The sequence below is a fragment of the Ambystoma mexicanum genome, chromosome 4p (assembly GCF_040938575.1).
Source record: "Ambystoma mexicanum isolate Mex_15411 chromosome 4p, UKY_AmexF1_1, whole genome shotgun sequence".
Taxonomy (NCBI): domain Eukaryota; kingdom Metazoa; phylum Chordata; class Amphibia; order Caudata; family Ambystomatidae; genus Ambystoma; species Ambystoma mexicanum.
In genome coordinates this window covers 594,540,576-595,117,291 of record NC_090927.1, presented here as the reverse complement: position 1 = coordinate 595,117,291, position 576,716 = coordinate 594,540,576, and the positions used below count along the sequence as shown (strand labels likewise).

General features: G+C 44.5%; 1 protein-coding gene across 1 annotated transcript; it reads left to right on the top strand.

Annotated features, from left to right (window-relative positions):
• The first annotated feature begins 137,701 nt into the window (after nucleotides 1-137,701).
• On the top strand, nucleotides 137,702-568,368 carry FAM83B (family with sequence similarity 83 member B). The gene is made up of 5 exons (XM_069606140.1): nucleotides 137,702-137,827; nucleotides 180,246-180,749; nucleotides 452,929-453,093; nucleotides 526,806-526,930; nucleotides 565,637-568,368. The coding sequence occupies exons 2-5, from the start codon at nucleotides 180,294-180,296 to the stop codon at nucleotides 568,170-568,172; spliced, it is 3,282 nt and encodes a 1,093-aa protein (XP_069462241.1). The 5' UTR covers nucleotides 137,702-137,827; nucleotides 180,246-180,293; the 3' UTR covers nucleotides 568,173-568,368.
• Nucleotides 568,369-576,716: the final 8,348 nt, after the last annotated feature.

Below are 576,716 nucleotides of genomic sequence, written 5' to 3'. Positions count from 1 at the left end.
CAGAAAGAGCAGGCTAACACCTTACCTCCCCATCGATCTTACGATTGCCAAATCGACTTGGTACCCAATGCACAACTACCTTGTAGTAGGATTTATGCTCTTACTGAACCTGAGAACCTGCATTTGCGCCAGTATTTGGATCAATACCTGGCCAATGGTTTCATTCGCCCATCAAAGTCACCAGTCTCTTCCGCTTTGTTCTTCGTACCTAAAAAGGAAGGAGACCTTAGGGCCTGTATTGACTACCGCGCCCTAAATCAGATAACGATTAAGAATCGTTACCCTTTGCCCCCTGATACCTGAGCTTATCGACCAAGTAAAAGATGCTCGTGTGTACACCAAGCTAGATCTCCGAGGAGCTTACCACCTGGTACGTATAAAAGAGGGCGACGAGTGGAAGACTGCATTCCGCACCAAATTTGGGCTCTTCGAATATCAAGTAATGCCCTTCGGTTTGTGCAACGCACCTGCCGCCTTTCAGTACTTCATGAATGATGTTCTTCGGGAACTTATCAATGTTTGTGTCATCGTTTATATTGACGACATCCTGGTGTATTCCTCCTCAGAATCTGATCACAGAAACCATGTTAGGGCAGTTCTTGAGAAATTGCGCCAGCACAAATTATTTGCCAAGCTCGAAAAATGCGTTTTTCATACCACAGAAGTGGAGTTTCTCGGATTCATCCTGACACCTCAAGGAATCCGAATGGACTCGCGGAAAGTGGATGCCATACTCAAATGGCCATCTCCTAGATCTGTGAAGGGAGTGCAAAGCATGCTTGGCTTTGCCAATTTCTATCGAAGGTTCATCCCGGAATTTTCTCGAACTGTTCAACCCATCACAGCTCTCCTAAAGAAAAATAAACGCTTTGAATGGACTCTTGAGGCTGAACAAGCCTTTCAGGACCTGAAAACCAAATTCACCTCTGCACCTGTATTGAAGCACCCGCGCCCAGATCTCCCTTACATCGTGGAAACCGATGCATCCAGTTCGGCCATGGGAGCTGTCCTGTCGCAAAGAGACCCAGGAACTAACCAACTACACCCTGTAGCCTTTTGGTCCAGAAAATTCTCTCCACCTGAAATCAATTACGCAATTACCGACAAAGAACTACTGGCTATTAAATCAGCTTTCAAGGCTTGGCGTCACTATCTTCTCGGTGCAAGACACACCATCACCGTAATTACGGACCACAGAAATTTGCAGTATTTAAAGACGGCCAAAGCTCAATCTTCGCGACAACTCCGATGGGCTTTATTCTTTGCGGAATTTGATTTTGTAATTACCTATCGCCCTGGCTGCAAGAATGGTAAGGCAGATGCCTTATCCCGGATAGGCATGGAAGAACCCAATTCGAGTTTAGAACCTGTGCCAATCATACCGGAACAAAGAATTCTGGGCTTGACTTCATTGCAAACCATTGAGGACATCCAAGCTCAAGTAAAACAGCTTTTTGACTCTTCTGCCTTACTGGAATGGAGTCAAAAGGGTCCTCACTACACCGTTAAGGATGATTTACCCTACTTCCAAGAGCGGTTATTTCTGCCAAGTAAAGAATTGCAGGAACTTGTCATTACCCGTCATCATGACTCATTAATGGAAGGACACCCCGGTATCGCGAAAACAGAAGAAAAGATCAAACGCCACTTCTGGTGGCCTTCTTGGAGAAAAGACATAAAGTCATTTGTGTTGTCTTGCGGAATCTGTGCCCAAAATAAGAGTCAAAAGAAAAGGCCAGCCGGCCTACTTCAACCTTTGGACATTCCACCAGCACCTTGGCACACCTTGTCAATGGACTTTATAACTGACCTGCCTCCTTGTGGTGGTTACAACACGATTCTCGTAATAGTGGATCTATTCTCCAAAATGGCCCATTTTATCCCTTTAAAAGGATTGCCGTCAGCTTCCACCTTGGCCAAGGAATTTATGGAAAATATAGTGCGGTTACATGGTTTCCCTTCCATATTAGTCTCAGACCGTGGAAGTCAATTTATCTCCCACTTTTGGAAGAAATGTTGCCAACTAGCACAAATAGACGTGCGGTTATCCACCAGCCACCACCCCCAGACCGACGGACAAACCGAGAGAACCAATCAGACTCTCGAGCAATATCTGCGGTGCATGTTACACCAATCCGAGTTGAATTGGAAGGACATCCTTTGGATTGCAGAATATGCATACAACAATTCAGTGCATTCTGGAACCAGACAGACTCCTTTTTATACCCTGTATGGTCACCATCCTCGGACCTCTGACCTAGATCCACCTCTGACCCTGGAGATGCCTGCAGTAAATCACCTACATTCCACAATAACCCAAGCCTTCAAAGAAGCTACAACCCACTTACAGCAAGCCAAGAAAAAGTATAAAGAAAACGCTGATTTGCACCGAAGTAAAACTCCTCCTTACCAAGTAGGAGATCAGGTATGGCTAGCAACTAAACATCTACCCCTCAAGGGTCAGCGAACTTTTAATCCCAGATTCATTGGGCCTTACCCCATCAAAGCTATTATCAACCCAGTGGCCTTTAAACTCGATTTACCATCCAACATGCGGATTCATCCCGTTTTTCACGCATCTCTTCTAAAACCAGTACAACCTGGAACCAGACTGTCTGAGCCCCCAGGCCCTGTCCAAATTGATGGAGAATTAGAATTCGAAGTGAAAGACATTTTAGATTCCAAGATAGTTAAGTCGAAACTCTTCTATCTTGTTGATTGGAAAGGATATGGACCTCAGGAAAGATCTTGGGAACCCAGTAGCTATGTTCACGCACCACGATTAATTCAAAGATTCCATCGAAGATTCCCGCACAAACCAAAACCCCCGGAGGAAAAGACCTTGGGAGGGGCCTTGAGGGGGTTACTGTCATGATGCCTACCTCTAAGGAGCCAGGCCGGGCCCAGCAACCCCAGAGGCAGACATCATTTTCCCCAGGGAAGTCTCAGTGGACCCAAGTCGGGGCCCTTTGGACTCAGTCCTGGCGCCTTAGGCGCCAGGCTCATAGCGGACCCCAGTCCTGGCGCCTTAGGCGCCAGGCTCATAGAAGAGGATATGTGTTTCAGTGCTTGGGTGCACACTTACCTGATGCAGACCTTGCTGCTTCATCCAGGCCCTCTTGAGGCCTGAATGGGACTACTTAACCTGTAGGACTACTTCACCACCCGGGTGTGGTCGGGGAAGGATACATACCTGATTGGTGGAAGGATACATACCAGGAACTTCTTCCAAGGCTATTTAAACCCCACCCGAACAGCCACACATGCTTCGCGTTGTTCTGCACCTAGCAGCTGGACGCTCACCGTGTCAGCTCCTGCATCCTGACTTCAGCCACGCCTGCCAGCACCCTGGAACACCTGCAAGGGGAGAAAGGAAGAGAATAGGAGAAGAAAAGCCCATACCTGCTAAATCTGCATCCCGGAGTCATTTCTCCAACGGCCCTGAAAAGGAAGACATCATTTTAAAGGCATTTCGTTTCGATCGCTGCAGCGCTGCATTTTACTCACCTTTGCAAGGCGCTTCCATCTTCAGCAGCGATCTTCCGGATTCAGCTACGCCCCGGCGCCTAGAGGAAAAAAGACAAGAACAAAGGTGAGAGGGAGAAAAGGAATAAGGAAAGCTCAGTTTCCTTTTAAGTCTTACCTGTTGGATTATTCCCACTGCATTTCGGGTCCTGCCGCTTCCTGGCATCTCCGGACCCCGGCCCCTATGGGGAAAAAAGACAAAGACATTGAATGAGCGAATGCAAAGACATTACCTGAGCGCTCATCCAGAACTGTTTCACTTCGGGTCGGCGCCATATCTCCGGCACTCCGAACCCCGGCCCCTAAGGGGAAAAAGACATAAGCATTAGCGCTTGCTGCAATTAGACAACGAACATTATTATTAAGCTTGAACTTTTGAACAGAACTTTTACAGCGCCTTACCTGAACAGTCAAGCTTACCTGAACTCCCATCAATCCTCAATCCAGTGAAGTAACTGGGTTTCAACGCGCCCCTGCATCAGAAGCAGGATGGAGAGCTCATCCTTTCAAACCCTAAGGTGAGGCTTCACGGGGAATCGTGGAGGAGGTATCGTGGAGGGTTGGAAGGGAGTGGGAGGCTTGAGCATTGTTCCACAGTTGGTAATACTCCCTTTTCACGCATAGGAGGGTATCCAACGAGCCAGGGAAGCCAGAATAGAGGGGCCCTTCCTGTCCATCTTCAGAGTTCTGCGCCTTCGACGCCGCGCCTCCGTGGGAACCAGGTGAGCGTTACAACCAGATTAAGGAGACCCTTTCCTTGTGTTAAGCACTGCCTTAGAGGCCCAAATCCATCCCATCAATCTCATCCACTGGAAGCCTTCTGATCCCTGACCTGTATACTGCTGGCCATGTATGGGCTCCTTTAGAGCTCTTCCCATGGGGGCTCCTCAGTCCTCTATGTATGTGCAGTTTAAGGGAGTCTGAAAGATTGTGATTTATACTACAATGATGCAGGATCTTTGCAAATATGGTGGTTGAAAGAAAAGGTCTTCTGCCACGTGCTCCCTAATCTGGCTAGAAAACAGGATCTGACCTCCTGGGCCCTTACATGTTTTCAATTGGTGCGTGGAGGTGGTATGTTTCCAACACAACTACATGAGCCATTTCATGTTCCAAGTATGACTTCTTACTTTTTTTTTAGAAGCCTTTGAATTCTACATCCATTTTCTTACTAGTACTGAACTAAGTGATGCTCAGAATATAAAATTAACTCAACCTTATATGTTGCTATGATTAAACCTACATATACATGTTTGGGGTGGCCCACAGTAATGTATTCAATTTAATTGTGAAAGAACACTGCAACTTACCACTATATTCACAAATTCACTTAAAATGTGGAAATGGTGTACAGTATTATTTCACACTTTGGGCATTTAGTTTGTTAATCCCTTCTTCACAATTAGATTGTACTAATACATTGACTGCTGACATATTGCTCACCTTAACGTCCCTGCAAATAAAGTGCTTTCCTTTAATTTCAAGGTTTTTGTTATTCTATAGATTTTAGAATGCTTCCAGACCACTGGCATGGTCTTCGGCCATTTTAAAATACTACCAGACCACTAGCCATGGCCTTCGGATTGCAGGCTTTGAGAACTCACAATGTTTTTAGGCAATGCGCTGTTAGATAAAAAATAAGATTAAGCAGCATTCTAAAAGCGGTACACCTCTTTTCGGCACCATCATAATGTTGCCCAGAGATGGTGTTGTCCCCTTTTTGAAAATATGTGCAGTGTAAGGGGGAATGTGTGGTGAGAGAGTGTGCATGTCATCTGAGATGGTGTGCATGCAATGTGTGTGTGTTTGATGTGAGCATGTTTGTGTGTACATGTTGTGAAGTTGTTTGTGAGGGATAGTTGAATGCAGTTTATAATGTTGAAGTAAATAAATGTGTTTCATGTTTAATACATGTTCAATTCTCCAACAACGGTGTAATACATGACCCATCCAATTTTATAATGTTGCAGTAAATAAATCTTTTTCACGTTTAATCAATATTACAAAATGCAAAGTGCCTGCATGTTCATGCCAATTGTGACCTCTCGCGCCCAAACATCCTTGCACCGAGAGGTGCAAATTGCAAAGTGTCTGCAGGTTCATGGTGCACCAAGTGTAACCTCTCACGCCAAAATGTACTTGCGGCGAGAGGTCCCTGCCCCAACTGGCTGAGTTTAACTGGGCATGCCCAAACAGAACCTGTGACAAAAAGGTCACGCCATAACGGTGTGCACCTAAATGGCCATGCTGAAATGTCCTGTCCGATGGTCCAAGCCCCTTGTTTTATGGCCGGTCTCTTGGTGACTGCTGTGATACATTACACAACCACAACTAACCACATTTAAGCAGCACGGAAATGGGGTAAAAATGACCAGCTGCATGAATAACATATGCCCAGGTACTTTGTGCCCCCATAGTCAAAATAAGCTGCCACCCATGAATATACGCACAGTACTGCTTAGCTTCAAAGTGAGGAAGAGGCCAGCCCCCTCAAGCCATGTTGCTCGAAGTGGTCTTGTAAATTTGCCTCATATATTAGGCACAATGGCCAGAGGAGGCTGGCCTTTTTTCTTCAGTTTGAAGCTAAGCAGGGTAAGTTCTGTTTACTGCATGAATGGGAAACCTGCGTCACCAGTGATTTTTCACACTCGATGTCACTGTAGCTGTAAAAATATCTATTTTATATTATGTCTAAAACATTGCAGGCTTTGAGAACTCCAAATGTTTTTAGTTAATGCCCTGTGCGATTAATATATTTGCCGAGGATCACACACTTTGTTTAAGCAGCATCCCTTGTTTTGTGGCCGGTCTCTTTGTGACTTTTGTGATACCTTGCACTACCCCAACTACCCGCATTTAAGCACCACAGAAAAGGGCATAAATGATCGGCTGCAAGAATAACATATGCCCAGGTACTTTGGCCCCATAGCGAAAATCAAAAGCTGGCACACAAAGATATACGCACAGTAAGTGGCCACATATTTAAAAGTGAAATATAGAAATGTAGTTCAGTTGACCTTCTCCTTAGAGGAAAGTGTGCAAGGCATAATAGCATTGGATGTTTAATAAAAGTGATGAACATCAGAAAAATAACCTGAGAAAGGAAATAGTTCAATAAATTTGCTGGCAATGTATAAAAGGTGCTCACATTTTAAACCCAGCAATCTGAGAGGATAGCTCAAGGGCAACACGTGCCTTGTAAGCAAGACAAGGTGGATCAACACAGGTTTGATCCACGCATACAAACCTCTTGGTATTAAAAATCTGTAGTGAAATATTCCATGGAAAACAAAATCCTTGTAGTCTCGTGAGTAAGCGTCTGCACTCAGAACATGACAACCTGAGTAAATTCCTGGTGTCCAAATACATGAGCAAGCTTACCAACCTCAAAAAACAAGGGGATAATAGTCACGTTGTCCATCCACATGTGTCCTTTACTGGTGCCCTGAAAATCAACCAACCACAATCAGGGGAAAATAATTGCATTAGTGTCCAGGATTGCAACATCATGGGAAAATCCTCATGACTTACTTGCCTTCTCCCCACCTCAACCCCATGTTTGTCTTTCAACAATACTCTGTTTTATAAAGCTAACTTCCAAAAGTACACATACCATAGTGTCACTCAAATATGTACATCCAAAATTGTGCAATGTTGGCATTATCCCCCCACAATTCAGCAAAATGCAAAACAATTGTCTCTAAGTCCAGAACTTTCAAGGACTGAGATTAGCATGGTTTTCAATAAAAAAAAATGTGAATGCTGTGTGTTATGAGATATTTAAAACTTTGAGAACTCACAATGTTTTTAGGCGATGCACAGTGTGATTATATTATTTGCCATGGAGCACACACTCTGATTAAGCAGTGTTCTCCAAGTGGTACACCCCTTTTCAGTGTCATCATTTTGGCATGGGCCGATTTGGCACGGCATTCCGGTGCAGTGCCCATTTCGGCGCACCCTTTTCTAACGTGAAAGCTATGTCGGCGCTGTTTTTTTTGGTGCGAGGGGTGTTTGGACGTGGCTGACATTGCAGCCACATTGTAATCCCCTCATGCTAAATAAGATCACAGGACTGCACTGCAACACATCTTGGCACCTCCCACTAGCGTTGCTTTTCTTTAAATTAAATTAAATAAATAAAAAACTGCCTTGAACCTTGGTCTGCCAGAGTTCGAGACCCAGCATTTAACCACTAGGGCACAATGGATTGGTGCTTCAGTGGACATACATTTCATACATACCCTATAATTTAATATGCTCAATGATAAAAGGCTAGGTATGAAACTTGTGAAAATCCAAACAATAACATCATTGTAGCTTAATGTTTAAATGTTGCGTCTTGCACTCCTTAAGGCCAGGGTTCTCTGATATCAGTGTTCAGCATAAATGTGTTTTTTTTCTATTTTATTTCATTTTTTCTGTTTCGTAAAAATGTGGGTGCAGTGTGTTATGAAATGTTTAAAACTAAGAAAACACACTACATTCAGACTGTGGACTGTCTGCCATCAATGCAGTAACCGGGACCAACCTTGCTTAGTTTCAAAGCGAGGAAGGATCCAGCCCCATTAGGCCATGTTTCTCTAAGTGTTCTTCTAAGGGGGGCCCATTTATTAGGCAACATGTCCTCAGTGGGCTGACACCTTCCTCACTTTGAAGCTAAGCAGAGGTGGTCCCAGTTGCTGTAAAAATACCTATTTTTTATTATTGACTAGGAGACTACAAATACCAGAATGCAATTCAGCAAATTGCAAAATATTGTCTCTGAGTGCCAAACCTTCAATGACTGACAGTAGCGCGGTTTAAAAAAGTGAACAATTCAGATGCTCATTCGGTCGCCCATCCATGCCGTAACCAGGACTGACCCTGCTGAGCTTCAAAGCAGGGCTGATGCTTCTTAGCTTTAAAGCAAGAAAAGGGCTGGCCCATTCCTCTAACTGGTCTTGTGAGCAGTTCGGCTCACTTACCCCTTTCCCCACTTTAAAGCTAAGCAGAATGTGTCCTGGTCATTGCATGAATGGGAGACATGGATGGCAATTGAGTCACTAGCTGGCCAGTGATTTTTCACCCCGACGTCACTATAGTTATAAAAATATAAAAATATCTTTTTAAAAAAATGGATTTTAAAAATGTGACCACGGGTACTGAGCTACACATAACCGCGTTACCTTTGTAGCCTTGGATACCCGCGAATATCGGCAAAACAGCCGGAAAACAAAAATGCTCCCTTAGCCCCCGAGGCCATCATCAAGTGCCCCCCTCATCTGTGTCAACTCACCCCACTCCTCACCTCCCCTGCCCTCTCCCTTTCACCCCAGAGCACACGCTGCTTCTGTGACGCAGTTTGCTTTCAGATTTCGGCTATTCACGGCTATAGCCAAGGCTACAGAAAGCTTTGTGTTGCAAACTCGGTCCCTGAACCCCCTCTAACTCCCAAATTTCACTCATGGCTTTCTAGTCATCCCCCCACCTCTACCCTGTTGACATTTGTATGTGTTTTGACCTGCAAATAGCTTTTTACTGTTTCATTTTCCTATAACCCCGGCTACAGCTGCGAATATCTCTTGCATCAAGAGAAAAACTAGATGGCGGTCGTTTCATTTCTGAAAACCATGATCCCGAAATGCACCATGGGAGATATAACTCTAATTTTGGGTGAAGGGGGTACCCCCTGCTTCGTCAAATTTTAAAATAACTTTGCCACAGAATAACCCCAAACCAGGCATGGACCGCAAATCAACGCTTTGTGCCCAAATTGTTTCAGACCTGGTTGAAATCTGTCGGGCAAATTAGGCTGTGCGCTTTGGAAAAAGTTGGCCTTTTTTGTCTATGGGAAATTGAATGGGAAGTACGCCCACTTTTGGAAAAAATAAATGTTTTTGATGCTTAATAACTTCTTTATATTTTAACAAATCTGTACAAGACTTTGCAGTCTGGGGGGGCACAGACTTTTAATTACTTTATATAATTATAGGCAAATCCGTTACTCGAATCAAAAGTTATTAACAATAGAATTTTGAGGGGTTCCTATGTGTCTCCGACTCACCTTAACTATAGGGCGGCGACCGCCACTAGAGCGGAATTGCAGATTATGTAAACAAAATCAAGCAGAAGCCAGTGTGCATTATCAAATGTGAGATATGTGATACTACATAACTACATTAATGATATGAATCCAGTGAGCTCTATTGGATTTTGGATATTTAGCTGGGAGTCAACAACCATTAACATTAGCTGTCATGAAATTGTGGTCAACTGTCCATAGTAAATTATTAGCATTAACGAGGGGAGTTAGGTATTTTTGTAATATTATTGTACATGAATGCTAAACATGAGATTTGCAAAGTGATATTGTTGTCTTTTTTAAAAGATTTGTGTTGTTTATAATTAGATGTGCGTAAAGTTTGTATAAACTATATAACACTGGAAAATAAAAATATATATGGGAGGCACTATTAAATATACACCCTCAATCTTCAGAATGGAATTGTGCAAGCCACAGCAGGCCTCTGTCCCTACAGTATATCAGGAGACTGAGAGGAACATGTTGTAAATGCATTTCAGGATCCCATAGTTTTAGATTGTTCATGAATGTGGCCGATATGTATGCAGAAAAGACCAGCGCTGTACCGATGTGTTCACATTTTAACTGACGTTTGCACTAAGAAGAATTGAGATTGACAACACAGCTTTTCCTGAGTTTATTCTTGAAGGATATCAGTCTATTTGTGGCGAATTTAACGTCCATTCGAATTCTGGGGACAGTTATAACTAAATAAGCTTGCATTTTAACACTAAAATGCCAGAAAGACTCCGAAAACAGAGAGCCCGAGAAAGTGCAGGAAAGAGTTAAGTCCTATATTTTGCCGAACCTGTTTTATTGGGTGCAGTAACTTGTTTTAATTATTGAAGCAACATGACAAGACAGAAGAAGAAAAAAAACGAGGAATGCTTTTCTCTAAAAAGATTATGCTTGCAATTTGCCACATGTACAGCTGAATGGTGATGATGGGAGCCGGTGTGCCTCCTTCATTCCTTGACAGTGATATCTCAGTAAAATGGATTCTGACTACCCGTAGGTACATGTGGAAGATTCTGTTTTATCATTTATGCTGCCTTAGAATTCATTTATACTGCTTTTTAACATTGCAATGGATGTTGACTGGATAGTATGTCAGCTCATTTAAACAATGCTCAGCAGACCCCTAGAGGCAAGGTATTTCAAACATGTTTTATACTAAGCACATTTTTTGCTATGCATGGGGTGTGGGCGGTTGCCAGCGCTTTGGGACCATAATTATGATGAAATGCACCACCCAAATGACACAAATGAATGAAAAACTAACGCATTTATTTATTTTATTATTTTTTTTTTTTGTTTTGTTTTATTGGTTTGACAAAGTTAAACCTTTAACATTCCTTTAGCAGTCCCTCCTCAAAGAGGTGGAGGCCCCCCAAAATTGGGTAGTGTTCAAAGGGTTTCTAGGGGTCTCTGAATAATCACCCCTTGGCCAGAGTCGCCAGCTGTTAGGGGGCGACCACCTCCGACTCTCCCTCCTCCCATTCCAGGTTCAGGGATTCAACAAATTTCAGTGCGTCCAAGGTACGGCCCACTTTCTCAGCTGTAATGAGCCTTTCCCAATACTCTTCTTCATTCTCCTCCGTGATCAGACTCGTATAATTTCCCATATACCTAAGACGAGTCAATTTCAGGTTCGGACAAATTAGCATAACATGCCTTATAGTTTCCAGTTGGCCCTTCTTTCTACAGAATCTACAGTATGCTTGTGATTTGTCGATTTGCCTTCTACGCCACCTTATTTCTCTCGACTGCCAGATGTTAAATCTACAGCGCATAAGCAGATCTCGATAGTGCTGAGAGGGAAATTTCATCAGATATGGCGGTAGCAGATTCAGGACTTTGCGTTCCCAGATGATGTTGTGACATAGATCACGTGCTAATTTCTTTTCCTGGGTTTCCTCCCAATCTTTTTCCCGATTTATTCTTTTGGCTTTTTCTGGATTATTTTTCAAAGTGTCATCGGAAATTGTCAGGTGTTTTAAAGTTTCTTCACAGCTCTTTTTCCAGTCTTGAAGAATTGAGTCACAATAGAGAATGCCTGATTTTGCTAGAATTCTGAATGGTGCAGGCGAGTTGTCTAAAATACACTTTCTGTAGAATGATAATGATTTCCACGTTGTTATTGAAGAAATAGATTGCAGTCTTAGTTCCATTCTTATAAGATCCAAAGGTAGCGAATTTGGTAGGCGTAAGATCTTTCGCCAAAAATAGGCTTCGCAGTGGTTCCAGACCTCCCATTTTAGGGCTAAAAGGGCCTTGGCTCCATATGTGATGACAGCTATTACCTTTTGCTTATAGAAGGTTGTAATCGGCAATAGAGAAAATTTTCCGTATCTGCGGTGTACAAGTAGCCCTTGATTAACCAGGCTTTTTAGTTTTTCTCTGATCAGGGTGTAGTGATCCCGCTCATTCTTGCTTCTGTTAATTCTTATCCCGAGGTAGATCGTAGTGTCGACCACTGCCAGTTTTTCTTTATCTAATGACCAAGACGGTATTTTCCCTGCCGATTTCTTTCCGCGAGATGATTTCAAGGTCAAAATCATAGATTTTTTTGCATTTACTTTCATGTCATTGGCTTTCAGATATTCATTGAAGGCCTCGATCCTGCGTTGAAGACCTATCGGTGTCTGGTCTAGAAGCACTGCGTCATCTGCGTATAGTATCCATGGTATTTCTATGCCATTTACCTTCGGAGGGAAGGCCCGGATCCGGTCTTGTGAGGATTTCATATCAGCCATATAAAGTATGAAGAGAAAAGGGGCGAGGGCACATCCCTGCTTAATACCTCAGGATGTCTTGATCCTCCTTGATAGGCCACCATCTGCATTGATCTGAACTTGGATTGAGGTACCAGTGTATAGTGCCTGGATTGCCTCCAATAGGTCCACAGGGCATCCCCAATTGCTCAGTTTGGCCCATAGCCGTTCTCTATTTATTCCATCAAACGCCTGTTCTAGATCTATAAAGGCCAGGTAGATAGGTGTTTTTCCTTTTAAGGCCTTCGTTTTTAGTATATTGATCAGGAACAGGTTAAGGCTAGTGCCCACTCCACTCACGAAGGCAGTCTGTCTTTCGTCTAGAATCCCGGCTTGAACTGCCCAATTCTTTAAATCCCATAGGAGAATGGATGCGAAAAGCTTGCCAATGGAGTCAAGTAGCGCAATCGGCCTGTAATTTCTTGGATTGCCGCGGTCACCTTTTTTGAAGATAGGCACGATGTAGGCCTCCGTCCATGAACTCGGTATTTGCTTGGTTCTCGCTACTTGCTTGAAGAGTGCGTAAATTAGTTCAGACCAACCTTCCATGCTTGCTTTCAGCATTTTATTGGAAATGCCGTCTGGGCCGGCAGCCCTGGAAGAGCTTAATTTTTTAATCAACATTTGAATGTCATCTTTATCAAAGTTCAATGACCACGTAGCGTTCCCTGGTCTTTTTCCAATAATCTTTGTCTCAGTTTTTCCTTTAAACAGGGCAGTGTAATGGTCGAACCAGTTTTTCTCGGAGACTTGGTTAGTACCTATGGCCGACTGATTAGAGTCTCTGTTGTTGATTAGATCCCAGGTACTTTTTGTGTTGTTTGCTGCTAAAGCAGCCATCATGTGTTCTGCGTCGCTTTGAGTTCGTTGATATCTGGTTGATTTTAGCCAATTCTTGTAAGTTTGACGACATTTCCTTTCCAGATCGCATTTGTCCAGGCTATGGGATTTTTTAATACGCCTAAGGTCGGCTCTGTATCTTTTCCGTCTGGCGACTACAAATTCGTTGAAGGCGTGTTTCTTTTTTATCTGCTTCAGCTTAGATGGATCATACTGAACTTCATAGGCTTTGAACAGCCATTTGTAATCGACCACCTCCTCTCCCTTTTCTACAGCATCCTGGAAGTTTTTCACCAGTGTAGGTATGATCTGATCTTTCAGTCGCAGTCTGTTTCTTCCCCATGATATCTCAGTTTCCATCACCTTTCCTTCCTTAGGGAGAGTTCTTGAATCCCATGCAAGTTCAGTTTCCAGAAGAGAGTGGTCACTATTTGCTTGCTTGATGACTCGAAACGAGTTTATCCAGGCCAGCGTATCTCTTCCCACAAAACAGTAGTCCAAGCAGGCTCTCAATTTTCCGCTATGCCAAGTATCAGCCCCCAATAGGTCACCCTTTGTTTGGCTATTTAACATCATAATATCCCGTATGCCCATTTCCGTCATCCATTGGCTTTCTTTTCCTGTGAGATTTTCAAACTCTTTAATTTTGCCCCTTTTGTCTAGGAGTTTGATGTTTAAATCGCCATTCAGCATTATAAGCTGATCATCTTCCTCCGTCATAGACTTGTCAATAGCGTTCGTGATTGATTTTAGATATGATCCTGGGTTTGGCATGTTTTCTCTCCAGTATGTATTAATCAATAGCAATTTAGTAGGCTCCTCCTGGTTTTCTGTTACAGCGGTAATTTTCAATATTTGGACGTAAGGATTTGGAATTTCATGCTTGAGTATTTGTAAGTTGCTATCGATTTTTTTTAGAACCATTAGGCCAGCAAACGGTCGGCCTCTCAGCCCCTTCTTTGCCGGATTGAAATAGACTTCAAATCCTTCGCATATTGGAGGATCACACAGCCATGATTCTTGGATACAAATAAGATCGTATTTGGTCAAGAAAGCGCTTTCCGTCGAGAACAGGTGCTGGAATCCTCTGGTGTTCCATGAGGCACAGCGAACGGATCCATGCCCCCTTCCCTTATTCTATTGTTTCTTTTTTGAGTTATGATCACTTGACGTAGAGGTCCAAACATTTGGTTTATTTTCAAATTTGGTTTTCATTTTTGTTTCCTTCTTTGGGTTTTGTGAATTATCAATCGTGAACCTCAAAGATTTTAAGTTATCGACATTTCCTTTGGTGCTGTGTAAGTAGGTTTCAGGGTTCTTTTTGCCTTCTTTTAAGTTTCCTTTAGGAGTCTTCCTATTGTTTCCTTCTTTTTCTTGACCCTTATTTTCCCATCTTTCCCCCCTGGACTCTTCTTCGGTATGGGATGAGGGCTCATTATTTCCTTTTCTTCTGTCCTTTGAGGATATATTGATATTGTCATGCTTAATATCATCCTCCAATTCTGTCAGGCGGAATCCCTTCTTTTTTAGGATGTCAGTTGCTTTCAGAAATTTCTGCTTAATATCATTTGAGTTGAGATGCAATATAACTTGGTCCATTCTTAGTTCTCTTGGGAATTCCACAACTTTGATGTCCTCGGTAGATATCGTACGTAGAGCTGATGTTTGGTTACAAAGCGAGACGATGTATCTTCTATTGAGCAAAGCCCTTCTTGGTCCATTTAGTGTCGTCTCTAATTTCAAACGGTATTCTTTTGGTAGAGCTGGCCTCAGCGGGGGGGCGGACACTTTCGTTCCTTTATTGCTCTTCTGTGTTTCTATAATTCTGTTCTTTACATCCTGTTTTAGGTGAGAGTCTTCAAGTTGAAATTGTACCCTCCTTTCTTTAGCAGCCAGCTCTAATCTTTTTTGCTCCAGGCTTTTGAAGTCAGCAAAGTTGTTATCAGCTTCACTGAATTCTTCCATTTCGCGTGGGTCGGATCGGCTTTTTGTCTCCTTTATGATAGTCGGTGGAGTATCTCGTCGGGGATTCTTATTATTAGAGGGATTAGAGCACCTCTCCACCATCTCCCAATTGTCCAGAGTTTCCCATTCTGATGGGCTGATGCATTGCCATTCTTCATCCTCCCTATATTCTTCCATCATGTCAATCAGATCACTTAGATCTGCTCGTTGGTCTGATTCATCGACATTGGTCTTCGGGGCGGGAGTGGGGTGGATCCCCCCTTCCATGTCCTTGGCATCAGTATCCATCAACAAGTTTGTGTCTCTCATTGCCAGTTCTCTCCTCGGCTTCTTTGCCTGTTGGTAGTTTTCTCTTCTTGGAGGCGTTCTTAGATTCCTTAAGAATGCCCTAGAGCCGTTTGTCTTCCGTTTTAATCCTTCATTTTTTGTTTTTTTACCGTTTTCGTTAAGTTTATCCTTCAGTTCAGTTTTCTTGTTTGAGAGCAGATCCTTGGATGCCCCACCTCTAAAGATGGCAAAGTTTGTTTTTTTTGGTTGAAGTTTGGAGTCTAAAGTTCCCGTCCCCTTACAGCCAGGAGAGATCAGTATTACCTCTTCGGTCATTTGTTCAGTTTGCAAAGGTTGATGTGGCTTGTTTTGACTTAGTTTCATGGTACCTTTGCCTCGACGCGGATTTTCAACCAAGCTTATCTCCTCTTTTCTCTGTTTACATTGGTTTCGCATCCACTTGCAATCTTCCAGAACCGCCTCCATCAATAGGGACTTGTCATTGGCATCTCTCCTCGCCAGATCCGTGAGGCGATTTTGCCATGTGAGCGATTATTCGGCTTCTTTGTCCATTCGTACATTCAAGTTCCTCAGGGACAGATCTGTTTGTATATTTGCCTCTTTAATTTGTATGTTAGTAGCAGTCATTTCTTTCACAGAGTCATTTATCATCTCGTACAATTTTAGGTATGGAGCCAGTGTGATGTTCAGCGAGGTCATGATCATTTGCTGAAGGTGATTCATATCTTTTTCTCTGGCCATTTGGTAAGTGTCTTTAATTAGCTGTATTGTTTGGTCTTTCGTAAGAGCTTTACAACACTGCTCCTGGCCATCCGACACAGGCGTCTGAGTTATCTTTGTTGTCACTTTGGGTTCTGCAAAATGGTCTTGTGGTTTTGAGTTTAGGAGTCTATCTTCAAGAGATCTTTGTGATAGGGTCAGTGGCCTGGGGTCTCTTTGGGTTTTTGTTACGAGGAACTCGGCCCCCACAACCTCCAACTCCACGGCACTCCCTTTGGTTTGGTCCTTTTCAAGTTCAGCCATTTTCTCGCTTATTATCGAGAAACTTCTCCTTTTTTCTCTCTCAATTTTCCCCGTCAAAAGGGTGAGGTCTTGCATGATTTTGCTAGCTAAATTTGAGTTACTCAGTTTAGCTAGAGGCAACATAGTCGTTCCTTCAGTGTCTGTAGTTTTTAGCGGAGATTCGCTTCCAAAATTCCATAGGGTTTCCTTTTCAAGTCTGGCCTTTGGGGGAAGCGTCCCCTTAGGGTAGGGTGTCTCCAGTATATCTTTATGGAGGTTCCAAGGAGGAGATTGATGGGCCGTACGGTCATTAGGTAACAGGGCAGTAGTCCTCTGCTGGATGTTGTTTTGGGGGCTCCTGACCTTGGGCCACTGACCTCTGTTCTCTTCCCTGTGTGGCTGGAAGACTTCGCTTATCGTTGTGGATTCCTCCATCTCTCTTAGGTGCTGCTTTTTTTCCCCTGTTTCCTTGTTTGTTTCCAGCGAAGCTTTCTCCCATAGTTCTAACTCATTTATGACCCGTTGATCCTCCTTTTCCTCGGTAGACTCCCACAGTAAAGATCTGTTTGTAGTATCCATTAAAGTCAAGGTAGGAGAGGCCAAAGCCTCATCCCGACTAGTATTTTCGTCCAGAATACTTCCACACATGTTCCGTATGGGTGCAATTCCACCATTGGCTACCTCAAAAATTGGCATGTTTACAGAGTCAATTTCTTTTCTTGGGGGAATTACAGGTGAAATCGGACCACGTGAGTCTCTCCAATTATCAGAGTTTCTAGATTGGTCTTGTGTATCCGTCTTCTTCACAAGGCTCGGATTAGCCGAGAGAACTGGACCTTTCTCGGAGGGCGCTCCTACCGTCTGATTAACTTCAATTAAACTTTTTCCTTTGCCTCCTGGGGACACAGTTCTAATCATTTTGCTCAGATAGCCTTCACCGGGAGTTAGATCTAAATTCTTAGCCTGATCGGTGCCCTCCTCATACAAGTTCGATGTTTCAGGGGAGGGTGGGGAGTGGCTTATAGGTGCTTCGAGAGTGGAAGCTATACAAGCCTTAGGTAGAGCAGGTATTTTTGGAACTAATCGCACGGGATCTTCTATAGCCATACTCAACCTTTTTCCACTACCTATATCGATCGTAGTGGCCCCCATAGATGAACTTTCCCGCTTCTTAGGGCAAAAGGGTAGACGAGAATTGTTTCAATGACGGCAAGGTCTGTACACACTCCGGGCTGCCATTAGCTTCTGGGAGTGATGTAAATTTTTGCCTTACCTGCAGGCGAGTTCGCACAGCTGTTCCTGATGCGTCCATGTGCACAGCCGTAGATTTCATCTTGTAGTGCAGCTCCTCAGTGTGAGCTTTTATTTCCTCAGCTCTGCCTGTCGTAGCAGTTGGCTTTTATAGTGTAATGCTTGCTTACGCAGCCCAGCAGCCAAACAGCACAACAGCAGGGTAGTCCATATGTCGATGCCCTTTGCGCGCTCGGGCTTAGCGCCGCAAGGGTGCTTGGGAAGAGCCTATATGGCACTTCCTGGAGGCGGAGCCCGGGGGCGGGCAAGGGGCGGAGCTAGGACCGCACTTCCCTCTCCTTCAATGCGCCGCTCCTCGTTCTCCTCGTTCTCCTCACTCCTCACTCCTCCCAACAGTAAATGCAGCCACAGCACAACAGCAGGGTAGTCCGTATGTCAATGCCCTTTGCGCGCTCGGGCTTAACGCATTTACAAAAAGGAACATTATGAGCACCTGACCGAATGGAAATGTCGGACAAACCAGAGACATGAACGCCCCTACAAGTAACATTTATGTTACCACACTGCTTGGCTGCACTGATCCATGTACAATATTGGAGCCATTCCGGGTGTTGTAACTTTTATTTCCCACCCGGTAGCGCTTAATTACCTTATTGGTTCGTGGTAATGTTATCTTATTTGGTATTGATATAGCGCCTACTGGCATTGTTGTCGCTTTGAAGTGCTGCAGTGGATGAACGCCGTTCGGAAGCCCTGTATAAAGGGGGCAATACAATGCACGCTAACAGTAATTGGAATTCGGTGATTAGCAGAGAACACTGGGTTGGCACATTTTAAATCGTGCAGGGCAAATTGCTCGTGTGCAGGAAAGAATGCTATGTCAGTGGCTATGTGACAGTTGGACAGCATTTTTCATGGGACTCAGGTGTACTCTATTGATTGCAGTGCAAGAGGGGGCAATGCTATTATAAAAAATCTATAAATTCCTAGGGCAACCGTACACAGTGTAGGGCACTGCTATACTTTACATGCAGAACACATGAACAATGGTGTGTAACATGCAGTCACCAGGGACGTCATTTAGGGGACGCCAGAGGTCGCAACTGCGACCTCTGAGGTCTCCCTTGCGACCTCTGTGGTGCCCCTTTCGATCTCTTAAAAAAAATATACATATATATTTTTTTTTGTAATGCAAGCTCCTGGGCTGTGGCCAGCACCATGAGGCTCTTCACTTCTGGAGTGGTTGGCTTTCTTGTTCAGGCCCCTTAAAAAAGAAGAAAAATAAGAACATGAGGGCCACAAGTCTAACACATTCAGCACTGACCCTAAATAATAAAGAATAGGAATACCAAATCAGGGGGCTGATTCATTGCATTTGTGCGCCGACAAACAGGGATTTGTGCGCCATTCTGCTGCTCTATACAATAATTGCTAGACTCATTAAATGTTTATTTCAGGCACACTTCAGGGGGTGAGTCACTGATTTAGTCTGTTCTTAAATACCTCAACTCAGCCTTTCATCCTTCTTAGGTCGATAAATGAGTACCAACACAGGTTGGGTGATATTGGGTGTATTTTTTTTCTGTATAAAGCGCTTAAGCATAAGTGCTATATAATAACACATCATTACCATTTGGTCATGGACGTCTGCTTGCATTCAGAGTAATTTGGTAATATGGGCCTATACACACTGATCTTAACGATACATATGGCGATCCATTCTTGTAAGCAATGGACATCACATTATAGTGATATCGTTACCATATTTTTCATAGTGTACAATTCTATGTGATGCTGCTTCCTGTTTTGTCAACAGGTGAAAGGTTGTGTTCCATCGCTTCCCGCGAGATCACTTCGGGGTGCGGTCAATGACATCACTTTCTGTGATGTCATCAGGGATCAAGGGTCGTGTGATGTCACTTCCACTACCCCTGGCATTTTGGTGAAATGACGTCCCTGGCAGTCACATGCACATTACATGCACAATTGCCACATAACACCCAGATGCAAACCGTGCAAGCCTGTCTCTTGTCTTACCATATCGTTATTGCAGTAAGTGTGCATTGTATCGGATTCAGAGTTGAGGTGGGAATACATAGTCGACTATAGAGAAAAATACTGACATCATCATCAGTGCCATAACAAGTCTCCAGGAACACCGATCCTCTAGAGTAAATCACTTGCAACACATCCTCCCCTTAACCCACCCACCTGACATGAATATCTATATCCCTGCCTGGAGGAGGCCTGAGTTCCTGAAGCCTTGGAAAGAAGGAATTCCAACAAAGTAATATGCTCTACTTTGCTACCTGAAATAGTCCTTGCAACACCACAATGGACCCATTGGGGAGTCTGTTTTATTCTATCTTCACCATTTAAGAGAATTCTGGTCCGGAGATGAGGCTTTATTGTTTGAGGATCATTGTTATTAGTTATGTTTTATTGTGAAGATTATCATTTATCCTATTATGAATGCAAAACGCAAACTTGCCTTGGTACCCCAAAACTAGAAAACAAGATTTTACCCTACAGTACTGTGTGGACGTGGACGATATGTTTTTTTATTTTATTTTATTTTTTACATTTTGATGCAATTAGCACTTAAAAGCAACCAAAATACTGTGTGGTCTGTCTATTGTACAGTATTGGGGTACATCTTTCAGTTATTCTTCAACCATTTGACCCTCTGAAAACATACATCATACTAGGTCCACACCAGCAAACCTATACGTTTGCAGTGCGGGAAAAGCTCCGGTAATGGAATTATTGCCACTTTTATCAGCACTTTTCCTGCACCCCAAAAGTTCTAATGACACCCTAAGGCTGTGAGAAATTACCATTGTTACATTTTGTCTACCAAATTCATTTCCACACAGACTGCAAGATGGAAGCATTGCCTCATGGATAGGTCACCACTGCGCTATTTTGCAACAGATATATTTGGCCACTGTGATAATTGTATCTATAATATATTGCCTCTGTGACACTATGACTCTGTGAGAATCTGCCATTGCTACATTTCGCCACACAGATAGATGACAACATGGATAGATTGGCACACGGACAGATTACCACACAGATTGCCACCATGCTTTTTTGCAACTGTGGTATGTTACCACTGCAAAATCTTACAACTGTGATAATTGTCCTCTCTGGTATTTTGCCCCTCTGATATATTGCAACTGTGATATGGCCCACTGTGATATATTGGCTCTCTGAAACTATCATTCTGTGACAATGTAGCATTGTTCTGTTTTGCCTCATGAATATATTGCCACACAGATAGATTGCCACACTGATAGATAACCACATCGATAGATTGGCACTGTCCTATGTTGCCTCTGTGATATCTTGCAACTGTGATGTTTTGCAAACGCTCCATTCTGCAACTGTGATATCTTGCCACGCTGGTATATTGCCACTGCTATATCTTGCGAATGCAACAGCTAACCACTCTGATAGTTTGCCACTGGTATAGTTTGTCACTTTGATGGTTTCTCACTTTCATAATCGACCACTCTGGTAGTTTGCCATACCTATAGCTTACCACACTGATTGACTGCCCCATTGATATATGGCCCTACAGATAATTTGCCTCTGTGAGCTCCTTTTTCTATGATATTCTGCATCTATGAGCCTCTGACGCTGTGGTTTTTGCCACACTGATATTCTGCAACTCTGTTATTGTGACATTGAGATATAATGCCTCTAGGATGATATGACTCTGTGACAAATTGCCTTTGTGACATTTCGCCTCGCCGATATTTTCGCACTGTGACAGTTTGCCACTCTAATAGTGTACCACACTAATAGGCGGCCTCTGTGATATTTTGCCTTCCTGATAGAATGCACACGGATAGAATGCCACAAAGATATATTGCCACATTGATATTCTGCCTCTGTGCCATTGTGATATCTTGCCCATGAAATATTTGACACTTATATTTTGACACTGTGGTATTTTTGGCACTGTGATATTCGCACCTTATGATATTTGGACTATGTGTTATTTTGATACACTGATGTCTTCACACTGTTATAATGTAATACGGTAATATTCAACCACGCAAATAGCTTATCATTGATGTTCTGCCAAGCTGTTAGTTGGCCACACTGATAGCTCTGTCATATTATGCCACAGTGATATGTGCCCCTGAGGATACTGTGGCCCTGGGAAAGTGTGCCCCTGGGATATTATGCCACTGGGATATTGTGCCCATGGGATATTCTGCCACTGGGCTATTCTGCCATTAGGATATTCTGCCACTAACATATTTTGGAACTGGGATATTTTGCCACTGGGATATTCTACCCCTGGAAAATTGTGCTAAACAACAAGTTCTGACCATCCCAATAAATTACAATGCAAAGGGCCTCATTATAAGTTTGGTGGTGCCAAAAAGTGGTGGCAAAAGTGGCAGCAATTCTGTTACCGCCACTATGGTTGACTGATTTACCTCCAGCCAAGTAAACAGCCATTATTACCAGCAATTTCACCAATGGAGTCCTCTGGGACTCCATGGAATGGGGAATGACCTACCTTGCCGGCACCTGTAATATCCTGGTAATACCGGGATATCGAGCACCGGTAACAATAAGTCTGATTGCCGGTATCACATACTGGTGGGATAGTGTTAAAGTTGAAATGATAGCCTATTAGTAGTGGCCACCAGGACACCCACCCATCAGCACAACCAACCAAAGAAAAATGTATCACTCATAATCTCACTGAAGAAGTCACATGCCATTAAGTATTTTTCCATTTATAAAACCAACTAGCAAAATATCAGGATAACTAAAAGTAAATAAGGATACCACAAACACAAACTAGACATAGACCACCAACCGACAAACCCACAATCCAACAGCACAAACCTCAACAAAATGCCCATATCTCTGAATGATCTCCTTTCAAGAAACTCCCTTAAAGGAGCAATGCACAACAAAGAAAACCAAACAGCAAAACCCACTACCTCATTCAAGCAAAAAACTCAGAGAAACCCTGCACTAAACCTCTTAATGGAGGGGAGTTATTTCGTGATAGCACAACCAATAATTGCTCTATGTATCTATCTGCCTACAACCAACTGCAACAAGCAGTCCTAAAACATTTCAACAACACAGAGAAAAGAAGCAAACACCATGGTTGGCCCAAATAATGATCAAAGAAACAGAATAGAACCCACCAACTGTAACACAACATTCCTCACTAAAAACTGCTGAGAGGAAAGGGTCCAACATTACAAGACACTCCAGTCAACATCAACACAAAGCCCAACCTACTCTAACGTCTCAACCAAGAAATGGAAACAACAAAGGTCCACTCCACTTCTCACATGCCTAAACTATGACTGAGTCAAAAGAAAAATTGACCCTATCTCATATCAATTTACCGAGACAAACCCCAAAGGATAAACAAACCGGAAATAAAAGGTCGACTGCATCCTATTCAATGCCAGATCAAATGTCAAAATACATTACACAGATACTCAACTTCCTCAGCGAAAATGGAATTGCCATCTTATTTCTCACAGAAACCTGGCTAATGGAAGACTACTAAGCAGTTGCACATAAATTCCCACTGAACAACTTCACACTCAGGCAAGAAAATAGAGTAGCATAGAGAGCAGGGGGCCTCTCTGTTGCATACAAACACTGCCTACCTTATCTACAGACTGCCCGCATACAACTTGTCTTTCATAGAAACATTTGTAAATGCTTTAACCAACACTTGATCATACTAGAAGATTTCAATATTTGGTTTGAAAAAGAAAATGCTAACCCTGCAAAATCACTGTCCTCACAACTACCTCCTCAGCTGGACACACCCTGGATGCAATTTCCTGCAAAAGAAACCTTGTGATAACTTCACCCTCAATATAATTTTTCTAGAGGGTTCACCTTGTGATAGCTTTCAATACCATGCTCCTATATGAATACAGCCCCCTCCACATAAACATAATCCAATTCAGAAGAGAAATACTCAATACCACAGACCTCAACACCAGACCGAAAGTCACAAAACCAAAAAACACACTCCTGGACACACTCCCAACAGAAGAAATAACCAAGATACTCCATAAATGGATCATGGACGCACAAGGTTATGTTGCACCGTAAAATAATTTCTGCCTTTACAAAAGAAAATGGCTAACAGATTGTTTATACCCCACCTCAGAGCGTTGAAGAAAACATACATGAAACGGGAACATGCATGGAGAAAAGACTACAACAGACAGGACAAAATCACATACCAGAAATAGATATGGCTGTAAACAGCAGAAACCGCCAAAGCGAAAAAACAGCATCATACTGAACAGGTCCCAAAGGCAAACACTACCCAGAAAGAGACTTTCAGCAGCTTCAATGAGATAAGAACCCTGATAATTTGCAATAACACACCCACTCAATCATAGAAACTGTGTGATGACCTTGGAAACCACTTCAAAATCAGAATCGTAAACAAATCATCAACACTATGCCCAAACACAGCAGCAGCAACTTTGCCAGTGACCCAACACCAGAAGCATCCACAAAGCTAAAGTATTTCACACCATTATTGGTAGAAGACTTAGCAATACTAGTCAAGAAAAGTAACAAAGTGGGATCTCCATCAGACCCATCAACCTCAGTAAAAACATACTTGCAGAATATTCCCACAACCTTATGAACCACTGTTCAGCAAAGAAATCATACAGAGGAGTTTAAAGGTGGCCCACATTTAATCAGGCATCAAAGATTCCTCCGTAAACATGGAGAGCCAAAGCAACCACCTGCCCATTTATATTTTTTATATTACCCGGCAAAACTTTGTGTTTGTTCGGTGCCTGTAAACTGTGCGCTTACTTTAAAAACTTTCTTCAAAAAAGGATCACATGTGTCTTTAGTTTTTGCATTTCAAACATTTATTCCAATTGCCATCAATTATATATTGTATTAATTTCATACAATTTGCTTACTTAATCATCTCTCTACTTAATTTTAAAATGTTTTCATTGGCATTTATCTTAATATCACGGTCACAAGTAATCATAATCTGCCATTGCGTCACCAGTGAACATCAGCAATATGCATTAACACGTAAACATTGTATCTATAAACAAAACAAAACAAACAAAACCATCTTCATATGATATTTCTGTTCTATTCCGGGGTCGATGTTACAGCCACTGTCTCCAGGTGTGCCAGTCTAATACAGCTTGCGTGGCTGAGGCTATTTCTCCCAGGGGGAACATGGTTTCCTTACATCTTTAGTGTTCCCTCGCGGTCAAGTGAAGAGGGCACTCATGGAGGCTTGTCATCGGACGGGTGAAACATGTCCCATGTCAAGTTTTTCCATGCATCATATGCCACATTTGTGCTCTCATCACATCGGGACAGTGCCTCACCCCATACTGTGGTTTCCATTTCGGCCCAGGTGTGAGGTGCGCAGGTATTCCGTGGTTGGGGAAGTAGGAGTTTACTATGCAAATATCGACATGTTCAATGTGAGCCCTTAACAGCAGGTATCTACCTTCCGTATCGGCTTCCACTTCTGTTAATTATAAAGGTAGTGCAGGGAAATCCATGTAAATACACCTCTCGCATAATTGGAATATGTAGCTTCATATCCTTGCCCTCCCCAATATTCTATCACCTTGCCCATGGTGTCCTTAGTAAGATGCGTCTCCTGCAATAAAGCAATAGACACCGTTTTGCGAGTCAGAGATGATTTAATCCTATTCCTCCTCAAGTACTATCCCAACCCTCTTACATTCCAGGTAAGAAGTGTAACACTGTCAGCCATGGTCACGTAGTTCCTTCATCTCCCAATCCCCATTGCGTGACTCACGTTCCCACTCTGAGTGTGTCCCCAGCCCCTGCAATAGGAAGCTCAATGTTGGCAGTAATCTCCCCAGTAGTAACATTTATTACAGTTAACATAACCAAACCAGCAGTCGACATAGGCCAGCAACGCTCGGTTGCCCCCGCAAGATTGCTACCCACCCGGGCCAATATGTGGGAATATATCACGCCAGCAACAGGCTAGTGCCAAACTCTTCACAGGTCGGACCTGTGAGCTCAGGGAAGACTGTCTAGCGGCCTCCCCATCAATCTTGCTTATTCACTCAGTTCGAACTTTGCTTCAGATTCTAGGCGAAGTGAGGTACACAAAGTTCAAAAGGGGGGGCTTCATTCATGGTTGTGGCCCGTTTGCTCTCGGGTTCAGGAGCGGGTCAATGGACTTTGTCATCAGCAGTGGCTAGGTTATTGTGTTCTAGCCACATGTTTGCCGCAGCTGGGGTTTCCAAAAAGACTGCCCTCCCCTTATAGACCACCTTGAGTCGAGATTGGAACATCAGCATGTACTTAAAATTCAATTTTCAAAGCCTGGATTTAATCGGGACAAAAGATTTTCTTGCTCGCTAGACAGTCAGAGTGTTGTCAGGATATATCGTGATTTTAAAGTTGTCCCGGCTGATTACTCCCCCTTCTCGTGAAAATTTGAGTATGACTTTCCGGTCCCTGAAATTTAGGATCTTCGCTATCATTGGGCGGGGAAATGATCCCAGTTGTGGTCTTTTTTGCAGAGATCTGTAGTCCCTTTCAACCACACAACCCTGGGAAAGTTTGCCAGCCCCGGATTCTTGTAGCAGTAAAGCCTCCACAAATTCAGTGAGATCAGGGCCTTCCATTCCATCAGGCATGCCAATCAGTCTCACGTTATCATGCCTATCACGGCCTCCTGTGTCTTCAGCTCACGCCTCCAGCCCTGCTGTTTTCTTTTCCAGGTCCAGTACCCAGGTTCTCAGGTCTTGCGTAGTCTCTAAAGTTTCTTTTAGGGCAACTTCAGTCCTGGCGACTCTCTCTGTTAGGTTGCGGATATCCTGTCGCATGAGTTGCATGTCTTTTTTCACTTACCCAATTGTTGTGTCAATAAAGGCTCGTAGGGCTGCAATGGCTTCCAGGACTTGGCCATTGTTGTTAGAATCTTCCAGTGTCTTTTGGGCATCTTGGTTCACATTGTCGCTGCTCTCTGGGCAGCATGACTTTGCAGCAGCAAATGAATCCATGATTGTGGCCTTCTTTTTCCCTCTAGTTGAGGACATGCCCTCCCCTGATGCCGCCAGGGAGGATTGTTGTTCGTTGATGGCCGCCACCCATTCCAGGGTATTCACTTCTGTGTCAGTGAGAGCCTCAATCCGTTGGAATGATTCTGTTAAGTATGCGGAGGTACCAAGCCAGGACGTGAAGATCGTGGTGCAGCAGTTACTGCGGAGCAAAGCGGCTATAACTGTTATGAGGCCTCATTCCGTGCATTCTCGGGACCCAGGCCATCAGGTAGCCCAGTTTCTCCTCAGTGACCCTTATGTGTGGCCTCCTGGGTCTATGTACCTTCTTAGCAACTAATTCTGTCCACGCCTCGGGCGTAATCTACAGGTTACACACAACAAGCCTGATCACCTAACATGTCAAGATCGTTGTGCTAATACCTGGTTACTGCTGGGCTTATCTGGCTTCCCCTGCATGGGAAAGAGATGCCCTGAGTTTGTGTGCCCAGTATGGTATGCCCCTCCCCACTTTGGGGTCAAGCTAATTGGTATGCAGGTTTAGTATTTGTGTCCCCAGGTACAGCGACTCACCGTTGCCAGCTGCCGTGTTGCAGGAGCGTAGTATGGGGCAAGGGCCAGTGGCACCGAGTGCCTCGCTCACCTCTAGGTGCATGTAGGTCCATCCTGTGGTGTCGTCTGGCCTAAGTTCCGTTCTCCTGGATCACCATCTCTCGCTAGCCCTCAGTGCCAGGGACTGATGGGACTCCTTTCGCATCGCACAGACGCTCCCGGTCTTCCGCAGCTGTTCGGAAGCAGCGCGGGCTGCTGATTCAGCACCCACCAACCTGGGTAACGTCTGTTGGGCAACGCCCGCTGCAGCCCATGGAAAAGCGGAACTCTGCATTTACAGGTGCCACCTCCCTCGCAGCCTTCACAGGTCACCCCCAGTGGTCTTCGAATGCAGACTCCTCGGGGTACGTAGCACCAGTGCCACTGTTCCCACTGGGTCTCGTAGTCGTGGTGGCAAAAACATCACAGATTTCCCTCGTGGTTTTTATTTTGCTAGTGTGGCCGTCGCCCACCTGGGTGTCTCCACGATGGTGTGGGTGCGTAGCTTTGGGCAAAGGCCTGTGGTGCCAAGAGCCTCGCTCTCCTTTGAGTGCAGCGGGTCCAGTCTGTAGCTCCTCTCGGCACGCTGCTCTCTTCTCTGGATTGCCTCAACTCACAATCCTTCGGTGCCAGGGACTGCTGCAAGTCTCTGCGAGCTGCCCAAGGCACTCCTGGCTGTCCCCAAATGTTGCACAGCAGCACGCAGTGCTGGTTCAGTAGTCGCAAGGCTGGACTGCGTCCGCTTTTGCCTGTGATGAAGTGGAGTCCCCAGGTCCCAGGTGCCGCCTTCTTTACAACATTTGTGGGTCGCCACCAGCTGTTATCAAGTGCTGGATCCCCGGGGTATGCAGTACACAGTGCAGCTGCACTCGTCGGGTCCTGCAGCCGTATTAGCCCGATCTTAGGTCTTCCTCGTAATTCTTGCACTGCACGTTTAACCGCCACCTACCGGGGCCTTCTCACAGTGCTCAGCCTCGGCACCGCCTCATCCCATCAGCTCCTCCCGGGTCCCGGCTTGTAGTTGTCAGAACCGGCCCACCATTGCACCAGCGGCCATCTTGGAGACTAGGGGACATCTTCATAAGAGGATATAATTATGTCCGTGCTCTCTGATTTCGGTCAGCAGCACCTCGCAGGGGATCAGAATTGCTTCCTCCAGCAGAGAAAACCAGTTGCGTACCAAATCCGTTCGTACTGAGTGGAGTGGAAGGATCGAAGCTAGGATCTTGACGTGAGCTCTCGCCAAGCGCTCCTCTACTCCATGGGCTCAGGCCATGCCCCCTTAATCATCTCTCTACATGTGTTTCCTCACAGCGCAGATCCTGGCTCTGTGCAAAGGACAATCGGATCCTTCTATTTCACTATTGACAAATAGTTAAAGGAATAGTCAAATTAAAGATAAGAATACATCATATAAAAAATACATAAGATAGAACATTTTAGTCTATGTTAGAAGATCAGAACTAATGTATCTCTCCTGATGAACCATAGGCAACACTATGGGGAAACACGTGTAGAGAGATGATTAAGTAAGCGAATTGTATGAAATTAATAAAATATATAATTGATGGCAATTGGAATAAATGTTTGAAATACAAAAACTAAAGACACGTGATCTTTTTTTGAAGAAAGTTTCTAAAGTTAGCACACAGTTTACAGGCACTGTACAAACACAAGTATTATTTTCATTTATTGTTACGGTCACAATAAGAGCGCCCAACGTGCAGATAACTAAGAAAATATATGGATTTAAGGACTCGCACAAGGGATAGGAACAAAGCCGACCAAAGATCAGAATTAGTATAAGGAAAATACCCGGCAAAACTTGTAGAAACCCACGATTATGGCCAAATTCTGTCACATGGACCAGGCACATGTTAGCTTCAGACCATTGAAAGGAATGGATTCAGCATTGCTCTCCATTTGGGACGACCTAAAAATGTACTCCAGCATCAATTCAGCATTGTTGCTAGTGGACATTTCAGCGACCTTCAACATAATCAACCACACAACCCTCATTCAAAGAATCCAGGAAATAGTGATCAGAAACACTGCACTACTATGGATAAAGTACTTCCTGACGCAAAGAATGGAAATCACCTGGCTACCTCCTGTCAGCTCAGCACCCAGCACACCAATCTGTGAGGTCCCACAATCTGGGTGTCATGTTATGTTATTAGGATTTGAACTGCACACTACTGCTATTTGTATTGTTTCCATGCAATCTAGCTGATCTTGAAGAGTGTTGGTAGTTTGGTTAGTTGGAAGGAGAGAAAAGGCACATTTGTTGTGCTTTGTTTTGCAGTTGCCGATTTGAAGTACCCTAAGATCTGCATGTTTTCATGCTTTCTAGGTGAGATATGTGGATGAGGCATTGGAAGCGTTGTGCTCAGAGGGGTGACTTGTGCATACAGTATGGATGTGTGTTGGCCAGCAGCTGAGTATGTCAGTTAAGTTAAAGGTGTTAGTTTGTGCTGTTCAAAGTCTCTGGAGATTGTCCTTGTTTTAAAGCTGCGTGTGAGTGTCTGGTTTGAATTTGTGTGTGGTGAGTAAGGTGGAGAGAAAACTAGTATTTATCTAAAGGTGTGTTTTAGGGGTTTCTGTAGTGCTTTCAAATTATTGGTCTTTCTGTCAGTTGCATTATGGTGAGAGGTGGTTGGCTTTAGTTGGTGATGCACGAAAATGTTCTGTGTTTGGGTTTAGATGTTCTGGCAGAAGATGTTGGTGTTGGTGGTGTCTTGATGTGATGTCTTCTAGTCATTACAGGTGTCTGTGTCTGGTGTGTCGTGTCCTAGGTGAATAGTCAGGATCTGTTATTGCATATCTTTTTAGGTTTTGTATGAGTGGGAAAGATGCACTATTGAGGGGTGTAATTTCCGAACTGTTTGATGGGTGCATGTAAAGGTATATGTCTGCTATGAATAGAAGAGCCAGGTTTCTAGACTTTTCCTCAATTTCAGGTGGTCCTCTAGGGTGCAGATTTACTTTGGTAGTGTATTCAAGTGTGTGGCCAACCGAATGGAAAAGACGGTTCCTCTATGTCTTTCTCTTAAAACTACTCTGGTTTCTAATAGTTTGATGTTTCTGATTTTATGTCTCTTGTAGGTCTGTAGAGTGAGATTTGGTTTTGGGAGGTATTCTGGTCCTTGTGCATCAATTTCGCTGTGGGAGATCCAGATGGATGGATTTAAGGACTGCACAAGGGATAGGAACAAAGCCGACCAAAGACCATAATTAGTTTAAGGAAAATACCCGGCAAACTTTTAGAAACCCACGATTATGACCAAATTCTGTCACATGGACCAGGCACACGTTAGCTTCAGACCATTGAAAGGAATGGATTCAGCATTGCTCTCCATTTGGGACGACCTAAAAATGTACTCCAGCATCAATTCAGCATTGTTGCTAGTGGACATTTCAGCGACCTTCCACATAATCAACCACACAACCCTCATTAAAATAATCCAGGAAATAGTGATCAGAAACACTGCACTACTATGGATAAAGCACTTCCTGATGCAAAGAATGGAAATCACCTGGCTACCTCCTGTCAGGTCAGCACCCAGTACACCAATCTGTGAGGTCCCACAAGGCTCATCCCTCTCACTACTACTCTCCAACATTTACAGTACCCCGACTCTTCAAAAGACATGGGGCCTCATTACACGGAAGGCGGTGATCCAGGGTGCTATTAGCACCCTGGACCATGCCGGTAAATTACCGGCACCGCCTTGGTGGTAAGGGGATTTACCGCCCCATCCCAAGGTCGGTGGGGCGGTAAATCCCCCTTCCGCCATTGCCCTTCCCCATTCCCATTTCTGCCCCATAGGGCTCTATGGGAATGGGGAAGGCGCTAATTACGGCACCGCAATTTTGCGGTGCCGTAATTAGCTCCTAGGTCCCTTAGCGGGTTGGTTTTTAACGCCTGCAAAAAGCAGGCGTTAGAGCACCAACCCGCTAAGGGACCTCGTAGTACGGAGGTAAGGGTTAACGGTCACCGTTGCCATTAACGGTGACCGTTAACCCTTACCGCCGTCCGTGTAATGAGGCCCATGGACTCACAAGCTAAAACTATGCAGATGACAGACAAGTCATCTAAAACGTCAACACTATCGGAGTGATATACCAAACCCTTACCAACTGCCTCACACAAATAAATGGATGGATTTAGCAGCAACTGCCTTAAAGTCAACCTGGACAACACAGAAATCATGATCACACACAGAACCCATCACTGCAACTGTAAATACCATGGCCTGCTGAAATAGCACAGAAGCCTCCAACGTAGTGTAAAACCTGGGAATATTAATGGACATGAAACTAATCCGAGAACCACAGGTTATCACAGTCCTTGTGAAATGCTTCTTCCCCCTAAACGGGGGTGCTGGTCGGTCCGTAAAAAGATCTGGGTCTATACTAATGTCGGGCCTGTCAGGACTCTGAGCTAGCTAGCCTTTTGGTTGTGGCCCCTGAGCTTCTATCTGGGGTTACAACGAAAAGGCCCACGGTTATAGCCCCCCGTTGGTCTCCCTAGCAGCACATTTGCTCCTACAAACAAACGGATACTACCCTTTCTCACCTTCACACACAGAACACTGGTCATCATCTCCCAAGTCATTTAAATATTAAACTGCTCCAACAGCATTGACCTTGGAATGCTGGATTACCTTACCAAAAAACTACAATGAATACAAAATGCTGCAGCAAGAATGCTCCTTTATGCACTAAAAGGGACTACATCACACTGTGCTTGAGATCCCTACACTGGCTTGCAGAGAACAATCCACAGCCAAGGGCCACAATTCCTGCAAGAAAATAATCCCCATATATACAGAGGAACATACCCTGACATACACCTTGAACCCAAACAATACTGCATCACAACACAACTTTGGAACTCATTCCTCAAGGAACTGAGAGAGAGAGAACACATAACACTGATAGTCAGCAGATGAGTCATCTCACTCTTTATCAAGCAACCTGAGGAACTCCAGAATAAGGATCTCCCCCACCTACCACTAATTCTACTAAAACACTCCATGTTCTTACAAACTCACCAGAAAATGCCAAATACAACACTCACACACAATATTCACAGCACAGACTCTGAAAAATAAAGAAAAATACACACCTTCTCCAATAACCTACTCTCAGTGCACTAATATTCCTACTCCTACACTGCACTTCAGGCATACAAAACAACCCATAGAAACTCACCCACCAGAACACCCACCAACCATATACCACCTACGAGCAAAACCCAAAACACAGTGAATGTGTTCCCGAACTGAAGCTACCAACAGAACAGCAAAATGCACGTTTGGACTCACCCTCTCCTCCCACTAATAAACTCACCCCATTTCAGATGTACCAGTGTGCCTGCAGACAATGAAAACTACATTGATGCATGGTACAAATCCCAATAACATAACATAACATCCATAGCAAGGAAATCGGAGGCTATTTGCACCATTAACCTAAGGGCTTGTCAATGGAAAATGGAATAGTGCCAGGTGTTTTCAGTATGTCCTATATTGAACCACTGCACTAGAAAAACAAATGATCTCACAAACTGTAGACCAATTTCCAATATAGTATGCCCAGATTAAATCCTCGAAAGCTACTTTTTTAGTCAAGTCCAGGAGCAGGTTGTGAGAATGGCAATATCTTCAACCATGCACAAGCAGGTTTCAGACCAAGGAGAGGAACAGAGTTTGCACTTCTAACAATTTAGCACAATCTTGATCATGCAAATAATAAACTTCCTCACCTCCCTGCAAAACGCACTTGCCATAATATCACTGACACTGTCAAGAATAGACTGCTAACAGCCTATAGCTCGACATAATTTAACTTACTAAGAAACTTCCATACATCTAGAACTTGGCTGCAAAATTTCCTCTTACGCCCGAAAGGAGGTAATAACATATCACCAACTATAAGCTTACAGATCTGGCTGTCAGTCATAAAAACCATCAATTTTTAAGTACCGTGCACTCAGACCCTTTCTGGTCCATCAACCAGAATTAATTCATGGAAAGATCATTTGGAACCAACCAAGAACGCTGATGTCCAGTAATGACATAATCCAATAAGCCATGTGATAGAGATACATATAATCAGCGTCCTCTAACATCATTGCAAAACGCTGTAACTCACACAATCCTGGTTCACCGTTTTTACAGCAATATCTTGAACACGTGGCTTTTTAACACATACTGGATCTTCAGATATCCTGCTGTTTTAGAATCCTTAACTTATATGTTCAAATGTATTATACCGAGACCAACTCACAGCCCAAACAGGGAACACAAAAGATCCCTTCCACCAACCTCAGACAAGACAACAGTACATCTCTGCAGCCAACCTATGTAGCACACCCCTAGCCAGTGCTTCTTAGCAGCGGGGATACATGGGCCTCCCCGCTTACTAAAAAGGACTTAGTGCCTCAATAAAACAACACCTAGAAACAGACCGGTATAAAGCTCAGGTTGTCCTGGTCTGCATGTTTAAATAAAGCAACAAATGTATCTTGCATCTTCCCTCTTCTCTCTCGTTGCAAACCTCTCCTCCTCTGTTTCTGACCTGCCGGGGTGCCTGGACACCTTACACGTGGCAGTGATGCACAGCATAAATCCCAGTACCATAACGTAGCATAACATGACATAACAGAACATTACATCCATGTAACTTTTCCCCATCACAGTACTTACATCATTGAAGGCTATCCCAGAGAGATTCACCAAATCTGTGACATCGTTTAGCTCCAGCCCCTCCATCCTCTGAGGAGGACTCTAAGTGACAGACAGCCATCTCCAGCTGTAGGCCACAAGAGGCTCCTCTGGGAACACTAATTTGGAAGAAATCACCTCATTCCAGCAACAGCTTGGACAATAACAGAGAGACCTACCACTGATGGACTCGGCAATAAAATGGCAAGAGTAGTTGTCATGATTTCTGGTTTTTGCCTTCACTTAATGTCTTTAGCTTCACTTTCAGCATCCATCTTAGTTTGGAGACATCACTTCCTGTGGTGATCTTGAATCAGTGGCATCACTTCCTGTAGCCATCTTTGATAAGCCCTTCCTGCATCTGAAGGCCACAAGAAGCTACTCTGGAAACACTGTTCAGGAAGAAATTGCATCATCCCAGCAAAAGTAGGGACAATAGCAGAGAGACCAACCACGGATGGACTAGGCGGTCAGGTTATGAGAGCATGTGTCATCCCTTTGAAACTCCCTAGGGGTATCCCAGTGAAAGCCTGAACTGTGAAGGGTCAATACCAGACATTGACTAACGACTTTGCCTCTTCACTTATGAGTCTTTGCTTTTGCCTTCCTCCCTGTTGCACCAGTGAGTAACCCAAGCCTCCTAATTATTGTGCTGTCTCTCCATAGTGCGCTACCCACCTATAATGCATTCACTGCTGTTCCTCCTGCTGCTCCCTCTACTCACCTCCCCCTATGATTCCTCAAATCGCTCTACAACTTACTCCTTTCCTGTGCCTATTATAAAACTCAAAATTTGAAAGTCCCAATTCTCCATCACTCTTCCACCTCCTTTGAACAAACAAAGTCAACGAGCTAACCATACCTATCGAACTCACCTCTCTTCCTCTGAGACTCATCTTCTCTACTCTTCCTTACTGCATAAACTAAATATTGCACTTTGGAATGCTAAGTCTGTAGGCAACACAACTTCCTTTATCAGTCACTACTTTCAGTCCAGTTCTCCTCTCCTAGTCCTTCTTGTTATCACTGAAACCTGTATTATTCTATTTGACACTAGCACTCTGCTGGCCTGACACAAATTCAAACTATGCATCATTCACTCTCCTCTACTGACTGCCTGAGGTGGAGGATGTCAGAAACCTACACTCTCTTCCCACCTAAATGCTTCAAAGTTCTCCAATGTAACATCTTCTCCCACTTCTATTGAATTCACCATCTCATTTAGTGCTTCACATTACTTAGATTACATCATCTCCAACTATCAGCCTCCTTGTCCACCATTCTTTGATGATCTCGGGCAACACCTTTATTCTCTTTCCACTAAACATCACCTTATCCTCTTAGGTGACTTTAACCTTCCCTCGCCAACCATTTCTCATAAATCTGAACTTCAGTATTTTCTCAGTTACCACACTCCCCACTATATCCATAATTTACTTAACAAAACAGGGGGAAACTCTTTGGATCTCTTATTCATATCCACCATTCTCTCAGCCACTAATACTGCTGTCACACGTTCTCTCTACTCAATTGTTTCCACCACCATCTCCTTTCCGCCCTCTGACCTCTCCTCAACACCTGGCTCACCTATTACTAAAAGGAAATGTAAACCTTCTGCCATTCCTCCCTTTCTCTCTGATCTGCAGTTCTCACTCTCCTCCTTCACACCTTATGCCTCTTCCAAATACATTGCCTTCTACAACTTCCAATCCCTGTTATATGACACTTTCTTCTCTCACTTCCAACTGCTTACTTTCACCTCTATGTCTCTGCATCCTCAACTATGGATGATCCCATTCATACACCCTCTATGCACATGCTTCTGCTGCTGCTTAAAGGGAGATGTACCCACTAGCATGAGGACCTGCAACTCTACCTCTCTGCCCTGAACTTTCTCATGTCCTCTCTTGATAGAGCAAAAAGGCAATTCTACCTAATCCTCTTTGACTTTCACTCCAACCATCCTTGTCTGCTACAGAGCACCCTACACTCACTCCTCATTCCTCCTAAGTCTATGATTGTCAACTCCACTCTCACAGCTAATGACCTAGCTGATTACTTCACTGCAAACCATTCCAGAATTACAGACTCTCTCCTGTCCTTCCTCACACTCCTCCCACATTTTACACCATGCCTACTCTACCATCATCCTCTGCTTCTATCTCCCACTTAAGTCACACTAATACTGAAGAGGTCCTATCTCTACTGATGCAGGTTAACCTCTTGTGTGCCCCATCAGACCTGCTTGATTATCAACTAGTCAAGACTATTGCCCATGTAGTGGCCTTTAACCTCACTGAACACTTCAATTTGTCCTTCAACTCTGCTTCCCTTCCCTCTATTTTAAAAACAGCCATCTTCATCCCTCTGCTAAAAAATCAAGGGGCTGACCAGAACCTACTGGCTAACTTTCACCCTGCTTCTCTCCTTCGGCTCTACTCTAAAGTACTTCAAAAGATTGTGTTCAACCGTCTTACCAATTTTGTAGACTTCAAGACCCACTACAAGCAGGTTTACAATCCTGTCACTACACAAAAACTGCTCTCATATATGTGTTCAACTTCATCGCCTCTGCTAAACTCCCTAACCTATCTTCTTTCCTAACCAAAGGGGGGACTGGGAATCTCTCTACCAGCACGAACACAGCCCAATGACTTGTTCTTGGGTGAATAACCCCTGGGAGAGACTCTACCAAGTCTTTAGCTCACTGTCCCTTTCACAGAGAAGAAATTTCCCTGCATATCAGCCTTTGTCCTGCCCAGGGGCAGTCCAGCGCCGAAATGCTAGGCAATTCTCCTCTGAACAAGAGTACCATCAGTAACCCCATACACGTGTTTCAGCCTTGTTGGGCATCATCAGTGAGGTGAAACTGTTGCCTCTCTAAGAACAGTGAGCAAGGGGTCTACGTCTGGATCGCCCTGTTAACTTAGGGTGCATAGCATTTCGGCGCTGGACTGCCCCTGGGCAGGACAAAGGCTGATATGCAGGGACATTTCTTCTCTGTGAAAGGGACAGTGAGCTAAAGACTTGGTAGAGTCTCTCCCAGGGGTTATTCACCCAAGAACAAGTCATTGGGCTGTGTTCGTGCTGGTAGAGAGATTCCCAGACCCCCCTTTGTTTTGAATAAATTAACTTTGGGTTTCACCCTAAGTTAACAGGGCGATCCAGACGTGGACCCCTTGCTCACTGTTCTTAGAGAGGCAACAGTTTCACCTCACTGATGATGCCCAACAAGGCTGAAACACGTGTATGGGGTTACTGATGGTACTCTTGTTCAGAGGAGAATTGCCTAGCATTTCGGCGCTGGACTGCCCCTGGGCAGGACAAAGGCTGATATGCAGAGAAATTTCTTCTCTGTGAAAGGGACAGTGAGCTAAAGACTTGGTAGAGTCTCTCCCAGGGGTTATTCACCCAAGAACAAGTCATTGGGCTGTGTTCGTGCTGGTAGAGAGATTCCCAGACCCCCCTTTGTTTTGAATAAATTAACTTTGGGTTTCACCATAAGTTAACAGGGCGATCCAGACGTGGACCCCTTGCTCACTGTTCTTAGAGAGGCAACAGTTTCATCTCACTGATGATGCCCAACAAGGCTGAAACACGTGTATGGGGTTACTGATGGTACTCTTGTTCAGAGGAGAATTGCCTAGCATTTCGGCGCTGGACTGCCCCTGGGCAGGACAAAGGCTGATATGCAGGGAAATTTCTTCTCTGTGAAAGGGACAGTGAGCTAAAGACTTGGTAGAGTCTCTCCCAGGGATTATTCACCCAAGAACAGGTCATTGGGCTGTGTTCGTGCTGGTAGAGAGATTCCCAGACCCCCCTTTGTTTTGAATAAATTAACTTTGGGTTTCACCCTAAGTTAACAGGGCGATCCAGACGTGGACCCCTTGCTCACTGTTCTTAGAGAGGCAACAGTTTCACCTCACTGATGATGCCCAACAAGGCTGAAACACGTGTATGGGGTTACTGATGGTACTCTTGTTCAGAGGAGAATTGCCTAGCATTTCGGCGCTGGACTGCCCCTGGGCAGGACAAAGGCTGATATGTGGGGAAATGTCTTCTCGGTGAAAGGGACAGTGAGCTAAAGACTTGGTAGAGTTTCTCCCAGGGGTTATTCACCCAGGAACAGGTCATTGAGCTGTGTTCGTGCTGGTAGAGAGATTCCCAGACCCCCTTTTGTTTTGAATAAATTAACTTTGGGTTTCACCCTAAGTTAACAGGGCGATTCAGACGTGGACCCCTTGCTCACTGTTCTTAGAGAGGCAACAGTTTCACCTCACTGATGATGCCCAACAAGGCTGAAACACGTGTATGGGGTTACTGATGGTACTCTTGTTCAGAGGAGAATTGCCTAGCATTTTGGCGCTGGACTGCCCCTGGGCAGGACAAAGGCTGATATGCGGGGACATTTCTTCTCTGTGAAAGGGACAGTGAGCTAAAGACTTGGTAGAGTCTCTCCCAGGGGTTATTCACCCAAGAACAGGTCATTGGGCTGTGTTGTTGCTGGTAGAGAGATTCCCAGACCCCCCTTTGTTTTGAATAAATTAACTTTGGGTTTCACCCTAAGTTAACAGGGCGATCCAGACGTGGACCCCTTGCTCACTGTTCTTAGAGAGGCAACAGTTTCACCTCACTGATGATGCCCAACAAGGCTGAAACACGTGTATGGGGTTACTGATGGTACTCTTGTTCAGAGGAGAATTGCCTAGCATTTCGGCGCTGGACTGCCCCTGGGCAGGACAAAGGCTGATATGCGGGGAAATTTCTTCTCTGTGAAAGGGACAGTGAGCTAAAGACTTTGTAGAGTCTCTCCCAGGGGTTATTCACCCAAGAACAAGTCATTGGGCTGTGTTCGTGCTGGTAGAGAGATTCCCAGACCCCCTTTGTTTTGAATAAATTAACTTTGGGTTTCACCCTAAGTTAACAGGGCGATCCAGACGTGGACCCCTTGCTCACTGTTCTTAGAGAGGCAACAGTTTCTCCTCACTGATGATGCCCAACAAGGCTGAAACACGTGCATGGGGTTACTGATGGTACTCTTGTTCAGAGGAGAATTGCCTAGCATTTCGGCGCTGGACTGCCCCTGGGCAGGACAAAGGCTGATATGCGGGGAAATTTCTTCTCTGTGAAAGGGACAGTGAGCTAAAGACTTGGTAGAGTCTCTCCCAGGGGTTATTCACCCAAGAACAGGTCATTGGGCTGTGTTCGTGCTGGTAGATAGATTCCTAGACCCCCCCTTTGTTTTGAATAAATTAACTTTGGGTTTCACCCTAAGTTAACAGGGCGATCCAGACGTGGACCCCTTGCTCACTGTTCTTAGAGAGGCAACAGTTTCACCTCACTGATGATACCGAACAAGGCTGAAACACGTGTATGGGGTTACTGATGGTACTCTTGTTCAGAGGAGAATTGCCTAGCATTTCGGCGCTGGACTGCCCCTGGGCAGGACAAAGGCTGATATGCGGGTAAATTTCTTCTCTGTGAAAGGGACAGTGAGCTAAAGACTTGGTAGAGTCTCTCCCAGGGGTTATTCACCCAAGAACAGGTCATTGGGCTGTGTTTGTGCTGGTAGAGAGATTCCCATACCCCCCTTTGTTTTGAATAAATTAACTTTGGGTTTCACCCTAAGTTAACAGGGCGATCCAGACGTGGACCCCTTGCTCACTGTTCTTAGAGAGGCAACAGTTTCACCTCACTGATGATGCCCAACAAGGCTGAAACACGTGTATGGGGTTACTGATGGTACTCTTGTTCAGAGGAGAATTGCCTAGCATTTCGGCGCTGGACTGCCCCTGGGCAGGACAAAGGCTCATATGCGGGGACATTTCTTCTCTGTGAAAGGGACAGTGAGTTAAAGACTTGGTAGAGTCTCTCCCTGAGGTTATTTACCCAAGAACAGGTCATTGGGCTGTGTTCGTGCTGGTAGAGAGATTCCCAGACCCCCCCTTTGTTTTGAATAAATTAACTTTGGGTTTCACCCTAAGTTAACAGGGCGATCCAGACGTGGACCCCTTGCTCACTGTTCTTAGAGAAGCAACAGTTTCACCTCACTGATGATGCCCAACAAGGCTGAAACACGTGTATGGTGTTACTGATGGTACTCTTGTTCAGAGGAGAATTGCCTAGCATTTCGGCGCTGGACTGCCCCTGGGCAGGACAAAGGCTGATATGCGGGGAAATTTCTTCTCTGTGAAAGGGACAGTGAGCTAAAGACTTTGTAGAGTCTCTCCCAGGGGCTATTCACCCAAGAACAGGTCATTGGGCTGTGTTCGTGCTGGTAGAGAGATTCCCAGACCCCCCCTTTGTTTTCTATCGTCTTTCCTAATTCCCCTTTACCTGTTTGCTACCTTTGGCACTGTCAATTACTATGATATCCTTAATATTCTCTTTCTTCTTGGGATTCATGATCGAGCCTTTAACTGTATTGAATTCTATCTGGATTCTTGCCAATTCTCTACCTGCAGGAGCAAAAACACCTTGCAACTCACTCCTCCAACTGTTGGTGTTCCACAAGGTTCTGTCTTGGGTCCACTCATCATTACACTCTATACCTCTGCTTTTGGGTCACCAAACTCTTCCTTTAGGTCCTTCGATCAACTCTTTGTGGGTAACACACAACTCTTCTTCTCTTTTCATGAACTCTTCTGAACTCTCTATCAAAGTTTCCAACTGTCTCTCTGCCATTAAATAGTGGATGGCTTTGCACTCTGACGTTAAACTCTACCAGAAGAGAGGTGCTCTTCTTCCCTGTCAAATTCTCTCTTTCATCTCTTCCTCTGCCTATCAAATTCTCACCTGACACTCTTCCCTACTCTTCTTTTGCTAGAAACCTCAGCTTCATATATGACACTTCTTACACTTTCTCTACTTTCATCTCCAAAATTGGAACAGCAGCTTGCCTCAACCTCCAAAATATTTGGAAAATATGGCACCACCTTTCTTTCAACACGACAAGCATCTCCTAACCACTCATGTGTTCTCTAAACTGGACTACTGTGCCAGCATCCTCTTTGGTCTCTGCAACTATGCTTTCTGGCCTCTTGGTGAGTTAATTAACTTAATTTTGAGGACTCTCTTGGAACTCCCTCACTTCACACCTACTTCTTTGTATCATCACCAGGCTGGATGGCTGATGATGCAAAACAGGGCCAGACTTAAATGCCTTCTCCTTGTTCACCGATCTATCCACAATAAGGAACCACTATATCTATTCTCCTCTATCCAACTCTACAAGCCATCCCATAATCTCTGCTCTGCTCGACTACACTTGGGGCTTCTCACCCTCCCTCTGCTTCCTCTCGCTTCTGCTCTTTTTCTCTTTTGCTACACTTGCATGGAATTCTCTTTCCCCGGACATCCGAAAAACAGTGTACATGGATTTTCTCAAAACCAAACTAAAATCTACTTCCTTGACTCTGAGTTACACTCATAACCTACCTCTCAGCTGCCTTCTAGCTAACATGTTTCCTTCACCTGGAGTCTGCCTTTGTCTCTCACTTTCTCTGCCTCCACTCTAGCACTTCGTCCATCATGGTCACATCCCAAGCACAGGTGGCCGTAGTGCCTACCTGCACTTAAAAATGTCCAATGTTTGTTGTCCTTCATCTATGTATGTCCACTTATGTGTTGTCCCCAGTGACTGTTACATGACTCCCCTCCGCAACCTGTTCAGAATGTCCCTCAAACTAAGCCCATTGTAAGAAGCTCACTGCTTCCCGGGAAATGTGATTTCTTATATCTAATCTACATTTTTTTAGTGTTGCCCCCATGGGGTTGGGTCTATCAGCCAGGTGGCTAGAAATTCTAGATATTGGTCTCCAACCGTCACCCAGGCAGTACATCATGGTCAGCATGGGGGCGGCCTCAGGTTCCTCTGGCCAGTTGTCCCATTTACTTTTGGCTATCTGCTTTACTCGCTGGTACCATAGGAATTGTCACTGAGCCAGCCCCTCCTTTTCTTGCAGTGCTTCAAACCCTCTGAACTCTCCTTCATCATACATGTCCCCCCAATTGTAGAGGCCCCATCTCTCCTAGTGTCTGATCACTCCGAGGTCAGTTATGTTTTTGCAGGCATCTGCTGTCAGATCTCTGGCGAATAGGCCCGCTCCATTTTCATGAATGCCTTAGTTCTGTTCCACACCTGTCTACCCAGTGACACTACCATGGGGATTGGGCTCATGCATCGCGATGGGGCCCACAATATCTCTTTCAAGTGCAACGGGCCACCATTTGTTGCAGCAGGGCTGATTGTGGCGTGGGCTCATCTGCAAGCCATTTGGCCACAAAACTGAGCTGTACCGCCAAGTAGTATTTTTCCATATCGGTTAGCTGTATCCCACTATCTCTATGTGGAAGGGTTAGTATGTTCAGCGACATCTTGTGTCGCGCTGCACCCCACAAACATTCTCTCAGCATACCCTCAAGTAGTCTAAAAAAGGAAGCCTTAACATAGCAGTGTGCATTGTGAAAATAATATAGGAACCTTGGCAAGATAATCATTTTCGTCACTGACGCCCTGCCATCATAGACAGTGGGAGTTTGGACCAGAACCTCATCGACCTCCTCAATCCATGAATTACAGGTGCAGTGTTTCCCTCATGCATTAGCTCTGGTGTATGCCTGATGTTCACCCCTAGATATTTAAACTCTACAGGTTGCCACTTTATTCCTACTCTTGGCAGTTCATCTGTGCTTACACATTTCAGGCCTGCCAGAGGAAAGATGCATGATTTCTCTCTGCTGAAGCGGATGCCTGATACCTTTGAATAATTGTCTAGTATTTCTAGCGCTTTTGGGACATTAAGGTGAGGATCCTTCAAGTACAATAATACATCATCCGCGTATAATGAGATCACATGATTTTTCCCCCAACCCATATGCCTGCTTCTAGGCATTGCTTCCGGAAATAGATCGCAATCGGCTCTAACCCCAGCACATACAACATGGGTGAGAGAGTGGCACCCTTGTCTGGTCCCTCTCTGGATGTTCCAGCGCTCTGGCAACACTCTTCCTGATTTAACTCTTGCCACTGGTTCAGTGTAGAGTATTTTGATCCACCTGATGAAGTGCTCCTCAAACCCAAATTCTTTGAGTACCGCATAAAGCCATTCCCAATATATTGAGTCGAATGCTTTAATTGCATCCAACAAGACTATTGCGTAATGCTCCAGGGAATCGGACATCTGTGCCATGATATGTTGTAGCCTGCGTAGATTCTCAGCTGTGCTCCATCCTTGTACAAAACCATTTTGGTCCCCATGTACTATGTTTCCAATTACCCTTGACAATCGTTTAGCCAATATGGTTGTCAGTATCTTGATATCGTAGTTTAGCATGGCTAACGGGCGGTACGAGTCACACTCATCAGTTGTTTTACCTGGCTTAGGAATTGGGATCACTAAAGTTTCCCCATGCTCTCAGCCAGCACCCCTTTATCATAGGTCTCAGTGTACACTTCTTGCAATATTGCCTACATTCATTTAGCTCTAGATATTCCTCTATCTTGGATCTCAGGCCTTCCCTGAAAGCCCTGTCCGTGAGTGCATCCATGGGCATGCGCGATTGAGGAATAGGAGGCCGTGGGCCTCTCATCTTCCAATCTAAAAGGAGTGGGGAGTGGCCAGAGATCGTTCTCCCCAGATATTGGGCGTGTCTATCTGCGGCAAGTGGCACCTGCTTATGAATATATAGTCGATTCTAGTGTACCGTCCATATGGCGGCGAGTAGTAAGAGTATCAACGAGTCGCAGGTTTTTTACTCTCCATGCATCGGCCAGGTCTAAGTGCTCTAATGTCGACTTCAGTGCTTCGGTCCCCGCCTTCGTTTGGCTTTTTGACGCTGCAGACCTATACAACATCTGCGGATAATGAGATCACATGATTAGTTCCCCCAACCCAGATGCCTGCTTCTAGGCATTGCTTCCGGAAATAGATTGCAAATGGCTCTAACCCCAGCACATACAACATGGGTGAGAGAGGGGCACCATTGTCTGGTCCCTCTCTGGATGTTCCAGCGCTCTGACAACACTCTTCCTGATTTAACTCTTGCCACTGGTTCAGTGTAGAGTATTTTGATCCACCTGATGAAGTGCTCCACAAACCCAAATTCTTTGAGTACCGCAAAAAGCCATTCCCAATATATTGAGTCAAATGCTTTAATTGCATCCAACAAGACTATTGCGTAATGCTCCAGGGAATCGGACGTCTGTGCCATGATATGTTGTAGCCTGCGTAGATTCGCAGCTGTGCTCCATCCTGGTACAAAACCATTTTGGTCCCCATGTACTTTGCCTCCAATTACCCTTGACAATCGTTTAGCCAATATGGTTGTCAGTATCTTCATATCGTAGTTTAGCATGGCTAATGGGCGGTACGAGTCACACTCATCAGTTGCTTTACCTGGCTTAGGAATTGGGATCACTAAAGTTTCCCCATGCTCTCAGCCAGTACCCCTTTATCATAGGTCTCAGTGTACACTTCTTGCAATATTGCCTACATTCATTTAGCTCTAGGTATTCCTCTATCTTGGATCTCAGGCCTTCCCTGAAAGCCCTGTCCGTGAGTGCATCCGTGGGCATGCGCGATTGAGGAATAGGGGGCCGTGGGCCTCTCATCTTCCACTCTGAAAGCAGTGGGGAGTGTCCAGAGATCGCTCTCCCCAGATATTGGGCGTGTCTATCTGCGACAAGTGGCACCTGCTTATGAATATATAGTCGATTCTAGTGTACCGTCCATGTGGTGGCGAGTAGTAAGAGTATCAACGAGTAGCAGGTTTTTTACTCTCCATGCATCGGCCAGGTCTAAGTGCTCTAATGTCGACTTCAGTGCCTCGGTCCCTGCCTTCATTTGGCTTTTTGACGCTGCAGTCCTATCCACTTCCCAATCCCTTACACAGTTGAAGTCTCCCCCCCGCCAAAAAAAACACATTCCGATGTGGGACAATTCTAGCATTTAACTTAGTGAGGTGCGCAGGTATTCGGTGGTTGGGGAAGTAGGAGTTTACTATGCAAATATCAACATGTTCAATGTGACCCCTTAACAGCAGGTATCTACCTTCCGTATCGGCTTACACTTCTGTTAATTTTAAAGTTAGTGCAGGGCTAACCCATGTAAATACACCTCTCGCATATTTGGAATATGTAGCTTCATATCCTTGCCCTCCCCAATATTCTATCACCTTGCCCATGGTGTCCTTAATAAGATGCGTCTCCTGCAATAAAGCAATAGACACCGTTTTGCGAGTCAGAAAGGATTTAATCCTATTCCTCCTCAAGTACTATCCCAACCCTCTTACATTCCAGGCAAGAATTGTAACACTGTCAGCCATGGTCACGTAGTTCCCCCATCTCCCAATCCCCATTGCGTGACTCTCGCTCCCACTCTGAGTGCGTCCCCAGCCCCTGCAATAGGAAGCTCAATGTTGGCAGTAATATCCCCAGTAGTTCCATACTCAACCACCTCAACCCATCTTTTCTTAAATATGAAGCGTGATTAACATTTATTACAGTTAACATAACCAAACCAGCGATGCTCGGGTGCCCCCGCAAGATTGCTACCCACCCGGGCCAATATGTGGGAATATATCACGCCAGCAACAGGCTAGTGCCAAACTCTTCACACGTCGGACCTGTGAGCTCAGGGGAGACTGTCTAGCAGCTTCCCCGTCAATCTTGCTTATTCACTCAGTTCGAACTTTGCTTCAGATTCTAGGCGAAGTGGGGTCCACGAAGTTCAAAAGGGGGGTCTTCGTTCATGGTTGTGCCCGTTTGCTCTCGGGTTCAGGAGCGGGTCAATGGACTTTGTCATCAGCAGTGGCTAGGTTATTGTGTTCTAGCCACATGTTTGCCGCAGCTCGGGTTTCCAAAAAGACTGCCCTCCCCTTATAGATCACCTTGAGTTGAGATTGGAACATCAGCATGTACTTAAAATTCAATTTTCAAAGCCTGGATTTAAAAGGTACAAAAGATTTTCTTGCTCGCTAGACAGTCACAGTGTTGTCAGGATATATCGTTATTTTAGAGTTGTCCCGGCTGATTACTCCCCCTTCTCGTGAAAATTTGAGTATGACTTCACGGTCCCTGAAATTTAGGATCTTTGCTATCATTGGGCGGGGAAATGATCCCAGTGGTGGTCTTTTTTGCATAGATCTGTGGTCCCTTTCAACCACACAACCCTGGGAAAGTTTGCCAGCCCCGGATCCTTGTAGCAGTAAAGCCTCCACGAATTCAGTGGGATCAGGGCCTTCCATTCCCTCAGGCATGCCAATCAGTCTCACGTTATTATGCCTATCGCGGCCTCCTGTGTCTTCAGCTCCCGCCTCCAGCCCTGCTGTTTTCTATTCCAGCTCCAGTACCCAGGTTCTCAGGTCTTTGCGTAGTCTCTAAAGTTTCTTTTAGGGCAACATCAGTCCTGGCGACTCTCTCTGTTAGGTTGCGGATATCCTGTCGCATGAGTTGCATGTCTTTTTTCACTTACCCAATTTTTGTGTCAATAAAGGCTCGTAGGGCTGCAATGGCTTCCAGGACTTGGCCATTGTTGTTAGAATCTTCCAGTGTCTTTTGGGCATCTTGGTTCACATTGTCGCTGCTCTCTGGGCAGCGCGACTTTGCAGCAGCAAATGAATCCATGATTGTGGCCTTCTTTTTCCTTCTAGTTGAGGACATGCCCTCCCCTGATGCCGCCAAGGCGGATTGTTGTTCGTTGATGGCCGCCGCCCATTCCAGGGTGTCAGTGAGAGCCTCAATCCGTTGGAATGATTCTGTTAAGTATGCAGAGGTACCAAGCCAGGACGTGAAGATCACGGTGCAGCAGTTACTGCGGAGCAAAGCGGCTATAACTGTTATGAGGCCTCATTCCGTGCATTCTCGGGACCCAGGCCATCAGGTAGCTCAGTGTCTCCTCAGTGAACCTTATGTGCGGCCTCCTGGGTCTATGTACCTTCTTAGTAACTAATTATGTCCACGCCTCGGGCGTAATCTACAGGTTACACACAACAAGCCAGATCACCTTACATGCCAAGATCGTTGTGCTAATACCTGGTTACTGCTGGGTTTATCTGGCTTCCCCTGTGTGGGAAAGAGATGCCCTGAGTTTGTGTGCCCAGTATGGTATGCCCCTCCACACTTTGGGGTCAAGCTAATTGGTATGCAGGTTTAGTATTTGTGTCCCCAGGTACAGCGACCCACCGTTGCCAGCTGCCATATTGCAGGAGCATAGTATGGGGCAAGGGCCAGTGGCACTGAGTGCCTCGCTCACCTATAGGTGCATATAGGTCCATCCTGTGGTGTCGTCTGGCCTAAGCTCCGCTCCCCTGGATCACCATCTCTTGCTAGCCCTCAGTGCCAGGGACTGATGTGACTCCTTTCGCATCGCACAGACGCTCCCGGTCTTCCGCAGCTGTTCGGAAGCAGCGTGGGCTGCTGATTCAGCACCCACCAACCTGGGTAACGTCTGTTGGGCAACGCCCGCTGCAGCCCACGGAAAAGCAGAACTCTGCATTTACAGGTGCCACCTCCCTCGCAGCCTTCACAGGTCATCCCCAGCGGTCTTCGAATGCAGACTCCTCGGGGTACGTAGCACCCGTGCCGCTGTTCCCACTGGGCCTCGTAGTCGTGGTGGCAAAAAAATCACAGATTTCCCTCGTGGTTTTTATTTTGCTAGTGTGGCCGTCGCCCACCTGGGTGTCTCCACGATGGTGTGGGTGCGTAGCGTTGGGCAAAGGCCTGTGATGCCAAGAGCCTCGCTCTCCTTTGAGTGCAGCGGGTCCAGTCTGTAGCTCCTCTCGGCACGCTGCTCTCTTCTCTGGATTGCCTCAACTCACAATCCTTCGGTGCCAGGGACTGCTGCAAGTCTCTGCGAGCTGCCCAAGGCACTCCTGGCCGTCCCCAAATGTTGCACAGCAGCACACGGTGCTGGTTCAGTAGTCGCAAGGATGGACTGCGTCCGCTTTTGCCTGTGATGAAGTGGAGTCCCCAGGTCCCAGGTGCCGCCTCCTTCACAACATTTGTGGGTCGCCACCAGCTGTTATCAAGTGCTGGATCCCCGGGGTATGCAGTACACAGTGCTGCTGCACTCGTCGGGTCCTGCAGCCGTATTAGCCTGATCGTAATTCTTGTACTGCACGTTTAACCGCCACCTACCGGGTCCTTCTCACAGTGCTCAGCCTCGGCACCGCCTCATCCCATCAGCTCCTCCCGGGTCCCGGCTTGTAGTTGTCAGAGCTGGCCCACCATTGCACCAGCCGCCATCTTGGAGACCAGGGGACAGCTTCATAAGAGGATATAATTATGTCCGTGCTCTCCGATTTCAGTCAACAGCATCTCGCAGGGGATCAGAATTGCTTCCTCCAGCAGAGAAAACCAGTTGCGTACCAAATCCGTTCGTACTGAGTGGAGTGGAAGGATCGAAGCTAGGATCTTGACGTGAGCTCTCGCCAAGCGCTCCTCTACTCCATGTGCTCAGGCCACGCCCCCTTAATCATCTCTCTACATGTGTTTCCTCACAGCGCAGATCCTGGCTCTGTGCAAAGGACAATCGGATCCTTCTATTTCGCTATTGACAAATAGTTAAAGGAATAGTCAAATTAAAGATAAGAATACATCATAAAAAAGTACATAAGATAGAACATTTTAGTCTATGTTAGAAGATCAGCACTAAGGTATCTCTCCTGATGAACCATAGGCAACACTATGGGAAAACACGTGTAGAGAGATGATTAAGTAACCGAATTGTATGAAATTAATAAAATATATAATTGATGGCAATTGGAATAAATGTTTGAAATACAAAAACTAAAGACACGTGATCCTTTTTGGAAGAAAGTTTCTAAAGTTAGCACACAGTTTACAGGCACTGTACAAACACAAGTATTATTTTCATTTATTGTTACGGTCACAATAAGAGCGCCCAACGTGCAGATAACTAAGAAAATGTATGGATTTAAGGACTCGCACAAGGGATAGGAACAAAGCCGACCAAAGACCACAATTAGTATAAGGAAAATACCCGGCAAAACTTGTAGAAACCCACGATTATGGCCAAATTCTGTCACATGGACCAGGCACGTGTTAGCTTCAGACCATTGAAAGGAATGGATTCAGCATTGCTCTCCATTTGGGATGACCTAAAAATGTACTCCAGCATCAATTCAGCATTGTTGCTAGTGGACATTTCAGCGACCTTCAACATAATCAACCACACAAACCTCATTAAAAGAATCCAGGAAATAGTGATCAGAAACACTGCACTACTATGGATAAAGTACTTCCTGACGCAAAGAATGGAAATCATCTGGCTACCTCCTGTCAGCTCAGCACCCAGCACAGCAATCTGTGAGGTCCCACAATCTGGTTGTCATGTTATGTTATTAGGATTTGAACTGCACACTACTGCTATTTGTATTGTTTCCATGCAATCTAGCTGATCTCGAAGAGTGTTGGTAGTTTGATTAGTTGGAAGGAGAGAAAAGGCACATTTGTTGTGCTTTGTTTTGCAGTTGCCGATTTGAAGTACCCTAAGATCTGCATGTTTTCATGCTTTCTAGGTGAGATATGTGGATGAGGCATTGGAAGCGTTGTGCTCAGAGGGGTGTCTTGTGCATACAGTATGGATGTGTGTTGGCCAGCAGCTGAGTATGTCAGTTAAGTTAAAGGTGTTAGTTTGTGCTGTTCAAAGTCTCTGGAGATTGTCCTTGTTTTAAAGCTGCGTGTGAGTGTCTGGTTTGAATTTGTGTGTGGTGAGTAAGGTGGAGAGAAAACTAGGATTCGTCTAAAGGTGTGTTTTAGGGGTTTCTGTAGTGCTTTCAAATTATTGGTCTTTCTGTCAGTTGCATTATGGTGAGAGGTGGTTGGCTTTAGTTGGTGATGCACGAAAATGTTCTGTGTTTGGGTTTAGATGTTCTGGCAGAAGATGTTGGTGTTGGTGGTGTCTTGATGTGATGTCTTCTAGTCATTACATGTGTCTGTGTCTGGTGTGTCGTGTCCTAGGTGAATAGTCAGGATCTGTTATTGCATATCTTTTTAGGTTTTGTATGAGTGGGAAAGATGCTCTATTGAGGGGTGTAATTTTCGAACTGTTTGATGGGTGCATGTAAAGGTATATGTCTGCTATGAATAGAAGAGCCAGGTTTCTAGACTTTTCCTCAATTTCAGGTGGTCCTCTAGGGTGCAGATTTACTTTGGTAGTGTATTCAAGTGTGTGGCCAACCAAATGGAAAAGACGGTTCCTCTATGTCTTTCTCTTAAAACTACTCTGGTTTCTAATAGTTTGATGTTTCTGATTTTATGTCTCTTGTAGGTCTGTAGAGTGAGATTTGGTTTTGGGAGGTATTCTGGTCCTTGTGCATCAATTTTGCTGTGGGAGATCCAGGTGGCCTTGAACTGGTTCATTTTTTTTTTAGTAGCCAATGGAGTGCTCTGAGAGCCAGTGTTCTGTGTTCCCTCCAGTTGAGTCGAAGTAGTAGTTTAGCTGCTGAGGTGCGTTGAAGTTTTTTATGAGGCAGTGGGACGAATTGGGTTCTGCCTCGGAGGAGTACAAGGATGAGTAGGGGTAAAATGGGCCACTCAGCCCTCACACTTCTACAAACTAAAACACAATGCATCATAAGGATAAAACAGGGACAATCAAGAGATATACAACCTTCTTCTTTTGTGGTAATGTAGACCAAAGGAAGCTATACTCTTAAGAGGGGTGTGAAGGTGAACCAGTAGTGACCCAAACAACAAAGTATCATAGTCCAAAAAACGGGAATGTCCAATCAAAGTTCTATACAAATATAAACACTTTAATCTGCAAGTAGAATGAAACGAGATTACTATACAAAAACCCACCCAGAGGGAAGAACAGAGAAGATGCAACAGACTGGAGAAAGTAGCAATCTGAGTTTTCCTCCACGGGTAGGTAAGGTACTACCATAAAATGGATATTGGGTTGAAAACAGGAGTGATCGTGACCTAACCAGTCTCTAAGGTCCAAGTGGACCATGGTTGTAGTTCAGGATCACAGTAGCTGGTTTTAGTTCTTGGGGGTCTGACGCATCAGACCTGGGTTCAGACATTGATGTAAGCTGCTCTGGCTCAGTCAGGTGTGTAGGATCGTAGAGGCCCTAGCAGCAAGCGGGCACCGAGCAGGTTGAATGCCCGTGGTTCAATAAGGCTGATCAGAGTGGCCCCAAGAATGCTTCACAGTTGGCCAGACCGAGTCTGGCTTTGGAAGCAGGGAAAGGTCGGCGAGTGACGCCCCAGTGTTTGAAGTCAGTGGGTGACGGGCAGTGAAGTGGTGATTGAGGATGTATTGATGTACCGTCAATAAGGTGGCAGTGCTTGGGCTAGATGACCCCCCAGTGAATTAATTTGGTTTCCAGCATCAAGCCTAGCAGGTGATGTGCTTTGCTAGGACACAATGCAGTGTCAAGGTGGTTTAGATGCAGTGCAATAGTTCAGCTGGCTGGATGAATGCAGGCACCAGCATTGGCACCTTCCTTATTGTTCAGGATGCAGGGAACACAGAGCGAGCAGTTCGGTGCTGGAGAATAGGGAGCTTTGGCTGGTCTGGCCCTCTGGTTGCTGTGAGGCCCTCATAAAGGACTCGAAGACATGATACTCCAGTTCAGGATCTGCTCTTCTGGCACAGAAGATCCATTGCAGGTTGTTTGGTCATGGTACACAGCACTGGTCATCCCTGATGTTCCCTGTAAGTGATTATGGGACAGATCTTCATTCTTTTTTGACCGACTCCTTCCTCAACTCCAGTGAAGGGCTTTGGACAGTGCAACTGTCCCAAAGGAAGTCCAGATGAGAACCTTCAGAACATCTCTTCTGTCTTTAAGGTTCCTTGAGGAACTGAGGGAATTCTGTTGAAGGGAAGCGAGACTCCTTCCTTTAAAGGCACAAGTCCTTAGGTGATTGGGCTAAGGCTAGCCTGCTTTAGGGCACCAATCCCTGCACCTTGCTGGAGTGGACCTCTTGATCTTGCACCCAAAGTACTTTGCTGCAGAGAAAGTTGAGGATACTAGAAATGAAAAAACAAGATGGTGGAAGGCTTCTTCTAGTGTCCAGAGCACTCCAGCCTTTCCTACTTCCAGTCCTTATCTGCTACTGGCAACAATGACCTTTGGATATGCAGCACCCTGGTGTGAGGCTACTGCTCCTGATTGGGTCTGCTCCTTTGATGCCTGGGCGCAGGGATCTGCCTGCTGTGTGGCTGCCTCTGGAGAAGGGGGTTATCAGTCCTCACAAAGAGAATCAAAGAGAGCCTTTGTCTTTTTGGTTTCCATCAGCCCGTCTGACCCTAATACGCACTCCTTTGGACAGCAGGGTTGACTCACAGGAGCTGACACATGTGCAATGTCAATTGGGATGTGGTGGCCATGATCATAATAATCACCATGCACAACGCCTATACTCAGTCACAATGTATACTTAGAGATTAACCTGCCACCAGCATGGGGTACTTATGATCATTGTAGTCTTGGTACAAGGGGCAAATGTAATATGTCACCCCTGTAATGCACTAACTTTGCTATTGCCACGGCGGTCGAGTCGGCATCTTGTGATCTTGAAACCTGCACTGCGCCATGAGCAGAGAGGGTGCTGCAGATCAGGCTACTGAGCTAGTGGGACACAAGTACATTAAGCTTTTGGCATGGAGTTGTGACAAAGGGGGATCTGGTTAGCAGATCACCCATTTGGTGAAAGAATCACCCACATTTTATGTACTAATAAAAATGTTAAATAACAGTGCTTTGCAACCTTGCCAGGTGGCAATTCCTCACAGGCAGTCTGGCATACTGAGGTAAATGCTGTTTATATAGTTAATTTGTGAAAGAATCAGGGAGATAACAGCCAGTGTTCTGTGTACGAAGGAGAAGAAAGGCATAATCTGTCAGAAAGAGCAGAGATAGTAAAAGCACTTTTTGATTTTAGCGTTGACTTGCAGCATATGTCTGTTTTTAATTAATATGCATATGTTCTTGATCATTTTAGATGGTTTAGGGCAGTTGCCCTTTTCTAAACACCATGGTAAAGGTGTTTCAGGTGTGGCATGTGGTGGGAAAATCATTTTTTTCTGGGCTGAGTTTTAGGTGGTTGGTCATCATCCATTTGCTTATTCTCGTGAGGAGGTAGGTGGGGGTGGTGCTGGAGTGGAGTGTTCATTGTTGGTCAATGTGTATATGACATCCACATAATTGTAACAGGTGAAGCCATAAGATTGTATGATCTTCAGCAAAGTGATCATATAGATTTTGAAAAGGAACAGCCGGAGACTTGATCCCTGGGGAACTCCACAGGTACTTGGTTGTGGGTTTGTACTGATAGGAGGGAGCTAGGTGATTTTTGTTGTGGCTGTCAGAAACAATCTCATCTATTTTACAGTTGTGTTATAAAGTCCGGTTTCTTCAAGCCTTCTGATAAGTGTACTGTGGTTAATAGTGTCAAAGGCTGCTGAGATATCAAAAAATATGAGTGCCATCCGCTGAGATTTCTAACTCATTCAAAAGAGAAAATAAGGCTCATTCAGTGACTCTCATAGGTCTGAAACCAACTTGTGAACAATCTGATGTATGCCTATTACTTTGCTTCTGAAATGCTTGCTGATATCATCACATATTTTTTGGGTTGGTGAAAGATTTTTTCTGCAGGAAGAATTGTTTCTCATCTCATGACTGATTTGGTAAATCACTCAAATTCATTCACTCATGCACTCCCTCTGTCAAGCTATCTGAGGCACTGTGAGGAAGGGAACGTGTCATCCTCAGATGGAGCTGGGCATGAGATCCCCAATGTTGGCTCTACTCTTTCCTTTTCTCTTCATCTCTCTTACACCATTCACTCCTGTTGCTTTCACCTCTATGATATCCATGAAGCTTTTTCTCTCTCCATTCAAACTACATAACCACTTGTCACTATTATTATTGTTCTCATATAGACTATTTATCTGCTCTTCTATGTGTACTCTGATCTTATCAACTCTTCATTCTTGCTAGAGATACAAAATATGACTTTTTTTTACTTTCTCATGGTATTTCTATTCCTTCTTCCTCTGCCTTTTTCTATTTGATGTCCATCTTCTTTTTCATTTCTTTCTATTGTCTTCAAAAGTCTTTCATTAGCTCCACCGTATCTTTCATCTCTTGGTTCTTTTTACATACCCATGTGCTTGCTGTGCTCTCAATCTCAGTTTCCTGTTGCAGTTCCTAGGCCTCCTTGTGACCAGTCATTTTGTTTGAACCATTTCTCTCTTTGCACTTAAACAATGGAACTCTCTGCTCTACCTGCCCTCTCCTTCTGTCTTTCACTTTTGTCTTACATTGTGTTGTCTTTATTCCTAATTACTTTCTTGTTATTGATGTTTTTTGCAATTTACTCCATATCTCTTAAATTTCAAACACTTGTATAACTGTTTATGTTTAGCACTTTGTCAAAGCACTAAATATATATAAATAAAATACAAGCACACATCTATGGTGACAGTGCCACTATGCGAGAGTCTAAAAACACAGTCATGTTGGATTTTCATGTACTTTTAATAGGCCACTGTAAAATGATATGCCCATGCTGGCTGCACACATAGATACCAGTTTTTCATCTAAGTAAGATACTCATGCTGGCTTGTCCCATAGCACCTGTAATGTCACTGTATGAGGATATACTCATGCTAGCTGTTTTCAATATGTGCCAGCATGCCTACATTAGAACTCTCTCTTGGTGGCTCAGCTAATAAAAACAGTAATATCATTGTAGGAACACATGAGCTTGCTGACTGTGCCAAAATATTGCAAATGTGAAATGCAGACTAGGCCTGTCTCCTGTTTCTATCAAAGTTCAGACCACAAACTATGACACATAAAAGGCTTGTATCATGATAACACTACCAGACTCAAGACTTTTGTAGTTGTATGAAGGAAACATTTGGCTAATTTATTTTACAACAATAGTTTCCTCAATGTGGCATTTCGTATATAAAAACATAATAGACATTTTTCAAGGGTTAATATACAGAGAAAACACACAAACGGGAATTCTTATTATGCCGTCTGGTCACAAATTTCTTCACTTGTTCAAGAAGGATTTTCTTCGAAGAATTTTAAAATTCAAAATAGCTCTTTTTCAGGATGTGTCAACGCGTTTCGGCTTATTATTATGGTATAAACCCCATCCTTAAATGGGTTTTCCCCAATGTCTTTTGAAGGCCTTTGTGAGGAGGGATGATAATTCTTTTTGATAAAGCTTGTTAGTCTTCTAACCGTCAATTTAATGTGTTCTACAACTTTCTTTTATAGTAGACTGGAACAGGGACAACTTTCTTGTATCGGTCTCATTGGATGGGGCCAGATGGGGCTGGTTGTTTGAATGAATTGGATAGAATGAGTCTACTATAGAAAAATAAGTTGTAGAACACGTTATATTGAGGGTTAAGATGACCCGTAGGTCGAAACACGTGTCGGCTGTCCATCGTCTTCAATTAAATTATGTATTTTACATATCAGAAAAGCCATTTGAGTTAAACAGGTTTCTTAATTAATATTTCAGTTTGCTGTTACTATTGATACATGTTTCGACCTGAGACAGTCTTTTTCAAGGCTCTAATTATTCTGTGCATTTATGTTGAAGGCCCGAATCATAGAATTTTTTGCACGGTTCAAAGTGAATTTGCACTGCTGAAAAGTGAATTTGAAAGCCGGCACAAACCTTGATTCATGGAATTGTGAAAAGTGTATTTTTGCAGTGCAAAGTCAGTATAAAGTCATTTTTGCAGTATTTGGAGTTTTCCGCTCCTTGGTCTGGTTCCTTTGGAAATTGTACAAGTAGACCCTGTCTCCTACTTGGTATTCCTTTTTACTTGTCATATTGAGTCTTCATCCCCTCTGCAGATCTTTCCAGATTCCGCTCAGCGTACGCAAAAGCATGTTGAAGGTGTTTTCTTAGATTTTCAACCTTCTCATGGGTTGTGGAGGCATTTATCAGTGTCTGCTCTTGTGTTCTGTAAAGCAGATGCTGAGGTAACACCATCCTTCGTCCAGTCATTAGCTCAAATGGAGACATCTTGGTCCCAGAAGATGGTGTAGATCTGATGTTCATTAGGACAAGCGGTAATCGGATGTGCCAACTTGGCCCAGAATCTGCCACAAATTTTTAGAGAATGCTCACAATTGTGTTATTGTACCTCTCAACTCCCCCACTAGAGGACTGCGGGATGCAATGTGAAGTTTCTTTTTTACCCCAAGTATCTCCCAAATCTTTGTTATCAATTCGCTGGTGAAGTGACTTCCACGGTCTGACTCAATCCTTTGGGGTAGGCCAAAACACGAGAAGATGTGCTTGATCATCAGGGCAGCTGCTGTTTCAGCTTTGCAATTTGGGGCTGGAAGACATTCCACCCATTAGGTAAACAAACATGTAACTGTTAAAATGTACTCTGGAGGGGACCTCAATGTGTGAGTGAACTTGGCTGAAATTGTGCACACACAAGACATCCCTTCAAATATCGGTCAAGGTCCTGCCTCATGTGTGGCCAGTATGCAACCTCCCGCAAGATTTCTAGAGCAGTATGAAACCCCCAATGACTGGCTATGGCAGCGTCATGGGCGTGACTTAGCATCAGGCTTCGGAATGAGGTAGGTACCACCCACTGATCACAATCAGAGATGGATCTCCTTACCAACAAACCGTCTTGGATTCAGAACATTTTGGGACACTTCAACAACACCCTGAGGTCCTCTTTCCCAATGTAATTGGTATCCGTCAGAGGAAAGTTCTCAGGGTCCTCAATGTGTTGCCAAAATTTCCCAATAATCAGCTCCCCTTTTTGTGCCGTGATTAAATCAGCATTTGGGGTCTTCTTACTCCACTGGGCAGTTGAGAGTTCATTGTGAGCATTTGTCTGGGACCTAATGACAGCAGTGGCCTGGATCCCCCCCAACAGGGACTCGATCTCGAGGAGATCCCCCCTGGATGGCTCCGGTTATGGCCAGCTGATCAGCTAGGTCGTTTCCAGTTTTGTCCGGCCCCTCTATTCTGGAATGACCCTTGATCTGTTTCCAATAGATGTTCATCCCACTAGAGGTGACCAGATCATCAATATTTTGTATTAGCTTGACATGTTTATGAGGTTTGTTATTAGCACACAGCATGCATCTGGTTTTCCCATTTACCAGGTGCTCCACAAACCGTTTGGGACATAATCTGAATCAGTGATTATAACCAGTTCATGGAGTTGGTGTTGGGCAGCAGTGAGGATGGCCTGATGAACTGCCATCAACTCTGCCACCTGACTACTGCAGGGACCTATTTTGTACCCAGAGGAGGGTTCCAGGGCATCATTCACCAAGGCATTCCCAACGCCGGCCACCAGTTCCCTTTCTCCATTGTTGTCAACACGGTAGGAGCTTCCGTCCACATAAACTGTGGGCATCCCCTGGTACTTGTCTTCTTCATAGTCTTTGTGCAGGGAATTCAGGTACGCCTCCATGTTATCCTGGGTTTTAAGACTTTTGTCCTAGAGACAGTTTCTCTGGTACAATCATGCAAGTCAGCCAGACTTTGCGCGAGGGGACTCTCATTTCCAGCCCAGATTATGTCGCTTTGGAGGTATTTCAAAGGCTGGTGTGGAGTCTCCACTATGATGTGTTCCCCCTGGATGAACGGGCAGTAATTCTTCAATGCCCACACTGTTGCCAGGAGTGCCTTCTCACAATCGTTGAATTTTTCCTCCACAGAGGATGAAATCTTACTTGCATAGGAGATGACTTTATTGACTTTGTCATGCTTTTGATATAATAGTGTGGTCAAGTATGTATTCGAGAATCCTGTCTCCAAGAAGAACTCCATGTTTTTGACAGGGTAAGCTAGACAAGACGCTTTTGAGAGACATCTTTTGAGTTGTTTTACTGCCTCTGCTTTTTCTGGACCCCTTTCCAACTTGACCCCCCCTTCAACAGATGAATCAGGGGTCTTGTGACCTCTGCGTAATCCTCAATTAACTTTCTACTGTAATTAGTCTGTCCAAGGAGGCTTCTTAACTCACGCAGAGTTGTGGGGTCTTTCAGTTTTAATAGTGCTTCCACTTTCTTCTCCTGTGGTCAGAGACCATCAGGAGTTATTTCATATCCCACGAAGTTTACACACGTCCGGCACCACTGTGGCTTTTGGAAGGACGTTTGGTCCGGCAACCCTCAACTGGGTCAGAACATAACGGATTTCCTCTATGTGTTCCTCCACAGTTGAGCTTTTTATCCAGATGTCATCCACATAGGCCAGGTTACCCCTTTCACCCAAGTCGGGCATGGCTTTATGTAAGAAGATGTTGAATTTTTTGACAGAGTTTATGTATCCGAAGGGAGTCTGGGTCCATGTGTACTGCTGTCCCCGAAGGTAAAGGCCAGCTTGTATTGGTCCTCCCTACTGACGGGCACAGTCCAGTACCCATTTGTCAGGTCAATGGCAGTGTATACCTTTGACCCCATGATCTGGGCCAGCCCTTGGTCAATGTATCAGAGAGGCCATCAGGACATGTGGACCCGTTTGTTCAGCTCCCTAAGGTCTGTGCAGAGTCTCCATTGACCATTTGGTTTTAAAATCCCCAGCACCGGATTATTAAAGGTGCTGTGGACGGGACTAATTATCCCAGTGGACTCTAGATTTTTGATTATTTCTGTCAGGCACTCCATGGATGCGAGAAGCAAGCGATATTGCTTCACAAACACAGGAGTCATTCCAGGGTCCATAGGAATTGTTATAGTATGGATCTCGGAGGGACCACAGTCGTACGAGTCCAATGCAAAGAGATCTTGAAAATCTAAGAAGACCTGTTTCAACTTTTGCCTTTGCTCCTCAGTCTCAAAGGCATCAGCGAGGTTGACCCGCTGTTCGACCATTTGCCTGAATCCTGGAAAGACTTTGGGTTTTGCTATCTCAGGGGCCTTCTCCAGCTGGGTGGAGAGGTCTCTGGTTAGAATATTGACCTGGACAGAGGGTTTCGATAGGAGAGGCAGTCATTGGGGACTTGGAATATCACCTCATCCTGCTTGATGTCACAGGTCTCCCCTTCTTCCCCGTAAGGGCTGGAAGAGTACACCAGGAAATTCCCCCCTTGCCAAGTGAAAATCCTGTCCAGAGTCATGTCTTTGTCACTGTCATTGTCAAAGCAGTCATTGGGGATTGGTCCTATCAGTTTGTTTCCTAGATCCATGGAAAGATGTCGGTCATCAACCGCCATTCCAATAATGGTGCCTGCACCCAGAGTGATATTCCTAGGGTCGCTGTTATCAATCAATACTGGAATAGTGTTGTGTTCTACATTGACTAATGGTGTTGGGTTTAACACCAAACCCTTCTGCTAGAGATGGGCATTGAGATGTACATAGGTGTGTTACGCTCACCTGGTCTCTGCAGAGGTGTTGGGGCATGGTTGCAGCCCTTCCGGGGGTGAGGACACTCGCGTCCGACTTTACCCTCTGCGCTTATGTGGTGACTGGTGGTAATAGGTGATGCTGCTCAGGACTGCTCCTGTTGATTGGTTTTGGTGAGTACTCCATCCTGATGCTTCTAGTAGGGGCGCTTGTATGATCTGGACCGAGTTCCTTCACTGGTCCCTTGTACGTGGTAGTCCAGTCCTGCTGTGACTAAGCCACTATACTTCAGGTAAGTGTTCCTGTGCACCTTTGTCTTTCCTCGTCTGTTTTTGTTGAATTGCTGTCCATTCCAATTTTGATGTGTGCTCTTTTGCTTTCTTTCCTTGCAGGTGATGTTGCTGGCACGACAGAAGCTGCAGAGCTTGAGGCGACAGCCGGAGGGAATGAGGAACAAAACTGCAGCAGTACAGTAGCTGGTAAGTTATTAACTAGGGGACACGCGGGGTTCAAATGTGGCATGGCCCTAGGACGAATGTTCTAACCCTGTCTTTCTTCTTCTTCACAGGGTCCGAGTTTGTGGATGCGGAGTGTGGTGCTGCTGCGTCGGGATCAAGAGCTCTGCAGATGAAGCGATTAAGCTCCGGTTTCCCGGAGGTGAGTATGCAGGAGAATGCCTGGTTTCAATGGTAAGTAAACTGGTCCAGGCGGCGGTGAGCGTCACGTTGCATGCGAGTGCACAGTAACGCGAAGCACCTGCCTTAAGGATGGAGCAGCTTATATAGCTGAGCATATGAAGCAACGCCCTCCAGGTTCAGCCTGCCTGCCACAACCTGCCACACCCGATGAGTCAGCACATGAAGACCAGGCCTAGGGAGCCACACCTAATGAGTCAGCACATGAGGATGTTCTCTGGAATAAAGGCTGGCAGCGCCTGTAAAGTTCTTGTAAAATAAAATAACTCCAGCACTGTAATAAAGTAAAAGCACTCCTGCACTGAAATAAAGCATTCCTGCTCACATCTCTATATGAGCCTAGAACCAAAGGCACCAGGACTGAATCCAGCCAAGGCCCCTGTGTTTATAGGTCCCAAAGGGACATAAGTGCGTCAAGTGACCCATTGCCCCCATCACTAGATGGTGTGGTTTTTGTGTTCTGGGGCCTGAGGCCATGATAAGGCGTCAGGATTTTGCAGTTTCTGTCCTCTTTTCATTTTTAATTCAAGTGGGAATTGTCGGGTCCATCCTGGGATGGTGACCTTCTCTCCAATTTGAACTTCAACCGCATACGGCAGCAATTGTGCTGACTGAAATACTTTTTCTGTATCATGAAAGCCCATGGGATTGACCCCTCGTCGGGACCAGGCCCTGCAATTTATCAGGCCCAAATTAATTGCAAACCGATTGCGAATATCACTGCGTAAATAGAATGCAATGAATTATGTTCTATGCTTTTGTCACCTATAGAAATTTTGAGCATACACCTGCTAGACAGGAGATGTTTGGAATTGGGAGTTTCTGGCCCATTTCCCACTTATCAATCAATATAAATGTGGGAATGGCTGGATCTTTTGGGAGCTTTCTGATCATGGTTTTGCTGCTAAAGCTCTTTCGGTGTTCACTAACACTCTGGCGAGAACAGACTCCTTCCCCTCATTTAATTGAATAGGGAGGAACAACTGTTCTCTAATTTTCTGAATGTCAGCTAAACTTTGAGCTGGTTTCTCATCACTTTTGACTGTAGAATTGGGATTTTACATTGTGAATCAGTATAAAATTTCAAAGTATTGCCTTCTAGTGTTGAATGTCATTTAAAACTGGAAGGAAGGTTGATTTTCAGGAATGGAGAGAAGTTCCCATCACCAGTTTGTTGTCCTAACGCATCGGGGATCTGATTATTCTGGAAATGAAACTCAATATGATCAGATTTCTGTTCAACAATGTTGCATGTGTCATTTAAACTAACATGGTTGACACTCTGTTTTAATTGTATTGGTCGGTTAGTCTATGTCAAGAGGACCTTGTACACACAGTCTATTAGGGGGGGACAACCTATGCAGGATGTCATTCCCCAGTAGACAGGGTGTGCCCTCGGGAGTCACGACTATGACCAGGTGTTTCACCTTGTGTCGCCCAATTTTATTTTCCAGAACCGCAGTCCCGTCGTCAGGAATTTCATTACCATCGAAGATCTGAAGTTGTCCGGGAAGAGGGGTGAGAGGGATCTGGTGTCTGTTCCTGAATTTAGCTGTTCAAAGGCTTTTTTTGACAGAAAAGTGGCTTGGGATAGAGTTTCCACCAGTGCTGAAAATGCACATTGCCCTTGCACTCAAATGGGGGAATAGAATATTCCCTCCTTCTCCTCAAGTGGGCAAAGGTAATGGACATTTTGGGTAAGTTGGGTGGTCAATTTCTTTATTTTGGACTCCGTCACAGTGGAGTTTTGGACAATTTTCTCTGTCAGAGTATGGGAATCTGTAATAGAAATTTGACATGCTGAAATAGATGGGATTTCAGAATCCCCTCTTTCCCATAGCCCTGTGCTGCCCCCACTTACCTGAAGGCAGTCACTAGAACCAATTTGTGGGGTGGCTCCCCACACATTGGTTCTAGTGACTGCCCCACAAATTGGTTATTTTTAGGCTCCCCCATATCTAGGTCCAAAATGGGGGCAACCATCACCTCTGCTACATAAGCAGCAGCAGAGGTGTTGGTTTGTTTGCGTTTTTTTTACCAATTTTTTTTTTTTCGACAGATTTTTCCAGGTAGCCTGCTCTATTACCCAGTCCAGGGTCTTTTTATCGTGAAAATCTCTCACCAGCTGGGTCATGATGTATTTTGGAAGCTCATCAAAGTAGGTCATTATAAACTCTCTGCTATCCTTGTGCACACTCCTGGTAGTTTGTGCAAAGGTGCGTTTTAGCTCCTGCACAAATTCTAGTGGGGCCTGATCTTCTCTGCATTGCAAATTGAAGGCCGCTTTGCGAGCCTCTTGGGGGTTCCTGTGGGCGAAAAAGTGCTTCAAGATGGCCGCCTTGTAGATGGACCATCTTGAATGGTTTTGGTCTTTCAGTCCAGCAAAGAAGCTGGAGTACTCCTGAGAGAATGTACATTTGGCATAATCTACGCAGCTTTGGCTATCTTTAAGGTGAAAAGTGTCTATCATTTGTTCATAGAGTTCCAAATGGTCCCAAACAGAATATTTTGTGTTTTTGTGGTGCGATGTTATGAAATTCCTAATGGCCTTGATTTGCCTAGTGGGGTCTTTCATCATAACTCTCCTCTGTTTATTTTCCTTCTTTTGCCGTGTTACCTGAGTCCACTGCCCTCAGACTCAGAGGCGCAACTGTTTGAGGTCCCCTCATGATCTTCTAGGCGGACCCTGATTCTTTGAGCTTGTGAGGGGCTCGCAGAATGGTGGGGCTTTGTTTCTTCCACCCTGTGGCGCGCAGGGGAGTAGTCTTCCAGGGTTGGCAGAGCATCTCCCCCCACTGCCCTGATTGGGAAGAGGTCTTCAGAATGCTCATTTGGGGTCTTATTTAATGCTGTTTTTGTGCAAATTGAACCAAATGGTCCCTTTGGTGATAGTGCTTCTGCAAATCTAATTCTCTGACTTTCTCCTCAGAGGAGGCTTCCTGGTCAGAGACATCAGCCCTAATATTTTTGTATCTATAAAGGGACGCCCGCCCATTATTTTCTGAGGGGGGCCGACCTGTCAGCTCCATCATGCTAGGCCTATTTAATTTTGAAGGCCTCATGGCTTCTGGCTCATGTGAACCAGTAGACATGAAGTGAGCAGTGCACAAAGTATTAAATGTGTTTAAGTCCCTTAGTACAGAGGGCATCCCACTGGGATCAAGGGTAGCCCTGTCTCTCTCTACTTGTTCAGGGTCCCTCAAGTTTGGGTTTAGCCTCGAATACTCTTTCTCCAACCTCCCTAGTTTCTCCTTCTCAGCCCCTACCTCTTGATAATAAACAACGGTCTGAGATTTGTGCTCCACTATCAGGGCTTGACTGGCCTCTATGACCTTGAGCTGCCTCCTGCTTGTGGAGTCCATTGTTCTCCTCACAGAGGGCCTCATTGTCTCTTTGCGCTACCTGTATGGTCTGAGAACACTGAGACAATTTCTGTTGCACTAGGTGAACCTCCTTTTTCTGCACATTTAGAGCCTCCATAGCCTGCTCTAACTCGGGTTCCATTTGTCTCCTATGTCCCATTAATTTATCATATTCTTCTTTTATGCCAGTCAGTCCCTGGAAGTCTGACTCCCTTCTCTCCAGATTGGTTTTTAAATTGCACATTTCCTGGTAGAGGGCCTCTTTCTCCTGATACATAGCGCCCCTTTGTTAAGTCAGGCCATCCCTTTGTTGTGTTATGGCACCTAATTTCGGGCGCTTTTAATTCTAATTGAGAGTGGAGTTCTTTCATAATTATTTTATTATTCTCCTCTTCCATTTATTTTTATCTCATTTCCATTTGCTCTGTGCTGGCGTTATTGTATCTCACTTGTTGTTTTCATTTCAGTTGACCCTCTTCCAAAGAGTCAACCTTTGCTTGACACTCTACTCTTAAGGCATCTAATTCTGCATTATTCTGCTATTGTAGAGCTAAGTCCTCTTTTAACTGTTTGATGCAGTTCTTAATTTGGACCTCAGAATCTTGTCTCTTTTGTAATCTTTGTTCTGCTAATTTTAGCTCAGTCTGGATTTGAGTTAAGAGTTTGGATTTCTTTTGTGCAAGAGTTCTATTTTCTTCATGCTTTCTTGCATCATTCCCATATGGAGATACAAGTAGGCTGTGATTCGGTCCATTTTAATCTGCTCTTCTTTAAGATTTGGAGTCATGTAGAACTCACTTAAGGCTTGATGTAACAGGCTAACATATTGCCACACATCCATATCATTGGCGGTGACCTATTACATCATCTCTCCTAGCCAGACCTCCTCATCGGATGCGCCCATTCTCCTCTGACAAATAATTTGTGCAGAAGATGTTCCCTGGCCCTATTTAACCCTACTAATGCCATTTTGGAGAGTGTTCTTTATTAATGTATTTATGTAAGTCTAATCTGTATTCAGTTGCTTTTTGTCTATTTTGGGGTTGATGTAGATTTAATTTTATACACAGGCCTGGTACTTAGGGTCTATGTTTGGAGAGGCACATTTTACAGCATAACACAGCTTTCTAGCCACACAAAGTATCACTACCTTAAAGGTTAGCCTGCTGTGTTAAGCTGCCACGGGTGGCAACACTTACCCAATCCCTGGCACGAGCCCCCAAGCTATTAAGCATTCTAATCGGGCGTCACACTCCAGCCAGGACTCCTGCCCTTAGCCCAGGATGTACCGCTCAATTAGACTACTTTTTCTTTATTTCTCAGAATTCAGATTGAGCTGGCAACCAACCCGTCTCACACCCCCTTTTACAAATATCCTGGCTCACATTGGACCATGAACCAGGCCGGTTGGTGGGAATGCAATATTTGTTTATTTTAGATTCAAAGAAAAACACACAATTTAAATATTGGGCTGCAATCACCAACAGGGTGATAATTACAATGTAAACTGATGAAATACATTTGGTTGACCTTCTACTAGAACATATCAAAAGCACAGATGAATAGGAGCAATTTTAATGTTCGGGTAGATAGCACCCGAGTTAAGATTTCCCCCTGCAATGCTCCCTCAAGTAATCAAATTTTGAGTGGATAGAAAGGAGCAGCAAGGAGCCAGGAATACTAGGCAGCAAACAGAATTAAAATCCGACCTTACCTCACAATGCAAAATCGGGGTTGAAAACCTTTGCAATTGCATAAATGATACTTGGAATTGCTAAATAATTAATTTACATGTGCGGTTGAATACATGGAGTAAATATGAGTGATACAGTCTCAACGATGGAAGAACACTAGCAACTAAAAGGAAAGGTATCAACAAAGGGCATACAGTTCAAAAATCAACTTGAAAGTAAGAACACAGTGCAGCCAAAATCACACGTGGGAAAGTGGAATTTTCCTCTTTTTACAGTTTTAAATGTGAAACGGTTTGAAAAACAGTTATAATAGACACAATTGGAATGCGGTTTTTAGGCTGGGTGATAGATGCACATCACAGGGATAATAGGAAAGTGAAAGAGGGACTCTAGCTGAATAACTGGATGAGATTTTCAATTCGAAAAGAAATTCGGTTTTGGGAGAATTAAAGCAGTTAACAGAGAAAATCGGTTTGGGAAAGAAAATTGACACGTGCTATTACAACTATATCTTTGTAACTAGATTATCAAGAAGATAACATAGCTCATGAAGAAGATTAAGTGGCCGTCTTAACCCCCTTTACGCCGCATGTCTCTTTATGTGGAAATGAATTAATTAACTCCAAATATGACTAAGGACTTATGCAATGGACTAAAGGGATGGGAAAGAATGGCACCAACACATGAAATTAAGAAACAGGATACACAGAGGATTCAGACTATGTTAAATAAGTTATCAGGGTATAGATGGGATTACTTAGAAGGAGGAACCAAGACAAGGTATTAAGATAGGGTAGGCTATGTGTTGTTATGGGATGGGGAGATACTCACAATCAGCAGTGGAGTTTGGGATGTGGGACAGTCAATAGGGTTTCTGGACTCAAGGGATCTGGTCATGGCACCATGGCGGGACTCTCAAAGCAGAAAACAGCTGGGCCTGTCTGGTCACAGTACAGCGGCATGCTGTTATTTGGGCAAAAAGCCAGTCTGGTCACAGGATACTCTCCAAAAGAGTACCACAGCGTTTCCCCCTTTCTCCCTGAGTTAGTCGGATTTTGGTATGGGGTTTAGTTCTGAAGGGTGGTTCTGCCTGGATAGGGTCAGCTATGCTCTGGCCAGTGGAGCTGGAATCTGCAGGATGAATATGAAATGTCTGGATACGCAAGAGTTGGAAAATTCGAAAGAGTGTGTGTCCTTTGTCTCTGTGAGATTCCCCCTTCTATAAGGCGGGTGACATCACAGGATTTACCATGGAGCAGAACTAAGCTAGACCTACCCCTAAGAATTGGATAGGTCAGCCTATGTCATGTCACCTCTTCCTTAGAGGCAGTTTGAACTGAAGGAGGGGACTTAGTTTTATGGGGTGTTTTTTTATGAGGTACAGTGCCATCCCCCAGTAATTTTTGCAAAAGACAGTTTAGGACATAAATCGCACATTTTTACAGTCGTGGCACTTTTTCAAATCAGATAGGCAAATGACATATTCCACACAGAGCATAACATCCCAAATCCCAGGTCTGTATGACATTGTGTCATCCTTCTAATAATCTTTCACACTTTTTGGTGGTAAATATTTCACTTACAATTCTATAACTTTATACATGTGTTCCTATTGTCATAAGGCATATTAGTATTGAATTTCAAAGTGGCACCATATACACTTTCCTCAGAATATACAAGTTTCCATCATTTCCATCCCCAACATGCTAGTGAGGGAATTTAAAGCCACAAAAATTGCATTTAAACTGTAAAACTCTGTGTTGTCCGGTTGCAGCAATAACAGCCTTAAAGTTTATTTATTAAAATAGTCTTTTGAGCCAAATGGCCAGCAGTGTCTCCCAATAAGGGCATAATTTCCAAGGCTGCTCTGGAGTTGGCTTTGAAGCCTCCCAGTTGAAGTTGAGGGGAGGTGTTACTTGCAATTTCACCCCTAAGTGTCCTGGAATGTATTGTACCAGGCTTAAGCCCAGACACAAAGTCTGACAAGCATTTGAGATGCTTCCTCTTGGTCCATTCATAGTTTTCCAGGGGCTGGCCCCTTTGGGGGAAGGCAAAACCGGTTCCCAGTAAGCACATGTCCTTTGAAGCCAAGCAGGAAAACCTGTTTGGTGGCTTCCACAGTAAATGCACTTATTTATTTACTTATTTTCTTCTTGAATTAGAAGCAAGTCTGTTGAAATAAAACATCCAATATATGTTTTCAAACACAACCCCCCCTTACATTTCTAGGCAAGGACAGGGCCTTTTTCAACATTACACTTTTAAAACAGACATGTTTCTTGTTTGTAAAAGCAACCCTTTTTACATATGGTGAATTTTCCTTTTTCTGTCACCTCCCAATGTGGTTTTGTCTTCCATCTAGATTCTAAACATTGTTTGCAGCCCTAGTCAGTTTCTCTTACACAGAAATCTGTTCAAGGCACAGGTCCATTGATACTATCATAGCACAGAGGAATAGGGTTTCTTTGGAAGAGTTCAGCAGCGATATTGTGTTGCAAAGTGAAGCCTTTTTCCCATACGTAAAGTTGTTTGTGATTTCACAGATTTTGCCTGACACAGCCTGTCATTCAGTGAGAAATGCTTTCTTTTGCTGGAGCACAACCTGAATATGACTGGGCATAATTGGGTCTCACTGGACCAGGACTGTGTATTGTTGAAAAGATGCAAGAGGGCATCAGGCTCCATCATTTTAATGCAAAATATTTCCTTTTCATTTGGAAAGTTTGAGCGAGCAGCCAAGCAACGCTGCTTTTCAATTCTCTTCTTTGGTGCGCCTAAGGAAACACGCTGCCAGCCTTTCTCAGTGTGTTCCCTGTTCCATCTTGCCTAATAGGTGCTTGGCTAAGACAGTGCAGCCATCATTTCTGTAGCTGCACACACAGTTTTGATGCAAGGGAATGGCGCTCGAAGGAGCCAGCGCTGCCATTCTGCTGGTAACTGTTGAAGTGCAGATTGGTGATGGGGGGGAATTCTGCTCGGTGGGTAAATGTACCCCGCAACATGGATATTATTACTCAATGCATAGGTTGCTGATTTCTGTAATTTCCATATTGACTCATTGGTCATCCATTTTAATTCTGCTCCTGTGTACTGTAAATGCTGTGTTCGGTGTTGGCGAGCCACGAATTTTCAACGACACTGGTGTTTTACAATACCTAGGTGCAACAATCCCATTATAGGACATTAAGGGATTTTGCATGTGCTAAACATGGCATAGAATACAGAGGTGTTATTATGTTGTTGTGGCATTGAGTATAGCCACAAGACCTGAGTGCTCACAGTAGTCCACTTGTATATATATATCATCATATAAATATTTAATTACCCAGCACAGAACTTGATGTGTCTATAGGCCCAATCTCACAAATTGGTAAAGGCTGGGGAAGAGGGCAAGAGGCCGAGGAGGAAGGAGAGGATGGTAGGTAGAGAAAGGTGGTCAGCTGGCAGGGGAGGAGATTGGATGCAGTGAAGAGTTAGAGAAAAATAATGAGGCTGTGAAAACTAATATCAGGTGTAGTGTGGATGTGGTGATGAGTAAGGAGGTGGTTGGGAGTAAGGAAGGGGGAGGAACAATGGAAGGAGTGAGGTAGTTGGAGGGAGATAAAGTATGATAGAATGGAGAAAAGTATACAGAGGAGGTTAGATATAATGCCAAGGATGAACTGAAGAACTGTTTTCAGGAGGTGGTTGGAGATGACATAAAGGAGGAGCAATGTAGTGAGAAGGTAACTGAATTAATCATTAATGGAGAGACAGAAGTGTATCAAGGAGGGGGTTGGAAGGAGTGATGAGGAGGAACCTTTTTACTTGTGAGACTGTTCAGAGAGAGGGCATGTCAGGTGCTAAGAAGACCAAGGTGGTAGGATTCCTAGAGGTGCCTTATGTTTACACTTTGAAAAGTAGAGGGGCAAGAGTGTGGCAGAGCAGGAAGAATGTGAACGTAAAATACAAGTTTGCTGCAAAGAGTGGGGCCATCAGAGGTGAGGCGCTGAGGGAATTGAAAGAGGAGCAGATACACATAAGCATATGGTTTAGCTTTGAGGGGCTGGAAAGTAGAAAGAGAGGAGAGCAGAGATATAGAAGAGGTCCCCTTATTTCAACTCATTGACGCTGTAGGGGTGAGTGGATTGGTATGGGATTAGAGTCTGGATCTCAAAAAAGGATGGCAAAGGAGGCCTCTTGACATGTAGGTGGCCATACTTCTGGTGGGAGTTCTGGGTTCAATTCCACTTTATTGGACTATAAATGTTGCCACTGCATTGAGCAGAAAGAAAATTACAGAGACGTTGTTAGAACACAGAAATATTTGTTGGAAGCCAGAAACTGTTTGCTATAATGAAAATACTTTTTTTGAAAACGTAAGACTTTATTTGAACCCAAAGACTTTCTTTTGGAATCAAGGTAATTTTAGGAATCAAGGTCCTATACTTTTGATCCCCTGAGAAGCTATTCTGCAAGGACATTATAAATGACCCTGCCATCCTGACAAAATAACAAAAAAAACTTGAACTGCTCTATTGAGTGTTGTGTCATATTTAGTTTTCATTAAAGCACACACACAGACTGAGTTACACACGTAAAACACACTGGGCCTCATTACGACCTCGGCGGTAGCCGAAATCGCGTCCGGGTCCTCAGAATCAGGAATTACTGGGCCATTCCGAGTTCGGAAGGCCCGGTAATTCCTCCCTCCAAGGACCCGGACCCGGTCCTTCCCCATTACCATTTCAGCCCCCAAAGGGCTGAATGGGAATCGGACAGGGAGCAAACAACGAGCCATTACGAATTGGCCCGTTGTTTGCTCCCTCTTCCCCTCGAGGGACCCGGTAAGCACGCCTGGTTTGACCAGTCATTACTTCCTGGGTCCCGCGAGGGGACCTCGTAATGAGGCGGTACGGGGTAAACGGCGCCGGCACCTTTTATGGCGCCATTTACCCTGTAACGCCAGGGTCGTAATGAGACCCACACACTCTGCATTCACACATAAAAACTCATGTTGCTTGAAATGTTCACACTGACTGTTGCCACAATATAAGTCCGTAGTGAAACTTTAAAAATATAAGTCCATACTTGCTGAAACAATATATTCCAGTATTCCAATGTAGGAAGGCACATTCATGTAATCTAGGACTATACCACTTGTAATGTACGGTAGGAAGAGACATCCCTGCTTGTTGTTCCATTATATGCCAGTTTTCCAACAGAAGAGCAAACTAATGTTGTCTTAGCATTTAACACTGTTTAAACTACTTTATAAATGCATGAGCATTCTGGCATTGCCAATGTATGTCCATATTACCACGTCAGAACATACTCATGATATATACGATTAGTTATATATGCATGGTATATATTTTATATGTTTTATATGCCCTACTAATATGTGTGCTCTGCCCAGGGAAGGTCTGTTCATTTGACAAAGATGATCATAATAAGGGAGTGTGATGGCACTGTCAATGTGTACTGTTTAACTGTGCTTTCTATCGTGTTCAGATACGTGAGTATAAAGTATGTATGAAGTGTACGTGAATAGTGGTAGGGCAATGTGATATGGTATATGTGTATTGATGAGTAGTGTATATAACTGTGATCTGTGGATAAAGTTTCAAATGAACTGTAACTTTGGCTATGTGTGAAATATCATAGATTGGTGGCCGGAAACAAGATGTTTCTTTTTACTATGGTGAGATGTGCACTACATCTGGGGTATGTTTTTTGACGGTAATGTGTGAGTACATTTTATGAGCCATGGCTTTTTCTGTGGTATGCTTATGAAGTGAGTGTGATGATAACATCCATTTTTACTATCTGTATATTTTAGCATAGTAGTCATGTCCTGGGAAGTGTGCATCTATCAATAGTGCTCTTTCTTTTGACAAAGATGGGAGGCTATTACTAACAAACCATTGTTATGTGTTTATATATGACACCTTCTTTGCAAACACTATTTAAAAGATAAAGTTAATGTGACCGATTATTTTTTAAGAAACAACATATTAGATCATGGTATGAGACTAGCAACTTGCATTTAATTAAAACACATAAGAAATTGAACACAAAATTAATCGATCAAATATCAAGGAAAGTATCCATAGTAACATGTTCAAGGATGATATAAGGACACAGGTACCATTTCAGAATGACTTATTCTTCTTTCAGGTTACAGGTCGGATCAGGATACACAAAGGTGGTGGCCACACAATGGACACATCTTTACATGCATCTCCCAGGCACAAGCTGACTATCTCAGGATATTCAATCAACAATCGTGTCTTTAAATCCCTCCATGGTCTTGCTCCTCCTCATCTCTCCTCCCTTCTCTCCTTCTACTCCCCCTCCCGATCCCTTCGCTCTGCTGACCACTTCCTTCTCACCGTATCTCCATCCCCCTGTGCTTCCTCCTGTTTCCGCTCCTTCCAACTCCTTGCACCCCTACACTGGACCTCACTCCCTCTCACTATCCGCTCCTCTACGTCCTTCCCCTCTTTCCGCACTTCCCTTATATCCCTCCTTCTCCATTCTCCTCCCTGAAACCTCCCCCTCTACCCTCTCTGCTTCCCTCTCCCCCCTCTTTCCACCCTTGATTTTCCTCTCCCCTCTCCTACCCTCCTCTCTCTCTCTTCAATTTCCCTCTTCTAACTCTCCACCACACCCTCCTCCACCTGCCTAATCCCACTCCTTATTCCCTCTCCCCTTCAGTCAATTGCTCTTGTCACTGTTTTATCAAATGATTCATGATATAATTTTGCTTCATCTGTTACATTGTTGATGTTATTATGTATAGGATTGTTCTACTGTACAGCGCCTTGGTGTAAAGCACTCTATAAATCAATAAATCAATCAATCAAAACAATAACCCATGCAATATGCTCAACATTCCACTCTGTTCCAAGGCAACAATGACATACATTCCAGATGTACACATTAAGAGGGATCAACAACTCCATCCATTCCACACTTACACACACAACAGGGGTCACTCATGCATTGGCATGATTTGGCAATACACACAAACACATGTGGGTTGGGGCGGGTGGTTGGGGCAGAGGAGTTCCTACAAAGGAATCCAATGGGGCCAGTAATAGCCCTTTAAGACGTCCTGGCAATGCCACCTATGCCCATAGGTGCCAGTATGCCCTCATTAGAAAACACTCAGGTTTGCTTTACCATAATGATAGTATGACAACTTTAGGAAAATATGCCCATGTGGGTTGTGCAAATGTATGCCAATGTTTCCAATCAAGAACACCCTCAAGTTGATTTGGCCCATAATGTCAGTAATGCCACTCAAAGATAATAGGTCTATGCTGGTTGTGTAAATGTATGTCAGTGTCTACACAGAAACATTCTCAGGTTCACTTTTACCATGATGCACAGAAAAAAGTGTCTTTGCTGGCAGTGCCCATAAATGCCCGTATGGCCAAGTAAGAATACACTTATATTTGAGTAATGCCACTCTGAAAAAAAAATCATGCCTATGCTGTCTGTGTCCATAGAAGCTAGTATTCTCATCATTTCACGTGCATGTTCACTTTGCCCATAGTGCCAATAATGCTATTTGAAGAAACATGCCAATGCATGCTGCATACCAATATGCCATTATTCATATGTCATTTCTCACTCATATTCACGTTGCCCGAATTGTCATTTTAAGCGAACATGCCTATGCAGAGTATATCCATGAATACCTGTATCCCTTCATGTTCATTTTTCCCAATATTCCAATAATATTCTTGAAATTAAATGTGTCCATGCTGGCTGTGCCAATACCCTCCATATTGCCCCTCACTACTGCCACCTGCATTAGGGTCCCTCCTGGGACACTGTATATACCCCTCTTCACCCATATATGTTGGCCCTCCTTCACGAGAAATGCATATGTGCCTTGCACAAACACAAAGCCTCATTACAACTTGTGCGGAATGGGTTTAACGGCACCGGTAATAGTGCCAGCGCCGTTAAACACACTCCGCAGTATTACGAGGTCCCCTCGCGGGACCCGCTCTGGACATCAGGTTTTTCCAGACGTCCATAGCAAGTCCCGCGAGGGCCTGTTCGTAATGGGCCCGTTGTTAGCTCCCTCCCCATTCCCATTGTGCCCTATGAGGGCTCGAATGGGAATGAATGGGGAAGGACCGGGCCTGGGTTCCCTGAAGGAGGAAATACCGGGCCCTCCTTACTCGGAATATAAGTAGTAATGAGGCCCAAAGAGCTTAAACCTTAAACTCCCTCGCACAAGCACACGTCAAAAACGGAATCACTTCCAACCACACAGCCAGTCATTCAAACTATCCTGCATCCCCAGACACACAAACAGATTCAATCACTCATACATATGCACTATTCAAACTATCTTGCACACACAAGCATGGAGACTCAGTCACTGACACATGCAAGCAGACTAAACCACTCGCTCAGGCGCAGGCCATCTTTTGAACTCTCTGATACACATACACAAACAAACACATTGGATTCACACCACACATGCAGGCATCTTCCTTTTTCCATTACTTTGCTATTAATGCAGTGAAGCCGATCTCTTCGCTTCAAACTTCTTCAGTAAGATAATAGACACACCTTCAGCAAAGCCAGCGGCCGAAGGTACATAGAGTGAAGGTCGTCACAGGTCCATTTATATGTATCAGCCTAACTGTAGATATTGGCTCAATCTTAGGAGCACACAGTCACTCACAGAGCTGAGCCTGGCTCAGGCCACACTGTGACAAAAGGAGCAGAGGCCACCGGAGAGCAGCAGCGCCTTTCCACGTAAATGCTCCAAAGTGCTTCATTTTATTTAGCATCTTGTCTCCACTCCGAAACTCTCAATGCATAACGCATCAGTTTGAAAGCATGATATGGGTAAATTATGGGTGTCGCAACACGGATGCAGCCAAAGCAAGTGGCAGATCAGAAAGTGAACTGGGAACAGGGCGCTATCTTGAAAAATGGCATTCAAATAAAAATCGACAGTCTCATGAAGCAAGATGGTAGATTTACAATTTTGAAATTCTTAACTCATGAGAAGCATCATGGGAAATATGCTAATGTTTTGGTGGCAACGGACAAGATTTGTAATTTTAAAAAAAAGCTACTACATGATTTCCATCACACAAAAATAAGCTCGTATTCCACGTGTTTCCCTTCCAGGCAAAAACGCTTCTAAAATCAGTTTAGCTGTTTGGGTTGTGGCCTTGAGCAAAATATGTGCATTTTTCCTTTTTCAGCACCAATGCAAAAAGTCAAAATCTCACTTTTATTTTCCATTTTAAATTATTTACACTGTTAGCAGATTTTCACCAAACTTGGGATGCTTGTAAATTAGCTGCCAACTAATTTGGCAAATTGGTTGGTTGTTTTAAGCTATATCTCATTTTGTCAACGGTTCACAGTGGGAAGAAAGTCAATGGATTTACGGGAGGGGGGATTAAAAAATGTTATGTTAAAGTCACCATCATCGCCACCCTATAGTAAATGTGAGTCGAGACTCATAGCCATCCCTCAAACTTCTATTGTTAATAACTTTTGATTCGAGTAACGGATTTGACGGAAATTCCGAAAGTGATTAAAAGTCTGCAGGCCCACCCAGACTGCAAAGTTATTAAGCGTCAAAAAAGAATATTTTTTCCAAATGTGCGGCCCACTTCCTATTAATTTCCCCATAGACAAAAAAGGTACATTTTTGCCCAAGTGCACAGCCCAAACTGCTGGACGGATTTGGACCAGGTCCCAAACAACATGGGCATGAAGCGTTGACTCGCACAGCATGCATGGTTTGGGGTTATTCTGTGCACTAGTTATTTAAATATTTGACAGAGAAGGGGGTGCCCCTTGCCCTAAAAAAATAGAGATATCTCCATTTGGGGAATTGCAGGATCATGTTTTTTAGAAAAGAAATGACTGTGATCTTGTTTTTCTCAATGCAAGAGATATTTCAGGCTATAACCGAGGCTATGGGAAAATTAAACGCAGTAAAAAGCTATAGCCAGGTCAAAAAACATACAAATGTCATCAGGGAAGAGATGGGGGATGGCTAGATGGCACTGCGTAACATTTGGGAGTTTGAGGGGATCCAGGGACCGAGGTTGCAACGCAAAGCTTTCTGTAGCCTCAGCTATAGTGGCGAATAGCCAACATTTTGTAATTGTAATTGTAATTGTTTATTTGTAAAGCGCTTATACACAAGTGAAGTGCTTCAAAGCGCTTCAAGGCTGGAAGTGAATAAGGGAATATAGTCATCATTCTTAGGCCTTGAAGATTCCAAATGTTGTAACAACAATGTCTACCATACTAGGCCCGAGGCATATCTACTAGTGAAGTCCTTGACAAAGGGGGGGCATATAGATCAATAAACTCCAGTACTGGTCTGGCGAACATTACAGTCAAGTGCGAGGGATGAGGAGTGCGCCCAGTACAGTGACGCCACGGTTAAGTGCAGAGTGGATGCCCCTATCATGGAGCATATTGCAGTAGTGCCAGGCAGAGTGCAGGGCCCAGAGACATGTGCAGGACTGGCGGGTGAGCCTGGGAGCTTTGAGGCTCTGGAGGTACACCAGGCGAGTCAGGGAGGGATGGAAGCAAGCGAAGAGAAGGAGGTTAACAAGGGAGAGGGAGAGAGAAAGTTTGCAGCGTGTGTTTTGGGGTGAAAGGGAGAGGGCATTAGAGGTGAGGAGGCCATCTGGGGAGTGGAGGGAGCTGGCACAGATGAGGTGGGCACTTGGTGATGGCCTGGGGGGGGCAGGGATGCATTTTTATTCTGTCCTTTTGCCGATATTCACAGCTATATCTATGATCACAATGATGAAATCACAGATCACATCACTGATTACATCACTAATTACATGTTGTATGAGAACAATGGTGACATTAAAAATCACATCACTGATGCCATCACTGGTGACAACACTAATTACATTGTACATAACTGATTACATCAATACTGTAATTAGACATAACATCATTTATAAGTTAGCTCTTGAAAACATTGATTTCCTTACAAAAAATATAGGCCATGGACTTGGCCATGACAAAGACTGGGGACACTGGCCAGCACGAAATGCCATAGCTAGTGGTCGGTTAGTTTTCAAAAATACCAATGTGCATGGTTAAAAGTCATGCCTAGTGGCCCATAACTGTTTTAAAATATACAATGGACAAAGGTGAAAGCTGCAGTCAGTGGCCATGGTTAAAGGCCATAGCTAGGGCCCATTAATATGTCAGAATATATAGTTGGCACAGGCAAAGGCCATGACCACTGGCTATTATTGTGTTGAGGACCATGGCTAGTGGCTGGTTAGTGCATATAATATACAGTGAGCATAGCTAGTGGCTGGTTAGTGTTGTCTAATACAAAGTGGGCACGGCCGAAGGTCATCGCTTATTACATTTCTTTTTTCAAAATATACAGTGGACATGGCCAAAAAATGTACAAACTGCTCAAGGTCAAAGGCGATGGCTAGTGGCCCATTTATATGTTAGAATATATAGTGGGCACAGCCAAAGAGTGGCCAGTATTGTACTAAAGTCCATGGCTAGTGCCTAATCCGATTGAAAGCTGTATCCACTGGTAAAGACCAAAATCGATGAATGGTAGACTGTTAGTGCACATGGATGAAGGTTGTGACCACTGTCCATAGCTGAAGGCCATGACTAGTACCCATTCATGTGTTAAAATATATTTGGCCATGCACACTGACCATGGCTGAAGGCCATGCTTAATGCCAGTTACTGTTGTAATGTAATCAGTGATGTCATCAGTGATGTGATCTGTGATCTCATCATTGTGGTCATAGTCTGCACAACAGGGGGTGCAAAGTTAAGATGGCTTTAGCTAAATTTCCAGGGTTTTGTTGCATTAAGTTTCTCACCTTAACGTCCTTGCCACTAAAACATTTTCCTTGAATCTATTAATAGTTGAGGTATGTAAACCTTGGTCATGGTAACTTTAAGATTAAACTACCATTGCACATTAGCAAGACATTGAAATACAGCCAATATAATAAACCAAGAGTGCTGAAACCTCATTGCACTATATTTTTTAGATTGTTGTCAATGGCCTGATGTGTGGATGTGATAATAGTATTTTGTTTTAGTCTGTATACTGATGTTTTATTTGTGCGTGTTTGTATCTGGCATGTCAGGGTTTAGACGTCGTTTGGTGTGCAAGGTCTTACAAAGATCTTAGTAGGAGTAAATGTTGTTTAGAGATCATGATAATCTTTTTTTTTGTTTTTTTGTTTAGGATCTTTTATCAGTATTTTCTAGCACTAATTAACACCCCTATGCCTCACTCCGACCCCAGCATGGCTTTCAGTTCAGGTGTCAAAAATAGATTTATCCGGTGTGTACATGCTGAAGCTAACATGCATAGTCACATCTGAAGCAGTAAAGTAGCCCACAACATAACCGTAGCCCATATATATGCAGTGTGGATTCATCAATAGCCCTTCCCCTGGTCTGTGCTGGTCCAGTGATTGTTTTTTAAGGTTGTGCATTAGCAAATCCAATAGTACGAGAACAAGTGCGAGTTTGAGTATTCACAGTTATTTGGTCATAGGTGTGTTGGTGTTTATTTCAATGTACTTAAGGGATAGATTAGGGTGTGCCATGGAAGCTTTCTGGGAGGTGGCTAAGACGATTCTCTCTCCTTTGGTACAGTGATTGCAGGTGCCCTGGTGAAGATGTTGCCATCTGATATGGTGAAGGCAGCGCGCACGCAGGAGTACGAAGACAGTGGCATTTTGCGCCAATTATCTTTTAGATTTCAGTTTTCAATTTCTAAGTGTTACATGTACGAGCATGTGTATGTCTATATTTCTGTGTGTGTGTGTCTCTGTGTAGAGATCAGATTTATGTTGGCATAAATAAGAAATGTATGTCCTGTTCCCTTCTGTGGGTACTGAACCAGTGCTTGTTCGTTTGTCACTGTGGGTGTCACTTCGTGTTGTCATGAGCTTCAGTATGGTGGGATAAATACGTAATAAGGTTAGAAAGCGCGGGATTATGCAAAAACATGGATGCACAATTGATAATTGCATCGCCTGATCACTCGTTTTCATATCTAATAGATTATGTTCTCGAAAGCATGACTTTACATGTGCGTACAGAATGGGTGTGTGTCAAGTTGTGTTGTTGTAATGGGTCTAGTTTTGAGTGTCCTTGTGTGTATGTGATGGGTTGTACAACCATCATTTTTATCTGTTCATGGTCACTCCAGTGCCATGGCTGTTTAGGGGCAGGTTTACCCAGGACATTGGATGTGCGATTGGTCATTGCATCCCTTACAAGCTCATCGTAATGCATAATGGATTTTCTTATGGCAAGCATTCCTTTGTGCAAACTGGAAGATGGATGTGTGTGGGTGTTTGGAGTTATGATTTTACAGTGTTTTGATTCTTATTCCATGTTGTCTGCATTGGTTGTAGTTGTCTTTGGCCCTGATTTACAGAATAAATTGTGCAGCACAAAGGTAAATAGAGCCACTAAAAGGCACTATATGCTGCACAATAATAAACCCAACGATTTACAGATCTGCCTCTGTGCTGGAATCCAGTACCGTGCGCCACGTCTGCACGCCCTGCGCGATGTGCGCAGTTCTGGCCAGCGCAAAGGACAAGAAGGGGGTTGAATATACAAACACCCTCATTAAAACAGAGAAATGAAGGATAACATGGGCGGGGGGAGGGAGGCACCCAGTAAATGCAGAAACACGCCCCATGAAGTGCAAACAAGGTCGTATTCACAGAATATCATCTGGACCTGTTCAACCAAAATGCTCCAAAAACCCACCGCCACCCGTGACCAGGTGTAATGTGAGACTGTGCCGTACCATCGCTGGAAACAGAACCCACTGTGCAAACGTAGCGAAAGCCCTGCATCATGCCGGTCCCTGCACTGCTCACATGCTTACTGCTACATGGAGGGAGGGCCAGAATCTACCATACATGCACAACGCTATTCGGCATGCCCAATGAGGATGTTTATGGCACATACCACTCCCCCCCCCATGTAATTCTTGATTTGGTCAGGGAGTGGGAGAATAACCTGGTCTCATGAACCATGTGCTCACAGCCAATACCACCCTTGGTGAAAGTCCTAAAGCACTTCACTTCCTGGGGACCAGCACATTGAAACCGACCACAGCCATAGTTGGTGGTATCTCACAGCCCACACAATCACGCTGCCTCAAGCATGTTCTAAGCTGCATCATTACACGTGTGCACAGCCACATTGACATGCCATGCAACATGCAGTCAAGGCAAAGAGTGGCACAAGAATTCTATGCCATTGCCCAATTTGCATGGGTACTCGGGGCAATAGATTGCACTCATGTTGCACCACAGCCACCACGAACCACCAAACACATATACCAGAACTGTAAATATTGGCATTCACTTAACGTGCAGGACATCTTTCCAAGGGACACATAATGCATGTGAATGCAAACTACCCTGGATGCACCCACAACAGTTACATACTACGCCATTCCCCCAGGCACTGGCATCTGGAATATTTGGAAACAAGTGGCTTATTGTTGAGTATCACCCTTCACACACACAAAAATACACAGATTGTGGTCCACATCAAATCCAAACCACCGTACCATGACATCCTAAACCAAATAACTATTTTCCTTATCATCCACAGGGGGCAGTGCATACCCGCTGTCACCATTCCTGATTTCCTGATGACACCTGTCCGAAACCCCACCACATCAGCGGAGGTCCACTACAATACAGCACAAAACCATGCTTCCGCTGCCTCGACCATTCAGGTGGAGTACTGTTGTATGAACCAGCTGTGTCATGTAGGATCATATTGGAATGTTGCATCTTGCATAATATAGCCACACGCTATGGCATACTAATAGAGGTGCATGAGGGGTTGTGCCCGAAAAAACTGGCAAGACCGATACCAATAGAAGGCCGAAGGGTTAGGGGCCGGCGCATACGGAACCAGCTTGTCCAGACATACTTCACATGAAAACCATACAATGTGACAGCCATACCATAGCCACATCCCAGAATGCCTTTGATGACGAAACATGCCAAATAATTTTGGGCCATGGACCACTACCTGAGAATTGCAGTACAGGGTGGACATGTGGTGTGTGCCTCATACTTGTAAAAACCACACAAATCCTACTACTACAACCTCACATCAAAACGTGCCAAAAAGCCCAGTGTCACTAGTATGACACACAGCAATACCAAAGCAACACACACAATCACACGCAACAGACAACAGGGCCGCTCGGCAACACATACCAACTAATAAAGCAACATGAACATATGATATCCAAAAAAGCAAAACCAAGGACATTGAAGAACATCTCATAATTATGCACTCCCATCACCTGTTGGTGACGCATGAAGCAGCAACAAGTACATAGCAAATGACTGACTGACATCCCATCAATAAGCATGTACCACTGAAAAGCAAACACAAGGTGACCTGCACCCCTGTCCACAGCTCCACAGGCCTGTGTGTGCTTGGAGGTGCCAGTGCAGTGGGCGAACATGCTGCTGCACACAGATTCCACTCAACACTGGCCTGATCCAGAATGAAAGCTGCAACGGAACGACAATGCGTGTGCAGTGGTTGACTTTGTGGGGGCAGACCAGCACCACATCACACTGACTTAGCAGCTGCAATTTTGGCAGGGTCAATTGACTACAGGTGACTCCATGGCACACCCCAGGGGCAGGTCAAAAGGTCCCTGGTCACCTGTTACATGGTGCCGTGGGTGGGGTTGTGGCCAATATCCTAGCATGGGTGTGGGAACTACATCCAGGGAGCAGAATCACAGCAGGCAAACAGCATGGCATGGCCAGGTGACAGAGCACACATGGTGGGCATTACCCTCCACCCATCCAAAAACATAACCAAAAATCACAAACATTGATAATGCAGAAATCCCCAAAGCACATCTCATGTGAATAATTCCATCCGGTGTGAAGTGAATCATGATGGATTTCTAAACCAACACCAAACATGGCAGGACACGGCATGCAAGGAACCCAGGACCTTACATGAAAATAAGCCTGTACCAAACAAGCATGCCAGTGAATGGTTCAGCAACAGAGACATGTGCAAAGAAGAACCGCCAGAGCACAGAGCCTGACCAGCATGCATCTGACCCCTATACAACTCCAATCAGCACCGAAAGAGCACCAAATGTTCAGCTGTGACTGTGAAAAACCAACACATATCACCACTATGACACAATCATGCATGACCCTACCACTGGCACATCAGGGAAGTACTGCAATGCATAACCAAACATTCATGCAAAGTCCCTGCGTGTCCTACATTACACCGGGTCCATGCTGTTGTGCTATGCATCCCCACCACTTCCACAAACACTGTGCCTTGTAATTTCAAAAAGGAGGGTCAGTGTCAAACCGAGGGAATGGGGAAAGGGTGAATGAAGAGTGCCCTGTAAGCATTCACAGGGTGGCCATGAGCTGAAAGAGCAAGGTGACCTCAAAAGGTGACAGGTACATGAGCATCAGTGAGCACCTACCCAGTGTGAGAAACCTGAAGGTGTCTCCCTACCTAGCCCCTGGGAATCTGTCATCCCGTGGCCAGGACATGCATTGCTGTTGGAACCAGTTCCTGAGGGTGGACCAATGAGGGAGGATCACCTGGATGGGGGATCCTCGGTGAGTGGAAGTGGGACACCATCTGGTGAGATGCAGTATCCCCCTTCTTGCAACACCTTTTCATCATCCTACCACATAGAACGTTCAGATACACTGCCCCCCCTTTTCCAGACGGACACTTTCGCACAACATAGCAGACAACAGACTAACACCAGAGCCATTTACCTAACATGTCCCAATACAAGGGTCAGTCAAAGTCAGTCAATTGACCAGAATCACACACACCTTACAACCCTTTCCCTTCCCCACATGGATAAAAAGTGAAGCAAGAGAGCACAGTATGAGGAAGGCAGACTGCATTAAGAGACAGCTATCGAGGCATGGCAGTTTAAGAGGAGGAGAAAGGCGGCAAATATTAAAAGGATGACAAGGAGAGACGCAACCATACCATCTTCGACCTAGACCAGCGAAACCTCTGCAGAAGGAATCGTAAGACCACAGGACAATAGCTCAAAGTGTTGCGGCATATGTCAACGGTACACAGAGCGAGTGTATGCTGATAAGCAGGACCAAAGGACGCGCCTTCTACCACGGTACCGGCCTTGACTCCAGATGCAAGAAGCACCAAGCAGTTCATCACAACCAGTGAGTCGAGTTGAGAGCCGATATGAACCGAACTGTGTTGAACGAAAACAACAAGGTAGCAATGTAAGGGAAGTTCAAAGAATTGCAAAATTAAAAGGGGCAACCAGCTGCAGAGGGATTCAGCACCACATGGTGCTTACTCGAGAGACTCTGGTCAGTCCCGCATTTGTTAAAACTGCTAATACCAGATGGCCTTGGGAAGGCCGCAAAAGAACGGTCAAGATGGTCATACAGGCATCAATCCAAAGCCTCTGTACAGTCAAAAGTCTTTGACCAATAACCTAGTGAAAGCTAAGGGAGATGCATCCCGTTTGAAGAGAAAAGGAGACAGAACTGTAGGTGTGACAAGAGTGAACCCGACGGAGGGAAGTCAACAGTTCATTGTTTAAAAAGACATTACGACTCGTGATTGGAACAGGTACAAGTGTACTGGATAGAAGTAAACTCTGAGCCTGGCCAAACGGGATCCTAGGGTGAAAAGTCATTGCCCAAAGACTGGTTTATGCAAGAGGAGAAAATGAGCGAACAAGAGCCATAGTGAACCCGGCGAAAGCAGGCTGAGAATCGAGAAGGGTCTGCGCCCGGAAGGGGGGATCTAGGGTGTGATTCACTATCACCCTAATTACCATATAAAAGGAACTTTAAATTGTTATATGATATAATCGCGAGGTGTCGGCACCCGGAAGAGGGGGACTCAGGGGTGAGCCACCATCACCCTAAAGTACAAGGAAAAAATAACTTTCTTTATGTTATATTGAATAAAGAATCGAGAGAGGCCTGCACCTGGAAGAGGGGGTCACAGGGGTGAACCACTATCACCCTACCTGCCATAGGAGCTCTTATTTGGTTTTGTTTGACACCAACATTCAGGTCTTCGAGGGAAAGAGACTTTTTGGCTTAAAAAGAGACTTAACCATCGAAGCACCTGACAGCAGAAAACAGAACTGTCAGCTCGTGCTGGGAACACTCGAGCATGTGCTGTGCTCAGAAGTGCCCCCTTATCCTGTGCTCAAAACATTGGGAAGGGAGACCCCTGGCTAACACATCCTGACATATTATTTTGAGAACAATCCTTTCTTTATTGTATACCTTATCCCACACTCTTTCTATATTAGTTGTAAGGACTGGCAATAGGTGTTTGTAAGTATAGGCCCTTTTACTTTCACTAGACGCCACGAGGACTGACTTATTTTTCATTTGATGGTCAAAGCTTGCTCCCATCTTAGATTTCGGTTAGATTAGGCATTTTTCCAACTGGCATATTGTTTAAATAAACACCCTTGAATCAAGATCACTTGTGTCTGTCTTTACCGTTGCCACCGCAAGTTCCTTACTCCAGTCACACACATACCACATGTAAACTACTACCTGGATTAACATTTAATTCCTACCTGAATGTCCTGTCAGGTTCCATGGGAAACCAGCATGTCAGTTGACTTCACTGAACATTATATCCTGAACATGACTCTGTCATCACAACTCCAAAAGTACCATCCTGAGCGAAGAAACTGCACATGGCAACAGGTGGCAATGTTCATCACAAAATGAAAATTAGAAGACCACCTTGTCCTCGCCACAAAATAGGAAAAGAAAAAATGTACATCCATCAAGGTCCACATAATCATTGGTGGTGTTGAGGAAGTGGCATGGTGAGATGAGAATCAAAACAAAAACGTAGTGCAGGGGCACGGAAGCACAGCATATCTTGACATAATTCAAGCTAGGAGTCACCCTATGGTTCCCCATGTGAAGGGGGTTCCCGGCCATGCAAGCCCAGTGCCTGGTCCTCCTCTGCAGCTGCCACACAAGACACTGATTCATGCAACAGGCCACCAAGTGCTACAAGGTCCTGGTGTGTCTCTTTGCATGTCTCACTCAAGTCAAACTTCATAGCTGCCCCTGAAGCATCAATCTGGATGTTGATGGTGTTTGCTGCTGCAAAATGTCAGTGACCACTTCCTCGTCCAGGTCAAACCTTGTAGCAGGCATACATCCACCACGTGTGCGAAGATGCCGAAAACATGAGGCTGCAGTCCCTGCCTACCTGGTTGTCTGCACTGGCACGTCCCGCGTGTCCGCATGCAAACCAGCACCTGCACACACCACCACCAAGTCCACAACATGGGTGGGCAATGCTGCAGGCACTGTGCCACTTGAATTAGTATGTTTCATCCCACATTCAGGGGCATATTCTCCTGTCCCCCATTAGACTCCTTGTCCCCTATACACTCATGGAGGAACATGGAGTTGGGATGCTGAGTTGCTGTTGATGCATCATCTCCCTCAAAAAGGCTGCCACATCATCATCCTCTGATACTCATGATACTCTGTAACAGCAGCGGTTTCTCGCTATGCACTGCTGTCCTGCCACTGCTGGTGTCTGGTTGCACATCCCCCAGTGTGCCCACTGGCACCTGCTCCCCCCAGCTGCTGCTGCACCTACAAAAAACAAAACAACACAAATCGTGTCTACATCTGCAAAAACACATGCCGCACTGCAATAGGAAGCAGCACAAATATTAATTATCACCCACATGTGGCCATGATTAGTCATTGGGTAGCAAAATCCGATACCTAAACCCATCTAGACAGACAATGAAAAAGTGACAGTCACCACCCCTGAAAATCTCACATTAAACCTGGCAACATGCTACTAAAGCACACGATGCACCACAGGCATGTATTCCAAGTGGCTGACACGGCAGTCATCAGTGTGCACATACATGTACTTCAGAGCATGCACACATCAAATACAACTGCTTCTACTGACAACATGCCAATGTTGCCGGTTACCGGTATGATGCCTGCAGTGGATTCTCCCCCCACATGCCACTGCCATTGAACACCTCCCATTTGCAACATATGACCTTGCATTGAATGACATAGACATGCATGACCCTTTCCCAGTGGATCAGCCATGTGAGTGAACGCAACATTGACCTCTAACACTGCACAGACATGGCATAGTATGTTTGAATGTTGCTATGCAGTACATGGACAGACATCCATGTCAACATTGGCATTCCCACCTAATACTGTAAGGTGCCGTGAACTGTCCTCCACTCATCCAAATGACCCCTTTGACCCAAATGTGTGTACATCTGTAACGTAATGCCCATGATTTGAATCCCACTGTGCACCACCAATTCACTCATACATTGACATGTACAGTGTCGTCGTCATCTAATAACACAGTCACAGAAATCATTTGTAAAAGCAAGGAAATATCGAGGCTGAGTATCACAAAAGGAAATACACCAAAAATGGCTATAAAAATTCACAGATCTCTTGGTTTCCACAATCGTGCTTAATGTGGTGATGGCATAAGCAGCCATGGATGTACCATCCGGGAGTTTGAAACAGGAGCCATCACAAAACAGCTCCCCTTGTGGGTAACTCAAAGGAGTATCTTTCAGGGTAATCCTGCCTTTAGTCTCTTGCTCTGTGGTGTAGAGGCAGTCATGTGACACTTTGTCATTGCAAGCAGTATCTTGCGGGAAAGGTATTAGTTCACCCGGATTCAATACACAACACCTCTGAATTTTAATGTATGGTGCAAACAAGATCAATTCGTATCTGGTTAATCGTGCGGAGGTGAGGTGTTGAGTTTGTGTTCTGTTTAATAGAACATCTACAGAGTGAAGTACCAACAAGGTTAAAGCATGGCCTAGGACCATACCCTCGCTCTGTTTTACAGACGCAGCAGCAGCAGCGACAGCTCTCAAACATCTTGGCAAAGCGCATGCAACAGGATCAAGGGCGGAAGAAAAGTAGCCGCACAGCCTATTCTTCCCTCCATGTTCCTGCGTTAATACAGCCAAAGCACATCCATCTCGTTCATGCACATACAACTCGAAGGCCTTTTCATAATTAGGTGTGCCCAAAACTGGTGCTGAACACAGTGCAGTCTTGAGCAGATCAAACGCTTTCTGGTGTTCCAAGTTCCACGGCAATGGCAAAGAAATGCCCTTCTTTGTCAAAGACAACATTGGTTTAATCACTAGTGAGAAGTTCGGGATCCACTGCCTACAGTAAGAAGCGATTCCTATCAAGGCTCTGACTTCCTTCTGTGTATTTGGGACAGACATGCTAGAAATGATCTTAATCCGTTTAGGCGTCAACCTTCTTCCCTCCTTTGACAGGAGATAGGCCCGACACATGTCCCCCTGCACCCCCACCCACCCTGCATTGACGGGCATCTGCCAGCAGGCCCGACTCATGTCCCCTTGCACCCCCACCCACCCTGCATTGACGGGCGCCTGCCAGCAGGCCCTGACACATGTCCCCTGCACCCCACCCACCTGCATTGACGGGCACCTGCCAGCAGGCCCCGACACATGTCCCCCTGCACCCCCACCCACCCTGCATTGACGGGCGCCTGCCAGCAGGCCCTGACTCATGTCCCCCTGCACCCCCACCCACCTTGCATTGACGGGCACCTGCCAGCAGGCCCCGACACATGTCCCCCTGCACCCCCACACACCCTGCATTGACGGGCACCTGCCAGCGGGCCCCGAGTCATGTCTCCCTGCACCCCCACCCACCCTGCATTGACGGGCACCTGCCAGCAGGCCCTGACTCATGTCCCCCTGCACCCCCACCCACCCTGCATTGACGGGCACCTGCCAGCAGGCCCCAACTCATGTCCCCCACCACTCCCACCCACCCTGCATTGATGGGCACCTGCCAGCAGGCCCCGAGTCATGTCCCCCTGCACCCCCACCCACCCTGCATTGAAGGGCACCTGCCAGCAGGCCCGACTCATGTCCTCCTGGACCCCCACCCACCCTGCATTGACGGGCACCTGCCAGAAGGCCCAGACACATGTCCCCCTGCACCCCCACCCACCCTGCATTGACGGGCACCTGCCAGCAGGCCCTGACTCATGTCCCCCTGCATCCCCACCCACCCTGCATTGACAGGCACCTGCCAGCAGGCCCCAACACATGTCCCCACCCAACATGTCATAAAGATGCACATTCAAGGGTCTCATGTCCACCAAAACCCCACTGCACGCCACCCCAGTCCTGAGACACAATCAAGTTTCCCATCCACCACACGCTGAAAGGCCTATTTCTTGTCACAAACCAAAGGTCAACTATGCACATAAAAACATGTCCGTCACACACACTGTGTGCCAGTGATTGTACAAACCCACATTGTGACATGCAGTAAACCAATGAGCGAATACCACACATGGAAGTAAGAAATCAAAATGTATTGTGCACAAAATGAAGCAAATGGAATCAAAGCATTAAAATAATATTAATAAAAAAAGAAGAATGCATGTCCAAAAAATGAAATGAAAATAATGAAGTCACAATCCAAAGTCATCCAAAAGAAAGCCAGTGAAAACTCCTTGTCCACCAAAGCAAATCCAAAGGGAACAGAAATTTCAAAATCCATTGATCCGTGGCGAAGTAAAATAATATTTTTGCAGAAATCCACAGTCCAACTATGTACAGAGATTGAAACCAGGGTCCATGAGCCCAACTAATGAAATGAAACCTATACAAAAAAAAATACCTAACTAAGAACTATATACAAAAACGTGGGGCATTGTCCAAGCGTCCTAAAAGAAAAAAAGAAGAGAAAGGTAACCTAACACTAACTAACTAACTATATACAATGGCGGCAGGCAAGTCCTATGGCTCGCTCTGTGATGTTGTGGGTCAGGGCATCATCGAACTCCATGTCTATCTCCTGGAGGTGGGCCTCTGCCCTGGCCCTGAGGTCTCACAGGGATGCATCCATGGCCTGTTCCAACTCCCTGCGAATTGCCTCAAGCCATTCAGCCTGCCTCAATGCCCGATGCATGGAGAACTCCCCCCTGACCATGGTGAGCTGCGCCTCTTCCGCCCGCCGCCACTCCGCATCTATACGCCGGCCCAACCACAGGCACACGGAATACACACCGATTTCAGGGTCCCCCTGCCCTCAGGCCGATGCCTGCCCCTCTGATGTTGATGGCCCGAGCCATCATTTCTCCCATCTAGAGCCTGCTGCTGCTGCTGCTGCTGTCCATGTGCCCTGTCCGATGATGCCTGCACATCCTCCATCTGCTGGTCTCCAGTTGTTGGGGTGTCCACCCCTGCTGGACCTCTGACTCCCGACTGTGGCAGGGATGGGATCTCCACCAAGCTGGCTGTATTGGTCAGGCCAGGACCACAGGGGGCCCTGGTGGAATCTGGGCAGGAAGACGGCAGGGAGAACGACTGGCGCATAGTCTCCACAGAGGAGGAGAGGTCCGCCAGAGTGCGCGACACATGTAGGAACCCACCGACCATGGCCCCTCCCAACTGTGCCACGTTGCCACGTAGCTCTTCATGATGGCGTGCGTGCTCCCCCCAGGAAGCATGCACGTCATCACAAATGTCACGCGTGTGCAACGCGACACCTATCAGGACAGAGCTAATACGGTCATGGGACTCCTCCTCTGCAGGTAGTGGAGTGCCAGATGACGTGGGCCTCCCCCCTACCTGCGGATGGGCCTGGGACGAGGCATCCCTGCTGGTGCATGGGGTGTAGTCACAGGGTCAGTGACAGCAACATGCACAGGCCCCTCCGCTGTGACTTGTGCTGCCTCCTGACCCTGGACTGCACCACTTGCAGCATTGGTACTACCCCCATCAGGCCCCATATGCGGCTCAGTAGTGGGATCCTCCTCCTCTGTGGAGACCACCAATCTGGATGTCTCTGTACCGTCTTCCGCCATTGCAAGCCCCTGTGGGGGCTCGCCCAGCCCTTCTGCTACAGCCATACTGGCAGACACGGCCCCAGTCCCCTCGCTCCCGGATGATGGCAATTCCTGGGAGGGTGGCTGGGCCTTGCGTCGCTGCCTGGTAGAGCATCCCCGCCGCTTAGCTCCACAGCGCTGTCTCCGCCCTCTTCTTCACTCGACGCTGCATAGAGGGAGACATAGAACACAAGCATCAGGGTACTGTACAGTAGTCCCCTAGACAAGAAGCAATAACACATGAGTGGCACTGTCAAACGTCACTTCCATCCTGGCCCTCCACAACACATGGGTCAATGCACGCAACACACATGCAGACACAGGCACAGCGCATGCAATCAACATCAGCATCCATGTACAAGGGCCCCTATGGACATAAATGTTGCCTTTAAACTCACATGCATCATGGCTCATACTGATCCCATGCACACACATCACCGGAGGGTCATGCATCATGGCTCGTACACCACAGACACAGAGGATACAAGGGTGACCAGACTGCATAAGTGAAACTACACATCGTCACAGACATGTGTCATGCGTCCATGGTGTTTCAAAGTCACACACACGCTTCTCAGACACACAGACATGTACACCAGACATGTACATGAGAGCAGCACCCATCTCTCACCCCCCATCCATGCCCAAGAACAGGGACAGGCATGCATTCATGTGTACATTCCGCATGCTGCTCCCCATGTTGCATTAGAACACATGCACCATCCATGTGGTTCACGCATTCACATTACTACCATGATGTCCCTGAATACACACATCCATACATGGCCTATGTCACACATACAGCCAAGTAGCTGACTACCAGCACACTGCAACATGCCCTGTTTCACACAGTAATGCATGGGCGCTTACCGCTCAAATCCAGACGGGTCTTCCTCCGAAGGATCTGGGCGTGGAGTGCTGGGCTTATGCGTTCCAGGACCCTCATCTGGATGTTTGTCAGGCTGACCCGGCACCCCTCTGCATCCTCTGCCATCGTGAGGCCCCGGGCCTTGTTGAGGTTCCTGGACCTGAAGTCCTCCCAGCGCTTCCGGACGTGCTTCATGTCACGGGCTGCCACCCCCTCCACGTTGATGGCAACCACTACGTCCTCCCAGATCCTCTCCCGTCCTTCCTTGATGGCACGCGATGGTGTGAAGAGGGCATCATAATGCCCCAGAACTTGCTCCACCAGGACACCAACTTCCTTCTCACTGAAGCTGGTGGCCCTCTGCCTCTCTTGCTGGGGGTCGCCAGTGGTCTCGGATGGTGTTTGTCCTAACATGGTGACCCCCGAGACAGATGTGGGTGGGCAACTGGGTCCTGGGGCTGGGCTGTGGAGCGATGGTATCCCAGTCGGGAGTCTTCTGTTCCAGCAGGGGTGGACACAGCAACTGGACCCCTGCAAATGGCTGACGTTCAGGCACCAAATAGCAGTGCATGTGGGCAGCAGGCAGACAGACAGCAGCAGACGGCTGGTGGGAGCGTGCTCGGGGCTCTTGGAGGCAGGAAAATGGCCTTCAGGGCAGGGCTGTGGTCTTCCGTGTGTGTACACGTGGCCAGCTTGATACGGAGTGATTTGGCAGGTAAAAATCTTGCACGTCAGCGTTTAATTCGAGGAAAGGCCCTTTGCGCGTAAGCGTGTCAGCACACGTATGCAATATCATTAGACCAAAGGCCCTTAGCACGTAAGCGCGTCTGTGACGTATTGTGCACGGGCGTTGCCCTTTCGCGTGTAAAACTTGCCGCACACCCCTGAAATTCACGTACTCCCTCGAACAGGGCCCTTTCGCGTGTGAAACTACACGCGAACCCCGTAATACATGTACCCTGCTGACATCGCGGGTGAAACTTCACGCGAACCCCAGGAATACACGTACCCTGCTGAAATAGCGGGTGAAACTTCACGCCAACCCCGTAATACACGTACCCTGCTGAAATCGCGGGTGAAACTTCACGCGAACCCCGTAATACACGTAGCCTGCTGAAATTACGGGTGAAACTTCATGCAAACCCCGTAATACATGTACCCTGCTGAAATCGCGGGTGTAACGTCACGCGAACTCCAGGAATACACGTACCCTGCTGAAATTGCGAGTGAAACTTCACGCAAACCCAAGGAATACACGTACCCTGCTGAAATCGTGGGTGAAACTTCACGCAAACCCCAGGAATATACGTACTCCGCTCAATAGGGCCCTTTCGCGTGTAAAACTTCACGCTGTACCCCAGAACTACACGTACCCCGCTCCCTCGCACAGGGCCAATATTCCTGGTGTTCACGTGTGCGAATGGGGTACGTGTATTACACGGGTTCGCGGGAAGTTTCACACGCGATAGCCCCTGTACGAGTGGGGTACGTGTATTAGTGGGGTTCGAGGGAAGTTTCACACGCGATAGGCCCTGTACGAGTGGGGTACGTGTATTACTGGGGTTCGCGGGAAGTTTCACACGTGATAGGCCCTGTGCGAGTGGGGTACGTGTATTACTGGGGTTCGCGGGAATTTTCACACGCAATAGGCCCTGTGCGAGTGGGGTATGTGTATTTAATGGGTTCGCGGGAAGTTTCACACGCGATTTAGCTGTCAGAGCGGGGTACATGAATTTCGGAGGTGCGCGGGGAGTCCTACACGTGAATTGGCAGTGTGGGTCCTCCCAGGTGTTCCTTCTACACCCTCCATGGCCCCTGCAGGCAGACCACACCACAGGGGACTACCCCGCACCCCTGGTCATGTCCCGCAGGCAGCCCATACACCATGGGCATGCACCCCAGCCAAGCCACCTGTCCGCTTGCACCACTGATCACCAACTCATGTCCCCATGCACCCCCACCCCCCCAAGCAGTGCAGGGCACCTGCCACCAGGCCCCCACTCATATCCCCTTGCACCCCCACCCCGCAGCAGTGCGGGGCACCTGCCAGCAGGCCCCCACTCATGTCCCCTTGCACACCCACCCCCCAGCAGTGTGGGGCAGCTGCCAGCAGGCCCCCACTCATGTCCCCTTGTACCCCCACCCCCCAGCAGTGCGGGGCACCTGCCGTCAGGCCCCCACTCATGTCCCCCAGCCAATACATCATCACAATCTAGATCCCTGGCCCCAGTAGTGCAGGGCACCTGCCAGCAGGCCCCACTCATGTCCCACTCATGTCCCCTTGCACCCCCACACCCCAGCACTGAGGGGCACCTGCCAGCAGGCCCCCACTCATGTCCCGCTCATGTCCCCTTGCACCCCCAACCCCCTAGCACAGAGGGGCACCTGCCAGCAGGCCCCCACTCATGTCCCCTTGCACACCCACCCCCCAGCAGTGCAGGGCACCTGCCAGCAGGCCCCCACTCATGTCCCACTCATGTCCCCTTGCACCCCCACCCCCCAGTAGTGCAGGGCACCTGCCAGCAGGCCCCCACACATGTCCCCTTGCACCCCCATCCCCCAGCAGCACGGAGGGGCACCTGCCAGCAGGCCCCCACTCATGTCCCCTTGCACACCCAACCCCCAGCACTGAGGGGCACCTGCCAACAGGCCCCCACTCATGCCCCCTTGCACCCCCACCCCCCAGCACTGAGGGGCACCTGCCAGCAGGCCCCCACTCATGTCCCCTTGCACACCCACCCACCAGCAGTGCGGAGCACCTGCCAGCAGGCCCCCACTCATGTCCCCTTGCACCCCCACCCCCTAGTACTGAGGGGCACCTGCCAGCAGGCCCCCACTCATGTCCCCTTGCACTCCCACCCCCCAGCACTGAGGGGCACCTGCCGGCAGGCCCCCACTCATGTCCCCTTGCACACCCACCCCCCAGCAGTGCGGGGCATCTGCCAGCAGGCCCCCACTCATGTCCCCTTGCACCCCCACCCCCCAGCAGTGCGGGGCACCTGCCAGCAGGCCCCCACCCATGTCCCCTTGCACCCCTACCCCCCAGCATTGAGGGGTACCTTCCAACAGGCCCCCACTCATGTCCCCTTGCACCCCCCCACACTGAGGGGGACCTGCCAGCAGGCTGCCACTCATGTCCCCTTGCACACCCACCTCCCAGAAATGCGGGGCACCTGCCGGCAGGCCCCCACTCATGTCCCTGTGCACCCCTACCCCCCAGCAGTGCGGGGCTCCTTCCGGCAGGCCCGCACTCATGTCCCCTTGCACACCCAGCCCCCAGCAGTGCAGGGCACCTGCCAGAAGGCCCCACTTATGTCCCACTCATGTCCCTTTGCACCCCCACACCCCAACACTGAGGGGCACCTGCCAGCAGGCCCCCACTCATGTCCCACTCATGTCCCCTTGCACCCCCACCCCCCAGCACGGAAGGGCACCTGCCAGCAGGCCCCCACTCATGACCCCTTGCACACCCACCCCCCCAGCAGTGCAGGGCACCTGCCAGCAGGCCCCCACTCATGTCTCACTCATGTTCCCTTGCACCCCCACTCCCCAGCAGTGCAGGGCACCTGCTAGCAGGCCCCACTCATGTCCCACTCATGTCCCCTTGCAACCCAACCCCAAGCAAAGTGGGGCACCTGCCAGCAGGCCCCCACTCATGTTCCGCTCATGTCCCCTTGCACCCCCACCACCAGCACTGAAGGACACCTGCCAGCAGGCCCCCACTCATGTCCCCTTGCACACCCACCCCCCAGCACTGAGGGGCACCTGCCAACAGGCCCCCACTCATGTCCCCTTGCAACCCCAGCCCCCAGCACTGAGGGGCACCTGCCAGCAGGCCCCCACTCATGTCCCCTTGCACCCCTACCCCCCAGCAGTGCGGGGCACCTGCCAGCAGGCCCCTACCCATGTCCCCTTGCACCCCCACCCCCCCAGCACTGAGGGGCACCTGCCAGCAGGCCCCCACTCATGTCCCCTTGCATCCCCACCCCCCAGCACTGAGGGGCACCTGCCAGCAGGCCCCCACTCATGTCCCCTTGCACCCCCACCCCCCAAGCACTGCAGGGCACCTGATAGCAGGCTCCCACTCATGTCCACTTGCACACCCACCCCGAGCAGTACGGGGCACCTGCCAGCAGGCCCCACTCATTCCCCTTGGACCCCCAACTCCCAGCAGTGCGGGGCACCTGCCAGCAGGCCCCCACTCATGTCTCCTTGCACCCCCACCCCCCAGCACTGAGGGGCACGTGCCAGCAGGCCCCCAATCATGTCCCACTCATGTCCCCTTGCACCCCCAACCCCCAGCACTGAGGGGCACCTCCCAGCAGGCCCCCACTCATGTCCCCTTGCACACCCACCCCCCAGCAGTGCAGGGCACCTGCCAGCAGGCCTCCACTCATGTCCCACTCATGTCCCCTTGCACCCCCACTCCCCAGCAGTGCAGGGCACCTGCCAGCAGGCCACCACTCATGTCCCCTTGCACCCCCACCCCCCAGCAGTGCGGGGCACCTGCCAGCAGGCCCCCACTCATGTCCCACTCATGCCCCCTTGCACCCCCACTCCCCAGCAGTGCAGGGCACCTGCCAACAGGCCCCCATTCATGACCCCTTGCACCCCCACCCCCCAGCAGTGTGGGGCATCTGCCAGCAGGCCCCCACTCATGTCCCCTTGCACCCCCACCCCCCAGCAGTGCGGGGCACCTGCCAGCAGGCCCCTACCCATGTCCCCTTGCACCCCCACCCCCCAGCACTGAGGGGCACCTGCCAGCAGGCCCCCACTCATGTCCCCTTGCATCCCCACCCCCCAGCACTGAGGGGCTCCTGCCAGCAGGCCCCCACAAATGTCCCCTTGCACCCCTCCAAGCAGTGCAGGGCACTTGCCAGCAGGCCCACACTCATGTCCCCTTGCACACCCACCCCCGAGCAGTACGGGGCACCTGCCAGCAGGCCCCCACTCATTCCCCTTGCACCCCCACCTCCCAGCAGTGCGGGGCACCAGCCAGCAGGCCCCCACTCATGTCCCCTTGCACATCCTCCCCCCAGCAGTGCAAGGCACCTGCCAGCAGGCCCCACTGGTGTCCCACTCATGTCCCCTTGCACCCCCACCCCCCAGCACTGAGGGGCACGTGCAGGCAGGCCCCCACTCATGTCCCACTCATGTCCCCTTGCACCCCCACCCCCCAGCACTGAGGGGCACCTGCCAGCAGGCCCCCACTCATGTCCCCTTGCACACTCACCCCCCAGCAGTGCAGGGCACCTGCCAGCAGGCCCCCACTCATGTGCCACTCATGTCCCCTTGCACCCCCACCCCCCAGCAGTGCAGGGCACCTGCCAGCAGGCCCCCACTCATGTCCCACTCATGTCCCCTTGCATCCCCACCCCCCAGCACTGAGGGGCACCTGCCAGCAGGCCCCCACTCATGTCCCCTTGCACCCCCACCCCCCAAGCACTGCAGGACACCTGACAGCAGGCTCCCACTCATGTCCCCTTGCACACCTACCCCGAGCAGTACGGGGCACCTGCCAGCAGGCCCCACTCATTCCTCTTGGACCCCCACCTCCCAGCAGTGCGGGGCACCTGCCAGCAGGCCCCCACTCATGTCCCCTTGCACATCCTCCCCCCAGCAGTGCAGGGCACCTGCCAGCATTTCCCACTGGTGTCCCACTCATGTCTCCTTGCACCCCCACCCCCCAGCACTGAGGGGCACGTGCCAGCAGGCCCCCACTCATGTCCCACTCATGTCCCCTTGTACCCCCAACCCCCAGCACTGAGGGGCACCTCCCAGCAGGCCCCCACTCATGTCCCCTTGCACACCCACCCCCCAGCAGTGCAGGGCACCTGCCAGCAGGCCTCCACTCATGTCCCACTCATGTCCCCTTGCACCCCCACTCCCCAGCAGTGCAGGGCACCTGCCAGCAGGCCACCACTCATGTCCCCTTGCACCCCCACCCCCCAGCAGTGCGGGGCACCTGCCAGCAGGCCCCCACTCATGTCCCACTTATGTCCCCTTGCACCCCCACCCCCCAGCAGAGCAGGGCACCTGCCAGCAGCCCCCCACTCATGTCTCCTTGTACACCCACCCCCCAGCACTGAGGGGCACCTGCCAACAGGCCCCCATTCAGGTCCCCTTGCACCCCCACCCCCCAGCAGTGTGGGGCATCTGCCAGCAGGCCCCCACTCATGTCCCCTTGCACCCCCACCCCCCAGCAGTGCGGGGCACCTGCCAGCAGGCCCCTACCCATGTCCCCTTGCACCCCCACCCCCCAGCACTGAGGGGCACCTGCCAGCAGGCCCCCACTCACGTCCCCTTGCATCCCCACCCCCCAGCACTGAGGGGCTCCTGCCAGCAGGCCCCCACACATGTCCCCTTGCACCCCACCAAGCAGTGCAGGGCACCTGCCAGCAGGCCCACACTCATGTCCCCTTGCACACCCACCCCCGAGCAGTACGGGGCACCTGCCAGCAGGCCCCCACTCATTCCCCTTGCACCCCCACCTCCCAGCAGTGCGGGGCACCTGCCAGCAGGCCCCCACTCATGTCCCCTTGCACATCCTCCCCCCAGCAGTGCAGGGCACCTGCCAGCAAGCCCCACTGGTGTCCCACTCATGTCCCCTTGCACCCCCACCCCCAGCACTGAGGGGCACGTGCCTGCAGGCCCCCACTCATGTCCCACTCATGTCCCCTTGCACCCCCACCCCCCAGCACTGAGGGGCACCTGCCAGCAGGCCCCCACTCATGTCCCCTTGCACACTCACCCCCCAGCAGTGCAGGGCACCTGCCAGCAGGCCTCCACTCATGTCCCACTCATGTCCCCTTGCACCCCCACCCCCCAGCAGTGCAGGGCACCTGCCAGCAGGCCCCCACTCATGTCCCACTCATGTCCCCTTGCACCCCCACCCCCCAGCACTGAGGGGTACCTGCCAGCAGGCCCCCACTCATGTCTCCTTGTACACCCACCCCCCAGCACTGAGGGGCACCTGCCAACAGGCCCCCATTCAGGTCCCCTTGCACCCAAACCCCCCAGCACTGAGGGGCACCTGCCAGCAGGCCCCTACTCATGTCCCCTTGCACACCCACCCCCCAGCAGTGCGGGGCACCTGCCACAGTCCCCCACTCATGTCCCCTTGCACCCCCATGCCCCAGCACTGAGGGGCACCTGCCAACAGGCCCCCACTCATGCCTCCTTGCACATCCACCCCTCAGCAGTGCGGGGCACCTGCCAGCAGGCACCCACTCATGTCCCCTTGCACCCCCACCCCCCAGCACAGAGGGGCACCTGCCAACAAGCCCCCACTCATGTCCCCTTGCACACCCACCCCCCAGCAGAGCAGGGCACCTGCCGGCAGGCCCACACTCATGTCCCCTTGCACACCCACCCCCCAACAGTGCAGGGCACATGCCAGCAGGCCACACTCATGTCCCACTATGTCCCCTTGCACCCTCACACCCCAGCACTGAGGGGCACCTGCCAGCAGGCCCCCACTTATGTCCCACTCATGTCCCCTTGCACCCCCAATCTCCCAGCACGGAGGGGCACCTGCCAGCAGGCCCCCACTCATGTCCCCTTGCACACCCACCCCCCAGCAGTGCAGGGCACCTGCCAGCAGGCCCCCACTCATGTCCCACTCATGTCCCCTTGCATCCCCACCCCCCAGCAGTGCAGGGCACCTGCCAGCAGGCCCCCACACATGTCCCCTTGCACCCCTACACCCCGGCAGTGCAGGGCACCTGCCAGCAGGCCCCCACTCATGTCCCACTCATGTCCCCTTGCACCCCCAGCAGTGCAGGGCACCCGCCAGCACTGAGGGGCACCTGCCAACAGGCCCCCACTCATGTCCCCTTGCACCCCCACCCCCAGCCCTGAGGGGCACCTGCCAGCAGGCCCCCACTCATGTCCCCTTGCACCCCCACCCCCCAGCACTGAGGGGCACCTGCCAACAAGCCCCCACTCATTTCCCCTTGCACACCCACCCCCCAGCAGTGCAGGGCACCTGCTGGCAGGCCCCCACTCATGTCCCCTTGCACACCCACCCCCCAGCAGTGCAGGCCACATGCCAGCTGGCCCCACTCATGTCCCACTATGTCCCCTTGCACCCCCACACCCCAGCACTGAGGGGCACCTGCCAGCAGGCCCCCACTTATGTCCCACTCATGTCTTCTTGCACACCCACCCCCCAGCAGTGCAGGGCACCTGCCAGCAGGCCCCCACTCATGTCCCACTCATGTCCCCTTGCACCCCCATCCCCCAGCAGTGCAGGGCACCTGCCAGCAGGCCTCCACACATGTCCCCTTGCACCCGCACCCCCCAGCAGTGCAGGGCACCTGCCAGCAGGCCCCCACTCATGTCCCACTCATGTCTCCTTGCACCCCCAGCAGTGCAGGGCACCTGCCAGCAGGCCCCCACTCATGTCCCCTTACACACCCACCCCCAACACTGAGGGGCACCTGCCAACAGGCCCCCACTCATGTCCCCTTGCACCCCCAACCCCCAGCACTGAGGGGCACCTGCCAGCAGGCCCCCACTCATGTCCCCTTGCACACCCACTCCCCAGCAGTGCGGGGCACCTGCCAGCAGGCCCCCACTCATGTCCCCTTGCACCCCCACCCCTCAGTACTGAGCAGGCCCCCACTCATGTCCCCTTGCACCCCCACCCCCCAGCACCGAGGGGCACCTGCCAGCAGGCCCCCACTCATGTCCCCTTGCACACCCACCCCCCAGCAGTGCGGGGCACCTGCCCGCAGGCCCCCACTCATGTCCCCTTGCACACCCACCCCCCAGCAGTGCGGGGCACCTGCCCGCAGGCCCCCACTCATGTCCCCTTGTACCCCCACCCCCCAGCAGTGCGGGGCACCTGCCGTCAGGCCCCCACTCATGTCCCCTTGCACACCCACCCCCAGCAGTGCAGGGCACCTGCCAGCAGGCCCCACTCATGTCCCACTCATGTCCCCTTGCACCCCCACACCCCAGCACTGAGGGGCACCTGCCAGCAGGCCCCCTCTCATTTCCCACTCATGTCCCCTTGCACCCCCACCCCCCAGCACGGAGGGGCACCTGCCAGCAGGCCCCCACTCATGTCCCCTTGCACACCCACCCCCCAGCAGTGCAGGGCACCTTCCAGCAGGCCCCCACTCATGTCTCACTCATGTTCCCTTGCACCCCCACTCCCCAGCAGTGCAGGGCACCTACCAGCAGGCCCCCACTCATGTGCCACTCATGTCCCCTTGCACCCCCACCCCCCAGCAGTGCAGGGCACCTGCCAGCAGGCCCCCACTCATGTCCCACTCATGTCCCCTTGCACCCCCACCCCCCATCACTGAGGGGTACCTGCCAGCAGGCCCCCACTCATGTCTCCTTGTACACCCACCCCCCAGCACTGAGGGGCACCTGCCAACAGGCCCCCATTCAGGTCCCCTTGCACCCCCACCCCCCAGCACTGAGGGGCACCTGCCAGCAGGCCCCTACTCATGTCCCCTTGCACACCCACCCCCCAGCAGTGCGGGGCACCTGCCACAGGCCCCCACTCATGTCCCCTTCCACCCCCATGCCCCAGCACTGAGGGGCACCTGCCAACAGGCCCCCACTCATGCCCCCTTGCACATCCACCCCTCAGCAGTGCGGGGCACCTGCCAGCAGGCACCCACTCATGTCCCCTTGCACCCCCACCCCCAAGCACAGAGGGGCACCTGCCAACAAGCCCCCACTCATGTCCCCTTGCACACCCACCCCCCAGCAGAGCAGGGCACCTGCCGGCAGGCCCCCACTCATGTCCCCTTGCACACCCACCCCCCAGCAGTGCAGGGCACATGCCAGCAGGCCACGCTCATGTCCCATTATGTCCCCTTGCACCCTCACACCCCAGCACTGAGGGGCACCTGCCAGCAGGCCCCCACTTATGTCCCACTCATGTCCCCTTGCACCCCCAATCTCCCAGCACGGAGGGGCACCTGCCAGCAGGCCCCCACTCATGTCCCCTTGCACACCCACCCGCCAGCAGTGCAGGGCACCTGCCAGCAGGCCCCCACACATGTCCCCTTGCACCCCTACACCCCGGCAGTGCAGGGCACCTGCCAGCAGGCCCCCACTCATGTCCCACTCATGTCCCCTTGCACCCCCAGCAGTGCAGGGCACCTGCCAGCACTGAGGGGCACCTGCCAACAGGCCCCCACTCATGTCCCTTTGCACCCCAACCCCCAGCACTGAGGGGCACCTGCCAGCAGGCCCCCACTCATGTCCCCTTGCACCCCCACCCCCCAGCACTGAGGGGCACCTGCCAACAAGCCCCCACTCATTTCCCCTTGCACACCCACCCCCCAGCAGTGCAGGGCACCTGCTGGAAGGCCCCCACTCATGTCCCCTTGCACACCCACCCCCCAGCAGGGCAGGGCACATGCCAGCTGGCCCCACTCATGTCCCACTGTGTCCCCTTGCACCCCCACACCCCAGCACTGAGGGGCACCTGCCAGCAGGCCCCCACTTATGTCCCACTCATGTCCCCTTGCACACCCACCCCCCAGCAGTGCAGGGCACCTGCCAGCAGGCCCCCACTCATGTCCCACTCATGTCCCCTTGCACCCCCATCCCCCAGCAGTGCAGGGCACCTGCCAGCAGGCCTCCACACATGTCCCCTTGCACCCCCACCCCCCAGCAGTGCAGGGCACCTGCCAGCAGGCCCCCACTCATGTCCCACTCATGTCCCCTTGCACCCCCAGCAGTGCAGGGCACCTGCCAGCAGGCCCTCACTCATGTCCCCTTACACACCCTCCCCCAGCACTGAGGGGCACCTGCCAACAGGCCCCCACTCATGTCCCCTTGCACCCCCACCCCCCAGCACTGAGGGGCACCTGCCAGCAGGCCCCCACTCATGTCCCCTTGCACACCCACCCCCCAGAAGTGCGGGGCACCTGCCCGCAGGCCCCCACTCATGTCCCCTTGCACCCCCACCCCCCAGCAGTGCGGGGCACCTGCCGGCAGGCCCCCACTCATGTCCCCTTGCACCCCCACCCCCCAGTAGTGCAGGGCACCTGCCAGCAGGCCCCACTCATGTCCCACTCATGTCTCCTTGCACCCCCACACCCCAGCACTGAGGGGCACCTGCCAGCAGGCCCCCACTCATGTCCCACTCATGTCCCCTTGCACCCCCACCCGCCAGCATGGGGGGGCACCTGCCAGCAGGCCCCCACTCATGTCCCCTTGCACACCCACCCCCCAGCAGTGCAGGGCACCTTCCAGCAGGCCCCCACTCATGTCTCACTCATGTTCCCTTGCACCCCCACTCCCCAGCAGTGCAGGGCACCTGCCAGCAGGCCCCCACTCATGTGCCCCTCATGTCCCCTTGCACCCACACCACCCAGCAGTGCGGGGCACCTGCCAGCAGGTCCCCACTCATGTCCCACTCATGTCCCCTTGCACCCCCACCCCCCAGCAGTGCGGGGCACCTGCCAGCAGGTCCCCACTCATGTCCCACTCATGTCCCCTTGCACCCCTACCCCCCAGCACTGAAGGACACCTGCCAGCAGGCCCCCACTCATGTCCCCTTGCACACCCACCCCCAGCAGTGAGGGGCACCAGCCAACAGGCCCCCACTCATGTGCCCTTGCACACCCACCTCCCAGCAGTGTGGGGCATCTGCCAGCAGGCCCCCACTCATGTCCCCTTGCACCCCCACCCCCCAGCAGTGCGGGGCACCTGCCAACAGGCCCCCACTCATGTCCCCTTGCACCCCCACCCCCCAGCACTGAGGGGCACCTGCCAGCAGGCCCCCACTCATGTCCCCTTGCACCCCACCCCCCAAGCAGTGCAGGGCACCTGGCGGCAGACCCCACTCATGTCCCACTCATGTTCCCTTGCACCCCTACCCCCCAGCACTGCGGGGCACCTGCCAGCAGGTCCCCACTCATGTCCCACTCATGTCCCCTTGCACCCCCACCCCCCAACACTGAGGGGCACCTGCCAGCAGGCCCCCACTCATGTCACCGTGTACACCCACCCCTCAGCACTGAGGGTCATCTGCCAGCAGGCCCCCACTCATGTCCCCTTGCACCCCCACCCCCTGCAGTGCAGGGCATCTGCCAGCAGGCCCCCACCCATGTCCCCTTGCACCCCCACCCCCAGCACTGAGGGGCACCTGCCAGCAGGCCCCCACTCATGTCCCCTTGCACCCCACCCCCAAGCAGTGCAGGGCACCTGCCAGCAGGCCCCCACTTATGTCCCCTTGCACACCCACCCCCCAGTAGTGCGGGGCACCTGCCAGCAGGCCCCCACTCATGTCCCCTTGCACCCCCATGCCCCAGCACTGAGGGGCACCTGCCAACAGGCCCCCACTCATGTCCCGTTGCACCCCCACCCCCCAGCACTGAGGGGCACCTGCCAGGAGGCCCCCACTCATGTCCCCTTGCACCCCGCCCCCAAGCAGTGCAGGGCACCTGCCAGCAGGCCCCACTCATATCCCCTTACACCCCCACCCCCCAGCAGTGCAGGGCACCTGCCAGCAGGCCCCCACACATGTCCCCCAGCCAACACATCATCACAATCTAGATCCCTGGCCCTTATCGCCAGCCTCCACATGCCAAAGACCCACCCAAGTATTGCATCCACCCACATAGAAATGCCAATTACATGATACAACCCCAATTGCAAGTATGTAAATGAACACATGTCCATCACACAAACACAATGGGTGCAAGTGAATGTCAAAACCCATTTCATGACATGCATGAAACCAATGAGATAATACCACAAATGGAAGTATAAAAAAATATATATTAAAGATAACATGAACGTAAATCAAATTAAACACACAACAATGGGAATAATAAAAGAAATGGTCCATGTCCGATAAATAATGAAAATCAAGAAAAGATAAGCAAAAGAAATCCAAAAAGAAATGTTGTCCAAAGTCACAGTCCAAAAAATCAAATCCAAGGGATTATAAAATGTAGAACTATGTAAAATTGAAGAATCCAGGGTCCATGAGCCCAACTTAAGAAATAAGCCTAACTGTTAGTATAAGGTTTCCTTTTGTTTTTTCTTTATTTTGGACCGCTTGGACAATGCACCACATTTTTGTATATCGTTTTTTTATTAGCTAGTAGTTTTTGGTAGGTTTCATTTCTTAAGTTGGGCTCATGGACCCTGGATTCTTCAATTATTTAAGATAAGTAAACCGGTGGTATGTTAGAGATTAACGAGGAAAAGTATCAATCTCCAACAATGGGAAGAATCCTATAGGGTTAGGTTCGGGGTCGAACATAACAAGCAGTTTCCACTGCCAGCAGCCAAAACTAGACGAGGGGGGACGGGACAGTGCCCCCTCAAATAACAGACCCAGGAGTAATCGAATTACCCCTACTAGTACGTCCACAATAGGATGGTTTGTACTAGTTCTGTTAGTAATTTTAGGTCTAGTAAAGCCAATAGTGACTTTACATGCCCGGGGAGACAGTAGTCAGTGCTCGGGTATGGAGTCTATGATGGAGGTCCGCTAGGACGCTCCAGTGTTACGGCATGAAGGTTGCGGTGTAACACACATAGCAAAACATATGAGACCCTATGGAGTAAAAGACCCCATAGCCCATAGAACACATTGACATTCGAAGGAATTACACACATTCATGTCCAAGAGTGGGAGAAAAAAGAGTCTCACTCTTGGCAGGATGGAAAAAAACAAAGTCCGGAAATCCAGCAAAGCTGCTGGGGGACTCACTAGGTTAGGAAATTCAGCCTAAACAGAGAATTCTCCCTAACACTAACTAACTAACTATTGACAAGGGCAGCGGGCAAGTCCAACGGCTCACTTGTTGATGTCCCGGGCCAGGGCATCATCGAACTCCTGCTCGATGTCCCGGGGGCGTTCCTCTTCCATGGCCCCGAGGGTTCGCAGGGACGATGACATTTGGACCTCCAGGTCCCTGTGAATGGCCTCGAGGCACTCAGCCCGCCTCAGGCCCTATGCATGGAGTTCTCCGCCCTGACCATCGTGAGCCGTGCCTCTTCCACCCGCTGCCGCTCCACATCTATAGAATGGCCCAACCGCTGCCATACAGAAAACATTTCCCGTCCTGGGTCCTCCTGCCCTCTGGCCGATGCCTGCCCCTCCGATGTTGAAGGCCCAGAGCCATCATGGCTCCCACCTTGTTGCTGCTGCTGCTGTGCCTCTACCTGTGCCCTGGCTCCTGCTGCCTGCACATCTTCCTCCGGCTGGGGTGCAGTTGTTGATGTGGCCACCCCTGCTGGACGTCCGACTCCCGACTGTGGCAGGGATGTGTCCTCCACCAGCCTGGCTGCAGGGTCAGAGGCAGCTCCACAGGGCACCCAGGTGACACATGGGTGGGAAGATGGCACGGAGGACCACTGGCACATAGGGGGTTCAGTTGAGGAGGGGGTCGGAACAAGGTCCAGAAAACGGAGGAATCCAGCCCTGGTGAGCTGTCCCAGTGGGTCAACGCGGTCAACGAGCCATGCGAGAAGACATGCAGTCTCCTCATGAAAAGACTGCAGGTCAGCTCGCATGGTACGTTGACGCAACGCCACCCCACCCAGGACAGGCTCAACCCGGTGCCGGATAGCCACATCCGCAGGGAGAGGAAGGCCAGTTGGTGTAAGCCGATCCCCTCCCTGAGAACGGGTCTGCACGTAGGTATCCCTGCTGGTGCAAGATGATGCAGTCACAGGATCGGGGACAGGATTACACACAGGCACCTCCGTGGCGGCATGTGCTGCCTCCTGTCCCTGCCCCTGCCCCTGCACTGCACCACTAGCACCAGTGGAATCCCCACCTCAAGACCCCGTCTCTGTCCCTTGCACGGCCTCCTCCTCCACCAAACCCCCGACCAACCAGGATGACTCCGTGCCATCTTCCTCCGTCGGGCCCTGTGGGGTCTCAGCTGCCCCTTCGGCTGCCGAGGAGTCCAACTCCAACCTCCGCCTCTTGGACCTCCCCTCGGCAGCTGCGACCTGGGACACGGCACCGGACTCCTCACTCCCCGACGAGATGACAACCTGGGAGGGGAGCTGGGCCTTGCGTCTCCGGCTGGCGGTGCGATCCCTGCCGCTGTGCTCCACAGCACCCTCTCCGCCCTCTTCATCAGTCGACGCTGCAGACAGGGAGAGATAGGACACAGGCATCAGGGCACTGTACAATGGACTCATACACACATGATAGTTGCACACGAGTGTCATTGTCAAACTTCAGACATGGCATCACAATCCCCAACAGACATGTCATTTCATATCACACACATGAGCCATTCCACAGCCATATTGCAACAGCCAGCACCATCCATACACATACAACAGCATGAGCAGGCAAAGGTGAGCCAGACATCACATGAGACACAGGGAGTGCACTAGACATGCACACACGCCACCACACTTACATGCATGTGTACACCTCCAGCAAGTGTCGCAGTGATGAGATCGGCATCCATGTCACATCTCGCAATCAGTCTTCTACATATCAGTCTCACATGCATCCATGTTGCATGACAGTTGCACACTTGTCAGATACACATACTTGCACATGTACACAGTGCAGATACATGCAGCTGGAACCAACATCCATGTGTGACACCACAACCTTGACAACTGACATACACAGTCATTCAAACATGTGTGCTCACACATCTGCATTTGGCCTGCATGCTTACCCACAAATACACCATCCATGTGTCTCACACATGAAAGAACTCGCATGTGTCAGCCTCACGTCCCTGTACATACACATCCATACATGGCCCTACAAAACCACATGTGCAACCTGCACACTACTGGCACACCACCACACGCACAGCTTCCAATCAGTATGCATGTACACTTACCGCTCGACTCCAGACGGGTCTGCCTCTCAAGGACCTGGACGTGGAGCGCAGGCCATATGCGTTCCAGGACCCTCATTTGGTCTTCCGACAGGTGGCTCTGGCGCCCCTTAGCATCCGCTGCCTTCAAGAGGCACAGGGCCTTGTTGAGGGTCATGGACCTGAAGTCCTCCCAGCGCTTCTTGACATGATGGAATTCGCCGACTGCCACCCCCTCCACGTTGATGGCAGTCACGATGTCCGTCCAGATCCTGGTCCATCCTTCCTTGTCGGCACGCGACCTTCTGAAGAGGGCATCATATTGCCCTAGGACTTGCTCCACCAGGACACCAACTTCGGTGGCATTGAAGCTGGTGGCCCTCTGCCTCTCTGGCTGGGGGTTGCCAGTGCCGCCAGATGGTGTAGTGCTGGACATGGCAACCCAAGAGGCAGGAGTGGGTGGCCAACTGGGTCCTGGGGCTGGGCTGTGGAGCAATGGAATCCCAGTTGGGAGTCTTCGGTTCCAGCAGGTGTGGTCACAGCAACAGCACCCCTGGCTGATGTGCAGGCAGAAAATGGCAGGGCACGTGGGCAGCAGGCAGGCAGGCAGCAGCAGATGGCAGGTGGCAGCGTGCTCGGGGCTCTGGGGGGGCAGTAATTCAGCCTTCTGGGCAGGAGCGTGGTCTTCCGTGTGTTTTCGTGTGGCCAGCTTGATACGGAGTGATTTGGCACGTGAAAATCTTGAACGTCAGCATGTAATTCGAGGAAAGACCCTTAGCACGTGAGCACGTCAGCGATTTCATTGGACCAAAGGCCCTTCGCGTGTAAGTGCTTCTGTGACGTGAGGCGCGGGGGCGTGCGCGGGCATTTCCCCCGTGACGTGGGCATAGTGAATTAGCGCATGCGTGAAAAAAATGCACGTCCCTGTGTGAATACATGTAATCCGGGGAAAGGGCCTACGCGCGTAACTGATGTGACACGCGCAGGCGTTTTCCTCAGCATGGGTTACAGGTGAGCGGGGCCAGTAGTTCGCTGTACGTGCCTTTCGTGGAGACCGACGTGTGTTGCTGCTTCCTGTTGTTTCGCGCGCCATCACATCTTCACAGCTATCAAGGACGTATCTCTTCTTTTGGTGGGGGGATTGGCTACACATGTTTGTCTGCATCGCGCTAGTCAGACGGTGAGTCGCGCACGCTATTTTTCCCACTGCGGGTGCCCCTGTGTATCGCACTGTTTTTGATGTCATAGTAGCTTGCGTGTCCCACGCCTATGCGATTTTCGTGTTACTCGGTGCCAACGCGTACTGCGGGAGGTTGATTCCACGCACGTAGGCTGCAGGGTTGCGTGCACGGTTTTCCAGCAGTTTTGGGGTGCCTGAGCGTTGCGTGACCCGTCACTACATCACCGGGGTCACATAAAGCCTTGCAGGTGCAGGGGGGCTGTTAACATCTTGCTTCCCACCCCGTTCACCCCAATTGCCCAGGTCAATTGTGGTGTACACCTCCCATTGGCACAACTCCATCTGTGCCGGCACCACTACATCTGTGCCATGGTTGGGAGGCCACCAAAGGTGATGGGCGCCTCAGCTGGGCGTACTCCTCGTGGCGGGCGTGGTCAGGGACGTGGCTGGGGTGACGAGGGAGTAGGGGGACTGCAGGGTGTCCAGGACAGCCGCAGAGGGGGAAGAGGCAGGGGTGCGCCACTTGAGCACAATGTCGTGCCATGTGTCGGTGCAGTCATGCCACCACCCCCTGTGGTTCCGGGAGATGCAGCTTCTGCATCTGGCACTGGCGCCTGTGTGACCTGGCAGTCCGTTCCATCGTCTGCCACGGGCCCAAGGGTAGTGGTAGCTGCAGGTGCAGCTGTGGACACCGCCACCCAGGCTCAGGGTCTGCCAGTGCAGGCTGTGTTGGCACTGGAGGAGCCCTTGGAAGATTTCCAACAGGCCAGGAGGGAAACCGTAGGGGCACGCAGGGCTGCCCTGACCAAGACACGTGTCCCTGGGGCAGTTATGTCATCTGCTGCCCCAAACAGCCGGGTGTTGGCAAGTGCAGGGGCAGATGCACCCAACAACACCCTGGTTGTGAGTCTGCCAACCAGGACAGTTGCGGTCAATGACCCTGCCACAGCGGATGTTGCTGCGCAGGGTCCATTAGAGGGCACCCAGCTGCCACTGACAGAAGTAAGGCCTTTGGTCGTCCCTCCACCTGCCACTCCCTTGGCTCAATCCACCGAACCCACTGGCCATACTGGTCAGGCCGGCATTAGCCTGCCAGGGTCTGAGCCACATTCCAAGAGGAGGAAGGTTGCACCTGCAGCACAGGCTGGGACCTCACACACAGCCACAACCTCCTGCACGTCGAGGAACAAGCCTTTCTGCAACAATTAACTGGACTTCCTCGTGGGATACGTGCGGGGCCACAGCCGTGACATGCTAGTGGGTGCCAATAGTCAGACTACGGCTGGCCAACGTGATGCCCACTGGAAGCATGTTGCGGAAAATGTCAGTGCATTCGGCCATGAGGTGCGCACAGCGCAAGAGTGCAAAAAGCGTTGGAAAGACATCAAACGCAGATCTAAGTCTAAGCGTGCCTCTACTTACAACTTGACTCTGGTGACTGGCGGTGGGCCTGCACCAGAGGAGGAAGTCCTCACTCCGCATGAGTCACTTGTTGCGGAGTTCATACCATCTGAATCGGTCGAAGGATTGGGAGAGATGCCGGACTTTGATGCCCATTTCAGTGAGTGTTGATGCGTGTTTGTTTAGGACGTGTGTGTTTTACTTGTGGGATGTGTTGTGCATGATTGCCACTACATGTGAGGTGTACATGGTTCGGATGTGCAAGTAATGCAATGCTTCCGTGATGCATGTCTGCTCTGCTGGATGGTGGACATGTGGAGCAGACGGTGACTGTCGGCATCAACACTATTGCATCCTACTCACATGTTGGTTACCAGGATGCCCATCCGGTCCATGTCCCAGCTCACTGGCCCTTCTGCATGTAGCGTGGGGAGACCTTCCTCTCAGCCCAGGCACGATGTCTTAGCATGACTGATGTGCATGTGTCCTCTGCCTGCATGTGGGTACTCCATGTAGGCATGCTCCCTTGCCCCTCCACCCCCCGCTCTGCACCCCAATTCCACCTTTGCACTGGTCTGCTTCAATATTGCCGTTTGGTACTTCCCTTTAATGCTTCCTGGGTACATGCTAACTTCCCGCAACCAATCTGCCAGACATATGCTGTGTGGTACAGCCTTAGTTCTTGATGCAGGGTATCTCACTTGTACTGTGCAGAGGTCAGATGCCCCGCAGGAACATGAGTGCCCATTCATGCTCCATGTGCATTGCACGCATGCCCCTATGTGTTCTTGACTGGATGATCACTGTAATACAAGTCCTGGGTGACATACATTGCATGGCATTTCATCAGCCTTCCCATGTCTACTGTGGCTCAGTACTGCGTTGCACACATGTTTAGGGTCTGACAATCTGGGTGGGTCACAGGCCCCAGCCTGTTTAATGGCCAATGACTCTGTCCAACTGGTGTAGTGTCCTCTTCACATGTGGGTGGTCTCCAGACGTGTCATCATGTGTCCTGCTTACTGTCCCATCATCATTTGCAGTGTTGTCACTTGACTCACATGAAGCTGTTGATGCTAGTCAACACTGTCTGTCAATACACAGGTCTATGGTCAGCCTTTTGATACCATGCTAGGCATCCCTGCTTTTGCACTTGGGTGGAGGGGAGCTTTTCTTGTAGATATGCTACCCATTGAATGCACATTGCACGTGATGCCTGAAGTTGACCTTGCACTGCCTTCACATTTTCTGACACATACCATGGAGTCCTTGTACATGCAGGTAGTGAGTAACATACATATTTGCTGCACTGCATAGACCCACTTCAATGCAGACTGCCACCTTTCAATAGGTCTGATCACAGAAGCAATTCCAAGTTGACCCAGCATGCATGCCAGACTCTATTTTGTGTGTTACATGTCTGCCTGATGTTGTCGGTGTGTGTGTGTGTGTGTGTTGTGTGCTTCTGACATGTGTAGTGACCTTTTTTCTTTCTATTTTTCAGATGATGACGCAATGGAGCCGGAGGATGGCGTTGTTATGCCAGGCACAGGGTTGGTATCACTACATCAACCCGGCACAAGTGGGGGTCGTGGGGTGGCAGGCCACAAAAACCCCCAAGTGCTACAGCCCATCGTGTCTCTGGCTGCCTATGAGTCCAGCCCTGATGATGACTCTGACGTCCATGTCGAGTTGGATGAGCATCAGGTCCATGTGTCAGGGGTGAGTGATTCTGATGTGGACACTCCTCTGTCCGCGACACCTGCACTGAGGGGTCAGGCAGTCTTGGAACCTCCGCCCGTGGTGGATCGGGACGCAGGGTCACCCTCCACACCAGTCACTGATGTGCCTGGGACATCACGTCGACGGGGGCATATAGTCGTGCAGCCGCGGCCGGTGCCAACATGACGAGGACAACCGGTCCTTGGGTCCCGCAGGGGTCAAGCCCAGCAACGCGGTCGCCGCGCGCAGCCACTTTATACTGAGTGGGAGCAAGACATGACTGCCAATTCAGAACGGCAGGGGGCAGCAATGGAGAACATCGCTGAGAGCAAGGAGCGTGTGGCCCGATCCGTGCTCCCCCCTGCTAGGCATGTGCTTCTCCAGCAGCAGGCGGCACGGTCCATGGCCCGCTCGCTCAGGCTGGGCATGGCGGTCTCAGACAGGGCACGTCAGGCTGAAATGTCATCTCTGCGTCAAGCAATTGCTGCTCACGCAGAGGCACACATGGAGGCCCTGAGGGAGGAGTATGCTTCCCTCAGGTCCACTCTGGGTGTCCTTCTGATGTCCCAGAGGGAGCGGTCAGAGGAGAGGTTTGCACAGCTTGAGCGTACCATCTCGGCTGAGCTACAGGCTTGCCGGGAGGTGCAGCAGTTGTCAAGCCAGGCCTTTCAGGAGGAACTCCGTGTTACACGTGCTACCTTGCAAGAGGAAGCATGTGTATCACGGGAGGTTCTGCATGTAGACCTATGTGTCATCGCCACACAGAACCAGGCTCACCCGTCCGGCAGACTTGCTGCCGACGAGGGGCAAGCTGCGGCTAGGCGTGGCCAGGCTACTGCGCCACATCCTCCTTTCCAGGATGAGCCAGACTCGGACGACCATCTATCTCCCACATAGGTAGGGCTGTGCAGGCGTTGAGCCCATGGAGGTTTTTTTTTTGGCTCAGCATCCTCGCATGTGGGTGTTGAGCAGCACCCTGTACCTCCCCCCCCCTGGGCCCCCTCCCCGGGTCGTATGTGGCCATTTTTGATTTTTCTTTTAGTTTAGTTAGTTAAGTTTCTGTTTGATAGTTAGTTTAATTAGGTAAAGTAAGTTTTTCGTAGTTAGTGTGATTAGTTAATATAGTTTAAAATTGCTTGTCTATTGTGCTTTCATGTGACAGTGTGGTGCTTTGTGGCTTTTGAAAGCATCCACTGTCTGTTCCAGCTGTGCCCTTCAGGCTTGTCTTGTGTATGTGTTTGCTGCTTGGGGTCCTTGACTCACATATGCCACTCCTGCTTCCCTTATCCATGGGCTCACAAGGATGGTTCGGTGCAACAGCCTATTACACAAGGGCTTTGGACTGTCATATTTGTGGCATGTCTGATGCTGTGGAACTTGTGTTAACACCCCTAATGGGGATGATTGGGGTGTTATTGACCACTGTTCTGCTTTTGCTAGATGGGGTGTTTCATGATTCATGTGTACATTCATTGCCATGCATTGTGAGTATGTTTCTTATCTTTACTGTACATGTGCTTGTTGCAATTCATGCCGTAGATAGTGTGTTCCACACTTTGGCTGTGAAAGACGGACTGTGGTGTGATTTCTGATGTACATCTCTGACATGGTCCAGTGATGTGATGCCTGAAGAGACACACACAGATGAATCTAATGCATTAATAATGTGTTTCCTGCCCTTTCTGCAGGGGGAGGAGCCTCCAGACCACCTTTGCCAGCAGACATGAGCCATTGGACGTCTGGAATCTGGACACATTTGGTGGTGCCCACATGCACATGTGTGCGCAAGCAGAGGCACAGGGATTGCAATCATACATCCGAAAACAGCTGACGTGTTTGCAAGGTGAGCAGCACAGGGGGGCCACAACACAGCAATCCTTCCACCAGGCCAGTTGCACATGCATGCTTAGTAGCAGCACTGAGGGTGAGCTTGGACGAATATTGGTGTTGAAAAGCACAATACAGCTCAGATTTGTTGGTGGACTCATGGCTAGTTGATTGTAAGGTTGTCTGGGGCACCTGCAGGGGCAGTGGCACATTCCCTCCGGTCCACCATGGTCCATTGAGGCACTTGCATCACCCAAGTAGCGTTCTGAGACATGGAAAGAAGCAGCTGACAGGGACAGACGGCAAGGGACAGACTTGGGTGCAGTGCATTTCATTTCCATGTAGAATTTGAAACATGCACTGCCTACTTTATTTGGGTCATGGTGGAACACGACTTGTTTGGAAGTCATACCTTGCTATATGCGTCTGTCTGCTTACCCAGGGAACATTGCATGTTGTGTGATTCATGACACATTGGTGTTCCATTTGCCACGCACCCACCGGTGCCTGACTTACTGCATTTACTGCGTATGAACCATCACAGGGGTAATGTTACGTATGGGTACGAAGCTTCCACACCAGATTGTCTGTTTGTAGAGTAGTTTGTTACTTTGGGGCATATTTGGTGGTGTGTTTGTGTGTTATGGGCACGCACAGATGTTTAACTGTGGCTCTCTTTGCAGCATTGAGGTGCTCCTGTTACCGGACCTGAGAGTGCGCAAGCAGGAGGCCAGCACTCACCCCAGTACTGCTACTTCAAGTCATCTACTGGAGGCTGTTCTGGTTAGTTTTTCTGCCTGCAAGCTTTTTGCTTGGCTTCTGTGTTGACCTGCTTTGAGTTCTCTTGGATGTAGTATTTTTGCAAATCAAGGTGGACTCTGAGGGTGCAGGCAACTTTTTACACACAAGGTGGGAGATGGTGACAAAGGGGAAGGGTGATCCTGTGGCCAGGTTAAATTCTAGGATGTAGTCTCCATAACCCCGGTGCAGTTGTTCAGTGGGTCATGGTGATTTGCGAGGGAGGGGTGGAGCTTGGTTGGTGATAGTTGCTTTGCCCTGCAGATTGATGGGCACCCTGACATTGTAATTGTAGTATCCTATGTAAATGATGTGTTCTGCTGATCAATGCATGTTCATGTGTTGTGTTTACCTTTCAGGTGTGAGGGGATAGTTGTGGTTTGACATGCTGGGGTGTACACATGGTGAATGTTCAGATGTGATGTGTAGAGGACACTGATGGTCACTTGATTGCACATGCATATGTTGAGTGCATGTCCCTACTGACCCACACACTCGCACTATAATGCACTACATGTACAACCACCCTTCCATGTCCACGTGTACACTCTGTTTTCCTTCTGGTGCCCACTGTGTCCCTGCAGCACATGTCCTATGACCAATTGGGGATCCTGTACATGCCTAATTTGCTTTTTGATGTGGTTTGTCGCTTAGATGTGATGCTCAGGGTGTGCATCACACGCAATGGCTGTTAACTGTGCTGTGCACTGAGCAGTGTGTTACAGGAGGTGGACACGGCACACAGAAGCTGCAGTGTTGATTTTTCAATGCACAATGTGCATGTAGACAGGCATTCATTGTTATGTTACAACTTCGACTTTTGGAATGCATTTGGGTATGACTTCTTTTGGGTGGGAGGTTGTTGGTCAGTCATTTCATCTGATTCCATGTCAAGCAACATTGTCTGATGCCAATTTACATTTTTCACATGGCAATGTCTACCTTATTGGTACTGTGTTGGTGTATGGCTATTGCTTGCCATGTCATGTTGTGGTTTGGGAGGGTTTGAGTGACATACCAGTGATAGTCATGGCCTGTTTTGCAGGTGTGTGTGATTCACACCTTGCATGTATGCCTTTTGGTCACACAGGATTGCTTGTGTTTAAGTAGCTAGGGATGCGCACAATGTGGCAATTCCATCGCAACAATCTCAGGGTGGTAAGGTTGTGACAGTTGACTGTCTCTTTGTCATCATCGATTGTCACTTGGTATGTGCCAGGCCTGTGTGCACTCCACAGGGGTGGGAGTTTAGGTGAAAAATGTGTCCACAAGCTGGGTCCGGGCATCCTCGCCACGTGCCCTATCCCCACCCATGGGCAGCGCCTGTGCCTGTGGTTGGGGATGTGGGGGCACCACCATGTCCACCGGTGCGCCCTGCCATGTTGCAACATTGTGCAGGACACATGCTGCCACAATGTTCCTGCACACTACTGGGGGTGCATAGAGTAGCTGCCCACCAGAGCGGTCAAGGGAGCGGAAGCGTGACTTGAGCACTCCCAATGTGCGCTCCACTATGGCCCTGGTTGCAATATGGGCCACGTTGTATCTTACCTGGGGTGGTGTGGTGGGGTTCCGGATTGGCGTCATCATGTGGTTGCTCAGAGGGTAGGCACTGCCCCTGGAGAGGTGATAATGATTGTTATTATTGGGCTTTGTGTATTTGTGTGTGTGACATGCATGCATGTGCAAGGGCATTTGTACTCACCTAGGAGCCATGTGTCGCCATGCTGCCCAGCTTCCAGGGCCCGGCTCAGGGCAGACATTCTGTATATGAAACTGTCATGGGTGGAGCCAGGGTAGTTTGCATAGACAGAGGTGATGATTCCCTTTGCATCGCATACCACCTGTACATTGATGGAATGCCAGTGCTTACAGTTTCGGTAGATGTGCTCAGTGGCCCTAGGTGGATGTAGGGCCACATGGGTGCAATCTATGGCACCAAGCACTTTGGGGAAGTGTGCCATCCTGTAAAGGTCCTGGACAACGGCCTGCCTTTCTGCGGGTGTTCTGGGCATGTATATGTGCCTGCGGACTGAGGGGTGTGCAGTCATGATTGCCAACACCTGGTGTAGGCAGCTTGACTGCGTGGCCTGTGAGACCCCCCCCCACTATGGCAGTAGTCCGCTGAAATGACCCAGTGGCCAAAAAATGCAGGACATTGAGCGCCTTCTCCAAGGGGCTCAATGCTTGGGAGCAAAGGGTGGGGGGTGTAAGGTCATCTTCCCACTCCCTAACCAGGTCTAGGATGATACAGGGTGGAAACATATACCTGCCGTAGGCCTGGTCGTCAGGCATCCCAAAAAGGCTAGTCCGTGTTGAAAAAATGTGTGCCCTGGCTATTCTCCTCCTCCTGCAGTGTCCCACGATCAGTGCTGCGACAAATGGGGCATTCATCGTAGCTGTATATACGTGTTTGTTGTTTGCGCGCACTTTTCTACTGTGCGCGGTGACGCTTCCGCCTGCCTTCGTGTGGCGGACGCATTCACACCTGTGTGCGTCTTTTGCCGTGCGCGGGTTTCCCATATTCGTATCCATGAATACGGGTTGTTCGCGTGCGTGTGGGCGTTCCGTGTAGTTCCCTGCAGTACTTCCCCAGTTACGCCTTCTTTTTCACGCGTTATTCCCCATTCTGCGTGTTACGCCCACTGTTACGCCTACTTTTGTTGTGTGCGCTGCGCTATGTGCGATTTTGCTGTGCGCGTAGCGCACGCTGTTTGATGATGTGTGTGCCCGCGTGCGACATGCACTGATTTGGCGCACAACCAGTGGGAAACAAGCGCAGCGCCTTCCTTGAATCGCACGCGTGCGCATACGCTTGCTTTCTCCCGCTTGCGCCACCTTGCGCTTGCTTGCGCTGGGATTTTTGGCACACGTTTGTTACATGAATCGGCCCCTAAATATTCTATACGAGGAATCTCAAAGCTACCATTGATTGGCCACTGAAGTTCGGAAGCATGTCTAGTTTGTCTGTGCGAAATATCATTGAACACTATCCTACCAATGCCGTGATTACAGTACATAGTACACGCCAGCGACCCCTCCTGTGGCGCCCGACGGCCAAATTCCAAAGATTGTCTGTCCTTGCGGAATAATGCCCTGAAGCAGGCAGACAATTTCTCAGGCATATCAAATTCCTGGTGTTACCTGGTCAATAATTGTACTCGCGGGAACAATGCGCCAAAACAAATTATCAGGATACTTAAGAATCGGATCACGACTCACCTGATCAAAGAACTAAAGGAGGTCCAATCGGATTACTAAGGACAACTAAAGACCCTTGTGGTTGGTGATTTTGGCAAAACTGCCCGCCTCGATATATGGACCCTTGTCAAGATGCCGTCTCGGTCCACGTGCTCACCGTCCAGTGATCGGATCGTGCAGTACTGTTGAGGTATCGCATCTCATCCAAGAAAGGGGCCCCCTTTTTCACCGTCCGATCCCGGTCCGATAGCCGCGTCAACACTTCAACAAGATGGCATCAATCTTGAGGATCCCTATTCGGGCGCCATCTGTAAAAGCAGGGAAATATCTAGGCTGAGTACCACAAAAGGAAATACACCAAACACGGGCTATAAAGATTCACAGATCTTTCATCTACTGTACAGTTGCAAAGAAACAGAAATACTGATAGCTCTCTGCCTCTCAATACATCACCATGAGTACCAGCCCGTCAGAGTGAGGAGAGAGAGGTACTGGACATCTAGACATTTGCATTTTTATACAATTCAATAATAATTTCCAGCCCCTCTACAAGTTAATAATCTGTGGTCTAGAGTTTGTGCCAAGTTCACTTATGGCTCATACAACAATATGCACATGGATTACTTCGGTTTGTATTTCGAACAAGTTACAATGGCAAAGTGTATTCCTGGGTTTAGCAGTAAGCCTTAGCACATATCCCTTTACAATGCAGTTCTGCCAGTGTCCATGCTCGACATTTGCATAGTATTGTCCTCGATGTATGTTCGTGGATGAGGCTTGTTAATGCAGATAATCCTTAGACCACAAGTCATGCTTGGGACAAGGTCTCATTACCTAGTCCATACATTCAGCCTTCGGACAGTCTAACCATTAACCAGGCTCAAAGGTCGGGAAGGCTTGGTTACAAGTTGGAAACACAGTCCACCATTTTAGAACACAGAATTACATATGAACAGAAATCAAAATGGCAGATGATCCTAAAATGGTGGCGAAGTCGATCTAGAATCGGAACTTTGCAATGCGGTTTTCTTCGCAGAGCGACTATGCTTAGGCCAATATATATGAGAAGGAGGCACAATATGATTTCCCGTTTAACACATTCACCTGCAGCTTGTCCGAAAGTGTCGATGCCTCCGACGCCTACAACCTGTTCACTTGCAATGAGGCCAGAAGCAACCTCCTCAAATAGCGTGAGCTCCTCAACAGCTGGCAAACTGACTCCAGTTGCCTGTGCTGAGGACACATTTGCAACCAGCTTATCCTTAGACCGCCTTTTTAGGTCATCCATCCACTTGTGCACCTTCTTCTCAGTGCGTCTCTCCACCTCACAGGCATTCACAAGCTCAGTCACCTCCTGCCACTCCTACATATGCTGGGCCATTGTCAGGGTGCTTCCAGCCCTGGGGTATAGCTCGGATTGGTGTTTCTCCACATAGTCAATGAGGACCTGAAGTTCCTCCTCCTCAAATTTCCTCTTCTGGCTGTGGCCATTGTCTGTGACTGTTGGCTGTCCCTGGCCCAAGGGGTATCTGTGGCACCTTCATCGATTGACATCGCTGGTGCCAGACTGTGCAAGTGGTGCGTGCCAAACACGTGGCAGATGTGCTCCCCCCTGGCACATTTTGTTGGCCACCCCCTCCCGGTCACTGGTCTCCCAGCCCTGCCAGTTCCCCTGCCATCCATGTCAGCTGTTCAATAGGTAAAGAACGGATGAATTTTCAGTATATGTATATATGTATATTCAGATTCCACCAGCAATGCTGTCCACAACTGTGCTCCACGACCACCGACCATTGAAATTATGCTGCGTAGATGCTTCCTGCACATGAGCCGACTAATCCTAGTAGTTCGTGCATGCACAGTTTGCACCGCATAATGCACGTAACTCATGTGTTTTGGGACTTTCTTCTTTTTGCACCTAGAGTTGGATGTGTCCACTGACAACTCACTGCAACCAGGTCTGGACACATCCTGGCCAGCTTTCACACTCCTGGAAACCCACCAGTGTGTATGTGGTGCTCCAGGTGGACTCTGGTACGACAATACATTGCTGACTGCTGCTACTCGGTTCAGGTGAGTGTTGGGGATGTTGAAGCTGTTGATCTGTAGCTGCATGCGGGGGGTGGGATGGTGGGACTCATGGGGAGGGGGTAATGCTATGGGGGCCATGGTGTGTTGTGGCTGTGTGCTGACCTATGTATGGGCAGGCACATGTGGCATAGACACAGTTGCAATGCATTGTAGTTGACTTCTACTTGGCCATCGTGCACATATGAGCCACATTGGCAGTTGCATAAATTGTGATATTGAGGTGCCTAGGGTGGTTGTGTGGCAGAGACAAAAACAGCTGGATGTTGAGTGTGCATGTTTGAGTGTATTGGGCCATGCCCAGGTGACACCAGGAACATTGTCACTGTCTGTTTGTCCTTCATTTCCTAGATCGGCGTTGGCTCTGGGAGGGGGGACAATGTGCAGTGACCGTACTTGGGGACCTGTGATGTGAGTGGGCGATGTGGGGATCAAACTGAGTGTTGCAAAGTCCTTCCGACGCTCGTTGTTCGACTTGTTTATCTGTTAAAGGTGCATCCCAGGCCCTGGGCCAGCTCACCTGCATCACCACCAACATGTCGGCTACATTCAGCTCAACCTCAAGGGTCATGCTGATGAGGGATGCCAACTTTTTGGGGGAAGAGCCTGCCATACTGTGCAACCAGGTGCTCGAGCACTATGATGCCCTATTCCACCCAGAGCAGCAGCTTGGGGAGGTCAGCCATAGGCAGATATACCAGGATATTGCCACGGCCGTGAACATCGAGGGAGTAGCCAAACGGACCACCGACAACATCAAAAAGAGATGGGATGACATGAGTATCCGGTGCCAAAAGAAAGCCAGGGCTGCCATCGGTGCTGGACCAACATCAGAGGGACAATCAGGCAGACACCTTAGGATTCCAGCACTTCATGTGGTGGTCTGCAGAGGGGAGCGGTGATTCTGCCATGTCTGCCTTGGCCATGGACATGTACCATGTATGGGTGTGAGTAGGGGGTCTTTGGTCAACCGAGGATGGGAATGTTTGTGTCAATGATGTAATGTTGATGGCTTTGTATCTCTGTGATTTGTTCCTGTCATCACGTCTGACCCTTACATGTAGCCAGAAGGACATGCAGAATGGTGTTCCCTTGGACTGGCAACTGTTCACTCAATGCAGAGCCATGCATGATTTAGTTTCTTTGCATCATGTGGTCCATGCTCACATGTCTGGCTCTTGATGCTGTATCATTGGATGCGTGTTGTTATTGGGACATGACTTTTGTATGTGTGATGGTGGCATGTTGCAACTGTGTTCTTGGGTCTGAAATGCCTCTCCTCTCTCCCTTTCTATCCAGTGTTGCATGCAGTTGCTTAATCAAGCACAGAGGACGAGCAGGTGGCAAAGCAAAGCACCTCAAGGAGGCTGCGCAGATGGCGTACACTGATCCACTCAATTACTTCATCTGGGGGACAGTTGTCAGCTGAGGGTACATCTTCGGATGCACAGGACGTTGCCATGGACCTGGAGGATGAGTCCTTAGGGGCACAGTGGCAGGGTGAATCTGTGTCCCACTAAGACAGGCAGGTTGACAAAGGGGTGCCATCTGGGTTGTCAGGGTCCAGTGTGGTGGAGATGGAGGAGGCATTTGTGGGCATGTCCGTGGTGTCGGGTGGTGTCACGACATCTGATGTGCAGGCTGCAGACATGCACCTGGGACAAGAGGGTGTGCAGGACACAGTGGCAGGGTCAGCCACTCACACTGCCCAGGGGCATTTTTCAGCAGTTTTGCTCAGTGATTTTGATGCCATGACACATACTACCCTGTCAGTGTGTGCTGAGGATGAAATTAGGGATGCCATGCTGCCCATTCTCATCTCAGGTTGTATCTGGCAGCTGGGTGCACACAATGCCCTGGACATCACTTGTGACCAATTGGTCAGTCATTACGAGCAGGTGTGTGACATCCTGCTCCAGATGGCAGGAACAATGTTGGGTGTGGTCAACATGGGTCAGCCGTCACAGGTCACACCCACCTCCTCCTCAACTACTGTGCCTCTGGCATCCAGAGATGTGGACTGCCATGCAGGCAACCACTACAGGATTGTCTGTCTACGTTCACCTGTTGCTGCCCTGGTTCCATCTTTGCAATCTGTGGGGATGCAAGTGCAAGTGCGGAGGGCATTCCACTGGTACTGGGCTTGGCCATGGCAGGCACCCGTGATGAGGCTGTGCAGGTGGACATTGCACGTGTGGAGAGAGGTGGGCCAGTTACTCCCCTACAGGAGTAGGTTGTATCTCCAGAGGGAGGCCCAGCGCCAGAGGCAGATGACAGATGGAGGGAGGAGTTGCACCAGCGGAGGTGTGCATGTCTGCGGTTGGAGGCAAGGCATGCCCAGCAGACATACTTGAGGGTGGCGGCAAAGGAGCGTATTTGAGTGGCCACGACATGCCAGCTACAGTGCATGAAGCAGCAGGAGGAGAGGCACCATGATGTGGGTAAGGCAGCTGACAGGGCCAGGGCTGCTGCATGTGCATGGGCGGAGGCCTTACAAACAGAGATTGAGGCTGCGAGCAGGAGGGCAGCAGAACAGATAGAGCAGGCAAATTGTGAGGCCCTGCAGGACGTCAGGAACATCACTGAGGCACACCTACGGGAAGTGGAGGTGGTAACAGAGGCTCCATTGAACCTGGATTTTCCAGGAATGGGACAGCAGCAGTTACTGTATATATGTTTTTTGTTTGTGTTTGCATCATTGATGTTGTTTCTTTTGGTCGAGTAGTACCATTTTTTTTAGACGATTTGTAATTATATAAGTTATGTGTTTGGTTATATGGGATTCCTGTAGTTATTTTGTCATTTCTTCATGGGGACAATTTATTTCTGTGATGCTCATGTGTGTTTGTAGTCATCTATTGTGTGGCATGTCACACTTGTCTGCTTTTCATGATCATGTGGTATGATTCTCTGGATTCATGTGTCATCACTGTGAGAAACCTGAAGGTGTCTCCCTGACTAAACATCGGGGATCTGACATCCAGGTGGCCAGGAAATGGTCATTGCTATTGGATCCAGTTCCTGGGGGGGACCAGTGAGGGAGGATCACCTGGATGGGGGATCCTCAGAGAGTGGGACACTGATGGGTGAGATGCGGTATCCCCCTTCCTTTGACACCTTTTCCCCTTCCTCTCATGTAGGACATTCAAAACCACTACCCTGCCCCCCTTGTCCAACACAAATACTTTCACACCACATAACAGACAACGCACTAACACCAGAGACGTTTGCCGGACATGTCCCAGTACAAGGGACAGCAGATTGAGGCAATTGACTGGAATCAAACACACACCTGACAGCTCTTTCCTTTCCCCACAGGGATAAAAGGTGTAACAAGAGAGCCCAGTACGAGCAAGTTGAACACGGCAGACAGCATGACGAGAAGGCTAAACAGGCACGACAGTTTAAGAGAAGGAGAAAGGCGGTGGGAAGCCAGAGGGTGGTGACGAGAGCAGTGACCTTGCCCTTTTCATCCCAGGTCCATGGAACCTTTCTGGAAAAGGACATAAGGCTGCAAACTATAGCACAAGTGTCTTGCAGCAGATGTCAATGGGACACGAGCAAGCCTACACCAATAGGCAGGAGAGAGGGAGCAGGACTGTTTTACATTTCTCTGAAAAGTCAGTGCATCAGGCCTCAGGCCTGTGTTTTGAGCTTTCCCAAATATTTTCAATGCAGCTGTGGCTTGATTTTTGCTGATAATCACTTTTTTGTTGTCAGCAAGGAGTTCATGTTTACTGTTTTGCACCTGGCTAATGTCTCTGCGGGTGTGTTCAGCCCTGTCGCCTTTTCATGATTACTTTGGTGATGTCATCCAGGTATGGTCTGTGGGGCTGTCTCAGTGGGTTCCATCCGTCATCTTGGGGGTATGCTGGGGTGGTTAAGACCCCCTTAAACCTCCAGAGAGAGAAATTCCAAGCGGTTCATCACAGCCGGTGAGTCAAGGGGAGAGCCGATAAGAACCGGGCTGTGTTGAGTGAGAATAGCCAATTGGCAAGTTTGAACTATCTTCAATGAACTTTGAAAAAACTGTAAAAAGTGTTAAGGGGTGACCAGCTAATGAGGGAAACCAGCACCACATTGGTGCTAACTCAAGAGATTCTGGTTGAACCCATCGGAGAGAAACTATAGATACCAGAAGGCCGTAGAAGAGCTGGCAGAATAGGTCAAAGTGGTCATACTGAGGGTCAAGCAAAATCCTAGTACAATCGAAAGACTTTGATCTACAAATTGTGTGAAAGGAAGGCAGGTGAATCCTGCAAACATTGAACAGTGTAAAAGTAAATTGTGAAAGTATAGAGGGGTCAGCGCCAAGAAGAGGGGACCAGGGGTGAGCCACTATCATCCTAATCGAGAGCCACAGTAAACCCGGTGAAGGGAGTCGAAGAATCGAGAGAGGTCGGACCCTGGCAGAGGGGAATCCAAGGGTGAAAAGTTGTCACCCGAAATACTGGTAAAAGGGAAAGCAAAAGACAATATTGAGATGGCAAGAGTGAACCCGACCGAGGGATGCCAGTGAAGAAGGGCAAAGTCTAAAGTCCCAAGAAAAAGTGTGTCGCCAAACACCAACCCAGCCGAGGGATGACCACAACAAACTGTTTGAAGACATTGAGAAACCAAGGGAACTGAATGCTGCAAGGAAGAAGAGAAAGCCACAGTGAACCCGGAGGAAGGAGACTGATCGAGAGGCATCCGAGCCCGACCGAGGAAGATCCAGGGGTGAAGTTATCACCCAAAGAGCATTGAGAAAAGAACTGTTATATAATTTGTGGAATTCAAATTAAGAAGGGTCAGCGCCCAGAAGAGGGGGACACAGGGGTGAAGAATCCTCACCCTGAGTGAAACCAGGAAACAAACTGTCATTTTGTTGAAGGAACTTTTGTTTATTATTTTGTAAACCTATCAGGCCTTCAGAACCAGAAGGAACACCCCTGAAGGCTCTGATACTGATAGGGGTCAGCACCCAGAAGAGGGGGACCCAGGCGTGAGGCCATCACCCAAGGAACATTTAAATCTGAGCTTATTTTGTTTGTTATTTTCTGACTCTCAAAGGGATTTGGCCATTGAGGCTCTTGATAAACTGCAACAGAACTGTCAACTTGCATTGGGAAAGTTCAAGTGTGTGCTATGCTCAAAGATCCCACCTTATCCCGTGTTTAAAACATGTGGAAGGAAGACTCCGGCTATCGCCTCCTGACATATTATTTGAGAACACTTCTTTCTTTCTTCTGAAAACTATCCCACATCCTTTAAGTATAGACCCTTTTATTTGACACATCGCCACTAGGACTGACTTATTTTTCATTTGATGGTTGACGCTTGTTCCCATCTTAGATTTAGGTTTAGATTAGGCATTTTTCCAACCTGCATATAGCCTTCATTGTTCAATAAACACCCTTGAACTGTGATCACTTGTGTCTGTCTTACTTGTTGCCACCATGAGTTCCTTACATCACTCAGCATGTCATGGTTCTGTGCATATTATGTTCTGTGTGGAATGTGTACATGCATATGCTCATGGTGCATGTAGGATTTTGGTTTCCATGTGCACTTTGCTAATAGGCATAATGTGTGCTGTTTGCAGGTGTGGGCAGTGATAGTGGGGAGTTGATGATTGGTCATACTGGTTGTCGGTGTGGTGCTACATGGTTTTTATTGCACAGATGGTCATTTGTCCAGGTGTGTTTCTTGTACAGGTACAGGTATGTGATTGACTCTGTGTGGGGATGGTGACTGTGCCTTGCTGTGCACATGCATTTGCACTGTTGACCCATGTGCAAATGTGATGTGGTTCAGGTATGTGGACGCACTGCTCATATGTGTTTGGTCGGTGTGTCATTGATGTGGGTGTGCTCTGATGGCTGATGTTACTATCTGCAAGAATTTCTCAGTGGCATGTGTTGATTGTGGTTTTGTTGGGGATGATGGTGATTGTTGCTCAGTGTTTTGTGTGGTCCCATTAATGGTCACTGTTCAGTATATGTAGTGTCATGGTGTGTGCTGCCGCATTTATGGTTTTGTGCAGGGTTCAATTAATTTCACGCACCATGGCTGTTAATGCTTGAGTTACTCACAAACGGCCGCCAACGTGTGTGGGTCTGTTGGTGATTGTTGCTCAGTGTTTTGTGTGGTCCCATTAATGGTCACTGTCTTGTTCAGTATATGTAGTGTCATGGTGTGTGCTGCCGCATTTATGGTTTTGTGCAGGGTTCAATTAATTTCACGCACCATGGCTGTTAATGCTTGAGTTACTCACAAACGGCCGCCAACGTGTGTGGGTCTGTTGGGTGTGTGCATTGATGTGTTTGTGGATGTACATGTGCTGCCGGTGAATGGGTGTTGTCACCTCCACAGGTAGCTACCATATATGGTGACATTGTTTTCTCCATGTCGTACCTCATGTGTGACAGATCTGTGTCATTATTTTTTGCTGTCGAACTGGTGCACTTGGGTGGCTTGGGATGTGATGGCACACTAGTCACTCAGACTTCTAGGAATGGTGTGAGGGAACATTTGTGTGGATGTGCTAATACAATGGGACAGTTGTCCACTATATTTTGTGTGGCAAGCGTTGTCAGTTTGTTTTGCTCGGGAGGGGTGTTATGGTGAACATGTTGTTTCACCTGCCATACGGTGCGATTGTCTGTTATTGGGTTGGTGATAGATTCCAGTGCAACTGTGTTTGTGGACAGTAATTTTTGGGAGGGGGGGACACACAGGTTGTAGTTTAGGTGATGTTTACTCTAGGTCCAACCACATGTTGCAGTAGTGTGTTGCGGTTACTCACTAGAGGTATTGCCGCTTCTGGTAGTATTCGTTGGGTATTGAGCTCTGTGCTGGCATAGTGGATTGTTTCTTTCAGGGACATGGCAGGTGCGTCCAGCTGATGTGCTTAGTTGTGAGTCACATTCGACTCAGGTCACATTGTCAGGCTCGGTGGGTGCACAATGGTCTGCTTTCATGGCTGTGTGCATCGTGCCCGAACTCACAATGCACAGCAAGTTCTTCACCTGGGACACCTGGCAGGGGCTGGGGCACACATGGCCGGCTCCTTCGATGCTCACTTTTCCATCCATCAGTCCTCTATGCAATTGGACAACCCATTCAATGGGGGATAGACATGCATGGTGTGCAGTGGTTGGCTGCCTGCCTACCTGTTGCGCACATACTGGTGCAGGTGGGGCATCTGCATGCTGCACTGCAGGACCGCTAAATGTGGTGGACAGGTAGCATCCGCTATTGTGCCCTCACTGGTGTGTGGTGATTGTGCCAGCTAAGTGACATGTATGTTGTTTTATTTTTCTTCATGGGGAGGCATGGGTGCTGGGTTGTGTGGTTAAGTTGTCCACCTTGTTTGTGCAGGTATTTTGGTGTGAGGCATGTGTGGGGGATTATGTGTGTGGTGTTTGGTGGTGTAAAGGGGCTCTGTTTATTGTGTGTGGGTGCCCTTTGCATGTGGGTGGCTCAGTTTCGTGGGTGTACAGGGGTGGGAATAGTGGGTGTAGGTGCCCTTTGCATGTGGGTGGCTAAGTTTTGGGTCTGTACAGGGGGTGGGAATAGTGGGTGTAGGTGCCCTTTGGATGTGGTTAGCTTAATTTGGTGGGTGTACAGGGGGTGTGAATAGTGGTTGAAGGTGCCCTTTGCATGTGGGTGGCTCCGTTTTGGAGTGTACAGGGGGTGGGAATAGTGGGTCTAGGTGCCCTTTGCATGTGGTTGCCTTACTTTGGTGGGTGTACAGGGGGTGGGAATAGTGGGTGTAGGTGTCCTTTGCATTTGGTTGGCTTAATTGTGTGGGTGTACATGGGGTGGAAATAGTGGGTGTAGGTGCCCTTTGCATGTGCATGGCTTAATTTGGTGGATATACAGGCGGTGGGAATAGTGGGTGTAGGTGCTCTTTGCATGTGGTTGGCTTCGTTTGGTGGGTGTACAGGGGGTGGGAATAGTGGGTGTAGGTTCCCTTTGCATGTGGGGGGCTCATTTACGTGGGTGTACCGGGGGTGGGAATAGTGTGTGTAGGTGCACGCTACATTTGGAGAGCACAGATTTATTTGATGCACAGGGTTGTTGATGGTTGCTATGGGTGCAGCTCTTGGTGGTTGCTTGTGGGTACTATTATTGCTGCATCTGGTGTAACGGATCAAAATGTGCACAAAACGGTAGGTTTCGGTGGCTCCTTGGTTTGCACTAGGGGCGTGTTGTGGGCATGTTGTGGGCGTTTCTGGTGCAATCCTCTATTTTTTGGAATGTTGGGCACTGCTGACACTTACCTCTGTAAATCGCCTTCTAGCATAATGTTTTTGCGCTGCACAATACTAGCGCACGCGCAGGTTTTTCTATGCAACTGTTGCTCTTCTTTCTGTAAATCAGGCCCTTAGTTAGCTGGTGTAAACTTAATTTCACTTGGTTTCCAACCTGACCTGTGCATGTGTTCGATGCAGAGTGTGCTGGTCATGGAAGCTTTTTTGAGTTGAGCAGTATAACCTTCATTTTGTTTGGCCCTTCTTTAGTCCAATGTGCCTGCTGCCCTTGTCTGGAAATACTTATGTGATTTTTTGTAGCATGCCCTGTGATCAAGGTGTGTGACAAAAAAACTGAAAATTGAAGTGGGCAATTTCGAACTGCCATCTATTAAAAAGTGCATTTTTAAGACACTACTGAAACGGCTATGCAAATGACAGGTTTCATTCAGCAATAATTTTAGACATGAATTGAACTATGACAGATATTTGACCAGATCAATTGCACAAAATGATAGGAGAACTTTCATGGAAGAAAACAAAATGTTTAAAGGACGATATTTTTTAAATATTTTCCTATGTTATGTTCGATGCAACCTTATCTATTGTGCATTGGCTGGCTCAAAATCCAAAGATCATAATTGTCTTGAACAGAAAGGGACATGGAGCCACTTTGTATTTGACAGGCTTGATTTAATTAATATCTGTTGTCTCATGTATTCCAAATGAAAGTAGGATGACCTGTTTTAAATTCCTTTAGACAAATTCCAAATGTTTTCTACCAGATCCAAATTTTAATATATGAGTTTTTGAATCAATAATGGTGGTAATATGTCTCCCTACTTGTGCACTGCACTCCCTTTCCTCTCTCAATCCATACAACCTTCTTTATGATCCCGATCTTTAAGTTCCCCTCACGGCTCACTCGTTCTCTCAATCCTCATTTTATACATAGCAAACTGATCCCACATTGGGGCTGCTATGAAACTCTTTATGATATTGTGACTATACAGACATTTAAAATGATAATGATGAGATCATAGAACACAGATGCACACAAAATATGCCTCAAAATGAAGTCTGACCCAGGCAACCCTGATAACTGATACCAATGTCCCTTGTACCTCACTACTTTACAATTGTGTTCCACTGCACAATCATATACCTGGATCCACATGGACTCAGTGACCCCCTCTCCAATCCTTTTGCCACAGCCAACACTTCATGGATCACATGTTTCTAACTCCCTTTGGTAATATGACCTGGAAAGTCCCAGAAATTACACAGAGGTTCTGGAGCCAGGACAAACAGGACTCAATCAGGAAAATAGACAAAGTGCAAGGCTTTATTGGTATCTAAATAATGCAGGGAGAGCATACAAGCATACAGTGTCATCACTCTCAGTGTACTCATCAAAAAGAACAGATGTTATATTCATTATACATTAAAACTGACATCATACTGTAATCTTAGTTACCAAAACCTATGGGGTACGGGGATTGTTCAACAGTGGTGACTTTGTATACTTTCTATAAGAGTTCCGATTGGGTTATGCTTGTCTGATGGCTCATCCTGAGACCACCTGCAACTTGATAACTGTGAAAAGACATCATCTCTACAATAAACTAGTTGGCATAAGATGCACTCGGCAACCTCGTATCAGGGGTTTCATTACTTGGCTTCCTACTATCCAACCTTGGACAACTGACAGGTCATCAAGACATGAGACAGACATGAGTAGGGGGAGAGTGGTCCACAGACTGCTTTCCTTTCTATCAAAGAAGATACCATGCCTCATTTGTAGACCATGAACCAGGGTGTTTCCCTTTGTATTTGACTATGTGTTGCATCTTGTGTCTGGGGATATGTGTAGGGATTAAGGAAAGTGTCTTATCTGTGTTCATTGCTAACAAATAGAGAGGGTCCTTCAATTATGAGTCACGTATGATAAGACTGTGTTTGGAATTAATTGTCCCTGCATTAATTAGCATTTTAGCTAATATTGGTGCAAGTGTTATGGGTTCCTGTACCACTGGGGACACTCTTGAGCTATTCCCCATAGAGTCTTTAGGCTTATAAATGGCCTGCACCTGTCTTACAAAGACTGTTTTTTCTCTCAGAAAACTTTAATTAACTAGGGAGCATCCTTGTTGCGTTCTAACCCTCCCTTAATTCACAGTAACCTTGGCTGTGGTTGTCAACTACAGTCTAAGCTCTGCACAGAGCTGTATTGTATTATTTTGGCAGTTTAAATTATCGTGAAGTCTTGAGGCCTTTAATTTACTAAGAAGCGTGTTGTGGCTTTCATTTTGAAAAAGACGGTTGCCCATTACTTTCGCGTTTCTATAGTAGTGAGATATATTTTTGTGTTGTTCATGTTGCATTGAGTTTATACATTGCTCATGCTAGTATTCTTCATGTCTTGTGGATGCTATGTAAATATTTTTCATGTATAAATGTATTTATTACCTAGTGTTCACGTTTTTCATGTTGAGTGCATATTTGCTTTGTGTCTATTGCATTTACATGTGTTTTCACAACGTTGGTTTGGTTTATTTGGGCCATCTTCAGTTTAAATCGGGTCCCTCTCCTGCTGTACCTGCCTCGAATAAGGGCAGTACAGTTGTATTAGTGAGCAACATTTCTCACCTGTGTGGTTTTGGACTGGGGGAGGGGCAGTAGCTATAGATGACGTAACCATCTGCCTCCCAACACTTTACTACTGACCATCACTCCTCTCGTACACATTGTTTCCCACTTATTTGGTAACTCCTCCTTTTCCATCACCTGGAAGATTGGGACTTCCTCTGCAAACCCTCTACCAGTTGTATTCCCTCAATGACCTTTTCCTGGTCACCACACTTTCACTCCCTACATATCCCAGCTTGGTCAACTCATCTCCCCATTTGGGCTCTCATGTGATCTCTTTACTGATGATACATCTTTTTCTCCTTCCCATTCTTCAATTCATCTCAGTGCTTACTTCCCACATCACGAACTGCCAAACAACACAGGAAGGCACTTTGCTTTCTGATGTTTAATTCATCTAAAACAAAGGTAATCCGGCCCCAAGCCTTCACCAGCTCCTCTCTCCTCCCCTATATGATTTCCTTCCCACCTGAAACCCTCACACAGTGGCCTGTGACTCACAACCAGGGGATTCTCATTGAAAGTGATCAGAAACTACAGCAAGATATTATGTATAACACTACTGGTCCTAGATTTTACATCCTCAACATCTGTAAATTCTCCCCTTTCTCACCCTTTACTATGCTAGTACTATCACTTCCACCCTTGTCCTCGGCAGACCATGGGCCTCATTACACGGTAGGCGCTAAAAAATGTGATTTACCGTCATGGCGCTATTAGCGTGTCCGCCATCGTAGGAGACCGCTAATAGCGTTCCATTACGAGTTAGCGGACACGCGCATAGGGCCATGCCGGTAAATGACCCTACCGCCATGGCGCAAAAGCACCTTACCGGCTCCGACCAAAGTGCTGATAGCACCTCCGCCCTCATGCTGCACGCTATTAGCGGTCACCGCTGTTAGCGGTCACTGCTATTAGCGGTCACCGTAAAACACCGGAACCGGAAATAGAGTCATCGCACCGGAACGGGAAAGAGCCCGGCGGCCATCTTTAAAAACACAATCCATTGCCATCCCCTGCACTCAGGACCTGCAGCAACACCACGACTGGCAAAACCACATTCCACAAGAACAAACAATGCCCAAGGCCCTAAAGAAAGCCAATGCGCGCCAGCGCAAAGAACGCTTCTCAAACGAGGAATTGAAAATGCTGGCAGACACCCTCGCTGCAAATGCAGACGTAGTGTTCGCTAGCGACATGCGGCGCCCGGCACTCCTGAGAAAAAAGGAAATCTGGGCTGAGGTGGCGCAGAAAGTCAGTGCGGTGGGCTCCACCCCCGCACCGTAAAGGACGTGCGCAAGCGGTGGGATGATCTGCGCCTCCGTGTACGCAGCATTTTATCGGCCAACAGGAATCTGGCCATGGGCACAGGAGGCGGAGGTGGATCCCCGATGAAGATGCAGGAGTGGGAGGAGACATGTGCCAGCACCATTGGCATAGAATCCATCGAGGGAGTGGGCCGAATGGAGTGTGGTGTGGCAACAACGTCAGACGGAGGTGAGTGACCACGCAAAACACAGCAATGCCAAGCATGAGTCCCTCCCCCAAATGTGAATTGGGAATCAGCTAATGGATGGGGTCATCACACACACATGTACACAACCCTGCATATATGCCCTGCACATCCCCACACAACCACATGCATGCAGCACCTCACACACGTGTCACCCTGACACATGTCCGGATGACCCACCCATCTGGCCAACAACCTGCAGGCCCAAACCAGATGTCCAAATCCAAAGAACTGCAGCAACAACAACATATGCATGATGAACGTTGACCCATCACTGATGTTATCGCTGTCTTGCTCCCCCACAGGGTCACAATCTGACAGTGAGGAGCTGGACTCTGCAACGCAGGCCCCACCACCCAAAAAGCAGGCCAAGGGAAAGGATGCAGGCACCAGGCCCAGTACATCGAGGGGCACTGGGATATCTGGAGTGGCCCAGCGTTCAAAAGCCACCCACGCAACGACCACACCAAGGGTCGAAATGCCATCCGACACTGTGGCAGCACCCCCACCACCCACCCCCACCACTCAGGAGCCAGTGCCAGAAGGCACGCCGTCCGCAGCCAATAGCTCCGTCGGGGAAGCAGCAGCCACGGCACCTATGAGTGATGTGGACGACCCATGTCCGACACCGGAAGGGCAGCGTACACCCAGCACCCAGCTGTCCCCACTCCACAGCCCATGCAACACATCCAATGGCAGCATCCATGAGGTGCATGCCGGAGATGCAATGGATGGGTCATTCAGTCCCGTGGCGAGCTCACCTGATGTCGGCCACATGCAGCAAGCTGCGCCGAGGAGTAACAGGGGCAGGGCCGCAGACGACACCATGAGCCTGATACGCCAGCGCCAGGAGGAGCTCAATGCCCTGGTTGCCCGGCAAGTGAGCGAGGCTGCCTCGACCAGGGAGGAGATCCGGGTGTTGTCAAGGGACATGAAAGCTGCCATGGACAGCAACACGACGCGCCTATGTGACGAGATGGCCGCTGTGAGGCAGGTCCTAACGCGCATTGCTGAGGCGATGGAGAGCATGCGTCACTCACAGGCAGCAGATCAACCAGCCACCCCCTCGTCTACTAGCTCCGACCAGACAACCATCCTGCGCAGGTCCAGCCGGTCCTTGCGGCGGTCAGACTCACAACCCCCCAATGGTGGTAGTGGAGGAGGGAAATAGGGCCAGCCTGTCCCTGTTGACACTTGGGAACTAATGCAGCACTGATGTGCACACCATGTTTGGTGGAGTTGTGGGGGGAGGGGGGTGAGGGTGTTCGGTGGAGTTGTGGGGGGAGGGGGGGGAGGGTGTTCGGTAGAGTTGTGGGGGGAGGGGGGTGAGGGTGTTTGGGGGAGTTGTGGGGGGAGGGGGGTGAGGGTGTTCGGTGGAGTTGTGGGGGGAGGGGGGTGAGGGTGTTTGGGGGAGTTGTGGGGGGAGGGGGGTGAGGGTGTTTGGGGGAGTTGTGGGGGGAGGGGGGGATGGGGGTGAGGGTGTTTGGGGGAGTTGTGGGGGGAGGGGGGTGAGGGTTGTTGGGGTGGAGGGTACATGCACGTTTGAATGTCATAATGCTCAATACACACGTAATGGCATGGATAATCACATGACTGGACATTGATCATTGTGTATGTGTGCTTTATTGTTGAAGGGTGCACTGTGTTTATGTCCTCCATACACCCCGAGCCCTGAGCTGAACACCAATTGCACCCTCCTAATCCATGTGCATCAGAAACAATGGTCTATCAGGTGCTGCCGCACAGCACGTCCCTCATGGGCATCGCCACCTGCATGACCTGCAGCCCCCTCTCCTCCATCCTCATCCCCGTCATCATCCTCAGACGGTGGTCGCAGTTCTATGTCAGGGGGCATTGGCACATTCCGTCTGATACACATATTGTGAAGCATGACACATGCCATGGTGATCTTGGCCACCTTCTCATGCCCGTACAGGAGTGCCCCGCCCGACCTGCTGAGGCACCGGAAGCGTTCCTTCAATAGGTCGAATGTCTGCTCGATCACCAAGCGGGTACGGGTGTGTGCATGATTGTAGTCCTCTTCGTGCCTGTTCTGTGGGTTCCGCACAGGGGTAAGGAGCCACCTCTTCAGGGGATAACCTGCATCACCTGCATGGGTGCAACAATGGGTATGTGTAAGTGTCTACATAATGTGGAGCGTGCACATATCACACAAACAAACACTGCATATTCAACGACATCCACTGATCCAAGCATGCATGGCAATCAGGGTAACTGCAATGTGGGAAGGTGAGGTGGTCCTTGCAAGTGGACATGCACCATGCATGCATACAGCAGGGATTGCCATGTCCCGCCAGAGTTTAAGTGATTTGTGTTTCCTGGCCCTGGCAACGTTAGTGCCACACTGCTAGTACACTGCCATTCCTTAGTTGATGTCCCCATGCTGTTTGATGGCAATTCTGTGGTGGGGTACGGGTGTGCCTCACCACAATGGCTACAGGGGATCCATTTGTATGCACTCATGTGCGCGGACCATTTCTGATGTTGTTCAGCGTACATTTCAGTTGTGATTTTGATATGCATGTTGCTGATTTGTGTAATGGGGGGAATGGTGTGTTGTGCGGTGTGCATGTTGTTTGGAATGGCCTGTTTGGCGTAATGGATTGATATGTTTGCCGTGGCACTCACTTCCAGCATGTGGTTTTCTCTCTGGTCCATTGTGGGCTGCCTCACTGTACAGTGATGCAAATATGTATGTCCATTCTTCTCATGACACCAGTTCACGCCCAGTTGGAGTATGCATCTCCCCCCCCCATTCACGGCCAGTTGGAGTATGCATCCCCCCCCTCATTCACGGCCAGTTGGAGTATGCATCTCCCCCCCTCCCCCCCATTCACGCCCAGTTGGAGTATGCATCCCCCCCCCCATTCACGCCCAGTTGGAGTATGCATCTCCCCCCCCACTCACAATCCACATCACACTGACATGTGGTCGGCCTGCTACTCACCAAGTAGCCACGAACGTTGTCCAGCATGTCGCTCCATGTATCGTGGTATTGTCGAGTTCCGCAGGACCATTGCATCATGGGTTGAACCGGGATATCGGGCACAGCAATGTGTGATGATCTTATTGGAGTCACATACCATTTGGACGTTGATGGAGTGGTATTGCTTTCTGTTACGGTACACTACCTCATTGGCATGTGGGACCACCAGTTCTACATGGGTACAGTCGATGGCCCCGATGCAACTTGGGATGCCTGCCAGTGAATGGAAGCCAAATTTGGTGTTGGAGATCTCCTGGGCAGTCCGTGGCATGTATATGTGTTGACTTGTGTGCTGCAGGAGGGCATCGAGCACCTGGTTCAGTGTGCGTGAGAATACTGGTTGTGATATGCCATGCATCTGACCTACCGTATGCTGGTAGGTGCCTGTGGCCAAGAAGTGGAGCACTGTTACTACCTTCAGTAGAGGGGGGATGGCAGTACGGATGTCAATGAGACTCACAATGTCGTTGTATATCATGTCTACTATGGTGGTGATGGTATCCCAGTCCAGACGGTACAGGGTGTGTATCTGCTCAGGGGTTAGGTTGACTGGACTGGCTCTGATCCTGGGAATTGGTGGCTGCCTCTGTGGTATCACTAGGTGCACTGGTGGTGCTTGCTGCGCCTGTCTTGCCCTCCTCCTCCTCCTCCTGCGTCTCCTCTGTGCTGCCTGTTGTTGTAGCTGCTGCACTGCAATCATGTCCTCTAGCCCATGTAATGCTGCTAGTATTGCATCCATCTTGGTGTGGGAATGGGTGTGGGGAGGGGTGTGGTGTGCTCTTTTGTGCTGCCAGTCTCCATTGCCTCCACCTGTGCTGATTTTGTCCACCTGTGGCAGGTGGGAACTCTGCTGTGCTCTTTTAACGTGTGGTTCGCGATGCCGGTATTAGCGCCTTGCCGGTAAGGGTTCTTTGGGTCTACTACATGCCGGTATTGCCATGTACGCATGGCTCGTGATGCTGTGATATTAGCGCAATGCCGCTATTTCCGGTCTGAGGGGCCGCGCGCTGACGGACTTGCCGCTAATAGTGCCACCGTACTTTGCGGTGCCGCTAATAGCGGTATGTCCGGTTCGTGATTGGGGAGGGGATTTACCGATACCGGTAATCCCTTACCGGTAACGGTATGTCCCTACCGCCTACCGTGTAATGAGGCCCCATATTTCTGCTTCATCCTCCTGTGAGACTCTCTGTTTACTCTGAGATTCTTTCTTGTCTGGACCCTCAAGGGAAATTCAGAGATCTTAACCCTCCTCTGTACTCCTCCTCTGTGGCTGATGGCTATCATTGGGCAATCAGTCCCTATTTAAATCCTCCTTCTGGTTCCTCAAATCCATGGGATCCCCCTGGCCAAGCTGAGCAATTTTCTCACTGCACAACTCCAAGTACTCTGTGATCAAATGCCCTAATCAACCTATAGGCATTGCACCCTTCTTGTGCTCCCTTTCCCGTGTGTCCTTCCACCCTCTTGCACCCCACTAGTGGAACCCCTTACCCCTACACTGAGTCCACCCCACTATTTAGGGCTTGAAACCAGCACATTAAGGGCACTTGAAAGATCACTTAAGTTGTCAGATGGAACTCCCCTCCCTGCACAGCTTCCCTCCCCTTTTCTCTATTCATGCATATATTCTATATGATAATGCTTTATTAAATGTATATATTCCATACTACCAAACGTGTTTCTTTCACGTTGTCATTGTGTCTTATCAATGTTATCCACTCTTGCTGGCCCATTGCCTGAATACTACATTTATTTCACAGAATTCAAAAGTGAGCGTTGGGCTGCAGCGGAGGAATTGCTAGATAGAAAAGCAACCATTTTCCTAAAATGGATGACCTCACATCTTCCTCCGAAATTCCCTGCATGTCTACATAAGTATTGATGTATCTATTTGGAAGTGTTGCACATTATTGAAACAATTGAGGCTGCACATGGCATGTGATGGCATCAGCTGAACATTTAGGTTGCACCTTACAATATGCTGAGAATGCAGGGCATACGGTGCCATTATTGGCAGTGCTTGTTAGGAACTGTGTCAGTTATTTATATATTTGAGTTACTGGGGAGTCACGAGGCTAAGAAAAGAACAATGGCTCAAAACCTACTACAAATCATTAAAACAGCAGCGCGCGTATTTGATTTGTTGCCCAAAAATCATAATTGTCAGTGCATGAGGGGATATTTTTTGAATTGGGGTCTTCAGCGTTGAGGCAGTACGTCCTCGCAGTGAATGTGATTTTCACCCCTCTACGACTCACCCCACCCCCTACCCCCACATTCCCCTCGATCCCCTCATGCCCATGTACCCCTCTCCCCTCCAAACCCCTCCCTGGTGCTCTGAGACAGTTTTCTCTGCATGTGCAGCCATTCTGGAAGCCATGGATGTAGAGAGGTAAACAAATGCTTTAAACATGCTCGAACCTAGAATGTTTCCGAAAAATAACCCCAGAGAGGTATTTGTTTTGAGTTCAGACATCATGTTGCTCTTATAGGCCGCCGTCTAAAAAGCCAGCATGCCTCAAATTACACAGTAGCCCGAATTTCAACACATTGACCAATAGAGTAACAGAGCCTTGACCTTTGCACTCGATTATATGCCCAGGAGACGTTTGCTCCCCTAACAAAAGGACATATACATGCATCATTTATATATATAATCATATATGTGCTAGGCAGGGTAGACAAAAGGGCCTCTTAATGGCAACATTCTTCAACCCACGCCCCAACTTAGACAGGACACTTGAAGTTAGAAAATGGCCAACCCTATAACAGAGGCTTCACCATGGCACAGCTGGGCGTGCATCACTGGGCAGCTGACTGGGACTAGGCTCCTGCTATCTCAATGGTTTCTAATCTGTTTAATGCTGAGCCACCTATTGAATACAATTATTTTTGGTGACCTCCCTCCGATCTCACCAAAAAAAAAAAGACATGCGTGTATACGGAGTGACTCCCGGGCAAAGACGGGATTCACCCTTCCCAATGCATGAGAGCAACGTTAGCACCCATGCGTTGCACAACTCAAAAAGGGCGTGGAAAAAGGCGGAGACCTACCTATACACGAAAACAGGTGTGTTACAAGCAGGTTGCCCCGTTCTGTCATGGAAAAGAGCGCTGTCGCCCGGGAAACGGGCGGAATCTCCTGCCACGCTCTCCTGCCACGTTCTAAAAGGTGACCCCTGGTCAACATCTCAGGCATGTGTCTAATTGCTGGCACTGCACACGCGAATTCTCACGTTTATGAGAGTTAGTGTCTGCAGGGGCCATGCCTTGCAGATGTGATACACAGTGAAGTCGCTGTCACATAAACTTGCCACAGGCGGGGTGGAATTTAGACAGCACGTTTCTCATGTTCAATAATGCTTGGAAATAAAATACGTATTTTTCCACATTATCAATTTTTACTGGGATGCAAACACAGCACACAGTTGCATCTGCACCATGACAACGTTGTGTGTCATATGCCCCCATATGTGTATTCATGAATTGAATATCAAACAAAAAAGGTGTGCCACACCATCCCACCCAATGCGGACATGTGTGAACATTACAAAATGACAAATCATATGTCGACAGGTCGCAGCTTCCAAAAGTTACACGATATTCACTATTGTTTTATGGACCTTCCACCACTACTAAGAAAACACATAGATTCAACTATGCTGAGTTAGTTCTCTTCTCTGATGACTCAAAGGTTCGACATTGCCCCTCACATCCACTGGACTATGGACACATGTCAATATATATAGCTTTGGATATGGCATCCAGGAACACCCCCAGAACACCCCTGCTCCCCAAAAGCCCCATCATCACTGAGGCTCGCTTTGAAGAGGAGAGGAGACACTGTGCAGTGTTCTAACCTTTCCGAAAATTACCTGGACTCGTTCGACGGCTTCCACGGCCCAGTTTAGCTTTTTATTACCAGCGTTGCCTGGAGCACACGCTGTCACTGCACACGCAAGTGAGGTTGTGCAGAGCACCGACCTTGTACAAAGCCACCTATTTTCTTTTATTTAATTTTTTTTTTAACCTGTCAGGTCATAAACACTTTTCGCCTTTGAATGCGCGGCGCACCAATAGAATGTCTGGCAGAGGGCGATGAGTAAGTACTTTGTTCCGGAAGGGCTGGGCCACTGTTGAAACAGGTTCAGCCCAGACGATTTTGCAGCCAAAGGTTTCGTGTGACATTTATTTACATGCTGCAACTCGTCTACACACCCATCTGCCGACAGCCCTCCTACCAGGGGCATGCAATACCTGTATTCGTTTGTTTCTTTTCTCCAGGCGCGCTCACAGATTGGCTGACGCTGCTCCCCACAGACCAGCGCTGGGAAAGTAATCCCTCCTTGAGCTAGTTCCGAAGAGTTCCCCATACAGGTTGCGCCGAGTAAGTACGCTGCTCGCTGTTAACTTTCGGTTTGTTTTTTCGAGCATTGATTTGTGGTACTTTTCACTGGTTTTCTGGGCATCTTCCCAGTTAGCTCTTTTCTTTCCCGCTCTGTTGAATCGTATGTCCGTGCCTCACAAAGGCCAGTTTATTTGCAGTTGGTGCGTTTCCAAGGTCTCTTCAGAGAAAAGCAGCGTGCACGCAATCTGTATTGTTCTTCCATCCTGTGGAGTTTAGGCGCGATTTTAAATTACAAGTGTTGCCAAAACTGTAAAGTAACTAAACCGAAAGAAATAATTGCACTTTTACGTACAGAAACCTTGAAGATCAAAATACGTCACATTCGTTTTCTGCGTTAACTTTTAAAAAACAGGTTTACCGCTTGTACGTTCTGTTGTGAGTGATAAGCAAAAATGTGCAACAACCGGTAAATGGTGCAAAGCACAAAAGGCGCGGAGACAAACGACGTCTAAGAAAACACCTCCACTTAGTAGTCAATTCGAGTTCAGATTGAATTCTGGAGGTGTTCTCCTCTTCCAGTCCTAATGGATGCTTGTAAATTCTACCCTAGTGAACAGTCTGTATGCCTGGAAGCTAGAAAGCACACTGTACATGCGTGTGCCTGGTCGAAAGGAGGGCGCTGACAAAAGTGATAATGCTTCAGATGTGTATGGCCGTGTACGCAACTGAATGGGAGACTCCCACAGCAGAACGAGGAATGCGCTTTCAGATGCTGCTCTCAACAAATCAAGGACGTTACCTGCCACGTGCACTTCAAAAAGGACAGCACTGCATGGGCACAGATTGCGTGTCAGTGTTTCAGTCTATCTTGGCACATTGGCATGCAGTCCATCAGCTCTGTAATGGACCTCATTCCAGACATGCTGACCACAAGCAGCACGCCAACAATTGTCCTCTGCTGTTTAACTGCAGCGAGGGACGTGTGCAGTTCAATGCCACACATTAACACACAGATGTGTATAGTGTATTGTTACTAGTTCCATATGCATTACGTGAACATTACCAGTTACTTGTATCTGCTGTGTGTCTCCCACTGTAAACTCCCTTTCCTTTTTATTTGCTCAATTGCATGTGCTAATAGCCTTATGGCAGGGACCATTAATGCCTGGTAATATCAACAAAGCACACAGTCTGATTTCTGGTGATCTCAACAAAGCACACACCCCTGCGCCTCATGCTTTAACTTGGTTCTAGAAGCTGCCGGTGGCAGCACAAGCCATGAATCCTCAATCAGCCGGTGCATACGGCCCTGTGCATGCATGCCAGAGCAAAGGATAGTGGGGTAAAGTTATCTTGCAAGAGTGTCCATCTCGGGCTTCAGCTTCTTACGTAGAACACTGTCTGCAATGCCCAATCCCTCCAATTCACTAGCATTCCTTCCATAAACCCTGGTGTGGGTGGAATGCCATGCTCACAGCATCCTGCCACCGCTTTAAAAAAAGGAATGCACATTGTTTGAATCTTCTGAAATATTTGCTCACGTATGCAGATGTTGCATGGCTGTGTGGGAGTCTCTGGGCCTTATCTGATTTAAGATAATGCCTGCCAACACAGCTGAATGTTCAGAAGTGATCTGTGCGGCTTCACGCACAAGGGGATTGATGAGAACGCAGAGATTGTAGCAAAATACCAGCTACGGGAAAACTGCAAACATACATTTTTTTAAAAAAATCTACACAAGTTGAAAAGCAAATTAATTCCATCCAGCTGCATGTTCGTGTGCCACGACTAACATACAGAGTGTCTCCTTTTTGTTCAGTAGGGTAACACACCTGGTGTATCTTAGTTGCTATCATTTACTCAACCTAATAATTAAATCATTTAAAAAAAAAAAAGTTAGTACGTCTTGTGATGTACAATGAACCTGTTTTGCTTGATATGTTTTAGCAACCCAATGGAATTCAGAAATAGGTAGGAGCAAGTAAAAAAAAAAAATAGCTAGAATTTAGAAGAGTATACGAATCTCACTTGTTAAAATGTTTGGCTCAAGTTTGGTATCTGCTCGTGAACACCTAATAGGAACATCTGTATATGTTTACCATGATATTGAAGATATACATGTAGGAAAAGTATATACTCAGAAGATAGCAGGGGCCATTCCATCTGCCCCTGCACCTTACCTGCAAGCCCCATTCTGTGCCTCCTGTGTACACCACTCTGTCACTTCCCAGCTGGGTTTACACTTTGTACATTCCAGCCATGCATGCACACATGCAGTGAGTAGAGCTTATTTTCTTATTCCTTGCCATTCTGAAAATTCCAACTGGATTTCAATATTTGATGTGCTGATGGGGTCAACACTTGGTCAGTGTAATAGCTGCACTGTGGAATCAACATATCCAAACGTTCAATAATAATAGATTATCATTGATCGGGATGGTCAAGGGTAGAAACATGAATTCCTTAATGAGATTATGTGCTCCTTTAGGAGAACAACAAATCATACAGTGACACATTCTATGCCGTTAGAGTGCGACCTATTTTCTGATGCGCTGGCATTATTTAGAAACCTTTGCGTCATCGTCTAGTAATCCTAAAACATCCAATCTCTAGATTGAACCAAATAGTGACAAGGTACGTCACAAAAAAGTGGCATATTGCTCAACTCCCTGTTGAAAAGGTTTATAGCGCACTGCAAGAGACTCACGAATTTGAGTGCAGCTAAATGTATCCATATTTAAAATGAATTGCAACCAAAAGAGCAGACATCACCAAAATGTCCACCTGCCAGTTTTCCTGGTACCACAAGAGGCAGGTACTAATCACAACGGCAAGAATCTGACTAAAATCCTCTAAGTTCAGACAGAGGCAGAAAGAACAAAAAATCAACCTTGAGGGTTTAAATATGTCACACGTTCCATCCCTCTCGGGGACTTCCTCAGGCTAGTATAACATGTTCTAGTTTGCTTTGTTCCTATATCAACAATAAGATTACATCACTTCCTTTTTGCAGTAAAAGTCATGTGACTGTTACACAATATACATTTGCCTTTGGTTTAAACCACCACCATATTGGAGTGGTATTGACAACACATTTTTCAATTTAAAGAAACTGTACATAGCTACATGGAAAGTGCTACGAAAGAGTGCATGTAACATTTTATTATCAAACAGTGACAAATCCTAATACAGTACCATCAAATATCAATGCAAAAGTGAAAGTGCATAAAAAGTAACAAACTGGGTAAATATATACACATATTGTAAAACAAACTCAGCAGCAATAACCTATGAGTCTGCTGGCGAGAAAATAGAGAGGGAATGCCACTTGTTTAACAAATAAAATTCTTGTCAGTAAATTGAGGCCAAGTGGCCAAACACTCAAGCCGTGATTAATCATTCATTTGTTCAATTCTAAAGTGCATACAGATCTACGTTTCCATCTAAACGAATGTAATAAAATACACAACTATGATTAAGGCCAAGTGGCCAAACACCAAATTCATACTTTGAGCCCACATTGGCTTAATTGATGAATACATACAATTCTTCATCACCATTTAAGCCATCAGGTTGTAAACTCCCCATTAACACTATCAGCTTAGACTCCAATTGGCATCGTTCTAACTCTCTGCCCCCCTTTCTCAAATGTTTTGGAACGTGTAAAATACCTGCAAATTTCATACAGTTGACATCTTTATCATGTTTCTGCATGAAGTGTGCGGTCAAAGACTAACTAATATCAGCATTTGTTATAGCTCATTAATGTTGCAAAATGCCCAATGTTAGTGGTCCAATCGTGAATCCAATGTAATTGAGTCCCCACGTACATTGTACAACATATACCACACATTTAGTAGTACATGTTATTCTCTGTTTGACCTTCCACACTTTCCCATCATCAAAATAAAAATAATTACCTGATTACATGTAAAGGCATTTTTACACACCTTGCAGTTATTACATGTATAAAAACCATTTCTCCTTTGTGTTTTTATAAGCCAGTTTTCTTTACAAATATTAGTGTCAGGTAACCTGAGAGACAACAGATCTTTTAGAGATGGGGACTTTAGAAAAAGTAATCTGTGAAGATGACCATAAAGTATCCTTCAGATGCCAATATTTCATAAAGATGGATCTGATAGATTTTGCTTGATTTCTGAACCTTGTGATGTACCTTATATTAATTTTCATTATTTTCTTGTGTTCAATGCTAAGAAGATCAGCTCTTTTCCTTGTTTTAGCCTTTTCAAATGCCATGCTCACAATTCCATGGGTATGACGCTGGTTAAAAAATGGCTTCCTATTTCTCTAGCCTCTTCATTATAGTTTTGTTCTCTTGAGCAATTCCATTTGGCTCTTAAAAATTCACCATATGGAATGCTATTAATGAGAGGCCTGGATTATGGCTTTTGGCATGAAGCAATGAATGACAAGCTGCAAACCTTCTGTAAAGGGATGATATCAAGGTGTTATCAGTGATATTAAATTTAACATCCAGAAATATCAATTCACTATGACTGCTATTACTGGTTAACTTCAAATTCACCAGATTATCATTATGAGCATCAAAAAACGCTTGCAGTAATTCAGCTGATCCATTCCAGATTAAAAATAGATAATTCATAAATCAATACATACCAAAATGTTATCTAAAAAGTGGTCATAGCGATCACTCTATGCCATTGTCTGTTCCTACCAGCCCATATACAAGTTGTCATTGGTTAGTGCCATGCAGGAACCCATTGCTGTTCTGAACCTGTGTCTATAGAATTTATTTGCAAATAGAAAGATATGGTGTTCAAGACAAAATGTAATCATAGTGAGAACTATCTGGTTTTGTTGTTTGTAGCTAATTGACTTGGAATCTAGAAAGTATTTACAAGCTTACACATCAAATTCATGTTTAATGCTGGTATATAGCAAGACTACATCCATGGACACTAACAAATAGCTAGATTCCCAATTAATATTCTGTAGTTTGTTCAATAAATCTGAAGTGTCTAGATGATAAGAGTTAAGACTCTTGACAAAAGGTTGTAAAAACACATCTACACATTTGGAAGTCAATTTGAGGAAACTATTCATGGAAGACACAAACTGCCTGATTCATGGAATTATTAGCGTGAAAAACGCAGATTTGTGCACCTTTCTGCTCGAAAATCCCTGTATGAAGTATGGGGATTTTCGGGGAGAAAGGCGCGCAAATCGCTTTTCAAGCAAATAATTCCATGAATCAGGCAGAATATGTCTACCCGGTGGAGAGACCGGGCTCTTATGGACCTTTGGTAGACAATATAAGAAAGGTGTAACAGGAATTTATATTTTTATCATTTTAGTAATGTTTTTATTTATCTTTATTTATTGTGTGTTACAGTTTATAAATAAACTTTCACAGAATAAACACATTCTAAAAACATTTACAATCATGCATTCATAAAATACATTCAATGAATTACATTTTTTACACAAACAATTCTCCCATATCATACTAATCACGTTTCTTTAGCAGCAAATATACAAACGCTTCATTATATCTTTTAGGAAATAAATAAGGTTAGTGAGAAAAAATAAAATAAAATCATCTTAAAACGTAGCTATTCCTTATTATAAAAACCTCAAAATCAAAATCATATTACCTAGAAAAAACCTATTAACAATCTTACAAAAACATTAGCTTTAAAAATCTGTGCCCAGCAATTAAAATATCAGCATAAGGATTGCATAAAATGGTATGGCATAGTTTCTCTTCTTGTTTGTTTCCATAAACTGATGTAAACTTTCCAAAGATCTCACTTCCACAATGTGCTAAACAATAACCATCAACAATCAAATAATGCAATGTTTCCATGTCCTTGAAACAAAGATGGCAAGTTCTTTCAGCCCTAAAAGGTATTTTTCCTGCTCCCAAAATTTCATTTGTAGGGTATGGATTTAATTTGATACGTAACGAAACATGCCTACATTGTTTTGAATAATATTTTTCCATAATTCTGGGTAAATAATTACAAGATTTGATATCATGTGTGAAGTGATTAAAGATTTTAGATTCCGACAATTTCACTCTATTCTCTACCCAGTCACATTCATATAGGCATCTTCTCACTTTATCAGTAGTTAATAATAAGGCTTCCTCCGTTACCCCTATATGTACCATAATCATTGGACATGTCTCCACCCAGGACACCAAAGGTTTGCACTATCCTTGGAGTATAAGAATTCTTAGTTTTGTAAATAGTGTCCCATCCGGCGGTGTAAGCTATAATTTATATTGTTGTAGGTATCTCCAATCAATAGTAGCCTGAATTGATGTAATACCCAAAACATGTCAAATAGAGGACAGTGGTACTCCCTGAGGAAGAGATATAACTTTTTGCCAGACTTTACCCTCATACAGCACGGTTCAAGTCGAAGGTACACGTGGGTGGACTGAGTCCCCCACTTTTTTCAGTAGTCCCCTCAATTTTTCAGAGGGCACCTTGATATGTTTTTTTCTGGTGATGCCACATTCAATTGGTATATTTATGAGTCCCTCACTTTTTTTAGGACCTGACCACTATCATAAATTGACCAATGGTCTCCTCCTCCAATACCCCTGCATGGTGAACTAGTTTGGAAACAATATTGTGTTGATACAATTGAGTTTGTGGGATCAGGGAGAAACAACCATAACTTCTAACAATGTTCTTCAATTGGGAAATTGACGTCACTACAGCAAACTTACTTGTATCAAGTTGCCTACAGTGCTTTCGATTGGAACAATTATATATGTCCAGATATTTCAGGTATTGTATTTTGTCCAATTTTATACCATTTATAACCCAATTGCAACTTTTACCCCCCTTTTTCTTAATTTGGATTAAGGGTCAATATTTTTTATTTCTCCACATTTAATGTTAAATTCAACTGTCTAAAGTACTCATTTATCAACATTAAGGCTCTTTGGAGATCCACTGTTGTGTAATCAAATAAAGCTAAATCATCAACATAGAGCAAATATTAAATTGGCACATTACACAATTTCGGTGTATTAGTTTTAGATTTCTTTAAACAACTCCCTAGGTCAGTAATGTATTTATTAAATGAATATGGAGCTAAATCACACCCCTGTCGTAATCCACAGTATGTTTTGATCCAGTCAGAGCAACTTCCTTTCCCATCTAATCTCACTTTTACTATTGAATCTGTGTATAATGATTTTAGAATGTCATCCATAGAGTTCACCATTCCACACTATCAATCACTTTATAGATATCTAAAACTGTTACATACATTTTCTTTTTTGCCATTGAGGCTTTTATCGTCAACAAATGAATGATCAAGCAATTTAGACAAACATCAGTTCCTTTTTTAAAACCAGATTAATATAGATATGGGTTTCACTGTAGGTATCTGAACCCGTTACTTTTCTTTATCACCACAACCCCATTCCCTTACTTTGTGTCAGATCCTGTCTTCTGAGTTCCTCGGGAGCTGCTGAACCCCACAGACCCACACAATTGTCAATTGCCCAACTGATTGTAACCTACAGCTGAACTCAGGACACCCCTGGGGGAAAGGGGAAATGGGATAAATAAAAAACTCAGACAATGACTCCTCCTTTTTCTTGGGATGGATATCTGCATAAGGGAGAAAGAGAACACAAATAACTTAGTCTGATGATACTCCACCACCTAGTATCCACCCCCAGGATATCAACTGTACCTGAGAATTCCTCTGCGAATGCCTAGAGGAATTATGCAGTTTATTGGTTGAATTGAGCTGACATTAGATTATAGGAGAAAGTCAGTTTTCATGAAATTATTAAACATAACTTCCCTTCTACTACCATAATCGGTGCAGCTCCTATGCAGTATTGAAGGAGTTCATAAATAAGTTCACCCTTTATCTCAAAAGATAGTTATTCGGTTTAGCTGAATCAAAGTCAGTGAAGAATTGGTTTCTTCTTTACCAAGCTGGCAGTACTGAAAAGGTTTGATGAATGACAGTCCAGGGTTTCATCCCTAACCTAATAACTGGGCTTTTTCTCATTCAACTGAAAATAATTGTTTTGTATTCCATTGGTTCCTCTTATACTGAAAGGAACAACTTTCCTCCTCCCTAGACCTATTTTTCCTATTTAAATGCTATGCTTGTTATTTATATTTATATTTCCACCAAAAAGCGCTAACTACATAAATTACCTTAGTCAAAAAAACGTAAGGGTAACATATAACTAATGCACCCAGAAGCCAAAACTGAAGACACTAATTCTGTGTCACAGTTTACAACAATACAACTGCATCAAGCTCACCACCAGCTGACCGAGACTCAGAGGTTTACAAAAATAAACATTGACTTATTAAAAAGCGGAAGAACATAGCAAACGTAACATTCTCCGCCAGCTGAATATGACTTAGCTGAGCTGCTTACAAAAATAAAGACTTCCATTAGAAGTGGATGAACATTGCATGTGTAGCATTTCCTGTGAAATAAAAAATAATTCTTACCTCAATAATCACTACCTGACTTCAAAGGGAACAGACGCCGTCCTCACAACTGAAATAAATCACAACCGGAAAGCCGGAAGCATGAAGAGAGCCACAGCGCTCCAAGCGGCACTAAAAATATTAAAATTTACAATTAGCCGCTCTGACGGAAAACGAATCAGTGTCTTCAGACACAAAGACTTGAAAACAAAACCTAAAATGCCCATATGCGCACAGCTAACCTAATGCCCCAAGGACCTAAAATCTCATACGCACATACGCACAATAACTTCACTTAATGAAATATCAGAAGAAAACAAAACAGAACTAAAGGAGAGTATTAGAAATCCTGCAATAATTTGGATCAATATATTTTACTCCCAAAAATGTATTAATCCTAGTTAATTGTACTCATTACTTATAACACACTTATCTGAGAAAAATGGATGTAGTCATACATCTTTATTGCTCTTCTTTCTTCTTGAACTTGTTCTTCATAATAGTTTTTTCTTCTTCTTGAGGCTTTTTCAGGAAACTCCAGGCTAAACATCCAGAGAAAATAACACAGGACCTATCTCCCTGACAATTCTTAATGAAAGGCAGTTGAGAATGTTCAACTCTTCCCTTTCTTTAAGTCACAGCCAATCAATATTCCAGACTGCCTCAACCATTTTGACTTGGGAAATTGCTCTAGCTCTGAATTGGTAATGTTAAGGGCCAAACTAAATGAACCAAGAACTGAAGAAAAAGAAATGCAACAATCAGAAAACAAATATTTACATGATAGAGTACCACTGGTCACCACTGCTCTGATACCTGACAGTAACCCCTCTCCAAGGCCCTGACCCAGGGCTTGGTTTACACTGGTTTTTTCACTGAGACTTGGCTAAAACCCTTACAATCAATGAGGTATTGAATCTTCCCTCTAACTCTCCTAGAATCAAGAATTGCCTTAACTTCAAATTATTCTTATTGATCCTCAAGAATCTCTGGTTTTGGAACAACTTCCAACCTGGTACCCTCCATAAAAGGTTTTAACTGACTCACATGGAAAGTCAGAAGTGTTTTTAACGAACAGGGTAACTTCAATCTCACTGGAACAGTATTGATAATCTTTTCAATTTCAAAGGGACCCACAAAACGTGGACTGAATTTATTTTGTTCCTTAATGCTAAGATATCTGGTTGAGAACCACACCTTATCACCCTCGGAATAATCCGGACTCAATCTTCACCCCTTATCAGCAAATCTTTTATATCTAGTTTTACTCTTATGCAAAGCCTTAATAGCTCTTTGCAGATTAACCTTCATGGTTTGCAACCTTTCCTTTAATGCCGGGTTAATAACCTCTCCTCCCTCAATCAACTCTCTCAAAAATCGAGGATGAAGACCACGAGCCAAAAAGAAAGGGGACATAGTCGTAGAATCCTTTGTAGAGTTATTATAAGCAAACTCTGCCACCCAAATCAAATCCACCAACTCTCACAAGTTTGCAAAAAACACCTTAAATATTTTTCTAGTTCCTGGTTGACTTGTTCCACTTGACCATTCGTCTCTGGATGATAACCAGAAGACAAATTTACCTTCACTCCCAATTTATCACAAAAAGCACGCCAAAATGTAGACAAAAAATGCGACCCCCTATCTGAAATAACCTGACTAGGTAATACATGAAATCTCATAATTTCCTGAGAAAACCTTTGCACTAAACTTTCTGCTGTTACCTCTCTTCTCATGGGAATAAAATGTCCTTCCTTAGTCAGAACATCAGCCACCACCAAAATTGTAGAATAATCCTGGTCCATATGGAGATCAACAATAAAGTCCAAAGAAATAGTATGCCATGGATGAGGAGGTACAGGCAGAGGTTCCAATAACCCAACCGGTTTTCCACTACAAGATCTTACTCTGGCACAAACATCACAAGTCTTGACAAAGTTCAAAGTGTCCACCAAAAACTTCTCCTGACTAACTCTAAGGTCTTTCAAAAACCTAGATGTCCAGACAACAATGACTCGTGACACTCTCTTAACACGTTTTCCTGAAGTTCTTCCGTAGGAAGAACATTTTTGAATCATGATAACGCAATCCTTCTTTAATCTTCCTAGCAGAATCTTGCCTCACTCAACTCTCAGTTTGTTCGTCAGTCATGTTCTCCTGAATTCCCTTGACGATACTCGTGTTTTCCTGAACACTAGCTAGAACAAAAGGTTCCGGAGCAATTAAGGGTTGAAAAGACAATTCAATCACTCGATCAAAACCAGGAAACTGATGTGACAAAGCATCTGCTTTTCCATTTAACCTCCCAGGTTTAAAGGTAACAATGAAATCATAATCAGCAAAAAATAGTGACCATCTCAACTGTCGGAGGGGGTTTAAAGTCTTAGTTGATTTTAAGAAAAGCAAATTTTCGATGATCTGTTAAAACAGTAACTGTGAATCTAGCCCCCAAAAGATAGTGCCACCACTCCTCAAAGGCTGATTTTATGGCCAACTGTTCCCTATCCATGATGGTGTAATTGATTTCAGCAGCAGCAAACTTCTTGGAAAAAGAAGCCACAGGATGCAATAGTCCTGTGACCTCATGTCTCTGAGATAAAACCCCACCCATAGCAAGATTCAAAGCATCAGCCTCTACAAAAAATAGATTTTCTGGGTCTGGATGAAGTAAAATGGGTCCAGAAGTAAACTTTTTCTTAAAACTTTGAAAGGCTTCCTCAGCTTCAGCACTCCAAACAAAATGCACACCCTTCTTCAGAAGTTTAGTTATTGGAGAAATTGTTTGAGAAAACCCTCAATGAATCTCCAGTAAAAATTGGCAAATCCTAACAAACTCTGCACCTCCTTAACTTTGGTTGGAGACAGCCAATTCACCACTGCCTGAACCTTCTTCTGATCCATTTCCAACCCATTCGAGAAAATTACAAAACCCAAGAATTCAACAGTCTTGGTATGGAATTGGCTCTTTTCAAGTTTCGCAAATAGATTAATTTCTCTTAACCTTTTTAGCACTAATCTAACATGCTCTTGGTGTTGGGCCAGATTCTGAGAGTAAATCAAAATATCATCAATGGAGACAACAACAAAAATATCCAAAAATTCACGACGTACTTCATTGATAAAATATTGAAATGCTGTTAGAGCATTACAGAGCCCAAAGGGCATTACCAGATATTCAAACAGCCCAAACCGAGTCTTAAATGCGGTTTTCCACTCATCACCCCTTCTCACCCTGACAAGATGATAAGTTCCACGCAGGTCAAGTTTTGAAAAAATCTCAGCTCCCTGAATCTGGTCCAACATTACTGAAATTAAGGGCAAAGGATACCTATTCTTAATTGTCACCTTATTCAAAGCTTGATAGTCTATGCAGGTTCTAATGCTGCCTTCCTTTCCTCGGAACAAAAAATAGAGGGGATGCTGCTGGAGACTGAGAATGTTAGATAAACCGCTTTGCTAGATTTTCAGTGAGATATTCCTTCAAATAATCATTCTTTTTCTCTGTAAAGGCATAAACTCTACTACAAGGCAATTTAGCTCCTGGCTCCAAATCAATCTTACAGTTAAACGACCTATGATGCGGAAGTTCACCAGCCTCTACCTCATCAAATACATCCCATAAGTCCTCATAACACTCTGGTGATTCTCCTACCACTGCCCTAATAGAATGTGAAAGAACAGAGCCTTTACTCCACTAATCCCATTACAACTGAACTCTTAGTTGATATCTGAGAGTCATCAATGCGAAAACCAGCACAATGCTTCTTACAAAAATCTGATTTTAACTCAACAACCCTTCGCCCCCAGTCAATCTGCGGATTATGGAAAGTTAACCAGGGCATACCGAGAATAACCTTCAGTTGAGGAGCATCGATCAACTCAAAACTCCTCACCATGATCCTTAGTAACAAACATAGTCAGAGAAGCAGTTTTATGGGTTATTGAACCAGACGTTAAAACAGACCCATCCACAGCTCTTACTTGTTCAATCAAAGTTTTCTTATTAACAGGAACTCCCAAAACTTTAGCCACCCCCCAATCCACAAAATTCCCTGTTGCCCCAGGAATCAATCATCACTGGACCACTTCCCACCAAAATCTGCCCACAATACAAGAATATATTCATTGTGATGTGAGGAACAGCTGATTGAAGGGTATTGACCACCACTTGTGGACTTTTGCTGAACGGAGTAATTGATCTCTTTGGGGTGTAAGGACAATTCCCTAGAAAATGCCCACTTCTCCCACAGTAAAGACACAAGTTATCTTTCCTCCTTCTTTCCTTCTCCTCTTTTAAAAGAGGCCCCCTAACTCTACTCTGTGCTTCTGCCCCTTTGGTATTTATATCACTATTTACAAATTCCAATCTAGCTCTCTCTAATCTAGTACCCTGCTTCACCTCTCTAAAACCCCTCTTTCGTTCCGCTCTTCTCTCATTCTGTCAAAACTCAATTGGCAGAACCAAATCAATAAGAGCTTCACACGAAGTGGGTCTACTAACCATAACAGATAAAGCATCCTTCAATTAATCTCTTAATCCACCGTAAAATAATGAAGCCTGCTTTTCTTCTGGCCAATGAGCCTCTAATACTAAAGCCTTGAACTGAGTAATGTAACTGATAATTTCTCTATTTCCCTGTCTTAATTCAAGCAATTCTACCTGCAAGGACACTTGTCGTTTATCAAACATCCTCCCAAAACCTTCTCTAAAAAGACTGAAGTTTTGCAAGGCTGGATCCTTTGACTTAACCAACAACCCGGCCCAACCTGCTGCTTCCCCAGGCAGATAAGACATCATGAAAGTTACCTTTGAAATATTTGACCTGAAAACATCTGGCCTACTAAGAAAGTGTAACTCACACTGGGTAATAAAATTCTGAAACCTTTTTGCACGCTTGTACCCTTCTTGAATATTTCTCTCGCTAGCAGAACGTAAGCTGGTACCGCAGGTGCTGGAGTGTTGGACTTGACCATGCTTCCCCAACCAATTTGCCCAACATCCATCATCAATCCTGCTCTCTGCCATTCAAATTTCCCTTTGAATTCAGTCTTGCAAAGGATCACTGTGCCTGAGAATAAAAGGGAGTTTGAGCCTGGCCTTATCAGCTGGTCTTGGTGTAGCTTGCCAAAAGCCTATTTTCATCTGACCATGTGACAGACGTTTTGAGCTCCTTCTTCGCATTTAATACTATTAAATGAATAAAATCTGGCACTTCTAGTGTTTTTCCATTACACCTCAACAGGAGCCCGCCTTGCTTCTCACGTTCATTGTATTGCCTCGAATAGATAACCAGTTTATTAGCTGCCCCAACCCTTGACACAGGGCTGGACACGCCTTCTAGAAGCTTCCTTCACCATCAGCTGTTTTCTTCAACTGCACCACACTTCCAGCCTTCTATTTCCGGGGTCCAAGATTGCTAAAATGTATCGCAGAACATCCAGATTTTATACACACACACACATATATATATACATTGATGGCACTGTCTGCAGTCTATTCACTATATATAGCCAGCCTTATGAGTACTTAGTCTACTTGCGTTACTGCATCTGTACAATGATAAAATGGCTTTGCATTTTCTTCATTGCTCTTTGCACGTGCAATCTTCATTGTGCTCATGAAATGTTGTTAAATTCTTTACTTTGCCATCAGATTCTATAAGGTCTATGTACTCTCTTCATTGGCATCTCTTTTGGGTGCATCGCTTCATGTGACGTCACCAGTCTTCGCTTTCACTCATGTTCATGCTTCTTCCAGAATTTCCTTCAGAAGACTGTCTTTGTTTTGCAGGTACATTACATAGGGGTTTCTCAATGAATGCCTTGTCTCAAGGACTCTTTGCGGTATAGGTCCCATGATTGACTTTGCGCATGTTGCAATTTCCGGTTGCCAACATATAGGCAAAATGAGGGCGGGACTTCCGGTAGAGGCACTTGGCTCCTCCTCTAGAGATCTCAGTGTAATATCATATTTTACCAAGGGCCAGAAGTACAAACAATTTTTTTGATTCAAGGCGCAACACATATTTTCTGCATCTTTTTGAAATATGGAATGTCTATTACCCTTTATCCAATTAGAGTGTTTCTGTTTCAGTTTTCCTAATACATTTTCTCCCACTATTACAATCTTCCTGAGAACCCTTGCTTGCCAGCTACATATACTTTTCCTCTCATTGGTTTCTAGATCAAATGTATGTTTATGTGTATTTGCCTTTGTTTGATTATCTAACCATTTCAGAGGAAACAACCCTTCTAAAATATTTTGAACAGAGAAAACAAATCCTCTTGATGTGACAGCATTTGACCCAATTCCTCCCAGAATTGTTGCCTTTTGTTCATTAAACCATGTAGCAATTCGAGGCCTCCAAATAATTGAGTGGTTCCGCTCTCTTATTTCCAGACTCATATTTGGAACAGTCATATTCTCCTGAATTTCCAAGGATAGTGAAAGAACCAATGGTCTAGGATCACTTTTCCCTAACTCCAGGACCACCACATTGTTATACAGAAAGAAAATATTCTTGGAAACAAATATAAAATCCAATGTTGAGACTGAGAAACTACCCAGTAAGTGTAGTTTGGATAGATATCCCTTCTTACATTGTCATTCTATACATTAAAATCCCAAAATGTCATAAACTCTCTCATCATGATTCCTCTTTCTCATAAGCAGTGATTGCCAGTATAACAATCATTATAATATGTTTCAAGACACTCAATATTAACATGTCCCATCAGAATACATTTACCATTCTCAAACCTATGTTTATCCATGATATCTGATCAAACAGACAAACATTTTTGCAGGCCATAATTATTGGTGTTATGGAACACATTCAATATTAAACAGGAATTGAGAGTTTTATAACAGAATCCTTTTGTTTTTAATTTAACGCAAAGGATATCCTGGAATCTGTTGGTATTTTTTTCATAGAAAAGTTGCAATAATTTCCAAGTGCACAAATTAATCCCCCAAAGGGTCTAGCCTTGACCCCTTTACTAGCTAATTCATAGCATAGGGTGTATCCCGAAAACATGGGGTCATCCATGATCCAGGTTTCCTGTAATGAAATAAAATCACCATCAGACCAAAGGCTATAAAATGAAACTAAGTGAGAAAAGCCTCTCGTATTCCAAGAGGAAAAAATGAAATTTCGAACTCAATTGTTCACAGGCATTATTTCCTTATTGGTCTGTTGAGAGCTCAGGGTACAGGTCCAATCCTAAAATACCATTCTAGTCATGTCTAGTATACCTGATAATACTTGAGAAGAATTGTTACTTATGCGCATATTGATCACCATTGGTCATAAAAGTTTGATATGATTTCTCCCCCTTCCTGGTTCTCCATCTCATTTTGGACAGTTGATATACCATATCCCAATCGGACAAAGGCCAATGCTTCACTCAAGATCACAATTCTTATCAATTCAGATGTAAAATCCAAGCTTACCATATCCACTCTCATCTGATTGAAAAACTGTACTCATGTTATGTCTATACATCTAATCAGATTTCATTTTTTGGGATTTTGTTTAAGAGAGCTAAAATATAGCGTCTGTTTAGGGGAAGTCACCATTTACTTAAAATATTCGCTCCACATGTAAGAGATTTTAATTCTCTCTAAGGGGTTCACAAATGACCTTTATTTTTTCAATTGGATTGCTTATATCAGTGTCACCATTTCTTGGTAATCTAAATTGCAGCTTCTCCCACCCACAATTGCTCTTCTCATCTTTTCTTTGTGCTCTTAGATATAGTTTCTCCCCTCCCACAGTTATCCTCAACTTTATTTTGTTTAATTGTTGCCCGTCCCAAAACCTTGTTTTGTCTTTCTTCAAGAGACAAGAATATCGGATAGGTATTTATATCTTCTGGCTGGATCAGATTTCTTGGGATGAACTCACGTGCCATAGGAGCTGGATTGATGACCAGCACTTTTGGCATTGAATTATTATTACAGACCACATCTTCTCTCTTCCTATCAGGACTACTCTGGCCAAGTACTTTGACTATTATCAGCAATGTTCCTTTACTCCCATATCATACTCGTTTTCCTTAACGTTGATTCCCTCTTGATTTGTACTTCAATTTTTTGCCAAATATGGAAATGTCTTGCAGTTCTGTGGGCTTGACACAATTAGTTATTGTTACGTTACTAGTCACTGGTGTATGTCTTCTACTTTTAAAAATGTATTTCTACATTTATATTGCACTGAAGCCCACAGGCATCAATGCGCATACATTTAGACAGGGGACCAACATACCAGACGACAGGACAAAAAGGTACTTATTTAGTTAACCTTGAGGATCTGCTGTAGCTATTTAAAAATGGCTGTCTTCAGGGCCTTCCAGAATGCCATATAGTTACCGTCTAATCTGACAGCCTTCGGTAGCCCATTCCATGCTTGGGCTGCTTTTACTGTGAAAGATTTCCCTAGCCCATTTGTGCATTTGAAAGCTGAGCAGACGATCTGACCTCTAGATTCAGATCTCAGCGATCAGCCAGGTATGTAAGGGGAGATAAGACCTTTCAAATAGGGTGGAGATTGCGCATGGGTACATTGGTGGGCTATTGTCATGGCCTTAAATGTAATCCGTTCCTTAATTTTCAGCCAATGTTGGGCTCTTCTGTCTAACATTATATGCTCCCTTCTGGTTCTCCTCCTAATGATTCTCAGTGTACTGTTTTCAATGTTGCAATGCAACCCTTGTTTGCTCCTAACATTAATGTGTATCCATAATCCAGCCTGGATAGCATGATGGCACTGGCAAAAGTGGCACTGTTCTTTTCATTCACAAATGGTCTGATGTGATTGAGCAGACATAAATACTATTAGTACTATTAGCAACTTTTGTTTAAGTTGCAGATGTGAGGCTCTGGGTTTGGCGATGCCTCCAAAGTGATGCCCAGAGTCTTCACATTTTCTTGGACCTTTACAGTGGAGACCTTTTCTTTGATCTGGAAAGTCTTGTATCCATATCCTAATTTGGCACGTGCCTGCAGTGAGCCAAAGATCAGTAACTCTGTTTTATTACCATTCAAACACATCAAAATGAATGGCATCCAGGCCTCTATGGTGTTATAAACTGTCTCGCTGTTGCAGGCATATGTCTTGTAATTACCACTCAGTTCTATCACCAGCTGAGTATCATCAGAGGAATTCGTGAAGAACACTCCAGTGTCCTCAAGGACTGTACAGACTAGTTGAAGGTAAATATTAAAAAGTAGGGGAGACAGACTAGCCCCCTGTGGTACACCACTATGAATGGATGCCAAGGCGGAGAAGGCATCATCGCAGTGAATGTTCTATCTTTGATTGGCAAGAAAGGAGAGTGCCCATCTAATTGCCTTCGAAGAGCATCCATCCATGTGCTCCAGAGACCAGAGATGTTGGTCATCGTCAAACAAATCAAACGCTGTGTACAGGTCCAGTAGCACCAGCATGTGTTAGGCAGAATTATATGCAGTACCCTTTGGGAACACCACACACAATTAAGACTACAAGTGACAGTACAAATTCACCTTTGGTACAAGCCTGTACTACACAGTAAAGTGGTAGCGATGGCTGAGCAGCCAGACTTGTCTCAAGAGCAAGTGAGCAGTATCAATAGTTACACACAGGACATACATTACTATGATTCAAACAAACACTGACTCAAGGTTTCTGAGTAAAATAATATACATTTATTTACACATCAGTTGTAAAACATTTCACTAAAGTAAAGCAGTTGAAAAATTACACTCTTAATACACCACACCACTCCCAATAGATTCTGGACAAGTTAAGCTCAAAATGAAGTGTGAGCAAAATGGCACTCCAGTAATTAAAAGGGAAGGGAAATACAAGGTTAGACTAATATTGTGCAGCACCAACAGGTAAGCAAGCAGGGCAATCTAGGAAGAGGAACTACAGTGATGGAATCAAATCAAAAAGGCTTAGTGCCAAAGCCAGTAGGATAAAGGTCTTTTGCTCAAGATCACACAGTTCAGGGTAGTTCGCGGTTAAGTCTTTGCCAAGAGTTCCGGACAAAGTTGGTCGGTAGAAAAGTTAGTTTAAAATGTAGAGAAGGACAAGTCCTCGGATTGGCGAAATGTTTCACACACCTTCACCGTGGCTGGACGAAACAACCATCCGGATTTGCACAGTACCTTTAAATGGAGAAGAAGCTGTAGCTGAGACGGACGTTCGTGGCAGATCCTGCAGGCTCACGGTTCCTGAAACGATTGTTGGACTGACATGAAGTAGGAAGACTCGAGGGTCCTGCACTGCCCATGGAAGAAACCAGCAGTAGAGCAAAGCAACAAATAAAAGGTGCGCTCCTTAAAACCCAAGCAGGGTCTGACCTTCCTGGCTATCCGGCTCACTGTAGCTCTCTACAGCAAATTCGACCAGAGGAGGGAGTCCTGGCTTGCAGTTTGGGTGAACTGGTTGGTCCAACCAGCTTCTCTGTCGTTGGAGTCTGATGATTCGGAAGTGCAGCAGGGCTTCACCGGGCGGTTCAATCATTGTAGGGGTCCTCTTCTGTCAGCTCCTCATTGGTTATTTCGTTCCAGTGATGACTCTTCCTTTCCAGACACAGGAACCTGCTTTTTATGCAGTTTTCCCCCTTTCACACACCCTGGCTTTCAATCACAAAGCAGGGTGGCTTTCCTGGCGGGACAGTCACCTAACCAATCAAACAGGAGTGTGACTTGGGTTACCAAGGGAACCCATGGCAGGGGTCCTAAAACCCCTCCCTCACATCCTGCCTACCCAGACTTTCAGGCGCCTAAGGAGGGCTTCTGCGTAGAAGCCCGCGAAAGGACGGCAAACAATGGGAACATACCTGGTTTGGCACTCAGAGTAAAACACGAGAAAGACATTTAAAAAAAAGGAATGGCGAATAAACCCAGCCAGAACCATATACAATTGTATATGGTCTAGTGGGTTTAAGTTTGAGGCTACCAAGATAGCCTAAAACAATACCAAGATTATTTAAGATAATCATGGCAGGAAAAATAGGGTAGTTACAGCCAAGTCTTGACGGAAAGGGAGTGAACCAATGCTCCAAGAGGAACAGACAAAAAGGCATAGGTATTAACCCTTTCCAGTACTCTATGTAAGATAGTTTGCACTGGGTCTGTGGATTTTAAAAAGACTGATAAAGTCAATGGCAACTTTACATGTTTTAGGAGACAGTAGTCATGTCCCAGAAAATGGAGTCTGAGTTGGGAAGTCTAAAAGACAACCCGTGTCACTGCACTGAAGGTGCTACATAACACACAGTAAAAAGATGATGGGCCTCATTGCACGGACGGCGGTAACCATGGCGCTATTAGCGCCATGGTTGCTGCCAGTATTTTACCAAGTCCGCCATGGTGAATGGTGGAATTACTGCCCTGTTCCAAGGTGTGTGGGGGCGGTAATTCCCCATTCACCATGGCACTTCCCCATTCCCATTTTTGCCCCCATAGGGCTCAATCGGAATGGGGAAGGCGGTAATTATGGTAACACAAATTGCAGTACCGTAATTACCTCCTAAGTCCCTTTGCGGGTCCCGTCCTTAACGGCTGGTAAAACCAGCCGTTAAGGTAGGGTCCCACAAAGGGACCTCGTAGTAAGGGGGTAAGGCTTTACCGGCACTGGTACCCTTACCGGTATCGGTAAACCCTTACCGCCGTCCGTGTAATGAGGCCCGATGTCTATGGATTAGGTGAGGCTCCACAGTCTATGAACACAAGAAAATGTTAAACACACACAGCAAAACACATGAAAGAGCGAGTAAAAAGGCTCACACTCTTACTAGGTGAAAATAAAATCCTAGAAATCCAGCAAAGCTGCTGAGGGACTCAGTAGGTAAGGGAAATTAGCCACCCTGGAGAATTCTCCCTAACACTCGCACCCCCAGACTAAGTGACAGGAGGATTTAATCCACTCCTGGATGAATCTCCACCTCTAGTCGGTTAAAAACATCCTAGAGAGACCATCAGCATTTTGATGGTGAAATCCTGCTCTGTGCTCAATGGTGAAATCAAACCCTTGCAGGCAGATTGACCATCTCAGAAGTTTTGGGTTTTCCCCTTTCATTTGCATTAACCATCTTAAGGGTTGGTGGTCAGTTTGAATCACAAAAGTAGATCCATACAAGTATGGTCTAAACTTCCTTCAAAGACCACACAATGGCAAAACATTCACGCTCTATGTTTGCCCACCTTGTTTATGGTTCCTTCAGTTTCCTACTGATGAAGGAAAGGGGTGTTCCCTACCTTTCTCATCCAGTTGACTAAGGACTGCACCTATACTTGTATTGGAGGGATCTGTCTGCACAATGAAGGGTTGGTGATAATCAGGAGCTCTTAGGACTGGAGCTTGACAAAGGGCTTTCTTCAGGTTTTCAAAAGCTTGAGTGCACTCCTCATTCCATCTAACCTTTTTAGGAATTTTTGGAGGAGACCCCTTTTAAGGGAGAAGCTATGGTCCCATAGTTCTCTATGAAACTCCTGTAGTACCCAGTAAGACCTAGAGTCACACACTTGGGTTTGAGTAGTAGGGGTGGCACAGTTTTGTACAGCTTGTGCTTTGCTAGGCAATGGCCTTTTTTCACCTCCTCCTACCTCATGACCAAGGTAGACTCCTTTGCTCTGACCAATTTGACATTTGCTTGCTTTATGGTCAGATGGGCCTGCTAAAGAGCCTGCAAAACATATCCCGAATGACCAACATGTTCTTTCCATGTAGGGCTGAACACTGCAATGTCATCCAAGTATGCCATGCAGAAGTCCTCCATCCCATTCAGAACTTGATTGACCATCCTCTGGAATGTAGCAGGTGCATTCCTTAATCCAAAAGGCAACAACTTGAACTGGTAGAGGCCGGCTGGGGTTGAGAATGCAGTTTTCTCCTTAGCATGGTCTGTCAGGGCTATTTGCCAATAGCCTGATGTCGGGTCAAATGTACGAGGTACTTGGCTGAACCAATCTGTCTACCAGTTCATCTGTCCTTGGCAAAGGATGGGCATCAGTCTTAGTGACTGCATTTAGAGCTCTATGGTCCACAAAGAATTTCTACTCCTTGGATCCTGCCTTTGGTGCTAGAATAACTGGACTAGACCATGGACTTGTAGAGGGCTCTACACCCCGAGATCAAGCATCTTGTTGACCTCTCCTTTGATGTGGGATCCCACATGTTCTGACATTCTGTAACATCTACATTTCACATGTAAACAGTCACCAGTGAGAATATCAAGCTGGCTCCAAGGGGTCAAGCCTGGTGAAAGTGAAAACAGGGAGGCAAACTGATTTAACAGAACCTTTTACTCCTCCTGTTGTTCAGATGCCAGGTGAGAAGAGATATTGACTCCTTCTATTTTCTTATCCAATGGTTGGCCTCTGAGGAGGTCAGGTAGAGGTTCACTCTCCTCCTCTTGAGCTGAAGCTAGAAGCAAAGCTCCCACTTCTGGTCTCGAGACATATGCCTTCAAATGGTTGGTTTGAAAGACTCTGGGAGCCACATTAGGTCTGTAAAAGTCCATCAAATAGTTCACCTCTCCAAGTTTGCCCACAACCTTGAAGGGTCTGATCCATTTGTCCTGCAATGCCCTCTGCCTTGTTGACACCATAACTAATACAAGCTGGTCTTGAGTTAACTCAACCATGCTGGTCTTCTGGTCATGCCAATGTTTGACCAGAGCCTGACCTGCTTTTAAGTTATCACTAGCTTCTGCCATCATGTGTGACAGTCTCCTCCGGAGACCTATCACATAGTCAGTCACTCTGACTGGCTTGGGGGAAGGAGCACTCTCCAACCCCTCCTTAATCAGGGCCAATGGACCTCTGACTGGATGGCCATAACGAAGTTCAAAGTGACTGTATCCAACTCCCTCCCGAGGGACTTCTCTATAAGCAAAGAGAAGGCATGGCAGTAGAAGGTCCCACTTTCTTTTAAGGGGTTCCTCTAAAGCACCTATCATCCTCTTCATAGTTCGATTAAACCTCTCTACCAGTCCATTTGTCTGTGGATGGTAGGCTGTAGAGAACTTGTAAGTGACACCACAGTTTTTCCACATGGCTTGCATGTAGTGGGACATAAAATTGGATCTCCTGTCGGATATCAATTCCTTAGGAAACCCTACACTGGTAAAAATACCAAGTAGGGCCTTAGCCACAGCCTGACCCATAACAGTCCTCATAGGTATTGCTTCTGGGTATCTTGCAGCATGGTCTACTACAACCAGGATAAACCTGTTCCCTGAAGTTGTGGGAGAGTCAAGGGGGCCAATAATGTCGATGCCCACCCTCTGAAAAGGTACTCCCACCACTGGGAGAGGCACCAGGGGTGCCACATTCTTGGCTCCACTCTTGCCAGAGGTTTGGCAAGTGTGACAGCTCCTACAGAATTTGTCAACTAACTTCTGAACCCAACTTAGGCCAGTAGAAGTATAAGGAGAGCCTTTCCTTGGTCTTTTTGAAACTAAAATGACCAGCCAAAGGTATCTCATGGGCTAACTGTAGGAACTGGAGTCTGTTAGCAAGGGGCACTACAATTCATTTGCAGTCCCCAGGGATAGACTCAGTCAGTTCTCTGTAGAAGAGGCCATCTTCCCAGCTTAACCTATGCTTTCCAACTTCTTGCCCATCAAGTTGGTTAGTAGCCTGTTGTCAAAGACCTTCAAGAGTAGAACACTCTCTTTCTCCTCTGCTGAAGTCTGCCCTGTTGGGTCCACCTTCTGCCAGTAAAGACTGCAGCTCAGGATGGTCAACAGGGTCAAGATTTCCAACCAAAACAGTGTCTTCCTCCAGATCTAACTCTTCAGAAACAGGCTCAACAACACATGGTTTTACCTCACACTCTGCCTCAGCAGGCGGAAGAGTCACAGGTGTGACTTTGGACAATTCTGGGAATCTCCTTGTTGGTAGCACAGGGGTGCTGTCTGACTTTTTCCTTTGCCTCTTTCTTTCCTGAAATAGCAGTGAGCAACTCCTGTGGAGTGGGAATGATAGTTTCCTCCATCGACTCCTCTGGAGAGCCTCTTAAGGTCCTCTCCATTGCAGGCCTAGTGAGCTCCTGTCTCCTTTTACTGGGAGGCCTGGGGGTGCTGGACACAACTCAAAGAGTTTTCAGGTCATTACCCAACAGGACTCTCCAAGGCACTTCACTCTGCACACTAACAGGTATTTTGACAGTCATATCATTACACTGGATGAGAGTTGGTAACTGGGGAAGCATTTGCAAAGGGCCTCCAGTTAAATTGGTGAGGCATTTGGGTGCCTTAGCAACATCCTCCACCTTGAAAAATGATTCATCCCCCACAGTTATGCTGGCTCCAGTGTATCTGATGGCAGGTGTCTCCTGTACATTTAAAAGAACACTATCTTTATAATACTCTTTAGTATTATCTGGGATGGAATTATAGACATCTAAATTCTGTTGTTCCCACAAGACAGGGACCCTAAAAAAAACACTAGCTGAGTCTCTCATCGGTTCATCAGCCAGTAGGTGAAAGTTTCCACTTGCCATAGGTAATTCTTCCTCCAGAGTGAAGGCTAAGGAGACAGTGTGGATCCCTGCAGGTTTACCCTTACAACTGGGATCCCCTTTCACATTATCAGTTGACCCACAAACATAACATTTCCCAAATGTTTTGATGAATGGGGGTTTGTTCCGACCTCCATCTGACTTGGGTCCAGATGCTGCACTAGCCTGATTCGGTTTCCCTGGTGGTTTAGCCTTATGTTGCTGTTTGTGGCCCTCTTTTGAATTGGCGGTATTAGAATTCTCCATGTTATCTTTTTTCGGCTGCCTTCCCTCATCCTTCTTCTGAGTTGCCTCAGAATCCCTGTTACTAGCCCTGTTGGCAACCCACAAGTCAGCAGCATTAGCTAACTTCTTTGGATCTATCCCTTTAGAATCAGCCAAGTGCTGTCTGAGCTCAGGAGAGCAGGCATCATAAATTGACTCCAACATAACAAGATTTCTCATACCTTCATAAGTGTTTACTCTGTAACCCTTAATCCAACATCTACGTTTTTCAAACAGTCACATACCCAGGTAGCCCACGGGGTACCATCATGCTTTTTGAGGGTCATAAAACCTTTAAGGTATTGGGAAGGGGTCTTCCCAAATCTAGCAATTAAAGCTAGCTTCACACACTCATAATCCATCCTATCCACCTCCCCCAACTCCATCACAACATCAGATGCAACAGTGGGTAGCCTAGAGAAGAGCCAGGGAAGTAACTGATTCCCTGTAAAACCTTGACTCCCATGGTTATATTCAAACATTGCCAACCAATCCAAAATATCAAGCTTAACCTCATACATAACCACAAGTTCTTTAGGTACACACTGTCTCTTAGGATTGTAAGGCTGTAAGACCTAGAAGACGCCCGGAGAGAAGCATTTCAAGAGATAACCTTTTCATTTCTATTTCATGATCCAACTCCATTTCTCTGAGCTTAAGTTCTTGGTGCTTTTGTTCAGTTTGAGCATTTAAATGTTTGAATTGCAATTCAAGCCTTTTCTAGAGCAATGAATTCAGGACTGATTGTAGGACCTGGTGGGGTCCCAGTGGACAAAGGTTGAGGTTGTTGAGCAGGTAAGGGAGCAGTGAGGCTTATATTATGAGACACATCTGCTTCCTCTAACTCATCAATAATAGACACATTATCATCCTCATTATTTTCCACATTTGCTGAGGGGTCAGGTATTTCAGACCTACCCTCCAGACTTTGTTGCTCTAACGACTTGTCAATCAATTCAGACTTTTTGCCTTTGGCAGAGAGATTCCTTTCTCTACACAGATTTTTCAGATAATCCAGAGTGTAACTAAAGAGGGTCTCCTGACTGTAGCTTTCCATATCAGACATGATTAATATTGCTTTTTAGTGATGTTTGGCATTGTGGTTAGTTGATCCAAGGTAATAGCAGCTCTCTAAGTGTAATTACTATACTTGATCCACACCGCTGTACACCATTGTTAGGCAGAATTATATGCAGTACCCTTTGGGAACACCACACACAATTAAGACTAAAAGTGACAGTACAAATTCACCTTTGGTACAAGCGTGTACTACACAGTAAAGTGGTAGTGATGGCTGAGCAGCCAGACTTATCTCAAGAGCAAGTGAGCAGTATCAATAGTTACACAAAGGACAGCAATTACTATGATTCAAACAAACACTGACTCAAGGTTTCTGAGTAAAAGAATATACATTTATTTACACATCAAACATTTCACTAAAGTAAAGCAGTTGAAAAAGCACACTCTTAATACACCACACCACTGCCAATAGATTCTGGACAAGTTAAACTCAAAATGAAGTGTGAGCAAAATGGCACTTCAGTAATTAAAAAGGGAGGGATAGACAAGGTTATACTAAAATTGAGCAGCACCAACAGGTAAGTAAGCAGGGCAATCTAGAAAGAGGAACTACAGTGATGGAATCAAATCAAAAACGCTTAGGGCCAAAGTCAGTAGGACAAAAGTCTTTTGCTCAAGATCACACATTTCAGGGTAGTTTGCGGTTAAGTCTTTGCCAAGATTTCTGGACGAAGTTGGTTGGTAGAAAAGTTAGTTTAAAGAGTAGAGAAGGACAAGCCCTCGGATTGGCAAAAGGTTCACACACCTTCTCCGTGGCTAGACGAAACAACCAACCCGATTTGCACAGTACTTTAAAATGGAGAAGAACCTGTAGCTGAGGTGGATGTTCCTGGCAGGTCCTGCAGGCTCACGGTTCCTGAAGCGGCTGTCGGACTGATATGAAGTAGGAAGACTGGAGGGTCCTGCACTGTCCAGGCAAGAAAGCAGCAGCAGAGCAAAGCAACAAATAAAAGTGCGCTCCTTAAAACCCAAGCAGGGTCCGACCTTCCTGGCTATCCGGCTCATTGTAGCTCTGAACAGCTAATTCAACAAGAGGAGGGAGTCCTGGCTTGCAGTTTGGGCAAACTGGTTGGTCCCACCAACTCAGGGGAAGAAGATTCCTGGTGGATCTTCTCTGTCGTTGTGGTCTGAAGATTCTGACCTGCAGCAGGGCTTCACCGGGCAGTTCAGTCGTTGTAGGAGTCCTCTTCTGTCAGCCCCTCATCAGTCCTTTTGTTCCAGTGGTGACTCTGCCTTTCCAGACCCAGAGACCTGCTTTTTATGCAGTTTTCCTCCATTCACACAGCCTGGCTGTCAATCACACAGCAGGGCGGCTTTCCTGGCAAGACAGTCACCTAACCAATCAAACAGGAGTGTGACTTGGGTTACCAAGGGAACCCATGGCAGGGGTCCTAAAACCCCTCCCTCACATCCTGCCTACCCAGACTTTCAGGTGCTTAAGGAGGACTTCTGCGTAGAAGCCTGCGATAGGACAGCGAACAAAGGGACCAACCCTGGTTTGGCGTGCAGAGTAAAACACGAGAAAGACATTTTAAAAAAGAAATGGCAAATAAACCCAGCCAGAGCCGTATAAAAACGTATATGGTCTAGCGGGTTTAAGTTCGAGGCTACCAAGATAGCCTAAAACAATACCAAGTTTATTTAAGATAACTGTGGTAGGAAAAATAGTTTGGTTACCACTGCCACCAGCCAAGTCTTGACGAAAAGGGAGCGAAACAATGCTCCAAGATAAACAGACAAAAAGGGATAAGTATTAACCTTTTCCAGTATGTAAGATAGTTTTTACTGGGTCTGTGGATTTTAAAAAGACTAATAACGTCAATGGCAACTTTACATGTTCTTGGAGACAGTAGTCAGTCCCAGAAAATGGAGTCTGAGTTGGGAAGTCTAAAATACAACCCTGTGTCACTGCACTGAAGTTGCTGTGAACACACACTAAAAAGATGATGCCTATGGAGTAGGTGAGGCTCCACAGTCTATGAACACAAGAAAATGTTAAACACACACAGCAAAACACATGTAAGAGTGGGAAAAAAGGCTCACACTCTTACCAGGTGAACAAAAAAAATCCTAGAAATCCAGCAAAGCTGCTGAGAGACTCAGTAGGTAAGGGAAATTAGCCATTCTGGAGAATTCTCCCTAACAGCATGCCCAACCTGCCCCTATTCATAATGCTAAGATTATGGGTCTGGAGATCGACCATGGCTGTTTCAGTGCTGTGGGCCGGCCTAATCTCTGATTGTTGCCTATGCAAGATTTTATTTCCACTTAGGCTTGCAACTGCAGCATAGCTGCTTTATCTGGAATCTTCAATAGAAAGTTGCAGTTGGTAATTGGCTGTAAATTACTAGGATCCCTGTGTTCCAAGCCTATTTCTTTTGCTAACTGGTTAACTATGAACATTTTAATAGATTATGGTATGTGGCTATCACAAAAGGTTTATCCAGACAAGTGAGGAAGGGTATGCAGACATCTCTTTGTTCTGAGATAATCCTAGGGTGTAAGATATTCTCTGCACAGAACGTGGGTCTCATGGTGGATAAGAGAGTCCTCATGTCCATTGTTGTCACATTCGAGAAATCAAATCTTTCTGCCTCACCCTGCTCTTGCTGGTCTAGCTGGATATTATGTCGGGGAGGCAACGGGATACGAGTGGTCCTGATTGTTTCTCTTGCCTTCAAGATCTTAGCATTGAAGTCCTCCTGTCCTTTTAGGCAATCGTCCTGGGAGGGTTGGGCCCGGGGAGATAGTGCTTTGGGTTTTTCTAAGGATCTCAGAATTTCAAAGCGCTTACTTGTAGAGTTTGACGCTCTGTTTATTTGCTCGTTTTAGAACATTTTCTTAGACTGATGTTTTGTTTATACCGTGATTCTGCTTCCTTCCACTTGTTCTTATTCTCAGTGGTTGGCTGTTTTACCCATCTTAGTTCTAACTTTCTCTTCTCTCTTTTTAATCTGACCATTAGGGTAGTGAACCAGTTCTGATACTTAGTATTTGCCCTGACTTGTTTCCACCTAGTAGGAGCTACCGGGTCAACCAGTTCTTGAACCAATGTGTTGTATGCCGAGACTAGGGTTTCACAAAATGTTTGAAGGCCCTTGGCCTTCATCTAATCTAGGTGTCTTTTTAAAAGTGTTAACAGGCCCTCAGCTTCAATCAAATCTAGGTGTGTTTTAAACTGTTTGCAGGCCCTTGGCCTTAATTAAATCTAGGTATGTTTGTAAAGTGTTTGAAGGCTCTTGGCCTTAATCTAATCTAGGTGTGTTTTTAAAAGTGTTTACAGGCCCATGGCCACAATCAAATCTCGGTGTGTTTTCAAAATGTTTGCAGGCCCTTGGCCTTAATCAATTCTAGGTGTGTTTTTAAAAGTGTTTGCAGGCCCTTGGCCTTAATCAAATGAAAGTGTATTGCTCAAATGTGTACTGCCCCATAGCCTTTTCCAAATCTAAGTGTGTTACCTAAATGGTTTCAGACCCTGTGCCCTATACCAATTTAGGGGGCTTCTAAAAGCTTACGGACCCCTTTTGACCTTAATACCTTCCCGGTCAAGACTCCTTAGCCTACACCTCTCTGTCAACAATACTCAACTCCGACCAAAGTACTACTCATAATGGCTTGCCCCATTTCCGATCAGTTGCACCAAATTACTAATGCCCTGGAGCCAACAAACCACCTCAGCAACTACTTGCCCCTCGCCATCACCAAATACAAACACCTACTCTCCTTGAAAATGTCACGTGCGCTGCCCAACTCACATGACAGACCACCATCACCCTTCTTGCCTCAGGCATTGCCAAACTACACCTGCACAAACTGGAAAACGACTGTGCACAGGACTCCCTCAAACATTAAGAAACAATGCTGCCTCGAGAATAGGAACAAATGACTCACATCCTGAATATGGCTAGCACTGCCTAAAGCAACACACCGCCACTCCACAGCCACCCAACTGACTACTACCTACAAGACTGCCCCTAGCTCCAAAAAAGCATGTTCCCTAGAAAACAGGAATAAGCGACTAGCATCCTGTCTACTCGCCAGCCAGCAGAACCACCTAACAACCACCCCAGTTATCCATAAGAGAAATGAATAACTCATATCTAGAATGAAGGCCCCTTCTACTAGCAAGCAGCACTGCCTAATAACTACCCCATCTATCCATCAGAGAAACAAACAACTCATATCTAGAACGAAGGCCCATTCTACTAGCCAGCAGCACTGCCTAACAACTACCCCATCTATCCATCAGAGAAACAAACGACTCATATCTAGAAAAAAGGCCCCTTCTAGTACAACAACTCAACATTCCTTGAAGAGGACCAGCTCACACCTGAGCTTAGCCCTTACTCTAGCCCCCCTGGGACCACACACTACTATACTAAACCCCTTGTGGCAACAGGGTACAATTGCTCCGCTACCTCTGAATACACAATGAAAAAGGACACTTCCCAAGAACCCAGAACTAAAATAGTCACTTCTCTTAACAATCATGAAAGCATAACACATCTCAAAGGAGCCCTCTTTAATGCCATATCTCTCATGGCCCATGCCATCGACACTGCCGATCTTATCACCACCAACAACCTTGACTTCATAGCTATCTCAGAAACATGGCTGCACCCAGCCACGGCTGGGTTTGCTGTTGGTACTCTTGGTCAGAGGAGTGCTGGACTGCCAATGGGCAGGACAAATACTGATATGATTGGGATGTTTCTCCTCCCTGAAAGATAGTGAGCTAAAGAATGTGGACCCCTTGCTCACTATTCTTAGAGAGGCGCAGCTCCACCCTACTGATGAGGTCCAACCAGACTGAAACACGTGTCTGGGGTTGCTGTTGGTACTCTAGTTCAGATGAGAATTGCCTAGCATTTCTGTGCTGGGCTTCCCCTGGTCAGGACAAAGACTGATATGATTGGGATATTTCTACTCTGTGAAAGATACTGAGCTCATGAATCTGGGTAAGGCTCTCACAACCAGGCCTAATGTCTGGCAGAGAGACTCCCAGGACCCCCCTTGCTTTTTGCCTATCCTCTCTTTAGCTATCCCAGAGGAATATGCAATCATCAGGAAAGACAGACTGATATCCAAAGGAGGCATGGTTGCCGTCATCACCAAAAATGGCTTCAGCATCAGAGAAATTCCTAACCAGTTAATCCCATCTGGATAATTGAGCTCATTCAAAATCTCTGTATTTGCCACAACTACCTTCACAATTCACCTAATCTACAGACATCCTGCCCCCCTGCTCCTTCGAGAATGACATTGCACAACTCCTATTAACAATACCAAGCACTAATCCAAAATTATCATTTGGAGAGACTTAAACCTAGGTTTAATAACCCTTCAGAATCCAAGGCACTTGCCCTTGCTAACGCCATTGAAGCTCAAGACTTCACTCACCAAATATCCAACCCTACACACGATAAAAGCTGCACACTAGACTGGCTAGCAGACCACAACTGCTACAACAATATACTAGCTAACAACCCATGCCCTTGGTCAGACCACAATATCATATTCTCTATCAAGGATATAGCTAAAAAAAATAGCTGAAACTGGTGAAAAATCATGCCAGACAACATATTCCTGCTGCTTCAACCACTTACACTATTCATAAAGACCACTCCGACCCCACTCGCTTTACAATCAAATGCTCCAAGAAGCAATCTACAAAGTTGCTCCGTTGAGCAACCATAAACCCAAACCAACAGCCAACCCAAACTCTTGGTTCACCCGAAGTCTCAAAGCCCTACGCTATTCAAAATGAATCGCAAAATCTTCATGGAAGAAAACACCCTCTCCAGAGAACAAAACACACTTCAATGTCCTGGCCAAAGCATATAAACTAGCCATATTCCAATCCAAAGACAACTCTTACAATGAAAGAATCGCAAAAGCTAATTCAGGCATGAGAGAACTCTTCATCATTCTAAGCAAACTCGAAACACCAGTCCTTCCACCAGTCCACTGCATTAAAGACCTACCCTGGTGCTAAAACATCCAAAACACCCTGCATGGCAAAATCGCTCTACTCCAAAAAAAAATCTTAGCAAAGGCAACTAAACTTGCCCCAGCAGACAAGACTGATGACCAGTGACCCATACCTTCTAGCCCCTTGCCCAGATACAAATTCACCCCTATAACTACTACTGAAACCACCAAAATCATCAAAGGCCTGAAACCGTCCAGATGTCAAGGAGACATTTGTCCAGCCTCCCTCATAAAAGACTGTGCCGACCAGCTTGCCCCTTCATCACAGCCTTGGTTAACAACTCCTTCTCCTCTAGCAATGTTCCACATAATCTTAAAGAAGCCTGCTTACTCCCACTTCTAGAAGAACCCAACACTGGACCCCAATTTCCCCACAAACGACTGCCCTATCACAATGGTGCCTTTCCTCTTGAAAATACTTGATAGAGTGGCCTGCCTGCAAATTCAAAAATACCTGGAAACGCACAACCTCCTTTGCCTGTGCCAGTCTAGCTTCTGTCCTGGTCACAGGACCAAAACCACCCTTTTAGACCTCAAAATACAAATGGATGAGAACAAAGACAAGGATAACCTAATCATCCTCCTCCTACTCGACATCTCAGCCACGTTTGATTTGGGTAATCACAATATACTTTGCCAGCACCTCGCCCTAGCTGCCCACTTCTCAACCAAAGCCATAAAATAGATTGAATCCTTCTTGTCCAACCGCTTAATGAGAGTGTTCTCATCCACTGTGGCAGACCCCCAGCCGCAGACATCTGTGGAGTACCACAAGGCTATTGTGTCTTGTCAACACTTTACAACATTTTCACCAAACCACTCTTTGACCTCTTAGACAACTGTGTGTCACATATACTAACTACGCAGATGACACCCAAATACTACTACCCATCATCAGTAATTATGAAACCGACTCATACATACTGAACAGAATATACGTAACCATCCAAGCCATGATACCTTAGGGTGACCGCACGATTTAGAAATTCACATAACATAATGTAACATAACACCAACTTTGCCTAAATGACGAGAAAACAGAACTACTCCTCATTGGCACTCAATCTTGACTAAATAACCTCTCTGACTCCTGTAAATCTTTTACCATCATCCCTGTATCAAAAGAGGTGAAAACCCTAGGAGCATATCTAGACTCCTCGCTCTCCCTAACAAGAGAGGTAAACGCTATCGCCTCGGCCACAGTTTAAACTGTCAAACTGATCAATGCCAGTAGACCATTCCTGAGTTCTGACAACTTCATCACTCTTGCCAGAACCCTTACACTGTCTGGGATTGACTACTGTAACTCCCTCTTTGCAGGATCTAACCCACGCAACATCCACATACTGTAAACCATCCAGAACAATGCTGCTAGAGTGGCACTCAACATCCCTAATGTAGACCACATCTCATCAACTAGACACAATATCCACTGGCCTCCGGTCCAGGAATGCATCACATTCAAAACCTTTTCTCTGACCCACAAATGCCTATCAAACACTGCCTCTATCTATCTAGCCAGACAAATCTCTAAAGCACAAAGATTCCCTGCCCTTAGTGCTTAGATCAGACCCCTCCCTTTGGTCCATCCGCAAAGTCTTAAAACCCGGCCCTTTTTACAAGATACCTAGAGGAACGGCAACCTTATAGCTCTCGTCTCTACTATATAATAGCAATCTACCGGTATTTTTTATCTGTTAGCAACTGTATATAGCATACCATGCATGCAATGTTTTTACAGCATAAATATTGCCACAAGTGCACAGCCTGTAACCCCTGCAATATGTAACTACAGGGTAGATCATTCTTATGTAATCTAGCGTCCAATTACAATCCGGGTTAGGTGCACTGTACAAATGTCAAAATAAATACATCAAATAAATAAATAAATAAATAAATAAATAAATAAATAAATACAGATTGTTGGGGTCCGATGCAAACATAACATTTCTCTTCCATCCCAGTTGTATGAGTGGGCCATCTCAGGTTCTAATGAGAGGCACACTTGCTTTGCTAATTCTAGGGATAGCGTTGGCAATAGTATGGACACATCCGATCTAAAATCTTTATGTGGGCATTTCTCCAAGACTTCTGCATCCAAATGGTCCAAGGAACAAGAGACCTCTGAGTCGCTGGGCTTTTGAATTACATTTGCCACAGGGTTATAGGGTCTTGAGTAGTAGGGCTTTATCTTGGATCAGTGTTTGTTGGACAACATTAGAAACTATTTTTACTGTCTAAACTATCACTTGATTCATGCCCTTTATAGCCAATGAATTCATACCTAGGTCTTTGTCCGGGATATTTAACTGCTGACCATCAATCACTGGCTGCTTCCCTCCTGCTACTAGGTGGGCAAAGGAGCATGATGGAATTTGTTTATGCCACATATTCACCATCAATAATGTTTCGTCCAGATTAATGATATTATTATTTTCTTTATGTTGTTCCACCCTATCTCCTAATGAGCGTGGTAGGGAATCTTTATTTGTGTTAGCAGGCAGTTCTTTTTCCAGAGCTAATATTCTACATTTTGACATATTAGTACAGAGAATGTGAGCCATGTATTAGGCAGAGTCAACTTATAAATGAACGTTCTTGAGATTTACGTACCAGAGGAGAAAAGAGAAAGTCTCAGCTAGTCACACTTTTGTGACTGTAAGTGTTATTACTCACCCAAGGTCATTATCAACTTCTAGGGTTTCCCCTAAACACGGAGCCATCTGCCAGTATGTCGTACACCAAACACACTGCCCAAACACTGTGCACGATCTGCTCCGTTTCAGTGGTTTTAACAGTGTATGCCTCTACACTGCAGCAGGTAGTGAAAACAGACTCTTCAGGCAAGCTGTAGTAAAAGGTGGAAGAACATACTCCTTGTTCTGCGCTTTCTGCGATATTTCCAATTCTAGTTAGAAAGTGCTTCACAGATCACTGCCGACATGGCCAGACACACTGCTCGCACACCGTAGCAGGAACATCTTACTTCAAAAAGAAATATTCATCTTGGCTTTTATATTTGTCTGACAAATCTTTCAATAGCAAATCATAAGCCAATTTAGGTTCCAACAGAATATCCTCTTGAACAATCTCATAGCAGTTGGGATCTTGAAGCTGAATAACAGCCTTCGTTAAGTAGAGTGCCATGGAATTGTGAGCACGGCATTTGAAAAGAGAAAAATAATATAAAGAGCTGACAATGTAATTAGTGATGCCACCACTCATGTCATCAATGATGTCATCTGTGATATCATCGGTGATGTCATCATTGTGGTCATACACTGTGTAACAGGGGGTGCATAGTTTGAATGAATGCTGAATTACAAGGGTTTTGTCACGTTAAATCTGATAACCATAACTCCTTCTTAACCAAGGTTTTTTCACAGAATTTTAAAGGTTTTGTTGCTCTGTATTTTTCACATTAAATCTAATCACCTTAACCCCTCCTAACTTAAGGTTTTCACTGAATTTCAATGGTTTTGGTATACTGCAATTTCTTTGGGGGGCACTAGCCATGGTTTTTGACCATGGTCACTGTACATGTTGCACCCATAGGTTTCTTTGGGCCCACTAACCATAGTCTTACAACCATGTCCATTGTTCCCAGGCGTTCAGCCAAGGCCACTGTTCATGTTGCACCCATAGGTTTCTTTGGGGGCCACTAGCCATGGCCTTCGACATGGTCATTGTTCAGGGCGTTTGACCTTGGCCACTGTACATGTTGCACCAATTGGTTTCTTTGTGGCCCCCTGGCAATGGCCTTTATCCATGGGCAATGACCACGACTTCAGCCGTGCAAATTGTACATGCTGAGCTGATAGGGTTCTTTGGGGCCCACTCAGCTATCAGCTGTGGCCACGGTATATTTTGCACCAATAGGTTTCTTCGGGGCCCATTAGTCATGGCCTGTGGCCATGGACACTGTACATGTTAAACCAATAGTGTATCTTTAAAAAATACTGCCTGGATTTACCCCCAAACAGTAAAGGAAATTAAGTCAACACTGTGTGCACAAATTGTTTCTGATTTGGTCCAAATCTACCTAGCGGTCTTCAAACTACAGCTGTTCAAAAACTGCACTTTTTTTCTATGGGCGTAACGAGTGTAGTCTGACAACTTTGTTCCAATCTTTTCTTAACAACATTTTCATTTGTTTGATGATTTGTTCCTAAAAAATCCAATGTGAGGGTCCCTTGACAAACTTTCTGTTTAAAAAATGTCATCTAAATCCAACCAGAAAGTCAACCTTTATTAGCCTACATCGACCTCTATGCTGTAAAGCAACAAGACAGATATAAAGGTGTTAAAGAGCAGGGGGCAGAAAAACTACTGTATGGATGTACCCCAAACTAGTCAAGGAAATTAAGTCAACACTTTGTGCACATATTTTTTCTCATTTGGTCCAAATCTTCCTATCAGTTTTCACGCTACAGCTGTTAAAAAACAGCACGTTTTCTCTAAGGGGAAACAAATGGGAGTAGGCTGAAAATTGTGTGTTTATCATTTCTTAATAACTTTTTCATTTTTTCATGAATTGTTCCCACAATTTCCAGCTTGGGGGGAGGGAGGGGCTTGACAAAACTTTGGTTTAGAAATGTTCATCCAAATCCATACAGCAAATCAAACATTATTAGCCTCTCTCACCCATTCTGCTTCAAAGCACCAAGACAGATGTAAAGGTTTTAAGGCATGGGTGCACCCCATTTTCTTAAAGAACTACTGAATTGATTTATCCAAACCAGCCAAAGAAATTAAGTCAATGCTTTGTGCCAAAATTGTTTATTATTTGGTCCAAATCTGCCGATCTTTTATCACGCTAAGGCTGTTCAAAAACTGCTCTTTTTCTCCATGGGACAACTAATGAAAGTAGGCTGAAAACAGCGCTTTTATGTTTTCTTAATAACCTTTTCGTTTTTTCACCAATCTTTCTCAAAGTGTCCAGTCCATGCGGTGTGGCGGCTGTTAAATTGCATGACAAACTGCTTGCAAAACATCAGCCAAATCTGTCAAAGTTATTAACAATTCTATTTTTGGGTTTCCTATGATCCTATGAAATTTAACTCTCACCCTAACTATAGTGCAATAGTGCAGCGATCGTCAAACACATATATATATATATATATATATATATATATATATATATATATATATATATATATATATATATATATATATATGCACTGAAAAAACCTTAGTTAAGGTGCAGTTAAGTTGTGCAGATAAAATGCAATAAAGCCCTTTAAATTCAGCGGATGTGGGAAGTTATGACCAGCTTAACTCTGAGGGCTCCCGGTGATGTCCACCATAATGCCATGTCCTCCATAATGCCATTTTGTATGTCATTGTGAATCCCTTCTCTTTCTAATCTGTGTGTTTGCATGGGCTTTGCAACGGGAATGCACCTAGTTAAGCTGTTTTCTTCCAGTGAATTTCAAGGGTTTTGTTATACCATGGTTTAGTTTAGTTTAGTTTAGTTTTACTATTTATATAGCACCAAAGTTGGCTCATAGTCATCACGGCGCAAAACAAAAAATACAAACAACATTAAACAAAACTATAAAAAGTAAGTCTAAAAGAATGACAAAAAAGAGTATAGTGCAAATTAATTAAGCACAATCCTTACATTGGAGGCCGATGACATGTTGCTGAATTTCTTACACTGACCCAAGAATAAGGGAAGATTGCTCTGGCCACTACCTATGATAATGTAGTCTGTGTTCTTCCCAGTACACCAGTCCTTAATATAAATCCTTCGAAGAAGTCTAAAGTCCTGTACTCTAAAACAGCCTTCAACAACTTTGCAGTGTAACAAGGACAGGACCTTTTTTCTAAGTACGTTTCTGGTTTTATCCGGCGCTGGCTTATCATCAGCACAAAATTGCTACGATCATGATAAGCTCTCTTTGGGTAACATCAGTTGGACTTGTTGATTCGAATATTCCTTCCATAAGGGGAAGTGACCAGTGTATGTGCATGATTTGCCAGGTTCATAGTATTTTGAGAAGATAATAAAACTCCTCCACTTGGAATTATAGATGCCAACACAACGACAGTGCCACCGTCAGGACAGATGAAATCAGGCTGAAATACACTGGTTCCATTTTCAGCAACTTACACACTGGTATTTACAGTTGTTTGGGTTTCACAGGTTGTATCAATCAAGTACAAGTGTGATCTATTCATGTCAGATTGACAGGTTTTATTAGATTTATTCACATCAGATTGATACGCTTTGTCAACCTTGTCATTATTGTAATATAATCTCATCAAAATATTCCACCCATGCACAAAACTCTGAGCTGTTTTTAAACTTATTTAAGTCCTGAATAATATTATTTTTGATACATTCGTGTTCACAGACCCTCTAGAGCCTTCATTCAACTCCTTATTAAAAAAACAGGACTGTGCAATGGCTTCAGCAATGCCATTGTCCATAGTTTTCAATGGTGACTCTAGTGCCTCACTCACGGCTGAGGCTATTAGGGAAGATTTTTCAGATTGATCAATAACAGGTGCTTTCTCTAACAGATCTGCAAAGTTTCTCTGGACAACAACTTCTTCCTCTTCCAACGCTACATTTTAATTGGGATATTCATAATGTCCCCATTATCCACACCTGTTGAGTCCGAACTCTCTTTTCGCAGACGCTGTCTTCGACTGGCAGACCTCGCCTCTAGCCTCCAACTCACGATTACTGCTTACAGCTGTATGTATAGGAGAAATATTAGACTCAGCAATCCTGGTCTGAGGAGGGGACTCAATGAATAGATCAGGCCTTTTTTAAGAAACATAGGTTCTAGTAGTGGGCATTATGGAAGTCTCAGAATAACACAAAATCTCAGAAATGAAGGGCTACCATATGCGTAAACGCAGAATGCATGAACCTCGTTTGACATGTGCAGAGCCACAAATCCAAACTCCTGTCAAAAATGCCAAAAAGAATATCTAATATGGACACATCGGGTGCAGAAATACATTAACAGGTATTCAAAGCTTGTCACCAACATTGTATGTTGGGCCACTGATGTGTTTAATGCATGCCAATGCTAATGGACTGGTGAAAAGATGGCTCTATACCAAAAGTATTGGCCGACTGCAGGGCTATGTACTACACTTGCCGGTTACCCCAGCAGTACCCCGTGCTATACCACGCCATGCCTCACCAAATGTATTCTACGCTCGGGCCTGTAACTAGGGGCCCCGGGGGCATTACTTGGGGTGGTATTATCAGGGGGCCTGTGACAAAATATCAGACAAATTCATCATGCGAGTCAAAAGTTGTTAGCAATTCAATTTTCGGGTTTCCTATGGAACTTGATTCTCAACTATAATTTATTTACTTCTCCCACTGCCATCTTTATCAAATCATGAATCACCTCAAAATAATTAGATAAAGCATTTGTGCACGATGTGTTTGTTTCCTAATAAGTTTCTAATCTCCCATATTGTTCTTTCCATTATGCACTTCACCTTGACTATGCATCTACCCATTCCTGTAGTCTAATATTAAGGGAAATCTACTTTTCCTCTATGCATGCTTCATTGGACTAGCGCTCTGTTATAATTCCTTGCGTTTCAGATGCCATGGAGTTTAATGAGGGATTGCCTTCCATTTATGAGATCTTTTTGCTTGGTCAGAGGGTTCAGCTAATAATGTCTCTTGCTTTGTGTGCCTTTCTATGAAAGTACTGAGGTATTGCCATCTCATTATCCGCTGCTGTCGTTTTTCACCCATCGCAATTGCATGCCCTTTTCTTACCCAGTTTCAAATGTTCTGCGAAGAATTGTTAATACACGGGATAAATATTGTTATTTTTGGAGACTTTAACAATCACGTTGGCTATGGCGAGTCTTCATTAGTTCTTTCATTTATTATCTCTGTTAGTATAGCATCTGTGTTAGCCCATTTGCTAGCTTCAGTTTCTGATTTTAACATGAACCTACATGATCCCTGCATCGTTTCATTTGAAAATGGCCATTAAATAAGAACACATTACTCACTGCCAAAAGCGTTCACAAAATTCGAAAGCTGAAAGACATGACACCTGATCGTTTGGTTTGGTACTGTCATTGATTATCACAAGCCAGGGACATTTCTTGCCCATCGTCAACATTACAGAGGCAATGCACTGTAATCTTGTTCCATGTTGCTCGGTCTTTTCTAGAGCTGCTTCCACTATTTCAATTGGCTCTCGACATTAGTTTTAATGGCAAAGTTGTAATCATTTCAGTTTCCTAGCACCTGCCTCTCTCACATTGAAAGCGAAAGCAAGACCCTATGATGTATGCCAGACTCACCTGCATTTAGAATGCAGGCATTTTAAATGCTTGTGACGACCGCCCCTCATTGGGGGTACATTTAAAACGTACGTTTCTGGGTAGCTAAACATTTTGTTTGAAAAAAAAAAAGCTTATTTAGCTCCCAGAATTGACCATGAACTCAGGATACATCAGTAAGAGTCCACTAATACCATTCCCACTCAATCTACGTGTAACGTTTGGGCTATTTTAAGGGTCCTTATTGGCCACATTAATGTGGCTATTGTGACAGAGATGAAAGGCAGTGGACTTGATTTACACAAGCCTTTTGGAATGTTACAGTCCCATTGAAAACCACTCTGTAAATCAGGTCCAATGACTTACCACTTTTTAAGTCAGTGGCCAAAACAAGAGTGTTGACCGCATTTGAGTTATTGCCTCGAGAGGATATGATTGCCAAGGTACAAAGCCTAAAATCCTTCTAGTCCTTTATAGATACGTATGAACCACATTGTTGAAAATAGTAACTGTATGCAGAGTTTTCAGTGAAGTACAGTTACATCTTGTCTCAAACGAGTCTAAGTTCTCATTATTGCTACAATAAATCAGGATCATTTTAGCCCAGCAACCTATAGAGCCATATTGAATCTCCCTTTCACTTGTAAAATATCTTTAAGGGGAAGTAGTATAGCGAGTATCCCAGGATTTAAAGAAAGAGGGTACTTTGGCTGATATCCAGTTGGGATTCTGCCTTTCTAGACACACATGTGTACAAGCGTGATACAAATAAAATATCAACAACTTATTTCTATTTCTATATCTGTTTATGCAGCAAGAGGCACTACTACCAGACAGTCAAACAGCAGTCAGCAATCTTATAGCCAACATGGTTCTCCGTTTATAACAGAAAAGCTTTCTGATTTTTGCAGAATATCTTAAGACTGTCTATTTTACGAAGATCAGGTGGGAGACAATTCCCTAATTGAGCTGTCAACACTGCACTAGATCTACCAAATGCTCTATATCTAAAATAAACTTGCTGATGTAAGCATAAATCATGCATGACCTGCTGGACAGAGAGCGATCAGCTGCCTTTGTCACCATCTATCACTCCATTCTGATCAGCCACCAGGAGTATGTTATGTGGATTTATGGCCCAGCATTAACTTGGAATCACTGTTTTTTTTTTAACGCATGAAAAGGTGGGCTGTGAAATGCTTGCACTTCCAGCTACTTTCTTATTTTATGCACAGTTCCCCGCATGAACCTTGGAGACCTGTTTACTACAGAAAACCAAGCAAACAGGGTGCGACGAGCACTTTTCTTGCCACAGCCTGCTTCAATCATGCTGCATTAGTTGGGCTCATCATAGTAGGTTGCGACATTTCTAGGGTAAATGCGGTTACAAATTGTGTGGCACAGCCATTGCATTTTGGTTTAATGTTTTTCTATTCCTCTTTTGGGGACAACGGCGAAGAGCTTTTAGCTAATATATGTCTCATATACAAATTATGATACAAATAATATCCATGGGTGTGCTCTACTTATTGAATTGAGGAGTCAAAACTGTGATTTGGGAAAGCATTATGAATGGTCTGTAAGTTGTTGATTTATGTTATCTGCAACCATATACTAAGTAATGTAATTGGCATGGGAATTCTTTGGATTTGTAGAACATGGAAGGTGACATTTTAGAGGCCTCCAGAAATAAGTGCAAGAGGTGTGTGGACAGTAAGAGTGATATCTGGATTCACTGACATAGGTATAATCACACACATAAGAGACATTGGGCCTCATTATGAGTCCGGCGGTAACCAAGCCGGAAAGACCAGCAGGTTACCGCCAGACTCGTATTACCATTCCGCCACTGTGATTCCCTGAATTACCGGGGCAATACAACCCTGGTGACCCGGGAATTCCGGAGGCGGAATTCTGTAAATCCCCATTCCCATGGAGTCCCATAGGAGAAGTGGAAACACAGGCACCATGTTGTAATGGTGCCGGTGTTGCCATGTCTGCCTGTAGGCAGGTGGTGTTAAACCCGCTAGCTCAGACCTGGCGGGAGTGACACCTCCTGCCTGCAGAACTCAAGATCAGCCGGTCCGGAAAGAACGGTGGTGGCGGATTTACCACCACCGGTCTTTCCGGACCAGCTGACTTGTAAAGAGGCCCATTGTGATAGAAAGATATGGAACACTAGCAAACTCCAATCTGGAGTAATTTCAAATCTCCTAATTCGGGCTCAAGAGTGTACAATATTGATCACCAAATCTATGATGAGATGTCTTACAATGTGAGCCTTCTTGCACTTTCGGAACAGAAAGACATTTGAGACATAACAAGTTGTTCAACGTCAAAATGCAATTTATAGCATGACAAAAATTCATTTCGTAGGAAGAGGACATAATGAATTATGTTTCACAATTGGAGATTGGTTAGGTCAACGGGAGGCTAAAAAGCCTGATGAAATAATGATGTTTTGCTGAACAGTTATTGAAAGCAGTGCAGATAAAGCAATGCATGAGCTAAGAATTAATGAGGAATACGACATGAAACAATGAACTGACTCAGCAAGTATAAACATTAAGACCAGGATTGCCCGCTTCCAGGCCTCGAGGGCCAGAATCCTGGGAAACAGTTACATACATTTAGAATCACTGTATGCAAATTTATCTCGTGAATATTAATGGCAGGTATCCTGAAAATCCAAAATGTTTCCGGCACTTGAGAACTGGGGTTGGACAAACTTGGTGTAGACTGCAACGTTTCAGTGTAACAAGAATACAGAGTGGATGGACCAGGCAGATTACACTACTGCCAGAATATGCTCTTTGATAATTCATAAATGATCAAGCAGTTTCCTTTTCATTTTTTCAGGTCCAACTCAGAAGTACATGCATGGGTGTGTGAAGTGCTCTGCTGTAGATGCCTTCCCTAATGGATTCATTATCTGCACTTTCCTCTTTGCATGAGGAAAGCAAGTCAGAAAACTACATTGAACCTCACTATAAAGAATGGTACCGTGTGGCTATTGAAGCGTTGATAGAAAGAGGTCTTGATGCTTACCAAGATTTCATCATCAAAGAGCGGGTCACAGAATTTCTTGCCGAAGAAGAACTTAATTATATTCTAAGCAATGTTAAGAAACTGCCAGAAAATGTGGCATATGGTACGGATGATAGTGCAGATGATGCCTCCTCTTCTGGGACATATTGGCCTCTTGAATCTGATGTGGAGGCTCCAAACCTCGACCTGGGTTGGCCAAACTTAATACCTGGACTTTCCGGAGCTACAAAGACCGACTTGCTTTTCCATCCTCCACGTGCACACCCACTGACAATTAAGGAAACTGTCAGAAAGATGATGAAGGATGCAAAGCAGGTAATTCATTGACTTTCTATAAACGTGTGTGTTATGATATAAGAGCAAGGCAATTGTGATGTTAGGTCAGCATTGTCCAAATCTTCCTTAGTCTGATAGGTTGTAGGTACAACACACAAAGCACTTCCACTTCCAAGTTGTTAGTATGTAGTTTCTGCAGATTGGTTGGTCCTTATTCTGTAATGAAGCTGTCTGTAATGTATCATACACCATCTACTTTGTTGCCATTATTCACAACTATATTAAATATCATCCTAATATCTACAGGCCATTTTCGTGCGCACTCTCATCCTTCTGCAAAACCAATACAACTTTCCAAGCCAATTCCTTTCTTCCCTGCAACCCCTGCTTCGTTTCGCTCATCATTGTATGGGGAGAGCTCCCAGCAAACACTTATTTCTTCTTACCTTTCATTGTCCTACTTTCAATGTCTCTAATCAACACATCTTCCTGTCCCCTGCCCCATTAGCATAGTGTTTCAGGCAAGTAACATGTACTTTCTTTCTTACCCAAATATTCTTCCTCTATTCCTAACCTTTTTTACCCATTTGCATACACCATCTCCTACCTTTATATTTTCCCAACCATCTCATGTTTCTCATCCCCTTTCTTCCCTTGGAATGTCAATTACCTCTTTTCTAGTCTGCCTCTTTGCCTCTTTCCTTTCCAGATGCACAGAACACATTGGGCCTCATTAGGACCCAGGCGGTAAGGGGTTTACGGCGGCGTAAACAGCGCCGACCCTTACCGCCTGATTCCGAGGTCCCTTAGCGCCATGGAGGATTTAACACCTGCTTTTAGCAGGTGTTAAAATCCATGGCGCTAAGGGACCTTGTTGTTAATTACGCCACCGTAATTTACGGTGGCGTAATTAACGCCTTCCCCACTCCCATTATGCCCTATGGGGCAAAAATGGGAATGGGGAAGGGTAAATGGGGATTGGGGACTTACCACCCCGCCAACCTCGGAATGGGGCGGTAAATCCGCCAACCACCATGGCGTAAACGCAGTTTACACCATGGTGGTAAAGGTACGACCCAGGCGGTAACTTACCGCCTGGGTCGGAATGAGGCCCATTGTCCAGAGAAACCATCATTTAGGCATTTGCCGATAACAGTACAGCCAGGTTTAATTTGAAGGCAATCTGACTCACTACTTGTAAAAACAAAAACATTACCTAAATAATGTTATATTTTTTAATAACTGTTGGAAGTTTTTATGTATTTTCAGCTCTTTTTGCAAGTTAATCACTGTGGCCTGAAGCACGGTGCCAGCATGAACATGCATTTTGTTGATAATTATTAAATAATAATGCATAACTATTTATCAATTTTAGTCACAAATTTTCATTTATAAAATGCTTTTTCATCTTCATCATTGAAGTAACTCGTTTTAGTAATTCATTCATGGTGTGTCTTTTCATTGACTCAACATTTTCTTTTTAATTCAAATTTTCTAAGCGCTAAGAATCATGCCTTCGATCAACATTCGTGGTCCAAATACATTCTCAAGGGAGATGAGTAGGGTTTACTCACAAACAGGCTCTGATCAATCCAAGTCTAAACGATGTTTTGCTACAGTGTGTTTTGATCACAAATGGGTTCAATTATCCCTACATGTTAGTCAAGGGCTAGAGCCAGAGATTTGATTTCATGCTTAAAGTGGGTCTCCCAATTAATTGCTGGGATTAACCAGATTAGAAGTTTCCCTGTGTCAAAATCTGTTTGCCAGATAACTTTAAACTGTTGGGGACACTGCACTCCGCTTTATTTCGTCTGATAAAGGTAAATATCCATTGATGTAGTAACTCATTCCTATCAATAGCAACCCTGGATATGGTGGACTATGATAATTAGCAGAGGTTTCAAATTAATTGACACTTTCTTTGGCTTCACAAGGTTGCTAGGGAAAAACGCTTCACAAGCCTATGATAAGATTGTTAGAACATTGTTTCCATTCCTAGGTGTGCTCCATGTCCTATAAAGCAACACACATTTATGAAACTCTTCTTTTACCTCTTGCAGGGGAAACAGATAACAGGATTCTGGTCTCAAGCACTGTATGCTAAAACCGGGATCAAATATATCACATTGCCAGTTAATCTGAGATTTTTAGTATAGTCCTAATGCAAGAGTAATGTATCTTCAATCAGAGGCTGACACTCCTAGTAATACAATGCTGTGTATTATGTCTTTGTGACTAAAAATGTTGCTGATTGCACCCCTTGAAAAATGAACAACACTATGGGCATCATTACGAGTCAGGCGGAATGGGTTAACGGGGTCCGCTAATGAGTGCGGACCCCTTATTCCCATTCCGCCTGATTACAAGGTCCCCTCGCGGGACCCGGTAAGGACGCCTGGTAAAACCAGGTGTCCTTACCGGATCACGCGAGGGGACCAGCGAGCTAACAACGGGCTGGTCGTAATCAGCCTGTTGTTAGCTCCCTGCACCCATTCCCATTGAGCCCTAAGCGGGAATGGGGAAAGTCTGGGCCCGGGTTCCCATAGGGAGGAATTACCGGGCCCTCCAAACTCGGAATGGCCCGGTAATTCCCCATTCAGGGAACCCGGACCCGGTTTTGGAGGCAGCCATGCCGCCAATAGCGCCATGGCTACCGCCAAACCCGTAATGAGTCCCTATATGTATAAATACTCACAACAAAGTCAGAGATGTATTTGATGTGAGCTTTCATATATGTATGAGGCAACGGAGATGTAAATGAAGTACACGTTACAAAACCTATTACATTATGAAAGCTCACATCAAAGTCGAACCTTAGTTTAATGTGAATTTACATACATATAGGAGACCTAAAGGACATGTGCATTTCATATTACTTTACACCAAACAATCATGCACTACTTATACGCCCTTCACTAACGTGCCAGACCCTTACACACCAAACTCTCTTATGCCCTACACCGCACACACTTTCAACACACACGCTTATGGCACAAACTCTTACAACACACACTAATATGACAAATTCCCTGCTGCCACATGCATTTGCGCTACATGCTCTCATACCACATACTCGTATGCCACATTCTCTAACACTAAAGATGCCTACAGAACATAGTCATACAACACAAACTCTAATGTCCCACACTCATCACACATGCACTTCGGACACATTGGGCCTCATTCCGAGATTGGAGGTAGCCATGGTGCTAATAGCACATGGCTGCCTCCAATAACGGTACCGAGTCTGCCCTCATTCAATGGGGACTTACCGGTCTAGTCGGACCTTTGCGGGTCTGGTAAGTCCCCATTGAAAATACCATTCCCCATTCCCATTTGAGCCCCCATAGGGCTCAATGGGAATGGGGAAGGTGCAAATAACGATACTGCAATTTGTGGTACCGTTATTTGCTCCGTGGACCCTTTGTGGCTCCCGCTAAGGTCACCGGGTAAAACCAGGCAGCGTTAGCGGGACCCACAAAGGGACCTCGGAATAGGGCGCAAAGGGATTACCGGCACCGGTGTCCTTACCGGTGCCTGTAATCCCTTTGCACCAGCCTCAGAATGAGGGCCATTTTCTTATACTATGTACTCTTTTGCAACATACTCTTATGTCACACATGCTTATGGCATGTGCTCTTAAGACATTGGCTCATCACGATTTGGGCTGTATTCCCGGCTGTAATACCGCCGACTGTAATAGCCCTAGCACCGACCGGTCCGGTGGTATTACCACCGGATCACGGGTTGGGCCTTAACGGTAAATCCCCATTCCTGATTGGGTCCATTGAATCCAATGGGGAATTTTTGGTGCTAATACTACGGGCTAATACAGCCGGCTGTAATACAGCCGAAAACAGGGATTTTCACCTCCAGAAAAAAGCTGGAGCTAAAACAGCCGATTTAGGGCCCAACTCACGATAGGGTCATCCCTTAAATGTGGTGGTAAAACCGTTACCACGCATTTAAGGACTACAGCCCAACTCGTGATGAGGCCCATTGGCTCTTACACCACACACACTCTCACCATGCATTTGTATTCCACTCACTCTTATGTGACACATTTCTAGACCCTGCTTTTTATGCCACACAGTTATGCCAAACAGTTTTGCCACACTGTTATACCATAAGCTTTTACACCAGATGCTCCCATGTCACATGCTCTTATGCCACATGCTTGCACACCTACACCACACACGCTTTGCCATGCACTCAAGCAACATTCATTTGGATATCATAAACTGGCATAAACTAAATTGACATGACATACACTGACACACCATACACACATATGCCATACTCCAGGCACTCGTATGACACCTGCTCACATACAAAAAACTCTAATGCCACCTGTACACTATTAATCTATATGCCATACACTATGCACCATAGTTATATGTCATACACCCATTCACCATACACCCCTATGCCATTCACTCAAATGGCCTTAATACATATGACATATACTCATAAGCCATACACATGACATACACGTGCATGCCACATAGTCATAAACCATACACCTATATGCCACATGCCCATCTGCCATAAACCTGACACGTATACGTCACACACTCATATGCCAGACCCTCACATTCCAAGCACTGATGCTTTACTTATACACCATGGACTCATATGCCATACACTCATGTACCATACACTCATATGTTATATGCACACAACATAAACACATAGTCCATACACTCACACAACATACAGAGAAAAGTTAGACGGGGTGAAACAGAAGATAATGCTTTCCCTTCCTGCCATGTTCATTTACAGGACAGTTGGATGCTATTCTTGTATTTTTCTTGGAGTACTCTGTTGTATGAGAGAGGAAGTTGGGCTTATTTAAAAAAAGAAAAATGAACTTGTATGACTTCACCCTTGATGTTTTATCATGGTCCAATCAATAGAATTGTTAAAAAGAGAACTGTGACTCCCACAACTATGTTTCATCCAGGCACTTCAATGGCTGCATCCGTAAATTAATATGTGTTTGACTACATGTAAAACTGGCAAAAACAAAACAAATGATTACACATTTTGAGAGTGCAGGATTGCCAAGCAAACCTCAAGGAGTTATGTGAGAACTATATTTAACCGTTGACCTCCTGATAAAAATGAGAACAGTGCTCTGTTGGACAAATAAATAGGTCTCCACAAACTTGTGGAGTACTCCCGCCCCCTGTAACCCCTGTGACAAAGACCAGTGCTCTGTTGGGCAGAGGCAGGGATTACCATCTATTGTAACAGAATTAGGTTACTAGTCACAATTCTGATAGATTACCAAAGTACAACCCCACCGCTATGTATTTCATTTAGGAGTAGCTAGTGGTATCAACTGCTACCTATTGTAATCTCCGTGGTACCTCTTACACTGCCTCTGCGATCATGGTCTTCTGGAACCCAGACAGAGTTATTTATTTCATAGTGAAAAAAGTGTTCTCCTATAATAAATCACCTTTGATTCAGCATTCTGAGTGTTTTAACCCCCATTCACATTCCCAAATAATGATTGCTTATTTGCCACAAGTGATTACTGATAGAGTCTATGCTTTGTCTGTTTGCACAAGGAAAGTAACATTTTTAACAACAGCACTTTCCATGGGTGTTTGTGTGTGTGTGTATTCCATCTGTCTGATTGCAGTATACTAAAGTGTGATGTTGTATATCCTATCGCAACACCTTGTAACCTATGCAAATCAGCTATTTTGGGAAATTACGCTTTGTGGTGCAGAATCTAGAAATGGATGAGGATAGCTGAGAGAATTAAATTATTTCAGCTAGTTCTTGTTTTCCTCATTCACCACATCACAGCAAACACACCTGCTTTAACTGACAGGTTTTGATAATGATTAGTGATATATGTTTCAGATTCATTTAGAATTTGATTTAGGGCTTCACATATGCATGCACATATAAATGCAGAAAACTGAAGAGAGGGACAAGGAAGAGGGATGTGGAGGTAATGACTTAGATTACTATTGGGTACTGGGATGGGGAAAAGTGATGTAGCCAGTGCTCGAGATAAGATTTTTAGGTGGGAGTATTTTACTCTCTATTTCTAAACTCTGAGAGTAAATGTAATTTCAGGAGAGTAAAAATGAATTTCCCCCTTCTCAATAGAGTGCATGTTGTGTGACATCCATCCGATGCATGCAAAAATATTAAAATGTATGGGAATCATTAGCAGAGTTCTCTCACAATTAACAGATAAAGCACAGTGTACAGAGCAACAAACACCCTCTCACAAATGGAACCGATGATCATTTACCGTGTGAAATTTCCCTGCATGCAAAGATATGGTACAACAGCAGCATACACTTTTTTTAACAATTCCCTCACATAGATCTGGTGTAAAATAGGTTTCAGGAATGCACACTCCCCTCATAATATGGATAAAATATGTCCGGGATCACAGTGGATCATTCTTTCCTCACATGGAACAGGAAAGTTGTGGGTCTCAACAGTACACGATTACGAGAGATAAGTCATCAGTTATAGCAGTAGAAGTTCCACTCGCCTAGATAAGGAACGTCATGGGATAGTGTAGTGTAGTGCAAGAAACCCCACACTCAACAGGTAAACAAAGGGCCTCAGAAATGCAAACTACACTTACATAGAATGGGAGCTGCAAAGGCCCCAGAAGTCCAAATTCCCATCACAAAGAACATGCTCAACAGGGGCTAAAGCAATGCAAGCCCCCCCATACATAATATAGGAATAGCATAACAGCAGTGGGAGCACCACCCACATCGAACATGAACAGTTAATTGGCTCTGTGGTGCAAGCTCCTCACAGATAGATCAAACATAGCCAGGATAGCGACTACTTCAAATACGATGGCCAACACTGCTTCCAGAACCACAGAAGCTCCACATATAAGGAATTTGTTAAACAGTAATTAGAACGAATTCAACCATAGCAAAACAAATGATTTGTGTACCATTTTCCAGCCACTCTAGTGGATGTTCATTTACTAAAGCATGTTGCAGACGGGGATGTTAATATTACAGGATAATAAGTCACTGAATATACTTTTCATGTGTCCTTCTACAAAGGTCTTCACAGTTGAACTCGTCTGTATATATTTTGTTTTTTAATACACAAACCAACCTGGCCAATTAGTCAGTAAATCAAACATGACTTGTATTATGTGTTTTGAGGTTTGATAGCAGAAATGTCTGTTGATGATTAATTAAAGTCCTCCTTTACTGGAACTAGTACTAGTTATTGGTATGTCAATGTTCTGATACGATAGTACTGAGGCAAGTGCTCAATGCTAAAATCAATATCTAATCTGATGGTCATATGTTGGCTTGTCAGAGCAAGCTTTACATGCTTGAGAGGTCAGTAAACATACTAAATACTGAGCTAATAATCATGGCAGTGCTTAGAAGCTGGAGGAATCCTGCTTGAAGCACTATATACAAACTGTAAATGCTTATCTGGATTGCCACAACAGGGACATGTTTTGCTGGGTTTCTATTTCATTTGAAAATGCAACCATTTCATTGTTGTTTTGTAACAGTGCTTGCACTGGTTGTTGATTCCGCTTTTTAATGTTTTAAGTTTAGATTTGAAGTTGAGGTTTAATGAATGTTTAATCTAGACATTGCCTACTCATTCGGACAGCAGATAAGGTTTTGAGGCTGGTGTATTTTTCACATTGTGTTAATACTTATGGAGTGTAAATTAAATGGTAAGATTACAAATGATATCGCTTAGCAAAAGTGTAACAAGTATGTGAGCAGAACCAAAACATGACTAAACTTGAATATGAATTGAACACATAACCACAGCAATTGTGTAGGAAAGATGTCTGGCTTCAAACAAGTTATTACGTTTGTGGAAACATTCTCCTGCAAATTAACATGTATGAAGAAGCCACATAGATGATGCTTGATGATAAAGGCACACAACGTAGGAACTCCGAAAAATACTTTTGTGCAATGCAAGCATTCATTGAAAAAAAGATCATTTTTGTTAGTCAAATGATACTTCCCAACTGTAACTAGGTTTTCCATCTTATTACTGCAACCATCTTAAAATGCTGGGAAAAGCCCATTGCACACAGCTCAGAGAAAAATGTCTTATCCATCCCTTCATTGCCTGCAATATCATCCATGCAGATAAGAAACAAAAGATGGGTTCAGTTTAATGTCCAATCACCTGCCCATTGCACTTCCCTGTGCCCTCAACTGATAGGAATGTATATGCAAAGAAAGATGAAAAGTGTTGTACTTACAAGATTTCAATGCATCAAAAGGTCTGATATGACTCTTATCTGGAAGCCCTGATGTGGCAATAAGGACATGGATTACTTTTTGCCACTTTGCTGAGGAAGAGAGATGTGGCGGTAAAGTCATGGATTACTATTTAGTAATAGGACAAGAAAGAGGGATGTGGGGTTAATGACATCTATTACTTTTGGGGTACTGGGAAGAGGAAGAAGGGTGTGGGGTAATTACCTTGATTACTATTGGGGTACAGGGACAAGGAAGAGGGAGGTATGCTAATCGAGAGATCTGTACTGCTGACATTAGGAGAAAATCAAAATCATCACTGTTAAGTTACGTGAAAAGCTTGTCCGGTCTAAACCAAAGCTATTGAAAATATATATCTGCACCACTCTATCTTCTGTTTCACACTTTTTTAAATGTAATAATCCAAATAAACACTTCTAAAGCATACCCAACACCCCATACAAATAATAGCCCGATAATACCCCTCCCACACATTTTAGGTTTATGTAGGAAAACATTCCTTTTTTTTTTTTTTATAATAAAACCATGGATTTCTTCCTTCCTAAATTAACTCAAACTACCCCTCTTGCCTCTAACTAGCAATTACTGTTTTTGCACATCTCAATATATTATATTTGTAAAATATTTTACTCTTTTCTTTTGCCACTCGAAACAAACTTAGATTCAGATCTTGAGCTCCCCAAAATGCCTGGAAAAAAGAAAAAGCTACGCTATCCCCAGGCCACAAACCTACACAAATCGTCCTCTCCTACCCTGCCTATATGCTCCCCAGGATCAAAACTGCCGTTCTCACACTTTTCATAAAACATATGTAGTTCTCAGTCTCGATCTACATGCAAAGCCTTGTCTATACCTATATTTTATGTAGAGGGGCTACCCACTTTCCACCAAATAAAAAATAAGAAAAGCTCCTGAACGGATTTATGCAAAACCAATACGAGATTTCCTTTGAGCGATTTGTGCCCAAATGGTGTCTTACTTAACGAAAGTCCATCCAGCAGATTGGGCTGTGCTTCTGAGCAAACCTTTGACATTGTACACATTGGAAAGCAATGCAAAATGTGAACAACCTACCCTTTTTTTTTACACATTATGGGCTTCATCACGAGTTGGGTGGTATCCTGCTGGTATTACTGCCAGAGTACCACCCGTGCTAATAGCGTTACTGCCAACCAGTCTGGCGCTATTAGCACCGGATCAAGGGTTGGGCGGTAACTGTAATTCCCCATTCTCTGGAATTTTTGGCACAATTAGCGCGCGCTAGTAGCGCGGCGCTAATTGCAACAGAAAAATGGGAATTCTTCTGACGCGTTTACCCCCAGCTCTAAGCTGGGGGTAAACATGCGAGACCCATGCTTGGGCGGACCCTTAAATATGGCAGTAATAGCGTTACTGCCGCATTGAAGGCCTACCGCCCAAATCGAGATGAGGCCCTATATCTTTTAACCAAAAGACGGATTTGCAAGCAATTGTCCAGTGTGTGGGGGACAGGCCAGATATCTTGACGATCTGTCCTATGGCTCAAACGTTATTAGCCATAGAATGTACTTCATTATAGGGCAACAGTAAATAAATAAATATATTTATATTTTAGTTGCCCTCTATAGTTAAGGTGTGTTGTAACATGAGCCATAGGAAATCTGACTTTTGACATACATGACAGATTTGGGTGACATTTTCCAAATAAAAAAGTTGTCACAGGCATCCCAGACTGACAATTATGGAAAAGATTTGTTACAAAAATGAAAACGTTATTGGGAAAGCAAAAAAAAAACACTGTTTTTGGCCTACTCCCATTCATTTTCCCATGCAGAAAAAGTAAACATTTTATCAAACCAAAGCGCAAAAACTGCTGGAGGGAATCGGACAAAAGAGGAGACAACTTGGGTATGAAGTGTTGACTTAATTTTGGGGACATGTTTGGGGTCATTCTGTACAGTAATTTGTAAAATAGTTTGTACATTATTTGACAGGGAAGTGGGTGCCCCCTTCTCTCAAAAATATAGCTATATCTCCTATGGTGCATTCAAGCAGAGAGGTGTTTCAGAAATGAAAACGTGCCATTGTTTTTTTTGCTCGATGCAAGTGATTACCGCAGTAATACCGGGAGAGTGAGAAAACAAAAAGTTTTTTTAAAAAGCTATTTGGAGGAGGAAAAGGGATGAAATTGAATCAGGATACAGGTAAGGGGAAAGAAGACATCATCTGAAGTTGGAGATTTGGGGGTGGTCTAGGGAGCTAGTTACAGTTCAGACATTTTCGGCTAATTGGGGGGATTTTGGGAGAATCTCACGAGTTTACTGCAGTAATAACAAGACGTGCTCGGAAATGAAAATGCAAAGGGAAAAATGGAGTGATGGAAGGGCGTTAGGGAGGTAAAAATTACCACGGTAAATGGTGCAAGATTTCTGCAGTAAATATCATGGTATTATCGGGGAATGGATCGGAGGGGAGCAAATAAATGGGGGCCATCTGTTGTGATCACATCTATGAGGCAGGGGGAAATGGGTCTTTTTGCCAGTGGCCCTTGCCAGTGGACCCCAAAGAAACCTATTGGTGCAACATGTGCAGCGGCCATTTATAAAGCTCACAAGGCAGCCCTCGGGTATCGTGGCGCTGTTACAAGCAAGGCTTACTTAGTTACACGCAACAAGTGGAGAAACATCGGACAGACTATCTGTGGTTCGTGGATACAGTGAACCAAATACCAGAAAGGTAACTGCAAAAACGTGCTGTGTATCATGTAGCATGGGGGACTATCCGGTTCATAGGTTACATGAGAACCAGCTGTTAGAACTCACAACTAATAGAACAGATGTCTGGGTACCTTTAATAGTCTAACGAGTGCAGTGCTAGTTAAAGAGCATGGTTTTGAGGGCTTTTCCGGAAAGACATGTGTGAGGTCTCATTCCCGAGGGTGATAGGGAGAGCATTCCATTGTTTTGGTGCAATGAAAGGGAAGCAGGCTCCGCCTGCTTTGGTCCTTTTGGCCCTATATTGGGCATGGCCATGTCCGAAGGCCACAGCTAATGGGCCCTAAGGAAACCTATAGACGGAACATGTACGCTCATGGCCACTGATCATGGTCGAAGGCCATGGCTAGTGGGCCCTAAAGAAACCTTATGGTGAAACATGTACAGATAATTTATAGATGACCAGGAAAGCCAGGAGCCCGCTGGAGTCCGGGAGTTTTGTACTCCGAGTGAGGGTTGGAAGAAAGGATGTGCAGGGAACGCTGGTGGCAGGCTGTGAGAGTCCATTGTGGGTCTGGGACGGGCAGACCCAACTGTGAGTTCCAAGGGAGGAAGCAATGTCATGATCGCAACAACATGGACTGTCGAGTCCCAGAGCAGAGACAAGACTGTAAGGAGCAGAGGACTGCGAAGGTGCACCAGGAACTGACAGAAGCAGGCAGGAAGAGCAGCGGAAGCCACCAAAAAGAAACCCCATCGCAGAAAGTACTGGTGACATGCCACATCCCAAGAGATGGTAAAGGGAGGCATGGAAGACCCAGTGGGGATATGGGGAAGGCAGAGAGAGGGACACAACATACTGCTCCTCACCCCAATGAAAGCTATATGGCTATTGGGGAACAGCACTGTGTAGAGTGCATCAGGGAGGATCTCCCTCACCCAAGTAGTAATGAAATGGCTAATGGACACTGGAAGAGGGAACCAAGCATCCAAGGAGAACTTCTGTGTCGCATTGGCAGTAATAAGCTCACTGACAACCAGAGAAGGGTCGGGGACCCTAAGGACAGTGAAGAATGCATCTGATGTGAACTTCCTCATTGTAGTGGCAGCCATAAACCCACTGACCACCTGAGAAGGGTTTTGGACCCTAGCAACACTGAAGGAGGCATCTGAGGGGAACTTCCTTGTGGCAGTGGCAACCATAAACCCACTGACCACCACTGAAGGGTCGGGGACCTTAGCAACACAGTGCACGGTGCACTCCAGCTTCTGAAAAAAATATTTTCTTTTTGATGCTGATGTCATGAGCCCCCCCCCCATTCCACCAGGTCTTGGTCTGGGCTGGGTCCCCACACCACGGGGACTGTGAGGGCCACCATTACACCAATGTCTTCCTTCCTTCTCTCTGGTACAAAGAAGCTGTTTAAACAAAGCCACAAATAGTGGATTTCTCTCCCCCTGCTAAATGCTTGGGCTTAATACCGGCTTCATTCAGACATGCCTCTATGTCACCTCTTTTGGATTGTTATTGAAAGGCATAGTAACCAAATAACACATTTTAAAATATTATTTGTGTTATTTCGGAGCATAACACAAATGTGCAAGGAAAGGCAATGTATGATAAATTCATATATGAAGAAGCCAGCTTTAAAATTCTGAAAGTGGCCAGAGCCTACAATGATTTCCTTTCGGTAATCCAGGAGGAACATAGGCACCCTTTGCACTTAAGGGGTTTGATTTATGATGCTACACTTTCTAGTCTATCACTGAACAGCTTTACGAAATGTGCAGTGTCGGGCCTATGCTTTGTTGAATTATGAAAAATCATGTTTCTTTGATACAAAAGACATTACCATAGGATCATCATTCTAGCATTTGGACCTATTGGGACCAACCGCACAGTCGAGGTCAATTAGCACATTGGCGTACAAAGTTTGACAATCTGCATCCCAAGAGAACATGTAGACTTGTAAAGGCTCAATCGGTATTCAGTTTCCTATAGAAAACAAAGGAGACAGACTGACTTCGAGCACCTCGTGTTTAAATCATCCATTTCCCACTGCTGACTGATATGCCTGGCATCTATGTAAGTTCATGAGTTCTGGTGATTCAGTCAACATTGGTGACGATGAAGATTTTCAAGGAAGAAGGACTGTGCTGGAGACAATGATGATGCTGTTGTGCCAAAGAGGAGAACTGCTGAAACGTGGGCACAATTAAACTGTCCAATTCACTGAAGCCACATCTCCATGGCTTGATAAATAGATGGTGGCAGCAGAGGCTGTTCAGCTAGGTGACAGATTCCTGGAAGTCCCAACAGTTACAATGTAGGTACTTGGATTTTTCGTTCTGTGTCTCAAATAGCAAGCACAGGTCTATGGCTCTGCTTGTTGCCATTGTGCTTGGGCTCTCATGGTTCCGGCTCTTCAGATTGGGTCAACACAGAGTCAGGCCTGCAAGGATTCATGGAAGCAAATGTGTGATGAGGATTTGCAAATAAGCTATGCCCACTGAGCCAAGCTAGGGGTGGCTGGTTCGTCACCCCTTTAATCACCGGAAGAAGTCACTTGTCCGCATATATGGGGCAGTGCTTCAGCAGCAGGAGAATAATCTTGGAAGAATGATGGCGTGCTTTTCCTTCACTAGTTTGCAGTTATTCAAATATTCGGGATCCACCCAATCACAGCAGGTTGCACATTCAACTTCTGAGGGCTTCTTCACGATTTTGTGCAAGGGTTCCCTGGAGGGGAAACGTTGGGTACGATAAGGTGTACACTACAATAATCCACAAAGGAGAAAAGCATGCCTTTAGGGCACCCTGTCAGAGGCACATACAGTAGTTGTGTGAGGCCTTTCATTAGGACATATGCAGGAAACACACAGGGGCCTCACAATATATGCCCAGTTAATGACTTTCAACATCACACCATTGCAAACCCTGTGTGCATGATGCCGATTTCCGGCATTAGAAGGAAAAGGATAGAAGATAGAGAAGACATTGTTTGTAGGGTCTCAATGGATGGGATAGAGAGATTTCCATCAACCAAAACACCAGCTCTCTTAAAAGCCAACCTGAACCCACTGGCGTTGTCATTATCTGAACAAACTTCTTTTGCTCAAAAGATCCCATTCATCGAAAGAGGGCTGAAGCAACAAAGGGGGGTACTTTTAAGCATATGATCTGTAGATACATTTTTGTTATGCTGATATTTTTATCATATGTTTTTACTTCTATTTTGAAAATTTTGCAAACTAATTCTATGTTTATATGTGTTAAGTATGTGTTAAAGTTTTTTAAACTGTATACTCAATAAAAAAATAAAACATCCAACAAAATTGAATTTGACTAATTTTGGATCCTGTTCAGCGTAGAGATGATACAGAGGGTCTTTAATTTGATGACTGATTGATTTTCAAAGTTATCAAGATTTGTTAAAACTCCGACAGTGCCTGGCTGTCTGGTGCTGAATGTCCTGTAGCGTTTGCAATTCGTGTTGAGGTTTTCATGTAGACTTCACTATAATAATCCACGCATTTAAGAGCTTTGAGGATTTTGATTTGAGAGGAAGGACACCTCTTGGCAACCAGAGTTGCAATTTGGAATTGTCCTTGATCTTGTAATGAATGAGCTGCAAGCATTCAGTGGTTCTTTTTCATTGATCGAGTGGAGGCGGATCTGTGTTGAATCTGTGTACATTTTGATGCTGTACCTTAATGAGCAGATTGATCTCAGATAGTAAGTGTGCGTACGCGTAAAATGGTAGTGTTGAAGAGAGCGGAGGGGGATCGCTGCCTGCGGATTTGTTTGTTGTAGAGGAGTCCGCGCAGATAGGACTTGTTCATTGTGTCCTGCACTGGAGGAGTGGCTGCACTCAATTTATATTCCAAAGCCCCTCGTCCATTTCTGCAGACATTGTAATGCATTTGTTTCCCGCTGTGTCACATTTACTGCGCAGGTTGTGTGGGGTCAGTACTGCTCATTAACATTAAGTTGGACAGAAATTGCCAGTTTTGTTCAACATAGGTAAGTGCACACAGCCGAAGCGCGTTTCAACCTAAGTCTTTTTCAGGGACAATGGAATAGCGATAATGCTCTGGATAGAGCTGATGGGTGGTCCTCCCTAGTCAGGGTGCCACTGGGGTTGTGTGCACTTACCTATGCTGAACAAAACTGGCAATTTCTGTCCAACCTAATGTTTTGAAATTGTGCTGGTATTGGTTCTTTTACAATAATAATAAAACAATAAATGACTAAGACAACCAAGACTCCCCGGACCTGATGATGAACCTAAATCTCTAGCAAATCAGCTATATTCATGGATCTTTGAATCCTCCCAGCGCCCGAAATTATCCATAGGTTTGTCTTCCCATCAATGGGCTCAGTACTATGTTTACTCTAACCTCTACTCGTGGCTTGAAGTGCAATCATATCCAATGCTATAACTAGGCACTCAGACTGCATTCCGATCAGAATGAAATGACATTCATTTGGAATCTGTTGACGATCATGGGGATGACATTTATGAACCTAATTTATATCTGTGCCCCTTGTTTACTTAAAGTCTTCATATGTCTAACACGCTCCTCTGGTGCTTCACATGTTAGCTTTACAAAGCACGGTTATCCGTTACATTTACCATAAAGCACCTGAGAGGTTGCCCTGTAAACCAGAAAGGACCCGATTTCTGTTGCAGCTCTACAAGAAAAGAAAACGCCTCCCTACAACCTACTGTGCCTCGATCTGTGGCACTGCCGGCATGTTTTGCTACACATTGCTAGTTGCACGTGCAAATGTGTTTTACAGGTTCTGCCTCAGCCCTGCCTTGCTTTTATTAAATCAAGGATGGCTTAAGTGTCAGTAAACCATGATAGAAAGGGGGATTACATTGTTCAATGTGTATGCGCCTGCACACCTTATACTCCTGACCTTATTTCTGTGTTCTGTGTCTCGCCCACACAGCATTCTCGCTTGTGGTTTCTGTTGTTTCGTTGTGTAATCATGGCAACTGTTCCCAATGGGTGGCACACCTTAACTATCTGGTTTTATCGTGTGTTACCTACCCATTCATTTAGTCTCAACCACGCGCATCTATTGCACCGTTTCAAAATACAGGACTCATCCAACACACTGTACATTCAAACCGCAACTACGCCTCACATTTATATAAGAATATTTTCGCCCCAACTGATAAAAAAGGACATATTATAGGTTGTAGAGGGGTCCATTGATCAGCCGGAGGGACAAGGCCACGAGTCTAGGCCTTTGTATTACGTCACAGAACACCAAGGGGACTAGGAATATCCTTTTTACATCCAATACTCGTTCTTTGATCAGTGCTGATTAAACAGTACCATTCAAATGCAATGATGCTCCTTTGTGCTAAAGTCCAACAGGGCATAGTCATTTAATACATCTGTATTTTTTTTTCTTCAATGCATTACTAATTGTCACAGAATGTTCTTTATGATAAAAGAATCTGGCAAGCCAGTGATGTTTGAAAGACTCATATTTGAAAAATACTATAACTACAGATTGCTGTCACATATGATATTTACGGAATTGGGGCATTGAGAAATTACTGTTTAAATTCAATGGAGACTATTTACCCCATGCAATACTTTCTAAGTAATCACATGTCATCAACATATCAGCCAATACCAAACTATATATAGTTTCACAGAGTTTATTCTTGACTGGACCACTCTTGGCAACTAGACTTGGCAGTCCCAGAATTACTATTCTGGAGTTTGTCTTGTGTGTGAGCTTAAAATTTAAACGTGCTTCCACACAATAAAAGCTGACATACTTTGAGGGTCCTCTTGAGCACATCTCGAGCACAAACCACAGCTACACTGCCTCTAGTATTGCTTATTTATTTCTCTGAAACTGCACTATCCCCATCCGCTTGAGAGACCAGAGACGTTTACCTCCAAATTTCAGTAATCAGAAATCCCCTTCTCTGCATCAACATGCACCCAAACTATCAAACACATTATCCTTTCACCTACCCCATCACATTTTGAATACCCATTTTTGTTTTATCTGTACTCACTTTACCCCACCACTGCATCCCTTCTCTTTTCCTTTCCTTTGCAGACTACGGCCATGATGCCCCAGGTGTTGGCACAATACGTCACTTTCCATAAATCCTCTTCTTTTGAGAGCAAAGGATGTTTATTGAGTACATTATGCACAATGACTAATTTAACATTGCATATTACAGTATATTCAATTGCATCCCATGATCTTTTCTTCAAGTTTCCTTTCGCAAAATCAAAACAGAACACTGACTTTGGATGTATCATATTTTAAGATCCTCTAGGTCGTTAGCCACAGTAAGGTTTGGGATTTTAGTGCTAAACTTCGTAATATAGAGGAGTACATATTTCTATGATTCGCATCCTACTCAGATTTTGACCCACTGCCCCAACACAGTGATCATTGAATCACCTCTCTGAACAAGTGGCAATACAACTATGACTCTCAGAAGATCTTGACTTACACGTTCTTCCTTTCGTGCTGTGCCTGTTTTACCCCCTTCAGTCATCTGTACATGGCCAACACTTGGTTCTGGCAATTCTGTCAGTCAGCTCTGTGCTCTCAGAATATCAGTGATAAGACTGCATATTTAAAACTGTCTTTGGTGAAGCATCCTCCACACCGTGAAGACATGCATGAGCACATCTTGTGTCCATCAAATAGCCATATGCTGACTAATTCAAGTACGGCACAACAATGTACTTTGAAAAGGACTTCACAGAAAAGTCTCATCATTGCCTGTAGGCTGTATTCCCACTTTCACCACCAGCACTATGTTTGATCAATCTCCAATGATTACACTTGCATCTATGCTTGCCCAATCAGATACCACCTCCAAGCGCTTTTGTGCCTTTCAAATTGTTTGTCCCTTCATTCATAGCCAACTCCTTATTCTCCTTTCCTCGCTCCTTTTTATCTTATTTAGACTTTCGGCAGTTTAGCCCTTTCATAAAGTAACACATAAAAGATGTCTTTTAAAAAATAAATAAATAAATAAACGAGGTACAATCAAAACCTAACGCACATCTAAAGTATTTATATGGGTTCGTGATACCTTCAGCCACAGAGACAATGGATAAAATACATAATACATCAGAGAATAATACACATTTTATATATAGAATAATCACAGACGTATCCTTCTGTGAAGGTGACCAATGGCCGTCTGGGGATGGCTGGGAGGCAAAAAAGACATCAATAATTGACCTACTTGCTCGCAGCCCCAGATAACATAAAACCCGGATGCTCTACATTCAGAGGCTACTGATCCTGTCTGTTCTCTTTCGCCAGCCGCCAGGCACCATAAATAAAACCTTTTGTTGATTTAGTGGTGTCTTGATCAAAATGCCCATGGAGAAATACAGAGTACCCCTTTGAGAGCTCCCATTCCCCCACAAGCCACTGTCTGGTTTTCCTAGGTAGAGGCTCTATAATCCACTAGCATGACAAGCCTCTGCGCTGTAACATCAATATGGTGGTGAAGGGTATAGAACAGCACTGTATTAACATAACCTAGCATAACATACCTGTAAGGCACTTAGTGCCCAATTCATGGAAAAGCGCACATTTACACATACGCAGCGCATTGAGAATGACACTGTATGGCCCGCCGCGCAGAAGAAAATCTGCACACTCTGCGTATTCATGGCAATATCTGTGCAGAACTACCCAGTGCGCAGGCTGCCAAGGGGAACGCCCACGACACGGCTGCACCTGAAGCCATACAAGACATGGAGAGTGACCTCTGCTCACTCCTCTGATGCAAAATCAATATACCTGACAAGACTGTGAACCTCCACAACTAAGCCAACACCCTGGGGGGGGGGGGTGTGTGGGGTCCCCTGGAACCACGCACAGCGGTCCTTCAGCATGCAGACCTCTTAACATAAAAGTCAACATTTGCCAGTAAATATGCATGGGAACCCTTGCTAAATGCTCCTGCACCCCGATACGCAGCTTACGCACACGCCTAAGTTCTATCAGAACCCTCACATACCCTAAGTCTGACATGCGATCTTACCTCTGCACAGCGAATCCTACGCGCAAGTTCCTGTATATGTGCCTTCGGATGGCGGATAGAATGAGGGCTTTGCGTGGCCTGTTCCCTGCCAAGAGGTTTCAAGGTTGGATCCTTGAATACATATCGTTCCACGCAATTGTAGCCGTGCAAGGGACTGATTGCGGGCTGTCCCTCGTAACACCCATTTTCAGAGTTCCACCCCATTGCAAGCCCTCTGCGCAAGCCACGCCCATGCTCTGCGTGGTGTCTCGCGCAAGGCACTCCACCACTCGCGGAGACGTGGCGGGCCGGTGCGAAATCCACGCAAGTCCTTGAAGAGTCCCATGATTCCATGAATCAACTAACAGGGATTTGTGCACTTAATGGCGCGCAAATCCCCAAAATGTTCCATGTAAACAATTTCATGAAACAGGGCGTTAGTGTTTAAGTCGCACCAGATATCTTGTCCAGGGAGGTGTATTTCACACTGCCCACTGGCACCGGCAGCAGTCACAGTGACATAAACACTCCACTGTTATATGTGATTACTGTTGAGTAAAAGTGTTGTTTTCTTATAGTGATGTCAAAAATAGATACAAATAAGGACATTATGTGCAGGCGGTTATATTGTTCTTACAACCTTGAAAGCAGTATGTGTGTTATGAACAAAAATAATTTTCTACAAGGATGTATTGCTCTAAAACTCTATGGCATTCAATTGAGAGTCTGAAACATGTATGGATTTGTACACGAGTGGATACTGTATTATGAAGCAGACCGGATACTTTCCACGGGAAGTGCCACAAATGTCGCCGGCCAGATCAGCATCACACTGCAACTAATATCCCAATCATATTAATTTAGTTTTGTAATCAGTGCTTACAGTGCTTTGGTCCTTCATAGTTTATTGATTCAAATGTGACATTTCGCAGAGCAAACAAATTGGGTATAATTGCTAACCAATAAAGATAAAATGAACATGTTCATTATGTGAATCTGCATTGCCATACTGTGCTTTACTGCACACATACGGTGTATGCAGTGTTGGTGGATAATGGCACTGCAAAGAGATAGGGAGATTTTTGTGAACAATATGTTAAGTACTGCCATATCGGGTGCATTGAAGTGTACACAGACCTTGTGCTTCTGTTTCAATGTCCTAAAATCGTCTCTTTCTACTAATTGCTTCCAAGATGTGAAAGAGAGAGAACATATTTTCCATGACATGTTTAAACGTGAACTCAGTAACATTACTTCTCAAAATTAAATTTTACTCCACAGAAAATCTGGGTGAACTTACTTGCGATTTTCATAGATGTCCATGATGTTTCTGCTGGAAACAACTTTACCTAACATCCTCAGGGCCAAAGGTTTAGGGAGGATTGCCTAAAATTGTTTAAGTAGCCATACATGCTCCAAATTCAGGATCAGGAATGTTAGGCAGGGCTGTAGGTACGAGGTTGCTAGGGCAGTTGTGGTAATTGGCTTTAGTTGAGGGAGTGGTTGAGGGAGTGGTGACAAATTAAAATAGTATTTTGTTGAGGGAAAGGTGTGCAACTGAAATCGGATATGTCTTTTTTGTGACTACTACTACATTACTGGTGCAATTTTTCATGGCATTGGGCATCATAGTGAGGAGAAGAAATTCCCGGATACGTTTGGATCAAGGAAGGAAAGCGCATTCTGTCTGGAGTCTGCTATATTTTTGTGGGCATACAAAACATGTGTTAATACAAAACATGTGTTATTTGAAGAAACAGGTTGTACAATTCCTGGGTGAAGGGGACTGCATTTATTTATTTATTTGCATTTTTAAAGCGCTCACACAGCCCACGGGCATCGAGGCGCTGTTACAGGAGTTGTTTGTTTTTTTGGTTGCATAATTGTTTTTGTGTTAGCTGCGTATTTATAACGTGCTTAAACACCAAGAGGTTTCTAAGTGCTGACCGGGGATCGAACCTGTCTTGCTTCGTGTCATCTTGTCTCCAAGGCACGCACGTTGCCACTGTGCTATCCTCCCGGGACATTGGCTGTAATTGATTGTATCTTCTTTTTGTGATTAGACAAAATGTTAGACAAAATGTTTTCTGTTTGTGTAGAAATGTTTTCTTGCTCTGCAGTGGATTGTCATCTGTGAGGGTGTGAAAACCCAAGCTTTTAAAATTTGTATTCACATAAAATGATGTGACTAATTCTGTTCTGTTTCTGAAAACGAGGTCTGCTAAAAAGACTGTTCTTTCATGCTAAAAATATATTGTATATAACCAACAAAATTGGTCTCACATAAACATACAAAACGAATTTAGACATTTTAACATTTAAATATTTGAAAAGATTAAAACGTATTATTCATGCATCAATTCATTGATTGAACACATCAATTCATTAAAGCAACACTTCAATTCAGATTACAATTGATTAGAAGGAAAATGTATAAAAGAAGAAAAATAAAAAATAAAAAAAGAAGAAAATAGTGTGCATTTTCTGAGATAGGCTCCTGGTACGCACATTTCTAGCCGTTCAGTGGCAGAGGGTAGGTTCAAAGGTCATATGAACATTGCAAACTGCAGCTGGAAAACAACGTTCCTGCAGGCATAGGTGGGTATTTACACACAGACTTATTGGGAACTAACGACACTACTCACTTAACAAAGCCACTCTCACACCAGAGTACTGAGAAGGGTTCCACTATTTGGTTTCTGTTAGGACGTTCTTTTTTTCGTGCCCCCTCCATTTCCTGCAGGCAAGGTACTCTGGGTGTTTTGCTTTAAGGCACATACATGGTCTCTTGAGGTATATATATATATATATATATATATATATATATATATATATATATATATATATATATATATATAAAGTTTTACAACAGAATTTGCCCTACTTTCTATGGATTATTCAAGCTTGAGAGGCTGCAGTAAAGACTTTATTCCTCAACCCTAGATAATAAGGCACATCTGTAGAATCATTGTTTACATTCATGCCTAAATAACAGTATTCATTAACCATTCCATGGGTGTTTCATATTATTCTTTGAAGCATTGATGAGTATTTTTGTTTTTTCCAGATTTATGACTAGATGATTCGCTGTTGCATAATCTTCTAGCGCTCTTAAAAGATTCTGGAGTCCTTTGGGAGTCTTTGCCATTAGAACTAAATCATCAACATATAATAACCATGGAAGCAGGCATGTACCCATTTTTGGCGAGTCAGAAACTAAAGCTTTAAAATGTTTACCAACGTCTGCTATGAAAACGTTAAATAGGGGTGAGGCTTGAATACACCCTTGCTTTAACCCTCTATTAGTTTGAATGGACAACGTGAGTTTACCATCTTGGGATAAACGAATCTGGAAAGAGGTGTTTGAGTAAAATTGCATGATTCAGTCTTGACTATATAGTGGACAGGCTGTTTCTTTCACTTAAGCAAAGAGAAGTTCTCTAGGGATGGAGTCAAAGTCCATCTTAAAATCAACAAAAGCCATGTAAATTGGTTGATTTGAAGAGTGACCTTGAGAGTTGATTGTGGTTATAGCTAGTAGATGCACTGTAGTACCCAGCCCACAAACAGAACTTGTTTGAAATCTATCTGCTAAGGTTCTTGATTTTATCCACACTTTGAAGTTACTCAGAAGTAAACGTGCAAATATCTTTCCTGTGAATTCCAATAATGAATTTGGACGATGGTTAATGGGCACATTTTGATCTCCCTTTTTGCATATCAGAATTATGATTGATCTCTTCCAAGATGATGGAATTCGCCTTTGACTTAATATCTGAGCAATGTTAAAGGAGAAGATCGTGGCCCAGGCTTCCGGACGCTCCTTGATTATGAAATTAGTAAAGCCATCTGGTCCCTGTGCCCTAGAGTTACTCAGCCCAGATACTTGATAAATAATATCATCTCTTTCAAAGATTATAGTTTCTCCCTCAGCCCACATGCTTCTTACATTTTGTTTCAGGCAGGTCTAGCATGGCATATAATTCACCATAATATTGGGCCCAGATTGTTTCATGTATTGGATTAGTTTAGAAAGTAAGTTGAGTCTCCTGATTGGCTGCGTTCAACACGGCCCATATTTGTGCACTGTTCTTTGTAGCTAAGGTCGCTATCATGAGTTCACAGTCGTGCTGGAATTTGAGAGCCTGGTGATTGACACATTTTTATATTGCATTTTTAACTTTTGTGCCAGAAAATGTTTAATTGGCAGGTCACAGTGCTGTAGAGATTTTATATGTCTCCTTAGCTGTTTCTTTTTAGAGACTACTATGGGGTTAAATGCCTGTCTATGTTTGTAACACAGTTTACTACTCATCGATGACTGATGCTTAAAAAAATTCATTACTGCAACATAATGACCTTCCGATTCTTGTATTTGTGTGTTCAGACATAGGTGTTTAGTCTGAAGGTATGTGCTGAATTCAGCCAAGGATACATCTGTCATCTAAATCTATTTGGCTGGCTGTTAATATCAGAAGCCCGTGGTATTGGTGTGTGGGTTTCAAACATAGATGGATCCATTCCCCAGTGAGACAGAGCACATCATGATCACTTTGTTCTTGCACGATAAACTGAAAATGTTTAGCAACTTGAAACATGCTCTCTTGCAAGAACAAGTAATCAATAATTGAAGACGCATTGCCTTTCCTCCAGGTGAATTGAGGTGGAATGTCTCCTGGAATGGCACCATTGACCATTTTGAATTGTCTCTCATGCATAAATGCCAGCCATTTGACAGCTGTAGCAGACTCTCATGCATAAATGCAAGCCATTTGACAGCTGTAGGCAATGAATGTTTACATCACCTCCAAGGATCACAAAATTAATACCTGGATCATCTGATATCAAGTCTAGTATTTGTTCTACTACTTGGAAGATTTCTTTTCCTGTGATGGCCGTGTGATTCCAATACAGATTCACCAAGGCCAGATTTCCCTGGCCCTTTGTCGAAAGCCTAACCAATTACGTAAAGGCCTTTGGCGAAGCCCATGGTTCGAGCGTAAGCCCTCGGTCAATCTTTACTGCAAATAGTAACCCCACTGCCGGGCATCCAAGATTGTTTTTTTACGGCAGGACATTTTAGCAAAACATGTCCATCCCGTAATGGAGATTCAGTTAGCCATGTTTCTTGAAGCCTTATGATATCAGCATCTCTAAGCATTGCATTTTCAGCCATTAACAAATCTTTAAACCCTCCAGCTAATCAACTTATAGTTTGCAGGGGTTGCTGTTGTGTGTTGTTACTTGTTAGGCTCTAGTTTAGTGTTTTGAATAACTGTCATCAGGGTTATTTCACTCATTTTCCAGAGTGAACATAATCATCTCGTCTGTCCATATTGGGCATATCTTGTCGACATATTAATCTAATAGAGTTGTCATACATGGTCTTGTCTTCATGGAGATGATCTTCTTCCAATTTGAGGCTCATTATTAAGTGTTTGGCTGGGTCTTGGTTTCTAATGAATTGATCAGTTGAATGTTCCTGTTCCAAGAGAAAACCCACATTATATAGGTGGGATCTGGCTTGCCAGAGTGTATTTAGCACTATGGCTGATTTAATCCACAATCTCACTTTACCAAGATCAGTATCATCAATTAATTCAACTTGGATTATATCCGAAGATTGTATGACTTCCAATGCTGGGACATCACTAAACACATTTAATATGCTAGTTCTATTTAACACATATTGTTGGTCTAGGCCCCCTCTACATTGCAGGATTAGACTATGACAATAGTTTTGCTGTTGAATTGTATCGAATTGCTAGTCAGACACCTGAGTTTCTTTAAGTTAGAAATTGGTGCTGATCTCAGTACATCCTTTGTTTTAGGGTGTTTGAATGCCAATTATGACTTATTATTAGTCGATTGACTCATAGGATTCCCATTAAAGGATCTTAGCAATGTTTCTATCTCCTACCTTCTTTTTTCTAGAGTAAGAAAGGCAGTTATCTGTGGTCGCTTTTTAGCTTTATATAAGTCACGAGAAGTATTATAGTCTTTGTCTAGGTTGTGCAATGCACCTGCTTCAGAAGACGCAGTAGGAGTAACACTAGATACTTAGTTTAATGCTGCTGCTTCGTGCATTAATTCATCTAGAGGCTCATAGTCCAAATCAGAGTGGTCAGATAACTCAGGCACGCCTTCTTGGGGACATATTCTCTTCACTTTCTGTTTTTGGAGGGCTTACTTATTTCATTTAGATGCTATTATGGTGAAATGCATTGTCGATTTCAGGGGAGTGGTCAATGACTGTATGAACATTCTATAGCCAAAATGAGCTGCCTTTGAGAACAATTTCTGATTTTTAGTTTTCGTAGTGATTTTAATGTTGTAGTACAGTAGTGTTTTTACTCACAAAGATGTCAAAAGCGGGTTTGACTACTGGTAGCGAGACCTCCACCACTTCCTCACTGGGATTTAACACGCTGGTACTTATAGGTTCACCTGTCTCCTTAATGATCGAGACCTGTCGAATCCAAACAGTTGAGAGCTTAGTTATGCCTTGAACTGTTTGCAGCTAGGGTGGGGCTTTATACTGTTGACAGTGAAACTCTTTTGTCATTTTAATATGAGTCTGAATAACCTCATCCCTGAACACAAGACAGCCATTAGATTAGTCAGCATGATGTTATGAGTAAGGACCTTGCCGTCCAAGGCTTCATATAATCTAGCCAAGCATGTCAAGGCCGTATTCATCACAGCAAGTGTGATTTCAATCATGTGCTATGCATCTTGCCTGTTGTTCAGTGATCTTCTTGGGGCTGGGTTTACATAGGAAATATCTGAGGACACAAATAAATCAAAAGAGTCGGCATATAAAATAGGGGAGCAAGAGAGAGCCTGTGTGTCTGGAACCAACACACCTTCAGGAATTTCCTGATTAGCAATGAAACCCAGAGATGGAAGAGTAACCTTCCATCTCTGTTCAACCTTGCACTTGAACAGCCATCCAAACGTTTTTAAAAAAATGTCACAGATTAAACCCAATCCATGCATGCATCACAAGTCTACACTTTGTGTGGAATTTGTTTTAGACCTGGTACAAATCCGTCCAGCGGCTTAGGCTGGGCGCTTTGGCAAAAATGTACCTTTTTGTCTATGGGAAAATGAATTGGAAGTAGGCCACACTTAAGGCCAAGAATTTTTTTTTGATGCTTAATAACTTTTATATTTTTTAACAATTCTTTACAAAACGTTGCAGACTGGGGGGGCCCGCAGACTTTTAATCACTTTCAAAATTTCTGACAAATCCGTTACGTTCGAATCAAAAGGTATTATTTTATCAGAAGCCAACTGTAACATCTCTCTTAACGATATCATTCCTTGTGCATGGACAGACCACTATCTTATCAGCTTTACTATTCCGGTAACCACACAAAAAATTCCACTACTCTCCATCCCACTGCAATCACTAGCCAGAAACGAACACAATATCACCATTGAGGACCTCAGGACCTCAGGCCACTACTTCACCCGATCACAGCCGCCGCTCTCACCACTACCAACACTAATCCTACATCCCTAGTCAAACTTTACAATGACAAAATTGAACTAGCCTTGAACCAAAAAGCACCACTAAAACTAAGAAAGATGAAGCCTTCTGCCCATGTGAATAAATGGTTCTCTGCAGAACTAAAAGCACTCCGCAATCTCAAAAGATCAGCTGAATCTGGATGGAGGAAAGCCAACTCACCGGCCACCAAAGAAAAATTCTCATCAACAGCAGCTACATACAAAGCCGCTATCACAAACGCCAAAAAGAGACCTCCAATACCAGAATCCACAACACCAAATCCGGCACAAAAGAGCTATTCTCTATCCTAAGATAATTAGAATCTCCAGTGCCCTCCACTGATGATTGCATCAAGGACAAAACCTGGTGCAATAACATACAACTAGCACTCTCAAATAAAATAGCCCTCCTGCAATCTAAAATAGATTCCAAACAAAGCCAATATCACCGCTAAAGACCATACTAACCATACCTCCAACTCACACTACACCAACTGCCCTTTCTTCCACTTTTCACCAGTCACAGAGAACGAAGTCATTAATATAATTGCTAGCCTAAAACCATCTAACTTTCTAGGTGACCTATGCCCTGCATCCGTTATCAAGGATAGCACTAAAGGACTAGCCCCATTTACGACCACTCTGATCACTTACTCCTGCAAAAACTCGGCATGCCGACACAACCTCAAAGAAACCTGGGTCCTACCTCTACTCAAAAAGCCGAACCTCGTCCCCAATATGCCCACAAACTACAGACCCATCACAACTGTCCCCTTTCTGTTAAAGGTAATAGACAGAGTACCCTACCTTCCAAATACAACAACATTTGGAAGACAACAACCTACTAGGCCTACGACAATCTGGCTTTAGAGCCACGCACAGGACTGAAACCGCCCTCCTCGACCTAAAAATCTAAATGGATGAAGCCAAAGACATATTCACCTGCCCATCTTGCTCTTGATCGACTTGTCCGCAACCTTCAACCTAGTTGACCATCAAATACTCACCAGACACCTCTCCTCGGCTGCTGCATTCTCCCAGGATGCCACCAATTGGATTCAATCCTTCCTCTCAGACAGAACAACCAGGGTCTTTGACCCCTCAGGCGGCACAGTGGTGGACCCTGCCCCAATCCAATGTGGAGTCCTTCATGGTTCCTGCATTTCCCCTACACTTTACAATATCTTCACTAAGCTCCTCTTCGACCGCCTCAATGACCTGGGAGTTACATATACTAACTATGCTGACGACACCCAGGTCCTCACTGCGCTCTTGGGACGCTATGATGAGGATGTTGCAAAGCTAAACGAGATCTACCTCGAAATCGAAGCATGGATGTCCACCCATAGCCTCTGCTTAAACGATGACAAGACAGAACTGCTGATGGTTGGATCATAGGCCCGTCTCAATAAACCTGACCCCAGATACCAATCCTTTGTCATTGTTGGCAATCTTATAAAAGTCTCGAAAGAAGTCAAAATACTTGGTGTGTATCTTGACTCTACTCTCTCCCTTAAAAAACAAATCAACGCCACCATCTCCTCCACAGCATATACAAATAAACTTATCAATGCCTGCAAACCATTCCTGTCTACTAACAGTCACCTCACTTTGGCCAGAGCCCTTATATTGTCCAAATTGGACAATTGTAACACACTATTCCTTGGCTCCAAAAATCACATCCTGAACAGACTACAAATACTCCAGAAAAACACTCTCAGGTGTGCTCTGAATCTCCCACGCAAAGCCCACATCTCCATGGCCAGAAAGGAACCCCATTGGCTACCTATCTACGAGAGAATTAAACTCTGAGCACTGGTCATCACACATAAATGCCTTCACCTGACAGCTACGCGATACCTTTCAGACAAATTCACATGACAGACCAACCAGATCCCCATATGTACACAAACTCATCATCCCAAGGTTCAATTTGAAAACAACGGGTGGAACTAGCTTCCCTGTACTAGCCGCTAAAACCTGGAAAGCTCTCCCTATGACAAACAGGGCTGAGACTTCGTTCTGGTCTTTCCGAGACAAGGTAAAAGAATTCTTCGCTGATCAACAATAGATTGTCAACTGCACTTAGCTAAATCATGTGTCCGAATATCATTATACTTATGCTTACAATTCTCAGACATATGTATCCTTGTATCCTTCAGCCTTCATATATCCGACTGTTGACCACTGTGTAACCAGGTCACTCACATTTCGATTGTACTGTTTCACCCTATGACCTTGACGGTATGTGCAACTATCTGTAACATTGCTGTTCCTAAATAAATGCACCCAGTTACTCGAGGGTTCGGCTGCGCACTACAAATAAACAAACTAAACTAAACTATTAACAATAGACTTTTGAGGGGTTCCTATGTGTCTCTGACTCACATTAACTATAGGGCTATTGTCGCCCTATAAAATATATATATGTTGGTAAATTTATTATCAAACAGCAAACAGCAATGAATTGGTAAAATACAAATGGGGTTTTTCCTTTCATAAATTATAGTTGTAATAATATCATTAAAGTTTCAACAATTCTACACCCAGGTATGAGAGAAGAGGTGGCAATCAAATCGTATACCACATGATTTCGACCCTTTGAGATGTATCCCATCAAATATCTATGTGGCTTGATTTACACTGGATAAATGACCCAGGTAGTCTGTTAGCAAATAATTGAACATAAAATAAGTGTGCATATACAGAATATGAAAACCCCTCTTGGCCAAAACACCTCAACTTTGCAAATTCTGTTCCACAGAGACAGAAATCATTGACTAAAAAAGCAAGACTATATTTGGCTATACACATGGAAGCCAACGGTCTTAACAAAGACATTTGATTCACAATAATGTTTAAATAATGGACATTGATGTGATATTTGTTACAATGAAATGGAAACAACATTCCAATTCTTTTTTTCACCTTTATTTCCTTTTCTCATATTTCCCTTGTGCACACTAGTCAGACCCTGCTGTCATTTTACATAGATCAATATTTGTTTGCAAGCATTCTGAAAGTAGAAAACAAGGTGTACTTTCGACCGCACAGTGAGTGTTTTTGATCAAGCGTCTGTACGGACTATAATACATATTTTGTAAGATGACATGTTAAACAATTTGAACACTTCCCCAAATCCATGGAACATTTTATTTATGTGTAACAAACCCAAAGAAGAGCAATAGATTTGTGACTTTTGGTCTATTTTAGTTGCAGATTTTGAAAGTTCTGTTTGAAAAATGTTCTATGAACATTTTCACAGAGCTCTAAAAATATAAAAAGCGTGCGAAAATTATGAGGACTAATACGTTTGTAAGAAACTAGTGATTGTGCCTGAATGCGTGTGACACAATTCCCCATATGCTCTGGTTTTACAAGACAGGGAGCAGGCCTGACCGCATATGACTTAAGTGTATACCACTCACTAACTCGGTGTCTAATCCTAAAACTGAGTTTTGCACCTGCAGTTCTTGGTAGGGACACAGTTTAAGTACAGCACTCTCTACACCCACTAGAAAACTAGACCAGGCTACCTACAACTGATAGAGCCTGTACCACCGCTGTACGATGAGTCAGGGTAGATTACCTATGATGAAGAACTATTTTAGGAGTGCATCTGTTTTCTTTGTCTTTTTATTCAGACAACTCAGCAATCTAGTCATGTAGCAAAGAAGCCTTGCTGAACCCTTGGAGATCGGAAATAGGCCAAATATTGCTTAATTCTTTGATTTCACATTGCAATCTCAAACAGAGCCAAACATATTTTTTATACTAAACATCTTTGTTAATATCAATAACTAGTGGTACCATCCGGTTTGCTAGGGTCTGTAGCTGACATGCACGTGGCAGTCTGCTATAGCCTTGTGTTTTATTGTGTCATAGCTTCAACCCTGCGCAGGGCAAAAGGGTGTAGTTGGTAAAATTTCACTATGATCAGTACACCCCAGACTGGTATGCCGACCTTGTTTCCTAACTTCCTAATTTTGGAAAAGGTGCAAAATTGTCAGTCTACCAAAACTTCCTATTATTGAAAAATAGTACTTCATATTATAGGAAAATACTAATAGCACAGAGCCGGACCCCACCCTGTGCAGGGCAAAAAGGTGGGGTTGGTCAGATTTCACTATCACCAGTACACCCCAGACGGGTATGCCGAACACAGGCCAGAATTTCAGCTCACCACATGTTGTGGGGCTGGAGATAACAATCGCACACTCGTCAATTTCCCGAAATCGCCTGTACTGATAGCACAGGAGCAGACCCCGCCCTTTGCCGGATGAATGGGTGTGATCGGTGAAATGTCACTATGCTAACCTAGGGCCACAATTTCAGCCCACCAACTGTTATGGGGCTGGTGCCAATCCCGAACAAACAAACACACGCTCATAAATATATATCAATATATATTGTATTTTATTGGTGACAGCGGAAGTGTTTGAAGAGAAATACTGCATATGGACAAAATAGTATGTTAACAATCCTATTTCTAGTAGTGTTAGAGGACATTATGTTTTCTATCTAGGCGATACCATTAACCAGTGGGAAAGAATAGCTTTTAGTAATGGAGTGTTGATGCATATGTTGTGAGGCTAAGGGGAAACCTTAAAACAGCCCAGCAATCAGAGTGAAGGAGGTTAAGTGAAGGGGTGATGTCAGCATCAGCCTATGGATAGGATGGGAAGCGTTTGGCTTGTCATGAGTATGTCAAGACATGTTTCATTCTAGATTCCTCCTGCTTAAAAGTGATTATAGATTTTAGCTTTATCCAATTCAATTGTGCGACTATGGGAAGGTTGAAGGGTTGTTTCAGCCCACCCGGCACTTGACCTTGAAAACTGCAAAAAGGCTCCTTGCCTGAGACAACCACTTAAATAACTGAGCTATCCATCCAGCTGCAATGGTTTTGAAAATATTATTTGAAAATAATGACCCAATCTTATGTGCTCTCAAGTTCATGGGTCAAGTCATTTATTGGATACAAATGAAAAGCCATGGGATTGGACTGACATGAAGCTTCTTTAGTACGCAGATGGGGAACTTTCAAAAACGGCCGCGTTCATTCGTTCGGCTCCAGCTACTCCAGGTCAACAGAGAGCTCTGTGAATGGTGTATCGAGCGTGCTATTCCCACGCCGTTTTGCAGTTGCGATACTTCGGCGAAGTTTCACGAGTTGTACCATGGGCGCTTGTTCAGTACTTGCACTGATTCCAGTGGAGGATTAATGTCCTGTATCCCGCTTACTTTTCCTAGAATTGGAACCTTGGGATTGGTTACAGGCCCACATTTGTTAAGAACTGGGCGAAGAATCCTTTCTTTGCCCTACATCCTGAGGAAGGTCTCCGACCGAAAAACGTGTCGATGCTCTTTTGTGATAGATATCTGACCCAAAATTTGGTATCGGATATACCACGATACCTAATATTAAGGACTGGGTCACTGTTCAACATATTAAATGAAGAGAAACATTATATTTCCAATACCCAATGATGAATGTAATACCATGGGTGTTTCTTTTCCGTGCAAATGTTTGAATGAGTCCTGTATGTGGCTACGAATGCTGGTATGAAAAGGTTTTTTTATCACTTTTTATGATATTTAGATGATTTTTTCATGTGATAAACTTATTGAATAAAATTTGAATATGTACTAAAAGAGTGTCATCCCATTCTACTGATCCAATCTTTGGATATTAGCATACTAAACCTGAAGGATCAGGGATATAAGTGCATGATTACCCCTTTATTTTCCCTTCTCTTGTTTGGCCTCTTCAATGCTCTTCTTTCCTTCTGACACTCTCTATTTCTATTGGCTTCTTCCTTCCATCTTCTCTTATTCAATGGCTCTTGTTTGTGCCTCTTACCCCCTCCTCTGCTACCATTTCTCCTCCCTTCACAACCTGATGGGTTGTATTTGTCTCTGATTGTAACTGCTCCACATTACAGGTCTTTACATGTGATTACATTATCACATGACAGCTCTTCTTTGATATTCCTTTGCTCTTTTCTCCTCTCTCAATATCTGCCAATGTGTTCTCTGCTTCCCTTTTCCTCCAGCTCTGTTCACCTTTCCCCCACATTTACTCATCTTTCTTCCACTTCTGTTCTTCTCTTCACCTTCAATCCCTTTCTCCCACCTCTGCCCCTCTGTACTCCTCTTTCTCCCACCTGAGTACTTCACTTTTTCCCATTTACAATTCTCTCTCCTTTCTTTTGTCTTGCCAATAGACATTGGCTGGTGATATTTGACTCTTGGCAAGTAAGAAATTGCAGTGTGTGTGTATGTTATGTTATGTTACTTGGCATTTATAAAGCGCTCTATATATCATTGGTATGACCTCAAAGCACTGGTAGGTTGAACGCCCTCGGGAGTCGTAGTTCTCGTCAGTAGAGAGAGGTGGAGTCATAGGGTGCGTGGGTGTACCAGATATGTGTGCAGCTGATGTAATTGCTGGGTGGTTGCTGCATCCTAGAGTTAGGTGTGGTGCTGAGGAAATCAGTTGGATGTGTGCAGTCTGGTGGGTGGACAGCCAGACTTGGCTCTCACTGCGTTAGGCCTGAAGGACGCACATGTGAACAAAAAGGCCGGAATGTGCTCGCCCAGCTGCGTTTTATTAGGGTGATGAAGTGTTCATGGGGTCGTATTTGTATGTGAGCAGCTTGGCTGAATTAATCAGGGTTATAGCTGTGTTCTAGTTGTATGACGGTGTATAGTAGAGAGAAAGCATAGTGATATGATATGATGATTATATTTAAAGCGCCCGAGACCAGGCACCTTAACAGGGTGGCAGGGAACAAAGCGATACACAGACACATAGAGACAGAGGTCTGGGCTTACAGGGACAGGAGGGGGGATGCGGTATATAGCAACAGCATTGGAACAGGAAAGCAGGGTAGACAGTGATACATGGGGGCATATTAACATTTACATTCGCATTTCTATCTAGATGCAATTCAGGATAATGTCCGTAACTCCACCCAAGTGTGGGGCATGCTAACATTTGCAATTCTATCTAGAATTGACTCAGGCTAATGTTCGCAGTTTCATCTAACTGAGGCACCTTCTTTCATTAATGAGTCCATCAAGTGTGGGACATTCTAACATTTTCATTTCTATCTAGAAGTGACCCTGGCTAATGTTCGCAATTTCATCTAATTGGGGTTCCTGCTTCCGTCCACAAGTCTATCAAGTGTGTGACATGCTAACATTTGCATTTCTATCTTGAAGTGACTCTGGCTAGTGTTCGCAATTTCATCTAAGTGAGGCACCTGCTTCCATTCACAAGTCCTTCAGGTGTGGGACATGTTAACATTTGCATTTCTGTCTAGAAGTGACTCAGGCTAATGTTCGCAATTTCATCTGGGTGTGGCACATTCTGAAATTCACAATTCCATCCAAGTGTGGGACGTGTCGACATTCATAGTTCCGTCTATGTGTGGGACATGCTGGGACATGTTAACATTCACATTTGTATCCAGATGTGACTCAGGGAAATGCTCATGATTTCATCTAAGTGTGAATGAAGTGCAATGGATCATTCACCTGGTAGGGAAGACATTAGATCAGATGTGGACAAGTCCCACAATAGTAGAAACCTGCGTCAGGATGCTCATCTCGGTGTTGATCTTGATAACATAATATATCATGAGTTTATCCTGTTTGGGTCTGCAGCAGGCTAATGTCCACAAGTCTAACCAAGTACAGCATTGCTAACATTCACAGTACTGTTTGGTCCGGTGCAGGCTATTGTTCACAATTCTAACCGAGTGCGGCATTGCTAACATTCACAATCTAGTATGGGTCTGGGCAGGCAAATGTTCGCAGATCTAACCAAGTGTGGCATTGCTAACATTCACAATCCTGTCCGGTACGGCGCGTGCTAATGATTATAATTCTAACTCAGTGTGACATTGCAAACATTCACAGTCCTGTCAGGATCTTGCACAGGCTAATGTTCACAATTCTAAACATGTGCGGCATTGCTAACATTTACAATCTATATGGGTCTGGGCAGGCTAATGTTCACAATTCTAACCAAGTGCAGCACTGCTAACATTCACAATCTAGTATGGGTCTGGGCAAGCCAATGTTCACAATTCTAACTGAGCGCGGCATTGCTAACATTCACAATCCTGTCTGGTCTGGCGCAGGTTAATGTTCACAATTCCAACTGAGTGTGGCATTGCTAACATTCACAATCCTGTCTGGCCTGGCGCAGGCTAATGTTCACAATTCTGCGTGTGCCATTGCTAACATTCACAATCTAGTATGGGTCAGGGTAGGCTAATGGTCGCAGTTCTAACTAAGTGTGGCATTGCTAACATTCACAATCCTGTCCGATACAGAGCGTGTTAATGTTTGTGATTCTAACTGAGTGCGGCATTGCAAACATTCACAAGCTTGTCAGGGTCTTGTGCAGGCTAATGTTCACAATTCTAACCAGGTGCAGCATTGCTAACATTCACAATCTAGTATGTGTCTGGGTAGGCTAATGTTCACAATTCTAATCATGTACGGCATGGCTAACATTCACAATCAAGTATGGGTCTGTTCACAATTCTAACCAGGTGCGGCATTGCTAACATTCACAATCCTGTCAGGGTCTTGCGCAGGCCAATGTTCACAATTCTAACCAAGTGTGGCATTGCTAGCATTCACAATCCTGCCAGGTTCTGGCGCAGGCCAATGTCACAACTCTAACCAAGTGTGGCCTTGCAAACATTCACAGTCCTGTCAGGGTCTTGCGCACGATAATGTTCACAATTCTAACCAGGTGCGGCATTGCTAACATTCACAATCCTGTCAGGGTCTTGCACAGGCTAATGTTCACAATTCTAACCAGGTGCGGCATTGCTAACATTCACAATCCTGTCAGGGTCTTGCACAGGCTAATGTTCACAATTCTAACCAAGTGCGGCATTGCTAACATTCATAATCATGTCAGGGTCTTGTGCGAGCCAATGTTCACAATTCTAACCAAGTTTGGCATTGCTAGCATTCACAATCCTGTCAGGGTCTGGTGCAGGCCAATTTCCACAACTCTAACCAAGTGAGGCATTGCAAACATTCACAGTCCTGTCAGGGTCTTGTGCAGGCTAATGTTCACAATTCTAACCCAGTGTGGCATTGCTAGCATTCACAATCATGTCAGGGTCTGGCGCAGGCCAATGTCCAAAACTCTAACCAAGTGTAGCATTGCAAACATTCACAGTCCTGTCAGGGTCTTGCACAGGCTAATGTTCACAATTCTAACCAAGTGCGGCATTGCCATACACAATCTAGTATGGGTCTACGCAGGCTAATGTTCACAATTGTAACCAGGTGCGACATTGCTAACATTCACAATCCTGTCAGGGTTTTGCGCAGGCTAATGTTCACAATTCTAACCAAGTGCAGCATTGCTAACATTCACAATCTAGTATGGTTCTGGGCAGACTAATGTTCACAATTCTAACCAGGTGCGGCATTGCTAACATTCACAATCCTGTCAGGGTCTTGCGCAGGCTTATGTTCACAATTCTAACCAGGTGCAGCATTGCTAACATTCACAATTCGGAGTTAAGGTAATGTTGAGTGGTAGGGTTTTTTGGAGTATAGTAATTGCTCTACTCCCCACACAAGCCACACTTTCTTTTTCAGTTGCTGCTGGATGACGGCTGGTCGCTGGCTTCATTGGCTTACCCTGCTGTGAAAACAGAAACAAAATATCGAGGCTGAGTACCCCAAAAGGAAATACACCGAACACGGGTTACAAAGGAACATACAAAGTACTTTACTCTCTACTGAATTCAAATACAAAAACAGTGCAAATTCGAATTGCTATCGGACGTCAGTACAACACAACGAACTCCAGCGTGGTTCAGTGTGTTCAGTGAGAGAGTGTACATTAGAATGCATTCGCTTTTTATACATTTTGTGGGCACTATGTCCAGCCCCACTTCGGGTTAATATCTCACTTTATACATCACCAATTCTAGGGTTTGTTGCCGAATGCCAAATAACCGCATCTAACTGGTTTGTTTTTATTACATGTAACAAAAACTTATGCATTAACTGTGTATTCTAAAGTTTCGCATTGCAGGTTTTATTAAACATAAATACAATGTAGTAAAACAGATGTTCTTCGTTCAATATGTAAATACATTATCTAAATATATACTTGTGGATTGGTTTCATTGCGCGAGTAGTCCTTTTACACATAGGTCAACGTAGGACGAAGTCTCAGTTAATGACCTCAACAAGTAGCCTGCAGGCAGATTACACATTAGCAATGTACAGAGGTCAAGACGGCCATGTTGTATTTTGCAATGCCATCGTCCACCATTTTAGTTCACAGGGTGACTTTTCCACACAAATCCTAAAATGGCGGTTTGACCTAAAATGGCGACCTACATGGATTAAAGGTCAGGACCTTTCAACACAGATTTCTCTCGCAACTGACTTTCGAGCAGCTTGGCGTAGGCCAATATTAAATATATTTTCCACAATAGGAGGCACGATATCTTTTCTATTCCAACAAACCCTCCTTTTGGCCTATGCCAAGTGCTAAAAACTTCTTTGGGTCTCCTTGCGAATAATTCCATGCATTAGTATCTATGTACCCTGAATCACCATCTGAAATATCTATTGCCATTAGGTCTTTTACTAATATATCTTTTAACACATATTCTTTGGAAGTCTTATTTGAGGCATACACCTTATGTCCTATAGAATCTATTGCTTGTGCGCAACATCCGCCTAGCATTGAACACATACCAGGCAGACACTGAATACAGCAACAAAGGAACAACAGAATTCCTAAAATAGTTAATAAGACCTTCCAACCCCAAGATCGCAAGAAGTACCAGAACCAAGCACCAAGATCCCAATTTCCCTCGGGAACATGCACTTTGGAACTAAGGACGTGCAGATTCTGTATTGCCTTGAAGATAGTTGGGGAGGAATTCGGTATGAAAACACAGCAAGCGGACCCCACTAATTTGCATACACCACCACGCTCAGCTAAAATTACATCTAATGCCATACGATTTTGGAGTGTTACTAATCTTATTGCTTCCTGCTCTAATGTCATATTGTAGAGTATATCCGTCGTCCGGTTGATGTTTCTCTCCAGTACTCTTGCTAGTCTCCTGATATCCTCTGAATTCGCTATCTGCCCCCAAAATGGCACAATTGATTTCGCTATATCTCCCAAAAGTTGAGCTGGGGTGACACCATTCTCGTCCCGTCGTGGACGAGCTTTTGAAATTTCTATAGTACTTGCTATGACCACCCCAGGTAAAAGGATCCCTAAATAACAGGTTCCCTGCCAATCCCTGGCCAACCATGGAAACGCTACATAACCGCAAACAAAATAGACAGGTTCGCCTACATACAAAGGTCTGTCTTCCCCAGTCAAATTCGCAACGTTGGCACAACCTTTAAAAACTCCCATTGACCGAGTGCCATTCCTCTGTATGCAGAAAGAAACTGAATCGGGGCTATGGTTAACAGTGTGAGAAGGAGGCATGGCATCCTTATTGCCTATCGGAGCCATTTTAAAGGAAATCAAAGATTGAAAGGGATGGGACAGTCTATCAGAAGGCCTAATAGAAGCAACATTCGGTTTACTCCTTTTTGCAAAAATAGAGTATCCCAGGGGAGTCAAAACACATTTCCGAAAACTATTCAAATTGGTGCCATCAAAGTTCCCTGAGACGCTATCATTCCATCGGCCAAAGAATAGTGCTCTAAGAGAAGCATAGCAAGCAGTTGTCAACGGTAAAGGATGAACATACCAACCCAGCCCCTTATCCCCGTGTTGCGGTAAATGTGAACAGATCCAGCAATTGGACCTATTAAAAATGGCATGTGTCGCGTTCATGATAAGTAACAGTGTATTATTACGATACCTTTGTCTGTGTTGGGAATCTCTAGGGGACAAAGTATGCAAATGCACAAAAGGTGTATGGACAGTGAGTACATTTTTAGTCGGTAGCGAAAACTCTAAAGGATACGCTTCTTCTAAATACCAGAGGCCTACAACAGTGCCTATTATAAAACCAAAAATTATTACAAAAATACAGCAGTACGTTTTTGGGGCTCAGGCATTTTGTCCATTGCCCCGGTTGGTCACCCCCTTATTTACAAGTCCAATACGAGCGACGGCGGCAGCAGGCATTGCAGTCTTCAAAACGGAAACCCCAATGCTCATTGCTGGCGACCCCCCGGTCGCGCGATTTTTGTGTCCTTCCAAAACCCTAGCCAACAGAATCCCCTTTCTCAAATTTGGGCAAAAGCAAGCCCTCGATGACTCTTTTCTTTCCTTGAATGCACAGCCGAACCGTGCCGTATGTCTTATCAGATGCACAGCAGAACCGTGCCGTATGTCTATTTTCTCGGACACAAGTGATATCTGGCTCTTCCTGGTACTGATTGATCCGGAAACAATGTGTTGTCACTTCCCGTTGGAAGCAACGTATCAGGGACAGATGAAGAGGCTGAATTTGAAACAGCCATTTCCGGGTGCAAAATTTGTGGAGAGTGTGGAAACAGAATGGCAGATTCCCCAAGCCTCTCGGGCTTAGAGATATTCTCCGACACACTGTCAGTGCTGCTTACTGCTTTGTGATCATCAGTTGGAGTATCAGCGAGGGGTTCTGCTTCTTCTGTAACGTGTGGCACAGGGTGAGGAAGTTTCTTGATGTGTGACGGGTGGATCCAATTCTTTCGGCCAGCTACCCGCACCGCTGTTTGGGTGACCAACAGGACCTGGAATGGCCCACGCCAGCGAGGCGTGAGGCAGGAGGTGCGCTCAAATGATTTAATGAGCACCCAGCTCCCCGGTCGTATGCCATGGCCCGGGCCTTCGTAACGCACAGGTAAGTCCTCTCATACTTGGTGGTAAATCAAATACAGGTTTTTAGTCAATTGGCTACAATAAATTGAAATTAGTACATTTTCAATATTTCTCATATTTCGAGATTTTGGAACATTCCAGATATTGGCAGGCCTCCGCATTACCACCTGAAATGGAGAGAGCCCAGTCTAAGTTTGAGGGGTTGTACGCATAGCTAGTAACACGATCGGTAAGGCGTCCGGCCATTTTAGTTTGGTGCCGGCACACTTAGCGGGCTTGTTCTTGATGATACCGTTGTGTCTTTCTACTAGTCCGGCGCTCTGAGGATGTCTGGCCGAATGGAACCGTTTGTCAATTCGTAACGCTGTACATATCTGTAGGATTACAGCGGCGACAAAGTGTGGACCATTGTCTGACCAGATAACTCTCGGCAAACCGAACCGGGGAAAGTACTCCTTTAACATGGTTTTTGCAGTGGTCATGGCTGTAGCATCTTTAACAGGGAAAGCCTCAACCCACTTACTAAAGGCACAAATGACTACCAATACATATTTTAAATTGTTGCATCTCTCCATTTCAATGAAATCAAAGTGAATTACTTCAAATGGGACAGAGGGTGGCCCAAAACTTCCCCTCGGGGTTGCTGTCCCCTTTCGCACATTATGTTGCAAGCAAATCATACAATTCTGGACGTAGTGCTGAGCAATTTTTGAAATTTTGTCATTTACCCAAACTTTTTCTAACATTTTCGTCATCTGTTGGGCACACACATGCGTAGGACTGTGTGCCATTACAACCATCATCATCACGTAAGCATCGGGAAGTAACCATTTTCCATCCACCGTGTCCACCCAACACCCATCATCATCAAGTTTTCCCAAGTCCTCAGCCCACCTCTTAGCTTCCTCTACTGTGGCATCGGCTTGGATATCCCGTACAGACCCCACACCCTCATCCATCACATAAGCATTTTCAGTCTCCCTAGAAACATATATCTCCATAAAGAGATCAGTGGCAGTTTGTCTAGCTATTTGATCAGAGAAATCATTCCCTCTTCCAATATTATCTGCAATCTTGTGATGTGCTGCACATTTTACAACTGCTAACTGAGTAGGGAGCGCAAGTGCTGAGAGTAGTTGCACTATTAGGGTGCCATGTTGGATCTTGGTGCCATGCGAGGTTAGGAATCCTCTTTCTGACCAAAGTCTCCCAAAGTTTTGAACCACCCCAAAGGCATACTGACTATCAGTATATATATTTACTACAAGCCCCTCGGAAAGTTCACAAGCTCGGGTTAATGCTATAATCTCTGCGGCCTGCGCAGAATTATGCGTAATTCTCTTAGTTTCCACAACCGTGCTCAAGATAGTGATTGCAGAAGCGGCTGTGGATGTACCACCCGGAAGTTTAAAGCAGGAGCCGTCACAAAACAGCTCTGCTTGTGGATTATCCAAAGGGGTATCTTTCAAATCAATCCTGCCCTTTGTTTCTTGTTCAGTCGTATACAAACAATCATGTGAGTCTTCATCGCTGCAAGTAATATCTTGCGGGAAAGGTAGGAGTTCAGCCGGATTAAGAACACAACACCTCTTAATTTGAATGTGAGGGGCAAACAAGATCAAATCATATCTCCTCAACCGTGCGGAAGTGAGGTGTTGCGTTTGAGTTCGGTTCAATAGAACATCTGCAGAGTGAGGCACCGTCAGGGTGAAATCATGGCCTAGGACCATTCCCTCACTCTGCTTTACAGACGCAGCAGCAGCAGCAGCAGCAGCGACAGCGCGCAAACATCTTGGCAAAGTGCATGCTACAGGATCAAGGGCGGAGGAATAGTAACCTCACAGCCTATTCTTCCCTCCATGCTCCTGCGTTAATACAGCCAAAGCACATCCATCACATTCATGCACAAACAATACAAAGGCCTTTTCATAGTTTGGTGTGCCCAAAACTGATGCAGAGCATAATGCAGTCTTAAGCAAGTCAAACGATTGCTGGTTTTCCGAGGTCCATGGCAACGGCAAAGAAATGCCCTTCTTCGTCAAGGCCAACATCGGTTTTATCACTAGTGAAAAATTTGGGATCCACAACCTACAGTAAGAAGCCATACCTATCAAGGCCCTAACTTCTTCTGCATATTTGGGACAGACATGCCAGAAATGTGTTTTATTCTTTCAGGTGTCAATCTTCTTCCCACCTTTGACAGGAGATAGCCTAAATAGGCGACCTCCTGACAACAATATTTAAATTTCTTAAGCAAAGCTTTGTGACCATGCTCAGCTAGATGAATAAGTAGTAACAAAAGTGCCCTCCTTACAGGCAGTCTCAGAGTCCGCAGCCAGAAGCAAATCATCAATGTACTGAAGCAAAGTACAAGTAGAGGGCAAATCAAGGGTATCAAGTTGTTCTTTCAATGCCCTTCTATAAATACTAGGACTCTCTGTGTACCCTTGAGGTGCCCAAGTAAATGTAAACGAGCGTCCCCCTAAGGTGAACGCGAACAAATATCTACTATCCTTGTGTATAGGAATACTAAAGAACACATTCTTTAGGTCCACAACACTGAAGTGAGTAGCTGTAGCTGGAATCATGGTTAGAATTGTCATCACATCAGGCACAATTGGAAATTGCGGTGCCACAACTTTATTTATGGCACGTAAATCAATTATCAAGAATGGAATTACATTATCGCCTTTCTTGTACACGGGTAAAATCGGACTATTACACAAACTTCCTGAAATTTCTTCAATCACACCGCAGTGCACAAAATCGGAAACAATACATTTCAAAGCTCGCTCGCCCTTAGCCAAAATCTTATACTGGGGAATGCGTGGCAGCTCAATTCCATGTTTCAAAACTATCTTAACAAGCTCAATCTGCAAAAGACCGACATCATTGCCGTCAACAGCCCACAAGTTCTCTGGTACATCAATGAATTCTGGAGGCAAAGGTGAAGTCAGAAATTGTGAGGCAGAAGATTGCTGTGGTGAAATCGTCAAGCGCCCTCCATCGGAAGAACAATAAATCACTGCATTCAATTCTTTTAACAAATTCAACCCCAGCAAGTTTTCCCCGCAATCCGAGGTCAATAGAAAAGGACACTGGTCCGTAAAGGGACCCAAAGAAATAGGTACCGGCATAGAGACCGGACAAACAACTGGTGTACCGGAAATCCCTACAGAAACATTGGTTTGCCCTGACAGTGGAATGTTTGGAACCCGCAAACGATCAATGGAACACTTCTGTGCTCCAGTGTCTATCAAAAACTGATGTTTCCTATTTCCCACCATCATCTCAACGTAGGGACCTTTCTGATTCACGGGAATAGGTGTAGGTTCCAAACCCTGCTTCGGGCAATCCTAATGAAACAGAATAGTATCAAAAGGAAGCTCTTCAGATAAATATGCAGCGGAAGGATGATCGAATATGTTCCTAGTGTCCGCACTCGGAGTCTGATTGTCCTGTGAAAAAGGCTGTTGAGGGTCCTGTGTAAACTGACCTCTACCAGGGCCCCCTACATCCGGGCAACCTCTGGATCGCCTACCCATATTATTATTCGACCTCTGTTGAAGGACGGGGCATTGTGCTCGCCAATGACCCTCTCGACGACAATAAGCACATTGATTAATGTTCACAGGACCCAAGGGCACATTCCCCTGTGGGACATACTGACCTCTAACCTGAGAGTTACCCCCTCTGGTGCCTCTAACAATTTGCTGCAACAGCACCTTTGTTTTTTAAATCACCTTTCCGTTTTTCAATCCTATCTTTTTCATTATTGACACGATTCTCATAGTACTGAGCCATGTGCAGTACTTTTGATTGCGATTTCGCCTGCCAAGCGCTCTCAGGGGACATAATCTGTGACTGGATGTCAGGCAGCAATCCACGTACAAATTTGTCCACAAATAATATTTTCCCAGACTCTGTGCCTTAGTCTTGTCCACTGAAATCTGAAAATACCTGTTCGAACCGATTAAAGAACTCGGTAGCACCCTCAGACTTTCCTTGGACACAGGCCGTAAGCTTGTCCCAAATAATTCTTTTTTTCGGGAATTATGGTTTTTAATTTAGCAATAATTCTATCAGGCAGAGTTGATATCACCTGTTGTGGTCTTTCGCCAGCTGGCCTTTCACCATTGAGCCTAGTTAAATTCACCCATGTATCTCCCAACCCGGATACATCGTCAATAGTTCTAACTTGTTTCCATAAATCTACGGGCAGGAGTACAATCTCACCTAAGGTGAACACTGAGGATTGCAAAACAGATTCCATCTCTTTATAGAACCCTGTCAGATTTTTCCTAATATCAGGAATAGACTGTCTAATGGTGTTCACTTCCTGTTGTGAAAACGGGACGTGAACAAACTGTGATACAAAATGTGCAGGAATGTCCACAGCGACTATACTTTGAGCAACATTGGCCGCAACCTCAACCTTCGGGACAAATGTCGGAGGAACCTCTCTCGTAGGCAACTCCGAACGCTTACTAAGCAACAGAGCCAAGTCGAGCGCTAAAGCAGTCGAAGAAGTGTCAAGTGAAAAAGCTCTCTTATAAATATTCAATAACTCTGTGGGACAACTAATCTTCCTCTTTACACATTCATCCTGCAGGTACTCTACCATTACCTGTATCACTTTCCTCTGCATTTCCAACTTATATTGACTATATGTGTCATATACCTTAACTGGAGTTATCGATATGTCTGAAACCCATCTAATCGCATCTTTCTTACAAATTTGCATTTCCTCCAATATCGGTTTACGACATGGAAGGTACCGTTTCTGTACATACATACTTTCCTCTTCATCATCCTCATTCGGTATCCTTTATAACTCCTTTATATACTCAAATAACCTCTCGACATGCTCATTTACCTTCTCCACAGAGTCTCTGGAAAGTGCTAAAGTATTTAGATCCCTTAACCCTTGCGGAACATCCGCATTATTTAATCTTCCCCACATTATTACATAACTGAATCCCCAAACCTTCAATAAAAACATTTTTCTCAGGAAAATTATCCGTATTAAAAAGTGTGGAAAAAACACTAGCCTGATCATCCTTCTCCATACAATGCTTAGCCCATGCAATTAACTCACGTTTCTTCTCCAGTGGTACAGTACTGCGAGTGACAACCTTTGAACCTGCACCAGGATCGATTACAAGCGGCCCAAGACCACTTGGAAGAGGGGGAGCAGGCAAATTCGATGGAGGAGCTATAACTGGTGCGATAAAAAGAGACGGAGGAGCAGGTGGAGGGACAAAAGTCGGGGGAATAGGAACAACAGGTTGAGCAGGGAGAGCAGGAATAACAACAGGAAAAGGTACAGCAGTGGGAAGAGGAACATACGGAGGTGGCGCAGAGGCACCAGGCCTTTGTTAATTTAATATTTTCTCCAAAATCTCATCAGAATCATGAAGATCTTTGGAAGGATAGATTTTCTGAATACCAAGTGAGAAAGCCCTTTCCATATTTTTAGCCAATTCAGACTGTTTATCCTGGTCATATACTAACGCTTTTTCGGCATTTGTTTTATGATGGCGCACATGTTTCTCTCTACTCTTAAGCTGTTGTAATGCTTCTTTTTTCCAATTCTGCAAAATATCAAATGCTGCAGGTCTAGCCTTTTTCTTTGACAATACTATTCAATGCGAGGGATCTACCATTGATTGGCCACTGAAGTTCGGAGGCATGTCTGGTTTGTCTGTGCCAAATATCATTAAATACTATACTTCCAATGCCATGCTTACAGTACATAGTACATGCCGGCGACCCTCCTGTGGTGCGGGATGGCTAAATTCCAAAGATTGTCTATCACTGCGGAATAATGCCCTAAAGCAGGTAGACAATTTCCCAGGCATATCTCAAATTCTTGGTGTTACCTGGTCAATAATTGTGTCTGCAGATACAATTTGCCAAAATTCAAATTGCCAGTGTTAAATTAAGAGTCGGGTCACGACTCACCTGGCTAAACCTAAGGAGGACCGATCGGTACTTCTAAGAATCTTACCTAACTAATCTTACCTCGTGTATGGTGATTTCGGCAAATCTGCCCGCCTCGATAAGTGGACCCTCTTCAATATGCCGTCTCAGACCACAGGCCAGTCGTCCAGGGATCGGATCGTGCAGCACTGCTGAGGTGTCGCGTCTCATCCAGGGCCCCTTACTTTTTGTCACACCGTCCAATCCCGGTCCGATAGCATGTGTCAACCTTCAACAATCCAGCATCAATCTTGAGGGCCCCTATTCGGGCGCCAACTGTGAAAACAGAAACAAAATATCAAGGCTGAGTACCCCAAAAGGAAATACACCGAACACGGGTTACAAAGGAACATACAAAGTACTTTATTCTCTACTGAATTCAAATACAAAAACAGTGCAAAGTCGAATAGCTATCGGCCCTCAGTACAATACAACGAACTCCAGCGTGGTTCAGTGTGTTCAGTGAGAGAGCGTACATTAGAATGCATTCACTTTTTATACATTTTGTGGGCACTATGTCCAGCCCCACTTCGGGTTAATATTCCACTTTATACATCACCAATTCTAGGGTTCATTTACGAAATCGCAAATAACCGCATCTAACTGGTTTGTTTTTATTACATGTAACAATAATCATTTGCATTAACCGTGTATTCTAAAGTTTCGCATTGCAGGTCTTCTTAAACATAAATACAATGTAGTAAAACAGATGTTCTTCGTTCAATATGTAAATACATTATCATAATATATACTCGTGGATTGGTTTCATTGCGAGAGTAGTCCTTTTACACATAGGTCATCGTAGGACGAGGTCTCAGTTCATGACCTCAAAAAGTAGCCTGCAGGCAGATTACACATTTGCGATGTACAGAGGTCAAGACGGCCATGTTGTATTTTGCATTGACATCGTCCACTGTTTTAGCTCACAGGATGACTTTTCCACACAAATCCTAAAATGGCAGTTTGACCTAAAATGGCGACCTACATGGATTAAAGGTCAGGACCTTGCAACACAGATTTCTCTTGCAACCGACTTTCGAGCAGCTTGGTGTAGGTCAATATTAAATATATTTTCCACAATAGGAGGCACAATATCTTTTCTATTCCGACACTGCGGACACCTGCTGACACTTTCTGGGGCTGCCTCTATTGGAGCTGCCCTTAGCCTTGGGGTCCTTAGCCGCAGGGGCTGCCGGGCAGAGGGCTGCCCTGGAGAGTCCTTCATGAGGGAGCAGTGCACCAATAAGGACGGGGGTGGGCGGGAGCAAGAGAAGCCAGGAAGTGGGCGGGCAGGGAGAAGAAACACGCGCCATGTGCGCTATTAGCACAATGGGACCACATTTTTGTTTAAAATGAGGAGGTAGGGTCAGGAGACTCTTACCTTGTGCAGGGTCTCAGGGAATGGCGTGCTTCAGCCACTGAGGCCGTGTCCATAGCTTGTGTTTGGGCTCCGTGGCGAGCACCAATCAGGACAGGGGTGGGCGAGAACAAGACAAACCAGGAAGCAGCCGGGCAGGGAGAGGAACCACGCACTGTGTGTGCTGTTAGACACAATGGGACAGCATTTTTATTTAAAATGAGGAGGTAGGGTCAGGAGACACTTAACTTGTGCAGGGTCTCTGGGAGTGGTGCGCATCAGCCGCTGAGGCCATGTCCATGGCCTGTGTTTGGGCTCTGTGGCGAGCACTAATCAGGACGGGGTGAGCGTGAGCAAGAGAAAGCAGGAAGCGTGCCAGCAGGGTGAGGAAGCACCCACCTAGCACGCTGTTAGGCACAATGGGGCTGCATTTTTGTTTACAATTAGGAGGTAGGGTCAGGAGACTCTTACCTTGTGCAGGGTATCTGGGAATGGCGTACATCAGCCACTGAGGCCGTGTCCATGGCCTGTGTTTGGGCTCTGTGGCGAGCACCAATCAGGACAGGGGTGGGTGGGAGCAAGAGAAGCCGGGAAGTGGGTAGGCAGGGAGAGGAACCACAAGCTGTGTGCGCTGTTAGGCACAATGGGACTGCATTTTTGTTTACAATTAGGAGTTAGGGTCAGGAGACTCTTACCTTGTGCAGGGTATCTGGGAATGGCGTACATCAGCCACTGAGGCCGTGTCCATGGCCTGTGTTTGGGCTCTGTGGCGAGCACCAATCAGGACAGGGGTGGGTGGGAGCAAGAGAAGCCGGGAAGTGGGTAGGCAGGGAGAGGAACCACAAGCTGTGTGCGCTGTTAGGCACAATGGGACTGCATTTTTGTTTAAAATGAGCAGGTAGGGTCAGGAGACTCTTACCTTTTGCTGGGTCTCTGGGAATGGCGCGCATCAACCGCTGAGGCTGTGTCCATGGCGTGTGTTTGGGCTCCGTGGCGAGCAACAATCAGGACAGGGGTGGGCAGGAGCAAGAGAAACCTGGAAGCGGGCGAACAGGGGGAGGAACCATGCGCTGTGTGCTGCAAGGCACAATGGGACAGCATTTTTGTTTAAAATGAGGAGGTAGGGTCAGGAGACTCTTACCTTGTGCAGGGTCTCTGGGAGTGGCGCACATCAGCCGCTGACGCCATGTCCATGGCCTGTGTTTGGGCTCCGAGGCGAGCATCAATCAGGACGGGGTGGCCGGGAGCCACAAAAAACATAAAGCGGGCGAGCTGGGAGTGGAACCACGCGCCGTGTGCGCTATTAGGCACAATGGGACAGCATTTTTGTTTCAAATGAGGAGGTAGGGTCAGGAGACTCTTACCTTGAGCAAGGACTCTGGGAGTGGAGGTGAGGTGGCGAGTGACATTTCATGGCTGACTAGTAGCTTTCAACTTGAAATTTCTACCCCTGAGTTTGCCAATATTCTTCTAAACTACAAAATTGGAACCTGATACAACTCTGCCATTGCCCTGGCTTATCACACCCCGACAGAGTGATGTATAATAATGGATTATGATTATGCTTGCTCACAAAGAGCCACACTCTTGAGCTGCTGACTTTTCAAAATTCTGCTCTCATTCTTAAAAGATACAGAGGTGTTTGTTTGCATTCCTTTGTGAACTACAGGCCCCTTGTTAGTCATTCTACCATTTAACAATTGGAAACTTTCTAGCTGTGATTTGTCTGCCATTCCGATACATGATTGAGATGTAAATGTATTCTAACATGTTAAGGTGGCTTGAGAGCATTAATGTGTGGAAAACATATGAGGGGATGTATTTTTAAACCTAATTTTCTTTTGGTTGAATTGATTTAATTCAACATTTTTGGTAAAAAAAAACAGGGGTCGGAGGGTGACTGTCTGCAATTGCTCTACTCCCCCTGCTTGCCCCTAAACCACCTTCAATTTAGCCTAACCCCAACCAAACCATCTATATTTTTGGGATACAATTCAACAACAACAAAATATTGTAACAAATTGTTGGTCAATCATTAGACCTATTTCAATGGGAGACTATGAATGGACCGGATGACTGGGGGATCCTTTGTTTTCCCCTTGTGGGACCTGCATCATAAGTCGCCACAATCCCAAACAATAGCATCACGGACAGAATTTCATTGCAAAAGAGGTAGGAATGTTAAAAATATTGATCTGCTCAACCAATCAACATTGTATAAACAGAAGTAGCTAATGAAGCACATTGAAGCACAATAATCCTAAGAACATACACTCAGGCAGAGCTCTTAGTAGTAGAAATGGTATACCTTATGGGTCATTATTGCAAAAGATGTGTGGCTGCCACACAAGAATATCTCATCCCTAACATTTTAAAATGCATGAACATGTCGGAAGTGAAAATGCTAATTTTTTTCAGCATTGCAAATATGCTGTGTTGTGCATTTTGGTAAACCTGCATGTTTGGTTCAAGTATAGTAATTCTCAATGTCTCTCAAAGTGAGTAGACAACAGAGGCACCATTGGGGGGCACTTGGAGGATGAGCAGAGAATCCGTGAGGGGATCTTGTGTGAGACTCATGCATGCATGTGATTTTTGTGGGAGCAAGTAGCCGAGATTCAGGGAGACAGGTGATACACCAGTATTTGTTTATCTCTCAAAGTGAGTTGATGAGAAATGCGCCATCGGGTGGCAACTGGGAGGAGAAGCAGACAATCTTTGAGGGCAGCTTCTGTGGTATTTTTGTGGGAGAAAGCAGCAGAGAATCAGGAAGGTAGTGAATGACACATTATAATAAGATGCCAGAAGCCGACCAAGCCAGAGACAAGTGAAGACGTACTGCTCATTGGGTCTCATTACGACCCGGGCGGTGGCCGTGCCCTTATTAAGGGCATGGCTGCCACCGGTCATTAATTTTTACTAGAGCCCAGAAAAAGGCAATAACCGGGTCATGCCGACCTTGGCGGACCCGGTAATTGCCCTTTTCTGGGAGCCGGTAAAAATGAATGACGGACCCGTTGTTAGCATCCTGGTCTGCTAGAGGGTCCCGCTAAGGACGCCTTGTCTAAACAGGCGTTCCTTAGCGGGACCCGCTGAAGACCTTGTAATAGGGCGGACCGGAATGAACAGTGCCACTCCCTTACTGGCACCATGCTTTCCGGGGCCGCCAGGGTCCTAAGGAGGCCAATTGTCTTTTCACATCTGAAGCAGCCCTTGCTTTGTGCACTCAGGATGCTAGATTTGCACATATCCAGTTCATAGTATTAATCAGCTCTCTTTGCACTCCCCTGTTTCAAGTCACAATCTTTCATGCAGCGGTACAAGAAAATGCACCTGTATTGCACAACACCGATGAACAGCCACTGAGACAGCGGAAGTTTCACTGTTCCTTCCACTTTCTCAAGGGCAGAAGGGGGGGTATGGTGCAGATTTCATCTACAAAAGATTGGGGAAGAACAGCACACTGTCTTTTCGAACAGTAGCAGCAGATGGCAAATCCCGAATTTCTATTTCCTTTGCCACATCAGTTGATAAGTCAGTTAAATATGATGATGAGGATGATGATGGTGACATGAATAATGATGAACACAAATAATATTATCCATTAGAGTTCAGACAGGAACATGTCTTTCTGCTGCAAAGATTGGTTCTTAGGAGGAGAATAATGCTGCAGATACAGAGGCTGTAGTAGTTATAGATGCTCACCCCCTACCTGTGTACAGTCTCTATGAGAAACAGCCTTCCTGTCACAGATCAGAAATCTCTTCAAATAACACAAGGTTGACTCTCAACATGTGTTCCTCGTGTATTCCATGCTCCTCCTTCTCCTCTTCCCAGGCGTGACAAGAAAGCATGTAAAATCCGTTTACTTCAAGAGATGTTTAATGCATTGTAAAATATCATCAGTCTGGACCGTTACCCCTGAAAATACCTCAGATGTGCCATTAATTGGAACATGGGACAAAAAGCCTTCCCCCCATGTTGGTGCCATGCATAGTAGTGCTCACCGATCCCATCAAGCCAGCAAGTGTGGCCCACTATATCAAATGCCACATCACATGTAGCACCTGCTCAATTATATAATATTGATAATTTCTCTATTCTGTTGTGGCAAACCCTGGATTCCAGTGGCCTATGCAAATTCTGATTACTGATGGGAGAACTGCAGCAACAGTTGTTAACCTTGCAAGGAGGTTCTGGCTGCAGTGCATGGGGTATTGACCAGCGTCAAGAGCTTTGATTCATTGTTTTCACAGTACGCTGGTTGGCTTCTCCTTCCTGTACTAGTCATGAGAAATCTCGGAGTGATGCAATGGATCATCAGCTGTATGTGTTTGAGCACAATACAATGATGTGCAAGCAAGAGTGTCAGGGCAGCAGCATTTATGAGAAGTGGGAGGAGGTAGAGGCACACTACCTATTGCCTCATTAGATGCACAGTGGCAATGGCCTCATAATTTGCATTTGGGCTTTGTTGCAACAACAAGCACCCTTACAAATAGGCACGACAACAGGCACTTTCATATTTGCAGATGTCCTTCACCTCATGGTCAGACGTTTCATCAGCAATTCTGAGACTGTGAAAGAAATAATCCCCGTGGACCAGAAGACCATTATTCAGGTCACTAACCTTGTTTCTTGTTCAAAGAGATTTCATTAACAGTCAACAAGGCATCCTGTTTAAATCATGAATACATTCTTTAAAGTTTTCTTCAAGTATGCATGTTTCCTGAGATTGTGAAGTACAATTTGAAGGGGTGCAAAATCACTTTCTTGGTGCACCCATCATTAGATAAAATGGCGCCTAATTCTATAACCTTGCAAGTTTGTTCTGTTAAGAAATAACATCTTCGTTAAGCTAAACGCTGCAAATATGTTCTCTCTCTTTGGATTTATTGTAATTAATCCTGGCCATCATGTTCGTTGAAAATTAAAAGTAACCCATCCATGTATCTACATTCTTAATCTGAGCTCAGTACCCAACAATATGCAGGTGTGTAAATCCATCAGTGCTGCAAAGAGTAGGCTCTGACACTCTTTGCAGACAATGTTCACAGTTCAATAGTCAGTGAACAGTGCAGTTTATGGGAATTGCTTTTGGCAGGTAGGGAGGAGGTGGCATGATAATCAAGAGGGTTTTAAGGCCGCACGGATTACTCCTCAATCAGATCTGGGCCATCTGCCCCATTCCAGACTGACCTATAAAGGGGAATTTCCCGCAATTTGGACTATACACATATGGTGCCCATAGGGCCAAGTGAAACACGTGTTTCCTGTGTCTGTAACAAATAGGGTTTTCAGTAAATGGTAACCCAAAGTGTGTGTATAAGCAGGTCCTGTTCTCGGCCTGAGGCCTCTTGCCACACTCTCAGTCTCCACCATGCATTGCCCGACTTGTATTGTATTGCTCATTCGTGATGCCCTTAATGCTAAACTCTTCCAGCTTCTAAGCACGGGACTGGGTAGTGCAGCCATGTTGCATGGCATCACCATGCCCCCACAGCAAGCACATAGCCCAGAGCTTTCCTCACAACCCGTGGGTCCAAAATAGACTCCCTTCAAGAGGGAACACATGTGGGCCCTGTCAGAAGTGCGACCCCATCTCTGCACAAGTCGTACAAGTGCTTACTTTACACATGCAGTGCATAGTGAGATCGTCTCTACTACATCATATAATGCAACTAACATCCTCTATTTTAGCTCATGCAGAACTGATAGAGGAATTCTGCACTGGTGGTGTCTTGTCGAGGGACTGGACTTTCCCCATGAAGCAGGATTTTAAGTTATGGTATCTGACACCCTTAGTTCAGTTCCATACTCAAATTCTAAACATGTCCCTGAAGATCTTTTCAGTAGACTTGTCACTCAATCACTGGCAAACAGTTCAAACCACATTGCAGCCTCCACTTAGCAGGGTTGGAAAGCTGGTGTTGTGTATCATTTTCAGTGAAGCAAGTGTACACAGTATCTAATGACTGGAGGAATGAGAATGCCCTGTTTTCACAGTTTGAATAAAGGGATTTCTTTATCTGAAAGGTTTTTAACTGTTCTGAAAGTGTTAAGGATGCCATTAATAATGATATGCCGTGTCCCTTTAGTTTATTTTTAGCAAATTGGAGTTCAGGGAGATGCTGAGACGGCTTTAGCATTTGTGGGGGAATTGAAAACAGAGCGCCATCTTAAGTAGCTTCACCCTAGCACACGCAATATGCTGGAGGGGATGCTCAATAAATACGAAGATAAGAGGCAGGGCCAATCCTTTGTGTTATTACAGATATCAAGTTACAGATTGCAGGAGAGTGGAAAGTCCAAACCTTCCTGCTGCCGCCCATTGATTACACGAACGTCTGGCACCCTGCTGACCGGGTCTCTCCTTAACTTAGGAGAAGAGCTCAACAACATCCGTGTGTGCAGCCAATGCAGCTGTATTATCCTGGTCGTCCTCCACTCATCTCTTCCTGTCAACAAATTAAGATGTAAGAATCTAGATAACCTTCTTTCCATGTCAGCATCTGCTGTTTCATGCCTCTTCTCAGATGCCCTCCCTGGCCTGTTTCTAAATTATTCCCTAGACATGCACTTGGACAATATACTGCATTTTGTAACTTTCAAAACGATTCTGACATAATGATTAAACAATGTATTCTTACATCATGTTGAGATAGCATATCATTGTGACGTGTATCTGTTTAGTAAATTCGTGACTCTCCCGAATCATAGACAGTTTTTGTTTTATTGGTGCAAAATAATAACTATTGATGACTGTACACGAAAGAAATGAATATGTGCACATTATTCCCATTTCGTAATAATTTAACACATTCGAACCACCTCCATCTTTATAATGTATTTTCATTGTGTAGGAACCCATTACCTACGCTTTTGTCAGTAAATACAGCAACCATTTTACACTATAGTTGTATTATGTCTTAAAATACAAAAACAAAAACTGTGCGACCTCAGTAACCTGGATTGTTCATTATCAGCGAAGCGCGCTAATGAGGATTGGCATCTTAAATGTAAGTTTCGCAGATGCGTGATATTTCCAAAATATAATGCAGTTGTTTTTTAAAATAATCAAGTTGCTCCAAACGGGTTACACAAAGTTGGTTCTCGTTGGGAATTGGAATCCATGCATGCAAACCATATTCACCTCGCTGGAAAGAGGAGCGAACATTTGCTGAAACAGGGTTTCAGAAACGCTGACATTTCAAAATGTGTAAATGTTTGTATTTCCCAGACGAAGACAAGATATATGAGAAATGGCTCAAGTAATAGTGGCAATTTTAAGACATTTTCCGGCTTATTTCAATATTTGAAATTAAAAATGAATCCACTTGTCAAAAAAGAAAGTAATTGCGTGACTTTTGACAGAAGGATCAACACTCAGCCAAGAAATCAAAACTAAACATGCACAAGTATAACAAAATATGTCAAAATAGTGGGTTGCTGGAAAAACATTTTAAATGAGCTACACAAGGCTCTCTGGCGCCTGGGAACAGTCTACCTCCAACGTTCTTCTTTCTTGAGCTCTCTGAGGGTCAGATGCTTCTCCAAGCAGAGAGTTGTGGGCAGATCTACGCAGCTGTGGCCTCCCTCTGGAGCAACCTCCCTGCCTCTCTCAAACTTGAGCAGAACCACCTCCAGTTCTGGAAGCAACTCAAGACCTTCGATTTGCTTCCGCTTTCTCTCTTCCTCTCCCCTGCTAATGCACCTGACTGCTCCGTGCAGTTGTCACCTGGTCACTCCCTGAACTCGGGCCCAGGCTCCTGCATGTCCAGATCCCCTAGCACTGCTTCCGGGCTCCCCAGGACTTAAAGGTCTGTATCTGCATCCCTACAGTCCCTTCACTCTCCACTTATGAGCCACCCACTGGCTGCACTTGTGAGTCAACTGCACTTCCCGCTTCCCCTCTTCCCTGGCACTTCTCACCTTTCCTCTTCCCCACACGTGCACACTCTGAATGACACAAGGCCTAGTAAGATTTTTATTTTGTCCTCCCTTTGTTCCCCCCTCCTTGTATTGTCTTACCTAGAAACCGTTGTGTACAGGCGTGTTATAAATGCCACATCACATCATATCATATCATATGGTGATGTAGGAGAGATTCCAGCTTTCAGTCATCCTGAAGGACAAGCGCACCCTTTTGTGTTATAAAAAGGTGCTGATGAGTGAGAAAGTTCTCTCTATCCTTTGCCCTTTGCTGTGCTAGGGTATCGATGAGGCCTGCGGATTTGTACATAAACCCTCCTGCACTTCCACAGGTATGGCATGGTGTGTTGCAATGTTATGCAGAACACAACTTGCCAAAATAATACCAATGGTGGTGTGTATAGCAATGTGAGAACAGACTCCTGTACTGGCCCAGAAGCTGCTGGCAGTAGAACAATTTCTGTTTGCTTAAGTGTGGAGATACTGGACTCCCCCCAGAGCCCCATTAGTGGACTATGGGTTCAGTAGGTCTGAGAGGGGATCTGCATCCTCCTCAGTCTCATTGTCAGCCCGAGAGCTATCAGAAAGTCATCCCGGCAGTAATGAGGCTCCAGCCGATTAACCTGATAGACCCTGTTTGTCTTGGGTTCTTTGTATTAATGTGGTAGTTAAACTGTCTGATCTTTTCAAGCACCAGAGAGGGCCCAGTCCACTTGTCATTAATGGTGCTGGGCTTGAGAGGCTCTATGGGCCAGACCATCTGTCCTGGAGTGTAACTGTCACTGCAGCCGTCTAGTCATGCCAATGCTTCATGAGCTCCTGGCTGGCTTTCAGACTGTGTATGTGCTGTTCTCTTTACTTGGCCATTTTGGATCTGAAGCCACGTATATTATCCAATATGTCATGGGAAGGAGATTGGGGATTGCCCTCCCATACTTCTTACATCAGTAAGAGTGGATCCCTAACAGGATAACCAAACAGAAGCTCAAATGGACTGAACCTTACACCGCTCTGATGCATCTGCCAGTAGGCAAACTGAGGGCATGGCAGGCAAATATCCCATTTTCTACTGTGGTGCTCTTCCAAGCCACCTATCATGTCTTTTAGGGTCTTGAACCGCTTCACAAGCCCATTTGTTTGTTGGTGGAAGCTGTGGAGAACTCATCCCACGTAGCCTTCATATACACAGATATGAAGGTGAACCCCCTATCAGAAATGACTTATTTGGGGAATCCTACACAGAAGAATATCCCTATTAATCCTTCATCACTACTAGGTCTTGGATGCTTCTCAAGGTTCCTCTGGATACCCGGTAGCATGGTCTAACGCAACCAATAATTACTGGTTCCCTGAAGAGGTCTGAGGATACAAAGGACCTACAAAGTAAATGCCTATTTCATTGAAAGGATGCCCAACCTCTGGTAGTGGAATTAAGCGGACCTTTGTTGTCCACCAAACTTACCAGAGGATTAACAAGTTGGCCAAGACCTTACAAGCTCCTTTGTATTTACACCCATATCGGGCCACCAGAAATGGGCGTACAACCTCTCAGCTGTCTCGGTCACTCCTCAGTGACCTGCCAAAGAAATGTCACAAGCAAAGTCCAGTAGGAATCTCCTGTGACATTGGGACACCACCAACCTCTTGTTGGTCCTAACAGGATTATTGAGCTCAAAGTACAGGAGACCATTCATCCAAAACATCTTGAACACCGCAAGGGTTTAGACTAGGCCTGTTTCTGTGCCTGCTCACACAGATCTGCCAGAGTTGGACAGTCACATTGGGCCTGGCAAAAATCAGCCTGGCTTGGGCCTCAAGCTAATGACAAGTTGCTTAGCCCTGGTATGTCATTCAGCTCTCATACTATCATGTCCTCCACCCTAAATTGTGGTTCTACGCCTATATGCAGCCCTGCGAGTCACAATAAGCAACTCAGTGCCCATTAGGTCCTCTCGATTAGGAGTACAAACCTCTGTGCCCTCAGCACTTGGAATAGGCAGCGCCAGCGGCATTAGTCATTCACCATCTTCAGCTGGTAGTGTGCTTTATCACCTTGAAGCCTCTCTTGTGCTAGATGGAATTGCCAATAAAGACCTCACACCAAATAACCAGACTGACTCAAAGAATATGGAAATGTACTACTTTATTCTCAATTTAATAAAGCAGGGTCAACTGACAGACATCGGACTGTTGCATGCACACACATAAACATGATTACACAGAGGTTTTATACCCCAATATGAGTCACCTATGATGCCATCATATAATGCAAACTGTAAAACATATTCGCATGAGGGATTGGTTAGGGGAACATATCTACTTTTAGAATACATAGGGGTTAGTACACCATTGGCTGTCTCTTGTTTGTAAGGCATGCCTCAAACTACCACTAAAGACATATAATACTGATTATAGTGAACACAATGGCAGCAGATTGGTCTATGCAACATTGTATAGCAGGTTTAGGAAATGATTGAGAGGGTTATTATAGGGTTACAACTTGTTATGCCTTGCAACCTGATACTTTCCTGTTAAGGCGTGTTAAGGTTGCGGAGGAACCAAAAAACTCCTACCTCCATGGTTGAGTATAATAGAATGTGTTTTCACGTTCACACAGCTGATGTGCAGAGACCGCAGCATGTATGTTACAGGTGGGATTATAACCCGTGATTTTGAAGTAAGCAAGTTGGATTTCACCCACACATGATTGCCTATCAGACCTTAAATGTGACTAGAACACATGCCCTATGTTTTGAAAAAGGCTCTTGTGAAGCCGAAACACGTGTCAATACAGGGCACTTTAGTCATGTGCACAATTGATTTCATCGGTTTATTTCAATACAATTTTCTTGAATAAGACTACTCTGTGGCACAGTTGCTTTGTGTGAAAACACATTCTATTGTGTAGCAGGTTGTTTCATAGACCCACTGATTGGTTGGCATTCTCACCCAACCTTGGACTTTCAGCTCAGCTAGCAGCACATAAGGAAACCAAAACCCAGGTGCTTGACTCACATCAGACTACTCCCTAACTTCCCAATTAGTCCATCATCTCTCATCAGACCATGAGCCAAGTTTTCCCATCTGTAGTTTACTTGTAGCTCACTCTCTGTTCTAGGAAATTCAAGTGAGTGTTAGCACATCACTATCTTCATCCTAGGCTTAATGAATAGCCCTTGTTTTTGACTACTTCTGAGTCACATGTGAAGAAACCATGAATTTGTCAATTTTGACCTCTTATTTGCTGCTATTTTATTTAATTATACTCGGTGTCATTGCTTGTCTTGGCCTTTAGAGACTTCCTCACTCTATCTTGTATAGACTTTATACACTTTTAATTGTCCAATACCTGGTTCCTGCTGATGTTTTTTCTTCTATAATCTAAGAGAAGTATGTCTCGTCCATGGTCCAAGCTAACATAGACTGCTCTTTGTTTTGCACAAGAAGCTGCTCTTCCAGAGTCTCCTGACTGTTCTGTTTCTGAGATAGCTGAATTGAATCTTTGCACAAACCAGTGTCCATTTTCTAGCTAGGGCCATCCTAGCCATTTTATATATTCCTCTCTAGCAAGCTTCATATATGTTTGTTCTGCCTTGCGTTACTTCATATTTACACTTGCAAGTTACTTGGTCTTCTTTTGCATTCATGACTACTTTATCATTTCATACATGTTTCTCTTGTCACTTCATTTATATTGTCTCTCTTAAGTATTTTCGTTTCGTTCAGTATGGCTTTGTATAGGAACAGCACATGGGGTCCCATATAGAGCCCTTCTTCTACTGTTCCAGCATGACAGCTGTGAGGGGGTGGGAGTTAGGGATAATGTGTTCAACTCCTCTTCTACATTCCACCCCTCTGGTCGAATCCTCGACCACATTCTACTCTTCATTCTCCTTTATCATCTCTTCATACTGTAATTTCTCTGGGAACCATATCTTTATCACCCCCGTAAGGTGACCTGCATTTTATATGTTCATCCACAGTCCAGGTCATGAAATATTTGCAAGGAAAGTGGGGTTGGTCATCGTGAGTTACCTGGGGGCAACCAGTCGTGGGCTCCCTGCTCGCTGTGCTCAGAGAGGCACAGCTTCACCTCACTGATGAGCCCCAACAAGGCTGAAACATGTATATGGGGTTGCTGTTGGTACTCTTATTCAGAGAGAAATAGGCATAGCATTTCGGTGCTGGACTGCCCATGTGTGTGGGCGGGACAAAGACTGATATGCTAATGGAAATTTCCCATCTGTGAAAGGTACAGTTGGCAAAAAGTGTGTGCTGCAAACACTCATCTCAGAACAGGTTATCATGCCTTGTTCTTTCTGGAGAGGAGAGACTGCTACCTTTTTTGAAATATGTTGCACCAATAGCATTTTTGTGGCCCACTGGTCATGGCCTCTGGCCATGACCAGGGCCATGTTCTGCCTCCTCACTGGCACTCACTGGCACTCAACATGTGTCCTCATTGTTTTTTCCGGGTCCCCTCACTCCACTCAATTGTATTGTTCCCCCCTAACCCGCTCCCATCACCTCCTATCACTCATTGCTTCATGGGACACACATTTGTTTCTGAGCACGTCTTGTGGCATTGCCATCATTAGCTCATGAGATTTTCAGTCTTCCCAGATGATATGAATAATTTTTACCTGTAACTGGCTCCCCAACCCACCCCCAGAGAGACAACTTCACATGGTGTCTTCTTTCCCATTCCGACCTCTTGCCTGATGTGTTTGCTATTGCTATTAGTTATTGCTCTCGCTGTTGCTATTTGCATTTATATAGCACCTATGGCCAGGTCATCTAAGCACTGTCATTCAAAATGATCAGTGCTCCCCTTGGAGTGACTACATAAACAGAAGAGTTTTGGCACTATGATGTGGGGCCCGTGGGTTGGACTGTGACATCACAGTGGGGGTTGAGGGTGGTGTGGTAAGAATTGCAGGACCCAATCATCTCTGGGTGATGTATGTCCTGCGATAGGGGAATAACATAGCTTCTCTAATATGCTTCATTTGGGGGATTGAGCTAATGTTGCGATGTTTGTTTGTTTGTTTTGTTTGTTTGTTTATTTATTTATATAGCGCTCTTGACCCGGGGGTATATATGCGCTTTGAACATCAGGTTACAGGTAAAAGACAATAGTACAGTATTGATAGGGCATAGATAATAGTATACAAACAATATACATAAAATTGGACATTCGGAGTGCATACATATGTGGTAGGACAGTTATTTGTTGGTTAACCAGGAAATGACCTTGGTTCTGAAAGGTTGGAAAGTAGGTGTGGATTTAATATCCAGTGGGATGGAATTCCAGAGTTGTGATGCCAAGGTTGGGAAGCTGGATCCTCCGGCTCTTTTGAGGGAGTATTTGGGAACTGTTAGTTGTAATGAGTTGGACGATCTGGTGGTTCTAGTGTTCTGTCTTAGTGTAAATTTGTTCGAGAGGTAGGGTGGGGCAAGATGATTGAGGGCTTTGTAAGTAAGGCATATGGTTTTCAAATCAATTTTCTGTTGGATGGACAACCATTTGCAGGCAGTTCTGGTGGCGGAGATGTGTTCCCTTCTAGGAATATTGAGGGCGGCACGGAGTGCGTTATTTTGTAAAACTTGCAATTTATTGATTACTGTTTTGTTGGCACCTACATAGAGGCTATTACAGTAATCCAGTTTAGATTGAATGAGTGCTCTGGCTAGGATGAGACAGTTGCTAGGGGAGATCAGTGGTCTGCAGGCCCTGATAAGTTTACCGGTGTAGGCAGTGGCTGAGGCGGTCATGTTGATTTGTTTAGCTAGGTTGATGTTCGTGTCTAGGTAGAAACCGAGGGTTTTTACGCTCTTGGCAATGGGTATGGTGTTACCGTCAATAGTGAAGCTAGTGTAGCCGGGACAGAGTTTACTGATAGTGTTCGGTGAGCCGACAAGAAGCAATTCAGTCTTGTCATCATTCAGGCATAGGCCATGTGTGGCCATCCATGCCTGAATGATGGAAAAGACTTCATTGATCCATTTGGCGTCCTTGTTGTAGTTGCCTGATAAGGTGAGGAGTATCTGGGTGTCATCTGCGTAGTTAGTATAGGTGACACCCAGATTGTCCAGCTTGTCGAATAAGGGCTTGGTGAAAATATTGTAAAGGGTAGGTGAGACGCAGGATCCTTGTGGGACACCGCAGGTGATGGGGATGGGGTCAGCCGCTGCTAGGGGGGAGAAGACCCGCATGGTTCTGTTGTCCAGGAAAGATTGTATCCATGTGACTGCAGAGTGGGAGAAGTGTGCTGCCAGAGATAAATGGTTGCACAGGATTTTATGGTCGACCAGGTCAAAGGCAGCGGAGAGGTCAAGGAGTAGAAGGATGGCAGCCTTGTTTTTGTCTTTGAGTTCGTCTATCTGGCTTTTGAGATCAACAAGGGCCGTTTCTGTCCCGTGTTGTGGTCTGAAGCCAGATTGGCGAGTTCCTAGTAGGTGATTGGCCTCAAGGTAGTCCTGGATTTGTAAATAAGCCACTCTATCCAAGATTTTTAGTAGGAATGGGACGGTGGTAATGGGTCTGTAATTCGTGGGGATGTCAGGGTTGAGAGTAGTTTTTTTTAGTAGCGGTAGGACCCAGGACTGTTTCAGATTGCTGGGGACCATGTTGTTGGCGAAGGACAGGTTTATTAATTTGGTGATAAATGGGGAGAGATCCCTAGCTGCATCTTTTATGATCTGTGCGGGGCAGCTGTCCCCCTTGCAATTCGATGGTTTGAGGGATGCTATAATTTTCTGAACCTCCAATATGGATACCTTTTTGAAGGTGAAGCCTGAATTAGTGGCAGTAGGTGGAGGGGGCGTGGGGAAGGAGGTGGGATCGAGAGTGAGTTGTTGTCGTTTGTTGTTGATTTTAGTTTGGAGCCCTGAGATTTTGTTAGCTAGGGCATTCTGGATCCCTGTGCACCAGGGTTTATCCTTAGTGCAAGAGTCAGTGGGGGTAATGGGGTTTTCTAATTCCTTTAGTATGTTAAAGAGCTCCTTAGTACTGGAGCTTGCCTGGGAGATCCTAGTATTGAGAGATTCTTTCTTGGCCCGTATAATCTCATTTTTGTAGAGGGTGGAGATGTTGGTGAGATTGGTTCTGTTATTTATAGAAGGCACTGATTTCCAGAGTGCTTCAAGTTTGTTTTTTTGTTGACGCAGGGTTTTGAGCTCCGGGGTGAACCATGTGTTCAGGTGCGCTTTGGGTATTCCTTTGCGCAGTTTCAGTGGGGCAATGATGTCAATGGCTTTGGCCATGGACTCATTGTAGGCGTTGACCAGTTGGTTCAAGTCCATTGTGGCGGGTAGTGCGTTTAAAGTAGGGATCACCAGAGGTATTAGGGCTTCCGCTGTGATATTGCTCTTTTTCCTAGTAGGGCAGGCAGGTGCCATGATAGGCCTTTTATGTGCTGAGTTGCTGGTAAGAATGTCAAACGGGAGGAGGTGGTGGTCAGTCCAGATAAGTTGTGTGGGATCTTTCGTAGTAATGTTGCAGTTAAGGGTAGTTATCCAGTCAAGGATTCTGCCTTTCGAGTGGGTAGGTTTGGAGCAAAGTTGTTGGAGGCCATGCTCCTCTAATGCCATGGCCAGGGCAGTGGCTGGGGTGTCTAGGGGGTCGTTAAACCCAAGGTTAAAGTCTCCGAGTATAATCAATTGTGCTGATGGTTTGGAACTTTCAGCAACTAGTGAAGTGATGTCTTCCTCAAATGAGCCAGGAGGGCCCGGGGGTCGGTAAATTAAGTGCAGCGTAATAGTACTTTTAGGGGAGGTTTGAAATTTGACTGTAATGTGTTCACAGGATTTGAGTGGGGGAGCAGCGGATAGTCTGATGTCAAGCGTGGTCTTAAAGATGATAGCTACGCCGCCACCTCGAGCGTTCGGTCTATCTGCTCTAAGGATGGTGTAGTTATCAGGTATGGCTAGGGTAAGAGATGGACCTGCAGCATCGTGCAGCCATGTTTCGGTTACCGCAAGGAAGTCCAGGTTGTTTGTTAGAATGATGTCAGCGACTTCTGAGGCATGGGCGACTAATGATCTGACATTTAGGAGAGCTCCTTTAAGACTGGGATGGATAGTGTTGATGGGTGTTACAGTGTGAGGGTTGATCTTATTAAGTGATTTGGTAGGGCCTTTGCTAGGTCTGTAGTGGGTTCTAGCGCCAAGTCTCGAATTCCGATCGGAGGGGATGAGGGTAGTGTTACGGGAGTTGGTTGGGTTAGCTAATGTAGAGGTGTTGTAGTCAATGGTAGGGCAAGATGCTCTCGTGTTGATGGGGTTCTGCTTATAGACAGCTAGGTGTGTGTTAGCTGCGACATGCGGAACGTGTGCATGTCTATGGGTGGGAAGGGCGGACTTGGTATCCGGGGGGAAGGCTGGTGTGGTGGGCAGGAATGGTGTAGGGCAGGTGATCGGGTGGTGTCTTGGGCAGGCGGGTCTGACTAAACCATTATTATAGGCTAGGTAACTGTTGCCAGTGCAGGGTATGTTACTTTGCATGACACAGAAAGGGAACATGATCGCAGTCAGGCAGAGTAGCATGCTGGGGCTAAGGTAATGTACAGGGGAGTGGCGTGAAGGGGGCATAGGCGTTATAGGTAGGGCACAACACAATGCGAATGAGGTCAAGGCGACCATAGGGCACAACACAATGCAAGTGGGGTCTAGGCGACCATAGGGCACAACACAATGCAAGTGGGGTCTAGGCGACCATAGGGCACAACACAATGCGAATGAGGTCTAGGCGACCATAGGGCACAACGCAATGCAGGTGGGGTCTAGGCGACCATAGGGCACAACACAATGCAAGTGGGGTCTAGGCGACCATGGGGCACAACACAATGCAAGTGGGGTCTAGGCGACCATACGGCACAACACAATGCAAGTGGGGTCTGGGCGACCATAGGGCACAACACAATGCAAGTATGGTCTAAGCGACCATAGGGCACAACACAATGCAAGTGGGGTCTGGGCGACCATAGGGCACAACACAATGCAAGTGGGGTCTGGGCGACCATAGGGCACAACACAGTTGCGGTTGTACGTTAGCGACCATAGGGCACGGCCAAATAGCAGTCATGAGGCATGGAGCACTAAGGGCTAAGGATGCCTGTACTATTAAAGAGGTGGCAGCAGTAATGCATAGAGGCGGTGGCGTTGGAAGCCTGAGCATATGTAGCAAACAGTTAAAGAAACCGAGTTCAAATGTTTATGGGTGCGGAGTAGCAGAGGGCATACCATTACTTATTAGTTTGTACCATTATAAAAGATTTCATTTTGGGGCATAATTTTGACAGCGCTTTACATGCAGTTCTGTTCTGCATTCTGTTTGAATTTCGCTTTCCCAGCTGTAACTGAGCCCAGCATAAATTGTGTTACTTCTTACCGGGCTTGCACTCCTTTATAGACTACTTTTGTTGTAATTTTTGCTGGTGAATTCTGAGGCAACCTGTAGTACCTATGTATAAAGCTGACCACTGTGCTTGTTTTTTCCTTGTATCTGTAATGTGCACATATTTTTTGACGTATAGTCTGTCAATCTGTCCTAACATTTTTGTGTCAATATCTTAACAGTTTCTTATATGTCCATGTAGGGGACATTACATTTATAAGGGGCCACCTTTGTTATATAATTTGCACCATGGCAGGCCAAGAAAGGTCCAACACATGCCATAGCTTTGAGTCTGTAAAATCAAAGTGCCTTAGGAAAAAGCCCATGGCAAACCAGCAATTCCCATCACAAGTTAGCATCCTTGACAAACAAGGCGAAGGAAGCATGTCCTTGAAGATCACCACACTGCATCACCATTACACGTTTTCCTATTGCGCAGTTCTGCAGTAGTCACACTGCTTGGCACATGCATTAAAGTGGCACCAGATAAAATATAAGGGGAGGGACTCAGAGTAGGACTAGGCGCTAGCCATAAGCAAGTGGAGTGGGTGGTTTTCATTGCTAAATGGGACTTGTGGTGGTATGCAGAGATGTGTAGGACGCTTATCTGTCAGGAAATACAGGCATGTAGTATCTTTCACATTGGCACTCTTATGCCGGCCACTGTCTAAGCACCAGCTGTATTAAGTCAAGTCTGGCTATCAACATGGTTGCGTTCTGTCGATTTGACCTTGGTGGAGCTATAGAAGGAATGTGTGCTCCAAATCATTACGCTTAATCAGTACCGCAACAGTGAGCTGTCTTTACAGTATCACTGGCGGAAGGTCTATCATTTGGTCTTTTTGTCTTGTATGTTTCCCATTCAGCTTTGCTACATCCATATGTGGTGGCAGAGGTGATGTAGGGGGATGAAAAACTAGTGCAGGTGGTTGAAGATACCAAAAAACGTCTCAAGGTGCTACTATATAAATAGTAACTGATTCAACAATGATTAGACTGCCGGTCTAGTATCCTCACTACTCACTAGCCTCCCCCCTATATGTCTGTCACTATTGTTTCTTGGTCTGTCTTTCAATGTATATGTGCGCCCTGATGCCTGCTGGCTATGGCGCGTCATAAGCACTAAAGACAAAATATGATGATATTGTAGCTCCTAGATACTTGCAACAGCCACTTGCCAGATCTTCTATCTGTGAGGAGGGGTGGGTTAAATAATACAATTCTCTTCCGTTCAACGTTGGCAATAAAGCCCACTAAATTTGCTGTGCATTGTCATTTTCACTTGAGTATCTTTCTGCAAAATGTTAGTTCAATGGTTCATGAAAATGGCAGTGCAAGCTTACCCCAAGTGCCCACAGGCATGATATCATGTTTCACGTCACTTGATCACTTCTGCACATTCCGAGGTCTGCCACATATTGTTCTTAGTGTACTGAGGAACAATGCTATGTGATGCCACTTCCTGTTTGGGCAAGGGGTGAAAAGTTGTGTGCCATCACTTCCTGTGCTGTCACTTGTGGTGGGGTAAAATTGCATCACTTCCTGTGATGTCATCAGAGATCAATGGTCTTGTGATGTCACTTCCACTACCCCTGACATTTTCGTGAAATGACGTCCCTGTTCACTGCCCCTATCCAGACTAAATACAGCCTCGGGAGGATCAAAGAGATTACTGTCCTCAATACATATCTGAAGCTGCCGAGTCTCAACCTTCCCAAGCAATTTAGCTGGTTAGGGAAAGGTGGAAATTGGACGAGAATTAGAGAGGTCAGCAGCATCTGAATCGACTTTCTTTGATAGGGGTGTGATGTGAGCCATTTCTAGACTAGGAGGAGCAAATGTTGAAGTAAAAGAAGATTTTATCAGCTTCAGTCGTGTGTGAGTTAAAGGTATCAGTTGAGTTACAACCTTAACCAGCTTGGCAGGGAAGCCATCTTGCTGGAACCCGCGCATTTTATTTTTTAATTATGGAGAAGAATAGTTTGGTATTGAGCTGCTTGAAGGTTGCAATTGATTGCAGCTGGTGCCGCTTATGCACTGTAATGATTCAGCATTCAACTTCCCAGCAAGAGTGTTAGGTTTCATCTTTTAGTAGATATGTTGTATATTTATAGAAAATAAAGTGGATAATTGATCACATAATTCTCTAGAATGACACGCAGTGGTTTCCATTGCATGTGGCATCTGCGATCGGCAGAACAAGCCTAGGCAAATACACCCAAGAGCGTTTTGAACAAACTTGACCACTCAGCATGAGCTTCCACCCGAGAGCCAACACAAGAAACCCAGAAATCCACCTTCAGATCAGTTTGGGATTCGATCACGCCGAAACGTATCATAGGCTTGCAGGATAAGGAGAATTGTGGCCAAAATATTTAGAAATGGTTGTCCAAGCTCGGGACCGTCATCTTGATACAACATGAAGAGTGCGCTTGATAAGAAGATTCTGCGATTTCTGTTACCATGATGCATCTATGATAATGTCTGTACCTGTGTACACAGTGCTGTTTGCGGATCCAGTCTTTATTAGCTCAAGGGATAATGCTGACATGGGCTTCTCGTTTATAACCATGCCCTGACATTTCTTGTTTGTACAGCTAAGTAGACGTCGCTGCCTGTATTTTCAGTAAGCTAGCAGCACGCATATCCTAAATGTATGTACCTAGATTATTCACGATGACGTTGCCAAGTACTCGCTATCAGGAGTAACGAGACACCCCTGTAAAGAGTAAACATGTGTCGTCGAGGCTCAGGAAAGGAACACATCACACGCAGTTTGATCTGTTCTGGGCCATTGGGATCATTTCTGGACATAAATAAAAGACAACCGTCCTGATATGTGTTTTCCATGTCCGCTCTGTACTTCCCGTGAAACTCGCCTTGCTACTTGTTGCAGCGCGAGTCAATTACACTACGTCTTAGGGCCGAGTACGGGTTGCTTCTCTTTAATACATGTGCACTTTGCCAGTAATGTCTCTGTCCTGTAGACCTTGCACAAGCTGCCGGCGTTCGTGTAATGAAATGTTACACCACAACTAGGCTTGTTAATCCACTACAAAGTAAAATATCGTTCGATGTTAGAAATTAACTAGAAAGATGATAATCATTTCTGTTAAGGTGCATAATATACATTGTGGTGATAGATACACTTTTATATCAGACTGAGAACCTTGCTTCCAATACCTTTCAGAGCATCGGATTTTGAAGGTTGGGGTGTTTTCCAGGTTTTTGCAGCCTTTGGTCTTCAGGGCGTTTACTCTGTACAGGTAATTGAATTCTATTGTGTTTGTTTAAAGGGCTGGAGGTGATTAGGGGCCGAGTCTTGATTGTGGACATGTCTGTGATGTTTGTGTTGGTGGGAACCTGGCGGATCTCTTTTTGAAGCCACAGTGTTCCGCCGTCTGGGAATTAGCAAAAACACCATTGTTTTGTTATTATTCCCTTTCGCTCAAAGTGCACAATACCTCATGTTTTTCAAAATCTTCGTAAATTGCATAGGCAGCCCCGCATATGCACAGTGCAGCCTCACATGGCATACATATTTCGATCACATGCATACTCCTCGAAATATAAGAGGTTATGCCCTAGTGGGACCCGCATACATATATGCTTAAATTCAAAGTGTGGACTCACGTCCCCCAAATAATGATGTGAAACTGCAAGCAAAATGCTTATAGGATCACAATATAAAATGTCTTTTGTGTACTAAGCAACTCAGCACACTTGCGGGCATCACAAATAACCGTGCCCTTGAAATGCATGTCGATTTACACAAGAAATAACACTTCACGGTTTGTAGAACATAATAGTCAATAGCGAACCGACTATGTACCGACTAGGCACTAGCGCCGTTATACCTCTGGGTCTAGGCGCTGTGAACAAATGCAATAAATGAAATAAATCGGTTGCTGGTGGACAGCACGCTCCTCTGTATTTGGTATGTACTCCTCCCAACAGTGCAATGTTGAACTTTAAGGAAAGGAAACTGACACTAATAGTGTGGCAGGGCACACGTGTTAATAGTACAGAAAGCACATTTTCCACTTTTACCACACTGGACAGGATTTTACACCAATCTTATCACTATCCTTGCCAGAGTATCAGCTTTTGTGTTTGCTTCAGCAGCGCTATAGTGCACTCTCACACCAACAGATGTGCTCCTTATTTTCCTAGCAGCTTCCTTGGAACAGGAGGATCGGTTTTCAAATGATGGGAGCTCGGTTACATGGCTATTTTACATCTTCTCAAACACAATTCAAAAGTGCTAAACCTTTTTAGTTGATTTCCTTCAAATAAACTCCTGCATAAATATACTTGTATACATTATCTTTTATTTGTATTTGCAATTATTGATATTTATTTAGCGTGACATAGAATAATGGTCATGATGGCTATATATGGAGAACGCAGTAGACGGGCAGTAAACAGATAAATAGATTACAAGTTGGACAGAGAAGAAAATACATTATATTTTAAACGAGTGTCTGAGACTTCAATAGAGGGGGACTTCTGTATATCAAGAGGAAGAGAGTTCCAGTGTTTAGTCCAGCAAGGAAAAGGAATGAAAGCAGAAGGCCTTGGTACAGAGAGAAGGAACAGTGATTTGGAGCCGAGGAGTCGGGGTGGAGGGAAGTAAAAAGTGACCAATGTGGTGGAGGGGGTAGAATGTAACCAACAAGGATAGATAGGTTGGGCCAAGACTATATAGACATTTGAAAACCATCAAGAGAAAGTGAAAGAGAAGACAGATGTTGAGTGGTAGGACGCAAGCTGAGAGAACAGGAGGTGTAATAGACGAGAGATGAAAGAGAAGATGGATAGAAGAATTAGAGAATAGAAAAGAGGGGTAAGATGAGAAGAAGGAAGGATGAGTAGGAGAGCAGAGCAATAGTTGAGATGTGAGAAAATAAGAAGGAAGATACAATGTTTAGTAGCCGTAAATGAGAGAAAGGGATGCGCATGACAAAGAGTATTATGATCGAAATGACAGATGCAGGCAGTGGTAGTCATACGTTATGTTTGTTATCAAATATTCATTCTGCACCAATCACCGCCACCCTTCCCCCTGCACTTGCACAATCTGAATGCCACAAGGCCTAGTAAGATCGTTTGTTTTGTCCGCCCTTGTCTCCCCTTCCTTGTCTTGCCACGCCTAGAAATACTTGTGTTCAGGTGCTTTATAAATGACTTATCATATCATAGTGATTTTATGGCGTCGGGCTTTCTACAAAAGGGGGAATATTGTGACCCTTCAACGGAATTGCCAGACCTTAGTGTGAAGAAAGCAAGTGGAAGATCGGGGAGGGGGTGGTAGGAAAGATCATTAAGGCAAATAACAGGACCAACATCAGAGAGGAAAAACTATTGGGATGAGTGTGAGGGATATGGCTGTTGAGGTAAGGATTGTGTTGAGTTTCTCAAATGTGATAAGTTATTAGTAAGCATGTGTGTAAGACACAGGTGAGTATGAGAGGAAAAGAGAGAGAGAAGATTCAACGATGACACCTAGGTTATGTGCTGAGGGAGAGAAAGGAAAGACAGCAACAGCAAAGTGAAGGTTGATGGGCGCTGGGGAGGGGAGAAGGAGGAGGGAGTGAAGAATAGGACTTTGGTCTAGGATAGATTGAGGTAAAGAAAGTGAGAGGACATCCAAGAGTGGATGGTCTTCAGACAGGATGACACAGAGCAATGGAGACGATCCAAGAGAAAAGAAAAGGAAAATAAGATTTGGGTGTCATCAGCATAGAAGTGACAGCACGAGAATATCTGTGTACCTGCTACCCATGAATGCAATATAATATTAAGGCATATTGCAGGTCTAATTAATACAATGGCAGACATAGGGCCTCATTACGAGGTGGGCGGTAAGGGATTACCGGCACTGGTAAGGGCACCGGTGCCGGTAATCCCTTACCGCCCTACTACGAGTTCCCGTTGCGGGTCCTCCCTTAACGCCTGGTTTTTCCAGGCATTAAGGACGGGACCCGCAAAGGGACTCTGGAGCTGAAATTGCAGTACCGTTATTAGCGCCTTCCCCATTCCCATTGAGCCCCATGGGGGCTCAAATGGGAATGGGGAAGGGCCCTGGTGAATGGGGAATTACCGGTCCCGCCAACCTTGGAATGGACCGGTAATTGCTCCATTCACCAGGGCAGAGTCGGTAGGGTTTTGGAGGCAGCCATGGAGCTAATAGCTCCATGGCTACCTCCAACCTCGTAATGAGGCCCATAGACTGGTACTATTTTCTGGAACATCAAATTATATGGATGCAACAGACTTGGCCAAATGACTGCCTTCATAAATTCGGGGTTCATTTGTTTTTCCATTCCGGCGAACATCGTCTTAGATGTCGCCCCAATGGAGGAATGTTAGCATGAATTGAATGAAATCATTTAGTACTTCAAACGCTGATAGATATTACCTGCATGTATATATGGATATGTTCTACCTGAAATTTAATGCTTTACTATTTTAACCTTTGATAATGTATACAAAGTTGTATACTGCTTTTTTGATGAATTATCATTCATTTGGTGAGTATTATGAATCATGTTTTTTCTGCTTCTGACAGGAAAGTTTGAATTAAATTATCAGTGTGAAATGAGGGACAGTGTATAGAGAAACCAGTACAGGTCCAAGAAAACAGCATTGGGGAGACCAAAAAGTAGCAGACCAGGACAATATATGGCTGGTCCAAAAGACAGAATACGACCAATCATAGACATATCACTGGAACCAATGTTGAGCAGAACTGGTTTGACCAAGAGAAGATAGAGAGGATGTAAGAGTAGAGTGATCAATAGTGTCGAACATAGCTGATAGGTCGAGAAGGACGTATAGAGGATAGCTTATTGTGGTGGGCAGAGATATGAAAAATGGCAGACTCTGAGAAGAGTGCTGGTCGAAGTCCAGATTCTAAGTTGGTGACAAGAGAGTGAAGGTTGAGAGAGGAGGACACCAGATTGTATACAATCCTTTCAGGAATTTAGATACAAATCGGAATAAGGAGATAGGACAACAATTAGAAGAAAGGGGTGAGTCAACGGAGCATTTATTCAAGATGGGTTTAATGATAGCATGTTTAAAAGAAGAGAGGAGAGAGAAAGAAGAAACAGAAATGTTAAAGAGTCAGGTAAGATAGAAGATAAGTTAGGGTAGACAGGGGTCGTAAGGAGAAATGGCTAGGTTCAAGTGGTGAGCATTAGGATAGGTGCACATTAGGAATTGGGCATTGTAAAAGTCAGTGATAGAAGAAAATGAAGAATGTTGAGGGGGAAAAGGGGTAGGTGAGGTACAGAGGGAGAAAGGATAATCATTGAGGGTGGAGTAGAGAGGGGAAGAGAGGAAACGGTCAGGATGTCAGGGCAAAGAGTGTTGTTAAGCAACTGAAATAAGTGACATGAATGGTGAGAGATAGAGAGTAAAGGTGATGAGAAAAATATAATTTATTTTGTATTAAGCAGAAGAGAGTCATAGGATGAGGGAAGGGCAGATAGATTTAAAACGTCCTTATCAGATACTGATTTCTTACAGATGCACTCAACTCTACAAAGTGAAGAATGAAGGTGCCAGAAAGAAGTAGCTAGTCAAGGAGGGCGGTTCGTTATATGATGGATCAAGTATTGATTGAACAGTAGAATCAATATGGGAGTCTGTGAGTTCAGAATACATTGAATTGTGATGGTGTACAGTGGTAAGGAAGAAGAAAGTGACAGGTGGAAGGATGAGGGATTAAAGGAGTGAAGATCATGCCAGAGATATTAGTCAGAAGAGGTAGTGGGAGGAGGTAAGTAGGGAAAAAAGGGGAGAAGGAAAGAAGAGAGTGATCAGATTAATATGTTGAGTGAGCCATGACAGAAGTGTCTGATAGGAAGGAGATGAAAATGGGGTCAAGGGAGGAACCCACAATCTGACAAGAAGGGATTGAGAGCTGGATCAGACAAAACGAGTTAACAAGGTGTACGAGAAGAATGGGAAAGCAGGTAGAAGGGAGGTGCATGATAAAGTCACCAAGAAGAAAAAACAGAGTGGTGTGGAGAGGCGAATAAAGAGAAGGGAATCGAGATCATCAAGAAAAGTGAAGGTGGGAGAGGCGAATGACAAAGAATAATATGGTTAGAGAATGACATTTAGAAAAGGCAGAACAATTATATGTAAAAGAAAGAATAAAGGGTAGGGTGATTAGCAGAGAGAAATTATCTATAAAGAACCGTAGATTTTTACATTGATTAATGATGTTAATTCATACCCCGTTTATGTACCAATTAGAAGCTTATTTTACTGATCACACTTTTGAAATGTGTGTTTTGTTTGTTTTCTCAGAATTCATCCTCAGGTCATTCTCGTCAGCAGTGTCTCTGAGTTGGGTTATGCATAAACAATGAGTGCAATGAAAAAATAAATAACTTGTGCTAGTATGATGTAATGCCGGGGTTAGCTAAATGCAATGGGGACAATTTGAAAAGACTCACTAGAAAGTAAAATGTTTTAATGTCTATACCTAGATAGTGCCCCCTCTTTCATCCTTCATTCATGTTATGGAATGACAGATTCCACTAGATGCAACAATTAAAACGTAATATTCTGTAATATGCAGATTGTTCCATTTTAATGTATGTATTTAATCCTTCATCCACACTGGGGTTTCTGTATCATTTATGTCCCATGACCGAATAGGACAGTTACATTCTTGCATATTACCATTTGTAAATTGAGCTGATAGGCCAATGTTTATGAAAGACTTGCTGAATCAAAAGAGATTCAATGATTTAGCAATGGGATCAGTAAAGTCATTCATAAAGTGTACATGATGCATCCAGAAAAATAATTTGGAGGAACATTAGATGACATATGGAATGACATTGCTGGAATGACAGATGGCATGGTTCTTTGATGTCTGCTTCTCCCATTCTGTAACTGATTTAAGAACAACATGTCTGATAGCGTATGCGATACATCATGTACAATATTCAGGGTATAAGTTGTACTTGGTTATGTAATACAACCATTGCTCTTGGAATTGGTGAGATCATGAATGATGTCAGTCCCAATATATTGTTACAACACATCTATTAGAAGTTCAGAGTTATAAGTAGGAAGTATATGGCAACCACTTTGAATTGCATACCGACTGGTCCACACCTTCGATTCTGGTAATGTTTTTTCTACTTTTTCTACTAACATAGCCACCTATATGTTAGTATCAGATTAATCCTCTAAATCAAGACTCAGAAGCATATCCAGTTTGATCATCAGTGTCTGTTTTCAAAGTCTACTATCTTCACCACCTTTGCCTTTAATAAACTTATCTTTGTCGAGCACTGATTGGTGAGTCATGAACTCAACTCCCTCCCTGCCCTGATTCCTTGCCGTCTCCATGCATTTCCCTCCCACCTCCCCCCGATTCATCAAACAATTTTGCTGATACCCCTCTCTGGTACAGCGCACCTTTACTTGCTAGCAATTTAGTGCTCTGAAAATCCCCATACATATGCATTCATTTACATGTGTGATACCCTAGTGGTTGACAAGGGCTTGCTTCGATACAGTGCAAAAACATAAGAAATTAGAAGCGTATTCAGCCACTGGGAGCATGCATGGGTGATTGTTTGTAGAGCTGAGGGGAAAGAAATAGCTGGCCTAGTAGTGCTTCCCAATAACTTTCCTTTACTGGCCCCCTCTGATGCGCGGAATCTTAACTGTGCAGGCAGGGCCTTGCTGATGTAGGTTTGTGGTTCAGACAGGAAAACTAATGCATGGCGATTATTGGGATTTTAGAGCTTTCTGTGAATAGAAGCCCATCTTTCTTTTTTCAGGTGTGTACTTGCCAGGCTAAAAGATATTGTTTTCATGAGATACTTAACCACATGTGTGTTTCCCCTTTCTTTCTGTGAAAGACGTTAACATCGTACTGAATCAGCTGATTGTATATGTCTGCAGTATTATTTTTAGTTGTTTGAAGAAACCTGTCATCCACTTTGCGTTTACCTGTAGCCTTTAGTCCCCAGATCTTCTATCCACCTTTATTTTAGTGTAAGGTTTTGACTTAGTCTGGTAGCCTCATCAACAAAACATCCATGTTTTCCACCCCATTGTGTCTTCATGTAGGAGCCATGCAGGACTTCCTTTGCCAAGTCTTCCATCCCTCACTCAACATCATTTGTCCTCCAGTGCAATTTATTCTCCCATGCTGTGTCAAATTAAGGTACATTTGGGCAAGCACAAATGTGTTTTGTACAAATGTGGAACTGATGTTTTTGTATGGGTAATTGCATTGGTACCGGTGCAAATTGCTTGACTTTGCACTGCATATTCACTCGTGACATTTCAATTGTGCTTGCATAAATGTAGGGTAATCAATGAATGCAATAATGCATACTAATGAATTTTAATGCAGCTCCAGGTAGATTTCAGATGTTTATGTTTATCATCATCTCAGTGGAGAACTGCTGCAACACTGCTACCTAGGATGTAAGTAGGTTGATCGGCAAGGTATCCGTTTCCTTTCTTTGCTTGAGTCACTCAAATCCCAGGCAAGAACCCAGTTCCACATTGATCTCTTGAACGTGCTAATCCTATATGAACACAAACGGGTGCCCAATTATGAGATCACAAAATGATTCTTTGACTTGGGAATGCAGACAATTATTTTGGCTTTATAGAAAACAGAAAATCTCAAACTGAAGATAAGCTGACTTACAAATGAAGCCTAACAGAAGCAGGTAGCACAATCTGCAATTGGGCCGGGCCAAGGGGCTTTCAACAAGTGTCAACACCATGGTCCAAACAGAGCAGAAGCCAATATCTTCAAACCTTTTCATGTACAACCTATATGTAAAATATCAAAGAAGCACCATCAAGTAGATTGGCTGGGTCCAATTAGAACTCTCATTATTATTATTATTATTATTGTATTTATTTAGCGCAGACCAAGCTTTGCGAAGCAACGGAGCGCTTAACAGTGGTATACACCAATACAGATACATAACGGAACACTTTACAGCGGTGTACAACATTACAGATGCATAACGGAGCGCTTTTCAGTGGTAACAACAGAGCAGATATACAGCAGGGGTAGGATACAGAGGGGGACAGAGGAGGGATACAGCTGCACCGGGTGGCGGGAGGAGAGGGGCGACGTGATGGCCTAGGTGTTTTACGTTCACTCCTATTGAAGAAATGAAGACAACTCATTAAGAATCAGCCTCTAGGGCGTATGGTTGTTACGTGAGCCGCTTCATTAATCTTCTTGAATGTCACTGAAGCAAATGGTGCTGACATCTACTCTGATATGCATAATGCATCACTGATGACAGATGAGGTGATGACAGAGAGACACATACATGGCCTCAAGGTTTACTGCATTTTCAGAAACATGTTAGCAGCTGTACAGAGAAATAGTTTTTTGGTAGTTCACGAACATATCTAAAAAATCCAAATGTGTTATTTTAGATGAGCAATGTACTGTCCTAATTTTAAAAATAGGAATGGGTCACTGCAATGATTATGAACTATTACAGAGTAATATTTTTAAATGCATTTTTAACAATTTTAGTTTAAACACATGGTCATGGCCAGTGGTGCTGAAAAAACGGTGGTATAAGAAAACCCTTCAAATTCAAGTTATAGTGCAGTTAAGGTAAATTAACATTACAAAACAAAATCGTTGAAATTCAGTGCATTGGGAAACACAAGACCGGCTTAACTCAGCGTGTTTGTTCCCTTTGCAAAGCCCAAAATCACATATATATTATAAGAGAATGGATTCACAATGTCATCCAAAATGGCATTAAGAGGGATATGACATTATGGGGGAGATCAACGGGAACACGCCGAGTTAGGCCAGTCCTGAGTTACCCAATGCGCTGTATTTCTAGGGGTTTGTTGCATTATGTTTAGTCACCTTAACTACACATTAACTAAAGTTATTCCTTGAATTCATATATATATATATATATATATATATATATATATATATATATATATATATATATATATATATATATATATATATATATATATATTACTGGACCTGCGGTAGCGGCCCAATAGTTATGCTTAAGTTGCTCATCTCATAGGAAGAGCACTTTTTGGGCGGCTTATAACTTTGCTGCTTGTGGACGAATCCTCCCCAACTCTGCAAGTTGGCTCACTCTGAATCTTTTTGCCAAGTTTGGTGAGGTTTCGTCAAGGGGGGGGGGGATGTAGGGGAGTACCACATTTCTTTTTATTTTCCATAGACATAATGGGAAAGAAACTTTGCTCACGCCTAAAGCCCAAACCGCTGGACGGACTTTCACCAAATTTGCAGCAGGAGTGGCTGCTTGATCTCGAAAGTGTGTTTTTGTAAATTTGGTGTAAATCCATCCAGTAGTTTTTTTTAAAAAAATGACAAAAAAGTAAGTGAAAAGAAATGAGTGATATCTGTGTCCGGTCCGCGGACAGGAGACCGATTGGTTCAGCGATTTACATCATGTCCATGGACACCCGATGCAGTCGTTGATTGGTTGTAGGGAAGCGTAACGGACATAATCATTTTGAGAAACACCCGCCATCTTGTGTTCACGGATATCCACGGACAGCGCAGAAGTGAAAGGGCCTTAAAAACATGTTTTGGGGTCATTTGGTGTTGGGAAGGAGGGCTGGAAAGGGTGGGAGAGGGAACAGTGGATCATAAGGGGCATTTGTTTAAGTGCGAGACAGCACTGCTATGTTTGCGGTGTTCGCGGACAGGGTGGGTGTCCGCGGACAGATCCTCAGGCAAATAGTTCCTTTAGTGATTCTTAGCAGGGTTTTTTAGGGTATGGGAGTGTATTACATGGTTTATGTGTTTGTACTGTGGTACGTGGGTAGATATTTGTGTTTATGGCTGTATTATTCTGTGGTGGTTGAGTTCAGGGCCTGGAGTCTTGGGCCAGAGGCCATGCACCCAAGACTCCAGGTCCTGACCACAACCACCGCAGCATAATACCGCCATGTAGGCAACATTTTCATGCTAGTATAAGAATTGGAGAATTATATGTAGAGAATGCATATTTTGAAATTATAAAGAAGTGTGACATCATTAATTGTATACTTACTGTTTGTTTTGTTGAGGGTCTCTGCAGTCTTTTTTTTTTATTGTTTTACACATTTTACTTTCATTGTCTGTGATAAAAGAAAATATAGTATGTTAGGATAGCTACTTTGTAAGGTTGTATTGCATTACATTGTAGACATTTGTATAGTTTGCTGACCCTCATAGTTAGTACTTAACTAGTGCTATGCTTTAAACAAGTGTACTGTGCAATCTGCTCGGTTTCTGTGTTTGTTAGCATAATCATTGGGTCGGTGGGAAAGAAAACCCATGCAGGATAAAAACAACTTCTATGTTTCATTTTTGTTAAATTCCTTAGTTTGGTTTAGTGACATTAGCACTATTTATAGCAATAGATGAGGTTATTTCCATTTTGGAATTGTTATTACTATGTGTGTAGTTAGACACCAGTTGGTGTATTATAACTGTTTATCTTTTTGTTCTATTTAGCAGTATTTGTTTATATTTCTGGTTGTTGTTGAAGATTTATAAATAATAGTGATAATTGTTGGGGTAGCTAGATAACTGTTGGCGTATTCTAACTGTTGATAGATTGGAAGTAGTTGAGGGTTTGTTTGTAGCAGTGTGTTTCCCCAAGGTTGCTTTTGGTAGATTGATTGCTGGAAGTAATATTGAAGTACTATGGTTGCAGTCCTTTTGGCAGATTGATTGCTGGAAGAAATATCGAAGTACCATAGTTGCAGTTAGATACCTGTTGGCATATTCTAACTGTTTACAGTTTTGTATTTTTGCAGGATATGTTTTCAAGCACGTTCATTTTTGATGGTATTTACACTTTTTAGTACTGTGTCCTCCTGTTGCATTAATCTATCTGTGGTTGGTTTCAGGACACTTTGTAGTTGCTCATAGAATGTACTTTTGTAAGTTATTCTTCTTTTGGGGATTAGTGAGTACATTTTGGTTTAAAAAAATATTAAGTAGGGATTTGCAAGACTTGCTGGTAATCTTTGTTTTAGAGTAACGGATGTATCTTTCATTCAAACCATCCACATTTCTTTTTGATGTATGCACTATACTGACCTGCATTGGTTGTGGTGACTGTGTGGTAGATTATGCCTACTGTTGTGAAGGTTTTCTTGCCAAGTGCTACTTGCCCATGTGTGAAGCTAGTAAGCTTGTAGTTGTTTTTGGTACCATCGGCATTGTTACGTAAAAGCATTAATATTACGTATTGGCTATGCAATTATATGTGTAAAGTGGAACAATTATCGGAATTGCAAGTAGTACACAGCATGCCATGGTTTGCATTTTGTACTAGCTGTTGAAATGGAATGGATTCACAGTTAGGTATGGATACATACACAAAGTGCTCATTAAGGACTTGTTCCTGTACTATATGGTTCCAGAGAGTCATGTATGCTTCCACTCATATGAAATTTGGAAAATTTCATTTATAGGTTAGTTTTTGTTTTCTAGTACTTGCAGTAAGTACATTAGAAATTCTTGTTTATCCCGCTTGGGTGTTTATTGTGAATTTCACCATTCCTGCACAGTAGTCTAATTCCTGTCTTATTCCAGAAACACTATAAGTGTTGTAGGGTTGTTTGTTGCATTTCTGTGAAGGACTAACATTTGCAAACACAACTAGTCTGCCCCATTTAAGTAAACGTTTTCAAGAATTGGTGGCAATTGGAACAGAATATTGATTGCTATATTTGCATAGCAATTTACACCAGTTGTATTGGAAAACCTGAATTGACCAGGCAGTTCTGTGTCTGTGTCATTTGATGGAAGTCAATGAGATTTCTTTGCAGAGGTAGTTTTTGTTTGAGGAGTTTGGTTTGCATTTGATTTTTCAGTATATCCTTTTGTGGTTTTAGTAGATGGAGTATTAGCTGATTTCAATTCCTTTGGTGGTACTATTGGGAGATCCTGTGTGAGTTCTGATTGCTTGAGTTTTCCTTTACAAAGTTTGTGTTTTTTAGGAACAGGGTCTATTTTGAGATGGGGTGTGTAGAGTCCACATAGTCTTTTGTACTCTACGATACAAGGAATGTCTGCATTGACTTTACTTGCATCAAAGTTGACTAGAAATAGTCCTTCAAGTGTACGTAGGTGTGATAGTGCTACGTTACTCATGCTTTCTTTAAAAACTGTGCTGCCAAAATCAATCAATGCTTGATCTAGAGTTAGATCTTGCGATTTATGAATGGTGACTGCGTATGCTAGAGACAGAGCAAACTGTTCTCTGCGTTCATACATGTCTTTGAAAAGAAGGAATCGGGCAGTTGAGCGTCCTATTTTTATAACTTCTGAAAGTTTGTCGAAGTGAACATTGCTGTTGTCATGTGCGTATGTTTGGAAGCCTACAGCTGTACCCAGTGTTCCATTAACTAAACCTTGTTCCACACCAAGGTTATGCTTCAGCATCACTCTACAATTTGAACACTGTGTTAATATTTTGTCTAAGCCAGCTGTGTTAGAGATAGAGTTTTGTAAGGTATTTATTCATGCTCTGGCTTGTTGACACATAGGTAGTGTCATAACGTGCACGTCCAGTTTGTCTATGGAGTTAATTTGTACAAGTGGTTGCATTTCGTTTTTTAGAATTGTTCATTGAATTTTGCACAGCTTGCAAGAGTTGGCATTAAGGACATACATTTTAGATGTTTGTGTGCTAATTGTTCAATGACATCAGTAGCACATGTGTTATGGCCGTATAGGTCATGGATGTGCCTAGTATTCAAGATAGATTGCTGTTCCTTAGATAGTACACCAATCCGAATACTTTTCAAAATATTGGCATAGGTGAGGTCTGCAGACTGACGCTTGTTTCTGTTAGTTTTTTGTATTGGAAATGTTGCCGGAGATTTACATTTCCTATGCTGCCTAGAATTCTACAGCACAGTTTGTGTCCTAAGGTTTTAAAAATAGGTTCTCCTTTGACTTGTGTTAATTGAAGAAGATCTCCTAAACAATAACATGTTTTCCACCAAAGAGTTGTTCGTAGTCTGTTTTAAGGACCTCTTGCAATCTGAGGTGAATCAAAGCCAACATTAGGTTGGAGACCATGCTCACCTCATCTATTAGGAGCATTTTCATTTGTTTTAATACTCTGCAAAGCTCCATTGCAACTTCTGCTGAAAGTTTGTAGTAGTCTAATTTGTTTTGGTGCTCTACTGGCAGAATTAGCAATCGTTGTAAAGTGACACCACTTATGTTGTAGGCTGCTAAACCTGTGTGGGCAGTTACAACTGCTGAAAGCTTGTTGTTTGTTAATTGTTTGAGGTACTTTCTGATAATTTTTATTAAGAATGTTTTGCCTGCACCAGCTTGACAACTTACATAGAGCAGTTTAGGTTTATAGTCTTGACAGGTACAAGTTTTACTTTCATGCTGTATACCATGTTCAATTTCTTTTGTTACTTCTAGGAAAAGGCTACTCTGCTCATTGTTTAGATGTGATGTCATTAGAGCAAAGTCTTCTGTAGATTTCTCAGACTGATACATGGTGTTTTCTACTTCTGTCATGGCTAATTCTGCCTCATTTGCTATAAGTGATTGTCCAAGAGGTTCTTAGCTTCCTGTTAGAGAAGTTTGACTGCTCTCAGGAGTGTCTATATTTAATTGTTCTTGAAATTCTTCCTCTGGTTGGCGTTCATTGTCCAACATATTTTTGTACTGTGTAAAGTTTATGTCTGTTATGTCGTTTTCAGTTGCATTGAAAGCATCTTCATGGGAGTCATGGGTGTCTAATACATCTTTTTCCTTTCTCCATGGTTTAAAAAGTTGGAATAAGGACATGTAGTATAGTTCTTTATGTTGAGGAGTTTTTAAAGATAGCTTCATATAATTAATGAGGTTGACTTTGGCAAGTTTAACTAGGCTGCCCTCTCAACCTTTCACTATGTATTTACCTTTTTTCTCATCTGGTTTAATATTATTTGTGTATGATAAGTCTTGGGATATATGTTATAGGCACATTGTTTCCAAAGCAGTACTTCTGTTTGGGTAGTATGTGTCTAAAAAGCTGTTTTTCAGAATGTTCTGGCCGTTGGGATCGTTTTTGGCTATTGTTTCAACTATTTTTCTGGATGCAGCAAGACCAAGGCTTAGCCACACTATGTGTTCAGATTTCCCATATAAGGTGGTGCTGGTTAAATGGTCTGCGGGTTCATAGCAGCCACATTCTCTATGGGATAGCATTTTTATACCGAAGCTGTACAATTTTTGTGTCAGTGTTTTGTCAGATGATATGTCATCCCAGAGGTCTTTTAGCTCTGTTTTCTCTGCTTTAGTTAAGTAGGCTGTGTCATATCGTGCAACTGCAGTGGAATTGTCTGCAATGTACTGCACATATATATTTGCATTCCATCGGAGGGCAATGATTGTATTGTAGTCATTGATGTACTTTGATGCTTTGGTTCTTTTTATGTTGTATGTTTTCTTAGGTGATTTACCTTTCACACTGTGTCTAACTGAAGACATGAAGCTGTTCACTTGGCCTGTTGCTGAAACTGGTCTAGGGAAACCAAAGCGGCATTTGGTGTAATATTTCTCTTTGTTTTTATATTTGCGCCACAATATGTGCCACATTTGTGTTTTTGAAATTGCAAAATGTGGGCATGTAGGTCACTCTGTGAAGTTTCTGAAGGAATTTCACATGTGATATATTTGTGAATGAAGTCCAAAACAGTGGCATCACTGCCTTGACTGAATTTTGGCACATTTTTTATCCACAAAAGCATGTGGATGTGATGTGCTCCTCTGGCTTGATATTCTTTTCTCCAACAGAAGTGTTCTACTTCTCCTAGTGGAGCAACTGTTTTAATTACAAATGAAGTGCAGAGGGCAATAAAGAAATGATGGAAGTACCTTGATATGTTTACTGGATCCAGACAACAGAGTTCTCCTGGTATTTTTATGTCAACACCTGCTTTGATTTTGTTAGCTATGCATAGGAAGTCATCCAAGTCTTCCCATGCGTACTCTGCGCAAGTTGAAGTGACAAACCATGTGGGTGGGCCAAGGTTGTGAAGCATACATCGTACATCTGTGTGACATTGAGACCAGTACTCTTTTGTTCCACGCATGTTTGCCAAGAGATTTGTAATACTGGACTGTAACACTTCATCTTTCTCTTGCACCTTTTGAAGTAGCTGCGTAGCAGAAATGTTTTGAAAATTGGCAAATGTTTTTGATGTGTGTGCAACTCCGTAACATAGAGTTGCTAGTACACTTTCAAACAGGAGGTGGACTATATATTCGACATTTTGTCTGAATCTGGGGTCTTCAGAATACATTCGTAAGGAGCAGTATTCTGATGCACTTATCTGTTTGTACCTTTAATCGTAACTTTCACCTATCCAGTAGGAAAAAGTAGAGGAAAGGCTTGTGCTTCTACACTTTTTTACCATATGCTGATTGGATATCCTTTAGCTTGTTGCATTTGATATGTTTCCAGTGGATCGTCTATGCTGTCCTTGCAGTGCAATGGGTGCATTTTATAGTGGTCTAAAATATTGGAGGCTGCTTTGTGATCTAAATGTTGAAATTGTCCAGTTTTCTGAGGAATCCTGAATTATTTCTGTGGTTTCCCTCAGGTTTTCTTCAATGTTTATTTCTTTGTAGTATTCATTGTTGTCTTTCAGATATTTTAGGGCTTCCCTAACTTTGTCTACTAGTTGTTGCCAAATAATGTTGTCTTTCGTTGGTACACCATTCACTAAAATAATTAAAGATTGATCTATTGACGTTGTACCCCTAGAGTATCTACATTTTCTTTTAGATCTAATGGCAAATAGACTACTTTGCCTCCAAATCCTTTTAGTAATTCAAAGGGATGCAATTTTGCTGTCTTTGGTTGAAGGCGTATTATCGCTTGAAATGGGTGTACTTTTTGGATTATAATGCTCTCAAATAAGCTAAGCTGTTGGAGTGGTTTTGACAGTGGGTATATTTCTAAGGTATTACTGATTGCTCATGAAGGCATTTCGTTATAGTCCAGGTGTGTTGTGCACAGTACTGAGGGGTTGCTAATTTCATATTTGCTTTCTGCTATAAGGTAGAGAACATGTGGTTCCTCATGGTCTTCTATTTTGATTCCTCATTGTCTTCTATTTTGTGCATTATATCTATTGTTTTGCAGCTTTTTTATAAAACAGTTCTGCAGCAACATACACATACGTTGTTGGTACTTCAGCAGATGTTCGCTTAAACGTTATTTCTTTTTTGTATGTCTGTAATAGAAGGTTGACAAAATGGGATTTTTTTCTAAAGTTACTGGATTTTCAGACAGCTCTTCATTTCCAAAATGTTTGTTTTTGATGTGCTCTATTTCTTGGAGGAGTTCTTTGGCTGTACCATGTAGGAGAATGTTATTGAAATGGTCTAGTGCCAAAGCAGGACTTTTTTGCAAAGTACAGCTTGTGAATGAGATGTCTTACACCAGAATGGTGTGTTGCTAACATTTTGATATGTTAGAAGGTGCTTTTGCAAGCAGGTGCAGAAAAGCAGGCAAATTAATGTCCTTGTAGTCCTGTGTATTTGTTCACTGGACAAGAATCCATACTTTGCAGTATTCTAATTATTGCTTAGTCTTTGGCTTTTACATATCGATTGAGGAACTCTTGCAAAGATTTGAAAGTTTGTGTCTGCACTTCACACATTGATGTTCACGGCCATTTGTAGACAGGGCGTATTGGTTTAGTGGTTTGTAGAGTTGATGCTAAGTTTGTTGGGGGTATTGTTGAAATAAGTGTTTCTTCTTCCATAATTATATTGTCTACTTGTTCATACCCTCGACCACTGCTATGTATGGCAATTTGGTTTGTTTGCTTTTGTTTGTATGCCACTTCATTGAAATACGGTTCTGTGCTTGTGGTGTGACACCACTCACCTGTGCAGATGTTTCCACACCTGTGCAGATGTTTCCAACGTTATCTCTGCTGATATTGCATTTGTTTTGAAGTAGTTGTTGTAGTTTACTAATTAATTTTGTTAGTGGTTTAATTCTGTTTAAAGTTAATATAAATATGTTCCTTTTGAGCAACATTGCACTGTATACGAGAGCTTCCATGATCAGTTTTCTGCAGTAACTTTTAAGGGTTGAGTGTGGCTTTTTGCCTGTTTTTAAAAGGTTCTAAAGGATTCTGTTGTGGAATATTATTTGTAAAATAAATGTTTAGGAATGTTCTCTTTAAGCTATTGGTAAGTGCAGTGTTACCACTAGTGGTTGTTGAAAGCTTCTTAGAGAATTTCTTTTTACTCTTACATTTTGAAAGTGGAGTCACAGTTTCTTTCTTACAAGGTGTTTTAGTTTGGCTTAGAGAAGGTAATAGCTGTTTTGTTTGAACCGTTTGGATACATTCTGCTAGAGGAGGATGCTTATTTTGTACAATTTTAGTTTGATTTGCTCTACATCTGCATTGCTTTCTATGGAGTTGCTTTTTGGTAGACAATCTTTGGTGCCTGTTGGAGAAAAAAAAAACTGTGGTTTTGGAGGTTGTGTATTGTATATGTGTGCACTGTCCATGAGTGTCTGAGTATGAGAGTAGGCATACATGTAGAGGTGTATGCTTGTGCAATGGTCTGTTTAGATTGGGAGGGCTGTACTTGTATCTGAATTTAGCTATGCTAGTGTTCAAATGATAATACAAAATGTGCACCTGTTGAGGTGCAATTAGTAATACTGCATGACATAAGGTTGAGTTTATACAATTGTATGTCTTGCTATGTCTTGCAATAAAAGAACACTGCACTATCTTAGTAATAGGCAGAACAGTACAATAGTATTGTACTTACTTTGTTGGCTGTTAAAAGGAGGTTTCTTCTGGGTTCTGTTTTGCACTTGAGACACCACTGGCCTTGAGGAGTGTGGTCTTCACTGCAATTGCCAAAGAAGGAATTCGTACATATATGTGTTAATTGTGACGTAATTGCTTTTGAAACACTACATGAGTCAAATTTACAGAAAGATTTCTTGTCAAGTTGAGGTACTGTATTTGTTAAATTATGCAGGTGTGTATATGAATGGGTAATTTTAATTTGTAGTATCGTTGTAAGGTAGTTAGTGGAGTATTTGTAATTATTATGTATTTAGTGCACTATTGAAATTATATGTGTTGTTGTTGTAGTATTTATTGTGTAAATAGATTATTGAAAGTTGTAGGAGGGTGAGAAAAAAAGTTTAGAATGATAGTTTCTAGAGGAGAATTTTTCTGTCTGTAAAAATGGATTAATCTTTCTCTATATATATGATTGCAAAAATTGTGCCTTTTGTTAGTTGTGCATAGGATGCACTTGGTATGGGTTGCTAATATATATGCAGTTTGCTTTGTTTGCTAAGATACAAACTGGTTCCCAGTTGCATGTTCATTGTAGCAATTTGATAACATGTGTGTAAAGGAGTAAGTGTTGTGAAAATGAGCAATAGAAAGAAGAAAAATATAGTTTGCATATTACAATGTGTGATTTTGGTAAATGCAAACCAGTAAAGGAGATAGATTTGAAAGTGAAACTTGATGATAGGATGTGAGAGAAAATACAGCATGTTATTTTATTGGTTTTGCAGGGTAAGTGCAGATATTTTGTTTATTTGCATTTATAATAGAGTTGCAATTCTAATATACAGAAAGTGCTCATACCTGTATTTTGTGTTAATGTATGTAGATGTAGATCAATCTGGAAGCAGAGATCTTGGACAGTATTACAGTAGTTTTTGCTTTAGGTGTTTTCCAGTGACAGAAGACTTGCAGTGAAAGTGTTTGACAGTACTTCTAATCTGCTGAACAGTGATGATATGGTTAGATATAGAGGTCTTGGATATGGTTGGTGGATAGTTGAGTGACTGTTTAACAGTAGCCGATCAAAGAGTGCTGTAGAGAGTGAAGTGGAAAGGGAAGAAGGGCTGTCTCTGTGTTACGATGTCTGCCGACACCGCAGGAGTTCGTGGACAAGGCGTGCCACATCCGGGGCTTCTGTGTCTGCCTTGCATGAAAATGGGAGTATACTTGAGGATTAGCCAATCAAATGTTAACACTCTGTTGTATGGGAACAGAGGGTTATAGTGTTTTTCATTCCTTTTTTGGCTGTGTAGTGAAGATGGCTAGTGTTGAAGAGAGACAGAGTATTACTGTGTGGATAGTGGGAGATATTTTTGTGCATTATCTGAAGAGGTATGCTGAGGGAAGAGGCATTTCTGGAGATCTTGGTTTTCCAGGTGTGCAGGCGTTTTGGAACTTTGTGCCAAGCTGTAATTTGCAGGCTTTGTTTTATTTGTGCAGAGATATGGCTACTGTTGGGAGTCCCGATGTTTTGATACTGCACTGTGGAGGAGAGCATTTGGGATATATTATTGCTGGACGTTTGCTCCTAGATTTAACACAGTTGGTACAGCAACTGATGTTGTTGTTTCCTAATGCAAAGGTGTTATTTTCTTATATAACACCTAGAGCACTATGGAATAATCCAAATGTACTATCTCCCCAGCAAAATGTTGAAAGTTGTGTTGTTAACAGGGGAATGTCGGCATTTCTTTGCAGTTGTGGAATGTTCTCCTGTGACAATGACAACATTAATCCTAAGATTTTGAACTTTTTCAATGCAGATGGCATTTCTCTATCCACTATTAGAAATGCTGTTTGGTTGTGCAATCTAAGGGATGCTTTGAAAAAGTTCCTATAAGTCTGTGAGAATGTGAAGAACAGGAAAATATGAAAACATAAAAAAGTAAAGGTGTTTGTTTCACAAGCACCTTTATAAAAACAAAAACTCTCTTTTCAGAGCCACCTTTGCATTTAAATCCCCTACCCTGGTTGAAATATGTGTCTCTATTCCCAAAAATTGCACGATATGTCCACGCACACTACGGTAGTCCACAGACCGTGTGTGTTACATACAGGGGTTTTGTGGTTGGTAGGCATCAAAATGGGACTCTGCATGTTGAGGGATTGGTGAATAAGGTTTACTGGGTGTGGCTTCTAAGGAGAGATTGTGTCAGAAGATCTGTGTGTTTAGAGGAGAGCAGATGCCTATGACTATGGCTATGTCTTTTAAGAAGCAGAGTGTTTGGATTTTGGGAGACTCGTGGATACATTGGTTGGAGGTGCATGCACAGAAATATGGAGTAGCTGCAGATCTTGGATTCCTTCATGTGGATGTGCAGTGGTGTGGAGTGTGCAGATGAAGTGGCTGGATTTGGTCCCTCTTTGTGCCACTTTGGTGACACAACGTCATCCAGACATTATTATTATTCATTGTGGAGGGAATAGTTTAGGGCATGTTACTGGAATCTTGTTGCAGTTTGCAATGTAAGAAGGACTTGGGAAAGTGTTGGACATATTTCCAAACGTCCGCGTAATTTTCTTCTCGTATTGCACATAGACAAATGTGGCTGCACTCTTCTTCATTTGGTCCACAAATGTAGAAAGTGGGCCGCAATGTCAACAAGGTTGTTTGTGCCTTTTTGAGAGATGTTGTCATGTCCTCTTTCCACAATGAAAATATTGTGTTTCGCAGCACAAACATTTTTCGCAGGGATGGAGTCCATCTGACTGATGTTGGCAATCAGATTTTTCTGCCAAATATTCAAAATGCATTATAGCCATTTTTGGAAGTATAGCAACCATTTTTGCAGTAAGAGTTGACCAATTTAACTTTTCTGAAAACAAACACCACAAAAAGGCTATTTTCAGAGCCACCTCTTTGACCTTGAAAAACAGTGCAATATTTTCGATATCCTTGCAGCACATTTTTTAAAGTCCGCGGACTGACTTCTAAAAAGGCACAGTGCTCTGCAGCATTTCATTGGCACTTCTAATTTTAAACTGTGAAAGGTGTCTCTGTAAAGAGCCATTTTATTTTGGTTTTTGTGGTTTTGTATTTTTCTTTGGTGTTTTTTTACACAACACACAAGGAAAGGAAAGGTAAGGAGGGTCGAAAGAGACACCAACCACAGGGATAAGAAAAGGCACCTGGAGAGAGGCAGATGTAGGGTGGGCCTTACTCAGGTAGTTGGCAGTCTTTATCATGCTCACTGACCGCAGCCTCGAAAGCATTCCAAAATGACTCCCCCCTGCAGAGTAAGGCGTCGCATTACATATACAATACAATGACCCTTGAAGGGTAAGGGTCTACTGCACCTCGTATGGCCTCCTAGGCTGGTTCAGGGAAGCGCTCTCCCACAGGAGTGTCTCTTGTGGTGACAGGAGCGGATCTAGAGGATGCTGTAGAGGATATCAACCTACTAGTTCTGTTGTCAGGGACAACTCTCCGAAGTGCCACCTGTTGGAATGAGTTTAGGTGTTGCTGAATGGTAGTGGTCCCATAGCTATATAAACCTGGTTTGCCACGACTGAGCTCCATCTGGCACTCAGTGCAGTGCACCTTGGTTGCACGTGCCTTAGGTACCACTCCAATGGTGGTAGACCACCTCCATACCCAGGCCTCACACTGGCTGGCCCTAGTAGAGATTTTCTCTACCTCATCCACATCTTCCTCTTCATCCCTCTCTGCATCTTCATGCCTGTTCTCCTCTCCAGGCCTTTGGGAAGGTGGTGGTGGTGGAGGGGTGGGGGTGGTGCTGTGACAGAAGCAACAGCAGGCGGAGCAGCCATGGATGCCATCTCCAGTTCTCAGGAACCACCAAGACGTCAGCAATCAGCAGACAGGAAAGAGCAATCCAGCAGTTTGGAGCAGTGTCTGTCCTGGAAGTCCAAAAACAGGATGAGGAGCAGCTCTGGGGTGTGGCCTTTTATAGGGGTTCTGAGGAGCGCTTTGAGGACAGCTGTGCCTCTCCACGGACACTTCGAACACCAAAAAGGGCTCAAAAAGTTCCAAAAAGTATCCAGATCATCAGGGGCATGGTCTGGGACATGTACAAGCGTGAAGTTTCACAGTAAAACACGTTGGATTGGCCCACAAATCACTTTTTGGGTGTCTGGGTACCCAAACAGTGTTCGCAAATAAGGGCCTATGCTCAAAGTGGGTGCGGTCTAATGATGACGTTGCAGACACATTCATATTGTGCGGCATCGGTCATATGCATGCATGCGGGTGTTTTACAGACAGGGTATGGGACCCCAAACTAATTAAAAGTGTGACACACGTGAGGTGGACAGTTACGGACAGGTGCGATGCTCGTAGAACCCCAATGGTGTGATGCACATGCGCACAAAAGTTTCCGCCGGACAGGATTGGGGTCCACAAACTAATTAAAGGTGAATCACAGTTTTGCAGACATTAGGACAGCTCAAGGTTCTACGGACACCTCCATTTTGATTATGGACAGCCCGGACAGATGAAGTGTTCTTAGCACACACCCATTTTGGTTAATTGCGGACAGGCGAACAGTTTCTGTGTCCTACAGACATCCCCATTTTGATTGCAAACAGTATGATCAGGCACAGTGTCCTTCAATACCCTCATTTTGGTTAATTACGGACAGGCGGACAGGTTATATGTCCTATGGACCCCCTATTTTGATTAATTACAGACAGGTGAACAGGTTCTGTGTCCTACGGAGACCCCCATTTTGATTGCCAACAGTACGAACAGGCATAGTCTCCTTAGGACACCCCCATTTTGTTTTATTACAGACATTACGGACAGTCGCGCTGTCTGCGGACACACAAACAAGCTTTTTTAAAAACAAATGCAAACACATACAGAAACTTTATACATATAACTTTATTTACACACACTAATATATAAAAGAGAGGTGGGAGCAGAAATTGAGACATATATAGGGGAATTGGGGATTCCTAGAGGTTTGATGTTAAGGGAGGAAGGGATTGAGGTCTCATCATACCGTTTTTGGTGATGGAGAGTTTTTGGGGTTGGTTGACTGGGGCATGGAGAAGGGGTGATATTTAATTGTTTCCATTATATGGTTTTCTACAAAGTTCTTCAAAATAATGAAATTGGTCATTAATAGATCAATTTTGTGTTCTAAATGCTGTAGATGAGTTTCCACAGTGTCTGTTCCTTCTTTAATATGTTCTTTTACTTGTACATGATTCTCTGTTTCTTTGGTATTGCTGTTATTTTCTGTATGTACTGTTGATGGAAAAAAAATGGTCAAATATATGTAGTACAATGTGTATCAATTTGCTTAATTTCCCAAATGCATTGTGTACCAAAAGTATGATTGTCTTCAGTCATTTCATCGTGAAGAAAATGTTCTTCAAGCCAGTCCAAGGAGTTAGACATTTCTATGTAAAAAAAGAGAACATTTTTGTTTTTTACTGTACTCTATTGAACAAAGTGCTCTGCAGTAGGAATAAATGTAGTGCACGTACCAATTTGTTGTTCAGTTGTGCTGTTAGAGGTCTGGAAAGTGTGCTGTTGACAGTTGGTTCACAGTTTTTATATGAAGGAGCCATGAGGTAATTCTGGTGGAGGCATGGGTTATTTTTGTTTTTGGTATGTTCCATAATGTTTTATATGTTACAGGATTGCACTGCTGGTGTGTTAAGTGCACAATTACTAGATATAGTATTTTATTTCTTAGTACTTTAGCTATGTGCTATTTATCTAACTTGTATAGTGTCTTTGATGTATACTAAAATATTATGAGATATCCCCTGCGCATTTTGATAGTATGGATTTTACCTGATGTCCGCGTACAAGCACATGATCTGCGGACACTATGGCTATCAACCAGGGTCAAGGGGGTTTAGAATGTTGTATGGTACATTAGTAAAAGTAAGGGTTTCTTGGTAGAAACCTATGAAATTCAGTAATAAAAACATTATTAAAAGGATGTTATAGTTCAGTTGTACTACTAAAAACCTATGAAATTCAGTGAAAAAACATTCTTAAGGGGACATTATGGTTAAGTTGTGCTACTAAAAACCTATGAAATACAGTGAAAAAACTTTGTTACAGGGACGTTATGGTTAAGTTGTGCTTCTAAAAACCTTTGAAATTCAGTGAAAAACTTTGTTAAAGTCAAATTTTGGCATAATCCCAAGCTCAAAAACCATTGGGCAGTTTTGGACAAATTAAGAAACAACTTGGGACTTGGTTTCTGGGACAGGTTTGGGGTAAATCTCTCCGGGAATGTTTAAAATATTCGACAGGGAACAGGGTGTCCCCTGCTCCCCACAAAAAAGCAATATCTCCATGGTGCCTTGCAGCACAGAGGCTGAGAGGTTTTTCAGAAATGAAGACATGCCATTTTGACCGACTATTCTATTGCTAATAACATTTTACCTGCTGGATGGATTTGGATGACATTTTCCAAATAAAAGGTTTGTCAAGCCCTCCAAATCGCCAAACTGGACATTTTGGGAACAATAAGTTAACAAATCATAAGGCATTAAGACAACAAAAAATATGGTTTGTTTTCCGGCTGCTCCCAGTCAGTTTCCCATTGAGATAAAGTGCCATTTTTTAACAGCTTTAGCACAAAAAACACTGGACAGATTTGGGCCAAATAAGAAACAATGCAGGCACAAAGCATTGTCTTAATTTCCCTGACTGGTTTGGGGTAAATCCATCCAGTAGTTCATAAAATATTCGACATAGACATACAGGTTCCCTTGCTCCTTAAATCACGTTATATATATGTCGGTCTTGGTACTTTGCAGTAGAGATACTTTTCAGAAATGAAAATCCACCATTTATTTTGTGTTTGAATTCAAAATGCTATTTGTATATTAATAAGCATGTGCATTTGCTATTTGCATAAATCAATGCGCTGTGTCGCTATCCCTAAAGCCCTTAAGACCTCCATTGAAAATGTTATATTTAACATACATTTCAATGGAATGCACCAATCACAATCCATAACTGTACACTTCATATAATCTCCTCACTTCAACTCTACATACAGATTGAGAAACACCAGCTGCTTATTGGACAACACATTCTCAGTAAATAGTAAGTGCATTGTATTTAGTTCTCTATTATTAGCTTTCATTATATAAACATGTGTAATAAGACAGAAGCCCTTTTTCTCTCTCACAGAAATGACAAGCACACTTGAGGAGAACTTCCCAAAAGAAGGAATGAGTGACAATAACGTCCACAATGGCACACAAAAGCTATTTTAATGTAAACAAATGTATTTTGTACAAACCTTACTAAAATAATCATTTATTTTCAATAATACTTTTTATTGGCATTTATAGGGAATAACAGCTTCAACATTCTCAATAACCTGTTACAAAGGTATCATGTAATCAAACAAAAGTCAACTTGGCCTCCGCTGAGCCAATACATAGTTTTCACGAAGAAACAACACCCCAGTTGAATTATACCCAATCCCCAGAATCACAAACGGAAACCCCATCCCCAACTGTAAATAATCAAATTATGAACTTGTACAACAAAATCATGTAATTAAAAATGTTCCCTATCACTGTCCTTCTTGGACCAATACCCCTTGCCCCTAGCAATCATCCACTGCAAATTCTGAACATTTTAATGAAAGACACTTTGATGAAACCTTGCACCCTTCCTCACCTCATAATTATTGCACAAAAGTTCCTGATTGTCCCATTTATGTTTCCCAGTCTGATACCCCATCCCTTTTTTGAATAAATATATATTTGTACTATAAATGTTTTGTTTATTCGTATGTGATATTTCCTAAATTTCTTTTAAACTACCATTATGAGTCTGCGGACTACGTGACTGTCTGGGGTGTCCGCACACAAAATGGAGGTGCTCCTGTAAAGGCACAATATCCAGACATGTCTGCTTTTGCATGACGCATGTTTAATTAGTGCACGGACACAGCGCCTGTTCTACGAACACCCAGTGCATGCACCCTGCGATTCCTGCCTCAAGGGTGTCTGGAGACGTCCGTCCGGGCCGCGGACATCCCTGCATGTCATCATGTGACCGCACCCGTGCAGCGGTGTCTGTGGGCATGGTCAGTTTAAAAGTGCATTTTCCACCAATCTAGGTTGTTTCAAGCACAAACTTTACACTTGCAGAGCTCCCAGACCCATTCTATATAGATCTGGCAACTATTTTTAACTTTTAAAGGCCTTCTTGTGACTCGGTAGTCTGCGGACAGCACAACTGTTCGAGGTTGGTTCCTCAAAAGGGACCCAACCATTACTTTTCCTATTTCTCAATCTTGGTATCCAGTTTACAAGTTCCTGCTTTGCTGCTTTGCAGATCTGTTTTGTGGACAGCACCTGCTTCTTCACTGCTGTCCATATTGGAGATCATGGCATCTCTTATGGCCATTGCTTCTGCCCAGCCACCCCCACCACCACCACCATCATCATCTGAAGGTCCTGGAGATAGGAATAGGTGTGGTGATACACATAATGAGGGTCAAGAGTAAGAAGAGGATAATGTGGAGGAAGTCCCTGTCAGCAGTACTCAGAGGGAGTCATATGTGTGGCAATTTTTACAACCTTTGGAACTGTCCCAAATGCTTGTGCAAGCAAGGTTTGATGCACTGAGTACAAACTTGTACTCAATTGCATGAAACCTGGCTTGTATTCCTACTGGACAACTTCCATGAGGCACCACACTAAATTGACACAACAGACTGCTCTGAGAAAAGCGATACCTTTCAAGGTAAGAGCAGATTGTCTTCCTCCAACCCATCATCATCTGCTCCTTTCACCACAAAGGATACTCCTTTGGGGCAGAAGATCCCAACGCCAGCATCACAGGCCATACAGAATACTGTTGACCCTTACCTTTCGAGGGTCACATTGCTATGTATGTACTGTTAAACACCGATCTGTACAGGGGAGCAGTTTCGGAGTGCTTTCAAGGCTGCAGTCAAGGAGCATGAGAAACACTGCCAGCTACCTCATTAAGGCCCGCCCCACATCTTCCTCTCTACACCTGACCCTTCGTCCCTGTGGTTGGTGCTCCTTCCCTCCCCTAGCTTGCATCTCTTGAGATAAAATGGCAAGAAAAATACCAAATTGAAAAAATATAAAAAAATGGTTCCTTTAGGAGCCACCTTTCACAGTTAAAAAATAGAAGTGAGAACAAATTCATAGGCCTCTGTGCAGCCTGCTTAGTCTGCGGACATCACGTTAGAGAATTAAGTTCTGAAACAATTGAAATCATTTTAATTGTTTTGTGTTCAAAAAGGGTGGCTCTTAAATGAACCTTTTTTGTGTTTTTGGCTTTTATATATTTTTTTTAATTTTTGGATTTGCAAAGTGAACTGAGAAAACATTTAACTGAATTTAATTATTTCTTCTCACTTTCACAAAAACTGCTTCAAAGTTTTTTGAATGTTTTCCACATCTGATTACCTACATCAATTAGATGGACTACATCTCACTGAAAAATGCTGGCGCTATCGAATGTAATGTTCTCATTATAAAACAAAGTCATGCCAACATCTCAAACAAAAGCACACACAGCTTTATAGATGTTGCACCTCACATTTTCCATTTTCTTACCAAATGAACTGGAACACATCCTTCTGGGAACATTAGGGAACATTTCCTTCAACTTTCCCAATGTCTCCTTCATTGCAAACTGCAATGAAATCCCAGTCACATTCCCCAAACTGTTCCCTCCACAGTCAATGATAATAATGTCCGGATGTTTCAATTCAGCCATATTTGTAGAAAATGGGAGCAAGTGCACCCACTTCATGCTTCACATTCCATACCAGAACACTTCATGCTCCACAACTGTCCACGGTCTCCACAGTCCCCCCTTCCAAGCCAGGCAACCGTAAAAGACCTGGATGTGGCATGTGCCACCAAAGGACTACCCCAGTTTCCACGGATAGATAATCTAATTAGAGGGATAGGGTAGGTTTACACTTATTTGAAACAGTGCGAAGGTGTGCGAATCGCAGTGCCATTGCGAAAATCACAGCGAAACCCGCGCACAGCGATTCATGGAAGTCTGTGCGTGTGTAAATCCCAGGATGTGCACCAAATTTCTGCGTGGCGCACGCTGGCGCACACGTCTCCTAACAGCGTGTGCTAAGCGCACAGCGAAATCGCACATAGCGCGGCGCATACAACAAAAGTAGGAGGAACAGGGGGCGTGACACGCGGAATGGGGAACAACTCGTGGAAATGTGGGCGTCATGGGGGAAGTACAGGAGGCAAGTGCGCGGAACACCCACACGCACGTTCAAAACACATATTCATGGAATCGAACGGGGCTAAGGCATGCGCCAAAAAAGAAGCGCTAATCAGGAAACGCGTACGCCAGCAGGAAGCAGGCGTACGTGGATCCACGCAGCATAAAAGTGCACGCAAACAACAAACAAGCAGAGACGCCAGGATGAATATACCATTCCTAGCAAAAGTGGTCATGGGATACCGCAGGAGGAGGAGGAGGATAGTCAGGCCCAGAATTTTTACACCCAGAACCAGCCTTTTTGGGATGCCTGATGACCAGGTGTATGGGAGGTACAGGTTTCCACCTCACATAATACTCGACCTGGTCAGTGAGTGGGAGGATGACCTCACATCACCCACCCTGTGCTCCCAAGCACTCAGCTCCATGCATAAGGTCCTCAATGTACTGCACTTCTTGGCCACTGGATCGTTTCAACAGACAACTGCTATAGTGAGGGGGGTGTCACAGGCCACGTAGTCACGCTGCCTACACCAGGTCTTGGCCATCATGACTGCACGCCCACCAGTCTGCAGGCACATATAACTGCCCAGAACACCTGCAGAAAGGCTGGCTGTCGTCCAGGATTTTTACGGAGTGGCACACTTCCCCAAAGTGCTAGGTGCCATTGACTGCACCCATGTGGCTCTACGTCCCCCAGGGCATCAGAGCACATCTATAGAAACTGCAAGCACTGGTATTCCATCAACGTCCAGGTAGTATGTGATGCCAAGGGAATCATCACCTCAGTGTATGCCAACTATCCAGGGTCCACCCACGACAGTTTCATTTACAGAATGTCAACCCTAAACCAGGACCTAGAAGCTGGGCGGGATGGCGATACATGGCTGCTCGGTGAGTATAAATGCCACAGCACATGCATGCATGTCAGATACTGAGCAATGTCACAACCCCACTAATGATACCCATCACCACCTCCCCAGGGGACAGTGCCTACCCTCTGAGCACCCACATGATGATGCCAATTCGGAACCCTACCACGCCACCCAAGGTAAGATACAACACAGCCCACATTGCAACCTGGGGCGTAGTGGAGCGAACATTCGGAGTGCTCAAGTCACGCTTTCGCTCCCTTGACCGTTCTGGCGGGCAGCTGTTATACGCTCCCCCAGTAGTGTGCAGGATCATAGTGGCAGCATGTGTCCTCCACAACGTTGCAACACGCCGGGGCCTGCCCGTGGACATGGTGGTGCCCCCACATCCCCAACCACATGCACGCCCGCTGCGCATGGGAGGGGAAAGGGCACGGGGTGAGGCAGCCTGTACGCAGCTGGTGGCTAATTATTTCACCTAAAATCACACCCCAGTGGAGTGCACACAGCCCCGGCACATACCATCTGACAATCAATGATGATGAAATAAGGGAAAGTCAACTGTCACAACCATACCAGCCTGAGATTGGTCACCTGGAAGTGTTACATTGTGTGCATCCCTACCTACACAAACACCACCAATGCTGTGTCATCAAAAGACACACTTCTATGCTGCAAAAATCATTCCCCCCTTGCAAAACACAACATGACAACAGTGCCATGTCACCCAACCCCTCCCCAGCACCGCCACCCAACACACCATGGCATGTCATGCTATGTGAGAGCAAACAAAGCAATCCCCAAAACATGACAGAAGTGTCAAAGTACAGTGTCCTTAATGGAAACTGCCCACACACAATATGCTCCCAGTAATGTAGAACTAACAACACACATGACCAAATACTTACCAACAATACAATGCAGCTACACAACCTCAAACATAGCATAAACATGACAGTACTAAGTTAAAGTAGTGGTAGTCTTACAACCTGATCATGCCAGCACATCGGCCACTTCCAACTGTACAGTGCTGCTGCCACGCAAATGTCCAAGTGCACTGCTGACAACATGAATTCCATCTCCAAAGTAGACGGCCTTGTGAAGACATGAGGAATTAACCTGCAAATTAGGCGAAAGACATGGATGCACAAGCACATAGCAATGCACTATGCAGTGTACAATTCAACAACAATATCCACTAGGAATGTATACACAGTATATCCACTAGGAATGTATACACAGTATTGACTGCAGACTGCCCACACAGCTCATGGGAGTCCTACATCACCGTGTAAGTCAATGTCACTTGGGCACACCCTTTGCAAGCCCATGGAAACGGGAAGCAAGAGGGGTGTGTGTCTCACGAATCCAAGCATCTAACCCAAACTCAGGACAAACCTGCATGTGCCCAGCCGGAATACAGTGGATGCCCACCGCAGCCACACAAGGCAACACACTGCAAAAAAAATAAAAAAAATAAATCAAAAATCAAAAATCAAAAATGGCCATGTGGGGGCTGTGTGGTTGTTGGGAAAAAAAACACCTCCATGTGCTCATGGCCTGCACGGCTATGCCAATGTGGGAGAACTGCTGCTGTCGCTCTCATCACCCTCTGCTGCTGCCACAGGAGGTGGTGCTGCCACAGGAGGTGGTGGTGCTATGGTAGGCAGCCCACACAAAGCCCTGGTATGGTCCTCCATGGCAGCAAGCATGCGGGTGTGGAAGGTCTCGTTCTGGAGGATTATAGTGCGGAGATCCCCATGCAGCACCTGACGTGATGCCCGGATCTCCTCCCGAGTTGCCTGCATCTCAGCTGAGAGCGAACTTGTGAGCCGCTCCAGCTGCTGTTCTGTCCTCAAGTTATTGGAAGCCTCAAGGTCAACAAGAGTCTGCCTGAGGTGATGGAGTTCTACCCTCAGGGCTTCCCTGTGGCCCTGGGACTCTATTGATATTGATTGGCGTAGAGTCTCCAGTGCTGCCCGTCTGTCCCTGTTATACGCCAACATGTCCTCCCTGTGTGATTGGAAAATGGAGTCTGTTGCCTGCTGTAGTAGCTCCATCTGCCTTTCAGGGGGGACAATGGAAGTGGCCACCCTCCCCATTGCTTGAGCTATCATCTCAACTGATTCTGCCTGTTGGGTTGCCATACTGTAAATGGATTGTTCCCATGCGGTATTGCCTGGTGGCGTACGGCCACCACGTCGACGGGCACCACACCTGTTTGGGGCAAGGCGATCTGCACCTTGCTGTGCCGGCACTGCCTGAGGCTGCATGACTGCATTCCCCCTCTGATCTGCTGGCCCAGCAACAGGATCAGATGTTGTGGAGTGTGACCCTGCATCCGTAACCGCCAAAGGCGGACTTACCAACACTGACATCCCCATAGAGGGTTCTACCCCTGGTACAGGTGGGTTGGACAGAACAGAATCCCTGCCAAAAACACTTACCTGCGACGCTACATAGGTCTCATCATCAGAATCAGCACCTGAATAGAGGTCTGGGGAGGTGCACCCAGAGGCGCACCCCTCGAGAGAATGGTCTGCAGCAAGATTGGGTTCTCACCCACCACCACACCACGTCCCCCACTGGTGCCCGGTCGTGCCTGGGTCTGCACCATCTCCTCAACCTCAACAGCATCAAGTGCGTCATCCCCTGCAAAAACATGAAAGATAAAAAATGGAAACAGGCATGAGCACCATAGCACACAAATAGGCCTGACAAGCTACAGAACCAGTACATGATTTTCACATGTCCCACATGACTATAACCCTCCCATGAATGCACTGTCACTGAGTTTGAAGGGGAGGGAAAAGGCAGACACTGATGACACCAACATGGAAGAGCAACACATTTGCAGCATGCTGGGTAGCACTGCCATCACACATTGGCCTGTGAGTGGCATGTCCAATACACATACATGACACATGCTATCACACAGATGGCATGTACCATAGCCATGGTACATTCCACAAGTACATACATATGTCAGTGAATGAATACTGTCAGCCATCCTTGTGAGATGGACATGATGAGATGAAAAATGCTACATAGTGTGACAGGCATGTGCCACACACTGCAACACATCCAGTGTACAAAGATACAGTGATTGCAGGCTGATGTACACATCAATGGTTTGTCACTTTAACATGACAGGAAACAACTATCATGTTCCACATTCAAACAGGCCCCAAAAATTCCTGTGATCAGGCCAATATTCAATTGGCCTGAATGGTCAAATCATTCATCTAACAAGGTAACACATGTGGTCCAATGTGGGGTTCATCAATGAGAGAAGCATGTCACAAATGTGGCAATAGGGCTGAGGAATGCGTAGCAAAAGTGGGAGAACTGAAACAATCATCCTGAACGAACACTGAAAAATACAAACAATGTTGTTGCAAGATGCCACTTCAAGGGCAACTGCTGTAATGTTGAGCCAAATTACTAATGTGGGCAGAAGGGGTACTGTCACACCCAAATCCAAGGCTGCTGAATGTTTTGGATGAAGCAAATGGGTGACCCATACCACTCAGGCACACACACCCTCACCTGGCACTCAATCAGAACCCGTCACCCAAACAACATACACATGCATTACACACACATGCATGGGCACTCACCGGACAATGCATCATAATCAGGTAGTCCTCCCACACCTTGGATCTGTTCCTCTGTGACGAAGGCCCCAGCAACAGACTCATGTTCAGTGAGTTCGTTGTCCTCTTGTGGAGACCCACCGCCAGTCACCAGAGTAATGGAATGATTTGAGGCCAGCTTGTTCTTTGCTCTGCGTTTCAGGTCATTCCACCGCTTGTAGCAATCATCAGCTGAGCGCCTCACAAATCCAAGGGCACTTATGCGGTTGGCGATGGTCTGCCAGTGTGCCTTACGTTGACCAGGTCTGGTCTTGCACCCTGCAGTTACCAGCATTTCGTGGCTATGTGCCGACACATAGCCCACAAGTGCATCAAGTTCCGGATCATTGAAGCAAGGCTTCCTTGAGGTACCGGAGTGTGTAGCTGTGTCTGGGGTCTCAGCCTGTCGTGCCAGAGCACCCTTCTTCCTCTGCTTTAAAGGTGGAGCAGAGCCAGAGTGGCTTACGCTGCTCTGGTCAGTAGGGGCAGAATCACCGGTTGACTGGGTAGTAGGAGTGTGGGAATGCACAATGACCATAGGTCTTGATGCAGGCATTGGTTGCAGGGTAATGTTGGCAGGGGGGACGTCAGTTTGATGGACTGGGACTGACACTGTCCTGGTTGGGAGAGACAGAACTGGCGCGGATGGAGCTGCAGCTGCCCCTGCAGCCTCCCCACCCTGCATACTTGGGGCAGCAGATGACATAGCTGCCCCAGATCCGCGTGGATTGGTGACAACAACTTGCACTGCCACACGTGGCCTAGACTTGCTGACCTGGAAGTCAGCCAGGGAGTCATCCTGTGCCAGGTCAGGTGCCACAATGGGCTGGTCCAACAAGGGCTGAGCTTGGATGGTGTCAGCCATGTTTCCTTCAACCATGGGGGCAGGGGGGCAAGGGTGTCCCTGATTGTTCCTCCACACATGGGGGCATAGGGGCACCCTGCAAATCCCGGCCACATCCCCTACCGCGCCCACCGCACCCACCTCTTGAGGGTCGGCCACCTTTGCCTCCCTTACCTCTTGGTCACCTCCCAACCATGGCACTGATGTTGTTGTGCGTATGGGAGTTGCAGTAAACTATTGTCCTGGGCAATTGGGGTTTAAAGGGGTAGGATACCAGATGGAATTCATACCCTAGTGCTCTAAAAAGGCTGTCTGTGACCCCTGGGGGAAGATGACGGGTCACGCAACGCACAGGCAGCCCAAAATCAAAAATAAACGTGCACGCAACCCCTCATAGACCACATGCGTGAAAAAATGAACCCGCAATACGCTGTGGCACCCAGAAACACAAAAATAAGCATACGCATAATACACGCAGCCTACAATGACCTCTGAAGGGGAACGCGACACACGGGGCAAGCACAGTTGCTAAGTACATGTGGAACTCACCGTCTGCCTGGAAAAAGAACGTGAAAAATACGCGCACCCCCGCCAAAAGAAGAATTGTACGCTGTCTGAGGAGACAGGACAAAAGTAGAAGTGAACTCTGTTTGAGGAAACAGGCCCAACAAAAAATCAGAAAAGATCTGTCAGAGGTAACAGGGAGTACAAACTAGAAACGCTGTGAAGTAATCGCGTGTGAACCGACAAGAAGTACAGATTTCACCCACTCGCTCCCCACGAAAATCACGTAAGTACAAGGAAATGGCGTCCTACACACAGCTTTTAAACCGGCCCACACGTACACATCAGAGACGCGTGTACGCGGGCGCTTTCATCCAATTACACGCGATGACACTCAGACATGCAGTTTTTCCACGTGTGCTCTGTCATCACGTGCTATGAGGGAAATGCCCGCGCGCGTAATGTAACTTACGCGCTTACGCGTTAAGCACCTTTGGTCCAATGGAATCGTGTGCGTGTGCTGACGCACTTACGCGATAAGTCCCTTTCCTCGAATTACACGCTGACGTGCAAGATTTCCACATGCCAAAACACTCCGTATCAAGCTGGCCACGCGAAAACACACGGAAGACCACGCTCCTGCCCAGAAGGCCGAATTACTGCCCCCCAGAGACCCGAGCACGCTCCCACCTGCCATCTGGTGCTGCCTGACTGCCTGCTGCCCACGTGCCCTGCCATTTGCTGCATGCACGTCAGCCAGGGGTGTAGTTGCTGTGACCACCCCTGCTGGAACCGAAAACTCCCGACTGGGATTCCATCGCTCCACAGCCCACCCCCAGGACCCAGTTGCCCACCCACTCCTGCCTCTGGGTTTGCCATGTCCAGCACTACACCATCTGGCAGCACTGGCAACCCCCAGCGAGAGAGGCAGAGGGCCACCAGCTTCAGTGCCACCAAAGTTGGTGTCCTGGTGGAGCAAGTCCTGGGGCAGTATGATGCCTTCTTTGGAAGTTTGCGCGCCGACAAGGAAGGACGGACCAGGATCTGGATGGACATCGTGACTGCCATCAACGTGGAGGGGGTGACAGTCCGCGACTTACAACATGTCAAGAAGCGCTGGGAGGACTTCAGGTCCAGGACCCTCAACACGGCCCGGCGCCTCGCTAAGGCAGCGGATGCCAAGAAGCGCCGGGGCCAGCTGTCAGACAATCAAATGAAGGTCCTGGAACACATATGCCCAGCGCTCTACGTCCAGATCCTTGAGAGGCAGACCCGTCTGGAGTCTAGTGCACTCCCTGTGTTTCATGTGATGTCTGGCTCATCTTTGGCTGCTCATGCTGTTGTATGTGTATGGATGTTGCTGGCCGTTGTGATATGGCTGTGGAATAGCTCGTGTGAGTTGAAATGACATGTGTGTTGGGGATTGCAATGCCATGTCTGAAGTTTGACCCTGCCACTCATGTGGAACTGTCATATGTGTATCAGTCCATTGTACTGTGACCTGATGCTTGTCTCCTATCTCGCCCTGTCTGCAGCGTCAACTGATGAAGAGGGCGAGAGTGTGCTGTGGAGCCCAGCGGCAGGGATCGCACCGCCAGCCGGAGATGCAAGGCCCGTCTCCCCTCCCAGGTTGTGATCTCGGCGGGGAGTGAGAAGTCCGGTGCCGCATCCCAGGCTGCAGCTGCCGAGGGTAGGTCCAAGAGGCGGAGGTCAGAGTTGGACTACTCAGCAGCAGAAGGGTCAGCTGAGACCTCACAGGGTCCGACGGAGGAAGATGGCACGGAGTCATCCAGGTTGGTGGGGGGTTTGGTGGAGGAGGAGGCCGTGCAAGGGACAGACACTGGGTCTGGAGGTGGGGATTCCACCGGTGCTAGTGGTGCAGTGCAGGGGCAGGGACAGGAGGCAGCACAGGCCACCGCGGAGGTGCTTGTGTGTAAACCTGTCCCCGATCCTGTGACTGCATCATCCCGCACCAGCAGGGATGCCTACGTCCAGACCCGTTTTCAGGGAGGGGATCCGCTTACAACAACTGGCCTTCCTCTCCCTGCGGACGTGGCTATCCGGGACCAGGTTGAGCCTGTCCTGGGTGGGGTGGCGTTGCATCAACGGGCCATGCGAGCTGACCTGCAGTCTTTTCATGAGGAGACTGCACGTCTTCTCAGATTGCTCGTTGACCATGTTGACCTACTGGGGCAGCTCACCAGGGCCAGATTCCTCCGTTTTCTGGACCTTGTTCCGACCCCCTCCTCAACTGAACCCCCTATGCCCCAGTCGTCCTCCATGCCATCTTCCCACTCATGTATCACCTGGGTACCCTGTGGAGCTGCCTCTGACCCTGCGGCCAGGCTGGTGGAGGACACATCCCTGCCACAGTTGGGAGTCAGACGTCCAGCAGGGGTGGCCACCTCAATAACTGCACCCCAGCCGGAGGAGGATGTGCAGGCAGCAAGAGCCAGGGCACAGGCAGAGGCACAGCAGCAGTAGCAACAAGGTGGGAGCCATCATGGCTCGGGGCCTTCGACATCGGAGGGGCAGGCATTGGCCAGAGGGCAGGAGGAACCAGGACTGGAAGTGTCTTCCATGTGGCAGCGGTTAGGCCATGCTATATATGCGGAGCGGCAGCGGGCAGAAGAGGCACGGCTCACGATGGTCAGGGCGGAGAACTCCATGCGGAGGGCCCTGAGGCGGGCTGAGTGCCTCGAGGCAATTCGCAGGGAGTTGGAGAACATGTCGTCTTCCCTGCAACCCGTGGGGCCATGGAAGAGGACTGCCTCCAGGACATTGAGCAGGAGTTCGATGATGCCCTGGCCCGGGACATCCAAAAGTGAGCCGTCGGACTAGCCCGCTGCCCTTGTAAATAGTTTTTAGAGTTAGGTTTCCTTTATGTTTTTCTTTTATTTGTGGTCAATAGACAATGCCACCCAAATTTGTATATAGTCATATTTTTAGGTAGTTAGGTAGGCAGGTTTCATTTGTTTGGTTGGGATCATGGACCCTTTACATCCTTGGACAATGGATCGTATATAGTTTCATCATGTATCCTTTTTTTTTTTTTTTTGCATTATCGACATGGAGCAATGGAATTTTTTTCCCGGACAATGGATTGTAAATAGTTTGACTATGGATTGATTTTTCTATTTTTTTTTGGTTATGAACATGAAGAAATGGATTTATTTTTGTTTTACATTTCCTTTGGATTTGCGTTGTTGGAGGCTGACTTTGGACTGTTTTTATTTCAAATTTATATATATTGGTTATCATTTTCATTCAATCATCATTTTCACATGCTTTTCATTTCATGTTTCATATTTTGGTATGCTTTCATTTAATTTTTGATTTCATGTACATAATACATTTTCATTTTTTAGTTCCATGTGTGGGATTCGCTCATTGGGTTGATGCATGTGAAAATGTGGGTTTACACAAGCAATGCCAACCAGTGTATGTGTGTGACGGACATGTGTTGATGTACACAGTTGACTTTTGGTTTGCATCATGAGATCAGCATTTCACTGCTGGGGAGTGGGGGTGCTGGGGGACATGAGTGGGACATGAGTGGGGGCCTGCTGGCAGGTGCCCTGCACTGCTGGGGGGTGGGGGTGCAGGGGGTCATGCGTTGTTGATCAGTAGCGCAAGGTGACATGTGGCTTGGCTGGGGGGCATGCCCATGGTGGATGGGCTGCCTGCGGGATATGACCAGGGGTGCAGGGTAGTCCCCTGTGGTGTGGGCTGCCTGTAGGATCCCTGGAGGGTGTAGAGGGAACACCTGGGAGGACCCACACTGCCAAATCACGTGTAGGACTCCCCTGCACCCCACCGAAATACACGTACCCTGCTCAAATGGCGTGTGAGACTTCCCACGAACCCCGTAATACACCTGCCAGCAGGCCCCCACTCATGTCCCCCAGCACCCCCAACCCCCAGCAGTGCAGGGCACCTGCCAGCAGGCCCACTCTCATGTCCTCCAGCACCCCACCCCCCAGCAGTGCAGGGCACCTGCCAGCTGGCCCCCACTCATGTCCCCCAGAACCCCCAGCCCCCAGCAATGCAGGGCACCTGCCAGCAGGCCCACACTCATTCCCCCAGCACCCCCACCCCCCAGCAGTGCAGGGCACCTGCCAGCAGGCCCCCACTCATGTCCCACTCATGTCCCCCTGCACCCCGACCCCCCAGCAGTGCAGGGCACCTGCCAGCAGGCCCACACTCATGTCCCAATCATGTCCCCCTGCACCCCCACCCCCCAGCAGTGCAGGGCACCTGCCAGCAGGCCCACACTCATGTCCTGCTCCTGCTGCTGCTGTCCATGTGCCGTGTCTGATGGTGCCTGCACATCCTCCATCAGCTGGTCTCCAGTTGTGGTGTCCACCCCTGTTGGGCCGCCGACTCCCGACTGTGGCAGGGATGTGAGCTCCACCAAGCTGGCTGTGTTGGTCAGGCCAGATCCACAGGGAGCCCTGGTGGAATCTGGGCCGGAAGACGGTGTGGAGAACGACTGGCGCATAGTCTCCACAGAGGAGGAGCGGTCCGCCAGAGTGCGCGACACATGTAGGGACCCACCAACCAGGACAGAGCCCATACGTTCGTGGGACCCCTCGTCCGCAGGTAGTGGAGAGACAGATGACATGGCACTCTCCCCTACCTGTGGACGGGCCTGGGACGGGGCCTCCCTGCTGGTGCATGGTGGTGCAGTCACAGGGTCAGGGACAGCGACATGCACAGGCCCCTCCGCAGTGACCTTTGCTGCCTCCCCACCTTGGCCCTGAGCTGCACCACTTGCACCAGTGGTACTACCCCCACCAGGCCCCATGTGCGGCTCAGTAGCGGGCTCCTCCTCCTCTGTGTAGAGCACCAACCTGGATGTCTCCACACCATCTTCCGCCATTGGAAGCCCCTGTTGGGGCATTGGGGCATTGGCAGACGCAGCACCAGCGCCCTCGGTCCCGGATGATGGTAATTCCTAGGAGGGTGGCTGGGCTTTGCGTCGCCGCCCAGTGGAGGCATCCCCGCCACTTGGCTCCACAGCGCCGTCTCCACCCTCTTCTTCACTTGACGCTGCGTAGAGGGAGACATAAAACACAAGCATCAGGGTACAGTACAAAATACCCTAGACAGGAAGCAATAACACATGAGTGGCACTGTCAAATGTCACTTCCATCCTGTCATTCCACAACACATGGGTGAATGCACACAAGACACATGCAGAAACAGTCCTGGCGCCTGCAATCAACATCAACATCCATGTAGAAGGGCCCCTGTAAACCAAGATGTTGCCTTCAAAGTCACATGCAGCCATGGTGTCTCAAAGTCACACACACACTTCTCTGGCACACACACACACATGTGCACCATACATGTACATGACATCAGCACCCATTCCTCACCCCCCTTCATGTCCAGGAACAGAGACAGCCATGCTTTCATGTGTGCATTCCGCATAGAGCTCCCCATGTTCCATTAAAACACATGCACCAACCATGCGGTTCACACATAACTGGTCTCACATGCATGACCATGATATCCCTGCACACACACATCCATACATGGCCTATATCACACATACAGGCAAGCATCAGACTAGCAGCACACTGCAACATGCCCTGTCTCACACAGCAATGCTTGGCCACTTACCGCTCAACTCCGGATGGGTCTGACTCCGAAGGATCTGGACGTGGAGCGCTGGGCCTACGCGTTCCAGAACCCTCATCTGGATGTTACTCATGCGTGCCCGGCCACCCTCCACGAGGCGCCGGGCCTTGTGGAGGGTCCTGGACCTGAAGTCCTCCCAGCGCTTCTTGACGTGCTTGATGTTGCGGGTTGCCACCCCCTCCGTGTTGATGGCAACCATTACGTCGTCCCAGATCCTCTCCCGTCCTTCCTTGTTGGCGCGTGATGTTCCGAAGAGGGCATCATAATGCCCCAGGACATGCTCCACCAGGACACCAACTTTGGTGGCAGTGAAGCTGGTGGCCCTCTGCCTCTCTGGCTGGGGGTTGCCAGTGGTGCCAGATGGAGATGTGCCTGACATGGCAACCCCAGAGGCAGGAGTGGGTGGGCAACTGGGTCCTGGGGCTGGGCTGTGGAGTGATGGTATCCCAGTCGGGAGTCTTCTGTTCCAGCAGGGGTGGACACAGCAACTGGACCCTGCAGATGGCTGACTTGCAGGCACCAGATAGCAGGGCACATGGGCAGCAGACAGTCAAGCAGCAGCAGATGGCAGGTGGGAGCGTGCTCGGGGCTCTGGGGGGCAGGAAAATGGCCTTCAGGGCAGGAGCGTGGTCTTCCGTGTGTGTACGCGTGGCCAGCTTGATACGGAGTGATTTGGCACGTGAAAAAATTACACTTCAGCATGTACTTCGAGGAAAGGCCCTTAGAGCGTAAGCGGGTCAGCACACATACGCGATTTCATTGGACCAAAGGCCTTAGCGCGTAAGCGCGTCTGTGACGTATCACGCAAGGGCGTTGCCCTTTTGCGTGTGAAACTTCATGCGAACCCCAGTTATACACGTACCCCACTCGCAAAAGGCCCTTTTGCGTGTGAAACTTCACATGAACCCCAGTTATACACGTACCCCGCTCGCACAGGGCCCTTTCGCGTGTGAGACTTCTCGCGAACCCCAGTTATGCACGTAGCCCACTCGCACAGGGCCCTTTTGCGTGTAAAACTTCCCACGAACCCCAGTTATACACGTACCCCACTCGCACAGGCCCTTTCGCGTATGAAACTTCCCGCGCACCCCCAAAATACATGTACCCGGATCCAATAGCGTGTGTGACTTCCCACGAACCCCCGTAATACATGTACCCTGCTGAAATTACGTGTCAAATTTCCTGTGAACCCCAGTAATACACGTACCCCACTCGCACAGTCCCTTTCGCGTGTGAAACTTCACGCGCACCCCGGTAATACACGTTCCCCGCTTGGCTTTGCTGTTTGGCAGCCCTGTAAACTTGTCCAGGGTTAGGGCAGCCCTTAGCGCTGAATTGGGAATTTTGATGGCTTTTCCTTGCGCAAGGGTGTTCTTGGGGGCGTAACTGGCGCTGCTGCAGGGTCGCTGCGCCACTCTGCGCCACGGCTGGTTTTGGAGGCTAAAATCCATGAATTTGCTGTGCGCGGAAATCGATTTTAGCGCACGCGGCTGGAGCAGACATTCGCACGCGCACACTGTGCGCCAGCCGCGTGCGCCACTTTTGTGCGAAATTCTATGAATTACCCTGTATATGTGTCGCCAAAATATATTGTACATTATTAAATACATTATTAAAAGAAAATTGATTGACTAATTTACATGGACTAATTATAAAATACAATAGAACAGATAGAACACACCGCACCAATATATAGTATAGATAATACTAAGTAAATCTAAATCTCATTTAATTCATCAACCAGGATAAAAATAGGAGAAAAGGTGACCAGAATAGTAGCATCGTTACTTGATGCAGCCCCAACACAGAAGGGAGAAGAAACAAAGTGTAATTATAACTCTGTTAATCGCTTCACATTTTCTTCAAACTGCCTGATGCAAAGATTCGCCACCTTCCAAATCTGGGTTGTTGCAAGTATTAAGCTCCTATTCCACCCTGCTAAACATCTCAGCCAAAACCTTGCACTGGCAATGTAAGTCAGATCATATTAATATTTTTCAAAATATTTTTCAAAATATTTCTCATAAATGGAGCTCATATTCTTACAACAGGTAAGCACATGTCTTATGGTGTCTTTCTCATTTTCGTTACAACACAATCTGCACATTCTCCTTTCCTCCGGGATATTTAGCCATGCCCCCCGTACCCCTGGAATATTTAGTCGATTTAACCTCATATCCAGGAATATTTTCGAGGGCAATAGCTTTAAGTAGAACTGAGGTTTTTTTTATACAGGAAAGGAAGGTTTGCAAAAGATCCTAACGAGCCAAATTCAGAAACCATATCATTGCTGTGGGCCCAGTCCCACTTTTCCAAGGCATTTTTCAGGGTCTTCAGCACCAGCTCCTCACCATAATCCCATTTTGGGACAAAAGCAATTCTTTCGTATACATCCTGGATTTTTTTTTAAGTTATTCAGGGCCCCCATATTTCCTCCCTTCAAACCTTCATGTAATATATACAGTAATGAGCCTTGCTGTGCATACCTTATTTTGATATATAACTTTGCTCTATTATAGTCAATTTGAGCAGATAGAGAAATCAGCCCCATTTCTAACCGGATGGCCTGGATAGGTGTATAGTTAGAGAGACCTAATATTCTCCTCCATATCACACCCTCTGTCACATCCACCCATTCGGACTAGTCCGAAAAAGAGGCTTCCAAAGCATACAAAAACATTGCAACCAACTTTTGCTTATGTATGTTAATAATTCCCAGTAGACTAAAGCCCGCTGTTTTCTTAGAAAAGTTCATAACTGCTGCTAGGGTTGCCATAATCTTGGTTTGTTTGCTCTTTTGGACTAGTGAGTTCATTTTCTTCCTCTCACCACATATTTCCTGGCCCAGATATTTGTAGCTGTTAAATTTCCTTATTGATCCCAGTGAGCATAATATGGTGTTTTTTTTTTTTTTTTTTTTACAGCAGTGTACACCAAGGCTCATAAATTGTGTTTTTTTCAGATTGATTATGAGGCCATTCTTTTCTGTGTATTCTCACAGGGCTGTTGCACTATTACAAATGCCCACATAAGTATTGTCCATGATTATGATATCATCTCACATAGCAGATCCACCCCACCTTATGTGAGCCGATTTTGGGAAAGGCATTCATTTTATCTTTAAAGATATAACCAAAATCGGACATGAACAAATTAGAAAAAGTGGGTGCTAGTGCACATCCCTGTCTTACGCCTTTAGAGATGTTAAAGGGTTCAGTAGAGTACCTCGATTATCTAGGCGTATCCTGGCTTTGCTGTCATCATATATCATCATACAAAAATACAACAAATTTGCAGGCATTCCACAACCTTTAGGTTTCATCCAGAGTCGCCGAATCAAAGGTGGAAGTGAAATCTACAAAGAGTACATAAAGAGGTAGATTTTTATCTTGGTTAGCCTGTTCATTTAGTGTGTTTAGTATAAAGATATTGTCTACCGTTGCACATCCTTTCCTAAAGCCTGTTTGGGCTTTATCTAGGATGTTTTCCCTAGCAATCCACTTATTGATTTCCTTTGGTATCATAATACAGAAAATCTTGCTAGGCACATCGGTAAGGGCTATTAACCTTTAGTTCTCGAGGAGATTGCGTAGACCCCACTTAAAAATAGATATGATATTAGAGGTCTTCCGGCAATTTGGCATCCTCCCAGTATCAATACCTTTTTAGAACAGTATTGATAGTATATCTGCCCAGATTTCCGGATTTTCTTTTAGAATGATATTGCATAGACCATTGTGTCCCAGGGCTCGAGAACTCTTTAACTTCTTAATTGTTAACACAATGATTTCTCTGCATATGTTCATGTTAGCTATGGGGCATATTTCGAGCTTTAGAGATTCTCCTTTAAATGTTTTTGTTAGGAAGTTTACCCAAGTATGGCTGTCAATAGGAATTAACAGCTCTGGGTTAACTGCATTATTCATATTTCTAAAGCAGGCCCAGAACTTCCTAGAATCACCTTCATTTAACAATCGAACAAAAGATTGCCAGGTAGCATTCCTCTCTGATGTCCGATAAAATTTGATTGCATTAGAATCCATATTTCAAATCTCCCTTCTGCCTTTTTGACAAGCTTTAGGACTCAAGCCCAACTTATTGCGTTGTCTCAAATTTCTTCGCATCTCCCTTTTCATATCCTTTATGTTTTTATCAATCTGTTGTTACTAACATCGTTCTTTAGGGGACAAACATTCCCTGGGATTGGCATCAGAACAGAGAGATGATTAGAAATCCAGGCTACTATATTGTCCACAGAGGCATAAAGAAACTGTTCTGCATCAATTGTTTCACACCACCTTTTAGCTTTGGCCAAGTTAGTATCAGACCATCGAATACTAGTACCATTACTGCAGCTGTATATCTCCTCCACAGCATCTATCACAGCAGATGCAGGTAACATTTAATCCATCACTCCAAAAATTGTTTGCACCTTCTACCTTGATGTTTTTATTTTCAAAAGATGCCATGCACACACCATTAAAAAAAGCATATACACCTTTATTCACAAGGTGTTCTAGTTGTGCGCCCAACACATTTGGGCATCTCCACACTTTCCTTGGATGTATTTCTGAAAACATTATCTTTGCACATGGAAATAGTTCCATTAAGACTCAGAACATATATTTTAATGTAACCTGCAAATATAGTGGTGTAACGTACCCCAAACTATTTCCTCGACAATGGACAGCAATAATATGTGGGAATTGAAAGTGAGCCCTACTCTTACAAAATGATAATAAACTCACCCAGTTTAGCCCAGTCACGGTATACCAACAAACTTCCACTCCCTCCAAACCAATAGTACCAGAGATGCCACACAACTCAGTGGCCTTTTCAAATTATTCACCCTACAATCTCCCACCATCCACTCAGTGAGCTTTATTTTAACACTAGCCACATCCATCTTCCCTACACACAACAATCAGAATACCTACTACCCTCTCTTCCTGTAAACCACAACCAGAACTCCTAATTAGGTAATCCTATAGTCCCCTTTCCATGCCAGGCATCATTGAAAGACCTGGATGTGGCACGTGCCACCCGGCAACTACTGCAGTGTCTGTGGATGTCGTGGCCACTCAAAGGGGTGGCAGGGAAATTTAAACCCAATTTAAGTTATTTCATCTTTAGTGGTGGCTCTGAAAAGAACCTTTTATTTTTTTGGGGTGTTTGTTAAACAAATACTTTCTTTCCCTTTGTTGTTATGTACAGTAGTACTGTACACTTAACATCTTCATTTAAAATTTCCTTACAGGAACCTTTTCAATGCATTCCTAAGATTGTAAGGTAAAATTGCATTTCCGACATCTGTGAAGTAAACTCATCTTGACAAAAAAATTCACACAATCACAACTTATATTATCATTCCCAAAAGATGCCTTGATTCTTCAATTTGTGGACTGAAAAGGTTTGTTGGACATCTCCATGTTCGCCTCTGATATATTTCAGAATTTTCTTTCTGAGCAGCACGAAACAGTTGCATTAGGCTTTTAAAGAAATCCTTGAGGGCAACTTGCAAAGTCACTGGAGTCACAAACCCAAATGTGTCTCCTCTACAATGCACAATCAAAATATCTTGACATTTGCCCCATACTCTCAGAGAATTAAAGCATGCTTGCCCAGTTTAAGCCACAAACTGCATGCCAGAAAACGTACACTTCTGCAAATCCAATATTTCCAAAGATGCCATGATGTTTAGCATACCCCTTCAAGGAATTGAAGAGTCCCTCAGAATCCACACAGTCTGCCTTCTCAAGCACAGAGCCATAGCCACTGTCACTGCTCTCACAACTGCCGCAATTTGCAGCTTTTCTGTCCATAGCTGTGGCTACAGAAAAGCTTTGTTTTGCAAACTTAGTGCCTAGACCCCCTGCAACTCCAAAACTTCACTAGCCTCCCCCCAATTCTAAATTGATATTATTATTTCTGACCTGCAAATGGCTTTTTTCCTGAGTTTCATGTTCCTATACCCTCGACTAAAGCCGCGGCAATCACTGGCATTGAGCAAGAAAAATGACGGATGTTTTGCTTCTAAAAACATTCAGTTTTTGGCAATTTTCCCAAGATATAGCTATCTATTTGGGAGGAGGAACACCGCCTTCTTCATCAAATATTTTAAAAAATGTTGACGGAATTACCCCAAACCACAAAAAGGCCTCAAGTCAATGCTTCGTGCCCAAGTTGTTTTGGACCTGGTCCAAATCCATCCAGCAGTTTGTGCTATGCAGTCCGGCAAAAAATTTACCTTTTTTATTGATGGGAAAATGAATGGGAAGTAGGCCGCAACCTTTTTTCTAAATAACTCTTAAATGTTTTAACACATCTTTCCCAAACTTTGCAGTATTGGGCAGCCAAATCCGTTGCACGAGTTGCACTGGCAACACTGGTGCCAGAAATGACAGCTTTTTTTGCCAGTGGGGCACCTGCCTTATGTCCAGCTTTTAGCTAGAGGTAACTCAGGTGGCCCATCGGCAAACCTGTAGTCGGCCGGTCCAGTGAAGTGCCGGTATACATCAATCCCACCACTTTTTTTACCAGAACGCAGAGCTGACAAGGTCCATTGTCACTGATCTGTGAGACCATCCGACAGTAGCAATAGTATTGTGACTGGTATATATATATATAAGATGAGCTTGCTAAGTTTCTTGTGCCTGTGAGTCATACCATTCCCACTATATACTTTCTGCCAAAAATTCATAAATCCTTGATTCATCCACCAGGCAGGCCGATTGTTACCTTATGTGGTTCCCTCCTCGAACATATGGCCCAATTTATCGATGAGACGTTGTTCCCGTTGGTGTCAGTCCTGCCTTCATATCTACGTGATACCAAGGACTTTTTGAGTCATATTTCTGATATACCTTGGGAGGAGGGCTTAATGTTGGCAACCTTAGATGTTGTCTCCCTATATACTTCTATAGATCACACGATCGGATTGGCAGCCTGCAAATATTTTTTGGACACTCGTTCTTTGAATTATTTGGGGCACAATGATATGATTTTGGATATGCTTTTGTTTTGCTTAACTAACAATGTGTTTCTTTTTGAGGGTTCCTTCTATCACCAGGTTAGGGGCACTGCCATGGGCAGTACCTTTGCGCCATCGTATGCTAACCTTACTATGGGGTGGTGGGAGGCTACTTTCTTGTCTGAGTTACTTTTAGCATGTTTTTCCACACAAGTTATTGGTTGGTGGCGGTATATTGATGACATTTTTATTATTTGGAAGGGAAATGAGAACGAGTGGGCTTGTTTTGTGAACAGCATTAACACCAATGATGTGAATTTGAGATTCACTGAATGCCACAGTTTTACTCACATCGTGTATTTGGATGTTAATGTAAGATTGGACAATTTAGGCATCCATACTTCCCTACATAAAAAACCCACCAACAATGGTCTGCCACTCCATGCCACGAGCTGTCATCCGCTCTCCTGTAAAAACAGCATCCCCTATGGCGAATTTATTCGCTTTCGGCGTAACTGCACAGATATTGAGGAATTTGATCACTGTTGCAAGGTGGCTGCAGCCGATTTTTTACTTCAAGGGTACCAAAAAAAGATCATTGAGATGGCCTTTTTAAAAGCGCGGTCACTCTCAAGAGAAATGTTATTACATGGCTCTGCTAGCAGGAGTAAAAATAAGGACCAGGATGATCCTCGCCTTATTGTTACTTTTAATAAGGCCTCATATGATGTCCGTAAGATTATTGTTAAACACTGGCACATCCTCAGGCTGGACAAAGATATTGGTCCTTTACTCCCCAAGTGCCCCACGCTAACCTACAAACAGGCACCCTCATTAAAGGACAGACTGGTTTCCAGCTTTTTGCCCCCGGTCCAGAAAAATTCCATCAGTACCAATTGGTTACCTGGTTTACCTAAGGGTTTTACAAAGTGCCAAAAATGCAAAGTCTGCCCTCATGCAACTATTTGTAAATCCTTTTTACATCCTATTACGGGCATTGAATTTAAGCTGAAACATTTTATCAACTGTGAGACCCCGTTTGTGGTTTATGTTTTAGCCTGTCCCTGCCGGAAATGGTACGTGGGATCCACCACGTGTGTTCTTAAGCTCCGCATCCTACAGCATCTCAGAGCTATTAAGAACTTTGACCCCACGTACCCCATGGCCAAACATTTTAGGCAGCAACATGACAGTGATGTCCATTTACTTACATTTTTTGCTGTCGCTCATGTACCGATTGACCCAAGGGGTGGTGATCGCACTCTAAAACTGAGACAGCTTGAAACCAGGTTTATTTTGGACTTTGATTCTAAGTATCCTAACGGGCACAATGTGGATGAGGAGCTATATACTTTTGTGGGAACTTGATTATTTCAATTATTTTGTTCCTTTATGCATTTGCACAAATCTCCCCCTTTTTATTCTTCTCTTGCTCAGTTTTATTTGATCTCAGTCTTTTGCTATTTGCACACTGTTTCCTGCTCTCTTCTCGTTTGGACTTATTTGTAAAAATGTTTTTTTTGACCTGGCCTGGAATTGTTTATTGATTTTACTCTTATTTTTTATGTCATCCAACTCTTTCCATCATTTAGTTGGTGAATTTTGGCTGTCTTCCCTAAATTTTTCTTCTGTGTTTAGGGGGTCTGAAGTTAGTGAGTACATGATTATATCTGTACTGTGAAAGTTTGGTGGTCGATTTTGTTCCTCCATGGTATGATTGCTTGTACTTTTTCCATAATAAGCTCCAATACTGTGTCATGCACTTGCACTGTATGATTACTTAACCTTCTTCAACCAGGCTATGCTGCTAGAGTGACATGCCTTTGCACTTTATATAGCAGTTTACAACATGCTTTTATTCTAAAGGTTATTATATTCATTGATTGCTAAATCCTCAATGAATAATGCACTTGCACTTTATGATTACTTAACCTTTTTAGATTAGGTTATGCTGCTAGAGTGATATGTTTACGATCTATTGCACTTGCACTTTAAATTGCAGCTTGCTCCATGTTTCATTACTGAGCATGCTTTCACTGACTGTTCTAAAATCCCTCATGAATTGTTTATGCCTACCTTGTTGATTAGGCTACATTGTTAATGTGTCACGTTTACGGTCCAATGCACCAGCACTTTATATTGCAGTTTGCTATATGGTTTTATCGTGCAAATTACATATAGGTTTGTCCAAGCTCTTTTCTACTCTGGGAGCATATATTACATACTGCCATGGTTAGCGAAGATATGCACTTGCATTTCATCCTTACACATTTATGTATTTAGACTTGCCTGCCACTGGCATGATTAGCTTTTAAACGCTTATAGCAAAATATTTGTACCATGTCACAGCTACGGACACTTTATTAATTCTAATTTTTGCTCATGTGTACTAATTCTTGTACAGCAACGTGTTTTGACATTCACTGTATTGTCTGACTTGTCTTTTTATCAACTTTCCGTTGCAGCATTTATAGTGTGGGATTTTAATGTGCTCTGTATTTTACTGTTGTATCTAAACTTGCACTCTCTATGGTTAAAGCAGCTTCTTGACTACACTCTAAAATGGCCGCTATGGTTTCATGCAAGGTTCTGAGCTTAGGTTGGTTGGCAACATGGAAGAAGGACCAGTCTACAATATTAACTTTCATTTTCAACACGTCCTCCTAACGTGATCAAGCGCTCAGGGAAGCGCGAAACGCGTCGTTAAGGACACTGCCTAGGCGTCCTGTATCGCTTGCTGTGTGGTTTTGCCATTTATTTTGTATTTTTTACCATTCATTAAACTCGACTTTTCCACTTATCTGGATTCGAGTTTTTTTTCATTTGTTGGGATTCACTGACCTCCTGCATGGAGTGCAGGTTTTTTCTATCCTCCATGTGTTTACATATATATATATATATATATATATATATATATATATATATATATATATATATATATATATATATATCTAACTGCAATAGAACAGTCATTTTAAGCCACATGTTCAAAGCTACTGTTTTAGAACAGTAACTGACACACCCATCTTTGAGAGTTTGGCAGGAGTTAAACCTAGTTGAGGCTGAAGGCTATGAGAGAAGGGAAGGAATGAAGAATGAAGCAAAGGCAATGTGCACAATGTAGGGCAGTCAAAAGCTTTGTCTTGCAGGTAGGACCGTCAGAGGGTGCACAGGAAAGCGGGATTTTGACAAAATAGAAAAATTGAAACAGACATCCAGTCAGTCATGTGACTCTCTGGGAGCAAGTATCAGTACTCTACATAGCTTCCAGACTTCCATGCAAGATGCAGGTACAGCCCAGAGTGTTATAGGGCCAATATAGAGTATTATGATGCAAACAAGTAATCTCTATGTTTACCCTGTTCAGAATCTGTATGTGCTATTTGTGAGAACTCAATGCATGTACCGAAAACACAATGCATAGCTCTTTCAAAATACTCAGAAAATGATGACACCAATAAGACCATAGGACTCATATAGTAATCTCAGGACACATTCCCATATTCACTTTTAGGAATTATGAACCTCAATGCATGCATATAAAAACGTGATTTGAAAATTAATTATTTCTAAGTTTCTCTATATTTGCAAACCTTGTGAATCTTCATACTCACAAATAGATCTGACAGAATATACCAATAGATGTGTAATAGTTCACTATATAAAGAGTAACATAATGTATGCTTATGTTGTTCTTTCCTCTGCCACTGCCACTAAGCATTTGTTCAAACTCATAATCCAGTTGATTTTTCTGCTTAAATTGCCACACTGTAGTAAATCCAAAATAAACTTCAAGAGCCTTTACGCAAGCGTGTATAGCATGTGTAAACACTTGTGGAGCTTGGGCTAATGACTGCCACCATGCAAACATGAGCTCTTTGTTTAAGTCCAGTGCAAGGCTTGGCAAAGTGCCACGGAAAAAACACAGCTGTGATACATGATGACATGAAATTAATGAAAAACTTCTCTGCTATAGTGACTTTCGGATGCTTAGCAATTCCAACAGCTCCTTAGCACCAAGGTAACATTTCCAAACCGTAGGCATATAGGCACACTTTACATGAACAGACCTTAAATAAATGTGACAATGTGCTTTATTGCACATGAGAGTGTTGTGATTACTCCCTCACATAACAGAGTAAGATTTTAATTGTTGTGCTTTATAGTCATCTGGATTGGGGGGTCCATGCAACATTGGACATTTCGAAAAGGGTGCTAGTAGACACCACAACCTCTTGTAAAATTCCATGAGGGACACACATTGGCAACTTGGCAATTTAAAACTTTAGTGAAAGGAGTTTGAACATATTATTGCTAGTTTACCACTTTATATGGACCACATTCGTGATCAAGCCAAAACATGTGGACATATGTCTTAGAACGTCACTGTATGTGCAGAAAGCAATCTGTCATTAAAGGAAATTGAAGAGGTCAGATTCAAAGATGACCGCCCATGTTTTGCACTGAAACGCGTTTTCTAAGGAAAGATTATGTTGCCTGTCAATTTTAATTGTGACATCTACATATAGTAATATAGTGTTTAAATTCACCACATTACGAAAACAATTCAAGTTTTAATATTGAATGGGTCAAATCCACCTCCAATGCAATGTGCAATGATCCATTTTGCAGCACACAATATGTTAATTTCAATGTTTTATTTGCATACGATAATATGCATCCCCATTAGCACTTAACAGTGTTTACTATGTCAGTTGCTTGTTTCTTTGATGCATTTGGGCATTCATTTGTCATATAGAAATCAGTTCAAAGTGGCCACTGTGGCCATGCTGACTATTTTGCATAATTTCCCTAGTACTTGTCTCATTTTCATTCCATTTCACAAACTAATTATCTTTCTTCTATCCCCTTATATAAACTATCACTTAATTCGTTACCAACCTAAATATCCAATAAATAAAATTGTTCTGGTTTCATGATGTGGTGCACTTCATTAGTAGTGATATTGTGCTCGTCCTTGTGAATTGCACTTTGCCACAATAACCTTCATCAATGTACAGGATGCAGCTATTTCTTTAATCAACTTCACTCCACCAGCAGTACTCTCCATATGGGGTTAATGGGATTTCCTACCAGAAAACACTTGTCTGTGTAATTTGTTCCCAATGGATCGCTTTAGTACTTGTTAAACACTTTGCCAATTCACTTTCATAAATTCCTGCTGAAATGTGCTCTGAGGGACAGAACTGAGGGGCAATGAGTTGTGTGTTGGAGGGTTTGCAGTTTTGATTACTTCCGGTGTAATTATATCATTGCCTTCTTTTCTGGTGCATGAAGGCAAGATTGCCAGTGTGGATGGGTCAGCTCCACTAAGGTGTACTTAGCTGATAATAGGGTATCAGTTAAGTACGTTAATATGGGTTTAGTGACCTCTTAACAAAATGATTATTCTCCTTAGCTCAAAATAACACTGGCACATACCCAATTTGCCCCCACCTGAAATGGAAGAAATAGTTAATCTATGTGTGAGTTTGACATAATTTATTAGTAAGCATCCCTAGTAAGCACCCATAAATACCCTCTGTACACAAATACTGAAATAATGAATACCTAGAGTATATTATTTAAAAATATTTTACAAAAATATCTAACAACTATACAGAGTGAGAACGTGAAACAAAAAACAATGTCCTGGACAAACACCTTACAGACAAATAAGGATAGCCACACGTTTCATTAATCCAATTTACAATAAATGGATGTATTGTTCAGATAACATATATCATGCATAAAGAACACATGTTCATAGCAAAATCAGGCACAGGAACTGATATTCAAATTCATAGTGGTTCATAATGAATTACACACAGGAATATACTGGAGATAATCTGGCACACTCATGTAGACTGTGCAGTAATAGCCACAATCAGCATCCAATCAATTGTGCACAATAGCATGGACAGGATTCATGAAAAATGTATGGCGACAAGAAATCATTTCATCTTGAAACTCAAAGGGAGCTTGTCAACAATTGAAGCCAGAAGAATTGTCTGAATACTACCATGCTCAAATTTCATGAATGGGTAGTGCATGGCATTTTGCCCATGTTAATGGGTATGGGGGCCCTCACAATTTATTGATGTAATCATAATCTGCAACCATTTGCAAAGGACATGCTTAGCATGTTCTTTGTTGTCCAATGATGACACATAAATTGGAATACTGGTAGTAAGCCCTACATGTTAATCCAGATAGGTTGGAGGGGCTGATATCTGAGGAAGGTTGAACTCTGAAAGGATTTCTGAAAAATAACACTTGCTTTGTAGAAAATTATACTTTTTCAGTTCTGTCCAGCATGAACTGAATGAGTGGAAATCACATTAAAAAAAATGTCCTTTCCCAGTTCTATTTAGCGTGAACTGAATGAGTTCAAATAACATTTGGAATTTTACTAAACGTTTCAGACACATACTATGGGATCTCATTAGTATGTGTAGGTTTACATATACATTATAGAGCAGTGGGTCTCAGAGATGTGCAGAGGAAGTTTACTGTGGATGTTAGGGACAGGATATTATTACCTTCTGCATTCAAAGTGTGGAAGAGTGTGAAAAGCCAGGAAGAGGAGCATACAATTATATACAGTCAGTGTTACACCCGAGCAAACTGAACACATTTGATCCATGAAGATCAGGAAATTGTTGGAGGGGATTTTGCCAAATGGGATCTTCTCTACACATCTGGTGAGTTTTCCTGCATTAGAAACACTTTTGGCCTGAGGTATGATATGGCATTGCCAATTGTTTGGAGAAACCGATCCATAATGCCCTATCGTTTGTTCTGTGAGGAAGGAACCCCCATATATTCAGTGATACCAGGGGGACATTTCCATTTAATAAGTAATGACAGTCTTATTAAATTGACCTCTGAAAGAGTTATCTAGCCTATGGTATCGACTCTTATGATTCACAGTGAGAGATTGTATTTATTCATTTATTTATTTTTGTATTTATTAAGCCAACAAAACCCTTAGGCATCGAGGCACTGTTACAACCAGTTACACTTATCTTATGTTACAAGGGAGCATGCATATACAAATGCCAGTTGGCTTACGTGAACAGCCAGTTTTTCAGTGCCTTTCTGAAAGTACAATTAAGATTGTTCTGCTCTTAGGTGTGGTGGGAGAGAGTTCAATTGGTTGGCTGCCACAGAAGGGAAACTTGCACCGCCACTCTTAGCCTGTTTGGTTTTAGGTTGGACAAGTCTGTGGGTGTAAGCCAATCTTACATGCCTGGTAGAATTGGCCTTCAAAAATCTTTGAGATTGGTAGAGCGGGGCAGGCAGGCATCGTTGTGTGATAGATAACGTTTTAAATATAAGCCTTTTCTTGACCAACAGCCAATGGACATTTATTCTTGCCTCAGAGAGGTGCTCTCTTTTAGGAATGTTGGGTGCCACTAGCAGAGCATTGCTCTGGATAACTTGGAGATTAATGATGTTGTGTGCCCATGTACCAGCAAAGAGGGTGTTGCAGTAGTCTAACCAAGCTCCAATGGCGGCTCTTGCAACGATGAGACAACTTTTTGGGGCTAGGAATGGTCTGGCTGCAATAATTAGCTTAGTAGTGTAAGCGGCTGAGGTTGCAAAAGTGTTTACCTGGCGTGTCAAGAAGAGTGCAGTATTGAGGTAAACGCAGAGGGTCTTCACAGAAGCTGAGCCTGGGATTAGAAGCCTGTCGATGCAGAAGTTGGAATAAAGGGGGCTGGGATTTCTGAATACAAATGATGGCTCTTCCATCAGGATCTCTGTCTTTTCGTCATTTAGAAAGAGGCTGTTTTCTGCCATTCATGCCTAAATAGACAAGTAAGTTGTGTTTAGGGTGTGAGAGTCTTCGAGGTAGTTGCTAGAGAGTGGTAGAAGCATGTGTCTATCATCAGCATAGTTTGTGTAGGAGATGCCGATTGAGTCCAGAAGATCAAAGAGGGGCTAAGTGAATATGTTGTATAGGATAGGGGATACACAGGACCCTTGGGGAACTCCACATGAGAAGGGGGAGGAGGGGCACAGGCCACTTTGGAAAATAAACGTTGATCTGCCTTTCAGGAAGGATGCATCCCAGGACATGGCTACAGGCCTGAAATTGGCAGCATAGGTAAGGTGCTGGCAAATAATTTTGTGGTCATCCAAGTGAAAGGTGGCAGAGAGATCTAGGAGGAAAAGAAGGGCATGCGTGCCACCACCACAAAAATATGTATGCCCAAATGTTCTCTGCTACCAGACCATTACGACCCAGGCGGTAAGGGGTTTACAGCGCCGTAAAAGGTGGCGGCGCTGTTAACCCCTTACTGCCTAATTATGAGGTCCCTTTGTGGGTACCTACCTTAACGGCTGGTGTTACCAGCCGTTAAGGAACGGGCCCGCAAAGGGACCTTGGAGGCAATTAATTACCACCTTCCCCATTCCCATTGAGCCCTATGGGGCAAAAATGGGAATGGGGAAGGGCCAATGGTGAATGGGGAATTGCCCCCGCCAACTTTGTGATGGGGGCGGTAATTCCGCCATTCACCATGGCAGATTCCGGCATCAACCATGGCGCTAATAGTGCCATGGTTAACGCCTGGGTCGTAATGACCCCAGTGACTGAATTTGTGCATATTTTGTGGTGGTGATTGTGGTGCTCACTACAATGACTTGGGGGGGGAAAGGAGTGCTCTTTTCTATTGTGTATTTAGAGAAATAATAGGGTAACGTTGAATATATATATATTTTTTTTACCAATGGTTGTGCCAGCTATACATGTGATGTGATGGATTCCTATGATCGATATGTTGTATCTGGTATGAGAGAATAAATGCATTCATTCTTGTTACTGCAAATTAAAAACCATAATTAAATTGTGGCCAGTGTTAAATTGTTAACTAGTGACTTCATAACAGTTTTTAAATAAAGGAGTTTGGAGAATGTTACTGTTGAAACAACCAACAGGGATGGCAAAAACCTATGTTCAGTTACTGCAGTTATTGGCTTTAGAGGCAAGGCCCCACATTCTCACAAATTAATGGATGATTCTGCTCGTTTTGGCCGGTTAAAACTTTAAAGTTGGCATCTCGACCCTGTCACCAAATTCAAAGCAGAATATTCCTAGATTAGATTGTTTTGTTAATGTTATTACTTTAACTATGTGTGCCACGAAATTATTCTATACATGAAACTGAATTCTGTGGTAATCAAATGACCTAACTCGTTTTAGTTTATCTTTAGTTTATATGGATTGATTTGAGTGTGTCGGCCAAGCAACACAGTTTTACATCTTGTCAATTAGGACAATACCTAACTGAGGTGTGACATATTATGGGATTCAGAATCAATGCATAAAAAAATATTGTGAATAGTTATACATTCCTTGGCTCAACGCTTTTAGAACATAATGGTAACTAGCCATAGATTCCCTAATCGAAAGGTGTCATATAGAATCACACAATGGGTCTGTTGAAAACATGTCATCTAAAATAGACATTGTAACACAATTGAGCCATATCCAAGATCCAGGAATGAGGACATAATCCACCTCCAAATGAGTCATCTTGATGATTGCTGGGTTGCTTAAATATACATTTAAAGAAACAACACAACTTGTTCCAAGTATAACATTAAATGTGGATCATCTGTAGTAAGAATTGTTAATTCATAATCTCATCGAAAGCAGGGAGTACTTGGCTAGGATAAGGAGAATATACCCTTGATTCCAATGTTAAACAAGAAAATCATGTACACTCCAGATTTTTCTCATAGTTGCTGTGGTAGCCTTGAGAGGGGAAGGTGATGGTATTTTAGGAGTTATGGATTGTCAAGAAATATTTCTTATTTACCTGAAGAGCAATTCAAAATCATTATTGTAGTCAATTTCCTTGTTAATAATTAAAAGTCCGTTCTGGGATTCTGCATGGGTGTTTAGACCATTGGTTCCATTATTCAGGCCCATGGTTTTTGCATGATGTTCTCTTTGTTTCACTTATGAAACCATTTAGCATGAATATTTTTTTTGGGTGCTGGATTGCAACAACCTGAGAGATTCTAATCAAACGAATCTGATGATCTTTCTTTTACCAGGAATGTTCTAATATTGTTGGCATGCAACTTCTGATTTCCATTCATGAATGTTTTAGATGCCTTCCACTTTTTGTTCAGTTGAGTTACATTTTCACACCGTGCTAAATGAAACTGTTGAGAAGCATTATTATTTGCAGTGACATTTTGCATCGTTTTTTGGGGGCATTTGCCATTTTTCTTTGCCTGTATCTGGCAACCTCTCTTGTTCATCTTGTGTTGCTTGGGATGTGCCAAATTGGAGCAAGGAATTGCATTGGTATTATTTCCATCTATAACTCTTCCTGATGATCTTCCAGGTGATTCCAATTGTTTAGCCAAATGGCTTTTCCTCAAAGCAGGATAACTATCAGCCGATACATTTATCAACTCTGGTGTGGCAATTAAATGACTAGAACAAATATTATCCTCCCCAGTTAGATTTCTAACCAATATAGATGCTGCTCCTGGTGTTAAGCGTGGTGTGTACTCGGGCACATGTTTGATCCCTTCTTAATTGTCTACATTTTTACAAATATTAGAAAGATCTATCAATAGATATGTATGAGTCGCCACTTCATTGTCCATAATTTAACTAAATATTGTAAACGGTCATGTAAATCACCATGTGTGGGGGCGGAACAGTGTTAAAGGTCTGATGGTCAGTAGCAGAAACGTCCAGATGCTTCATATGTGTTGAGTCAAAAACAAGGCAGCTAAGTTCCATCACCTCTCTTGATGTATGAGTCACCATTTCATCAGAGGCAGTGCTTGTGACCACACCAGTTAATACATTATTCAAAATCAGCTCATTCCCAGGAGCCTCTCCCACCTCTTTTCCCAAACTGAGGCATGCCATTTGGAAAGATGAGTTAACTACTAAGGGCTTTGTTCACTTGTTAAGTGTTGATGAACTTAAAATTGGTTCCTGTGCAAGGTGCCCCATGAACAGATCAGAGAAAAGCTTGCCTTTCAGTACAGGTATATGTTTGATCATTTGACAAAATACTGGTGGTTGTACATGTTTTACAAAATGCACCAGTTTTGGATTAAATCTGATTACTTTGCAGTCACTGTTGCCATGTCAATGTCAAACTCCAAAGCAGTGTTAGTTTCAACAACCAGTTAGAAATCTGACACTGGAAGGTTCCATCGTCTTAGCACCTTACCGCCTTACCATGGAAGTTATAACCCTCTAAGTTAGTCGTTATGCAGCCTCAGCCATTTATTTCAATTAGCCAAGTAAGGTCTATGCAAACATCATAGACAGGCAGACAGTTATACCGCTGGGAAGTAGGAAGATGTCTCAAAGTACAAGTAGATAGCTTTCCTGTGATTAATGTGTCGACTGTCTAACACTTTACAAGAAACCTGGCTTTTACTACCTAAAGACGACTTACATTCTTTTTCCAAATTTGATGTGCTCAATCTTCAAGTGGATTTTGTTTTACACAGTAATAAATGTAAAATGTAAAAGGTTTATGCATGATTTACACTATAGGGTTCTCAGATCCAGGAGACTAACCAATCAGATGGCTCAGAATGCCAGCATCACCCACCGGCTTGGTCTAGCATTTTAAGAAAGATCTCATTACATCTCCCCTGGCCATATTTCTCCTACCTCTCCTGCCTCAATGCCTCCAGCTTGGCCCCAGACCTCCCATACTGCTACTTCATGAATATGTTTGCCCCACCTCCAAATCCACTCTTGACTTCCAATCCACCACATCAAGCAAAGAGGTGCTCAATCTAATCCTGGGGTTATCTTGGAAATGGATCTCCGTGATGTTGCTGTGCCCCTGACCCTTATTCGTCCATGCTCATGCTTGTTTTTCTTTGTTCTTATTATCACCTAGATGCTCATAGTTGTATATCTCACACCAGGGGGCTATGTCAGCATGGTTGTAGCCCTAAGAATGTATTAAGGCCCTCACCTCACTCAGGCATTATTAATTATTTAATGAGGTGTCATTTGGACATGCATGTTATTTGACAAGTGTCTCATACGAGTTCCTGCTTGAAAACTATACATTATCATTCCGATTAGTCATGCAAGAGAGATAAAAAAAAGTGACTTGATCAATCAATTATGGGGACCTCAGCCATGTCTCTCGATCCCACATCGGGACTGGGATTAGTTGCTTTGGTCATCATGCCTGGCTTTCTACCTGGAAACTGGCATCTACACGTGGATGTGCTCTACTTGTCTTATAAGACTGTTTGGGATCCCAGCCACAATTAACCTTCAGTCAGTAAAACAAAATAATGTTCAATTAGTATAACACCGTTTCTCTAAATAAGTGACAAAGAGTGCTTAGTTCTGACTAGTTTAATGTGTGTCAGTGAAAATAAAAACACATTTTAAAAGTATGTATTCATCCACTACATGTGCATTCTATGTAGATGGGACAGGACATTCGATGTGTTGCTCACATCAATGGAGAATGCCAAGATAACAACTTCTTTCCTTGTGGTTAAGAGCTGCACAAGCACTCTCTCCCCATCCCCCTTGTTCGCTCTCGCTTTTGTGTTGCGGGGCTCATTCCTTTCGAACGAACATGGGTCTGCCCCTATTTTGGCCCGGCATATCTGTACATGATCAATTCGATTTGAAAATGCTGATAGTAAGATCAAGAATACCAAACTTGTTTCCAAGGCTAGGGGGGCATGTTTAGGTGTTTCCCCATTAAGTGATTTTCACGGTTGAAAATTCATATCTTAACTGATTGACCTCATGTGGTTTCAGTAAAGTCAGAATTAGCTCCCCACTAGGATGGCCTGGCAGCTTGTAAAATGAAGCTTCCCTACTTCCTCAAATGTTCAAGCACAATAACAGAATGCCAAGCTGGTAAATCTCCTGTGCGTATGCCTTTGTGCTTCCTGTTTTTTACACTACACATTATAGAGATCTGTAAAGTGTAAAGCCATTGCAGTACATTTTATCAATTTACAGAATTTAGCTAAACGTGCAATATTCGCATTATAATGTGCTCTGCTGATGTCAGTTTATCAAACAACATACATACACGTGGAAGATATGTATCACAATACACACATTGTAATTACTTGTGCAGCAGTTTTAAAAACATATACTGAGGTCGCCCATGGCAACATTGCGTGTGATGTCATAGGCTGGTATCATGTCAGTAGAGCAGGCATGAGTATTGAAATATTATTTTGGATTCTGAATTCTAATTTGAAAGTGCATGATTGATACACTCATTAGTATCAGAACTCTTATTTGAAAATTGCGTATTTTTAAAATGTTACTGTATCTGGATAGATAATGCTAAAGAAATGTAAGTCATCAAAATGGTCATTATTTCATTTTACCAATGATGTCAAACAGATGTGTTTTCCACAAATCTAATCTAGAAGATTAGCTGTATGACTCTGCAGGAAACACTGCCCCCTGCCTCCCATATGGTGGAAGCCTCAGATCGTGCTGTGTTTGACTCCAGCAGTAGTGCCAATCCCGCAATGTATGTTCGAAAGAACATACCCATTGAGACAACCCTATTGAATGTATCGCCAAAGGGATGACAATTTGAGGGAGGAACTCCCTGAAGGAATATGAGAAAAGAGCAAAGAAAGATGCCTGTGACATCATAAGAGAGTATGACCAATGTCTCAGTTACTGGTTGAAGAGGATGTATGGATCTTACAGAAACTAATGACGAAGTAAAGACTTAAGGGAACTTTGAAATACGAAAAAGAAGATTACATGTGCACAAAGTGCTGCAGAGAATTAACCGTTCAATAATTGTACAGACTCTGAAATGCAAGTAGACTAAGTCATCATAGAAGCTGGCTATATGTAGTGAATAGAATGCATGCGAAGCCACCACTGTGTAGAAGCTGGACATCGGTATCATGCATTTTTAGTAAGCCAGGACCCATGAAGAGGAACTGGAAAATAGTTTTGCAGCAAGAATAAGCTGAATCGGGGAGCTGTACAGTGAGGGTGTCTGGCCTAAAGTCAATACTGAAACAGCCAAGGACAGTTATCTATTCTGAAAAAGAGTGAACATGCAAGGATGAATCATCTCCTTTTAAGGTTCAAAGAAAGATCACCAAGAGTGACACATTTAATTCATTTAAGACATTTAAAACCTGCAAAATGGACCAAATCATGGTCTCTTGTCACGTGAGCCAAGGATGATACTCTAGTCGAACTTGAAGTCCTAGAACACGATAGTGAGTGCCCACACTCCCATGTACTTTCAGAGACAAGGATACCTTGCAAGGACAAGTTCAAAGACAATCTTAATGGCAGAAGACTTGGATGATGAGAGATGCTGGGCTAGTTGGGTGGGGAGGTACAGTCAGGCCCATCTCCTTGCACCCGGGTCTGGGCTTAGGTGCTGCTAAGTGAACCATATGCTCTAGACATGGCACAAGCGTGCCAACCAATTGTAGAGGTCCATATAACAAAGGACCTTATAGTTTGAAAACCAATAAGTAACTGCGTACCTAATGTTTCTGAAGATTACATGTTTTAGAGGTAGGCATATATTGTCCACCTGACAGTGGGCAGCCAATTACAATCTTAGTTCCTATAGATGATATACTTAGATGTCCCCCCTTTTCATTATTTGACACGTAGTATGACGTCACCTCTGATGTATTTTGGGTATATAACCATGTTTTTATGAAGAGATTGTTGAGTGATATCATGCATAGTCCGTTGATGTTCGTTGTAACTCCCTGTTTTGGATAATAGTTAATAAAACAGTACTTTGCCATCTTCCTGAGTTAGTTGTTTGGACTATGAGTAATTCTGTGTGAACCCATCCATTGCATACACATTCCTAAAGGGCCCTAAGCTCACGTGGAAGCAGAGGATGGTTCAAAAAGTTCCAAACTAGTTTGTCTTCAGATCTTCAGATGATGAGGCATCCTCTGCCATTAGCTGAAAGATTGCAGAGTTTCCTGTGGAGAGCGACCAATAGAAATAAACTTGCAAGAAGAAGCAAGACTTTGGGCCAGTCCCGCTTTGACAAAATTCCACACAGTTTCCAGAGGCACTCTGCAGACGGATGGCGAAGTGGTCGAATTGGAGGAGGACTCGATACTGAAGGCCTCGAGTCAATTAACGGATGGTGAGTAGACTAAGCGGAATGGCAAATAAAGTGACGGGATTGTAATAATTTTGAGAAACGAGAATTAATTTTATCGGTACTAGAGACTGCCTAGGAAAAGCTAATTCAATGGAATCAGAAGGAGACATTTCAAATTCCAACGGGGTTAGATTGAAATTTAACACACGTAGACAGGACTATGTAAGGTGATGTCTCAAACCCTGTACAGGGTAAAAAGAAAAGGTAAGGGAAGTGGTGATCACAGTGTTTATAATGTGTAATGTTGGAGTGGTATACATGTTGTTTGTTGAGTAAAATATTTAAAAGCGATAGCGATTGCGAAGAATTGAAAAAGTAACAGTGCAGTAAAGTGATTGGTGCCATATTTGTTGTTGTGAAATGTTGAAAAGTGGTCATTTAAGCCAAGGTAAAAGGTTTATTTAACGTTCTGGTGAGTACTGACAGTCAATTGAGACTTGTCATTATGGGGGATACTCCTCTCATGCACTGATGCAACACACTGCCAAAACACATGCCCAAGCTCAAACAGTACAGTGCAGAATGGATAAAGGGCAGAACAGATAAAATGTTAATGCCATGGCCACAAGGAGGATCATTGTCAAGAGCAGAATTGCAACACATGACCACATACTTGCACGCTGCGCACACTGAAGAAATTAGAGAAACGAATAGCGATTTTAGAGCTCTGGAAGATGTATCAAGAGGAAAGAGAAGATTCACCACCTGAGGAGTGGATGCATAATCAGCATAAGGGGGAAGGTGTTGAGCCCTGGGATCCCTTTACCTTGCCTGTAGCAAAGGGTGTTGCTACGGAAGAGATAGGAGTGTATCCTTTTAAGGCATTAAGAGCAGGGACAGGGTACAGTAATCTGATATATGAACCCCCCACTTACAGTGGTGACAATCGTCCAGGAGAGAATAAAAGAAAGGAAAGATTTACAAGATTATACAAGACAAGAAAGAAAGAGGTGAACGATCGAATTTGTCGACAGAAATAGATAGGGAGATTAAGAGATGGAAGGGAGAAAAAGATAAGGCTGACTAGGTAGCGCTCGTATATAAAACGAATGGATGGGAGGACAAATATTATTTAAGATAGATGGGAAGTTAGGCAAAGAGAAGATAAGGATGAACAAAAAAGAAAGGATAAGGAACGAGAGAAAGATTAAAAAAGGATGAACTGAAAAGAAAAGCAGGGAGTGACAACAGCAGATATATCATGAGGAGCAAGAGAAAACCAGAGAACGGACAGATGAACAAAGAAAATACAATAATAGACAAAGCGATAGAAGAAAGGTACAGAAAGAAAGAAAGAGGAGGAGGAAGCACAAAGACTAAGGTACAAAGATTACAGAGATGAAAGGAAGAAGAGGAAAGGAGGGGAGGAGTAAGGAGAGGGGAAGAACGAAGGCAAGCAGAAGAAAGAATTAGAAGGGATGTGGGAAAGTGAAGGGTGGTAGATGAAGAAATAGACCAGAAAAGGAGACAGCGAGGTCTCAATGCCAGTCTCATTCGTAAGGAACAAATGAGGCTGAGCACAGAAATTCGATGGGACAGGGTAGAAGAGGTTGTTCTGATAAAGGAAGTGACAGAAGCAGTATCTAGAGAAGCACTAGAAGAGGAAACATTTGATAGGGAAAGCATTGGAGAAAGGATCGATAAGGTCTATCAACAGTTAAGGCGAGGTAGTGAGTATGGAACTCGAGGAAATTGTGCTCAATCCCCAGTACCTCAATTATGAAGTGAGGAGGGAAACCTGTTCAGTGAAGAATGTTGGGCATTGTCTTTGAGTACTTCGACAAGGGTTAGAGGATTCATAGTCACACTAGTTGGGGACTAGACATGTCAGACGAGGAAAGAAAAGTCAGTTGTTGGGGCAGAAGGATGTAGCACGGGCACCCCTGAAGGAAGTCTGCAGATGGATAAGCAAGTGAGATTTGGAACAATCAAAAGATATAACGCCAGATCCCATAGCATATCCTGAGCGACCGTGAGGACTATCACATAGTGAGAAGGGAGATTCTCCACCATATGTAAGCAGGTTAAGGTCATTACTGACAAGGAGACAGACACGGACGATTATCCATACCATGGATAGACCAATAGTAGGAACCAACTATGGGATGGGGTTTGCACAGTTTCCCTTATTGGAGAAAGGGGGAGCAGGACCGCAATACATTCCATGGCCACAGATGGCTCCCTAGTTTGACTTCGGGCACTTGGAAATGGATATACAAATTAGAGAAAATGACAGGAGGAAATATGCGGGCCATAGGGGACATAAAAGGTTTCCTAGCAGCCATTCTTGGAGAGAGCTCAGATGACATATTGAGGAGAGCGGGATATTCAAGTGTGACTGTACAAAACACAGCGCATGATGGAGCATTGTTTAATAATTGTAGTGCAGATGTATGGAGGGCACTCAGGGTGCATTACCCTGACACATCTGATATGGGTGTAATTATGACACGTAAAATGATGGAAGATGAAGATCCTATTGCTTACGTTCAGGATATTCAGGAGAAATGGCAACTTGAAACCCGCGAGCCGTGGGAAAAAGGGGATGAAAGCAAAGCCATGGGCTGAGATACAGTTGATGATAGTGCATCATTGTCGGTTATTACAAGAGAAAAACAAGAAAACAGGAAGATCGAGGAAGCCAAGTTAGTTAAAAAAAAATTCAAACATTTGCCATAGAAGGGGTAGTACTGACAAGCGGAGAAGGATTGGGAATGCAGGAAGCAATGCGTACATTGCAGGTGAATAATTCATGTCCAATGGACCAAGGTGGATATGGGTTTATCCCACGAGGCAGAGGTGTGGGTTAAAGAGGAAGAGGAGACAGATTTCAAAATAATTAAGGTGGGTTTCAAAGTACACAAATGAGAACCAGAGTACTCAGGGAGGGTATAACCATGGAGGGACAAATAGGAGAGTTCCTCCAGTATGGTGGAATTGTGGAATGGCAAAACATATTGCGCGCATATGTTGGAGCAAAGGGAATGTACACAATGGCCAGTTTTCCAGAGGGATGATATCTTATCCTCTTCCTCTGCCATACAGCACACAGGCTAGAGAGGACTTTTCCCAACATCACACTTCTTATCAGAGACAAGCACCACAAGTACACCAAGTACAACAGCACGGACAAGTACAAACCAATCTGCCACAAAGGCAGCCGCAACAGTATTCAAAATTCAAACACAGGACAAGTATTGACACATGGACGGGTATGAGCTTGTATCCACAATAGGACAGCTCACAGGCTGACTTGATGTGTTCAGTACTATCTGTGGCACCAGACCCCCAAGAGGAACCAAGGGTCGATGGGACGATAGGAGGCAAATCCTTTTATTTTCTTGTAGACACTGGAGCAACTTGTTCGTGTATACGGGAGGGAAAATAACCAATGTCATGTATTGCCATGAATGCTCAATGGTTCTCTGGAGCTACGATTCAAGTTCCTTTTACTGACAAATTACCAGACTCCATAGTAGAATGTGACATGTCTGTTCCCTTGTTATATTCACAACAGACACTGGTTAATATTTTGGGAAGAGATTTAATGACAAAACGTAACATGACAATTTAATTTACTGATCGAGGAATTGTGTGCTTTACTCTAGGAATACACTATGTAAATTTGGGAGAGTTTGTTCACAGGGCAAGTAGCTCTGTTAGGGTTCCAGTAGATCCAGAGATTTTTCTATATGGGGTCAGCATTTTAATGACGTGGCTGCCTGGCCTAGTTGGGAAAGGTTGTGAGAATACCTGATGAGTTTCTATTTAGACCACAAATACCTAGGGATGAGGAGGTTGGACTGACTATTCTTATAGAATTGGAAGCAGCCATAGTATGAATGGAAATGACAATGCTCGAAGGGATAGAACATGAGGGTAGACCATGGAGAACAGTGATAGCTCTTAAAGAAGGGCACAGTTTGACTGACATAACTGATGACGATATGTTCTGGGAAGACAGAAGTGATGATGAAGTAGTGTTCTTCATGAGAATTACATACTGGATAAGATTGGAGAACAGTGAAGTCCCACAGCGAATGGCGATAATGCAGCAATGACCAGCATTCTTTCAGGAGGATCTTGAAAATGTGCTGAGTGCCTTTTGGACTAAAGGCCTTTATGACTTAGTTTTATTGAAGGGGATAGAGGAGGTTAAAATATAGCTTAAGCCAGTAGCTATTTTACCTCGAGCAAAAAGGTACGAGAAGCTGATGAAGTATATTTCAGACTATTTCAGCACTGATGGATCAGGGGATCCTGGTGCCATCAGAAGCATTGTGTAATACTATGGTATATCTGATTAAGAAATCTAAAGGGGGGTCATGGAGATGTATTCAGGATAAGAAACCTCTTAACCAGATTGCAGATTTAGAGTTTCCTTTAGTTCCTAATCCGGTGACAATATTATGCAGTATCCCAGTGAAAGCTTCATATTTCACGGTGATCGATTTGAAAAATGTGTTTATATTGATCCCGTTGCACAAGGACTCACAAGACTTGACTTCATTTACATTTCGCCAAAAAAGACTGAAACATACTAGGCTGCCTAGAGGGTACTGTGAGTTTCCAATGATCTTTAATAGAGTCCTACAGATGGATCTAGGCAATTCTGATCTCTAAAGCACTGTTATACAGTACGTAGATGACATTTTGATTTGCAGCACCAAAGAAGATGATTGCAGACGGGACTCTATCCAATTAATGACTATTCTAGCAGACAAGGGATATAATGTAGACAAGGAAAAGTTACAATACTGCCAAGAAGATGTGTTATACGTAGGTCAGTTGATTTTGCATTAAGGAAAGTGACACCTGAGAGAGCTGAGGCAAATATGAAAACCTCAAAACCAAACACAGTAAGACAGATGCAACAATGTTTGGGTTTATGCAAATATGTTAGAGCCTGGGTATTTGATTATAGTACATACACATGGCCTCTTCAGCAAGCATTAAAGAAAGCACACGTTGGTAAAACAAAGGTAAAATGGAGTGAAGAAATGGAGGAAGGATTGGAGGAGTTGAAAAAATCAAATTGTAAAGCTCCTGTTTTATGATTTCCCAATTATGCTTAGGAATTTTATTTTGTTTTTGCACACACATGGGACAGTCATGACAGCAGTGCTTACCCAAAGAACCACATTAGGGTACAAACCTTTAGCATATTTCAGTGGGGTTTACTGCTGAGCATACACTGAGAACAATTAGAGGAGTAACTCCTAGACCGAATGGTCCATTTCAGCATTTATGCTGCAGACATGTAATGGATAAAGGTATCTATTAGTGGTGGTGTGTTCCTTTTCTAGGTGGATCGAGGCAAATCCGGGTACACACCCTGATGCCACTTGTGCAGCAACATTTTTAGTGCACAAAGTATTCCTGAGGTGGGGTGCGTGTGAGGTGCTAAGATCTGATAATGGGACGTATCCTGTCAATGAACAGATATGGCTTCTATTCAGCATAAAACACAAGTTTTCTTCTGCTTATCAGCCACAAGCGAATGGAATGTGTGAGAGACTCAACGGCCCCCACAAAGAAATGATTGGCAAGATTCAATTGACTTTGAAAAAGGGATGGCTGTATTGCCTACCCCTAGCTTTATATGCCCTTCGGGAATCAGCCAGGATCAGACCACCACCTCACCCAGCACAAACTAGTGGCAGGGCATCAAATGAGAATGCCCCTTACACCTCTGTGTAGGAGTAAGAGTGATGCCCAGAGTGTAGCAAAAACTTTAGGTGATGAGATGCATGATTTCTTGACGTGTATGACCTCTAGTATTTCTTTAATTTCAGATCAAGTCGAGCATCCAAGGGGGTCGGTCTAAGAACAGGGAAGAAGATAATTCAGCAACCAATCCAAGTGAACTATTACCGCCACCTAAATTATATTCTGGGGACCTAGTGTTGATTGAAAATGTTACCAGAAAGTGACATGAGCCACTTTTTCATGGTCCTTTCATTATCGAAGAAGTGTCCCCTTCTGCTATTAGAATACAAGGAAGAAGAGCTTGGTTGCACATAGTTGATGTGAAGTTGTATAAAGGAAAGACCTTCTCTCCCATCGTTGCTGATCCAGAAGCAAGATAAGAAGAATGTGCAGACTAAGACAAAAAGGGGCAGAGGGGGATTCTATTGTGGTTTCCTTCTTTGACCCAACAATAGTCAGCTATCTGGTGAATTCTAATCTGTCCAGAGGTTTAAAACCAAATGGCTATAGTCTCCTCAGTAAGATAGTCACCCCTGATTTCTTCTACTCTTGCCCAGTGAGGGGGGCCAATGGCCTCTGCACCTTCCTTTTGGCCAAAGAACTTCAACAGGGTGGAGATCTAATCCCAATTTTGAAATAGTAAACCAGCAGAGGGGAGGGATGTATACCACCAGAGGGCTATAGTTAGCCAACAGGTATTGGGCCCTAGCCTTTTGTGAGGATTTGGACTTTGGTCGGGAGATCTTGAGGTAACCAATACCATTGAATTTAGCACCCATGGTGTCTAGTTTTCTAACTTGGAATATAGCGGTGGCAAGGGGTAAATTTGATGGGGAGGACACTTTGGAGTTCTTGAAGTCCCATGATGTAATTCCCTTGCATGTGACCTGGGCCCTGGACACACCATGGTTAGATGGTTAAATATCATATGGGATACCAGCAGGAAAGAAGGAAAGGGGCAGTTGTGATGTGGGGCTGGTCATTTTGAATAAGGTTTTGTTGGCCTACAGGATTCGGGTAGTGGAGTCCAAGTTGAATTATCTTCAGGTTCATCACCTCACACCCCCAAGGGGGATACAATACTTATTCTGAACTTCTATAATAGTCCGCATAAGGCTGAGGCAGATATGTTAGCCAAGGTAAGGTGTTATTCCATAATGAGAGGAATGGTAAAGAATTATGCATTTGGGGAGGAGATTTTAACCTTAAAATTGGTCCAGGTGTTCCGCTTGAAACTAGACCCTTCGGAGGATTGGATACTGAATATCCCCTCCCCGAAGATGATAGATGAACGGGTGTGTGCCTAACGTCTCTGAATGTGTTTTTGGTTCCGTGAATGAGAAATATGCACAGTGAATGTATATATAACCCCGGACATACCGGGTGATCGTAAATTCCACAATCATCTGGGTTCCTCGACGATTGATTATTTCTGTATTTCCCTAGAATTGTGGAACAGGGTTGTGGGCTTTGATGTGCTGATGGAGGTCAGCAGTGACCATCAGCCTATATGTCTAAAATTGAAGGGTGTGATAGAGGTGTTGGGCAACAAAGATACCCCAGAAATGCCTGGTAAATCTGCATTCAGTTACGCCTAGGAGAATTAAATGGGAAAGAATACGGGAAACAAATTTACATTTACATATTTTTTGGGAAAACCTATCCCTTATTTACATTATTTTGGATAGTACTGCATCGGCTGGCCATGTAGTAGCACAGCTTATGTAGTTACAGGAGCTCTAGGCCAAGAGGCTCACGATCTCCCACAAGAGGAAGAATAAGCCTGATTATAGAGGGTGGTTTGATGAGACCTGTACTGCCGCCAAAAGAGTTCTTTTAAGGGTCTTGAAAGCTCCGATATGCGCAACAAAGGAGATCACCCAGGCCACAGCGCAATATTGTGGAGAGCTAAAAAGAAGGAAACAGGCGACAGAAGGGAAGCTATGGGAGGGCTTCCTGTATGCCTAGAGTAGGAATGACCAGAAGTTGTTTTGTGTGTTTGTGAAAGGGGGTGTATCCAGCTCAAAAGGGAAGAGTTCTAGTGGCAGGTCTATGGAAGATGTGGCATGGGTGGAGCACTTTGGTGACCTGTCTGGTGGCGAGTCTCAAGTCAAGGGAGAAGTTACCCTCCTTTACAGTTTGGGTTAGAGGAGGTTTTTCGGGACACCATGTAACAGGCCCATAATCGAGCACCGGGCCCTGATGCTATCCCTTCAGATCTCTTTCAGGATCATTTGGAACTTTGGGCTCCTTTGCTGACTAGGTTATTTAATGCTTGCATGTACATGGGCCTATACCCAGCCTCGTGGAAGTCAGCTATCATTTTCCCCATTTTTAAGAAGGGGGATCCATAAAGCACATGTCCTATGGACCGATCTCACTTTTGGAAACCTTGTTTAAAATCTTTGGAAGAGTTCTGCTAGGGCATATTGAGTCCTGGCAGATGGAGAGGTCATTCAGTTTGGATTTTGGCCTGGGGTGGGTACCATGGAAAAGAGCCTCAATCTTTATCTACTTGTCTCTAATTCAGTGTTCTGTAGGGGAGAAGGAGTGTACCTGGCCTTCATGGATCTGAGCACAGCCTTCGACAAGGTTGATAGATCAAGGTTGTGGACCGTGCTTGGCTCCATGGGGTGCCCGAAGAATATCTTGGTGGTATTTCATGCACTGCATAGTGAGAATGTGGTGTGTGTGCACAGTGGTGTGGGGGGACACTGCACTGCATGTTTCTCGGTAAGATGTGGTGTCCGCCAAGGGTGTGTCCTAGCTCTGATCCTTTTCACCCTCTATATAAATGGCCTTATAAAGGCTTTGGTGGACATGAGGGTGCTAATTGTCAGAACCCCAAGAGCCCTCCAGGTGCTGATCTCCTTATATGCGCCCTTCATTGAAGATCTAGGGCTTATAATCAACACCAAGAAATATGAAGTAATGGGATGCACAGTACGTAGGAGGTTGGCGAAGATGCATCCCATGCTCTGCAATGAGAAAGTCATTTCCAGAGTGAAGGAATTCGATTATCTAGGGGTTAGATTTTCAGAGACAATCATGGGAATGGCATATATTAAGAGACACTCCGCCAAGTTTAGTCCACAAGTGGGAGGGATTTCTCGATTTTTTGTCCCGCTGTAAGGGACACCCCTTGGATGCTGTCCTAAAAATGTACTCTGCTCTGTCGAAAGCAGTCACTTTGTATAGAGCACCGCTTTGGGGCTTTCAGAAAGCCCCTGAGATTCAGGTGAAAGAGAATGTTTTTTTGAGAAGGCTATTGGGACTTCCACGTTTGGCTCCTTGTGTCTCTATCCATAGGGAACTGGGTGTGGAATTTTGGGAGGACCAGTGGGATTTGGCTCCAGTAAGGAATTGGTTCAGGGTTTGGGCGAATGAGTATGCATCATTATGCCATTTTATTATTAAATTCATAATGTCATGGACAGTTGGATGAAGATCCCTTCACTCTCCTATATTGATGGAGGATTGTCCAGTAGAAATATTCGGGCACTTTCACCTCAGTGAATATGTTGTCTAAAAGCCAAATGAGATCCTATAAAAGCAATATTTGAGTAGTGATTTAAAGGAAAAGAGATGTCATGGAGTTCGATACCGATTCAGACAGAGCAAATGCATGGACCAGACTGGTGGAAGAAATTTTGCCCTATTTAATCTGGGGCTCTACGCTGGCTGCTCACCCATGCCAGATTTGATTGTTTGCAGTTGAGGGGAACAACAACAAAATGCAGCAGGCATTTTGATGAGGTCGACTGCCCAGCATGTGGTGTTGTTAGGGAGGACGTGGTACATTTTGTATTGTTCTGTCCTGCTTATACCAACATCAGACGGTCTACTATTCTTCCGGTGCTTAGTTGTGCTAAGATCTTCACCTACAGGTCAGAGGCGATTTAACAAACCCATTGACAATCCCCAGGCATAGCATTTCTTCCTCACTGCGATTGGTCATATTTATATGATATGTATTTCTTTGAATTCATGTACTATCTGCCGTCATTACGTCTATATAAATGAGCCGTGGTGAAAAAAACATAAGGATGGAATTGGAAGGGTCAAAATCAGGAGAAAATTAAGGGGAGTTTCTCTAAGCGATGTCTCAGCCATGCAAGTCTATTATGAATCAATCAAGTGATAAGAACTAAATCCCCAATTCTATTTGACGTTAACAGTCTTTCTAATGCATTATTTCTGTGCAAAACTAATCTCTGCTTCTTTTATAGCTGACATGCACTAATAGAATAAAAAAGACAAAGTTATTGAATTATGCACATGTGTTAATAATTGAAATGTTAATAGCATGTTTAGTCTAATACTGTGGGGAATGTTGCACTGAACTACAATCTTTTTTGATATGATATGATCGTTTATTTATATAGTGCCTATACACAATGTGTTTCAAAGCGCTTCAAGGCAAGGGAGGGAACGAGGGAAAATACAACCACATTCTTACAGGCCATGAACAGTAAGGATGTGAAATTAACTATCGTACTCGGCCTGGCGACATTTCAGATAGTGCAAGAGCTAAGACATAGATAAGGAAGGGAGGGGGAGAGTGGGAAGGAAATGGAAACAGACAGGCGACTACTGTACAAGGCCTGAAAACATTTCTGGTAGAGCCGGAGAAAAACAAAAGGTGAGGGAGAGTGGTGCAGAAAGGGAGGAGAGGAACAAAACAAGCGACTATCATACTAGGCCTGACGACATTTCAGATAGTGCTGGAGGGGTGGTGGGGAGAAAAAAAAACAGTAATGGGAGGGTAGAGGAAACAGACAAGGTTGCTATCATATTAGGTCCAGGGACAATTCTGATAGAGTAAGTGCATAGAAGAAAGTAAGGCGAGGAGATAGGAAAAGGGAGAAGGGAAAGGAGGAGAGAACAGAGAGTAAGCAGTCAAAAAGAGTGGAGAAGCAAGAGTGGAGAGTAAATACAATTGCAGAAGTCAGTAGTAACACATAATGTTGCAAGCCAGGATACAAGATGAAGATGGGAACAGCATGATTCAGGGCCACCATGAGTACAAGATGCAAAGGAAGTCCAGCATGAGAGTTGAGAAAGAGTGACACACCGTGAATGAATGAAGTCCATAAAAGTCAAATCCAGCATTGGCCACAAGACGGTGATGGTGAAGGAAGGCACCAGGTGGGCGGGATTGCTAAGTGGTGAAAAAGAGCAGCAGGCAGGAAGGCACCAGGTGGGCTGGGCTTAGGCCAGGTGACCTAGATCAACTTGCACCTGCTCCCCATCTGCAAAGGAAAAGAAGCTGGAGGGTTCCTTAAGTAGGGAAACAGAGCGGCAAGCAGGAAGGCACCAGGTGGGCGTGGCTTGCTAAGTGGTGAAAAAGAGCAGCAAGCAGGAAGGCACCAGGTGGGCGGGGCTTGCTAAGTGGTGAAAGGGAGCAGCAAGCAGGAAGGCACCAGATTGGCGGGGTTTGCTAATTGGTGAAAAAGAGCTGCAAGCAGGAAGGCACCAGGTGGGTGGGGCCTGCTAAGTGGTGAAAAAGAGCGGCAGGCAGGAAGGCACCAGGTGGGCAGGGCTTAGGCCAGGTGACCTAGATCCACTTGCACCTGCTCTCCATCTGCAAAGGAAAAGAAGCTGGAGTGCTCCTTAAGTAGGGAAACACAGCGGCAAGCAGGAAAGCACCAGGTGGACGTGGCTTGCTAAGTGGTGAAAAAGAGCAGCAAGCAGGAAGGCACCAGGTGGGCGTGCTTGCTAAGTGGTGAAAAAGAGCGGGAAGCAGGAAGGCACCAGGTGGGTGGGGCTTGCTAAGTGGTGAAAAAGAGCGGCAAGCAGGAAGGCACCAGTTTGGCGGGGCTTGCTAAGTGGTGAAAAAGAGCGGCAGGCAGGAAGGCACCAGGTGGGCGGGGCTTAGGCCAGGTGACCTAGATCCACTTGCAACTGCTCCCCATCTGCAAAGGAAAAGAAGCTGAAGGGCTCCTTAAGTAGTGAAACAGAGCGGAAAGCAGGAAGGCACCAGGTGGGCGTGGCTTGCTAAGTGGTGAAAAAGAGCGGGAAGCAGGAAGGCACCAGCTGGACAGGGCTTGCTAAGTGGTGAAAAAGAGCGGCAGGCATGAAGGCACCAGGTGGGCGGGGCTTAGGCCTTTTTAAAATGACCAGTTTGTGGGGAAGTTATAAATGGCAATACCATTTCTTGTTGTGCAATTCAAATGAACTGTTTTATTATTTTGTGTGCCTTAGATTTCTCCCATTGTTAATTATTAACTGAAACAGGGCGCGGTTAGCCTCCATGCTATGAAAACAAATCTGTGCAGATGGTATTTTATTGGTCTACCATAAGTCAAACTTTTGAGATTGTGCAGGAAACTTGATGTGTGCTGCATTGTTCTTTGAGAAACATAGATCCATCCATAGAACTGGGAGAAACTGTGACACTCAACTTTGAAGAATGCATCTGGATGCATTTTCCCTATTTTTCTTTAAGATTAGAATGTGTTCCTGAGGGTACAGCCCAGCATAATCAGTTTATATATTAATTGATGAGAGGTCTACCTGGGGCAGGTGGCTGAATCATTATCACCTTTTCCTTGGTAACTGTTCCTCAAATGTATGAATTCTGAATCCAGATATGGAAACAGTTTGCATTGTTATAGTGACATGGACCCAAAACATCTGGAAATTTACTAATTACCATTAATGTTTTCATGAATGTTCATTTAGGTATACAGGAAATGCATGAATGACACTGAAATATGATATTTTATGTGAATTCATTTTCCCTTTGCTTCTTACTGTTTGTTGTCTCGTGTAACATGTTGTACACATGTACCAATGGGAATGTTTCCTTTGTATATGTTTGGATAATTTCAAATTAAATTATTACTTCCATAATGAACGCTAAGGTATGATCTGTTATCCACATTGCATAGATCATAGGATTATAATTATCAACAGTCTTCTTTCCTGACACCTGTTTTCTATGGAATCCATTTTAGTTTCATCACCACAGTTTAATTGCACTTAGGCACTTTATTTAATACATTTGCACTGTCACTTTAATGACTAACAGTCTTTTTTTCAATTGTGTGGGAGAACTACTGTATTGCACCAAGCGTTTCATCAATGTAGCTTGTGTTAAAGACGATTTAAACAGAAGTCCTGCTTTGATTTGTATTGACACAACTAAGCTGTGGAATACAGTGAAATGTCAGTGTTATTCTCTTTTTGTAAAGCCATTTTTGTAACCACATCTGTCCCCCTTTTCTTTGCCAGATATTTTGGCAGTTCATTTAGTGCTGTGCAGTGTCCAACTGAGAGCTCTCACATTCTTCCTCTCCTGTTCTCGACAAGTTTTCAAACCTGTTCAGAGAAATCCATTAGAACAAGCCACTGTTTTTTAATGTAACATTACACCACACATCAACTTGAAGAAATGTTTGATGAAAATACTAAGAAGAAGAAGAAGAGAGGTGAGCGCTTAATGCTGATTGCCCAATGGTTGGAAGGCAACCAAACTGGGACCATTAAGAATGCAAGAACAAGAAAGAATGCTCAGCGGAAAGAGGAAAATATGCTCTTTTGGGGAGAACCCAGAAAGTTAGCATAAAAAAGAAGGGAAGAAGGACTATGGAAAGGGTGTGCAATCTGGGAAGTTCAAATTGAATAAGCCAAAATGTGGAAGCTGTTGAGAACAGGGCAATCCTCTGTCGAAAGGATATGGCCTGTTGAAGCAACCCGGAGGCACAGAGAGAGCAGAGAGCCGAACCATGCAGGGGAAGAGAACCCCGAGTGAAGGAGAACCAGGAGAGTGGTGGCTTGACCAGTGGTTGGTGGATCGTTCAGTCCAAAAACAACACTGGTACCATTTCCTCACTGGCCCTGCAGGCACCATTCAAACTCGAAGTGTCGTCCCGATCCTGGAGAAAAACCAAGTGACACTAGTTCATGAACAACAAGGTAACAGGAAAGGTGGGAGACCCCGTGGAGACACAGGGACCAAGGACACACATGGCCTACTTGTTCCAGTGAAAGGACTAGTACTTGCACGAGTGGGACTATCTACAGCACTCATCTTACTCGTCCCAGTGACAGGTCATGTACTTATACAAGTGTGAATAACTACGGCCATCAGCCTACTTGTCCCAGTGAAAGGAAAGGTACTCATAAGAGTGAGAACAATTATGGCATTCAGCCTACTCGTCCCAGTGAAATAAAAAAAGTGTTCATAAAAGAAGGTGCACTGCAACAATGAACCTACTAATCCCAGTGAAAGAACAAGTGCCCATGAAAGAGAGAATTACTCTGAGACTCAGCTTGCTTGTCTCAGTTTAAGGTCTAATGCCCATAAGAAAGAAACTGACAGTCAAACCTGCCTCGCTTAGTACAACAGGAGATGAGCTGGACAGGGGAGCAAACATAGTTACTTGGAGAGCTGTATTCGATGTAAGGAGAAGGGCAGTTTGTTAGGACAAGATAAATGTGATCTGAATCCCATTGATTATGCAGAAATAAGGAAGAAGAAGAATAACAAGACACTTCAAGAAAGCATAGCACAGGGGAATAAAATACCAAAGACATGACGAGACAAAGTCTAATTCAAGAAGGAAGAGGGACACCAGAAAGGAGGCAGAGTCCATCAGAACTGTACAAATGAATCCATGAAATAGACAAGTACTATCTAAGAAGCAGCTACTAGGGCTGAGCAAAGCCTATCCAGGAGAAGAGAGTCATTCTCCTGGATGTGTTGTTGTTTTCTCTTAGTGGTAGGGTCAGGATAGATCAGTTTTGAAGTGGAGGACAGACTGTTTTCTTTTTGGACTTCACTACTGAAGATGAGCACCCATGTTAGTTGTGTTAGGTAGGCACGCCAGTGCAATTGGTATATAAAGGGCTTTTTCTTATGATTTAAATAAACAACTTATTTATCATGACAAAAACTGGTCTGCCTCCTTCATCTGATCTACCACAGTTATCTAATATTCATACTGTGCCCATCACCACAATAGTGGTCTTACGGCACCTTGCCTTTTCTGAATGATGGCATGTTGTAATCTGCCAGGGTGTCGGCCAGACCTTATTCTGTGAAAGGGAAAAGGGAAAAGGGGAAGTTGTAGAGGAGGTGATAGGTAAGATTTATTACTCATGGGAATGGCGAAAATCAGAAAGAGAAAAGATTCGGATGAATGGGAGGACATATGGCTGTTGAAGTAGGGATGTGTGTTTCCTATATGCAATAAGTTAATGGTGAGCATGAGTGAATGAATCAGGGGAGTACAGCTCGGTTTAGAGCAGCATTTTAGTGTGATGGCAATATCTAGACCAGAAAGCGTGGTACTATTGTTAGTTGGTGAGTGCTTGCGCCATGGAATTCAGAGGTGCTTAAGCAGGACCTATTAGATGGAAGGCTTTCACCAGATTAGTTTGTAATAAACAATCCCTGTGTCAAGGGGGAGCGCTGAGTTTGCTAAGCGAGCTGAAAGAAGTGTCAACCCCAAGAGTAGGATGAATATAGAAGTATGTCTAGGGAGAACATGGGGTAAGTGGTAGGGGAGGGTAAGAGGAGAAATAATTGACATGTGTCCACTGATATCAGGTTTTGTAAGCTAGGAGTTAGGTATAATAATTGTTACTTAATAAAGATAACATTCATAACAAAATATCTCAAGCTCCCAACTACTCAAGCTAGGAAAATAATTATAATACTGAGCAGAATCCTTTAATGCCCCTTACATAGTAGATACCCAAAAGCACTGGCTTCCAGATCAGACAGAAATCAATCAGAGGGGCAGTTGTCTTATCATTAATGCTAAATCTATTCCAAAATAACAACAACATCTTTTAACTATTTGTTTAGGGCTTACTATGCATACTCTTTGCTGTACCAGATTAATGTAGTCAGCCTCACCAGCTAGAGGGGAGTAAGGCTCACCCTCGTAAACAATAATACCTTTGCAATGACATTGTCCTCTACCAGTGTTTCGATTATGAATCCCGCCGACGATTTATGACATGTTACGACAAAGATTCTATACTTGAACAAGTCCTAGGCTTGTGATTTTGTGCAAAGTGCTTAAGCACACACAGTCTGTATTTGTCTGAGCAATGGTCAGGCTGTTAAACCTTCCACAGTAACATAATGAGCCTGGTCCTGTTAACGCCATGGCCAAGAAAATATGGTAAAGCATTTCTACTTAGTGCTCTATGTCCTCAACAATATTTGGGAAGGTTTGTATGTCAGAAATGCGTATTTGCCATGCTTGAATACCCATACCTTTGAGTGACTGTGCGCTTTATAAATAGTGATAACATAACATACCTAAAACATTAGCGAATCCACCTCTTTTCGTTGTTTCATCACTTATGTCATGGTTACTGACCAAGCCGAAATGTGTACTTCCTGGTAACGTTCTTAAGAACACATAGACTGTCTCTTACTCAGCATTGGTCAGGCTTTTGAGCCTTTCACAGTGTCATGGTGATCCTGAGCATGCTGAAACCATGCCCAAGAAAACACAGAGGGCAGGGCCCTTCTATCTACTTTCATGAGCTCCCAACACCATTAAAGAGGGGTTAAATGTTGGACATGCAAATTTGCCATGTTTGCAAATCCAACCTTTAAAAGTGAGCAAACAACATCGTTTTGCTTTCCACATGCATGTCATGGTTACCACAAGAATGTTACACTTAGCCTATCCCTAGGCTTGTGCTTTTGAGTAGAGTGATAAAGGTAAAACAAAAAACATATCTTTAACTCTGCAGTGCTCAGGCTTTTGAACCTTCTGTATTGCTGCATCGAACCTGGGTATGTTGAAACCATGGCCAAAAAAACACAAAGGGGGTGGGTGGCCCTTCTACTTTCTCCCCTGTGTCGTCCCAAATAGCACCAAACAGACAGGTTCTACAGAATCAGAAGTCCCAGTTCAGTTTTCCTGGAGGTGTTTGATTCCTCAAAAGATCATTATAGTTAGAGTGGCGTCTGAGGGAAGATTCCTCTTAGGCTAAGGATGGGTGCTTATGGGAGTTGTTTTACATAATCTAGTCTTTGAACAACCTTCTCGACCTGGACTGGAGTAACTGTGTCCTGTTAATGGAAGGCATCATGTCAATCTTAGGTCAAATCAGGGACTTAGAGTCCAGTTATCAGAATAAATATCCAGGTCTATCTTCTGTTAATTTTTTTATGTGTGTGTTTAGGGAGTGCTACATGCTATTTTATGGCTTCTCGAGGTGCTTAAACGTAAGACATTCAAAGGAAATCAACATAACAAATCATCAACGTAATATAACCTGATGTAACATGACCTAACTGAGCTAGTATGAAAGGAAACCAACATCATGCTCCCCCAACAAAGGTCACTAGGTACATACAATTTAAAATGAGAAACCACCAACATGCAGGTACATTCCATTTAACTTGCATTTAACTATGGGAACTAAATAACATGATCCACACAGAACAAAACATTACACAACTTGTGTACAGCTTAGAAACATGGCATAGAATAAGATTACACAGTGTTGCATAACATGCATAAGGATTGGCTTGCCCGGAAGGGGGCTACTACTCTCTTCACTCTCTAGATTTGTATGTGCCACGAAGTGTGGTATGGTGGTATGTTTACATTACAAAGTCGCAGAATCAAATACACATTAATGAAATATGTTTTTGCATACACTTTTCATGTAGTGCATAGTGAACACAAATCTGCAGTGAGAGAGCTACTGTGTAGTGAGAGAGCTACCGTGCAGTGAGAGAGCTGCTGTGCTTGCTTGTAAAATGTTTCCCAATGAGTGTTAATGATAAAGCTAGAACAATGTAATTGATAGATTGCCAAAGCAACCTACAATTAACTAAACAAAATGTATCACAGCAAATGGGGTGTGGATCACCAACCCAAGGCCAATTAGGAGAATTATTAAGTATTGTGTATTGTTGTGAGAACTTGATCCATGATGTATACATGCTACACAGATCAACCTTTGAATGGTGCATTACTTTTTGGAGAAATAAAACTGGATCTGGAAATTGCTCTGAGCCCTCTAAATGGCACCAGCCTTTTGAAGTTATAAACATGTGAATATTATAGAGAAACATGTGTGTGTCCTTTTGCATGATGTTAGGAGATAACTTCATATGTTTTCTATTGTCCGCTCTTAAACTAGTCCTCACAAATGTGCTAGGATATTTCTTTGTGTTTCCATCGCCAGGTATCTGGAGAATGAATGTGGGCATTCCTCCAGGAGTAACCAATACCTTGTATTTGCATAGCAGCCAAATTTGCTGAGGATTCAAGGATACACAAACGTACTCAAATACACCAGTACAATTCAAACATTCAAATCGTCTGAATGCATGCCTTGGGGCCGTACAGCTTGGAACATTTGCAAATGCAACAGCCTGTGTACACATTCTGAAAAAGAGATACGTTTTGTGCATTCTACAGGGCAACCACTCTCCTAGCAAGCTCTCTTAAATCAAGCATTCTTTCAGAACTGTGTTATTTAAAATATTGTGAAAAGATGTTATACCAAAGAAGGCACTTGTCAGCTAATAATGTATAGTTTGTTCAATGCCTAAAAGTATTACAAAAGCCTAGAGCATGTCTCTCAAATTGTTAGGTTTTTGATCATACACTGCACGGAGATAAAAACTATTCTGTGAATTGTGGGAAAAGCAAATGTGCTTGAATACACATTCTCCTCAGTGATGTGTCATTATTCTCTCGCTTCATAGGTTTCTGACATTGTGATTTACTGAAAGGGGAACATTCTGCTTGTGCCTTAGTTGCAGTCTGTAGACCAAGCTAGCTATTAAATTGAATATATTCACGCAGTTGTTGGAGTCTGCGCCTCTCATATGTTAAGCATGTAATGAATCATGTTTGCTGTAATATTGTGAACACATGTTTTGAATGTTTCTCTTCTTGGATGCAAAATGTTACGTTAAGTGGGGCAGGATCTGCTAATGTTAAAATGTATTTTGGCACAAAGTGTAATGTGTGTTGTTGTAATGATTTTATCAGTAATTAATTCATTGATGAGCAGAAAGTTCTCATTCATTGAAAGAAAAGGTCAGTCTAAGATATAGTGACTTAACCAGCATTATAATGACAATGTTAGGGTTTTGTATTTGTATTTAGATTTATATAGCGCTTTAATCCAAAGCGCTTTACATGAGGACCACGCAATTACAACAAGCAATACATAACATTGAATCAAACCAGAAAACAGTACAAGGAATAATTTACATTACTGATGAGGTTAAATGCATATGGAGGGGTACCAGAGTGAGAGAGGAGGGTTAGAAGGTGAAGGAGGAGGAGGATTCAATGGAGAGCGAGAGTAAGCTGAAAGATGATAGGGGGTGAATGGAAGAGGTAGGATTTTAGAGAAGTGCAAAATGAGGGGTAGAAGGTAGTAGAGCGGACGGGGAGGGGAAGGCTGTTCCAATGGAAATGAGCAAGAAGTTGGAAGGAGCGAAGCAGGAAAGGGCACAGGGTGGAGGAGGAAGAGAGAGAAGGAAGAGATCTGCAGTATGGAGAGAACGAGAAGGGGTGTAGAAAGTGAGAAGGGAGGATAGATAGGGAGGGGCAAGACAATAGAGGGCTTTGAAAACTAGACAAAGGAAGTTAAACTTAAGCTTGGAGTGAAAAGGGAGCCAACCTAGTGAGTCAAGGGAAAAGGAGATGGAATCGTGAGGTGAAAGAAGGCAGAGGGAGCAGATAGCGGGGTGGTAGATGGATTTGAGGGGCGAGAGGTCAGAGGAGGGGAGTCCAAAGAAGAGAGTGGAACAGTAGAAGATTCTAAAGAAGATGAGGGAGGAGATTAGGAGTTTAGTAGCGTGAAAGGTTAGGAGAGGACACATTTTACGGATGTTGTAGAGGTGGAAGCGGCAAGATCTAGCAGTGAGAGAAATGTGGTGAGAAAGAGAGAGGTGGGGGTCGAAGTGGAGACCAAGGTTGCGGGCATGAGGCGAGAAGGGGAGTTGGGAGGGGGGAAAGAGAATGAAGGGAGGAGGAGAGGGAGGAGGAAGAGTATTGGCAGGGAAGAAAAGGAGCTCAATTTTATCTGCGTTGAGAGAAAGGAAGTGAGAGGACATCCAAGATTTAATAGCAGAGAGGCAAGAAGAGAGTTTAAGGTGGATGTCAGGTGAGAAGGAGGAGAAAGAAAGGAAGAGCTGGGTATCTTCTGCATAGAAATGGTGTGATACACCAAAGGAGGAGATACTGGGAGCTAGGAAGAAAGTATAGAGTGAGAAGAGAAAGGGCCAAGGACAGAACCTTGGGGAAAACAGTGGTTGAGAAAGATAGGTGAGGAGCGGCCACCTCAGGGGACTGAAAATGTGCGATTAGAGACATGGGAGGAGAACCAGTCGAGAATGAAGTCTTTAAGCCCAAATGAAGAGAGAGAATTAAGGAGAAGAGGGTGGTCAGCAATATTGAAGGCAGCTGAGAGGTCCAGTAGGATAAGAATAGAAGAATACTTAGAGTAGCAAGCAGAAAGGGGAGCGTTGAGAACAGAGATGAGAGCAGTTTCCGTGGAGTGAAGAGGACGAAATCCAGATTGGGTGGGGGGAGGTGAGAATGGTTGGAAATGAAGGTAGAGAGTTGAGAATAGACAATGTGTTCTAGAAGTTTAGAGAGGAAGGGAAGAAGGGAGATGGGGCGATAATTGGATGCAAGATGGAGGTTAGCAGAAGGTTTTTTGAGAATGGGATTGATAGTAGCATGCTTAAAAGGAGTGGGGAAGTTGGATGTAGAGAGACAGGTGTCAAAAAAGGAGGTGAAATAGGGTATTAATATGGGGTGGAAATGGGGTCAGCAGGAGAAGCAGTGGGATGAGTTTTGGAAAGGAGGAGTGTAACTTCAGATTGAGTGATAGGGGTAAATGAGTACATAGAAAAGGGAGGGGGAGGAGGGGGCATGGGTAGGTGGAGAAGGGGATTAAGAAGGGGAAGAGAGATTGTCAGAGGTTGAGGACTTTGTTGGAGTAGAAGGTGGCAAGATCAGAGGCAGTGAGAGGAGAGGCAATGAAATGATCAAGGGTGGGAGGAGAAAGAAGTGGAGTTAAGGTTTGAAAGATACGGCGGGGATGGGAGTACTGAGAGTGAAGAAGGTCGGAGAAGTAAGTGCGCTTAGCAGAATTGAGACAGGAGTCATAGAGGGAGTGATAGTCGAAGTATGCAGATTGGTTGGAGGGTATGGGGTGTTTGAGCCAAGAACATTCGAGGCGCTTAAGGCGGCGGCGCATGGAGGAAAGATGAGCTGAAAGCCAAGGTTGAGCAGGAAGGCGAGAAGGGCGAAACGAGGAGAGAGGGTAAAGAAGGTCTAGAGTAGAGGTGCGGGAGGAAGTTAAGGTGGAGGACGATTCCGTGGCTGAAAGAGAGGAGCAGTGAGGGAGGGGGGAAATGAGGAACAACAAGAAGTGAGGAAGAGAGAAGGGTTGAAATTACATAGGTTACGACGGAAGAAGGTGGTGGAAGAAGGAGGTGTGCTTTTGAAGGTGTGCTTGCCATATGTTTCTAATCATGGCTTAATGGATGTTTCATAGTTAATGGCTGTATTGTAAATCTGATACACATTATTAGAAAATAAAAGATGTTAACATACTATCACAACTAAGGGCCTTATTTACAAAAATGTTTTAACATAGGGAAGCCCCATTGAAAACATTTTTGTAAATCAGGCCCTAACTATCACAACATAATGTATCTTTCTAAAAATACAATTACATTTGAACATTGCAATTATGCAATATCAGACATAACTGCGAATGTATCTTTCTAATGTAGGTAAACCGTGACCAACACTGCGACTTGCATTGCACAAACAGGATTAAATATAATGCCTGGCCGTGGTGTAAAGGGCGGTGCTTTTGTGAATACCTTGTGCTGTTTTGCTGCTGGCTCTGGTGGAATAGGTGAACTGACTGTAAAGACTGCAGAGGCTGTTACAATTGCATTTACACTTGCTGGAGTCTGAGGAAACAGTGAATCCTGAACACAAATGAACTGCATTTGAGCTCACATTGGAGCCTTGTGTCTATAAGGACTTGGGAGGTCCAAGCCACGCCCCCCAGAAAGCATGAAGTCAAAAAACAGTACCTGTTGCCCTTGCGGCGTGAAGCCAGGCCGCAGTGCTTGTGCTGTTTTGCTGATGTTTGGCTCTGGTGGTGTGGAAGAACTAGAATATCTGGACGTCATTCGTGAAAATCGTAGTTTGGTGGAGCCGACCTGCTTCAACTACGGTATGCCCTCCAGACTATTAAATGAAACACAAATGCTAATTTACAGTTCTGGTCGGTGTGCAGGGCAGACACCCTGAGACTCAAACGCTGAGCACACAGCTTGGAGCATATGAGAGGGTGTGGACTTCGCGGTTAGCCTGTAATCATCAACTGTCTAAACAAAAGACAGAAGAGGCAGCGGTAGAAAAACAGGAGACTGTCGGAGATTGTTCTCCATTGACCCCGCTTCAACCGCTTCTTACCGTGAAGGTATTTACAAAAAATTAGTTACTGAGTAAAAACCTACACAGCAAGCCTATCAAATCCAGCAATATTAGGTTTGTCTTGTGGACAATGCCACAACATTTTCATTGAAGTCTTGCACATACATAAAATGTCAAATCGCTAGAACTTAAGGAGTGGACCATTCGCTGATGATCTTAGAGCTCCTCAATGGGACGGCTCCTACATGGAGAAATCCACACATATGGAAGTAGACAATATTGGTCTACTGAATCCTATTATTTCATCAGGTGGCCTCAATCAAGTGGAGGTTCAAATCCACCTAGAATCGCATGTCAATATGGTTCCAACAGAAGAGAGCCGGGTGGAGGAAACGAGAAATCCTCCATCCACAATACCACATGATTTTACTTTGTCCTCTACAAACATTAAAGGCACTATTGATCGCTTTTTTCAAAGACGTAGTCACAGTAGTATGAGTGCCATCACTTCAAGCACATTCAGGCCTCAATATCAAGATTCAAACATGATTGCAGAAAATAGGCAACCTGAACTGTTGGGGTCAGTTATGGACTTTTCACGGACCCCCAACCATTTGTTTAATTTAATCCAAAATCCATTGTATCAAGGAGACAGGCTAAACTCAACAGAGGAATCTAGAAGGGAGTCGGCAGCCTCTGAAGAATTAAAACAGAGTCAACCAGCCTACAGGACAAGTGTTTCCTTGGGGAGTTTGAGCCAAGACTCAAGGGATGGTGATCCAACTTTACCAGCCTTGAACTTTGTACTCAACTCACTGGTGAAGGTGTTTGAACTACTGAAAAGGGACATTCAGACCACACAGGGATCCTCATAGAGATAACAAAAGATATTGAGCAATTTGAATTTACTGTTGTGGGTCAAAGCAATGTAATAAACTGCTCAGTACTGCCCATGTTGATGAAGATGGAAGACAGATTCTCTAAACAAAGTGGTGAGTTGAGGGAGATAAAAGATCTAGTGACTTCATTGATGAAGGAAGACAAGGAGATCAAGGATCTCTTGTCCCATCTCAGTTCTGACAGAGTCACATAAACACCGGGAAACAGAAACTAAAATAGATGAAGCTTTACCATGCCCTAGTAGATCAGTGGACGCCACTCCTCTATCTGAGTCCATCGTGGAAGAATTCTGTCGTTTAGCCCAGGCTGCAGACCAAACAACAGAACTGTTGCCTAAAACCCGAGATGAAATACTTGAGATATCAGCACAGGAAGAGAACGACAATATGACACCATGGAGAAGGAGTGCACAGCAATCATATAAGAGACGGAGAAGAGAAAAGCGAAAACACCAAAAGCTTAATGCAAAAACCTCCAAGTCTAGGTGCACACAAGACAAAAAATATGAAGGGGTCAAAAACATAAAGATCTAACATCAACAACTTTGTCAAGGGGATCACGGGCCATGGAAAAAAGCCTGAAAAGCTCCATTGAGGAGGAAATAGATGTGCCACAAACTGAATCCCAAGGACAGAAAGTTCAGGATGAAGCAGAGCCAAAAAAATTAAAATAGAAACGGAAAAGTAACAAAAAAAGTCAGGCGGGGAATATATGGACAAAGCAACTACTGGTACGCAGACAGAAGAAGAGAGATGTCAAGAAAAAGTGCAGAAGCCCTCATACTAACAGGATGCAGTGGGAGGGCGTGGCCAGCACGCATGCGGTGAAGAGGCGTATCTGCTGGGCTCCAGTCCAAAAAGCTAATTAGATCCTAAAACCGTGCATGTAGGCATAACTTTGCTCAACCAAGCATAGCCTTGGGTGCATGAACCCCTTCCCCGCTTCCCGCACTGTCTCCAGGTGAAAAATTGACCGGAGAGGCCGCCGCAATGACTGTTTCTTGAGGTCCCCCTGCGCCCAGCAAAATGGTGCCGTCCACCACCTCTGACGCTTGAGAGCGGGAGAACCCAGAAAACCCAACCATGGACCTTTCAGAGACTGCCAGCACTGGATCAGCATCTGGGCCCGCTCTGCCTTGTGGTACCACCAACAAGCCCCGAGTGTCTGGCACTGCGCAGCATGAAGCTCGGCCCCCTAACAGGGCTCACCCGACTCTCCCCAAGCTGCGCAGCCACCCAGAGGCACGCCAACACCAGCCAGTCGGCGAGGCGACCCAAGCGAAGCCGATCCTCGGTGAATAGAAAAGGAGGCTGGAGGCCCGCGGACCCCACACAGTGGAACCTCCAGCCACGGATCAGCACCACGGCCGCACTGCATCCCAGCCGTGGTGTCAAGAGGCAGACACGAGAGCCCATGCAGAACCACACCAAGAGATGACACGCCAGACTACAGGTATGGGGAACCGTGACGTGCAGTCACTGGAGGGAGCAGGACGGCGGGCCCAGCAATCAACATTTGCAGCAATTAGACCTATGCTGACACCCCCCATTTACACTTATGGGCAGCAAGGGGAAAATATAAATCACGGCATTGTGCACCTTGTCGCGACACTACACGCCACCCTCTCTCGTCTCCTCTCATAGTACCGAAACCTTCAGCAGACCCAGAAAGTCAATTTGGAGCAGATCAGGCACCATTAGGCACACACCCAAGAGCGCGCCAGGCACTACAATAGTACACTCCACGAAGATGAGCAAAGACCACATGGGCCACTGAAAGCGTGCGGGAGGCCCAGAACATCACCACCAACATACAGCTGACCAGAGACCAAGACCATCGGATGTCCTCCTGTAAATGTCTGGGCAACTGGTACTTGCAGTTCGGAGGAGAGGGGGAACAGTACCATCAACGGATCACGCAAGGGTCACCCTGACCAGGTCACCACGAACCATTGCATCGCCGGCGGGCCCCAGAGAGGACAGTCCATTCTCGCTGGCACGGCCACACTGAATACCAAGTCAGACGGAGGACACGAGTGGGGCCCCCTGCTTGCCCGACCAGCATCCACTGCACTGAGAACACAGGCGCATGCGGACCTGCTGATCTAACATAGGCCAACAGGCAGCGGCCCTTCACGAGAACCTCAGAAGCGCGGTTAGCCGGACACAAGTTCCTACGCCACCACTTGTGGGGAGCAGACCTGCTCACACCCCACAACCTGGGGATCCACCACACGCCACGGCAACAGCCCCGCAAACCAGAGTGGACATGTCTCTCTCTTAAAACAATAATGGAGTCCTTCACCGTAGTCAAAACTAAGCAGCAGCAACAACCGGAAACCCCAACACAACAGGAGCCACTCTCCAGCACGGACAACACTAAAGACACCCAGGTACTGCAAGCCATCGCAGCACTTAGATCATTCATTGACACTAAAATAGATGAGGTCAAGTCCGACATGCAGCTGATGTGCCAAGATGCACGTAACCTAGCGGAGAGGGTATCCACCACAGAGGCTGGTCTGCAAGAAACCACCGAGACCACGTCAGATCTGGAAACCAGAGTCCAAGAACTAGAGAAAAGAGTGGCTCACCTTGAAACGAGGTTGGAGGATGCGGAGGGGTGAGCTTGCCGCAAAAATGTTCATATTTTAGGAATTCCGGAGGACATGGAGGGCCCGAACCCAACTGACTTCATAGAAACTATGCTGTTACAAGAGATCATAGCTGGAAACCTATCCCAGGGCTTCTCAGTGGAGCGGGCCCTCATGTCTCTGCAAAAGCAACCCCCACCGGGATCACACCCACGCCCGATGATCATAAAAATCCTGAACTTTCGAGACAGCAAAATTATACTCAGGTACTCAGGGAAGGAAGAGAGTTCAAGTGCGGCGACTCCAAGATTGCCATTTACCCAGACTACACACCAGTGGTGCAACGAGCCAGGAACTCTTTTGTGCCAGTAAAAGCGAGGCTCTGAAAGCTTAACCTCAAATATATGTTACTCTACCCATCTAGCCTTAAGTTGCTTTACAATGGGAAGGCAATTTTCCTAGAAACACCCGAGGCAGCCAACATATGGCTGGAACATAACAACCTAGTGGGAGACGATGAACCCATTACTTGAACGAGAAGGGACCAGGGAGGGGGGGGAAAGTTGGGCTCATCAGAATGCAAACTACCAAAGAAGATGCAATAGCAGCCCACCGCCACCTACTACCACAGCACTGTTAACTTACCCTTAGTTTGGACAACAAGCCCACTGACCCGCAAGTAAAGTGCACCCACACCCACCCCAAATAAAGTTTAGTGCAGGCCATTTGCCAGCACCTTCCTCAAGCCAAATGACCTGGATAGGATCAGATGTCCAGGGGGCACCTGAGTGGAACCTCTCCACGGTGGCTGCTGGGAGCAGTTGTTTATTGTTATCGTTGGTTTTTCTGCCCACAATGGCGGGTGTTAGGATAGTTGTGGGATCTCCAGAAGAAATTGAGCGTGGTGCGGAAGGGGAGATGTCGACAGTTCTGTTAGGCACGAATCCCATTAACCAGGTCACCGGGGGTTATCGTGGAGTAGTCTCTCAGAGACAGGATGAGGGCGGTAGGCGGATGACCTTAAGAGGGGTCTCAACATCAATATGGCAATGAAAGTCATAGTGTTGACCTGGAATGTCCGGGGTGTGGGAACCTACCTCCGTAGGTGTAGAATAAAATCATACCTGAACAGAAAGCGGGTAGGGATAGCCCTACTACAAGAGACTCATTTGATGGGTGAGGCCACCATCAACCTAAAGGAGCACTGGGGAGGCCATGGGTTTGGGGCAGGCTATTCCAAATAATGTGCGAGGGGTGTTCACATGGATTAACGCCCAGATTACCTTCAAACTGCTCAAAGAAGAATCAGATCCAGAGGGCGTTATGTGATAGTGCGGGGATAGATAGAACAGGTAGAGGTGTGTCTAGTGAACTCCTACTTCCCCAATAGTAACATCCCAGCCCACCTAGAGCTACTGTACACCAAGGTAACTCACCATAGGAACAGCTTTTTCATTTGCGGGGGCGACTTTAGCTGTGTCTATGACCTTGACCTGGACAGATCTGCTCCTCCTCCACATCGAGCTACAGCAGCCTCTGCTGCACTGAACTCAGCCCTGGACAGACTAGACCTAGCAGATGTCCGGGGAGGCGAGGTACTCCTACTCATCCCCACACAATCTCTACACCAGGATAGATCACATACTCATGGGCAGGGAATGTCTTGTTCACATAGACTCAGCACAATATCTGTGGCGGTCCATCTTCGACCACTCGCCATTGCAGGTACATTGGAATGTAACAGGCCCTAGACCCCCCACCCCACTGTGGAGAATGCCGACTGACGCTCTGAAAGACCCGGTATTCAAGAGCGACCTCCAAGACTCTCTAGAGAAATAAGTTGAGGAAAACGAGGGAAGTGTGGAGAGGGTGGGTACAATGTGGGATGCCCTTAAAGTAGTAATTCGGGGGTAGATCATTGCAAAAGCCGGGGGTATTAGGAAACTATTGCGTAATGAACTAGAACGTTGTGAAGAAGAAATCAAAAAAGCGGAACCCACTCTCCCTAGCACACACCAGGACGAGGAGACATTACGTCAGCTACGGAGTAAATGCAGCGAGACACGGGGCAGATTGACCAAGTTTGATTACACAGCTAGAACTGCCAGAGCACACACGGAGGCCGACAGACCAGGCCGCCTCTTAGCTTGGCTGTGCAAAAAGGAGCATCCCAAACACCTCACAACCTCATTAAGGGGAGCGGATGGCACCCTACTCCAGGACACAGCAGGACATCAACAATGAGTTTAAATCTTTTTACACCCAACTATATTCACACGACACCCCCATTCCGCGGGAGAAAATCCAAGACACACTAGAGGAAATCAGTCTGTCTTGATTGACACCCACCCAAAGAGATGCCCTAGACGCAGAAATCTCAGCTGAAGGTATCACAGAGGCCATAAAATCCTTAGCCACTGCCAAAACCCCAGGCACTGACGGGTTGCCTCCAGAGTTTTACAAAACCTACGAATCATTATTTACAGCATTACTACTCAAGGTATTTCAGTAGACAAATGAACTAGGGTCTTTGCCCGAGAGCATGAGGGAAATACTCATTATTATCCCGATGCTTAAAACCAGAAAACCAACTGATGAGTGTGACTGTCATCGCCCACTTGCAATGCACAATTATGATATTAGGATATTGACCACGATTCTAGCTTCCAGGCTCTCTAGACAGATTGGTGGGCTAGTACATAATGACCAGAATGGCTTCATACCCGGCCGCAACACCACAGAAAACATTTGCAGGCTCCAACACATCATAGCCAGACTGACCAACATGAGGGCCCTTAAGCGCTACTATCGCTAGACGCCATAAAGGCGTTTGACTCATCTGTTGGGAATGGTTACTGGCCACGCTTTATCAGGTGGGTGAAAATCCTATACATTAATCCCAAAGCAAGAGTGAAGTCTGGCAGGCTAGTGTTGTCAACATGGGACATTCACAGCGGTACGAGACAAGGCTGCCGGCTGTCCCCTATTATGTACATATTGGGTCTGGAGCCAATTGCAATCTACTTTAGAAAGCAATTCTTTGATGCCGGCATTCGACTGGGTGGGGAGTATCACACAATATCACTCTGCGCAGATGATGTACTCCTCTACGTTAGAGATCCCCATTCAAATGTGCCCTGCATATTGGAGGTACTAGACAATTTTTCCGCTGTCTCAGGAATACCGTTTAGTAGACAAAAATCTTGCCTCTTCCCATTGGCAGGCCTCATGGGTGTGGATATGGAGGATCTTCCTGGGGTTGGAGTTCAGTGGCAACCGACCTCATCCAGGTACCTGGGCGTCACTGTGATGCATTCCCCAGAATCAATGCACCAACACAACACCAGAGCGGCACTGAAGACCTTACCAAGTCAATAGGCTTCTGGTCTAAGCTTCCCTTGTCAGTAATGGGCAGGGTGTCAATTATCAAAATGGTAATCCTCCCCAGATTTCTCTACCCCTTCCATAATGTCCACTATTACATAGCATCATCATTCTTTCAATTCCTCAAAACTATCTTCAGGGGCTTTCTGTGGGGGTCCAGCAGGCACAGGTTAGCGTTATCCAAACTTACATTACATTACAGTGCAGGCGGCATACAACTCCCAGACCTGGGACGGTATTACCAAGCCGCACAACTAAGTTCTGTGGCCCGATGGTTGTCAGACGACATCACTGCGGAAACCAGACTACTTCAACATCTAATCAGTCCCCTATGCCTGAAAGAACTTGTCTGGGCTCCACAAATATACTTCTGTAATGCACCCATGTTGGTGGTCCTGGGTCAGCAAGTATGGTTCAGAACCAGGGCACTACTACACCTAAAACATTCATACTCCCCTGAGTTTCCGTTGATCTCAGACTTATGTAAGTCCAGCACGGACCTGGCACAAATTAGACTCTGGGAAAGGAACAGGGTCTACACATGGGGCGACTTGTATGACGAAGGCCACTTCAGCGACTTTACATCGCTCCAGGTGACAGACGGTATGCCTAGTGGGCAATTTCTTATGTTACCAACGAGCCAGGTGGATCGCACGTGAGAAGTGGGATGAATGGCCCGAAGAGCCTGATGCCCATCCTCTTCTGACTCTACTGTACAGCCTGGGGACAGCCTGGGACTGATATCCCAGATCTACTGAACTCATAGACAGACCTAACCCCTGCAGTGCCGACCTGAAAACCAGATGGGAACAAGATATAGGGCAAGAGATCACAGACACAGAATGGGAAAGGGCCTTGATGTTCCCCAGCAAAGTATCCAGAAACACCAGGTTTAGGCTGATATAACTTAACGTGCTATACCACGCATATATGACTCCAAACAGAACAGCCCAGTTCAGGAAACAGGCCCCCCATAACTGCACTTGGTGGAAATTGGATAATGCAGACCTATGACACATGTTCTGGAGATGCCCCAGGGTAAACCACCTCTGGGCTTAAGTGGAGCAAACATGCAGAACAGCCCGCATGAGGGAGTCCTCAGGTCCCCAGACGGTGCAAGCACGGCGCTGAAAGCTTGGAAAATCCTAACATAAGACTTATTCTACCCATCGGATGATAAACCGCCTTGAGTAAATAATCCTGCAGACCACCAACGTCCCATCCCCAGAATACTTCACCCGGATGGGGTGGCACAAAGAGCAATCACGCTTTTCAACCTGCACCCTCTCTCCCCTTCCCTCACCCCCTGGCACCCTACCTGGTCCCTCCTGATGCCCACCGCGCCGACCCAGCTAGACCAAAAACCACACACCAGAGAACACCGCTGTTTAATTGTACCATTTGGTTATATGTTTTGTTCAAATGTTTCATTGGTATGCTATTCAGACATAACGATATGATTGTAACATTAAGAAATGCCACTAAACAAATTTAAAAATAAAATACTAACAGGATAAAGTTAGATCAAAGATAACAGTGAAGTTGCTTAAATTGGCACCGATATTCCTACCACAGCAAAAAATTGCACTAAAAGCGCCACTACAGAGAGACGTTAAGGATTGCACCAATATTTAACATGGCACGACAAAAGACAGTAGGACACTCAGGAACACCGGAAACTCCGACAGAACTCATACAGGGCAAAGGAGAAGATTCTTCATCCAAACCTGAAATCAAGAAGATTGACCAACCAAAGGAGTAGAGGCAGATGGGACTGTAATCCTTCCAGCGAGAATAGAATTCTTTGAAGCCCAGACTTTGCCAACAGGCAGCTGCTCCCATATTATGGCTCACAAGTGAAGCAAATAGGCAGTCTAAAAAACCATTGAACAGGGGAATGATTCTCACATTAGTAAAAAAGATCCCAGAATTCTACTTATTTTCAACCAGAGACATCTAATATGTTCGATTCCCAGAGTCAGGTTTGACAAGCCTAGTGGAAGTTGGTTTTATTTCTAAAATGGGGGTCAAAGCATTTTTAAACGTGGCAGACAAGCTGCGTCCCTTGGGTTTGGAAGTTCATGAAATAAGACCATTTTACAGCGCAAGAGTCGAAGGTTCCGAACAAAATTGGGGAGCACAGCAAAAAGATATACATGCACAAACTAAGTGGAAACGAGCAAAGACAATGGGCCTCATTACGACCCAGGCGCTAATGGGTTAACGGCGCCGTAAAAGGCTGCGGCGCCGTTAATCTATTAGCGCCTAATTACGAGGTCCCTTTGCGGGACCCGACCTTAACGGCTGGTGTAGACCAGCCGATAAAGTAGGGACCCACAAAGGGACCTTGGTGCTAATTACGGTGCTGCAATTTGCGGCACCGTACTTAGCGCCTTCCCCATTCCCATTGAACCCTATGGGGCAAAAATGGGAATGGGGAAGGGCCATGGAGGAAGGGGGAATTACCGCCCCACAAACCTTGTAATGGCGTGGTAATTCCCCCTTTCTCCATGGTGGAGTCGGTAACTTACCGACATGGACCATGGTGCTAATAGCACCATGGTCTTCCTCCAGGGTCGTAATGAGGCCCAATCAGCTTAATGAGGATATGCAATCACTACCCCTGCCGATGCTACCAGAACTAATAATGCAAGTTTGCCAGAAGCTGGGAGTAGCTCAGGCTTCTCTTTAGTAGGGAAAACATAAGAGTCACCAGCTGAAATACACGGGGTTCCAGTTCCTTCAGGAACAATGAGATGAGAGCATTGCTCTTTGGGGGGACTGACGTGATTTTACTACAGGAAACTTGGGTAGTTAACACACCGGAAATTAAGGGCTTCAATTTGACAATACAGCCAGCAATAATCAAATCAAAGGGAAGACCGATGGGGGGTCTACTAATAGCTTGTAGACAGGATTTGTTTAAAGAAATAACAATCATTCCCTCTAGACAAGAAGTAATTCTTGTAGTAAAAGCAGTCACTCCCTCAAGCGGCTCATCATCAAAAAAGATTATACATTTATATTGGAACCCGGCTAGGGAAAAATTGCTGGAATAACTTGATTCAGTGTCAGTTTTTCTTAGTGAAGTCAAGTTCTCTCATCCTGAGGGATTCATTGTTGCAGCAGGGGATCTAAATTCCCAATGCGTTCGAATTAATCATAAAGGTGCAGAGGGAATAAGGAAGGATATAACAGCAAATGGAAGAAGGTGGTTAAGTTTCTTTGAATACTGGGACCTAAAGCTTCTGAATGGGTTAATAGAAGGGGATGTCCCTCCTGCCACTACATGGGGGAGGGGGAACACAGAATCAACCTTGGACTATGTTTTTCTGTCTGCTAATTGGTTTGAGAAATGTATACATTTCTCAGTTAAAGAAGGGGCTACAAGCGACCATAAGCGACACGAAACCCAAATGGGTCGGCACACCAGTAACACAATAGAGGTATGGGATAACCCGGGGGTTGTTAACACCCGGAAAAACCATCTAGTTAAATATCATAGAGACTGAGCTCGACTTAATGATGGTCTGGACAAACTCTATGATTGGACGTTTTCTGAAGTCCTAGACAAAAATTATAACCCAGTCACCTTCCATGAATTCATATGGTCTATAGACTGCCCACAGAACATGCAGAGGGGTCGTCAGTGTGTGTACATACACAATTTTGAAGAACCCATATGGACTAAAAAATATGAAACACGCAGACAATTAAGAATGGCAAGGAAGGAGGCACAAAATAAATCAAGTCTTGTCGTGGTGACAAAAATAATAAAAAACAACTATAGGAGTTGGTCAGATATCATAAAGGGGAGATACTGCAGAATGACGGTGAAGCAATGCTGCGTGCCTTTAGTAACAACTCTGTGCACAATTTCTGGTCGCTCATCAATAACTTTAAAACTGACCAGAAGATCGTTCAAACGAATAATGTAGCAGAGTTGAGTTGGCTGAATTACTTTGGAGAAAAATATCAAAAACCACGAGGAGAGCCGATCTTCAAAGAGGTTGGAGGAAAATGGGGGCTAAGAATTGACAAAGGAGACAGTCTAGATTTGATCAACAAATCTTCTTCATCTATAACAACGGTACCGAATGGCCTTACCTACCAAGTACTTAAAGGGAATGTGGCCCTGTGGACAAAAATCCTCTACACACTATTTAGGGAAGTTATAGACGAAAGATCGATACCCCATTCCTGGAAGTCTACAATCATAGTGCAGATTTTCAAGAAGGGGGACCGTAAAAATTTGACTAGTTATAGGCCAATCACTTTATTAGACGTGGAGAGTAAATTGTTCACCAGTCTCGTACTAAGAGAACTTGAAACCTGGGCAAAAGAGGGTAACATAGTCCCTAAACAACAAACAGGTTTCAGAAGAGGCCACTCAACATCATTAAATGTCATAATACTTGCCTCATTAACAAATAATAAAGATAAAAACAACACAGGTAGACTTTATGGAGCGTTCAATGACTTGTCAAGCACATTCGATTTGGTTAACCGTGACCGGCTTTGGTCTATGCTGAAGCAGAAAGGGTCACCAAAAACATAGATAAATGTTCTTGTAAGTCTTCATGAAGTTAACACAGCCAGAGTTAGACTTAATCTGGAAGGTCATCTGTCAGATTACATAAATATAAACAGGGGGGTCAGACAAGGCTGCATGGTGGCTCCAATTCTCTTTAAATTCTACCTGGGAGATTTTGTTCAGGCAATTGACTCCTCAGCATTGACTAGTATGAAGGTGGGTTCCCTGGCTATTAAGTGGCTTGTGTACGCAGACTATATTGTCTTTTTAGACAAGACACCAGTTGGTCTGCAAAGATTTATGAGAGCACTTGACCTATATATGAAAGGAAACAACCTAGTTGTTAACCCGGAGAACTTGAGGGTTGTTATCTTTGGAGAAAAGGGTGTTTGAGGAGTCAGGTTCCCTTGGACAATAGATGGTCAGTTAATTCCCATAGTCAAGGAAGTAGTATAGCTGGGGTACACTTTGCACGCGGTTCCTACAATTGGGACGCAGCATGCAGAAATACTGGCCAAATGTACGCAATTAATAGCTGAAATGAAGAAGATTTTAGGCCTATATTGCAAATTCTCCATTTTGCCAATAATAAAGTTTTATGTGGCAAGAACGATTCCAGTGTTACTTTATGGAATTAAGGCTAAACCCCTTCTTTGGTCCATGGATTGGCAAAAAATAGAAGCCACCATCTGGAAACAAGTATTAGGTTTCCCCAAAAGCCTCCAGATGGCAACGCTAAGGTATGAGCTAGGCTTAAGATTGCTCAAGACCCTAGTTGATTGGAAATTGCTTTCTTTGTTTAGATCCATCATGGCACCAATGACAAATACGCTTTATGAAGATCTTTTTGATCACTTTAACTCAGACTCTTCCTTAACTTTAAGAGAACTCAAGAAAATAGCAGATGAGATTTTGGTCTATTGTGAGTAAGACAATCACACCTTGATCACTAACCCTTTGAAGGTTAAGAAAGCACTCACAATTTGAGACTGAATCACAACATCAGATACTGTGAGGGCTTCTTCGATTCCCGTATCTTTTTTCAAGTACGGCAAAAAGCAGAGTTATGTTTCAAGGTATCTAACAAAGTTTCTCGATGTGAAAGAACAGCAGAATGTCCTGAGAGTATGTCTGAATTTGATTAAAACAGGCTCGGTTTTGGCCAAATGGAGATTAACAGAGGGGGCTTGGATTGTGTGCCCCAAATGTACAAACCCGAGAGATCAGACGATTGAGCATATGCTGAGATTCTGCAGAGGAACTTGGGACATCATTTATTTTTTTATTTATTTATCATTTATAAAGCGCTCACGCAGCCCGCAGGCATCGAGGCGCTGTTACAGGAATTGTTTGTTTTTTCTTAGTTGCGTAATTGCGTTTTTTTTTTTGTCTTAGTTGCGTATTTATAACGCGCTTAAAGACCCAAAGGTTTTTAAGCGCGGACCCGGGGATCGAACCTGTTGTTGCTTCGTGTCGTCTTGCTTCCAAGACGCGCACGCTGCCGCTGAGCTATCCTCCCGGGACATCAGAGTTGAATACTTGGGTAACTCAGTTAGGTCTATTGACCGTCTTTCATCAAGTGCTCTTTGGGAAAGAATGATGTCTGGGTATAAGACTAAATTGACACTGAATGTTATAAGAGTGTTACATCATACAGGATTCATTGTGCAGTAATTTTGGTAATTTCTCTGCTGTTAAAAGAAGTTTGTACTTATTCTTTTACTTTTATCTTGAATTTTTGCTATGTGAACATTTTCTTTCATTTTTAAAGAAGATCATTTGTATTGAAATTATTTAATTGTATGATGAACATTTTTATGTGAGAAAAGCTTGTGTAAAAAACCTAAATTGTTTATTTCACAATAAAAAAATAAAAATATATATATATATAATGCACACACAATGTAGCTGTATTATGTCGCTACATTTTTTGATATTGTTATAGTGTCTACTGCCATTGCTATGGCTTTGAAGCGCTGTGGGTTAGAAAACGCTTGGGAAAGACCATAGTCTGTGCAAGCATAAAAATAAAAAGAACAATACCATTGCATTCAGATAGTAATTAGAATTACTAGTATAGTTGCCTAGTTTAAAACATTTGGAAAATCATACAGAACATTGAGTTTGGGCGCAGGGATGACTGATGTGTCAGTGACAATGTGACAGATGGACCCATTTTCTTCTGTATTGCAGCGCAAGAGGGGGAATGGGTATTATAAATAGGATATCAACCCCTAAGTCAACAGTCTCCATTTGAGGGATATGCTATATTTTACATGCAGAACACATGCACACTGAATGACGTGCAGTCACATGCAAATTACATGCACAATTGTCAGATATATCAAAGATACATTCAATTTATGTCCTCTTTTATGTACCATCGGGTTATTGGGAAATGTCTAGTCCTTAGATATAGAAACTTCAAACTTCAAAGTTTGTGTTGTAGATGGCCTGCTAGTGTTTAATCAGTCTTCTGAGATGCAATACCTCAGTTGTGCATATAAATGAGTTCCCGTTGTAACTAAAAGAAGACACATGTTTGCCATTCTCTTAAGTCCTGAAAAAAACAAGTATTAATAAAGGCAATCTTTTTTGCTGTTGTAGAGCTATAATGCCCTACCCACTCTCCCTGGCTCCCCTGAGTCGCCGTAATTAGTGCCCACATGCCAGTATTGGTGCCCTGCTGCACTTGGCTATGCAATAAAAAAGGGGTGAGTGGGGTTCATTAGTGGGAAAGTGCAAAAGGCAGATGCAAATCCTGTGGTGTTTATGGATGCAGCTCAGAAGCATCCAGTTTTTGAGTGCCAATCTGCTTTCTTTGTGTTTGGCTGAGAAACCTGGCAGTATGTTATCCATAGGGATGAGCCCAAGATCTGAATGACTACAGTGCTTTGTGTCTGGTTAACCACTGATGTAGGAGAGTGCAAAAGGGCTAAAGAGGGGAGCTTAGTGGTGCCTCAGTTAGAGTTGATGTGCTCATAGCTAGCTCTGTGGTGACTTTGGGCAGCTTGTGTATGTTGAGCAAGGTAGTAGGAGATCTTTGAGGGAAAATGCTTAGTCAGGGAAACGGGGGTAGGCCTTACAAGGCAAACACCCTTCACTCCCACCACTGGCCTCTTGCATGCAGGTCCCATTTCGCTAGCTCAGGCTGCCCCTACCAATCCCTTTCTCTCTCTCTCTCTCTCTCTCTCTCTCTCTCTCTCTCTCTCTCTGTCTCTCCCTCTCTCTCTCTCTCTCTGTCTCTCTCTCTCTCTCTCTCTCTCTCTCTCTCTCATGCAGGTCCCATTTCGCTAGCTCAGGCTGCCCCTACCAATCCCTTTCTCTCTCTCTCTCTCTCTCTCTCTCTCTCTCTCCCTCTCTCTCTGTCTCTCTCTCTCTCTCTCTCTCTCTCTCTCTCTCTCTCATGCAGGTCCCATTTCGCTAGCTCAGGCTGCCCCTACCAATCCCTCTCTCTCTCTCTCTCTCTCTCTCTCTATCTTTCTCTCTCTCTCTCTCTCTCTCTCTCTCATATCCAATTTTCAACATAACACACATCTGCGAGTTGGCAGATGAAGGAGAAGGGCCAGTCTTTAAACTTCTGTCCATTATAAGTTGCATCTAAGGGTTATGGGAGGCAAGAGCCTTTGGTTTCTGTGAAAGGGCTTCTTGAAATATGTGGATGCAGTCACCCACTTTTTCTTTCTTAGCATGCTTGATGGCAGGCTGAGAGATGCCTCAGATACTGTGGCATCTACCACGCTCAGGTGCTATGCTCATGTGCCTGCTAAGAATTCTGCCCATACGAGCATGGCCCATTTTCGGGTACTTGCACCCTTTTCTGGCTCTTTGCCATGTTATGGCCAGGCCCAAGTGGCACTGCTTGGAAAGTGTCTGCTCCTTGGTTTCTAGCTACTTCTGTCACGTAGTAACATCAAAGTGTGTGTTGTGTCGGGCTTGCCAGTGCTTGCAAATGAGTTCCTTTTGTAATTAAAATAAGACAGATGTGTGCCCTTGCGATTGTTCCTTGCACTTATGTCCAGTTAAAAACAAGTATTAGCAAAGGCTAATATTTGAGACTTTTGTGTAGGTAAAAGGTAGGGATTTGTGAGGCACCAACATCATATTTTTGGGTACTTGCACCATTTTACAGCTGTTACTATGTTATGCGTGTTATACAGTGGCCAGACTCATTTTTGCTTTGTCATCCTGCAGAAAACAGCAACACACATGCAACATCATTTCTCACAAGGAGCAATGTCTTCTGGAAATAGTTTGGCCACTACTGCTACTATGATGTCAGCAACCGCTGAGGGATGACAATGGCTCCTATGACCACGCAAAGTCAGCACAGGTAACCCAGACCAGGCTCCCGTGCACTGCCTGATGCGAAGAATCAACTTTGATCTCTGCTGTGCGCATCTGCAAGCTGGTTCATAGAGAACCGGAATTGTGGCTGTCTTGAAAAAGCATGGCAGCTGCCTATATAGAAGATTCCTTTGGACTCGTTCTTCTCCTAGCAAACCAAGAGGGCAGGCAGAGTGTGCAGTGATCCTTACCACTCCCCCGGCATCTAAACACTGATAAGGGCATAGAGCATCAGAATTCTCTGTAAGGAGCAGGGAACAGTCCGCTGTCGATTTTCTGCCATGGCTCCCGCTCCATGCGGGAATACAAATCAAAACCAGGCAGATGCAGAAAACCTCACATAATCGTAGTTTCTGCAGGATTCTCATGCAATGGAAAATGAGGGTCCCAGATATCACTGTCTGAAAAAGGGAAAGGACTCAACAAGTGTTGAAGACTCTTCCATTGTTGCAGATGGGTGGGCCAATGGAAGCAGTCGTGCCACCCGGACTTGGACACCCGCTCTTGTAAAGAAGTGCTCAACCATCACCAAATTCACAATTGGGAATTTGCAGTGCCTTTTCTAAAAGGCTGCTCCCCAATGCATTTCTCGTGCATGAGCAATACCCCCTTCTTTCAAGTTGCCTTGGGGCTTTTAATTTTGTTCATACATTGTTGGCTCTTATTTGGTATGCAGCAGCCTTGCAAAACAGTACTCCACTGTTTTTGTACCTGCAAAAGAGATTGATATATCCGGCCGATTGTGAAATTAAAGGCAGCTTGTAAAGGGGGGCTTGGCCAGAAATCAAACTAAAGTTAATGCAGTCTTCCAGAAAGCAAATCCAAAAGCGTGTTTACTAGCGTTGGCATCTATCATTAAAACAGCGGTGCCTGGGCAAGAAGAAAGAAACCTCCACTTTTTAACTTGCACCAGTCACGCGTTATATTTTCACAATTCAGTCACGTGATCCTCCACTCATGCTGTTTATATGCATCTTATTCGGGTCCTGTCCTTTATTCTGTTTCATTGAAAACTACCTCTAGAACTAGATGCAGCCAACTCATTGCAATTCTCGGCTAGAAGACGTTCTAATATGACTTGTTCATAACCTCAGTCAAACCTGTTCTCTGTGGGCTGTACATTTAGAATGAGCTGCAATACAGGAAAACTGTTTATTTTTTAAAACATTGGAAGCTGAGTGTTAAGTCTCAAACATAGCATCAACCTCCAAAATTATTTTTACAATGGCATGGAAAAATGGCTATTTTCCCTTACTGAACAAAATCAAAAAAGGAAATACAGAAGATACGGCCTATTCTTAACATAGGCAAAGGCTCTGTACTGATACCACTTTTTGCCCTTAAAAGGAGGCAGAATGGCAGAGACAAACTGGTCAAGACCTTACCCCAACCAGACCAAAACATTCACTTGACCGAGCCCACAGTATGGAACACTAGCCCGCCAACGGGCCACTCACTGTGCGGCCAATGCTCGATGTGCGCACAAACCACGAGAAGCACACAAATAGACATCAGATGGAACACCCCATAGGTGCAAACGAATTTCACCAATTGCAACACCAGAGGCATAGTGTATAGGATTACATGTCTGTGCCATCTCAAGAATATAGGGATGACTATACGAAAAGTCAGAAAACATGTGATTGAACACCGGTCATGCATTAGAACAAGCAAATTGACGGCACACCTTGTCTCCCATTTCATAGTGGAGGACCACACAGCAGAAGACTTTCAATGGAGTATTATAGAAAAAATCAAGCCTCCCTTATGAGGTGGCAACTTTCACAACATTCTGTTTAGGCGAGAACAGATGTGGATTTTTCGTTTGAATACATGCAACCAAGGTCTCAATGAATTCATTCAGTGGAAGCAATTAGCTGTGATGGCGTGCTAATTGGCGCGCTAAGTAGCGTGGTACCCATTCACATACCTCCACCACATAGAGAGAACTCGAAAGGCTACCGTCTCATAATAAGATCATATTGAGGGGCACCAGCACTCAAGCAAGGAGAGACACACAACAGACCATCCTCAGATGCACCTTGTCCATCAATATAATAATAACAAAAAATGTCTCCAGCTAGTTCTATTCTCCAGCACAATTTATGGTGCTACATAAACACTTGATGCTCCCCAACACTTTCGATTGATTGTCTTTGTCACCCCTTTTCCGTGTGTACAACACCACCACATTGGGATGACACCCAATTGGCAAGAGACACAACCATTGAGATACAATGGACCCTTGAAAAGACCAGCCCAATAACAAACAAAAAAACCTTCCTTTTTCTCCTGCTCCCATAAATACCATCATGGGTTCCAGACAATATTATATTGCATTATACCATTGAACCGTCATAAGTACAGACATTTACACCTCACCAAAGCATGGCTTACTAATGAATGTAAAGACAATGCCTAAGTGATACACTGATAAACAGAGCGACATTTCCATTAAAAAATGGCTGCGTGTTTCCATCCACAATCGCGGCGGCGCAGCAGGAACATGCCTCCCGTGAAGAGCGCAGAACTATTTCCCTTTAGTCCGCGCTCGCCAGGGACACAGCGTCATCCAGTGGATCAAGCACACGGCAGCCCAACTGAACAACAACGGTTTGTTGCAGGAAGGTAAGCGATCGTCAGCCAAAAAGGGCCTGCCCTACATCCATATGACGTTTCCTTTCTGCAGCATCCAACAACTCGCGCATCTTTCCACACAAATCTTTCTCTCGTCTCCACTTTTTAGAATTACGGAGCGTTTGCGTTGATCTCATCAGAAGCCGGCAACATTGCCACCACGCTGTCTCTGGCCTCACACCAATCACTACACTGAAACAGGTGGGAGCATATTGACACTGCCTAATATAACAAATGTAAGAAACCTAATGATTCCTACAGAGGCAACATTAAGTGGTAAAATCCCCAAGAGATAACCGTACTTGGAATCTTTCATTGATATGCATAATAGTTTTCCCCAACCAAAAGAAAAACTCCCTTCCCCCCTTCCTTGGGTACTAGAGCAAGTGCACTGCTACTTAGCAACGTGGCAATGGACCGTAATGCTAGACCAGATACAGATTCAATCTCGAACTTATTTAGCAATGTGATTGAAAGTTTGTCAAATTCAGACCACATTAAGCTATGGGTTGATTAATACCCAGCTTTTTACAATTGTTGTCTCCCAACAGGAGCCAGAGTTGCTTGCCTGCACTGTCATACACAGAGGTATGCTGGAAGCTGAATCATCACTGATTAAAATAACGTTCCTGAAGAAGATGGCCTAATTGCACACGCCATTGAAACCGGTCGACCTATTGGTCATGAGGGCTCTCATGACCACTTAGATATCCCTGACAACATGGAGGGATACAAGAAATATAAATTGCTTCTAAAACTCATGCTTAGTGAGTCTTTTAAGGGTTCACATCCATATGGGAACATTTTTACATGTGATTTATTGAGCACAACCAATTGCATTTGGCATACTTGATGCCTGAGGGTGAATACATTGCGAGTCGAAATCCCAAGGTCATAAGTTGCATTGCTAGTTAACCAACTGTTTCAACAGGATCTAATAATCAGTCCTCCTTTTCGTTTTTGTTTGAATTTTAAAAAGATTTGACAAATTCTCTCAATTGGTAGCAATTAGGGACAGTTTCTTCTTCCTCTATCCCTGTTAGTAGGCGGTGCATCACCCATTACATAGGGCCATGCACTCCCATTAGGGTCAGGGTGTTCTTCCTCTAGCAACAGTCAGGAGATTGTTTCCCACTTGTTCCATTGTAATCACGTGACATTATAGTCTATACCAATTTTTGTTTCTCCCAAAGAACTGTTTTTGTTGTGGTACAGGACATTTTGATTAACGGTTAGGGAAGGCAGTCTTTTTCCCAGTATGTCTTCGAATTGACCCTGTTGTTGCAACTTTTACCATACAGTAAATGTCTTGTTCCAAGGCTCCTGATTGGCCAGTGCCGCCTCGCAGGGTGCTAATAAATAAAGTGATGTACGGAAATGCACTACAAATCATAGTTTTAGGGCCTGTGTATACAAATCCCTAAGCAAAAGATGACCATGAAAAAAATCCTCATGCTAGCGGGGGAAGCTGCATACATGATGAACCTACTTATTGAAAGTGTAGGTGAAAAATACAATACAATATTCTGTCAATACGAAAACCCATACAGCACGTCCAGTCAGGGTTCGCCTGCAGACTCTGAGTGCATGCAAGCAGAAGGTTTTCCTGTGAGGGACAGAGGCTGAGCAAAGCAAAAATCACCTAGGGATCACACCAATCAAGTTTACTGGAACACAGGTTTAATCTCATGGTATAAGCCTGTGATCCCACCTGATCAATGGCACTTTCCTCCCCAAGGCTATGTCTCACAGCTGTGCCCTGGAACCTTGCTGCCATTTCCAAGCCGTCCCCCCAGCAGGGATGTCATTTGGGGGTCGGCAGAGGTCACAAGTGGAAGGCTTTGGGGGTGTCCCCCACAGCCCCTGGTCTGAGGTCTCCCTGCGACGTCTGTGGTCTCCCTTGCGTCCCTTTTTTTTTTTTTTGCAATGCAAGCTCCTGCACTGTGGCCAGCACCATGTGGCTCTTTAATTCTGGAGTGGCTAGCATTATTGTTCAGGCCCCTTTAAAAAAGAAGAAAAATAAGAACATGAGGGCCACAAGTCTAACACATTCAGTACTGAACCTAAATAAGAAAGAATAGGAATGCCAAAAAATGTGTTTTTCTGGAATTCTATACAATAATTGCTAGACTCAATGAAGGTTTATTTCAGGAACACTTCAGGGGTGAGTCACTGATTTAGTCTGTTCTCAAATGCCTCAACTCAGCCTTTCATCCTTCTGAGGTCGATTAATGGATATCAACACAGGTTGGGTGATATTGGGTGTATATTTCTTCTATGTAAAGCGCTTAAGCGTAAGTGCTATATAATAACACATCATTATCATTTAGTCATGGACGTCTGCTTGCAATCACAGTAATTTGGTAATATGGGCCTATACACACTGATCTTAACGATACATATGGCGATCCATTCAGGTATGAAATGTACATCACATTATAGTGATATCATAACCATATTTTTTGTAGTGTACAATGCTATGTGATGCCACTTCCTGTTTTGTCCATCGACTCCCACGGTATCACTTCGGCGTGGTATCAAATGACATCACTTCCTGTGATGTCATCAGGGGGGTCAAGGATCGTGTGATGTCACTTCCGCTACCCCAGGCAATTTGGTGAAATGACGTCCCTGCCCCCAGCCAGAATGCCCCATACCTGCTATATGTGAGCCCAGAATCGTATCTGACGTAGTAGGACATGTGCACTCTTCGGATGCTAGCTCTAGTGCTCTTTTTGGCGCCACCTTCCATGCTATGGAAATGGAAGCGAGATATGCTGGAAGCCCCAGCTTCCGTTTTCATGCCAGCTATACTTTTGTGCACATGCCACCGTGCCTTTTATAAACGTTCGTCTCTATTAGCAGCTTCGGGCTTGCCGTCTCTACCTGATGTGCTAAATACAGTACACAGTTGGATCACAAAATGGTGTACATCTGTGTGTTTGGTGAAATACTGAGCATAATGGTTGTTTTCACAAATATCAACCGCTACTGGTGAAAAAGGTGTTCATCATTTTCATTGACTGTTGTTGGCCGACTAAACATGAAAATAAACACGTGGTGCTTTCCGTCAGAGGACGTTTCAACATTTGCATGGTGTTTTGAATATTTTTTTTTTACCTCAAAATTAAAATGAGTGTTTAATCCTGCAAAGGGGAAAACACTAAATGACATACATTAAAACAATGTTTTTTCTCTTCCTAAGCTTGAGCATTAACACTCAACTATATATGTATTTTAAACAAAAATCATATTACCCCAGTTTGGACACAGGAATATAGAAATATATCGGTTTAATCCCCTCACCCACCCACACATCCCCAACGACCCCCGGAGGCCCGACAATTTGCCTGACATAACAAGAGATGTATTTTATACTAGTGTGATGCTCATTAATTCACGAGTAATTTGGAACGAAGCCAATCTGGAAAGTTATAACAGCAAATCAATGAGAAATCCCTTGCGTTCTGACCATGTAGACAATGATGATGTTTTCTCTGCTACGCTTGAACTTGGCAGTGCATTATTGTCTATGCTCTCTCCTAAGAAATAATGTTTGCCCCCAAGGCTACATCTTACTAACCGATATGATGCTGCTACAGCTGGAAAAATAAAGATGTCTAAAAGCCACGATTAAGCACATTAAATATGAGCACTCCCGATCGGAAATGAATGAGCAGTTCTTGATTGCCAAAGCCCACACTAGATATGAAGGCTGGATTAAATCATATAAGCATAGCATACATAATGCCCTCTGGCCATTGATATTTGGGGCGCTTTGTGCCAATGATAAAAAAAAATGTGTTACTTATATCATAAACATATGTCTGATTAGGGCACTAGTGAGATTAATCATATTTCTGTTTACGTGTGGTTTATATCACAATGATACGTGTATTATTGCCCCAGATGGCGTGGCTTCTGCCAGAAATAATAGCTGTACTGTTATGTCATTGGGCATTTGTATAGCGCCTTTTACCATTGGTATGATTCCAAAGCGCTGTGGGTTGAATGCCCTCGGGGACCATAGTCCAGGTCATTTGAGAGAGTACTGTAGAAAACGTGCCTCGGTGCACTCGGCATGTGTGCAGCCAGGGGGGATTAAGTGGTGTGTAGCTGCATTCTAGTGCTAAGCGTGGTGCAGTCATATTCTCAGTAGAATGTTTGCAGCAAGGCCAATGCAATGGTCAGGCAGGTTCAGGCAATTACTGACCATCACACTCACCTGACCTCCATTACACTTCCCCACACGGATAATATACAGAGCACCAGAGCACACTCTGAGCAGGTCAAAGCACACGAGGAAGCAGCAGTTTCACGATGGCAGTTTAATATGAGAAGAAAGACTGCAAAACAGAAGCCGATTGCAAGGATGGACGTGCCCTTGAAATTTTTGATGAGGGACCGTTACTTTCACAAACCCTCGAGAATAGAAAGTGTAAAACCAAGAAACCAGGCTGAAAAATCCTGCATTGTGTGTTAGATGTACCGGGGCCCTCCATCATCGATAATCAAGGCAGTGAAAATCGCCTGCCACCGTGGTACTGTCATTGACACCTACAGAGATAAACATTGCCGGTGAGTTGTGGGGAGATTGATACCAGCTGGTCTGTGTTGAAGCCAAGGTTTCAAGCAGCAACATTGTATGGTGAGCGCTGAAGCAAACAGTATATGAAACACATGTCATAACCAATGCAAGTAAAATTGACCAACAGATGAGACATTGAACTTTAATACCAAAATACGATACCTTTGACAGAGTGGTCTAGCACCACGTGGGTGCTCATTCGAAGGTCTTTATAAGGTATCCAAGTGAGAGTTGAGAAAGGTGAAAGAGTGCCAAAGAACTGTGCATCAAAGTGGTCCTGCGACGGGTCAAGCAAAATCATTTGCACAACCACAAGTCTTTGATGGAAATACTGCCAAGCAAGTTGATGATGAAATAGATAAAGTTGGTCCGAGCCCAAATGAGGGAGATCAATTGGAAGCTTTTGGGATAAAACAAGTTTGTGTAAAAGTGAATTAAATTGGTCCAGGTCTGGCAGAGGGAGACTGATTGAACATTGTGTTAAAACAGATCTGAGCCCGTCTGAGGTGGGACCCGGGGTGAACCGTGAATCACCCGAGAAAATTGGATACATCAAAATCCTATGAGAATTGTGTTAAAGGGGATCTGAGCCCAGCTGAGGGGGATCCGAGGTGAATAGTGAATCACCTGAAAAATGATGTGTGAAAATCTAAAAGGAAAGGAACTTAGTGTTTGCTTGTCACATCAGGCCCTCTGAAAGAAGAAACTTTGAAACCCAAAGAGACACGGAAGGCCCTAAAGCTAATGTTTAAACTGCATCATAGTTCCAGAGAAGCCAGAGACTGTCCTAAGCTTGAGTGTACTGCCTTGTACCGTGCTGAAAACATGGGATGGGCGGTCAACAGCCTAATCATCCTAACATATCATTTCTTGAACACTTCTTTCTTGTACATAACATTGTTTCCCACACTATTTGTATTTAGAGGTAATGATTGGCAATAGGTTTATTAGTATAGGCCCTATTAATTTGACAAGGCATCACTAGGACTGCATTATTATTATTTGATGGTTGGAGCTTGCTCCCATCTTTAGATTTAGGATTAGATAGGTATTTTCCAAACCCTTTTTGAAGTTCAATAAACACCCTTGAACTGTGGTCACATGTGTCTTTCTTATTGTTGATACCATGCCTTCCTTACAGTATACAGGGATTTGAGTAGGGACGTCATTTCACCAAAATCCGAAGGGCAGCGGAAGTGACCCCACATGACCGTAGACCTCTGATGACATCACTGGAAGTGATGTCATTTGACCCCACCCCAAAGTGACATTACGGAATCGATGGAACATGACCTTCCACCCTTTGACAAAACATGAAGTGGCATCACAAAGCATTGTTTCTAAGTACACTACAAAAAATATGGTTACAATATCACTGTAAAGTGATATACATTTATACAAGAATGGATCACATTATGTATCATTAATATCAGTGTGTATATGCCCATATTACCAAATTACTGTGAATGCAAGCAGACGGTCAAGGCCAAATGATAATGATGTGTTATTATATAGCACTTACGCTTAGGGCTTCGTATAGAACAAATATCCATACAATATTACCCAACCTGTGTTGGTTGGTACTCATTTATCAACCTCAGCAGGATGAAAGGCTGAGTTGACCTTGCTCGGAGTCGAACCTGCAGATCGCACACATACTTTGCAGCAGCGAGCGCTCAACCCACGGTGCTATTTTAACAGTTATAGCGATCAGAAAACCAGCCACTCCAGAAACAAAGAGCCACATGCGGCTGGCCACAGCCCAGGAGCCTCGATTTAATTTTAAAAAAAGAAACATTTTTTTTTGTAGGCGTAGCAAGGGAGGGCAGAAGTCTTCCCTGTGGTGGGGAATTTTGTGAACATTGCCTCTAGCATGTCTAGCAGGAAATTCTTGAAGGATCAGTACTCAATAACATACTATTTGACTTGACATTTGTGGGGCAGCCTTGTTTGTGAAATGAGAAGGCAGATTGCATGGTCGTCAGTCGAGGCAAGGAGGAGGGGATTTAAGGATGAGAGGATCATGCAGGAGGTGAAGACTAGGTTGAGCGGGTGACCACTGACATGCATGGGATAGAGTATGACCTGTTTAAATTCCATGGGGTCAGTCAGAGAGAATAGTGAATCACATAGGGGTTTTGCTGATTGGGACTGTGGAATGCTGAAATTGCCAAGCAGAATATTATTATAGTAGGAAACTGTTTCAGAGGAGAGACATTTACAACATTCATTGGTGAAATTCCCACTCAGTAGTAGTGGTCTGTAAATAATGAGGAATTTAACTGAGTTATTGTCAGAGATGTAGAACCAGCATGATAGGGATTCAAAGGAGCTATGTGTGGGGGTTGGGATTACTATGAAGGGCCAGTCAATCTTATGGATGTCTGCCACCCCAGTTTTTTTTTTGTGAAGATAATGTAGGCACCAGCTAGAAGAACATGAAAGATCTAGGTGGAGGAGGGTGTACACTATGTCTCAGCAATGAAAAGGAATTTGAGATCATTGCTGGTGATGAGTCAGCGATATCGACAGCGTGTGCGACCACAGAGGAAGCATTAACCATCATACCCGGGTGGATGTGAATAGAAGGTGTATGTTTTAGCCATCTATGGGGATATTTATGAGGTTTGCCATATTAGCTGTCAGGTTCTGCTGCAGGCGTTTGGCTGTGCGATCCCTGAAATGGATGGGAATTGGTTGCGGTGAGTGGAGACACATGGTGATGTTTACTTGGTGTAGCATGAGCAAAGCAACTGGCCCTTGGCCCCTACCAGGCCCTGAGAGCGCCAAACAGGTGTTGCCCTTTTCTTTGATTACCCTTCTCTTCAGATGCCCCATTGAGAGATGCCCCCTGAACTAACAGTTAAGAAGGGAAAGGAAGGGACAGGCCTAAGTGGGTGGGCGCAGTTTAGGCCCACTTGCTAAAGCTCACTATCTGGAAAAGAAAAGAAGCTTGAAGGCTTCTTAAATAGGGAAAAAGGGCAGCAAATCAAGGCTCCAATAGATGAGCAGTGATTGACAGGTAGGTGGGGTTCAGGTCACGTGACCTAGATCCACTTTTTTATTTGTATTTTATTTATTTATTTATAAAAGGCCCACAGCCTTTAGGCATTGGGCCACTGACATTAACACAAAGGACAAACATAATTACAGGACAATGCAACATATGTTGAAGAAATCCATATGACTTTCAAAGATAATGTTGTGTACCATCTCTGAATAGTATTTCCTGTTAATCCATTAAAGTTATCAACATCTGCATCTTGTGTGACTGGAAGACCAGAAAAATGTGGCATTAATATAATGATCCCTGCGTAATTGTACCAAAAGAAATACTTCACTTATAATACTGAGGTTCATAAATTGCTTGGTTAGGTTATATATGTTTCAATTTGGCAATCATATAGTGACTACTCTCCCATTCTGTTATCTCATGCCCCCTAGTCGTATAACATAGTATCTATGCCCTCAATTGGGATTGGATAATATGCATACTTAACATCAGTAGAGAATGAATGGTCTTGTTTTTCTCTTGCTTGATTGTCAATCATTTGCATCAGATTTTGTATTTGTGTCCTGTAAATGTTGCTGCTAATTAATCATTAATTTAGTCAAGTAAGATCTTATATCTTGCTAGACTATGCCACTGATCCCGTTTTATGTCATTTTTCCTTTTTGTATTTCTTTTAGCTGAGCTATTTTTTGTCACATCATCAAATAGACCCTCCAGATTTATCTGCCAATACAATCTTTGAGGCATTACCTATAATAATCTCCTTTTGTGCCTGCCTTCTCCTTATTATCTGTGTATTTGTTTATTTTTTTCATTTAACGTCACTTATTCCTCTTTTTAATAGGGCATAATTTAAGAGACGATTGAGAATATTCATGCACTTTGTTCACGAAGTTCTCAATCATCTTGCTTTATGTCATCCTGCTTGACTCATGTACTGGATTCTCTTAATATAACAAATAACTTATTTAAAGTTTAAAGACTCAGCTGTGTCCACCAGAGAGGTTCCATAGGCACAATTGACTTGTTCATAGAGAAATTATATACAGAGGCAGTTTCTTCGTCCAACAATAATTTGTGTTCTTTTGTCTCTGATCAGAGTCAGGGTTCATTGAGTTACTTAGTATTTTATTCGGCCTTTTGGAGGAAATGCAATTATTATTGTTTTATATTGAGCTTGAGTATCGAAATTCCATCATATAAGCTTATCAAGGATTGCAAAACTAAATGTACTACACTAAGTAAAGTTGGATCAGTCATAAAATATATGTCAATGTCTGCAGTGGCATTTTCCATATTTTAGAGCTCAGGGCAGGTCCTGTTTCCTCAACGTTGGCCCTTTTTTGTGTTAGTGGTATTTCGGACAGCTATATCACCTGTGAGCCATTATTAGACATCCTGAGTGGTTATTACAAGAAAGCATTTATTGCTGTAATTTACTAAATCCCTAGGACATTTCCATGATTGGGTTTCACTCCCTTTCCTTTCCCCACATCAAGCTCATGTCGAACAATTAGTCATTCTGAAACACCGGTATAATGGCAAACTCCAGTTCATTGGCCTTTGCTGAAGAACTGGTAGATGGGATTCTTGCTACTCCATCAATCATTGGTAGGATGTCGCAGGTCAACACTAGCTTGAAAGGGGATGAGTGGAATAAAAAATAAACTAATCCAGATGGAGTTGCATGAAGTACTGATGACTGAATACCTCTGATCGCACATGCCTCCAAGTGGCCTGATTATTAGAATAGAACCACAGATCTTCATGGATCAGGTTCAGCTTGCTCTGGAAGGATTGGAGTTTTATAGCGAGTAAGTGCACCAGAGATTGGTTGATTCTGCTGATTAATACTGCTAAAACAGTCTTGAAAAAAATGATGAGAGAGATAGAACAGAAACAAGAACTTCTTAAATCTCAAAACATCTTAGATAATTACAAATAGAAACACAGAGAGTTGGCTGCTGTAATGAAGGAGTTTGGAGAGTTTAATCTAAAAAAAGATACTGAGACTTAACAAGGACATAGCAGCATTCAATCATGATAATATACATTTATATGTCACAGATGCATATCATGAAGAGCAAAGCATGACACAAACATTTGAAGGGTATCCCCAGCCAAAATGACAAAAAGGAGATATACCAAGAAATTAAAAACCAACAATTGAAACATCTCGTGTGTGAGCTCAGAAGACGATATCCATGCAGGTCCATCATGTGGAGCAGACATGGAACAGCCAAGAGACAGAGTGGTTCACTTCCAAGAGAGGCCACATTACTTTACCACTGAAATGTCCAATAAAGCTTTTTTAAAACAACAAGGCTGACAGCAATGAAGGTGGCAAGACAACTCCCCCAGAATCACCAGGAGCGAGGGAGAATGAGCTATAAACCTCAGAACATCTAGTGATTAAATCGTCTGAATACAATTTTAGACCGGTTGAAATAAAGGTGCTTCAAAAGGGGTTCAGGTTTGTCCCCACTTTGATCCATTCAACAACATAATTGAATTGACAAAGTTTATCAGGAAGGTATGCTTAAAGCAATACTTTCATGATCTTAAGAATAGTGATTACACTAAGGATGTGACAAGCCTGCACAACACTTCTAAATTGATTCCCCCCCTTCATGAATTAGATCATAGTCTGTGACATTTGAGAAGGAATTTCTAAGTAAATTGGAGGAAATTGAATCATGTGAGAGTAGGTATTTCAATAACCTTACTAAGGATGAACAAAAAAGCAATAACTATTACACCAGTTTAAAGGGAAGGGGCAATAGTGGTTATGAATACCTGTGACTATAATCAGAAGGTCCACACTTCTGACTGACAGAGATAGCTATCTCCAACTAGCCCCTGATCTCACCAACTCCCCGAGGAATGTGATTGATCCCATAGTGGAAGAAGCCATAAGCAAAAAATACATCAGCCAAAAAGATTCAGATTTCACGTACCCGCAACATCCAAGAATACAAGCATTGTATGCCCTGCCTAAGGACCATAAATGAATATCTGCTCCACTGGGCTGCCCTATAGTGGCAGGTGTTGGTTTGATTTTGAAACCCCTGTCCCATTTGAGACCTTGGATACCAGAGATGTGCTTGTATGTAAAGGATGCAACTGCTGTACTTAATCTGGTAAAGAATCTGCAGTTTGACCAAAGACCCACTATTTAGTTACACTAGTCCTAGAATCTCTCTACACAAAGATCCCACAGATGGAAACTCTATTAGGGATTGATAAGATACTAGAAGAAATCACCTCTGGAAATCCCTCTTATTTTTCTCTTGCAACTAGTAGATATAGTGCTGACCAAGAACTTCTTCATTTTCCTGGACCAATATTATGAACAGGTGCTGGGTACAGCAATGGGAGCAAAGTTTCCCCTAAGTTTGGCCAACCTTTATGTGGCAAACTTTGAAAACATAACTGTTTATGCTAAAGAGAACCCATTGGGTAGACACATTAAACGGTGGGCAAGATACATTGATAATATCTTGCTGACATTGGAAGGGGAGATAGAAGAGCTCGATATTTTTATGAGATGGTTGAACACCCCAATAGGTATTTCCATTTTATACATACACATAGTAAAGAGGACATACATTTCCTGCATCTCAAGATCATGGCGAATGAAGGGTATCTCAACATGGCAGTTTTTCAGAAGCCCACAGACAGGAATTTGTTTCTTAGTTATAACAGCTGTCTTCCTAAGCCTCTGAGAGATAACCTTCCTTTTGGTCAATTTCTCCAGTTCAGGAGGAGTTGTTCTGACATCTGCGAGTTTGATACCCAAGCAAACGTGTTAGCAGCCTGTCTGCACACAAAGGGTTATCCCAAGAAATTTCTACGACTCACAAAAAAGTGCACATAATATACCGCAGGATTTACCTCAGCGACAAGACAAGAGACCTGCAGTTTGCAACCATATCACAGCTGTATTGATATAAAAGATCACCTGGATATAAAAGAACTTTACCACTTATAACACCTCGGAAGTCATATAGCTGATTAATTGCTCTTGCCAACTTAGATACTTTGGAATGAGAAATGGACCTGTCAAAAAGTGGATTATTAAACATGGATCATGCATTCAAATGAAAAGGACAACCCACCAATGGTGGAGCATTGTTTAAAGCAGCACCACAAAGAAGATTTTACCTGGACAAGTTGCTAGACCAGCACGAGGTGAAGATATGCAAGTGAGCATGCTCGAGAGGGAACAGCACTGTATATTTAGATTATAGACAGATACACTTGGACTCAACAAATGCATTTTCTGGCAAGTGCTCCCAACACTTTAATTCGACTGAGAGGAACAATGGGCTCTATCATACGTCTCAGTATTCTAGCCGTGCATAACCTGTGGATATTATATGATGTTTGTAAATTTCAGCCATGTTAGTGGGCAGAGTGCGGCAAGGGCTTACTGACTATTCTGAACCGCAGTGTGTTTTATTTCTTTCAACTCCCTGACTATGGATAAAAGTCACCAGATATTTTGACTGATAATGTAACTAATGGGTTGATACAGATGAGGCTTGTTAATTTAACCCTTCTGGACACGTCAGAACAAAATGTGCCCAGTCATGATGGGGGTCTGATTGAGTAAGGGCATGCTGACCACTATTACTTATGATGAAACCCCTGGGCAGATACTGGTTTCTCCCAATTTATAACTACGGGCATTAGTCCGCAGGCACTCGGACTAATGATGTAACCAATGGGTATGCACTGGTTTCTGTGAATCTCCAATTGTGTATACTAGGGATCGTAGAACACCAGTTTGAGTTATTCAACCTATTTAGTAACAGTAGGTGAGGAGACAAAAGTGATATGAGGAGCGTGTGTTCGGATTAGATGGGGCAAACACAATGCTGTTGTGTCTAAGTTTACCATAGCAAAAGTGCGGAATGCGTGCATGCAGAGGACGCGTGTTTTACATGAGTTGGCAATTGAGTTGCCTGACAGAGACATTGGTAACAGAGTTCTGATGGGTTATGGTGGTGTCTTAGCAGCAATGCAAGCATCTGTACGTAGATGCTACAACGAGTTATGGGACTGAGTAAATCACTGCAGTTTGGGCTTTAAGACTGCTGGATCAAGGGAGATGCTAAGCTGCCAGTAAGGCTGCCTGACAGACTGGCAAGCAGATATGAACTCCCACTATGGAATGCGGGCTTGTTACTGTGTTAATGCAGTCCTGTGGTTCTCCAAGATTTTTTGTAATAAGTGTCATTATTTCCCGTAGGCAGACTATAAGCCATTCGGCTGAACAGTCTGCGACGAATTGGAAGTGAGACATTCACTGTTAGCTCTGATGTAATTCAAGGACTATGGAAACTTAGTCACAAGTTTCCTGCTCACAGATATTAATAGTATGTTATGTGTATCTTTGTTTATTTGTTGTTTGTAGCTGAAAATGGGTAATTCATTATTCCCTAGAAAACACTCTCCATGTAGGGATTGAGCAGTATAACCATTTGACCCATAGTACCAGACAGCCAGAAGCCGGTAAAAAAGGAAGCAATTGTTTAGCTGAGATTTCTTCACTCAACTTCACATGGCTGTGCCTACAAAAGCTGTGAATTATGTTAACAGAAACTAGGATGTGCACATATTTGGTTTAGCCATTTAGCCATTAGTGAAGGTGGTCCTGAAGAAGGTGACCAGTATAACTTTCGCGTCACTGAAACACGTTGGCCCATAATAAGGGATATTTAACATTGAAAACAATAACTTTATTTAAGAAAATCATTGTAAGCATCTGAATGATTTCTGCTGTTTTTGAAATATGGAGTTTTGAGACCCCACCAGGGAACCATATTTTTATTTAACAAATAGAAATATTAATTAGCACTCATTGATACTGTAAGAGAAGGATGTATGTCCTCGTTCCTTAACTTTTTTTTTCTGTCCACCATCATAGATAGGCAGCCCACCACCATATCCTAAGGTTAGGTGACGTCGCTCAGAGGGGCAGTTAGCTTTCTCTGTCTGCTTTGAAAGGGAACACTGGAGGTTTTTGAGTTTTTTGATGTCTGTGTAAAACTATACTTGTAATGGTTTCCTGTCCATTGTTTGGGCCTCATCATGTGTTTGGCGGAATCCCAGCATAATATCCGTCGATCGCTATTTGCAATAACGCCATGATGTCTGGCGGAAATAATGACAGATCATAAATCGGCGTGCACGTGCACACGGCCATTGCATTAACGCAAATAGCGCCCGGCGGAAAAAGTGGCTATGAACCCGTAAATCCAGTGCACATTGTGCTACCGCCGAGCCACGGCGCTAATAGTCCATGTCATTAGTGCCACAGGAAATGTGTCACCTCCGGAACGGGAAATAAAGTGGCAGCCATCTTGGAAATCATGATCCGCCGAAAATCGCATCCCCTGTAAGGCATCCACTCCTCTAAAGCCTGGAAAATGACACAGGAAGGTACCAGGGGCAAGTCAGCCTTGGATAGGGTGGGAAAACCCAAGTTCACAGATCAGGAGCTTGCCATACTTGTTGAGGAGGTAATTGGCCATCAAGAAGAGCTGTATGGCCCCCAGCAGCGCAAGACAAGTGCACAGGGGCGAGCACAGATCTGGAGACAAGTGAGCCAGAAGGTGTCAGTGGTGGGCCTTATGCCCAAGGATGCGGAGGATTGCCACAAGTGGCGGAATGACTTGCATGTCTGTGGTATCCTGGCCCAGCACAGGAGAGAGAGCATGGTGACTGGAGGAGTGCCAGCACCACCACCACCTGAGATGACACCTTGGGAGGTGTAGATGACCACCCTGATAGACATGGGCACAATCGAGGGAGTCGGTAGAGCGGAGGCAAGCACCGGTACCCAGGAGGCTGCAGGTGAGAACACCCACCCCTGAAAACTGCATAATCATGTTAGGCCCACCCTTCCAATCCCAGTAGGCATTTGCAATGTGTGTGATGCACCGCAGCCACCCATTAGTACCCCCTCATACCACTGTACCCTACCGCCTCCTGGTACCTACAATGTATCAACCTAAGCCCCAAGGGAAAGGCATCCATGGGCATGGCACAGCAACAAGATGTATGCGTGTGTAACAAAGACCCCCGCCCCCTGAACAGCGACATGGGAGCTGTGAATTCACAACAGACATCTGAAGATGTCACACCAACATGTCCAAGCAGTGTCCCTCCCTGTACCACGTTCCACCAATCACAACATGGGGACTGACTAATATGCAATGGGCAAGCATGATAGAAACTGTGCCCTAACCCACTGTAAGGCATGAAATGCAGGATACAAATGTATGATAAGGATATGATATGATATTTTATTTGTATCACGCTCGTGTTTCAGAGCGCGACAAGGCAAGGGAGGGGAACAGGGGAGAACAAAACAACGATCTTACTAGTCCCAGTGACATTGAAAACGTGCAAGTGCATGGAAAGGGAAAATGGAAAAGTGCATGGAAGGGGGGCTGTGGAAAGTGTGGAGCAGAGGGTAGACAGATAAATAATAATAAATACAGAATAAAATAGATAATGGAGCAATAAGCAGGGGTAGTGCAGCCAGCAAGTGGCAAGTGCTGTGTTAATCGCAGAAGACTGGGTAAGTCTGATAATGCATAAAAAGAAGAAAATGGGGGAGGTGGTGGGGGACTGTATGGGTACAGATACAGTCTCAATTGCAAGGGGTGGCCGGGAGGCAGTGCAGAAAAGTGGCAGGGTGAGCAGGTACCTGGGCCAAGGAGACAGAGGGTGGCCATGTGCACAGTGCCAGGAGAGAGCAGATCAGCAAGGGAGATGGGGAGCAAAGGCAGATGCAAAGAGACAGAGAGATCTATCCCCAGCTCAATTCTTTGAGAAACGACTGACCCTGAGGGAGTTAGAGGTAGAGGAGCGAAGAGCTTGATAGGGGAGGTATTTGCAGAAGGATAGCTCAAGGTATTTTGGACCGAGGCCCCAGAAAGCCTTGTGAACAATGCAGAGGGTTTAAAATTGAATCCTTGCATCCACTGGGAGCCAATGGAGAGATTTCAAAGCTGGAGAGATACGATCCCAGGGCTTGAGGCCAAGGACAAGTCTCGCAGTCCTGTTCTGGATGAGTTGCAGAGGGCGAAGAGTAGAGGCAGGTAGATTTAGAAAGATGCTGTTACAATAGTCCTACCTTGAGAGAACCAGAGCTTGGGAGCAGTGAGCTTCTGGGGGAAGGAGAGGAAAGGAAGAGACCCATGTAAGCTGCTCTCAACTCATTCAACACCCTATGTACCCCACAGGCATGCAGGTTTCATTGCAGGGCAATGTTGATGAAGAGGAAGCATCCACATCCAGCCGCATGTCATGATGCGCATCAACCAACACCACCACCCCGCAAAGGGACTGGCATGAGATGGCAATATGCAGGACACAGCCTAGGTCACCTCACAGGAGCCCACTCAGATAGGTGCAACATCCACAAGGTCGCAGGGCGTCACCGCCTCAAACGTCGGAAGCCTCCACAGGTATTCAGGATGTGGAGGGAGCCACCAGTGGGTCTAACTCAGATGAGGGCCACAAATCCACTGCGGTACGACACACTGCACTGGTGTCCTCACCCAGGCAGAGTGCACAACCCAAGGGAGCACGGAGCAGGTGCCTGTGGAAGCACACACTCCCCATGTACCTGTGTATGTACGTCGTGCCCGCACACCTGTGCCTGATGTGGACACTCCTTCTTATGGTTCCCCTGAAGGCAGCCACTCCAACCACAGCAGCCCCATCATAGATGCTGCAATGTCTCCCAACATCTCACTGCCACCACACGCAGACCTGTCTGTCCAATCATCAGCACACCTGACAGACCCCTCATCACTGGAGCTGCTGTAATAGGGCGGCTGGATGTGATAGAGGCTTGACAGCGGAGAATTGAGGCCATGTTGGCTGACCACAACTGCCGCATCAAGGCAATGAGCCGTGCCATACACAATGCTGCCAAGACCATTGCACATGATAATGGGCGCACCCGTAGTGTAGTGGAGGGCTGTACAGCGGCCCTGTCAGGATTTGGACAAAGAGTATGCGAGCTGTGTGAGGGCCAATCTGCACATGCTGAGCCGATGCAGGAGGCAAACGATCTTCTCCGCCAGCAGATCTAGTCTTCAGAATATATTCCATCTACCTCTACAACACCCACGGAAGGATCTCTGGAAGCTTAGCCCAGGGGCTGTTCCCTGTGCAATCTCCCACGCAGCTCACCAGAGGGACCCAGACGTGGGAAGCGTCCATGACCATCCTAGATGGACATAGCATAGTTGTGCCGATCCCTGGGCATATGCACCCACTGGCACTGTTTTGGGCTGTTCTGAGGGGGTAGGGGAGATTGTGTGCTGAGGTGTTCACAGGGGGGGGGAGGGATTGTGTGCTGGGGTGTTCACAGGGGGAGGGAGATTGTGTGCTGGGGACTCAAGGGGGGAGGGGAGAATTGTTTAACTAATAATAAATCCCATTCATTATGCATACGAAGCATCGACATTCATGATTGTTTTAAAGTGCTCTTTATTTTACAAGTGATATGTGTTACATGTACCCATCCTTCAGATAAAAAATAATTGTCAATCATGGCCTGTCTGGCCAAACTCCCCTCCCTCGCCTCATCCCTGTGCGCACGTGCCCCAGTTTCGGGCACATTTTCATCATCACTCACATCGCCAGGTGGCCGGCCATCAGCATCGTGGGGCAGTGGCACATGCCGGCAACAGCAAATGTTGTGCAGCACGGCACAGGTAAGTATGATTTTGCCAACTTTCTCTGGTGCACACATCAATGCCCCTACCGTACGGTCTAGGCATGGGAAGCGTGCCTTCAGCAATCAAATTGCCTTTTCCACACAGATGCGTGTACGCCCATGGGCAATGTTATATGCCAACTCAGCTGGAGTGTGTGGATTACAAACAGGGGTCATGAGCCATGTGTACTGCGGGTATCTAGAATCACCTGCAGGGGAGAGAATGAAGACATTAGGCCAAAGTTGGTTCAGTGGGTGCACAAGGCTCAGACATCAGTGACACTGGCAGCAGATTCAAGTATGTGTTGAAAAGGTACATGCCATCTCAGTGCAATGTTGTCATGCATAATTCGCCGTCCGGGACATGCATGGGCTGAGGTTTACATGCAGAAGTGTATCAATTAATATGCTAATGCTTATGTGTGTCACACTCATGTAGTACAGGTATGCTAGTTTTCATACAGCTACTTTCACTGTGATGTGTGCTGTGCAATGTGCAGTATTCAATCAATTAACTACTTACTGCATGCACCACCCCTGTGTCTAAATGCCACAGTACTCTGTCCCTTATTTCTGGATGAGGGTACCCTTATATATGCATGTTCACGTAACATGTTGTTAGGCCATGTGTTGTGGCATACCCTATGGCTTTTGTTGTGTTTGCTACTTGGCACAATCATGTACATTTGGTCAGGCATGTGATTGGCCGATCTGGTGTCACTATGTCAGGGATGGTCATTGTCGTGACTCCAACGTCTTGTGTATATTGGTTTTGTGGATTTGCCTGCATTAGGACTCTATTGGCATGACTGTCTGGTGGCCAGGGCGGGATATCTTTTATGTGTCAGGGTGAGGAGCAGCATTGTGACACAGACAAGATGTTTTGTGGTAGTTGGGCTTACATATGTGACTGTGCTTTTACAAGTTGGTGCCATTCAGACTGGGTGTGTTCTGCTGTGTTGAACGTGTGCGAGGCACATGCATGGAAATTGTGCTGTGATAGTGTTGTCTGTGTCTCCTGCTGGCATGCAGGCATTCCTGTGGGTATGCCGCCACAACAGGTGTAATTTGGCATGCATTTCAGACAAGATTTGTACTCACCCAACATCCATGTGTTTTGGCCTCAGTGCCTCTCCATGTAGGCTGGCAGGATACTGTTGCACAGGACCATTGAGTCGTGGGTGGATCCTGGGTAGTGGGCACAGCAGTGGGTGAAGGTTAGGTACACGTCTTATGCACGTTCATGGAATGGTAACTCTTATGGTTCCTGTAGGCTGCCTCATTTTCCCAGGGTGCTTCTAGTGCTACATGTGTGCAGTCTAGGGCTGCTATGATGTTCAGGACTTGGGCAATGGAATGGACCTGTGCCTTGAGCTGGTTTATCTGTGCCTGTGTGACTGGCAATGCAATGTGCTCATTGACTGGAGCAGCAGTGCATCCAGCACCTGTCCCAGCACGGCACTTAAGGTGGACTGGGCCATACCATGCAACATGGCAATGGAGTGTTGGAAGCTGCCAGTCCCAAGGTACTGTAGAGCGACACAAGATTCACAAGTGGGGGCACAGCAGTGCTGATGGCTATACGTCTGCCTATGTCAGCCTGGATTGTGTCCAGCAACTGGGTGATGGTTGCCTGTCCAGCCTGTACTCAGTCACCAGCTGCCCATCAGTCAGGGCCCAGGGTGATGGCCGGACCCTGGGGATGGCTGGCCTCCTTGCTGTTCTTATCCTCCTTCTCCATATCCCCACCACCCCCTGTGCTCCCAGGGCCCTGGGCTGGTTGGCAGGCCTTTGCAGCTCCAGGCGCAGCAAGTTCATGTCCACATCAATGCTCCCGGCTCCAAATGGCAACAGGGTGTTGGGAAGGGTGTGTTGTGCATGGGTGCGTCTTTTGTAGGCCTCTGGTGTGCATTGTTTTCACCTGGGCCCATATTGCTGTCTCCTCCCTGCTCCTGATGGTGAAACAATGTTGGGAAGTATGTGTTGTGCATGGGTGGTCTTTTGTAGGCCTCTGGTGTACATTCTTTTCACCTGGCCCCTTATTGTTGTCTCCTCCTTGCTCCTGATGCTGAAATGATGTTGGGAAGGGTGTGTTGTGCATGGGTGGGTCTTTTTTTTAGGCCTCTGGTGTGCATTGTTTTCACCTGGGCCCTTATTGCTGCCTCATGTGTTCTTTTACCTCCAGCATTTGGCCAGGGGTATTTTTGGCAGTTTTACTGCTGGTTTGCTGGCGCTAAGAGCACCAATGCCAGACTTGTGATGGCTCTGTGTTAGGGAGAATTCTCATAAATGGCTAATTTGCCTTACCTAATGAGTCCCTCAGCATCTTTGCTGGATTTCTAGGATTTTTTTTTTTTACCTGGTAGAGTGTGAGCCTTTTTTCCCACTCTTACATGTGTTTTGCTGTGTGTGTTTTTACCATTTGTGTGATGTTGGGCTAAGGAGCCTCACCTACTGCATGAGCATAATTGTTTTGTGTCTTACACAGCACCTTCAGTGCAGTGACACAGGGTTGTCTTTTAGACTTCCCACTGACTCAGTTTTTCTGGGACTGATTACTGTCTCCCAGAAATATGTAAAGTTGCCATTAACTTTATGTATTTTGTATTTGTATTTTGTTTATTTATAAAGCGCAGCCAGGCCCGGGGGCATACGGGCGCGTAAGTTTAGATCTGGTTACAGTTACAATAGAATACAGTGAGCAAAGGTTACAATGGTTACGGTTACAGATGAGTACAGACATTAGTAACACAGATACATACATGTTGCAATGTTCATATGGCAGGCAACGTAGGCTGCCAATAAAAATATAGTATAAAATAACTTAAATTATTTACAAAACGTACAGTCGGCAGTCAGTAATTCAAGGATCTGGGAAGTTTAGGCTGTCATTGTGTCCAAGTCGTGAAGCCAACGCTTTGTGTTGCGTTTGAATAGGTTAAAGGAAGGTTCTGACCTAAGGAGCGCAGGGAGTGTGTTTCATAATTTCGATGCTTGTACAGGGAAACTAGCTCCACCCGAGTTATGGAGTTTGAATCTTGGTATGGACATGGTGTTTGCTTGAGCTGCTTTGTGTGGTCTTGATGATGTATGTGGTGTGAGTTGGTTGGTGAGGTAGGCAGGTGCAAGGTTGGCTCTGGCTTTGTGTGTGAGGGCCAAGGTTTTGAGAGAAATTCTATGCTCTTCAGGGAGCCAGTGCAGATTACGTCTAGTCTCAGAAATATGCGACTTTTTAGGGATGTTGAGAGCTGCCCTAATGGCATTATTTTGAATTACTTGAAGTTTGTTGATATTTTTGTGGCTCGTGCCTAAGTAAAGGGCATTACAGTAGTCTACTTTGGACAAGACTAACGCTTTGGCAAGAGTAATGCGATTGGGTGTGGAAATGAACGGCCTACATGCAGTGATCAATTTGCAAGTGTAAGCGGCTGATGATGCTACTGCATTAGTTTGTTTGGCGAAGGATAAGGTGGCATCAAGGTATATACCGAGAGTTTTAGTGTTGTTTGAAACGGGGATAGGATTGCCATCTATGGTGAAAGATTTGAACGCAGTGTTAAGATTTTTTTGTTTAGAGTGGGTTCCAAGGATGAGCAGTTCAGTTTTTTCGTCATTGAGACAAAGTCCATGATGTGCCATCCATGCTTGTATTACTGAGTACATTTCATTGAGGGTTTTGCTGTCTGTTACATAGTCGCCTGAGATAGGAATGAGTATCTGTAGTCTCTTTAATCTACAGACCCAGTACACCCCATCTTACATTGAGTATTGGAAAGGGTTAATTCCTATCCCTTTTTGTCTGTTCCTCTTGGGGCACTGTTTCGCTCCCTTTACATCAAGACTTGGCTGGTGGCAGTGGTACCTACCCTAACTTTTGTACCGCGATTATCTTGTATAACCATGGTATTGTTTTACGCTATCACATTAGCCTCGAACATAAACCCGCTTGACCAAATACATTTTATTTTGGCTCCGGCTGGGTTTATTCATCATTTCTTTTTGTTAAAGACTTTCTCGTGTTTTTCTCTGCACGCCAAACTGGGGTTGATTCCTTTGTTCGCCGTCTTTTTGCGTGCTTCTGCACAGAAGCCCTCCTTAAGGCACCTGAAAGTCTGGGTAGGCAGGATGTGAGGGAGGGGTCTTAAGACCCCTGCCATGGGTTCCCTTGGTAACCCAAGTCGCACTCCTGTTTGATTGGCTGGGTGACTGTCCTTGCCAGGCAGCCACCCTGCTGTGTGATTGACAGCTAGGCTGAATGAATGGGGGAAAATGCATAAAAAGCAGGTCTCTGGGACTGGAACGGCAGAGTGCCACTGGAACGAAAGAACCAATGAGGAGCTGGTGAAAGAGGACCCCTTCAATGACTGAACTGCCCAGTGAAGCCCTGCTGTACGTCTGAATCTTCAGAATCTGCAGACAGAGAAGATCCTCCAGGAAACATCTTCCCTTGAGCTGGTGGGACCAACCAGTTCCCCCAAACTGCATGCCAGGACCCCTTCTCTGGTCGAATTCACTGTACAGAGGTAAAGTGGGCCGGATAGCCAAGAAGGTAGGACCATACTTGGGTTTTAAGGAGCACACCTTTTATTGGTTGCTTTGCTCTGCTGCTGTTTTCTTCCCTGGGTAGTGCAGGACCCACCAGTCTTCCTACTTCTTGTCAGTCCGACAGTCGCTTCAGGAACCGTGAGCCTGCTGGAACTACCAGGAACTTCCGCCTCAGCTACAGCTTCCTCTCCGTTTTAAGGTACTGTGCAAACTCGGTTGCTCATTTCGTTCAGCCGCGGGGAAAGTCTGTGAAATCTTTCTCCAATCCGAGGACTTCTCCTTCTCTTCTCTTTGAACTAACTTTTCTACCAACCAACCTCGTCCGAAATCCGTCGCACGAACTTCACTGCGAAATACCCTGAACCGTGAGATCTTGAGCAAAAGACGTTTGTCCTTTTGACTTTGGCCCTAAGCCTTTTCTATCTGATTCTATCACTGTAGTTCCTCTTGCTCTCTTGCCCTGAGTACTTACTCAACAAACGCAATGGGATGTGACGTCGCCAGAAATTATCATATCAAGGCGAAATATGCACATTCCATTAAATTGGCTTTGCATAAACACCCAAATTGAACAGGACGAATGGCATTTGTGTTTCATAAAATCAACACACACACAAAACCAAGACAGGATATTTTCTTTTAATAGTGTTTTTGAAAACGTTAAAAGGTGTGCATGTTTTGAGCTCCAAGAACCAATGCAAATGTTTTTCCTGGGACTTGTAGTACCGAAATGGGATAGTTCACCTTTTGTTGTTAGTTACGTTCATCAGGTCATGTAGTGCAGTGCTGAAGTGTCAGACCTACAAACCTGACGACTGCGGTTTGATCCCTGAGGTTGGCTTTAATTCATAAACTCGAAGAAAACATCCAATGTGCCTATTTTAGCTAGGGGCTGAGTCCACCTCTGAATAAAGTGGGTGAACTCCGTCCCGCCGCGTGTAATCTCGACTTGAGCCCTGGTCCCTTTGAACTTCTCTATGGCTATCCAGTCAGAGGTCCATTGGCCCTGATCAAGGAGGGGTTGGAGAGTGCTCCTTCCCCCAAGCCAGTCAGAGTGATTGACTGTGTGATAGGTCTCCGGAGGAGAATGTCACCCATGATGGCAGAAGCAAGTGATAACTTAAAAGCAGGTCAGGCTCTGGTCAAACATTGGCATGACCAGAAGGCCAGCATAGTTGAGTTTACTCAAGACCAGCTTGTATTAGTTATGGTGCCAACAAGGCAGAGGGCCTTGCAGGACAAACTAGGAGAGGTGAACTATTTGGTGGACTTAGGCAAACCTAAGGAGGCTCCCAGAGTCTTTCACACCAACCGGTTAAAGGCTTATGTCTCGAGACCAGACGTGGGAGCTTTGCTTCTAGCTTCAGCTCAAGAGGAAGAGGAAAGTGAACCTCTACTTGATCTCCTGAGAGGCCAAGCTTTAGATGAACAAATAGAAGGAGTTAATCTCTCTTCTCAACTGACTTCTGAACAACAGGAGAAGTGCAGAGTTCTGTTGAATCAGTTTGCCTCCCTGTTTTCACTATCACCAGGCTTGACCCCTTGGGGCCAGCATGATATTCTCACTGGTGACTGTTTACCTGTTAAAAAGCAGAGGTTACAGAATGGCAGAACATGTGAGATCCCACATTAAAGGAGAGGTCAACAAGATGCTTGATCTCAGGGTTATAGAGCCATCTACAAGTCCATGGTCTAGTCCAGTTGTTCTAGTACCAAAGGCAGGATCCAAAGAGTTGAGATTCTGTGTGGACTATAGAGCTCTAAATGCAGTCACTAAGACTGATGCCCATCCTTTGCCAAGGACAGATGAACTGGTGGATAGACTTGGTTCAGCCAAGTACCTCAGTACATTTTATCTAAATTTAGGCTATTGGCAAATAGCACTGACAGACCATGCCAAGGAGAAAACTGCATTTTCTATGCCAGCAGGCCTCTACCAATTTAAGGTTATGCCTTTTGGACTAAAGAATGTACCTGCTACATTTCAAAGGATGGTTAATCAAGTTCTGAATGGGATGGAGGACTTCTGCATGGCATACTTGGATGACATTGCAATGTTCAGCCCTACATGGACAGAACATATTGATCACATGGGATATGTTTTGTAGGCTCCTGAGCAGGCTCTTCTGACCATAAAAGCAAGCAAATGTCAAATTGGTCAGAGGAAATATGTCTACCTTGGTCATGAGGTAGGAGGAGGTGAGAAAAGGCCATTGCCCAGCAAAGTACAAGTTGTGCAAAACTGGGCCAACCCTACTACTCAAACCCAAGTGACAGCTTTCTTAGGTCTCACTGGGTATTACTGGAATTTCATAGAGAACTATGGGTCCATAGCTTCTCCCTTGAATGTGATCTCCTCTCCGAAATTCCCTAAAAAGGTTACATGGAATGAATAGTGCAATCAAGCCTTTGAAAACCTGAAGAAAGCCCTTTGTCAAGCTCCAGTCCTAAGAGCGCCTGATTATCACCAACCCTTCATTTTGCAGATAGATGCCTCCAATATAGATATAGGTGCAGTCCTTAGTCAACTGGTTGAGAATAGTAGGCAGCACCCCATTTGCGTCATTAGTAGGAAACTGAAAGAACCAGAAACAAGGTGGGAAACCATAGAGCGTGAATGTTTTGCCATTGTGTGGTCTCCGAAGAGGTTTAGACCATACTTGTATGGATCTACCTTTGTGATTCAGACAGACCACCAACCCTTGAGATGGTTAATGGAAATGAAAGGGAGAACCCAAAACTTCTAAGATGGTCAATCTGCCTGCAAGGGTTTGATTTCACCATTGAGCACAGAGCAGGATGTCACCACCTAAATGCTGATGTTCTCTCTAGGATGTTTTTAACCTACTAGAGGTAGAGATTCATCCAAGAGTGGATTAAATCCTCCTGTCCCTTAGTCGGGGGGGAGGGGCGAGTGTTAGGGAGAATTCTCATAAATGGCTAATTTCCCTTACCTAATCAGTCCCTCAGCAAGCTTTGCTGGATTTCTAGGATTTATTGTTTTCACCTGGTAAGAGTGTGAGCCTTTTTTCCCACTCTTACATGTGTTTTGCTGTGTGTGTTTTTACCATTTGGTGATCTTGGACTGTGGAGCCTCACCTACTCCATGAGCACATTTTTTGTGTGTTACACATCACCTTCACTGCAGTGACACAGTGTTGTCTTTTAGACTTCCCACTGACTCAATTTTTCTGGGACTGACTACTGTCTCCCAGAAACATGTAAAGTTGCCATTAACTTTATGTAGTCTCATTAAACTACAGACCCAGTACACCCCATCTTACATGGAGTATTGGAAAGGGTTAGTTCCTATCCTTTTTTGAATGATCCTCTTGGGGCACTGTTTCGCTCCCTTTACATCAAGACTTGGCTGGTGGCAGTGGTAACCACCCTAACTTTTCTACCACGGTTAACTTACATACACATGGTATTGTTTTAGGCTATCATATTAGCCTCGAACATAAACCCGCTTGACCAAATACATTTTATTTTGGCTCCGGCTGGGTTTATTCGCCATTTATTTTTGTTAAAATCTTTCTCGTGTTTTTCTCTGCGCGCCAAACTGGGGTTGATTCCTTTGTTCACCGCCTTTTCACAGGCTTCTGCACAGAAGCCCTCCTCTAAGCGCCTGAAAGTCTGGGTAGGCGGGATGTGAGGGAGGGGTCTTAGGACCCCTGCCATGGGTTCCCTTGATTACCCAAGTCGCACTCCTGTTTGATTGGCTGGGTGATTGTCCTTGCCAGGACAGCCACCCTGCTCTGTGATTGACAGCCAGACTGAATGAATGGGGGAAAACTGCATAAAAAGCAGGTCTCTGGGACTGGAAAGGTAGAGTCGCCACTGGAACGAAAGAACCAATGAGGAGCTGATGGAAGAGGACCTCTTCAACGACTGAACCGTCTGGTGAAGCCTTGCTGCAGGTCTGAATCTTCAGAATCCACCAACAGAGAATATCCTCCAGGAAACTTCTTCCCTTGAGCTGGTGGGACCAACCAGTTTGCCCATACTGCAAGCCAGGACCCCTCCTCTGGTCAAATTCACTGTACAGAGCTACAGTGGGCCAGATAGCCAAGAAGGTCAGACCCCCCTTGGGTTTTAAGGAGTGCACCTTTTATTTGTTGCTTTGCTCTGCTGCTGGTTTCTTGCCTGGGTAATGCAGGACCCTCCAGTCTTCCTACTTCTTGTCAGTCCGACAGTCGCTTCAGGAACCCTGAGCCTGCTGGAACTACTAGGAACATTCGCCTCAGCTACAGCTTCCTCTCCGTTTTAAGGTACTGTGCAAACCTGGTTGCTCGTTTCGTTAAGCCGCGGGGAAAGTGTGTGAAATCATTCTCCAATCCGAGGGCTTTTCCTTCTCTTCTCTTTGAACTAACTTTTCTATCAACCAACCTCCTCCGGAATCTGTGGCATGAACTTTACTGTGAACTACCCTGAACTGTGTGATCTTGAGCAAAATACTTTTGTCCTATTGACTTTGGCCCTAAGCCTTTTCTACCTGATTCTATCACTGTAATTCCTCTTGCTCTATTGCACTGAGTACTTACCTTTTGGTGTGGTTCAATTTCTATTAACTTTGTCTTTCCCTCCCTTTTAAATTGCTGGATTGCCATTTTGCTCCCACTTCTTTTGTGAGCTTAACTTGTCTGGGATTTAAGGATAGTGGTGTGGTGTATCAAGAGTGTGATTTTTAAACTGCTTATAATAGTGTAATGTTATACAACTGAAGAGTGAAATAAATGTATATTCTTTTACTTGAAAACCTTGAGTCAGTGTTTGCCTGACTCATAGTAATTGCTGTCCTTTTTGTAACTATTCCATACTGCTCACTTACTCTTGAGATAAGTCTGGCTGCTCAGCCATCACTACCACTTTACTGTGAAGTACAGGCTTGTACCAAAGGTGAATTTGTACTGTCACTTGTAGTCTTAATTGTGTGTGGTGTTCCCAAAGAGTACTGCATATAATTCTGCCTAACACTCTGTAATAGCGTGTTTGGTTGCCGGCGCTACTACAGCTGGCGCTATTACAGCTGGCTGTATTACCACCGGCTGTAATAGCGCTGGCAGGATTTACAGTTGTGATCCAGCGGACCGGTATTGGCAGCGCTAATACCGTTTCCGCCGGATATAAGGTTTACTTCCTAACTCGTAATGAGGCCCTTTGTGTGAAGAAATTTGAAGGACATTATTCTCTTGCTTGTCAGTTTCCTGTTCTATCTGGTCTTTTTCTGAATCTTTGAGTCCATTCCCTCCAGCTCATATTTCCTTTTCCAAATTCATAGAAGTTTCCAACAGGCAACTATCTGACAGCAATTCTACATGTTCTTCATGCTGAGTTACTATTCTCCAAACCACTTCTAGGCCTTGGTTGAGAGCTTCAGCAATCGGGAAAGCCAGTGAGGTATTTTCAAAAAAGAAATATGATGAGATTTTATTTGAAAACACCAACTTAGATTTGTCTTTGTTGGTTCCATGTCATTTCATTGCACTATTAACCCTCGCTGGGGTTTTCTCCGCTGACATTTTATTGATAAAACTTAACACATTTTTTACTTTTTTATTTATAAGGGGGGTTCGCCATCTCCTTTACTTTTTTTTGTATTCCCGAACACACACACCCCAAATGTATATATTTGTAGACCCCCAAAAATGTGATGAGTTTTTTTCGATAACATTTCCATTTTTTAATCCTGCGATGAAAGGACGTTGTACCCTTAAGAGCTGCCACACAAGATCGTTTTGTTCAGAGGTAAACCTTTGTGCAGTTTGTAATAATCCTTTAACAGTTTGCGCCCTGCTGTAGTCCCCATATCAGCAATCTCAATCATCACACACGGAACCAGCCACACATAAACAAGTTTATCGTGAGTTAAACCTCTTGTAGTCAGCACCTCCCAGCTCAATAGCAACAGGCTGCTTGCTATTTTTCCAAATTCACAAGCGTAATAACTTGCAATGTGGTCACTACCTATTAGTGCACAGTGCCAACTTTTTTACATCCGGAACGTGAGTTCAATATCTAAAATGAGCCATTAACTAAGTGGTATCAAATTGCTGACACAGTTGACATAATCCGCACCAGCTGCAGCCCACTTTGAATGCACACTGTTTCGTACCAGCTGCCTCTTTTACGCACTTATCGAGACTCACGTTTGCATCTAACGAACTCCACCCCCACGCTGCTCTCTGCTTATCCAGCTCCTATTCAATTCAGATATCCAGCTTCAAAAGGCCCTCCCTTAGGAGAGACGGGTTTGCTAGCAATTACTCAGCTCCAAAGGCTTCCAGCATAAGTCCCTGAGTCAGGAATTAGACTGCTCGCTGGTTGTGCTTGCTCACGGCTCACAGCGGGAGAGGCAGAGGAGAGGCAGGGAAGGTCAGGAAAGACAAAGAAATGCTGTCTTTAAGCAGCCCTGCTCTGCTACCATAGCTACACCCTGTTGCTTCCAGCATCTGCTAAAGCGTCACTCTCTGCATCACCAAAACTGGTTGGATGAGCAGCTGTTTCCGTGACATGTTTCTACTTATTTTCTTCCCCTGTTTGAGGAGAGGTTGATGGAGTGGCATAGCATTTTTCTGCAAGCCACGACAGGCTTTTCAGGATGGGTCCATTTGCTGGTCTTGAGGCACAGGTGTAGTTGCTGTATTCTAGGAGGCAACGCCTGATAGGAGACTTGTCAAAATCCTGTGTTGCTTTTTCATGCAGTGTAACACAGTGTTTGCTCTATTGCGTGACTGTCGAATCCGTAACACCACGTAGAGATATATTATGGGCCAGATTACAGACATGTTGCACTGGTGCAAGTGCAAGGTTTGCACAGTATTAGCACTATTGTTAAAAACACTGGGACAGATTAAAATAAAACATTGTACCTCAACAAGTGCAGTTTGGCATATTAAAAGCGCCAGGGAAAACATTTCCTTAGTGCAAAAGAGATGCATTTACACTACATTTTTACACCATGGCAAAGTTTGCCCTAGTGCTAATACGGAATGGTATTAGCACTGGGGCAAACTTTGCCCTGATGCAAAAAGGCATCAGAAATGTATCTTTTTGGCACCAGGGACATTTTAGCCCTGGTGCTTTCAATATGCCAAACAGCACTTGGTGAGGTGAAATGTTTTTTTTAATGACTCCCAGTGTTTTTAAAAATAGGGCAGACTTTGCCCTAGTGCTAATATCGTGCACACTTTGCACTTGACCCGTGCAAAATTTCTGTAATCTGGCCCCATGGTTTGACATGCCTCTGACATGCTCACAAAGCCCTTTTTCAAACATGTGAACTCGCAAGGACATTCGAGAATCCAATGTTTGGCAGACAAACACATTTCTAAATGTGGTTGAAGATGAGCCCGAATGAAAAGAGAGACACAGATCAGGAAATGGAGGACCGGTGGTGGGCAGGACAGGGGAGTAAGGGAACACATCACTCTCGACTTTTAAAGGCCAACCTCTCACTGCCGGTCTACATCGTTAAACATACTAGAGTGTTCTTTATTCACCCGGGCAAATAGGAAGTAGATATAGACTGCTTTACAGTTGAAGATCTATTGGGGCCACCAAAGGATTGTAATAACGTTTATAGCGAACTAATAAGGCTACATGCTCTGAAAAAAAGTTGCTTTCCAAGGACTTTCAAGAGGACACATTTGGCGATCTCCGAGAGACTGGAAGTTTGGTAGAACAAGGTGAATGCAATAGAAATCAAACTGCCGACTGTCTGAACAAAACCGTGTTGTGCGAGTGGGGTGGGCTCTGACGCGTCGACCGTTTTGTACAAAGGTTCATGCACATACTTTTTATTTTTAAAACAGAAGGGAAAGTAATAGAACACTTTGGAATGTTATCAATGAGACTTCTAAATGTTGTGGGTATTTCACGGGTGAAGCTAAGTCTAAGGTGAATGATTCCTTAAGGAATTAACTGGCATACACTGTCAGCAGATATGTTTTAGGCACATAAATAGTGCCAGTAAGCTGCTGCAATCAGAGCGTGATCTGCAGGTGGCAGGTTCGAATCCTGGCAAGGCCAACTCAGCCTTTCATCCTTCCGAGGTCAATAAATGAGCACCAACTTCGGTTGGGTGGTGTTGTATGTAAATATGTGCTCTGCTTTGGATTAAGGCCCTATGTAAATAACACATCATTATCATAAATGCGAGTAATAAAATAAAGACCTAAAAACATACTAATTGCAAATACAAATGAATCCATATATCGTGGTAATGACTCCCATAAAATAAAGGATAATATTTACGTTTACGTATTTAAAAATGCCTTATATTTAAAAAAAAAACTAAAAAAAAAGCTTGGAAGTGACATTTAGTGGGGAAATTAATAATCTGTTTTAAAATTTAGGTTTTTAAACAACCATATATCATACTTTCACCGGGCAAGGCAGGTGGAAGGGCAATAATCTGATATTTGAATATCATAAATAATAAAGATTGATTAGGGACTCAATGTCTACTAATGTTTAATTACATTATGTTGCATATTTGTATTTGAGGAAATATTGTTGAAATCATTTTTTTTAATACGAGAATTTTTGTATATAGACTACTGTTTCATATCTGCTGGGGTGCTGTGTCTGAGAGAATGGCCACCAAAGGCTTCCAAAGGCCCACCTTTCAGTCACTGTCCTAGGCGGCGGCATATAAGTGCAATGACATTGAAGGCCTAAGGGGCAGCAAAGTAGTCCAGCCAATGGAAAGCCATGAAGGCATCTGTTTAGAGCCTCCAATGATTTCCTATCGGCCACGCAGTGGCAGGTCTCTGGTAGGGAAACGTCAATGAACTGCGTTCCCTAATTTCTTCTTCAAATTGCCACATGGGAAACATAGCAAGCAAGATAGTGAGGCACCAGGCCTTGGGCCATCAGAAAGTAGAAACTGCAACAATAACAACATGTTTGTGTGAATGCATGGATGTTGTGTGAATGTGTATGTGAATGTTAATGTCTCTTGAGTATGTATGTGTGTCAGTGTGTACATGTATATGTAGGTGCATGAGACATTGGTGAGCGGTGAGGGTGACACCAGACAGGGCTTCAGGATATACATCCTAGTATATTGGTCCCTGGCAGCAAGACTGCATGTTACAAGGCAATGGCGGCATATGTTTGCCACTGTCTTCAAGATATTTTACAGGGCAATGCTCACATATATTTGCACAGCTGCATGAAAGCATGTCTTGATAGCATGGCAATTCTAGCATTGTAAGGTTCAAGTGTTTGCTAACCAGTGGCAATTTTGGGAGACATCGGTGCAGCCAGTATTGAAATGGCTACTCACAGCGGCACACTTCTAGCACATATTGTGGGAATAGGTCTCATGAACCAATTGAAATACAGGCATATATTGTGGGACTCGGTATCGTGCAGTGTGTTGTACGATGGCAATGCTTGGCATAGGTGTAAGAAAAATGCATTGAAAATGCATTGGGGTATTGATGGTTATCTTGCATCTACTGTTTAACATTGTATATGTTACCCTTCTGAATTATTGTATTTTTTTTTTAAAGTGTTCTGTAATATGCACTATTTTAATCCATTACTTAACGATATTCTCGAAAGAACCACCAGCGCACCCCTGTTGGTTCATGCTTCTTGACTTTGCACTGTTACTCTTGCTCATTATTGTTAAATAGGTGTACCCCTCAAATGAAAAAATGAACCAGACCCAGCGGTGGAGTGTCAAAAGAAGTTCACTGTAGTTAATTACGAGACTCAAGCAGTCTTTGAGTGAGCTGTCATATTGAATGACACTTAAATCAAATGTCAGTTGTATTCAGTGTTCAGTGCATTTATTCCAGAAGCAATCCACTGTGTGTCCACGTTTCATGATACTCACATTCTTTCTTGTATGTCAATTGTGTTGATTATAGCAATTAAGGGAATATATAGAGTCCACAACTATGTATTTACAACGCACGATTATTACTGAAAACACCAGTGTGTGCCAGGTGAAGGACATTAAGTTAGCCGAGAGTATGCATAAAAAGTTCAATCTGCCCCAATACTATCACTTGTTGTGTTCTATGACTGTCCTGGGAGGATAGCTCAGTGGCAATGTGCTCGCCTCGGAAGCATAGACGCATTAAAGCAACACCAGTTCGATCCCCGATTCGCACTTAGAAACTTCTGAATATTTAAGTGTGTTAGAAATACTCAACTAAGACAAAAAAAAACAATTACACAACTAAAAAACAAACAATTCCTGTAACAGCTCCCCGTTCCGCACTTAGAAACCTCTGAGTATTTAAGTGTGTTAGAAATACTCAACTAAGACAAAAAAAAAACAATTACACAATTAAAAAACAAACAATTCCTGTAACAGCGCCCCGATGCCCGTGGGTTGTGTGAGCGCTTTCAAAAAGTGCAAAAAAAATAAAACAACCATTATTTTCCATCAAATCAAATCAAGTGCTGGTCTTATTTGTTGCTGAGTTCACCTGCACAGCCCAACCTATCTTTTCATTGATTTTACATATTCATTTACTGACTACATCATTATTTTTCACTAGTGGGTGTAATCATGCCACCAGAATTGTGACAAAAAAGTAGTGATGCAAAGTGTTTAAGCCTGAACTAGGTTGTTTTTGTGAGTGATTTACCCCCAAGAACATCTTTCAAAATAGTGTGCCAAATTGTGCATTTTACAGCACAATGTTCCAAGCAAATGTCCATATTCACTTCCTAAATGGAATGCTCCAAGTCGCAGAATGCACACTGTTATTCTTTTTCACATCCAACGTAGAAGACTCACAGTACCAGAATGTCATGTGTTTTGACCCTTACAAGGTCTCTTGGTTGTACCACTGTAATTTAAAGACATATCCGCAGTTGCTTATTATAACAGCATAATTGACAAAGTACTTCACTTTATATTCCTCCCTCTTTTAAGCACTGCAATGATAAATGTTATCCTTACACTATTTAATTAGACTACTTTTCGCAACCTTGGAAGGATGAAGGTCTAAAATGGCCGTCAGGGATTCCTAGCTGTGCACTGCAGGCTGGAGGGTGGTGCCTGTGGAGCAACCTGAGATCGCGAGTGACCTGAAGTCATGATTTGACACATAAATGCACCTTTTCACGCATAGACTGGAGACAATACGACCTTTCGCCAAAATGTGGTGTGTTGGTTTGAAGACGGTATAGACTGGATAGTTAGATTGGGCTATCCGAGGGCTTATTCACAGAGATGTCTGAATCTCACAGTGCTAATCACACATTGTGCGTACCAGGTAATAATGCCCCCATACTTAATGTCCCCATACATAATATCGCCCGGAAAAGCCATTGGTGACATTATACATGGTGACATTATGTATGGGGGCGGGTTGCAGGGATGTCCCCTGCTCCCCTTGTAAAAAGAAAATATATATCAGAGGTTGCGGGGGGTGTCCCCTGCATGTTCAATGTAATAACGTCTCTGCAAAAAACATCGACTTTTTCGTCAGGGGACATTTTTGCGGGGACATTATTACATAGAGCCGCATTTTGAGAATCTACATCACGTGCAGATTGCACACTAGGTCTCATGGTAAGCTGAGGATGCATGGTAGTGCTCTACGTGTTTTTGGCAAGCCAGAGTCACCCACAATAAAGACACATACAGGCTCTGGAAGACAGCTCCTTGGTCACTTCCTGCACTCATGATCTCTGCTTCTGTTTTGCAGTGTTCATAAGCCGGTATCTCCTAAGGCAACCATCTAGAGGAGTGAGTAGGCCACAAGGAGGATCAGACACACGAGTAGCAACAGGACGGGGCCATTGAGCCAATATTAATTAGCTGACTATGTTATTAGACGTTCAGCTGAGGGAAATAAGATGCAGATGTAAGCCCGAGCTCCAGTTGGTTGACAACACCCAGGGCTGTTGCATGCATGTGTGAGTAGGCAGGCCACACTTAGGTGCATCCACAGCACACTGTGCATGTTCTCAGTGCAACCACAATAACTGTCAGGCCCAAAGAGGTTTAGTGCAACAGTGTTTCAAGTGCTAGAGAATAATACGAATTAAATCATTTGTATTTATTTATTTAATAGTTCATTTATTGATTGATTGATTTGTTTATTTATAGAGCGCTTTATATTTATAACACGCTTAATACCAGCGAGTGTTAACACAAAGCGTCTATGTCTTAGGAAGAACGTAGATTGGGGTCGAGAGAGAGGTCGAGCAGGCAACAGCAGCAAAAGTCCCGAGAGATCTAGGGAAACTAAGCCAAGAAGGTAGGGAAACTCACCAAACATAGGGTAAGAGACTGGATTCGAACAGGTTAAGGAAATAGGAGAATGTATGCGGGTAAAGCAAGGTGCAGAGGAAGAAAGCATTGGAATGCCAGGGAAGTGGAAAGGCCTATTATGTAACAAGGGATGTCCTATTGTCTAAACCGGGCACACACAGGTGTGTGTTCATTTTCTAAACAACAGTAACAATTAAGGTCTCATGTTTCTCAACGTTCCCAGCTACAGCAAATTGCAATGACAGTTTACACAGTATTTTTTGACTTTGTATATATATATAGAGAGATAGAGTGAGTCTATATGTCCCCTGCTTCTTTTAGTCTTTTTTATTTTTTATTTTCCAAATTAGAGGGTAATTTCTTTTCCTCAATTTCAAAGCATACAGTGACAAAGATAAAGAGGTGTGTCATGTGGCACTCACTGGAGTCAACATTATTCAACATGGAAATCTACAGTAATGAAAATTGAGAGAACATTGTGCTCACTTGTTCATTACATCTAGGACAGTAAGTGAAAGGTCCTTATTTGGAGGATCACAGACCTGAAGTAGCATCGTAGTCTTGGTGCCTTGGGTATTCATTGGTGGCACGGTCAACTCTGTGAATTTAAAGGACAAAGAAGGCAGTATAATATAGCTATATAGCTATATGTAGTTGCACACGAGGAACGCTGGGGGCATTACAACATAGCTAATGACATGTCATCTAATTACCTGGATGTCATCTTGGGTGGGTACTTCCCAGCATAGTTTGCTTAAGGGTGAATCCTGTGGCAGAGGCTTTAATTAGGTGCCTACTGCCGAGTTAAGATGAGCAACCGTTGCGATGGAAAAAGAGGAACAACAATTGTGTTGTCAGTGTGCATTGGGGAGAAGCTGCAATATGCACAGAGCGCTGTTTGTGGTGCGGGGGAAGCTTATCTGCTTGTCTACTGCCTACCGGAGAGCTGCAGCGGAGTTCGGGGGAAGATAGTACAACCCGTTGCTAGCATTGCTAAGTAACCTTACCATTGGGGGAAAGAACGGACACAACCCATTGCTATGGTGACTCCCAGGCCTGATAGTTAACGCCTGTACAGTGCACAACTCTGGAAGAAACATAGTAATGTGGACCCCGCTGGCGGCCATTTTAGACTGGAGTCTACAATTTGTTTGATCCCGATGGTGTTCCGAAGGGAGGCATTTTTTCAGGGTGTGGCCAGGCAAAATCAAGGAAAACATCAGTGGATCGGTGTGTGCCCTCAATACCTATACGTCAGATTCAATATCATGACCTGTGTGCTCCATATTAATGTCTAAAATGTGTAGTGCACCCACAATGTCCATATGGTTGGATCATAACCCAGGTGATGTGCCCGTTGCATGATGGATCTGGGCCACTGGAAACCCCATGTTGAGGCATCAAGTAGGGTGCTTGCATGCTGGCAGCTGGAGGGCCAGCAAGGCCGGATATGGTAGATTCATGGTCCGCCGGCTGTCACATGTCGGTGATTGAGTGGCACCACACCTATGGAGGGGGAGTCCAGCTTGAGGCGGACCATTATTGTATTGATGTGGGGATAAGAGGTAATCCTCAGATGTAATCATCCGACAGGTAGTTAGTTAGCTGTTGGATGAGTACCAACCCGGTATGAATGCATTGAAGGAGATTCTGCAAAAAAGGCGAGAGGGTCTGGCTTCATCTCACGGGTGAGGGCCACCAAATTAGTAGAACCCAGAAGGCCCCGCCGGAAGAGGTGGATAGTATTTAGATATCACAATCTCTGGGGGTGGTGTTAGAGAAGAGGTGGTGTTCCATGTGGTGAGTGCTGGTGGACAGTTCCCCCACTTGTCATGTTTGTTCTCTGCAAATACAGTATTCATTACAGATGTGCATCTAAAGGTGGCCCCTGGTGAGAGCCAGAGGCTTTGTGAATGAAACCCACTATTGTATGGAACCTAAGTCATAGGTACTGCGCGGGCGAGAGTGTGTATTCAAGCAAAAGTGGCCATTAGTTAATCCAGGCCTGTGGGTTGACTCTGGAGCTTATGTAACCGCCAGGCTTCCTTGTACAATAGTGCTTTAGTCACATTTGTGTTGGTACTCACCAGGTCTACCAACCACCAAAGAATGTCATCAGGCTCATGCTGGAATTCTATGTAGTGTGAGACCAATGGTGCAGTGTGTACCCTACATCTGATTTTGCAGCGGTGCTCCCTCATTCTTTTATTCCCGGGCTGAGCTGCGTGACCCACATAGTGAAATCCTCAGGGACACTGGTTCACGTAGACCACCTTGCTTGTTTTGCAGTTTGTAAAGTGTTTAACGGACCAATCTCTTTGGGCTATCTTGAAGGTTTTTATCTTGGTGGTGGATCTACACACTGTGCAGTTGCCGCACGGATGATGGCCTGCTATTTCTCTTAGGTTACACAGAGAGATCCTTGATACTTGTTTTTTCATCCGTGAATGGGTTAAACATTCTTTTGACCTTTTAATTGCCATGCATGGCAGGGGTTTTCCTGGCATACCTGTTTGTACAATGGTCCAACATTTTTAAATTATTGATCTTATTGTGCCTGTTTCTGCGCCACATGTTGTTACGCAGGTTATCGTGGTATCATCTGTGCTCCTGATGCTGGGTGCCAGAAGGGATTCCTTTCGTGTACATGTTCCCCTCTTTTTCGAGTTCCTTAAAAGCTTTTTAGGGTAGCCCCTAGACCTCAGCCTCCTCTCCAAACCATCAGCATGGTGTTGGTAGAAGTGCAAAGGCAATACACGGGGCAGAAGGTAGAACCCAGCTGCATCTTTCAGAATGTACACATGTATTATTAGTGTTTTAAGTAGCCAACATATTTGTTTAAAGTATCAGCTTGAGCATTGTTTCTATCAATAAATGATCATTAACAAACATTATTATAATTACACACATTTGAACTTTATTTTAAAATATTGCATGTTGATAAAAGAGATTTAGAAGCCGAACTAAAAAACCACGTATCGGCAAACACATTTTAATTTGGACACTTCAAGAAGCCAATCACAGAAATAACTGCTTCTAGAGCACAAAATATGTCCATATGTCGATTTTCTTTTTATTTTGTTTCCATAATAAATGAAGGGAAACATATTGGGTCCATTTTACCGTGTCCTATACATAATGTGTGTAATTGAAAACAGACCTATTTCTAGAAAATATGCAAACGGTTGCTGGGTGGTGCGCCTCTAATCCATTAATAATTACCTAGTTCTCCTCCTAACATTTGCCTGAAGCCGTTTTCTGATATTAACAGTGCGAGTCCCTATCTACTACATGATAATAACAGTTGAAGCAGAGGTGCGGGTAAGATTAACAAAGTAAACATGAAACAGGTGTGAGCCACCAGAGTCAAAGGCACCCTAGAAAGGAACCTGCGAAGGAGCGGGGAGAAAAACCCAAGTGTGAAGCAATGGCAGGTGGACACCTTTGATTTATTTCGTCGGCAGTCCTAAAAGAAAGCTGTGCAATAAATGATCTCCTGTATTTCTGTAGAGCATGCCTGAAAATATAAGTGAACAGGCTACATGAAATTAGAGTACAACTTAAATGTGTGTACAGGGACTTTTCATCATATATTATGTTATGTTGTGAAGCTTTTTTGTATGCACTTAAAGTCACCAACGTACTAGTGTCAAGGATCCAGAAATTTGGCGCATTGTGCCCCCACTGAGGATATCCGGAACTCAATCTGTAGAAGAGAAAAAGAGCAGGAGAAAGATCGGAGAATGGGAAAGAGGGAATAGGTGCACCAGGTGTAAACATGGAGGTGCAACATCACAAACAATGAAGGGAATACAAACTACATGAACAATATTGAAATGGGCATCGCTGACATTTACGATTTCATTTGGTTTAGGCTTCTCCATTAGTAAACTGCATTTCCGCCATGTTTTTTTGAGTTTTCAGGATTTGTGGTCATTGACTAGAGTTAAGGCCCAAATGGGGATTACTGCACACCACTGTTGTGCCCTATTTGGTTTTATTCCTGCAACAATCCTAGAGAACCTTGAAGCTGCCAGGAAGCACACATTTGAGCTATTATTCTAAGAGTGGGGCATCGGGTACACTTTCTCACGGGATCCTTCCTAGGGAGGGGAGCGCACAATAAAATGAAGAGTTTTTGGCCTTGGCATACGCAGACACGAATGTGATAGCAACACAGAGATAGATGCTTTAACGTGAGAAAGCTGCAGGTACAGGGAGGGACGTGGGATGCCAAGTTATCTGGTGTCACATAGGAGAATGGCCTTGCATTTAGTTTATTGCTGGGAATGGCAGATGTCACTCTTCTTGCTGACTGTGCATGATTATGTCACCTGCTGGAGGATGCACATCGAAACGCAACATGTTTTTGTACTCACCAATGGGAGCGGAGAAATACACTAACCAATGGGATTGGGGGAAATGTATTAACCTATTAGTGTAGGGCAATTACTGCTGGCCTAGGTTTTGTATATGTAGGAGCAATAGGATGCTTGAACTGTAGTTACAAAGAAGGTTGAGATTATATGCAAATATATACTCATTTTGTGGTTTTTGTCTTTAAATACTATTGACTAATGTGGGCGTGGTGAGTTATCAGCTACTGACTGCCCTCTCCCAGCTGTTAATTCTTTGTAATAACCATGTATTTTCTCACAATTCGTGTTTTTTTATCATTGTTCCCTGAAAATATCTAAGGGTCTTTCTTTTGACAGGCAAAAATAGAAAGAGGGATGCAGTGTGACTTGGTCTCTTTGTGATATCCTGAGTGCACTTTGGTACTGTTAGATGGAACCTAAATCTGTAATTAAATCTGAAAAACAGAATGTTTTCTAAATTGTTTGGGATCAATTGGGCTGCATTTTACACATAGAGAATTAGTACATAATGTTATATTAGGATGCAGGGGGGGTCATGGGTTCTGCTCAGAAAAACCCTGGAAGTTTGATGGCTTATTTGCTTTAGTATGCATTTTGGAGTTTTGACGAAATGACTACTGCCTTGCTAAACTACCTACTCAGCCCTCTCATTACTGCAAACCAACAGTGATCCCAATCATAAAGGTGAAACAGACACACACGTGTTATGGTAACATAGGCTGAGGGCAGGCTATACTCTTAAGATGGGTGTGAATGTGATAGCAGTAGCAACCCAAATAGTAACAGTACAACAGTCCAGACTAATGACCTGTCCAATCAAGGTTCTATGAAATAGAAAAGAAAAGAACAAACGTCCACACGGTGGAAATAACACAGCATATCATGTATATAATTGAAGCAAACTGGGTATTTTACGTTATACAATAATATCTGTAATATCTCTTTAGGGCCACATGCTCCCACCCTGCTCCCCTGCATGGGGCTAAGGAATACTCATGATGACTCATGTTTTGCTAACATGTTTGCCATCAAGACTTATCCTGATGTCCCTTGCTATTGCATCCAGTTTTACTTTATGGTACATGGTATTGGGTCAACCCTAAGGTGACCAGTGTCAGGGGTGCCTCTCGAGTTCCCATTGTTGCCCAAGGATGATTCTGTCACTCTTAACTGTTTTTAGGGAATATGTTGGATGCAGCTACACTTATGATTGGTTTTGCCTTGGGTGCAAGCCATATTCCCATTGTTGAGGCAGAACATCTACATGTTAAGAGAGGCCTGCATTATGCCCATTCTGCGTAGCCATGTCTAATCATTCTTACGCGTTGCACACGGCACATGTCACCGCCCTGGCCTGGCTGATTTCTGCCTAGGGACAAGCAACACCATGTCACTGCTGCTGTACTTATGTTTTCTATACCATTACCTTATTTGGTATACAGTAGCTGTCATGTTGTTTTCCAGAAACTAGCTGACCTTATTTTACAAAAGAAACCGCAAGGCTTAATGATGCCCTGACTCTAGCAAGAATCTGTTACCGTTATGCCCCATCTGGAGTCGGGCCAATGTGTTTTTATATTAGTGATGCTCCTTTTGTGTAAACCACCAAAGGTGCTTCTGACAACTCTGAGTGACTTGTTCTGAACGATCTCTCCAAATCTCAGCTGCCATTTGTGAACCTTTTTATCGTATGCATAATAAGAATTGTTGATCTACCTGCCCAGGCTCATCGCATGTTATTCCTTGTGTGTCCATCATGCAATTATTGTATTGTTTATGACCACAACACCGTATTGATAGCCCAATGTACCATTTTATTAGTCAGTCAATCAATCAATCAATCAATCAATACCTTTATTAGGCCGAAAGGCCATACAAGTGCACCCTAACACATACAAAAAGAATGCTAAACACATATCAGTCACAATATATCTTATCATATCGTGTTATAATAATTTCCCCACGCCACCAGTTCTCCAATACTCACCGATGTCCGGCAGGAGATTATAATGGATACTTTCTCTTCCAGTCACCCAAGGGTCTCAGATCCCCTGTCCATTTACACCTGGCACAGGTCCTATTTCCCAATGCACTCCATTTGGACCACTCAACACGGGATTCACGGGCCAGATTGCTGGGATGTGATCCTTAGTATACAGATTATGGGGACCAATTTCAATCATGCTGTTAGAACGAATGCTATGTCTCATGTTCATACCCAGGATGCCCTTGGCCACACACTGATCCCTACATTCAATCTCTGGGACGTCCTAGACACTTTCACCCTGGAAGTGCAATCTGGTGCAGGTCACAATGTCTTCTCGGATTATGGATAACCAGCCACATACTGTACAAAACCACTGCATGCATTTGTTTATAAGTGCATCCCTGGTTTCCAACTGCTTTGTGGCTAATTTAGGTACCTTGTGCAGAAATGCTGTACCCATCACATATCCCCCCTCACCTTGTTGTTTATCTTACTATGACTGGATCGTGGTCAGCAAGTCCAGCTGGTTTCTCAACAACAGGAGCTATGCTGAGCACTCGGCCTGGGCATCTGATTTTAGGCTGTTTGAGCATGTTCACTATATGGTTCCTTGCTCTTGGGGTGGAGTCATAAGACCAACAATGGGGTGGGGCCTTATCCACCAATGTGTTATTTTGCTCATTGCTCTCTCGGTTTGTGGAAATGGGCCCTAACCCTTGCTTGCTGCATGACGTTTGTACAGGGGGAGCATGTTTCGATGGGCCATCTCCTAAGGTGCAATTGAGACCCCCCAGAACACTGATTAGTCCAGTTAGTGGCACCCCATTGACACCCCCTCTTCCATGGGCTTCCAGTAAGGCAGGAACCAGCCTCTTCATAACCACCAACTCGGTCAAAATGAGGCTGCATTTCAAGAGTCAATGGTATGCGAGATGTTTGGTTCAGGTGAAGTTCGTGCGCTGGGAGTGTAAGGGCTCAACAGATGGCCACTCCCAATGCACGCGTCCAGTTCACTCTGGGTTGTGACTGTGCCCACACAAAGAGTGCTGGTGTCAATCAAATCACCTGTCAGAGCCTCCACATCTACGGTGTTTATTATGTCCATGTGTGCTGCAGGGCTTATGTGGCCTGAATGTAGTGCCAACATGTTAGGGCTGAGGCGGGGCCCTGGATGGTATGTACCTCGTCGATCTCATTAGCTGTCGGGGGACAGTTCCAGGCTAGCGGACCCCCGCCACTTACCCAGATTAGTGATTCATTGATTGCAGGGCTCCGATCTGCAAGTGTCGGGATAGTCATAAGAACTGTGTTATGCCTACCATTTCGACCAGTTCTGAGGAAGGGGTTATCTTGGGGGGTGTCCAAGGTAGCAAAGCTGGTTACAGAACTTATGGAAGTCTAATTAGGCCTTGGATCCTCAGGAGTTGCGCGGACTCGACTGGGATAGCGTCAGTTCCGCCCTCTTTTTCTCCTTGCCCATTGATTATGTCCGTGTAGGGCGCTGGGAATGCCCTTATACAAGCCTTCATGCTTTCTAGTGATAGCTGTATCATCGCTCACAGAGTATTCCCTTTCCTGCTGTCTATCCATGATTTTAGCCCTGCTGTCATCATTATTAGAATCAAGGAATCGGTTAATCTCCTTGATAAAAAGATAAGCCTCTCCCGTGATTCTTTTGGGGTTAGGGGGCTGTTTTATTTCAGGGCTATCGCCCATGCCTAATCACAGGGGTCTTGCCACCTTCTACCGCTTTACAGTTAGGATTTTGCTCTTTGCTGTCACTTGCTCTTCCCCCTGCTCTTCCCCCCTGCATGGTAGTGCTGCAAAGGTAATATAGTTTCTTAATGCCAACAGACACAGTCACAATCACAGTTAGTTGCTGTTTTGGGCTTTACTCGCCTGGTAAACCACTTCTCCTGTTGCTGCTTCCTTGTGCATGCTGCAGTCCGATGCTCCAATGCGCCTACTTTCCGCCGCGTCCACCGAACACACTACAGGGGGCCAATACCCATCCCTTTTCCCCCACGGACTACACCCTTTAAAGGAGGACAAGGATATTTGACCAGTAGTGGGCGTGGCCACCAATGCTACTTCCTGGAGATGCTGGCTGAGGCTGGCTGAATCTGCGGCTGCGGGACCTTGTGGGTTGCCCAACGCCTGCGCCCTTTGCTCCACAGGATTTTTATTAGTCAATGGGGAAGCCATTTTTTCAATCCTGCCATCTCTCATTTTGTGTTTCAGGGCTTCCTTTATTCAGGGTGACCATGGGATGTCCTCAAACTAGACGTTCTGACCACGTGGGATCTTTGTGAGTTCACAATGGTAGCCTCCATATTGGCTCTCCCTTTCACTTCCTGTGGGGTGGCTTTTGCTAAGTGGCAGTTCCATTGTCAAAACAGAATGGTTGGTCATCTCACCCTTTTCCAGCTGCCTGTCCTGCTCCTGCTTCTCTCTTGGTCTCTTCTCGCTGATTCAGAACCAGGTATGAGGAGGTGGAAGGAACCTGTGTGTCATTCATGTTTCTGGTACCATGGAGTATATTGACCATATGTGATGGGCTCCTGAGGCTAACCCTCAACACACTTGCTGTCAGTGTTTGCATTTGCAGAGTTGTACCATTTGCAGAGTTGTACCATAAATGGCCTGTCACAGCAAATCTTTTTTTATTTATTTATTATTTTGCTCCATGTTTGGCCTAAAAAAGACCCATTGCAGCACTACACATCCCTATGTGCCTGTTTCCCTGCCTAGGCGACCAGGGTTAATGAGTACAGGGTCTTCTGCATTGGCAAGTGTACCCCTTTGTGAATCAGGGAGGTGCTTTTAACAGTGGCAGTCTCTGCCCATAATGCCCCACCCAGGTACTTTGTTTGCACTGAATCTCAAGTGTCAGTATGCGTGACCACAACAATGTACAAGATCTGATTCACTTTTGTGAATCATTGCACCTGTGCAATGCAGAGTATTTCTCCACTTTCATACACTCCATGCACGCACCTGTTGTGACAATAGCTTGTTTAAGTTAGAGGATCATATGGAGCAAATGTCGGTGGTGTGCTTTATTTTGTCTTTGAAGTATGTAGGGGATTTGCAGGGAGTGTTTTTATGGACAGACAGGAACCAGTTCTCTGCAGGTAACCTGGAAGTTAACAAGGAGCCAAGGGAGAAACCGCGGGATCAGAGAGGATCTTTCTTGTTGCCAGTATGGCTGTGGTGTGCTTAAGAGTATGGCGGCAGTGAGCTCATTATTTTGGCATGTCTACATGGAGAAAGATGACATCCTGGAAGTGGAAGTCAAGGTTAACACCGACTGTTAATAGTTTGACTGACAATGATTATATCTGTTGGTCACTAGCCCAATTTTCCGATTGGATGCCATGGTCACTTCGTGTTGAGCCCCAAACAAATGGGTCACATACATGTTGTTAATAAATGAAGTCCAAAAAACCTTTTGCAGGGGACCGTGCACGTGGCTGCCCGCCACCTACGCCCTGTGAAGTGGAAAATTCCCAAGTCAGCTTCCCCGTGTAATGGATGTGCTTGTGCAATGTATACGGAAGGTGCACTGTCATTATGTTTTATAAGCATGCCACACCTATTGCTCTCCTGGATAAGGTGGTATTCCGAGTATACGGTAAGATCAAAGAGTACAGTCGCATTGCAATGCATTGCTTCTATTGTGTCTCTGGAGCAGCTCAACTAACTTGGGGAAAAACAAGGGGTGATGGTGTGGAGCAAACAATGTGTTTGCAATTGTGGAGCCGTCTAGGGTGTGCAAAGGCATTACAAAACACATTGATATGCTCGGTTACTTACTTGGATTTGGATTTCTAACCTCAGGAAAGAGTTGCAGAATCACAGTTGCAGTATTTAACTTATGCTATCATTGTCACTGCTGCTGCCAGTCTAAATGTACTATTCATACACTATTAATTTATTTATTTTATTTATTTTGGCATTTATAAAGCGCACAAAGCCCAAAGGCACCTACAAAGCATGTCATTCCGAAGTCCCTGCCACTCCTCAGTGCTGTAAACGTTTGTGTTGTTATTACCTAATTGAATGGAAACGGAGTCATGGACTCAGGGAGGATGGCAGGCAGGCCCAGACCATCGGCGACCCTGACCTGCCTCTGCAGGTTGCACACAGATGCCAGAGGTGAGCACTTAACTAAATGAGACGCAATAGCAGCAAACAACTCTCGCGTGACTTCACGACACCAGCGTTTGTGCAATTAAGGTAAAGATACTGAAGGTCAAAGCAATCCAAGGGACTCAGTGATGAATATTAGAGCAGGAAAGCTTTAATATCACTGGGCTGCACCGTTATTACGTGTTCGCGCATTTTCTCAGACATAGACATCACATTTAATTGCTGTATGTCCTACTTTAAATCATGAGTGGTAGAGAATAATTTTGGTTAGCTAATCGCATTACACTGACCATCTCTCTTTGCGATTGACAATAAAGCGGTGGAGGAGATTATATAAGGAATTCAATTAATTGTAGGTTTGCACGAGTTTGCACTATGACTGTAACCAAATCAAAATTCCGTGCGGCCTTATGTTGCAGACGCCAGTAATGGCTCTTTGGAGGTGCACACATTATGTATATGTACCTGCCTAATAATAAAAGGCAAATATAGATTTCCATATGCGTTAAGGGGCAGTGTACAGGCAGAAGTCACCTTGCCGTGCAGAGTTTGCAATTCTTATTAAAATGTGTATTCGAGTCTTCCTGTGTTATGATGAAAGACCTATACCGAACATTTCAGGTGTGTAATAACTGACTAAAGAAGAGGCCTGATCTAAAAACCATTTTTTAATGGGATAGCGCTATTGTAAAATACTTTTCTAAATCAGGCCCTATGTCTAGTTGAAATCTAGCAACCAAAAACATAGATGGACGGGTAGAAATGACAGTATTTGAGGTTCTAAGTGATTTCGCTGACCTATTTTTGGTCGTGGTACTTTTCATCGCCGGATTTTACATCGACAGAAACCCAGTTTTTGGGGTTTTTTTTATTATGGGGGTTCCCCCCCCACCCCCTCAACCCCTTACTATTATAATAATACCCCAACCTCAACAAAACACCCCGCAAAATAAAAAAAATAAAAAACGGGGTTTCTGGCGATATAAAATCCGGCGATGAAAAGTACCACAACCAAAAATAGGTTGGCAAAATGCATGTATACCGTATTTGAAACGAATAAAGCACAAATGTTACATTTGTATAGGGATACATTACAAAAAAAAATATCTAGAAAGTAATATGGGGCACTGCTAACTGGGGAATACATTGTCATGTAGATCGGGTCTGTAGGCAATCATAGGACGATGAACCTTGTCTGAAGAGCAGGGTTGTCAATTTCTTCTTGAACACTTGCAATGTGGGAAGGGGTTTCTATGTCAAGACAAGAGGCGAGCATTATGCTTCAACTTCTTATGTATTCCTGTCTCCAGTAGTTTAAAAAAAACATTTAAAAATATATATTTGTGTTTTTGAAAATTACATTTCCCTTCAAATCTAGTCCTTTCTGTAGTGCTCTTTGAACCCTGTCACGTGTTGATAGTCCTTCCTGTTCCTTCCTTCCTCCTCTCTTTTGCTGCTCTTCAAGCAGATAAGTACTATGTTTGACTAGCTGAGCGCGATAATGATAATGTATTGAATGTGATCAGATAACACGTGTGATAGGCATAGCAGAGTCATGCTAGAACGTTAAGCCGCTAGTCATCAGTGCGAACAAGTTTCTAATTAGGTAAAAATGGATAGTGGAAAGACGGAGAAAGCGCAGTCCAGTGCCACACTTTTGGCATGATTAGGGACCCACCAGTCTCCATGTGAGGTGTGAGGCTCTGGCCCCTTCCAATGGGGAGGCAGAACCTAGGGAGAGCAGCGGCTCAACCCTTTGGGGGGCGGAGCCACAGCTCTCAGCACCAGCTAAGGAGCACGAAAGCGCTCAAGCCAAGGAGTGGGCAAGACCATTGGTAGAGCAGGAGCACAAGCAGCTCCCACCCTTGCAGGGGAGGAGCTTCGCCCCTCAATGCTAAACGCCAAGTAGGATTTCACTATAGAAGAGGAGCTCGGCAAATAACGTGCTACCCAGGACACCGCAATTTTAAAAAGAAAACAAATCCAAACACGTTGAAACGCTTATTAGAACTCCTACAAGGCAAGGAGAGGTTGTATTTGCACAATGAGGGGCCCAGACCGCACAGCAACGTAGTAGCAAGAGTAGCTGTACAGAAGCTCGCACAGCGAGAACAAAGCTCGTAATTACAGAGCAAGAGAGGTGCAAGCCACTCAATATAACTACAGTGAAGTAGTGGACGTGCCACAGACCTGAGCACAGGTAATAAGGCACAAGCACCCACTGAAGCAATGTCAGAATTTGAGTGGAGTGAAGAAGACTAGACAGAGGAACTGGGCCCAAAGCTTCAGGGAGGTGCAAAGTAACTCACTGGTAGAAGCAGTGGCAGAAGGGATGAGGCCCATACAAGAAAGACTGGCTACAATCGAGACCTTCCTAGGCAAGAAACACAAAATCACAGAAAAACATGAGAGCACGCCCACAAAGGCCACACCAGAGGGCCTACAGGGGTGCAATGAGAACCCCATAGGATAATGCCTCTTCTGACCCCCTGATTCAACCTTACGTGTCAGGTAAGGCAGCCCCAGAGGCTACAGGCGCCTTCAAGAAGCTTAAAGAAGTGTTCATGCGCATGTCAGTGGTGCCAAGCCTCACAACCCCCGACCCAGGGGAAGACAATATGGGAAACGAGGGGCTAAACTCAGAAGAAGTATCCCCAGAAACCCCATGCTCTTCTCAAGGAGAAGAGGACATAATGGAGGAGAAATGCCTACAGTCCCCCACAAAGAAAAAGCTGAGAAAAGAGAACAACATAGCGGATGAAATATCAGATATGTTTGAACAAGAAGATGTTAGGAACCCCAAGTCTTCAGACACGCGTGACAAAATATATTACGCAGAGGTTACGCAAGGTGCTAAAAAAAGAAGCGAGACAGTGCATGCGGGCAGAATGTCCGAGACCGAAATTGCCTGGAAAGATTGCAAAGGTTCCGGAACCATATCCGAAAATGCTAGCCTTTGTATCCAAGACACGCAGAGACCCCCGGAAAGGGATAGATAGGCCCTGGAGAAGCTGTCAGGAGAATGTCCTCGACCTCGCAGGATCTCTCGCCAAGATCATGGACCTGGCAGAATGGTCCCGGGATACAGGAGAAGAAGTAGACCCAGGCACATTGGCAAACTGGGCGCAGAGAGCGGTGTGCCTATTGAGCAACGTGAACTGCGCAATCTCTTCAGAGCGCAGAAGAGGGCACCTTTTAATGCTCGATGTAAAGCTGGGAGACCTAGCATCGTATGAAGTAGGTGACGCAGCTCAGGGTCTCCTATTTGGCGAGACGTTTGGAAAAAAGATGGGGAGATTTGTAGGAACATACACTTCTCTGAAGAAGGCCCAGGCATCCATCCAGAAAATTAGATGGGCAAATGAGAGAATGAGCATGATTTTCACCGGGATCGGTCACTATCGAGGTCGAGTGACCGGTCGCTACCAAGGCATGAGAAGACCACAAATAACAGAACCCAATACTGGGACAATAAGCAAAAGAACACCTTTTTCCGATTCCCGAGAGGACACAGAGGAAGAGGACCAGGAAGAGAACAGAACTTCCTCACATGTGAGGCTTACTGCATACCCTCCAGTAGGGGGGGAGAATGCAATGATTCTGGCGAAACTGGTGCATGCTTTCCAGCCACGCCTGGGTTCCGCAGATGGCCAAAGGGCTGCAGCTAGAATTCATACAGGGGCCCCTCCAGAGTCACATTTCCCCCCTGATACATTTGGCCCAGACAAAGAGGATAAGCCTACACAGCGAACTTCAGCACTTAGCGCAGAAGAGAGCTATCAAACAATGCACTTCGACACCACAATTCATAAGGAATATGTTCCTAGTGCACAGGAAAGAGAAAGTAAGGCCCGTAATAAACTTAAGGGAGCTGAACAGCTGGGTGGCATATCACCACTTCAAGATGGATTGGATCAACCAGCTGCGAGACATGCTAAGACAAGGGGACTGGCTCACAAGGATAGACTTAAAAGATACATACCTCACAGTACCAATTCAGGAGCAGTACTGTCCCTTTCTAGCATTCGCCTGGGATGAAAGATATTGGCAATTCATGACAATGCCTTTTGGTCTAGCATCAGCGCCATGGCTTTCACGAAACACATAAGACTGATAGCAGCAGCAATCAGGGAGAAAGGGATCTGTATGATTATATATCTGGACAACATCCTGATAATGGCAGACAGCAAGGAGACGCTGCAATTTTAGACAAGATGGGTGAAGAAGCTCCTCTCATCTCTAGGTTTTCTGGTGAATATGGACGAATCAGACACGATCCCGATGAGAAGAATAAACTTCCTCTGCTTCGTTATAGACACCAAGACAGCTACACTGGAGCTACCTGCCAGGAAAGAGGGAGACATCAAGATAGAGATCAGGAACTGCCTGAACAAGAGCGTAGTATCACTGAGGACGAAAGCGAGAATAGTGGGGCTATTACCAGCATCGATTCAGGTGATATTCCCCAGACCACTGCACTATCGGGCCTTGCAGAGATTAAAGATAAAGCACCTGCAGCAGTGGCTAAAATATCAGCAGGCAGTACTCCTAGACCCAGAATCCAGAACGGAACTGGTATGGTGGCTGCAGAATATGGACGCCTGGAACCGGAAAGCCATATTCAGAGACTGGCCCAACCTCATAATAGAATCAGACACCAGCAGAGAAGGCTGGGATGCCTGATGTGGGGAACTGGAAACAGGAGAAAGACATAAACTGCCTAGAGCTGCTAGCAGGACCCTTTGTGATCAAAGCCTTCATGAAGGACAAGGTCAACTCATGAATTCTGCTGATGATGGACAACATTTCAGCGGTCAGATACATCAACCACCTAGGAGGAACCAAATCCAGGCTCCTAGCAGAGCTAGCCAAGGAACTCAGTGACAGCAAAGTATCTTCCAGGAACACTCAATGTAGTAGCGGACTGGAACTCCAGACATTTGTCAGATTCCAGCGACTGGAAAAGAGATGTAGGAATATTTCAGCGAATAGAACAATTGTGGGGTCCTTTCCACACAGACCTATTTGCATCGAACACGTATAAGAGCAGTTTCTTCAGTTGAAGGTTAGATCTGACAGCAGGAGGAGCAGACACCTACCTCCAAGACTGGAGGGGGAACCTGCATCATGCCTTTCTCCTGTTCATAGTGATGAGCAGAGTGCTTGCGAAGGTTTGAAGGGAAGTAGCGAGACTGGTCGTAGTGGCTCCGATATTGAAATCACAGGTGTGGTTCCAGACACTGAAGGAGCTAGTGATGGATCACCCGAGAATACTACCAGCAGGAGAATGCCTTCTCAAACCTTCTCACTGCCCCAGCAGGGTCATTTCATCCTCTGAGAGTGAGAGGGGCTCTCCCACTAATGGCGTGCAAGATAGCTGGAGACGCTGGGCCCTCCCTGGCATTTCAGCGCAAGCTGCTCGACTCATCGCAGAATCATGGACTCTGGCCACTCGACGGAGCTACGATGCAGCTTGGGGGAGATGGTCACAGTGGTCACAGTGGTGCAAGAGGAGATATTTTGATCACATTTATTCCCCCATAATGACAGTCCTAAACTTCCTGGCAGAACTGCTCCAGGATGGAAAGGCTTTTAGGACAATAGGAGTATACAGATCCACCATCTCGGTGGGGCATTTGCCCGCCGACGGGATTCCCATTGGGAGAGAACGCAGCCGTGCTAAGGCTCATCAAGGGAGTCCAGTTCAGGAAACCCCCATAACCAAAGTGCATACACTTATGGCCCATGACAGTGGTACTGAGGCTCCTCGCCAGTTGGCCAGCGAACAAAGCTATGTCCCTGAAGCAGTTGTTAAGGAAACTCGCCATGCTACTATGCTTGGTATCATGCATAATAGTAGCAGATGTTAAAGCGCTAGACATGAACAGAAAGACATATGGACCCGACAGAGTTACCTTCACATTAGTCAAGAGAACAAGGACTTAAACCTCTTCCATATCTTATCCCTACTTACACGATCACCCCAAATGGTGCATAGCAGCATGCATAAAAGAGTAAAAAAGTAGGACAGCAGAAATGCGAGCAGTAAGAATGACGCAAGTACTAATAGTGCGTAGGAAACCGTATTCCCTGCACTTGTGCAATCTCAATGTCTCCTGGCCTAGTAGGATGGCTGTCTCGTTCTTCCTTCTGTTTCCCCTCCCTTGCCTCCTCATGCCTTGAAACACTTGTGTATAGGTGCATTAAAAATGCCTTATCATGTCATATCATAAGGCAGTCACGACAGCTACCATAGCCAGATGTGTCCGCAAACTGATGAAAGTAGCAGGAGTACATATGCCTAAGTTTGGAGCACATTCGGTGAGAGGAACAATGGCCTTGAAAGCGCTAGCGCAGGTTGCGAAACTGCAAGACATCCTGCAAGCAGCTGACTGGGCAGGCGTTAATACCTTTAGAACATCTTACATGAAGCCTATTCAGTCTGTGGCAGTGACAATAATGAGAAGCTTTGAACAAGCGTAATGCTCGCCTGCGGTCTTGACATAGAATGAAGATTACCCTAATAGCGCAGGGAGTCTTGATTCTATTAAGCATTACTTTCCCACCCAGGATACACAGGACTGTTGAAATGTTATTAAGTGTAACTAATGATTTCAGTGTGGAATAGGGCAGTGTATCCCCCTCCCTAATGCATTCTTTGTATCCTGATAGGAGATGACCAGAAGAACAATTGAGCCATAATAGTGTTGACACTGATTAAAGAGATCAGCAAGATTGGCAGTAGCGAACGGAGAGAGAGTCGAGCAGACCAGAAGGAAAAGTCAAGACTTTGTAGTTCTACAAGTTGAAAGTTAAGTTACCGACCAGGGTGCAGTTCAGAGCAGTCAAAGAAGAGGAGGAAGGAACAGGAAGGACTATGGACATGTGACAGGGTTCAAAGAGGACTACAGAGAGCACTACATTTGAAGGGAAATGTAGTTAAAAAATGTGAATGTTAAAAATGTTTTTTGTTGAAACTGCTGGAGACAGGAATCAATAAGAAGTTGAAGCGTAATGCTCGCCTCCTTGTCTTTAATAGAATCAAGACTCCCTGCGCTATTAGCAGGGGTAATCTTCATTGTCTGATGTCAGTGGTGGGAGGTTCCAAAGTCTAGAGCCATGACCTTTTTCATCTCTTTCATCTTTGCCAAGCATCGTCTCGGGAGGATAGCTCAGTGGTAACGTGCTCGTCTTGGAAGCAAGATGACACGAAGCAACACAGGTTTGATCCCGGGGTCCGCGCTTAGAATCCTCTGGGTATTTAAGCGCGTTATAAATATGCAACTAAGACAAAAAAAAAGAACATTCTGTAACAGCACCTTGATGCCCCAGGGCTGTGTGAGCACTTTAAAAAAATACAAATACATAAATAAATCTCACAAACCTCGTTTTCGAGCTTCAGGGAATCTTGGCTTTGTGTGCACACGCACCCCATGAAATTTAGAGTTCATTGACCAGGTATGCAGTGGTGGCAGCTGGGACTACTTTTAAGGTGACACAGGTTACTTTGAAGGTGATGCGTGTTATAGTTAGAGCAAGTGGAGCTCTCCTAGAACAGTGGTGGTATGATTGAATGTCTCTGTGTTATAGACGAGTTATGCCACTAGGTATCAAATGGCTTTCAGGGGACACAATGTCATTGCTGGAATGTCTGGGAAAAAAAGCCTGCACGACTGTGGATCTGGAATAAAAGCTGTAATAGTGTTTAGCAAGGAAAGTTGACATAATATTGTTTCGGTTCTTTTAAAGCTATTTTACTTGGAGGTGAAGATGATTTCAAAGGTGGCAAAAAGGGATTTTGCCACATGTGTCTGAGTGGGCAAGAATCTTTTAAAGTGGATTTCTGCCATCCATTCCTGGATTTAAGCACTCTGAGTGAGGTTGTTGGAGAGGATTTGCTTTGTTGTGTTGGATTCAGTTTGAGGAACGCAGTGGACATTCAGCTTGAATAAGTGAGAGACAGTATCATTGTGTCAAATTGGTTCTCACAGTCATTCAAAAAAGAAGGAAAATAATGTTAAATATCAGCTTTCCTCTGTATGTACATATTGGTATTCAGTGATGAAGTTGCCTGGCAAAAGGCCATGAAAATCAAGCACGTTTCCCAAATATTCTAGGACTGGAGTAAGAATATTAACTAATACCATCCTAGATTATGTGGGGGAAGACTTTTAGAGGTTCAGGGAAAATAAATTGTTGTGACTTTTTCCCTGGGGACATTTTCACATAGGACCCACATATTTTGTATATAGGTGTTTTTGTGCATTCCTCCTATTTTAAACCTTTTATAGACTTCCTAGAAAACCTATATGTGTATTATAGCCCTATACTCCAGAGACAAAGAGGACCCTTTCATTGTGAAGTCCTATTGTCATGTTCTGTTGCAAAGAGACTAGAGCTGAACAAAAAAAAACGAATCTGAAACCTTTAATTCAAAACACTTGACAGTATTTTCATCAAATCTTCTGGTCAGACAACCTGCAGGAGATGTCTGCAAAATATCCGGCAGTCAACAGTGCTTTATTTTGCCCTGTAGCCGTAAAAGCAAAAAATATATCACAATCACATACCACACCATTAAAATGCCATTTTAAAAGATTCATATACAAATTCATCTAGATTTAAAGAAAGTTCATCACTGTGCAGGCTAACAATAATTTATCATAAGTAAAAAACTTGTGTTTGTATAAATTCGTCAAGGTGTGAGTTTACATTTTAAAGAAATGAAAAATAAAGATGAGGCAAAATATAAATTGACAAGCCAACATAAATTACATTTCTTGCAGTTTAGATTTCCTCCTTTTCCAGGCTCTAACTAGATATTTTGATACTGAAAACATGACATCAGGAAGAGAGGAGCTGCTACCTAAGACCTCTACATTATAAAATGTACACACTCCATGGTTATTCCAATAAAATCTCAAAATCCAAAAGCGGATTTGAGAGTATGCCGGACAAGTATAGATAAAATGTCGAACCGACTCGATCTTATTTTCATAGAAGGGGCAGAAAATGTTTCCTGTTTGATACTAAATTTTGGTCAATGGAGCTAGTAGGAGAGTATTTAATGTTAGCTTCATAAAGAGAGATCGCGCAAATGGTGATTTTATATCCATCAAATATTTTTTGCGGCCCCACAAATTTGTTTTGTGCGCAAAGGTATTCCCAACCAGCTACCAAGGATAAACAGTCCATTTTTTTTGAGAACATTGCCAATCCCATTAGGCCTCCCTTGATTATGTTAGGGTTATTCCTGTGTATGTGCAATGGTTCAGAACATCAATGCCCCAAATTCAAATGGTGCAATATCGATCTAGATCTAAACTAAACATGGAAGGTTGGTTTCCACCCTGACAGCTCATTAGGTCCACAAGAGCTTCGTGGTAGGATCCCAGGTCTTTGTTATGCCAAATTGTAGCCTAATACATCAGTGGTGTGATTTTAATCACTTCACCGATACTCGTCAAACCCAAATCAAAATACACAAAAAGATTGGGTGTGCAATTGGGAAGCAAAATAATTTTTTTCAGAAATATCTTTTCCGTGGTAGTCAGATTTTGGACTACGCTGTGGCCCCCCAACTCTGCATCAAAGTCACTGCCGCACCCACCTGAGATCTGTGTAATTCTATAGCAGGATATACAACATTGTTTCAACATTTTTGGGAGAAGTTCTAAATGACGGTACGAGAAGTTCTTTTTTCAACATGCTTGTCTCATTTGTCATTATTGGACAAGTGAAAACCGAAATAGTAAATGGCTTTGAGTTGCTCAACGACACTGACTTTGATTAAAACAGTCAAGCCAGTGAATCTTTTTGGCTTTTTCCCTCAACGCATAACTTTAGATTTATTTGTGTTTACCAATAGTCCCTTCCTATCACAAAACCCCAAAAATTGGCTTTTATAGCTGTTTCAGCCCGCTAGGTAGGTGTCCGAGAGATGAGCACTGCGTCATCTGTGAACAACAGTACATTAATCTTCTCTCGTGCTAACCTTGGTGAATTCGAATAATCCATCAAATAGTTTATAATATAATTAAAATATATAGAGGAGAGAGTGGGGGCCAACACACTGCGCTGTCTCACTCCCTTCTCTACCGGAAATAGGCTTGTGCACTCTCCATTAACCCCACATCTGACGGAAGTGGCATTTTCAAAATACAACAGGAGAATAGCATTCAGCAAAGGGGCAGGGATGTTTTTGCTGCAAAACGATTTCCACAACTCAGATCGGGAGATACAGTGAACGCTGTTTTAAGGTCAATGAAAAGGAGGTACAACATTCCCGAACCCAAAACAACACACTTCTCAATTAGGATAGTCCGTCTAAAATCTTGATCTATAGTACTGGTGACCCTCCTAAACCCTGCTTGTATTTTACTAACTCAGCTTTGTTAGTCTGCACATTTATCAAGTATACCCACGACCAGTTTACCAAAAATCTTCCCCAAGGAACCCGGAAAGGAGACAGAATGATAATACCCTGGGTCATCCCTATCCCGCTTCTTGGAGATCAGAACAATCTCGGCTTGTCACCAGGTGGGAGGTGCTCTACTGATTCTGCAAAAAAGGTGACAGACAAGAAACAGGTAAGGGGCCCATACAGTCTGTTCATATATAAAGATGTCCACCTGACTTTGTCTGAGCCACGGGCCTTACCCCACATCGGGATGTTACAGCATCAGCTACTTATATGAGAGAGACTACTAAATATTCCTCATCATTTGGGTGGAGAAGTAAAGAATAGTCAACCACGTTCATCCTCGAATAATCCATTCTGTCCTCTTTGTAAAATACAGAAAAGGGTTTGAACAATGCATCTTCTGTAAAAGCAAATTCAAAGTGAACACCCTTGTCAGATTCCCCTAAGTAGGCTAAGCACCAAAAGGCTCTATGGTCTTTCTTCATTTTGCCAGTATTCATAATTTCCCACCTGGTCACTAGGAGGGCACAATTTTTTGCTTATATAAAAATCCTTGTATTAATTCCTAAGGAAGGGCACCTGCAATCAGCCATGGGAATCAACAGATTTTATAGTCAACAAAAGATCATGGGCCTCATTACGGGTTTGGCGGTAGCCATGGCGCTATTGGCGCCATGGCTGCCTCCAAAACCGGGTCAGGGTTCCCTGAATGGGGAATTGCCGGGCCATTCCGAGTTCGGAGGGCCCGGTAATTCCTCCCTCCAGGAACCCGGGCCCCGACCTTCGGGAGGAGCTAACAATGGGCCGATTAAGACCGGCCTGTTGTTTGCTCCCTGGTCCCCTCGCGGGACCCGGTAATGACGCCTGGTGTTACCAGGCGTCATTACCGGGTCCCGCAAGGGGACCTCGTAATCTTGCGGAATGGGTTTAACGGGTCCGCCTCCATTAGCGGAGCCCGTTAACCCATTACGCAAAGGTCATAATGAGGCCCATGTTGTTCTTATTCCTCCATTTAGAATCAAACCAACCCAGTGCTTGCTCTTAATCTTAGGCCTTCCCTTCTAGCCAGCCAACCGGCAGGGGATTTCTGCAAAATATCAATATTTTCTGCATTTGGAAATTAAAGGTATATGGGTTTTCCGTATTTCTAACCTGTTGAAGAGATATTTTATATCACTAAAACGGGATATATGTGCCCCTCAATCTTCAGCATCTGGGCACATCATCATTGTTAAAAAAGAAGATAAACTTTGCTCCTTCCCCACTGAAAAGGTCAGTCTGCAGTGGCAGCTGACGAATTAGGAATGTACTTCTGCCATTCCGACTTGTGGTTACCCTGATATGAAGAGATGAGCAACTGTCACGGAATGAATATCCCGTGCCATTCAACACAATCCTTGGGAAAACTCCTCTGTCAAGAAATGTCATGAATAACAGTTTACCTTTTGGAAGGCTGGAACACTTACAATCACCACATATACTCACCCTCAGACTGGATCATTTAACTGTATGGCCCTCATTCCGAGGTTGGTGATAGTTAGGGCACTATGACTAGCACCAATACCGGTACCGCAACCGACTTGGTGGTATGGGGACTTACCGGTCTATTCCGACCTTTGCCAGACCGGTAAGTCCCCATTTGAAAAGCCATTCCCCATTCCCATTTCAGCCCCTATAGGGCTCAATGGGAAGGCCTCAATAACGGTACCTCAAATTGCAGTACCGTTATTGACCCTGGTATCCCTTTGCGGGTCCCGTCCATAACACCTGGTTTTACCAGGCGTTAAGGGAGGGACCTGCAAAGTGACCTCGGAATAGGGCGCAAAGGGATTACCGGCACCTGTGTCATTACCGGTGCCTAGTATCCCTTTGCGCCCAGGTCGTAATGACCCCCGATATGAGTGGTACCCGTTGGAGCAATACACATTCTGATGCAGGTTTATCCAATCTAACAACAGCATAAGCTTTTGGGTCGTTCAAGCACAATAAACATTTTGAACTTCCCTGGAGGTTCGTCTGTGATACTTCGAAGTCATCTGGGAGGAGAATTATGGCTGTGAAAGAGAAAGTTACTGCAGTCCTAACAGGATCCTTTAACACATTCCACTGATAACTGTGTTCTGGCAGGACACCGCAAGCCATTGGGGCGTGTTTAACTTTGTTTCTGTTCCTAGCGAACTTGCAGTGGAAATAGAAAAATACAAAATGTTCTTCTGGTGCTGTGTGGAGATGGGGTGCTGGACTGAGGCCATAGGGGTGAAGAGGGCTGTTTTGCACACTGAAAAGTGACCCACAGAATGTCAAGGATTGCTGTACATTTGGATAAGTTACCCCTGAAATTCCACTAGTCACGTGCGAGGAGTTTTATCACCTGTTGAAGGAGGTATGTAGGGCTCAGCTAAACATGTCTCCATAGACCTTTTATTTACATTCAATTCAATTTAGCTTTATTTGACATATGCCATTAAAACAGTTACAAGAAAAAGTGTAATCATACAAAAAAGGAAACCAGTGCAAGTGCAGTACACAGTATGTATATATAAAAACCAACACCTGTATCATAGTGTAGCTCCAACAGCCTAAAAGTATAATTTCATTCATACACAAATTAATAGCAGCACATTATTAAAAACACATATTAAATTACTAAGCGCTATAGCAAAGTTAGCAGCTCAAAGAATGCAAAACAATGTAAAGTTCCTTATAATACAAAACAAGTAACAACAGCTCTTCACAGCCATGCATTATAGCTACAATTAGCAACAGCTAAAAAGTTCTTGTCGTGAAGAAGAGATTTGCATAAAATAAGACCATCATTAACACATGGGACACCAAAATATTTCATCAAACGAATCAAATAGGCAGCTCTCAGGTCTTTATAAACTGGGCAGAAGAATAGGAAGTGGAACGCAGACTCAGGGGCATCATTGAAAGACTGGCATACAACAATAAAGGTCAGATGCCAGTGCTTCAACCTAATGGAAGAATGCACAGTCTAAAACGAATGTATAAGGATTTCGCAAATTGTGATTTGACAAGATGTAGACAAGGGTCAAATCCGGAGATACATTTCAGAGAACAGTAATCATTCAGCATCTCGGATCATTGACAGGCTGAGCTAATGTGCTCTAAAATCAAATCCCTGTACAGTATTATTACAATATACGTACAATTCTTTTCAATTGTCATAGGCTTAATCGAGAGATCATTTGAATTCAATTTTGGAGAATGGATTTGATATGAGTGCACTAAGGTAATGATAGTCCAGCCTGCTGGCTCAGTATATCGGTTAGACCATCTCAAATTGACCAAATCCTTACCCAGAATAATATGTGCTTTAACATCAAATCATGTTCAATATCATACCAATTCAGTATGACTTTTAAAGAGAGGTTTTTGGTACTTTTGGCCAGACATAGACTCATTTTAGGAACATATTCTCTATTGTGATTATCTTGTTGTTTTTCCTAAGGCCCCATAATTCTGAACCATAGAGGGAGGATGGTCTGGCATCGGCACTGTATACTTGAAATTATGGTTGCACAACACCATTCCAATTATTAGATGCACATTTAATGATGGTGCTGCTTGACCTATCCAAGGTGACTTCTGCATTATCTCTGCCTAGTCCAGGAACATTTGTTGTTAAATCCTAAGCCTAAATACTCATATTCTGTCACCTGCTTGAGTATGCCATCTCCGATGTTAATCGATAACTTGGATATATTTTTCCTGGTGCTTATCTGGAGGTAATTCCTGGCACCTCACTAGCCAACTTGTAGTTGGCCGGTGCGGAAACGTGCCGGTATACAGTAATACCGGCACGTTAATTTCACACTGGCAAACTCATAATGAAGGCTATTTTTTGTATTTGTCATCTAATTTTGAAACCATTTTTTCTACAACACTCATTGAATAAATTACACTGTTTAGGTCATTAGCTGCCATCGATATTAAAACCACATTGTCCATTAATAAAAGCACTGACAACCTATTGGTACCTAACGGGAATGGCCAACAAGACCGAATGTAAAATGCTGAATGCACGTTTAGTGTGCTTTCGGCATAGTTGATTAGATCGAAGACCATACTACCAAACAGGGGAGCAGGAGTTTCATGGGTGTCCCCTGCTGTCCCAATTCGGTATTATGGGCTGCACGGTTTGCGGGGGTGTCCCTTGCATACATTAAAGGCAGTGAGGGCAAAATCCCAAAAGATCGAATTACAAAATTCGGGCAAGTGGACTCTGTAATTCGATCTTTTGGGATATGTTCTTTTAACATACATCAGTACCTAAACTAGGAGCATCACAATTTACAAAATCAAGAAGTTCAAAAAGTGAGTTTATAAATAATCAAAACAGGGTTGTTGCAATGACACTCCCCTGATTTATCACTTTTTGAATCGGAAAGTAGTCTGTCAGGTCCCCTGCAGGAGAGCATCTGACCGCAGTGTTAAGGTGGCCCCAAAATCCCACATAAGCCCAGAGAAATCAGAGTCTGTCAAAACCAGACTCATTGACAGAGTACACAAAGTGCACAGCAAAATCCAGCTTTATTATCATCAACACAAAGCCATGACAGCATACAAGCATTCAAATCTAATTGCTCTCAACATGTTATTCAGGAACAATAATGTAAGTACTAAAAACTTGTCAATGTTGGAATGGAAATGAGTCTTTCCCACCCCCTTAGAAGTTTTAGAGTGAAGTGAATACCATGAATAGCGTGATGTGCTACGGGGGGAAAGGGCCATGATAAAGAAACTCCGCCTGGATGCAATATCACTGACATTCTACATACATAGATGTAGTGCACACATATAAAGAGATGCCATTTTATAGTTATGGAAGATGAAGGCAGCTGTACATGGCTGCATGGTAAATGTAGGCCTGATGGAGAAACATGAACAAGCCCAGAAACGCTGTAGAGAGATTAGCCTGTGCTGCTAATTCCCACAGAAACTTCCTCTTGTTCCCTGACTGTTGCCATCATTTATTATCACAATGAGGAATGCTCCCTGCAAGGCCGTGAGACAGCACCAGACTCCTTGCCATGCCTGTTCATCACAAGTAGGCCAACAGCAGACCTCTAACCCCCACCAAGCCCACCAGGACAGAAAGCACCCTTTACTGACCCCGTCCAAGAGTCCCTGCATTCTCAGACAAGTGAGTGACCTCTGCCCGCCTGCAATTAAACAAATGGTCATACATAACCTGAACATGTATGACCATGTCACCTCTTTCCATAAATACACCCTTTGTAGTATGAGGCACAGAGAGGGATACATTATAGATCAAAACGAAGGTGGAGGCAGTGGACATAGAGCACGGAATGTGTGGATCAGCATGATTGTATTTCTTCCCTTCCCCTTGATGCCAAACCATGGGCCTTCCAGACGCATGCCTTAATGATGTAGTAGTATCATTAGCTCACAACGAGTAGCCTTGAAACAGAAACATGTGGAGCGCCTGAACTTCAATCCTTGAAGAGATGAGCCCAGCTGATCCACTTGGAGATAGACAGATGGAGGAACAAGAACCAATAATAGCCTGCCATCCCCTATGTAGCAGGACTATGGGGGTCATTACGACCTGGGCGCAATGGGATACTGGGCACCGGTAATGCCATGGTGCCAGTAATCCCTTTGTGCCCTATTCCGAGGTCCCTTTGCGGGTCCCTCCCTTAACGCCTGGTAAAACCAGGCACTATGGATGGGACCCGCAAAGGGATACCGGGGTCAATAACGGTACCGCAATTTGCGGTACCGTTATTGACGCCTTCCCCCTTCCCATTGAGCCCTATGGGGGCTGAAACGGGAATGGGGAACGGCTTTTCAAATGGGGGCTTACCAGTCTGGCAAAGGTCGGAATAGACTGGTAAGTCCCTATACCACCAAGTCGATGGCAGTACCGGTATTGGTGCTAGTCATGGCGCTAATAGCGCCATGACTAGCACCAACCTCGGAATGAGGGCCTACTATGTATACAGTCTTACCAATCAGCTGAGCGGGTTTAGACCCTAAATGTGACATCCTTAGTCGCACTGCGTCTGTTCATAATGGACTGAAAATCAATTTGGAGTCAGAATGTTCTCGAACAGCAGAGTCCTCTGCTGACCCCTTTGCTTTGTACAATTAAACCTTGGTATCCTTGGAAGCAATCTCTTGGCCGTTGTTCCCTAAAGGTTTGCTTTTTCTCTAGCGCAAGCACAAACAGGGACTTGCCTTCATCATCAGTGACGTTGTGGGATGTTTTTACCCATGCATCCGAGCCCTACCATAAAACTGTGCAGTACTGGCATGGAAAACATCATGATGGCCAGAACTCCCCAGAGAGTGCACAGGGAAAACATGAAGAATAGGCTGCCACCCATTTTTGCCTATGTTGTGAGCACAGGAGGACACTGCCTAAAACCACCATTGGGCTACACACATAGTAGCCTGAAACCATTGGGAATGGCAATGCTGATTGCCAAAAGCAACCCAGAACTGTGGGGAATTAATTTTCTTAATGTCAAAAATGGATGCAGTACCGGTGCTCACCACTATCAGAAAGCCGGCGTTTTAAAACCACCAGACGTTTGTGTAAAACTGAACAAATGAACCGAAACCAGGCCAAGGAAAGACTTGCTAAGAGGTGGATACAATGTAAAACTATATTCTGAAATGACTTGAAGGAAGTAATTATTTAATGTATATATAAAAAATAGCTGCATGTAAGTTGGATTTGAATGTAGAAAACTGGGAACTAAAGTGACATTTAGCTGAATTCTGCCTGACAACTACCCCCGACAGGAGTTGAATTGGCTCAACAACTCTTCCCAGGCCTGGCTGCATCCTGCTGGCCCCACCAAAAGGAGATCACATGGCCCTGTTGATTGAAAGGGGAGTGGCCCCTGGGGACTACAGGGAACTGAACAATGGGCCTTCTTTGGCTCAGGCAAATGTTATATTGGGGGGCCGTAAAGTGGCTTCCTCTTGGGAGAAACTGGGAGGGGCAGTGCCTCTGCTAGCAGCTGAGTTTGGGGGAAGTGGATAAACCAGTTATTCCACCCTCTGATGTGGGAAGCCACACCCCTTTTTGACCAGGGCATAATTTTAAAAAGATAGATAACTCAAAGTGTGGACTGGTCAAAATTATATAAATAATATCATTATTCTTGGGATTTTTCCGTGCACATTTTAAGAGGTGTTAGGACCCTGTGGGATGTTCGTGGGGATATTAGCAGAGAAAAGGTTGTTACTCCAAATGTATTCATGTTAAAAATCTGACACTTTATCATCTGTAACCCACATCCCTGGTGCACATTTGTGTGAAATCTGGAAAGGTTTAGAGGTCGTTATCTGGACGAAAAGGGGAGAATTCTGTCATCAGTGGACACGACATCGTACAAAGACAGGGATCGGATGGTTTGGTGCTACAGAAAATATGTTAACTGGACCAATAATATTAGAAAAATGGTACATAGATAAATATCTATTTGGATCAGAATTAGATTTGTGTGCAATTTGACAAGGGGAGGTTCCTCTGACCATAAAACCTACAGCATCACTCTGACTCACATTTCCTTCCCCCAATCATGGGAGAGGGGAGAATTGGGCCAATGACAAGTAGAGAGGGGCAGGCTCAGTTATGCCACGCACACACCCATTTTCAAAACACATAAAAGGGCCACTGAAACCCAGGTAGGGAATTCACTTTCCACTTTCTTGCGGGACGCTTTGCCGGGAGACTCAAGACTTCAAATCCATCTACCTCCAGAGACCAGAGATCCAGAGGGACCAGAGATCCAGAGAGACCAGAGATCCAGAGAGACCAGAACCGTGCAGTGCTGTGAGCAGAACCAGTGCTTGACAGACCCAGAGAGCAGAGCTGACCCAGATAGCCGGGACTTCAGAAAAACCCGCCAGAAGCCTTTCCAACCTGACCAGACCTTGATGGCTTATTTCAAAAATATAGTGTGAGTACTCACTGTGCCAAAACCAATCTCTTAGTTTAAAATAATCTAATCCAAACTATTTTAGCCTATTAGAAATGCTTCCTAGAATTGTGTCATTCTGTCATCTTTAAAACTGAGAACTGTCATCTGTCATTCTGAGCTTTAAAATTTCAAATCCGAAAAACTACTTTCACAAAATCGTCTGTATCTCCGGAACCGTTTGTGCTAGGAACGAGAATCGACTTCCTACTCCTTATACTGCCTCCGTAATTACGCTCGACGCGCGCGAGTAAATTTGCAGCAATTTGACATTTTGCACCATTTCAGCCACGTGTAAAAATCAGCAGCTTCTTGCTTTCCTTTGCTAAAATTCGTTTTAACCTGCTGGTTACACATAGAGCATTGCTAAAGTGAGCCTGAACTAATATAAACTAGATATCACCCACCCTGAACCTCTAGAGGGAATTAAAAGCATTTTTAGCAAATTTCTCACTTCATTGTCATCACATTCAAAGCATTTTGGGCCTGTGTTTCAAACCTCTACCTGTTTTCCTCTAAGCTTGCTGGAGGGGAACTGCATTTCGTATTGCATTTTGTTGGGATTCTTGAAGACTGTGTGCTCTCCTTCCATTTCTTACATTGCATAGGAGGGGGGAGTGAATTGTCAAGGAAAAGTGATTACATTGTCTTTTGTTGAAGCCATATCAAGTTATTTTCTGTACTGCATTTCATTCATCATTGCGTTTCCTTGAACCATATAAAGCATTCTTTCCCACCTTATTCTTCTGTTCCTATTCATAGGTTACCTCTTGCTGATTACTGCTCATATTCACAAGTGTAATACCCATTATCAATTTATTTATAGAAGTGTGATATATATAGATATTTTTTAAATTTTCAAATAAAGCTTTTAATTTGCAAAACAAACCTACTTCTTGGCTCAGTGGGGTCAGGGGGATTCTAAGAGGGGGGTGTTATACAAGGGTTGTCATCCAGAGTACTGAACTGGACATATAAATACATCAATAAGGGTTTTCCTCAGTATCCCAGACTAGGCATTGACTTAGCTGTAGTGTTGAAGTGAAGCCGCTTAACAACGTCACAACGTAATATCAGCTTTTAAAACCTATGGGGAACGGGGATAGGTTAGTGAGTTTGGCTCCATAAACTTTTCATTGGGTTATGAGGATCTGATGGCTCCACCTGGAACCACCCCTATATTTATAAAGGGTGAAATGCATCACTTCTATGACAAGTGACTGGTTGCCATACTACTTAATGGGCTGCATGAGAATAAGGATTCTGATAGGTTGGCTCTCTGCTACCCAACCTTGGACACTTGATAGGTCATCAAGATATGAGCCAGGCACAAAGTAGGGGGCGAGAGGCCCATGGACTGTTCAGCTTCCAATTATAAAAGTTACCATCCCTCATTCTCAGGACATGAGACCAGGAAATCCTGTTCTACTTGGCCGTGTGTGGTTCCTCGTGTCTACGTGTGCGTTTAGGGAGTATGGCAGGTGTCCTATCTGTGTTTGCTTCTAATGAATGGCCAGTTTTCTCTGTATATGGGACATGTGCTAAGAGACCCTGTATGAAATTGAATTACCTTCTATTTATTAAGATGTAGCTATTATTAATGTGTGTGTGTCGTGTTTTCTGTTGCAACTGTGTACACCCTTGAGTTATGCGTCATAGAGTTTTTTGACTTACTGCTCTAATGCACCTGACCATCAAAGACTGGTTATGCTTCTCTTAATTAATCTTGGAGTATACTGCTTGTGTCTTGGTAATTGCTATCTCTTGCCTTCGTTCAGCCATGCCAGTCCTCCCTTGTCTCACTCTAACCTTGGTTTGATTTACCAGCCACTGTCTGAGCTCTGCACGCATAGGTGTTTTTGTTAATTCAGCATTTTGAGCTTTTAGATGAAACCTTGTGGCGTTTGCTATTTCTGAGACGTTCTGTGGCGTCCATCTTTAAGAAGACGGCTGCCTAATTACACTCTTGTTTCTATGTTAGTGCGCTCTATTTGCATGTCATTCATGATGTATTCACCTTATACATTGGCCATGTTAGTTTTCTTCAAGTCTTGTGGATGCTATGTTAGTATTCTTGATGTCTAAATGCATGTTTTACCTATTGTAGGTGTTCTTCATGAGGAGTGCATGTTTGCTTCATGTCTAATGCATGCTCCTTTACTGTTACAATATTATTTTGAATGCTGTTACCATTTTCAGCTCACATTGTCCCCAAGCCCTGCTGTACCTCTGGGGCATAAGTGTGGAACAGCTGTCTCAGTGAGTAATGCCTCTCACCTTTGCAGCATTGGTGCGGTTGAGGGGAAGAAGCTATGGATGACGAATTCATCTGACTCACAACAGGAGCAACATGAATGCTATATAATGACATAATGGCTTTGACAAGCGGAACTGGAATGCCTATGGGTCACCAATGTCTTCCAGAGCCCACAACACAGGACGCTATCAAGACTGCTTTTGGGTCCACGGGGCACATAAAGATATACATTTTCTTTAGAGCTACATCCATTCATAAACTCAGTTAAAATCCGAAACATTGATCAACCATGCTATGACCTTGTTGGAAGGCTGTCTGGCGGTGATCGATGACATTGTTTAATTCAATCCAAGCTAACAAATGACCAAACAGTACCTTAGCATATATTTGTCCTCCTGAATCAAGTAATGTAATGGGATGATAATTTTTAACATCGCTTCTATCTCCTTTTTTGAAACAGTATTAATGTATGCTCTCATCCAGGAGGTTGGGACAGAGGCCGATACAGCTAGCAGATTGAATAGTTTCAATAAAATCGTGGCTGATATAACTACTTTGATTTTTTTTTTAAAACATCAACTGTTATTTTATCAGGACATGGTGCCTTGCCAAGTTTTTGTGAAGAAATTGCTGCCTGAACTCCTTTTAAAGTAAATAGAAGACTTAGGCTCGAGTCAGAAAACAGGTTTTAAATGTCCTCACTGCAACAGGTCATGTTGACCATCTAGAGAGGGTCTGTATGCCAGTGTTTTTCTAAAATGAGAATCGTAATTAATCTTTTCAAGGATTTATTGGAAAAAGGTACATACATAATATGACTCCCACGAGTCAAGAGTCCAAGTTCTGGCCTCCAAGTGTAATAAGTTGAAGCAAGGTTTCTACTGGTCAAATTCCATCTGGTTCTTGAGCGACTAAAATGTTTAATGACAAGTTGCAGTCTGGCACCTTCTGACCTCAAAAGCAGCAGACACAATGGCCCTCATTACGACCCTGGCGGAATTCGGAAAACAATGGCGGAAATGCAATACCGCCATCGAATAGCGCTCGGTGCGACTATGACCCGTCACCGCAAAGTACGATGCCATTAGCGACACCGTAGTGAACGCCAACGCTAACTGCACCAAGCACGCGCGCGCGCCCCATGCCAAACCGTAAACACCACCATGGCGCAACGGTACGCCAATTCCGACCCCAGCGGACATGTACCTAACGCCATCAAGCATGGCGGAATGCACCATTCCGCCATGGTGAGAAGTACGGCATCGCGAATCAACCGTAAACGGCCCCACTGACTGCCCGTACACCGCTCCCTGCCCACAAAGTACAACTCCCCGTAGGTGCAACGAAGCCACAATGCAACCAGTGAAATGCACAAGTCACCCATGCATGCCAACGAACAAATGAACCTCAAGAGGGGCCAATGGGAGCTGCAAGGCACAGATGGCACGAATACAGAAGCCATCCCAATGGACATGACCACAGTCCCCCACCAAGAAACGCACGCAAACACAGGCACCTGTGACCAGCAATATTCAGAAAATCACAACATTCCACCAGTCCACCTGGCTGACCGGCATCTGTCACACAAAACCCAATCCCCCGCCCCTGAGCATGACAACATTCAAACTGTCATATTGGCAGCCCCCATCCCTGACCTCACGGGCTACGTAGGCAAACGCGCCCAGTACAGGACCACGCAACAAAACTCCGAAGCTGGAACCCAATGCAGATCCCCTCACAATACATCGCTCCCCAAATAGGAATATGCCACATCACTTGCAAAGAAGAACGCTACACGGCCCATATCAGAATAGAATTTTAATGCACATCAATATCACCAAGCCCATACAGCCATCAGGCCATGAACTCCAAAACACATTTCACCATTGTGGGCTGCATCCGCAAGAAATGACCAGCCACTACTCGTGTGACGCCCTGTTCCCTCATGGTACACAGAGCCACATACACGTACGAAAAGGCAACATGGAAGCGCACAGAACCGCAGGGCTGTCCCAATGGGGAGGCACTAGTCCAGCTGAAAGGCCGAAATGTTGCTCCGAGCCACCAGTACTGCGTAAGGGCATGTGGCCCATTGGCGATCGTCCCATAAGATCGTAATGCTGCTCCACTGATTAACACGAAGCAGCAGGTGTCGGGAGTAAAATCCATCTGCAGGAGTGGCATACAGATGGCAGTGGCAAAAGGGGAGGAGATACCTGTCAACCAAAAGAAAAGAAACAGAATAGAATGGCCATCAGAACTACATTCGAACAACTCACTTCAATGATCACACTAGATCCACAGCCATATGCATGCAAGCCCACTCCAAAGGATCATCACCACCCCAAAACCACTTGCGAATCATAACTATCTATATCGAGGTGAAAACACCATCACAAACGAGTGTACCTGTGCATGCGCCTGTGAAAACAGAATCCTTCAGATGGGATTGGTAACGTGCATGGACACAAGTGTCTGAAGGCGCGTCGAGACAGGGAGGGCTCAACAAGGCCAGATAGACGATGGTCCCACTATGGCAGCCCTGCATCACATAGCGCAGAGGGGGCGGACAGATCCCAAGAAGCCCTGTACATGGCAAACACTGTATCAAATCACCTGCCCATGCATCCATTCATCATTCCCTCATCCCGTAATGAAAACGCCTGAATATTTACTCACATAACATTAGAAATATCCATTGAGTCTGTGCGTTATGCAGCCTGCAAAATCCACAGTGCCCCAGCACGTAATTCCAGTCTAGTGAAGTAACATGTATTTGGGAACGTCCTGCCTTATCGTCCACTACGCAATTGCGCATCCCATACTATTCATATCAATCATAGCATTCTCGCCATGGCCCCTGTCCCAAGGACATTGAACAATAGAACGTTATATTTGCAGTCAGACCTGTGGGCATCTCCTCGCCGCTAGCTGAATACCGAAAGCGCCGCCCTTCGAATTCCTCATTTGCAACATCACGTCGAAGAGGCATCTGTGGCCGTTTGAAAACACTAATTAATCCATCGAGTGCGGCTGTGTGTGAAAATGGCAACTGCCTTCACCCACGAATGGGACGCCCCGCCCGTCGTTGCAACTCGGTACAGTGATGAATGAGGGCCCACCGTTACTCGAGTACTACGTTCCACTGACCCTTCACAACTCTGTTCGCGACTGCACAGATAGTATGTGAAACAATGGGACCACAACAGAATGAACATATCAACCAATGTTACACGGCCATCGGGTACAAATACAAGATTGCAATAGCAAGATGCCATTCCACAAATTGCAGCGTTGTGCGTGGGACGTGCTCGGCCAAAGGGGAGAGCAGTTTGCACAGGTGGAATGAATCACCACAGGTGGAGGCCATTCAGCCTGGAAACACATAAATTGCACAGCCAGTCTCCTCCCACAACCACACCGAAATGCTACCGGCAGGACTCGCGATGTTGGCCCTGGGGGACCTGATAGCACTGCAAGTACTCCAACTCCAAGAAGAAGACGAACACCAACTAAAACCGGCCGCACGGAGGAGACGCAGGAGGAGGCCAAGGCAGGGCCAGCAGGGGCCGCCAGCACAGCCACTACCACCATGCAGGCAGCCCGCAATCCCACGCCTCCGAGCACATCCGTTCAACCTCACTGATGAGCAGATCCACACCCTCTACCGTCTGGACCGGGACACCATAACCGCCATTGTGGACATGACACAGGCTGACCTTGTCAGCATGATAGATAGCCCAACCGCCATCCCACTCCTACTGAAGGTGGTGTCTGTACTCCACTTCCTGGCCACAGGCACCTACCAGCACACAGTCGGACAGTTGCATGGCATTTCTCAGCCACTGTTCTCACGGACACTATTGCAAGTGCTCGATGCCCTCCTGAAGCACGCAGACGACTACATCTCCCTACCACGCTCGGAGCTGGAAAATACCAACACGAAAGTGGGATTCCATGCACTTGCCGGCATACCGGGTTGCATTGGTGCCATCGACTGCACCCATGTGGAATTGGTCGTCCCACATGCCATGGAGGCCCAGTACCGCAACCGAAAACAATTTAATTCTCTGAATGTACAAATGGTGTGTGACTCCAACAGGATCATTACACATTGTTGTGCCCGATTCCCTGGATCAACCCATGATTCTATGGTCTTGAGGAACTCTACAATACCACGCTACATGGAGCGACACGCAGGGAACAGATCCTGGCTACTCGGTGAGTCTCATTTCATGCATGATGATGTGGGGTATGTGATTCGGCAATGACCTGGCAGGAAGGGGGCGGGGGGGGGTGTGCGTACGTAGCAATGGCATTCCACATCATACGTTTATCGTCCACATACAGGTGATGCTGGATATCCACTGAAGAGATGGCTCCTCACACCAGTCCGGAACCCACGGGACCAGCATGAGGAGGACTACAACCATGCCCACTCACGTACCCGTGTAGTCATTGAACAGGCATTCGGCCTACTGAAGAGTCGTTTCCGCTGCCTCAGCAGGTCTGGCGGGGCACTCCTGTACCGCCATGAGAAGGTTGCAAAGATGGTGATGGCATGTGTCATGCTCCACAACATGTGCGTACGTAGAAATGTGCCCATGCCCCCTGACGCAGAACTGCAAGCACCTGAAGATGGTCATGATGAGGGTGGGGATGTGGCAGCACCTCAAGGAGTCTGCGAGGCACCGGAGGCCCGTGACATTCGTCAGCATCTCATTGATGTATGCTTCTAGCACTCACGCCTGGTGGCTGATACATGGACACGGGACTCGTGGCACTGTGTGTGTCTGGGACATGCACAATATGGACTGTACGCCTATGATGGCCTAGTACACAAAGATCAATGTCCACACATCTCATTGGTTGATCGTGCACTTTTTATGGCATATGTGATATCATGTTGTACACCCTATCGACCCGCCACCCAAGTGAGCCCAACACACCCCCTCCACCCTCCCACCTCCCCCCCGAACACCAGTGTCCAAAGATGCTCATCGTCCGTGGGCAGTCGCTATTGCAAGCACCCTCTGCGGGTATCAGGGGCACCCCTGCCTGTGGAGCGCAGGTTCCTCCCAGATCTACGTTGGGGGTTGCCCTGGACGGAACTTGCAACGGATGATGTCTCTGCCTGCTCACGTCCATGCATGTCCCTAAGGGTTTGCGAGAGCTCAGTGAGCACACGGCGCACTGCGGCAAGTTCACCACATACGTCTTTGGACGTCGCATGCAGTTCCCCCCTCAGGCTCTCGGTGCTTCTCTCCATTTGGACTCTCAGGCTCTCGGTGCTACTCTCCATTTGTGCCCTTAGTGTCTCTGTGCCTCTCTCCATTTCTGCCCTAAGTGTCTCAGTTGATGTTTCTATGTCTGCCTTAGTGCCCCCACATTCATCGGCATGGTCCTTGAGGAGCGTGGCCAGTTGCTGCTGTTGCACGATTAACTGGTCGAGGGACTGTTGCCTCTGCTGGGCCATGGCCATTTGCGGGGGTGTCACAGAGGGGCTGTTGTCCTCATGTTGCCCTGCCACAGGGCTTGTGGGGGATGGCCAGTCGTCGTCTTGTGGGTGCCCCTGCGTGGTATCCTCATGTGGTACGGGATGGAACAGACAGGGGGATTGGGACAGGTCATGGATGGATCTGACTTCGACATCCCCGTCTTCTGTGTCGGAGCATGCTGCCATCAATGGGGTGTCACCTATGGTGCTGCTGCCACCGGAGGCAGTGCCTTCTGTGGCATCCGTTGGGGGGACCTGTGGTGGTGGTGTTGTGGGCATGCTGGCTGCTGGGGTGCCTGTTGATGTTCCCTCCTGTGTGCTGCCACCTGATTTGTGCTGCTGCCGTGTCTTGATGCGTGCAGCTGAGGTGGAGGGTGTTTGGCCGTTGGTCTTGGCCCTCTTTGCAGGTGTGCTGGTAGGGGTGTCCTGCAGCTCGTCGTTTGGATCGGACCCTGTGGTGGAGTAAAGGAGGGCGAGGGTTATTGGTGGGTCTGTGGGAATTGGAATGGCATTGTATCACATGCATTGGGGTGGTACCTGAGGGTGATTTGGGTCGGGGCCTTGGAGGTGCTTCCATTTGTGTGTGGAGTGAGGGTGCAGTTGTTTGGCAGCCTGCAGTTAGGGTGTGCCTGCTGCACGTGTAGTGCGTGTTTTAGGGGTTTTTAATTATTTATGTATTTATTGTGGGTTTTAACGTGCGCTATCAGGCCAATGTGTGTGGACGTTCTCCTGGACATGTGTTTCTGTTGCACTATGGGGACACATGGTGCTTCACATGGATGGACTTTGTGGTTTTGGCATTGTTTCATTAGGCCCACCTACCTGATTCTTCGGATGTCTGCACTCCTTTCTCCATCCCTCCGACTCCCTCTATGCTCTCCATTCCGATGGTGGAGGCACAGATTTCTTCCCAGGGGGTCAGCTTGATTGGTGATTCCGACCCTCCCCCGGTGGCTGTGGCAATGTTGCGGTTGGCAGAAAGTATGCTGCGGACGCGTATCCGCAGGTCGTCCCATCGCTTACGGCATTGCTGTGGGGTGCGGGGTGCGGTCCCCACCGCACTTACCCGCTGTGCCACCAGAGCCCATATGGCCTTCTTGTTTGCGAGTGCCGTCCTGGTCATTTGCGTGGAGAAGACGACGGCAGCATTCTCCTGGAGGGTCTCTGTTAGCACGGTGAGTTCCTCACGGGAGAAGTGGACCTGCCGCTTGCGGTCGCACGCTTTCTTCGCTACTTTTCCCATTTTTCTTGGTTTCGCTAGGGTGGATGACGGGTTGGGTTGTGTCTCAGGGTGGTGATTTTAGTGGTTGTGTGGTTTTAGTGGTTTTATAGGTGTACGGCGGGTTGTTTCCCGTTCCGGGCCCGTGTTTTAACTTCCGTTTCCGTATATTTCCGGTCACCGTACTTTACGGTAGGCGCACACTGCGGTGTCCGCTGTGATGGGTGGCGGTATTGCACCTAGGGCGCCGTACGGCGGCGGTGTGGGCCGTTTTGGGGTCATTTCCGCCATCGCGGACTTTGCACTTCCGCCATGCCGTGGTGCTCGTGCCCGATGGGTCGGAATGGGCCGCACTTTGCTCCTTCTTGCAATGGCGGAAACGCTATTTACGCTGTGGCGGTCCGGTCAGTCACTTTCCGCCAGGGTCGTAATGAGGGCCAATATGTTTTACTGCTGTCCAAGAATTGAGCAAGAGACGGATGGTCAAAATGAATGATCGTGGTAGCCTGCAAATGGAAATGTACACAAATTATGAGATAGTCCGAGAAGGGAGTTCAAGAACTTGTTATACTGACATTGCAAAACTACATCTACAAAGCAGTTTTTATTTGGGTAACTCCCAAATTAACAGTCACCCCGCCTCTATGTTCTGTTTATCATCTCCATGCACAGCCAACACCTTTAAGACAGGTTGCTAAAAAAGGATGGGACAAACTGAAACTGCAGTGCCTCTAATATTAACATATGTTCATTTTATAAACCCTAACGCAGGCCTAATGTTGGTGCCTGGTAGGCATATGTTGATTTTTTGAAGAGTGTGTTGGGTGTGAAAGAGCAGGCCAAGTTTTAGAGGGCATGGTGTTATCATTACTAGCAGAAGTTATTGTATTGCCAAAAATATTCTAAAGCTATTGGGAATTCATGCAATGCAGCTCGTTTGATCTAAGTGGTCCTTTTAGGGTACATCTACAAACCCTATCATGAAATGTAATATTATTATCAAGGTAGTGCCTGTTCACATAACCAGCAGACCATGTTGTTCACGACCAATATGGCTTGTATTAGAGTATTTAGGGATAGAAGGTACCCAGATTGTGGAAATGGCAAACCTGGTGTTTTCATCATCACCAATATATAGAGATGTTCCTGTCCTTAGAATTTTGATTTGTAGTTGTATGACATATTGAACATGGTAGACTGACTTGACCCTTACATTAACAATGACATGTCAATGTTTAGCTTTCAGGGAACAAAAGCATGTAGGGGTAAGAGTCAAGTGAGAGATACCCTGACTGATTGTGCTATAGGTAAGCATGTTGACATACTAGGGAAACTGTCATGACTGCTGCATTAGTGCATCATAGTGCCATAGGGTGGTGGCGGGCAGTATGGACCTCTTGGAGACACTTTGCAGCCCGGCCATTGAATCCCATATACAAAGCAATGTGTCACTATACTCTTATCACTGGCTCATGTTATGCTATACATGAGCCAGTGATAATCTCAATTTTGTATTGCAATACTGCTGGGTTCAATAATTCATTGACAAACCAATCATAGATTGATTTCTTTAATAGATATTATATCTTTCTACTTCAGAAAATGTGATCCAGTTAAATGGGTGCTGTAACATATCAACTAGTTGACCAAAAATGTAAACAGGGTCAACAAACCGGGGGCATGCTGCTTCTAGTGAACCTGACCTCAGACCTAAAAGGTATCCAAAATCAGATTCATTCTACTGTCCTAAACTAACCTATCCTGACCCTATGACTATTAGAGCAACTAAGGCACAGGAGAGTGTCTCCCTTCTCCCGTATGGTGGGTGTTTCACCAAGTTCAGTTCAATATAGGATTCGTAAGTAGCTTTTAGCAACCACTCTCATCAAATCATACAGTTCAGAAGCTGGATTCTTCCAGGTCTCAATGGTTTCCTTCACTTGCTTCCTCTTCTTTCTTTATTCTCTTCCCCTTTCAATGTGTTACCCTGACTGGGATGGGTATGAGCGTTCAAGTAATGATCCCCACTCTTTTCAGGTATTCTAATTAGTATATCTGGACTGGGATGGGTATGAGTGTTCCAGTAACGATTCTCACTCTCTTCAAGTATTCTCAATACTTTATCATGACTGAGGTGAATTTTGAAGGATTTCAATCAGGCAATTCACCCTGTTCTCAGCCTAGCATGCAGTGCACACATGAAATACTTATTTTATTATGTCTATAGGTTCAATATTCTGAGTGATATACCACTCATATCACACCCCTTCTCAAAATACCCCCCAAGTCACAATGGACCAGGAATAAGGCTGGTTGGTAAAGGTGACATTTATTTATTTAAAATTCAAATTAAACATCTACTTTGTAATAGGGAGCCGCAATCACCAATGTGGGGACCATAACAGATAGAAAGGTATGTAAGGCAGTTAAATTTACTTTAAGCAACACAAAATATAAAACACAGAGAAAAGAACAGTTTTGGCTTGTTTGAAAGATAGCACTTAGATTAGGATTTCCCCCTGCAATATTCCTCAACCCACAAATAAGCAATTCTAAACAGAAGTGAGTAAGCAGCAGGTATTCAGGAATAAAGAACAGTGTGCAGGATTTAAATACCCCCTTCCCTCCCCAAACAAGAGAGAAAAACGGGTATGCAATCTTACACTTTTCAAAATGTCATTCGAAAATGGCTTGTCAAAACAATGAAAAGTGTGCAAAAAGCTTCAAATCAATATAAATTTCTATGGGAGCAACATGGGAAAGATGGTAACAATCATAAGCTATAGTATGAGCAAAAGTAAACACTTTGGATCTTAACGGATCTTAATGGAAGTTTGGAAATAATTTAAATTGAAAATCACATGTGTAAAACGTCGCAGAATTGGGAATTCCTGCCTAAAATTCACTAAACGGTTTTTAAGATAGATGGCTGAAATACACTGTTTTGGCGGTTTTTGTGTTGGGATGTAGCTACGGGTCTTATGTATAAGTCAGAGTTGAAATTAATTCTCTAGCTATTAAACTGAGGAAGATATGCAAGGTGGAATGAGAGACGTTTTTAGAAAAATCGGGCAGTGAAAACCGAAAAGAACTCAGTTTGGACAAGAAAATATTGACTATAGTATTACTCTATGACTACAGCATTCTGGCTAGAATACCAAGGAGGGACAAAGTAAGGCCTGGAGTTGATTCATGACTTCAACACCAAATCCCCAGTGTCCTCTCCTGGCGGAACCAGTCGGATCACTCGAAGTAGGATGGATGGGTTAAGATTTACACAAGATGAAAATGACTAAAGAAATGGCGCTTAGCAAAATAGATCAAAGACAGGATAGCAATAAGGATTTTGACAATGTGACAAGTTATTAAGGTAAGGATTGGAGGGTTTAGAGATTGGGATAGAACAAAACATTTTCTATGCTTCCTATTAATAATTACAGTCCACTTTAATTTAAGATTTTGGACCGTCAAGGGTTCTGGTCATCACACGGATCAGTCTAACCAAGGACAGCAGGGCATATCTGGTGGGATACGGTCAGCTGGGCGGTTCTGGTCACCTGGACTGCACTGGAATGGACTGGATTGGCCCTTCTGGTTACTAGAGACTGGATATCAGTGGGATGGCGAGTTTGCTGCAGGCAAGCCATTAGTAGTAGCAAGCCAGCTGGATAAATATGCTTTCCTGGGGTTTTGGAATTTCTTCAGAATTTGGGCTTAGCTGAAATAGGAGTTCAGCAATGCTGAGGCCTTGGCTTTGTAAGTAAAATCAGGAATCAGGAACAAGGATGGAGAATTCAGGAACAGGGCGCCACGCAGAAATCAGGATGAAGTCAGGAATCAGTGTGTGTGTACTGTGAGGTTCCCTTATGTATCATGCCAAATGACATCACTAAATGATATGGCATGGGCAAGCCTACTGTCCACACCCCTACTGCTAGGATTGGGCCAAAGCATAATCTCTGCCTTGCTTTTCGCTGATTGGATGACAGAAAGGGATGTCATGTTTGATGGAGTTCTTTACAATGTCTGGAAACCTCCCAAAGCTATTGGGACCAAAATCTAACTTTCCCACAAATACATATTAATGTAGTTATGACCTCTACGAAAATCAGATGCACATGTTACATATCTCGTGGGTCACATTTCAATCCAAGTCCCAAATCTGTGAGACTTGGTTGAGGCTTTCTGCAACATTTGGCAATTTTAACCATGAAAGATTTGGCCTAACATTTCCCAATTTTGTACACAGATGCGCAATTACCCCTGGGATATGTGTACACCATGTTAAGTTTGCAACATTAATACTTTTCGCGCAATTGGTCCTTCTTTATAACTTCTGTTCCTTACGCAGTAAGAAGCTCTACCAGTTTTCAAATGAATAACATAAATTTAGATTTAGGATTCTGCCCTTTTCTCATTTTCCTCCTTCTTGTGGCAAAGTTAAATGTCTTGAAGTCCAATTGCAAAATAGTCATTTTAAAACCAAAAGGAAGTCCATTGTCACTTCAGCAGTTTTTCTTTCTTTCATTCAACTGTAAGCAAGTGTCAAATCCTTTGAAGCAGGGTGGGGGCCCCCTTGCTTGAGAGTGAAGCTTCCAGCCTCTCCCACTGGAAGGGTGAGTGTCTTAGCCTCCTATTGTCCTGGCCTGAGGCAAAGACGAATGTCTAATGTGACTTGAAAGGTGCCATTGTACTGGGGATTCCAAGCCTCCAGCCAGCAATTAGCCTTTTCCTGTTCCAGCAGTTGAGGTGTCATCCTTTCTGAGGGTCAGCACTGACAGGGCAAGTTTTGTTTTTTCTTGTAACTATAGTTTGCCATTCAGACTAGGTTTAGCTTTGATTTACAATTTTAAATCTTAACTTTAAACATATAGAATTAAAACAGTTTATAAGTGTGCCTTTACCATTACAAATCCTTTTACATTTCTTAAATAATCAAGCCTTTACACAATGCTGTACTTTTAAAATAGGTGATTTTGCTCTTCATTCAGGAAAAAGCACATTTAACCTATTGTTTTAAATTCGGTTTTCCTCTGCAGCAAATACCCATTTTAATCAGCTCTAGTCATTTCCTTGAGTGCTGGAATGGTTTGCAGCATGGATATATGTATAAAGCATTTGTTTTGAGTCTTTCACTGGACAGCTGATTCCTGATACTTGTTACAATGTTTTAGCCGTGTTTCCCCTGGAAAAATGAAAACAGAGTCCCTGGTTTGATTTTCAAAGGATACTGTTGCCAGGAGCTGTCATTCAAATGAGGCCTGGTTCCTCTGAGCCACAATTGATGATCCTGAGTATTTCAGGGCCTTTTTGATCATAGAGGTTTGTGAGAACTGAATGGATTTAGGGCCATAACAGCACTTTTTAAGCTTAAGAAAATGTCATTTTAAAAGGCATTTTCGGGTTTTCGCCACAATCATGCTGCTTCATTTACTTTGCTCCATGTTGATTGATTGTGGCAGAACCCACTGGCATGCTCCTGCGGTGAGGACTCTGTTTTCACCCCACCTGAACTGTGTGTGGCTGGGTGTGCAGCTTGTTTCTGGTTGTAACACAAACACAGTTTTAAAGATTTCGCCATGCACAGGAGTCAGCGTGGTCATTTTGGGCTGTTTCTGTCACCATTGCAGTAAAGTGATGTAGTGAGGCACATCTGAGTGGGTCAAAATATCCCACAGAATTTGAGCATTCCAGTAATGATTCTCACTCTCTCCAAGTATGTTCAATGCATTGTTTTCACTGTGACTAGTATAAGCATTCTAGTAACGATTCTCCCATTCGCTTCAGTCTTCCTCATGGGTCTCCCATCTTCCCTGTTACCTGTATTCTGTGGGGATACATTCACTGGGGTCCTTAATAGACCAGGATCTTCTCCTTGCATCAGAATGGCATCTTGCCTCTTCAGGACTAGCACAAACTACTTATCCATTCTTCCTGTGCTTGCTTAACTCTGTAACACCTCTGCAAATGTGGTATCAGCATTGTTCATGGACTTACTGGTGCACAGTGCATGGCTAGCAGTCACGCCACCACTTGTCCTCCATTCTGACTCCGGAAGCCTCTCAGTGCGTCCTCTCTTCACCTCAGCTTTCTGCACTTCTTCCCTTTCCCAATGCTTTGCATTGGAGGCTTCACTCGACTCTCTTTCTCTTATCAGATGCTGTGTGTCCCGAACTCCTTCAGTGGGTCTCTCTTATCCCACAGCCCCATCTCTCAATTTTATGACGTTCTCATGGGGCTTCCCCAGTACCTTATCAAAGTCCTTCTTTTCTTTTGGAATCATACTCTGTATGTTTACAATGATCTTCTTCGTCCTTGTTTTCTTTAAGTTTTCTTTCATAAACACTAAAATGTATTTGGTTGACAATAACAAATGTATATTTGTTCTTCCTTTTCCCAGGGGGGAAGTCTCTACCGGTGAAGTCCAACTTGTCTCTACCCTTAGCCAGGGAATTGTGTAGCGGGCTCACCTCCCCAGGCTCACAGGCAAAGGTTGCCCCCTGGTGAGAAGTGATGTAATCCCACAAATAGTCACAGACCCTTCAACAAAATATAGGGCATAAGTCTGCAACCTTGGGTAAGATTCCCAAACGAGATCTATTCAAGGCTTCACTCTGTCGAGTTCTAGAAGTTGATAGTACTACACAAACAAAAATATACAAGCCCTAATGAAATGCCATCCACACTTTACTAGAACAGTGGATGAGTCATTTTATGTAAGCATATGATGGAACAGGTGAGGTGTTTCAGTGGCTCTTGGCTTAATGAAGATGACATTTTAAAGGAGAGGGGCATTACAGACTTGCTTATCATGTTAAGATGTGAAACCACATACATAGAAGTTGAAGAGATCGGGTGTGCTCTTACAGAGTAAGCATCCAGGAACATTCCAGGTTCCAATTGCTGTCTCACTGGACTTTTATGGTTGAATGCCTGATCTATGGTGCCCACCGTTTTAATTATCTTTCAATACAGTGTATGACTCCAGCATATTTCCTTGTGTAAGGTTGGAAGGTAAATATGTACCTATATATAAGAAAGGCACGTAATCCTCCCTAACATCCCTTTGTCCAATTTCACTTATTAGCTCTACTACTAAGTTGTCTGGGATGATTGTATATTCCAGGCTAGTGGTGTGGTTGGAGGATAGCTGTGACAAAATCCTACTGCTGTGCGTGGGCAAAGGGATGAGTAGTGGCTATACGACCTACTAAGCCTCACACTGCTCCAGTTGCACAGGGGTGAGTAGTGGCTAAACTGCCTACTCAGCACTCACACTACTAGATACCAACGGTGATCCCAGTCACAAAATGTAAACAGGCACAGTGAAGAGATATACCTCCTTTTTCTTTTGTGGAAACCTAGGATGAGCAGTAGCAACCCAAAGAGCATCAGTAAAATACTCTAAAATAAGGAATGGCCATATAAAAATGAATACTTTAATTAAACACACAATATGCAAAATATCTGACTTTAAAAAAAAAACAGCAAAAAAGATACCCTGTAAAAAAAAGAACACAGAAGATACAAAACATGAAGATGCAGGCACTGTACGTAGTGTAGAATAGGTGAAGAGGAAGCTATTGCAACAGCGTCACTTTAAAAGCATGTATATTTGGGAGAAGCACAAAATGGTGACTTATCAGTCACTATGGGCCCAAAGGTGGAGGGCCTATCAGAAATACCTTAATCAGTCCCGGGTTTTTGGACAGTGTCAAGCTGGGCTTCTCTGTGATCTGCTTTTGGGTCGAACTGGGCTCAAGTGAAGCATGTCATGAAGATCCAGACAGTGAGCTGGGTTCGAGTTGGCTTCAATGTTAAGCTCCATGCAGTTCAATGCAGTGTTAGCATGTTGTGTTTCGAAAGGCGCCACCAGGGTCGGTTTGACAGTCGAGTTAGGGACAATCATGGATGTTTGAGGTGCTGTTTGGAGAAACAGCAGTTCAAAAGAGTCCACAGCAGTGAACTGGTATTTGAGTCATACAGGTGACGTGCTTTGCTAGAACAATGAGGTGGCAAACAGGTTCAATGCAGCAACACAGCGGTTCAATGTTTTAAGAGAAACGGGGCCTCATTACGACCCAGGCGCTAATGGGTTAACGGCGCCGTAAAAGGCTGCGGTGCCGTTAACCTATTAGCGCATAATTACGAGGTCCCTTTGCAGGACCCGACCTTAACGGCTGGTGTAGACCAGCTGTTAAAGTAGGGACCCGCAAAGGGACCTTGGTGCTAATTACGGTGCCACAATTTGCGGCACCGTACTTAGCGCCTTCCCCATTCCTATTGAGCCCTATGGGGCAAAAATGGTAATGGGGAAGGGCCATGGAGGAAGGGGGAATTAGCGCCCCGCCAACCTTGTAATGGGCTGGTAATTTCCCCTTTCTCCATGGCGAGGTCGGTAACTTACCGGCATGGACCATGGTGCTAATAGCACCATGGTCTTCCGCTAGGGTCGTAATGAGGCCCACGGTCATGATTTGGCATCATTCCAAGGCTTGCTTAACCCAGGATATTATAAAATATGTAATTCATTCTGGCCTTCATAATAAAATATACTGGCTTTGCTATATACCGAGAATGTTAAAAGCCATTAGGTGTGAAGGCTATTTTGATCATCCTGATGCAATACTGGTTAATGACGAGACAAGTGTTATGGGTTCTTGTATGAAATATCCTGAGGCCAGGAGAGAGGAAGTGTGTTCAAACAGAAGGTTCAAATGGGCTTATAATTCCATTGCTGCATATTCAAAATGCTGCTGAGCATTAACAATTGTTACATTGAAGTTACGTCATCATGTTTCCACTTGTTTTATACTACAAATGCTGCTGTCACTGAAAATATGCTGGGCTGATTGCGAAGAAATCAGAATTGTTATCTTCGAGAAGTTCAGGTGTTAATGCCTTTTCTTCTTTTTTGTCTTATGTAGGAACATGGAAGCTATTGTTTTTAAAGCCAATAACTTTGAATAAGCTTTTCAGACAAAGTAGATCTGCTTTATGTTACTTACTGTTATTAGCCCATGCAGAAACTTGTTTCACGTGACATGTTATCGAAGAAATACACTTTGTACATGAGCTAAGGTCCTGCCGCAGTAGTTGAGTGTTCTGTTGAATAAATTAAACACAGGGACCCTTTTGTTCAATGTTAAAGATTGTATTTGAGATACTTAAATTGCTATGATCCTGTTTGGCATATTGAGGAACTGTGAATGGTGTGGAAATTGTTTAATGTGCTTTTACGGAGTGTACAATTGTTTCATGCATACAATAATGAAAGTTGCATTTTTTAATATGCCTACAAACCCATCCTGGCCGCTCTAGGGCAAAGGTTCAAAATACCAATAAATCCTATGCCAGGCTGATTTTTTTGTCAATCTGCCCACCCAACTTAGATCCACATGCAAGTGTTAGCGTGACAATTCTGTAAGGATGCAGGGCGTCCCACAGTGTTATCGTTATCACTACAGTACATCTGTAAGATTGACTGTTCATGAGCTAGACAAGTGTCATAGTGTCCATTCAGCACCCTACTGCTTGCAAGTGAAAAGGCACTGCTATATCTGTTTGCACATTCTGTTCCAAACATGAAGCACGGCCACCGTCTCTGACACCGATGTACCTCGCCTACTCTCTCTCAGCATGTACTGCATCATGGCTGTTCTCTTAGAAGAGTTGATTAACACACACGCAGTGAGGAGTTTCTTCTTCACCTGATTTGCACCCAGAGAACGATTCTTTTTCTTGCTATCGTATAACGCCAAGGAAAGTAAAAGTCACCTGTCACAGCTATCATCCAACCACAACACTAAACAGTCTTCACTTTGAAATAACACATTCCAAGACATTCACATTATTTTGTAGAGGTGGGGCGTTTCACTGTGGTGATTTCAGGTCTGCTAGGCATTACTGTACCCCTGGAAAAGGTTCCACCACCTCCTCCTGTGTCAACCTTGTTCCTTCTCGTTTTATATTTGAGAAAATACCCAAGAATATTCACACAGCGTTATGGGCTGGAATTTAGTCCGAGACAATAGCATCCAAGATGTATTCCTTGCTATAAAAATAACTCACGTAAACGCACATATTTTTTTAAAGAAAGAATGAAATATGCAAATAATGTAAACATGTCAATGCTTCTCTAAGCAGCCACTCAAGAAACAGACTGAAGAAGTCAACATTGAAACGTGGCCTAGTAGAATGCAAATGCATACAACAAAGTACATCACTTTGCAGTTTAAAACATGTAAGTGAAGCCACTGGTGGTTAATTGAGTAGTAGCAAATGGGACGAGGGAGGCAGCCAATCAGGATGCTTGGATCGCGGGCAGAATCCCACAATCCAAATGCGCATTTTGAGCAAACGTAAAGGCTGCACACACACACACACCCCCCAGCATCTTTCCTCCAGACGCCCTTGCCTCTGGTCTCTGCTCCCTTCCCTCCCCTTTGAATGAACGGAATCCGAAAGCACATTCCATGCATTCAAACAATATACATTGCTGTCAGCACCCCAGGTTTTCAGACTGAACACCTGGGGTGCCTGCAGCAATAAAACCAGATCTGCTAGGCTGGATCTGGTGGTAATGGCACCAGGGCCATCGTTAATGTACAAAGGCCTGCACCAATAATGTCTGATGTTGTCATAAAAGTTATTTTTCCTGCCTTCTACCATAACTATTTGTGTCATGCATGGATTAATATTGCTCTATACATTCATCCTAGATATTGACTTGATCACAGTTCATTAGTGGTTGATCAGTTCATATTGGTCAGCTTTGTTCCGAGAAGTGAAGTGAAGTGAAAACCATGCTACACTAATGAATGTGATATAAACGAAGAGGGATGTGCCGAGATTCTTGACCATTGCAACACCTTTTTGGACAATACAACGCATTAATTAAAACATTGATCAACCTTGTTTTTATTTCTTGATTTATTTATTTAGTACATTTTCTGTTAACCTGAGTTTTTCTAACAAATACCTTCCTTTTTAATTGGACTCCCCCCATGGCTGCCCTTATGAAAAGTAGGCCCGTATTTAGAATGCCACTTGGGCGTTCCCACTTTGTCACCAGCCCCCAGGTCAAGAGGCAGAAATGGCATCTCTTTAGAACATTAAGATATGAAAAGCATCCGAAAAGTGGGAGTTTGCTTAGAAGAAGCACTACCATTAGGTGAATTCCCTGCACCGCCTGGCTGGGTCAAGCACAGTCGTCAGCCCATCAGTGACCAGGGGGGGGGGGGGGGGCAGTTCCTCTCATGACCTGCTTCCAAACACTCAAGAAAACCTTTGGCCTTTCCCCATCTCACTGTTTGATGTACATTCCCCTGAGTTGCCTGTCCCACGTATGGCGTTAGGGAGGCCCTAGCAGCTGTTGTGAGCGTGTGTTGACAATAATATTTCAACAACACCTGACATCTGTCTGTGCCCACCTGCTAAATCAAGCAGTGGTTTTCACTGTTCAGTTTAAACATGCAGGACTTGGGCGAACGTGGTTATAGAGAAAGCAGCAAATAGGTAGACGAATGGGTGGAGCTAGTCATGCAAAAACATGGGTTTAGCAGGGAGAGTCACTGTCCTCCGTCAGCCATGCTTTGAACTAAAGCAAAAAGGGCCAGTGTGTCATACAATTTATAAATCGGCATGCACTCCACAAGCTAGAGTTGCAATTCCCTTAATGATATTCTCTGTATCTGTCCTCAGAATGTCAACCTCCCGTAACCTGGACTATCAGTGAAGTATTCATGTTTTTGTGGGAGAGAGTTTGTCTATCTGTCCGTTTGGCTGTCTGCATTGTACAACTGTTCCACTTACCAGGAAATACCTCCCAATTAATCCACATCCTCAATTACAGAAAATGCACACAATGAGATAAACACAACAACAGGTTATATTAGTTTCTACATGGGTAACTATCAGGAATGCAACTCTATTCCACCGAAAGGTTTGGAGTAACACCTGATAAACTTAAGTGTGTGAATCTCCGGGTGTCTATGATGTCACTTAAGGTGAAAAGCACACTATGGCTGATTGGAACTCATCTAAATATTTAAAACCTTACGACCCCATTGCACCTCTTTTTCACCCCCTGCAATTGATCCATGGAGCAGCAGCACAGTGAGTGGAAATGTGAAGAAACCAAAGACAATCAGCATAAGCAAATCTTCCCTTTGATTGATAAAAAAAATGCTTGGCCTCCTGCCGTCCTCATTTACCTCTATCCCTTGCTCCTGAAAGAAAGAAATACCCACTTTCTGTTGTAAACCTAGACTACAGCTGGTCTGTACTTCAGTGATGCATCCTGAATGTCTAGCATAAGGCTTTATTACACTTTCCTCCACAGTCCTCAAACGTCCTAGTATGTGTCCCAGCATCAGCCATCAAAACAAGAAAATACCTAAAATAGAGCCACCCTCCGACACGCACCTCAGCTGCTCATTCTCCCTACCATCCTGAGTTTCTTTAGAGTGTTTTTAAACGAAGTTTTATAGGCCAGCATCTACAGGACGGTCACAAAACACGGCCACACCCTCTGACATTAAGAGGTGAACTGCTGATCACGGCACTTATCTCAGATGGGGAGGCAGGCGTGAGCCTTTTTCTTTGTCACAGCAATTGCTGTCACATGACATTGTCGTGTCCGTTAGTGGCATCTTGGTATCGAGTTGTGCCAAGCATTCCACATACTCGGACAAATCAGGTCTAAAAAGATGCCCGAAAGGCAGACCAAATGCTGTGTTGCCCGGGCGTGTGATGTCATGCAGGTAGAACATGACTTTCAGATTTCAATTGAGTGATGCAATAGTCGTATCATTTAGCATTTGAAAATATATGTATTTGCTAATGAATTCCAACGAAATTCATACGCAGCAAATTAGTTTTCAAGTACCATCATTTAGCCAAAAAAGCATTCCATTCTTCTGAATAAAACAAAGTGAATTCTGAGGTGTCTTGAAAAAGGCATTATGAACATAGATCCTGGGAAGGTGTTGGCCTTTCAGCAGTAAACTCTTATAACTTCCTATGTGAACAACTGTGTCTGCTTATTCATGCAGGCATTTTTTATTTTAGAATGTTTCTCGCCTGGTTAATATTAGGTCTATGCTCCGTATGGTAATTCCCCCTGAAATTCTGCAGTTGCTGGAAGCTACGCCACCTTAAGTATGAGGCGCCCATTGCGCTGTCCCTCAGCACACTGATGACATGGTTGGGCTGTGAACCTGAGCCAAAAGGTGACATTTTCCCTTTGGTAAAAAGAATGGAAAAGTGAGAAGCACACCCTTTTTTGACTATTTATATCGTTTGAACTGTAACACAGGTGTGCACACGGTTTTCCAGTTTTGGCGGGCCCAGGGCGCAAATTACATTTTTAAAATTTCGTGCTGATCTATTTTAAGGCTCAAAGGTTATTAGACATGACATGGTCACATTTCCTATTGATTCACCTTAACTATAATGCAACCATCAGGAAACCTGTCTTGGATTCTAGAGTATGTGGGATTTTCCTCTGATGGTAGGTAACAGGGTAGCGATTAACTCATCCAACACTCATTTGTTTAGGTTGATCTGCCATTGTGCTGTAAAAATAATCCTATACCAAAACCTTTATGCCTAGAGGGGCCACTTTGATCAATCCAGCTGGATTTCTTGAATTGCTTAATAGCTTTAGAATATCTTCAGAAACACTCACACTTCACATATCATTATGTTAAGACAATCATAAATAGTGTTCTAAGATCATGGACAAACAATATTGTGAGCTTCCCATCAACAAGTAGCTTCTTACACAACAGATTCTTTCTCCTGAAAGTTGCTATTTTTTTCATCTTACCTTTTACACTCCCACACAGATCCTCAACTGGCACATCAGCCAGTGAGTAAACATGTGTTCTCTCCTTTCCTCTCTGAAATTCTCCTTCTTGAGTGTTGTGAATTGCTGGGTCGCATGCCTGCTGCACGCCATTGGCGGTTCTGGAATCCCATTTACTTTCCAGCAGTCTGAGTGGATGATTTCATTTGTGGATCTTCCTCACCTCATTTTGCACTGCCCTGGATGTGGACTGCTCTGACGTGCTGCTCTGTGTAACCTCATACTCGCTCTCCTTAGTCTCATTAAACCTAATAGTGACAATTTGTAGTAATGCAGTTCTGCCATTATTTTGTGTCGCCCTCAGCCTGGCCGAACCTTAATTGTGGTCCAAAATAACATACGTTTACTCTAAGTTTCATCTTTCCAAAATTGCTTGTTGGAAATAATGGAAAAGGTAGATTCGATATGTTGTTTTTTATTTTGCTTTTTCTGTAAAGAAACATATCACCATTGTACTCTATGTTTCAGGGCAACCCTCTTAAAGCCTCTCTAGGGGCAAAATACATGCAGAAGCCCCAAAAGAAATACAGCACAGTGCATGTCCATTGCGCTGGCTTTCCTTTCTGATTTGTGTAAAGGTTGCAGTACAGTTGATATACACATCTGTGTAGTAGCATCAGGGTTTTGTCTGGTGAGTCTGTTGATTGGTACAAAGATAGTCTATCATTTGAATATCTGCACATGTGTGCTTGGGATGGTTATCCCCCTTGACACACTATTTCTTATTCTATTGTAGATTTGTTTGAAATGTTTGATACCAAAGACATGCTTTCACTTCATTGCTTATCGATAGATCATAGCGCTCATGATCATTTAAAAATACAATTAATTTTGCTTTAAAATACCTCCCATTCATCGAAGTTGATACGTGTTTACCTTGTAGTTTATTTGAAATGCTTTCATTTATTTTTGGACCACTGTTCAGTTGAAGTGCAACAAAAAATTACATTCATATATATAATATCTTCAAAAAGGTACACATTTGGTAGTTCAATCTTTCCCAAATAACTTATGCTCAAACTTGATGTCTTTGCATAGTAAAAGTGTCAATCAAAGAGTAAATCGATACATCCAGGGCCTGATTTACAAAGTGTGTTCCAATGGGATTGTGCTATTAAAAACTATTTTGTAAATCAGGCACTGAGCATGTTACTAGGGGAGATGCTCAAAATGATTGACCTGAAATTTTCATACTCCCTCGTGTTATCCTCCCGGTGGGAATCATTACTAGATACCATTGGAAGGGATGTAGAAAACTGGAGAGAGAGAGAGAGAGAGATAGAGAGAGAGAGAGAGAGAGAGAGAGAGAAGGGTGGAATAAGGGAATGGATGCCTATATAGTGTTCCCTTTGTTGTTCCATATAGAAGCCAATGCTTATATCCATACAAAGCACTTGCATGTCCCACTTTCACAAATAGTAGTTCTGCAATCTACCTTCAAGTACTGTTCTTTACGTTCCCGTGCACATAGCATACCCGCACCTTGATAAGCACACTCAATTGCAGAGGTGGAGCTCTATCAGACACATTTAAATGGCAAAGCATTCCTTCCTGGTCTCTTGCCTGTCTTTGGTTTCTCCTTTTACATTATACTGCATTTGTCAATTTCAAGGTAGCAATATTATAGTGCATGATTGTTGAGTCGTCTCTAAATGCTGTTGTAGTGTTAACTACCAGGGTCTACGTGGGCTTCAGTTATAACGGCCCTCTTGCCTAAACCTTTGTAGGCACAGCAAAGCAAGTGCTTTGGTGGTATTGTTCAAGGCCACAAACACTAACGCCCTCTGCCAGATGTACCTAGTTAAGCCTATTATCACCCCGGGGTGATGTTTGGAGTGATAATAGTGCATTATATATATTTAAAACGGCTTGCACATATCTTGCAGGTACTGATTTCTCGTTAAAAAAAAAGAAAAAAATGCGGTTGGTGAAACAGAAAAGGGCTACTGTCTCTATTTTATTTGCAGAAAGGTCTGGGAGCCCGTCTAACGAGAAGAAACACGGCCAAATGACCTACTCTATGATAAGGTGCCTACTCAGGAGGGTCTACAACCACGTTTCAGAGATGAAATATCTATTTGCATATCACTCTGGGTCAACCCACTTGAGCAGTCCAGCACCAAAAGGCTAGGCCATTCTCCTCTGAACAAGAGTACCAAAGCATCCCAGGACACGTGGTTCAGCATAGTCAGGCATCATCAGTGAGGTGAAGATTGCATGGTGGGCAGTGGATGGACAAATGAGGAGCTGGAGTGAGTGGTAGTAGAGGGAATGTAAGTTAGTAAGTTGCATATAGGGTGCACAAAATGGACAGGGGGCTCTGGGTTTTAAGGACAGAGTGGACAGCGGGGATTGTGAGCAAGCATATACCGACAAATATAGCCTCAGTTCCTCACCCACTGGTTGGCTGGCTCCACTCAGCTAGGTTTCATTGATTGTTACTGAATGCCATGTTACTGATAGTTCCTTCTCCATTCATGTCAGGAAAGTCTGTAACGCCCTTCCAGCATTCAATCATGTCTTATGTGATCGCCTAGCCATCAGGAAGTCTTTGAAAATCTCTCTGTCCATGTCCTGTAACCAACTCTTTGGTCCATTCTCTTTTGTCACCTTTAGCACCAAAATTTGTTAAAGTGCACTTTAGTTATATCAAATAAACAGGCAAACACACTGAAAACAATCCAATAAAATACATTGTTTTCAATTAGTTTGCAGGCCTACGCCCACGAAATACTAGCTACTATATCCATATGTGATTCTCTTCTTATCTATCTCCGTGCTCACTGACACCCTATGTACATTTTCTATGATATGATAGGTTATTTATAACGCGCTTAATACCCAGAGATTTCTAAGCGTGGACCCAGGGATTTAACTTGTGGTGCTCTGTGGCGTCTTGCTTCCAAAGCCAGCACGTTGCCCCTGAGCTATCCTTCCAAGACTTCCAGGGAAGGGTTCTGCTGTTCTTGCAAGACAGAAAGCATATAGCAGCCCTTCATCTTCTTACTATTATAAAATCAATGAAAGATTAGTCTTTAATAAGATCTTCACCTACCCCAACACTAATACACTAATGTCAGAGCTGCTACTCTACTGAAACAATCCTAATTTCTCTAGGTTGTAAACTTCCTTTCACTGTTGTAAACTCTCTTGTAGCCTTATCCTACTCGACCTCTCTGCCGTCTTTAATTTGGTGTACCACTGTTCACTCCTGCACACCCTTGGTGCCCTTGGTACACAAGACCACCATTCAATGGGGGGGCTTATACCTCTCCCACAATACCTTGTGCATCTTTTTAGAAGAAAGCCGCCTTTGATTATACCTGCCTATCTGTCGGTGTCCACTGAAGTGTTGTCCTTGGTTCTCTACTGTACTTTCTACAATGTTGCTCCTAATACCGATGATTCTTTTTCAGTGTGTTTGGCCAACATATATTTTGTCCCCCAATAAAATAAATACAAATTATGAAAAAATAGATTGAAATCAAAGTAGATCACACTTGCCATTCATAGTGTTTTTAGTATAGTCGTTTTGGGCCTCATTACGACCCAGGCGGTAAATTACCGCCTGGGCCGTGACTTTACCACCATGGCGTAAACTACGTTTACGCCATGGTGGTTGGCGGACTTACCGCCCCATTCCGACCTTGGCGGGGCGGTAAGTCCCCAATCCCCATTTACCCTTCCCCATTCCCATTTTTGCCCCATAGGGTATAATGGGAGTGGGGAAGGCGTTAATTACGCCACCGTAAATTACGGTGGCGTAATTAACTCCATGGTCCCTTAGCGCCATGGATTTTAACACCTGCTAAAAGCAGGTGTTAAAAGCGCCATGGCGCTAAGGGACCTCGTACTCAGGCGGTAAGGGTCGGCGCTGTTAACGCTGCCGTTAACCCCTTACCGCCTGGGTCGTAATGAGGCCCTTTGTCTTTTAGCATTTTGGATGTCTGTCACTGTATGTTGAGTCATGATTGAATGTTGTACTATGAATGGCAAGTGTCAATGAGGTTTTAGCCTATTTTAGGCAAATTTTGCTGCTGTGCTGCTATGTTAAATTGACTAGTGTTTAATAAATTATAATTCATTTACTATTTTCTAATTTTTGTATCACCTCAAATACATTTTGATACATTGTTATAAATGATTTTGGTCTCTGGACAATCTTTACCGTTTTTCATGTCTTAATAATACTCTGGTTCAAAGGTTAGAGTTTTCCTGCTCTTTTCAGTTTTTGTACCAGTAAAATACAATGATGATTCCTAGAATAGGAAACAGCTGGCCTTTTCAGCAAACATTGTTATCTAGCAAAGACTAGTACCTGTCAAAAGCAGGAGAAAGACCAAAAAATAGTGGCCTATAAAGAAAAGAATGCTAACTGCACAAAAAATTCTAACTGACAGATGGCTAACCGCCTCCATAAAAGAACAGCTTTTCAAACTCACTGCTCAAGCAGTCACAACATTCTATTCAGGCAGAGGTCTGAAACATGCTGGGACCAGTTTATATGATAATAGGGCAATGCCTGATGGGGCATCTCTGCGGATCTGTGTGGGACAGTTGTGTGGCTATTGTGGGTCTGTTTAATTAATTGAATGAAATAGTTGTTTTATTCAGCCATTAAGAGAACTACAAAACAATGCAATACATCACAGTCTATACCCAGAACTACCTACGCAAAAAGGAATAAAATAGAATTACTAAACAAGATCACTTCTAGGAAACTTCAGCAGCTTGATAACAAATTGTAAAGCTGTTAGTAAAAAATCCTATTTCAAAACGAGTCATTAAACCTTTTGAAATATCTTGCACATCTTTTGAAGGCAGCTTTTACAAATTCTCAGATATCATAACTCAGACATTATAAGTGAATGTCATTGCGATTCATAAATAGGCACATAACATCCATACCAAATGTAATTACATTTTGGATAAAAGCCATGACCTTCTGAGATAAATGACATTGGGCAAATTTAACATAACATGTCAAACCCAAACCTACAGACACGTTCCTCCCCCAAGATAGCCAGTTGGGGTGTGCCTTCAGCAGTAACACATTTAGCCAGATCATTAGAAGTATCTTTCTGTGCTCCGGTGGTCTAAGAATTCCTGTAACACTTTTGTCGGCTGAAGTCCGGCGTAAAGCCACAACAAATGCCCTTGACGTTAGTTTGCACGGTCACGTCATTGTGCCATCATATTCTAGGTATTCCACCCTGATTCTAAGAACAGACTTAAAGGATGCCCTGTTGAGAGCCTGGCTGCAATCAAAAACTAATTTCGCCAACAAACCTGCCCCACTTTTGAACCAGCAAAACTTGAAATGTCCTGAGGAAGAGACTATTTCTGCAACTCCCTTTATAATGTCAGGGTTCCTATTGTTAGCTGATTTTATTTTTATGAAGAACTCTAAGAAAGTACTTTTGGCTAGAACTGCAAATGTATGTACACCCAGTTATTGCCCGAAGGCATTACACGGGTGCTAGGGGAAAGGCCCATCACCTTCATTGAAAACTGGTTTTGGGTAAATTCCAGGCTCATACAATTGGCATAACTCCAGATTTTGCTGCACTCTCATAAGGAAGCATGCATTGTCAGCCTTCATCACCTTTACTGTTTCACGATATTGTACACTCTGCAGCTGGCAGTTTTGACTGACCCAATGAGGTTACGAACAATTTGCCAAAACGTTCCCCAAAAATGCGTAGCAGATATATATACATATTCACTGGAAAAAAAAACTAGTAAAGGTGCAGTTAAATTGCGCAGATTTAACACAACAAACCCCTTGAAATTCAGCAGATGTAGGAAGTCATGATCAGCTAAACTTAGTGCATTCCTGTTGATGTCCCCCATAATGCCATTTCGTATGTCATTGTGAATCCCTTCGCTTATAATATGTATATGCTCATGGGCATTGCAAGGGGAACGCGCCAAGTTAAGCTGGTCATGACTTCTCACATCTGCTGAATTTCAAGGGTTTTGTTGTTTTAAATATGAGAAATTTAACTGCAACTTAACTAAGGTTTTTTCAGTGATTTTGAAAGGTTTTGTTATACCATATTTTTTTGCAGACCACTAGCCATGGCCTTCACCCATGGCCAGTGGCCATGGCCTTCGGCTTTGTCTGCGGTACATGCTCCCTCAATATGTTTCTTTTGGGCCCACTAGGTGGCAATGGCATTCAGCCATGGCCACTATGCATGTCTTTCAGGCCCAGGGCCTTCAGCTCTGGCCACTGAGCAGGGCCTTTGGCCAGGCCCACTTTATATTTAAAACAGTACTGGGCCACTAGCCATGGCCTTCAGCCATGTACATGTTCCCCAAATATGTTTCTTTTGAACCCACTAGGTGGCCAAAGCCTTTGGCCATGGCCACTATACATATCTTTCAGGCCCACTGGCCACTACTGGACATGGCTAGTAGGCCCCAAAGAAGCCTATTGGTGCAACATATACAGTGGCCATGGAAGAACCCCATGGCTACTGGACTTGAAGAAAGAATAGTATAACAAAACCCTTGAAATTCAGTGAACAAAACCCTTTAAATTCAGTGAAAAAACCTTAGTTAGGAGAGAGTTACCGTGATCAGATTTAACTTGAAAAATACATAGCAACAATCATTTGCATTTCAGTAAAATAAATAGTTGATTAAGAGAGAATTAAGTTAATCAGATTTAAAGCAACAAAACCCCTGACATTCAACAATCGCATTTCAAGCAAGTCCACCTTAACTATGTGTCCCTGTTGCGCAGCGTTTGATCACAGTGCTGACATCACCTCACAATGTACGTCTAACAAAGCCAGGCCCAAAAGCAGACTCTGAACCCCACCTAGGCTGCCATGAGATATGACACCCGAATTCCACGATAGCCAGTGACCACAAACCACCAACCATAAACCCAGTGGTCATAAAAGATCTAAAGGAACACAACCAGTTCAACTTATTTCATTATGACAAATGTAATACGAGGTACAGGGAGTAATACATTATAGTCCAAAGCGGATAGTTCGATATGGAATGAGGGAAGAACGTGTGGGTCAGCATGATGTTAAGACTCCCTCTGTGCCAGTCCTAGAGCTTCCCTGGTGCCTGCCACATTGATAGAATGGCATTGTTTTATAATAATAACTAATGAGGAAAGTGACTTTCATTCCCTGTAGACGATGAGTCGAGCTGGCCCCACGTGATGGAAGATGGACAGCTGGTGCTGGGACCAACAGTAGCCTGGTATCCCCTATGGAGCAGGCCACTCATTTATAGGATCTCGCCAACCAGCCACGCAGGCTTTTACTGTATATGTGATGTCATAAGCGATGATGTGTTTCCTTACAATCTTCTGCTTGTACTAATTCTCGGCAGAACATTCTTGAGCAGCAGAGTTCTTTGCTGGCCTACCTGTTTTTGTGTGGTTAAAATGTGTTATCCTTGTAGGAATCTATTGGCCTTTTTTCCATAGCGGGTTGTATTTTTTTCCTTTACTAATTACATCAAACACAACATTGTTGATGACATCACTGATGGCGTCACTGATTAAATCATTCATGACATGTTGTTAACATAACATATACGTACATATTTCGTACTTACACACTACAATGTAGTTTTACCTTGTTTCTTTAAATGTGACCACTGTATACAATAATGTAGCATAAGTCACTGATTTCTTTTTCATATTACCAAACTTTGAATTATTTGTTTATCTGTTATCACAATGCACATGTTCACATACTTTCTTTTGTATGCGATTTTTTTTTTTTTATAAAATGTGTAATTTAGAAAATAATGTGTTCATGTAATGTTATTACAGTTAGGACTATTATACATTTAAATGTGAACATTGAATATTTCAGAACCCTTGCTATTTAACATGTTTCTATTTCTATTAACTCTTATTATTGTTTTATTACTGCATATACTTATTATATTATGTTTGAAATACCTGATATAGATGTACCAGAAGCAAGTACTTTCCCTCCAATTAAGTTTTGTAATTATTTACTAATATAGGAAATTTAAACCATTTGTGTAACGTAATATATTTTTATTTTAAAGCGTCTACATTGATGTTGTCAGTGATAGCACGAGTGATGTCATCAGTGATGCCATCTCTGATGTCATCATTATGGTTATAGGGGATGCATAGATAAGGTGGACTTGCTCAAACTGCAATTGCTAAATTTAAAGGGTTTTGTTGATTTAAATCTGATCACCTTAACTCTTTCATAACCAAGGATTTTATAACTGAATATATATATTATAAACCGGCAGTCGCCACCCTATAGTTAATGTGAGTCGCATTCCCATAGGAACATCGAAAAAATGAATTGCTAATAACCTTTGATTCATGCCATGGATGTGGCCAACATTTTGAAGTCCATTAGGGAAGGGCAGGCTCCTCCAGCCTGCAAAGTTTAGTAAAAATACATTAATACAAATAAAAGTTACTAAGAAAACAAAAATCAAAGATGCAGCCTAGTTCCATCATTTTCCCATAGACAAAAAGGCAACTTTTTACTGGACCGCACAGCCCAGACCGCTGGACGGATTTGGACCAGGTTCTAAACAACTTGGGCAAGAAGCATTGAGCATCATTGCAAGTCCGGCGGTAGACATGCCGGTTTTAAATCGCAGGCTCCCGCCGGCCCTGTAGTGAGTTACCGGCACCGGATTTACTGGAATTACTGGGGCAGTACAGCCTCGGTGGTCCAGGAAATCCGGTGCCGGTAATTCTGTAAATCCCCATTCCCACATCGGACTCCATGAGAATGGGGACTGCGGAAACACTGGCACCATGTCGTAATGGTGCCAGTGTTTCTGTGCATCTCTGCATGCGGGTGCCATTCGCCCACCAGGTCTGACCTGGCGGATGGAACGGCACCCGCCCATCGAACTCGTAGTTTGACGGTCCAGAAAACGGTGCTGGTACGGTTCTACCGGCACCAGTAATTCCAGACTGGCAAACGTGTGATGAGGCCCATTGACTTGGGGCATTTTTGTAGTTTGGGGTTATTCCATTCAGTAGTTGTTTTAAATATTTGACGGAGAAGGGGATGCAACCTTCTCCCAAATAGATAGCTATATCTCGGGTAAATTCCCAAAACCAGTTTTAAAAAAAAATGAAACATCCACCATCTTTGTATTTGCTTGATGTGAGAGATAGCCGCAGATATAGCCAATGGTATCGGAAAAGGAAATGAAGCAAAAAGGCCATTTCAGGTCAAAAACATGCAAATGCCATCAGTCCACAGGTGGGGGCGGGTAAGAGGACAACAAGTAAAATTTGGGAGGGGATCTAGGGACTGAGTCTGCAACACAAAGCTTTTCCTTATCCTCAGCTATGGACAGCATAGCTGAGAATAGCTGACATTTGAAAGCAAATGGCATCATGGTAACAGCGTGTGTTGTGGGGGGAATGTGAAAGCGCAGAGAAGGTTAGGAGGCCATCATGGGTGTATGGGGAGCAGGCAAAGAGGAGGGGGTCACTTGATGAGGGACTGGGGGGCAGGAAAGCATTGTTTATCTAGACATGTTTCCCATATTCGCGGCTGCAATATGACTACAGATAGCTGTGGGAATTTGTATTAATAATGTTTTAAAATAATAGATATGTTTACAGCTACAGTGATATCAGGGGTGAATAAAGTCCATGGCCAGTGACACAATAGCCCATTCCAACCCTGCTTAGCTTCAAAGTGAGGACGAGGCCAGCCCCATCAGGCCATGTTGACTAATACATTAGCCCAAGTTACAAGACAACATAGAGCAACATAGCCTGAGGGGGGTGGCCCTTTCCTTGTTTTGAAGCTGAGCTGGGTTGGCCCCAGTGACTGCATGGATGGGAGACAGTCCACAGTCCCTGTTGTCATGTGTTTTCTTAGTTTTAAATATCTCATAACACGCTAAGAAAACACACAACACCCACCTTATTATTTTTTAACGGTGCTACTGTCACTCATTGAAAGTTTTGCACTCAGAGATAATTAGTTTGCATTTTGATGAATTGCATTTTGGTATTTGTAGTCTCTAAGTCAAGATGGGGAATAATGCTAAAATTGTACAGTTTTTACCTAAAATAGTTCTATAAGAAGTTCTATATTTGAGTGACACTATGGTAGTTGTACTTTTCAAGTTATCTTTATAAAGCAGAGTATTGTTGAAAGCCAGACATGGGGGTAAGAAAGGGGACTGATGAGAGGGCAAGTAAGTCATAAATATTTGCCCACAATGTGCCAAGAGAATTTGCAATCCTGGACATTGGTGCAGTTATTTGCCCCTGATTGTGGCTGCTTTTCAGCGGCAAGTAAAGGACACATGTGGGTGGATAGCATATAACCTTTTCAGAGGGCGGATGTAATCCCTTGGTTTTGTTTGAGATTGAAAAACTTGCTCAGGTATTTGGATACAGGGGTTTTACTCAGGTTGTCATGTTCCCAGGGCAGATGCTTAACCACAAGACCACACGCACTTGTTTAGTATTGCAATTTTGTTTTTCTGGGAAAATCTCATGACAGATTGCCAGGTTTAAAAAGTGAGCACCTTTTATTCTTTTCCAGCATATTTATTGGAACATTTCCTCTCCCATGTTATTTTCCTGGTGTTCATTACTTTTTTTTATAAAGTCCAATGCTATTTTGTCTTGGGCACTTCCTTTCTTGTGGAAAGGTCAGTTGGACTGCATTTGTGTATTTCACTTTTAATATATTTGTTTACTTACTGTACATATATATCCATGGGTGCTAGCGTTTCATTTCTGTTGTCTGTTATTCTCTGCACTGCTGCTAATGTAATCACTGTGATGAAGGAGCCTACATCTGAAGCACTCTTGTCTTTTATTTATTTCATCGTCACCCCTGAGACAACGAAGATCACTCGTGTTGCACTCTTGACTTTTTCCGCTCTGCCAACTACTGTTTTGATGAGGGAGGCTACTCGTGAGTGTGTCTTCTCTGTGACCTCTCCTTGTGCCACCACTGTGATGAGGGAGATTACTCCCAGGTTTTTCCGCTCTTTGGTTTCACTTAATGTTACTACTATGAGAAGGGAGATATCTCCTGAGTGTTTCTTCTCTTTGGGTTTTCTTAGTGTTATGACTGTAATGAGGGAGATTACTCCAAAGTGTTTCTTCTTTTTGGCTTCTCTTAGTTTTGCCCGTGTGATGAGGGATATTACTCCTGAGTATTTCCTCTCTTTGGCTTCTCTTAGTGTTATCACTGTAATGAGGGAGATCACTCCTGATGCACTCATGATACTTGACCTTCTGATTCTCACTACTGTGACAAGGATATGCAACTTTGATGCAGTTATATCCAGGCCCCCTCCCAGGTCTCCCGCTATGCCCATTAGATTCAGGCTTGTGGGTGAGTCATTGGTTTGTCCTGTGTGGTCCACACGACTTCTACGGCTTGATCCTGGTCTTCATCCTGGTGGTGTGCCTATTCCTTTGAGGCCTAGGCAGTATCAGTGCTGTTTATGGGCCAGACCGTCCACCCTCCTTGGGTCAAGCCACTACCTGGAACTCTTGATCCTCGGTCCAGGTTGACAGCTTGTCTCCCCGTTACTCTTATGGTCGGGATGGGCCGCTCTCTGTCCCGACTGTCTTACTCCTGGCTCTCACTTCTGACTTCGCAGCTGCTACGCTTTTGAATCTTACGGCTCCTTCTACACCTTCATTCAATGTTAGTCCATTCTCTCTTTTATTCAAATGCCGCTTGTCCCTCCCCACCGTGAGCGCCTAGTCTTTTGTTTGTCTTTGTATGTTGATCTCTACTCCTCTTTCCCTCTTCCTCCTCTCAGTATGTTTGGCTGCCAACCAATACACACTCTTTGTATAGTTTTCATTCTTCCTCTTCGCAGTACTATTAGAAAATGTACATGTGAAATGTTCAGCATCTCAGTTACAAATAGATACTTGAGGTGCTGATACCTAAGAAGGGTGAGAGGGTTTAAGGTTGTCCTTTAAGAGGTTATGACAGAGTTCTGTAAACGAAAATGAGCCCTTATGCCACAGGGAGGAGTTTCTTCATATTAGGTCCTACCGCTTATTTTCATCCCTGCCGGGAATATTGGGTAACGTTCTCACATCCCTAGCCTCATATGGAGGGGCTCTCCACTGGGGAGAAGTGATGAGATCCCATGAATTGTCACACATCCCAAAAGTGAACAAAGGGGCTGGAGCCTCCCAACAGTATCTTTCTCAGTTCTCAGCAGGTTCATGACATCATACCATATTTGGGATGTTATCTTTGTTGGATGAACCAGGTTGGATGTAGCAAATCATGCTGTTTCAAGTGGCGTGCTGGTGTCAAGTTAGTTTGAAGCAGAGGCTCTGTGCGATTCAAAGGCAGTTTTCGAGCAATGAAGTTTGATCAGATCACAAGGGTCAGACTGCTGTTCAAGGTCCAGAGTGCTTTGATGCTGCAATCCTAGTGTCTCAATGCAATGTTCAAAGAGGCGGTTGTTCCAAGTCATTCAGAGCAGTAGCAAGCTGATTGTTCAAGCCAAACAGGTGACAGGGTTTGTGGGGCATGAAGCAGTATTAACCTGGTTCGATAAACGCAGCAACAACAGTTCCGAGAACGTTCAAAGAAGTGTCAAAAACTGCACCACAGGTCCCTGTGGTTTGAGGGTGTTCAAACCCAGTTGACTCTGGTCCTATGATGTTTCAAAGCTGTAGAATGCAAGAATCCAGCTACTTTGACTTTTCTGGTGCTGGTTCTTCCATTCACCCAGGGGAGGCCAGCTTGAACTTACAAGTGGAGCATAGGTTCCAGTCAGCTGTCAGAGAGTGCAGGTCCAAAGTAGGGATGTACCGAACTTCGGCTTCAAGTAAGCATTCAGCCAAATTCTGGCTGAAAAAAAGCTATTCGGCTCTGGCCGAATAGTTTCTTGCTATTCGGCTCTTGCCGAATACTTTGTCGTTCTCATTTTAATACAATGCAACAAGAACTCATAAAGGCAAATATAGATTTCAGTTTGCAAAACTGAATACAATCAGACCAGACACTTAGCCACAAGACCAGGCAAATTGCTATCACACAGCGGTAAAAATATCTTATATTGTAATCTGCTATTTAGGGCATGTTTTGCTACATATTTTCAGACATGAAAGGTGCTCACCTTTTATACTTAGCCAGCAACAATACAGGAGCATCTTTTCTTTTGGCAAATGTTTATATGCAATGTGTACTTTCTTGAGTTGGGTAAGACAAGCTGAAAGAAATGTGCATATTTCACTTTAGGATACATTCAGTTCCTGTCATTTCACTTCCCATTGCGTACGTCATAGCCCCCCTGCCCCTCCCCTTTTCTTTTTTTAAGGACTTGAATCCTGAGTTTACCATTATCTGATATTTTATTAGGAATGATAAGGTGCATATGTTTGTGTATTGGCGAGAAGGAGTGGCGAGGATAATTGAAAAGTGAGCAGCATTTCCTCCTATGGGCCAGGCCAATGGAGAAACATTAAGAATTCACAATAGGTAATGGAGACTACCAGGGATCGGTTAGGTGGGAGCTTATTAGTGTGCCTGACATAACAGGCCTCTCAGAGGAATTTATGTTGAGTCATTTCTCCAGTTCCAAAGTGAGCCAGTGTGTGACAACGGGTAAATATAGGCATGAGCACTCTGTATGAGACAGTCAGAGAGCTATGCTCTGTTGGTGGAATTTGTAGGATGCAGAGTTGGGAGATCCAGAAGATTGCTGGGATGGGCCAAGTTGGGCTGAGCCTTGGAGTCTGGCTCAGCTCCAGGTGGCAAACAAGGGCTGAAGCAGCAAAATGAGCATGCAAGTCTTGGAACCAAAGACACCATTGCTGACACTCTGCCAGCATACCGTGCAAGCCCCCATTACTGGCATCCTGCCTTCCTAACATCTCCACAAACTTCCTACTTGGGGCCTGAGAACCCCTTACACAAATACCACATGGCATTCCACCTCCCACCCCAAAAACACAAACCCCCTAACTGGAATTCTGTTTGCCCATCTCTACTAAACATAAATCCCTGCATGGCCTCCCAACTCCCCGACCACGCAGAGAGAAAACACCCTACACCTACTCGGAGCAATCAGACAATGAAGGTTAAATCTGCTTTTTTTCTGGCTTTTATACTTTAAATAAAGATGCTGCATTGATTACAATGAAGAGAAATACAAGTATAGAATGCATTTCAAATGGTGCTTTATTCTTTTTTTAAAAATAAGTGTGTCTATTCAAGTTTGGAGAATGATTTATTATTTAAAGCAACTATTCGGCTTCATATTCGGCTTTGGCCGAATAGTTCACAAACTATTTGGCATTCGGCCGAATACTTAATATGCTATTCGAAACAGCCCTAGTCCAAAGACATTTTTCTAGAGTCCTTGAAGGTCCAAAAATGAATCAAATAAGGAGTGGGTGGCCCCTTAAAAGCAAACATCTGCAGGGGATTGAATTCATGTAAGCCTGCTTTAAGAGGCCAAGTTTCGGTTTCATATCCAACTGCTTTGTTGTGCAGGAAGTGGAAGAGACAGGAAGAAAATAGAAGCCCACAGAAAATGAAGAAGTAAAAACCCTTGTTCCATTTCATTTCTGCTCTGTTGACTGCCTAACTCTGACACATTCATAAGCCTGAAACATGAATGTCACTTATAAAATCCTGGTATGAGACTGGTCATTTTGTTTATGGGGTGCCTTTTTTGAAGCTTGGTTCCTAGGAGTCCACTGCTGAATTTCCTGGACTGTAGATAAGTGTTACCCAACCTCACAGAGGATCAAAGAGGGACATGTCTACAGCCTATTGTTCTGCTGGTTGCAGCAGAGACAGGACAATACACACAGCCTGTCCATGGCTGACCTGGACTCACAGTGTTGACATGATTATGCTACAAATCAGATGTTGCTTTAATAATAATCTAAACTCTCATCCACCATGCCAAAACCCAAGTAAAACCTATTATTCAAGATAACCCTTCCACTGACGATAGTTTATCATAATTATTATGGTTTGAATCAGAGGTGCAGATTTCAATGCAATCTCTGCCTACAGTGCCTTTGCTGTGAGCGCTGAACCTACTCTGTGCCACTGGATATCAATAGTTGCAGATTGGAGACAGAGGCAGCAGGGAATTGGTGTTCACTGTGCTTTGACATGGAGTTAAAATAAGGGGGTCTGATTAGTAGACCACCCTCTCTGAAGTGGATTGCCAGAATAACATTTAGGTCCAGGGGACTGTGACAGGAAGAGTAAGGAGGTGGTAGTGGGGTACTGTGATGAGGAAGAGTGACATAGTGACAATGGACAGATGTGACAAGGAAGAGTCAGTTGGAGGTAGTGGGGTACTGTTACAAGGAAGACTACTGGGTCCAAAAGAAACATATTGGGGCAACATGTACAGTAGACACTACTGAAGGCATTGCCTAATGGCTTGTCTAAAACCTATAGTATAACAAAACCGTTGAAATTCACTGAGAAGACCTAAGTTAAGATGCAGTTATCTTGTTGATTAAGCAACAAAAGTCTTTATATTGAGCGCATATGGGAAGTCATGACCAGCTTAAATCGGTGTGTTCACATTGCAAAGCCCATGACATATACATGTATAAGAGAAGGGATTCAAAATGACATACAGAATGGCATTTTGGGGAACATCAATGGGAACGCGCTGGGTTAAGCTGGTTATGACTTCCCACATCTGCTGAATATATATATATATATATATATATATATATATATATATATATATATATATATATACTGAAAAAAAACATTGTTAATGTGATGTTATAGTTTAGTAGCCCTGATGAAAAGCTATGAAATTCATTGAAAAAAAAAACTTTGTTAAAGGGACCTAAAAAACAAAGAAACTCGCTGGTTATGTTAACCTGCGGAGTTGCTTCAACCTTTGGAAGAAGATGCATTGTTGAAGGTTGCTAGTACACCCAGGCCAGCTACACTTCAAACACACAGCTCCCTCCAGTTTCCCTCAGTAATTTCCTAGTGTTTAAGAAACCTGAAGACATGAAAAGATGTAACCATCTTCCAAAGAACTACTTTTCTTCAATGCTTTTTGAGGAATCTTTTGTATTTCAGTTTATTTTTCCAAAGCAGCGCAATAATTCTTAGAACACTGCCCACACAATCAGTAACTTCCATGCCATTTCGGTTAGTATCATGATTTTTGGTTTCTTGTTCTAGCGATATGGTTTCATACTGAACATGTTTACCCTTGCTGACATTTGTTTAATATTCCCAATCCTTGTCCTGCATATGAGACCATTGTTTTTTGTTGTTTTTTTACCAATTTTCAGGATATCAGGAAAGATTCTGTGGGTATTTTTTGTTCTGGAAGATCATAATGCATTTCTAGATCTCTGCCACTAATTCTATTCCTTCATACATTTGCAATAAAAACAATAACCTTAAAAAGGTAATGATCCTTAATCATTATTGCCCTTAAAGCTTTGTGCATTTTCATTATATTTTCAATGTTAAAATATGCCAGATACATTGCAAGATCATCTTCTTACCATGCGTCACTAAGTGCAATTATCTTTCATCCCATATTCCAAGAACCCATAAGGAGTGCAAATCTAAATATTGTCTCGGCTGCCTGAGTAAAATATTGCCTCCAGATAAATCACTGGTGCATCGTCAAAGCCTTTTTACCACACTTGGAATGAGGATTTAGTCTAGGTCTTATTTCAGACTGTGACAAATATTATATTTTCCTTTAATTTTAGGATGTGCTGTATTGCATTGTTTGAAATAATATGCAAATATATTTAAGGTCGGTTAATGTATTATGCTAAATAGTATTACGTTTTACTACATCATAAATGTGCCAATCCATATTAAGTCAATTATTTGCAACTCTCAAACACCTCTTTTATTACATCTTTATTGGAGAACTGTTTCAGCCTCATCCAAAATAATATGTGTTTATGTATCCTTATGGGAATTGGTAAATTGCATCTCAATACCAAAATGCTGACTTTAGAAAATGATTTACTCATAAGTACTGCAGATATTCGGTTAGGAAGGGAGCTTAAACTCATGTTTTTATTTTTTTCTCATGTTTTCATGAACAGGTAATTGCCATTGTCATGGACATGTTTACTGATGTAGATTTATTCAAGGAAATCATTGAGGCATCAACAAGAGGCATATCAGTCTACATTTTGCTTGATGATTCCAACTTTTGTCACTTTTTGAAAATGACAGAGAAACAGGGATTCCAAGTTCAAAGAAACAGGGTGAGTATTTTTTTTTTAATTACAAATGGAATATCACAGAAATGCTGACACAAGCAATATTGTGAACAATTGGTTCATCATTTCTTAGAATGTACTGATGTCATTGTCTGCAGTTGTAAAATCTCACTTTTGTGCCGCTTCATTTCACACAGATGCAGGCAAAGGGTAGGGCCTCATTTCCTCTTTTGTTTCTAGGGACCGAGAAGTCACCAGCCAGTGAAATATTTGACTTGTAAAATACTACTTCAGAGAAATCAATATTTTAGTTATTTTCTGAATGAGGGATGATATTCAACACACTGTATTGAAAAATGGGGTGCATTCATTTGAAAATAGCTATACCAAGCAGACACGCTCTCTATTTTTGGCTTAAAATATGGAAGGGGTAAACTGTCAGCATGGCTGCTATGATTTACATATTTGACTTGTAAGCTATGGCTCCAATACAGACGTGAAAATGTTTACCTTTTCTGATGGTTGGTTAGCAAGGTCCCTTTCATGTAAATGTCTAACCACATGGTGCCAATTTGAAGAACAAGCATTGGGTACATGATTTCACTTCCTAGATATGCTCACCTTCACACAGAATTCACAAGAGCAATCGAACGAGGACCACTAGCACAATTTCCCATCATTCCCTGCTTTTCAATAGGAATCCACCTCAAATTGAGAGTTCTCAAAGGGAAAATTTTAAAAAGTGATCCCCTGTGGAGCTTGGTGAAAACTCGGCACTCCACACAGTGGCACACCACTTACGCTTAGATGTGTTCAGTTCATCTCTATGTGCAGGTTATTGGTCGAAACTATGAGCCAGAACATGCCTTATGCGCATAAAATTTGGATTAACTAGCTATGACAATGAACTGCACAGATGCCCCTTGGGCATAGTTTTCAGGAATGGTACCACATTTAATGTCCACATTCCATGGTGGGATATTCAAATTAAGGTTTGCAGAAACCTGCAGATCACCAAGAAACAATCCAACAGGGTGACAGTCAGAAATGTAGAGACAAGCTTTATGTCCATACAGCTGTGAAGAAATTGGTCAGGAACCCATCATAATATCCACATCCCACAAATGGGTCCTCCGAGCACAGAAACTGTCTTCCTTTATACAGTTTTACATAATGAACATTACACATGAAAGTCAGTATAATATTGCAATCTATTACATTAATAATGGACTTCCTAAAAGAAGTTATTTGAGGCATGGTTTACAGAGCCATCTGAGCTCGAACCAATAGTGCTCAGTCCACCCACATGACACAGATCTCCTCCTCTATAGAAGCTTTTCATTGAACATAATAGTACAAAAATTGCAAACCCAGAATCCATGTGGGTATCATTGTGATTCTCAGGCAGCCATACATGTTTGAGCTATCTAATTCTGGGTTTGTAGGTAGGCGTGCCTGGTCCTTGGCCTGTGGCATCCTTCATCCTTGCACGGCCTCATGAGCATGCATGCGCATGCCAACCAGTCATTATTCATTCTGAAATACCTCCCCAACACTATGCTGTGGTGCGGTCATCATTGCCAAAATGATGAGCATGATGCTGGATCATCTGAGACTCATGTACTTCCACTGGACTACACTAAAATACCATCAAGTTCCCCATTCACTGTTTTTGTGCTTTGAAGCATAATTGTCATTTTAGCTTTAATTTAATTCTAATACCAACACATCTCTAGAATGTAACTTTATTCCACTCGTTGTCTCTTCTTTTATAGTGTATACCTGCTCTCATGTTACCCCTACAACTAACTACAAAGCAGTATTCCTGTATATCTGTCTGCTGCGTATTATTTGACCATCACAACAATAGTAGAATACAAACAGATCAGTACAGTATGCATAGTCAAATTGTGAAATCTTCTCTTCCATCGTAGTCATTTCATGTTTAGATTTTTACAAAGTATTTACATATTTCAACTGAATATTGCTAACAATGGCCCTCATTACAAGTCAGGCGGTGGACCATGGTGCTATTAGCACCATGGTCCATGCCGGATTCCGCCATGGTGGATGGCGGAATTACCGCCTTATTCCAAGGTGAGTGGGGCGGTAATTTCCCATTCACCATTTGCCCTTCCCCATTCCCATTTTTGCCCCATAGGGCAAAATGGGGATGGGGAAGGCGCTAATTACGGCACCGTAAATTACGGTGCCGTAATTAGCACCAAGGTCGCTTAGCGCCTTGGACTTTAACGCCTGCAAAAAGCAGGCGTTAAAGTATGAATCAGGCGTTAAGGGTTAACGGCGCCGACGGCGGCGTTAAACCCTTAACGCCTGACTTGTGATGAGGGCCAATGAGTGATAACATGCGCTCATCTACTAATGGTTCCTAAGGCCGCACCAGAAACAAAATGAGACCAAGATGATCACAATATTGACAGTAACAGGAATATAAATCCAATTAAAAGGTACAACCAACTTCATCCACAGAGTAATATGGCAGAATATATCCAAGGTTGTCTATATATGACTGTTCCCTTGGTAATTCAATGGCTTTGCTTTCCTGATTATTATTTGCTTCTACAACATACAGTTATTTCTTAACGCCCATTCATACATGTATTTCTTGCAGTAACATTTTTTCAAATTGTCAAAATGAGATGGGTCATATTGATCCAATCATCAAACATCCTATATTTGAATTGAATGCTATACCATAATTCCTGTATAGATTGACATTGAAGAAGCCACTGAATTGAGGCCATCCGATAGCCAGGCTACAAGGCTTCTTTGGTTTTGTCTTTTCCATGACAGCATGACTTTCTGTTGGGTCATTCTGATTGCTGCACCTCTTGAGCAATTGGGAAAGTGAGAGGTTACTTGAAAGTTTAGAATCAGTAGTACAAAAGGCATTGTGCCACATGTGGCAATCACAATTTTCCATTGTGCACATTTCAATACCAGGGCAGTTGTGGTGGCACTACAGTCACTTTACTATGGTGCTTAGTATCGGAAATTCTGAACAGTTATAATGAACAGTTACTCCTCTACAATCATACAGATTGGGGTTTCGTTAAAGGGCCTTCGGTGCCAACAGTCTATAAGACTTTCTTGCAAGCAATGTCTCTCATGGCCTAACTGCACATAACCCTATATAAATAAATTATAATTCTGACTTTCTCTTGTTGGGCTTCCTTGTGCAGGTAAGCATATTCCAAATGCTGTTGCTTCATCTACTCTGTCTGACAAGATCCAGTCATAGTACAGCTCAGATCATCCTCGTTCAAATAGCTAATGCACTTTATGATCCTGCTGTGCACTTATCTGTGTATGTCCTGGAAATAAGCTTATTTAGCACTTTACTCTGTTTGATTTATTTTCATTTGGCATTAGCATTTCACATTTTCCTGTTTTAATCACTTATTGTGGGGGCTCAAATTTAGGCTTTTGAATGATCTTTAGAGTAGGTTTGTGTTAGGCAGAATCATATGCAGTACCCTTTGGGAACACCACACACAATTAAGACTACAAGTGACAGTACAAATTCACCTTTGGTACAATCATGTACTACACAGTAAAGTGGTAGCGAAGGCTGAGTAGCCAGACTTATCTCAAGAGTAAAGTGAGCAGTATCAGAAGTTACACAAAGGACAGTAATTACTATGGTACAAACAAACACTGACTCAAGGTTTCTAAGTAAAAGAATAAGCATTTATTTACACATTCATTTGTAAAACAGTTCACTAAATGAAACAGCAGAAAAATCACACTCTTAATATAACACAACACCCAATCAATTCTGGACAAGTTAAGCTCAAAATGAAGTGTGGGCAAAATGGCAAAAAGATGATGCCTATGGAGTAGGTGAAGCTCCACAGTCTATGAACACAAAAATGTAAAACACACAGCAAAACCCATGTAAGAGTGGGAAAAAAGGCTCACACTTTTACCAGGTGAAAAAAAAAATCCTAGAAATCCAGCAAAACTCCTGAGGGACTCAGGAGGTAAGGGAAATTAGCCATTCTGGAGAATTCTCCCTAACAGTTTGTCTTTCACCCATGTTGAATCTGGCACATTCTCAGTAAGCAGCTATCTCTCCCAGTTCTCAGGGACCCACTCTGGCAAGGTAGTACATGTGGCGGGTACTTATCCAAGTTCACAGTGTTCACAGTGTTTTGCACTCTTTATAAACCTGGTATAGTAATCAATACTGCGCTCCCACGAAAGAGACCAATAAGTACCAACCTACCAAGCAACTATATTCCTAAATGCTCACCACAGGCACGCCTTGATCAATGCTGTAGTTAAGTGTTGTTGATTAAATGCTGTCATTTCATCGTTACAGTCAACCTTCCTGAAACAAATTTCTTAACATATTCTTTCTCCCAGGGAAAAGGATAATCAGAATTAATTGTAAAATACTAAGAGGCACATCACCAATGGTGTTATCTTCTATGACATGACATCAGAATCTCTGGCAGTGCTGCAGCTCGGAACTGCACCGCATTTGTTCAGGGGGACACATTCCTAAGTGTACAGTTGTTCCAGTCTTCAGCAATATCTCAAAGGGTTCCATCAAGTCTTTGTCTGACCGTGGGTGTTATTGATAATGTTTCTGCTGAATATTCAGTATTTTGCATAGGTCCTGAATCAGTTTTCACATGAAGTGGTTCCATCTATGCATAGCTTCTGAATCCGTTCTCATGTGATGTCACTTCCTCTATCACTGCTAATATTCACTGTTACTACCACCCCAGGATTGACGTTTTATATTAAATCATTTAAATCATTTAGCACTGTATGGATATCTACCTTACATGCTGAATACCTAAGAAAAGAGAGGCAATGCCACATGAGTTATTTGAGATGGGACTTGGAAAAAGTGGCATCACACCAATAAAAAAAAATAAACCAGGTCCACTGTTTCCCAAAACACTTGTAACAGATATAAGAAAAGGAAAACATTCAGAAAACATTAAATTTGTGCCATGTATGACATACATCTAAAAACAATTGAAACTGAGTGATTTCGGAAAAATGATGAGCAAAAAAGTAATACCACAACAAAAAGAGACAAGTGCCGCCCAGAAAAGAGTCACATAGGTTGTTTAAAGAAAATACATCCACCACCAGAAAGACACAGGATAGGCAGTTGAATTACTCGAAAGACCAAACTCAAAATGAAAAAGGCAACTTGTCAGAATGTACACCTTGAGCCACATTTGTGTGTTGACTCAAAAAAACACATGGTGTGATTGCCTAGTTACATTATACACCAACAAGCGTAGGTATTGTATGAGTCACTGTACAATAATTGTCTACTTGAGTTTCCTGGTCTAAACCATTCCCCTTTCATTCTGTTTACCATTCCACTTTATTGCATTCTTGCAAAATACACTTGCAAAGCTTTGGGAGCAACTAAACAACCTTCAGAAGATTTCCACAACTTATCATTATGAAAAGAACATCCTGCCTTTCCTCATGCATTATTTTCTGTATCAGGGGCTTCCTTTTGCAATTCTGACAAGTGCTCTAATGATTCCTGTGATGTTTTTTCTGACTTCCCTTGCCATCATTTTTCTGTAATTCATCAAGGGGAATGGCAGGTTCCTTTGCTGTTTGATCAACAAGTCCATTCCCTTTTCTGATGTCATCCCGGGGGACAGGGTGCGCCACACATTTTATGACTGCTATTTCTTTTGAGAGCCTTATTGACTTTAGGAGTGCATTTATATATTTTGCATTTTTGTTAGGTGTTCTCACTGGAGTTAAGCGCCTTTGCTATTTCAACAGGTTGCTATAATCTTGTAGTATCACAAATACAAAGCAAGGATCAGTGTTTGTGCTCATGTGCTTGCTCTCTTCTGTGGTGCATGAACAAGTATGCACAACCAGTTAGTTATCTGTGCAGAATTTACACCTTCAAATTGTGTGTTTTCTAAAACTAAATGGGCTGTGCAAACTGTGCCAGCTTATTATCTCGTTTTTATTTCTTACTTTTCTATCTATCCTTGAAGAGCTTCTTATTTGGGTTTTATAATGGGGTTTCCAGTAAATCTGTTCTTGGCTTGGTGAGGCTATTTGTGGTTACAGTGTTAATTTGCTTTCACGCTCTGAGCGCGTTTTTGTGCCTGCTTCCCCCCTCCCACTTCCTGGTCCTCCTCTCCCTTCCCGCCTCCCTGCCCGCCCACACCCCCATCCCCTTCCCCTCCTCCCTCTGCCTATATCCACCCCCTTCCTGGGAAGCCCCCTGCCTGGCAGCCCCCTCGGCTAAGGGCCCCTTAGGCAAAGGGCGGCTCCTACGGTTGCGGCTCCCTTTGTGTCTGCAGGTGCCCGCAGGGGCCACCAGGCGCCTGTACTTCTATCTCCACCTTCTCCCGGCCCACCCCATCTATTCCTGGTCACTTCATTCGCATGGTGTCTTCACCTCACTGTGTCCCACAGTTGTGGTAAACTTGGGATTTTTCTCCATTCGCAGGATTCTCAAACTTAGGTGGCCTCTGTACCTAATACGCACTCACTGTTCTGAAATGTGGTAAACCAGGGTTTTTTCTCCCCTCGCAGATTTCTCAAATTAGGTGGCCTCTGTACCTAATACGCACTTACTGTTCTGAAATGTGGTAAACTAGGGTTTTTTTTCTCCCCTCGTAGGATTCTCAAACTTAGGTGGCCTCTCTACCTAATACGCACTCGATCAGTTCTGAAATGTGGTAAACTAGGGTTTTTTCTCCCCTCGCAGGATTCTCAAACTTAGGTGGTCTCTGTACCTAATACGCACTCACTGTTCTGAAATGTGGTAAACTTGGGCTTGCCGCTCACTTCCTGCCTGCGTGCTCTCGTATCGTCTGTCTTCCCCCCACTCCCTCCTACTCCATGGTGCTCTCTATCTCGCCTATCTTCTCTAACTGCTTCTCTATTGACTATCCTGCTCTCCTCACTAAATCTGGTAGGCAAAAGTTTAAAAAGAACATCCTGGTCTCCAACCCAAGCCTCCCTATCGCTGACACCTACACTAGTGCCTGCTCCAAGGAAACTCTCACTGACATCCTCTTTTTCGTGCCTTCGCCTGACCTACAGACCCTTCATATGGTCTCTGTGCTCTCTCCTTTCTCCTCTTCTCCCATTAATGGTGGCACCAGTTGGGATGTCCTCTTGGCCTCCTTCCACTCCTCTAAGGCCATCATTAATGTCTACGCTAATGGGACCGTCTTGGTCCAAGGCCCTCAGGCCAACCTTCACCTCTTTGATAGACGCTTCCCAGGCCTCATCAACTTCCTTTCCTCTCCTGCTGTCCCCCCTCCTCTGTCCTCGGCTACCTTGCCTCTACCCTCCCTCCCTGCCCCCTCTACTGCTCCTTCTTCACCTCCCTCTTCTACACCTTCGCAGGGCGTACCTCTGATCTGTACCCCTCCCTGGAAGTCCTTCAAGGATGGCAACCTTCTGCCACTCTTAACTCTCGCTCTGCAATCAAGCATTCTTCTGATATCTGTCACCTTCTTGAGGAACTGGACCTTGACGTCGTCGGTCTCACTGAGACATGGTTCACGGCCAGCTCTGTCACCAGCTTTGACACACTCCTACCTGACGGTTACAAGATCCTCTCCGTGCCCAGGCCCAACCGTGCAGGGGGGGTTGTAGCCCTTATCTTCCCTGAGTGGATTCCTGCCACTGTCACTCCTACGCAGACCTATTCCTCTTTTGAATGCCTTGTCTGCAGTCTCTCTCTCTCTCCTAGCCATTCCCTTACCGTGGCTACTATCTATCGGCCACCTGGTCAAATCTCCTCCTTCCTCTCTGAGTGGGCTGACCTCTCCTCCTAACTCCTGTCCTCAACCACTCAAATCCACTTTCTTGGTGACTTCAACATCCACTTGGATGCCTCCTGTCCCCCCACGGGACTCTTTCATGACCTCTACGACTCTCTCTCACTCTCTATTCTCCCATCTGGGCCTACTCATTCTGCAGGGCACACTCTTGATGCTCTGATCTCTTCTGACCTTCCCCTCTCCATCCCACTCTCCACTCCTCTCTCCTGGAGTGATCACTTTCTCCTATCCTCCCACCTCACCCTCCCTACCCCACAGGCAAAGCCACCCTCATCACTGCCACCCACCTTCTCGATCATCCGACCCATGAAGCGCATGTCAGTTGAGGCTTTCGCGGCCACCTTCTCGCCCCCCCGTCCCCTTTTGGCTGACTCCCACCCTGACACAGCCCTTTCCATGCTCCACTCTGCTATATCTGATACTCTTGATATCCTTGCCCCTGTCATGAGAATCCGCCTGAAGCCCAAAGCCAAATGTAACTCCTGGTATGACTCGGATCTCGTCACCCTAAAACGCAAGTGCAGGGTGGCAGAGAGGAAATGGCGTGCTTCATGTTCATCCTCTGACAAACTGGCCTGCCGCCTGCTCCAAAGGCAATACCGTCTCTCCGTTCTCACCAAGAAGAGAGCCCTTATCCAAGCCTGCATCTCTGCGACATCTAACAACTCGGCCGAACTCTTTAAAATCTGCAAGGAGCTTGCCAACCCTGCTGCAGTCTCTACCTCTCCTGTCCCCTCCCAGGCCCTCTGCACTGCACTGGCCTCTCACTTCATCTCTAAAACTCAGGACATCCTGTCCTCACTCTGCTCCTTTCACCTCCCTCCCTCTCTTCCCGGCTCTTCCTCTGGCCCTTCTGCAGCCACCCCTCCTCCCGCCTTCTCTGCTTTCCCCTTTTTTCTGCTGACGAGGTTTCCAGACAAGTCCGATCTATGAAAGTCTCGTCTAAACAGGTTTACCCCTGTTCCTCCAAAACTATCAAGGACCACATCGACTCCCTGGCTCCTGCCCTGGCTGACTTTTGCAACCACTCCTTCACCTCTGGAGTCTTCCCATTCCCCCTTAAGCACTCCCTTGTGCACCCTCTTCTTAAGAAACCCTCTTCTGACCCCTCCTGCCCGGCTAACTATTGCCCAATCTCCATCACTCCCTTCCTGGGCAAGCTCCTGGAGAAACTGGCCATCTCCCAGCTTAACCTCCACGCTGAATCTGTTGGCAGTCTTCATGACCATCAATCTGGCTTCAGAGCTGCCAGAAGCACGGAAACTGCTCTCCTGAACATCTGTGAGGACCTGCTCTTGAACCTCGACTCCAACACTCCGTGTGTTCTCATTCTGCTCGATCTCTCTTCTGCCTTTGACACTGTCAAACATGCCATCCTGCTCAACCGTCTCCGTGATAACCTGGGTATCACTGGTCAGGCTCTGGCGTGGCTGACCTCTTTCCTCTCCAATCGACCCTCCCAGGTCCAACTGGAGTCCTTCCTCTCTGACATCTTTTTCTCCACCTGTGGTGTCCCCCAGGGATCTAATCTCTCCCCCTGGCTGTTCAACCAGTATCTGGCACTCCTTGCCCACCCAATCGCTGCTCTCTGCCCCAACTTTCAGTGCTATGCGGACGATACCCAGCTCATTCTCAGGCTACCCTCAGCCTCCTCCTCTCCTTCCCTCATCTCAGACTGTCTGTCTGCTATCCAGGAATGGTGTGCTGCCAATGACCTCTGCCTTAATGCCAGTAAGACTGAGATTCTACTCATCGGCACACCCACTCCCTCCTTCCCTGCAGCTCTCTGGCCGGCCTCTCTTGGCCCTCTTCCTGTTCCAACCTGCAAGGCAAAAAACCTTGGGGTTATCTTCGACTCCACACTCTCCTTCTCTCCTCATATATCTGACGTCTCTAAGAAGTCACACTACCAGCTGCACCTCCTCAGAGGTATTCTTCCCTTCCTCTCCTTCCCCCAGAAGCTCACTGTCTCCCGAGCCCTGGTTCTCTCAAAGCTGGACTACTGTAACAGCCTCTATCTTAATCTGCCTGCCTCCACTCTGCGCCCCCTGCAACTCATCCAGAACAGAACTGCGAGACTTGTCCTTGGCCTCAAGCCCAGGGACCGTATCTCTCCAGGACTGAAATCTCTACACTGGCTCCCAGTGGCTGCGAGGATAAAGTTCAAAACCCTCTGCATTGTCCACAAGGCCTTCTGGGGCCTGGGGCCTAAATACCTTCAACTCTCTCTTCCTAAACATCTTCCTTCCCGAGCCCTTCGCTCATCCGTCTCCAACTCCCTCAGGGTCAGCCGCTTCTCGAAATCAACGAGCTGGGGGTAGATCTCTCTCCGCGCCAAGGGCCTCCCTCTGGAACAGCCTTCCTGCCTCCCTGAAACTTGAGGAGAACCATCTCCAGTTCCGGAAGCACCTCAAAACCTTCCTCTTTGCTTCTGCTTTCTCTCTCCCTCTTCCCTGATAATTCTCGGCTGAAACTGCACTGTATCTGCAACTGGGCCACTCTCACCGACCCCGGTCCAGGGCCCAGCCACTCTCCACTTGCACTGCCTCCCTGGCAACCCCTGCACTGCGGGACTGTCTCTGTATCACTACAGCCCCCCCTTCCCAGCACTTGTCTGCACTTACCTTGCACTTGCCACCAGCTGGCCCTTTTTATTTATTTTATTCTACTTACCTTTTACTGCACTTCCCCCCTCCCCTTTCCCATGCACTTTCTCCCTTCCCCCTACCCCTGCACTTGCGCAATCTGAATGACACCTGGCCTAGTAGGATCGTTGTCTGTCTTCCCCTTGTTCCCCCCTCCCTGCCTCGTCGCGCCTTGAAACACTTGTGTATAGGCGCGTTACAAATGCCATATCATATCGTATCATATCATACAGAACAATTGTGTTCCAAGCGATCCAAGGGGTTTGGCAATAGGGACACAGGATTTAACACCGACAATGGTAATAGTCACACACTTCAACAATGCAAGCTCATATTTTGTTCACCATGATGTAAGCATGTGTTGTGTTTTGCTTTCAATACCAGGACAGTCACAGCGCGTGGGACCCCTACTGTGAGAGGTGCTCCTAATACTATATTTTCCAATCTCCTCTCAGCCAGCATGGCTGCTGCAACTGACTGAAGGCAACCCACAAAACAAAAGGTGGACCAGTGGATAGGGATGGCACGGATTATTCAAACAATATTACAAATTTTAATCAATAAACACATAGTACATCATGGTATGTATCGCTTAAAAAAAAATTCATCATCAGATATTTAATATATTCAACTTTCATAGTCTATCCCAAACTCACTCATTCATACAGTCATTTGTTAAAAAAAGCAAATTTGGCAAATTATACATAATGTATTGATCTCCTAATACAAGTATTTCCAAATAGTGATTATCACAAATGTTCACGGCCCAGTCCTTATTTTCAGGTGTTGTATTTTATCTGGTTTGTTAATTAACCAGAATGTTCACATAATCGTCAACATGTGTTTCAGTCCACATAAAACAGAACTGACTGTCTTTAATTTTTCGAAGACCTTCTTCAGGATATAGGGCACAAACTATTAGATCTGCCCTTGTATTTGGAATGGTATAAGCAATTTCAGATCTCCATGTATCAATTCAAGGGATGGCGAGTAGATAATTGGAGCAAATCCTTCACAGTTTCTGTATTCATGATTGCTTCTGTTCCGTAAATTATTATCGGAATGTATTTTTGCCTGTAGAATGCGATGATTGGTTTGAATAAGAATTTTCCGTATTTCCTGTATAGAATGCATCCTTGTCGTGTGAGTGTTTGGGCCTTTTGTTCTATTTTATCCAACCATTGATCTTTGGTCTTTGATTAGTTTATTAGTATGCCCAAGTATTTGAATGATGTGACATTTTCTAGTCGTGTTCCATTGATGTTAAATTGTGGTTGTTGTTTTGGTTTTGATTGTGGTTTCATTAGAATCATAGTCTTAGTTTTTGAAATGTTGATAGTTAGTTCATTTTTGTTCATGTAATTGCTCAGTGATGACAGGGCAGCTTGTAGTCCAGATGGGGTTTTATCAAGCAAAATGATATCGTCCGCATATGCCATAACTGGAATCGGTGTTGAGTTTATTTTCGGTGGATTAGTTTGGCTGTTTGTCAATGTTGTTCGATGTCTGATGTGAAAAGATTATAGAGAGTTGCTGCCAGAGGGCATCCTTGTTTTAGGCCATTTGATGTAGTTATGGAGTTGGTGGTCAGGCCTTGTTTTGTGAGTCTCACTTTTATTGAAGTTTCTGAGTAGAGTGAGATGATGGGTTCCAGGATGTTTGAAGGACAGTTCCATGTTTTTAGTTTTGCCCATACATTTTTCCTTGATATGGCATCAAAAGCCATCTTTAAGTCAATAAATGCAGCATAAATCATAGTCTTGTTGTTGATTGCTTCGTGTTTGATGAGATGCAGTAGTAATAGATTGATTTTAGTTCCAACCTTATGGGTGAAACCTGTTTGTTGTGTTGAGAATCGCCCATTGCAAGTGGCCCAAGAATTGAGTTGTCTCAGAAGTGTTGTTGCAAAAAGTTTTCCCAGTGGGTCAGTAGAGCAATTGGGCGGAAATTCTGTGGCTGGTCACGTGGTCCTTGTTTATGTATCGGAACGATTGTAGCCGTTATCCAAGTAGTTGGAATTTGATTATGTGTGTTTATGATGTCTATTATCTGGCACATGAAGTTTGCCCATGCCGAAGGGTCTTGCTTTAGTACCGCGTTTGAGAGTCCGTCAGGACCAGGTGCTCTTGATGAGTTGAGCTTTTTGATCATACATATCAGGTCGCATTGGAGACGGATACTGTCCATTTTGGTTTGTTATTAGTTGATTCTTCTTCAGATTGGTGCGGACGGTCCACATAAATAGCTGAGAAATGGGTAATCCATTTTTGTTGTGATACATTGGCCGTTAGCTTGTGTTGATTTTGGGGATTGTCATTCAATAGGTTCCAAAGTTCTCTTGAGTTCTTTGATTGATAAGTCTTCATTATGGTTTCTACATCTGTTTGCAGCAGGATAGTTTGTTGAGATTTTTTCCAGTTGTTGTATGATTGTTTCAATTTCGAAATCTGCAGGGTGCTTTCGACTGTTTTGATTTTCTTCAGATGTCTTAACGATTTTGCCAGCGCCTTTTTCTTTTCTGCAATTTCCTGATTATGTGAAGGTAGATGAGTTCTATATGGACGATTTTTTACTGTTTGTTGAAAGGGAAGCAGAATCCACTCGTAGTTCAGTTTTTCGAGATACGTTTTGGCTGAGGCAAGTAGTTTCGTCGGTAGAAGAGATATCGCTGATTGTGGAATGCGAAGCATTGAGGATGTTCCGTCAAGTTGAAGTGGACATACTTTCAAGGGTATGTCTTGGTTGGTAGTGGCATGCGAGTGGACTGTTAGCTTGTTGTGATCACTGTTGTCACAAAGTATCGTTTGGGCTGTCTTGACTGATTGTTGCAAAGTTTGTGAAAGAAATATGTAATCAATAATTGCGACTGAGGAACCTCTGGCCCATGTTGGCATGAAGGAGGTGGAATTGTTCTTTGCCTGGTTTAGGAGGGTGAGGTCTCGCGTGATTATTTCATTCATCCATCTTGATGCTTTTGGTGAGAGTTGATCAAGAGCTTGCGGAGTACCGTTCTGTGTGATTAAGTTAATGTTGAGATCTCCGCAGAGTATTATTTCTAGGTGGTGATAGGTTCCGACTAGTTTGTCAATTGTGATGAATACACCATCAATAAATGCCTCGGTTGTGATTGCTGCAGGGTTCCAATATAAATTCAATATAGCAATACTTGTTTCGTAATTTTTTTGGTTTTGTTTGTTCTTCATCGTTGTTATTATTGTTAGTTGAATCCAGGGATTGATATTTTCATTGGTTAGTACTTTCCATTCAGAGGTTATTTTGATTAGGGTGAGTAGACCTGATGCTGGTCTTCCTTGTTTTTTGATTATGGCGGGATTTAGAAAGGCAAGGAAACCATCGCACGCTGGCGTTTCACTGATCCAAGTCTCTTGGAGACATATGATTTGGTAATTTTCAAGAACCATGGAGGGCTGAGTGAACAGATGCAGGTTTCCTCTAGTGTTCCATGAGCAAAGTGAACATATGATATCTGGATTCATTAATTGTTATGATTGGGAATAGACTGCTTCTTGAGGATACGGTTTCTGTGAATGAAGATTCTAGCTCATAAATTCTTTTGAATGGTTGTTCTGGTCTGCTCCATTCTTCTTGTTTTGCTACATAAGTCGAGTTTGCAGTTTTCCCTAGGTGATCTTTGGTGTAAATGCTCATCTGTTTTCTCGATGGATGTTTTCTTGTTGATGTAGAAGCCCAGCAGTTGAAGCCAAGTTTAAGGAGTTGGGCACGTTTTAATAGAATCAGTTCTTGGTCATTTGAGTCGGAAAGTTCGACGACAATCTTGTCTAGGAGAGGAGCTTGTCATCTTTAAAGGTTATTAAATCAATCTTGTTTGTTGTGATGTGTTGCAATTGTGAGATTGCTCCAAAGAGGCGAAGAGTATTTGTTCTGTTGAGTATCAATGGTTCAGGTCTGTTGATTCTGTTTTCGATGTGAATTTCGTGGATTTGATTTTGTTGTATTGGATTTACAAAGGAGGGAAAGGTACAATCAGTGTTAGTTGGTGTATGTGAACTGAGAGAGTCATCTGATACTTGGTCGTAGGATTCTGATAGTGAAGTCGCACAAGAGTCATGATTGAGAGATGCGTCTGAGAATTCTTGTAATGAGTCCTCCGAGATTTCTTCATATATATGCGCAGTGTTTGTGGTTCATGGGTTGTGGTATATTTGTCTATTATTATGAAACTTGAGGTCATTGCAGGATGTGTCGGTGGCGGTGTGTCATCTCTTTCCCGGTCTTCGTGGGTTGATAGATTTAGGAGGTCATCGTCTTGAGATGAAGGTTCGGACGGTGGTTCTGGTTGTCCACGGATGGGTAAAATTACAGTCTGTTGTTGTCTGTTTAAATTTTTCATGTCCTTTGTCGAGTGACATGGTATCTTCTCTGTGGGTAATGAATGACTTTGTTCCAGCGTCTTCTCTGTTAGTGGCGGATGGCTTTGTTCTATTGGTTTTATTGCTCTGAGGAACACTCTAGATCCTGTTTGCCTTTTTTTTGTTTGGTTTTGACTGTACTGATTTTGCGGTAGTGGGAGGTTTTTCTTTCGAAAAGATCTGGTACTGCTCTGTGTTTGTCTTGGTTAGTTGATTAATCTCTTGAGACTCTGGATGAGGGGTTATGGCAGATTCGGTTTTCGATTGCGTGGGATTTGCGTCAGTATTTTCGATTTCCTCCAGTTGTTTGTTGTGAGATATCATTTGCTTGGGGAGCTTGTGGAAGTTGATCGCTCATTGTATCTGGTTTCTGCCTTGCTTGTTGTTGTTGCTGTATTTTGAGTAGAGCTAAAAGCTTGATGTTCAGATTGGTTTTTTCCTGTCGATCGCTTCTTGCCATTTCTGCCAGGCGTTGTTGCCATTGATTGGATTGCTCTGCTTCCAGGTTAAGACGGGATTCTATTGTAGTTATAAAGTTCTCAATGTAGATCTATTTTGAGTGAATCATTGCTAAAAGAGTTGCTTGATCCTTGATATTGACGTTCATGGCTTCATGTAGGCTCATAAAGGGGATCATGGATTGCGAGAGTACTGCGATAAGCATATTTAGTAAATCGAGCATGGTAGTCGGGATCCTGGAGTTGGTGTGATCCTCATGTTCGATTTTATTGGTGGATTTGGTTTCAGTTGGGCCCAGTGGGGGCATGGTCTGTTCGTTTTTGGTCGTGGGATCAGGTGTGTAGTAGGATTCGTCCGTGTCATAGGTGATCGAGTAGGAATGTTGTGGATTCCTGGTCCGATTGTCTCAGTTTCTCTTTTGATCAGTCTTTTCCCAGTTTCATGTGTCAGACATGGAGTTCAGGTGAGCTGTGATTGATGAGTTCTGGGTATTGTGCCAAATATTTCTATTCGTTTATGAAGATTTGTCATAATTGATTTAATTTCTGTTATATCCAATGATAGTCTTTTTGCCTTAGTTACAGTTTGTTTATTGGCATTTTCCAGAGCTTGAGGGAATTTGCTTGAGTTGTGAGTATTTAACCATGCAAGTTTGGCTAATCTTGCTTTTTCCTTCTTCGTTTGTTGTGTTAAGTTAGTTGGTGATTTTCGTGGGATGGTGGTGATTCGTGATTCATCTGATTGTGATTTGACTGCTTCGTGGGTATTGGAGCTTTTTCCCGCTGCACACGGTAGTTCTATGTTGGCAATATGGGTCTTGGGTGTATTGGTGTTACTCTCGCTTAGTCTTTTTTTTTTCGTTATTCAGTTGTTGAGTCATTCTGTTAGGTGATTTTCCTAGATTGTTGGGGGAACGTGTTTCATCTGAGCGAGGATTGATGGCTTCATGAATCTTTGAATCTTTCGTGCTCACCCGTGATTTTTTTGTGTTGTCAAGATGAGTATTGGGAGAGTCAGCGTTGCGTTCAAATGATTGTTTACTGGGAATGTTGGGTGAGGTCTCTTGTTGGCACGAATCGGAGGGTGGCGCAAGGACTTCTTGCTGTGGTTCAGCGGAAGGCTTGTGAGATGCAGTACTTGATTTTTCTGTTTGCTCGTAGGCTGAGCCGCTGGTCGGTGTAGCACGTGGTGAAAATACTGGACGTTTTTGAAGAGTTGAGGGTTTTGTTTCGCCGTTTTGTTTCGTGCTGTCATTGGTCGTGATCTCAATTGTTGTGGGCTCTGGGTTTCCATTTTCTGCGCTTTGAATAGTGTATGGTTGGTGTAGATGGTGTGGTTTGCGAGACATCGATGCTGATAGAAGATCTTGTTCGTCGTAGCTTCGTGAGAGGGCTTCTGTTAGTTGAGTCTCGTTAGATAGTTGAGTATGGACGTTACCTAGTCGAGCATTTGACAAATCAGGTTCGTTGTTGGTGTCTGAACCTTGGGTGGTATGATCGTCCGTCGTATTAGTGGTGTTATGGATTTGTGCTTGTGCGTTGATCTGATTCTGGGGGGGTAGTTGGTTGTTCAATTGTTTTGTTGATTCATTTGTTGTTTTGGGGGGGTCATCTGTGGTGGGAGGGTGCTCAGTATAAAAATCGGATTTCTGTTGATGGTGAAACTGGGTGGATTTTAATGGCTGGGCTCTGGAGAGTGATTGTTCAAAAGTTAATTGCGAGGAGTCTAGGGCAGACATGGCGGCTGTGTTAAGTTCAGTTCTCAATCTTGTTTTGGGGCAAGCAACGGATTGCTGTTTCGGTCGGGTTGCCAACATTTCCTCTTTATTTGATCTAGGGTCTGTGTTGCAATCTGCCATTCAGGTCTTGTCCTGGTCCAAGGGGCGTGATTTTTGGTCAACTAGGGTGGCTACCGGATGCAATGGACAGGACCTTTCTAGCTCTTGGAAAGAGGACGTGAGGTAGACTCTGTTGAAATTCAGAGAAAAGACCCTGTCGGTCGCTCAGCAGATTTGGTCACTGTGTGAAGAGGTTGTGATCTGGAGTCACATTTTCAGGCTGCAGGATCCAAGGGACAAGCCTTTTTGGTCTCCTGTATGTCAAACGTTGGAGAGGTCTGTTGAGATCCAAGGGACGAGCCCTTTCGGTCTCTCGACAGATTTGGTCGATGTCTGAAAAGGTTATGAGTTGGAGTTGCAATTTCAGGCTACAGGATCCAAGGGACAAGCCCTTTCGGTCTCCTGTACGTCGAACGTTGAAGGGGACTGTTGAGATCCAAGGGACAAGCCCTTTTTGGTTTCTCAACAGAGCTGATCGATATCTGAGAAGGTTGTAATCTGGTGTTGACCCTCCTGGCTACAGGGCCCAAGGTACAAGTATTGAAGAGCACTATTGAGATCCAATGGACAAGCCCTTTCGGTCTCTCAGCAGGGGTGCTCGTAGATGGTCAATGAATTTATGGGTTGCTGGTCCCCAGGTATACTTCCTTCTTCTTTCTTAGACTGTATTGTATAGTCTCTATGTGGAGTCAAAGGCCAGACTCTGTGGCGGGCCTGCCTAGGATGATCAAGGTTCTATAAGGCGGTTGGTCCGGATGGCACAGAGTGGTGTTGTCTTCTCCTTGATATTGTGCGTCCTTAGAGATGCACTGATATGTTGGTACTGAAAGGTGGCATGACGTGTGGGTTGTTTTCAGCAAAATGAAGGCTTTGAATTAATCTTCTTTTGGGTTTACGTTCTTTGCTGATGCACTAGTAAGTTAGTGCTAGTAGATTCCGTCTGGATAAGTCGTGTTGGCGCATGCGCTAAATTCAGGCAAGGTGCAGGCTTAGGTGCAAGTCTGTATGTCTGTTTGAATAGAGGCACCTTGAAAGTATGGGCATAGGAGAGTGGCTGATTCAGAGGCTGAGTCAGGTATGAGGAGGCTTTCAGCGTGGTCCCAGGGAGGAAGGGCGGGGGGTTTGATGTCTGTGATCGTGGCTGTTCAGCGTCAAGACGTTGATTCAAATGCAGGATCCAAGACTGAACAGATGTATGTATGCCAGATCGGTGAAAGGAGGGGGGTTGACGTCCTGCAGGAACCAGAAGGACGCTGTCAGCAAGGACAGTTGCTGACTGTGATTGGGGCTGTACAGTGGCAGAGCGCTGAATTCGGTTGTAGGATCCAAAGTTGGACTGCAGAGCGGAAGCCAGGCAGTGGAAGCAGGAGGATTGACGTCCTGAGTCAACCAGGAGGACGCTGTCAGCGGGATTCCCGAGCTGAGGTGACGAAAGCGTCGTGAGGTAGGTCTTGTTGCTGCTGGTTTGAATAACAGAGGGAGGGCGGCAGAGGCTATTGCGGGGTCAGGGTAAGGAGGACAACTGGAGGGTCTGTGTGGGTCTGGATGGCGGGAGGGGGGGAGAGGGTCAGTGGCAGAGGGGGGGTGAGGAGGGGCGGGAGGGTGAGGGGGGACGGTTCTCACTGTCGCACTGTGGCGGAGGCAAGCGCTCGGGAGTTATCTTCCACGAAATTTGTTTGAAGAGGAGATACGAGTGGGTTGTAGCAGCACCGCGGAGCCGCAGAGCCTAAAGACCAAAAGACTCTGCAGCAGACTCCGCGTCCGCTCCGCGGTGTTCTGGGTATTTTCAATCAGCAAATAGTGAACGTAGAAAGAAGACAGGAGTTCCTCCCTGGATACTGGAGCACAAAGCTGCAGAGTCCCTCCCAAACACGACCAAAAGACTCTGCAGCAGACTCCGCAGACGCTACGCGGTGTTCTGGTATTTCCAATCAGCAAATAGTGAACGTAGAAAGAGGACAGGAGTTCCTCCCTGGATACTGGAGCACAAAGCTGTAGAGTCTCTCCCAAAAACGACCAAAAGACTCTGCAGCAGAATCTGCATTTCATGGATCATGGATCAATTCTTGCAGCAGTCGCACTATTGGTACCAAGGATGGATATCATGTGACTGATGGTTATTGGCTTTGGCAATTTCATTTTAGCTTCTACTCTTGACTGTGTTATACTGTGTTCCAAATAATGAATGTTCTTACTGTATATAACTGTAATTGTTGTTTGAATACTGTATATCCCTATTTGGCTAAGGCAGTTAATCGTGCCAGCGTACCCTGCTTGCCTATTTCATATATAGGAGATGTGACTAAGACAGTTTCAACATATTGTACTAATATAGACCCTTCTGGAACTGTAATATCATCTAGATGTTTCTTCGGTGCTTCACTAAAAAGGGATGAAGTTTCTGTGCACACATATGGGAGGTGTGTCCACATCATGGTTCACTCTGGGTGGAAATGTGCAAACAACTACAGTCTGTTGGGATATGTGGAGACTGAAAAGAAGGCTGAACAGCAAAGAAACACTATAAACTGTGAGGCCATAGGTGGTATACATGACAACATGGTGGCAGGGTTTAAAACAACCGGCAATGGTAGAAACACCACAGCATTCACTGCTCATGAATCCTGAACACATCTATACACATCCTGTCCCATTTAGTTTTTAATTGGCGAAATGAGGGTATTACATGGGCTGATTGTGTTCACCAATATTCTGCGTTCTGATAACCTCATTACAATGGATATGCCTGCTTCCAGTTGACTTGGGTGTACTGGAATACACAACTGTTCACAATTGCAAACTAAACGCACATCATTAGCATGCTGAGCCCACAGCCTTTGCTGCAACAGACCTAAAAGTTCTTCTAAATTATTGTTTTCCTTTTGTAACCCCTTTTCATTATTTTCTGGTATGTCTCCCTCAGTTTTATGTGCAATGCATACATCCACATACACATTCAAGGTACAATAAATGGTTTCTATCAATTTGGGCAACTCGTCTCTTGCTAACAGATTCACTGTAGGCAAGCGGTTTAGCAGGAAAGTGTTCTGCTCTGAAATTGGACCAATGGAAATTGTAAGTGGTTCACATTCCCCACGAATATTTAAATTTTAAGTTGTATGTGTCCCGTGTATGACAATTCCTCTAATAATACTTTCTTTTACATCTGTGTCGACCTGTGCTGCTTTACATTTAAATAATCACGGCTTTCAGACATCCCAAGGGGAAACACCAAGCTTCATGGACATCTCTCCTCAGAAACCCTTTTAGAGGTCTTGGTTAGGAGTCTTATCCATCCTTTTTATGCAAACAACGGTTTTAAGGGAAGCAGTCTGCTACCCCCATCACCGTCTCAGATGGGCATGCCAAATCAGATGAGTAAGGGCACCAGATTAAGAAACCTGAAGTTTATCAACAAATAATCCAATAGGGAGACAGGCAGCAACGTTAGACACAGCGTTTATTTCCATAGAGCTGTGCAGAAATATGTCAGAAAAACACAATAGTACCCCCTTCCCAAAAATGTGGTCCCATTAAAGAATTGAATAAGGAGACAGACAGCAAAGGTAGATACAGGGTTTCTCTCCATATAGTTGTGACGAAATGGATTGAGAAACTGGTACAGTTTCCCTCTCCCACAAATATGTCCCATTGCACAGAAACCTTAGAGTTTTTATACAGTTTTACACAATGACCTTCAAACAGACAAGTCAGTAAGATAAATTAGTCTTTTGCGTGAACAATAGTCTTCCTACCGTTATATTGTAGGGGAGATAAAACACTGCTCCCCCATGTGACACAGACCACCTCCTCTCTGGGATTTTTCCATCACACTTAATGGTACAAAACCTACAAACTCAGTGGCCACACGACTTTTGTTCCAGTTCTTATGCAGCTAAACCCATCTTCATGATCTAATACTTCGCATATAGGTGGGCATACCTGCACGTCTATCATTGGCTTACTTCTTCCTCAGACAGTCTTATGGTGCTTGTGACCCTGCCAACCATTGTGTGCACCACCACTTACAGCTTTTCAGTACAACATCATTGCTAAAATGATGGCTGCCATTCTGCACTGTCCGAGGCTCATTTACACCCACAAACCGGAAGTAAAATGCGTCCCGCTTCTACAGGTTGTACATCCAGGGGCTTACATGTGGATGTCCTAGCAACAAGGCAGTGGCTTTGGCAGTGCCCACCCTTTAGTGAGTGCACAATGTGTACGGCCTTTGGCCATACCTGGTTTGCAGTGGTATCTGTACTACCCACAAAGTGTGTCCTGCAGACATGCCCTCTGTTTGTTTTTGTGCAGGGCCTAGCCCTCAACCCCAAATGCACGGGTTCCCAGCGCGTTCGCTCCCAAGACCAGAAGAAAAAAGAAGGTAAGTGGGGTTGGCAGGGCGGAAGGGAGGGGGACGGGGAAGGAAAAAAAAAGAAAAAAGTACCGCGGTGTGGAGGCTTGGAGCGGGGATGACCCCGCTCCGAGTCTCCACACGGCTGGAAGTTTCCATCGTCCCCCGCCGGAGATCACAGGATAGAAGGTAAGTCGGGTGGGGTGGGAGGTGGGAGGAGGGAGAAAAAAAAATTCTTACCTGAGTCCCCGGCGGGGGACGAAGGAAGCCTCCAGCCATGGGGAGGCTCGGAGCGGGGATTGCCCCGTTTCGAGCCTCCTCATTGGCTGAGGGGCTGCCACGACCCTCACCGGGAACAGAGTAGCTGGCACACATGGCGTAAAAGGGAATACCGTGTGGTATGGCTTGCAAATGAGCCAATCACCACGCAGTATTCCTGTTGCGCCGCGCGTGCCGGGTGCTAATGTTTAATAATGATGTTGACACTGAACTGCATGCGGTGGCAGCATCTTCCAGACCATCCTGTGAATAGACACATGCAGAGGCACGAGAAGATGGTGTGCAGACAGCGAAGCAGACAGCCCACCGACGTCTCACAAAAATGTCAAAAAGAAATGGAGAAAAGAAGTCACAAGCAAAACAGCGAGGGCCTGATTTACAACACGTTTTTCAATGGGCTTGCGCCATTCTAAAACGCTTTTGAGAATCAAACCTAGGAAACAGTGACACTTAAAGAATTGTAATGGTCCCTGTGAGCTCATTGTTTTTCAACATTAAATAATATTGAACGCATTGGAATGCTTTTGGCGAAAGATAAACCACACTAATCGAATTCTGTTCATCTAATCTTCTGATATTTTCTTACATGTGTGCATAATGGTATGCACTGCTCGTATTTTTATGGAGAATCTAGGTGGTCTTCTATCCTAGAATGTGTTTATTTTCTGCATATCATTTTATGGTTGCAATGTAATGTGAAACTTTATTTTTATTTTTGTTTGCGTTTATCAAATTAATGATTTTGCAAAAATGTTCTTTAATGACTTATTCCGTTTTTTCATCTTCATCTTCTTTCTTGTTTAAGACCTGTTACTTTCTTTACTTTCTTTAGTTTCTTTGGTTTCTTTAGTTTCTTTAGTTCCTTGGGGCCTTGTCCTGTTGCGATTTGACTTTCTCACAAACCATAGCCACAGTGAATTTAATCTGTGGTTTGTTTACAGCATTCGTCCAAGGCTGCCCTTAACATTTTTGTGGTTGCTAGGGACCATGATGTCTTTGAACCGCTCAAAAGACGACTCCACCACACTTCTTCTTCAAACAGAAGGCTTGATTTAAATAAGGGTCCAAGGAATGCCCTTCTCCATTTGATGGTCAATGGGCAGCTCAACAGGAGATGTTTCACCGATTCTTTTTATGATTCAACTTTGCATAGGTGGCAGTGGTTTGTTGTCCATAGGCCCCTGATGGCCCGAATTTCATTTGTTAGAAGTAAGTTTAGTCGGGCCCTTAGGAAGATAAGGCGCAGGGCTTTGTCCGGGAACCTTCTCACGATTTTGGTGGTGGAATGCAATTTTGTAGCGTGGAAAGGTAAGTGGGACAATAGTTTGTTTTTCTCGGCTAGGGCTTGCGTTTCAATCCAATCTGCCTGTTCCATTTTGCATCTGATTTTTGTTGGATTCTGAATCAGGACCTCATCCGAGCATGCGATGTTCGCCAAACAAGCTCTCTGTTTGGTGACCCATGCTGTTAAAGCCTTGCAGCTGCCGGTCCCCAGTTCCATTTTTTATGAAGTTGTACAAGGGAGGGGATTCAGATATTAACACTTTTCTGAAGAGAGCCATTTCTCCGGCATCTTTTACTGCTTTCAAAGAGAGTAGACCAGTTCTCTTCGGATGGCCGAGATGGATGTCGAATTTGGGAATTGGAGGACCTTCCGCCAAAAGTATCCCTCCAGTTTTTGCCAAATAGTTGATGGAATCGTGGGCATTGCTTCACCTCCATACACCAGACTCGGGACAACTTTTCCTTTGTAGAATTTTAACACTGGTAGCAGCGAGAAACGACCATATTTTCTGTCTATTAGACGGGCCTGTGTGGTTAATTTCCGCGCCTTTTGCCACAGGTGCTTTTGCATCGTTGTCTCGCATTTAGTGCTGTCCACCATCACGCCCAGGTATTTAAAGTTTTTGACTACCTCGATGGATGAATTTTCAATATGCCAGCTTGCTTTCTTCCCCTTCATTTTCGAAGTTTTTTCCAGGATCAAGATTTTCATTTTCTCCTTGTTTATCTCCAGGTTGTTCTTTGATATATATGAGGCCAGGTTATCCAGTTGTCTTTGGGGGCCAATTGCCGTCTGGTTGAGAAGGATAATGTCATCCGCGTATAATAGGCGGGCCAGTGCTGTTTGACCAATTTTGGGTGGAAAAGATCTTATTTGGCAGGCGCTCTCTTTGAAGTCACCAAAAAATGAGATAAACACGGCTGGGGCAAGAGGGCAGACCTGCTTTACTCCTCTGTAGGTTGGTATTTCCTCAGATAGTAGGCCTTTTTGGTTCAGCTGGACTCTCATTGTGGTCCCGGTGTGAAGGGCTTTGGTTGGCTCGAGTAGTGCTTTTGGACAGTTCCAGTGGGCCAGTTTCTACCATAACCTCTCTCTGTCGATTTGGTCGAATGCCTGGGTGAGGTCTATGAACGTCAGGAAAGCCTTTCCTGACCCTTCCACGATTTTGTTTTTTATGATGCTGAGGATCATGATGTTCACTGTTGTTCCGGAACTCTTCACGAAACCTGCTTGGAAGGGGTTATTAAACTGGGCGGTTTTTGCCCATGATTGAAAGTTCTTTTGAAGGAACAAGCCATAGATCTTTCCAATCGTGTCTAGGAGTGCGATCGGGCGGTAATTTCCTGGCGCCGCCCTGTCTCCTTTCTTGTAAATTGGAGCGACCACTGAGGAGGTCCAGGACCTCGGAATCGATCTTGATAGACGGCAGTTTTTAAAGACTTGGCTGATGAAGGAGGCCCATTCTGCCGGATGATTTTTCTGATCAATGTTAGTGATTCCATCGGGGCCTGGAGCTATGGAGGATTTTAGTCTCTTTATGGCTGTCTCAATGTCATCTATGTCTGAGAAGTCTTCCCAATTGGTGTCATCGGGAGCCTCTTCAATGACGATCGGCTTCGGGATGGGGGGCTGGAAAATGGCAGAAAAATGGGATTTCCAGGTATCCTCAGTGACACTGTTCGATGCAATTGGAGTCAGCGATTTTCCAGTCTTTTTTTATCAGTTGCCAGAATGCTCCAGGGTTTTTATCTACCAGTTTTCTCAGCATTTCTTTTGCGTCTTGCTGATAGAGAGAGCATCGATGGAATCTCAGCCAGGATTTGTATCTCTTTTTTTCGTCCAGGTAGGTTTTCTTGGCACTGCTAGAATTTGTGCTCCCCGCCTGCCTCTTTAGTTTCCTCAGGTTTTGCCACTTCTGTACCAGCTCCTTGTCATATTCGTGGAGAGGTTGTAGAATATCCCTTCCTTTTTTCTGTAAATTAGAGTAGTACAGGAGTAAGAGAGGTTGGTAGTTCGTGGAGGATGTGAGGCCTTGCTCCTGCCTAAAGAGCTGCGTGGCGTAGTTTTTTGAAAGTTCTCTGATCCTTTTCACCGTTAATCTGAGGCGATTTCCTTGCGCTGTAGTCTCCGTTTCTTCAGGCATGTGAAGACTCGGGCTGCTCTTTGTGGACCACACAATTTTCTGGATGTTATGGTCACTGGCCACAGTCCGTATACCGTCAAAGGATGTGATCCGGGTGACCATTTCTTCCGATGTAAAAATGTAGTCGATTGTCCCATTTAGAGAGCCTCTTTCCCATGTTGGAATGTGGCTGGCTGGGGGAGAGACTCCTCGATGTTGTATAGGTTTCTGGAGTTCATGAGTGATTGCCATAGCTGCCCGCAGGATTCTGCCTGGAGTTTCGGGGCGCGGTGGATTGGAGTTTGGAACTCGTGTCGGACATTTGGAGTTCAGGTCTCCACTTATTATTATTAGTGGATCATCCTGAGTTGCAATAATTCCATCGATCTCTGATTCAATGGTGTTTAGGAATTTCTTGTCTGAGATGGTCTGCGGATTCCAATATATTGTTATTATCGCTAGGCAGGAAGTCTCCATGGTTTGGGAACAAGCCGACGGTCTCTCCCACTTCAATAGGACTGCTAGATGGCACTGGGTGGAAGCTAGGCGTTTCTGAATGGACAGACCGGATCCCAAACAGACTGCCACTAACAGACCGGCCGAGGGTCGGCCCAGTCGACCTTTGGTTGCCGGGGAGACCACTACAGAGAATCCGTCAAGTGCTGGGGTCTCGAGGAGCCACGTTTCTTGTAGTGTGATGATGTCAAAATCTCCCAGGTTAACTTCCCCCTGGTCTTATTAAGTGGATGTGAACTCTGGTGTTCCAGGACATCATTTTGAGGTCAACAAATGGTTGGGTCTTCGGCCTCTAAGAGTCGCTTGATTCTGAGGATACTGGACTTTTCCTTGAAGGGATGTTAGCTGGTCTTAGTTGCTATTTGTCCAATAGAGTCATTGGGGCTTTCGGCAGCCACGCCAAGAGTTGTTTGTTTGGAGCGAATGTTGACAAAGTCTTCCGGTGGGGTGAGGATTTCGGATCTCCGAAGGTTACGTGTTCTTTGACTGCCGGATTTCGATTGTCATTACCGCTTCTCCGTATGGCACTCGGCTGGGGTCTTTACTTCCTCTTGGCCATCTCGTGGAGATTTGGGTGGCTTTCCTTTTAGCATGTTTGGTCTCAGATTGGATGACTGGAGAACCCGGCATTCAGTGATTCGTTGGTTTTTGGACTTGGGATGAGTTCCAATTATAGGTCTCTGTTTTAGACCTATGCTGGGGTTTCTGGTCCACGGGACGACTGATCACGGTTCTGGCTGTTTGCTGCTTTGTTGGGCTTGTCATCTCTGTAATATAGTAGCCTCGTTTGAGGAGGGCACCTTTGCCTTCTTTAGTCCCCCAACCTAGAGCATTCATTCTGATGTGAAGGAAGGCCTTCGCCTAGTGGTCCTTATGGCAGGGTTCGACTAAAATTAGGTTGTCCATTGTCAAGTCTCTGCCATGTTTCAGGACTTTCAGGAACGTTCCTCTATTCAGGGTTATTGCCTCAGAGTTTTGCGGGATCTGTTCTAACTTGAAGATGGAGGTTGGTGTCAGGCGACGCTGGTTTATTGTTTTTGAATGGTTTCCTTTCTCCTGTAGTGGCTACTCTGCTTTTCCGGTCGAGTTTCTCTCTTGTGCCTGCCCGGAGTTCCTCTTTTTTTGGGCACGTCTTTGTCCCGGTTTTGTAAGTCCGTACTTTTGAGGGGCCTTTTTGGAGATGCAGGGTGAGTTCTCAGATATTCGGGTCCTCTTGGATAGCTGGACTTGTTGACTTGATTCTCAACAGTCCAGTTGGCGCTAGTTCTCCTCTGTTTTTTGGAGACTGGAGAGACTGTGCTATTGAATTTGGTGGGCGTCATTTGTCTCCCATAATTCCAGGTCTGGGGGTCAGTGACGCTCAGAGGTGATGAGTGGAGAGTGATGTTCATGAAATGTTCATCTCTCATAAAGTCCTCTACTGTGATCGGCGATTTTCGTGAAGAGGCCTATGGGGGATTTCTAACGGACTGCAAAGACTGCTTCGGAGGCCTGGGTAAGCCGCTTTCCTTAGAGACTTTTTCTTTTGATTTGACCGTGCTCCTAGGCGGTGGAGCCCCACCATTACCGGCTGTTAGGTCGATTTGTTCAAATCCCTTCGCCGTTCGTAGTAAAGTTTGTGATTTCTCGGCAGACTTGACGGCAGGTGGTGAACCAACCTGGATCGCACCCTGATCCGGATTTCTCATAGTTTGGGGTAAACCCACATTCGGCCACTTTGGATGTAAAAAGGTTTTGAAGGCCCCCTTTTGACACACTGCAAATGTGAATTGGGGGGTTGAGTCAGTGTTTTCCTTATTTTTCTGCTTTTTTTGTTGTTTTTTTTGTAGGTCTGGAATGCTACCAGAGAGGTTTGCTTTTTCAGCCACTTGGTTTTGGGTAGCCGGCCGAATTTCTTTCAGGTTGCTGAAATCGGTTTGGGAAGCAAAGTCTGTAGAGTCTTTGATGATAGTGGTTCGAGGTGAGAGAGGGTCTGAGTGAGGACCAATTCTTGGGGGGGCAGCCAGAATTTTGTTAAATAGTTTGCTGTCCAGTTTTTCTTTGGCTGTAATGTACCCCTCCAGGAAGGTCATTTTCGTGTGGGTCATTGCGATTAACGTAGTTTGATCCTTTAGCATGTCGCTTATAGCCTCGTACAGTTCTCCGAACGCGGCGAGCGCAATTGTTATTGCAAACATCAAGGTTGTTAAGTCGAGCTTTTTTGTCAGAGTATCTTTTGGGGTGTCGTCAACTTGCTCTCCAGCTTTGCTTAATCTTCGGGGTGTGGCTTGGAGAGGAGCCTGTGGTGTTGGGACTTGTGCTGCATTTTTCGTTTGTCTCTGGGCCCTGGCCGTTGAGGCTGCAGGTGGATCTGGGACGGGAACAATCATTGGTGGTGTTGAAGGGAGTGAGGCGGAATCTGCCTGGGATACCGAGACTAGTCCTTCCGACATCTTGGATTGTTTTTGGTGATCTCTCCAGGGTGGTGTTTTAATGGGAGACTGCTGCCCCAGGTGCTCGGGATCTGTTGGATTTACTGCTGGAAGAGATTGCTGGTCAGTAAGATATGCTTTGGCTTGCGTTTTCTTGGCTCTGAGAGGAGTTTCTGGAAAGTTAATCGGAGTTACGCCCTCAGTCGGAAGAGGGGCGATAGTGAGAGGACTTGGAGCATTGTTTTCTGCAAACAAGGGTGTTTCAATTTCTGTTGCAAGACCCTTGTTTGGGATAAAAGGGGTTCTGATTGCTTTTGGACCTACTGGGGGATCCAGTGTGACTTTCAACATTTCAGCATCCATTAGTTCTTTCAGGGCATCATATTTTCTTTTACCGTGGCTTGCAAAGTATTCTTTCAAAGAATTGCACATAGAGGATTTCTTCAGAACTTTCTTAGAAGGTTTCTTTTGTTTTTGAGAAGTCATGTGCAATGATTTATTATTTTTTGGTATTGATTTATGAGAAAGTTTCAGTCCGTTTCTTGTTTTGTTTTTCTTTTGAGGTGGTGGAGAGGAAGACAAGGTGGCAGCCGTGGAATCTGCCCAACTTTCATCCGTGGTTGGGACATTCACATCGATGTTTACGGCTTGGGGGCCCAGCCTCCCTCTTCCTTCTGCCAGGAGCTGGGGACTGCCTCCTGTGAGCTCCTGAGGCCCGCCCCCATGCAGAAGCAGAGCCTCGCTCTCAGTCGCCTGGATCAAGGCCTTCACAGTCCTCTGTCCGGATGACGTGCCCAGAATGGGAGGGCTCCTCCCACTCTCTGCAGCCTGCGGAACTGCTGACGCGGGTCCAGCCTCGACCCTGCCTCCACTGGGGGAGCCAGCTTGACCAGACCGACACGGGCACCGAGGCTCGCATTCGGATGCCTGGGGCGCAATGTTTTAGGTAGGGTTTACGGTGTTCAGAGTGTGGTGTTGAATTTCTTTTTTCGAAGTAGAGGTGTCGGCACCCCTCAGACTGGCATGCGAATCCCTTGTCAGGAGAGGGATGCTTCGGCGCTTTCACATCAAGGCGCGGAGCGTCCGTTGCTGAGTTGTAGATCAGAGAGTTATGATCCAGTATAGGAACTTCCATTAGTGGGCCATTTATTCCAGGTTGAGATGGGCTCTGCAGGGGTTCGAGTGCAAGCTCCGCTTGCATGCCAGGTGTATGGGCAATTGGGGACATGTGAGAGACCTGCTGCGGAGCCGGGTCTTTACACAGCCCCGGCCCCGACGTCGGAGAGAACCGTGTTCTTGAGGTGGGGCGGGTCGAGAGGATGCGCTGGGGCTCTGGTTTGTAATGGCCTTGTCTAGAACTTCGCAACCAGCGCCTCTCATCATCGTCGCCACCCTGAGGTGATAAAAACAGATCTTCAAGACTTAAAATCTCCATTGAGCTGGAGTCTGCCAGTCCTGCCCACGGGCTGCCACAGACTGCAGTAACACAGCTGCTAACTCCGCGGCCGCTCCACGGATACTGGAGGTTTTTATGGGTCCGCCCACAAAAAAGACTGGAACCGGAGAGAGACTCAGGTCTCAGCATTGTAGAGTAGAGTAGCCTGCCACAGACTGCAGTAACTCAGCAGCTAACTCCGATATTGTAAATGAGGTGCAATTGTATAGCTATATTAGATTTTGTGTCTTAATGAATAACAGTTAAACTTTAGTATAAACACATGAAGTAACTCACAGAGAATACCTAGGTAACTTAAACCATACGTGTACATGTTTCCTATGTCCTGTGCATCCTTGCTCAACACAACATTTATCTGCATTGCGATATTGTGCAACACAGAGCACAAAATCAATATGTGGCAAACCTTCTCTGGGGTGCACATGTGTCCACGTGAAGTGATGTAAACAACAGGAACACATGCTTATGGGGTTTGTGGTTGTATGTGTGCGGTGCATGTACCACATCTCAGCAGCATTCATTGGGGCGTAAACTCGGTGTCACTTGTGCTGAATGTAAAGGACATGCATTTTCATCAGTTTGAATTAAGAACTGAAGGTTTGAGGCAGTCTCAGGAGATGCAGAAGAATGCCAGCAAGTAGTTGCCCCCTGAAGAGGAGCATAGGAACACAGCTGCAGCATGTCAACACTGCACAACATATGTGCAGGGTATTTCTAGCAGTCCCAGTGAGCCCCAGGCAATCCCGGGGAGTCCCTGATGCTGATGAGCAACTAGAGGAGCATTGTGGAAAGCATTGTGATGCTCTGCTGGTCTGGGGTGTGGGTCACTAAGTGCCTCTGTGAGCTTTTTTCTCAACATCATTTGGGGTTGCTTGGCAACACCCATGTGAAAAACAACTATGTTGCTATACCAACCTCATTTGTAGCTATTGGTTGGTCATGTGCAGTAACACCTGCAGCTCTCCTCATGCTCCCCTGTGATGAAGATTATGTTATGTTGTATCATGTTAAGATACTTAGCACTGTTGCCACCTGCATACATTCTTGGTGCTCTGGCGGATCTGTAAAGCAAGGAGGGAGGTGGGTAAGTTAGTAGGACTGAGCGGTGAAAAGCGCAAAGGGGCTGTGATGTGTTGGCAGCTTCAGTTCAGTTGGCACCGTTCACTGAGCGTAGGTATGTTTTTGCAGTTTGGTAGCCGCCATGTGGCGCTGGGCGAGACTATGAATGTTTTGTTTCGTTGTTGTGGTGTTGAGAAGTGCATGTGGTTTTTTGTGCTGTAGAGATATGGTTGTGTTTAGTTTGTTCAGATTTTGGAGAAGGTGTATGCAGAAGGGTGAGTTTTTAGTAGGTTTAGTTTGTGCTAGTACCTTTCCTTGGATGTGTTGAACGCAGGACATGGCTCAATGAGACATATGGGGTAAATGCATGATATGGATCACTAATACAGATGGGGTAAATGTAGGGCATGTCTCACTAACACAGATGGGCTAAATGCAGGGCCTGGCTCACTAACACAGATGGCCTAAATGCAAGATATGTCATATTAACACAGATGGGCTAAATGCAAGCTATGGCTCACTATCGCAGATGGGCTCAATGCAGGGCCTGGCTCACTAACATGGGCTAAATGCAAGGTGATAGCACAGATGGGGCTAAATGGAGGGCCTGACTCACTAACACATATGGGCTAAATGCACCATATGGCTTACTAACACAGATGGGCTAAATGCAGTGCCTGGCTCAATAACACAGATGGGCTACATGCAGGGCCTGGCTCACTAACACAGATAGGCTAAATGCAAGATATGGCTCACTAACACAGAGGGGCTAAATACAGGGCATGGCGCACTAACACAGATGAGCTAAATGCAAGTTATGGCTCAGTAAAAGTGATGGGCTAAATGCAGGGCCTGGCTCACTAACACAGATTAGCTAAATGCAAGATATGTCCCATTAACACAGATGGGCTAAATGCAAGCTATGGCGCACTATCGCAGATGGGATAAATGCAGGGCTTGGCTCACTAACACAGGCTAAATACAAGGTATGGCTCACTAGCACAGATGGGCTAAATGCAGGGCCTGGCTCACTACCACATATGGGCTAAATGCACCGTATGGCTCACTAAAACAGATGGGCCAAATGCAAGATATGGCTTACTAACACAGATGGGCTAAATGCAGTGCCTAGCTCAATAACACAGATGGGCTAAATGCATGGCCTGGCTCACTAACACAGATGGGCTAAATGCAAGATATGGCTCACTTACACAGAGGGGCTAAATACAGGGCATGGCGAACTAACACAGATGAGCTAAATGCAAGCGATGGCTCACTAACACAGATGGGCTAAATGCGAGCTATGGTTCACTATCACAGATGGGCTAAATGCAGTGCCCGGCCCACTATTACAGGCTAAATGCAAGGTTTGGCTCACTAGCACAGATGGGCTAAATGCGGGACCTGGCTTATTAACACATACGGGCTAAATGCACCGCATGGCTCACTAACACCGATGGGCTAGATGCAAGATATGGCTTACTAACACAATTGAGCTAAATGCAGTGCCTGGCTCAATAACACAGATGGGCTAAATGCAGGGCCTGGCTCACTAACACAGATGGGCTAAATGCAAGATATGGCTCTCTAACACAGAGGGGCTAAATACAGGGCATGGTGCACTAACACAGATGAGCTAAATGCAAAATTTGGCTCACTAAAAGTGGTGGGCTAAATGCAGGGCCTGGCTCGCTAACACAGAGGGGCTAAATACAGGGCATGGCACACTAACACAGATGAGCTAAATGCAAGATATGGCTCACTAAAAGGGATGGGCTAAATGCAGGGCCTGGCTCACTAACACAGATGGGCTAAATGTAAGATATGGCTCACTAACACAGAGGAGCTAAATACAGGGCATGGCGCACACTAACACAGATAACCTAAATGTAAGATATGGCTCACTAAAAGAGTTGGGCTAAATGCAGGGCCTGGCTCACTAACACAGATGGGCTAAATGCAAGATAATGCTCACTAACACAGATTGGCTAAATGCAGGGCCTGGCTCACTAACACGTATGGGCTAAATTCAGGGCCTGGCTCACTAACACGAATGGGCCAAATTCAGGGCCTGGCTCACTAACATAGACGGGCTAAATGCAGGGCCTGGCTCACTAGCACAGATGGGCTAAATGCAGGGCCTGGCTCACTAACACGTATTGGCTACATTCAGGGCCTGGCTCACTAATACATATGGGCTAAATGCAGGACCTGGCTCACTAACACAGATGTGCTGAATGAAGGGCCTGGCTAACTAACACAGATGGGCTAAATGCATGGCCTGGCTCACTAACATGGGCTAAATGCAAGGTGATAGCACAGATGGGGCTAAATGGAGAGCCTGACTCACTAACACATATGGGCTAAATGCACCATATGGCTTACTAACACAGATGGGCTAAATGCAGTGCCTGGCTCAATAACACAGATGGGCTACATGCAGGGCCTGGCTCACTAACACAGATAGGCTAAATGCAAGATATGGCTCACTAACACAGAGGGGCTAAATACAGGGCATGGCGCACTAACACAGATGAGCTAAATGCAAGTTATGGCTCAGTAAAAGTGATGGGCTAAATGCAGGGCCTGGCTCACTAACACAGATTAGCTAAATGCAAGATATGTCCCATTAACACAGATGGGCTAAATGCAAGCTATGGCTCACTATCGCAGATGGGCTAAATGCAGGGCTTGGCTCACTAGCACATGCTAAATACAAGGTATGGCTCACTAGCACAGATGGGCTAAATGCAGGGCCTGGCTCACTACCACATATGGGCTAAATGCACCGTATGGCTCACTAAAACAGATGGGCCAAATGCAAGATATGGCTTACTAACATAAATGGGCTAAATGCAGTGCCTAGCTCAATAACACAGATGGGCTAAATGCATGGCCTGGCTCACTAACACAGATGGGCTAAATGCAAGATAGGGCTCACTTACACAGAGGGGCTAAATACAGGGCATGGCGAACTAACACAGATGAGCTAAATGCAAGCGATGGCTCACTAACACAGATGGGCTAAATGCGAGCTATGGTTCACTATCACAGATGGGCTAAATGCAGTGCCCGGCCCACTATTACAGGCTAAATGCAAGGTTTGGCTCACTAGCACAGATGGGCTAAATGCAGGACCTGGCTTATTAACACATACTGGCTAAATGCACCGCATTGCTCACTAACACCGATGGGCTAGATGCAAGATATGGCTTACTAACACAATTGAGCTAAATGCAGTGCCTGGCTCAATAACACAGATGGGCTAAATGCAGGGCCTGGCTCACTAACACAGATGGGCTAAATGCAAGATATGGCTCTCTAACACATAGGGGCTAAATACAGGGCATGGTGCACTAACACAGATGAGCTAAATGCAAAATTTGGCTCACTAAAAGAGGTGGGCTAAATGCAGGGCCTGGCTCGCTAACACAGCGGGGCTAAATACAGGGCATGGCACACTAACACAGATGAGCTAAATGCAAGATATGGCTCACTAAAAGGGATGGGCTAAATGCAGGGCCTGGCTCACTAACACAGATGGGCTAAATGTAAGATATGGCTCACTAACACAGAGGAGCTAAATACAGGGCATGGCGCACACTAACACAGATAACCTAAATGTAAGATATGGCTCACTAAAAGAGATGGGCTAAATGCAGGGCCTGGCTCACTAACACAGATGGGCTAAATGCAAGATAAGGCTCACTAACACAGATTGGCTAAATGCAGGGCCTGGCTCACGAACACGTATGGGCTAAATTCAGGGCCTGGCTCACTAACACGAATGGGCCAAATTCAGGGCCTGGCTCACTAACATAGACGGGCTAAATGCAGGGCCTGGCTCACTAGCACAGATGGGCTAAATGCAGGGCCTGGCTCACTAACACGTATTGGCTACATTCAGGGCCTGGCTCACTAATACATATGGGCTAAATGCAGGACCTGGCTCACTAACACAGATGTGCTGAATGAAGGGCCTGGCTCACTAACACAGATGGGCTAAATGCATGGCCTGGCTCACTAACACGTATGGGCTAAATTCAGGGCCTGGCTCACTAACACATATGGGCTAAATACAGGGCCTGTCCCACTAACAGAGATGGGCCAAATGCAAGATATTGCTCACTGACACAGATGGGCTAAATACAGGGCCTGGCTCACTAACACAGATGGGCTAAATGCAAGATATGGCTCACTAACACAGATTGGCTAAATACAGGGCCTGGCTCACGAACACAGATGGGCTAAATGCAAGATATGGCTCACTAACACAGATTGGCTAAATACAGGGCCTGGCTTACGAACACAGATGGCTAAATTCAGGGCCTGGCTCACTAACAGAGATTGGCTAAATGCAAGATATGGCTCACTAACACAGACGGGCTAAATACAGGGCCTGGCTCACTAACACAGATGAGCTAAATGCAAGATGTGGCTCACTAACACAGACAGGCTAAATTCAGGGCCTGGCTCACTAACAGAGATGGGCTAAAATCAATATATGGCTCACTAACACACACAGGCTAAATACAGGACCTGGCTCACTACTACTAATACTATTCGATTGCAAGATTTATCTTTACATTCTCTGAAAAAGTGAAACATACATGTCGGAAAATACTAGTTGTGGCTTTATTTCTTACAAACAAATGAGAAATTGTACCCAATAAGTATAAAAAATACACACAAGCACTATGGAAATATACATGGAATATCAGCAATACAAGTTCAGTTGCATACAATCAGGAACCCTATGCCTGAGGATGAATTAATGAATATCTACGTAAATATTCGTTTTAAAGTGCATTTACTATTCTAACCTCTCGTCCCAGAACATGTGGGTCATGTGCTTAATTGCTGTTGGGGTGCACATGTGAATGAACCGCGCTCCCTGGAGACATTTTGACTGGCAACATTATGACTAGATACCTTTAAAACAACTCAACATAAGGCAATCCTTTATTATGCTCTGTTTGCTTTTTATTTCTCATCAACGCAAAAACAATTATTTTCATCATTGCAAGCTGAACGATCTAGGTGCAGCACAAAGAAGCACACTCTCACAATGTGTCGTGACTTCATCAGGAATACTGCAATTTTGCAGGGAGGACATTGCAAACAAGAAACTCAACCTTGTTTTAATTGTTGTGGGGGTCACAATGAGTGAATTGGAGATTTTGCCAGAAAAGAATCCTAAAACAGTTGTGAAATGGTCATGAGAAGTATTGTAATCAATGATCAATGATTGGAAATGTTGAAATGTTGAAAAGAATAGCAAAAGATGATTTTAAAATGGTGTGGTGGTGACCTGTCAGGCAGATAGGATATCAGATGCTGCAGGCATTCCACACATTTCAATTCAATCTTTGACAACACATTAATCCTATTCAGTTCATTGTATTATTCATGTTTATTTGTTTTTTAATTTATTTTTATTATTTTGGCTGAATTCTCAAACTTTCCACAATTTAGTATAAACAGTTATATAATAACACATTTTAACACTTTCACTAAATACTTTCACAACTTGAAAAAATTTGAATTCATAATTCCAGCGCTTCTAATAATGTATTATTATTCAGATGTCTCCATTAGCAAGATGCAAAATACAAAGCAGAACAAAAAAAGCAATGGCGCACGACATTTTAAAATCTTACCAATCGAGCCCTTATAGCAAACACAACTTGATTGTGGGCTATGGTGTAAGTCCCTATCAATTATTATTATTATTTTTTTTAATTTTTACTTTGTATTTAATTACATCAGCAATTTTTACAAAAACTCTTGTTGCTCGTCTCTAAAGAGCCACATAATAGAAAATACCGAAGCAGCAGGCGCTGTTTTCACACAGTAATCGGCGAGAGAACGCAGGGGGAGCTGTATCACTGCCAGTCTCTTGTTAGGGTAACTCCCTCACACTTTGGTCTTCAGAATTGGTCACCAAAGTGGATCGTAGGGTGATCATTTCAAAAGCGATTTCCAAGATTTTTACAGACGCTATAGTCCACTTTGTTTTCTCCACTGACATCAACCTATTCCACCAAGTTGAGTCTTCATCATCAAGCAGTTCTAAATGGTTTGTACGAAGGTTGTGTAGGTATGTGGCTCTTACATTTGTCAACTCTGAACATTGCAGTAGGAGATGTTTTATTTTTTCTGATTTGGATAATTCCTTACATAGCCGACAAGCTTTGTCGTTGGATTGCATCCGGATCGCCATGATTTCACGTGTCGGCAGAAGATTGAATTGCGCTCTCATGTACATTTTCCTTAGATGTTTGTTTGGGAATTTCGTAGCGTATGCCACCGGCTCCTTCAGTCTGTTGAAGTTAGGTGGAAGATCTCTTGTCAGTTTGTTTGCATGCGCTTTCTCCAGGGTCATTATCCAGTCTTGAGTCTGGAGTTTAGATTTCACTCTTGCTGGATTTATTTTCAAATCTTCTTCTGTGCATGCGATCTCGGAAAGCTTTTCTTTGAGCCTGTCTGTCCATTTGTTGAGAATAGTTAAGTGGCGATTTGTTATTTCTGCTGCTATGATCTTGTATATGGGTGGACTATCTGCCATTAGAGTATTCCTGAAGAGTTGCATTGCGCTTTGGGTCACTGTCGCTTCCAGAGAGAGTAGTCCCAGCTCTCTTCTGATGAGATCCATTGACACTGAGTTTGGGAGTCCTAGGACCGTCTTCCAGACATAGCTCTCTAACTTTCGCCAGATGTCGTTTGGCATACTCAGTGTTGCCCCCATGCCATAAGTCAGTGTTGGGACAATTTTCCCTTTGTAGAATGCTATCACCGGACTTAATGAAAATTTGCCATATTTTCTGTCGATGACTTTCATTTGAACAGCAAGATTTTTTGCTTTTCCCCAAAGGATGGTCTGCATAGATGCTTCTTTTGCTGAGTGGTCTATCTGAACTCCTAGGTATTTGAAACTATGGACCACTTCGATTTCAGATTTGTCCAACACCCATTTGTACCCTGGATGGGTCATCTTGGCACTTTTCCCCAAGATCACTATTTTCGTTTTTGTTTTGTTTATTTTCAGATTGTTTCGCTCCATGGTTTGCGCCAGACTTGTAAGTTGGTGTTGTAAGCCAATTTGGGTTTGATCTAGTAATATCAAATCGTCTGCGTAGAGAAGACGTGATATATTTACCTTACCCAATTTGGGAGGGAACTGTTTAGCTGATGTTTCTGAGTCTTTTATATCTCCCAAAAAGGCAATAAATAGTGCCGGGGCCAGAGGGCAGCCCTGTTTAACTCCTCTCTCCGCTGTTATCTCTTTAGACAGAAGGCCTTGGTTGTTTAAACGTACTCTTAATGTCGTGTTGGTGTGCAGGGCCATCACAGGGTCTAATATTTCCATTGGGCAGTTCCATTTTTTAAGTTTGCTCCACAGCATCCGCCTGTCAACTTTATCAAAGGCCTGTGATAAGTCTAGAAACGCAAGGAACACCGCAGGAGACCCTTGCTTTACCTTGGCTTTTATGAGATTGAGGATTAGGATGTTGACTGACGTGCTCCCTTTCTTTAGAAATCCCATTTGGAAAGAATCATAGGCCAGAGAGGTTCTAGACCAAATTTGGAAATGGTGCAGGAGAAGAGTTGCGAAGATTTTACCTATTATATCTAGTAGGGCAATGGGTCTATAATTACCCGGCTCTTCTCTATTCCCTCGCTTGAAAATCGGCACAACCACCGCAGTGACCCAGGACGCCGGAATAGATTTTGTCTGTCTGCATTGAGTGAAAATAGAGCTGATAAAAATAGCCCATTTTTCCGGATTTTGTTTTAACTCGATGTTACATAGCCCATCTGGACCAGGGGCTCTAGAATTCTTTAAGTTGAGGATTGCGCTTTTTATGTTGTCTATCGATGAAATATCGATCCAAGGTGTTGTAACTGGTCCTTCGACCACCAATGGGAGATGTTCCGGTGCCATAAACAAATTTTCAAAAAAATGTACCCACGCATTTTCACTCACTGCGTTTACGATCTGATTGTCCACATTCTTATCTGGTTTCTTGATAAGTGCCCAGAAGTCACCAGTTTTTTTGGTGCTTAACGTGCAAAGCATGTTCTCTGCATCTTTTTGATACATTACGTATCTATGACCTCGGATCCAGGCTTTGTATTTTAAATTTTCTTCTTTCCATTTGTTCCAAGCTGTAGGTGAGTTATCATTTTTTATTTTTATTTTCAATTTTCTCAGGGATCTTTTTCTTTCCGCGATCAGGTTGTCAAATATATGTTTGTTTTGCCTTTTGCCTTTTCGCTGACTTCTTTGATCTGTATTGGAGTAGAAATGGAAGATAGTCCGGCCTTTGGGTCTTTTCCCCTTGCTCGTGGATACTGGTTTTGTATTTTTTAATAATGGACTCGATGTTAGCCGCAGTCAGAAATAATCGGTTTTGTTGATTATTCGACTCAATCTGGTTGTTGTAGTGGCTGTTTACAGGTCGTAGTGCTTTCCACTTTATAGCCAACAGATTGTGGTCACTCTCTTGGGTTTTTGTCACTGAGTAGTCTTCTATGCATGCCACTAGACTGTTGGAGATGAAAAAGTAATCAATGTTTGCGCTAGAATTGCCCCTTTCCCATGTGGGAGTATTTATATTCCAGGATTTCAGAGAGGCCACATTGTGGAGATTTCTCGATTTCATTAGCCTCTTCCATACTTGTCCTCTGTGTTCCCCTGAAGATTTTATCTTTTCCACCCTATTTTCATTTTCATTGCTGCAGTTAGCATTTAAATCTACACAGATTATTATGTGCGTTTGTGGATCTTCAAGAATAATGTCGTCAATTGTTCCTGCTATTCGGTTACAAAAATCTGATGTTGTAGATTTTTCCGGGTTCCCGTATATTGTTATCAAAGCTAATTTCTCTTTTTCACATTCCTTTTCCCTTTCGTCGACTTGGGTCCATGTTGTAGAAACTGCCAGTATGCCATACGACTCGGATATCGTTTTTATGATGGAAATTCCTGAACCTGCCTTTATTGCTAGCAGGAGTCCAGCAGACGGACGGCCCAGCGGGCCTTTTATGGCGGGAGAGAAGGCTATCTCAAAGCCGTCTAAAGATGGTTTTTCTGTTAGCCAGTGCTCTTGGAGACATAGGATGTCGAAAACCCCCAGATCTTGATTTTCAGGGTTCGTCAAATGTCTGTGGCCTCTCGTATTCCATGAGGCCATCGAGATCAATTTCGGAGGAATCGTTGCTTGGTAGTAGGTTGGAGGCGGTGTGCTTCTAGGCCCACCTCCTGGTGGTTGCTATTTATCCTGTTGAGGGTTTAACGTTTTTTTTCAGCCAATTCCATGGTCCCTTTGGTTGTCTAAGTTCTTGGCTCTCTCCCATTTTCATTTCTCGATCTTTTATCGTTCTACACTCCTCTTCCAACCTTTCACTCCTGGTCTTGGTCATTTTCAACTGAGCCACAGTTTCAGCTCTGTGTCGTTCCTTTCTTTCCTGGGATTGACCCCCATACCTGGATCGTTCTTCTTTTCGTTCTTCCCTATATTCGGGCTCTGTTCGTCTATATCTTTCGTTTCTCATCCCCCTTTTTTCCCACTCGTACTGCCGACGGTTTTCTTGTTCCATATGGTCCGAGGGGGCATGTCTTTTTCTATTGTAGAGTTCTTTTGTTCTGGATGTATAATGCCATTTAAGGCTCTTTCTCTCCTTTGAGGACTGCGCTTTTAGATCTGTTTTTGACGTACCTATTTCCGTCAAGATAAATCCGGCTTGTTCTAAGTCTTTATAGGCTTCCTCCGGCACTCCTTTTAGTGCCTTGGATTGAATGTGTAGATAGGACTTCGCCTTTTGATCACGATGGTAGGGTTCTATTAGTAGAAAGTCTTCGGACTTCAGATGTTGTAAGCAGTGTACCTTACTTAATAAGTACAATATCGTTTTTCCTGTTAAGCACGATGTATCTGCTTTTGCAAGATATTTGTTCTAGTTTGAAGACTCTAGATTATTTTTTCGGTGTTGTCTGGGTTCTTATTTTTTTTTTCCGAGTGGTATTTAAGTGCAATTTCTCTGCTCTCCCCCTCACCCCTTTTACTTGTTTTCTCTTCGTAGCTCCGGTGTAATCTTTGATTCAAGGGGGATGATCCATGGCTAGAGCTAGTCTCGTTGTCTGTTTGTTTTTTACTCTTTACCGGTTTTGGCATTGAACTAACTAGAACTTCGTCGCTATTTGTTTCCCTCCTACTTTCAGGGACAGATTTGCTTTCTTTTGCTAGTCCCTCTGGACTTGTGTACTCTTCACCCTGCACTTCTGCTTCGAGATGTAATGATATGTTCATCAGTGCACTTACGCTCATGAATTCATTCACCGTTTTGTGTGATTTTTCTGTCGGTTTCAAGTTTTTTGTCGTCGCCGCAATTTTGTGAAATGGAGTTTCGGGGCTTTGGGTTAAGTTGATTATTTCATCTTCCTTTTCGGATTCGGATGACGCTATTTTTATTTTGTTTGATTGACCTGTGATAGTTTCACTTGTCAAACACAGAGCCACTTTTTTCTTTTGATTTGTCATTGCTGATGCTATTTTTGCGGCACCAATCATATTCTGAGTTTGTAGTTCTGACAGATCATTCGCGTTTTTTGATTTTTGCTTATTGAAGATTGATTCCATTTCTTTCTCATCCCACTTTGCCGTTGTTTGACAGGCTCTGCCCATTTTTGATTTTTGCTTATTAAAGATTGGTTCCATTTCTTTCTTGTCCCACTTCGCCGCTGTTTGACAGGCTCTGTCCATTCATTTTTTTACAATTTTTTTTGCAACTAGTGCTTCTTTTCTTTCCATCTCTAGATTAGCCCATTTCTCCTCCCAAATTGACTCCCGCTTGCTGTTTTTGATCTCTGCGGCTGTAATATAAGCCTCCAGAAACTCTAGCTTGGATTATATCTTGCACAATAGTGTAGTGTTGTCTTTTGCCGCATCGCTGATTGTTTCATATAGTTTGCAAAATGGTGCAAGTGCGATCGTAAGCGCCGCCATAATTGTGGTCATATCAGGTTTTTTGTTTGGGGATGGTTTTTGGGAATCGATCATAATTTCACTGTGCCTTCTGTGTTTGGCAGGCGTGTTCAAACTTTCCCTGCCCAGGCCAGTTTCGGTTTGGGTAGCTGAAATGTCCCATATCGAGGTCCCAGCTGTCGCGATAGATACTTCAGCACAGTCTGATAGTGTTTTAGAGGCAATTGGATCTATTGTTCCTCCTTCTTTGGCTTGCCTGGTTAATTTTGCTCCTCTTTCTGTATGCTGGTGGTGGATTTTTGTCCAGGATTGATCGCTCATTTGAGCTCTTGGGCATAGAGCGCCTTCTTGATATCTCCCTGTCTCATTATTTGTTTTTTTTCTGGCCTGTATTTCGGGTCTCAAGTTTCTTTTTGGACTTTCAGGTAGTACTTGCAGGTCCCTCTGCTCTTTTCTTGGGATCTCGCCTGGTACTAAGTCATGGGGGTTCCGGATTTTTAAAAGGGCCCGCATCTCTTCCTGTTCAGTCCATTTTTGGGGCCCGCTTTGTAGCGTTGTTTTCGACATTTTTAGTATGTCTGCACCATGGATCAGTGGCTCAGTGGAGATTGATTTTCTCCTTAAGTTAGTACTCGGCCCCGATTTGGTTTCTTCAGGCCCCAACTGTGGAATAAGATGGCTCTCGTTAATTTTTGAGGGGGCTTTTGGAAGGTCAGCCACCTTCCTTACAGTGTCTGACGCTGTGTTTTCTTCCCCAATGGCTTTATTTGGGCTTGTCGGTTCAGTCAGCAGGTCTTTTCCCGTGGTCATCTTTTTGGTCTGCGTCTCCTTATCTTTCGTGATAGACTGATTTGCCTGTTTTATTTCTTCTATGTTTGTTTTCTTTTGTTCAGTCTCATTTAGGCACATTTTTCCCCTTGGACTAGACTGAATTGCCTGACTTGTTTCCTCTACATTTGCTTGCTTTTGTTCCATTTTATTTGGGCTGACCCCTGGCTGATCCGCTACTCTTGATCCCCTTTCACCATCTCCGATTTTGCTCTCACTGTCTGTCATATCAGTATCCGTTTTCCTCTCTTTTGTCGAAGGGAAAGATCCCTCTATCACTTCTAGAATTTCCGCATCAGTGATGTCGTCCTCTGTTTCTAATTTGCGTTTCTTCTCTTTACTCTTGAAGAAGGTAAACATGGCATTTGGGATACAGGGTTTTTGGTACACTCCTGGCCCTGCTGCTGGTTTTTCCACTGGCGCACGTTTAACTTTGTTTATCCCCGTAGTACCGAGGTTTTTCTGATGATGCGTGGATATTTTATTATCTTGGTGGTTTTGGTTTAAGGATGCGCTTGCGGCTGTTTTTTTACCCTTTTGGCGCTTAATATAATAGCGCTTGTAGCCATTGGATTTATTGCACTTTTTTGGGTCCGTCATATTCCCAAGATCGACCCAGTCTCCTGTATCAGGATTCGATTCCAGTTTCTGAGGAATGATCCATTGGTGCAGAGGACAGAATGTAGATTCTGCAAACTTGGCCAAGAATCGGTGAGACATCTAATATTGGACTGTGAATCCATTACAGAGCAGCGTAGTCTGCATTTAGATCGCTTTGCTCCCCAGTCAGGAAACATGGATTCCTGGTGGTGTTACCTGATCTCAGGTTTTAACACTCAGTTAACCTGTGCAGTAATAAATTTTATGGATGCACTACACTTAAACAATTTGGAATGCAAGTAGTGACCTCAGTTAGTGAAAACTGAGGACTTGAGGTACAAATGTAACAAAAAGTTTTTCTTTCTTTTGTAATAAACTAATGTTAAAAAAAAAAAAAAAAAAAAAAAAGATAGTGTTTTAGAGGCAATTGGATCTATTGTTCCTCCTTCTTTGGCTTGCCTGGTTAATTTTGCTCCTCTTTCTGTATGCTGGTGGTGGATTTTTGTCCAGGATTGATCGCTCATTTGAGCTCTTGGGCATAGAGCGCCTTCTTGATATCTCCCTGTCTCATTATTTGTTTTTTTTCTGGCCTGTATTTCGGGTCTCAAGTTTCTTTTTGGACTTTCAGGTAGTACTTGCAGGTCCCTCTGCTCTTTTCTTGGGATCTCGCCTGGTACTAAGTCATGGGGGTTCCGGATTTTTAAAAGGGCCCGCATCTCTTCCTGTTCAGTCCATTTTTGGGGCCCGCTTTGTAGCGTTGTTTTCGACATTTTTAGTATGTCTGCACCATGGATCAGTGGCTCAGTGGAGATTGATTTTCTCCTTAAGTTAGTACTCGGCCCCGATTTGGTTTCTTCAGGCCCCAACTGTGGAATAAGATGGCTCTCGTTAATTTTTGAGGGGGCTTTTGGAAGGTCAGCCACCTTCCTTACAGTGTCTGACGCTGTGTTTTCTTCCCCAATGGCTTTATTTGGGCTTGTCGGTTCAGTCAGCAGGTCTTTTCCCGTGGTCATCTTTTTGGTCTGCGTCTCCTTATCTTTCGTGATAGACTGATTTGCCTGTTTTATTTCTTCTATGTTTGTTTTCTTTTGTTCAGTCTCATTTAGGCACATTTTTCCCCTTGGACTAGACTGAATTGCCTGACTTGTTTCCTCTACATTTGCTTGCTTTTGTTCCATTTTATTTGGGCTGACCCCTGGCTGATCCGCTACTCTTGATCCCCTTTCACCATCTCCGATTTTGCTCTCACTGTCTGTCATATCAGTATCCGTTTTCCTCTCTTTTGTCGAAGGGAAAGATCCCTCTATCACTTCTAGAATTTCCGCATCAGTGATGTCGTCCTCTGTTTCTAATTTGCGTTTCTTCTCTTTACTCTTGAAGAAGGTAAACATGGCATTTGGGATACAGGGTTTTTGGTACACTCCTGGCCCTGCTGCTGGTTTTTCCACTGGCGCACGTTTAACTTTGTTTATCCCCGTAGTACCGAGGTTTTTCTGATGATGCGTGGATATTTTATTATCTTGGTGGTTTTGGTTTAAGGATGCGCTTGCGGCTGTTTTTTTACCCTTTTGGCGCTTAATATAATAGCGCTTGTAGCCATTGGATTTATTGCACTTTTTTGGGTCCGTCATATTCCCAAGATCGACCTAGTCTCCTGTATCAGGATTCGATTCCTTGGTTATGCAGTCAATCGGTGCTACTCTAGTCTCCAAACTCACATTTCCCTCCTTTATCCTTATTGGCTGGTTGTTTGGGTAGCTGATTACAGTGTGTGTGGGGCTAGGTGCACCGGTGCTATCATTTAAATCTTTGCTCCCATCTGTACATCTTTAGTACTGTGAATTAGGGGTCTAGTTACAATGACCGGTCTTTCACTCTGCAGTGTCTGTACTGAGTCCCCTACGTTCCTCTCTGGGGACTTATAGATGTTTGGTAGCTCAGTCCGCCCCCCTCGTGTGTTAGCGCACAGGGCCAGGGCAGGGTCCCAGTCTGACCACCCTCCGGTAGTCAGGACTGAAGAACCACCCGCCGAAGCAGTGCTCTGGTCCTGCGCTGTTTTCGCCACCTTGCTGATGTCCGTGGGGCTTTGCGGGGGGGCGGCAAATATCCGTGAGGGCGCTGTTGCAATTTCAAGGGACTCTTTGTTCGTATCCATATTGCGGGGTGTGTCCTCCCCCCTTCTACCAATACCTAAGGACTGGAGTTGGGTGGCGGTGGGCGTCAACTCTTTAAGAGTTTTCAAGTCTGATGCGGGGTGCACGGGATTCTTACCTTTTTTCACCGGCGACCTCCGCTCTCCTTTGGAAAGAGTCTTGTTGTTACTCCGCAGGATTTGATGTGAGTCCGGCGGCTCCGCCAGTTCTACCGGAGCTCCCGCCACCTCTAGATGTTGCTTTTCGGCGTCCTCTGGCTGGTCGTAACCCAGCGCTCCCGCCCCAGCTCCCTGCATTGTTCTTTCAATCTGCAGGGGCTCTGTGGGGCTCCGGGCTGGTTCTTTGCATCGCTGAGTTACCCTTTACTTCCACTTTACTTCCGCAGAGCGGGGCACTCCCGGATCTCCCCGGACCCACCGGGAACACTGGAAACACTCTGTCCACTCCGCTCCGCTCCGCTTCGTTGAACGAGGGGTTTTTGAGAACTGGCTCCTCCTTCACAATGGGAAGGCAAACAGACTGCCAAACACTGGAAACACTGGAAACACTCTGTCCACTCCGCTCCGCTCCGCTTCGTTGAACGAGGGGTTTTTGAGAACTGGCTCCTCCTTCACAATGGGAATGGCAAACAGACTGCCAAACACTGGAAACACTGGAAACACTCCAACTATCAATTATTCATGAGTCATATTTGTATTTTTTGTGTTAAATCCATCAGTATAAGTTGACATGTCTATTATCGGAGCACAATAAATGGTTTGTTAAACATATAGGGCCTCATTCCGAGTATGGCGGTAAGGGATAGCGGCCACCGGTAATGAGACCGGTGGCGGTATTCCCTTACCGCCATACTCCGAGTTCCCTCCGCGCCCTCGCCTTTAACGCCTGCTTTGAGCAGGCGTTAAAGTCGAGGGCGCAAAGGGGCCTCCAAGCCAATAACGGTGACCGTAATGAACGGTCAGCGTTATTTGCATCTTCCCCATTCCCATTGAGCCCTATGGGGGCTCATTTGGGAATGGGGAAGAGCCTTGGTGAATGGGGAATTACCGCCCCGCCAACCTTGGAATGGGGCGGTGATTCCGCCATCCACCAAGGCGCTGCCGGTCCGGGTACGGCGCAACCAAGGCGTTAATAGCGCCATTGGTTAGCGCCGTACTCGGAATGAGGCCCATAGTCTATTGTATTTCAAAGCTGACATGTCTTTAAACCCTCAAGGCCATGAGCGTATCGTGTGTAATGTTGTGCATGCCTATGATATCGTTCTTCATGGTTATGGAGCTCACCACTGCTCCCCTGCATAGGAGCTCAGACATTGTTTTTGTGCTACGAAATGTGTTAGGTATTTCAGCATAAAATGCATCAATTCCTCATGTGACCAAAGCCACTAGTACATATAGGTGAATCATGCAGCCTGTCAATCGATTATTACGTGGTAATACGTTCAATCGGACCAGTAACAGTATCCTTCTATTAACCCCGGGTTTTAATTTGACACAATTCACAGATCGAGAGGAATTTTGCTGTAACTCGGCATATGTGGATAAAGGAGGCATGGATTGTATATTTCGCATGTTCAACTCTCCTGACATTTTAACCACTTTGCCCTTAATGGCTGATTTAAGATGGTTGAATGAGCCAACATTTAGAAAGTCCACGATGTGCGCGAGGAATATTCTATTGCCAGAATTGTAACACTTATATTTTTCGTTGCTTGGTGAAGACTTCATTTCTAGGAATCCCTCTTCAGAATTATTGTTAAATGAAAAATTGCAATACATTAATTCTTAAATTCCAAATATCTCTTTGTTTGAACAACTCATAACAAGGTACCTACTAGTTGCTGTGTCCTACATGGCAGTTGTGACTTTATGTCCTGTGCGATATGTACATTTTTCCAACACTTAGTTAAATTGATAAATAATTTTTAAAAATGATAGTTTCAGGTGTCGCCAATTTATGGATTTAGTTTTAACATGATACACCAGACAAATAATTGTTCATATTGTGGTACTGATTGGCTGATTTAAACTAGATAAGTTAATTCTTCAGACTGTTCAACACATACCTTTGATATGTTATAATGACAATCACATTTCTTTATGAAAATGAAAAAATACCTATCAAGCACTTCGTTCTGAATTAACAAATGGTCATTCAATAATTTCAGCCATTGTTTCACCCAAGCCTACTGTATACAAGAGTAAAGAACGGCATTCGGCCAGAATGGCCAAAAGAAGGCAGGGGGAACAGAGGGAAGACAAAGATTATGATCTTACTGGGTCAGGTGACATTGAGATTGTGCAAGTTCAGGGGAGAGGGGAAGGGGAAAGGTGTGGGGGGCAGTGCAATACATAGGATAAACAGTAAAAAATATAAATATCGATAAAATAAATAAGACAATAGGTCAGCTAGTCAGCTAGTGGCAAATGCAGGGGTACGTGCAGACAACAAGTGTCAAGAGCTGGTAGGGGACTGTGGGGATACAGAAACCGTCCCCAAGCGCAGGGGTTGCCCGTGAGGCAGTGCAGGTGTGCAACTGGTGGGGGAGGGGATCTGGGCCCGAGATCAGAAGGTAGCTAGGTGAACAGTGCAGTTTCCGTCAGGAGTACAGCAGGGGAGAGGAGGAGAGAAAGCAGAAGCAAAGAGGAAGGTCTTGAGGTGCTTCCGGAACCGGTGATGGTTCTCCACATGTTTCAGGGAGGCAGCAAGGATGTTCCAGAGGAAGGCCGCAGCTGAAGATAGAGATCAATCACCAACGCTTGGAGAAGCGACTGGCCCTGAGGGAGTTGGAGGCGGATGAGAAAAGAGCGCGAGAAGGAAGATATATAGGAAGAGAGAGTTGAAGGTATTGAGGCCCTAGGCCTCATAAGGCCTTGCGGACAATGAATAGGGTTTTGAACTTAATCCTTGCAGCCACTGGGAGCCAGTGCTGAGATTTCAGTCTTGGAGAGATACGAGTCCCTGGGCTTGAGGCTAATCACAAGTCTTGCAGTTCTGTTCTGGATGAGTTGCAGAGGGCGGAGAGTAGAAGCAGGCAGATTTAGAATGAGGCTGTTGCAGTAGTCCAGCCTAGAGAGAACAGGAGCTCTGGTGACAGTGAGTTTCTGGGGGAAGAAGAGGAAAGGAATAATACCTCTGAGGAAGTGCAGCTGGTAGTGTGACTTCTTAGAGACGTCAGCGATGTGAGGAGAGAAGGAGAGTGTGGAATCGAAGATGACCCCAATATTTTTGGCCTCACAGGTTGGAGCAGGAAGAGGGCCAAGAGAGGCCGGCCAGAGAGTGACAGGAAAAGAGGTAGCAGGTGTGCCAATGAGGAGAATCTCAGTTTTACTGGCATTAAGGCAGAGATTATTGTCGGCATACCACTCCTGGATAGCGGACAGACAGTCAGAGATGAGAGAAGGAGATGCGGTGTTGGAAGGGAGCCTGAAAATGAGCTGGGTTTCATCTGCATAGCACTGAAAGGTGGGGCAGATAGCAACAATGTGGTGGGCAAGGAGTGCCAGGTATTGCTTGAACAGCCAGGGAGAGAAGTTAGACCCCTGGGGAACACCACAGGTATAGATATAGATAGTGGAGAGGAAGGACCCAAGTTGTACCTGGGAGGGTCGATTGTAGAGGAAAGAGGTCAGCCAAGCCAGGGCCTGATCAGTGATACCCAGATTATCATGGAGACGGTTGAGAATGATGGCATGGTTGACCATGTCAAAGGCAGAAGAGAGATCAAGTAAGATGAGAAAACAGGGAGCACACTTCAGGCAGACTTAACAATAACAGTTCACCAAAAACAAATATTTTCTTAAGAGGTGCCAGAATGTAGAAGGGCAATGGAAATATCATCAAAAGAACTAAGTAAGAAACTGGTACCCTGCATATTTGGATTACAAAATAAAATAAAACCAAGCATGATGATTAGACTTCCACTACTTCCTTTTGCACATAGTGACACACACCTAATAGCAAGACAGTTAACACTGATGGCAATAACATGAACAAGCATTAGTATGTTGATAAAATCACCACAGCCACCCCTTCTTGCATGAGTAACCTCTTCAAAAGACATTATCAAAGTAAAGAATGGAGGTTCTCGTAGTAGCAAATGTTTAGTCTACCGTTCCTTAAAAAAGCCACTGTGGAGGTCAAATGTAACATTGTGTTAGTTAGTTAGTTAGTTAGTTAGTTAGTTAGTTAGTTAGTTAGTTAGTTAGTTAGTTAGTTAGTTAATTTGTATCGTGCTTCAGTGACCCGAATGCTTACGGGCACCCACAAACAAACAAAACAAATAAAGCAGAGCAGCTCTAACACCGCTTTAACATATAAACACAGCTACAGATATTCTCGGTGCAAACCAGATCCAGGAATCTTTATTAATTTGTTTGTTTATTTGTTTATTTGCATTTGTACAGCGCGCTGACAGCCCAGGGGCATCGAGGCACTGTTACATGAAGTTTGTAGGAAATTTTGATTAAGTGGATACAGGTGACTGAAGCGGTCTCTTGGGTATAGGTGAAATACAGGTAGGTGACTTCATACACGACAAGTAAGTAATTACATACATGAAAAGTGAGCCAGCAATCAATATTACAGCAGAGATAACAGAACATATACAAGTTAGACAAGCAGTTTAGACAAAGAGCTTGGTTTTGATGGCTTTGCGGAAAGCATGGTGGGACTCGATCATCCTTAGGTGGGAAGGAAGGGCGTTCCAGTGTGATGCTGCCATCGTGGGGAAGCTTGAGCCCCCAGCGTGGACTTTTAGCGTCTTGGGAGTGATGACCATGTTACAATACCCCTTTCTGAGAGGTCTTGTGGATGTGTGTTTAACGATTCTTTGAGCCAGGTAGGGTGGGGCCAGGTCATGAAGGCATTTATGTGTCAGGGAAAGTGGCTTGAAGACGATCCTCTCTTTGATTGGGAGCCAGTGAGCCTGCCTCCTCACCTCAGAGATGTGGTCTTTCCTTGATGTGCCCGTGGCAGCCCTAAGGGTGTTGTTTTGCACCAGTTGGAGCTTGGCCAGGTTTTTACAGGAAGTCCCTACGAGAAGGGCATTGCAGTAATCAAGCCTTGAACCAATTATTGCCCTAGCAATGGTAAGGCAATTCTGCCGGGATAGGAAGGGTCTGGCCGCGTTAAGGACTTTGGAGTAGTAGGCCGAGGAGGAGGCAATGGCGTTAACCTGTTTGTCCATGGTCAGATCCGAGTCTAGGTAGACTCCAAGCGTCTTGACATTATTGGACACCTTGATGGGAATGTTGTCAATAGTGAATGACACGTAGTGCTGGTCAAGATTGCCCAAAGTAGTGGGTGAAACGATTAGGAGGATTTCTGTTTTTTCATTATTGAGGCCCAGCCAATTATCCGCCATCCAGGACTGGATTGTGGAGTATATGGTGGTGAGGGTGATCATGACCTCTTTGTAATTGCCGGTGAGTGGCATAAGCACCTGTGTGTCATCTGCATAGTTGGTATGCGAGATGCACAAGGAGTCGAACAGGAATGTTTTAAGTTTCTTCTTAAACATTTCCAGTGAATTTAGTTCCCTAAGGTCAACTGGAAGAGCATTCCAGGCTCTAGGGGCTGCGTTGGCAAATGAGCCTGCGAGTGATTTCATTGTTTTACAATGTGGAATCTTTAATTGATTTGTATTATTGGATCTTAAAGCTCGTACATTATGCTTTATAGCCAAGCGTACCATTCGATAGGAAGGCATACATTTAAGGCGACATTTTTGAGTGATCATAAGAAGTCGGAACTGAATTCTGGCTCTTACCGGAGGCCAATGCAGGTGTTGCCTGGCATCAGAGACATGGTATCTCCAATTGAGTCCACAGACTACCCTGACTGTACTATTCCGAGTCACTTAAAGGCATTCACAATCTAGTTGTGTACTGCCAATAAGTAGGCTACAGCAGTAATCAAGCTTAGACCAGATTAAATTTACGCACATACTCCTCATAAATTCCAGTGAGCGAGATGACACATTGCATATTGTCTGCGTAATTTCTGAAACTGATCCCGTTGCTTTCCAACATGTCAAAGAACGGGACCATGAAGAGGTTATACAATGATGGAGAAATGCAGGCTCCTTGTGGGAGACCATATAATAAGGTAAAAGGTTTTGTCTCAGCGTCTCTGCTCACAACTCTACACTGCCTGTCACTGAGAAACGAGCCAACACTGCATCGCCCTCAACCTGGTGGACAAGATCGAATGATCCACCAGGTTGAAGGTAGTAGAGATTGTATTTATTTATTTATTTATTTTACATTTTTAAAGCGCTCACACAGCCCGCAGGCATCGAGGTGCTGTTACAGGAATTGTTTTTTGTTTATTTAGTTGCGTAATTGTTTTTGTCTTAGTTGCATATTTATAACGAGCTTAAACACCCAGAGTTTTCTAAGCGCGGACCCGGGGATTGAACCTGTGTTGCTTCGTGTTGTTTTGCTTCCAAGACGCGAACGTTGCCGCTGAGCTATCCTCCCGGACCATGTCCAATAGCATGAGGAGGGAAGCTTGTCCCTTGTCCATGGTATCAAGTAGTTTCGCCTTCCAGTCCAGCGGGTGGTTTCCGTGCCATGCTGCCGTCTGAAGCCAGATTGAAGATTAATCAGAATATGATGTTGATTGAGATATTCTGAGATTTGATCATAGTGACACTGTCCAGAATCTTTAACAGAAACGTGGTGTTTGTAATGGCGCTATAGTTAGTGGCTGTCAGAGGTCATAAGCCAGGTTTCTTGACAAGTGGTAGAATCCATGCCCTTTTCAGACTATCAGGAACAAGATTCTCTGCAAAAGACACATTTATGAATTTGCAAATAACCGATAAAAGAGGCTCAGGGCATGTCTTGATGATCATCAATGATCCCGGGTTGCCGCTACCTCTAGAACATTTAAGCTTGGAGATGACCTTTAGTAATTCTGATTCTGTAACGCTCACCTGATTCCCGCAGAGGCGCCGGTCTTGACTGGGTGAATGCCGTATCTTCAAAGGTGATGTGTAACACACGGTTGGCTCTTTGGGCTGGATCTCTGTGCACTGTATGTCTGACTCGAAGAGTAAGTTGTCTGCAGATAGAAAATATGGGATTAATGAACTGGGGTTATTGGGTGCCTCTCTCCTCTTCCCTTTCTCTTCTCCTGTAGAACCCCAAAGGTTAACGCCCTCACCTTAGGTAAGTGAACGCCGAGCTCTTCATCTGCCTCGGAGCAGGGTGCCGTAACCAGTTTCTTCACTGGATAAGGGTGCAGGCCTCTTGACCTCAGAGGACTGCTGTCCGTCGTTAACTGCACGAACGGTAAGTTCTGGGCACTTCAAATGTCTTAAAAGTCTTTTGTAATGATATCTCTTGTTTTGCGATGGCGGATGGCGGGCTGATGAGAGTTGAGGATTGAACCCGCGTGAGGAATAGAAGCGCCTGGAAGCACGTAAGTAAGCGCTTGTAGCCTGCTTCACGATGCGCACTAACTGTCCCTTTTATCTTGCAGGTACAAGTTCGGAGCTTTAGAGAAGCTGAAGGGTGCTGGAATACCCACTGGATTCGGCGTGGGAAGGAGTAATGGCACGTGAGTAATAAAGTTGCCCAATGTCTTTAAACGCACCTTCTTTTGTCTTTCAGATGCGGGATGCAGCGCCGAAGGCCTCCGGAGCGTGCGAAGAGCTGGTAAGCTTTTGTCTTTCAGATGCCGGAATGCAGTGCGAAGACCTCCGGAGCATGCGAAGAGTAGGTAAGCCTTTGTCTTTCAGATGCCGGAATGCAGCGCGAGGCGTTGGTGACAGCCGATGGACCAGGTAAGAGATGCGCTGCCACTGAAGACCGTAGTGCTAACCTGTTCTTTCTTTGTCTTTACAGGTGCTGCTGAAGACTGGATTCCAGGATGGTAAGCCTTTGTTCCCTTAGGCCCAGGATCAGAAGCAGAAGACACGATGAGCGTTCTGCTGCAGAGAATGCAGAATAACGCAAAGCAAGATTCATCCATCGGGTGTGGTTTAAATAGCCTCCTGTAGTGCTTAGGTGTCTCCTTCCACAGCCACGCCCAGGTAAGAAAAGAGTTCCTGCTTTCCAGAAGAGTTCCAGTGTTCTGAACCTAGGGAGTGGCTCCTGCCCCACCCAACAGGAAAAGTAGTCCCAAACAGAAGAGGATCAGGGGTTCAACTGGCAGGTAAGTAAGCAGCATGGTCTGCTGCAGGTAAGTCCACCCAAGCATTATGAGCCCGGCGCTTCCAGCGCTGGGACTGGGCATCTTTATGAGCCTGGTGCCACTGGCGCCAGGACAGGGTCCAAAAGGTCCCAATTGGGACTGGCTGGCACTCGGAACCGGGGTTATGGGTCTGCTTCCAAGGGAGTCGGGCAAGTCCTGATCTTTTGGAAGCAGAGATCATGACAGATTCAGAGATCAGAGAGAATTTGAAGGCCATTTCGGAATCTAATTTACTTGGCATCTGCCTTACTGGGTTATCAAGTAAAACACATTACATGTACGTTTTTGATCCTCTATACCTTTTTTAATTTTTTAAATCTTTCCTACTATGGCATCCGGTATGTTATTACACCAAATGTCATCTCTGCAAATCATTTCCTTGACATCAACAAAATCATTGAAAGAAAGATCATTCAACAAATTAAAGTACTTGTTAAAACCAATCTCTAATTTGGAAAGCTGTATTGTGTTTCAGGCCCCTGTAGACCTGAAAATGTGCCAATTGAGAGGAAAGCAACCCATTAACTGCACCTAAAAATTCTCCAGAAAAGCCAAATAAGCACTGCACCCCTCCTTTCCAGATGTGCATGAAGTAAGCTGGCGAGGTCATCTCACTTTGAGAAGACAATAGACTCTCTCATTATACCAGACGCACTGGCGCACACAAGGTACCTCCTGTCCTTGGCCTTAATTTACTGGCATCACCTCTGTTGCTCCTGTCCCAAATTACAAGAAGTTCCAGAGATGGCTCCCCCGTTATCTCTTTCAAACCCCAGGTGCCAAGAATACCTTGACTAGAGAACCACTTTTGGATCTGATTTTCAAGGACTTGTTTGGTTTGGTTGTGTATCTTGGTGTAATTCATATGGAATGACTGTTGGGGAGGGCATTAGTGCTCTTAAATCTTTGCTTAGCCTCTTGGCATCACAAAACCTTATGCGCTGTTCTCATGAATTTGACCTTCACAAGGCTCATCTCTACCCACTCACATTCCATTCCCACCACATTCTGGCCCCACGGCTGGATACAATTATCATAATTAGTGATTATCTGTGCACCTCGGGTGCCTCTGACCGTGGCTTCTCTCCTGGGGAACAGCAGAGGGGATTTGTTTTTCAAGCTAACTACAGAGAGGAGCGACTCCACATCAGGGACTAAATTCTATTCTGTTAATAATATTCTTGGGGCCCCACTAACAAAATGGTATTACTCCTTTCGTGCTAACACACTGTCCTTGCTGCTACCACAGGAGTTTTCTGACTCCATCGTCCACCTCCCTCGACTCCTTTCGCACACAATGCATCAGCCCCTACCATTACCTACATCAATCAGCTACAGAGCCTATAATACTACCCTATCTATAACCTCATCAACAGTAATACATTATTTGCTCTTTCTTTGTTGCTATATGTGAGTATCCAATATGTGTCAAACCTAACTAAAACAAAACATGCTCCTTCATTTGTAAGCATTTCAGTCTGTTCTTGTGATGGTTCAGTCTAATAGGTTTTTCGCTGCCTATACCTTTTTGCCCTGCTGAAATGTTGAACATGATTCCCAGCATTCCCCCTTTAGTTAATATTCCATTAACTAACTTGTCTTTATAATCCCAGGGTACCCATTCCCTACACACATGACGTAGACTTGCGCCCCACGGGCATACTCCTCTGGGGAACCCGTCATGAAGTAACACATTCCATCTCCTGCCGGTTCCATGTAATAATGTCGCCACAAAAATCTCGCCATGCAAAAATATCACCGGAAAATGGCTGTTTTTGTGGCGACATTATTGCATGGAACATGCGGGGGACACCCCCGCAAACCCCAAACTTTTTTTTTTGTTTTAATTTTTTTTTTTTACCCTGTCCCCATATATATGGGCACCCATATAATATCGCTGCGACCTTTTCCTGGTGATATTATTTACGGCGACCATATATATGGGGATAATATTACCTGATACCCTCCTGCCAAGTCAACCGAACACTCCACATAGTAGTCTATATCTCGTGGGGGTATGGTCACTGTCCCCAGGGGTTCCAAAGGCTGTTCTATTTTCACAATTTGTGTTCTTCCCAAGCCGTACCATCTATCAGTCTGGGTGTACTTGTCTTTTGTGAAAGGAGACAGTCTACCTGCCCACATAGGTACCATCATCATAGCACTCTTCAGCAACTTCTACGTACAACACCTCAGGATCATCTGACATGAATGGAAAAGCACAAGCACAAAGACCATTATGGGAAGCAGCTTTTATATGGCTATTTATAAGCATGACAAAAAAGTCTGTGAAAATAAAGGAGTCGAACCAGTCATCAGTGTTCACTACAGCTTCTTTCTCTATCGCAACCCTCAGATTGTGTAGGGCGCCTATTGCATGAGACAAGGACCTGTTTTCTGCATCATTTGGGGTTATGTATGTACAGTTAGAGAGATCCATTTTCTTGCACATGCTCACTTCAAAAGCCTTGAGCAGATCCAGAATGTATCGGTTCAAGAGGGTCGGGAGCTTTATTACCTGTAATTCAGTTTTTATAGAATTAAGGCCCTGCTCTGTCTGGTTTTGCCATCTACAAAATCTCCCATCTGGTTATCTGCAGCCATTGGCGTTGATTGTAGCCTGGATACCTGGCACCAGGAGGGAGGTAAAGAAGGTTTCAGTGTTGGTAAATTGGTGGTATGGGGAGGAAGGATAGCTCAGGGGCAGATCATCTGTCTTGGAAGCAAGACAACGTGGAGCAACAGAGATTCAAATCCTGATCCCACGCTTAGAAACCACTTGCTGGTATGAAGCGCATTATAAATCAACAATAAATTAAATAAATCAATTGCTCTGGACTCTATAATTCTTGGAGGATCCTTTTGATGGCTAATGAGGAGGCATTTCTTGAGCTATAAACGGCTTGGGTGTGCCCATAGTATGAGGTATCAAAGAGCATACATAGCAGCTCTTGTTTGACCTCTCCCTCCCCACCTCGCACTTGTGATTATACCACATGTTGTCCAATTCAGCGTGGTGCACATTAGTCACAGTGTTGAATATTAACCTACTGTTTGTATTATATATCTTCTTCAGTTTGCCTCCTGCTTCATGTTTTTCCCAAAGATGTTCCCAAAAATACAACTGTTTCATTTCCATACTCCCCTTTTATTTGTCCTAACCATATAAAATAACCACACAAAAACACCATGTTTGCTCCAAAAATAACACAATATAAACAACATAACATATATATTACACATTGAAAGCAGACAACCAAACAACAGAATCCAACTTCTTCATTGCATAGAAGAGGTTGATCTATTCCAAAGAACAACGAAGTGCACCACCACCACATTGTTATGTCAGTCAAGAATCTAGCCATGGTCATGAGAAGGAGGGGCGGTGTAGGGCACTTTTTTCCGAATGTTGGTCAAGTGGACCCAATGCAGCAGCTCTTTCACTCGGACCACAACCGGGGTCGAATAAACTATTTTAAAAGCACCTGAAACTTTTAGTTGCTCCAGTGGCGCACAACATTGCAGACAAAGTTCAGTTGATCTGTCATTGACGCTTCAGCTGTGTCATCTCTTCTAAGAGTGATCTGTCGACATAACACTTTAATACACCTTTCACACAAATATACCTGAAACTCCTCCCTCAAAGCTCCTGTTGCTCTCTGAGCACCTGGTACTGTGCATGTAGAAGTAAGAGGCGTGTGCATCCTTCGCCCCATAACTATCTCATGATAGGACAAGTGGTGGTCTTTGCTGGGCTCCGTTCTCTGGCTAAACAAAGCCAGAGGGAGACATTGCATACAGTTCCTCCTAATGTTACACAAAGTTTAGATAACTTATTTTCAAAAGCTCATTCATCTTTTCAACAATTATGTTGGCCTGGGGATGGTATATTGATCAAAGTGTGTGCTGTAGTCCCAGTAGGGACACAGGGCCTCATTACGGGTTTGCCGGTACAGTAACAATGGTACCGATAAGCTTGCTGATACCGTTGTTACCATACCGACAAACTAGGAGTTCTACTTACGGGTGCCTTTGCAGTCACCAGGTCTGACCTGGTGGCCATACCGGCACCCACGAGCAGAACATGATGTAGCACCGGTACTATTATTAACAGTACCAGTACTACCACCTTCTCCATTCCCATTGATCCCTTTGGGGCTCAAATTGGAATGGGAAGGATTTTTTTCCAGCGCCCAGAAAAGGACAATTACTGGATCCAGCAAGGTCGTAATGACCCAGTAATTACCCTTTTCTGGCGCTGGAAAAAATGGAATACTGGCAGCAACCATGCCTGTACTACAGGCACGGCTACCGCCAGCCTTGTAATGAGGCCCACAATCTCCTTGAAGAGCTTATTAAAAAGTTTGTCCCATTATCATATCTTAGGACCTCACACACCCCCAGCGAGGAAATGGCTTAGAAACCATACATTTGGCAGAATAATTTGCATCAGGTTGTGTGCAGGGACCAGCCTCAACCCATCCAGAGAATAGGCACACTACAATAATAAGATATATGATAGTTAATGCACCTGTTAATCGTGTCCACGTAGTCGATGTGAAGCTCCCAGAACGGCCCAGAGGGACGGGACAATGTACCACACAGCGTCCTGAGAATCTCGCAGGTGATGTAAAGGTGACATGTTGTGCAATTTTACACAAAGATGTTAAGAAATTATTGCAGGTTGGGGACAAAGAAGTCCTCATGGATGTTGGCAGCAATATGCTGTTTGGAAACATGCTCTCGGTAGTGTAGCTGCTCAAAAGCTACCATAAGCAACTCCCATGTCATTACTACATTACCTGTAATGTTTTGCCTACAAATACGATTGGTCAGTGACTGTGAACAACCCTGTTTAACCCAAAGGTCCTTCTCTTCCTGGGGTGCCTGACCCTGTAACTCTATTATCTGCGTAAGCAGTACTGCAATGTAAGGTATTGCCAACTGCAATTGTTGGTTCGCCAGCTCAGGATATGAGGTGATGTCTGGGTCCCTGTGATACGCTGCTTCTTTGGCCGCCCTCTCTGCTGCATAATTGCCAAGAGAAAAACATTTAACCACTGCCGCTAATGTGGGATGGGACAAAGCATAAATCAATCTCTCCAACAAGGCCACATGTTGGATGGGTGTGCCATCTGACTTCCAAAAGCACCCCCTTTTCCATCTAGACCTTCCTGAATGTATTGTGGTGGTCACATAAGCAGAATCTGAGTATATGGTCACAAGGCATTTTTGAGATGTCTCTAATGCTTCTATGAATGAAATCAGATCTTCTGCCTCAGCCAAATAATGTGTTGGTGACCTTTCCTTTTTTGAATTGCAACCTCACATTTCCCATTTGCAAGGCACACTACTGCTGAACATTTGTATCTCTAGCCAATCTCCTGATCAATCTTCAATGACTCACCAAAGAAAAGTACCTCCCGTTCCTCAAGTGCATCTTCCCTTGCTCGTATTAAATCATCTTCAGGGCCATCATACTTGACGGATCATGCACTTCCTCACCATCCTCAACTTGAACTGCAATTAATGTAGCAGGGTTCACTGTGTGACACCGTACTATGTGAATGGATGGACTTGATACAATAACTCCATATGGCAAAGCCCTTTGGGTAGTCAGGGTGAATTTGGACCTTTCCAGAAATGTGAACACTGTGTGCTCCACATACAGAGTTACTGAACAACCCATGGTTATTATTGTAGATTTTTTGATGGCAAAGGTCGAAGCAGCCAGTGCCTGTTCACAAAGCAACTGACCCTGCACCACCGAATCTAACATGCCACTGTAATATGTGAGGGTTTTGTGTCCTAAATGTGTCTACAGCAGTCATCACTTGCCCATTGGAATGTAAAAAATAATCTAATTCCTTGGTATAATCAGGGGTAGCTAATACTGTGCATGAATTATGGCTTTTATGAGCTCTTGGAAACAGCTTATCATTTCTCCTATCCACATGAGGATTCCTTGCCTTTTCTGTGCTTCCTTGAGTTCTTGTAATATAGGTTTTGTGTAACTAGAATAGTCAAACATCTATGCTCTACAATAGTTACACAAACCCAAGAATTGTTGCGTTTCTTTCCCTGTCATTAGCTCAGGCTTGTTCTGAACTGTGGCTTCCCGCTCTGGTGTTAGTCTTTTTCCTTCAGACGATATTATTTGTCCCACATACACTTCCTCTTTCTGACAATACTGCATTTTATCCTTGTCTACTTTGTATCCTTTGTCTGCAAGTAATGCAACAATGTTATTGAATCTGATTGAATCTGTTCTACATATGGCTTCTGTTGTGCTACACACTAAGCAGTCATGTATAGACTGATTAACCATACTTCGTATGTAATCCATATGCAGTACACTGTTAAAAATACAGGGAGACTCACAGTTCCCCTGAGGAAGTCTAGTGTGTCGGGATCTTTGCCCAGGATAGGTAAACACAGTAAGCTATTGAGAATCAGGATGCAATGGGATGTAGAAAAATGCATTCTTCAAATCAATAATAGTGAAGTCTGTGGCCTCAGTAGGTATATTGCAAATAATCATGGCAGGATATGTTACAACTGGGAACTCTGATTCAATGATATTATTCAGGGGGCGCAAATCCTGTATCATCCTCCAAGTTGAACCCTTTGCCTCTTTGACAGGGTATACATCTGCGTTACATGGGGACTCAGATGGCACTATGATGTCCTTCTGCCATAACACCTGAATTGCTGAATGTTACCCCCTCATCTGCCTCCCTTCACAATGCATAGTGCTGCACTCTAGACAGCACTGCACCTGGCTTTAACTGTATGCATGCTGCTCCTATGCTTTTCAAAAGCCCTATATCATGGGGGTTGTCTGTCCAAAAAGTGCTGGGGACCTGTAACAAATCCTCCTGTGAGTGTGCAGGAATGCATCTAGTAATAACTATAGGACAAGGAACATTCCTATTCTAAATCATAATTTGATATGGGATTCAAACTGTACAGGAGGGCAGAGCGTACTCTGACGGGCCAATAGGTCAGAGCTCACCCTCGAGTACCTGTAAGACAAGATAGCTGCACCTTGAGGAGGATGGGGTACAGGATCTCGTACTCCGACACAATTCAATAAGGACAACTCATGGTTTGGCAAAGGGAAGTCTGTTTAATGACAAGTACAAAAACGGGGAAACACATGGAAATCAGCAGTGTTGCGATCACCTGTCTCACTTCAACTTCCAAATTCTTCATGCAAACAGTAACTTTTATAGTAAATTCTCATCATCATTGACGTGTAACACTAATAGGTTTGACATGCAATTCTATTGGTTGGAAAAGGTAACTTAAGTATAGGTGCTATATCTGTATATGGTAACAGAGCGTGAGGATTGGATAACACTTACCGGGTGGGCGTCTATGCCCATCCCTCTACATCACTCCTGATAGACGTCACTACTACTACGACGTCGTATTGGTTCTACAAGCTATAGGACCCTAGATTATTTGGTCCATTGTGATTGTGTTGGTTACACCCCTAAGCATAAATCTCCACTTTAATTAGCAGCATGCAGAAGGGACACCCAGATGCGGAGTGCCCCTAGATTCACCATACCTCTCTTCCATCAATCAGCACTTTTAGGGCTATGTGTCAATTAGTTGGCTGAGGATGGCCTTGAAACTGTAGTTTCTTATCAGGAAAAGTTATGGCATCCTCGGGTTCTGGGTGACATCAGATGTTGGTACCTCTTCGCCCTTGGCTGGTCACGTGTCTGTTCACCGTGAATCTGCGTCATTTTCCTTGTATTCGTGTATTTGATTCTCCCGTAGCCTCGCCACCTGCCTGGGGCCTCTTTATCTCGACCTTCAATGGTTGGCTGGTATGCTCTGAAGTTTCGATTCTCTGAGGCTGCCGCTCTCCTCCCGTCCTTAGGTTGACCTCGAATTCCCAAGCATTGAGCTGCTTCTTACTGAGTTTCGATTCCGATTCTCCTTCATTTGGCTTTGGCTGGAATATGAATATTGGCCTTGTTAGCCTTTTGCTGCATGGGTTTAATTCTGCTTTTACAAAATGGAGTTGCACTCATTTAATGTGCTTCATTGAGGTAGATATATAATTGGTGCATGCCGCTCTATTCTTCTACTAAGCATTGCAACCAGTACCGTTTTCTTTGCTTTGTGCGTTCCAAGCCTATTTACAAGCGTTAGCTGGTTGAAGACTTCCATCTTGCTTCACAGCTACATTTCCTTATGTCTCTTTATGCATCAACATTGTTTCTTTTTACACGTCCATTACATTGTTATTCTTTGTATTTCGCCCTTGTCTGTCATCTTTCGTTCGTCGTTTATGTTCATCTGTACGTCTGTCTGGGCTCTTATGTCGTCACCGTTTGCCCTCCATTAAGACTCTTTGGGTCTCTTCGGGGACAGTTTGTAAGTAGTCTTCATTTCGTGTCAGCTGCTGGTACGGTTGTCTCAGTGGTTACCGAGCTGCCCATGGTTGTCTGGTTATAGGCACTTCAACAGGTATTGCTCTTCTGATGGGCACTGGGCATAGGCTCTGTTAAGTGACTTCAATTCAGCACTCCAACTAAGTCAATGCCGAGTCTGGGATGCCCAAGGGAAGCCCTTACTTATATATTTTTATGACAAGTTCATAGATCTGGATGATAAACCCTTGTATAACGCCCCTCTCTTTGAATCCCCCTGACCTCACTGAGCCAAGAAGTAGGTTTGTTTTGCAAATTAAAAGATTTATTGAAAAATTAAACAAGATACATATCACACTTCTATAAATAAATTCATATTTGATAGCACACTTATGAAGATAATGTTGATCAACAATGGATAATATTACACAAGCACATTTATTTAATTACTTAGGAGTTGGTATAGAGAGGATAAAGTAGCTGCAAATGCTTTTATGGGTTCAAGAAAATGCAATGATGGAAAAGAATGCAGCACAGAAATAACTGAGATGGTTTCCACAAGAGATATTATGATCACTTTTTCTTTTGACAATTCACTCCTCCCCATGCAAATAAGGAGATGGAAGGAGAGCACACAATTTTCAGGAATACAATCAAATGCAATACCAATTCAGTTCCCCCCTAGCAAGCTTAGATCAACAGGGATGATTCTAAAACACAGGCAAAAATACTTTAAATGTGATTTGCAAAGAAGTGAAAATATGCTAAAAATGATTTTAATTCCCTATAGGAGATTCAGGGTAGGTGATAGCTACTTAAGATTGGTTCAGGTCAACACTATCAGTGATTCATGAGGGATTATCAGGTTGAAAACGAATTTCAGCAATGCAAGCAAAAGACAGCTATTTTGACAGGTGGAGAAATTTGATTCAAATTGCAATTCGCTGCACTTTTTCCGAGTGCGTCGAGCGCGATTAAGGAAAAACTATAAAGAGTAGAAAGTCGGTTTAGGGCTTGTTGGAAAGCTGAGGATCTTAGCTTTAAAATGAAAGTTAAATCTCGTTCATAGCACACGCAAAAGATACGGACGAGTTTGTGGAGGTAGATTTTCAGAAATGAAATAATGATTCAGAATGGCAAATGACAATTTCACAGCTTTGAAATCACAGAATGAACACACGATTTCTATGATTCAGTTCTAAATAGGTGGAAATGGTTTGAATTAGATTATTTTAAACTAAGAGATTGGTTTTGCACAGTTCTGGCTGAGTACTCACACTATAAATTGGAACTAGGCTGTCAAGATCTGGTCAGGTTGGGACTGGACTTTCGGCGGCTGGTTCTGAAGTCACAGCTATCTGGGTCAGCTCTGCTCTCTGGTCTGGATCTCTGGTTCTGGTCTTGGCACTGCACAGCGGTCTGGTCTGCTAGCGGCACTGCACAGCGGTCTGGATACAGCGATCTGGTTCTGGCACAGAGTTCTATCCAGAAGCAAAACAGCTCAGCCTGGCTGTTTTATTCTGATGTGCCCCTTGGAAGTCTGGGGTAAATCAGTTTGCAAATTGTAAGTCCAGCTGAGAATACTTTTAGCTTGCAGTAGGCCTTCTGCTTCAAAGTTCTGGAATCTATCTGGAGTCTAAGTTCTGGATATGGTCCTTCTGGATATAGTCTGGTCTGGCAAAGTGCTTCACAAGAAAGTGGAAAGATCCGTCCCTACCTGGGTTTCAGTGGGTCTTTTTATGTCTTTTGAAAGTGGGTGGGAAGGCTGACTTTCTATGCTCAACCCTCTGAGGATCCTGATGGGTTAAAGGATTTTCTGTGCTCTCACTGGAGAACAGAGTTGTGAGTCAGAGTGTTGCTACATTTTACAATCTATTGAAGAAACGCCCCTTTGCTTTTACTTACAAAATGAATTTTTCATAACTAACAGGTTTCCCTGATACACACGTCATTGAAATTACATGTACACATCACAGATTGCTTAAGGTACAGTTTGGTTCAAGGCACATGTTTTTACGAGCTTGGGTTTAGAAACGACAACATTTTGTGCTTTTTAGTGACTTTCGCCCTATTGGTTTTTCCTCAAAATTTACACAGACCTGCATCCTCTCCATGAGCATATTAATATAAGTTATCATGTCTCTAGCACAACCACCGTACCCACAATATTCATAACTCCCGGGGTTCGGCCTCAGAACATCACACAAAGTTGAGCTTAGTCTCAAATCGTAGGGACATTTTTCATATTAAGAATCTCCAAATTGTACATTATTGTCAGCTTCATACAATATTTTATAAGCAATTTAATAAAACATACATTTGCCCTTAATGAAATTCACATCTGAGTCTGGGTCCGCCCCCCAGAAGCTTGGCTTGACTCAGAGATCAGATGTCTTGTTTCTCCCAGAGCAGTGTTGACAGTTAACACCCAAATCAGCATATCCTATTCAGTGGAAAGAGGCTATTGTTCCTTTCTTCCAGGCTACAGGAAACTCTCCTCCCCTCCTAATTTACATGTCAAGGCGATATCCTGTACTGTTGGTGGTAAGAGCAGGTGTGAAGACTTCCCATCCTCTTGAACTTTTAATTAAATCAGACTGCCTTCTAGTATAGGGCCTGGGAACAGTAGGTGTTAAGGATTCTCATTAATCAGCAAGCCTTTGAAGTTCTGGCTGACTCAGGTTCCTTTTGCAACTCTTGAAATACAGTTCTCCTGTCAGAGTTTAGACCGCTAGCGCCGGTTAGTGTCAAACGCCAGTACTGCACCCATTTTTGGGAGCTGTCTTGAATTAATGCATTTCGGATTTTGAACAGCACCATATTTCTTTGCACTGGTTTTTGCTCTGTGTGTAGCCAAAGGATAGGGCCTGGCAATGGTTGGTTCAATTGCTCCTCGTACGTCACGTACCATGGCGAGTCTGTTCCTGGTTCCTCAAATTGTGGGGCTGGGGTGTATGCTATGTCTGGGACCTCCTCTACAAAACCTCCAGGATTATTTCACCATCATTGTCAGCATCCTCAAACAACTTCCCAGCTGATACCATGCTCAGTGGTTGAACCGGGTCAATGCACAAAACTGTACGCCATTGACCTCCTTCCTCATCAGTCCCTATGAGCACTACCTTGTTATCCACTATGAAACCCCTTCAAATCTAGTATAATAATAGTACCCAGAGCATGATCTTGGGGCATCACGAGCCAAAACAAAGGTTCTGACAGCACCCTCCATGGCTTGTTTCTGATAATTGGCACCAAACTCAACAACACGGTTGCTCCATAAATATACAAATCTGGATGTAATGGTATTCTTCTAGTGGCGTGTGACCACAAAAGTGATGGATGTAAGGTTTTGAATGAATCTCTACCACTGGCATTGCTCTGGGCAACCTTCCACACCACCGTTTATTAGCCTGTCTGTGCCATTGACAAAAGGGTCCAGCGCTATGCCTGTGGTTATGATTAATTTAAAACCTTACAGCCATCACCTTTTTGTTTTGCTAAAGTCACCCCAAGTGGGACGGGTATGCCCAGACGTGGGTCCCGAGTCTGCCCAGCCTAGAGACCCAAGCTACTCCTCACTGATGATGCCCAACAACGCTGAAACATGTCTGGGGATGCTTGTGGTCTCGTGCAGAAGGGATGTGACCTAGCAGTTGGGGCTGGACTGCCCTTTTGGGGTAGGTCCAAGCCTGATTTATATATGGTTTTTTACCCTCCTGAAATGGCTTGGCAGGCTGAAAAACGATGGTCTGCAGGGTTGGCCAGAGCTATGCCCATGGTTATGATTAATTCAAAACCTTCCAGCCATCACCTTTTTGTTTTACTAAAGTCACCCTGATTGGGACGGGTATGCCCAGACGTGGGTCCCGAGTCGGCCTGGCCTAGAGACCCAAGCTAATCCTCACTGATGATGCCCAACAAGGCTGAATCATGTCTGGGGATGCTTGTGGTCTCATGCAGAAGGGATGTGACCTAGCAGTTTGGGCTGGACTGCCCCTTTTGGGGTAGGACCAAGCCTGGTTTGCATATGGTTTTTCCCCTTCTGCAATGGCTTGGCACTCTGAAAAATGATGGTCTGGAGAGTTGCCCAGAGCTATGCCCGTGGTAATGAGTAATTCAAAACCTTCCAGCCATCACCTTTTTGTTTTGCATTCCTCTAGTGGCGCCATCACTGTACAATGCGTACGTTATCACCAGCACTCTATCATAACACATTGCTGGTGTAGAACATACTACCACTTCTTCCGACAATGAAATTGTCATGTTCAACATGCTTAACAGATCCCTGCCTAACAAGTTCACTGAAGTTGCAGCTGAAAACAATAGTGGAACTATGACCTCTTAGTTACCTACTTTCATGGGTTACATTTAAGTAAATGGAACCAAATGTATTGCTCCAGAGAACCTGTGCGTGTCCATTACTTTATGCATGATTTTGTCGCACTTGTGTCAACCATCAAAACAAATCAAAACAAATGATTTGTTGCCTATCTCTACTCCTACCTAACAAGGGTTCCTCTTCCAGGTCTTTATACTGATAGGACTGGGCATGCCAAAACTCTCTTTGCGCTGTCCGAATCTGAGTGGATGTTCGATCCTGGCAACACAAAAGGATTACCACCCACCACATTCACCCCTTTGTATTGTGTCAGTGTACCATGTGGTAAAGCATTTGTGGCCCACACCTGTGGTACTGACTGTAACAGTGTGAACTGCTGGGGAAAACAACAATGATGTAAACAGTATTTACCACTTCATTTGTAATTAAAGCTGCCTGCAGTGAGCATCTATGAGTAATGCTGCTGATTTCCACCCATGAATGTTCAGGGTCACCTTTATCCATTATTCCACTGTGAGAATGCACAGTCAAAGGTTCCAAGAACCCTCTCCAACTGTTTTACTCTACTGACAAGTTTATGGCAAGGATTACGTTTTCACTTCTGATTTTTTTGCCATCTTTTAAGGCAATTTAAACCAAGGGATTGGAGGTACATGGGATTCAGCAGATGATAAATTGTCTTAATTCCATGTTGCCCCCTTCTGATACCAGAGCTGAAACCATGAGAAGAGGTTGAGTTATTTGTATTGATCATTTTTATAAGATGCACCTGCACCAGTGCATATATTTCATTTGTAAACTTTAACATGTGACAAGAATGCATATAGAAATGTAATTATGTTGCCTGAAACACTTCTATCACAGACCAGTCTAGCTGCTTCTCATAGGGTGATGGCAGGAAACCCGCGAGAAACCAGATATTAGCATTAAAACCAAAATTCCTCATTCCAACCTTTCATCATTTGTGTCTACTTGGCAGACTGCTTATGTTCTGATCGCTTCATCTGAAAGATTGTTGTCTGGCCTAACCGAAAGTAGACAATTGGCCATGACAAGTACCTGAAGTGCACTCAAATGTAGAACACATTGCCTTATCTAAATCCAGCAGAGAGCTGAAAACAGTCTTTCAACTAACATAACATAGAAGAAAACAGGCTTGAATGAATAGAGTGGAAGCAATACATGTCTAATCCCAGCCACCTTAAAAAGTCCTTATGTCGTTATGGAGCCAACATGGCGAACAGAATTTGGTGAAGGGTGTAATTTGGCCAAGCCGTACAGAGTCTGTTGAATGGTAAGAATTTGCTGAAGGTGCAGAGTCTGGCAGAGGTGGAGTAAAGTATAGAAAGGGGTGTATTCACTTAGCTGGGACTAAATGTGAGACTGAGCACTTAATGGAGGAACGCATCTTGGTTAGAGAACAAGTTACTTGATCACATCCCAAATTGAGAGAAATATAATTTCTTGGTCAGTTAATATAATATTGTCACACATTTCAGTTATGAAGCATATCAAGTGATAATGTAAGTGTTGTTTTGACAATAGGCTCTAAAGTTCATTAATGTCATGAGCATTACACATTATGTTCAGTGGATTGGATCAGTCATTTGTTACACTGTAACAAGCAAGGAGCCAATTCTTGATTATAATAGCAAATCAAATGGAAACCAGTAAAAACGTTGGACCACACATTGACTGCGCCACACAAGATCCAATTGGGTTAATAATTTATCTTTGTAAATAATTCAACCAAAATATCTGGGCAATTTAGATCATATCCATATTCTTAATGATTTCAAAACAGCAGTGGCGACACGAGGAACGATGCTTGCCATCTAAGAAGGGATTATCCCGTGACTTTTGTTTTGAAATCGTTATGAATATGGATATGATCTAATTTGCCCATATCTTTTGGTTTTGATAAAGGCCCTTGAGAGGCCGAAACACGTGTTAACAATCAAAGGGCACAACAAATTAAACAAATGTATGTTTAATTTGAATTATTTACAAAGGTAAATTATTAGCCCAATTGGATCTTGTGTGGCGCAGTCAATGTGTGGTCCAAAGTTTTTACAGTAACCAAGGAGGCAGGGGTACTGGTTCCTCCATAAATTACCACACCGACGCGACACTTCCCAATGGTGTTTTATTGTGGTCGTCAACAGGAGAAGTTGTACCCTGAACAAACCCTGAAAATCTTTTTGCCAAATGGAAACCAGGTCTTGCTTGATACGTGATCAGTTAGACATCAGTTCAGAACTATCACTTGCACATTCGTAAAATATGCAGAACAGACATTTAATATCCCTATGTTATCAAAATGGATGCACAATTCAATAAAAGTAGGCATTTGTTTTTTTATAATATGTACACATTTCTTTTCAATTGGATATTTCTTCTGATTTAGAGAGTTGTCATGTGTCTTTTTATTTGAATGTTTACTTGTGGTTATGTACGCTTCTTATGCCACATGCCACATTTCCCAACAATGTTCAGACATCATGCCTTCTGCCACTAAATATTCACTGAAAAGGGCCTCACTCGGAAGAGAAAATGTCCGTGTTTGAAGCAATGTGTGTGGTACACAGCATGGACACTATTTAAAAAAATATAAATACATCAAGCATATTCTTAATTTGCCAAAGTGTAAGCGTTTCATGAATAGCTTTCAAAAACATTGAATCCATACGATTTTGTAACATGAATTCACTATACGTTATCTGTAATTCTGGGATGGTGGGATGTTTTCTTCGCACCTTCACTGGCCGTAGCCCTTTTTACTCTTTTAGTCCGAACAGAATTATAGTTATATTCTCTTCGTTGGATCTTATGCAGTGCAAGTGCAACTGTCTGACAATGGCGCATAGTCTGCTCTGCCTCTCGTGGTAACAACAGAGTCTATGACGACAAAACACATTAACACTGCTATCATGCTGTTGTTTCTTTTGCTCTGGCTTTTGGCTGAACATTGGTCTAGATAAAACTCTCCCGTCTGAATTTTATACATTTTTAAGAATTAGAAAAGTCTGTTTTAGTTTAGAGTCCAAATCCTCGAATGAACGCCATACTATCCTTGGCACCATGTGATTCTATGCAGCTTGATTCATAAATCATCTACCGATTTAGCAATCACTGTTGACTTATTCTGGGGAATAGAAGAGTAGGTCAGGAGTAAGTCAGCGTTACTACTGGTAGCTTCTTTGTGAATTGATTTAGTTTCTCTCGAGAAATGACTCTGATTTATTAATTGTGACTTCTTTGTGAATCAGCACCTCTGTGTTTTAATAAAGGGATTACCAATCTCTTTGGCCTGAGATTTGAAAGTTACTGTTCTGGCTGTAGCATTCTAGTTGTCATTGGCTCCTGACACCACTTTCAATGTACGCAAGACTAAATTAAGAAATGCTTCACCCAATGCCTGCTGTCTTCATTTGATCAATGTATTTCGGCCATAAATCCAAATAAAACTGCACATTGACAAACGCACAAAGCCGATAGCCCAACACTACAGAGGGATTCCTCCGAACATTAAAGTACAAGTGGAACAGGAGTTAAAAATCCTACTTCATCAGGACATTATAGAGCATGTGAATGGCCCGACGCCATGGGTTTCCCCCATTGTGCCAGTGCCCAAAAGGGAACACAGTGAAAAGTTACAATTATGTGTTGACATTAGAATGCAAAACCAAGTGATAGAAAGAGAAAGGCATCTCTCACCCTGCATGACCAATATGATGCACTTGCTGCATGTAGCTAAGGTGTTTTCTAAATTAGATCCCAACAAAGGCTATCATCAGCTGGAGTTGCGGCCGGACAGCAGGTATATCACCACATTCACAAAGCAGGTGGGACTGTTCAGGTACAGGCGGTTAAGCTTTGACGTGTCATCAGCCACTGACATTTTTCAAAACGAGATTCACCATGTCATCAAACACATTTCCCAGTCTTTAAACTATAGCGATGATAGTTTGATTTTCGGCGCTACACAAGATGCCCACAATGACACCCTCTGCAAGGTTTACATGGCACTGCAACAAACAAATTTGACTCTAAGGGGGTCATTATGAGTTGGGCGGTAAGGGATTACCGGCACCGGTAAGGAGACCTGTGCCGGTAATCCCTTACTGCCCAATTCCGAGGTCCATTAGCGGGAACCGTAAGGAACGTGTCGTCTGACCACACATCCCTTATGGGTCCCGCTAAGGGACCAGGGTGCTAATAACGGGCTTGCTAGTTGTGAGCCCGTTATTAGCGCCCTCCCCATTCCCATTGAGCCCTATGGGGAATGAGGAATGCTTTGTTCAATGGGGACTTACCAGTCCCTCCTGGGTCAGAATGCACCGGTAAGTCCCCATTGAACAAGACCGGTGCCGGACCCGGTATTGGAGGCAGCCATGGCACAAATCGCGCCATGGCTACCACCAATCTCGGAATGAGGCCCTAAATCTTAACATGTGCAAGTTTAGCAAGTCCACTTTAAAATTCTTCGGACACATGTGATGGCCTACAGCCGAATCCGGCAAAAGTCCTAGTGCTGGTCGATACACCCACTCCGTCTTCCATTTCAGCAGTGTGGTTCTGTTCAGCAATGGCCAGCTACTGTAGCAGGTACATTAAAGACCTTGCATTCATCAGCACACCTGTACGCCTCCTCGTGATATAACGCACCTATACACAAGTGTCACACACATGACAGGGGCAGGAGTTTTTTGGTCCAGTGAGTGCAAGACCACATTACAAGATATCAAGTACTGCATCTCTTCAGCCGCCTGCATGTCATACCATGACCAAGAACTGGAGACAGAAGTTAAGATTCAACCAAGTCCCGTGGGTCTAGGCATCATAGTAGCACAATACAAAAGAGGATCCAACTCTCCAAAGCACATCATCTCCTTCGCCAGCAGGAGTCTCTCCAGTGCTGAGCGTGCTTACTCACAGCCTGAAAAATAAAGCCTTGTTGTGGTGTGGTCCTGTGAGCACTATCATCTCTTCCTATATAGAAAGTACTTCACCATTGTGACAGATCATCAGGCCCTCACCATTGTCTAGGGAAAACCCAACGCCAAGATGCCCACATAAAACGCTTGGTGGGGCCTGCACCTCCAGGAATACTCCTTCAACATTGTGCACAAGACTGGGAAGGAGAACAATCCAGCTGATTTCCTCTCCTGGCTGATGTGGAAGCACAGACGTCTAAAGCAGACCAGTAGGTCAACTACTTAGTGAACAAGGTGCTCCCTACAGTGATGACTCTTTGAGAAATTGCACAGCAAATTACATACTGCTGGAAGTAAAGTAGAAGATTCTAACAGGACGATGGTGCACCACATTGAGCAGTGAGAAGAAGTTGAATGAGCATCATACCTTTGCACTCATGAACTATGAGTTGTCCACATCTTCACAGGGATTATTGATGAAAGAAAACAGAATTGTTATCCCACTCTCTCTACAAGACCGCATCATATACCTCGCACATGCAGGTCACCAAGGCATTATGTCCAACAAGCGACACATGCAAACTAAGGTATGATTTCCCAGGATGGACTCCAAAATACAGGCAGCGCTGGAAGACTACCTGGTCTGCAAGGCTGTGGCACTGTGCACATTTCCTCAGCCACTGCAAATGCACCTCATACCTTTAAACATGTGGGATGAGGTAGCAATTGATCTGTTTGGGTCCTTAGCCAATTGGAAATACGTGTTGGTGGACATGGACGAGATGTCCCGCTACCCTGAAGTCCACATGGTATCTTCCACGAGTGTACACGGCAACATCCCCGCCTTTCGACAAGACATTTGCAGACTAGGGTATTGCCACCATAGTAAAGACTGACAATAGGCCTCCATTCAGTGGGGAGGAATTTGCCATGTTCGCTAAACATTTGGAATTCCAACACTAAAAAATCACACCACCAGGGAAATTGAAATGTAGAACGATTTGTGGGCAACATCAAGTGTACCCTACAAGTCTGCACCATCACCAATGGATCATTCATGCAAGCCATCTGTGCATTATTGAGATACTACCGGACCACTCCACATAGCACCACAGGTTTATACCCCTCGGAACTCATGTTCAATCACAGGCTTGCCTCAGGTGCTAAGCAGGGATCCTGAAGATGAGATAACATGTTGGGCCTGTGAGACGGATAAAGCCGGTAAGTGGAAAATGAAAAGATATGCACACAGGAGAAGAGGAGCAAGGGAACATGATATCCAAATAAGAGATGCAGTAGTGGTGTGCCAGAGACAGATGCAGAAGGACACGCCCGCATTGCATGCCAGGCTGCTGCTAGTGACGCATGTCAAACAGCCAATGGTCTCAGCTGAAAATTATGTTCATTCCATCACCCAGAACTCATCATTCTTTCGAAAGGTTGGCCAGTCCTGCAGTGATGGGGTTTCAGCAGAAGAAGACTTCACTGACAGTGATTCGTCTGATAGTTGTTCTGACTACATGGACGCTGATGTGGACACTACAGACAGTAGTGACAGTGAAGTAACTGTGCAGCCATGCGTTAAAGTCTGTATAAGCGGATTGTGCCTCCGCCTTCGGCGGTAGTGACAGTGAAGTAACTGTGCAGCCACCCGGTCAAAGTCTGTATAAGTGGATTGTCCCTTCGAGGTGTATTGAAGAAATGGAATGAGTAAATGCATGTGGTAGTTTATCATCGGTGTTTCCTGCCGCAGTCAGCTTGTACACAAGAATAAAATAAGACGTACTTCACTTGACTCCTACTGTCTTCATTTGATGAATGTATTCCGGCCGTAAGTCCAGGAGTGGGCTGCAGTGCAATTTGAATGCCTTTGAGATTGACACTCTGAAGCAGAATGTTCTTGTCAGAGGTATATTTAGAACACAACACATGAATAAAGTAGTGGAGGAACTTGCATTGCAGTTACGTGACCTCACGTGTGTTCTTTCTCCGTTCTGATGGATTTTTTATGACTATGTTGTACTGCTTGTTGGACTGATTTAATGTCAAGATGAGTGATCTAATATTTTTTAATTCGCCGTTATGATGTATTCACTTTGGCCCATTTCTCTCTCCCTCGCGTTTCTCTCTCACTCTATCCCTATCTTTCTGTCCATGAACAATGTCCTTTGTCACTCTGCTTCAGCTGATGAATGGGGCTACTATGCAAAGGTCATGACCAAATATTTGCCTCTATGAATTTGAAGAGCAGGCACACGATGTATAAAATAGTAAGGATTGGAATTTCTGTTTCTACAAGTGAATCACAGCTTGTTTTGGATCTTCGAAGAAGGCAAGCGACAATATATACACACTTACAGATTCTTCATCAACAAGCATGCATAATGTGTCATCTCGCAAGCCAAGCTCCTGCCATTAGGTTTTCTGAACAAATTTAAGTACCTCGGACGGTGGTCACAGAGGAGGCAAGTGGTGGCTACAGCAAAGCTCCCATAGTGAACTGAAGCAAAACGGGGAACCTGACCCAGTGTTGCTAAACACCTTTATCCCCTGGTGACAAATTGCGAAATAAAGTGTACAGCATTTTGTAGGAAAAGTATCGATGTAGTCTAAATATATCTGTTAAACTGAGGAAATAACCACTAATAACCAGTAATGTTTTTTTCCTTTTTCATAACAGAATATCAGAGTGCGGACTGTGAAAGGTCAAGACTACTTTTCGAAATCAGGGGCTAAATTTTGTGGACAAATGCAACAAAAATTCCTGCTGGTTGACAGTAAAAAAGTTATGTTTGGAACCTACAGGTAATCCCATTTATATTTCTTTTTATATGCGATTACACATTCACAATTAGACTGTGAAGTTTTTTTTTTTGTATACGCATAATATACACATTGTTTGTGGCTGAACAGTTTTTTAAATTTAAACTAACCACGCCACCGTTATTTTCTCACCCCACATTTTCTAATACACCTGTCTATTTGTTAATAACATTGGAATCTTATGGTGTTTGCTACTACCCATCTATGATTTGCATGCATGCATGTTCTGCTTTTAAGGGCCATGTAGGTCACAGGCCAAAGACTGGAGCAACGTCATACTATACGTTTCCTACTCCATGTTATTATGATAGTAAGTGCTCCTGCACCATAAGCATCTGCATGTAAAGTTGTTCATGTTTTTATGAACAATTAAATTAAATTATTATTTACCAGGAACTGCCATGCCTGGACTATTTTGAACATCTGTAAAATGAGTTTTGTCAGCTTTTTGATATAGTTACTCCTCTCCAATAGCAGAGAGAATTTTTTTTGAGCCCAGAGGTTCTCACTGCTTCTTAGATATCTTAACTCAATAAAGTGGAAAGATGTTGTAGAAAATCCAAAACTAACAATAATTTGCAAAAATGTACAGCCCTTCAGATGACTCGTAATGAATCAGTTTATGAGGCACAGATAAGTAATGCTGAAAGAAAACAGGACACATTTTCAAGTCTTTCAGATATTTTAAAACAACTCTAGATTAATTTACCTTTTTTTTCTACGGTTGTTAATTTAGAATCTAATATTGACAACCAGAACGAGTAACAGGAGGCCTGAAACCCCATACTTTGGTGTCTACTTTAAACAAATCACCTGTCTTCCCACACCTGATTTTTGTCCAGTCTTGGCCTCAGATGTTTTTCCACGGCCAAAAAGCCATGCCCCGCTTGTTGAATGTAAGATGTGTACAAGCCCACATTCCAAGCTGCCTGACGGCCGGCTCCCCCGACACCATCTTCTCCCCACCCTCCGTCCCATTTTTAATTTTTTTCTCCGCCCTACTCACCTTATTTTGGCGCTGCATCTATTCCTTCCCTTTCCATGGTGGCCATCTTGGAAAAAGGATTTTCCTTCCTACATCGTGGTGCCGTGTGCATCCCGTTGTAGGAAGGAAAATCCCTTTTTTAACACCCCGGGTTACCGCTTTGCCAAAGCGGGGTGCTATTGGCCTTCATTCCCCGCTCCAGGGGCTGGAACGGGGGATAACGGCCCACAGCCATCAGTATTGGCCCTTGCTTCGCTCAGGCCGATAAAATGGGCTGCTGGGCTCATATTCCCGTTGCAGCCCCTAGAATGAGGGATGAATGCCACAGTGTCACCTATTCTTCTGTATTGTCGCCCTGCTTTTCAATATATATATATTCTGCAGCTGGTCTGGATTTATATGGCATGACATTTCAGTCAAATAGTGACGATACCCAGGTGTGTTTTCAAGTTCAGAATCCTGAATCAGATTTAAACAAAATCATAAATTGCCTAGATGCAGCTAAGATATGACAATAAGCGAATAGGATCCACATGAATCCCCGGAAAATAGAGGTAATTCTGTTTGGCTCCAAATGCAGTCATCAGAAAGGTTTACAAGCTTGTTTGTCACCATCGCTATTCGGTCTTTGAACAAGATTGTACAGTAAAATAAAAATCATTGGGGTGTATTTGCAATCAAATTTAGGCATGAACTATCAAATAAGAGAAGTAGCCAAAGCAACATGTTATTAATTGTGAAAGATTAAACAAATCATAACCTATTTGAATTAAGAACATGATCACACTGTCATTATCTCACTAATCAACCCTAGACTGGACTATAATGCCCTGTGTGCATGGATTCTGGAATACCAGCTGTGGCATATGCAGGGAGACCAAAATGCTGCTGTTCATTTGGTCTTGGGATTCCCTGAGTGTGCAGCTATTTCTTCTGCACACTGTTTTTATACTGGCTCCCCATTTAGTGTAGGTTTCATTTAAAGTGCCTCATCACAAGTTGGGCGGTATCCCGGTGGTAAATCCACTGGAATACCACCTAATGCCATTACCGTTACCGCCACTTGGTCCGGTACTATTACCACTGGATTACAAGTGGCAGTGTAAATCCCCATTTATTTTTAGTCCCTAGCCCTCAATGCAGCATTTTGTGTGCAATTACTGCAGCAGTAATTGTGCCGGAAATGGGCGGAAAGTCAGTGCATTCATCTCCAGCTTAAAGCTGGAGGTGAATCCTCCCCTTTTTCCCAAACTCGTGATTGGGCATTGTGGTAATGTGGCAGCAGTGCTATTATTGCCACATTTTACCACAACACCCAACTTTTTATTAGGCCCTTAATGTCTGATGTGTAGTATTCAAGCACTTTCATGGCATGGCCCCAAAGTATCTCCAATCCAGGATCCATCCATACATTCAGTCCAGGCTGATGCTTACATTCAAGAACTGTGTCTTTTAGAGATACCAAATAGTAGGTTCACATTTAGGGGCAACTACAGCTTCTCTGCTCCCAGTATGGGGAATAAGTTGCCTCTCACTTTATGTAAATTGGAAAACTACTTGATTTGCCATAAATCTCTCAGCACGTTGTTGGTCTGTTAATTTCTATTGCTGCGTTAATGTAGCTGAGGTATTGCAGGCTGAACTATGTTTTTTCCTGCAACAGGGTAATTTCAAATCACCATCTGTGCTAAACAAGTGTCAAAATAATTAGCAAACATACATAATTCCTTTGCAAAGTGTTATGTGATATTACACATGTTTAGCCTTGCACATGAATCTTTTAGTAGTATCTTTTAGTATCTTTCTCGGTAAGAGAGTCTTTGATCTCTTGATAAGGAAGCACTTGTATCTTTTTGGATATTTGTTAGATGCCATTATCACAAAAATTATGTCCTAATGTCATGTGCAGTATTGAAATATCACAATTGTAATAAACTATACCACACATGTTTCCATACATATTAATTTCAATGCTGATCTGGTAACAAGAGCCTGCTGAGCAAGTAGCTGGGGGAGAGGTTCTCATAGCAAAAACGTGTTCTTTGTGTTGTGATATGATGTCTCAGCTATGTTTTAGCAACACATCAGGATGCTTTAGCTGGTGAACTCATTAGAACATTGTATACATAGAGTAGTGAATTCACCCAATGTTTGCGAAAACCACCCCACCTGTTAGAGAGAGTATTGTAATGATGTGAAATGCACAGTGAGTCATGTCTGAACTTTGATGATATAGGTATATATACATGTTCACACTCAATGCCTCAGTTCTTACATTTCATTGATTAAGCCATGAAATGCCCATACATTTCATACTAGTGCAGACAGTGACAGGCTCTTTCTTTTTAGTACAAACTGTGGTGAGATGTTTTCAAACACATATATTGATCTCAAATTCCAGGAGAGAAAATACAAATTCATATTAACATTTGTGGTTCCCTCCTTTAAATATCCTTGATTTATATTCAATGAGGTGTGTTAATCACAGTGTTAGGTAAAGCATTTTTATTTTTTGAAACTTTGGTTTTTATTAGCATTTTTTGATAAAACAAGCAATAAAAACTGAGTGACCCCTTACCCCGCCCACTCTCCATCCCCCCACCCCAACCCCAGCCCATCCCCCTACCCCATGTCCAGATCTGTGCATTCGTCTAGGGAGGCTCCTAATGTTCTCTCCGTATCCTGTGCCTTGGAGATGATGCAATTAGTGACCATGTCGCCGACTGACTTAGCGCCGCCATTCCCCGGGTCGTGGGTCCCCAGGTAGATTGTTATGCATCTCAGGACTAGTCGCGCCCCGCTCGGGCCGGGATATGTACCTCAGAGTCAGTGAACGTCCCAACCCCAGGATTGTTGCACTCCATACCAGTTCGTGAGGAATGAACTAGTATCATTGTACACCATAGCAGTCAGTTTGTCCATCAAAAACATGTTCTTCACCTTTTTCAGCCAATCTTCCTTTGAGGGGGTTTCCGGGCTCTTCCATTTCTGAGCTAGAGCCACTCTGCCCGCCCTCAGCATGGTTTCCCACATCCTTGGATATCGGTATATTTCTGTTTCCTCCGGGGGGAGACCCAATAACATCGTTAGAGGATTAAGTGGTAAAAGTTCCTCTGTTACTTCCGCTATCCAGCCCCTCACCAACCCCCAGTAGGCCTGTACTTTCGGGCAGTGCCACCACATGTGGCCTCTGGAGCCTGTCTGGCCGCATCCCCTCGGGCACCTTGGTGACACCCCTGGGAACATCCTTGAAAGTTTTGCCGGGTCCCTGTGCCACCCCTGTAAGATATTAAAATTATGCTCCATGTCTGAGGTGAATAAGTTCCCATGAAATGCTATTTTGAATATTCTAGCCCAGGCATCCTCCGAGATCTCGTCTTCTGCCAGATCATTCCAGAACGTGCAGAAGCTCCTCCTACCCTGAAGGTTAGAAGTATTTAACATTTTATACATACTAGATACTGCACCCTTTCTCGAGGTCGCTGGGTTGAGGAGCGTCTCTAAGGGGGTTAACTGTCTCCTCAGGTTTGGACCCCATGACTGGTCACAGAGGATGCCCTTAAGGCAGAGGTATTCGAAAATGGAAAGAGACCCTCATCCGAGAGCTTCCCTCAGGTCCTCATAGGATAGGAATTCACCCTCTCTGAACATCTGCTCAGCCCATTCCATTCCCATATCTGACCAGGTTTGGGAGTGCCGGAACCCTTTACTACCCAAGTTGAGGGGGTGGCCCCAGAGAGAAGTCATCGGGGATGGCCATGTGGTAAGGTATGCAGTCCGGGGGCCCTCTTTCCAGATGTCCCAGAGAACTCCCAGGGTCGGGTGGGTTTTTAGGTGTTTCGGGATCATCTTGCACGGGGCCCGTAAGAGGTCATGCACCTTTAGAGGGTGGGCGTCCATATCTTCTAGGTATGACCAATACGTTCCCAGTCCCTCTTTCATGTGCTCCAGGAGGACGCACAGTTGGGCGGCGCAGAAATAAAGGTGAAAATCCGGCAACCCAAATCCCCCCTACTCCCTCGGTAGAGTCAGGGTGGCCCTCCCGGTCCTTGGGGTTTTCCCCTACCATACAAAGTCTTGTACCGTATTTTATAGTTCTCTAAAAGTCTGTGCTGGGATGGTGGTTGGGAGAGCAGTGAAAAGGTACAGGAGCCGAGGCAATATGTTCATCTTTACTGCAGTCATCCGGCCATACCATGAGAGGATCATCTTACCCCATCCCCTCAGATCAGATGTGATCTCTGCCATTATGGGGTCATAGTTAGTGGTGCCCAATTTCAATATGTCTCTGGTGAGAAGGACCCCCAGGTACTGTAAAGCGACCTTCCCCACTGTAATCCCATGAAACCCGTCCAGGGGGTCAAGCTCTGGGTTTATTCTCATTGGGAGCAAGACAGATTTTGCGGTGTTAATTTTCAGGCCCGAGAAGCGCCCAAATGCAGCCACCAGGGTCAGGAAGGGGGGGAGCGAGGAGCCAAGGTCTACCAGATAGGCTAAAATATTGTCTGCAAACAGGGACAGCTTGAATTCAACCTCACCCCTTCTAATTCCCTTGATGTCTGGGTGAGCTCTGATCGCTATGGCTAATGCCTCCATCGTAAGGACATATATCAGGGAGGAGAGTGGGCAGCCCTGCCTTGTTCCTCGGGAGAGGGGGAATGATTCGGACAGCTTCCCGTTCACCTGAACCCTTCCCGTGGGGGCTCTGTAGAGGGCAGTTACCCAACTCATAATGTGAGTCCCAAAGCCCATTCTTTGGAGGAGGAGTTCCATATATCTCCACTCGACCCTATCCAATGCTTTCTCTGAGTCTAGGGAGAGGGCACATGCATCGAGCTCTGATGTTTGGGCGAAGTGAAACAGTTCTATTGTTTTGCGAATATTATCTGACCTTTGCCTTCCCCTAATGAAGCCCACCTGGTCCCCATGGACTAGCTTCGGCATTATCCCCTCCATCCGCCTCCCCACCACCTTGGCCAGGATCTTAACGTCAATGTTTAACAGTGATATGGGGCGGTAGGAGGAACATTCTGCGGGATCCTTCCCTTCCTTGGGCAAAACTGGTATTACGGCCCCCATCATGGACTCGGGGAGGATGCCCCCCTCCAGCACGCCGTTGAAAACTCTCACTAGGTACGGGACCAGGGATGAGCGAAATCTCTTGTAAAAATAAACAGTAAAGCTGTCTTCCCACCTTCCCACCTTCATCCCACTAATCACCTTGTCCTCTTCATCCTCGGTCACCGGGCCCTCCAACCACTCTGCCATCTCCCTCGTTAAGGAAGGGATCTGTATGGAGTTCAGCAAGTCTTCTATCTAGCTATCATCACCGTCATAATCTGACGAATAGAGTGTCTTGTAGTAATGGTGAAAGGCCTCTCCAATATGGGGAGAGTCGCAGCCAAGGGACCCCTGGGCATCCCTCACCTCCTTCAGCCTTCTACTTCTCTGGACTTCCCTCATCTTCCAGGCTAGGATCCTATCCGCTTTGTCCCCTTTATCATAATATTTTCGTTTGACCATTTGGAGACTCCTCTTCGTTTTGTGTAGGAGTAGGTCTTTTAGCTGGAGCCTGTAGTCCTCCAGTGAGGCCACCCGGTCGGGCTCCAGGGCCTGATCCGGGGAGCCCCCTGGCGGGAGACGGGCTATTTTTTCTTGCAGGGCTTTCTCCTGGGCCTCTCTCTCCCTTTTCTTCCGAGCTCCTATTTTTATGAGGACTCCTCGTAAGGTTGCCTTGAAGGCGTCCCAAAGCGTGTGCGTGTCCACCTCCCAGTTATCATTAAGCTCAAAGAACTCTGTTATGGCTTCCAGGACATCCTGGGCGTGAACCTCGTCTCTTAATAGGGCATCATTACATTTCCAGCATCCTCTGCGTTCTCCGCACCAACCCACCGCTAAGGCAATTCGGACCATGTCGTGGTCTGACCAAGGAACAGGGTCTATCCTATAGCCTGCGACATATGGACGGAGGATCTCGTCCACAAAGATGTAATCTATCCTAGATAACGAGTTGTGGATGGTCGAGTAGTAAGTAAAGGAGGGGACATCTGTTCTGGGGGTCGGGATTGTATCCACCAGGCCCAGACCCTCATTGACCCTCTGAAAGTTTCGCACCATGGCTTCATCTGCGGGTCTGAGGTTTTGGGGGCCTACCCGCTTTCTATCTTTTCTATCAATTGACACTCGCTTTATTGGTCAAAACGGCAAAGGAGGCAGGCGGTTCGGACAGCGGGCTGAGGGGCCCCAAGTGGTGGTGTTGGAGTGGTTAGATGAGTGGAGGAAGGAGGTGTTTGGGAGAAGGGAGGAAGTTAATGAGAGAGGGCAGGAACTGGTAAAGGAGGAGAAGAGTAGTTTGAGAGCCTTGGGCCATGATAGTTCCATTGTGATAAACATTAATGTTGCACCTAGAGGATGAGAAGTATGCCAAGAGTACTTCCATTTTAGTGCCACCATTAATGGGTGAAGAGGAGAAAGGGGAAAGAGTAGAGCCCAAGTAGGGAGTCCATAGGTCGGAGGAAGGGACAGAAAAGATGATGTCAGTAATAGTGTGCCTGGATTGAAAGTTTTCAAGAAGGGGTTCAGGGGCATGGTACTCCCATTAAAGCACTATGCCATCACGTTCAAACACTAATGGGGTTAGTACGAGTTTGGAAGTAGCCATGGTTCTATTAGCGCCATGGCTGCCTCCAAACTCGTGTCCAGGTTCCTTGAATGGGGATTTACTGGGTCATTCCAACCTTGGAGGACCCGGTAAGACCCCATTCAAAATACCCATCCCCATTCCCATTCAAGCCCCCATAGGGCTCAATGGAATGGGGGGAGCTAATAACGGTCCTGTTGATAACAGGCCCGTTATTAGCTCCCTGGTCCCCTAGCAGCTCCCGCTAAGGGCGGCTGGTAAAACCAGCTGTCCTTAGAGCGACTCGCTAAGGGACCTGGGAATATGACGGTAAGGGGTTAATGGCACCGGAATCGTTACCGGAATCATTAACCCCTTACTGTCGCACTCATAATGAGGCCCTAAGTGATAACATGGACAATTCTGCCCCCATGATTTTGCCTCAATTACCTGTAGGGGTGAACTGAATTTTGGTGTCAACTAACGATTCAGCCTCAGCCAAATACCTGGGAGAATACTTACTCAAAGCTGAATGTCTGGTCCACTTTCTAAGGTTAGATATATTTCTCTGTATTTGAGAGAGATAGCCAATCATTGAATGCAGGAACAGGCTACATAAACCAAATAAGGAATGTTCATATTGGCTGCTGCAACTTTCCCCATCCCAGAGGTCAAGGAAGAACCCCTTCTCACTTCCCCACCCCTTGCTAGGGGGTCGCCAAGTTTTGACCCGGCAGACCCATTTCTGGATTTTATTTTAAAAACAAGGCAGCATTGGGAGCCACTGAGGCAAGACACAGTGACACCAGCAATTGTGCTGAGTGGGTTTCCACGCTAGGATATAACAGCTACTCCCACCCTTAAAAAGAATAAATGAAGGGGCCACTGGGCCTTGCCCTAGTGGACCCTCCTGCCTATAAAAAAATTCAGCAATGGGGGCTGGCAGTGCAAGACCAGTCCACCCCCGAAATTCTGCGGGGGGTGGGGGGTTGCCAGGCCTTCCCCTGGCAGCACCTCACACTGAACAAAAATGCAGCAGCGGGACCACTGGGGCATTTGGGGGGTCTGGGAACCCCTCCCATGCAAACAAAACAATGCAGCAGTGGGGGCCACCGGGGCAAGAACCAGTTGCCCCTGCATTGGTGCACAGAGTTTTAAAATACAAATCACAATGAGGGGCTACCAAGGCAAGGCCCACTAACATCCCCCCTGCTACAATTGATGGGGGTGTTGCCAGCCCTTTTGTACCCTATATTGTTTTGTCTTTTAAAACTATTTTGCTCACTATTCAGCTACGACTGAATACTCAGACAAAATCTTCGGTATTCGGCCAAATAGTAAATTCACTATTCAGTACAGCCCTACTTATCTAGCAGATGTGTTTAGGAATCTACCTCAATGCTCTTGATAATGCAAAAGAACCATGTAGCAGACATAATTCCCCCGACAAGGTGGTACATTTTAGTTATGAATATGCTTGATTGTAAACCCTTGAACAAGAGGTCTATGATGACCAATGCCACAAGCCAACCTAGAGACATACTTTGCACTCACTAATCACTCAGACTTGTGAGTAATGCAAAAGAACCATGTAGCAGACATAATTCCCCCGACAAGGTGGTACATTTTAGTTATGAATATGCTTGATTGTAAACCCTTGAACAAGAGGTCTATGATGACCAATGCCACAAGACAACCTAGAGACATACTTTGCACTCACTAATCACTCAGACTTGACATTCCTAGACCCCAGAACCTCAATTGAACAACTATTTTAACCAATCAAGGGCATGGATTACAGCAAATCTTCTCTCCCCAGGTCTTCACCGTTGAGAACATCAATCACAACTATCTATATTGACTAGTTGTGCCCAATCTCACAGGACCCCCCCAAGCAGTTTGCCACTCACTGTATCGCAAGTATCCACCACTTGCCAATGTGCCCCAAACTCTATGTCCACCTTGCCATCCCACAAGGAACTGCAATCCTAGGTATATCATGGACCACAACATCTAGGACCTCCATTACGCAAAACCACTATCTAAACATGGCACCTCAATCCTGGTAGATGTCCACCACAACAAGGAGTTTCTGTAGCATATCATGAAGTTACTGAATTAGGCAAACCGCATTTGCAAAAGATGTCATTATCCAATCATGCTTTCTTTTTTTTTCAAATGCACGTGAGTGGTAAGTATAACTAGCAACTTTATATATAATATCTTGGCTACAAATCAATTAACTCGCTCTTGCACATTCCAACTACCTCATATACTATTGCTCACTTCAACCAGCACTTTGACACTGTTGACCACTGTAAATTCAGTGTCACTGTCTAGCACATTGGTGTGGGACACCTCTCCTAAACAACACTGTGAACAAGTTGTGAATAGTCAGCCACCCCTAAAGCAGAACTTCTGTGTGCCATTGCACCAGATACAATTCTGCATTGCGACTGATCTTAATTGTTCCCAGACAATAGATGTAAGTTCCAGAGACAGCCTTCATCAAACATTATAAAATTGTAGAACCTGCTCTAATCTGGAAGAAAGAAAGGTTTACAAGGAAACACATGTGTAAAGGCACATTATAAATGCCATATCATATCATATCATATCAATAATACTCTAAGGTTCTTTAAATACATTATATGATTTTCAGTTTGCTTGAGAGTGAGTTCTGTTCAAGTATTTAAGAACATACAGAGGTAGAAAAACGGTATGTCTTTCCAATTTGGTAAAAGATTCAATAAAAAAAACTGAAATTCAAAAAAGAAAAAGTAAAGTCCATGAAAATTAACAGAGCAATTTGAAAAAATGTAAGTTATCAGCATGAACATCAACCGTGAGCATACTCTAAAAGGCAAATCATTAACGATTTGGTGAATTCCTTACATGCAAAACATATAAATAATTAATTTATTCAATACCCAATTAAATACATTCAACAATCTCAATAAAAAACAATTAAACAATACACATGAATAGTTTATGTGAGAACAAGATTCTTTAAAAACAATCATACATTAAAATATGACAGGAAATCATCAAATCTAAAAAAGTGTAATGAGCTCTGAGGCAAATATAATTCAACAATGAAAAATGTGTACAATACGATGACAGTTTTGATCCAAAGACGTCAAAAAATTAGCTGAGAATAGACAATTTGCCTGATTTACAAAAGTATATTACAATGGTCCAATTCGATAGAATACTACTTTGTAAATCAGGCCCAATATGTTTAAAATGTTTTAAAAGTACAAGCAGACAACTAATGAACACACTTTTCGTGGAAAACTTATAAACGTTCATGCATCAGTTATGGATGGGGTAGAGCTGTGAATATTAGCTTGTGTCACATCTAGACAGAACTGTGACTATTAGCCTGTGTCACATCTAGACAGAATTGTGAAGATTAGTCTTTGTTACATCTAGACAGAATTTTGTTTGTTTGTTTGTTTGTTTGTTTGTTTGTTTGTTTGTTTGTTTATTCATTTTTTATGCGCACCAGACCCAAGGGTAGCAGGGCGCAGTGGCAGGAGAATGCAGAGCTTACAGGTTACATCATAGCATAACATACAGTATAAAGTACAATAAAGGTCCCTGGAACACAGATAATTTCAAAATATACAAAATTCAAGAAAGGTCAATCAACTTACAGGTTACATCATGGCAAAATGTATAGTAGAAAAAACCGTAAGGTCATGGAACACAGATAAATACAAAATATACAGAGTTCAAAGTGAGGACAATCATGGTTGTAGGTGACATTGTTCAACTAAGGTCAGCTGAGGTCCGTCGAGGGGAGGAATTGGATGACATTTTTTCTAAAGCGAGGGTAGGGCAGGTCCACTCTCATGTCTTGTGGTAGTGACTTCCAGATTTTTGCGGCCTTTACCGGAAAGCTATTTCCTCCGATCGTTTTGAGTCTAAAGTTCGGTATTGTCTGGCAATTAGAATTGACAGCTCTGGTCGGTCTGAGGGATGTTCTCCTGTGGAATTTGTCAATCAGATATCTGGGGGCGGAATTATTAATTGAGAAGAGGAGCCTGTGCCACATCTGGACAGAATTGTGAAGATTAGCTTGCGTCACATCCAAAACAAAAGAAAAAGTTCCCACAATAGGGGAACTCCCGTCCCCTGCACTCTATCAATGGCTAAAAACAGCCAAGTACTGAAGAGAAAGGTCTCAATTGATTTGACATAGAATGATAAGGACTAGAGCATCAATTAGATAGGACTGTTTAGTACATATATTTTTAAACATGTAAATATAATCGCAAGGATTCTTCAAACACAGTACGGTGTTCTCCACAAATGTATCTTTAATAAAGTACCCAACGCATTTCGAGCTGGAATGCTCTTCATCAGGGGGTCAAGATGTGCCACATAACTGTAGTATAACAGACAACAAAAATACATAAATAACATTATCAATCTGTATTAATAATGTGCTAAAACACTCAAAAGTACAAAACTCAAAAGTACTCAAAGCTTGATTAATCATGTTAAAGCCAAAAGGCTTTGAACTGTATATTCCCAGCCCCTCTGATGATCAGCAATTACCTTTGAGATGGATGGGGATGCAGATCTTACTCATACACCAAATAATAGAGCCGACTCAGGAAGTGACAAAAGTAAGACTGTTTTAATGTCAATTATCTACAACAGGGAGCATAACGAACATCAATGCAAATGCTCGATCTTCAAACTCTCAACACAATTAAGAAAAAAACAGTATTTTTATAAGCAAAATGTGTAATCACTGACATCTAACCTACGTGTTACCAACGTCATCTTATGTGGCAAACTACAAAAACCTAATAGAGGGAATGATTGGTTCTAAGTGAATATCTAAGCATATAATCCATACTAGTCTAAAAGAGTGTAACTATGTGATTGGTTACATAACATCAAGTGGGGCAACTAAGCCCTCCTCTAAAAATGACCACTATGAACATAACTAAATATACGATGTCCTATTGGTTTACACACTATAGGACCCCTGAATATGCAGGTCCTCTACAATAGGTTGGTACTTTATCCATTTTCAGTATCTTTCCACCCACATTAGCAGCCTGCAGGCTGGCCGTCCAGATGCTGGTGAGGTTGCCTTAACTTTAGCTTCCCACCAATTAGCGTATCAATCCATCATCACCTCAGTCGTCCACTGTCAATTAGGCCTTTGAACTTCGTCCTTGAGAGTGTTCTTAGCACTGAGAAAATTAGGGCGTGAGCAGTACAGTCTGCCTCCATGTGTAGGTGCGACCATCTTGTTCATCCAACTTCATGATTTCATGTGACTAGAGATCATAAAATTAAGCCTTTTCGTGTATTTAATATTTTATTCCAATAGACCTCTGACGTCTTGTTTGTTATGTTCACTCCTTCTGGACAGGAGGTTTGTTCTTTCACACGATTTCTATCCAAAGTCAGTTTAATTCCAGTTTGATAAGACCTTGGCGTCCTTGGGATCTTCCAATCTTGCCTTTCTGAGCTCCACTTCTGTAATTCAATGTCTGCTTTTAAACTCTGTCATGCTGAACTGAGGCCTTTTTGCTAATGTCCAACCTGCTTTAATACGTTTAGTGGAAACATCCATAAATCTCTCATTCTTATGTATGTATATTTTGGCGCTTGCCGCAATCTATTTTACTATAAGCTTAGAGCTAGCTTCACAATTACTTTGCTGCTTGCATTTCTCCTGCATCTTGATGCCTTATAGAATATCTGCATTCTCTGGTCACTGCATCTTGTTATCACATCTTCATCTCCATATAGCATATATTTGGCAATGACTAGTAACAATAGCATTCATCCTTGCCATTTATTGGTTCTGCTTCTTCAGGGATCTCGTTCAGATGACCATCATATTTCTTTGTATGTAGATATGGTTTCATCAATGGGTACCTTGGCTCCCAGATTCTCTTAGGTACTGGCCCTTTCACTGGTACTGGATTGAGTCCATATTCTACTTTTTGTCAATTTAGCTGTTCAGTATACATCTCAAACTCTGGTTTCCAGCATACAGGCAAAAGCGGTGGGTCGATTGTGGTGGGTGTACTTGGCTTCTTCTCTACAGGTTCCACTGATGTTTAGCTAAGGAATCCATCTTGTGAACAAGGTGCAAGGAGACTAATCCATCGAAATGTAAAATACAGATAAAGAGCAGCAACTGTAACACTGTTAATCTATCTTAAACCTAGTTGTTTGCTTTGCAGACACATTGAGGACTTCGGGTTCCTTGTAATAAGTTTTGCTAGTCTACATCAGTGATTCTTCATTCTGTGGCATAAGACCATGGGTGGACAGAACACATCCTATATTAGCTTAGTGTAAATAGAGCAAATTTCACTTTACACTTACTTCATTCTGTATAAAGCGTGCGCTGTATAGCGCACTTGAAATATTTCTCGCTGTACGGGGAGGGATAACTGTGGATCGCTGTGATATCAAGACCGATCAAATCTGTAAGGTGAAAAAGTAGTATAAGCTCCCTATGTAAGGATCTGTGTGCAGGTAATCCAAGTGTGTAAATTTACCAGGAGTTAAGATTAAAGAAACTGTCCTCTGATCAATATCCACACTCACTGCAGATGTGGAAGGCAAGACCACGTTGCTAGGGAAGGTAGTTTTTGGCAACGGGGTGCGCGTTTGATGTAATGACATCATTGTGGTCTGCTCCTGATGCAAAACTTTGCCCGTTGTTAAGGAGAGTTGTGGATAGCAGTATTGCAAGAGAAAACAGAAGAATGACAAGCGTCGTGCCCGTAAAATGTTACCAAGTTAACATCATTAGCGATGCCCAGTGCTGCAAATGTGAAGAAGGTATATTCTATTTCTATAGTCTGACTAAACGAATCAGCGCAAGATGAGAGTTATGTGGATGCTAATAGACAGAAGAGTATGTTGAAAGAGCAAGAAAAATTATGCATGTGATTCAAAAATAACTGGAAAGGAAACTGGAACCAGTTATGTGAATAACGCCTGAATGTCCCTGGTATAAAATGGCCGGCTAATGGTACAAAGTAGAATGATCAAGCTTGAAGTCTCACAAAATTTCCCTATATGTAGGTTTAGGCGAGATGGATCTATAAAGCGAGATACATGTGTTACATTTATTTTCTCATTGTGCGTATTTAAATGATATCTCCATTAACAGCTTAAGCAACATCTCCAAATAAAAAGAGGCACATCAGTTACAAGTTCAATATTATACATCTTCTGCTTGGGAATCTACATCATTTGTTTATGAATAACATAGTAAACATGTTCACATTATTGCCCCACTTGTGGATCAAGTAAGGTCCATGGACCGTCACATTCTACTAAATTGTCTACTTGGATGTGTATAGTCTATACAACATTCATCTTCCTAAAAGCCGCGCACAATGCTACGTACTTGTACCTCGTGTACTCACTCTCTAACACCTCTATTAAGGTTGTGTCAGTGTGATCTTTTGCAGAGATTGTAGGTTCTATTCTCTTCTAAAAAATCTAAAAAAGGTGCATGCAAATATTATGTAAAATAGTTGGATAAATACTGTGTATGGTCCTAATAAGAATTCCTCATTCATGACCAATGGGTTGATAGAGTCAAGATGGGCAATACTCAACAATTCTCTCTGTGAGAGTCTCTTTTGTAGGTCACCTCCCCTGGGTGGGATGTGCACCACCTCCATAATCACATATTGCATCTGCGCGACTGTGTGTCTGGCCTCCTTAAAATGTCGATAAACAGGTGATTCATGGTTCTTTGTCCTGATGTTCGACATATGTTCCGTCCGTCGATCTTTGGCACGTCTGACAGTATGGTCTACGTAAGATTCGCCACAGGGGCACTTCAGGGCATAGATCAAATGTTTTGTGCTATATGTTGCGAAATCACATAGATTGATCTTGTTACCCATGTTTGGATGACGTATGTGATCCCCTTTGATGATATTACAACAGTGTTGGCAATTAAGGCAGAGAAAAGTGCCAGACTTCTGCTTATGTAGCAATAACTATGTGGGCTTTTGCACTCATTCTGCTTTAACTAACAAGTCTCTAAGATTCTTCCCTCTCTTGTATGGCATCACTGGTGGTTCTGGGAACAGGTTGTTCAAATAAGGGTCCAATTTGAATTTGTCCCAATTTTTGTTGATAGTTCTTGCGACTTGATGGCTCTGTGGTGAAAACGTCAAAGTGTGTATCAATCTGTTTCCCTCCCATTTAGGTTTAGTTTGCAGGAGTTGTAGTCAGCAGGCAGTGAGATATTCTAGCTTCAAAAGGCATCCAGTGCAGCTTTTTCTTGGCATCAGAGATATGCTCTCTTCTTTTCAATCTGTCTACTGCTCTTACTGCACTATTCAGGATCACCTGAAGCCTTGCACAGTCCCCTTTGCTAATTCCTACCAGAAGGCTCCTACAGTAGTCCTTGTTTTGTGCTGATAATGGCCAAGGCCACTATAACACAACTTATTTTTAGGGATACAGACATATCTGAGACAGCATTTTGATATGATATGCTAATTCAGAAACAAAGATACTCACCTGTGCTTGCATTACAGTGTTTGATACAGATATACATCCAGTGTCTTTACCTTCTGTTGCTTGGCCATCCTACATCCTGCCCCCAGAAAGTGATGATACTCTGGACCCAACTTGTGTTCGGTTTTCCATACCACCATTAACTCTGTCTTCTCGTTGTTTAAAGCAAGGCCATTTTTTATCATCTACGCCTGAATCATCCCATACACTTTATTGATGTTCTTAACGTCCTCATCGTACAACCAGATAAGAGGATTACGCATTTTGTATCATCAGCGTAGTTTGTAAATAGCACTGACCTATACTTAAGCAATTGAAAAAGTGCTATGGTGAAGATATTGTATAATGACGGGGAAAGGCACACACTCTGTGGTACCCCATACTGCAAGTGCTCTGGGACTGCCTCTGTACTGCTACTACATATTCTTACAAGTCTGTTCTCCAAGAAGGACTTCACCCATGCTGCTGCCCTACTAGAAAAACCTGCAACCTTCTGTAGTGTTTCAATCAATAAAGAGTGGTCCACCACATTGAAAGCAGAGGACAGATCTGTGAGCATGAAAAGTACAATTTTCCCCTGGTCTATAGATTGTAACATGGTCCACTTAAGATCCAACAGGGCTGTCTCTGTTCAATGGCTTGGTCTGAACCCAGACTGACACTTATTCAGGAAGTTGTTATTCACCAAATGATTTAACATCTGACCATAGGCCACCCAATCCAGTATTTTCCACAAAAAGGCATGTTGGTGATTCGCCCGATAGTTGCCAGGGGCCAGGAGGTCAAGCTCTGACTTTTTTAACAATGGTGTGATCCATGCACTCTTTAACCCATCAGGTACATAACTATCCTTGAAGATTAAGTAGACACATTTTGTTGTAATTGTAATTGTTTGTTTGTAAAGCATGTACACACATGTGAAGTGCTCCAAAGCGCTTCAAATTGGGAAGGGAACAAGGGAAATACAATTGTCATTCTTAGGCCTTGAAGATTCTGAATGATCTAACAACAATAACTAGCATACTAGGCCAGAGGCATTTCTACTAGTGTAAGTGCGTGACAGAGTGTGGGGAGAAAAAGGGGGTATGGGACATACAGAGCAATGAACTACCATACTAGGCCTGGCAACATTTCAGATTGATTGTTGGTTGGTCATCTAATGCACTTATGCATGAGTATTTCACTCACAACCAAGCTGGGAAGGGGAGGCACAGGGAGGACAGAACAGACAAACTTGCTAGACCTAGTACATTCAATGTCGTGCAGGAGCACAGACAGGAAGTGCAAGGGAGAGGGGGTGACAAGTGCGCCCAGTCCAGCAGTGGTCTGGGTTAAGTACAGGGTGGTTGCACCTCTCACGGAACATGTTCCGAGTGCAGTTTTGCCAAGCAGAGTGCAGAGGCCTGTAGACAAGTGTAGGAATGGCGGGGGAGCCTGGGACCTGTGAAGCCCTGGAGGTGCACAGGCGACCAGTCAGCGAACTGAGAAAGTAGGGGAAGAGAAAGAAAAAAAAGGGAAATAGGAGAGAAGAGATAGATAGATAGATAGATAGATAGATAGATAGATAGATAGATAGATAGATAGATAGATAGATAAAGATCAAGGGAAGAGGAAGGTCTTGAGGAATTTCCAGAATTTAAGGAGGTCTCGCTCAAGATAATGGGGCCAACCAAGGATGGTAAGCAGGCCTTCACTGTAATTGGCAGACAGACATCCCCTTTACAGCTAGTTGCCTTAAGCATCTTGAAGGTGTCTGTCATCTCTGTTGCTGTTATGCTTCTAAAACTAAACTCTCTGCCAGTAACTACCTGGGTAGTCTCACCAATATCATTCATCAGACTTTCTGCCCCTCCACCAAATAAAGTGAACTACTCTTGGTGTTAATACTTTCCTTGATTTTATGAAGTTATTATACATCCCCTCCTGAATCATGGTGCCCAAGGCTCATATTTTTTCAGACAGCGGTTCTCTAACGCTTAAAGGATCTTGAACTACTTGTGTGAGTCCTGCTCTGCATTAGATATTCTGGTAACAAACATAGTTTTCTTGGCTTCAATAATGGCCAATCTATACACCTTGACTGTTCTCATATATACAAAGGAGTGTGGGAGCCTCTCTACTGAGAATGATCATGGGCCAAATACCCTGTTCTATGGAGTTTTGTCTACTCAGGAGGGTCCACGGCAGTGTACCCTTCACAGAGAAAAAATTACCATTTGCAAATCAGTCTTTGTCCCATCCACAAGGGCAGACCAGCACCAAATTGAGAGAAAAACCTCCTCTGAACAAGAGTACCATCAGCAACCCCAGACACATGCTTTGGCCTATTTGTGCCTCATCAGTGAGGTGAAGCTGAGCCTCTCTTAGACACAGTGAGCAAGCATTCCACGTCTGGATTACTCTGTGTCACTCAGGGTGAAACCCCAAGTTTTACAAAGGAGTGTGGTAGCTCCTCTACTGACAATGAACATGGGTCAAATAATGTGTTCTATAGAATGTCTTCCACTCAGGAGGATCTACAACCACATTTCATCTCACTATAACCTTCACAGAGGAGAAATATCCATTTGCATATAAGTCTTTGTCCTACACACAAGGGTAGTCCAGCACGTAAATGCAAGGCAAATATCCTCTGTGAAGGGTGCACTGAGCTAAAACATGAGTGGATGTTCCACTGGATGTTAGAGCATGTTCTAATTTAAAATGAAATAATTGGCCATGGCCTGGGACATGGCATGCACTTCGTCAACACCTGAGGAGTTAAAGCAGTGTAGTTGAAATACAGATGGGAAGACTTCTTTCAAGAAATCCTTCTATAGGTTTTTCTTGAAAGTGAAAAGTTTATGGGATAAGCGGATTGGCGTTTTTGGTAAAGCCAAACCTAGCCACCTATTTACAGCCTAGTTAAAGGCCACACCATTGTTGGAGGAAAAGTGATTTGAGAGTTAGGATTAACCCTTTTTTTCCAATCTTTAAACTTCAAAAAGTGAATTAAAAGCTTGTAGACTTGTTTAGTTAAGCTTTACACAGATCTAGAAACTTCACTATTCCTTTAATTAGACAAACATGATTATGGGCCTCATTCCGAGGTGGGTGCAAAGAGATACCGGGCACCGTTAAGGACATTGGTGCCGGTAATCCCTTTGCGCCTAATTCCGAGTTCCCTTAGCGGGTCCCGCAATGGGCCCCTGGTTTTACCAGGCATCCTTAGCGGGAGCCGCTAAGGGACTAGAGAGCTAATAATGGTACCGCAAATTGCGGTACCGTTATTAGCTACTTCCCCATTCCAATTGAGCCCTATGGGGGCTCACATGGGAATGGGGAATGGATTTTTCAATGGGGACTAACCGGTCCCTCCAGGGTCGGAATGGACCGGTAAGTCCCCATTGAACCAGGTCAGACCCGGACCCGGTATGGGAGGTAGTCATGGCGCAAATAGCGCCATGACTACCTCCATACTCGGAATGAGGCCCTATGTCAATATGTTAAGCATGTGGGTAAACCTTAATTGTACAATTTCAAGGCAGCCATCAAATATATATTCTTATAGAGGTATATTAATATTTCTCATACACGTTTTATTTCATGAGATTGCTTGTCTATAAAATAAGGATTGATCTCACATAAATAGCATCATTATGAAACACACTTTTGTTGTATTGTATATATTTATTCTGTGTCTTCAAGCCTTTTTTACTTTGTTGAAAGCCATCTTAGAAAGGTTAAAGTCAGAATCATTTCTCTACGAAATAGGCTATTAACTATTTAATGGGCCTCCAGTATCTTTCAACAAAGGTGTACATTTAAATGGTTTAATCCAGAATGTTGTATTGGATCTCATTACTATTTGGAATACGTGTGTGCATCTACAATCTCCAAATTATCATTCTTAATAGCTTTGGTACACCTATCATTTGCATATTCTTTATTTAAATGATTAATAAACACACCATAAATAAAGCCTGTTTCTTAGTAAAGGATGGTCACACTTGGTATTATGGACCTGCAGATGTATTTGGTCAAAATAGGCCTCTGTGTAAGGTTACAGTTAATTCAATTCAAAATGATAGTTTGTAAATATGGAGCCCACTGTATGTTATTAAAACATATAGCAGGTTGCCTATTCACTATTACATATAGAGTAAGGAAAACCAGTCAATGTTTATTTGCATCTTCATCATATGGCTTAACCTTTATTGTATTTAAACAAACTTGAAGGTTTAGCATTATAATGGTGAATCATTTCTTTAATACCAAAAGTGGTCACCTATAAATCAGGCCTTTTCCATGTGCATATGTAAGGCAAGCCCCATGGAAGGCTTTTCTTTGCACCCCTACCTCTTTCTGCTGAGACCTACAGTTCCTTCTGGCCTGAGTTAGACATGATTTTATATTAATATAGGGTTGCCCCTGACCTCTGTCTATGAGAGAGCATAAATCAATCTGCCTAAGAGAACTGCATGCTATGTTGGAGAACCAACGGACCTCCAAAACCTTCTTCTCATACACCTCAATAATCCCAAGTGCACAGTTGTCGTCACATGTGCCGAGTTTGAATAAATCGTTACTCGACATCCCTGAGCTGCCTCTAGCACCTCAATAAGAGCAATCAATTCTGCTGCCTTGGCAGAATAGTGCCCTGGTAGTCTCTGTTGAATGAAAACCTTGTACTCTCCATCAGCCAACTGTACCACTGCTGCGCCAGTATGTCGCTGGCCTGTCTCCTGGTCAATGGTTGATGACCCATCAACAAAGAATACCTCTCCATCATATAAGGTGTGATCACGTGCTTAAGGTAAGTCATTGTTCAGGCGTTTGTACGTGGCACAGTCATGAACATTGTCAGACTCAGTAATGGGTTCTGTCAAGAAGGTAGCAGTATTTACCCTGTTGCAATGTGAATAGACAAGCTGTAAATAATAACTTCATATGCTGAGGCCCTCTGTGTTGTCAATGTGGACTTTGATCTCACAAGTATCACAAACATTGCATGTTCTATGTACAGAGTTACTTAGCACCCCATAGTAATCATGACTGACTTCTCAATGGCAAAAGCAGCTGCAGCTATTGCTTGCTCACAGAGAAACTGTCCTTGCATAATGGAATGTAGCATACTGCTATAATACGCTAGAGACTTATGACCCTTTGAGCTGGGTTGTGTCAAGACTGTTGTCATCATCTGGCCACATAGTGTGAAAAGAGATAGAATTCTTTAGTGTAGTCAGGGGTTGCTAGTATGGGGGCAATGGAGATGACATAGGTCAACTCTTGGAAACTAATGAGCATTTTATCATTCTAGATAATGGTATTTTACATCAGTTGAGCCTCTTTGAGGGCCTGCAGCAGTGGTCGAGTGTATGATGAATGGTCAAAGATGCATGCCCTATAATAATTGCACAACCCCAGGAATGTTTGCATGTCCTTAACAGTTACTGACTAGGGTGTGCTGTGAACCACTACTGCGTGGTCTGAGTCACTCTCTTTCCATTTTCTGAGATCAATTGGCCTAGGTACGACCTCCTGTAGACAGTACTGCAATTTTGTTCTATCCACCTTGTATTCTTTGTCGGCCAACAGCCGGAGTAATGGAATGCAATCTTCCTGTCACTGTTTCTGAGTAGTGGCGCACATAAACAGATGATCAACATACCGAACGATAGTGCACAACACTTGGATTTTGCCCAGATCTTCATGCAGAACTCTGTTAAAAATACTTGGGAACTCGCAGCACCCCTATGGGAGCCTAGTTTGTTGGAACCGCCTCCCGGCAAACGTAAACACTGTGAGGTATTGAGAATATGGATGCAGTTGGACCGAAAATAAAGCATTTTTGGGATCTACAATAGTAAATTGTGCAGCAGTAGTGGTTATATTACACAGTATCGTGGCAGGATTAGGACCCACTGAAAAATCTGCCTGTACTACATCGTTAAGAGGATGCAAATCCTGAATAATTTGCCAACTTGCCCCCTTCAATTGTTTCACAGAATAAATAGCCGTATTGCATGGAGAATTTGATGGAACTATGATGCCTTTGTGTAGGAGGGACATAATGGTGTCATATATTCCCTCTTCAGCTGCTTTAGACAAGGTAATATTTTACTCTGGGAAACACTGCACCTGGCTTTAATGTGATGCGTATTGGTGCCACACATTGCAAAAGTCCAACATCATGAAGGTTACTTGTCCACAGTTTGTCAGGTACCTGAGATAGGTCCTCTTGGGCAAGTCAAGGGGCACTCCCTACCAATAACATAAGACATGGGATGTGTCAATACTGTATCATTATTTCACAAGGGAAACATACTTACAATATTATCTCCCCATCATTGTCCTTTTCTCGAAAAGATCCTCATCAGTTATGTCTCTCAGGAACTGGGTAGGGTCAATAAACTAAATGATGTGCCACTCTCCCCTATAAATGTCTGTTGCTATTAACAAACTCCTTTCCTTAAAAACAATCCCTCCTTCTAAATCGAGCAGTGACAATAGTCCCTGCAACAATTTCTTGGAGCTGGGTGGGTCTAAACAGAAATTCAGAGGGCACTTACCAGTACTGATTGGCCACCTGCAGTTCTTTGTTAAGAAGCACTATGATCCCATATACAAACAAATCAGTGTATCACTGTTGCCACTGCTTTCCCAAGGCATGTATAATCAGCCTGACTTTCACATAAAAAATACCTGGGTCGACCACATCACTCCCTTTTCAGTAAACATAATGGTCATGTTGAGCTTGCTCATGATATCCCTACCAAATAAATTGATGGGGGTTGCAGTAGAAAACAACAATGGGGCCCATATCACCCTGTCCCCTAGTTATTTACTAAACAGAAACAATTGGTCTGCACCAGAAAAGCCCTGTGTATCCATTACTCTCCTGACAAAGGGATTTCTCCCTCAGTGATACACAATTTTGTTGCACCTGTATCCACCTTGAAAAAGGAATGGTATATTGCTTTTCTCCATGCCCACCAAGGTTTCCTCTTCTGGGTTGGCAGTAACCGGTAGACCCCAGCCCGCTAAGGCTCTCTATGGGCTCTCCTAATCTGGGTATGTGTTTGTTTCTGGATAAACAAATGGGTTCTCTACGCCAACAGTGGCACTTGATAGTGTATCACTGTACAATTGGGTACTGGTTTATTGCTTTGCACTTGGGGGCACGGCTTCTGCCCCAGGTGTACTGTTCATATTGGTACACCACCAGTTCCTGGGGCTGGCAGCTGCGGAAATGACACTGTGGTAGCAGCCAGGATTGTGGGCTGCTGTGTACCATATGGGACTGGCAGGGAAGCTTGTACATAAGGCTGGGGGACTGGGCATCCCAGTGGGTATGAATACACCTGCAGCTGTGGCTACGCAACTACCTGTCTATTTTTGCATTCCCTTGAAATGTGGTCCATCCGGCCCACACATCCAACACTGTCCTGCTCCCCCTCCCTATGGCCCCATTCTTCCGAACCCACCACGTCCTCCCTAGGCCACTGAAAACACCTCTTTTGCTTGCTGAAACCCCCCTGGAAACCCTCCTTGGTACTGAGGCTGGTACCCGCGTTCCAATTGTAGTCACCTCTACAAACAGGCGCCGCTCGTACATCTGCCTGGACCACCCTGGGCTCTAACTGCCCTTCTGTCTGTACCGCTGTCATTGCCCTTTCCAATAGAACTTTTGCTAGTTTCTGCTGCACCAGTTTCTCTTCTTCTATTTGTGCTCCCTGAGCCGTTTCCCTCTCTTTTTCTTTTAACCATTTTCAGTGATGTACAATAATAGACTGTATTTCCGCCCCCTCTTTAGACTTGATCCCCACTATCTTGTCAAGAGTCTTCTGTACTTCCTTTGGGAGTCCCCTTTTCACTGCAAAATAAAAGAATGGAATCACCCAAATCTCACGTTTCTGCCCTCCACATCTCCTGTATTATCAACATGTATTGAGTGGGATTTTCATCATCCTGCATCGTCCGCTGCATTATCGATTGAATATTGGGCATATATGGATAGGTACACTGCCGCACCTCCCATACTTGGGTCCTAATGCCATTGAAATGTGTCCCATCATGGCTACCATCCCTTAACTTCACTCTTGGGTACCCTGCCTTAACCTAAATGTCATTTGCCTGATCTCCCAGTATTTTAACAAACAAACTCTTCAAATCTTCCTTGGCTAAGGTAGTACCGGTTGTCTGTTTTTCAAAAGCATATATCCAGTTGCCTGCTTGAGTGGTGAGGGATAGGAGTGCCTTTATTAGATTACTAGCTGTTCATGGCGTAACATACACTGTTCTAGCATAACTTAAAGGTCAATATCAGTCGGTAATTAATAGAGTCAGTTCTGTCCTCCTTCTTAAATATCGGAATTACCACCAATCGCTTCCAGGAAGGTGGCGTAGGTCCCTGTGACATATTAATGGTAATTGAAAAGGATACATTTATCAGATGGAATGAGAGGTATACACAGTATAAGAACAGTATCTAAGTTTCATCAATCACACAGTCCTCTATGATATGTCTTTATAGATGCGTAATTGTCAACCTTGTTCCACTGGAGAGTCCCTGTGATGGCATAAGATTGCGCAGTAGCACAATTACAGCACCTACTTTTATTTTTAGCTAGTGAGGAGGCATTTGTTCTACAGTGTTTCGCTCTTTAGAAATGTTGAGCTGGTAATGAACTGTTCATTGACACTAGAACTGCCGTGCCCTGTGTGAAGAGAAGTGAGTTTGAAAAGAAGTAACTTGAAATTATTCCTAGTGGAATGGGAAGGTGGCCACATGGAATCATGCTCATTCTGTTCGTTGAAATGATAGCTGTTGTTGAAGTGGGTGCACTTTGCCATTTGGACAGCAGAGGGCAACTTAACAGTGATAAATTGCATCTATATGTTGAAATGATAGCCGTTTGTTGAAGTGGGTGCACTTTGCCATTTGGAGAGCAAAGGGCAACCTAACACTGATAAATTGCATCAGCTGAGTACAGACAAATACCTAAGCATTGTATGTATATAGATTTGTCATTTTCTTCTTTCCCATAAGCAATCTTTTTGCCACTGCCATATGCTCATTCCTATGTCTTAACCTAGGTCCTCACAAACTGTCAACCCACGGCGAAATTGCAGGCAGCTCTTCTTCGTCTTTCCACTAACCACTGTATCCCACTCTTCATCTGCTGGGCGTGTCGGTCATAATCATCATGGGACTGTACTGTCCCATAATCCAAACTGTCCACCCACCTTCTCCTTCTCTCCTCCCTCTCTTTCTCTATGTGCATATCCTTAATTGTGGTTCTGTCAATTCTAAACAAAATGCCTCCCTATCTCCATTTGTCAGTCCCAACAGGCACCTGCTGTCCATCTCTCCTGTCCAACATTAAAATTGGTAGTTCTTTCTCAGCACTTCTCTCAACTCCTTCTGTGGCTTTCCATCTGTTTGTTCTTGTGATATAGCTCTTGCAGCTGCAGGCGCTATAGGATTGGGGAGATTCTTATACTGGGTGGTGTGGGGGGCAGAGGAGCGGTGCCGGGTAGTGGGACATATATATATAATTGGAATATCCTGACACTGCGTATGTGGGGTAACACCCTAGCAGGGGACACTGTACTGGTTCTTCAGGGGGCAGTGGGGCAGGAAGTACTGGAATGCTAGGGATGATGTATGTGGTAGCTGCAGGAACACAGGTAGTGGGTGGCCAGTTCAACATCTTATAGGAATCAATAGGAACATCTTCCAAGTCTTCCACCATGTTCCACACCTCTAACACTTCCTTTCGGTTTTTCAACTTTTTTCCTCTATATATGGCTGCTAAAAACGTATACATATGATATGATATGATATGATATGATAAGGCATTTGTAACGCACCTATACACAAGTGTTTCAATGCGCAATGAGGCAAGGGAGAGGGAACAGAGGGAAGACAAACAACGATACTATTAGGCCAAGTGTCATTCAGATCGCGCAAGTGCATGGGAGTGTGCGAATTTGGGAGGGGAAGTGCAGGGCAGAAGGGCAAGGGGACAGTGAAATACATGGGATAATAGAATAAATAACAAAATACAAGTATGGCCAGCAGGTGGCAAGTGAAAGGGAGAAGGGTAAGTGCATGCATCAGGTGTCAAGTGCTAGTGGTAGGACTTTAGGGATACAGAGAACAGTCCGCAAGTGCAGGGGTTTCCAGAAGGGCAGTGCAGGTGTGCGACTGGTGGAGGGGGTGCCTGGGCCCGAGATCAGAGGGTGGCCAGTTAAACCAGTGCAGTTTCAGTATAAGTCAGGAAATCAGCAGGGGGAGGAGGAGAAAAAGCAGAAGCAAAGAGAAAGGTTTTGAGGTGCTTCGGAACTGGAGATGGTTCTCCTCAAGTTTCAGGGGGGCAAGGAGGCTGTTCCCGAGGGAGGCCCCAGCCGAAGAAAGTGATCGACCACCAACCTGCTGCTTGGAGAAGCGACTGACCCTGAGGGAGTTGGAGGTGGATGAGCGAAGAGCTCGGGAAGGAAGATATGTGAGGAGAGAAGGAGAGTGTGGAGTCAAAGATGACCCCGAGGTTTTTAGCCTCACAGGTGAGAGCAGGGAGAGGGCCAAGAGAGGCCGGCCAGAGAGTGACAGGAAAGGAGGGTGTGGGTGTGCCGATGAAGAGAATCTCAGTATTGCTGGCATTCAGGCAGAGATCACAGGCAGTCAGAGATGACAGAGGGAGAAGAAGTGGCTGAGAGTAGCCTGAAAATGAGCTGAGTGTCATCATCATAGCACTGGAAGTTGGGGCAGAGTGCAGCAATGTGGTGGGCAATAAGTGCCAGATATTGGTTGAAAAGCCAGGGAGAGAGGTTAGATCCCTGGGGAACACCACAGGTAGAGATAGAGATGGAGGAGAGGAAGGACCCGAGTTGGACCTGGGAGGGTCGATCAGTTCGAAAAGAAGTCAGCCATGCCAGGGCCTGACCCGTGATGCCCAGGTTATCACGGAGACGGTTGAGCAGGATGGCATGGTTGACCATGTCAAAGTCAGACGAGAGATCAAGTAAGATGAGGACACAGGGGGTGTTGGAATCAAGGTTAGAGAGCAGGTCTTTGTAGATGTTCAGAAGAGCAGTTTCCATGCTACTGGCAGCCCTGAAGCCAGACTGATGGTAGCGGAGACAACCAACAGATTCAGTGTGAAGATTAAACTGGGTGATGGTGAGCTTTTCAAGATATACGGAGCCTCTATCGGTACCTTTTTTCTTCATTACTCTTCGCTATTAATAGCAAGGGTCCTGTTACACCATAGTCCTCTATATTATAACCAAACCAACCTATGTACAATGCCACATGGTCTTTTGCACCTTCCACCCATTTCTTGCTCCCTACATTCACACCATTCCTCCCACTCCCGAACATTCTCACTCCTCCACCTCACCCCACTTTTTCTTTTCTCCATAAACGGCTTAAAATGTCTTTATTATTTATTCCCTGTTCCGGCCATGGCTTTTGCATCCTCCGTTAGTCTCTGTTAGCCATTCTTTGTGACATTTGAGGATCTTCTCTCAGTACGAGGAAGAGCCTTCCACATACTCCAATGGGGTTGCCGGCTCCAATGCAGCCACCCCTCTACCACCCTTATACAATATTTTGTCTAACCACACCCAGAACCAGCGGGGCTATATTCACCTTGTTCCCCCCTTGCCCTATCACTACCAATACCCCACCCTTCCCCTCTCTAAAAACCTCCCCCACACCTCTCATGCACATCCTCAAGCCACCCGCCAATCTATTCTCACACAATAAAATCAGGCCCTCCCTCCACCTCTCCTCATCACAATAAAACAAACAAATCATAATAAAAATGACTTTTCCGTTCCCACACCTCCCATATATCTGGTGGGGAGATCCCAGGCCCACAATAGGACTGTACAGCAACTACGTCTCATGCTCACGCGATCTTGGTACTGGGGGAGGGATCCCAGGTCCATTCAATATACAGAACCTCAATCGGTAGCTTTTTTCTTCATTACTCTTCGCTACTAATAGCAAGGGTCTTGTGACACCACAGTCCTCTATATTATAAGCAAACCAACCTATGTACAATGCCACATGGTCTTTTGCACCTTCCACCCATTACTTGCTCACTACATTCATACCATTCCTCCCACTCCCGAACATTCTCACTCCTCCACCTCACCCCACTTGTTTTTCTCCGCAAAAAGGTGCACTTACATCTACATCCCCCGTCACGGGGTCCCATAAATGGCATGTACAATCTCAGGACAGCGCCCACTCCAAAGAACAGAGAGGAATCTGATAACACGGCTCCTCTAAACCTCTCCAAGATGTGCGCAAGGAGTAATTTGTATCCAAAAAGGAAATGGTGACAGGGTATTATAGTTCCTCTGCCACATGTTATAACTGCAAAAATCATCATCAGTGATGCACACGATCTACAGTGTTCATCCCCTACCCTCATTGGCTGCCACCTTATTACATACTACTGATTACATATGAACCCCAAGTTAATTAGCCACATCCTCTTTGCCTCCAACTTCTCCATACCTTGGGTTGCTTTAAGATGATTGGTTAGGTTACTGAAAGCACCGCCCTGCCCTAAAACCTAATCATGTGATGTGTATTTGGCCGTCAACATGAGCTCAGTGGATAACTCTGAGGTCAGTCTGTTCCTTGCGAATAAAGCAACTCTTTTCTCATCCCAGACACACAGGCGCACCCATAATGTCTCCCCGTTGTAGGTTTATAAGAGTAGGCATCACCCATTGCTCTCCCTGGTACAAATCACAGGCCGCGTTGTCCTCTGTTCCCCCTCATAAGCCACTCCTCTTGTGGGGCAGGCCTGGGTTTTCTGCAGGTCCTACTAATCAGTTCATTTTGTGAAGGATTTAGGAGTTTTGCTCATGGGCATCTGGTCGTTCAAATAGGATGGCCACTATCATGGGGGTGCTAGTGTCCTAAATCTCAACTTGTTTTTTGGCAGCTCAAAACCTCTGCCCTGGCTCCCAAGGGTTTGTCCGGCACAACCAGCTGCAGCAATCCTCGTGTTAGGTATTCAAATTCCTTTTTAATTTCGCAAAGCGCTAACAGGATAAATGTGTGTGTGTACATGTTTCCTACATTGCCTGAGGTGGGGGTGAAATATTCAAGCACAAGGCCTCGTTTGTCTATGTTTCCAACATGGCTTGCGACGATTCAGGCCTATATTCGGATATGATGTCCCTTCTATGTTTCTCGTTATTTAACAGGGACTCGTTCCATGTGGGATGTGCACATACAGTGTATCTACCTAGCACTCTATAAAGCTTGTTCTTAATTTACCTTAAATCTATGTAAGTTCCTACAAGGAACACGCCTGCACTATTCATCTACACCCACAGGACTCCCCTCTGTACCCGCTCATGTGTATTTCCCAGTATTACCCAAATTGGTCGTTTACAATTGTTTGAATGAACAATTGACCGAATTTAAAGGGTCACAATTGACCTTTTCACAATTGACCGAATATATATATATATATATACAGTAATTAATGGTCATAAATGTTCACCTATGAACGGACAACAAAAAGCCACACTACCTATTATGTTTGTTTTAACAAAGGAGCAGCTTGGCTTTGTCTCAATACTAATTATGGGGACGACTAAAAGCACTGATTCTAAAACTGCATGTTTCTTTTTCTTTTTTGTTTATTTTACCATGCCATACAGCAGACCAATGTCAGCTTTTTGACACATGTACATAAATAGTAAAAAAAGCAAAAAAAGAAAGGAAGAAGAAAAAGAAACATGCAGCATCACAGTTACATCATGGCGTAATCAGCATATAATTATCCCACCAGCCAATACTGCACCCCACAGGTTCCATCCCCATGCCATACATGTTCCTAGCTTCCTAAAGCTTCCAGGAGCAATGCAATCTTCCTCCAAATAACTGTGAAGAATATGATGTTTGGTTCTTCATTCCCATTCATCAAATGTGCCCATCACTCCGCTGCTCCCAGATAAACACAGTTACCAGCCGATCTCACAGCATTCAATCTCTTGGCTGACAAGGTTACACACTCCATCAATAGGTGCATTCATTGCGTGGGATGTTAATCCATGACCACATGTTTTCAAATGTGCTGACTGCATTGGTTTTTCGTTTTAGGCAGTCCCAGACTAGCTGGTTTTCCACAAACTTCTGAATATAAGCAGGAATCCCTGGCCTGTTAGTAATGTATTCCACAAAGTGGAGACTATGGCCCTCATTACGACCCTGGCGTTGGACAATGGTGCTAATAGCACCATGGTCCATGCCGGTAACTTACCGACTCCGCCATGGCGGAATGGGGAATTACCGCCCCATTCCGAGGTCGGCGGGACGGTAATTCCCCATGCCGCCATGGCCCTTCCCCATTCCCATTTTTGCCCCATAGGGATCAATGGGAATGGGGAAGGCGCTAAGTACGGTGCCGCAAATTGCGGCACCGTACTTAGCACCAAGGTCCATTTGCGGGTTGGTTTTTAACGCCTACAAAAAGCAGCTGTTAAAATCTCCAACCCGCAAAGGGACCTCGTAATCAGGCGTTAAGGGCTTAGCAGCACCGCCACCTTTTATGGTGCCGTTAACCCCTTAACGCCAGGGTTGTAATGAGGGCCTATTACTCTTGGTGCAGAGTGCACTTATGTGTAACTCTAGATGGAAAGGAACAACCTTATATTTCATTTCCAACTTATAGCGTGAGCGGTTGTAAGTCAATGGATTCTCATGAAATCCAGAGTTCCAGCTGAGAGGATATTAGTCAGTTTACTGTTCTTAATAAATGTACCTTTAATTCGAGCAGCCTCCAGTATAGATTGATTGAGGCTTCCGACTGGTGCAATAGCCAATTTCAAGTTTGTGTAATGTGTATGTTTTGGAAAATTGTACTCACGCCGTGCATGTAATCACTCATAATTCCAAATAAACCACTTCGACAGGTGTGCACGCTGGAAGGCAAAACAATTTCTTTAGAAGGCGTCCCTCTAGGCTAGCCAGGTCATTCATATTTTTGTTGGCCCAACACACTGGCCCATACACAAGAATGGGAAGAAGTTTAGCAGAGTATAGTTATGGAAGTATTCCCAGCGAATGAGGAATTGTACGATTGGACCGAAGAAAAGATCCAACCGTCCAAAAAGTCCAAAAAATGCTACCACCAAAGGTTCGAACACCAAAAGTTTGAACCTTTGGTGGTAGCACTGTAAGTAAGTATTAAATAAAAAGACTGCGGGGGCTGCAGGGGTGTCCCCCTTAACACCCTGCTCACTATACTGTGTGGTATAGTGAGCAGGGTGTTGCGGGGGAAACCCCTGCAGCTGCCTAAAAAAAAAAGGGAAAAAACGAGAAGGACCGTGCGGCGCCAGTTCCCGATCACAGAAGTGAAAGGGAACAGGCGTCCCAGGGACACAGCCTGAAGAAAAGGTACGCAGGGTTTGTTTATGTTGGGAGTGTGGGGGGGTGTCGTGGGTGTGTTGTGGGTGTGCATGGGGGTGTGGGTATGTAGGGGTTTTGAACATGTGTTCTCGTGGGAAATGTATGAACCTCTTGTGGTTCGTACCTTTCACATGCAACATTTTCGGCCACAGGAAAATCAGCAGCGGTCGGATCACGTAGATCCGTAGCCTCCACCCTTGGAAGCTAGTTTTTTTAGGCGGCCTATAAACTGGGCACTCTTTAATTTCAGAGCCTCCATATGTTTCTGCCCTGTTAATGAATGGTCAAATTGAATGCCTAAATATTTGTACTCATCTACCATCTCCAATTCTCTCCCTCCAAGATGCCAACTTGACCGTTTAGGCTTGCTAGAGTGAGGGCTAAAAATCACCACCTTGGTTTTACTAGTATTGATGGTTAGTGAATTAAATTCAGAATATGACTTCAGGCAATCCAAGGATGCCTGAAGGCCCACCGGCGTAAGATCCTTCAATACTATGAACTGAAGGGCCCTGCTTCCCATTCTTCATCAAGCCGCACGCATCCATGAACACTTCATTGATCCAGACAGAAGCAGACCGACGCCTGAGAGTTTTCAGCAGTCTTTATTGGCTGTTATAATAAGATACACTCTCTCTCAAAAAAAATGTTTCTCCTAACCTGATGACTTGCAGCGCCTGGAAGATCAGGGCGGTAACATAGCAGTCATGTTAGATCTCTCGGCTGCTTTCGATATGGTTGACCATGCTACCTTTATCTCCCGTCTCTCTGCGGCCGGCCTTTCACGTCAAGTTATAAATTGGTTTATGGCCTTTTTGGCCGATAGATCTCAATCCATTTCCCTGCCCCCTTCCGTTCTGATGCAGTTCCTTTATTCTGTGGAGTTCCACAGGGCTCTGTACTCTCCCCTATACTGTTAAACTTCTATATCAGAACCCGCCTGCATCTTATTCAATTGTATGGGTTCCGTTATTATTCCTATTTGGATGATACCCAAATTCTTGTCCGCTTTGACCTCAGATTGAAACAGCTAGCCATCTCAAAAGATGCCTTGAGGACCTGGGAGCCTGGATGGGAAGTAACTGGTTAAAGCTGAATGGCAGTAAGACTTAGGTCTTGGTTGTGGGTACTACATCTCCCCACCTGTTCTGAACCACTGAGTTCTGGCCCTCTTCATTTGGCCCTCTCCCCACCCCTGTTACATCATTTAGAAACCTGGGGGTAACATTTTCTGCCTTTCCATGGATGAGCAAGAGGCAGCGGTATGTAAATTCAGCCATTTCAAGCTCTGCATTCTTCGTAAGGTTCTTCCTTTTGTCCCGGCAGCCTGCCAGGCGCCAGTGGTTGCTGCTTTAATTTTAAGCATGCTGGACTACTGCAATTCTCTTTATCTGGCCCAGCCCTGCTATCTGATTAAGCGACTTCAGCTACTGTAGAATTTGGCAGCCATAGCAATCCTTCATCCTCCCTTTGGAACACATATATCTCCTTTACTTAGGAAATGGCACTGGCTTCCGGTGGCAGATAGGATCTCTTTCAAGTCTATGTGCATGGTACACCAAGCTTTCTACAGCATTGGTGTGGAGTATCTGCAAACTAAGTTCTCATGCTATGTACCTTCTCGAGCCTTACGCTCTCAATCAGCTCTCCTGGTAGCCGTACCCTGTTACCAGTGTGCTAGAACTAGAGGACAGGCCTTATCCGTGGCTGCTGCGAAAGCCTGGAATGACCTTCCTTTTGTGCTCTGCAGCACTACTGATCACTTTCTGTTCCGACGTCTACAGAAAAAAACTCTATTTAAATAAATTCTTGCCTCTGTCAGAACATCCTATCTTGCTATCTAGCGCCAAGATGCCTTAGGTTGTATGTGCGCTCTGCTTTATAGTCTATTTGAATGATGCAACATCTTTATGTAATTGACTACCTTGGTCAAAGTATGCTTCCAATAGGCCCTCTTAGTTAAAGAAAAAACATTTCTTCACTATCATTGGATGGTTTGCCTGGTCTACACCAAGCCCACATTAGCTAGCTGGCATCCACAATTGTCTCTGAAACACAAATCTGATAAGCTTATTTTAGAGTTGGCTGGACACAACGATGACAGTGCTCAACTACTCCCAAGAACACCTTCATCACATCAATGTCTACTCCATATCTGATTGTCGAGGTCCTGCCAAGTTAGTTAGTGCCTTATACTGTTGGGGAAATAGATAAACTCTATTATATGGTGCCGAATAATACAGTGGTCTCTCAGAATGTTCTGCATGACACACATTGTACCCTTTTCAATAAGAACATAGATATGTGTATTTACAATGTCCCTTACTTATCTGGATTCATCATATTCTTGTCTGATCGTCCTAACAAATTCCATTTTTATTCCGACAGACCTAATTACCTCACTGTGAGGGTCTGCCAAAGACTGTCTCCAATGTATCAGTCTCTGTTGCTTGTCTGAAAACCATTGGCATGATTCAAAGTTTTCCACACCTGGCTTAGGCCTGGAAACCATTTTGCACTTGAGCTATCCATTTTGAAATATATTTTTGTCTGGCACTGTATTTTAGTTCAGGGAGCTATTATTTATTTAATTAAACACCTCTCACTTGGTATCCTTTATTCATAACATATCTTTATACACTCATGGTATGTGTGTGATATTTAAATCACCCTTCATGTTCCTGGGTCATCCTAACCGATATATGCACAGTGCCATGTGCACCTTTTACCTTAAATAAAGGCAATCTAATCCTGATTTCTTCAAGGATGGAACCATTTGATCTGCCTATCTTATTATATATTCAGATGAGCGGGGAGGGGTTGGCACCCCCTATAAAGCTATATCATCAGCGTAGCCAAGCGCATTCAAGTGAGCCCCAATTTTGACAGAATTAAGGTCAGATTGACCAGTGCTGCTCCCATGATATGATATGATATGATCTGATAGGTTATTTATAACGTGCTTAATACCCAGAGATTTCTAAGAGTGTACCTGGGGATCAAACCTGTGGTACTCCGTGTCGTCTTGCTTCCAAGGCGAGCATGTTACCTCTGAGCTATTCTCCCATGGCTGCAAGGTACAGATTAAAGAGTGGGGGACAAGATTACATCCCTGCTTTAGACCCTGGTAGGTGGGGATCCAGGTGGAAGTCCTCCCTGTTTGGTCCAATTTACCTTGAACCTTGTGCTCTCATGCAGGTCAATGACCATGGAGAGTAAATCAACTGGAATATTCCAGTCCATCAATTTCACCGGACATGGTCTCTATTCACCGAATTGAAGGCTGCACTGTAATCGATGACGGCCACATACACGGTCATTCTGCGGATACCCCATGCCTGCTGAATTATAGTTGTTAAATCTAGAGAGCAAGTGGTCACCCCAGTCCAATGATACTGTCATGCCAAGAGGGGGAGGACCTGGCACTTCTCAATCAAGTGAAATAGCAAATCGAGGGCAGTTGACCAGTGTACAGCGTCCCTTTTAATTAGTTAACTGCAAATGCCATCAGGGCCCCGGGCTCTAGATGAGTTGCTACTCATGATTAACTTCAAGATATCACCTGTCCCATTTTTATAATGCCATTTTGCTCGCTTGATAGGGGATGATGCCACAATGTTCCAGCAATTTCTCAAGGTTCACATAAGATGTTCAATCCAGGCTGGTTCAGTAACTCTGACAATGTCTCGACGTGGCTCTTGATGGATACTCTCCACAGCTTTCCAGAATTTATTAGCATCCTTTTCGAGGGCCCGCCAGCATCCACATTCAACCTGATACCAATGGTTTTTTAACCATTTGCGGTATTTACCCTTTTCGAAACTGGATTGTAAGGCATACGCTGCTCCATCCAAAGAAGATTTTGATAGGGTGCGCAAAGTGACCCGAAAATTCCTTCTTTTGCTAACCACATGTTGATCAAAGAGATGACTATGTATGGCACGTGTAGTTTGTCGTGAGTTGGAATTTCTCTTAGGGAAGGTTTTGGGGATCACCTTAGCTACCATTGCTTCAAATTCATAAATGGCCTCCAATGTGGAGTCCGCCTGTTTATGGTTCTCGGTCCCATTGCTATACTCAATAAATGAGTCCAAGGCAGCCTGAACATTGCTTTTAGATTTCTCTAGACGACTATCATTGCATTTAATCTGGTTCCCTGCCATATTGACATCTAGTCAGTGATTGGTGGAGCTAACAAGACATTGAGGCTAACTATCAGAGGTAAATTGTCACTCTCTAGCCAATGTGGTATAGACAAGCCATTGATCAGAGACATTGTCCAGAATACTACTTGACTTATGTCTTACGTGTGTGACCTGGGGAGGGAGATCAGAAAGCATGGCACCATTGATCATCCAAAAGCCAGCAGAATATAACATACTTTGCCACTCCAATCCCTGCTTACAGTATGTATTAAGGCGATCTTCTGCCTTAGGTGTAGGTGATGGATTAAGTGCCAATAGTACTGATTTCAATTCCTTAGGAATGTTAAAATTGAAATCACCACAGGTGATACATGTAGAATTTCACAAGTAAGTCTCAAGCAGTGCTTCTACTTCGGCTAGTACTTTCCCATGGTCTAATCTATATGGGGGGTCATAGACATTAATAACAATGAGGCCATTAATTCCCCCTGTACCTGCTCATGTGCATTTCCCACGTATTAGTATATTTTCCCCCTTCTGAATCGTTTGGGAGGGGCTGAGATCTGAACGTGCATCCCAACAGTTGCATTAATGCGGATAGTCTCTGTCAAATTTGATGTCTGTGTAGTCAAATCGTCGGTGAGTTATTGAGGAAGCTTTCAAAGCTACTTTTTCGAAGCCTGCAATGTAATTAAGGTTTATCAATGTTCACCTATGAACGGACAACAAAAGCCACACTAGTTATTATGTTTGTTTTAACAAGGGAGCAGCTTGGCTTTGTTTCAATACTGATTAAGGGGACGACTAAACGCACTGATTGTAGAACTACATTTTTTAAAAGGCACTAATTTCATCTGGAGGAAATCTTTCTAATGTTAACAGACAGTTGAGGCAAACTTGCCACCTACTGTAAACAGGTCATACATTAGCATGAAGACTTTATATCTGTGTACTGCTGCGTTTTGGTAGGCATCTTGCAAGCTGACCTTGCTGGCTGTTTTAACTAAAAATGAAAGCAAACGTATCAGACCTCAGATGGTCAAAACAGAAAATAATGAAATCTGCATTATTAAAGTTACGTTGATTGAAAACTATTTTGAAGTGTTGATGTTATACAATCATAGTACTATGCAAGAACGATCTATAGGCACTTACATCTAATGTAGTGTTGGCAATATTCATTGTTACATTCAACAAGTTCATGGTGTTTAGAGGTAGGTTTAAGAGCTTTAAGTTTGCAGCTGTTACACCAGGAAAGTAGCTTTGTGAAGCAGGGACCCTGCTTCTTTATAGTTTGTAATTGATGCATTTTCGAGGAGAATTTGGCTTTAGAGAGGAAATGCCTTTCTTTGATCAGAGAATCCTGTTGAGGGAATAGGTATGGAACATGCTTTGAAGCATTTGTGACTATTTTCCATATACGCTTTGCATAAGGTGCATACAGTTTTCACACTTGGGTGTTTGTTACATCAGGAGGCAAATATTTTCGATCTCTAAATTGTGGTCTCTAAATCGGCTCATCACTAAATTCAGCCCCACCCATTGCCCTGAGATATACCTGGAAGGAGTTAGTCCATTGCTCCCACGTTATAGGAGTATCTCCCGGGGGTCAAGTAATGGCCATGGAGCAGGCACGTTTTGCATGGTGGCATTCTGTTATTTTTCTTTCTCTTTTCCTTATATCAAAATGTTTATGATATGTTGTTCAGATATCCTTTTGCGTGTTATTATACTGTTTCAGTCATATATTGTTTCAGTCTTTGTTATTCTACTGAATGTCACAACAAAACTCTACCTGCACACAAAGTCCTCTAGTTCATTTTATCTAGTTCATTTAGATTTCCTTCTTGCTGTGTGAGGCCTTTTCCCTTGCCTCGTATGCCGCAATATGCCTTGGACAGGGCTTCCCTTTCCTTTTTTTTCCTGTGCAGTACTCACAATGCAGTCCTGCCGGTCATGTCACAATGCTGACTCCCTTCTAGGACGGCTTTGCCAAGGCAGCAGGTCCCTTCCTCACAACGTACAGAGTGCACACGCCAAAGCAGACCGGCCTGGGGCAAGGCCAATGGCAGCACTCAAACCTCCTCCCCCCAATGAATGGGGGAAACCTGTCTGGCACCAGTGCCTATAGCAGGTAGAGCCACTTGTGCCAGCACGGCAGTCGCTCCGCCACCACACCACACAGCATAGCTCTCGCCTGGCGTGGCTGAGCGTAGCCATCGGCCCCAGCAACGGGCAAGCAACTGTGTATGGCCACCAACAGCTCCCGGGGTCCTAACATGTTGAAGTTGGCCAGCAAATAATGGATGAACAGGTGAGTAAATTAAGGTTCTCCTTTATTTGGGAACCCAGCAAGCCACACACTCAGCTGCTGTCTCAGACAAACCGTCCTCTCTGGAACTCCACATGGGGTTCCAGAATAGGACGCCAGCCCACACAACAGATAACATCATAACAATCTGGACTCAGAAACAACAACAAAACAACTCTGATAATTGGCTGCATGGATACCGATGGTAACACATTTTAATTGAACATTACGTGACTCTTTCAAAATCTTACGGACAATCTACCATACTGGAACTCCTGAAACCCACCCCTCATTTTAAGGCGTTAACCCTGTTTCCAGAATTCTGAAGCAGCTAATTAAATATTAATTTGGTGCAGGCAATCAATCAAAGAGTTTCACATGACTTAGCCGATTATAAAAAATGTTCTATGAGACATGTTTCAACTGCCACTTTATAACATTAGCTTGCTGTATCATATACCTATTATTTATGTTTATTAATTCTTTATAAACTCATAAATTAAGAAAACTCTGAAAATGTCAGATACATGTATGATTTAACAATAATGTAGTGAAACAGTCTTTAGTCTTCCCTGTTTAATTCAGAAAACTATATGTGATATGGCAATATTGATCTTTCTTTGATGTTTTTACAACAATAATAACACATATTTTTGTTTGTTCTTTCAGTTTCATGTGGTCATTTGAAAAGGTAAATTTGAGTATGGTTCAAGTCATTACTGGCCAGCTGGTTGAGTCATTTGATGAAGAATTTAGGACACTGTATGCTCGCTCCTGTGTTCCACATGGATTTGGACCCGAAGAATTAGGTCTAGGGAAAAGCCGGAAAATTACTTTGGAGAATGGCCTCTATCAACATTCATTAACATCATTGGCTTCCTCGTCTAGTCAACAGAGCCTCTTTAGCAGACAAAACAAAATACATGTGTTGGATACTAGCTTTTTGAAATCTCATGGGAGATATACAACAAACGAGGATGAGAGATACAGTATAAGAAATACTGCATATAGACCACATCTCAATTCTGGATATAATGTTCAACAGAAAATACAGCAGCTTCAGCAAGCTGCAAAACATGAAAGCTGGAAGAGGCATAGCTATGCTGGAGGAGAGAAACCGGAAAACTCCCCTTATCTTATGCTTAACAGAGGTGCTAACTACAGGACTTTGACAACCAACAACTGGAAGACACAGCTGGAAAATCCAAGTGTTGGCTCTTCATCAAGAGGTGGGTATGTAGGTACCTATAATGGATCAACTCAAGGTTTTGCCAATAGATATTCCCAGCAAAAGGGCCCCATTCTATCAGAAAGAAATTCAAATGTTCGGCGATCTTTCCATGGAACAGATAGCCATGTCCGTACTCTACAACAAAGGATGCCAACTCTTGAGCGTACAACTAAATCATTTCTAAGAAACTGGAGAATTGAATCATACTTAAATGATCCATCTGATTTCTCTGCTGATTCAATTGCAGAATCAGTTGGAGACAGACAAGAGACTTCAGAAGGAGCAGAACATACTCCAGTTACAAAAATCTACAATCATTCTCGTCTTCGATCTTCACTTGTGTTTAAGCCAACCTTACCTGATCAAAAAGAAGCCAACAGTTGTACTACAAACTCTACAAATTCAAATTCAACAGTCATTGACTCACAGGAAACTACAACACCAATGGCTATCCCTCCAAAAGACAATGCAAATATGAGAGCCACAGCAGATAAATATTTCACAGGATATGGTACACCCCAGCAACAACTAGATGAAGACAAAAAACTCAGCTTGCAGATTCCTGAAGGTTCAGATGGTACAAATCACACAGGCAATAAACCAGCAACTAGCTACTTGTACACATCACTATGTGACAATAAACAAGTAGACAATACAAAAACCCAGCAAAGTGAGAGCATTCTAAAAAGGCGGAGCTTGCCTATGTATGAGAGCATGAAGGTAAATATAGAAAACAGTGCTCATAGACCACCGCACAACTATATCTATAGTTCATTACTCAATAGTGCGGTCAGACAACCAAATAATATTGCTGTGCAACAAGATAAACAACCGTGCAACAATGTTCATAGCGCAAATACCCAAGCTGCAAATGTTGGTGAGAGGAGCATAAATGAACCACACAATGCCAGTGAAAATAAGACTCTGTCCACTGATTCACTAAATGAAGCTAGCAGAGACGAAACAAGTAAAGAATGGTCGCCAAAGAAAGAAAATAAGGGTTCTCCTAATTTTCTCAAAAAGGGCTCCAAAAAGTTGAGGTCATTGCTTAGCCTTACACCAGACAAAAAAGAAACATTATCCAAAAGTAAAACACCTGCTTTTTACAGGATGTGTAGTAGCTCAGATACATTAATATCAGAAGAAGGTGACCCGGATAAGTTAAAAAAGTCAGAACGTAAGAATGAGGCCTTCCAGGGAAGCCTATATAAGAGTAAAGAAAGTGTCTGTGTTAGCCCAACAAAATCTATTAGATCACCATTTGACGAGGGCACTACATCCAGTTCCACTGTTGCGCCTGTTGAAAGCAAGTTTTCAGAAAATATAGGAGATGCATCAACTCCAAGATTCAACACTGAACAAATACAGTACCAAGAGCCCAAAGAAACCAGAATGCAAGTTGGCTATGGTACAGCCTATGTATCCACCTCTCTGCAAAGAGCAAGGCCACAGAGGGACATGCTGCAAAGGGAGTTACCACAAAGAGATATATTATCAAGAGAGACACCACAAAGAGACATGCTGCAAAGGGAGGTTCCTCAGAGGGTCAATCTGCAAAGAGCACTGTCACATAGAGACATTCTGCAACGGGATATGCCGCATAGGGACTTTCTCCAACGGGACATTCCACAAAGGGAAATGATGCACAGAACAGTGCCACAAAGGGAACTGTCACATAGGGAGGTAAGACATCCTGATAATAGCAGCTCACTCTCAAGGATGAGTGACAGGCGCCTTTATAGTCGTTTTGAACCATTTTACAAAGCAGAAGGCTCAGCCCAACATACTAATACTGCCGAAAATATCAATGCACCCCACATGGAACATAACAGTAATACAGTGGGACAGAACTATGCAAGGCAACCTCCTATGCATAACTACAACTCATCAGGTTATCAAACATATCAACCGAACGAAAACAAATTTGGAAGATTCATGCAAAAGTTTGGAAACTTAATACATAAGAACAAATAAACTAAACAGCACATGCAAATTGCGAGCATAACTGTAAATAGTATTTTGGAAAAGCAAATATGCATTGTTTGTAAAGAATACATGAGCTTGCCATATGTAGATACCAAACGAATTAACACATTTGTTTACAAGCGTTATGTGCACACTGTACAATACGGGCTCATGTTAGCAATAAACATCCTGTCTTTTACATTGATATATCCTTTTGCTGGGTCTTTTTTTCAAGGGTATCTTCTCGTAATATGCTTTAACATATGGAATATGGAATCCTTAAAAGCAGTGATAGTTCACTGTCTTTTTCAGCCTGTTTTCAGGTACCATTCTAAATCCGATTGATTATATGCCTTAAAGTTTAGGTGAGGGCTATTTTTCTCTCACCAATAATTCCCACGTGAGTCATTTGGTGGGTGGAGCGGCTATCATCGAGAGGTGAGTATGATAATAATCAGGTTAGTAAAGGGATAAAATCTGTGTTTTGAACGGTGACATTATCTGGGTTTATGACATTCTTTGAATTCAAATACATTTTCTCAGGTTGATTAAATAGTAGAAATAGTGAAGAGAAATAGGGCACTGTATGAATTGATCATTTTCGCAATGCTTTATAATATACTCCTCCTTGATAGGTGGAGTGAGCCATTAGGAAACATCAGCATTCAGACTTCGCTGCCTTCTTGACCCTACACTGTGCAATGGCTATGTACATACCTTTCACTTCAACAATGTTCATTACGCCCTTGGATGTCAGAGATGGACAAGCAGATGACCAAAGCTTGAAGATGAAAAAGTGCACAATCAGGATAGCATAAAGATAGGCCTTATGTTCAAGGTAATTCTCAATAACAAGGTTTATTGCAATACGAAAACAGGACTCGACCCAGTGGGCCGATTAAGACAAGTTCTAAGAGTAACAAAAATAGATCTACAATTAGCGTGCATATGATTATCAGCATTCTGATGGCCGCACCCTGCTTTTGGGGGTAATGTTAGTTGAATTTGATCCAAAGTTTCTAACAATTCAGATAGCTGCTTAATTGTGTTATATGCAGTTTTAGGATATTCTTTTTCTTTTTAAAATTTGAATCCTGCCATATTTGCATACTTTCCACCCTTTAGTGATTTGTCTTTATCTTGTTATCACATGGACTTTCCACCATTTAAGATGCCCGCTTAGTGAGATTTTGATTAGTGGACTCCAGTAATCCTTTCATTCCACATGAAGCTGCTGGCTTCCTTACATGCCATCAGCAGGTTTGTTCATGCAGAGGAGTGTAAGGAAATGTATTCTGAATTCAAACAAGGGTAGCTCCACATTTCAAAATCCACATTTTAGCAAAGCTCTGAATTTTTTACTAGGGCCAAGTGTATGAGGCTCATGTGTGTGACTCATGTGTGAGACTCAGACTGAATCTAATAGATGGCAAAATTGAGAATGCATAGAACACATGCTAGAAATATAAAGGAAGGGTTATATCACATTGCACCACTATACCACGGTTGTGGGCTGAGTTGTATTAAAATGAAAATTAACATGAAGCTAACATATTGACTTACCTTATCCATCTAACATATAACATAATCCCATACTACCAACCAGTGCAAATCAGTTCATGCCGGTTAGCATTGGTGAAAATACATTGTAGTTTGGAAATGAAATACATTAAATGTGCATGCTTAAAGCTGCGCTGTGTCTGAATGGGGTGTAACAAATCAGAAGTGTGGAATGTGAGATCCGTTCTGTTAAAGACATTGGGCCTCATTAGGAGTATGCCGATATCACTAAAGGCACGGTTGTTACCATACCACCATACTACGAGCTCTGCTCGAGGGTGTCCCTGCAGCCACATGGTCTGACCAGGTGGTCGTACCGGCACCAGCGAGCAGATCTCGTGATTGCAGAATGGGGGTCGGGAGCCCGGCAATACTGGCACCCACGAATGGGCAATTACCAACCCATTCAACTAGTAATGAGCTGGTTATTGCCCAATCGTGGGTGCCGGTGCCAGTGCCGGTAGCGAGTTTGGCAGTAGCCTGCCTGTAAAACGGGCATGGCTACAACCAAGCCCGTAATGAGGCCCATTGTATTGTCTAAAAAACTTCCAGAGCAGGAAAAACGCAGGAAAACCGCACTGACGTGTAGCTATTGCATCCGTTTATAAGCGATCAGGATGAACATGGGCAGAACAGTCTTGGATTGACTGACAAAAAGGAAGGTGGTTTTGAATAACACAGTCTCAGAAAAAGGCTTTAAAAGGCTTCCTGGCAGAAAGGCTGGGCTCTCGTGTGCTCTCTCTTTCACTATCTTGGGCTGCTGGACTTACAGGTTCCTGGGTGGCAGCCACCTGGGAAGGGTTTAGCTACCCTGGGGCGAGGTGTGCAGGCAGAAAGGCTGACTGAAGACTCTGTGGGGCTCGTTTCAGGCAAAGGGAGATCTGGGCAGGGGCATTGGCAGTTCAGGACACAATTAAACAGTTATCCATGGTGAGTTCAGTTAAAGTGTGGAACGAGCTAATGGGCCTCATTATAAGTTTGCTGGTCCGGGCACCATGGTACCAGTAAGCATGCCAGTACCGTAGTTCCCGGACCGACAAACTACGAGCCCTGCTCGTGGGTGCCATTGCGGCCGCCAGGACTGGCCTGGCGGCCGTACCGGCACCCGCGAGCAGAGCATTTTGGATGCACAGACACCGTTGATAACGGTGCCTGTGCATCTGGCTTCCCCATTCCCATTGAGCCCTTGCAAAAAAATGAATACCAGCGGCAGCCGTGTATTACAGGCACGGCTACCGCCAGCCTCCTAATGAAGCCCAATGCGTGAATGATTTGTGAACAGATAGTGTAGAGTGGTAAAATCATTTTTTCAGGTGTTGCACTGTACAGTGAAGTTGTAAATGTACATAACTGTGTTTATATTTTTTTCTGATTCTTGTGACAGAATTCAAATGCAATAGAAGTTTAGCCTCTGCCAAGACTTATTAGAAGGGCAAGGTCAATTTCCACAGACCGCTGGCCAGTTACAAAAATACACTGTCCTGAAGGCTCATTTATAAAAAAAACAAAATGAACACTTCGAAATCTAGCATAGCAAGGCCCTTTTATTGCATAGAGAACAACCCCAAGTGAATTGCACTTGGGGCTGTAATGTTTATTGTCGATTCCTGGTTCCCTGATACAAGGAGTAAGTGAAAATGTTGCATTGTATATTAAGTCTGTACTTTGCATGGTTCTAACTTCTGATAAAGAATAACACTTCAAAAGTTGCTTCATTTCGGGATTTTCATTGCATGTTTAATTGATGATGGTGACACGGGCACTGGGAATAACCAATAGTGGGTTTCTACTACCGCATGTGTTAATGTCACTTTACGACATGTGGTAAGACAACAACAAAACTGTTTATTGTACACTGGGTTTTAGAAGGGCTATGTAAATGTGTGATTGCTCAAGTGTCATTTACATGGTAAATGTGTTCTGAGTTGCAAGCCAAAGGGCATAAAAGTGGTATTGTACATAAAATACTGCAGGAACATAGAGTCAAAATTGGGAGTGTATTAAGTCCAGTATGTACTTGCTGTTAGGGATCCCAGTATAAGAATAATTATCAGACAGTACTCTAAAGTTAGGTTCACCACTATGCCACAAAAATTCCACTATAGCAAAATACCCCAAAAAAATACAAATACCACCAACCAAAATACAGCAAAAAAAGAAAATACCTCTACAGGAGCTACCAGTGGGCATGCCGCTGGCAACCGAAGGTACAAAAAAGTGAGCATGTCTCTTCACATCCATGCATTTCTGGTTGTTTGGCAGCCCATGATGTGCTTTCTCCTATTTCCCTGGTGATTTCTGCTCCCAACCAGCTTGTCTACTCCAGCTTGAATTCTGTTGTTTCTGTTTCTCCTTCTAAACGTATTGTTTTTAACATTAATTTCAATGACACTGTTCTCTTTCAGATCTGATCTGATTGTTTGCACTTCCCGCCATGTTCTTTTCCACCGCTACCTCTGTCTTCCATGTCCCATCTCTGATCTCAAATTCCTCTTCTTTAATTATCAGAGCATTTCTCCTAGTCCTCTAATTTACCATGTCCTTCCTTTGGGCTATGCTCTCCTTTATGTTACCTACCCTGCCATACAGGTAGTGACATCGCTATTTTTTGCGAGGTCATTAGCATTGCTGTTATTCGATTTTCCATCTGTGTCATGTGACACATTTCTGGAGCCCACCCTTTATATATCTTTATTTCAGCTCTCTGACACATATGAATCATTCTAGAGGCACTGTATCTTCTTTTCCTTATTCTCTCATGGATGCTACCTCACGTCTCCTCGCACATTGGACGACCTCCATTCTTCGAGGACCAAACCTATGTCTGGATCTCCTCTTGACCATTGTCCCACTAGAATCTTGAAGCTGTTATTTCTGATGTACTGTACCCTATGCTCAATGTATTCTTTACTGAGTGTTAGTACCCTTCCTGATGAAATTTCCAGTGACGTGACCCAACTCCCTACGGTTAGTACCCTTTATGATGAAATTGGATGTGTTTAGACCCTTTCTAAATGCAATCGTCCACGATGCTCCCATCCCATCCAACTATAATTCTATTTTTCTTCCAGATATTTTTATTAAACTTCTGGAGACTGTAGTTACTTACAAAAAGGTTTTCTCTACCTCAGTGTCTGCCTCGCTCTTACCAGAGTTATTGCAAGCAAACTACGTCCTGGTGATATGTCCTTTATTAATAGCAGTGACATAGACCTTGTACATAGGTTGTGCTAATTTCACTTGCCCGTTATTGTGTGGAATAATGTAGGCACTGAATCGTAAAAGCATTTTGATTTTCTAAGTTTGCCAAATGTAGTAGGCCTTCAGCCAAAATGAAGTATTCTCCAACTAGGACAATTTTAACTTGTGTTTTTAAAAATAACTGACCATTTGAAGAAAAGCTCTTAAGTGGTATTTTATTTATTTTTACATTTATAGCAGCGCACAAAGACCTTAGGCATCTAGGTGCTAGATACAGAAAGTGCGGTACATAGTCCACAGAGTGAGGACAAAGCAAGAGAAGTTACAACAAAAAGGGTGCATATGGAGTGCACATTCCATGAGCACCACACCTCATGGTAGGACGGATACATTGGGTCTGCAGTGGTCATAGTAGGTAATAATCAAGTAAAAGCACATTCCAGGAAAGCCACACCTCATGGTATGGGATACAATGTACATTCATCACCAGTTTTATTTTTGCACAGTTTTTGCATAAAAATGTAGGCCAAAAAAAAAACATTGAACAGTATGGGAGATGGGGGGTAAGGACATATAAGGGGTAGGGATGGTGGGAGGATAGAGAATAAATAAAAGAGAAAGGGTGTTTGGGGGGTTAACCCCCAAATACAAAAAAATAAATTCAATGGGTTTTTTCAGTGAAAAATGTTTGGCAAAAAACTCAGAGAAAAGAAATCCAGGGATGAATGAACATAGAACCTGGTACAGGGGGCTACATTAGGTGTAAAGTGGGCATAATATGTAACAATTGAGTAAAATCACATTCCAGGAAAGTCACACCTCATGGTATGGGGGCTACATTGGGTGCACACTGGGCCTGCATTGGGTGTACAGTGGGCATAATAGGTAACAATCAAGTAAAAGCACATTCCAGCACAGCCACACCTTATGGTACGGGGGGCTACGTTGGGAGTACAGTGGGCATACTAGGTACAAATCAAGTAAAAGCACATTCCAGGAAAGCCACACCTCATGGCACGGGGGATACATTGGGTGTACATTGGGCTACATTGGGTGTACAGTGGTCATAATAGGTAACAATCAAGTAAAGGCACATTTCAGGAAAGCCACACCTCATGGTACGGGGGGCTACATTGGGTGTGCAGTGGGCATAACATTTAACAATCAAGTAAACGCACATTCCAGGAAAGCCATACCTTATGGTATGTGGGGCTACATTGGGTGCACATTTGGTTTGGTGTGATAGGTAACAAAGAAGCACATTCCATTACATCCTCATCACAGGTTACATTACACCTGGCAGGTAGGGGTGAATCAATGCAATGGTGCAAAAGGTATTGGCAGCATATACAGGATAACAGTGAGGCAGGCAGCACAATAGCTAGAATCACAGTACATTGTGGTAGGCATGGGAACTAGTACCAGAGTAGCAAGGGGTCACATATTAGATCACGTACCAGGAACACCACACCAGGAGACATTACAGATGTCTACGCAGCTATCAGACATGTTAAAAGCTGTCCTCAAAAAAAAAAAAAAAAAAAAAAAAAAAAATGTCCTCATTGATATACAATACGTGAAAGACTGTGTTCAGCTCATCTTAAATCTGCTGTTTTCAATGCTTGAGTGAGGCATATTCCTTCAGTTGACCCAGCTTGCTGTGGCAGAGAGATGGTGCATATCTGGTTTGGCGTGCAGTGAAAACCATTGGATCTGGGGAGAAAATAATAGATACCAGTGATTTCCCAGAGTTCCTCCACCTCCAGGGTGCTGGAAATCCCCTTATAGAACAGGTTTACCATGGAAAGTGGTCCACTGGACATTACCACTGGAAGAAGGTAGAGCGGTGAACAGTATGATGGAGGATGATGTTGCAAGCCTCTGAAGACAGAATCCATGTACAAAGTGATGGAAGCTTGACTGTAAAACATAGCAGAGACAGGGCATGAAGGATAAGCTTTGCAGGTGATGAAACAAAGGGCCTCATTACACGGATGGCGCTAAGGGATTACTGGCACCGGTAAGGGCACCTGTGCCGTTAATCCCTTAGCGCCATACTATGAGGTCCCTCAGTGGGTCCCGTCCTTAATGTGTGGCCAGACCACACGTTAAGGAAGGGACCCGCTGAGGGACTTCAGGGCAAATAACGGTACCTGTAATAGAGGTACCGTTATTTGCTCCTTCCACATTCCCATTGAGCCCTATGGGGGCTCAAATGGGAATGGGGAAGGGCCTTGGTGAATGGGGGATTACCGCCCACCAACCTTGGAATGGGGCGGTTATTCCCCCATTCACCAAGGTGGAATCGGTAAACATAGCTCTCAACTCACACGCTTTTGGCGGGTCTCACCCGCCTTGTAAACAGCTGACTCACCCGCCAAGCCTCCTGCACGCCCATTCATTTCAATGGGCCTCTCACCCGCCAAAAATAAAATCGGTTGTTTTCACCCGCCTTTGTGACATAAATGGTTGAGAGCTATGGGTAAAATACCGGCGGCAGTCCGTGTAATGAGGCCCAAAGTCTTCCACAGGATTAAGACAGCCAGTCGAGTGATGTTACAAAGCAAAACGCATGGGCAGAAGCAGACTGTTGTAGTCGACTTTCAGCACAGTTCTGATGGATTCCTATAGTGACATGTGATATGCAAAAAGAGTTTGAGTTAACCTTTGTGGTGTTTCCAAAGTGCATTGCAACCTGTGTAGCCATGGATCGGCTGGTGATTTTAGATGATTCTGGACAGTACCCACCAAAGGAACCTGCTTTTCTGGATGTTGGGAATGGATCTATTGCAAGAAACAGGATGATCTAAGAGACAGAGCAGTAGGATGAGTTTCCCAAGAGTGTTCTTCAGGACCTAGACCTGTCCAATAAATCGGGGTCTCAGGTTTGAACTCTCACATGCAGGAATAAAGAAAGGACTAGAACTCTGGTGTATCAAAATCATTGTCAGAGGTGATAAAGTACAGATGTCGAGAGGGTGTAGCCTTCAAAATGAAACGTGAAAGATGGGTTGGAGTTAGAAAGCTTGAGGTCCGAATGGAAAAGTGCTATTGAGTGTGGTGATATTTCTGAATCTGGATGTTTTGTTTGAAAGACAAGGAGGAGACGTCCATTGCCTGTGCTCATACAAGCATTTTGTATTGCCTTCTGTAAGGTGTTCTGTGCTGTAGAGATATCATATCATATTCTGGACTAACTATTGTCATACTGCCAACAGGTCTCGACTAGGTAATAGGACAAGGGAACATATGGGGATGCCCGCATGTTAGTCCATGCATGCCACTGGATACATTGTGATGATTATGTGATGATAAGCGAAATTGGGAAGTGGAGGGAGTTCACCAATTAGGTGTGGATTGAGAAATTAAACAATGATGTAATATTCTGTCTCCTGGTTAATTCATTCCATGGCCCTCATTACGATACTGGCGCTAAACCATGGCGCTATTAGCACTGTGGTTGGTGCCGGTATCGTAATGAGTCCGCCAATGTTCAATGGGGAATTACCACCCCAATGCAAGGTTGGCGGGGCGGTAATTCCCCATTGAACATTGGCCCTTCCCCATTCCCATTTTTGCCCCATAGGGCTCAATGGGACTGGGGAAGGCGGTAAGTACGGTACCGCAAATTGCGGTACCGTACTTACCTCGAGAGTCCCTTTGCGGGTCCCTACTTTAACGGCTGGTCTAGACCAGCCGTTCAGGTCGGGTCCCGCAAAGGGACCTTGTAGTAAGGCGCTAAGTGGCTAACGGCGCCGCAGCCTTTTACGGCGCTGTTAACCACTTAGCGCC

Excerpts from the sequence above, each read along its gene's own strand:
- FAM83B (XM_069606140.1), top strand. The coding sequence starts at position 180,294 with ATGCCTTCCCTAATGGATTCATTATCTGCACTTTCCTCTTTGCATGAG. Across the intron at positions 180,750-452,928 it reads TGATGAAGGATGCAAAGCAG|GTAATTGCCATTGTCATGGA; the intron begins GTAATTCATTGA and ends TTTCATGAACAG. Across the intron at positions 526,931-565,636 it reads GTTATGTTTGGAACCTACAG|TTTCATGTGGTCATTTGAAA; the intron begins GTAATCCCATTT and ends TTGTTCTTTCAG.